Source organism: Grus americana, chromosome 1, assembly GCF_028858705.1.
Source record: "Grus americana isolate bGruAme1 chromosome 1, bGruAme1.mat, whole genome shotgun sequence".
Taxonomy (NCBI): domain Eukaryota; kingdom Metazoa; phylum Chordata; class Aves; order Gruiformes; family Gruidae; genus Grus; species Grus americana.
The window spans coordinates 215,758,325-216,281,664 of record NC_072852.1 but is presented as its reverse complement, the minus strand read 5'-3'; the positions used below and the strand labels follow the sequence as shown (position 1 = coordinate 216,281,664).

General features: G+C 45.9%; 7 protein-coding genes across 20 annotated transcripts; 5 read left to right on the top strand and 2 right to left on the bottom strand.

Moving 5' to 3' along the window:
* The first annotated feature begins 74,980 nt into the window (after nt 1-74,980).
* On the top strand, nt 74,981-93,138 carry TSKU (tsukushi, small leucine rich proteoglycan). 5 transcript variants are annotated; one of them, XM_054827353.1, is made up of 3 exons: nt 74,981-75,215; nt 77,868-77,950; nt 89,692-93,138. In XM_054827353.1, the coding sequence occupies exon 3, from the start codon at nt 89,699-89,701 to the stop codon at nt 90,755-90,757; it is 1,059 nt and encodes a 352-aa protein (XP_054683328.1). In that variant the 5' UTR covers nt 74,981-75,215; nt 77,868-77,950; nt 89,692-89,698; the 3' UTR covers nt 90,758-93,138. The 5 variants fall into 5 exon arrangements, with proteins under 5 accessions (XP_054683328.1, XP_054683694.1, XP_054683419.1 ...); XM_054827444.1 differs by lacking the exon at nt 74,981-75,215 and adding an exon at nt 75,985-76,052; XM_054827623.1 differs by lacking the exon at nt 74,981-75,215 and adding an exon at nt 76,851-77,179.
* A 46,450-nt stretch (nt 93,139-139,588) lies between these two features.
* Nucleotides 139,589-202,028, top strand: ACER3 (alkaline ceramidase 3). Of its 2 annotated transcripts, XR_008577414.1 has the most exons (12): nt 139,589-139,786; nt 162,782-162,892; nt 171,500-171,552; nt 175,662-175,714; nt 177,650-177,731; nt 178,861-178,896; nt 186,914-186,972; nt 190,825-190,926; nt 193,618-193,722; nt 195,428-195,473; nt 195,694-198,339; nt 198,785-202,028. XR_008577414.1 is itself a non-coding variant. In XM_054827847.1 (11 exons), the coding sequence occupies exons 1-11, from the start codon at nt 139,684-139,686 to the stop codon at nt 195,745-195,747; spliced, it is 804 nt and encodes a 267-aa protein (XP_054683822.1). In that variant the 5' UTR covers nt 139,589-139,683; the 3' UTR covers nt 195,748-202,028. The 2 variants fall into 2 exon arrangements, 1 of the variants encoding a protein (XP_054683822.1); XM_054827847.1 differs by having other exon boundaries at nt 195,694-202,028.
* Nucleotides 202,029-218,118: 16,090 nt separating this feature from the next.
* CAPN5 (calpain 5) lies at nt 218,119-276,267 on the top strand. Of its 2 annotated transcripts, none has more exons than XM_054808063.1 (13): nt 218,119-218,200; nt 234,450-234,626; nt 252,872-253,003; nt 263,980-264,188; nt 264,615-264,807; nt 265,370-265,563; nt 266,297-266,374; nt 266,907-267,102; nt 268,108-268,230; nt 268,752-268,948; nt 269,283-269,404; nt 272,516-272,652; nt 272,980-276,267. In XM_054808063.1, exons 2-13 carry the CDS (start codon nt 234,465-234,467, stop codon nt 273,160-273,162), a joined length of 1,926 nt encoding a protein of 641 aa, XP_054664038.1. In that variant the 5' UTR covers nt 218,119-218,200; nt 234,450-234,464; the 3' UTR covers nt 273,163-276,267. The 2 variants fall into 2 exon arrangements, with proteins under 2 accessions (XP_054664038.1, XP_054664048.1); XM_054808073.1 differs by lacking the exon at nt 218,119-218,200 and adding an exon at nt 227,735-227,811.
* OMP (olfactory marker protein) lies at nt 258,303-258,782 on the top strand. The gene has a single exon (XM_054808083.1). The coding sequence runs from the start codon at nt 258,303-258,305 to the stop codon at nt 258,780-258,782; it is 480 nt and encodes a 159-aa protein (XP_054664058.1).
* A 2,970-nt stretch (nt 276,268-279,237) lies between the features above and the next one.
* Nucleotides 279,238-383,142, top strand: MYO7A (myosin VIIA). Of its 4 annotated transcripts, XM_054809140.1 has the most exons (51): nt 279,238-279,337; nt 297,881-297,938; nt 318,471-318,584; nt 320,203-320,355; nt 323,328-323,345; nt 326,432-326,616; nt 328,252-328,373; nt 330,233-330,375; nt 330,477-330,590; nt 331,475-331,628; nt 332,293-332,369; nt 333,280-333,399; nt 334,628-334,770; nt 335,213-335,423; nt 335,898-336,033; nt 336,449-336,555; nt 339,390-339,446; nt 344,591-344,728; nt 348,291-348,449; nt 348,786-348,878; nt 350,249-350,343; nt 351,481-351,565; nt 352,458-352,676; nt 352,844-352,951; nt 353,522-353,731; nt 354,274-354,477; nt 355,313-355,489; nt 357,446-357,535; nt 358,837-358,964; nt 360,273-360,399; nt 364,013-364,132; nt 364,861-365,034; nt 366,302-366,529; nt 367,627-367,797; nt 368,819-368,936; nt 369,229-369,355; nt 369,470-369,639; nt 369,743-369,933; nt 370,464-370,588; nt 371,309-371,466; nt 372,142-372,295; nt 372,409-372,564; nt 372,977-373,082; nt 374,775-374,888; nt 375,468-375,555; nt 376,165-376,271; nt 377,158-377,343; nt 378,098-378,214; nt 379,309-379,392; nt 379,936-380,055; nt 380,777-383,142. In XM_054809140.1, exons 2-51 carry the CDS (start codon nt 297,921-297,923, stop codon nt 380,864-380,866), a joined length of 6,609 nt encoding a protein of 2,202 aa, XP_054665115.1. In that variant the 5' UTR covers nt 279,238-279,337; nt 297,881-297,920; the 3' UTR covers nt 380,867-383,142. The 4 variants fall into 4 exon arrangements, with proteins under 4 accessions (XP_054665115.1, XP_054665085.1, XP_054665095.1 ...); XM_054809110.1 differs by lacking the exon at nt 339,390-339,446; XM_054809120.1 differs by lacking the exons at nt 323,328-323,345; nt 339,390-339,446.
* Nucleotides 383,143-383,387: 245 nt separating this feature from the next.
* GDPD4 (glycerophosphodiester phosphodiesterase domain containing 4) lies at nt 383,388-423,011 on the bottom strand. Of its 2 annotated transcripts, XM_054813118.1 has the most exons (16): nt 422,919-423,011; nt 407,714-407,922; nt 406,984-407,087; nt 405,826-405,919; nt 400,052-400,111; nt 398,675-398,773; nt 396,405-396,498; nt 394,707-394,852; nt 394,283-394,365; nt 393,255-393,405; nt 392,474-392,698; nt 391,499-391,656; nt 388,525-388,672; nt 387,362-387,444; nt 386,115-386,197; nt 383,388-385,289 (listed from the first exon to the last, which is right to left on the bottom strand). In XM_054813118.1, exons 2-16 carry the CDS (start codon nt 407,894-407,896, stop codon nt 385,258-385,260), a joined length of 1,743 nt encoding a protein of 580 aa, XP_054669093.1. In that variant the 5' UTR covers nt 407,897-407,922; nt 422,919-423,011; the 3' UTR covers nt 383,388-385,257. The 2 variants fall into 2 exon arrangements, with proteins under 2 accessions (XP_054669093.1, XP_054669094.1); XM_054813119.1 differs by lacking the exon at nt 406,984-407,087 and having other exon boundaries at nt 384,211-385,289; nt 422,919-422,999.
* A 12,312-nt stretch (nt 423,012-435,323) lies between these two features.
* Nucleotides 435,324-514,236, bottom strand: PAK1 (p21 (RAC1) activated kinase 1). Of its 4 annotated transcripts, none has more exons than XM_054847975.1 (16): nt 513,769-513,940; nt 487,049-487,127; nt 465,052-465,262; nt 459,278-459,378; nt 457,734-457,881; nt 456,545-456,582; nt 454,547-454,663; nt 454,038-454,212; nt 450,751-450,814; nt 449,767-449,815; nt 447,106-447,218; nt 441,969-442,086; nt 441,418-441,517; nt 439,593-439,789; nt 437,721-437,858; nt 435,324-435,812 (listed from the first exon to the last, which is right to left on the bottom strand). In XM_054847975.1, the coding sequence occupies exons 3-16, from the start codon at nt 465,239-465,241 to the stop codon at nt 435,726-435,728; spliced, it is 1,635 nt and encodes a 544-aa protein (XP_054703950.1). In that variant the 5' UTR covers nt 465,242-465,262; nt 487,049-487,127; nt 513,769-513,940; the 3' UTR covers nt 435,324-435,725. The 4 variants fall into 4 exon arrangements, with proteins under 4 accessions (XP_054703950.1, XP_054704028.1, XP_054704187.1 ...); XM_054848053.1 differs by lacking the exon at nt 513,769-513,940 and adding an exon at nt 503,565-503,583; XM_054848212.1 differs by lacking the exons at nt 487,049-487,127; nt 513,769-513,940 and adding an exon at nt 514,074-514,236.
* Nucleotides 514,237-523,340: the final 9,104 nt, after the last annotated feature.

Below are 523,340 nucleotides of genomic sequence, written 5' to 3'. Positions count from 1 at the left end.
AACAATTTTGCAGACACCCAGGTCAGTACAGAAGGATGGGGAGGAGGTGCTCCAAGTGCCAGAGAAGAAATTTCACTGCAGCCCCTGGAGAAGACCATGGTGAGGCAGGCTGTCCCCCTGCAGTCCATGGAGGATGTTGGGGAGCAGATATCCACCTGCAGCCCATGGAGGACCCCACGCAAGAGCAGGTGGAGACACCTGAAGGAGGCTGTGACCCCGTGGAGAGAGGAGCCCACGCTGGAGCAGGTTTGCTGGCAGGACTTGTGACCCCATGGGGAACCCACACTGGAGCAGTCTGGTCCTGAAGGTCTGCACCCCGTGGAAGGGACCCACGCTGGAGCAATTCATGAAGAACTGCAGCCCATGGGAAGGACTTGTGTTGGAGAAGTTTGTGGAGGACTGTCTCTCGTGGGAGGGACCCCAAGCTGGAGCAGAGGAAGAGTGTGAGGAGTCCTCCCCCTGAGGAGGAAGGAGCGGCAGAGACAACATATGATGAACTGACCACAGCCCCCATTCCCCGTCCCCCTGTGCCACTGGGGCAGGGGAGATATAGAGAAAATCAGGAGTGAAGTTGAGCCCAGGAAGAAGGGAGGGATGGGGGGAGGGTGGTTTTAGATTTGGTTTTATTTCTCATTACTTAACTCTGATTTGATTGGTGATAAATTCAATTAATTTTCCCAAGCTGAGTCTGTTTTGCCCGTGACAGTAATTGCCAAGAGATCTCCCTGTCCTTATCTTGACCCATGAGTTTTCATTGTATTTTCTCTCCCCTGTCCAGATGAGAAGGGCAGTGACAGACCAGCTTTGGGGGGCACCTGGCCTCCAGCCAGGATCAACCTGCCACAAATATCTGAATTTCTTTAGGTAAAATCAGAGGAACATTTGACTGGAAGGACCCCTGGATAACGTCCTGAGTTCATCCAGCTCATACAACTACAGCAGGTGTGGTCTACATCTATCCCAGCAGAATAACCCATGCCAGGGAGTGGTCTCTAGCACAGTTCTGCAGTTGTCCAGTCCATTTCAGTGTTAACATGAGCAGGTGACATGTTGTTGCATTCCAGTGAACAGATGAGGCAATGCCCAAGAAGTCTGGAGGAGAGCACAGGCCAAAGGCGATTCCCATTAGGTAGCATGGAGGAGACCACTCAGTTCTGGGGTCAAACAAGCTATATGGACACAGCAGTATTATTTGGCCCTTGAGCTAAAGAATATTCCTTAGCAGAACAGATGAAGTCACATAGTCCAGAGAGATTAATGAAAAAACACCAAGATGTCACAGCTTTCCAGAAGCTTATAGAAACCACAAAACCTTTAGCAGAAAAGTCCAAAAGCCACAAGAACTAGAAAGTCATATAGCAAGAAGACAGAAAGAATCAAGGACACACACATGTGCAGGAAACAGGCATTGATTATGTTTTTTTATAATTCACCCCCTTGCCTGTATCAGTGGTTGGATTTCCATTTCATGTTGGTTAAAGTGGGTCACATCTCTAAACAGCAAAGGGTAAGTGCCGACTCCTGGCTATCACGGCCCCTTGCTGAGTGTTGTTTTATGGGCAGTGTAAACCTCTGCAGCAATTTCTTACAAAGTGAATACTTATGCTTAACTTTTAAGCAGCATAGATATCCATATGTGTCTATAATATATGCAGAGGATCATTAAATTTTTATTGTGCAATTCTGGAGGGAAAAACAAAACAAAACCAAAAAACCAAGCTAGCGAGCAAAATTTTGAACATAAATGGAGTATGTTTACCTCATGTGTGATATTTTGACTAGAGATGAAGCAGAGGTGCTTTGGAGCTGTTTACCCAAAAGAAAATTAAAAGAGGCTTGTCTGAGAGGAAAAGGGTGAAATCTCAGAGGTCTTTGTTGACACCCTTGATGGATAACTTTCCAGATGCTTCTAATAAGCCTCAAGGCACCTAATGGATACAGTTTTGCAATGACACCATCGACAATATTAGAAAGCCTCATCAGTTTTGGTCTGATGCATTTTCCTACGGATACAGGGAGAAGGAGGTACAGCATAACAGCAGTAATGAATAACAGAGATGGAAATACACGGCAGCAATTGGAGCTCACATCAAGTATTGAGCAACGTGAAGGTTCGGCATGATTGGATTTGGCTTTGTGGCTTGGCCCATTATAAAGAGAGGGATTGTTTGCAAAGCTTCAGTGTGGGATTAGATTTCCAAACTCTTCAAAGCCCAAGGGATGTTTGGATGGAGAGCAAAGGTTTGGGCTATTTGCTAAATAATAATAACAGCAGCTTCTGTTTGCTATGTTTGACCCAAATATTTCCTTGGAAACAAAGCACAGCAGAAGCTTTTGCCAAGTTGGATGAAGCTGATTTGAAAGCAAAATCAAAATGTAAATAACAATAGCCATTTTGAGGGGAAGAGAATTACCAAAATCCCGGTTAGATAATCTGCAGGTGAATTTATCCACTTGGGCTGCTTTTTAGATTGGGATCTTTTCAGAGAGGATTATTCACTATTGGTGATGAAGGAACTTCCGAAGAAGTTTCTGGTTTCAGGTCTAAAATAAGCAGGAATGGCATGTTTCTTTTCCACTTGGTGCATGGAAATTTACTTCTAAATGGCATCCAAAAAATATGTGTCCATGGTAGCTGCACAGAAAATGAAGCCCATATTCAAGCTTTAGCTCAGGAAGGTTCTAAATCACTTGCTACTAAAAGCTGAGAAGGTCTGCTAGGAAAAGGTCACTTTATCTTTGTCTGACGCCTTTTCCTACTGGTTCTCAACTGACATGTCAGAGACAGGATACTTTGTTTGACCCAGAAAAAAAATTCTTGCATTTTATTCCAATTTATTTCTTTTCTATAATTCCCATATCTTTTTGTCCAAATCACTACTATAATATTAAGAAATTAAATTTATTTAGCTGGGATAAAAACGTATGACTGACTAATACAATGTCCTAAGAGCTGTCATTCCAGCTAATATGTGTCATTCTGTGTCATGGCAGTCATGTCTGAAAACTCTGCCAAAATGAAATCGTATGGGAAGATATGACCCTGGTGGGGACTTGCCAAGACCTGAAAGGATGAATCTGTGGTTAACAGATGTAGCAATGATTTTGTTAATTATTGGCTTCCTATATGAGTCTGGCTCAACAAGGCAGTTCATACTTCAAGGCAAGGTAGGAAAGAACTAGTGAGTAGGCATGTCTTCAGCTGCAATTAAAAATGACTTCTTGGTGTAATTGGCAGATGACTAGTGAAACTAGATTCTGGTTCACTCTTCTAGACCATCACACCCCCAAATGTACCCAAAAGAACAACAGGTGCCAATTACTACCACAACGGTGCACCGGCAGCAATACTGCACCAACTGAGACTCCCTGATTCCCATCCATAAGCTGATTCATCAACTGGAGAGTCAAGGAGTGATCAGCAGAACCCGCTCACCCTTTATCAGTCCCGTATGGCCAGGGCAAAAGTCTAATGGAGAGTGGAGGCTGACAGTAGACTATCGTGGCCTGAATGAAGTCGATGAGTGCTGCCATGCTGGACATGCTAGAACTTCAATATGAACCCGAGTCAAAGGTAGCCAAGTGGTACGCCACAATTGATATCACAAAGGAGTTTTTCTTGATCCCTTTAGAGGCAGAGTGCAGGCCACAGTTTGCTTTCACTTGGAGGGGCGTCCAGTACACCTGGAATCGACTGCCCCAGGGGTGGAAACACAGCCCCACCATTTGTCATGCTGGGAGAGCACAGCCAGGACAGATGACCCAGACTGGCCGAAGGGATATTCCCCACCATGTAATGTCATACTCCACATATTACTGGGGAAGTGAGCCAGGAGGCAGGATTGCTGCTCGGAAAGAGGCTGGGCATCGAGTTGGGTTTGTTTTTTTTCCCTTCCACATATGGTGAGCAATTGCATTTGTGCATCATTTGGTTTATATTTATTATTACTATTACTATTATTATTCTCTTCCTTTGTTATTCTATTAAACTGTCTTTATCTCAATCCATGAGGTGGGTTTTTTTTTTTTTTCCATTCTCCTCCCCATCTCCTTGGGGGAAGAGGGGTGAGCGAGTGGATGCGTGGTGCTCAGTTATCAGCTGGGGTTAAACCATGACACCCACATAATCCTCACTTTTGTCTTTTTAGATTGTCTACCAATACATTCTTATCCTATTTTGTACACCAAAGTGTCTTGTGTTCAATTAGAGACTGGCATAATCAGTGATTATTATTAATGATGGCCATATGTTTACAGCAGGAAATCCAGGAAACAAATTATACTCTCTGCAGCAAAATGGCCAGAAGGTATTCTGAGCCTGGTGGGCCTCCCAGCCTGGTATGGCTAGTGCATGATGTTCCTTGTAGCCTACAGCACACACGGGACTAAAGTGGCTATTGACACCTTCCCCACTGCTGCTCCCAAATAATCAATGTGCAGTAATAGACAGTCAACCTTCAGCATAGTTCTAGACTAGAATTACATCTGTTGGCACTGTTGGGAGTTGCTTTGATTGCTTTAAGTTTTCGCTGCTGTCGCAAATGGTTCTGTTTGTACAAGATAGATGCAAGTCACTTACCCCAACCTGTTTCTAACTGAGGAGGATCTGCATCTCCTTAGCCTTAGCTAGGTGAGTCTGCAATGACTTGGCTCGCTGTGTGACAGACTGTAGGTTTCCTGAAGACACCACGTTTGGTTCTCAGTGTATCAGCAAGGATGGTGGCTATTTTAGGGACTCTCATCTCAGCTACTGGTGACTCAGCTGATGGAGGAAGGATCTTCACACATGTTATTCTTATGAAAGACCTGCCCAAGCACCTGAATGTGCAAAGCTCAAAGCTGGACAAATCAAAACCAGTGACAACCAGCCCAGGTGACTGTGCAGATTTCTTGAGTTTAAATAACACCTTAAAATTTCAGTGGCTAACCAAGAATCCTGGGCTGGACATTCGGTCTCTCATCCATCTCACCTACAGATGCTGCTTCAGCCACCAGGACATTCGAATCACACTGAAGACACGGTGGATCAGATACACTGTCCAAGCAACGTGACCGGTATACCCCATATAACCCTCTGCATGGCAGCCCCTCAACTTCCTTTGCGAGTAGCATGGAGTCTTTCAGTCTTTCAGAAATGACAGAGCCAAGTGTCTCTGTCCTCAAGTAGCCTCCTTGATACTTGTTTCAAAAGGGAGAAGACTTTTTCTGGTTTAGTTTCTTTCTAAAGGAGAAGAGAGTATTTTTAAGGAGTCAGGAAATTAATAGCCTTCCAAAAGAATTTTATTTTTATATGACTATCAGGGACATCTCTAGTTACCACCATTAATGCCAACAGATGTGAGAAGGAATATTAAATCTCGTGTTTAATCCTCTGGCTATTAAACTGTGTTTACATCACAGTGCAGAGAGACTCTCCAAATTATCAAAGACCTGAGCTGGTAAGTCTATGCCCAGCCCAGATCAGTGCAGATTGGATAGAGAAACCGTGCATGTCTGTATTTGCACCCAGCTGCCTTGAGAGCTGCTCAGCCCCACCACTGAGCAAATAACCCTGTGGATCCTACAAGCAGTCATGGTTCATGCTGCTGCTGCAAAGTTTCTCACTGTTCCAGCTCTGCAGCTTGCACAGATGTGTTTGCAGCTGCACGATCACCTCTTCCAAGGTACCTGATGGAAACTTTGTGCCCAGGTCGATTGACTTTCATCTAATGATATGACTGACTCTTCAACGTTTCATTGAGCATCTCCTGGGATAAGAAGTCTGAGCCATGACAGAAATGGTGATTCCAGCTGCAATGAACAAATGCAAGGAGAAAGAATTTTGGAATGGGAAGAAAGGACTTTTGAACACCTCTCTCAACAAGGCTGCTAACAAACACAAACATGCAAAATCAGATTTTCCCATTTCAACCCACCACAGCATCGTAAGGGGTGTGACACCTGTTCCTTCACCACTGGTACAGGCAAGATCTGAGATGATACAGCAAATATATTGTATCTTTTGTGCTTTTCAAGAACTCCCTCCTGGTTCTTCCCATTAATGTGGCACTCACAGAAAATGGTTCTGCATTTCTGTAGATAAATAGTGACTTATTTCCTGGTTTTGGCTAAAGAAGATGTAGAAGTACAGCTATGACGAAGTAGTTCATAGCAGAAACATTTCTGACAAGCAAACTCTCATGTAACAAGACTGAAATATATCCCTCTGTAACACACCTTCTTTCCGAGGAAGGTCTCCCCATCACGACATTTCTGCTACTTTGACATCCCTTTTAGCAGTTGCCCTCTATGATGCTGCTCAGCATCTTGTGATCCACCAGGTTGTGTAGTGGTTCCTGGAACTGATATGGGGCTGCCTAGGGACAGTGCTATGAAATGTCCTGTCTGTTGGTTACATCATCTGCCCAGTCTTATTTTTCAGGCCATGATCCTGTTGCTCCACCCCATGCAGGCAGAGGTCTCAATGTAAATATCTTCAGATTGATTCAGGCCATAATACAGACCTTATTTAATGCTTATTTTGTTTTGCACTGTTTCAAAGTGCAAAGTTTCAAGATTTGATGGCAATTGTTAGAGGGGATTGGAAATGAATTTTTGGAAAATGTTTTCTCAGCTTCTCATTATCTTATGCATTTTATAAAACACTTTTCTAGTGTTATTGCCTGGGAAGTTTAGGTAGAAATAGGTCCCCTGTTACTGGGGATTTTATCTGCTCCTGTTCAATATCAGATGTCATATGTGGTTACTACAGCAGTGGCTTTTTGATGTTTGCAGACTGAAGATGGCAATGCACAGCAGGACATAATCAAAAGCAACGAAAATGTTGTTTGCCCTAGTTTCCTAGGGAAACGAATGCTATGCAATCATGCTACGTTTGCAATTGCTTCCCTGTAAGTGTCTTTGCCTGCCTAACCATTCAGTCCTCTTCTTTTTTCCCCCAAGTATTTTTAAACATGCTGTCCAATTTTGATCAGTTTTGACAGAAAGGTGGAGACCTTTGAGGTATTCTACGGCTAAAGATTTTCTGCTCATAGCCAATGGAGAAAATCTTTACTGGTTGTCCACAGGGAAAGTCTGTAGCAAAACCTCAACCCTTACTAGAGGTCAGAGAATCAACCACAAGACACTGACCCATAGGAAGGCAAGTTTTGGTAACCCCAGTGCCTGGAGCACCACACGTTAGAGTGAGCGATCACTGTGATGAATATGGGTGAGGGAAAGAAGTACAGAAATACTATGAGGTCTTGTCTCCACTGGGAAAATGGTACATTCAAATTAACTGACTTCAGGCAAAAGTCAATACCGTTTTGGCTAAGGGCCTTTTTTTTTTTTTAATGTGTAAGGCATTACAGAGGAGACAAAGTTGGAGTTGTAGGTGTGTGGAGGACCTTTCGCTCATTGCTCATTATCAGCGTTGTGGTAGTTGTAACAAACCCCTGCCATCCTGAGAGAAATGAGGTACAAAGCAGAGAACTGACAACTTAGGCTTTGTGCAAAAGGCGAGAGGCGAGCGAAGGAGGATATTGTCTTGGAGCTGCCCCGGCCAGCAATAAGTGGGTAGCTTATTACTTCCATAAAGTAACACTCTTTGAAGACTTTAGTTTGACTTTTATAGAGTAAGTTGATGTCTACCTCCAAGGCAGAAGTAATTTCTTGTCTACTGGTTCCAGTACATGACATAGAGACTAACAGCAGCCTTCAGGGATGGTGGTGATTTTTACTCTCAATGAGCCATTTTGCAGGGGATGTGTGAAACTCTAAAGGTGGATCTTCCTATTGCATGTCTCTTTCTTGAGAGTATTGCTCTGCTGCTCTCCTTACCCCATGTATCAGGTCATGGACAGAAGAAATGGAGGTCACGTGGAAGAAGGATGTCCACAGGGAGCTTGCTTTCTAACAGCAATCCTTTAAGCCCTCTCTGAGTGCCTATCCTGCACAGGACAGCCCCTTGTCATGGCTTTCACCTGCTCTGTGACCCCACAACCCAGTTCAGCTCCTCAGATAGCCCTTTCTTTGTGTCCACGCAGCATCTCTCATTTCTTAGGAATGTCCAAGAGCTTTTTGTCAAACTCCTCCAAGCAGCTTGTAGGGCCACAAAGGGTTGCGAGACATCTCAAGTGGGCCATTCCAGTGCTTGCATCTGCAATGCCAGCCTGAATCCTCCTTCATTAAGCCTGGCATATCTCTGGCCCTGGCTTTGCCTGCCCACACAAGGCATCCATTATTCAGTGTGTTGATACAACCCCCTCAACACACCCTCACAAGGCTTTCTGGAGCTCTTCGACATTTTCCTGCTCCAGGTTAACTCAGCAATGACCAGTCCCACCCAGGAGACATGACCGCATGCTGGAAAAGGAGGGGTTGTTAAAAAGTGCTTGATGTAATTTTACTGACTAAGTAGGACAGGGCAAAACAACTCCGAGAAAATTAAAGAGGAAACAACATTTCCACCCAAGAAACCTCGTTCAATGTGATGATGAGAATATGACATCAGCCTTTTTAAATTTCCTTTTCTGACAGTTTTGAAAAGCATGGACAAAACTTTTCTTGTCTCGCAAGAAATCCCCTAAGAGATCCTTTCTAGGAGAATGCTTACGTGTGGTGCCTCAGTCCTCTGCCACACAGCCTGTACTAGCCCTGGGCTATGGTGGGGGAACTGCAGGAGGGAAGCCAAGGGACCAGGCACAAAAGTTGAAGCTGTGACCCTTTTTCTGTATCAGGCTGACTCATAGTGTAACTAGGCCCAGGCAATCTCCAACATGTCAAAGCAAAGGAGCAGAGGTGCACTCGACTTCTTCACACATCCTTCATGGAAAACAGATGTGGTTTATTCAGGTTCACCCTGTAGTAGAAAGAGAGTGTGGACTGAGGTCTTCTGAACCCAAATTTCTTGCCCACTCCACTGAGACATCGTTGCTTTAAGAGGCACCAGGGACTCTGATCAGTAGAGCTTCCAATTTTCTGAGGCTGTTTAAACACCCACAACACGGACCAGAAGAACACCGTGGATTAAAGGGCTCTTGACCATCTTCTGTGGCACAGGAGGAAGGACAGGTGGTGTCAACCCACTGAGAGGACTCTCCTGCTCCCTGCAGCCACACACACTCAATATCAGAGGATTTTCCAGCTCATAGTTTCCTGCAGTGGAAGAGACTAGCTTCTGGGTTGAATTTCTGTCCACCCTTATATTGCAGCACGTCTGATCCTGAGCAGTCATCTTCAGCCTATACACCCTGCAGAGTTCCTGCAGGCCCACCAGGAGCAGAGTGCATTGTGGCCAGCTCCTGGGACTTTCCGAGGCTCTCGCCATCTGCCTAACAGGTTCCTCTGACAGCCAGGCTCAGGGATTTGTCTCCAGGTAGATGGTTTTAGTAGAGTGCTTTGAGGAAACTGGTTTACCATCTGTCTGTGTCTACCTGTGACAGCTTAATGGAGAGTAATGATCCTCCATGAACCCTCTAAATGAAAGCCATTAACTGAACTGATGAGGGAAATTGAATTATTGTCTCACCCAATACTTCCAATTTACCTGCCAGTTCGTCTTGTCCAAGATGTGCTGAACACGGATGTAGTCTCTGTCAGTCACCAGGTCACAGGCAGAGAGAGATATCCCTCTCTTTGCCTCCCCAGGAAAGTAAAAATGTGCTAGCAAAGTCCTTAGGCAGTAGCTGATGGATTTTTATAACTCACTTTCTCTACCTGTAATCTGAACTAGTTTGAGGTTAGTTTTTTTTCTTGTGGTTTGCACTAACAGCAGCTGTGTCCATGAGCTGCTTTCCCCCAAAAAGGCTGGGACCATGCAGTGCGTGCAATATCAATGGTCACAGACCCACCGATTGAATCCATGCTGTTTTTTCAGAGTCAGCCTGAGGCTTCCAGGGAGACCAAATTTAGTGTCTGTACAAACACTAAATATGAAAACATAAACATGAGTATATGGCTTTGAGGATGCATACCAGCAGGGAACCCGAATCACTCCTGACACTTAGCATGTCCTCAGTCCACTGGCAGACAGCACAGCAAACTGGAGAGGAGAGCTTGCCTGTAAATTTTCCAGTTTGAGGCAATATCTAACAAGTCCCTAAAACTGGAGTACTTGCTAACCAATTTGATGCCCAGACTACAGTAGTGCTTTGTGACCACTTGATGCAAAATGCAGAGGACTTAGAGTAACTCAGCAATGTGTTAGAAGTCTTTTTTTTTTTCTTTTTTTTCCTTACGCATCATGCATCTAACTATGGGAAAAGGGGACATTTTGTCCTTGATGATGTTTGATGAAGTAGATTTAATCAGACACGACATTGGCCCTGATAGCATCATGTTAGCCCATCTATTATTCAGGATTTGTATCTGCTGGTCCCTAGATGGATTGGTGTGTCTCCTAGATGTTCTTCTCTGTTCACGTGATGTCTTTTTGTTTTCGTGGTCGATAACCTTGTGCTTGGTGTGTGCGAATCTAATTATATTTTGGTCTAACAGAAAATGTCAGTTTGCATGTTTCTCCAGGAATGATAGATATCCTCTCTCTGGAAATAGCAGAGCCACAAATGGGAACTATCCACAAGTACGAAGTTAACACAGCCTATTTGCAAAGTAAAATTACAAAAAACCCCACAAACTCACAAAACAAAAAAACAACAAAACAACACAATACACCTTTATTCTTTGCTTCTGTAGAACTATGGTAATAAATGGAAAATGGCAGTAAAGAAGGATAGAACAGCATATAGATGATGTGAGCAGGGAACACAAATATAGAATCTCTGGTTTGACTCCTGCTAGTTCTTGCTCTGTGATCTTGGTGAGAGCTCATTTTAATCATCTCTTTTCTGTGCTGGCACTTTCCTGCCTCTTCTTCCTCACCATTCATTCTGAATGCATGCTGACCCTCTCCTGCTCCTCCTAGCCTCCTAAAAATGTACGGACCCCCATCAAAAAAGGCTACCAACCTTCAAATATCATCTTTTGCACTGCTGCCTGTCTCCATCAGTTGTCTGTTACCTTCTGTTGAGGCTACTTGTGTGCTTAAAGCATGTGCAGAGGTTCTTACAAAATTGGGGGCTGAGGCCATCAGGAGACACCCCAACACTGTGTTGCGAAATGCCTTCAACAAGCTCAGCCTGCTTTCCCAAAAACTGCACAGAGCTCCCTGAAGGCAAAATTTTAAGTAAGTTTTATTTAGGGAAACTGAATTTATTTGGGGGTTTTTGATGTTCTCGCTTTCTATAGGAGATTTTCTGATATTGAGGTGGCTGGAAAGGCTCTTGGTGCCGGCTCGTGTTAGAAAATGCGCTATATATAAAATGTGATGTTGTTGACAGAACTTACAGATGACTGAAGCTCATCAACAGTAGCAAACAGCTGGTGTTAGTCGAGATGCAAATTAGTTTTCCATGGCAGGCAGGAAGGCACACATAATCATCCCAAAACATAGCAATAGAGACCTACTTCTGTCATTTAGGTTCCTATACAACTCCAGGACATAAAGCCTCTTGGCCATATGGGAATGTCTTGCTGGAAACAACAGCTCAGCTATGATCCCTTTGGATCCAGGGCTCCTTCCATTGGTTCCCACAATTAGGATGAGGCTAAATCAGTAAAACCGAATCGCACAGGTCTACAGAGCATGAATCTTTGGCTCAAGCTAGCATGTTCAATTTTCATTGGCCTTTTTGGTTCAGATGCCATCGGAAGGCAGTGCCGGACCCTAATTATAGACATCTGTGAGTAATGTATTTCACAGCTGTGGTGCTATAACAGGCAGGGAGAAGCTCGGACAGCAGCCAGCGTTTTCATGAAGTGACGGATGCCAATAGCCAGGTCTCCGCTTGGTGCAGAGCCCATGGGTTGCAGGTGCTCAGGCTGGGAGGCAGGTAGCATGCTTGGGACAGCAAGTCCCACAGGGTAGCCCAGTGCTTGTAGAAAGACCAGCTGTACCTGGGATGAGAAGATGACTCTGTTTTCTACACCTGTGGCCAAGGCAGCTTCTTTCCATGGGGCCACGACAGCCGATGATAATGTCTCCAGAAGCTGCAAAATTGTAGAAAGGAGAAATTTAGCCTGAAGTAAGAAGCCAGGAAGCAGAGAGAAGAATATTGCAAAAAAACCCTGACCCTGGTGGTTATCCCAGGATTGGTTCCTCTCCCATCACCACGGTCAGACTGTAAATCCCATGAGGCAGGAGTGACAGTAGGTATCATACAGATGGAGATACTCTCTGGTAGGTCAGTGATGATCCTGAGATACCTTGTGCCCTGCCTGCCCTCTCCATCTCTCTTTCGTGCCAGGCTTTCTCTTCTCTTGTCCTCGCAGATGCCACACTTCAAACATCCCTGGCTTGCAAGGAACTCTGTAAGTGGCGATGCCTCGCATGTGCAAGTGGGTCTGCAGGGTTAGAAATAGGTGCCAGCTATAAATAGTCCGACAACAACCTGCAAATAAACTGAAGGGATGGGCTGTAATGGCAGCGGGGCTGTCACCATGTGTGGGAGATGTGCTTTCCCTGCCGCTGGCAGTCCAGGAACGGCGGCTGTGATCCATCCGTGGAAAACATCCAAGTCACCATGTGTTCAGACATGGAAGAATTTGAGCTCAGCCCCCATTCCTCACAGCCCCTGCTATTTCTATCTCCCTTTCGTGTGTGTATTTTAAATAGATACGATCTTTAAATAGCCATGACTTCAGATGGTAGTTTTCAAATAAAACCAAGTGATGGACTGTGGTCTCCAGGTTTTTGAGTGCAGACTGCCAGTGACTGAGGGCCCTGAGGCAGGGTCTGGCCTCTCCTCGTAGCCTTGGACATAGGATCCAGCTGGGTCAAAACCAAGACCCTCAGGATACAGCACCTGAATTATTTGGTGCTGGGCTTTGTTTTGCTTTGAGTGGCTGGGTTACAAAGTTGTTCCAAATTTCTGCCTAGGCAGAGAATGAGCATCACTCGGGTGAAGCACATCCCTGTTCTTCAGGGCACCTGGGATGGACTCAGACACAAATCTCTGGACAGCACGGTGCTTGGCTGGAGGCAATGGGCAACGAACGAGGCATGAAGCAGCGCAGAACTCGTCTGCTGGTTTCAAACACATACAATGGATTATAGTGCTTTTGGTGTTTTAGAGTTTGGGTGAGGAAGGTTTGGTCCTCCAGCAGCTTTCACCTGGTTGTAGCTGCCAGATTACCCTTAACTAAAACTTCCTCTGGAGAAACATCCTCCGCCAGCAAGAATCGATCTGTTTATAAGAGATCTGGCCATGTTTGTACTCTTGAATTAAAACTGAGCTTGTTAGACAGACCAGGTCTGAATCTCTTCTCAGTCAGTCAGGTTCTGCAACTGTAAAGCAGGGACAAGACAGAACAAGGACCAACAGTTCCTGGAAAATAAAGCCACTTTTCTGCCAGACTCTGAGCCGCAGGACCTGCCTGTTTCCCCCTGTGAGCATCTTCCAGTGTCTTGGTCAGCCAGTGAAAACACATTTGAAACAAAATGACAACTCATCCTCTGCGTTAGCATTGCTAACCGGGTCACTGAGTGATACAGAAGCTGAATTAAAGGATGGATGCTGGCTTTAAAAGCTGCAAAATGTTGCAGCTGTTAAAAACATCTGCAGTTCTGCACACTGAAGGAAGGAGAATACAATTTTTCTGGACAGAGCATGATGCTGACTGGTAAATCAAAGTAAATATTATTATGTGCAATGCTGTCCAACATGACGATGTGCTCAGCTCCCCATGCACTAAGTACTCTGAGCATTGGCTGACGCATCTTCCTCTGATTCAATCGGTCTTGAACATTGCTAGAAGTAGGATTTGGACTGGAACAATATCCATAAAATCTGTGGGACTGGCTGCTTGGCTTGATTTGTCTGCGTCCCCACAGGGCTGATTCAACAGTCTGGTTCCTCCGGACTTGGTGCAGAGCTGGAAGCTCACCTTCCAGTGAAGTAATACAAGTTTTCCTGTGAGGGTGGGGCAAGCACATATTTTTTAGATGATAGCTAAGTAAATGCAGTCCTCTGGTAATTAATAAAACAGGGACAGTGCAAGAAGTCCTGAAATTCTTGCCTTCTGGCAGAGATACTGGGTAGCATCATGCTATGTAACTTTATACGGCAAACCACGCCTTGGCCCAGCTTCCCTATGGGGATAGCTTTTAAGGATGGTATGGGAAACTCCCAGCTACTAGCAGCCAAGGGAGGACACCGGGGCTCAGCATCTTTTCCGCATGTGGTCCTGAGAGCAGACATGTGCCTGTCTAGCTGCACATTACTTCCCCTCCACAGGCAGAAACCTGGTTCTCCAGCACACAACGGAAAGTATGTGCCTGAGGGTGCAAACAGCTCGTTCCTGTTACACTGGCAATGCAAAGCAGGTGAAGGCAAGTCCAGTCAGTCCCACCAGCATTTCCTGTGTCTCACAAATCCACCACTTAGTGAGACCAGAGGTTTCCTTCACTTCTGATAAAGGAATGTCTTGGTTTCAATCGTTGCTTCCTAGAAATGAGCAGATCACAGAATCACAGACTGGCAGGGTTTGGAAGGGACCTCTGGAGATCATCTAGTCCAACCCCCTGCCAAAGCAGGATCACCTAGAGCAGGTTGCACAGGATGGCGTCCAGGCGGGTTTGGAATCTCTCCAGAGAAGGAGACTCCACAACCTCTCTGGGCAGCCTGTCCCAGGGCTCGGTCACCCGCAGAGGGAAGAAGTTTTTCCTCATGCTCAGGTGGAACTTCCTGTGTTCCAGTTGGTGCCCGTTGCCCCTTGTCCTGTCGCTGGGCACCACTGAGAAGAGTCTGGCCCCTTCCTCTTGACACCCACCCTTTAGATATTGATAAGTGTTGATCAGATCCCCTCTCAGGCTTCTCTTCTCCAGGCTAAACAGCCCCAGCTCTCTCAGCCTTTCCTCACACCAGAGATGCTCCAGGCCCCTCCTCATCCTCACAGCCCTCCGCTGGACTCTCCCCAGTAGTTCCCTGTCTGTCTGGAACTGGGGAGCCCAGACCTGGACACAGAACTCCAGCTGTGGCCTCACCAGGGCAGAGCAGAGGGGGAGGAGAACCTGCCTCGACCTGCTGGCCACGCTCTTCTCCATGCACCCCAGGGCACCATTGGCCTTCTTGGCCATGAGGGCACACTGATGGTCATGGAGAGCTTGTTGTCCGCCAGAACTCCCATGATGTGGAAAACTATTCACATCACCTTTTTTCCAGGATGGACACTGCCATGTGCTCAGGTTGGAGAGGAAATGAGGATCATAAACAATCATATCCCACGATATAAGACCATCCTTTCCTCTGGCCAGTATAAACGGGATAATTAAACCCCCTGAGGCCAGTACCTGCAAGACAAAGGGATTGTTTTCCTCACCTAATATAGGTTTCACCACATGTGATGATAGCAATATACTGCATCCCACTGCCCAAGCAAACTGCATTGCTGTTATTGACCCTCTGCTAGGGGAGTTTTGCCACCTCAGTCCTGCACCTATAGTGAACACACTGGAGCCTGCAATGACCAATGCAGCTGCGGACAACACGGGTGGCATTAGACAACTCATGCCATGCTCCCTTCAAAGAGAGCAGAGTGTGTCTAGCAAAGGCTGAACTGATCATGTTACATGTTTGCAAAGCAGGACTTGAGATTGGTATGTTTCATTGAAAAAGAAGAGTTTAGATTTATCCTGGATGTAGAGGGTCTACCAGACTAGCCTGGCAAATGTACGTGAGTTTTCCATAGCCTTTGGCTCACAAGGGAATAAGGGGCCATGATTCATTCTCAGCATTTTCCACTGATCACCCCAAACTTTCTGCAACACCAAAGTGCTCCACAGAGACAGATTTCAGTGTAAATCCAAAGATGAGGCTTTGAACCTCTACCTGCTGATCCCACAGCAGGCTCTTCTAGCTTCTCAGAGCTTATTTGCTCAGGAGCAGGGCCAGTGGGCCAGTGAACGTGAGACCTTTTCTGCCCACAATCTGCTTTCAGCCACAACACTCTCCGGTGGGGCAGCAACGTCTCACTCATGAGGCTGAAGGGTTTTGCAGCTCAGGAGAAGGGCTGGGTGCCCTGAAGAGATGTGAAGGTGATTCACAGGCTGCCTTCTGTGTCATGTCCTTGGCTGACTGTGTTCTGCCCCTGTATCCTTCTTTTAGCCCCATCAGACCTGCTCAGCCCATCATCTCAACAGAGATTGCAGTTCTGGGGTCATCATGGATGCACCCTCCTCATCACCAGATTATCAATGCCTCACTGAGCATGGTGGCATGGCTAGAGACAGGCAGGACAAAGCTGCTCTGCCAGGATCCAGCAGCTTTTGGGCAGCCCTAACCCAAAGGCCACACATACAGTGCTGTGCCGTAGCACAAGAGCAAAATATCAGAGACATGATCCAGCTGTGGTGCCCCAGCCCTTCCTCTTATCTGGTTCTTCTTGTGTCCAGAGAGCTCAGCATGGGCAGAGTGACTTTGTCCCTGTCTCCACACACAACGTAGATACACCCAGAGGCACTAATTTAAGGTCTAATTCAGGAGAGCAGGGTAGAAGTTTTCTTTCTGGTATCCTTTCATCTCTTCATGCTCTGGTTTGCTTTCAGTCAAACGGGGAATGAATCATCCTTCCCTCTTCCACTGGAGGACTGCAAGGGATTAATAAGACAGCGTGTGTAGGACACGTCAAAGCTTTCAACTGAAAATCCTCTCCCACAGCTCCTGTAGAGCTGCACCCCCTGCTCTGCAGACACACGATGGAGAGAAGCATCACTCCACAGAAATGGAGACATCAGGCCCCCAGCATGAGGTGGCATTGGACATCCTTCTCCTGAGGGCTCAGCTAGCTTTTCCTGGAGGAGAATACCAGCTCCACTCAGTTAAATAACTCCTGCAAGCTAATGCTGCAGAGGTTTGAAAGCCCCCCCTCTACTTCCCCTCCTCAGGTCTCAGATCCTGTGTTGCTGGGGGCCCTTCCAGTGTCTCATTAGGTTTCCTTTATTAAGGCTTGATGTGCAATGAGGGACTTTGTAGTGAAGTGACGGAGGGCAGCCAGTTCGTGTGGGACTCTTTGTCTCAGGTTTTGTAAGAGCTGGTATTGTGAAAGCATTTGACATTCCCACCAACACAAATATAAAGGCAACTTAATGACATATTACTTTTAATTGGGGGTGTGGAGGGGTAAAATAAAGAAGAAAGTGCCTGGCTGAATTGGTGCCAGAGGACTCAGGTGGGAATTTATTGTAGCGGCTCCCAGAGACTGCCAATTGCCCATAGCAACGTATTGTGTAGGAACCCAGCATCCACCGCAGAGGTGATTAAAGGTCCAGAGATGAAGGCAGAAGAGTGGTTGAATGGGTTGAGGTGGGAATAACAGCTCCACGTGGGCTCAGATTCACACAAGAAGCTTTTAGGGGAATTCTGTAGCACATCAGAGCAGGTTATGGAGATTTTGATGCTCCCTCACGGTGAATGCTTGTTCTGCAAAAAGCATTAAACACCTGCCTTTAAAACCTAGATCTCTTCCAACTGTATAAGGCTGAGCAGCACAAAATCACCACTGATCTTGTGTTGGCCAACACATAAGGAGCTAAAACTGTGAATTCAACTCTTGACTTCAGCTATACCCTTGGCTGTAGTGGAAGTTTAAGGCTTGAGATGGGGAACTTCGGATATAATTTGGAAAATTCAGTTGGATGCTCAGAATCCCATCTCCAGCCCTAAAACCTGTGGTCCTGCAGGTGACTGAGCATTGTGGTGGCCTCCCAGAGGCAGAGCAGCAGGCAGAGGAGAATTGTCTCATAATACGCAAAAAAAAAGCACAGCCTTCTTCCAAGGCAGCTCTTGCGCTGATGGTGATTTTCGTGGGATAGGAGGTGGTGGTGTAGGGAGATTCCCAGGAAAGCAAACATGTCTATCTCCAGTGCTTCTTGAAACAGAGGTGTGAAATGATCTTTACTTGCCTAAAAGAAAGTATGAAGTGTATTGGATGAGGCAAAGAAAAAAAAAATATTTAATGCCTGCTTCCCCTGAAAAAGAGAAGTTTCCTGTGATTTCATTTCAAGCCTGGGAAGGGAAAAAAAAAACTTTAAAACAATCTTCCTGGGAGGTCCTGATGAAACAGGGCTGTCAGAGAAGGCAGCCAGTTGCCCTTCTGATTTGAAATCCAGCTAATTAGCTCCGAAGCACGGCGCTTCAGATCTGAGCAGGGCGCGAAGCTGCCGAGTTTGATATTTCCAGGCCTGTCAGCCCGTGCATTAAAAAAGAAACGAGCTCCATCGCAGTGAGGGAGCAGCAGGCTTAATGAGGCACCCTGGGGCAATTTGGCAGAGATGGGAAAGAGACCGCCTTGATGGCAAAGCCCTCCTCTCCCGGCCTCCTGATGGGAGCCTGGGATGCAGAGCAGTGCTAACGGAAGGGTAATTCCTCCTCCCAAGGCCCCTGCAGGGATTCATGAAGGCTGGAAGCAGACGGCAGTACCAAGAAGAAGGAGGGGAAGCAGTCCTCTGAAGGAGCACAACTGCAGAGCCAGGGCACCATCTTGAAGCAGCAGCCTCTTCCCAGCATCCCAGGGCTTTTGGCTGCAAGAGGTTGTGATGTCATAGTCTTTCGGGGAGGCAAAGTCAGGCACATATGATGTCTTTGTTTCTTGTGCCGGGCTCAGGATAGTATCAGCTCCATTTGGAGGCCCTTCTCAGAAGCTAGCTGGATGTGGGAACAGCCCTGGGGCAAACCCCTGGACCAAGCCACAAACTTATGTTGAACAGTGCCTGAAATCAGGACAAAACCTGCATTAAGAGGTGTCAATACACTTAGTACATTGTCCTGTCTCCTGTAAGGTTGGCAGGGCACAGCTACCATTGAGTGAATTCAAGGCAAGACAAAGGCTTATGTGGACATACCACCTCTGGGTGTAGGACATCTACTCACAGAGAAAGGACTGGCGAAGTGAGTTTTTCTAAGATACAAATGGGAACCAAACTGGAAATCAGGGAACTAAAGTCTATTTGAAGTCCAAATTTGTCCAGCATAGAGTTTACCACATCTAGAATAAAGAATTGTTTTTCATAAAGCCAATTGCAATGGCACCACTGAACCTCAGAGGCTGGTATTCAAGCTCAGATGGTGGCTTAGCAATTGGCAAACCCAACTTCTTCAATTAGGGTCCCAGGCCTGATACAGAGGTTCTCCAGATGCTTCACCAGTAAAAGTGGTGTCACTGCAGCAACACACACCAATTTCCTAACTGGGTCTGCAGTGCAGGTCAGGAAGCTATTGCTGTCTTTAATCACTCAGTTTTTGAGAGCTGCAGCATCCTGTAGTTCACTGAGGGCACCAACCCCTCCCTGGAGAGCAGGAGAGCCCAAGACAACTCCACGCTGCCGTGGTAGACATGCTACTGTGTCCAAGGCAGGCCTAGGAAAGCATCCTGAGTGTGTCCAAACTGCAGTGCAATTCAAACTAGGGCAGCGTGGCAGAGAGCATCCTCCTTGATCTCTTACGTAGGAGATCTCTTACATGGCTGTTTCCTATTTCAAACACTCCAGAAATTTGTGCAAGGGATCTTGCTGCCAGGCATGGGAGAAACATCCCCTTTGGGACCACATCTTGCACTTGCAAAACAAGTCATGACCATATACTGTCATTTTTACCCCCTAGCTCTGAAGGAAGAGATAAAAGAGAGGAAGGGGAGAGGGTGTTTATTGTGAAAGTCACTACAATAGGGACCATCAAGGAGTGATTTTCACTTCAATGGCTCGCTGGAGAAATCTCAGTTCAAAGAAAGAGCTTAACCAAAAGAAGCAGGAAGACAATATTATTCAGGTAATGTTATGCTTCAGAGAGCATAAGAAGTTTACATGGGAGGGTGAGAAAGCCATTTTTCACACGGTTGAGGGTATTGCACAGCTCACCGGCTGCATTCTGGGAAGAGTCTCATGTTCCCAATGAGCAGTTGCTATCTGAGAAGATGAGATTAACTGGAACAATGGTCTGACCGGACCATTAGACTGTAAGAATTGGCTTTGTCTGAGTACCCATTCTCTTCCCTTGCCTCCCACTTGAAAACACACATCAAGAGAGATCACAGCTCTCTGTCCCACCAAACTGGGAGGTGTGTAGCTGCTTGCATTGAAAGATAGGGCATGTACAAGCAGATGTCAGAAGTGCTGGACCTTGCTACGGTCGAGTGTTTGCACTGTTGTGAAAAAGTCATGACACTTAGCATGACTACTGACCTAGGTGAGAGAAAGAAGGGCAGCCCCCATCTCAAAAAGCAATGACAGGCACCCACATGTTGGTACTTCAGAATGAACTCTGCCTGCCATGTTGGGCCCAGGCTTTTTATTAAAATAAAAGGTACACTTCAGCTTTCACAGTGCATCTGGTGCAGTTATATTCCTTTGGTCAGCAACGGTCTTTCACTGCTCTGCCTTGGCTTTTGCAATGGAGCAACTCCTAGACATCAAGCCAGGAAAACATTTAAACACATTCTTAAGACCCCTTGATTTCAATCATGTACAACTAGTTTGCATTTTCCTTTAATCTGTTTTCCTTTCTCTGCCATCAATTCCACCTTAAAAACGATTTCCAGGGTGTCCTGTCTCCCCCATTATCTGGTGTTTAACATGTCCTCCCCAGTTCCCATCTTGCTCCTTCTGAAAGCAACAATCTGTGTTTCCAGCATTGATGTGGGATAAATATTGCCTGAAAGACTTCAAGGCTGAGCTTAAGCAAGATTTGTAGGGAGGAAACATACCATTTATCAGGCCAACTGCTTTAGCTTGGAAAAAACAGAGGAGTTCCCAGGCACATCAAACATTTGACCTCATGGTGGATGCAAACTGCGTCACCAGCATTGCATTGCAGCGACAGAGGCAAATACTGACCTGCCCCAGGGCACGTAAGCAAGAAAGACCTGGAACAACACACGAAATCATCACAGATTTTAAGAGCTGGGTAGACCAGAGACAGTCGATCTCCAGTTCGCAAGTACTTCCAGCATGATTCGGACATCACTGCACTCCCGGTACTCTCTATTCCCATATTGCCCAATGCAGCCCTGGTATAAATGAAGCCACTCACTCAGCATGGAACAAGCCCTGACCTCAGGCTCTCATCTGAGGAGGCTGGTTTTTAAAGCGTGTGCTGTGCTGAAACGGCACTGGGAAGATGTGAAGAAGAAAAGGAAGAGCGCAGTTGGTTACAGCTCCTGCTACAGAGACTGGATGCACAATGGGCACGAGGCTGTCTGGATTGTCCTCATGTTGTCCAGAAGAAGGAGGAAAATTTGGAAAGAGGAGAGGGAAGGAAGAGGGGCTGGTAGACCCAGAGCATCCTCGACATTGCTTGCAGGAACTCAGCTGTTACAAGAAGCTCTGGCTGAGGACACAAGAACAGGAAGAGTTACAACCCTGCAGGACCTTTCTAGTCCCATTTTTTTATGTTTCTCCAAAGCTGACCAGTAGGCTAAAATACTGAGTATTCAAGGTAGGGCTGTTGCATGTTCCTGATCCAACATTCCCACATCTGATCCTTTCTCCTAGTAAAGGCATGTGGAGTTTCAGTGATTTCCTCGAATCTCTTATTCTTTACCTGTAGTGCCTTGGGCTGTGGTGGGGTCAGTCCTGACCTCACATAGTCATTTGGCTTAAACAGTTGAAATCTTCTCCTTCTGTCACTCCATTTTGGATAACAGACAAATACCCAAAGGATCTTCTAAACTATGCACCCCCACAATCACCGGTCACCAAGTAACCCTATCCAAGCAGGTCACCTCCCACCACAGCCAAGTCCTAGGAGCATCTCTGCCTGCCTTTGCTCTCTGCAACCGGCTTGCCACATGCTTTTGCATGATGAGTACATCCTGGAGACCAGACTTTATCCAGTAACGGATTAGCAGCAATTAAGCAGCACTCATCAACCTGGTCCTAACTGGACCTCCCCTGAACTGAACGGGAGCTACACTGGATCTTGCCTCTTTCCATTTCTGGGGCTAATTATTACCAGCTAAACAGCACCAGGCTTTCCCTTTTTCTCTTTGCCATGCTTGTTAGCATTGTTTCTTCCAGCAGCTTTTCATCTCAATGGAGGCAATTGTGCCTGGCTGACATTTTAATTCTTTCCAGCTGCATCTGAACAAAATTACACAAATTAAGTGGAAGGGCTTGGGGAAGAGGGGGAAGGAAGCTCCCAGCCCCCACAGTCTGTTCCACAGGGAGGGTTTTGTACTTGGTGCACCAGATGCTCAGAAGATGCCACAGAGAAAGGTTTTGATGCCACACTGACAGTGTGGTCCTGTCCTGGGGATGCTGTGTTGCACCAACGGTACCTCTCTGGATCTCGATGGGGAAATTTAGAGGTGAAGGATTTGCAGGGTCTCCCAGGAGAGCAGTGGCACACATTTGCCATTACTTAGAGAAAGTTTCCCAAGGTAATCTGCTGCAGTGGGCCCATACCTTGGTTTACAGACCCCTCCACTCAAGTAAGTGAGGTTGAGTGAGCTCCTGCCCACTCTATGAAGGGTCTGCAGCTGAACTATGCTGGTTAAAGACCAGATACAGAGAACAGACAGATGAGTTTGGATCTCTTTAGCAATACATAGGAATCCCAGCCGTAAACTAAGAACTCTCTGGGTGAGATATTGCAGAAACATAAAATAGAAAGTCTGCTTATACCCCCAAAGGTATTACGAAGACCAAAGAGAAGCATCAAAAGTAGTGTACTTAAATATTGAGGTTTTAGATCTTAGGATGCTTTAGAGATACCAAGCTGCATGTTTCAGAAGTTAAGCCCTTTAGTCTAAGCTAGGAGAAAAAGAGATGTCAGAAGAAGAATTAAAGGCAAAAAGTCTTAGCAGCTAGTATTAGCCACTGGGAACAAGAACAGACTGGTTCAGTAAACCACAGAGCAATACAATTAGACTGATGCTGGATTAAGCCTGCCCTCAAACCAGAAGACGAAATCAGAGACGTTTGCTTGCCACATTTGTGTTACTGCAGCCTCATATTACTGATCAGGGATGGAAAAGGGTTTGACCTTTCAGCAGTTCCTCATCCTAGCACCACACTCATGGTCACACCACGGTTCTCAGCTTCAAGGCAATAGGAGCCTTGCCTCCTTGCATGCTGCTTGGACACATCCCCGTCATGTTGGCCCTTGTTTTCACATTTAGGAAGGATACATTTTTGACACTCAGCTACTTTCTTTGTGCTACACTTGGCCAGATTTTCAGCCTGGAGAAGAGAAGGCTGCGGGGAGACCTTAGAGCCCCTTCCAGTCCCTACAGGGGCTCCAGGAAAGCTGGAGAGGGACTGGTGACAAGGGCAGGGAGTGACAGGCCAAGGGGGAATGGCCTGAAGCTGCAGGAGGGGAGATGGAGATGAGATGTGAGGCAGAAATCCTTCCCTGTGAGGGTGCTGAGGCCCTGGCACAGGTTGCCCCGAGAAGCTGTGGCTGCCCCTGGCTCCCTGGCAGTGTTGAAGGCCAGGCTGGATGGGGCTTTGGGCAAGCTGGGCTAGTGGAGGGTGTCCCTGCCCATGGCAGGGGGTTGGAACTAGATGGGCTTTGAGGTCCCTTCCAACCCAAACCAGTCTGGGATTCTATGATTTTCCAAGGTTTTGCAATGCAAGATAAACATCAAGCATTTTAAAACTCATCTCCTGCCTGAGGACAAAGATTTTGTACTATGGTCTGAAGGTGCAGCTATGGTTCTCACCACAACTAGCATGAGGCTACCTGGCTCAGACACCAGTAGCACTGTAGCCACATCAACTGGATGGTCCATCATCCCCAGGAGCTTCTCGTTTCAGCACACAGTAGGAGACAGGAGCTGATGTAGGAAGTGGTAAGGAACTGGAGATCAGGAGGAGTTCAAGGGACCACAGGGAAATCAGATGCAAGAGATGAAGAAAGAAGATGGAAGAGAAGTGACAGACACAAACACAGTCCGCAGTGAGCTGATTGTCATCACCTGAAATGCCCGTGCTTTCTCTGCCCCAGCCTCCAGAAAGGTAGCACCATTGGGTGTGGAGAACCCATCTCAACATTTGACACCAGACCAAAGTGCCTATGTGCTCAAGGTTGTGCTACAGCCTGGGGCAACTCAGAGCCACTCCTGAAAGGTGATTTGGATCTTAGCAGGGCCAAATCAGTTTCTGGAGGCACCTATTTCTCTTCACTAACTACAGAATCATAGAATCATTTAGGTTAGAAGGGACCCTTAAGATCATCAAGTCCAGCCATTAACCTCACACTACCAAGTCCACCACTAAACCACGTCCCTAAGTGCCACGTCTACACATCTTTTAAATACCTCCAGAAAGAGTCAAGCATGTCTGAGGTCCCACCCCACATGCCTCAGGAATTCAAATTGCTTTTAGTGGCGGAAGAAATAGGCCAGGGAAGACCATGCCAGTAAAGGAGAAGTGAAGATGCTTTCCAAAAAGTCTCTGCTACATTTTTCAGCTGCCTCAGAAACTAATGTGAACAGCAGACTCCCACGTACAAAAACCACCTCTGTGCCTTTCTTCCCCACATGCCGTGGGGTGTGAGACCCATTTTTCTAGGTGATAAGGGCTTCCTTCAGGTGGTGGAGTTGGTGGCTCTGACACCAAGAACAAACAACCTGATTCTGGCAGATTTTCAAAGCACCTATCCTAACACCAGAGGAAACGTCATTGGGATGTGCTGAACTGAGAAATGAGGAGTGAGACGGGGGGGGGGGAAAGGCTTGCTGTTTTCGGCCTTTGCCATGATTTTCTTCTTCTTTAAAGAAGTATTTGAACAGCTCTCAGCAGGGGTCTGGAGCTGTGAATGCTGCCAGGCTTTCATTCTGCTGCACAGCTTACGGTGTCTCCACAAATCCATCCAGATCTAAAATATTTGCAGTCAAAATTGAGGTCCAGGGCACTTATTTATTTATTGCATTATTCTGCATCTCTATATGTCCTCATGGCTCTAACTTTGAAAGGAAGAGGCACAGAAAGGAGCAAAGGAACAGAGAAGGAGATAATAAGCATTTCCTCATTTATAAAGGGCTGTTTGTTTGTTTTTTTTTTTTTCTTGCAGAAAGGATCTCTGTCCAGTAAGTTAAATTCCTTGGGGGATTTAAAGGAACGTGACACTATCCCTCTGTTATTTCACTTAGAGACCTTGCACCTCAGGCTGTGGTTTCATGATACATTTTCTTTTTCAGCAACATCAGCTTAAACAATTTCCTCCCAGTCCTTGTCCCTTACCCCCTCCCAAGTGTTTGTTGCTGCCATATCATGATGTAGTGCCACAAAGCTGTATGGTAGGATAAAAAGAATCAGGGAAGCAACTGATTACCCCCCAAAAAATCTGTTTTGTCTATGCTGCTTTTAAGCTGGATCCGTTCCCCACACCAGCTCTCAGCAGAGCAGCTGTGCTGGCAGGAGAGAAGGGATGGTATGCAGCAGCCTGACGGCAGGAATGAGAAGCTGCAGAGGGAGGGAGAGCAGAAAAACCATCAAAGACGAGGTACCTTGAAGCTAAAGACTCAATTAGTGGCTTTTCATGCAGCTGTTCTATGAGAAAAAGATGGTAAATCAGAGGTCCTGCATCCTCCCCAGCATGCAGCCATGCCTGGAGCATCTGTGTTATCGATGCAGAGCCCTTCCCCACCTAAGGGACCCCACAGGAGAGGAGGGAGGACCAGAGTGCTCTGAGAGCTACACAAGAAGAAAGTTTGGAAAGAGTCAGCTCGAGACCTGTGCACCTTTAAGCCACATCTGTGCCCTTCCATGCCCCGGATCTAAGGAAGATTTAGCAATAATGTATGTGGAAAGGGGAACAGGGCGAACACTGTAAGGCCTCTGGAAATGTCTTCAACCTCCTAAAGTCAGTGTGGAAATAGTCTTGGCCATTCAAACAAGTTGGTAAGGTGGAGATAAATGGATGGTAGGAGCTGCAGGGGAGAAGGCTCTCACACTGCTACCATGAGCTCCTCTGAAGGGCACCAAAGGAGCAGGGGATGGGACAGAGTGAAAAATAATGGTGTGCAGCAGGCGCACGGGCAGTTCTGATTTAGGTGCTAAGATGAATGAGGCAGTGGCAGAGCTATTTGAGGAGAGGAAGGACTTTCTGTCTGTCTTTCAGTGAAGAGCAGAAAGGGCAGGAGGGGGAAGGTAGCACGGCTTTGCAGAATGCTAATGAGGCAGAGGTGATGCTGCTTGATGTAGAGCTGAATGTGCTTAGGGGACCCTCCAGGGATGATTACTCAAAATGAGTTTCAGAAAACGCCACTGGGACACTCCCGGCTCTGTACGGAGTACACAGCGCAATACATCTTCACACGACGAGATTGACACACGGTTGATGAATGTCAACAGTGCAGGAATTCTCTTTAAGGGGAGAAAGGTAATTAACTTTGGAAACAAGGATTGAGGCTGAATGCACGTGGGCGTGTTTTGTGCAGGACTGGATTCGAAAGTGGGTGAGATGGGTGTGCAACACTCATGGATATGTCTCTGTGTTTAGTGTGAGCTGGGGGCGGCTGATGTCCCAAAGGCTGCCATGTGATGCAGATTTTACAGTCATGTCTTAGGAAGTCCCCAGAGTCCCATTTCTGACCCCAGGAATGAAATGTGGAGGAGGGGGGTTAGTCCTTAACTTCAAGCTCAAGCCCTGAAGTTGCGAAGGACTCACAGGGGAGGGAGGTTTTTCATGGCAAGGGAGAAATGGCTGTGCATCTATTGGAGGAACCATGTCTGTGGCTTCTCATGATCTTATCACGAGAGTGTGTGTTCCAGTTAACACCTGCCTAATTAATATACATGAATACACAGGAAGGGAAAACACATTACGCCCTTCCACTTTATCAGAAAGCCACCCAGACAGGCTGGTTGTCTAGTGGGTGCCCCAAGCTATCTTGTATATTTAGGTATAGCTAAGGGTGCCAGCACCGGGTTTGTGCCTGTGTTAGGAGAAGAGAACCCTCCTCCAGTCTTTACCACACCTTATCAACAGCTGTAATTTGTTTTTGAGACTTTGCTTCAGCTGCAACATCACCCCTGTTTCAAAGCCAATCCATTTTGCTTCCAAGTCCAGTTCATTATGCTAAACAACAGCAATATCCACACACTTACTGGGAGGTCCTTCACAAAACACAAGCATTTATCCAAGTAAGTAAGAGTAACCTAATGTCTTTCCCCACCACCTCAGAAAAAGAAACACATTGTTCCCATTAAACCCCAAGGAGCACGCTTTGCTGTGACTCAATATCATGGGGAGAGAAAACAAAGGCATACTGGGCAAAAACATACCAAATTTCATTTCAGGGTTCATGTTTTAACATCTTGTAACTCAAAAAATGCCTTCATTGTTTTTGGTCTGCTTTGGCACCATAATTTTCCTTTGCCTTCTCTTTTCAACCCAAATTGATTTTGAAGCCGAAGCTACAAAAAAGTACTAATGCTGGGCTTTATTATTGAAAGGTGATTACACCTTTGCTCAGGGGATGCTGTTGTCTGTTCAGGATTCCTGGCTGGTTTTGGCAGCAGCCCTGACAATCGTGGCGGTGGGCGGACATGAAGGAAGATGCTGCTCCCATCCTAACAAGCTAAGATTAATGCCTGTCATGACAGCCCTATTCAGTACAACTATTGCCAAGCCAGCTCATGTTCCTTCTCTGAATTGCCCTCTGAAGAGGTCTCTCTCTTTTTCTCTCCACTGGCTATACCTTAGGTGACTGTGCTCATGACCTGAGCGTACAAACTAACGTCCTGAAGTAGACAGCAGAAAGATCTCCGGGGAAGGTTTTTTTCTTTCTGTACCTGCAGGATTCAGAGGCAGTTGCTTGGCTAATGCACCTGGAGATTTCTCCTTGTTTTCTGCAATCTCTGTTGGTTATCTGAATAGATGCCAGGTTATGATTCATATCACCTAAGTCTACACCTTTAAAAAAGATCAGCATTTAGTCTAAGTATGCTCTCTATAAGCAAGGGAAAGAGATTTCAAGAGGGTAATTCAGGCAGTCTGCTTGGGACACATACATTAGGGTAGCTTGAATCGATCTGTACAAGTGCCTTTCTCGTTCCACCCACTAGAAAAGCAGCCCTGGACACTTTGACTAGTGATTTCCAAAGACAAAGGTATTTGCTATTCCAGTATTGTACATTTCCACAGATCTTTGTTTCCTGTGAGTACTTATAAAGCTATTACATTACCCTTCAGTCTAATTCTCCTTTCCAATTATTCTGTGCACAAATGTAGATAGGCTTTGTTTTTAATGATGGGCCAAAAAAGGAAAGACTTTCAGGAAACAGCAGGGGTATTGGTTTAGAAATATGAAAAAGATAATAGATTTTCATGGTTTGGAATAATGCTGCAGTTAAACATGTTTTTTCAGCTTTCTGTTGTGTAGTTCATCATTTGAAATTATTTGCCTTTAGAGAGAGAGAGAGAGTGACCAAACTGCAGTAAAGGCTCAAGGTTATAGTCCTGAATCTTAACTCATTTCAATCCCTCTCTGAAGGCTGAAGCAGTTTAGATCAGTCAGGAAAGGGTCCTAGCTCAGATACCTTAGTCAGAAATCCATGACAGGTAGGATGGACTTGAGCCCTGCTGGCTAGATTACCTCAAAAGCATTTGACGCAAGCCCATCTGAAGAGGCTGTTAAGAAATGTACCTGTGTCTGAAAGCCCTGGGCTGGTCTGCAAAGTGGTACCTCCCCTCGCTAGAATTTAAAGAAATGAATAACAGGGCTGCAGGGGGTCAATGCAGTCAAGGCCTACAGAGCTGTCAGCAGAGCATCCCAGCAGTGACAGGAAAGCCAAATTCCATCCTGACATCTTGGTACTCCCAAGGGGAATTCATCTCAGATGGATGAAGCTGGGATTTCAGCCTTCAAAGCGTGACTCTCTGGTGCCTGAAAAAAATTTGGGCAGGAAGTGATTCATTTAGGGTCATCCATCTCTGGATGCCTACCCTCGAGGGGATGGAAGCAGAATCTTGTGTTAGCTTGGATTATTCTGGTCTGAACTTGGAGTGACTCCAGTGATATCAACATTGCTGGTGTAAAATTGATGAGACTCTGGTCATATTCTCATAGTTTCTCAAGAGGAACCACTTGCATTACCATCGTAGTGAGAAAATAAGACCCATCTCCTTAGGAGAGTCCCCACCCATCATGACCTATAAGTTCAACACCACATTCCATGCAAGTTCAACACCACGTTCAACACAAGTTCTACACAAGGATCACAGTCCCCTCACCCTCCTTTTCATGAAGAGCCCACCACATGCCCACCACATGCTCTTCACCATGCAGCAGAGGCAAATGAACCCTTTTTCTCACCCCTGGAGCTCCACCCTGGATCCTACACCATGAAGTTGTTTAGTTGTCCACTTCCTATTCATTTCAGTCACTTGTGTGGCTGATTCTGCACTGTGGATATTTCTCAATTCCTGGAAACTGTCTGAGACCTCCCACCTTCACAGTACCCAAGATCAAACCAACAGCCTCCAAAGTTTCAAAAAACAAATACTTATTTTTGAGCTAAATAGTAAGCTTTTCCAGGCAGCCCCTGTACAATACCTACCCTCTGTGGATAAGCCGGCATGTACTACACAGAGCAAGGACTCACCGTGCCCTTGGGAGAGGGAGAGAACAGGGACCACACACATCTTCCATTGAACCCTGCAGCATCCAGGTATGAAAGGGACAGGGCAGGGGGCACTGGGCTCTCCATGTGGCCAGCGTTGAATGGATGGAGCTGGCAAAGCCAGGTTTCACCAGGGCAGGCACTTGCTGGCAGCAGCTACTTTTGTTTATCAAGTTCCTTGTAACCGCGTGAATTAGAGACTGGATCATTAGCTTCACAATGAACCAGAATGGTGATTTATTTAATGAATGTAAATGGTCTTTCGCTAGCTAATTAAATTAGGGAAATGAGAACTGTTGGTAGCAAAATGGATAGCAAGGAGGGAAAAGCTTCTGTACCCCAGTGACAGCTGTAATATAGGTCTTTCCATGCCTATGCCTCTCTGTAAAAGCTTTGAACCAAGTTTCTGTCCTTGAGGGCAGGTTTTGCTGGATGATCTGTGATCAGCCATGGGGTACTGGAGGTTTGTAAAGGTCCTGAGCCACGACAGGTGATGGACCAGGCTTCACTTACTAGTTACACCTGTGTGCATCCAGACTAAGCTGAGTGATCTCCTTGAGTTCCTATCAGTGTAAATACAATCATTTGCACAATTAGTGCAAATGAGCTATTTACCATTATTTCCAGTCTCATCTACCAGGATGCTCAGCTCAGTTGCTCAGCGCTTTGGAAACTCCTTGCCCTGAAAACTCTCCTGTTCCAAAGCATCTGCTTATGAAAATACACCACAGACCTTCAGAGGTCAAGTCCAGCACCCACTAAGTCCAGGCCTGACCTTATAATACTGAATCCAGAGCCAAAAAATTTGCCTTCACACAAAGGTTTACACAAATGGTCCCCAGCCATGCATTTCAGGATTGTAAAAGTTCCAGCACTATAGCAAGAGTGGACTCTGGGTCTGTTGTAACACTGTTATGAGCTCTCATGCTTTGGGACAACACTGTGGAGGACCTCAGGGTGTCAAAGACACCAAAATCTCTCTCGCTAAACACTATTTGGCAAAATTTCAGCTTCACTATGCTGAATTCCCAGTGAATTCCTTACCCCATAGACATCGCTCACCTCAGGAACCCCTTCTCCCACCTAACACAGCCGCAGCAACAGGAGACTCCTTCAGGTATCACAATGGCCAAATGCTGGGCAATAAATTTTAACAGTTCCTTTCAGATGAGGCATGGGTATGCTTAAGATAATAGAGCTCATAGAGGAATGGCATTTATTTCCTGCCAAAGAACATAACAAAAAGCCAAAGTGCCTTTTGACAGGTTTATAATCCACCCATGCATTGCCGTCCATGTAGGTCATACATTAGTCGAGCCATATATTACTCAAGACTCCTCTTAATAAGCAGCTTAAAGACTTTTAACAGACTTCTTGTAGACTATTAGGAAGTAAAGCAATAACAGAAATATTACAAACCACTGTCTATCCAGAGCACCTACAAACAGATTGTTATTCTCGGGAAATAAATCAAATATAAGACTTCAAGCTTCAGGGAAATAACTTCCATCAATTAAACCATGTAAATGACCAAGGTCTTCAAATCAAACGACGCTAGCATAAATAACTCATCACAAAACGCCACTCCTTGCCCAGAGGTTATGGAGGAAGTCACCACGTCTATTACTGTTATTAATAGGAATAAGTCTGTAAAGATTTAGATTTATGCTTGAATTTTCAGGGCTGTATATCTACATGGGAGGCAATAATTGGAAAGCAGTGATGATTAATATGCCTGATTAATTGCACTATCAGAAGACAGGCAATGCAATTACAGAGTCTTTCAGACATGCATGATCCTACACTCCATCACCAACTGAATAAAACAAACAAACACAGAATTAATCAAATGAAATGGGAAAACTGAATTTAAGTAAACGCATGCAAAATGTCAAACACCTCCATTCTGGATCCCTCTCAATATCAGCAAGAGAAGCATAAAATTAAAAAGCTGAAGGAGATAAATGATGCATTCCTAACAAAATCAAGGGTATCTCCTAGCACAGGCTCTTACGGCTCCCTTTGGTCTGCAGCCTGGTGGTGTGGAGGGAATTCAAGGTGGATAAAGCCACTTTTGGGGTGGTGTTTCAGGACAGATGCAAAGTGCTTGAGAGTGTTACTCTCACTGGCCATGACTAATCAGGACTTCATCTGCTCCTAAAGCCAGCTTTGCAAAGACCTTCGGGCTGTGGTTGACCTTGTTCAGTAAGCCAACACTGCAATTGATTTTATTATTACCAATGAAAAGGGGTTGCTTCCCTCTCCCATATTCCTCGTCTCCCTTGCTCCTCGAGACCCTCTCCCAAAAGAGAAGGACTTTTCTCAGCAGCAACCATGTTCCCTCAGCTGGGGGTAAAACACCAGATGTTTTTTTTGTTGGCAGAGCAGATGTAACTACTCTCTCCCCACCTCTTCCCCACCCCAACATACTTTCCCCAGCTGGCTGCATGACCACTTTGAGTCATTCCCACACAGCAGGCTAGGGGTCTTATGCTAAACCTGTGAAGTGATCCAAGTTAAAAAAAACCTTGGGGGAGGGGGGGAAGAAGATTTTTTTTTAAAGCTATGGGAGGGGGATGGGGCAGCCCAGGGAAGGGAACAGCAGCCAGGGGCTGGGTGAGAGCTGCTGAGGCTCATTTTGGATCCACCATAAGTGCCTTTGGAGCTACAGTTTAGCCAAGGGAATGGGGGGGGGGCGGGGGAGTTGCATGAGGACTGGGGGCTCCTCAGCCCCTCTGTAGGTCCACCTCTGCATGATCTGTGGAGAGTGATGTTCTAACTGATGAAAAAGCCATTTCCATCCCAGGAATTGCTCCTAGTTGCTGACCAACTTGCTAACAACCCGTATCTGCGAGCCACAGAACTTTTCAGTTTTCCCAGAAGAAAAGCCTCATTGGCAAATTAGAGCTGCAGAAAAACCCAGTAAAGGGTTAAACTGAGTGATAGATCCAAGCCAGAATAACCACAGAGCCTCTCTGCCCAGATTGATTAAATAAATAAAATTGCAGGAAAGGAGACGTTCACAGGGAAGGGGAAGTTAACTCTCATCTCCCCTTCCACCTGTGAACACCAAAAGATGTAGTAAGCAAGGACAACAGTTTGGAGAAGGGAGATCAGTGTCAGAAAGGGGGGAAACACAAGGAGACACCAGAGGAGAAAAGCATTGGGTTTACTGGAGGAAGAAGAGGAGCCAGGAAAACAGTGGAAGAAGTGGGAAGGATGGCAGACAAATGGTTGGGGATCAGCAGGAGAATCACAGACTGGTTTGGGTTGGAAGGGACCTCAAAGCCCATCTAGTTCCAACCCCCTGCCATGGGCAGGGACACCCTCCACTAGCCCAGCTTGCCCAAAGCCCCATCCAACCTGGCCTTCAACACTGCCAGGGAGCCAGGGGCAGCCACAGCTTCTCGGGGCAACCTGTGCCAGGGCCTCAGCACCCTCACAGGGAAGAATTTCTGCCTCACATCTCATCTCCATCTCCCCTCCTGCAGCTGCAGGCCATTCCCCTTGGCCTGTCATTCTCTTGTCACCAGTCCCTCTCCAGCTTTCTTGTAGTCCACCTTTGGAAGAGAGAAGGTCAAACAGAGGGGAGTCCAAGGGGCTGAAGATTCCCCCCCATGTAAATTGCAGCTAGGGGGAAACACCAATCTCTAGGCAGAAAGGGCATTAACATACAGCACCATGTCTCCTTTCTTGGAATAGACCCTGTATCGTTTTCCTCACACGCTCCGGATGTTAAAGCAGGGAAACAGGCATATTGGTATGATGGTGGTTGATGCATTTTGTACACTCACATATCCACACTGAAGACGACTGCTAGAAACATCAAAAGAGCCTCTTAACTGGTGATTCTCAGCAATGTGAAACCAAGAAGCATCTAAATTGCAATAACTCCAACAGCTGTCATGTGTGATGTCACACCAGGTTTTCCCTTTGCAAGACTAAGATCTAAAGTTGTCCAAATTAGCATCTAACCTGAGCTTCTTGCCAGCACAGATAAGAAGCAAATTATATTTCTTCCTCTATGCAGCAGCTTTGAATGTACTTTTCTCCCATCTCCTCACCAGTCCTGCTTCTTTAGGGTAGACAGCCTCCATTTTTCATGTTTTACCCCCAGAATGTGCTCTTAGAGCCCCTCCAAGTCATGTTTGCTTCAGCCCAGACAGAGCCAAGTTCAATGCACATTCAGTCACATCCCAATAACTCTCCTTTGGATGGTTTGGCTTTCCTCTGAGCAGGGCTTTCTGCTCATGCCAAGAGAGAAGGAGTGTGGAAACAGCCTTTCTGCCAGGCAGCACATGAAGAAAATCCTACCTAGTCTTCAGCTAGGACCACTGGGACAACACTACCATCTCAGGCTCCCCTTTGTCTCTACGTGTATGAGAAACAGAACCAAGCAGAAGAGGTAAGAGATTGCTATGGTAAAATCACGTGCCCAAGGAGAACTGCAGACTTGGATACTTGTGCCAGCAGCACATTACAGATGAAGAAGACTAAGGCACCCTCAGATGGAGACAACAGAGGAGAGAGGAAGAAAGAGGAGAGGTCTGGTTTGACAGTATCCCAGAACTGCTGATGAAAGACAGCAGGGACTCCACCCCTCACAAAAAAAAAAAAAAAAAAAAAAAAAAAAAAGGAGGCATCCCTTTTTTTGTAAATCAAGCTCTGGTAACTCACTCAGATGATATCCCTGAAGGTCAGCAGCTAGATTTCCCAAAGGTAAGACACTAGCATGGGAAAAATTAGCACAGCTGTAAAGTGGTAGCGTGAGAAGGTGGTTTGTAAAGTGGATCCCTCTGTGCAATCCAGAGAAATGGGTCTCTGGAGCACTTACTGTGGCAAAGAAAACAATTTAATAGATTAAGAACCATACAATACTCCCTTCCAGCAACCTTGAACAGAATTAATTCTACTGCTTCCATGAAACTAATTCAGGTTTGCACCAAAATCACCAAGGTAGACTTTCGCCCTAATCCTTTAAAAGCATTTCCAAACAAACCTAATGATATACGTGCAGAACATATCTGCAAACACAACTTTGTGTAAATCAAATTACTTTCCGCTTTACACGGAGCTATTGTCGAACTTGAGTGATTTACTCCCCTGCCAACAAATTGCCAATTTCGAGAGAAAATAATTTTACAGTCAGAACAGGAGGAAGATCAAGTTCCCTGCCCGCCCCCCCCCCCCCAAATTTGGAAAAGCTCTTGTTATACTTAAGTGATTTTAAATGAGATCCACCTGATAAATAATTCTGTTCCCTGAATCTGCCTTTCCTCCCAAGACCTGGGATCAGAGAAGCTCATGTACTAACTGCCAGAACAAGGCACTTTCTGATCCTTAGGATGAGTATTGAAATCAGAAATCTGAACACAGTGAAAAAAATTTGCAGACTGAACAAAATAAAAACCCATATTCCAAATTAACCGAGACTGTTGTACGGAGCAGCCCTTCAATTTCGTGGTCTTAAGAATCAAAACTGCCAATCATGGTTTTGCTTGCTTATAACTGAAGATGAACAGATGAGTGAAACCCTCTTTGCAGTTGGGGAAGTCAAACCAAAAAAGCAGCTGGTATGTGGCTTGTTCAGGATGACACAAGGAGTCGATAATGGAGCCTGAAGAGCACGGACTCCTAAGACGATATATGTTCCTATAGCAGTGTCCTTCAACAACTACGCTGTATCACAGGCGAGGAAGCCTTTCACCAGTATTCACGAAATTCCTTAAATGCTTTGAAATGCCTTAAATACTTGCATATTGCTCCCTGGCCTTGTTTAACCACACGGGAAACAGAAAGATGGGCTCCTGTTGATACCTGGGTTTGATCTCGAAGGATATTGCAATAATAATCATCCAGGGCACTGGCCAAAAAGACTATGCCGAGCCAAGAAAATTGGGAATTTTCCCATCCTGCAGCCATTCAGGCTGAATCAGCCTGACATTTCCCTGATCATAGTGTTGTACCACATGCCATGTGGGGACAGTCGTGCCAACATCACTGATCTGGAGGAACTCTTCCCTGCGTCCTCCCTTTCCCCTTCCCCAGGCTGGATATAAAACCAATTCAAGTCAAGGAACTCTGGCCCCTCGGAATAAATGAAAAATGTTTTCTAAATGTGGGAAATAGATGTATCAAAAGACGGTCTGATGGGATAAATATTGTGTATGATGTGACAGTACAAGTGAGGAAAACGAAGGGAAATAAGAGCTATTCATGGGGAAGGAAAGTGCTCACTGCCAGCAGGCGTATGCCAAAGCAGCTCTCTGTTTAAAGGCACGAAGAGGCTGTGCAGCTATAAGACCCCTGGTTTCTAAAGAAGAGAATTTGTTTTAACCAACACTGACAAAAGGGGGAGGTTTTTGGCATGAAAAAGAGAGTTTTCTCCTGCTTTTTCAGCACCTCTCTAGAGCTGGGCCATGCTTTGTTATGCTCAGTTCTCCCTGTGAGTGCAGGCTCCTCTCTGCAGGAATATGGTACTTCCCGAGCTCCCACCATTCCCACAATGTTCTCACAGTCACGTTCTTCTTTCCGTGTTTTTAGTACAGGATTATTAAATCACTCACTCAGAGGCTAGCAATCAACGACAGGGAGGGTCACACGTTTGTAGGCTTGAGTCCAAGTTTCCAGCTAATGACTTGAACAGAGGTATAGCAGTTAGTGAAGGTCCCTTGGAGACCGATGCTGGAACAGCAACGGCATTTTGCTGGGAAACTAAAGGTGTGAGGCCCAAGTTGAAATCCACTCCGGTCAACCCCACTGAGCAGGCACTTAGCTATGAAGCAATGGAGCCAAAAGTGTTATATTGCCCATCCAGCATCTCTATATGCTCTTGGCTACTTTTTTTCCTTAAGGACATATCCTTGGAAATTGTATTTGAGAAGGACATTTGATTGCATAAGAAAGGTCTTAGGATTGCATAAGGAAAGGGTACACTGACCTGAAGGTAGAGACAGGAATAACAGAGGCGTGATTAACTGTTGGAACTTATGTTCTTTTTCTTTTGGAAATTAAAAGGTGATATTTTCTCTTGAAAATCTGCTTAGGCCAGTTACAATTTACTGGGCTCAGTTCAGAAGTAAGTGCAGGATATACCATTGCCTAACTAATTCCTCTGAGATGAACGTGTAGGCAACCAGGGTCTCATTTGCTTTCATTTCCCTGGCGTTTCACATTAAAGATCCAGGGAAGTGTCCAGTCTTGCCTACCTGAAGGACGGGAACTGCCAGAGGATGGGGACGAATCTAGATAGTCATGAATGAAGATGGTCATGAGGAGAAAAGGGGCACCACCATCAGTTCCTTCTCGTGGGTAGCACAAGATGCAGGTTGGCTTTTGTTTTGTTTTGTTTTGTTTTGTTTTGTTTTGTTTTGTTTTGAGAGAGAAAAAGGCAGGTCAGTTTAAGTTCTGGAGCCTTTAATACAAATTTCATCTGGCCATGTCCAGCAGGTCAAAACAGGTTAAAACCTAATACAGCTCCAAGTTCTTCCCACTGCTTTTGCAACAAGTGGCTGTCTCACATCCCAGGGACGTGCCTACCCTGGGCCAGTACAATTCACAGTCAGTTGGGGTTTGATTTTGCAAATCCTCCTCTAACCAGAGCTTTCTCACACAATGAATCCTTTGACCTCACTGGGCTCAATGACGTGCATCTCGGCAATTTTCGAGGCCTCAGCCCCTGACCTGCCAAAAGCATGGGAAAGCAAACGCTTCCCTCAAGGGCATTTCTACATAGGAAGACCAAGGGACCCTGAATGCTACAAGAAAGCCACAATTTTAACGCCGTGAATAAAGGCTCTGTCAGCAGTCAGCAAAGAGCACTCTGACACCTCAGGGCTTTGCTGTCGTCAATCTAAAATTAACAACTTCGTCAGGACAGATAGTGTATATATGTCCGTTTTTTTGGTTGGTTTTTTTTTTTTTTTTTTTTCCCCATCCAAGTCTCCACTGGGGAGATTTCATTAAAGCAATGTTAGACCATGGGTGTTAGCTGTGTTTGCAGCATATAATTAGCTGGCAAGGCTGAAATAAGGTATTCACTGTAACCTTAGCTGCTGGGCTGCGAGGCACTATGAGCAAATTTTAAGGGAGATGCTGCATGGGCTGTGGAAATAATGATTTTTCCCCTGAGAGCCTATGGAAGCTGTTCTTTACTTACACAAGGACTTCTGGAAATTACAGGTCTGTAATGAGCAGATCCCAGGTAATAAATCAGATCAGTATCTCCCCATTTCACAGCGCTGTGGGCAGCCTGCCTGCTGTATGACCAATGCTTAAGGAAAGGAAAAACAAGGGGCTGCCCCTGGGGACATTCCCACTGACCACACAGGGAGGGCAGGATCCCTAACTGAAAGCTGAGAAGATTTAAGACCTGAAGGTATGAATGCCTCTGGGCCATATTCAGGGCACACATTTTGGAAATCAGCTATTCTTGACAGTGATTCAGACCAGACTATCTCAGTCTGCCAGCTGGGGTGAAGCTAGTGCCAGCTGTGAACATTTACAAGGTATATCCACAGGCTTGTATCCATCACTGCTTGGAGCAGCAGGTTGGACTGGTACCTCCTGAGGTACCTTCCAGCCCAAATTATCCTACGATCCTATGAAAAGTGGGACCCTCAAGCTGAATTGCTCCCCTTCACACAAACAGTCGATGGGAGCTAGGCATGTCCTGAAGACACCGGGAAGGGAGGGGGATTGATGTCACCCTATGTCAGCCCTATATGGCAAGGTAGAAAGCCTGTGCAGGTGCAGATTGCTGCTACTGGCTACAGAAAGCACATGAGATGGCAGTTCTTCATGGCCTCGAAGGGAGTTTGGGTCCTGTACTGCACATCTGCATTGTACAGACCTGAGGTCAAATCCCTTTTGTGCTCCTCAGGCTGCTGATTCTCAAGATGTGGGCTCCGGCAGGATCAGGACTTGTGTGGACATCCTCTGATGTTTTATTTAGGTCCCATTTCACATGTGTCTTGGCTTAAGGATCTTCAAAACAGAACATGATTATTTTGCAAAATGTTCCCTCTGAAATGCCTCGTTTTCCTACACAAAACAAAAGTGGTTTACACCAAAAGACACTCTGTAGGTTCACAAGTTCATTGCTGGTGGTTAAAGAGCCCTCAGTGTGTTGGCATCAATAATTGCAAATGCGCTAGTCATGTTTAAATTGAAACTTGGTGTGAATTTTCCCTTTGGTTTCCGAAGGAGAGGAACACAGTTTGAACACCAGTGATACGATTTTGGTGAACTCTCCTGACACAGCAGCTGATGGTTAAACAAACAGGACTTCCCAGCGTGAACTTTGCAAAGGAAAAAGTCCTTGTCCCACCACTTAATCAGCAGAGCTGTCTAGCAGAAAACACCCAGCACGCTCAGACTGCTTGGAGCTCTGCAGCCTTGAGCAAAATGCTGTATTTACAACAGCTATCTTGTCACCTTAACCTTTGCAATATGATCGTTTGATACACAGACATGTGTCATTAGTCTGGCAATTTATTAGCTTGCAGTTAGGAAGTAATGGGTGCTTCACAGCAAGGGGAAACAGCTGCTGTGCGTGCCAAGCAGCTGATAAAACTGACTTTTGCTGTTAGTTTGGAGACAGGTCCTTTTATTATCAAACAAACTCTGCTTCTTTACCTCTTCTCAAGTGAGGAGGGAGGTGTTCCTCAGTGTGACAAACACGAATTAACCTTTAGTGTGCTCAGATGTCATCAAGGCAAGGTATGCTCGGATGTCAACAAGAGTCATGCAACCTCTTGATCAGGGCGGTGCTTTTCAAATAAAACTTTGATTTCATTAGTTTCATGAACAAATGAATGGGCATCTTTGGTGAGAGCATGTGTGCACCAAGCCAGGTCACCCAACCTGGATGCTGGCAGGGGATGCTTGGACATGTGTCCCTACTCCCAGTAAGCCCCAGCACCTCACAGTTCACATTTTAAAGCCTCACTATTTGCTCTTTTCCCCCAGAGTAGGACATTTTTAGGGAATTTTCACCTAAATGCCACTTGGCATCTTGGCATTTGAGGTCACAAGAGCAAGGGCTGAAGACTGACAGAGGCTAACACAGGTTGTCTGAACACAGTTCACGGCAAACAGAGGGCGTGAAACACCAGATCAGCTGAGACAAACCAGGTCTGCAATAGAAGCAGTGTCTTATTACCCACCTGATATCGCTGGAGAAAGCAAGCAAGGTGTTGGGTGCACCAGCCCTTCTCTAGGGCTAAAGTGAGAGCAGCAAACTTTGAGAACAGGCGTCTTGTGTTTAATTAGAACATCTCGTACCTGTAGGGTAGAGGTGATGCTAATGAAGTGGAAAAGGTGCTTATTTCCAAGAGACAGAGAGAGAATGATGTGTGGAGAGGAAGGCTAGGATCATGCATGCATCCTGGTTTAAAAATGCCTGTCGGACTGGTAGAGCGGCTGATGTTGCACGAAGTAGTGTGATTGGACAAGATCTACTTTTACTGGGAATCTCAAGAGTAAATCTTGCTCGCTTATTACTTTATTTCCTTCACAAAAACTTGTTCGCCCAAGAGCCGAGGGTGTGACACCAGTGCTTTCTTATCATATAGCTTTATAAACTAGTCAAAATGTTCTGTACATCTCCACACCTACTTTTTCTTCCCTCTCTCACAACTATCTAGGTACTTACATGACCTTTATTCTTCTATTACATAAGTATTTTGCAAGTGTTTACAAACTCACCGATAGTAAATTTTTATCTTGGCAAAATGAGCAGAGCAGTGACTTTGCATTCTGCTTTTATCAGCTGACTTCAGCCTAGAAACTTCACAGCCCGGGGTTAATCTTGCATCTCATGAACTTTGCAATCTACAGGTAATAGGTCAGGAAAGTTCACAACCGTTTTTATCCATGTGGGTAAATGCAAAGTTCACTACTGGAAAAAAACAGTGCTTAAGTAGAGCAGATAAAATAAAACAAGACTCCTGGAAAGGGCTCCTTGTGGGGGTGTTTGGCTGTGTAGGGGGTGCCTTGGAAAGGGTAGGCAGCATTGTCACATTGCCTGTCCTGATTTTACCTCATGCCTGATGAGCCTGGAGGATTCACTGCCACAAGAATCACACAGGGAAGACTGACAGGGTTCAAGTAGGATTAGGTATTTCTAAGGGGAATAAGAAATGGCAGACCTACAAGAAGTTAATAGGGCAAAGAGAGAGATCAGAGGTGTGCAGAAACAAAATGAGGTTGTGAAAACTTTGCAAGCACCATAGATACGCTTTGACCACCAGTAGCTGCCTCTGTGCTGCAGTTCTGGCACTGCACATGGAGCAAAGCCCTCTCCTGCTGTGCCTGAAGGCATCAGGGCTTATGTACCATCCAGCACACAAGATGAGGCTGAGCATTAGTCTGCTCTCATATGGCAACTGCTTTGTTAACGTACACGGGGCCAAACTTTACTCTGGCACTGAGATCTTCAGAAAAGTCAAAAGAGCAAGGAGGACCTTTGTCTCTGGCTATTGATTCACGCAGATCTCAGGTGGTCTTCAAGATTCAAAGGTCCCAACCTGCTACTGGTACCCTGAAGACATTCAAGACATATCCTTAACTGAAATAATGGTATTTAAGAGGAAATTCCAGAGAGGGTCTATGCTGCCTGCAATGATCTTCATGACTGTAGCAGACTACCTGTTCTCTTTGGGAGCTGGGGCTGAATTCCCACAAGCAACATCTCACCCAGGGGCATCTCATTTGCCACCAGGGCCTCCAGACATTTTCCACACTACAAATAATAACACCTTCATGCTTGCAGATCCAATGCTGTCTAGCTAGACCAAGTGATCTATGTATTCCCAGTGCATCTGCAAAGATTTGTAATTAGCCTTGAGTAAATTTTCCTGAGGGCATTTGGGGGAAGTAAAGCATGATCCCACCTAAAGCTTCCCTCCTTTGGACAAATTCCCACATATTTCAAAGGGAGGAAAAAGAAATCAAAAAGAGAGATTATTATTTGTTTAATGAATCTGCAGAAGTGCATTTCTTTCTGGTAATCTTATTAAAAGTCCCTTCCTCATGGAAATGTGGCTGGTGAGTAGGTACTCTGTCAAATCAAGAAGAAAAAAAACCCAGATCGGAAGTCTAATCACATTGAAACCATATGTGCAGCATATGTCAGCAGTTACAGAGAGCTTTAGAAAAAACAACTACAAAACCTTGGCCTCTGACTTCAAAAGGCTTTTAAAAGGGCCAAAATTTTGATCACTAAATTTCTGCCCATTAGGGAAAAGTCATGGTGATTTTGCGTGTTTGTGTGTCTGTTGTGAATAGTTTTGCTACAGAAAACTGAGAGAGGTCCCTACCATACCAAAAAAAATTAAAAATCCTATCAGATCTAACTTCCTCCCTGGGACCCTGCAGATCCCAGCACACACTGAGCCAGTCTTTTCACAAGCCACAGCTCTGTTTTAAAGCCCAGTCCCGCCTTTGAAAAATGTCTTTATTCAAGAGCAGCACCATGGGCCTCTGTGTTTCCTGCCTCCCCTGGTTTCAATATGACATGCACGTTGTTTGCTCTCGTAAGGGCAAATAGTCTTTCCATCATCAGTCAAGACCAAAAAACTCATTGTGAATTGGAGGAGTTAACACAGGCTTTTCCTTTTTCATCTACAACCATCTCTTACAATGCTTCAGCATGTAGGCTGGTCGTAACACCCCTTTTCATGGCCTTGCTCCTCTTCTTTATTGATATCAAGTACTTTTATTGCAGGAAGGTGTGAGTTCTTGGCACAAACTGGAGTTGTCCTGCACAAACATGGGTGAAATCCCTGAGCCAAATACTTGTAGAATCATAGCGTGGTTTGGGTTGGAAGGGACCTCAACAACCATCTAGTTCCAACCCCCTGCCATGGGCAGGGACACCCTCCACTAGCCCAGCTTGCCCAAAGCCCCATCCAACCTGGCCTTGAACACTTCCAGGGAGCCAGGGGCAGCCACAGCTTCTCGGGGCAACCTGTGCCAGGGCCTCAGCACCCTCACAGGGAAGAATTTCTGCCTCACATCTCATCTAAATTGACCCTCTTTTAGTTTAAACCCATTACCTCACTACACTCCCTGACAAACAGTCCCTCTCCATCTTTCCTGTAGCCCCTTCAGGTACTGGAAGGCTGCAATTAGATCTCCCAGAGCCTTCTTTTCTCCAGCCTGAACAAGCCCAACTCTCTCAGCCTGTCTCCAGAGCAGAGGTGCTCCAGCCCTCGCATCATCTCCGTGGCCTCCTCTGGACTCGCTCCAACAGCTCCATGTCCTTCTTGTGCTGGGGACCCCCGAGCTGGACGCAGTACTGCAGGTGGGGTCTCACGAGAGTGGAGTAGAGGGGCAGAATCCCCTCCCTCGACCTGCTGGTCACGGTGCTGGTGATGCAGCCCAGGACATGGTTGGAGACCTAAAGGCAATCTGTAATGCAAGGTGGGGGCAAACTCTCTTTAGCTCCTGGCTTAATGGTCAGCACACACCAGCTGTGTCTGCAAGCAGTCCTTGGTGATCAGGGTCAGGGTTAAGTCCACCATGGATGCCTTTGCAGTGCTAAATCAGACACACGATTTGCAATGGCTCAAGGAGAAGGAGGTGCACGGGGAGATCCCAGCTCTCCCATCAGCTACCAGCTTTCTCAGTGAGAAGCCAAATCCCCTTCCCAGCAAGGATTTGTGATAGCACAGACATGAGAGACGTGGGGATGTGCCAACACGGAGGTGTTAAAATCCCAGCAAGATGTGACTCATTGGAGAAACTGGTTCTACTAGGCTGGTGCAATCCTCTGAGCTCAAACACAACCCTTTTTCCTCCCACTCGCTCCCACCATGAGGCTCTGCTGGGCCAGTCACGCATGTCTCTGAGCTGGAAAATAGTAATCAGAAACCTCTTGGGAAGGAGCTGATGGAGAAACCAATGTAGTGAAGGTGAGGAACCCACGTGCAGGTTTTAGGAAGCAGGTTGGCTGCACACAAGTGAGCGTGTATACGTGTATGTGCACATATGTGGACTCTGCATCATGGAGCCACAGCAAAGGACACACTTGGGATGGCACACTGGAGCAGACAGGATGGAAACTGGCCTCTCAGCCAGCCCCTAGCCCACTGAGACACTTGCCTGACCCCATATTCTGACCCTGCCCTGTTGAGTAGGAGATGGAGACACAACTCAAAACAGGCTTCTTAAGATGACTGCAACACGCAGGACACAACAGATTGAGAAGTACAATAGTGGACTTGGGGAGCAATCTGAACATGTGGTCCCTGTACAGACACAGTGTACCTAGGACCTGGTCATGGCCAAGGATTGTGGTGCAAAGCTGGAGGGGGCTGACTAAGGGGAAGTTTCTATTAGACACGGTGAAAACTAATTGCAATTTTTGCAGTCCTCCTCAGTGGCAGAGGGAAGGTCATCTGCTCTCTCAGGGGACAGGGTCTGGGAGCAGAGCTGCTGCCCTTTCTCACACGGCAGTTCTCTCCCCATTTGATGGCTGTCAAATATGAATTCATCCTGATGTCCCAGATAGCTTCCCCTAGCACACACCTTTTAAATTCCTGCACAGCACACACCATAGGAGAACCCTATCTGATTCTTTCTTCACCTAGCCCTCACCTCTGCACCTCTCCAGTACCAAGCTCCAGCAGATGCACCTACAGGTCTTCTACCACCCAAAATCTGGACTTACTACTTCTGGATTTTCTCTGCTGCTGTTTTCAAGGCTCTTGGGAAGGCCTTCAATTTGAGAAATTGGAAATTTTCCTGGCATCTACTGACTCTTTTAAGGCAAGACACTCCACCAAAAATGTTCCCAAATTCCAGCTTGTGGGAGACCAGAAGGGGACAAGGACTACCCTTTTGATTTGTAGTATGCCCTGTTGCTACTGTTATGCCCTTAAGCTTGCTCTGTTACAGCAGTGACAACTCATCCGGTAAAATACATGACATTTTATTTAAAGATCCAGCTTCTTGATCATCTGCAAACATTTACCTTCCATTTAGAAAATGAAGGGTATATCAATCATTGAAAGCCAATGAAAAAGTTTCAAGAAAACCTTCGAGGCTCAAGATCTAGGTGAAGTTTTAAAACCCCCTCTCTTCTCTTTACATTCCTGCTTTTTTAAAAGAAAAGCTGTTTTGTGGTGGCCTGATTCATGAGTTCAATGCACTTGGGAGCTGAACACACTTCAGTGTTGGATGTGGTCTGCAAGATTGCAGAAATAAGTTCAAATAAGCCTGAGGAAAATGAGTTAAGGATGATGGCTGTGACTCACACAAGTCCTAGAAAGTAATTTTGCATATTTGACCTAGAGAAATAAGAACAGATAATGCCATATAATCGCTTCACGTATAGAACTGTAAACAGAGGGAGAAGGGCTGCGCAGGTTTGCAGCAGTGGATTGAGCAAGGAAGGGGAGATTAAATTTAGCTGGCTATTAGGAACAATTTCCTGAGAGTGAAGACAATTAGGCAGTGGAACTGTTTTGCCTAGTGAGGTAATTACTGCACAAACACTAGATGGACGCAAGCCAAGATTAGATAAGTATAGTGGAAAATGTAGTACAAGGTCTCTTCTGATGAGCCCAGAGGGGCTGACTTTTCTGGCAGCACGCCCGGCCGAGCAGTTGGAGGAAACTTTCCCTGAAAAGTTCTCCAGACAACGAGGGCTTTGCTCAGGCAGGGGCTGGAGGACCGGGGCCGGCTGTCTTACCAGGGCAGAGAGCAATGCATCAAACCCCCTGCCATAAAAGCCTGCAAAAGGAGGTTAGAGGCAGTTAGAAAATGAAAGTAGAAGCAAAAAAACCCTAAATAGTAGCTTTTTTTTTTGGGGGGGGGGGGGAGTGACTGTTATTCAGGTTCCTTAAAGCCCCTTTTTGTTCTGTATGGGGCTTGGGTGTTCCTGCAGTTGTTGATTCTTGCTTTTTTTCCCCTCTATTCACCGACACACGTGGAGTGTTTGCAGAGTTTGGAGCCAGAAGAGCTCCCAGAGGAAGGGGACAGATTTTTGGAAGAGGTCACAGCGCTGAGAGCTGAGCACTCGAATATCTGGACTGCTGCAATATCTCCCAGAAGGAGGAAACACAGCTAATCCACATTATGGCTATTTGAGTGCTTTTCCTTGCAGTGATGTAAGCACTAACACATAAGGGACAGAGACCTTAAAATAATATTCACACCCACCACGGAGCCTGCCTGCCCGTAACAACACCAGCACACCCCACCCCCAACCTACATAACAAAACAAAACCTAGAGCTCTCCTCGTTTGTCTATGCGATGCTTCACCTGTGAAATAGATGGTTTTTCTATGTCAAAATGAAAACATCCATAGGAACATGTTATTAGAGGGATTTCCTGGAATGGCAGGGCTGCCTTTAATATCTCCATGCTCACTTTTTCCTGTAACTCATGGGATGGGGACAACCCCACTATGTGAGACGTGGTGAGGAACTCTGCCTGCCAGAGGAGTACCACTGATGTTGATTCCCACCCTGAATCATCAGGTTTAAAGTCCTCTCCAAAATATATTTTTCTTGGCTATGACAATACACAGTAAGTCCTTCTCCTGTAAGTAGGGTGAGGGGATGGGTAGAAGGACCCTGTCCCACTAACAGATAAGGCTTCATGTCAGCAGAAAACCCTGTACCATGGTTGAAATCTGGAAGAAAAAGGCAGCGTGGAGAAAGGAGCAAACAAGTCACTTTGGAAGTAGAACAACATGGAGGCACAGAGTGATGCTTTTGGGGGACCCATCTGGGTACCACACAGGGTAACCTAACCCTGGGGCTGAGCTCACTCTCAGGTCTCCCTGGGAAGTCCCAGGAGGGCAGCAGTGACTCCTCCTGTTCAGCAGCGACTCCATTACTGAGGCATCCCTGGACCTCACCCTGATATAACCCAGTTACAGGTTGTCCCAGCTCAGAGAACTGGCTGTGTAAGAGGGTATGAAAGGCTGAGGAGAGCATGCAGGTGTAGGACATCCACCCATCGTTGTTTAGCAAGGATGGGAGCGGAGCAACGCCCAGTCTCAGCCCTGGGTTTTATCTGCCAGGTACTCTCCTTAATGCAATATGTTGTCAGGTGCTTTACACTGGAAATTAAGCGATTTAATCAAACTACTGTGTTGTCCAAAGGTTTTTATAGCAACCTATTTACCCACTATACCCACTTCTTAGGGAAGTCTGCTGCCTCCCTGGGGCCCGGGTTAAAGATGTGAAGAGAAAGCTTCCTACCCTGGTATGGCCCTCAGAATACTAACCATTATTGATTTTGTAGGTATGCAGTGATGAAGTTGCAAGAAGAGGTCTCAGAGCAATCAAGAGACACTTAGGACAACTGGTTAAGGGATCAGGAGCACAGGCAGTGTTCTCTACCCTTCTAGTTGTGGGGAATGATGAGGAGAGAAACAGGAAAAGCCAGCAGATCAATACCTGGCTCCAAGCCTGGTGTCACCGGCAAAATGTTGGATTTTCTGATCATGGGTCAGTCTGCACAACACCAGTCAGTAGGGTTCATTGAAAGAAATTTAAACTAGATTTGAAGGGATAAAGGAAAAAAACCAGGCTCACTAGAGATAAGCCTGGGGGCGGCACGCCAGTGTTTGAGGGACGATGATTGTGTAGAGCTTGATGATGGTGACAAGATTGAGTGTTTATGGGTAAGAATCAGAGGGAAGGCCAACAAGGCAAATATCATGGTGGGAGTCTGTTATAGATCACCCAACCTGGATGAAGAGGCAGATGAAATATTCTATAAGCAGCTGGGAGAAGTCTCACAATCACTAGGCATTGTTCTTGTCAGGGACTTCAACTTACCAGACATCTGCTGGAAATACAGTACAGCAGAAAGGAAACAGTCTAGGAGGTTCCTGGAGTGTGTGGAAGAGAACTTCCTGACACAGCTGGTGAGAGAGCCAGCTAGGAAAGGTGCCTCGCTGGACCTGTTTGCAAACAGAGAAGGACTTGTGGGTGATGTGATGGTTGGAGGCTGTCTTGGGCATAGTGATCATGAAATGACAGAGGTTTTGATTCTCAGAGAATTAAGGAGGGGGGTCAGCTGAACTGCTACCTTGGACTTCGTAGGGCAAACTTTGGGCTGTTTAGGAGCCTGGTGGACAGAGTCCCTTGGGAGGCAGTCCTGAAGGGAGGGTAGGAAGGGTCTACAGAGGGATTTGGCAGGCTGGATTGATGGGCTGAGGCCAACCGTATGAGGTTCAACAAAGCTCAGGGCCGGGTCCTGCACTTGGGTCACAACAACCCCAGGCAACGCTACAGGCCTGGGGCAGAGTGGCTGGAAAGCTGCCCGGTGGAAAAGGACCTGGGGGTGTTGGTCGACACCTGGCTGAGTATGAGCCAGCAGTGTGCCCAGGTGGCCAAGAAGGCCAACAGCATCCTGGCTTGGATCAGCAATGGTGTGGCCAGCAGGACCAGGGCAGCGATCGTCCCCCTGTACTGGGCCCTGGTGAGGCCGCACCTCCAGTGCTGGGTTCAGTTTTGGGCCCCTCACTCCAAGAAGGACATTGAGGTGCTGGAGCGTGTCCAGAGAAGGGCAACGGAGTGGGGAAGGGTCTGGAGCACAAGTCTGATGAGGAGCGGCTGAGGGAACTGGGGTTGTTGAGCCTGGAGAAGAGGAGGCTGAGGGGAGACCTGATCACTCTCTACAACTCCCTGAAAGGAGGCTGTAGCCAGGTGGGGGTTGGTCTCTTCTCCCAAGAAACAAGCGACAGGACAAGAGGAAACAGCCTCAACTTGTGCCAGGGGAGGTTTAGGTTGGATATTAGGAAAAATTTCTTCACTGCAAGAGTTGTCAGTCACTGGAACAGGCTGCCCAGGGAAGTGGTGGAGTCACCATCCATATGTGGATGGAGTCACCATGGAGGTATTTAAAAGGCACATAGATGTGGTGCTTAGGGACATGGTTTAGTGGTCAACTTGGCAATGCTCGGCTAATGGTTGGACTTGATCTTAAGGGTCTTTTCCAATATAAACAAGTCTATGATTCTATGATTCTGTATCTGCAGAAAAACTCCTGTATTTATTTATCTGCCTCTTTAAATATGTGCAACCCTTTTCAGTAGGGGAACAGAAGGCAACCATTTCCCATCACCACCACCATCACCACTGCTGCTTTTAGTGAAATTCCTCCAAAGTGGAAAAAGCCACAGCTGAGCAAACATGATAAAGGCTGCTGAGTGCAGAAGATGTGGCTGGAGTGATAATTACATGCTGGAGGTTGCAGCACAGCTGCCCCATGGGTGCAGGTGAGGGTGTAGGTGAGGACCATGCCTGCCCAAGGAGCATCCTCTCCTCTCCCTGCTGCAGCACCATGCTGTGCCTGGGCTCTTCCTCCTGCTCCCCAGTTACCCCAGCCTGCTTTGCACAGCAAAACAGTTCATAGAGGGTAAAGGAAGCAGCAGCACACAGACTCTCAATGTTGCTGTACAGGTTGGGTTTTGCAGGCAGCCAAGGAGTAACAGCACTGCCATTGCCCATGCAGGTCTCTGGTGGTTAGCAGGAACCTTGCTTGTATCAGCTGGTCCTGTTCTCCACCAGGTCCTTGCAGGAACCATACTAGGGAAGACAGGATAAAAATCCTCTGGGAAGCGCCAACATATATCCTGAAGCCACACAAGTGACACCTGTCAAGTACGGTTTGGCTCCTTGTCTCCATGGGTGCTCCCCACCTGCAGGACCTTCCTCGGCTTCCAGCTCTACCAGAAGAAAAGAGACAATACTTTCCGCAATCTGCTATGGTGTAAACCAGGGAGACCTTCTACTCAATTCAGTGAAGTTGCTCCACTAACATGTTTTGACAGATTTTTGCATTAATTTATTTGAAAGAGAGTCAACTGTGAAACCAGTCTCAGATTGAGACACTACACTGCTATATTTTTTGTGCAGTATCATCCAAAGATTTGCACGAGTGCTATCCATCCTGTGGGGTGGAACTGCATTTGGGCAACCTTCAGGTTATCTTGCGGAAGGCTAATCTCCCCCACCCCTGGCAGTGCTGGTTAAAGCAGCAACAGGCTGTTGACCGTGTCTAACTTCAGAGGATGCTCTCTCTCACAGTCCTGACACCCCTTTATCTTCCATCCTCAAGCTCAGAAGAAAAATGAAGGACTCCTGTCACCACCTATGGTGCAATCACACCAAAGTTCCTGGGATGTCGAATGGCTCCTCTGAGCAGGATCTAACCAGCACTGTCCAGAGTAGCTTGCACCAAGCATTTAATGTACACTGCGTTGCCCTAGGAATACAATTCAGCCTCCTCTCTGCTGTCTCTTCTGCTCCTATGTATGGTCTGTTCAGACATTTCACAGATATTTTTACCATGATCCTAAATTCCTTTCCTGGCTAGAAGCCCACTTTTGACCTTCTTCCTGTAAAGCAGATGTTTCCCTCTCAAGTGCGTTAGTCCCAGCTGTATCAGGGGCTGGATTCATTCAGTTTGTCTGTGCTGGCTCTCTGCTGGTGTGCTTCCCTTGAAACCAGTGATGTTGCTCCTCTTTAAACTGTTCAAACAAGTAAGGATTATGTAACTTCCATGGAGTTAAGTCAGATTGAACACCCGAGTGTAAAGTCCCAGGATAACTGGAGCTCAGCTCACAGCTCCTCAAAACCCACAACAAACCTCACACATGCACTGAGCAGCCTGGTGCCTACCTCCTGCCCAGGAGCGGGCTACATCAAAGGTTCCAAGGGTCTCCCCAGTCACCTCCTTTCTGTGGCTTCTCCATTTCTCCTGTCCCTCAACTCACCACACAACTCATCATCCTACATGGAAAAAAGGGACCTGCAAGACCTTAATTTGTTCTTATATCATTGATGCACAAATTTGTGTTTGATGGGGTCCATCTGTCAGAGAAGGGTAAGAGCATCCTCGGTCATAGGCTTGCCAAACGGGTGAAGAGGGCTTTAAACTAAAGTTGTTGGGGGAGAGGAACCTCAATCCATCCCGCTCCTACCAGTTTGATGCCAGTGCCAGCAACAGAAGCCCGGAGCCTGGAGAAAGATCACAGGTCAGCAGGAGAGCACCTGAAGGGCAGCACAAAGGAATTCCAGCCACTCCAGCCAGTCAGTCATCTTCATCGGGGGGCCCAACTGAAATGCCTCTGTGCAAACACATGCAGCATGGGGAATAAACAAGAGGAGTTAGAGATGTCTGCACACCTGCAGAGCTATGATCTCATTGACATCACAGAGATGTGGTGGGATGGGCCCTGTGACTGGAGTGTTGGAATGGAAGGATACAGGGTCTTTAGGAAGGACAGGCTGGGGAGATGAGGAGGGGGTGTCACCTTCTATGTCAATGAGCAGCTGGAGGGCATGCAGCTCCACCTGGGGATCAATGAGGAGCCAACCAAGAGCTTATGGGGAGGGAAGGGACAGGGGACACTATAGTGGGGGTCTGCTACAGGCCACCTGACCAGGAAGACCGAGCAGATGAGGTCCTCTATAGTCATATAGGAGCAGCTTCACGTTCACAAGCCCTGGGCCTCATGGGGGATGTCAACCGCCCCGATATCTGTTGGAGGGACAACACGGCAGGGTATAAGCAATCCAGGAGGTTCCTAGACTGTGTTGATGATAACTTCCTTCTCCAAGTGATAGAGGAGCCAATAAGGAGAGGTGCCATGCTGGACCTTGTTCTCACTAACAAGGAGAGGCTGGTGGGGAATGTGAAGCTCAAGGGCAGCCTTGGCTGCAGTGACCATGAAATTGTGGAGATCAGGATTCTCAGGGCAGCGAGGAGGGCGCACAGCAAGCTCACTACCCTGGGCTTCAGGAGAGCAGACTTTGGCCTCTTCAGGGACTTGCTTGGCAGACTACCATGGGACAAAGCCCTGAAGGGAAGAGGGGCCCAAGACAGCTGGTTAGTATTCAGGGATCACGTCCTCCAAGCTCAGGAGCGATGCACCCCTACAAAGAGGAAGGCAGGCAAAAAACCCCAGAGGCCTGCATGAATGAACAAGGAGCTCCTGGACAAGGTGGAGATTGTCCCCCTCTACTCTGCTCTTGTGAGACCCCACCTGGAGTACTGCATCCAGCTCTGGGGTCTCCAGGACAAGAAGGACATGGAGCTGTTGGAGTGAGTCCAGAGGAGGCCATGGAGATGATCCAAGGGCTGGAGCACCTCTGCTCTGGAGACAGGCTGAGAGAGTTGGGCTTGTTCAGCCTGGAGAAGAGAAGGCTGCGGGGAGACCTTAGAGCCCCTTCCAGTCCCTACAGGGGCTCCAGGAAAGCTGGAGAGGGACTGGTGACAAGGGCAGGGAGGGACAGGACAAGGGGGAATGGCCTGAAGCTGCAGGAGGGGAGATGGAGATGAGATGTGAGGCAGAAATTGTTCCCTGTGAGGGTGATGAGGCCCTGGCCCAGGTTGCCCCGAGAAGCTGTGGCTGCCCCTGGCTCCCTGGCAGTGTTGAAGGCCAGGTTGGATGGGGCTTTGGGCAAGCTGGTCTAGTGGAGGGTGTCCCTGCCCATGGCAGGGGGTTGGACCTAGATGGGCTTTGAGGTCCCTTCCAATCCAAACCATTCTATGATTCTATGATTTCACTCATGTGACACCCGTAAGATAAGCTGAGCCCGTACATGCCTCTCTGGGGCACAGCAATGTCTTGGAGAGGCACCGTTGAGGCAAAAATGATAAGCAAAAATCACGCGTGCTTCAAAATGCTGCAAAGTCATCCTGAATCTGCTTACAGAACAAAGCAAGAAGTGACACCGTTCATCAGCACTGCCTCATCTCTTGCTAATTTACAACTCAGGAAGGCTAGATCGGGCAGGTTAGGGGAGTTCATGATGTGAACTGCTACCTAAGCAAATATAGGCTGTGATGAATAATTAACAGGACCTGTAATATTGAACTGTCCTATAAAGGGTGTGAAGGAGCAGGGAGAGTAAAGAGAGACTATCAGGCTTATAAAAAAGCAGTATTTTCTGACCTTGACTCTAAGCCTAGTCTCTACCTGTTGTGCTCATCTGTGATCCAAGCAGAAGCCAAAGCTCTCCTCCCAGGGATATCATTAGAGGAGAGAGGCAGAAGGGGTGTTTGTGGCATGCTTTGCAGGGCATCCAGTGTGGTCTGCATATAGCCAGGTTTGCCTTGTGCAGATAGGAACAAAAAAGGGTGTGTAAGGATCTTCAAACCTGAATGAGAACCAAGTTCTCATTTCCTGCCTCCCGGTGGGGCTGAATGCTCCCGTCATTCCTCTAGAGAGCTTTTTCCCAGAGCTGAGGTTCCTGTCAAGATGCAACCAGGAGATGCCTGCTAAAATCAGCTCTGAAAGGCTATTGGCATGAGAGAAATGCTCTCTGCTCAAGCCAAAACCACCGAGTTGAATATTTTCCCATTGCGTGCATTGTTTCTTCACTCTGTTGACTCAGAGCCATGTTTCCCACACTAGCAGAAGGAGCAGTGGCCACTTCAGAGCAGCCTGTGCACCCCTGGTGAGGTGCCTGCTATGGTTTGGAGAGCCCCAAAGCTTCCAAAGGTGGTCATGCCAAGAGACTGGTGTGGTTGAAGGAGAGACCTACCCACTCAGCAGATCAGCCCGGCTCTCTTGGTGCTAAACAGGAGCTCACACACTGACCCACTCCCATCCAAACAGTTCAAGGGTGAGCATGCTTCCCACCTGTGGCTTCAAGGGCTGTGTTTTGAGGGCCTGAGAACAGGCAGGCTTTGCAGGTCAGTAACCAGAGACCCCAGCCTGCAGCTTGCTTTGCTTTTTTCATGCCAAGAGCTGCTCCTCCAGCTCATTCTAGGTACCTTCTGCAGCTGCTTGTGGCCATTTTTACCTCTTGAGATGCCTCCTTTTGCCTTGAGCAATGTGTTAAAAGTGATTCTAAAGCCTCTAGCAGCATAACTACCAGCAGCAGCTCATTTTCCTTGCCCAGAAAGTGCTGCTTAATAGAATAGAGTAGAATAGACTAGACTAGACTGGAATAGAATAGAATAGATTATTTCAGTTGGAAGGGACCGATAATGATCACCTAGTCCAACTGCCTGACCAATTCAGGGCTGACCAAACATTAAAGCATGTTATTAAGGGTTTTGTCCAAATGCCTCTTAAACACTGACAGCCTTGGGGCATCATGCCCAGTCTAAACCTCCCCTGGTGCAGCTTTGAACCATTCCCAACCACAGTCCCTGTGGGGTGAAAGGTGGTTTCCATGTTCCTTTGATGCTTTAAAACCTTAGCTCATGCCTACCCTAAAACACCAGGTAAGTGTTTTCCTACCGTCTGTGCCCAGTTCAGCCTGCATTTCTGGGCATGCTCTCCAGGGCTGGTCTGCACAAGGTGCACCCTGAGATGGGATTTGGGGAAGACATGCTGGTTAAAAGGAGGGGGTAACTCTGTAGTTTAACACTTTGGCTAATCCTTGCTGCCTCAATTAGTATTTTCTGGTGAAAAGCACAAGGCAACCAAAATACAGGCGGCAAGGTAGAACTCTATACTTTTTTTGCAATGTTTTACCAAAGAGGCATATTTAACCTATTTATCTCCTTATTTCACTCATAGGTTATTTCATTCCTTCAGGCTAAAAATCCTGCACCTGCTCCATCATTTGGTAGCGCATGTTTTCAGCTCAGGTATTTGAGCCTGTTCCACTGCCCAAACAAGACACCTTTCCTTTCGGGCTGGAAAGGACCAGCCGTGGCTCTTCTCAGATTTAAGAAATTAAGATTTTCCTATATTTTGTGTAAAGAAAAACAAGACCCTGGTGTAAGAAGTTTCCAGTCTTTCTCATAACGATTCTGCGCATGTGGAGTTGTATAGATTAGTGAAGTGTTTTGATCTTGTATTACTCAGTGTGGTTTATACAAACGAAATCAAAACTGCTTGTACCCTCCCTCCCTCTATCTCTGTAACCACCTATCATCTGTGCTGTCCTTACAGTAACTGAATACATTCTCCATAAATTCAGTGGCAATGGAGAGGTTCCTAGTGAGCTTCCTAGAGGCTGTGGCAGGGTTGACAGGATTAAAACACTTTCTGTAGTCAGGTTCAGGGCTTGGATTTCAAGATTTAATTTTCTTCACTTCTTGATAGGGTTTTATTGGGTAAAATCAACCTACAGAGAATGGGAGAGTTTTACAGAGAGTTTGTGTCAGTCCTCAGCATCACAGAGATTCCCTGGGGATTTTATCCGAGGTCCTAAACCAAACTCATTGCTGTTGGTTGGATGAAGCTGCATCTGGTGGGAAGTCCTCCAGTCTCGTGCTTGAGGACCTCCCACGCTTCTCTAAGATCCTGTTCCCCGGGGAATTTCCACTGCTCTTCCTATTTCTTTCTGGTCTGAATTTCTCAAATTTCAGTCTGGCAAACTAAACTCCTTAAGCAAGAGAACAGCTTGCTGGGATTGGTATCAATTTACATAGAGGTGCCAGAGTAAAAGACACACATTGTTTGGAGTATTGGAAACAATAAGAACTGGTGCATAAGAGGGGTCAAGGCAGGGTCTAGGGAGAAAAGATGAACACCAGCTTATTTTTCTTTCTCTTACTGAGCAATAGCATTTGAAGGGAAGGGAGTGAGGGAAGATGTGACCCATATGTATGAGCTGCACCAAACTTGGAACTAGAGCTGAGGAGGCTCTGAGGTGCCCAATCTCAGGGAGCTGGGCTCTGGCCAGGCTCTGTCTGTAATCATGGCTTGGCTCTGAAGCCTGGCTTTGGTGTGGGATCCAGTTCTCACTTAGCCACCACTGCACGGAGGGATGGGAACCACCAGTGAGACCTTCTAGCAGCTACCCTTCCATCCCAACTAATCTCCCTCTCCTCTCTTCTGCTGTACTGTTGGCATTGCAGCTACTCCCACCTCAAATCTTCCCATCTCCTCCTAAATCAGGAGCAGAGGATGGAGAAGGTGGAGGAGAACAATGGTGAGAATGGTGTCAGTACTGGGATGCAGCAGGGAGGGAGGAGAGTTGAAGAGGTAAAACTCTTTTAGCTTTCTCCAGGACACAGTGCTAGAGAAAGGTCTGGACCCAAGACAGGAGTGATCTGGATTAAATAATGTATAATTCCTGCCCATCTGGGCTTTTCTCCATGCATGTCAACAAAAAGCCGATGTACACATCTGGCTTGCCTACAGGGTGCTGGGGCTTTGGTGGGGACACGTTTTCCTCCCGCTTTTTTCTCTGGTGCATGATGAGGGAAGGTCAGTAGGATAGGGTACAGCACATGATGAGCTGGGATGGGGTAAGAAGAGAAGAGGACAGGGACTGTAAGGGGAAGCGCAAGGAATTCTTTGTAAACCGCAGAATTTTGTGGTTTCAAAAGCAAAACATCTTTGTTTGCATTTGTCTTGCAAACAAAATATGTGTGACTGTTACTCCTTTATTCCTGATTTGGTGTCTAGTGCCTCTGAAAAGCCGGGAGCAGTGTTACTGCTTCTGGTATGCGAAGATGAACTTGTGGTCAAGGGCCAGGCCAAGGAATCTGGCTCCTCTGCCAAGCCCTGCAGCGGGCTGGCTGCCTCGGACACACAGCACGGCAGCGAGCATCCCTGCGGCTCGAAACGCTTAACCATCAAGCAGTCTCCAAGGGCATCTGGCTCCAAGAAGAGTGAGAAGAGGGAAGGACAGCTTTCGCCTGCCAGTTTGGAAAGTCTGGAGGAGTGGCTGAAAAAAAAGCATTTTCCTTGTGAGTTGGACAACTTTTCGTGATGAGGATTCACAGCACCTTTGGATCAAAATCTTAACCATATGCTGAGACTTTGGGCATTATTAAATTTAAGAGAAGACTGTCTCTCTGCTCTCTTTATGAAGGTCAGAGCCCAAGTGCAGTCAGACACATCAGATACCTAATTCTCTTAGGCTCACCCATCATTCCCCAAACCCCAGTCAGGGTCTCCTGGCCGCATCCTGATGCTCCAGAGCTAAACTAGATCATATGCCATGTTGTTCATGAGCTCTCACCTCCATCAGCTTTAGAGAGGAGCTGAGATGACAGCACATCATGAGATCACAGGTCGTTAGCATATTTTAGCTGGTAGCCCCTGTATTGTACTTTATGTATGTATTGATGTGTCATTATTTGTCACATTAATGCTTGCAAAGCCCTTGAGACCCTTAGGAGTAAAAAGGATTTGGGGATTAGGTGATTGCACACATTGAGTATATTGATCTTCTGAGCATGGAACGGACTTAAGCCCACATTTAAGGGAATTTTAGGCTTAAATTCATCCTGAAGACATCCCAGATTGTTGTTTTTATGGACTTATGCTATGACAGCACCTGCTGTAATATTATTCACACTAAAACTTAGGAGATCCCCAGATCTGCAGAGTAATACAGGGTGGTATTTTCTTTCTGGTTTCTGTTTCGATTCCTCCCTCCTTACACAAGCTGTTACATGTGGGCTGTAAACTGCAGGCTGCCTATCTTCCCCTCTTCCTGAAGGTATCACTGCTATTTCAGGTAGAGTTTTCCTTCCATACTCTCCATTTTTATTCCATGTCAGGTAGAGTTTTCCTTCCATACTCTCCATTTTTATTCCATGTCAGCAGCTGGGTTAATTTTGAAGGGTTTGATCTACAGGGGGGTAAAAGCAAGCAGCCACACAGATGGGGAGATTTCTAAGCCTGGCAAGCCAAAATGATCTCTTCTTTCTGTATGCCTTCCCATGGTTTTATTGTCTGTATCAGCCAGGCTTTTGGTTCCAGCTGCAAGTTTTTATTATTCCAAGAATAATCGTTTGGCTAACAGAGACCTCTCCCTGCAGACAGAGGGACGGAACAACCCAAATTGATATTGCAGATGGAGTTTCACTTGGATCTGCTCACAATACCAAAGTAAAATAGAAAAAAGCAAGGGGGTTTTAACAGAAGCATCTACACCTCCCCTCCCAGTTGGCCTTTCTTTCTCTCTCTCTCAAAAAAAAAAAGATAACCGGAAGAAAAGAAACATAAGTGAATAACTGCATAATTGGAAGAAAAGCAGCAGAGGGACAGACCTTCAGGTGTCTTAAAAGGCAGATTCAAATCCAATGGCTTATAGCATATTTGGGTCGCATCCTTTGGGACAAATGGAAAAGGTATCCAAGAGAGGCACCTACAGCATCCAGTTACCATGGATTTTTGTGGGTCCTGGAATGGCTGAATGGCTCCTCACTCCTTGAACAGAGGCATCAGAAAAAGAGGTCTTAAAATGGTCCTTTTTCCCCAATTCCTCACCCATCAGATGGGAGTCATCACCAACACAGCAATGGGCACAGGAGGTAGGGAGGGTAACAGTTACTATGGCAGTCAGGTGATACGGGTGCCCAGGACTGACCATGGGAGCTGTCCTGGATGTGGAAACATTATGTGGTCTTGTTTCTCTTTGGTTAAATGCCTGGTGGTTTTGCTGACCATGTTCATTCCCTTTGTGCAAGGTTAGCATTAATCCAGAGAAAGAGTGCATCCCTCCACGGTGCACAGCCAGACTTCTGCCAGTGTACTGGGGAGCAGAATACGTGTCCGAAGTGCAATGCCTGTCAGTTCCAAACAGGCTACTCTGCCTGCAAAAGCACCCAAGACTTCACTTTTCCTCAAGAGGTCTATAGTGCTGAGGTCCCCAGTGCTCGATCCTGAGTTATTGTTGCTAATATGAACTCCACACTTAACCCAGAGATCCCAGTTGCTCTCCACAAGGGATCCAGATGTCTTCCTAGGCTCCACAGACTTCACTTTTCCATAGTCACAGCTGCATGACTCAGTGCTGCACAGCAGTTTTCATTTCCAAAGTGTTTTGCAAACACGAGCTGACTAAGCCTTGCCAGACCTCATCCTTTGCCAATTGGATTGAAGGGGCCTCTGAGGAGCACGGCTGCAGCTCAGCCCAGACGTGCAATTTCATTTTCAATTGTATAAGCATTTGGGGGGAGGTTGAGAGACAAAGGAAGTTGTTGTTCAGTCGCTGCTGAGATTTTATGCTTATTTCTAAAATGCATTTGCCATGTCTACTTGTTTGGAAATGCAACAGCATCCTAGGTGCTGGTAACAAGCTCCCCTCAAAGCATGGGAACTCCTGAGCCCCAGGGGAAGTCAAGAAAGGTGATATTTAATGCCTCTGCAGTTTTAAAATCTGTGACTATAAGAAAGCTGATATCCTGTTTCTAAATCTGTAATCCATCTTCCTCGTTCCAACTCTACCCCTAAGGCGGGAGGGAATTAGAGCTGGGGTTGCAGTTTGTGCAGATTAACAGTTCTGGCTGCAATAGATCAAATAGAGAAGCAAGTTCTGGTCTCCCAGAATTTTCAAGCCATAGCCTCCTCCTCTCATCTTACACCACCTGGAGACCCTCCCCATGTTGCACTGGTGGTGGCACCACATAGACAGGTGGGTGATGTACTGGGAACAGTGTAGAGTGGGGACAGCATCTCCATCATGTGCCTTCACAGTTATTGATTGATTTTAGACTTCTAACAACTAGTAGGATCCTAAGTCGGAATAGGCTGAACTTTCCACTGGGACAAGAGTTAGACCAGTGGTTTAATGCACAAAAACGTGGGCCAGTTCTAAGGTCTCAGAGACTGAGATAAGAGAGTTAAATGCTCAACTCCAGAGAAAGAAATTCCCTCTATGACTTCAGACCACTTGCTTTGCATCTCTGCAAAGAGCTGGGATTTTCCAAGTGGCCTTTGTATTTGGAGGTCTGTTTTAAGAGGAAACACGCATCCAGATGCCCACAGGCAGCTTGGAAAACCTCTCCTATGAGTGCTAAGGCTTATCACTTTTAATGTGTTTTGATGGAAAAAGGAAGCGGAAAGTGTGACTGAAGTCACTTCCAGTGGAAAACATGAACTCTCTTCTCACCATCACAGACATCACAACATAGCATGAAGTAATGCTGAGCTATGCTTTGGCTTTCAATAACACTCGATGTGATTTAATTAGGCATCTTCTGGGTGTTGAAGTCTGTGGGTCAGTGCATTGAATATGGGAGGTGCAATGGTCTTCAGCTCTCTCCTGCATCTGTTGGCATAGTTCAGTTTAGGGTCTGTGAATTGCAGCTCAGGAGAAAAGAATCATAGAATCACAGAATCACAGAATCATAGAATCATAGAAACATAGAATCACAGAATGGTTTGGGTTGGAATGGACCTCAAAGATCATCTAGGTCCAACCTCCCTGCCATGGGCAGGGACACCCTCCACTAGCCCAGCTTGCCCAAAGCCCCATCCAACCTGGCCTTCAGCAATTCCAGGGATGGGGCCTACACAGCTTCTCTGGGCAACCTGTGCCAGTGCTTCGCCCCACCCTCACAGTCAAGAATTTCTTCCTAACATCTAATCTAAATCTACCCTCTTTTAGTTTAAAGCCATTACCCCTTGTCTTATCACTACACTCCCTGATAAACAGTCCCTCTCCAGCTTTCCTGTAGGCCCCTTCAGGTACTGGAAGGCTGCAAGTCTCTGCTTAAAACACTGTAGTAAGATGTGGGAGAAAAGCTCAGCTTCATCAGGGAAGACTTGGCCTGGGGAAGAGCAAGTCTAAGCAAACCATGGTCTGGTCTGTACCATCTTGTAGCCTAAGCCAATGAACGCATCTATATCTTGGCCGTGCAAGACGTCACTCTGAAGCTCAAGCCACCCCTAAAGGCATAAGCAGAAAAGAACAGTCAAGAGAATCACCAGCAGAGGAAATCATGTGTTGGCAGCTCTCTGGTCTGACCATGGTTTTACTGATTGTTATGTCCTGTAGAGTAGCTTTGGCAATTTGATACATTTCATTGATTTTCCTAAATGCATACTCTGAGCTATGTATTTTTGAGAACTATCAGTTTCTCTCATAATTAAGTGTATGTTTCTATTTAGGTATTGACTGTTCCTGTAAGAGGCTTTGAGTCAAAAGCGGAGGTCTCCTGAGAGATGTGCTCTGGCATAGTCAGTCCCGTATTGGTGGACTTCATAAAGAGTGAAATTTTGTTGCTTTAATGATGCAGCAGGTCAACTTAGATGGTCATGCTGGTTCCTTCCAGTCCTGGGATCTCTGAATCATTGTTGAGACTTTGGCTATGGCTGGTTAAGAAAAAATATCAGTTACAGGTGGTTTTGTCCTTCATTGTCCTATTCCAGCCCTGGTTAGGCCCAGCTGTGCCATATATTTTAGCTGTAAAGGAAGGAAGGTGATATGCAATCAATATACACATCGGCATTAATGTTTCACAGAAGGGAGCAAACTCCATGATCACAGAAAGAGCACAGCTGATCTACATTTGCAGCACTTACCTTAGATGTACTTCTCTTCAGAAACACCAGTTTCATGTTGCTTTTTCCACATTGAACATGATGAAACATGGACCAAGCTGCTTTGCTCATCACGTTTCAGCTCTTCCCTCCATCCAGTGTTTTCAAGTATGCTCCAGTTGTTCAGAAATGCCATTATGGATCACTACTATTTTTAACCTTACAGTCTGGGATCTCAAGGAGACAGGATCACCTGTGTGTCTGCAGGATACCGTTTGTGGGAATTGCCCTGGACTTATTCATTTGCACCCCACAAAATGAATATCAAAGACCACCATTCTGACCATATCTCATACTACTTAGCAGTGGTTTAAGTGACAAAACTGAGAGCAACGCAATGGTGATTGGGGCTTGGCTGTTTCTGGGAGGATTCTACAATGAACTACTAAAAAATTGCATTGAGTGACCACTGTTAATCCAAACTCAGAATGTTTTGAGGTGGTAACAGAAGAGGGTTAATTTAGGCTGATGAGATCATTCCTTGAGGTAGCTGACTTCCCTGTTGCACCTTGGTCAGGGACATAAGCATAAGTGTCTCCGTGGGCATCTGAGACTGCACCACAATCAGCAGGGATTTGGTCCGCACAGTTGATGAGGCTGCAGAGGGATTCAGTTGCCTCTAAAACCCAACGCCTGTGTTTGCTTAGCTGAATCAGGAGTGCATTGACGGTGTTGACTAGGGGCTCAGCTAGTGCAAATGAAAACACCAACTGCCTTTTGAAGTGGCATCTGGTGTCTGACACGTCCACGTGGTGCCAGATGATATGACACCAGACCTGTTCACTCTCGCGCCCTGAGGGACTGACAGCTGTAGGCCAGCAGGAAAGCCCAGCCAGCATCTCGCATAGCACTGGATAGTTGTATTTAGGCAGCACCTGCATTTCTGTTCACTGCTGTGGAGCTTAGATGCATATCTCACATGCAGACACCTAATGCAGACACCTAAATGTAGGTACCTTAATTTCAAATTGAATCGCATTCTTTTATGTCCTCTCTGTTCGCTGTGTTTTCTATTTCAGAATATTTTAATAAACATCTTACCACATATCCTAAAAATTAAAGGAAGACACAGGTTGCTCCTATGCCAGGGTATAGACTCTTTGCAGCTCCATATTTAGGTGATGGATAGGAATGACCCAGAAATGTCACATCAAATATTACTGAATAAAATGCCATTAATTTGTATAAGAAAAAAAAAATTGCATATTCTACTAAAGAAGTTCACTTCAAGTTCACTTCACCTTGTCTGGGGAGTCTATGTAGGCAGAGGAAAACTCAGATTTTAAGTCACAGCAGTCCAAACAGTTGTGGAAGGCAAGATAGCAAGGTGGCACTGATACTCATGCCGATGAGTCCTGCAAAGGATGGCGAGGGTTGCACATAAACCAGACGGGCATAACCAGTTATTATATCCAGAACTTGTTGCAGGAAGAGTTTTGCAATTCAATCTGACTGATGACCCAAACACATGGAAATGGTTATGGAGGTTGGAGAATGGCTGAACACACCACACAGCTTCTGAGACGGGGTCCTGGACCTCCCTCTCACCCCAGACCAGTAAGCAGCACAGCTGAGCTATGCATCCACAGCTGCCAAACTGGAGACACCCTGGAGGCATAGGTAATTTGGATATTATACCTCTTTTTTTTTTTTTTCCCCCTCAGATGAGTAATATTGCCTCCATATGCAAAAGGAATAAGGACTTCTGCAAACAACAGGAAACTAATGCCTGAGAGGATCATCACGGCAATATTTACTGCAGCCTGCAGTAATCTCTGCCTAACTGTGATTTGCCGTTATGCACCAAAATAAGTTGCAGAGAAGGGAAAATATAAATTTTATCAACACGGCGTCTGACACGAGGCCCCATCTTATGAGGCAGTTGTGAAGGCGAAAGCTGGGAACGTAGAGGATGAAAGCAGAAATAACAATATGCTGGGCCACGTGGGACTGGGAGGAGTTGAACTGGTGAGAAGTTGAGTAGTTGCTGCGAGGTGCATAGTCTGATCACTGGTGGCATTTGGCTCCCTTATGGATTTACAAGGGGTCACCAGCTGGTCACACACTCAAAAACAGATGGACCACATGATTATCTGCAAAAGGCACGACAGAGTCACTGCTGGATGTGAAAGTCTATAGCAATGCTGAAGGGCAGCAGCAATCATGAATTACTTATTGAAAAGATGACGAACACATTAAAGCCCAAGGGAAAGATGGGTGACACCAGAGCTAAATTTGATCCTGCAAAGTTAAAAGGCAAGTCTCTGAGAGAGGCAGAGAAGGTAATGCTTGGAGAGTGTTTCAGGCCATTAATCTGGAATGATAAAGAAATCTCAGTAGAGACCAGATGGGAAATATTTAAGGAAGCAATAGAGAACACAGCAGGGAACTTATTGGGAGGCCTAAGCAAACAAGGAGGAGCTGGACAAACATCAAAACAAGAGCATTAGAGGGAAAAATGCAAACAGAGCCAAGGATTATGGGAGAGTGGAAATAAAAGCACAAAACAAAGCAGAGGAAAATTTCCAAAGGCAAGTAAACCTTTTCAGGGTATAGAGAAACACCAGGAAAACAAAGTGTGAAATTGAGGTGGAAAAAGATTGTGTTTGATGGGAACAACAGGAGCACCCAGAGGAGTCCTGGTGGCCTGAGAGCAAACGTGAATGAGAAGGTGGAGTCATGGAAAGAGTATTTGACTGAACACTCTCATCTACCTGGATGCAATCATGCCAGACCAAGATCAAGAGCATAGCTTGCAAGACAAAAAAAGCCATCATCTCTGAGACAATGTCAGGTGATGAAGTAGAAAGGGCTACATAGCAGCAACAGTCCCTTCCATCCTTTTAGCAGCATGTGGCCCAGAAGTTAGTGATCCCCCCATGCCTAAGGAAAAAAGCAGATATCAAATGATTGGTCAAAAATAATGTACGTGTTACTGCCACCGGCGAAACTATAAAGACATACATTACAGGGCAGTGGGAAAAATCATGATGGAAGTAATTGTTGACTGATTAAAATAAATTACATAGGAAGCAACAGGTGGAAAATGCTAAAGTGTGAGAGTGGGTTAGATCAAACGTCCAAGCTCTGACTATGAGTAGAAAGCTGAGGACGGTGATTAAAAGTGCTTTTGAGGATATTTTTTATTATTATTTTGAGAGAAGCACTATAGAAAGTAACAAAATCAGACTTGTTCCAGCTAAAAGCACTGTAGCTACAATTGCTCTGTGGAGCAGTAAGAGCAGGGAGAAAGTTAAGAAAGGCTGCGGTGCAGAGTAACTGTTAACATTTCATCATCTTCCCATGCAGTGTAGTAACAACCCAAGCCGAGATGAATCCCGTGACAAAAGGTGTTATACTATTAAGATCCTTATGCAAATGACACCAAGCAATTGGCAGACATGTCAGAATTGGTGATGATGGTCTTCACACATAGTAAAAATACTTTTGCTAACACAAACTTCCAGTAAACACTGAAGTGGCTGATGCAGGAGTAGGGACAGCAATTGGAGAGAGAAAAATGCAGGAAAAGAACAAAAAAACTGATTTGTATTTCTCAGGCAGCATAAGCATACCTGAGGACTTCCTCCAGAAAGAGTTTTTGAACAGATATTCCTTTGGTAATGCTGTTGCATAGAAAGTCACAGCCTCAGAGACTAAGGGTGTCTTCATGGAGCTGTGTCAGTGTGAGATACCCACAGCATTGCCCAGGGCAACAGGATCACCTGCCTTCAGTGGAGCAGGTATCAAACAGAAGAAACCATGGATGTCTTTGGGCCAAAGCAGATGCAAAGTGGAGCAATTTTAAGATTAATAAAGAAGCAAGGGGAGAGGACTCAGGTCAAGAGAAGAGGAGAATCAAGGAGCAAACTGGAACAGCTGAAAGATGTTGGGGGTAAGACAGAAAGCAAAGAGAGGCAGACGATCAAAAAACCACAAAGAAATAATTCACACTTGATCAGCGTGGCTTAGTCAAGAGGTCATCAACCACTAGGAATTATGCACTCCAGCTCCCATGAGTGACCTGGGTTATTGGGTGGGAGTGGACAGAGAGAGGGGACTAAACCCCAGTGCATGTAAAGACCCAGAGAAGTCTCTGTCTGCCTCATCCATCCTTTGGCACTTGCTTACCTGTGTTGTCTACAAGGGCAACAATAGCACTTCCAGGCATTCAAGAAAATCCACCTGATTGAGTTTAAAAAATAATTTTTCATGCATCATTCTGATTGGACCCTGTCTGTGTGAACCCTGAGGAGATAACTCGTATTCACATCCTCCTAGGAGCTGCAGCACCAAGGCTCCAGCTATCACTTAAAAAAGCTTGAAAAGTGCCAGTATAGCCATTTTTTTCACACTACTAACACCAGAAAATGATACATGGGTGGGAAGAAAACCCAGGCTGTCCCAGCTGTGGCTTACCCACACCAGGAGGAAGAATGGGACAGAACCCTTTGTCACCAGACTTGGCAGAGACCTCCTGTGATAGCACAGGCTATCTCCATTTAAAATGAGAAAAAAAATCAATTTATAATCAGGGAATGATCAGAAAATGGGCTTCCAGGAAGCTTCAGTCCATCTGAGGCCTTTCAACCTCATCACACTCACTGTTCGAAAGAGAAAAAGAACAGAGAAACAGAGAAAGTACTAGGAACACCTCTCCTACAGAGATGGTCTCATCACATGAGTCAGAGCTTCTCCTTGCTCCTATGAAATCTGTGTGTTTAGCCTGTTTTTTCTATGAAATTAGGTTTTTGCACTGCTCCTCTCTGTCTGCTCGCCTCCATGTGCTGTTGGCCAACGGAGTGGCTCGAGGGTAATTACATTTCCTTGGGCTTAGAAAAAGCAGGCTTCCCCTGGGAAGCCCAGGTCTCAGCTATGGACTCATTCACCCACAATAATGTCTAAAACCATAAACAGTTTGGACAATACAGTACAGCAGCCTCACCAAAACACTCAGTGGGAGGAGGTTATAGGCAGAGATAGCAGAAAATCTTTGTATCATTCAGGGGAAAAGATAATCTGCCGAGAAAGGCAGCTCTGTTGGAAATACAGCCTCATTGCAGCTGGCACACACAAACACGTGTTTTTATCTTAGCAGGAATAATATGCACAAGCCCCATCAGCCCAGCAAAGAGGCACTTCAGGTGTTTACATGTCGAAGCACAGTGCTGATTTCCACAAATGTGCCTCCCAGTAAAACGGAGCTGCCTTATCTTCCTCGCCTTTCTATCTCAGGGTAACTTGGGCAACTTCATTACTCCATAAGAAAATGCAGCTTTTCTCTCCTGTGGAGCCCGCTCTTTGCCATGTAGCTCCATGGCATGTTCTGAGTCATCACTGTGCTTCAGAGGAAACCATGGGGCTCAAGATTTGGGATTTGAGTGGGAAGTGAGTTCCTGGGAGCTTAGAAGGCAGAGTAAGAGTAGAAGGCAGTAGAGGAGGGAAAGGAAACTCACCAAATAGATATGGTTTTCCCCACAGATATAGAATCATAGAATCATAGAATCACAGACTGGTTTGGGTTGGAAAGGACCTCAAAGCCCACCTAATTCCAACCCCCTGCCATGGGCAGGGACACCCTCCACTAGCCCAGCTTGCCCAAAGCCCCATCCAACCTGGCCTTCAACACTGCCAGGGAGCCAGGGGCAGCCACAGCTTCTCGGGGCAACCTGGGCCAGGGCCTCAGCACTCTCACAGGGAAGAATTTCTGCCTCACATCTCACCTCCATCTTCCCTCCTGCAGCTTCAGGCCATTCCCCCTTGTCCCGTCACTCCCTGCCCTTGTCACCAGTCCCTCTCCAGCTTTCCTGGAGCCCCTGTAGGGACTGGAAGGGGCTCTAAGGTTTCCCCGCAGCCTTCTCTTCTCTGGGCTGAAATATGAAATATGATATTCCTCAAAGAATTAGCAAAAACTTCTGGGCCATTATATCTGTGCCTTGCCAGCTCTATCTCACCACTTGAGACAGAAAACATCACATTTCCAGCTTTTACACATTTCTGCCCCGTTATATCCAGTTGTTCATGTTCCAGAGGCAGCTTTCAGCTTAACTAGCTTTTTTCCATCCCCAGTGTTTACATCCCCATGCAAAGGTAGAGCAAACTGTATCTTCATTCAGCTTCTGTTTGGTAAGGCAAGGCCAAGCAAGGCTCGCTCCCTCAACTTTCATGTTCAATTCTTGAGAGGGACAGGATGAATAAAAGGACAGGAACGCACCAAGCTCAGTGCTGAGGAAGGGAAATGAGAGCACCTTTGTTTGTTGCACAGCGTTATGGAACCAGCATCTCATTGCTAGACCTCTTCAGGTCACCCTGACCAAGGTTGGCGTGAAGTCAGGTTGACGTCAGGGACTTTAGCAAGTGTCTTTCCCTCTAAAGCTGTGTGTGCCTGTCCCTGCTGAGATGTAAGCTCTTTGCAGAAGGAACCGTCTCATACTAATCCAGCTGTCGTCTCAGCGAGGGCTTCCAGTGCTCTTATCTCTTGCAGTAGAAATAAATTCTACTTGCTGCTGAGGGACTCCAAGAGTGGAGACAGGCTGTGTTAGCAGCTAAATACCACCACACACATCCTTCTGTGATGGAGAAGACTGGCTTCTGCTTCTACCATTAAATCTTGAGCTTTTTCTGAGCTAACTCTTTGTATGATGATGTAAACCTTCTAAGCATTGCTGACAACTGTCTGCTTGTTTCATTATGACCCCGTCCTTGGGTTCACAAAGCTTCTGGGTATTGATGGGTATGTATTTTGGAGCATGAACAAACAGCCAGTGGATCAATGTTCGCTGGTGCAAACTTGCTGAGATAAAATATTGGCTTCATTTGTTAAAGTTTAATGACTGACCTGCCTGACAAAGCCAAGAATGCAATAACTCCCATTTCTCTAGGCATGTTTAGCTATTGGGTAATTACACTTTAAGCTCAATGAACATTGTTCCTTTCAAAATATTTTCTTGCCACTCAGTTAAAAATACATGTAATTAAACCTCAGAGGAACGCATCACAAATTTATGGTCCGTGCGAAGCTGGTTTGAATGACAACCCACCAGGCTTCGTGGCGCCAGTGGTTCAGTGGCTGAGCATGGCAGCTGCCCGCAAGGAAATGCAAACCCATGAACTCAGCGTACATACATCCTTTGGGGAACTCGGCAATGAGGGAAGACTGCAGCCTAAACAGAGGAGCTATTAAAGCAGGAAAAGATGCATATGTCATCTTGGCTGTGATACATACCATGCTCGGTTGCCATAGCAATGGACATTATAGGTAGCTTCAGAGGAGGGAGAGAGTGATTAGCAGACAGATAAGGGAGAAGACTGTGCTGTACCCTCTGCAGTCAGAGTATTTTCATTAAGATTACAAGACACAGGATCTAGATATTAGACTGTAGGTGTTTTCATTCTTGTTCTAACCTAACTTCAAAAGTATCAGCAACAAGGGCATCCCTTGCTTTCCTCAGCAGGCAATTCCACCAGATGAAAGATTTTCACAGTATTTGGCCTCCTGTTGTCTTTATTTCCCACTATACGGTGCTTAATCTTCTCAAGTGACAAGCAAAAGCACCCCAAGTCAATGTTTTCTTTTGAAATTGGGCTGCTCAAAGGCTAACTTCATCGAATCATGATGTTGTGCTTTGGGCTAAAAACTTGCTTCCAAGGTTTTAGTGCATAGGTGAATTTTACCTTTCAAATTAAAAGAAGGAAAAAAACTTTCATAACCATTTTATCTTAGACTGAGAAAAGCAGAAGAATGGAAAAAATGCTGCCTTTTATTGGGATTGGAGTTATTTTGCTCTCCTAGCCTGGTTCCTGAACAAAATGATGCCCATGTGGTCTTTTACCTAGCCATTAAACATCGACACTTTTAAGCCTGTTGGCCAGTATCACCCCACTTTCAGAAAAGGGTCTTTGCCACTCTGTGGGGGCAAGAAGTTCCTACAAGTTTCATTAATATCAGCAACTTGGGAAAAGAGAACTAAAGGCAAATTAAAGGATAATTAAATGCAAATTAATGTATGTTAATGGGCCTACTAATGGAAAGGCAATTCCTTATTCATCCTGCAAGGCAACTGATCAGTCAGCGAGTGCCTGCTGGTCCATCAGCTGGCACCTCGGGGCCCTACCAGCAGTGAGGTAGCTTGCCCTTTCCTGACCACAATGGTAGGGGACATTGGGAGGAACTGGGAGTACTGCAGGATGCAAATGTGCAGGGGACTGTGAAACCAGGTTTCATTGCTTAGGGAGCGAGAAAAGTGTGTCAACAGCTTTCTCCAACAACAGCATTTTAAAAAAATAGCTAAGTATCATCTATTGTTTCCTTTTTTTCCACTACACATGTTGCTGCAGGGCTTGTTTCAGCAATGTACTTGTACCCACGCATTTAACACAGGCCACAGGTGCTTAGTGGAACCCATAATCCTCTGCAGAAGGGAAATCAATGGAGCTTTAGCAAGTACAAAATGTTGAATGAGTGTTTAAGAGCTTTCTGGGATGAAAGTTGGACATAACTTCGGAGTTTTGGACCAAAGACCTCCAGAGGTCCTTCCCAAAGTAAATTATTCTTTGAGTTTGCATCTTGAGAGCTGTCCCTGTAGTTTGTATGCATGATTCTTACCTCGTTAGTTCTCACCTTGTCAGTGTAAATGAGTTTTATTTTCCAGACTGTCCTCCAAGAGGTTTTTCAATTCTCTGTCTGGATAACAGGCCTCATCCCATGCTTCAATATCTTTTTTGGGACAAGATAACCAAAGCAGCTTGCAGCATCCAAGTAGGGTGCTGGGTCCCTGAATGCACCACACAGACTCTTTCGGTATGGATTGTTGGGGTAAATATGGGCCACACAGTCTGGCTTTGATTTTCAAAGAAATCCACCTTCTCAAAGGGATTCTGATTCCATCCAGTTTATACGAGAAATAGAGATGGAGAAACCTCTGAGAATTTGAGGATCCAAAGACAGGGAATTGAGTGGAAACCCCAACATGGCATTAGAAAGATGCCAACATTCCTTCAATCTACAAATTGATCTGCTGATGTCAACATGAAGCTATTCAAACAAAAATGAGAAGAAAAAAATAAAAAACCCCTGTGCTTTACTTTCTTCCCTGTGTGATCTTATGAACAATGATGACTCCAAATAGCATTCAACACAGCTGAGAATGTGACCTTTCATGAACAGAATGAACTCAATCTACAAATACCGTTGCAGAAACAGGTCTGGAAAGCATGACAGGTTTTCCCATCCATTGGCCCCAGGGCTTAAGCATGAACTATAGCAGAAAGAGCTTAGGACACATTGATTTCATCCAAGTAAATCTAAATATTTATTAACTCAAGAACTAAACATTGACTGATGTCAAAAGGAAGTCAATATCTGCAATGAGAGACTCAACATATATAGAAAGGAAACAAAAGTCGAGTGAGCAGCTTGCTGGGAAACAACCCCCCCACTTGCCAGGAGCAGCCAGATGGACAAAAGCCCACACTTCCCTTGGGCAGGCCTTTTAGGTTCCACAATACCTGAAAAGTAGATGCTTGGCCCCAGTGTGGTGATAAAACTGTCATAAGTGCCCAGGCCTCCACCAGCGTCCATGGAGAGAAGGGATCTAGGGGTTGTTCAGTGGATCTGAATGGGAGTCTTCTTTTCTCCCTCAGTGGATGGGACCTAGGCGATCCCATGGGAAACACAGTGCTCCTGCATGATAGTCTGTGAGCTAGGGTACTGCCTGCCCTCCCTTCCTGCTGCTGAATTTTGGTCACAATGCAGAAAAGAAGGCCTCCTCAGCCCAAGGCAGCCGAAATCCATAGATCCCACTAGCCAAAACAGTGTCAAATCCACCAGGCTACGGAGAAATTGTGTTGAGGGGACAGCAGGGACAGGGGATAAACAGTGAGGAAGAGGCTCTCTTCTGTCCCTCTTGCTCAAGCTGGGTCACCAGGCACTAAGGAGAGCAAAATTCATGTGGCCAGGCAGGAAGAATGAGCAAGAGGAACATTGAGCCTTGCAGACAGCCATGGGGCTTCCAACAGGAGGAGCTGGATTCTGCCTCCTTTCCTAAATATTCTTTGTGTATTTTTCCTCCTGGCCCTCAATCAAGAAAAATATAATCAGTACGGTGAGCAAAGAGGTGACACAGTTTTCCATACAAGTCCATTGGTCAACACAGACCAAGTAAGCAGACTGCAGTCAATCACTGATGAGTGGACTTCCATCTGTAAGACATGGATGGTACAGTGACAAAAGGTGAGGACGGACCTACAGAACAACCTGTATTTTTGACCCGGGCTGTATACAGTAGAGTGCAATGTGTTTCCAAGACTGCCAAGCTCCCCTGAACGCCATGGGTGCAGTTGCAAGTGGGGGGGGGGGGGGTTTAAGTCTTGTTTTTAACAGGAGTTCACAAAAATCTCTGCTTCTAGTTCTGAGTTACTACAGAACTCCCACAAGGATGGGACACATTCCCAGAGCAGACAGATAGACCTACCTCTTTCACATTTTCCCCGTGGAAACTGGTGGTGGTTGTTTGCTATTATTGCGGGCAGCTTTTTTCCTAACTTCTTGCAGTAACTAAACTCTCCCACAAGTAATCGTGCTGGCTGCTGCTGTGGGTGCTTCCTTCTGAGAAATCCCATCAAACGCAATCGAGCTTGGACAACTTCCTAAGACATCTGCTCTATGTCAACCACAAAGGAGAGAGTTCATGAGCAATCCCTTGCACAGCAGAAAGGGAAGACCCCTTCCTCTGCAGGAACACCCAGGGAGGGGGACATGTTGGGGAGATCAGAGTTGGGGACTGCAAGGCACCCATCTGGCTTTGTGGCTTTTCCCAATAGTTTGGTGCATGAGAAACATCCTTTCCTGGGATTGCACAAGAAGAGGAAGGGAAATAAGATCTCAGGGAGGGACTCAAACATCATGGGGCAAAACTCCAGAGCTAGCTCTTCTTACTAATCCAGCTTATGTCATCCTCATTCACTCTTCAACTTCTTTTGCCTGATATGTGTCTATTAGAATTTATTCAGGAGAAACTCAGAGTGACTCAGATGTCTTTCCTTTGGCATGATGTTATCGGATGTTGAGAAACAAGGAACTGAGCTGGTGTCTTCTGGGAACAGAAGGTCAGAGGAAGGCTCAGCATGGTCCTGGAAGAACTGACTGGGAGAAGATGTCTTGTGGTCCCCAGACCTGTTAGGTCTCTGCAACAGCAGTATATGGGGGCTATTTGGAGTAATGCTGTTCAGGTCCACAGGGTCAGAGAGAAAACTGAAGATCCATCTGTGCTGGTGCAGAACTGAGCTGGAGAAATGGGCCATAAACAGAGACCAAACCCTCACACCTGGAGACAGCAAGATAAAGGAAAGAAGCTGGGCTGAGGGACAGCATAGAGATCTGGCTCTCAGCTTTCTGATGTTTCAAAATGGTGCTGGCAAAATTATATTATATCTAGACCTTAAAATCAGGTTGAAATGGAGTAATTTTAGCAGAACCACCCTCATCTACTTTTCCAAAGTGAAAAAGGAGGATAAACCATGGCTACAGTAGTGCCTAAAACCCCAAGAGAGGTCCTAGCATCATTTGGTGCCGCATGACCTCAAGCAAATCTCTATTTCCGTCTTTCATTCTACAGTGGTGTATTTAGGCAGTGAACTGACACAGGTGGGGACATTTGTCCAAACAAATAGCGTGGCTGGCTTTGCATGTGAAGGTTCAGCCCATGGGACCGCACAGCTCTGGGAAAACCCTGGTTTGTCTTTAAGGAAACATGCTTCTATGTGGCAAAGAAATAGTAATGGTGAGAAGCATGACCTTAAGGCTAAATGCCCTCTAAAAATGACCTTGGTGTTATCACGATAATTAACTAGGTTTGATCTGCTGGAGAGAGCATCCATCTATGGACTGTCCAGCCAAGGCACTTCGCAAAGGAGGTTTTCACGGTACAGAGACATGGACCATGACAGCAAGAGGTATCACTTTGTCATCCATCAGCAGAGCACATGCTGAGCACCAGGAGGAGGACACCCCACTTCCAGGAGAAGTGCAGATCTCAGTGGGAGATGGTTGCAGGATCTAAGGAGCAGAGATAGACACACACCCAGGATAATTTTGTGTTAGCATCACACCAGGGCTAATCCCTACCTCCAGATCACCCAGAATTAAATTATCAGCCCTGTGCCCAGCATGATTCTGGCCAGCTCCATCAAACTGGGGAAATTTTATTAAAATCTCTCTTAGCATTAGAAGTATAAGCCATAAGACCTCTCAGTTTATTATTTTTTCATCTGAGCAACAAAATTTCTAAGTACACAATTTTCCCATGTCCATCTATCAGCAGCTACTGCAAAGCATGCTCATTTTAGGTTTCAAATAAAGAAAATAAAATGTAAAGATCTTTCTTTAGCAAAATTCAGAGGCTTTAAGCCAGGTTCATGTTTTTCAGTTCTTCCTTTCAAATCACCAGACCTGGCAGTGCTGACCGCTGGAAGAGAGTTTAATTCCCAATTCCTCCAGCTTCAAACTGGCATTTTGCTTTACTGAGGCCAACTTTGACATGGCAAAGGCCTAGCATGAGGCACAGAAAAATGAACAAAATGGAAAATTAAACAAAAGCTTCCAGCTTAGCAACTTCCCCTCCCCAAAGCTATAAAAATGAACAGTGCAAAGACCTGGGTGAATGGATCCTTACAGGAGACTGTTCATGTCTGGAGATATCACTGCCACCTTTACATGGGAAATCACAACCCAGAATAAGGGGTTTCCCCCAAAAAGCACTTGGATCTGCTGAGTGCTGAGCACAGATTTCCTCTGGCTCCCTGGGACTGCTCGTTCCCTTCTTGGCAGCTCTTGGAGTGTGATGGTGACTCCCAAAAAGCAGCTCCTGAGACGTGGGCGCAGAGTGAGCACATAAACCAGATAAGGCACGTTCAGAAATTTGGAAGGTGGAGAGGAATCGCTGCAATCTCCTCCTGATGCCCCTTGTATCTCCTGCCTTGAGCCCCAGCCCCTCTCATCAGAGCTGCGCTCGCTGGGGGTGGGGGGCACCCTGCAAATCTCCAGGCAGGTCGTGCAGTGATGTGCTCAGAGAAAACAGCTGAGCAGAGCAAAAACCTGCCTTTTCACCACCTTTTCATCACAAAGAGATGCTAAATGCAAATCTCAGCAACACACGTGCTGGAGGGTTGTGGTCTGAGCAAACTTTGATCATTGCTATGGGGCATGTGGCATATTTCAAAGCACCGGCGCTACTAAAGATAAACACAGGGAGCCTGGTTGTACCTTCTTAACCTAAACTTTTTAAGAAACAAGGGAACGCACAGCTTAGGACCTGGCACAGGCCTGTCACAGCCACTAATGATGGCTAGCACACGAGGGGCCCGGTGTGGGAAGCTGCAGACAGCCGCAGGATGAGTCCCCTGTGACTCACGGACCCTTGAGGTCCTTTTTGCCTTGTCCGGTGTCACAGCACCATGACATTAGGTAGGCTCCTGATTCTTTTTCCAGTACCAGCATCACGACTCAAACCACCGCTGGGCCATTACACCTAGTAGTCAAGAAATTCTGGTGTAGGGCTGCTCTTTCGCAGCCTCCTTGGAGAAGCCCCAGAGACTGCCCGTCCTACAGTGATGGGGTCCAGACTCTGTTCCCCAAACTGTGGAGTGCTGCTTGCCTTTTGTTTGTTTGTTTATTTTGCTTTATCCTATTTCAGGCGTTACACCATACAATTTATAAGCCCCTGTCTCCTGCCTGCTGGCATTCCTCAAACCTCGGTGCTGCCTTGTCCTACTCTGCAGCCCCCGGTGCCGGAGCTGACCTTGGCCCTGTACGCCTGGAAAACGGGGTGCAGGCAGTGTTCTGGAATAGGACCCGCTCCTGCAAATACAGCCCTGCAGAGGTCAGGGCTGGAAACAAGGCTGTGCTGTGAGGGTAACTCTGGAGTGATCCCCAAGAAAGCAAAGGGACGACAAGGGATTTTACCCAGGGGGGATGCGGAGCAGCAGGGTGGGGGACTGTGTGTGCAAAGCGGGCTTGACGTCCCCCCCCTTTTTCCCCATAAAGGGGATCTGCCAGCTCAGGAGTGGCACAGCCGAGCGTAAGTCCTGCCTCCTTCCTCCTTCCTCCTCCTCCTCCTCCTCCTCCTCCCAGATGTTCCCTTGTGTGCAGCCATCTGTTGAGCTCCCTCCTCCCTCCTCCTGCGGGGAAGGGGGCAGCCCGCTTGCCCGGCCAGCTGCACGCCTTGGACGAGAAGGAGGAGGAGGAGGGAGAAGGAGGAGGGAAGAAGGGGACACCCGGCCCCAAGCCTTGCTGCTGCCGGCTCCCGGCGGCGCCCGCTCCCCGCCGTGGGAACCGGCGCTGTGCGGCAGCCCCACCGTGGGAACCGGCCCCGCGGTGGGAACGGACCCCTGCCCCGGTGAGTCCCTCCCTGCCGCCCCCATCCCCTCCCCAGGCTCGCAGGCAGCCGCCGAAGCGTGGTGTGGGGAGCCGCGGAGTGCTGCAACCCCCCCCCCCCCCCCAATTCTCATTTTCGGGGAGGGGGGGAGGTCGCTGTCTAGGAGTGGGCTGAGCCCTCCCTGCCGCCCCCCGCCCTGGGGAGCTGGGGGTGCGCAGGACCAGCCCTGGGGGGTGTCTGCTGGGGAGCCCCCCCCACCCCCAACCTCCGAGTGGGGAAACTTTTTTTGGTGTGATGAGTTTGCCTCGCGTGGGGACTCAGCGGCCGGCAGTGCGGGGATGGGGCGGGGGGGGGGACATCGGCTGCAAAACACCTCGGGTGCGGGGGGGAAGGACAGATGTCTCGGGTGGAGGTAAACTACTTTTTCTCCACCTCTGGCTTTTCCAAAGGGGGAATTTTGGGGTGCAGCGGGTGCGTATGAGCCCCCAGCCCGGCTCCCTCTCCCCGGAGGGCTGCAGCCGGGGCGGGATGAAGCGTCTCCAGCCGGGATCTCTCCCCTCTCCTTCCCCCCCCCCCCCCGGTGCAATGGTGGTTTGCAGAGTGCTTGGGATTGCCACGGCTGCAAAGTAATCCGAGCAGCAGCTGGAGGCTCCGCACCGCCTCCCGTGCCCGGTTTCGGGGCTTTGATTTCACACAGGGCTCCCTGTCTCCCCTCCTCTCCTCCCCCTCCTGTCTCCCCCCCCCCCCGCCTCCTTTCCCTGGCCCTCCCCTCCCAACACGGCGATCCGGGAGAGGAAAAAGGCTTTTTGGTCGGGTTCTGGTGCTGGGAGGCTCGCAGGGTTTTGCAGCTCACCCAAGGTAAGGGGAGAAGGGAGAAAGGCGGGGGGTAAAGCTTAAAGGGGGTCGCCTGGATGGGGTGAAGAGGCTGGAAGGTGCAGAGAGGGGGGGGTCTTCTCCCCCTGGTTGCAGAGATAAGGGCAGAGCAAAGCTCCCTGCCTGGGAATTTCCCATGCCTGTAAGTGGATTAAGCTGGAGGAGAAGGTGTGTTTGGGGAGGGGGGCGGGGAAGGGAGAGGAAGCAGATCAGGATTTATTTGTTCTCTTATTGCAAAAAAAAAAAAAAAAAAAAAAAAAAAAAAAAAAAAAAGAAAAAAAGAAAAACGGGGAGGGGAAAGCAAGCAACCAAAAAAAAAAATCTGCCAGTTGTGACTTTTGAAGCAGGAGGTCAGAAAGCATGGGGTTCCCCTGATAACGCACACACCCTGTAAACTTTTAAGCGGCTCCATGGAAACTTGTTATTAATGCTGCAGTCATTAAAAGGCGCAGACCACGGCAGATTTATTAGCCCAGTAAACCACAACACGTGCCAGCTCTCTGGAAACAAAAGGGTCTGGCAACTTTACTCCTCTGCTTGGGATTTGGGAAGGTTGGGAGGAGAGCGGCGAGGATGGAGCTGGTGGCTTGTGTCGTGGGGAAGTGGCATCGCCTCTGTTAACCGACGCTTTCCATCGCGGTTAGCTAATGTAATTCAGTGGCAGCGAAGGCATTTGAGCACGGGCGTAACGAGAACACAGCGAGCCGTGCAGAGCTCACGGCGTTCATCGCAGCAGCCAGGCAAGGAGCCTCCAGTCTCCTAAGTCGAAAGATTTCCCCGGGTGTCTGCCATGATAAATCAGCTGCCGTTAGCCTGAATAACTGCATTCACTGAAGTTACAGTAGGAAACTTGTCTGGGTGGACACTGTGCCATTGCTCTGCAGAGAGCAGCCGGTGCCGATCGCTGGCGTTGCGCTGAAATATTGCATTGATCGCCGCTCCAAAGCTCGACTGGCAGCGCGCGGGGCTTTATTGCAGTGGTAGAGAGCAGAGCGAATACCAGGAGAAGAGGCGCCGTGGAAAGGCAGGGTTAGACCGATGCCTCGCCGATCTCACTGGGAATAAGCAGCACACCGGAGGTGTTAGATGCGGAAAGGACCCGAGGGAGCCTGGTATGTCCCTGGGAGAATTTGCAGTCTAAACTTGGCTGGCTGCTCGCTGTCGGCAGCCAGGTGCTGCAAAGGCAAAGTGGGTTCAAGTCTGCCATCGTCCTGGCGCGGGGCACAGCTCGTGTCCCTTCATGACCCATGGGAGCCAGTCCCTGTCCTGGAGAGGACACGGGAGGTGCTTGTTCACACGTGGGTTATAAATGGCCCAGCAAGGCCCTGACCTGTGCTCAGCTGTCGCCCGTCTGCGCTCCGACACAGAGTCCGTGTGCAGAGGCGGTGGTTGTGTGGGGTGAGCGATGCTCGGGACCGGGGTAGGCAGGAGGTTCGGTGGCAGCACCCGGATGGGTTTTCCCTTGCAGCATCCTGGAGCAGGCGTGCTGCGGGGAGACGCTGCTGGTTTGTGAATGAATTTGAGCAGCTGCTGACAGAGGCGGTGGGGAGCAATTACAAAATGCCCGGAGGGAATAAGGACGTGACAGATCTCCCAGGGGATGTTAATTTCTGATGGCGAGGTGGACTGGCAGGGAAAGCTGCAAGGCTGGGGTGAGGGTCTCCTGCACCCTTATTCTTTAAGATTGTGTGCAGGGAATAAAAGAATATTGAATGGGTGGGAGGAAATTAGGAGAAAAGAGCTGTTAAACAAAAAACATGCAAAAGTTGGTTTTGGTTTTGGGTTTTTTTTTTGATATAGGAAAAAGCATCTTCTGCTCCCCCAGCCCCGCAGTGAACAGCGGTGTGTGCATCCCCGGCGCGAGACGGAGCTGGGAAAAAAAGGTGAGCCACCGTCTTCCGGAGGTTTAGAGTTTTCCCTCCATCCCTAACTGCTTTTTTTCTCCTCTTTCAGTGTCTTCTTCCTTCTCCTCCTCCTCAATTGTCAGCTGGTTGGTGGGGAGAAGTGGAGGCTGGAGAGTGGGATAAGACAAGGCATCCTTGTCCAGCCGCCCTCCCGACCCCCCGGCACCCCTGGGCCGTGCGTGGTAGCCGCAGCGCTGGCCGCCTGGCAGGCTATCAAAAGAAACTTCCGAATGCTGATATGTTGAGGGCTGGGAAGAGATAAAGGCTGGCTTGAGCAAGCCATTTCTTGTCTTAACACTTGGCACCTGGACCTATCGAGGCGAATGTATGAACGGCTCAGCCATTCATTACAGGGAAGCCTTCAGATTTTCATTTGTATTGCAATTTTCTTTGTCTTTTTCTTTTTTTTTTTTTTAATTTCCTGGGAATTTCCATCATTCCCTCTTGGAGTATTCATGATGTGCAGCAGGGGGGGAAGGAAATACGTGCGCTGAGAATCGCACCGGCCTCCCCCCCGCCCCACTTGCAGACGCTGCAAGTGATTAAACCAACCTGGCTGCCTTAGCACGGGACATTCCTGAGTTGCATTAACCAGGCTGGAAATCTGCCTGTTGGAGCAGTGGCAAACTGGAAAAAGCACTTTATCTTTGTCGTAGCTGAGCAGAGGGCCATGTGCTGTGTGTAATATCTGAGTGCCGGCATCTGTGGGTTTTCTTTTCCTTCCCCTTTCCCTTCTCCTGCTTCTTTTTTGCTGTCGGTAGACCTGTGATGCTGATTGCTCTCCTTTTCCCTGGTTCATGCTCGGCAGCTCAAACCCAGGGGTGGGGAGAGAAATAACAGAACAGAAATATCTTTGAATAAGATGACCCACGTCAGGAAAATTTGAGACTGAAAGGGAAAGCCCTGCTGTGGCAGATGGGTCAAACCAGATGTGATTCCTCTCCCCCTTCATATCTGAAGTGACAGATGTGCACAGAGCTCTCCAAGTAGGGCAGCACAAGTCCCTGACCCCAAAATCACTTGTTTTCCTCACATCCTTGAGAATGAGATGTCTGTAGCATGGAGTATGGCGAGGCTGTTTCACACAGCAGGATGGAGGACACCCTTCTTCCAAAGCTCTGTAATCCCAGTGCAAAGGCTCAGTTTTCACCCCAGGTCCTACAAGAGTGTTGCAACCTCTTGCAAGAGATCTCCAACTCAAAGGATTATGGATCATAGGGTAACTCTGAATCTGGCCAGTCTCATGCATCAGGGGAGACCATTGCTCTTCTGGACTGTCCCCAAATGTCCCATGGTGATGTTCCTATCCCCTGCATTGACAGCATGGTGGATGGTGCCCTCCCCTGGCTTTGGGGGAAGGAACAGGGTGCAAGGAGCCAGCATGATGTAGCCCATACAGGGGCACGTATGAGGATGCTGTAATTTGGGAAGTCTTACTCTGCCAGTCAGCGAAATCAGGTCAAATTCGCTTAGGAGGTGGCTTAATGCAGGGTTAAATGGCAAAGGAAGATGGTTGCGTGTGTTCTGGGTGACTTGCGGCATCTCCATGGCATGGCAGAAGTGGCATAGGGCTGCGGCAAAAACAAGGGGACAGGGATGGGGACCGGATGGAGCCAGGGGAGGTGAGCAGCATGGGTGGGCAGAGGTCCCCGGAGAGGCAGGCCTGCTGTTGGCAGCCACCAAGACTGCAGCCATGGTTTAGAGTCCATGAACGCTGATTTGAGAGGTGCTTAGATACTTGTCCACCACAACCACCTCCCCAGATGCCCCCTTCCCTGTCCCCCAGCCTGGCTGCCCATTTTGCAGAGGGCAAAGCAGGGCTGGTGTCCCCAGAGTGTCCAGGCAAGGCAGGAGCTGGACATGGTGTACAAGGACAGTGGTGGCATTTGGCTGGGCCAGTTGTGGCAGTGGTAGTGTTGGCAGGGGGCTTCTGCATGGGGTGAGACCAGGGCATCTTGGCTTGTGGTCCATTCCCAGTTAAACTGGTGGGATTTGAACCTGGGGATGGTACCCCCATCACCACACAGGAATGAACACCTCTTGGTCTTGGGGTTAGTCATCCTTAAGGTCTCAGGACGGAAACTGAGGCACATGAATGGGGACTTATGGTAACATCAGTGGTAAGAAATGGATCCTGCTCCCAACCCACTTTCTCTCCAAAGTCCTGCACCAGCCAAGAGGGACTGGAGGATCCTGGGCCAGGGAGGGGAGGCAAGGAGCTGAAGAGATACCACACCACCACATCACTGGGGCAGTGAAGCATCATCTGGGGTGGGAACTGCGGTGGGGACAATGCCCTGCTGATAAACCCTTTGTTAGCTTTACCCAGACCCCTTCCCCCTCCCCAAGTCCCCTCTTCCCAAATCTTGTAGGAGACCCGCTGGGCGTAGCGAATATCTCATGCACTTCGCCGGGGTGGGGGCAGCTCCTGAAGCCCCGACTGATGCTCTACCGAGCAATTGCGTTGGCATTCGTTGTTCGCAGCGTCACATTACAAGAATTAGTTGGGGGGGGGGAAGAAAAGCTGGGAGGGGAATGTGACGGGAGCCTCCAGCTGTGTTGTTTGCAACAATAATGGCCAGGATTGTATTTATTATCTCCTCGGTGGAGGGTCTGCAGCTGCACACTGAGAGCCACAGGCAGCAAAGAGGCCCAGAGATCATTGTGCATGAAAAAAACAAAAACCACCCAACCACAAAAATAAATAAAAAGCCCACAAAGAAGCCCTGGGCCAGCTGGGGCAGCACCGAGGGGCACCCAGCCTAACGTTGCCTCCTCGCTTTGCCCTCCCTTACTGAAGCCAGCAGCCCCGCAGGGCTGTTAGAAGGGAGGTTGGGAGCTGCTGCCTTTCAGAGAGCTAAAGCAGCATGGGGTCCTCCTAAAATCCTTCTGCCAGGGCTGAACCGCGACCAAGGCATGCTGTTGGAGGCAGCATTTGGACAGCTGATTTGCAGCCACCTCTATTTCAAGCAGAAAGAGCTGGAAAGCCCTTAGAGATACAGGGTGATGGGACTGCTACGAGGTGTTTGCTCCCGCTGGGCTGTATCGCCTTCCCCTGGCACCATCCCTCTCCCTCCTTCCTTCCTTCCTTCCTTCCTTCCTTCCCTCCCTCCCTCCCAGCTCATCCTCTCCAGGGGAACCCATCCATGTCCATCATGGTCCTTCTGCAGCTCAGGCCCGCCCACCAGGGTGGTCAAAAGCAAACTAGGTCAGGGATGTGGGGTACATCCATAGATATCACGCCTTTCCCTCATGGACCAGACAGCTGCTGGTGGGTCCTTGCAACCTGTGCTCTCCTGGGGTGGGATGTTGTGTGTGCCATCCCAGGGACGTGCATGGCATGTGGCATTTCCCAGCCGGACGCAGTGACATGGAAGCAGCTCTATTAACAGTTAAAACCAAGAAGCATCCACCTTGGGTAGGAAGTTTCTTCTCCCTGTGCTGCACCTCTTAATGTTTCTCCCTGGCCTGGTGTATGGTGTTCGTCCCAGAGTGCATTCCTCTTGAATTATATCATGTCTCCGGGAGCCGGAGTGCTACGAAAAAGTATCATCGTAGCAGGAGCCAGCACAGGGACTGGCTGGGTGAGGGATCAGGTGTGGGAGAGCATCGTCAAGGGCTGAGGCTACAGGAGAAGCTCGCTAGGATCGTTTTGGCTTTCAATAATTGACTAGCTAAGAAATAAGGCCCTGCCTCAGGTGTTTTATGCTTTAAAAATTCACTTAAGCTTTTTGGCTTGCTTAGTCTGACACCAGAAATGATCAGAGAGGAGGGGGAGGCGTGTGCAACCCCAACGTTGCAGACGAAGCTGTGATCCGTCATTTTTAAATTGATCCTTTGCAAAGGGGGACACAGCCCTGAAAAAAGAGGGTGTAATCCTCCCGGGGTTACTGCTGTGATTTGGGTAAAGCCTGGGTACTCGCAGCCTCCCTCCGAGCATCACGGCGAGGCTTTGGGCATCTGAGATGATGGATGGGGCAGGGGGATCTGCTGGTAGCTCCACCAGGTCCCTCTACAACAAAATGCATTAGGGCTGGTGTAAAACTAGGTGTAAACCTCTCCCTTTGCTCTGCTGAAGGGCTGGTTTGTAAACCTATTTGGGGCCAAAATAACTCCTCTGCAACGGAGACCTCTTGTTCTGGGATATGTCACTGGGTTTATGATAAAGATCCTGTTCGGGCTGAGTTTTGAGGCGGTTAAGAAAATATTTGTGTTCCCAGCTGAGATGAGGTTTCTGTTACGCTCAGCAAGTGCTGGGATAGTGAGACCTCCTCTTCTTGGAAATGCTCACGGTTAAAAAGCCGAAGGGGAGGATGGGAAGCAGGGCCTGTCAGGGGTAAAAGGATTTGGGGTGGTCACCCCCAGGTGTGATGGTGGAGGAGGAGAAACCCCTGAGCTCCTGCATCCTTTGCAGGCATCCTCTAAACCGATGCATCCCAGGCTGCTGGGAACCAGTGTGTGGCTGCTGATGCTCCCAGTTTGAGAAGTCCTGCAGCTGGCATAGCCAGGAGGCAATGGTGGGGCTGGGATGCCCACGTCCCCTCTCCTCCCAGCAAGCCCCGTGAATCCCCCCCGGTGCTGCCGGGAGGTGCCACGCTGCACCGACGCCTGCCTTCCCCTGCCCAGAGCTGCTCCGGAGGCTTGGCAAACTTCATTTCCTTTCGGGAACGCTTCCTCCGGGCCACAAGCACAGCTCAGCGTGAGGCTCGCGAGCAAAATTGCTTTCAAAAGCCATGGGAGACTATTTCCCCCACCCCAAATAAAACCACTGTTAGCCTGACAGCTTCCTGGGCTGAGCAGGGAAGGGGGATTTTCGTGCAAAATCTTGGTGCCGCTGTGATTTAATTCCTAATTTGCCCATGCTGCAGGTAGCACCGATTTTTCCCCACTCGAGGCGAAATTCGTGGGAGCTGGGCTGCCGTTTGCTTCCAAGATGTGGGTTTTTGAGGCACGCAGCTCTCAGGGCAGCAGAAATTGTCTGTATTTCAGCCGTGGGTGTAAATGAGCTAGAACTCACCGTATGGGCTGGCAGACCTGCCCGCACAGATTTCCTTTGTCAGAGCCCAAAATACACCGCATCGCACCTCGATTTCCTCCTTGAGGGAGATGAGAGATGCTGGGGGAAAAATTGCACAAGTGGAATAAACTATTAGCTGTTTAAACACTAGGATGATAAATTATCCGTGGCCTCTTGCAAAGCAGATGGGATTTGTGACATTAACAGTTGGAGCAAAGATTATTTTAATAGGGATCTCTGATTTCGTTTATAAAGAAAGGATAGTTTCTTTTTTTACTTTAAAGAAGAAAATAGAGCAGAGGCTGGTTCAGCTGAGCAAGGGATGTCATATGTTTGAAAACAAATGCATAGTGTGAAGCTGTAGGGTTTGGAGGTGCTGGGTTCCCTCTAGATCAATCCCATATGTCTTCTCTGCAGCCTGCGTGGTGGGTTGAGGGGCTGCTTGGTTTTGTCTTTGGGGTTGTGAAATGTTTCTGATGCTTAACAATTTGGCTTTGCTAATCTTATCTATCCCATCCCCTGTAACATCCATGAAAATCTCCCTGAAGGATGGAGAGCATCGGTGGGATGCTGGTTAATCATTGCGGTGTTGGCTCAGCAGTTTCTCTATGTCCAGAGCTGAGAAAAACAAATGGAGACAACTGAGATATGGGGGAAATGAAGAACGGTGTCTTGTTTTTTCCTTCCTCAGCCCTTCTGGCTGTCCACACCCCAAATTCCATGTTTTTTTGGTGAGATTCAAGTCTTCTATCTATAAAGGTAGACTTGATGCAGACCAATGTGGTTCTTGTCCAGGTCTGGTAGCAGCATCTTCTCTCTGTTTATAGCAGTTTTGCCCCCTCTTGAAATCACTTGAGCAGGGACAACGCTCCCTGCAGAGCAAACAAACCTCAAGATCTGCTTGTCTTGGCTACCTCCTCTGATCCCTGGGGACCCACAGGTCAGAGAAGATAAATCTTGTCCTGAGCCCATCCACCCCCATCACACCACCCACCCTGGTCTGCCTGAAATACAACCATGTCTCTGCGTTGAGGCAGAAGAGACAACTTTTTCTTTCCATCTCCAGTTTGGTGCCTGTTGTATATTATTCTCCCATAGCCTGGTAATGTCAATTCCTGATACCACTGGGTTAATTACCTGCTAACGACTCCCCCTTTGGTGGTGGGGCTCTTGACTGAAAGCAAAGGAGATGTTTTTACATCTGTTATTAAAAATCATCAAAGCAGAAAGGAATTAATAGAGAAATCTCTATTATTTTTTTTCCCCTTCCCTTCCTTTCCCCCAGTGAGTGGGAAGATGGGGCAAAAAGTGTTCAGGCACCTGCAGGATGATTTTAGCTCCTGTCCAGGCCCTCGGTGTTTCTTTACATTAACCATAAGGGCTAAAGCCACCATCCCAGTGGGTGAGTTTCCCCCCATCCCAATGCTTGCATGCACTGGTAGAGGAAATAGGGTGAGGATAAGAAGATTGGGTTGCACGTCCCCTTCTTTATATCCTCATGGGTAATTGGGGATGGCTCTGCTGTCTAAGCAGCTTTGCACTTCACACTGATAAAACCATCAGTGTGAAGGGTGATAGCTTATCACCCAAAAGCTACTTGTGCAATGGCTCCTGATGGAGGGCTCCATGAAACTGAGCTGAATTTAGGAGTCAAGGGACTAATTCTTATCCTGCCGTCACTGACACCTGGAGTAACTCCACTGACCTCCCCCAAACCCATCTAAGCAGATGCAAGATCAAACCTAAATAGCAGATATTTCTTGGATTCTCATTAGCTCTCCTCTCCCTAAATCCAAGTAATCACAAACACTGAGTATAAAACCAGGACCGGTATTTCCAAAGCGTACCCCCAAACCAGCTAACAACACAAAAATAACAAATGGATCAGAAAGCCCTGTTCCCATTTACACCAAAACTCCTTTGTGAAGAAGCACTAAGTGGTTAAATAAGTGTTATAGAGGGGGTAAGCACAGCTCTTCACTGCATGCATGTGGGGACCCCTTCTTCAGGGAAGAGCTGGTCTGAAGCCAGTGGAGCAAAAGCCTGGATGACCTTTACTTTCAATGGATTCACACACACAAAAAAGAGTAACCTTGTCAGCAGCAGTTTCTTTATCATGTGAGGGATGTGTGCCTGCGAGTTAAGGGATTAATTGTCTCTGGTTGTAGGCTGGTTTGAGCCAGTTTTGCTGCCTGCTCACATTGGCGTGTGGGATCTGGAGACCAGGCTGCGATTGCATCTGTGGCGTCATTTGGACTCAGCCTGGGAAAGTCCACACTGGAAAAGTGTAGCTGTTGCTAGTGCTGTACTTCAGTTGATAATTATTCTTATTTTACAGATTGATTAGTGAGAGAGGGAAAGAAAAAAAGGAAAAAAAAATGTCTCTGAAGCACTTTTGTTGTTGGAGAAGCAACTCAGGAGCATCCTGGTGCTCCGGACCCACCATCCCAGCTGCCTCTCGGAGCCTCCCAAGTATTTAAAGAGAGAAAAAGCCAATTATCTCTTTTTTGCAGTCTAGAGGATTTATGGCCTCTATCATATACTGTGCAGCTTGCTTCACTTTCCAGTGATGTTCCCTTTCCCCTGCCCCCCATCAGTGACTGCAGCCAAGTGGGACTTGTGGGCCTGGCTATAAAGCCTTTGCTTTTTGTTCATTTGGCTGATGCAAGAGACAGAAGACAAGCCCCAAATTTTCCTCCTGATGAAATACTGTTGCTAATCCAACTCCTCCGTCCTCTGCTAGAACAGCAACTCTGTTTGGGATAGGTGGACTCCAGCCCTTCCTTTTTGCCTCTTTCCTTTAAAGGTTGATCTGTTTGCTGTTAATCCAGAATTAATCCAGCAGCACATTGGGAAAAAACATTGAAAGTACCAGGATCTGTCCATCATGCTGTAGACACGCAGAGATTCATGTCTTACTTGATTTACTTCAATCGTGGGCCGCTGTTGAAAAGACAGGTCCTGTTTTCCTGATTCCTGTGTCAGAGCTGGTACTCCTGCAGCTGGGCAGCCGAGTTTTCTGGAAAAGTGACTCACCAAAGAGGGAAAAAGGAAGATTAGGGGGGTTTTGTTGGATGAGTGAGCTGAACTGAGTCATCCTGGGTGCACCTGGTTAATGGGTGGGACTGAGGTTTGGAGGATGCAGCCAAGGATGGGGTGGGAAACAGCAACCCAAGGAGAGCTGGCAACCCGCTCCACCATGGTCAAGGGAGAGATGGGCCGGGCACCTGAAACGCGAGGGATGATGCTGCACCCCTAGCAGCTTCTGTTGAAATCAGTGGGTATAATAAGACCCCCAAGTTGTCAGATGGCCAAAATGTATCCCTGGTATCTCTCCACACCACAACAGCCAGAGAAATGAAGAGGTCATGGTTGAACCAGTCTGGGAGCGGACTGTTTTCTACCGGTGGCTTTCCCCTCGCCATCCCAGGTGATGGGGCTGGTGGTTTCTGGCCTGTGGTGTTTCCTCCAGGTGAATCTCCCCAGTGCTGCAAGAGGATAACTCATCTTCCTTTTATGAGGGGATACTTTGGCTTCCTGCCTTTATCAACAGAGCAGCTCGTAGGCAGCAATCCAAAGGCAATTTGATGCGGTTTCAAATGCATGCTGTACACAGATGAACTGTAAATGCCTGTGGCATGTTTCTTTCCCCATTTCAAAGACCGCTACCGATTTCTCCATGCGATGATGAAGCATGCCTATACCTAAGCTCGATTATCTGGCAATGCAGGAGTCTCTTTCTTGAACCAGATGATGACCAGTACCTTTATTTCTCCTTTCTTTTATCAGAGCTATTGGCCAACTGGCTTGTTAGCCTATGAATGCTTCATGCTGCTCCATAAGGGAGTTTTTAACTGGTAGTAATGGACTGCATCTCATCTGCAAAGCAATTGCAGAGCCGGTAAGGGAGAATTTGGGGCAGTGCTGTGAGGAGGGAAGAGGCAATAGATGCTGTGCAAATACCTAAGCTGAGCTTTGTGTACTGCATTTCAGCTGCATAATGTTTCGTGCTTTCTGCTGGTTGGAGCCATGGATGTTGCAGTGGGAGTCACTGTCTCTACCCACTTCTGGGATCATTTTTGAGGCTGCTTGGGAAGGGAATTCCCGTGTCAAAAGGGGTTTGAGCTGCCACATATCAAAGCCCAGTGTTGACTTTAATTCTTCTCCCGGTTAAACTAGTACTTTGGAGATTGCCCTCTTGCTTTTCTTCAGGTGGCCCATCAGGAGCCAAGTCTCACACTGATGTGTCTTTGGACCTGCTGGGGTCTGATCCAGCTCCCACTGGAGCTAAGAGGATGTCATGAGGAACTGAGCTGGGCTTTTGAAGGAGAAGTTAGGAGGTGCTTTCCCTGTTAAGACATCAAATAGGAATTGTCACTGGGTGGGATCTGGGAGAAGAAACACCAGTAGACTGAGCTGACACTAATGCAGGTAGTTCCCTGTAGATGAGACATTTAACATTTGGGATTTTGTTTTTTGAGTTTCCAAAGAGATCCCCACTGCTGTAATTTCCCCTGGTAATAAAACATTTCAGTGCATTCCAAACGCAGCTTCATGAAAAAAAGAAGTAGTGTTTAGTTTAGGAGGGACTTCAGGAGGGGGCAAGACGTCTGCACAAAACCAGAGAGGATCAGCCTTGATGTCATTAGGAAAGGGATATCTGGAAACATGTCTGCAGAAAGGAGCTCCTACCCCCTGCGTCCCCTCTGCACACATATGTGTTTTCTCAAGAAGCAAACTGAGATGGGCTGGGACTGGGGCTCATCTTACTGATTTTCTGTTGTTTCTATAGAATAATGGACCCCAGAGGATTGCGTGTTGGCCTTTAGCAATGCTTTGGTTGCAGGCTGTTTGGCCAGAGTCCCAATTTCTGCTCTCTATTTGCAAGAGGTCTGGGAGTTACCGCCAGACAAGTCATATCAGTGATCAGGATAATATTTTTGCAATGCTTTTCTCCCCTTTGCGCTTCTTTTGCACATTGGCAAGTAGTCCCTGGTCGGTCTCCTGGGAAGGAGAGCAGGGCCAAGAAGACCATGCTGAAAAGAGAGAGAAACTTCTGCCAAGGGGTGGGTGAGGGAAGATGAAGTATGAACTTCTAGGAAATGGTCCTGGGAAGCTGCAAGGGCTGTGGGGAAGGCACCTCAGCCAGATCAAAGGGTGTGTGGGAAAGATGATACTGCAAGGAAGTTTATATAATGCTTTTAAACAGCAGTGGGAAAGGTGAGAATAGAGACTGGGGGTGCTGAGGTGGGGATGGAAACATGTGTTTAAAGGGGATTTTTTTTTTTTTTTTTTTTTCCCCCTAAATGAGTGCTTGGCACATGAGTCTCTGTTGATCACCAGCAGCATAGCCAAAGAGCAGTGCTGATAGATCTGCTTGCCTGGTTTGGTGGGAGTTTTTGTTGGCAGCCTCCTGGAAACCTTGTTTGTAAGGCATGAGGAGCCGTCACCCATGACTGCAAGGGGAACCAATGAGGACAGCCCTTGCTGCCTCTGCTGACCTGCAGGATGCTGGCACGCTTCAATCTACCCTCTCCAGAGATGCAGAGCTAAAGCTTTTCTGGCTGGCTGTTGAAATCACACAGCTGCTGTTGCCCACTGTTGTGCAGAGGAGCTGTTAGGATGTGATCTGGAGAGGTCCAGCCAAGCCAGTGAGGTGTAGATCAGCTCTCTTCCTCCCTCGACTGTGACAATGGTGGGACAGAAATGTCTTAGATGGAGAAAGATCAAAACCAGAGGGGTAGAGAGAGCTCCTTGCTTGCTGGCATCGTTAATCAGAGAGAATACTTAATGTAATTAGCAAAGACTCCCCAGAGGCTCTATATGAAATGGCTCTCTCCACTTGATGCCTGTGCGGGATGCTGGGCCCACCACAGCAGAGCCTGGATTAGACTGAGCAGTCCTTGGTTCCTCTGCTTTGGCAGGCAAGGAGCCAGGTGGCCATTGTCTGTCCTACCTGCCACCAGCCCAAGGAGGGTTGGTTTTAGCCCTCTTTTTTAGCCAGTTAACGTAAAACAATGATCCTACTTCTAAATTTGCATCTGAAGTTCTAAGCAAGGGAGGCATGGTGTCCATTTGGGAGTAGGCAGCTGGCCTTTCTAGCTGTTCATCTTGGAGGATGTTCTGATGATGCTGTTATCTCTGTCATATATAGGAAATTTGAACGGAGCTCTGGTTTTTCCTTCCCTGATAAGGGTTTTGGACACCTAAGGCTCCCACTGGGTGCACAGCTTACATAATTTCTCCAACCTGTCAATGCAGAGTTTTGAACCCGGCACTCCCAAATCTCACATGGATGCCCTGACATGAAGACCTCTGTGTGCTGAAGTTTGCCAGGCTGTAAAATGAATCAGGGTTTGAGCTGCCATTTAGCTTCCTCCGTGGTCCAGCCAAAAGGATGCATGTTGGATAGATCTTGCTTTAAGGCAGCCTACTGTTCTTACAGCTAATTTTCAGTTGTGTCTTAACTTGGTTATATATGCAAAGACTGTTAACCCAATATTTTTTTCTCCATTAAGTTCCCAGGGGGGTTCACAACATGAGAGACAAAGTGTTTGGGACATCCATGCTATTTAAGAGTATACTTAGTCTATCCCTTTGGAAAGACAGAAGAGAAGACTGCACGACTCAAAACTGTTACACATCTTCAGTAAAGTAATTTCTACTGCCATTAAATCTATTTTCTTATTGTCTTGTTTTCCAGGTCAACAATGCAGTTCCTAGCTTGGTTCAATTTGCTGCTTCTCCTTCCTTGTTTTGGTACCACCAAAACCTGCTTCCCTGGCTGCCACTGCGAAGTGGAAAGCTTTGGTCTCTTTGACAGCTTTAGCTTGACCAAGGTGGACTGCAGTGGAATAGGCTCACACATTGTTCCTGTCCCAATCCCTCTGGATACCTCCTACTTGGATCTATCATCAAACAAACTGGAAACAATCAATGAATCGATGCTTACTGGCCCTGGATACACCACCTTGGTGAGCCTCGACCTGAGCTACAACAAAATTGCCAAGATTTCCTCCACAACCTTCTCCAGGCTTCGGTACCTGGAGTCCTTGGATCTGAGTCATAACTCTCTGGAAGTCCTTCCAGAAAACTGTTTCTCCAGTTCTCCTCTGAGTGACATAGATTTGAGCAATAACAAGCTTTTGGATATAGCTGTAGACATTTTTGCTTCAAAAGGTCAGGGAAAACCCCTGAATGTGGATCTATCCAATAATATGCTCAGCACGATTACGAGGCACCGTGAAAAGAGCATCCCCAACATCCAGAATTTAAATCTTTCTGGAAACAGGCTAACATCTGTGCCAATCCTTCAAGGAATTCCTCTCCGATACTTAAATCTTGATGGGAACCCTCTAGTCAAGATTGAGAAAGGAGACTTCATGGGGCTGAAAGATCTGATTCATTTATCCCTCAGCAGCCTGCGTGGCTTTGGGGAGTTATCTCCTTACAGCTTCAAGGAACTACCAGCCCTCCAAGTTCTGGATTTATCCAGCAATCCTGACCTGAAGTCACTGACTGCTGAAGTTATCTTTGGTCTGAACTCCCTACAAGAGCTCAACCTCTCTGGAACAGGCGTGTCATCCTTGCCAAAGACTGTGCTGAAATATCTGCCTTCCATCAAAAGCATCACCTTGGGGAAGAACATACAGTGTCTTAAGACCATCAAAGAAGGACAGTACCACCGACAAATTGGGCTGACCAAAAAAGAGGTCCTCAGTTGCCACGACAGCCACGGGTCCGTAGCAGCAGCGCCTTACGTTTCGTGATGAAAGCTGGGGAGAAGGGGTGGGGAAGGGAGGGCGGGGATGGGATTTGTACAGGTGTCGGACTGAGATGGCTTGCAGTGTGCCTTTTGTAAAACTGTTAATAATTTATATATTTGTATATGCCAATACTTGATTGTTTGTGGATTTTATAAACTCTCAAATCCTAGCCCACATCATCTGCAGGCTCCAGATTTTGCCCAGCGCATTGAGGTCCTGCATGCAGCCCGTTAGCTCAAGAGCGGTGATGTTGGACAACGGGGACCAAGCTGCTCTGCAGGTCCCAGGGCAGAACAGCTGGTCTGGAGCAAACCTTCATGCCCCCGACACGTTTGTAGGAGCAAAGCTACGTCTCTCCAGAGCACACACCAAAACGTACTGACTTCGTAGCTGCTTGCTTACAAACCCGTGCATCATCTTTTTTTTTTTTTTTTTTAATTATTATTCCCCACAAAGTGCCTTCTGGATGTTGCCTTCATTAGCAGCACCCTGTTCCCTGTCATGCACTTTCAGTCTTGAAGAAACATTTCCAGACAAACCTGAATACAGGGTGCTCCTAATGTGCTGGGTTTTACATGTTATTTGCATAGGTGTGCAATGAACATTGAGTAAGTTGAGAACTTTTCCCACAATTTTCTCCCTATATTCCCATCTCAATTCTTTTCATGTTAAATTACTTCAGGTTCAACCTTGGCAACCTCCTGTCTTTTTTAACCTTAGCAAGCTATTGCTCAGAGATGATGTGCGGCAGAGCAAGGGAAGCAGAGGGGTCTGCCAACAGCCACATCTCACCCAGGAACCAGGCTCCCCTGAAGCAAATTAACTGAGTTGCAAAGTGAAGAGATCATGAAGCCTAGCTTAAAAAAAAATAAATAAAAAATTAAAAATCCCTCCTTCTTTTCTGGGGAAGCTTGGAAGAAAACTTTGACAGGGATTCTTGTCTCGCTGACCTTATCAAACCAAGAAGCAGACCCAGAGGATGTGAGAGTAAGCTCTTTCCATGTTGACGTCCCCAGTCTGAACACATCTGCGACTCAGCTGGGCTCACGTGAGGCAATATCCAGCGCCAAAACACTCTCCAGAACGTGCCAGGGAAAGAATTAGCACTGACACCTGTGACCCTGGGGCGCTCTGCCTATCAGGGGAAAAATCTTGGTTTGTTTTTTGGTTTTGTTTTTTTTTTTTCCAGAATTGTAGCTTTTCTTTCTCTCACACAGCTTGGCTGCCAACCAAAATCTAATAAAAACTCTGGTCCTCAGAGATTTATTCATTTTTTTCCTCCATTGCTGAAATGCTGGCAAAGCAGAGGCGAGAGCCCCTCTTGTCCCCCTTCTTCTCCAGGCTAGGAGGTAGCAGGGGAAGGCAGCGCAGCTTGAACTGTGAAGCCTTCAACCTGCTTAGAGGAGCTCCTGCAGCAGAGGTGTCTGCTGAGATCTGGTCCAAATCCGGCACGCTCTGTCCTGGGGATGGGAAGGGATGTTGTGGATGGGAGTCCTGCTTGGGCTGGTCTGCAGCTTGGTCTCTAAACCCAGCCTTGCATCAGGGCAACCTTTAATGTTTGAACCTGGTTTAGGGAGGTCCGTGCAAAGGCGATGCAGATATAAGCCCATCACACACCCCCCCCCCTTGGGAGTGCTGGGAGGAGCTCAGGCTTCATCCTCACACTCCCAAAGGTTTTTGCAAATGGAAACGCTATTGCTCAAAGCAGCTGTCTCCAGGGATGGTTGAAACCCACGAAAGCCAGAGTCAAAACCTCACTTTGTATACTGAGATCCCTCTCTCACATTTTCATCTATATCTCCTTTTCAATCGTGGATCTTAGGGTGGGATTTTAACCTTTTCTGTCAGTGCTGGAGGTTTTCCCCCTCTACTGAGCCTTTGCAATGCTCAACCAGCCTTCACAGTCACAAGAAACATTGATTTTCTTAAAAAGGCAATGGGACTGCCTACAGGCAGGGATCTGGAGGGGAGCAGCACCCAACTGCAGTGCAAGATGGGGGCAGTTTGGGAGGGAGGAGATGGTTTTTAGTGGATCTTGCCTTTTTAAGAGAAGTCTTTTCTGCTGGCAGAAAATGTAATTTTTAAATAGTTGTTTAATTTTATAAGTCTGTACGTAGATGAAATGTTTCGGGGATCACATGCTGTCAAAGTTACTGTCTTTGCGCCACTGTGGTAAGTTTAAAACCCAATGTGACAATCCAATTGAAGACTGCAAGATTTCCTTCTGTAATCTCATGCTAGCTGCTAGCTCAACAAGTCTTAGCAAAAGCTGGCAAATACCGTCGCTGTGTTAGTTTGTTGTTTTTTTTTTTAAAGAACCTCTGTGGCATTGTAAGGCTTTGTGATTACTCACAATATAATAAAGTGATTTGGAGGAGAATAAACCCAGATCCCCTGGATTTGTTGCCTTAGTGCTGGGAAGGCGACAGCTGCTGCTGGGTCTGAAGTGCAACACGACTTCTCTCCTTGCTCTGCTCAGCCCTACCAGCCTCACAACTGTTGCATCTCCAAACTGGGGGCAGGATTTGTCCCGCTGTGTTTGGCTTGCTGGGTTCCTCACCAGCAGACAGGCTTGAGAGCTTCACTGGCTGACTCAAAGGAAATTATGGACACGTGACAGTGAAGCAGCACAAGAGTATCTGGAGCAAATTTCCTGCTCCAGGATCTGCTCCAAAGCTAGTCAGAGATGGTGGGGATCTCTTCCTGGATTCAGCCAATCTGGGACACAGTCTGCTAGGGTTGAAAGGCTGGATTTGCAGAGTGGGTGATGCAGGGAGAGCCCACGAGCTGTTTCACAAGTCCATGGGAGTGGGAGGAAGCGAATGGGTGTAGGAGCAATGCCATAGCACGGAAAGCCACACGCTGCCAGACTGCAGAGCTTTCGGTGGTGAGACACACGTGGTCCAGCCTCAGCACTGCTCTCTGAGGAGTGGGGACTGCTGCAGGGAGGGCTAAGAGCATGCTGAGCCATTGCAACTAAAGAATAAATAGATCTCAGGAGGGCTTTGCCTGCTCTTATATAGCAAATTTAATTTTAAGCACTTCTTGGTGCTGTGTATAAAAGTGATGCAAGCAGAGCCCCAGTGAGGAAACCGCCCCCGGGAAGCTGCAGCATTCCCGGTCCTCCCAAGCCTGAAGGAACAATTGCAGCTTCCATCCAGGCAGGCAGAGCTGCAAGCTGCCTGGAAGAGGCTGTTGGCTCTCCATCTGCCTTGCCAAACTATCCTGTCCTCCAGGACTGCAAGGTTTGATCAGACCATAACCTGGGGGCAGGCATCTCCAGGAGAGGCCAGATCCTGCTCCCAGCACTGTTATGGACTGTAGAGGAAAAGCCATCACCAACCCTTAGAGATGACTGCTCCTCTGGTGTCCACCATTGCATTCTGTGAACATTAAGCTACACCACCATGCTCCTTCTGGGGGTCCTTCTGGATGGGATCCCTCCTGCCCTGGGACAACAGGCTCAGTTGGAGTGATGGAGAGTGTCCAGTTTGCTGGGGGATGGACACTGTCCAGGGACCAACAGGTCTGAAGCTCCCTTCTCCCACTTCCATATGAATGCCCCACTTACTTACATGATGCTCCAGCACTGTGCTGGACCTTGTCCCTCCCAGTACTCTTTTGCCCCCTTGCCTTACCATCCTCTCATTTTGCTAGTGATTTTTGTTATTTAAATAGCCTTTCCAAAGTCCTCTGCATGGCAAGAAGCCCACAATCCTTCATCATCAGCATGAGCCCCCATATTGCCCACTCATGCATCCCTCTCCACCACAGGAACCGGACACCTGAAACAGAGCACTAATGTCCCCATGGAGGAGGAAAAAGCACACAATGGCTTCAGGCTTGGAAAAATTGAGGAGGCCCTCGTGCCAGCTTCCTAAAGCTGCTGTCAGCTTGATAACACGGTGTGATGGACTAAACCCTGGTGTCAGACATCACCCAAGCCACCCATGCCAGGAAAGCCGGCCAGGCTGGTTAGTTGCAAGCTGTGGCTGTCTCCAGGACCTGCAGCCGGATACGTTTGCCCTGGCAAGCAAGACAGGCGTTTTAATTAGAGGCTGAATATTTTTAGAAGCAGGAAAACCTCAGTGGAGGCTGGGCAATAAGGATAGGTTGGGTTAGGGAGGGGGGAGAAGTGGCTGAGCTGGCACTTGCTTGCAGTGCTCTGTCTCCTGGAGGGTTATCAGCATCTCACCCCTCTTTCCAGCATGTTGGGAAAGACATTGAGGATTGCTTCCCCCATCCACCTCGTGACCAAGGCAGCATAGGACAACCTTCTTTTTATTTGAAAAGATGCATCTCCTAGTTCCCAAAAACTCCCATTTCCTTCTCGCCGGTCTGCTGGAGCTGTTTCTCCTGGCTGTCAGCTGTCAGCCTACAGAAGTCCCTCGCTGACTGATTATGTGACTGACTTCATAGCAGCAGTAGGTGCCGTCCCTTTTAAAAATAGCTGTTCCTCTGTACATTTTCCATTTTGCAGGAGGTTTTTATTTCCAGCACGTTTGTTCCACACACCCTGGCTTGGTCAGACTGGAAAGAGCAGATGCACTCTTGCCCTGCCAGAAAATAATGCTGCATGGCTGGGCGTAATCCTTCTGGCTGCCCCGGGATCTCCCTCCTGGGAAAGATTTGGGACAGCAAAACCGTCTGCCCCATGGATGTTTCTAAAGGCAGCGCCATAGCATTATTCCTGCCCCATCACCCCTGAGATATCCCCTTCCTTCCCTTCTTGAGCAGATAAGTGGACCTGGGAACCTGATTAAAAGGTGGAAAATTGAAGCTGAAACTAGGCCATCAGATAAATCCTTTCCTGTAATAAGCAGGGCGTTGGAGCACCGGCCCTTAATCACAGTCTTTGTCTCCTAGCATTTGTATGCCTGTGTGCACGCGTCCCTCAGTGCCAGAACAAAACCACCCCCCTCCTGCCCCATCTCCACCCCTGCACTGCCTTTCATTAATGGCATTCAAATCAAAGTGGTTCATTCTGCCATGGAGAAGCACCCCAGAGAAAGCAGCAGCCCGCTGTGCCAGGCGCTGTGCATCCTTCAAAAAACCCCTGCCAGCTGCAAGGGGCTTTGGGCAGGGGGATGTGCTGCCACCCTGACCAGCTCCATCCCTTCCGGTGGTCCCTCCTCCACTCCAGGTGCACCCCAGGGGGATGAATCAGCCTGAAAAAAAACCCCACTTGTTTTTCCCTGGAAACTTTCCCACCACTGTGGTGATGTCCTTTAACCCCCACCGCTGCCCGCTTGGACCTCTGCACCACGTGCCCCCCCTTGTCTTCCTCGTTAGTCGGTGGATGTGTGTCACAGTGCTTGCTGGTAATTGACTGGGGCCGTGCTGGGAATTTGAACCTACATTTCAAAAAGATCGTTAACCTTCTTTTCCTTCTCTTTGAACTGTTTCACTTTATTGTAGGTTAAAGGAAACATGACTTCTTCCTCCTGGAGCCCCTTTTGACTGGAACCTGGCACATTAGAGATGTTTTGGGGTTTTTTTATCAGCAATGACGGTGGTGGTGGCATGCTGCTAAGTTGTGTGTGGTGACGCATTTTGGTGGGATCAAGCTGCCCCTTGATTTTGGAGGAGATTGCAGGTAAAGGAATGGTCCAGAGATGCCTAGGGGGCTTGTGGAGGCACATAACATTGCCATTCTGGCAGCATGTGGTGAGGTCTCACTCAGCCCACAGAGGATCAAGGAAGGGCCACAGGTTATGGGTTGCTCACCTAGAAACTAGGTTCAAGCCCCTCTTCCATGCTGGACTTTCTAGGTGGGCCTGGGCACATGAATGATAATTTTTCCAAAGTGTGTTTCCATGGGTGGTTTAAGTCACTCTGTGACTGCAGAGCACCAGAGGAGTTGTCCTGACCTTCCTTTCTATTACATCAAAGCCAGCATTTGTGCAGCCCTTCACCGTAGCAAAAAATTTGCCCCCATGGTAGATGCTCTGCCAAGCATCTCTGAGGGGCTGGAGTATGTTTAATACCTGTCTAGCTCAGTAAGTCTTTGAGAGGATCTGACCACCTTCTTCTCTTGACTTCAACTGCCCTTGAATTTGGAGGGTAAGTCTTTCATGTCCCCATGCCTCTTCTACTGTCCCTAATTCAACCACACCAGGCTGTTAAGTCCCCTTCTGCCAATGATTGTCCGTACCTTGTTGTAGGATTCATCCATACGATAATTTTCACAGCTCAAAAAATCCCCCGATTTCAAGTGAGCCCTGGTCACTGACCAGATCTAAGCCCTTACCTTCAGCTATTGTGAGGGAGAGCACATCAGTACAAACCTCAGCCAAGCGTTTATGCTAATGCGTCTGACCTCATGGTTGCAATGAACAAAGTGCATATAGTTACCACAGGTCAGCTAGCACTCATAAAACCTGATTGCGTTGACCAAACATTTGAGAACTCATATTAAAGCATAAATCAATCTATGCTGCTCCATAACCTTTAAGATATTTCTGAAGAACAATAATCTACATTCTTTTTTTGCTTTACCCGTACTTAATGCCATCATTTCTTTTATCGCTTCAGTGATTGCAAAACCTGAAATAATGGATACATTTATTTGCTGGGAGAACTGGGCATCTCTGGATGTAATTCTCAGACCTGATAAGCTGCTGTCTCTGTCTAAAGTAAGAAACTCCTGAAGAAGGAGTAGCTTTTCCTGTGAGATATGCCAAGAAAAACAGATTCCTGTTTGGTCCTTACCTGCCGTCTCCTTTGCAGGACACAAGGGGCAAGATTTTTTCCCTATTTTGCTACTAATCCTAATCATCAGCATAAAAATTCTCCATTTTCCCCAGAAGTATTTGTTCATAGATTTTTTTTCTCATTTAAATTTTTTTGTAAAGTGATTGCTCAGCTTCAGAAAGAAAACAGCCACCCAACAGTTGTCTGGTTGCCATAGTGCCACCTGGGACCTGCATCCTGGAGACCACAGAGGTGAAAATTCCCTTGAATAAACAGGAAAGGAGAGGGTACAGTACATATCCCTATGATATCCCATAGGAAATGCCTGGGTAATCCATGGTGGCAATTGTGCCACAATGCTATTTTTACCACTGCTTCTTAAATGTCCTGCAGCAACCTCCTCAACCTCCCAAGACCAACAATCCTCCACAGCTAAATTGGGAAGGATCCTGCCCCAGAGATCTTGCAACCAGAGAAAACCTCCAAAGAGGATATTATCACAGATATATGGGAAGATTAGGACTTTGTTTCAGTCAGTTTTCACAAAGCCTCATCACAAAGCTTATTTTTTACTTGGTCGCTTTAGGAACCCACACTGGCTCCATCTAGTCCATATCTGCTTGCTGAAAGATTGCCCTAATGGTGTGTCATGTCTTCCAACAAGTCCGGTGGGCTTCTCCCTTTGGAGGCTATTTCACAGCTGGGTTTGAATTCACCAGTGAGACACCTTTTCACACAAAAATATTGCCCATAAGAACATTCTTGTCTGCTTCTGTTCACCAGCTACTTCTACGTTCACACAGAAGCAGGCCAGTCTCTGCTCCACAGGAGGAGTGTAGACACTTGGTGATGCCAGGGAAAGAGGTGCTGTTCTGGGAAAGAGCTACCAGGCTCACAATGGGTTTGGATTTCATTGCTTTGGGGGAAAAATAGTGCTTTTCTGTGGTGGTTCTGCAAATACTATTTGCTGGGTTTCAGCAGATCCAGAAAAGCAGTAGTAGGTCCTCTATGCATGGAGAACATCCCCCAGTCACAGCCAGCATTGTCCATGGGCAACCGATTTAGACAGGAAAAGCTGTGTCTGGAACTGCTTCAGCTTCCCCCTTCCTGAAGCTTAAGTCAGAGCTATAAAGTGTGTGTTGTGCCAGCATCCCAAAGCAGAGCAGAAGCACCACAGCTGGCAGGGATTCCAGCGTAGACTCACCAAGGGGATATAAAAATTACAGTAACAGCCCCAGCAACCTGATCGGAAGTAGAAATTCCTTCATTTTCTCTCTTCAAGCCACAGCAGAACAGAAAGGCCCGAGGACAACCCTTGTGTTGGGACATGTCCCCATTTCAGTGCCACAGATCCCTGTCTTATCCTCTGCAGAAGAGAAGCTGGTCGTCCCCTCTGAAGCAGCAGTTTCACATGGCGGAGCAGAGCTATGCAGTTTCTAGCAGAGCTCTGGAGCCAGCCAAGCACCGTTAGCTTAGTTTTTCATCCAAGCAAGGAAGTCCTGGCTCCTGGCAGGCTTATTTGCTTTGGCACCGAGCTCAGCTGACACCTGGCCAAGACGTTCTGGCTGCAGCTGGACCTGCCTGGCTTGTGTCCCACCAGCTTGGGTCTCTCCCTACCCTCTTGGTTTAGCATGGTAAGAGCAAGCTTGTGTGCCTGCCCAACTGAGCAATGGGGTAGTTACAGACTTGGGAGTTACAGGGGCTGTTCAGACTCCAAACCTCTTCTTTATATATCCCCGAGTTTCAAACATTTCTTTGCAAAGTACTTAGTTGTCCAAGAACAGAGATTTCTCCTCCATCTGACAAAGGCGGAGCTGGGCAGCTGGGCACAAGCGGGGATGAGCAATTTGTATTTGCCTTTATTGCTTATCTTCCCTCCTTCAAACTCAAAGTACATTTGGAAGCCTAGAAGAAAGCTGCATGGCTCTTCCCAGGGACTGAAATAATCTCATAAGCAGCTGGAAGAGAGGACAAAATCCCAGAGGCTGACAGGCTCTGGCAATCCAGTACATGGTAGATCTTCCCTAATGGTTGCAAAAATCTACGCTCTATTTCTTAACTTCTTCGTGATGGCTAGGGAGAGAGGAAGATGACCTGCGCCCGCAGCAGTCCTGCTGCACACCCACCTCTCTTGTCTCGTGGCCTCTTCCACCAGAGTAGTCCTGGGCAGAAGTACCCTCGGGGTGGCAGAAGGGATTGTCTGTGCTCTAGGAACCCAAAACGAGGTATCACATTGCTGTCCTTGTCACAGCGCCTGCCCCATTGCTGACCCCACAGACCCAACATCTGGCTGGGCAGAGAATATTTCCAGGGTTGGTTCCACCCCATGCAGCAAAGATACTGAGCATATCCCATATCCCTCATGCCCTCAACTCTGTTCACACGCATACAATGTGTCAAGGTCAAAATGACAGAGGAACGTTTGCTTTCAGCATGGGAGCTCTGGGTAGCAGGGATGCTAGGGGCTAACAGCGTACCTGGAGCTGTTTGCTGTATCTGCATTGCTCCATTAAGATAAAGCCCAGCATCTTGGCTCAAGTCCTAGAACCAGGGGCTTCAACAGCCAACTCACCCACAGCATCAGCTTGGCATCAGCCAGATCTACCCTTTCTGGTAGGAGCATGCCTCTGGTACTCTTGCAGATCTGCAGCAACGGAGACACTGTATCCTCTCTAAAGAAGCAAATTTTAGCCTTTATTTTGCCCTTCTCATCACAGAATTATAGAATCACAGAATGGTTTGGGTTGGAAGGCACCTTTAAAGACCATCTAGTCCAAATCCCCTGCCACGGGCTGGGACATCTTTCACTAGACCAGGTTGCCCAAAGCCCCATCCACCCCAATCTTGAACACTTCCAGTGATGGGGCATCCACAATTTCTCTGGGCAACCTGTGCCAGTGCCTCATCACCCTCACAATAAAAAATTTCTTCGTTATGTCTAATCTAAGTCTACGCCCCCAGCTTCTAACCTGAACCTTCCCTAGCTGCAGCCTGAGCAGGTGACTCCTTGTCCTTACTCCCACAGATGCAGTGATGAGGTCATGAAATTAATAAGTGACAGACAACGACGCTGCTTATCAGCTATGTTTGAATTGTCGAGGCTCTGCTGAAGGCTGGTTCCCTTGTCAACCACCTTCCAGCACCAGGTACAGCCTGGGATGCAGCAGTTGATAGCATTTTTATCAGCTTTGAAAGACATGAACTGTGGGACCTGCTCTTCTCCCAGGTGCCTGCTACGCACCGCAGGTTGAGCAGGGAGCAGACAGCATGCACACAAAACAAAGGGGATGCTCTGTTGGGAGGAGATAGGGACAGAAATTGCCCCATGATGGTGACCTTGGACAAAAATTGCTAGATAAACAGCGCTGGCAAGAGGCAGAGCTTCTGCCAGCCCCAGTCAGGTCCTGTTTGGACTAGGACAGGCAGAAGTGAGGCTCAGAGGGGACCTGGGGTTTGGTTAGGGTGGCAGCCTGCAGATCGACCCCTTTCACAGTCACTGCAGCAAAGCGGTACTGCCAAAGCACCGGTCTGCCAACGGGGGATGTGAGGGTAACATGGGTTATTGCTGTCTGTTCAGAAGTTGCATGCATTCACGGGGGAAAAAAGGTGATTAGGTACCACTTATTTCTGTAAATATTGATACCTCTTCTGGCCTTGAGGTAAATCTGCCAGGAAGGAGTGCCACTGCACGTCCTCGTGGTGGTAGCATATGTGTCTGCAGATCGCTTTGTCAGGCAGTGCCTGAAGATCACCTGTGCCACCTAAATTGAGATGAGTCAGCTAGATCTCCAGAGAAGTAGCATAGCCACCAAATTCATCCATGAAAAGAAATGGGACTTCACCAAAGAAGCGAGCATCCATCATGGTTAAAGGTGATGGCAGTGGGAAATGAAGGGGACTACCCACACTCTTTCTGCCCTGATGTGAAGCAAAAACCTTTTCCTCTTGCTGTATCTTGTCCAGAAGGATTGATTTTGCCGGGAACAGAGAATGAGTTGCAATTGAGGTTCAGCCCCTGGGTCAGGTTAGCCCCTTTCTGGCAGAAAAGCCTAAGTGAGCATGGATATGAATTCCTTTAAAACCAGGTTAGATGCCCAGCTCATTCAAAAGATCCCTGATGGGACACAACAGTCTGGTTTGGGCTACAAAGGCTCCAAGCCAGAGGTTCAGAGGTATCTTTTTAAAAATTTCATATATACAAAAAGAGCACAAGGTCAGGACTGGACCTAGGCTCAGCAGGATCATAGAATCAGGATCACAGAATGAGTTAGAAGGGACCTTTAAAGGTGATCAAGTCCAACCACCCTGCAGTGAGCAGGGACATCTTTAACTAGATCAGGTTGCTCAGAGCCCCGTCCAACCCAGCCTTGAACGTTTCCAGGGATGAGACATCTACCACCTCTCTGGGCAACCTGCACCAGTGTTTCACCATCCTCAGCATAAAAGATTTCTTCCTTATATCTAGTCTGAATCTACTCTCTTTTAGTTTAAAACCATAACCCCTTGTCTTATCACAACAAACCTTACTAAAAAGTTTATCTCCATCTTTCTTATAAACCCCCTTTAAGTACTGAAAGGCCACAATAATGTCTCCTCAGAGCCGCCTTTTCTCCAGGCTGAACAAGCCCAACTCTCTCAGCCTGAGGTCTCCATAGCAGAGGTGCTCCAGCCCTCGCATCACCTCCATGGCCTCCTCTGGACTTGCTCCAACAGCTCCATGTCCTTCTTGTGTTGTGGACCCCAGAGCTGGATGCAGTGCTTCAGTTAGGGTCTCACAAGAGCAAAGTAGAGGGGCAGAACCCCCTCCCTCAACCTGCTGGTCACGCTGCTTTTGATGCTGCCCAGGACACGGTTGGCTTTCTGGGCTTCAAGTGGACATTGCCAGCTCATGTCCAGCTTCTCATCCACTAGTACCCCCAAGTCCTTCTCCACAGGGCTGCTCTCAATCCCTTCATCCCCCAGCCTGTATTGATACTGGAAATTGCCCCGACCCCTGTGCAGGACCTTGCACTTGGCCTTGTTGAACCTCATGAGGTTCACACAGTCCCACTTCTTGAGCTTGTCCAGGTCCCTCTGGATGGCATCCCATCCCTCAGGAGAGTTGACTGCATCTGCAAACTTGCTCAGGGTGCACTTGGTCCCACTGCCTATGTCATTGATGAATATATTAAACAGTACTGGTCCCAGTACAGACCCCTGAGGGACACCTCTTGTCACTGATTGACATCTGTACATTGAGCCGTTGACCACTACCTTCTGGATGTGACCATCCAACCAATCCCTCATCCACAAAACTGTCCAACCATCAAATCCATCTCTCCCCAATTTAGAGAGAAGGATGTCGTGGGAACTGTGTCAAAGGCCTTACGGAAGTCCAGATAGATGACATCCATAGTTCTTCCCTTGTCCACTGATGCAGTCCATCACAGAAGACCACTAGGTTGGTGAGGCAGGACTTGCCCTTGGAGAAGCCATGCTGGCTGTCTCGAATCACCTCCCTGTCCTCCATGTGCCTTAGCATAGCTTCCAGGAGGATCTGTTCCATGATCTTTGCAGGCACAGAGGTGAGGCTGGCAGGTCAGTAGTTCCCAGGGTTCCCCTTTCTACCCTGTTTAGAAATGGGTGCAATGTTTTCCTTTTTCTAGTCACCAGGGACTTCACCTGAGTGACATAAGTTTTCAAATGTCATGGAGATCAAATATCAATGATCATAAGCATTGATTCGGAAATCTCCGATAGACCTCTCTAGTCCCTGTTTGGAAGAACGCACCATGATGAGGTGGATGGAGCAGAAAGCTAACCATCTGCAGCAAGGGAGAATTATCTGCTGTAATGACATCTTTCAAATCAATAGGCCTGGATAACTCACTGCCAGGAGTCATCAAGAAATGACCTGAAGAGCCATTAACATTAAATCTAACAGGTCTTGGGGAACCTCAGGGAAGACAAATGGGCTGGCACAGGTCCTGGGTCATGGCAACATGGGCAGAGAAGAAGGGGACAACCAGAAAGGTGAGTGCCATCAGTTCTCAGCAAAACAATAGAGCAGTTAATTTGGGATTTCATCAATGAGTTTGTAATCTGGACAAAAGCACATATGTCTATAAACACAGTCAGATGGCAGAGCAGAAAACCTTCATCAGCATTCATCACGCTTCAGCCTCTGAGGCTCTGCTGATAAAGGCAACTGTGGCGGTTTAATACATCGCAGTTCCTCCAAGGCATTCTGCTTTTTTTCCCCTTCTAAACTGTTAGATGAGATTAACAAAACATGCATTAAACGGTGTCAGAGCTGTCCTCCTGACATATCTTGAAACACGGCTGAAAAGGGAAGGGGTTATAACCCTTTTCTTACCAGAGGTGGCTTAACACGGACAGCAGTGGAGAAGCAGATGGAAGCAGGTCCAGGCACGGTCTGTGGGATGGGAAACGCACTGGGCTGATACATAGGTGCATCCACAGAAGGAGAGAGGAGTGTCAGCCTGGAGGGCAAATACCCTGTCAGAGTCTACCTAAAAGGTAAGAGAGTGCCTTGAACTGCAGTGAGTTGGGGATGGGTGAGAGCCAGCCAAGCTGATGTGCCAGAAGACGCCCACAAAGGTGTTGGGCATCCAAAATGAGGAAATGTCCTGCATAAGGGACATTTTCTTGCCTTAGTAGACGGTAGGCTATGGCTGCTAGGAGGTGACAGGTCAGTTCTGCTGGCCACACACCAGAGGCTGGGAAATAGCAGAGGGCCAGAGATTAGCTGCACAACCTGTCAACATAAAGATTTAGGAACGTAACCTTATTCATCAGAAGGCTGAGAGGGATCATTCAATAAGGGTATTTACATAGGGGAAGGCCGTCTGACAGTGAGGCAGAGAAGGGGAGGTTCTTCAGCCATGCCGATAAGGGGAATAAGAAGACAAGATGGGAAGATAGCACTAGATTAATTCAACCTTTGAAGTGGACACCAACTCACTGCTATGAAGGTAATTAAATATTGGAACAGCTTATCAGGGAGGCTGCCGAGTCACCAGTGCTTCTTATGTTGAAATAAAGATTAGGTATCTATGAAACGAGATGCCCTAATCCAATTTCTGGGAAAAAAAAATCTATTTTCTGTATACAGAAGGTCAGATAAGATGATCCTCATGGTGCCTTTTGACTGTGCAGTCTGTGAATTTAGGAAGCGTAAACTCCCCTGTGTAAGGATCCACCTTCATCTGGTACATGACGTGTCAGGCAAATCAAGGGGAAATGCATAACACAGGCTGAGATCCCAGCTCAAGAGCATGCAGCCAATGCTGGGAAGAGAGCTCAGAAATTCCTGGCTCTTATCCCATTAGCCTACTGGAAGATAGATAAGCCTCCACATTTCTTCAAACCTTATATGAATCACAGAACTACTTAGAGGTTTTTGGTTTTGCCTGGTATTTATACTGCAACAGCAATAAAAAGATGCTGTCCTAACTGTGCTAAATCGATAGGGGATGGAAAGGTGTCCTCTGCCCCAACAGGGTTTAAAATCTTGCTGAGGACACAAGGCAAGCAAGAAAGGACTCACCTGCCAATCAGCAGTGGAAGTCTGTAAACACATTGCTCCAGCAACTCAATGAGATCATGCAACACGTTCCTCCGTGCCAGAAACAGGAGGAAGAAAAGCAGGCAAACCTTGGAATAGCAGATGAATAGAGTGGTTGTGATGGACAAAGGGGTACAAGCCCCAACAAGGCTAAAGCCAGAATCTATCCAAACAAGGCAAACTTCTGGATGGTGTCATCTCCAGGGAAGAGAATGGCCAAGAACCACCAAGAATAAGGTCTGGCAATCATTCAGCCACATAGAAAAGTGCCAAAATAGGCCAGATGGAGCAACTCTCCCCGCTGGTTTAAAGGGAACCAGGGGTGATTGGCCCAGGTGGAGATATTAACACCTGAGATGTCGTAAGTCAGGTGAGATGAACTCCAAAGAGCCAGAGGAGGCCCAGACTGAAACGGTCACAGCAGCAAGGTATTTCTCTAAGGCAAGGGGCTCACTCTGACTCAGTTTCTTAGCTGTGAAAAAGGACTTTCAGTGTAATCTGTCTAGAATAATCTACAACTCATCTGATGAGAAAAGGAATTTTCAGAGGGATTGAAACCACCTCTGAAATCAGGTTGCTGTGTGGCCTCCTGTGTTGGCTGGGGAAGATGCTCAAAAATCCCCATGTCAGAAATAAAGTGCAACCAAAAGTCCAGACTGGTGTTTTCCTGTTTTTTTAGTTCTTCTTTTATGATGTATCTCAAAGGAGGGGGAAAAAACAAACAAAAAAAAAGCTAAGACATGCTAAATAATCTAGAATAAAAAGAAAATTTTTCATTATGGACAGAAAGGGAACACTGAGCATTAAGCCACAATGAAGTCACTTTGAGTTGTTTTTATTATTTGGTGGGGGTTTTTAATCATTTTGCTGAAACCCCCTTGGAAGACCCCTTTGCTTCAAATAGAACTGGGTTTTTTTGGTTTGTTTTTTTTTTTTTTTATCTTGATTTTGGTCACTGAACCACAAAATCCAATTTCAGTTCAGGCTTCTCGGAGAGCCCTGGGTATTGGTGACATGGAGGCCACTGTTCACTACACATCCGTGTGCAGGCAGGAGCAGAGAGAAAACACACACGCACTTACACACTGCGGGAATATGTTTGCAAGGAGCGGGGTATGCGGGGTTTCCATCTCGCTCGTCCTTTGCTGTCTCAGGTCCCTGCTCCCAATGGGAAGAGGGTCCTTCTAAGCTTCTCCTGTGTGATGCTGCACGGATCCTGCCTCCCATGGGCTGAACCTGCTGCAAGGTGACCCTGCTGCCTATGGGGCTTGATCCAGCTCTGCAGTGACAGGGCAAAAGGGATCCTGCAAATGTTGAGGGGCAGCCATGCCACATCACCGGGGGTGGGCCTGGTGGGAGGGAGGCACAAATAAAAACATTTATTGGCCAGATCAAAATTCCCCCTCAGACTGTGTCCCAGGAAATGCCTGAGAAGAGGGTGAGCACAGGTGCTGTTTCCCAGAGCACTTTCCTTGACTCCAGCCATATCCCTGGACACTCGAGAAGCTCCAAAGCTGAAGGTGGTTTCTAGCAGCCCTCAAAGGATTCCTCTTCATGAACCTGACTGGTATCCCTTCAAACCCATGTGCCTGTCTCACACTGCCATGTTCTTCAGCAAGGAATTACTCACTGCATGAAGAACCACAGAACCACCTTTTTATTAGAGAGAGAAAGAGAGAGAAAGAAAGAGTGGAAGAAAGAAATAATGAAGAAGGTGAGAAGAGAAGAGAAGAGAAGAGAAGAGAAGAGAAGAGAAGAGAAGAGAAGAGAAGAGAAGAGAAGAGAAGAGAAGAGAAGAGAAGAGAAGAGAAGGAAAAAACCCTAGCCTAAAGCACTGTCCCTGTAACTGCCTGCCTGTCCAGGGCTTTCTGCCACAGCAGAGATGGAATTACAGCGCTGGAGGAAACTCAATGAAATAATGATTACCCTTTGGATTTAATTAGCACAGAGCTGAGGCAGTGTCAAACAAGCATGTCTGTGCATCAAAACATTCCTCGTGGCGCCAGGGAACTCAGACCCAAACCTCTTGGGCCTGATGGACGCAAACCTGGGCATGGAGTGCAGAGACCTGGCCATTTGGTCCCTGTCCTTGGGGCCAAGCCAGGCCGGGCCATGCAGGCTGCCTCTGCCCAGCACACATGCCCAGCAAGGACATAGACTTGGGGATGGTCCTTCAACCCTCAGATGAATCCATGGATGGAGGACTACTGCTGATCCTCCAGGAGAACGTTGTCATGCTGTGCACTGCGCAAACCTATCAAGGGAGACATCCCTCATCCCAAAAGACCAGGCGGTGATGGAGAGAAGATCACCGCACAGTGAATTGGGATGAGGGAGGGAGGTCCTTCCACGCTTGAGACGTGGAAGAACCAATCCTGAGACATCCAGCCTTCTCCAGCCACCAGGTGGAGAAAGGGCAAAGGGGCTGGGAGGGCTGGGAGAAAACCCCAGACATGGAGCAGGGCTGTGATGGAGGCTCAGGAGGCAACCACAAACTTCATCTCCTGTCTGAGGGTCCCTCTGAGTTTGCAGGAAAAATAGTACTAGGAGAGGTGATTTCCCCCTCCTTTTGGCCACAGGCATTTTGTTTCTGGTGTAGGACAAGACCTCAAGTGAAGAGTGCTCAAGGGGGGCTGTGAAGCCCAGCATGTGCAAGGAGTCCACAAAAGCAGTTATCTCCAGGTGCTTGTCTCCTAATGTTCTCCAAAGCCAGTGTCATTATCTTCCTTTTACTGATGGGGAAACTGAGGCAGAAAGCACAGAGCTAGGATCATGATCTACCCATAACGCCTCCCACAACACAAGGCAGCAGCAGGAATAAGTTCCCGCCTGTTCATTCCCAATGGACACCCTGCGAGAACAATCCTGTAATTCTAAAGGCTAGTGATGGAAAGATGTTGGAGGTCAGTAAATTAAGGCAGGCTTCATTCACAGGCAGAAAAAAGACACTCGGAGGAAATGGCAGGTCTTGGGTTTCTAAGCCAGGCTGCTCAGACCAAGGAGAGAGACACAATTCGTGTAATTTTAATTAACTTTAATTTTAAAAGATTTCATGCTAATAGCTATACTTAACACCAAGAGCTTCTGCTCAACCACAGTCAGGGGGCTTTTAGAAACTGCTCCTTTCACACCCATGGATCAGGAGCTCAAAACTGATGGGAGACCAGAACTTGAACACTTCTATCCTGATTTTCTGTCCAGTCCCTTTATGCTCCTCTTCTTTATCACAGTTACATTCATCCTGCATGTGTCTGACATTTATCCTGCATGTGTTTGTGATGACTTGGGGGATGGCAGCAGTGTGCGGGCACTGTCCCCTAAATCACGAAGTTCCCCACTCATCCTTCCACCACCTGGGCATATTTGTTAACAGCTTGGCAGGGAAATTGCTGTACAAATTACACTGCTTAGCTGCATGTACAGCTCTTGAGATCCTTACACAATGATCACAACCTTCATCCCTCTCCCTGCAAAGATTTTCCTGGGATTACCCAGAAAAAGAATGAGTTGGTTCCTACAGCTGGTTAACAGAGGGCTTGCAGTAACAAGATGCACACTGTATTAGATTTAAATGAATAAGATTGTTGGCTACTGGGTCCGCTGAGTGCTGGCAGCTGATCTCAGATGGTGTATAGCTATGGTCTTAGGAAAGAGCATTAAAACTGGTTGAAAAAATTACAGCTAATTGCACTGTCACCACATAAGCACTGTAGTTTCCAAACACTTGTAACAAAAGACTATTGTCACTTCTGGCAGCTCCCAGCATCATCATGCAGGGCTGAAATTTTCAAATTCTCTCATTTAATGGAGATCTACAGAGTGTTTTCCATAGCCTGGCCAAGCATGACTGTTCTGCTGGCTTGGCATAGCCAACGTCCAAGTGTGATTTGCTGTTTTGTGTTGCTAGGAAGACACGCAGCCTTACAAGTGGAAAGAGTCACGCAGCTCCAAGCAGCTTCAATGGGCCAAAATTATTGACTTTTTAGTGGGTGGGAAACTAAGAGATTAAGGAACTTAGTCCATCATCCACTCACCTTCATGGCCAAGAGTTGAACCAGTATCTCTTAAACCCTTCTCTATACAGCTGATTTTTGCTCTGTCCCACAGTCTGTAAGCAGAGGACTTGGAGCTGGAGCTGTTTCTCCAGTATCAGCCACGAGATGGATTTTATTCCTTTAAAACAAATAGCTGCCTGCTTTATTTTCCAGCTTGCCATGCTCCCTCTTTTGCAATAAATAGGATTCCACCCTGGAGAATGAGGGATCTCAATGTGCCGCTCCCAATTAGAAAGGTGTTCAGGAGAAAAGAGGAGGGAATAAATAACCTCCTCATAAATCATTTGCAATGAAAGGAGTGGGGAGGCTAATGATTTTAAATGGATACTTTGGCAATTCCTTTAATGAGAAGGAGCAGGTAATTATGTTGACCTTGGAGATCACATTATTCTCCTTGGGCTGGAGGAAAGAAATGATGGATTGCCTAGTGCTAGCTAAGCAAGGGGTGATGTTACAGAAGACTGACACAGTCAATAGCTAACCAGGGAACGGGGCATTTGCTATGTTGTCTCACTCCTTTCCTACCTCCTAAGTGTTTGTTCTTGTGTCTGGTTTTCCTTGTCTTTTTTTTTTTTTTTTTTTGATAGGTTAGAGCTCTCAGATTTGATTACTCATTCCTTTTTGTGGAGGCAAATGCAATGTACTTGGAGGTTGGGTTCTGAGTTGTCTTCACATCCAGAATTTTATCCAGAAGCCAAAGGGCTTCAGTGGGACCTGCACAACCCAGAGCAACAGAAATTATGCCTCCAAACCAAACTGCTCCTAGAAAGCAGCAGCCTTCCACTACCCAAAAAAAAAAGGGAGGAAAACTGCATTTTCCCAATGGAGCAGAGTAGAGAAGTCCTCAAGGTTCACTTCTGAGCCTGATCCAATGCCATCACGTACTCCTAGGGAGCCACTTACTATGAAACTCTGATTTCTTTGAGAAGACACCCTGCTATGACTACTGACGGTCTCTATACCGTGAGAGAGCTGAGCACGTTGGGTCAAAAATAGAGACAGCTCAGGAGCCAGGACAAGACAGAGGGGCAGGAGGTGGGGATTTGTTCTATCCCATGTAGACATCTCCATTCAAGCTAGCAGCCCAGACTCAACGGAGGGGAACAGGCACTGCTGTGTATGAATCAGATCATCCAGGGGTGAAGATCTGAAGCAGGGCAGATGATTCGCACCACAGAAGCACCTATTTCCCTCCATTGAGTGTTAAGGAAGCCCATGGTGACCAGCTCCACGATGATCCAGAGAGATGAAACAAGTCCCACTGTAGGGCTGTTCAGAGAAACAATTTCTTCCATCTCTGTCCCTAACACTCAAAATTTCAGAGCAAGTGCAGGAAGAAATTAGTCCCATTTTCCTTCTGTTTCCACTTAATTTCTAGACCTTTTGCAGTTCTACCTGGTTTTCCCCAGTGGAACAAAGGTGCAGGTGAAGATGGGAATGGAAATAAAGCTATCAACAAAGCAAATCTCTCTTCTCTCTCATTTCTCATTTTGCCAATAGCCACTAAAGGTGTGAGGCCGGAGAAAGAACGGTTTAGGAACCGAAGTGAAGCTGTGCAGAGTCTCACTGTATGATCGCCTCTTTCAGAGACTGACGCTTTGGGCAGATGCTGTCATCCACGTGTCTTAAAGGTCAGGACTGAAATTCTCCTCCAGAAAAGCCGTTTGACGGCTTGTCACACTGAAATTTCACTCTTTTGCATATCACCTGGCAAAGGAGACAGACTTCAGCATCATCTGTCACCTCTGTTCATTAAAATATCATCCAGACAAATGAGTTGTAATAGTTGAGCAGCAGTGAGGTGGCACAGTGAAAGGCTGAGGCTCTGATGGAAGCATTATCTGCTACAAGACGATAGGGCAGGGTCATGTACGAGCTTGAATGCCAGATACACTTGATATATAAGAAAGTCTGTTGTTAAAGGTGTGTGAGAACAGGTAGATCCTTGCTCTTCTGCCATTTGTTTTCCCCCAGGTTGCTCCATTTATGTCACAGAGACTTTCTGAAGAAAAATACAGTTCAGTTCGCTCCAGCCAGATGCTATGACCGTCCAGTCCAACATTTGAGCTTTGTCTAAATTTGCCACGCTGACCCCTCATATCTCCATTCAAACAAATTAATTCCTTGCCTGGCAACAACCCAGTGGGAACCACTGCTGGCTCTAAATAAAGCCCGAAGGAAGTTTGTTAAGAACTGGAAAGGGAAGGTTAAACAAAACTAAGCCATCTGAAGCCTGTGAAGGAGATTGAGGGTTTGACGGGATAAGGAGCTGCTGTTCTGCAATGTGGGTGGAGAAGAGGACTTGGCCCGGTGGGAATGCGAGCATGCCAGCTTTCTTCTTCCCTTTCATTCATGCCAACCAAAGCTCAGAGGTCTTGCCCAGAGAAGACTCCTGCTGCCAGATGTCAAAATACTGAACTGATCAGTGAAGACCCAGTAAGACCGTGCACAAAGCTTTGTCCAAAATACGATCTCTGCCAGGTCTGGGGAAAAAAAAGAGGGCGCAGAGAAAGTGTGATTAGCTAAACTGTAGGATCCTGGAGCAGAAAGAACTGTAAGCCTACGACCAGCTCATTCATATTGTACGGTTTCCTTCCTGCTTTGGGTTGGACGTACTCTAAAGAATGGCCTTGCTGAACCTGGGACATAGTCCAAAGTAACTCAATTGACTGTTAACACAATTGCAACTGTTAGCAGAAGGCATTTCTCAGTCTCCCCTAAAGGTCCTGTGCCTCTCTCTGCACCTATCTTCCCACCTACCTTCTGCCATACCTGGGTGGTCACACCAGCCTGCCTCCCCATCGGTCTCCTGCAGCAGAGCTTTGCTCAAAGGGAATTTTCCCCATAAACCCACTTGTCTGCAAGCATTTCTGCCATCAGACTTCATCCTGAGAGAGACAAAAAGAGCTCAAATGTGATGGAGATGAACGGGGGGGAAACTGTAAGCAACAGAATGGAGAAAGACTGAAGAGCACATGGTCGTAAGAGAAAGAGACCAGCAGAAACAGAGTGTGCAAAGGTGCGATTGTGCATATGTGGGAGGAAAAAGTGAGACTAAACACACAATTGTGGGAGGGAACAGCACAAAAGTGTGTGTTTGAAGGAAAGCAATCCCAAAACCCCTTTCCAATTTGTTTCACACAAATTTCTCTCCACTCTTGTTAGAAGGGAGCACTTGGGAGCTGCCCTCTAGCACACAGCGGCAACCAGCCACTTACGTTGCATGTGTTGAACAAGCCACCAAACAACTCTCCCTGGAAGGACATCATTGTGGATCTAATTAAAGCTTGTCATGCAGCTCTGCTCAGCTGACTAGCCTCTGTGTGAATGAGATGACCTCCATTAATTTTATCTGACAACGATTGTTGCATCAAGGCCAAATCCCTACATGGGACTCAACACCCGTTGAGAGATGGACACAAACGCTCGTGCTCTGAAGGTGCAGGAGACAGGGAGGACCTGGAAACCCCAGTTGTGCACATGCACAGGTTTGGCTGTCTCTTGTCCCAATGGGCCAAGAATGTTGCCTGTTGCCATGTGTGTCAGTTGGTGAGACAGCAGGCTGGAGAGCAGGGCAGGCATAAATGGCTGGAAAACTGGGTTTCCTCTATGCAAAAGCATCATCAATCCTCCCACTGTCATTCAACTCCACTGGTGCAGCCTTTCAGAGGAGGTGGTTATTTTAAAATGATAACTCTAATTAGATGTGGAACAAAATATAAAGGTGATCTATACCTTGCTAATAACCATTGCGCAGAAGTCTCTATCTCCCTACCAGCCTCTGGAAAAGATTTTCAGGCAGATGTCTCCTGTCCACCCACACTCCAGGGCTGCAAGCGGTGTGACTGTGCTAGCACAGTGCTGGGCTGTGCTCCTGTACCTGTCCCTGCACGGAGATGTGTCAGGGCTCAGCACTGTGCTAACCATGTCCTGGTGGCCCCAGACACCTTGGACCACCAGGGGAAACAGCAGAAGGCTGGTCTAACAGAAGCTCTCCAGCGTGGAAGAGACACTGCGATACGGCCCTTGCATCTCTGCCTGTGCTCCCTGATGGTCAGCAGATGGGGGGATGAACATTATTGACCTGAGCTGCATACTGGGAATGGTTCCTGCCCCACGTTATCCCTTGAAACCTGCTCAGAAATTCAGCAGAGGCGTGAGCCAAGCCACAGCCCAGTCTGGCAACGTAGCAAGAGATAATTGCAGGGATGCTCCAGGCCCCAGAGCATGCCCTGGCACTAATTAATTGATTAATCCTGAATAATGGGAGCAGATTTTTGATCAAATTGTCCTTCATAAGATCCCTGAAGGAATGAGGCTTACAGAAATGAGAAAGGAATCTTGTTAACCAATGTTGCTTATTAGCAGCATTTAAATAATCTCACTGAAGGCATATATACCCCTTAGGAACAACAAAGGACCAGGAAACTGCTGTGCATCTGGTGGCAAACAGGCCTGGGTGACCTCTGGGAATAGATCTGCAGTGCATCTGAGATCAAATCAGTGTGATGGACTTAAAACTGTCATAAATTCCCAGGTAAATAACAGGGAACACAAAAAATGCATTACTGTGTGTGGCAGCAAGATCTGAACTGAAAACCTCAGAGAGCACCTGACAACACAAGGTCTCAGCTCGTTATTCTCTTGTTAGAATGTAATTGCCTTTTTAATATAAAAGCTTTTTTAATATAAAAGCTTTTAAAATAATTTTCTTGAAGTTGCAATGTGGAGCCCTCATAAATCTCTCAGGATCGCTTTGTCTCGTCCTCCACACCAGCATCCACAACTCTCTCCAATCAAAAAAATAACTGCATTACCAAAATCCAACATTTTCATTAGCATGATCAGTTAATTAGCACTCATCTCCCTGCGATTAATTTAACAGGTGTCTGTTGCATGGCAAAAGCTTAACTTAATCTATTTCCTCTCTGCTTGTAGCTGAAGGTCCCATTTGTGAAGGGGCTCAGCATCTGAACATGAGCTGCTCTCCAGGCTCACATGCTATGTGCAAGCAGGAGCTGCATCTCCAATCCATCCTGCCAGGTGGGCACTCAGATGGTTTGTGTGACACCCATGGCCTGGGGTTTTACAGCACAGCCTTGAGTATGAGAAACTGCAGCTGAAACTCAATTAAATCTGGTAGTTTCCTCTCTGTGCCTATCTCTGTTCTCATTGCTGATGGAAACAGACAGTTTGATGTTACTGCACAAGGCGTCATTACAGATTACTGGTCTGTAAGCCAGAATCCATGGAGATAATTTTGAAGGCTTTCCTCCACCATGAAGATGATCAGAGGGCTGGAGCACCTCTGCTATGAAGAGAGTTGGGGTTTTTCAGCCCGGAGAAGAGAAGGCTGCGGGGAGACCTTAGAGCCCCTTCCAGTCCCTACAGGGGCTCCAGGAAAGCTGGAGAGGGGCTGGTGGCAAGGGCAGGGAGGGACAGGCCAAGGGGAATGGCCTGAAGCTGCAGGAGGGGAGATGGAGATGAGATGTGAGGCAGAAATCCTTCCCTGTGAGGGTGCTGAGGCCCTGGCACAGGTTGCCCCGAGAAGCTGTGGCTGCCCCTGGCTCCCTGGCAGTGTTGAAGGCCAGGTTGGATGGGGCTTTGGGCAAGCTGGGCTAGTGGAGGGTGTCCCTGCCCATGGCAGGGGGGTTGGACCTAGATGGGCTTTAAGGTCCCTTCCAACCCAAACTAGTCTGGGATTCTATTATCCTTTTGTTTAGAGTAGACACTCAGAGCCATCTGGTCTTGGAATCCAGGTCGCATGTGGTGAAAGAACAACTGATCTCAAGACACAACCATAAAACTGTTGGGTTTCCTCCATCTAGGATGTAAGTGGGTGAGATTCTTTGAGCTCATTTAAGCTGGTACAGAAATATGAGAACTTCAGAAATCTCTCAGGAATGACATGAAGACCTTGGAAAAACACGAAGACCGTGAGGTGTGGAGCAATGCTCAGTTTCTTAGCTCAAAGTCGCTCGACTATAGCAACATTTTTCTGACTCCTGATTGTCTACCTGAGAGTGAAATAATGAAATACTTTAAAGTCAACCAATCTGAGAGAATCCCATGCACCCACTCAGATCCAGATATTTGTGAGGCGGAGCATAGCAATTAGTGGGTACTTTGATGCTTCTGAAAGGGATTTTAAGAAGACATGTAAAACCTGTTCTTGAAGAAGGTTTCCTGAGAAGCCAGATTCCAAGAAGGTTGATTTGAAGCTCATTCCTCGGTGATGGTGACAGACAAGATGGAAGATATCCAAGTTGAGTTTTTGATATGAAAACAGGTAAACAAACAATCAGAGGAAAGAATCTGGGAGGGAGGCAGGGGGTTGCTTTGTCTCCTTCAGGCTGTTCACTAGGAATTGTTCTCAGACAGGAGGTTCAGGGTCTCTACATTTTCAGTGTAAAGACTCTCTCTGTTGCCTCCCTGAAACTCTGCACCTGCGGAATCCGCTTTTTCCTTGGGTTAGTTTTTCTTTCCAGTACCTTTGCATTGTTTATTGCACTAATTGTCTCACTGCGTCCCCAATGCCAGACAACTTCATTCTAACACCGATACTCTGTGGCCTCACCCCAAGGTAACTTTACGGAAAACAATGGTCTAGATTCTTTAATCAGAGCAATAGAATCCCAGTTAAATCAGTAGCTTTAGCTTTTACCTTACTGGTAAACCAGCCAGCTTACTCCATCTGAAGATCCAGCCATATGATGCTACTGAGGCACCACGCCACAATACTGCAATGGGAAATCAAGGCCACCTAATACTGTTATGTTTTATTACAGCAAAAATGTTCCTTAGAGTTGGAATTACAACAAAGACATTCATGTTCTGATCTGAATCTTCCAGCTCAATGTATTATCTCATGAAGATAAAAAGATATTAGTTCTATGTGTAAAGAATGTCTGGTAAACTGCCAGGTTTTCTTTTTTTATTTTAACTACTGAAAAGGAAGATGGAGAACTGGCTCTCTACCTAAGATCTGGAGCTAAAAGCATTTCATGATGAGAAATACCTTGAGCAAACATCCTTCCCCTTATCTCTCACAGTTCCTCTAGGCTCATTTGGATTTTATTTTTTTTTTCTTAGGGGCAAATCTTGTGTAGTTAATAGGGTAGGGTAGTAGTAGGGTGATAAAAAGAAATCAATGCTCCATATCCAAACTGATGTAATTCTGCTCCGAGCACAATTTTGCCAGCATGCCTCTTATGGTTTCGGTCGTCTTTCTCTCTGTTTTGTCTTTTCTTTGGTGGTTGTGCATTAAATAAAAAGGGGAAAAAGGAAAATCAGGCTGAAAGGTGGCATGCAAGATGCTGAGATGTAGAGAAGGAAAGGTACAGGGCATGGTCCCTGCAGATGGGCTGAGGGAGAGGCAGCATTGGTTTGCAATAGGCATTGGTTTGCAAGTGTGAGAATTTCACAGTCATTGTACTTACCCTCCATCCCAGCCCTGTCCCGGTGTTTAAAGTCTCAAACTGCCACGACACTGCCCTTGGGTGAACAGGCATTTCAGATCATTATTGATGCCATTGAGTGAGCCCGGCACATTTCAGCTTTGACTTCCTCTGTCTTTCCAGTGCTTGCGTGAATTCCGTTTCCCCTACGAAGAGAAAGAGACTCTGAGGCATAAAGGGATGAGCTCCTTTGTGGTGTGGAGGGGTCACCCCCAATTTGCTGCTGGCTTTGGGCTCGCATCTGTCTTCCATGAAGGTTCCCCACAAAGTGGTTTTAGGTCTCAGCACATGGGCTAGGAGCTGCTACAAGAGGCCTTAGACTCCTTCTTTGCTTTTGTTTTCAACCCCCAAATAAACAACCAAATGTCATGTTCCTAACGCTTGAAGACACGAGCACAAGGTCACTTTACTCTTTCTTGAGATACAGCTCATCAGCTGCCCGCGTGCACTTTCCAGCCTGTAGATAACACGAGGTAATCTAGTTTAGGCTCATCCTCTCTGCTCATAAGCTAAGCTCAGACGAATAACAGCGCTTTTGCCCAGCGACGAGTTTACACCCAAGAAATCGCTGCAGTTCTGCTGATTTGTTGTAATCTGCTCATGCAACAAGCACCAACCATTTCCAAAGCTGCTGTAACAGCTTGCTCCAAGGACAGCAGTTACAATTTGACAGTGCTTTAAAGCACAGCCTCCTCCAGGCTCCTCTAAGAGCACTGCTACCTTTAAGGCTGGTAGTAATGAGCTCGTGACCTCCCTTCGGTTCAACAGCTATCACTGAGTAGAAATAGGACTCTAGTGCGGTGCAATGGCTTGGAGATGCTGCATTCAGATGGTCCCTTTGCAGCGGGGATGTTTACAGAGCAGGGGGCAATACATGGAAACATCGCCCCTTGTTTAATTCAGACTGTAAACAGAGAGCAGTTTCCTGCCTGCGTTTTCATGAGCAGGCATTCCTGACTCGAGTGAATTAATGAGTTTTATCTTGTTCTCCTGCACATTTGATATCACACTGTCTTAGGGCATTTAAAGGAATTAGGTTGGGCGGCTGGCTGGTTGTTTTTTTCTCCACAAGAAAGAGACGCGTCACCTCTTTCTTTATCTTTGATTTCACCAAAGGTTTCCATTTGTTCAGCCTATTAAAATCCAGCAAAGGGAGGCATTTGAAAACTCTGTTGTGCCTTGCAGAGCTCGTTCGCAACAAATTTCACAGACCATGCTGCCCCTATAAAAGAGGAACAGGGTTTAGTCTTGCAAGACCTTGCTGAAATCCGTCAGTTTAATTAGGGACTATTTTGCAAGGGTGAAAAATAATTATTGTGCATACAAAGTGGAAATGACCAAAAATTGCCTCATTAACGTTGATTCATTGTAGCCAGCACATAATGAGTAGAGACTGGAGCCCCTTGATGAATGGTGCTCCCTCCACGCCAACACGCTCCGCATCCGTAATGGCTGAACACGGCTCATTCTATGGGAGCAACGATGCGGAGAGGAGGCAGGGCCACAGGCAGGCAACCTGCACACAGACCAACATGGTGGTGCCACCCGTCTCCTGTGTAGGAACTGAGAGGCTGGAGCTTGAGGCATCCCTGAGGGGACGGCTCTTCCTACTCGGAGCCCACTACTCCAGCCTGGGGTCTGAGCTGGGGATGGGGCAAGAGCAGCAAATTAAGGGAAGGGAAAAATCTGGGATTGAAACTGGGAATTGCTTCCATGAGGTCTTGGCTGCCCTTTATTACCACTGGTCTCAGACACAAATTTCCCCTGGGCCAGCAGTCTCTGATCACGCTGTGAGCCTTGACCTGTGGCTCAGGGATGGCACATGGTCCACGGAACCTTTCAGCATCAGGCATAGGTCACACAGAGGAGGACATAACACCACCCCACACATGCTTCTCCCAGATGGACAAATCAACGTGCCCTGGGTATACAGCTGCAATGACAGCAAGAACCAACATCCCCAAGTCTGAATCATGCTGGAGGACAGGGTTTGCCATCAGCAAATGACTTTAACACAGAGGTCAGGACAACCCAGAAGAGGACGCGTCCTCTGACAGTGGTTTTCAATCTGGACTGGACAAATTCCCCCATGGAGCTACAGACTCTTGTACAGCAGCTGAGACAGCTAAGCCTATTGTTTCTACTTTCCAGCCCTTTGGGAAGGTCTCCTGGACTCACAAGCATCTGCAGACCAGAGGATTAAACCGTTTTCCCGGTACACCACATAGGAGTGAGACCTTCAGAGAAAACCAAAGCACTGCACAATCGTCTGGGGTTAATAGTTGTGTTAAACTGATCTTTATCTACATTCTTAAATCCTTGGGGAAAAATCATTTTGCTGATTAGGCACATGAGGCTCAGTGAACTTTTAGTGGGGCTGTATCTCAATCCTTTACAATTGGCATAGGCAACCAAAGTCAGCGAGAAGTTGTCTAGTTTTATTTTAGAGGGACAATACATCATCTGACTTATCCTAAGGCAGGCACCTAAAATGGTTTGGGGAATTGCTTTAGCAGTGGCCATTTCTCTTCTGTGACTAAAACTGAGAGCTGAGTGTGACTCACTCAAATGGAGATGCTTGCATTTAGATGTGTGAAGGAAAATGAAGTTAATCCCTGTGATGGACGTGGCTTGCACATAGCAACACAAGGATGCTGGGTAGGGTCAGGAAAAGGAGATCAACCACACGAAACACAGTCAGTGCTTGAACTGCAGAGCTGCTGCTTACCTCCTCTGTCCAAGAGCTCGGAAACACTCCCAGAAGAGTACAACATAGCACCCAGACCTCCCCTCCCTGCCTGTTAGACCACAGCTGACTCCTAAGGTTGGAGCTTCAAAACGTGATCAAACATCTATGCTTGGGTCTGCTGGCACTCGCTGGCTGGGTTTTGCACTGCGGATTAACCCCTGGTGTTGTAATGACTACTGCAAACAGGAATAATAATAAAGGCTTTCGTATCGCATGTATAGATCACAAAAGAAGATGGATCAAAGCAGAAGACGAAGCAGGAAAAGAGAGGGGAGCAAGGCAGCCTGCAGATGATGCTCATGGTGACTCAATGAGCCAGTTGATTGCATTGGGAGTCCTCTGCCATTCAAATCGTTGCAGCTGCAGTTTGGTCTTAATAATAACCTGAGCATCTTTATGACTTTTAATAGGTAGTTGCCCCTTTTTTATATAAAATAATATCACTTTCTGCTGCAGCACAGCAAGGGAAATGTCTCTACCGCAAGCAGTTTGCTGGGTACCAGTTTTCCTCCCTTCTTTCTCCTGAAATTAATTCAACAAAAGAGACATCCTGGATAAAGACCAGCACAAGCTTTGAGAATAGTTGAAATAAGCAGTGAGCTGCCCTCTCCTCTCTGGACCAAAGCTCATCCGAAATCAGAAAAAGCAGAATGGGAGGCACATTTTTCCCAGGGACTGAGTGTGATCTGAAAGCCTGGATCCCTTAAAATCCCAAACGTCAGCAAACACCAGTCCAGTCTGACAATGAAATTAAATTTAGCAGTAAAATAAAATCTTCCCGTCCATCCCTGAGGAAATTGTTTCCTTACCCAAGAAGCAGACCACTGATTTTCAGGCTAGTGATACTTTTTCATCTTGGGATGTGAGCAATGGCAAGGAAGAATAAAAATAAGGAGAGCTTGCTGGCTGCACTTCTAAGTGAGCAGTTTCTGATCAGCTGTCTGATGACCTCCTCGGATGGATATGCCCTTTTGGAAAATGCTACCCTTACTCTTAGCCCAAGGAATGAATCAAAACATGGACTCTACTTTAAATCGAGTTCTTTCTAACTTTCTTCCTCTGGAAAGAAGGAAATCAATTTTCCTGCATAGAGAGGGATTTATAGACACAGAGGCATCCAGAGCAACAGACAATAACCCAGTCATCTCTAATTTTCAGGCTCAACATACCATAGTCACATGTTCAAAAATACCCATAAAACCCAACAATTTTACATTGGGGTGCTTAGAAAAGAGCTCTCTTTCTGCCCCATTGGGAACTGGGTCGTGCTGGCAGGCCAGCAAGGCCCTTTTCATCTCAAACATCTACATTTCCATCTCTTTGCACATGTAATTTTGCACCTCATTGCTCCTAATTGAGTGGTTTTGAAAACCCATCCCGTAGAGCTATCCATTACTCTGCCATGGCCACAGTGTCAAAGAAAATAAGTTCTCAGACACTTCTGTCTATAAATAATTCTGCTGTCATGAGGTTATCCACAGGGAGTGCTGACAGCTATCTTATTACTGGTGTATTTCTCCGTTTTCTATCAAATTGCTTGTTTCTTCCCCCAGCCTCTCCCCAACAGCAAAGGTGCATGGTTGCAGGGCTTCCTAAGCAGCATTTCCAGCATCTTCCTCCTCTCACGAGGAACACCACAGCCACCGTGGGAGCTGCCATCTCCAGGACTCAAGAACGAGACTTTGAACGCTCGTGTTCATCTGAAATCCTTCACAGCAATTTTCTGGAGTGAAAGGATAATGTAGCTCCAGTCACACAGCCAAACTACAGCTCTGGTAATTATATCCTGCTAACCCAAATTCCCCCTTGCAGTTTCAGGAGGATGCACAAGTCTTCTTGCTAAGCAGTTGCACAGCGTTAAACCCCTGGTGTGGGTTATCTCAGAGACAGCTGCATTTTGGTGGGGGAAAAGTGATTTCTGCAGATTTGGCCATGAAAACCAGTTATGAGTTTTGGAGCTAACACCATAGTGTTGCCTTTCTTGGGTAAGCAACAGCAGCTTGGTTTCCAGCAAGGAAGAATTGTTACCAAAGTGGGAGCTTGGGGGATTGCCCACAAAATAATAAATTTATTCATAACAGCAATTAAACAGATGGACTCACAAGTTGCAAGGGCACAAAACTTACTGTCTGACTTCCCAGTCCAAACACCCAAGCAACCATGCCCCAGGTAATGCAGGCAAACCTTCAGCTCTTGCTATTGCTTCCCCACAAATCATCGCCATACAGCAAACAGTAGGGCTGCACAAATTTAAAGTTTCTACACTGCTTTTGCACCAAGGCATCAAGTATTTGCACCCTCTGGTCTCTACCACTGTTATATTTAGTTCATAATTAAACAAGCAAGGGACAGAAATAGCTGACAGCTTAAAAGCACTTTCTTACTCTCTTCTCGCTTTGTAAACACAGACCTTACTTCTCCCATAAACTATAGAGCACAGCTATAACTCACTCTGCCCAGCACTGCCTTTTTCATCTGAGTCCAGCCTATACTGACATCAGCTGACCTGTTTCTTGGGGGGGATGGGGGGAGGGTTTGCCTTGAAATTTGTCTTTTTATCAGAAGATGGCTTTGTCCATCCCTGAGGATTGCCGGGAACATCTCTGAGCTGTACTGCTTCATCAAAGTACTGTCCTCAAGTCAATGTGGTACAAGGCCACAGCTTTTTATGAGCAAGTTAGAGGAAAGAATTAGTTGAGCTTCTCCAGAACAGATCAACTCCGATGAAAGAAGTTAATACCACTTTTGTTGTAGACTGGAAATCCCCCCCTGCCAGGGAAAAATACTACTGGTGAGGCCCTGGGGGAAAGGATGGATGGAGCTAGAAGATGCATAACTTTGAAACTTCATCTTCAGCATTTGACCCTAAAGAAGTGTCAAAGTGCAGTGCCCGGGGTGGGAAAGATCTTAGCAGGGAGGGTGCTGCGGGGTACTTACGCCAAGGTACCCCTGCCCTGGGATGTGGGGCAGAAAAGCTAAATTTGGGGTCTTAGAGCACCATCTGCTGGCACCTTCCCCCAGAAGGAGCCAGGGTGGGCTCGGAGCCAGCTTTCACCTTGGCCAGGAGTGGAGGAGGCATTGCTGAGAGCAGAGAAAGGCTGCTGGAGGACCCCAAGGTCTCCTTTGAGCCTGCATGGAGGAATGGAGCAAGGGAAAACAGGCAAACCCCACTCATTTCGCTGCAATCAGAACAAGCACTGAAGTGGGGTGGGTGCATCTACCCAGCAGAGAGGGCAAGGGATGGAGAAAGGGATGACGGCTCCTGCCACACGGCAGGGAGGGCCAGACCAGGCTTGTTTGGGAGAGTCCACTATCCCAGCAAGGATTTTGGATCATTTCAATACAGTGTCTTTGCTGTTGACTTGCTGGGTATCACTGGGAGGAGGGTAGACTGCTTCCACCCCATCCTGGGAAACAGCAGGCTGTTGGTAGGCAGATCGCCCAGGTCTGGGTAGAAATCCTTTCTGGAAGGGGAAGAAGCTGAAGCTCTGGCTTTCCAAGGTGTTTCTGACCTCTGGGGCAGTAGATAAAGGGTGGAAAGAAAGCAACCACCTCCTTGCCTGCTCCACTTTGGGAGAGGACCCAGGCTCTATGTGCCATGTGAGGGAGACCTCAGCGTGGCACATCTATCCCAGAGATCAGAGGATTTTGCCCTGTGCACCGTGTTCCCTGCTGCCTGGCTCGGTGGTTCCCATTTTGTACCGACTGCCTGCCCTCCCACTGCATGGGGACCCAGGTTTCCCCGCTCTGCCAAGGGGACCTCTCATGTAAGCCCTCTTGTGTGTCCCTTAGCATCCGTGTTGGCTTTCCTTTTCGAAGACTTTCCTGTTCCAAGATCTAGATATCTAAATTAGGTGTCTACATGCACTGTTTTGGCCATTAGGTGCTTCAAAGCAGCTAATTCTCCATAGGGCATTTTCAGTCATTTCCTCAGCCCTCTGTTCTCTCCTTTGCTCCCTTTCCATGCGTCTCTCCCCTCTATCCTGTCCCACACGCCATAGTGGCTTTCAACAACAGCTTGGCTCATCAACCCCGAAATAGTCTACTGTGGGGAAAATCAGATAGGACAGGTCTATATAAGGGATTCTTGGCTCATCTCATCTTGTCCTCACCTGTTCTACCTCACCTCCAAGACAGAGGTCTACGAACACCTCACAGTTGAGGTGTAAGGTCAAAATTTGGTTCTCAGTAAGAGCTTAGTTCTGTGGAAATAGAAAGGATATCCTTGTCCACAAGGACCAGCACTCTGTTTTCACAAGCCACCCATCCTGTAATATTCTTCATAAATCTTTTTCTTGCACCTATAATTTAGATGGGGCCGTAATGTTGGAGCATTTCTCTCATTCATGCAGAAAATAGCGTTCTGCTCGAAGGAGGTAAACTTTCTGCACGTAATAGCAGAGCAGAAGTGTCTGGGATGACAGTCAGAGAGGATATGTAAGTGGCATATTGATTTTTTACGTGCTGCAAATAGCAAAAGGCAGTTGTCTCTTGATACACTTGGATTAACAAAGCACAACATTTGGCACTGGAAGCATTGCTGCCACAGAGCAGAAGATGGGACTGCAGTCTCTCTGCCTTAGACACAAAGCAGGCTGAAGCAGTTAAACTACTGCAGTCCCATGTAAAGCTGGTTGTGAGGCATTCATCAAATATGAGTCACCAAATCATCATCTATTGAGACTTTCGCTGTTTTCATCTTCCTCTGTGCTACTGTGCATCCTACACTGTGGGAAGGTGAGGAGGCAGGGCTGGAAGGGGGGGTGAGTCCCAGCTCTTGGGATTATGTGAATACAGGTGACTCTCAGTCTGAATGTTTCAGTACATTTCTAACTGTCTTGGCTGTAAAAAAAAAAAAAAAAAAAAGTTGGAAAATGAGAACTACACCTGCTGCACCTCTTATGGGGGGGGAAAAAGGAAGAAGAGTCATACAGAATTTACTGGTGTTTTAATCTCATAACTGGCAAGGGGAAGCATGGCTTGAGTTGAGAACCAGTGAGCTGCTTCAACCACCCCTGCTGAGCTGAGCTATGTATGGTAGGAAGCAAAACCCCAGTTCACCCAGCTCTTCTGCCAAGTGGGACACTGGTGCCAAATCCTCTAAGATAAAGGTGGTGAGTGAAAAGAGCTGTCCCGAGACCTGGGACTCATAGGGTGGCCACCAACAGACCATCCTGAAATCACATGTGAAGAAGCAGAACAGGAAACATGGAGAAGTGTCCTGTCAGTTGGATGAGACTGGGCATCAGGGACAAAATCTCTGGTCTTTTTTTCACTTGATTTGCCATGTGGTGCAGAGGTGGATAACCTTATCTCCATGGATGTCCTGCCCACCTGACCTCTGTCTTTTCTGTCAAACCATACACTTTTGGCAGGAGGGACTACCTGTACATTGACCAGCTCAGTAAGACTCTGAGCTTAGTTGCAAATGCTGGTCTTCAGTGCAAACAAAAGATAGCTTTAAGAAATATTACACAATTTTAGATGAATAAGTGTCTGTTCAGGAATCCATTCCAGCCTCTGGGATTCACAGAGCGATGTCCAATAATCAGTAAACACTCCAGCAATATCACATTATTAATATGATGACCACCTTCACAAGGGGTCCTGTCCCAAAACAGGGCTTTTCTTGCTGAAACACTCCTAGTGGCAACTCTTTTGTATTTACTGCTAACCAATTGTCATGGTTTTGCCCCAGCCAGCAGCTCAGCCCCACGCAGCCGCTCGCTCACTCCCCCCTCGGTGGGATGAGGGAGAGAATCAGAAGGGTAAAAGTGAGAAAACTCATGGGTTGAGATAAAGACAGTTTAATAAGTAAAGCAAAAGCTGCGCACACAAGCAAAGCAAAGCAAAACAAGGAATTAATCCACCACTTCCCATGGCAGGCAGGAGTTCAGCCATCCCCAGGAAAGCAGGGCTCCTTCACACCTAACATTGACTTGGGAAGACAAACGCCATCACTCCAAACTTCCCCCTTCCTTCTTCTTCTTCCCCCAGCTTTAGATGCTGAGCATGACATCATATGGTATGGAATATCCCTTTGGTCATTGGGGTCAGCTGTCCCGGCTGTGTCCCCTCCAACTCCTTGTGCACCCCTAGCTACTCGCTGGTGGGGTGGTGTGAGGAGCAGAAAAGACCTTGGCTCTGTGTAAGCACTGCTCAGCAGGAACAAAAACATCCCTGTGTCATCAGCACTGTTTTCAGCACAAATCCAAAACATAGTCCCATACTAGCTATTATGAAGAAAATGAACTCTGTCCCAGTCAAAACCAGCACACAAATTTTAAACTTGACGCAGGCAAAAATACATTTCCAGTTGGCACAAAGGAAATTTTGTTTGAAGCAAAGATGTACTAAATAAACAACTCTGAATGAGTCGGTTAGAGATCAATTAGTCCTTAGTGGCTTTAAACCACAAACCAACCTGATTCAGCGTGCTTTGTCCTCACTATCCTATGGGAGAGCTTTTAGGTAAACATCTTCTACCTACCTGCACGCAGAATATTTCTAACACTTGCAGCATTACAGCATTTTTGCAATATTTCTTTGTATCACTGCAGCAACCACAAGTCACAATTTGAGTGACCCGAGGGGAAGGTACCATGTAAAGTGACAGGCAAAGCCTGTCCTGAAGACCTATACATTGTGTAGGTGAGGGATATGTAAAGACTCAAGGCTATGAATGTACCCAAGGTCAAACAGAAGGTTTTGCAGCTGAGTCGGCAACAGACTCAAGAGCTCCTGACTGCCACCGTTCACTGTGTCACCCCACGATCATCTGCAATCCAAATTTCCCTGTGGGTCTGCCCCTGCCCTAATTCACTCCAGTTGTCTGTTTAATTAAAAAACGGTATGTGGGAGAATTGATTAACACAGGCTGCACTGCAAAATGGCTGCTCTCCACTGCAAATTTCAATCTTAAATTAAAAAGCAAAGGAAAAGTTTTGGGTTTTCCTGTTTCAGTGGACAATTGCCTTTTCATGCAAAAAAACTCTCTGGGAGGAAAGGCCTTTTGGTTCCCCCTGCCCTGATTGTGTCAGTAAAAGATGGTCAGCAGAGCCATTTTCCATCGCTAGCCTTGCTATCAGTTGCAGCACGCTCGGACCCATTCTCCATCCATAGGGTAACGCACGTGGAAGATATAAGCCATGCAGAGGGCTCCTGCTTGATACTAGCCCTAAACCAGGAAGGGATGATGAATGGCAGGAGGAATGCAGGATAGAAACTGCAGCCTCATGGAGCAATGAAGGCTCCAGGGATGTGAAAGATGTCTCGGGATGTGGAAGATGCCAAGATTCAAAGCCTGATTATCTCTACTCCATCTATGCAGGCTGCGGGGGCTTCCTGCAACATGGTTCTTTCTTCTGACAAGGCACTTGGAGTCCCAGCATGAAAGATAAGCTCTTTACAGTAGGAACCCATTTTCCCAGATAACAAGTGATAGGATGAGAGAAAACGGCCTGAAGTTGTGGCAAGGGAGGTTTAGATTGGATATCAGGAAAAATTTCTTCACCGAAAGGGCTGGCAGTCACTGGAACAGGCTGCCCAGGGAAGTGGTGGAGTCCCCATCCCTGGAGGTATGTAAAAGCCGTGTAGATGTGGTGCTTGGGGACATGGTTTAGTGGTGGACTTGGCAGTGCTGGGTTAACGGTCGGACTCAATGATCTTCAGGGCCTTTTCCAACCTAAATGATTCTGTGATTCTATGATAAATCAGGGTCTACCAGGGGCCCTGGAGAAGGGCTGTAAGGTCTGCATAAGACCAGGGCCAGGGCAGGAGGTCTTACCAGCCATTAAGGGGAGACCTCTGGTAGAAAAAGTACGCCAAATAAATAAATAGTGAGGGACTGATATGTTCAGTGAGAGATGTTTCAGACTGGTAGGAAATTATGTTCAAAGCCTGAGCTCCAGCCTAGACACACTCGTGTGCATGTCCCTCCCTGGAATTGCATCCATTAGCACAGTCAAGCTGGTTTGTTGACGTGGCAGCTCTCCGTAACATCAGCATCTCAATGGTCTTGGAAAGGAATAGTGTTTTCTGAGTATCAGATCTTTTTAGGTGCCTCAGATTAGATAACTAACTGAAAAGTGATGCTAACAAATTCAGCCTGATATTAGGAAACTGAATGCAAGCGTAGCTGTCACTGTCGTTCACCGGCATAGCTATGCCTACACTGCTCCAGGTGTCAGTCGCAGCTGCGTTTGCATCCAAATTCACTTATTTAAGTACAAGACCATGCTCTGGTGTTGTCTTGAAGAAATCTGGAGGAAATCCTAGCTTCTCAAATGGAACTTGACTCCACTTGTCAGCTGCCTGGTCAGCTGCTTCTGCACACCCCTTCTATCCTTGTAGCAACTCTGCAGGATCAATGGAGCCTTCTAGGAAGGGTTTCCAGGATCACCTGTCTCAAGGACATGTCGGGTCTGCAGACAAAATCATGTGAAGTCAGAACAGCATGCACATCTGGGGTGGATTCACATCTTTTCAAGACATCTGAAGTCTTAAACCAATTCCGTCTAAGGCAGTCAGCCTGGTTTCTGTGTATAATTAACAGGGAAAAAAAAGGAGACAGTCTTACAGCATGATTAATCTGACCCCTTTTTAGACTTCTACTTTAAGATTAAATTATAGTCTCTGCTGACAATAATGGGCATCTGCGGTAACCAGCTTGAACGGAAACACCTACTCTGTAGATATTTGTATTTCATCCAAAAAATTCAACCTCTGAAATGTTGTAATCCAAATGTTGTGCAGGGGCAAAGAGGAAGCACATCATATATATAAGTAAAACCAAGAACTTAGTATAATTGAAAACTTAACTCTCTAATTCAAGAACCATTATTAGTCTCAATCTAATTATTAGAGAAAAAGAAAGAATAATAATTTGATATAGAGTAATTTTATACAGAAAAATGTTTCAATAAGTTTCAATAGTTTCAGCTAAACCAAGTAAAACAAAGCTAGGGCAGGTAAAAAAAAGTTCAGATAGAAAACCTGGCAAGGCTCTGTTCTGAGGCCTTGCAAACTCAAAGAAGTACAGAGCTGATGGTCCGTTGCTACCAACAGTAATACTGGATCTCAGCGCACCCTTACAGAAGACAAGAAACCCCAGTGGCACTATGATGCCCAGAGTCCAGAAGAGCATCCTACAGCATCCCAATATCTGAGAACAGAAAGCCAAGGTGGACCAAGGCCCCCTGAGGAGCCAGATCATCTTCCTGGACCACTAGTAAATGCTCCAGAGACTATTTCGCACATGCCTAGTTAAAGTACACTCAAGGTAACTACGAGCATTTTAGAAGAAAGCCCATATGAAAGTTAAGGTCAAGTGCAAGGTCCTGCACACAGGTCAGGACAATCCCAAGCACAACTACAGGCTGGGAGGGGAATGGATTGAGAGCAGCCCTGAGGAGACGGACTTGGGGGTGTTGGGGAATGAGAAGCTCAACATGACCCAGCAATGTGCACTTGCAGACCAGAAAGCCAACCGTGTCCTGGGCTGCATCACCAGCACCGTGACCAGCAGGTCGAGGGAGGGGATTCTGCCCCTCTACTCCACTCTCGTGAGACCCCCCTGCAGTACTGTGTCCAGCTCGGGGGTCCCCAGCACAAGAAGGACATGGAGCTGTTGGAGCAAGTCCAGAGGAGGCCACGGAGATGATGCGAGGGCTGGAGCACCTCTGCTATGGAGACAGGCTGAGAGAGTTGGGCTTGTTCAGCCTGGAGAAGGCTCCAGGGAGACCTTAGAGCCCCTTCCAGTCCCTACAGGGGCTCCAGGAAAGCTGGAGAGGGGCTGGTGGCAAGGGCAGGGAGGGACAGGCCAAGGGGGAATGGCCTGAAGCTGCAGGAGGGGAGATGGAGATGAGATGTGAGGCAGAAATTCTTCCCTGTGAGGGTGCTGAGGCCCTGGCCCAGGTTGCCCCGAGAAGCTGTGGCTGCCCCTGGCTCCCTGGCAGTGTTGAAGGCCAGGTTGGATGGGGCTTTGGGCAAGCTGGGCTAGTGGAGGGTGTCCCTGCCCATGGCAGGGGGGTTGGACCTAGATGGGCTTTGAGGTCCCTTCCGATCCAAACCATTCTGTGATTCTATAAAATAAAGTGAGATCTCCCGTGGCAGCCCCTTGTTAGCAGCAGCATAGTGCAGCAATGGGAGGAAATTGAGGGTATTTTTGCTAATTTGAGACACCCATACAGCACAGAACAGAAGCTTGTCCTAACTATGCTCCCGGGAACAATGATGAGGGCTCCAGGGAGCCACTTGTTTCAGCTCGCCCACCTGGCTGAACAGGTAGCTGCAGCAATTTCCTTGCCTCCAAAAGCAGCTGATCTCCTGGAGTTCCCCTAAATAGTTCCAAAAAGCATATTCTTGCATTTGGAAGAGCTCAGGCTACAAGACCTTGCAGATTTTTTCTCAGAAACCTCAGGAAAAGAGGTCCTGCAGTGCATGGAAGTGCTCCCAAGGCTGGCTGAGACTCAGGTGGGACATAAAGCTATTGCATCTTCCTCCCTCACCAGCACAAGTCAGTAGGAATCAGTGCCCCTACCAAACAACGGAAAGATGAAGAGAAATCACAACCAGGCCCAGAACACCTTGTTCAATGCAGGAGCCTCACGTCCTTCTCCCTTGCAGTGGCTGCACGCCCAGGTGCCTGCTAACACCTAAACGACCTATTTCTGAAATATCTTTGTGAACCGAAGGAATTTCGTGCTCCAGTTGCAGACCTCCTTTGCAACAAGATTTAGGAATACCAAAAGTCTTGTCTCCACCTGCGTTGCTCTTGTCCTATGTATAAATACTCACAAAGACTGTCGGGTTTAAGCCCATTTTCAGAACCAGGCTGATGCCCATGTTCTTCACATACGTGCGCACAGCTGTGAAAGGAAGGCTAGAGCCCATGTTGGGTGCAGTCATGCAGGTCCCAGCTCTTGTTCACATTACCCAGAGAAGGACACAGGAACTGGCAAGAGAGCACATTTCTCAGCTCAGCTATTCCTAAACACGGCGTGGAAGTTTTGAACTTCTGCTGCAGGCAGGCTCAGAGCCAGCAAAGTGCCCACAACACAAGACTTACGAGTCTCAGTCCTCTTTTCAGCACAGCTCAGAAACTGCTTCAGCCTTGGAGCCAGACCCGTTGAGCACCACTGACCAACGCTAAACGGATGCAATTGTAATATAGGTATCACGGAATACGGGGGGTGGTCGGGGTGGGGTGTTTTTACCTGTTTGGTTTGTGCGGCGGTGTCCCACCTTTGAAAAAGAAGTAGGACTGTTCATTTAGTGTCGCGCGTTGATGTTGAGGGGGTATTGCAAACTGCAAGATAATCTATTTTCCTATCTTACCAGGACCCCTAGAGAATTAGACATTCATCTTTCATCCCAGATTGCTGAAACAGGAGGTTTCCCGCATGCTGGCAGAAATCCCCTCCCTCTTACAACCAGTTTCTCTGGTATAATAAGTCAGTCCCATTAAGAAAATCCCCAGACTGCTTCCTCAACTCCTGCTCCAACACGTTGCTGAGCTATAAGCCCCAGCCACCTTCTCCTGCTCAGCCTAGGGCAAATGATATTTTTCATGAGCTAAAGCAAAACCAAAAATCAGGTGTTTTTTTCCCCTGCCTCCCCGTACTCAAGGTTACTCTCCGCGCTTTGAATTAGGAGGTATGTCAGGCTTGTGGAACCAAGCCCGAACTTTCCTGAGAAAACACAAGAGTCAAAGGCATGTTTTGAAAATAAATATCAAAGCTGGCAAGTGAGGGCAATGGAAGACGGAAGCGGCATTGTTAGAAGCTGGTAGGAGCAAAATAAGAGGGGCTCTGCACGGCAGTTTCACACAGGACTCAGCCTTCTGCCAACAATATCTGGGGAATATTGCTCAAAGACCGAAAGAAAGAGCATTGAGCCTCGAGCAGGGAAGAAATTAGAAGTGCCTGTCTCTGCCGCTCCGATAACATGAGGAATAATAATAGAGTGGGAGAAATAACTGTGGAGAGGGGTTAAAAAAAAAAAAAAAAGAATGAGGAGAAACTGGGCAACAGAAGAGCATGTCAGAATTATAAAAAGAGACAGAGAAGGGAATTTTATTCATGAGCTTTCCAAACGCATTTGCCATTATCGCAGGCATGAGAATATTATTCTGCTGCTGTCAGGGGGCATGTGACTGGGGCTCCAGCCGTCAGAAAATCACTGCCAGCTGTCAGAGGGCCAAGCCGTTAAGGGCGATGGGCCAACACCAATCACACTGTCAAGAAATACACTTGCTTGTCAAGAGATTAGCAGGCTGGCCTCCAAAGCCTTCAGAAAGCGTTGGCTTCAAAAATGGAGATGGTCATGTGAATAGTGCAGAGTCTCTGGCAATGGAAGCAGTGGGTAGAAATGCTCCTTTTAAAAGAGAAATACAAGAAAGAAGGTGTTAAACTGTTTCTGGTTGGCTCCGGTACATCAGGAGCATTGAACAGTAGATAGCATCTTTGCTCTGATGGCATTAAAAAAAAAAAAAATTCATTCAGAAACACTGCTTAGCCTTTGATCAAATGGGCTGATGCACAGGACTGACCTCTGCACGCATCGCAGCTTTCTTTGGGAAGACTGGCATGGGAGAGAAGCTGACCTGAGCTGGAGTCTGCCTGAATTTTATTCCTCTTTCCTTTAAGCATCAGCAGTCCCCTAACCTATACCAGTCATACCTCATCATGGATGGGGCACATGGTTTGGACTGCAGAAGTGATGCAGACATCTCAGTCCTAGAGTAGCCCCCAGCCTTGTTCAGCCATGGTCTAAAAAGTCCAGCCCTGGGACCAGCAGTGGTTATTCCAAGGGTCCTTTTCTTATTTTACAGATGACAAACCTAGACTTGGTTTTTGAAGTACAGCCGGCAAGAGAGAGTCACTGTATCCCTTTCCTGAGGCAGTCATGCTCCAGTTTCTACTAGAACGCTACGAAGCCATTAATATGGAACACAGAGGGTTCTCTACGGCTTGTGCTAAGAAGCACAAGTGTTAAGTTTAAACCATGTACTAGCGTTGCCTAACTTTTAGGTCACACCTACTGCAGCATTCGAACTCAGAAAACCGCGTGATTCAGACTGTCCACAGCTGCCACACTCAGCGTTTGGTACAGAGAGAAGTTGCCTGAGACCTACCACTGCAGCCATAATGCCTCAACACAGACAGAATTCAGAATGTGATTCATGCGCATGAAGTAGCTTCATATGTTGTAATTAGGTAACTCACATATTGTAATTAAATAATTATGTCCAAAAGCAATGGTGTTCTGCAATACAAGCTAAAGTGACTCACTTCTCGGGAGCTGATGCCACCAAGAAAGTAGGGTCAGCAGTATAAAAGCTCCAGAAAATGTAGTGATAGGATGAGGTGTAATGGTTTTAAATGGAAAGAGGGTAGATTTAGATTAGATCTGAGGAAGAAATTCTTCCCTGTGAGGGTGCTGAGGCCCTGGCCCAGGTTGCCCCGAGAAGCTGTGGCTGCCCCTGGCTCCCTGGCAGTGTTGAAGGCCAGGTTGGATGGGGCTTTGGGCAAGCTGGGCTAGTGGAGGGTGTCCCTGCCCATGGCAGGGGCCTGGAACTAGATGGGCTTTGAGGTCCCTTCCAACCCAAACCAGTCTTTGATTCTATGATTCTATGATTCTATGAAAACTTCTTTTTTTTCTCTGTCTAGTAATGATGTCTCCTGTTGAGGCTGATCATCTAACGTTTACTGCAGGAATGACCATGGGACATAAGTCACCCCAGAAGAAAGTTGCAAGGTGAAATGTATCATTGTATCTCCTTGTGTTTCCTTTTATCTCCCTTTTAGTTCGTAAGTCTGAAATATCCAAGCTATGCTAATAAAGTCAACTTGAACTGTCTGAGCAGTCTCCTTTATTAATGACTTGTTAAAGGAAAGAGTTTGGCTGAGGTGTAAGTTGATTAGCTCACTGGTAATTAACTGATATCTAGAAAAGTTACAAAGAATTTTTGCCACGTAAATAATGACTTGATCTCTTTCCTCTCCTCCTTCCTGCAGTAAATGAGAGAAATATAACGACGGCTTTTTTTACATGAGCAGAATGTGCTTTATTTCCAGGCAAGGTAGAAAAATTTGCATATGCTTGGGGTAAATATGCCATTTTCCCAGAGATCACAGAAGAAAATAGCAGCTGCCTTCCCTACTGTAGGTGCAGTGCAACTGAAGATATTTCAAATGTTGATTTTCAAAAATTCTTTTAACATTTGACATTTTAATATACCCGTAGCTGCTTACCACTGAGACTTTCTGCTTGCTCCTAGTGGCTTCCCCCTTTTGTTGCAGAGGTTTCCAAGAGCAGCAATACAAGGAAATTGCTTTCCCTATCCATGAAACCAAATACCAAGCGGTGCACAATTGGATGGGCAAGGAGTTTATAGAGCACGGGTGTGATATATCACCTTCCAGGTTCAGACACTAATTGATTCATTATACAAGAAACAGTGAACAAATGGTTTGTGGGTGCTTTCTTCCCTAATCTGAAAGTTATAAGAAAGGGGTGAGACACTGGCAATAGCTAGTTCCTCCAAAACTATTCCCACTGGGGTTTTGAGGTAAAAAACCTTCAGTCCTTATCCTTCACAGGCTTCAGATTAGCCTGTCTTCCAGTCTCTTGTTTCTTGACAATATTTTGCCTTCAAAATTTGCCTTGAGTCACCCTTTTATTGTTGGGACTTCCGTTCCTGCAGTAGGTGGTCACTGATCAGCCTTTGCTCAGTCTCCATCTGATAGTACACCCAAAATGGTGTGAGGGGGAAGGACGGATACACACCGGGACCTGGCACTTGAAATCAGTGGTGCCAGAAACTTCAGCAGCATGAATGTAGATAGATGGAGGCCCAAGCTTGAGGAGCTTTAGCTGGACATCTTAACAAACTGATGCTGTCACCCAAAAGCTTGGTATTTACGGCCACCTCTCTGCACAAGGTAGCTGATATTACCAGTAGAGTCCTGCCTAATTCACCCAACGGCTTTGGACATGGTCAAGTCACATAAAACGTGGAGACTTCAAAATATTTCCTGCAGGGTTGAAAATACATTTGTTGTACAACACCTGTCTTTACTCTGTGCCCCAGCAATATCATGCTACTACGTACAGATTCTTATTTTAACTGCAAGCTTCCAGTGTCCTCCCTTCTCTTCCTCAAAAGGAGCCGGTTGTAAGAGAGATCCAGTGATGCGTTCTCCTCCAAACTCTTCCTCAGCTCCATTCATGGGGAGGGAGCTAGGACAGGAACAAAAAGAGTCCTGTTCTCACCATGTGAAAAGGGCTACTGCCATTTCTTGAGAACCAAATGGACTATGTGCTGCTTGTTCAAGTGCTGGAGAGAGCCAATGTTTTGTGGCTCTCGTCCTCTGGTATATCTCTCCTCCCAGATTTCATACAGGGAGCTTATGTCCTAAGGACAAGTGACTCCAATGAGTGGTATAATATCCAGAGGTAAGGCTGCTTAAGCTCAATTCCGTTACCAAAATACAGACATGTAGTGCTTTTGGACACAAAGCAGCTGAGAGCCATATGGGGTATGACACTGGATCTACAGAAGATCCTGTGGCCCCAGGGCATCCTGCCTGGCCTTCAGCTGCTGCTCTGAAAGAATCTCAAAGGAAACAAGACACCAGCATTTAAGGAAGTGAACGGAGCCTTTAAGGCAGGATCCAAATTGAGATTAACACACTTAAATATTGTTACAAAGTTCATGCAAGTCTCTTCATCTTGAGCTCTGCATATGTAAAACAGCAGGCAGAAAAAGACAGCTTGCTACAGCTTTCCTAAGGAGAAAGCTGTTTACAAGTGTAAACAATAAATCGTTATAGCATTTGGTTTTGCTTTTTTAAAGCATGAGGCGGCTTCCAAAGCACAAAGGCAGACCGATTCCCAGATTCCTTTGAAAGTCAACGAGATTGAGGCACATGCCATTTGTGCTTTTGGAAAGTCTCCCTCCCATGATAGATTTTTATTTGATGTTTCAGCTTAAGCTGGTGTACATTTACCATAGATATTTTACAGCTGATAAGGGCTCTGATTCACATCTAAGGGTGAATTTAGCTCCGATGACTGGAAAAGTTACTAAGACGAGCTCTCCTTCCACACTTCCCAGTATCAACAGCTTCTCCCTTGGGAATGGCTGAACAGCAGGTTTATCTCCTCCCGTACCAATTTCAGCCCTGCAAATTAGTGCAAACTGACATCAATTTCATTTCATGCTAATACAATGGGTTGAAAGCTGCAGGTGCTTGGAGACACCTACGCATGCTGTCTGCTTTCAGGGTAGTAACCACTGGGAGCAGGTAAGCTTCAGCTTAATCCACTGCTACAAGAAAGCAAACACCCTGATTTTGGCAAAGTGGGAGCTGCTGTGGATGGGCTCACCTGCCTCAGCTTTTGGTTTGAAAGGTTTTGGGATACATCTTGAGAGACCTGATCAGATAGGCTTGTGCTAGGAGAAGGAAGGAGAAGAAAAATGCTTCCCTAAAATTTGCTTTGAAGATTGGATATAGGACTGAACTGTCCTCTGGGTGAGGGAATGTCCTCTCCTCGGCAGGTCACACTTCCTTTCCTTAATACCTGCTCTCGGCAGCCCCTCATTTCATCAACCCTTTATAACACTATTCAGGTTGTTGTATTCATATATGAGCCCTTCAGTGCTGGATGCTCTCAGCATCCACAGAGCTGAAATCTGTGATGCTGTCATCCACTACCAGAGCCATTTGCCAAAATGCATAAAATAGCCTTCAAAATATGACTAAGAACAGTCACGTTATGCTGGCGAGTTTATGAATATTTATAAGGCTCTAGGACTTGAGTCCTTTTGATGATGCTTTACAAACGCATGACTCCATCTAACTCCGGCGCAGGCATTTCTGCTTTACCTAGCTATGAATAGAAAATCAGTTCTGCTAAAGTCTGATGAAGTTTCTTGGATCAGATCCTTCTTCACATTAGGAAATGACTTCTTTATTTCACTCATTCAGGTGCCAAAAAATTTCTCTGATATTACTTCAGGCATAATTATCATCATCCCAACAACAGTGCTCATAAAGAGCCCTTAAATTTCAAGGCACTTTACAAAGAGTCTGATTCAGCCTCGTATAATCCTGCTTTTAGCATCTTACTCATGCTATCTGCATATAAATCAATGGGATAAATTACATGTTACACAGGATCAGGCTTGCAGGATCTGGAGGTGTTAATGACCTTTTTCTGCAACTGGTACAGACTAGACAATTACCACAAAGCTGCCAATAATGACATTTTGAGCTGCAGAATTTGGAAGCCGACTATGGAACTTTTGAGCTGAGCACCCTGACTCAGGATTCCATGCCTAAGATGTTGTATAAACTACAACCCAATAAAATAAGACCCTAGAAGAGGCAGAGGTTCATAATTAAGGTAAAATTTGAACAGGTGATTTGTAGCACAAAATTCAGCTTTATTTATGTGGCTGATGCTTCTAATAATGTTAAAATAAAGGTAAGTAGTGAAAATACCTTCAAGATTTTGTGTCAATTTTATCTCCTCCTTCGCACGTGTATACTGATGAGAGGAAATATGTACAATCTTCTCCACTATATGTAGCCATAACGAGTTCTAATCAATCTGTTTGTTAGGTGTCATTTTATGCAGAAATTAAACAACTAGCAGCACAAGCCAAGATAAAGTGTTTGCATAGAGCAGGGATAGAGAAAAATATCCTTCTTCAGGTGTCATTCCCTGGATTTCACAGATCACAAAGAGAAACAGCTGAACATGTGCAATTTTTGAACAGCAGCTCTTTCCCAATCCCAAGCAAAAAAATAGTGGATCCACACATTAAATTTACAGGATATATCCCTCTAGTGGTATAAACTGACATGACTCAATTAACCTAACTGATCAGTTAAGCCGTGAGGTTTCATGGCGACATAAAACTGTACAGAAAGAGGATCCTTTGCCACAGGCAACCTGAGGCCACAGGAGATTACTCCATTGGCATGTCAAGTATTTTTTTAGTAATACAGAAAATAAGCATTTCAGGAGCTCTATGTTTGCTTCTCTACTTGTTATTTCAGAATCAAGACATTTCCTCCATAGGTTGTACAGATCAAAGAAAATCCAACAGCTGGACATAGGTAGGTTTGACTGTCTAGTCAGAAAGGGCACATTTAGATGCATTAAATAACTTCAGGCTGTCACGTTATATCCAGTGCAGTAAAGTACACTACACAGTACAGCTCAAGGTTACAGAGGAAAAGTGTTGCTTTTAATATGTATAATTGTAACAGCTAAAACAGTCACAGTTGTTTTTGTGGAAGATGGATTTACCTTTACAAAACTGTTTTAGGAAAAAAAAAGCATGTATTATAATGGCTTGTGGTGCCTCTAGCCTTCTGAGTGTAATGACTGAAAAGTCTGCCAGAGTTCAAAAGCAGAGAAGCAAACCACAGAATAAGTCAGAAATAAAAGTATATTGTGATGGAGAATGCTACAGAAACGTGTCAAATAAAAATTCCCCAATGATTCAAATTAAGGGCTAGCTATACATTTTTTGCTTGTCTATCTAGAAAAAACCAGAATGGTTAACAACCCACATTGTTGTTGTTGTCTACCCCATACACCCTTCCATTAATTTCTCTTACCCAGTTTTAAAGACAGTTTCATGTTTGACTTCTGTTTCTATTCCGGTTACAAATCTCACATCCAGCATGCATGTGATGAGAAAAGAAACAAGCATCAATATTTTTAATTATTTATTTAAAGCTAACTGTAATTAAATACTATACAGATTGCTTGTTTTTTCATATGGTTCCCCTGTTGTGCTCCTAGTGTGCGAACAGGATATTTAATAGCTTTTTTCTTTCATTTCTGAACTACTGCAGTTTGAAATTTTGTATTATCTTTCTGTTAAGAACTTTTAATCTTAAAATGGTTAACCATGATAACAAAAGATAGATTAGAGCCCTAAAAACTTCCTTACAATATAAACTGAACCTTCAAAAGTCCAAAAAGCTAAAGTGCATCAAGCAGGCTAGAATCCTCCTCGGTGTTTACACCCAGTTTTGTGCTTCTGAATCAGTTTGACACTCTTCCAGACCTTAACCTTGAAAGTCTAAATCTGGGGAAGATAATCTATATCTGAAAAAAGACAGGTCTGTATAAAAAAATGCACAGTGATTCTGATGATGTTTTGACAATCTAAGAATTTTATCTTTGCCATCACTAAAATCAATTTTGCTTTGAAGGCTTTATATCACTATGAAAAAATGTTAAAAACATCTCTACCTAACGCTGAAAAATATATACAAGCTGAAGAAGGCCAGTTATTCTTCATGACAGATGTATACATTATGAAACATCAGCATTTGCACTAGGAAAAGGTCTATGTTTAAATTGGAGATTTTTAGGTTACAGAAGGGGAGGTGAGGAAAAAAAAGGTGGAAAAATAAGTTTGTGTGTTTATATGCAGGTATAATAAATTCTGCTGAGCAGCAGGGTATAAGCACTGTGTACAGTCCTCAAGGTCCACTCAAAGCTTCTCACCAAGTCTTTGGATCTTTTTCTGAAACACAAAAAAACCACACATTATTATCAGGCCTTTACTTACATGTTTTATTCTTTACCCATGTGTTTCAAGTTTTTCCCTTTTTAGACTCTTGGATACCAACTCCGCTTGAAAAGCACTTTGCATATTCCGGGTGTAAGTATAGTACGCATAGTAAGCACTAAGAAACCTAAAAAAGGCATCAGATGAGAGAAAACCCCCATGTACTAGGCAGTGCTATAAAAAACCCTCCTTCCTCCTCCCAGCCCACGAGTACGAGCAACACTTGCCTCTTCATTTAAAAACATGAAGCCAGCGCACTACCTCGCTCGAGTTACAAACCCTACCTGCAGCCTACGAGAAAAAACAGATAGGGGAAACCACCTCAATGCCACCAAACCCACCCAGGGGAGCTGTGTTTTGCGCGAAAAGCGGATGAGAAGAATGACCGCAGCGAGGCCGTGATGGTCTCCGTCCTGCCTCCTCTCCACAGGGGCGTCGCGCATACCGTCTGAGCCAAACGTGCTTACAGCCAGCCTCTCCCCGCCCCCCACGGATTTTCCCTAAATCTGCATTTTCCACCTTAACATTTTTCTTCCCTCCAAGTTTCCCCCTCAAACGACCGCGACGCCACCGGGCCCGGCCCGGCCTGGCCTTCCCGCGCCCGCAGGCCGCAGCCCGTCGCCATGGCAACCCGTGCTCCCTCCTCTCCTCCCCCCCTCCCGCTCTCGCCGCGGTGGCTCCTCCTCCGGCCGGGCGGGCCCAGGGCCGGCCCTTCGCTCGCCGCTGCCTCCGCGCTCTGGGCCCGGTCTCCTTCTCCCTCCTCCCCCTTCCCTTTGCTCCGCTCTGGCCTGAAGCGGGCGCCGCGATGGCTCCGGCCGCCGACCGGGAGGGCTACTGGGGCCCGCCGACCTCCACCTTGGAGTGGTGCGAGGAGAACTACGCTGTCTCCTACTACATCGCCGAGTTCTGTGAGTGGCCGCTCCGGTCCCTGCCCCGGCCCCGGGGTCCGCGTTCTGTTGCCGCCTCAGTCATCCCCCTTCCCCCCAGCCCTTCGTGCCCTCACTCCACTGACTAGGCCCCACGGCAGGGGAACCCCCCCTCCTCCATGACCCCTCTTTCCTGAGGGGGGCTAACGGGGCCCCTGCCCCTCAGCCAGCTCCGGTGGGTGGAAATGGGTGTTTTCCTGTCCCTTTTCCCCCCAAATCCGTGTCTTTAAGAGGGAGTGGTGTAGCCCCCTCCTCTCCTTGTTCCCCAGCGTGTTGTTTGGGCTACCCTGTCCCAAGTCTGTCCCTTCGGCCTGTGTCCGAAGTGATGGTAGGGCAGGAGGAGGGTGTCCGGGGGCTTGGGGAGGCATCGAGGGGGTGGCGGGGTGAGGTGGGGCTCGGGGTCTTGGCACTGGTGCAGGGGTGGTTGTGTGGTTCTGTGTGGTTGGCTGAAGAGGGGAGTTTTCACTGAAATCGCGCTTGGGATGTCATGCTGTAAAGCTGGACGGGTCTGTAGCTCTGCTCCCCTTGAGAGGAGGGGGGAGCATCTGCCCAGGCACGGCCGGTCAGTCCAAGCAAAACTGTTCAGGGAGAGCAGAGAGGGAGAAGGTATCTTTTTACAGAAAAGACATCTTCATCCAGGAGAGACACCTTCACCCAGCTGATGTTCGGTGGGTCTTGGCCGTCATCAGGTTGCTCTGTTGCAGGTGGTGGACTTTTAGGATAGCTCAGAGCAACTGCGAGAGAGCAGGCTGTTGTTTTGACCTCAAAACTCTGTTATTCAGAGGGAGTCAGGAATCTAGATGTATTAAAGTGCATTTTGGGGAAAGAAGAAGGTACTTAAACTGAAGGGTCATCCAGCAGGTGCTTGAGAGGCCCTATGTTGTGGTAGCAGGTAAAGGATCAAGCCCTCTGTTACTGATGTTTTGCTGAAAAATTAAATATTTTGTGTCCTGGGCAGTGACTTTAAAGGGTGTAGTAGTTGGAGTTAAGTGCTGCCACCTGAGAGATGCCCTGTCCTACAAAAAGCTTTCACAGGTATAAGGCGGCTGCTTTTGAAGTATTAAGACCCTAAGAAAATAGTACGGAAGTGAACAGGCTCACCTACTCTTGAGTGCTTGAAGTGGGCAATCTGAGGAGGCCTTTTGCATAGCTGGGATGCTTCAGCGACCTTTGGAAGAGCTTGGCATGCAGGAGGTGGAAGGCTCTGGGCATCCATGCCAGGCTGTGACTCCTGGTTACTAACACTGACTTGGGTGAAGGACTGAAACGAATAGTTGTGAAAGGGGTTTTAGAGTGTGGGAACGGGAAGGAGTGCAGGATCTGAATAACAGTAGCAATAGGCGATATAGAAATTCAGAGGAAAAAGGAAGTGAATGTGTAGATTTATGGCTGAGAAGAGGTAGGCCAGCTGAAGAAGGAACAAAATTAAATACTCTTAAAACAGGACAAACTTAGAAGTTTTTAAATAGAATGAGACTTTTTACCACGAGGAAAACACAAAAATGCATACTCTGCAAAAGTAATTTGTGAGATAATCCTCATAGGGAAGAGGAAGCTCTGTTGCTTCACCCATGTGAAAATAAATTTGACTAGCATGTAAATTTTTGAAATAATCCTCACATTGTTGGCCTTGTGAACTGATACTTTTCATCCGCTTTTAGATTATTCAGGAGAAGGAAGATCAGGATGAAATTAATAGTGGGAGGTGGAACGGTGTGTTCTGAAGAAAAAGGGACTAATTATAGAAGATCTGGTCCCTCCTTATGGTTTTAGTGTTTGGGACCACAGTTTGCTGGTCTGTCAGTTGTGCTGAAAAAAATGTGTATAAGGTCTGTGCTGTAAATTAGAGCACTTAAATGGTCCAAGTTTAAAAAGCAAAACAGGAAATAAGCCCACTTTATTTTAGAGTTAGCTTAACAGTAGATAATTTCAGTGGAGATGTCAAGATGGTTTAGATTTTCTTCAGCAATAATTCTGTAACTGCTCTTTCAGGGTCAGAGGAAATAATGTTTTGTTGGGGTTTTTTTGGATACGAACCCACTGCATTTAAATCTTAGCAAAAGTTGGTTGGCAATGTATCTTTCATAAAACAGCTGAGGAGTCTTTCCCAACTTGCTATAAAATACTTAATGTGAAGCTAATTACTTTGGAAGATCAGAGAGATGTTACCTTGAAATCTAGTTGCTTTAGCAGAAGAGCTGCGAGTGTATTTGAGGTCTCTCTGGCCCAGTGGTCTTCTGTCAGTTGCTGTCCCTTTATGGCCTCCTTAATCTATCAAAAATTCTGTTTCAGAGAGCAAACAAACCACAAAGTACAAAAATATTTTTCTCATCTCAGAGTTCTCATTGTGGTCTTTTTTGATGTTGCTGACTTTAAAACTCATGCACAGCCTGTATTATTTTAAGCATTATCTTACAGAAGAGTGAGAATCAGTTTCTGACTTACTGCTGTCTTGGTACCACTCAGTTAAGCTGATAGTATTTAAAAATTTTGCATTAAATGTTTGTTATAAATAATTTATAAGAAACTATTGGAAGCCCAAAGCTTGAAGGATACTGGCAGGTCCAAATGAAATACTATGTTTTCCTTAGGTTGCAGGCTTCAAGGGCCAAACTGAAAGCTTGTTGTGCAAATTATGTCTTTCTACCATTTAGCGATTTGTTTCTAATATGCTAATTTTAGTACAAATTGCTACATTGTGTTCCAGAAGCCTACTGCAGTTCTTTGTCATTCGCTCCTTAAAGAACTAGTGTAAATGATGGCAGCTAACCCTGTGTATTCAGAGATGTGAAGGTGAGGTAAGGTGTTTTTGTAGCAGTTCATACTTATGTTCTCTTGATGTACCCCAAATACAATGACCTGTGTTCAAATATTCACTTTATTTAATAACAAAAAATGCTTTTTCTCGTCTCTCTGAGTGTGCACCTAGCCAGTTTTCCTCCCTTGTGGGGGTGGATGACTAACTGCTCTACGTCCTTCTGTAGAACATTAAACCAATTGAAATGGAAAACCAATTGAAAAGAATTATTTTGCCAGCTTAACTATCTTAAGCCATAAAACAACTCTCATATCCCTCACTGATCAAGTCTATTGTATGGTGGTGTAATTCCTTCTTCAGAGTTTCACAGGACTTTTGGATTGACTCCTGTGTGCTAGAGGGCAAGCAGTAGAGATGCTGGATTTTTTTCTTTTTAAACTAATCTTTTCCAGCTCCTGGTGCTTGTATGCTGAATTACCCAACCTTTTGTACACCAACATAAGCAACATAATAACTATAAAGGAAAAAAGCAGCATCCTTCCATCTAAGCAAACAGAACTAGGTCAACTGCAAGGGCTATTGTTTAACACTGAGAGCTTAAATGTTACAGCTTACTCCTTGTCTTAGCAGGATTGATGTTTTAGGCCAGTTTAGCCCACATAGTGTTCAGTTCTGGGGGTCTGTTTTGATGCGAATGTCCATATGACAAGTGCCTTACCCTTCTTGCATTCACTGTCATCCCTGTAAGAAGTTTTTTCCTTGTAAAATACAAGGAGTGGATATAACTAATCTTCATAGATTTCCTTTGTTGAAAACATGGAGAGAAGTATCAATTTAAACAAATACTTTAAATTCAAAGGAGCCCTCTGTGGTACCCGAGGGTTTGTAATTCTCAGTCAAGAGAATCATGGAGGCGAATTTGTTGTTGTTATCGACTCAGTGCTGTGTTTCAGTTTGATCCAAACTTGAGTGATGTTTCCAGGGATGTGAAATATTGCCTTGAGCTATCGCTGTCCATGAGTAATACACATCATCTACAACATGACTGCTTTTGAGATAGTATATCCTTACGTTGGCATTTACAGCAGCAAGTATCTGGAATATAGCTTCGGGCTTCTCAAGGAGTCGGTGAAATCATTTCTTTCTTGGCTTCTGGTCCTGTCTCAGTACGTTCTGCTACCTTCATATAAGAAAAGATTTTTTTTTTTTTTTTATTAGCAGATTTAAATCCATTGCTTTTTGTTTTCATTAGAGGTCTGGTAAATAAATATTTGTAACTGTGCTTTCATTATGGGACCCTTATTTAGGGAAAAAAAAACCCCAATAAAACAACCTGAGAATCTGCCCGTGTTTCTATCTGCTTTTGCTGCTCTTCCTTAAATCCTTCCTACTTTTGCTTCAGGTAAGAGATTGAGATGACTGTTACCTTGTTGTTAGATGTGAAATATCTCACAACCATCCAAGCATTCTTTCCATTGTGAACAGTGACACAAAAATATTGGGTGTTTTTTAAGCTTTGCTCAAAAATAGACAGCTGTCAAAGATGCGCAGATCTGTTTAGTATGAGGATCGTTACTTCAGAATTTAACAACTTGCAAAATGTACTTAAAGTTAGAATAATGTCATTAATACTGAATTTCGACTGCCACATATGTACAGTTACCTGTTCCTCTTGGGTATCCTGCTGTACTGTGCCTCCTTTGCCAGAGGCTTTGGAAAGCAGGCAGAGATTGTTGGGCTAGGAACTATCCATGTGAGTTAAAAAAATAAAATAAAAAAATAACTCTGGCTTCAACAGCTCTGTCTGTTCTTTCAATAATAAAGTGGCAGGTGAAGGAAGACTCATCAGGATTAATTGGGTGTGATCAACCCAACTGCTTAGCTGCATCTGAATTATTTAAAGACATCATGACACAGATGAGTTCTAAAGTGGGATTTAAGAGAAGACGATGTCACAGCCTCACAGACTTGAAAACTGAAAGGGATTTGAGTGTGTAACTTAATTGACCTAATTGCAGGAAGCCGCATCACAGGTTTCCTCTTTAAATTCATCAGGTTCCTCAAGGGAGCTCCCTCAACTTAGGGGGCAGTACGGACAGAAAGGTGAAGGGAATATTAAACTAATTGATGGTGGCTATAAAGTCAAGTGGAGTGTACAGAATGGTGCTAGGCTGTGGAATGCTTTTTAAGATGAACACTTCTGGCTTGTTTTTTGTGCTGCAGACAAAAAGAAGTTGATAGAGAGGTTCCTTTCTTCAAAGAATAATATAGCGGAAGTAAACTCATAAGCCAGATGGATGGTCTCTGCTGTTGTGCTTTCTTATTTCTTTAATGATTTGAAGTGATTTTGAGTCATTGGCAAATACTGTTGCATTAATTTATTTCCTTTCCCAGGTTGTAAATGTATATACTTAACGTAAATGTATATACTTGACTTAAGCCTGAAGATGATCTTGTGGCACTGTTTTGGTGCATTTTGCCACAATTAATGATTTATGTGGGGTTTTTTTAGTTTTTCCTTTTTTTTTACCCCCTCTAATCCCTGATGCAACTCTACCTTTCACCTCATGAGACCTTAATTTTCTGTTTTCTCAAGAGCTTTCATTTAAAGACACGGTCAAAGGCTTTTGGAAAGTCTACATTTGTCCAATCAACAGTTCTCATTTATCCATCACATTACACATATGTTTAAAACGTGATGGATGCTGTGGTAATGGATCACATGTGTGTTTATCTACTAATACTTGTGTAGTTAAATGACAATAAAATTCTTAAATATGGTTTACAAAGCATTTGATTACTCTATAATTAGTACTTCATATTCAGTACTTGTACAGCTGGCAATTGGACATCTGCCACTCCAAATGGTAACAGAGCAGTGGCATTTGTACAATTTAATTTTGCTTATATGCAAACTAAGGCAGAGAGGCTTATGAACTGCATGATATGAATTTGAAGAATGATAGCTAGAAATAGGAAGATTAATGTAAAATTATGGTAAGGGAACACTGCTGGCTTTTAAATGGCTTTAAATGAGCCTTTAGTCACAGATAAAAACTACTCTTGTCCTAATTGAAAGACAAAACTGTTTTCAGTCTGAGGTTTGTTGTGTCTTTTTGTGTGTGTGTGAAACTGCTATTTATGTAATGCATTTTCTATATTTGCTGGAGCCTTTCACAGATCAGTGGGGAAGATGGTTTTTTAAACAAAAGGAAGATTTAATAATCACTGCAAAAATGTTCAAAGGAACTCCAGGAGTTGTCTCCAGTCCCAACAGCTCTGTAGTATATGGTCGGTTTATCTTGCAATGCTGGCAAATGCTAACACACTTAACTGTTTCTGTATCTCAAAAGCCTAAAGGATCACAGAAAGGTTCATGGATCATGAAAGGTTAAGAAAATGCAAAGAGCTCTTTTAATTCAAAATATGTATCAAAAAATGAAATTTATAATGCTAGAAGGGAACTCACAAGTGATTATCAGGGGAAAGCTTTGATTGCTTTGTGTTTTGTAGGTGTGAGGCTCTTTACACTTATCATAGAATGGTTTGGGTTGGAAGGGACCTCAAAGATCATCTAGTTCCACCCCCCCCTGCTGCGGGCAGAGACACCCTCCGCTAGACCACTTTGCCCAAAGCCTCATCACTTGCCTCGTTAATTACAGCCATTTTCAGTCGGTTAGCAGAGAAGCTGAGCTGCTGCATGAATTAAAGGTGCTTGGTTATTCTGTGGTTGTGGAGATACTACGAAGAAGGAATAAGGTGTCAGGAAGAGAGAAATTTCTAGAAAACATTACAACTAAAAAACCCCAAACCCAAAACAGAGCAGCACTGCTTTAGTGTCAGTCTTTTACCATTAATTGATTGAATATCCCCATATAGGCAAGCTCTGGGTAAAGTCCTATGATGTTGCGGGGCACCATTTAGATTTAAGGTTTCAGGCACAGATGCTTTTGTGCACTTGAAAATGCAACTGTAAAATACTTGGAGGTTTTTGTGCTAGCTCAAAACCCTGAAGTGTCTGACCAGAATATTTTTTTTTTGTATCTGTTTTTAAAAATTAATTTCCTTGAAGAAATACGTGACGTATGCACTGTGATCCATGACTGAAAACCCGACATTTTCTAAGCAATCGCTGCAGTCAGCATCTGCAGGATCATTATCTCCTTTACACTAAGGTCTGTCGAAGTCTAGCAGAGTACGTGCTTCAGTGTGTCTGGAGTTTGGGAGGCTGAAGTAGCCCTCTCTGTCAATCCCAGCAGGGAGATGTACCCTTTGAGCCTCCTCCAGCCTTATGAGGTTCCTCACCAGTTCTTTGCCTTTCCAGCAGCTGGTGACTCAACCTGCCCTTCACATTGCAGAGCTTTCCTGAGGGAAATTCCAAACTTTATTTCAAAATTGAGGTTAGTGTCCAGCAGCATATCTGTTTCCCAGCTGTGTCCCGGGGCATTATTTTACTTGTTTTTGCTGGGGAGACGTTATTCCTTGGTTCCTTTGGACTTGTTTTCAGAATCCAGTGTCCTTGGAGTGACCTAGTGATGATGCGTGCATGGTGTAGTCCCTTAAAGGGTGTCTAGCTGGCTTTGTGAGCAAGAGGGTATTTTCCCTTGCAGGCTAGTCCATGTGACATTGCCCTGATTTTCCTCTCTAACCAGAGGATCTGGAGAAGAGGACAAAAGTGTGGGCTGGTTCAGCTGGACTAGGATCAGGACATTAGTTTGAGACTTGACTTTTGAGTTTGAGGAGAAGGCAAGGCTCTGTCTTCTTTAGGCAGGAAAGCAGACAAGCAGAGTTAGAAAAAGATGTGGTGTCGGTGGTGAGCTGAGCATCTGCGTCTACCTACCAGCACGAGGTGAGTGAAGCCAGGACATAACTCACAGCTGCTGTGCCTCTCCCTCAGGTTCTTCATTCACATCTGCTTTTCTGTTAGTCATGGGTGTATGGTACAGGACACCAGAGTATGTTTTGTATGAATTCCAACTAGTAGAATTTCAAGTTATCAACTTTATGGTCATAAAACATGACTCTGGAAGCCCTCTGATTTACAGTGTTTTAATGAGCTCATTATTTGCAGTGGAACCCATAGGCTGGACTTTCTGTAATTGCCAGTTCCAGTTGGATAAGGATTTTCATTTGGACAAGATCCAGCATCTAGGAATCCGATGCAGCATTAGATCAAAGAAGAAGTCCTGTAGAGCTGTGTAGCACAGTTAAGCATTAAAAATAGTCTGCACACCGACAACCTTGGGACAGAGTATTTCTGTCTGCTGTATTAGATCTGCCATTTGTTTATCAGGTGGGGTTTTTTTCATCTTCCCTGGTCAACACCATTTATTTGTTCAGGCAGAGACCTGCTTCCCAATTGGAAAGTACGCTGCTGTGACCTCTTCTAATGGGTGTTTTGACCTTACAATTACTTGCAGGTCTTTGAGGAAATAGTATCTGCAGCTCTGGCTTTCTCTGCAATCAAATGGGTCCCCATCGCAAATTGATTTTACATGATTTTGAAGTAACAGCAATTTAAGATTTATTAACACTATTATGGTAAATCACAAGATTAGATCGTATGATATTTAATGACACTCAGTTCAGCCAATTAGAAAAAAAAAGTGATTCAACACAATTTGTTATAGTCAAATTTTGCGACTTAGTTAAAGATTCAAAAATGGCAAGGTTCACATGAGACTTAGGACAGTTTTCTAAATCTAAATTCTAAATCACATACACATAAACAGACACAGAGGGTAACCTATGATCAAGATTCTTCACTCGTCGCGAATTGTAGTGAATTACTCACTTTTTCCTTCATTGGCATTGGTATAGAGCAGTGCTAAGCTCAGATTTTGCAAAGAATGCGTGGTTCATAGGGCTCCCAGTGGGCCCGTGCTGATTATTTAATCGATGAACTACTTTGGAAAGTCGAGTATCCTACTGGGCCTCGTGTGGCTTGTAGCTCTTTTTCAGTAAGCCATTAGCTCTTTCTACCATCCCATTTGATTGAGGATAGTAGGGGGTATGAAATACCCATTGAATTTCTTCCTGCATTGCCCATTCTTGCACTTCCTTCCATGAGAAGTGTGAGCCATTGTCACTTTGGATGACATCAGGAGTAGGTAGACTTGAGAACCAAGATGATGGCTCTTGTACTGTATTTCATCCATCGGCTTTTTGGCACTTAGTCACCATGAGGAAGCTGGAGACTATTTCCACTCCTGTGAGGATATATCTATATCCCATGGAGAGTTTGAAAGGCCCAGTATAATCAATTTGCCACGTAGACCATAAAGTTTTCCATTCATTGATATGTAGAGGTGGTACTTTAGCAGGGTGATCTGTTTGCAATTTCAGTTTACATTGGGGGGCATTCTGTAAGGAGTTTCACATGGTTTTTCTGTTTAGAGGCCAACCTTGGCTTTGGGCTGCAAAGTAAAGTGCTTCTCGGCCTGTATGGCCTAATTTCTGATGCAACCATTTAATGGTCCATTTGGTACCTGGCATATCTTCTGTTTTTATTTTCCTAATTCTGGCTAATTCATCTGCTTTTTGGTTCCGGTTTGTGGCTGGTTTATTGTCCTTGATTTGAGCTTTCACCCATCCCATCTTAAATGGTCTTTCTCTAGCTTTGCCTAGTAACAGTTACCAATCTTCAGTTCTTGTTACACCCTCGATGGCTCTTGGAGGCAGTTTCCAGTGCTGCTCTCCTGCCAGAGACTGCCAGGTCTATGCTGGCCCCAAACTGCAACAGGCAAGCGGCAGAGCCTGCTGCGTGGGTTATTACACTTAGGAGGAGAGCTGCAGGGTGTATTTCTACAGATATTCCCTGCATTCCTCCCACAGGGTACACATTTTTTTTCAGGTTTTAAATCTTGTAGACTTTAAGAAAAAAAACCAAAACAACCAAAACTCAGAGTTGCTCTAGGTGGTGTTTTGCTCATGAATGAAAACGGATCCCTTTATCTCTTTTATTTTTCCTTTGTTTCCCTCCCCCCAAGTCCTTTCCACAGTTGTGGAAATGACCCATATAAGCAGAGCGCGCTAACCAGTGCATGAATAAACAGCCGGGAAAATTGGAGAAGCAAAACATTTTTCTTTTTTTTTTTTTTTTCCAATTTAGTAACAGAAATTTAGAAAGAAAGTTGGCAGTGCACTTTTCCTCATAGTGCCCTATACCCGCAGATCTGGCTTCTGCAAATGGGTATGGTTTAATGCCATCTGCATAAAGCTGCAGGTAGTAGCAGCAGTGTGGAGGTTCATGGCTTGCTTAGAAGTAGCAGAGTGAAAACCAGATGAGTGTTGCCAGTTTATATCACTTGTGCCTCTTTCGAGCTGGTGAGTGCAGTCTCTGATAAGAATCAGCTCAACCGAACTGTGTAGACGCCTTGGGAAGCAGCAGAGAAGTGCACCGTGGTAGTGAAATCATACAGCAGATGTTGTTTTCGTTCGCTTAAACAAACTGCTATGGCTTTGTGATCTGTGATATCACAGTTGCTTTTTCACTTGGAGGTTTGGGGTTTGTTAGCTGTTAAATGTTTCAAGGCCCAAGTTTTATCTTCCTGTGAGGCCCCTCAGAATGTAATATTCAGCATAATGTCTAACATCAGCACAGTACTCGAATATTAAAAATCTTTAGTCCATTTCAATTTAATTTTTCTTGTCTTTTTCTTCATTCTCTATAGGCTGCAGAGAAATATTTTAAAGCTATATTCTTTTCTTAAACGTGTTCCTTTCCAAGCTCTTCAATTCTTTTTCCTGCCTTTAAACTCTTCTATGCTGATTTCCAAATGGCTTTTTTATTACCTTTTTTTTCTGGTTTATGGTACGTTTTCTACATTTATCTCAAATCTGTCCTCTGAAAGTTTCTTCTGCCAGTCTTTGGGCCACCATTTGTTCTTCGAATCTGGTTGATTTTGTGTTCAGTTTTTGACTGTTTCATATCATTATTCAGTAAAATTGACTTCTGCCCAAATGCTTGCCACCAACCTTATGAACTGTTATTGTGTAGGTACTATATTAAGTTATATAAAACAAGACAGTGTTTAAAGTTCAAACCATCAATGTGTTGTACATCTCTTCCTGTATTGGTTTAGATTGTGAGATACTCAAGATTTGGACTTTGATCTTACTGTCTTTGCGGAGAAGAAGCTTCATTTTCCCACTAGATAAGTAGCTTTTGGCAAGGTTTGTGGGCGGATAGGCGAATGCCAATTTTTTTTTCTTTTCATTTGTCAAGCAAGATCAAGAAAGTTGTCTTGAAATGACAGTTGGACAGTGGCTAAAGAATAGAGTTGGAGTTAGAAGTTGCAGACCAGGAGTGACAACCTTCAAGTCTCAGGTTAGTGAATTAATTGGGTACTGATGAAAGTTCTTGTCAGAGGTTGTCATATTAACTGGAAAAGGTTATGAAGACTTTGGAGAAAAGAAATGCCTACATAAAAGAGATAAAGTTGGGGTTTTAGGAGTGAAAAAGAAGAGTCCGAGTTGTTTCTGAGATCAGGTGCCTTTCTTTTATCATGTGTTCCAGGTAGCCTTAGAATTTTTCATTTAAGGCAGTCCTGAAAAAAAAGGTGGTTAGTTACAGATGGGATTTTCTATTAGTACTGCCGCTACAAGAGGCAATGTCACCAGTCAGTGTTTGAATGGTTGCTGTATATCTGAATCGCTCAGTGTTTGCTGACTAGTTTCATTATCCCCACATGCTCTGTTTTACATTTTTCACATAGCATCTCACCTTTAATGTCCTACCATCCAAGTAGGGCAAAAGGCAAAAGAATGGCACGAGTCATTAGTAGGAGAGACTAATAACTTCGGTCACCCACACTGACAGCAAGAAAGGGAGGAAAGCAAGAGGATTTGGATTTTGAAGAAAGGCTACTCTAAGGCTACAAATACCTAGAAAAGAGCACTTATTCTCTGCCTGCCACCCACCATCCAGTGAGCATATTGAGCTCCCCTAATGCTCAGCTCTCCTGTGTCACTGCACAGAGCCTGGAGGAGTCCTACCAGAGCCTCTGAGATGATACCCACAGCTTACTGTGCTTCAAGTTCAGTTCTCTGTTTGTGGTGAGGACTGACAGATGCTGGGCTGGATGTACTCTGGTAGCTCAAAACTGTCAGCTGCCAAAAGCGGTTCTTTATTATGTTCTGGACAGACCCTTAGGCTTAGAGGAGTCGGTGTAGATACTGAACGTGAAGCCAGGATGCTGACACCAGCGTAGAAGAAGAAAGGTTGGAAGGAGTTAAGTATGATGAAAATTAAATGGATGATCACTGAAACATCATATTAGTCACTGCTTAGTTTTAGCAGTGGTTGAAGAGTAAGCTTCCCCATCTTGGTTGTTTCCTTCCAGTCTGATGTCATCAGCCTGTCTAAATAACATTTAAAATACGTTTTATTTTGTTTTCCAGTAAAGGCCGTAATAGCAGCAAATCTGCCCTTCAGCAACGAGCTTATTGCATGTAATACTCTAACTTTACATCATCTCAGCCTAATCTCTTTAGACTTTGATTGCATTTTCCAGCTGTAAGCACTTGCTTTCCGTGAGCTATCTAGATTGATGTTTTAAATAATCTGCGTATGTCAACTGTTTTTACTTTAAATTTACTTGCAAAATCCTTCTAGGTGTACTTCAAAGTAATTGGTCTGCTTGCTGTCATCTTAAGTGCATGTTTATCAGGGAAATGATGCTTTCTTTTCCATGAGGAGTCCCGTACTCTAGGAAAGAAACATTAAAGTATGACAGGATGGTATATCAGCTAATTGTAATGCAAGCTGATTCCTTGTAGCCTAGTTTATTGTGGATATCTTAGATTGGGAATAAAATGTACTGTAAAGGACCTGTGCACTACCGTATTTCTCCAGGCTGCTTCTTGCAATCTCAAAAAATGGCCAAGGATAGATTCTAGCCCTTTTGTTACAACCTTAAGTACTGTTATTTTTGGTGTAAAGTTCCCTTCAAATCCCCTAAAACAGTAATTAATGCTTCAGAATGCCCTGCACTTGTGACAGGCTCAGGTGTGATAGACATAGTTAGAGCCACAGTACGATAATTAGCAAAACTGGCTTCGAAAGTGAGGAACACAGCATTTTGATTTAGCTGTTCTAGCTATCTTTATTCTAGCCTGCCACCTCAGAATATTTTCCTTGCAATTGCTTTCATAATTATCTGTTAAACTTCGTAGTCGGTTCTCCATATTTTGTAATCGGACCTATCAACCCTCTTCTGAGGAGCAGCATCTTGCACTTCACTCATGAAAGGCTTCAAGATCGATCCCTCTGGGGAAAAAAATGAGTTGTCCTTCCTTAAAAAAACATCAGTCCAAGTTCTGGGTCTTTAGAAGCTTTTTGTTCATTTGTGATAGTCTTTAAGAGTTCCAGGAGGAGGAGGACAACACCATTTTGCTAAGCATTATAAGAATTGGTAACAAAAATGTTGGTTCTGGAAAGTACCAAGTTCTTACTCTGTACTTTCTACTTTGAAGCTTTATTTATGAGAGGTGTTGTGGTGAATACATTTGTTTTTATTGTGGCAGGTAAGGATGGTCTAGTGGCTAGAGGAACACTTTGATGAAGTTCTGGCTTCAGTTTTATGTGGGTTTATTTGTGACTCGGGCACTCTCTTCTTGCAAGGATGTTGAAGATAAGTACACAGAATACTGGGATTGCTCAGACACTGCAGTAATGGAGACTAACTAGGTCAGCAGCATATTTTAGATTGAGGGGGGAAAAGCAAAAACTTTTTAGCACAGCAATGAATGTTTCACCATCTAAGTTTAGATCTGCATTATGAACACAAATATTGGATTTCTGGCATTGCAAGAGTATCAGGTTTTTTATGAAGAAACATGTGGAGCTTTAAAATTTTGATTTGTGTAGTATTAGCTTTCACTCATTTATTTTTAGTATAAATATATGTAAGAAGCAAGGTCAGCATTAGTACAGCCTCCTGTTAGGTTCTAATTTTCTAGTGTCTTTACTACACAGTAGCAAAGCACTTTGCAGAGAGATGAGGGTAGAGAAAAGGATAGCTAAATTGTAACCTAGGGCAATTCAGAAGCAGTTTAATAATAAGTGCTTTTGTAAGACGTGCATACAAAAGAGAGGCTTGTGCATTAGAAAATACACCCACACTTTACAGGTTTGAACTGAGCTTTCTTGTGTGTGCTTTCTTAGTTGGGAGTGTCGAGAGCTTTTTCTTCTAATTACCTTTTGATTGTTTTGAGGAACACAAACGTAACATGAAATACTGTAATCAGAGTAAAACCATCTACAAAAATATTAGCTGAACTAGTGTGATGAATGCCAAGGGAATGAATTCTGCAGCTGGAATATAAAGTGTGTAAGGCCATAAATCGGAACGTATCACTTGACACAGCATGTTGGAACTGCTCATAAATGAGCACTGGGAATGAAAATCAAATTGTGTTGTAAATAATTAATTAATTTTTTCCTAAAATTACCTCATTACCCCTCCCTGATCTAGTAAATCACTGAAGTGGTTTACCTCTTCAGAAGGATATCAGCGTACATTTACATATCCTGGAGAAATGGAGGCCCAGCAAGGCAGAAGCAGCCTAGAAGATCTAGAGGCACTGCCCTGCATGCTGACTTTAAACACGAAAACCTCCCAGCTGGCCACCAGCTCTGCAGCAGCAATGCTGCCTTTAGTTTTTTGGCCTTGTCCCAGCACTTTGACTTACTGGAAGCAGCGCTCTGTTGCGGCCGGGGCCGAGACGCGTGTGGCAGGAACGCAGTGTGCTCACACTAGTGGTATGCATCTGTGCTGGTGCTAGCATTGAGGCGGCAGCTGTGTTCCTGCCTCGTTTGCTTCCTTTCTTTGCCCGTGGTGGATTGTTTTCTTTGTGTATCTTTGCAGTGTGTTGTCCAGTCTTGTTTGAAACTGTTCCAGGATTCATCGCTTCTTTTAGGAGGTGTTGCTGTTGCCACATAAACTTGATTTCTTTATTTCTAATGTTCTACCTAAACTTCCCTTTTCCTTATTTCAGTCTGTTAGTGCTAATCAGAATGGTCGTCTTCAGTAATACAAATAATTATATTTTTTCTTTCAGTCCTTCCCGCACGTAAATTTCTTGGCTTCCACATTGCTTTCTTGTAGTGACTGCCTGGCCAAGATTTAGGTAGCTGTTTTATGTTTTTTGTTTTTGCTTTGTTGGGGTTTTTTTTTAAAGATCTTTCTTTTCCTTTCTAGTACTCCTGGTTACTGTATCTGACACCCCCCCCCCCAGCCCCATTTGTTCCTTACAGTTTTTCTCATAATAGTATGCCCACAGAGCTAGATTAATGCAGCGTTCCTTTGTAATGTACTCAATCACATTTTTCTATGGTGTTTTGTCTGTCTCTTAATTTTATGATTCCTATCATCTATATGAACTTGCTCTTCAGATTTCTGATTTTATTTTAAATAGCTAGGGAGAAGTAATAGTCCCTCTAATAACCCATTAGTTTGATTTGTTATTTATCTGTACCCATTTTTATAGTTCTTCAGGAAGCTTTCATACTTAGTTTATACAGTTCAGTAATTGTTTCACTATTTGTTTCTTTGAGTATTTTCCCCATTTTGCTATTAGAACCACAATGGCTAATCCAAGTTGCAGCTGAATTGCTGAAGTTGCAGCTTCAGTTAATGTCCAGGTAGACAAAATCAAGGCTCGCTGAGTATTCAGAAAGGAGAATTACAGGAGGTAAGAAAAGGATCTTGTCACTTAAACATTTTAAAGACACCCCCCCTCCTTCCCCCCCCCTTTTTTTTTTCCTTTAAGTCATCGTTTGTCCTGTGCTCCAGCCTGGAGTAACTGTGTGTTGTGTTTCTCTGAGTAACAGGAAGTTTATATTGATCTTTCATGCACATTAGCAAGTAGGGAGTTTAGTAATTACATATTGGCAAAATTCCTGTCAGAATGACTTGGTTTTCTCCCCTTGAGGTCCTTCTGAAATATCAAATGGAGACAGGAGTTTTCATTTCCTGACACTCAGAAGTGCAGTTATTGTAGACTTTGAAGTGGAAGATATTAAAAAGGGCTGGTGGAAGTGAAAATCTAATTGCTATACTGCTCTTCTTGTGATAAGCTCTAAGCGAAAACAGTGCAAGATTGAAGTTAGTGGCCAAAACAGCTGATTCTGTGTAGTCGGGTCTTCTGAACAATCATGAAATGCCTGTACTTCGAAACATCAGTGGTACAGACCACCTCTGTGCTCTGGCTTAGTTATTATTGACTGATAATATATAGCATATACTGTACGGAAACTTGTTGGATTTTATTCAAATTAATTCCACTGTTGACACTTAAAATGCTGTGATAGGTGAGCTATGAATTACTTGTTTCTTAGCAAGGACTCCCATATTAGATTTGAATGAATTTCTTACTCTTGCAAGGAAATACTCTAGATTCCTCCTTCCTCTTTAAGCTGTTGACTACCTACTCTGACAGTTCAAATCTAATTTCCAAACACCTTTTTATCTTTCATTGTTCCACCTTATCTGGTGTTGCTGGGCTTGTCCATTTTATGCTTTTCTTTTGTTGTTATTCTCCGTGTGTGTTCATCTTTGGTTTCATATCCCTAGAGATCCTTCCAAGAGAAACCCTCTCTTTTAAAGAAAGGTTTATCCTCATGGTGGATGGTTATGCTCTCAAACATGCCTGAATCTGTGCGTTGCTTTGCAATTTCTTTAAATTTGATAAACCCTCTAATAATGAGCTGTATTTTGTACCAGAGCTGCTTGAGATTATTCCAGAAGCTGTGAGGTAGAATTCCTTATATCTGAAAGCAGCTAGAAGGATGATTCAAGTTCTGCATGTGTCATGATACTATATGACAAGCTTTGGTTTTTATAATTGTTTTTATTTTCTTCATGCAATGATGGATACATGATCCAGGAAGGGCACTAAAATTGACTGTGCAGAGCACCACAGTATCCAGACAACGGAATTGATGTTTTCAGCCTCAAAATTTTGTTTGCTTGTTTGTTTGCTTTACTTAAAGGGACGCTTTGACTTTATTGCAGCTTAGGTATCTATTTTAGAAAATAGCAGCCACTTTCCTATCTCGTGTTTCAGTGAGGTGCAGTTGTCCTTAAGGGCAGGCTGAAAAGCCTGTGACGAATGTCATGTTTGTTAGTCCTGATTTTAAATGAGCTTTTTATGTATAGTCAACTTTTTAAATTGCAAAAATTTTCTTTGCTCTCTGAGGGTAACATTTATTTCTATTGTTTTTGAGTCTTGTAGAAACCATAGCAGAGTGAAGAGTCTTCAATTCTTTGACAGAGAGAGAAAGAGCATTTTAACATTTGAAAAGATCCTTGTAGTTGGTAAAGCTTGCAGTCCTTATGTGTACAAACATAGGAGAAAGGATCTCCTGTGTGTAAATCACTTTGGTCACCTTGTCAAAAGCTGAAGATGATAATTTTTGCTTTTTTTATAATAGCACTTTTCCTCCCTCACTGAAAACGCCTCTTATATTCTAACTCCCAGTGTTGTGTTCCTGATGTTTTTACATCCTGTGTATTATTTCTTTATGACTATGTTCTGTTACAACTTGACTTATTTACAGCTTGACTTGTTTTATCCTTTTGACTCCTCAGCCAAATTTATTGTAGGAATTACCTTCTAATGTAGAATTAACTACATACTTGTGGAAATGGAAACTTTATGAAAGTAAGGTCCTTCAAATTTGTGTACTCTCTAACTGCACCAAATTTTATAATGGTAAGCCCGTGTTTGCCTGTAAATACTATTTCCTCTTTAAGTTTGTATTTTTTGTCTTTGAAGTGGTTAGTCTTAGTACAGGTCTTTGTGCGTTTATGATAACATGCATCTATTATAGGGCCTGAAGATGACTGAATGTACACACATTGTAAAAAAGACTTGTCAGGTTTTCCTGCTGTATTTGTAGAACAGGGTGCAGATGTAGTTTAACACTCATACAGGTGTCCTTCCTGCAGGCAGAGGCCTGCTGAAATGATTTTTTGCATAAACTCGATTTTGTTCTGGTACCATATGGCATTCTCTCAATGAAAAAAACAGTAATTTGAAACAATGGTTTGTATTAAAACAGTCTTGCAAGACTTTTATGAAAATTTGTAAGGTTGGTCACACAGTCTGCATTTATCATGATTAGACATTAATTTAGCACTTTAGTACCATGTATAATCTTTGTGGGCATAGTCTGGTTTACTACTGTGATAGGCCACCACATCATGTAATCTGGCTTTTGAACTTACTGAGCTTCACCCTGAAAGCAGGTAGGTTCGTCATGCTGCCCATTTCTCTTGGGAAGCAGTTGTAAATGTCTCCTCTTCAATGGGAAGCTTTTCTCTAACTTCTAGCCCGCCTTTATTTAGGGCTAGTTTATATCTATTGATTCTTTTGTCAGTATTATCCTTTAGTTCAAATAGCTCCCTTTCAGCCTTGATGTTTACCCATGGTGTATTTACAGAGCACAGTTTTATTCCATTCAGTCATCGTTTTGTTAGGCTAGGTGAGCTAAGCAATTTTTACACAGATTCATAGACTGGTCAGGGTTGGAAGGGACCCCTGGAGATCATCTAAGGCCAACCCCCCTGCTAGAGCAGGATCACCTAGAGCAGGTTGCACATGACCGTGTCCAGGCGGGTTTTGAATATCTCCAGAGAAGGAGACTCCACAACCTCTCTGGGCAGCCTGTCCCAGTGCGCGGTCACCCTCAGAGTAAAGAAGTTTTTCCTCATATTGAGATGGAACTTCCTGTGTTCCAGTTTGTGCCCGTCGCCCCTTGTCCTGTCACTGGGCACCACTGAGAAGAGTCTGGCCCCTTCCTCTTGACACCCACCCTTTAGATATTGATAAGCGTTGATCAGATCCCCTCTCAGGCTTCTCTTCTCCAGGCTAAACAGCCCCAGCTCTCTCAGCCTTTCCTCACACCAGAGATGCTCCAGGCCCCTCATCATCCTCGCAGCCCTCCGCTGGACTCTCCCCAGTAGTTCCCTGTCTGTCTGGAACTGGGGAGCCCAGACCTGGACACAGAACTCCAGATGTGGCCTCACCAGGGCAGAGCAGAGGGGGAGGAGAATCTCTCTTGACCTGCTGGCCACGCTTTTCTTCATGCACCTCAGGACACCATTGGCCTTCTTGGCCACGAGGGCACACTGCTGGTCATGGAGAGCTTGTTGTTCATCAGGACTCCCAGATCCTTCTCCGCAGTGCTGCTTCCCAGCAGGTCAATCCCTGACCTGTACTGGTGCTTGGGGTTGTTCTTCCCTGGGTGCAGAACCCTGCGCTTGCCCTTACTGAATTTCCTATGGTTCCTCTTTGCCCAATTCTCTAGTTTGTCAAGATCTCGCTAAATGGCAGCCACTCCTCCCAGCTTAGTATCATCAGCAAACTTGTTGAGGGTGCACTCTGTCCCCTCGTCCAGGTCATTGATGAATATACTGAACGAGACTGGACCAAGCACTGAACCTTGGGGCACACAGGCCTCCGACTAGACTCTGCACCACTTACCACAACTCTCTGGGCTCAGCCATTCAGCATTCTGCAATTGTCCCTTCTGATGCTGTAAGCTCACATTCATCACTCCCATCTGAGTGATGCTTCTCTACACCTGATATGCTTTTCTTTTCTTTTATCGATAACTAGAAAACAGTGTATTCTACTATTGGCTTGTATGAAGACATTAATATTTTACCTGCCTCTACTGGAAATAAATTTAGGGGGTTTGGTGCCTACACTGATGGTTTGTGGTCAGTCACCATGCGATCTTGATTCACTTTTCTGCCTCTTCAAATAGATTAATCCTATATTTGAATAAGGATTCATATTCACATTGAAAGGCATGGTTTTGGCCATTATAGTTAATCCTGTTCCTGTCATTTCAGTCCATGAGTTCATTCATTTTTTCCTCTCATAGTCTAGTCTTTTCTGTTGACAGACATGCTGAAGATAAAATGCTGAGAAGCAGTCTTTGGTCACTAAAGAAAAATTATATCACTTTGTGGACCAGTATTCAAGGAATCCAGTATGAAATATAGGAATGCTGAACAGATTTAAGCCCAGGTCCATCCATGTGCATTCATCTAATCTCTGATATACTGTATTTCTTACAAGCATAACCAATAATCTCTTCTTTAATTATTTTGCATACCTTTCACCTCATGCCTTAGTTGCAAATTCTCTCTTCTCTAATTTTCTCAAGGAGGTCTGCTGTGTTATTTTTTCTTTTTTTTTTTAAAAAAAAAGAAAATCTGGTGAAAAACGAAAGATTAGGTTTCTTGACAGCTTAACTTTTTCCCCATTTTCAACTTCCACATCTATTTCCTTCAAAACTTATTTCACTTCCTTGTTTGTGAATCAACTTTAGAGCTATGAATCTGTAGTTGTGTCATCTTTTTCTTCTTTCTTGGTATTGTTTGCTAATCTTTGTGCATATCCCAGTGCCATTTTTTGATGGAATTAGTAAAAATCCCTTTTAATGAATGTAAGGTATTCTATGTGAGGATAATCCTGTAAAGACTAGCTAGACTTTTATGAAATACACACTCCCAGGGACCTTGGGTTTGAAAGAGGCCTTGTAGCTTTTGTTCTTGAAAGAAGTAATTTTATTAGCAGAATGCCAGAGGACTTCATTGTTCCTCCACCCCCATTTGCCTTTTTTAAAAATTTGCACAACTTTCAATAAGTATGTTTTGCAAATAGACTTGCCTAATCCGTGCTATAAATGTTCTGTATAATATGGGCCAAAAAGTGCAGAGGAGTGGCAGGAATTTACAGCTAGATTACATCTACGGTATTTCCTCTCTCAGCAAGATGGTCCTACATTAAACGCTCGTAAATTTTCAATAATTTAACATAATTATAGCTTTACAGGAAGTGTTGAAACCTTCACTTTCCTACAGAAGAATCTCTTTTCTGCATTCTTGTATCCATCTGAGGTTTGTTATCCTACTGCAGCTCTCTTCTAAAGTCACATGCCTTCCCAGTTGAAGATAAGCATCATGGTATTTCTTTTGTTCAGCATTTTCATATTTGATTTTTTGCCAGGTTTTTGACAGTTTCATAACGAATTGACCTTGAACAGTGATATTTATATAATGTCTAGGAAGTTCTCTTGAAAATGGACACAGTTGAGAACTGCTTTAGAAGGCAGAAGATTCACTATCCAGACTATGTAGCCTTTAATCTACTTTTCGAGGCTGGATGACTTCTTTGCATGATTTGTGGGAGGATGTGGTAATGGTCCGTGTACCACACAGTACTGAGTTTTAGTGGATTTCTTCCAAATCTGGTCTCCACTGGAAGTGAATCACATCCCATTGCAACACTGTGGGAATGTGGTAAAAGGTTAATGATTCCACAAAGAATTTAAGCATGAAAAAGGCCTTTTATATTGGTATAAACTTGTATGTCTTTGCAGAGCTGTTTTGATTTCAGCTGGGCTTCTTTTACATGGAGGAACTTACTACAGAGCTGACTAAAAGAGTAAGATCTCTGGCACATCTCTGCTTTGCTTGTTATAACTTGGTGAAATTCATGGTTGTGCAGGAGATTATGTTAAATCAATAAGGAAGTGATTTAAAGAAGATCTGATAAAAATCAGATGTGATTTTTATCTGGTTGAGATGACTGTGTCAAACTGAGGTTTTAATCTGTGAGAATTTAGAAGAGCTAACTTGTTGAGGTTAACTAGGTACACTTCTGATTCATGTGTTCTGAAATAACCCTTTTTCTGTTTGGGTTTGAATTTTCTGTAAACCTCTACAGTATGTTTTTTTGTTCCCACAGGTGCTCTAACACTTTTGGGTTGTATGATCATAGTTTGGAAGTTTTCACTTTTCTTTGGGATGGATCTTGGGAAGTAGGACTCCTGAAAAATAGGTGCTTGAATGAGTGATTCAGACATGACCTGATTACTCTTGTTCTTTGTTTCAGAAACTCTTCTGAGTTTCTGCTGAATGAAAAAGCCAGAAATAGGGGGTTTTGGCCTCTCCATAGCCTCATAGATTGTACTTTTCACGGAGATATTTGGAAATTAGACTTTCAGTTTTATATATATTTAAGTGATGGCATGTGAAAGTGTGCAGTTAAATATATGTAAGCAATGTTCTGCCTTTTTTTTAATAGATTTGCACTTTTTCCTAAATTGCATGTCATTTTATTCCCATTACATAACCTTTGTTGTCAAAATTATGATTTGTGGTTAGGCTAAAAAGCTGAATCTGCATCCCTTCTGCTGAGAAATGTACCATTTCCTTATGCTTCACTTAAAACTTCTCAGTATTTCATTGTACTTTTGCATAGACCAGGACAGTTTGGGGGGGAAGGGAAATCTAAATCAGATTTGGGAGAACAGTCTTAAAGAAAACAAAAAGAAAGGTTCCTTCATCTTCCCCAGTGCTGGAGGAGTCCTCGTGCCCCCTAGTCTGAGAGCTGGGCTTTTGACTTGTTCTTGCTTTCTCTGATCTCTGCAACATGTGTCATTTCTTTGCATTGCATCCCAGCTTCAGCAGGAGGGATGGAGAGCAGCAATGTCTTGCTGAAGTTCAGGCTTTTGATAAGCTTTGACCGAAGTTGCCTATCATGCTGATCAGTAGTGGCTTCTGGCTTTTTGCTATTCCTTATCTTACCCTCTTACAGTCTTTGGACTTACGTTGTGATCTCTGATGCAGCATCCCATTTGGCTTGTTCTGTGTGTGTGCAGTGACCAGCATACTAATAGTGAAGACTGAACTGGTTTCATTTGGGAACGAGTCACTCGGTGACCTTAAAGTATCTGAAGGGAGTGTGGAGGAGACAGTTCCAAGAATAGGTTTAAGAAAAGGAAAAAACAAATAAACAGCTCTCTTAAAATACTAGGCTTGAACTATTTGGGCTTGTATCTCCTTAAGGTAGCGGGTTTTAATTCACGTGCAATCAGGGTAGCCCTATTTTTCTGCCTCCTGCCAAGAAAGTAAGCACCATCTAAGCCAAACTTATTAGTTAAATTAGTATTTTATTACTATCCATACATGTGAAAAGAGACATGACTTAAAATATTTTTAGCCTTCAAGTAGTTAAATGTGTTGTACCAAATTTTAACTTTGTATTATGTGTGAAAGCAGCAGGCAACTTCCAAAAAGGTGTAGCTTTTTGGATGAAAACTGTTGAACCTGTCTTTAATGAATGAATACAGCTTTATTTATTTAAAGTGCATAGTACCCAATTCTAAATCTCTGCTTTTGGTTTCTGTCTTACAGGGAACACAGTGAGTAACCTGATTTTCATTCTACCTCCAATCTATGGTGCGATTCAGACCTATAAAGATGGCCTTGAAAAACGGTATTTAGCTGCATATTTGTGTCTTACAGGTATGTGTAAAACTTAATTTGCTCTTTCATTATAAAGAGAGCTCAGATGTGCAATGAACAATAGCCAAATATTAATAAGCCAAGTAGTTAAATCCAAATACTACGTGTGTGAAATGTAAACCTCAATTTGTTATACTTGTTAATGTTTACAGAAAACTGGTATTTGTTGGAAGAACATGAAGGTAGAATTGACTAAATGACTTTATGAGATTTTGAAGTGATCCTTTTCTGGCTTTAAGTCCTGTTCAGTGCATCTTAGCTCACTGTGTCCTTTTATGATGATTTACACAAGATATCTTGAGTGTCCTACTTGCAAGCAGTTTCACACTATATTAATATTTTTGTGATATTTGTGTGGAACAGTAATACAAGAAATGGCCAAGGTCTTGAAGGAACTGGAAAAGCATTCTTTCAGGAATTTGAATTTGTTTTCAGTTCCTCTTTGGCATATATCGCCCAACAACCTAACAGCCATCATTTTTGGGAATCTTTGTGAGAGTGGAAGAAGAATGTGACATTTGTGCATAGGTGAACTTAAGGACAGTCTATTTTTTCTAAAATAGCAAAAACCCAGAAAGAACCAATTTCCTTTAACACGTTAATTATGCAACCAGAAGTCACGTTCCTTATGAGAAAAGAAGATGTTTGAAGATGGTTCAGATTTGGCAGTTGGGTCTTGAAGTAGATTTCACAGAATTTCTGTATTTCACAGGATTTCTATGTTTGCTATAGCTCCTATCTCTGTGGAGGCTATCTTTCCCAGTCTTCAGTGGTAAGAGATTGGTTTATTGTAAATGTTACTTTTAAGATTGGCATACTTACATATTTAGGCAAACGTTGTCAAAAACCACATATCCATATGCTAAATGTATTCTTGATGCCAATTAAAGTGTAACATATACTAGGTACAACTTCATGGTTTTTCAGTTACATCAGCTTTGCTGATATGTGTGAAAGATAAGCAGCAACAATGTACAGCTTTAGATGTTGTCTGAACACTTTCCAAATAGCCATTTGTAGGCTTTTTACAGTTTTGAGTAATTACTCATTTTTGTCTCAGTAAAAAATAGTTTGGCAGAAGGAATTCTTGAAGGTCAAGGTTTCCTTTTAAAAAAAGGCAGGGAAAGAAACAGTGCGTTAAGGGTTTGCTGAATTTGACTCTTTGCATGTTCTTGAATCAAAGTATCCTATACTGTCATTCTTACTAAACTTAAAACAAACAAACAAACTGTGTTTTTGAGACTCAGCCTTCACCATAAGTTGTGGCTACCTCTGTCATTGATGCTTCGTGATGGACAAAGTATGCTGCTGTCTGACCAGAATGTCAGGCTGACACATCAAGACTGCTCTGAGTGGCCATTTCTTATATACTGTATAATGTTTAAAATGTTAAAAAAAAAAAAGTCTGTCTTTGATCATAGTACATACTTCAGTTTTATACTGTTCCTGGTGTTCCTGAAGGGGAGCTCAGCCTACATCTTTGACAGCAGGGCTGGAGGGCAGTCCTGAGTTCCAACTGGGCTCTGCTCATCTGTGACTGGGATGCCTTTGACTCCTGTCTGAAGTTATAAATGCTTGCATGGCTTGATTTTAATCTCATATGTGGAACCTAACATTAAAGGTCACTTCCAAAAACATTTCTGTTTTGTCTCTGCTGCAGTATTTGTAACACTGGACTATTTTACAGCAGTTGAAAGATGTGAAGGAATATAAAAGGCTTTATAGTTTCTCAGTGAAAAACAGGAATGGGATGGTTTGGAATAATAAACCTCTTAATATTTGTTCTACTACAGAATAAAAGCAGCAAATGAGGAGAGAAACAGAATTGTGAATATAGTTGAAATGTGCCAGGAACATTGGCATTCTTTCTGTTCACGTGACTGAATGAGAAGCATACTGAAGTAGAGGTAGAGTAAGTGTACAGAAATTTCTTCTTGTAAGAAAGTACCAGAAAGAATTCTTTCCCTTACAGTAATTTTATTTATTAACAGATTTTACTCTACTTAGTGAATTTGTAATAAAGAAGTATAGACTTAATCTGTAAAGGGGTGGTGAATTTAACACAAACTTCTGATTTCACTTCAGGCACCGTGCTTCATTAAAGACTATATAGCAGAGCTTCTAACTAGCTAGTAATGTCTAAGGTTGTTTCGTTGAAGTAGAAATTCTTTAACAATTCTGCTATGAAGATGGGGGTGGAAGGGAGGGCACTTTAGTTAGGTTTTAACAACTTTGAATCATTAGTGAGATTTTTACAAGATGTTAAAAGACAGCTGTCAAAGCGGACATTAAAATTAAATCTGTTAGTATTTGAGAACATAAAAAGTGTTGTTTCTAGTCATTATTTTGATTCAAATCAGCTGTTTCTTTAGGATGCCTCCAGACATTTAGCTAATTGTCAGTTACTTTGTGTTTTACCACTCCATGTTCAGTGCTTCACTTTATACCCCACAATTTCTGTTGTTGACATTTATTTCCTCATTGAACCAAATGCATTTTGAATTAGGGAAGCACTGTTTATTTCACATACATGCTAAGATCCAAAATTGGGAGGACAAGAAGGGGAATTTCTAAATAACCATTCAAATAAATTTCTTGTTGATAGTGGGTGCCATACTGAGTTGCACTTTTCAGCAAGTTGTTTGAGATAGAGCCCTTATTTCTGCTTCCTTTCAGCTCAAAGGGCATGTTGTCAATGAACTCAGTAGGAAGTGGTTATGATTTTTAAGCTTTAGAGAGCTATTTGATCAACCTATAAATTACGACGAATAATCTTAAGCAATTATGTTAGCATGTTGCATCTCATGAAGTAGGTGGAACAAATCATCTGACTGTCATTACCTCAAAAGATAAGCAGTTGTTTTTGGATGCTGTGGTATTGTATCATGTTCTACCATATGTCATTTCCTTATGCTTCCTGGGGATCTATGATTCACAAATGGTTCATATTCTAGAAAGGTCTCAATTTAAAAATAAGTAAAAGATAGGTCCAAACCAGTTACCCTAAGAAGATAAGAAAAAGCAGAGTCAATGGAGTTAGATATGTTATTAGATGTTTTACTTGAAATTTGGAAGGATTGTTCTGTATTGTATTTCTTTGGCCTGTTTAATAGGGCTCAGTCATTCAAGCTGTGCCAAAGTGGAGGAAAAAAAGGATGGAAAAAGTATTCTACGTTAGATATAGCCATATGAACTTGTAAACAACTTACTAAACTTCATTTCCAGTGAAACTCTTATCTGTAAAAATAGTTCTTAGAAGGCCTTCAGTCAAAGTTATTTCCCTTCTTACCTAACAGCCATAGCAAAGGTGCTTGGGCCATGTTGATGGTAGTAAAACAAATGTGCTCAGGAACATTCCTGAGTGCTGAAGCCAAGTAGTGTGGAACACCCTGTGTCTGTTCATCTTAGCCTCCAAAACAATGTGATCGCATACAAATTCCCTGCCGGGCATGGGCCCTGGACTCTTTTGGCTGCAGGGCTGTACCTGGGAGCTGCTCTGGGAAAGCGCTAGTTGGAACAGGCCGGGTTCATGCCGCAGACTGTTCTAACAATTCACTAGTGCAGATGGTTGCATTATAGTGTCTGGGAACAGATTCAAACACCTAAACATGTGTCTCTACCTGTGCAGAGGAGTCTGTCTCCCATTGCAGCCAGTAAAGCCTAAAGAAACATTTGGCTCATCCTAAAATATCCCCTTACATTTGGCCAGCTGAATTACTCTTTATAATGCCATTGTCTTTAGTGGCAACTTTGACACCTAGTTGATTTGTAGATACCTAAATAAAGGTGTTTGCATCTGGAGCATCCTTCCTTCTGAATGTTTCCATACAGTGCCTGTACAGTTTAAATTCAAACCACATCTATGAAATGCTAATAAACTACTCTTTCTATAAATGCTTTAGGCTTATGATAAGAATTTTGAATGCTGATGGATACTCTTGTATCTAAATGAATTATCACTGATTATGTGATACTTCTGATTCGTCCCAAAACTGTTGAAAAATTCATAGGGCATATTTGTGTCCCTCTGGGCTTCAAATCCTGAGAGTTTATATGGTTCATATATGCAGCTGGATTTCATGTATAATGTCAGATTATTTCTAGCATGGATATTGCCTTGAGGTCTTTGATTGTGCTGAAGCACAGTGAAATAACTCTGTATGAAATGAAGTTTGCAGATGCATTGCTCTTACGTCATCACTAACACAACTATTTTATCAACTGGCAGTAATTACACATTGTGTCTGCTGCAGGACAAAGAAGACCATGTTAGTCTACATATAGCAGCTAACCGGACTTTGCATTTCCAGTCTTTTTAAATGCTATTCTGATCTCATAATATTGTGACTGAATGTGTATTCTGTGCTTAATACATAATTTATGCATATCCTAGTAACTTGAGAGGTTCATTGATGTAAAGATACTGAGTGACCTGTAGTAACTATGAAAAGTGGGTAACAGTAGTCAAAGATGAAATGATATTGCTTCATGGAATCCTAGACTAGTTTGGGTTGGAAGGGACCTCAAAGCTCATTTAGTTCCAAATCCCTGCCATTGCCAGGGACACCCTCCACTGGCCCAGGCTGCCCAAAGCCCCATCCAGCCTGGCCTTCAACACTGCCAGGGAGCCAGGGGCAGCCACAGCTTCTCGGGGCAACCTGTGCCAGGGCCTCAGCACCCTCACAGGGAAGAATTTCTGCCTCACATCTCACCTCCATCTCCCCTCCTGCAGCTTCAGGCCATTCCCCCTTGGCCTGTCCCTCCCTGCCCTTGTCACCAGCCCCTCTCCAGCTTTCCTGGAGCCCCTTTGGGGACTGGAAGGGGCTCTAAGGTCTCCCCGCAGCCTTCTCTTCTCCAGGCTGAACAAGCCCAACTCTCTCAGCCTGTCTCCATAGCAGAGGTGCTCCAGCCCTCGCATCATCTCCGTGGCCTCCTCTGGACTCTCTCCAACAGCTCCATGTCCTTCTTGTGCTGGGGACCCCCGAGCTGGACGCAATACTGCAGTTGGGGTCTCACGAGAGTGGAGTAGAGGGGCAGAATCCCCTCCCTCGACCTGCTGGTCAAGCTGCTGGTGATGCAGCCCAGGACACAGTTGGCTTTCTGGGCTGCAAGCGCACACTGCCGGCTCATGTTGAGCTTCTCATCCCCCAACACCCCTAAGTCCTTCTCCTCAGGGCTGCTCTCAATCCATTCTCCACCCAGCCTGGAGTTGTACTTGGGATTGCCCTCACCCACGTGCAGGACCTTGCCCTTGGCCTTGCTGAACTTCATGCTGTTTGCACGGTCCCACTTCTCCAGCCTGTCCAGGTCCCTCTGGACAGCATCCCTTTCCACCAGCGTGTTGACCACACCACACAGCTTGGTGTCGTCGGCAAACTTGCTGGGGGTGCGCTCGATCCCACTGTCCGTGTCGCTGACAAAGGTGCTAAACAGTGCCGGTCCTAGTACCAACCCTTGAGGAATGCCACTCGTCACTGGTCTCCACTTGGATGTTGAGCCTTTGACTGTAACTCTTTCACTGCAACTCAAAGAGTATTAAAACTTCCCAACCAATATAGAGCTTTTAGGGACTTAAGCTCCTTTGCAAAAGGAAACACCTAAAATGAAAACTGCGACCCCTGTTTACAAGATCAAATCTATTGCTCAGTTTGTCAGTGGCTGTATGGGAAAGTTACTTGTATTGAAAATTGGTGTAATTGCAGTGATCGTGTTTACTCATATTTTGAAAAGTACAAAGCTGGTAGAACATCTCATTGCAGTGTTGTTTTTTGTGAAATAACTATTCCTTAGAAATGTCTTGAACCTTATGTGATGAGAAGTATATCTGAAGATAGCTGCATTCCTGTAGAACTGCAGGTAGAAACTACATGTGAAGACATTTGAGCTTAAGTATTATAGCACTATTTACTGGAGACAAATACATGTCCTGACCCTTGTACAAGTTAGACTTCAAGTGTAACAAAAAGGTAGCTTGCTCTGGGCATAGCAGAGGAAATGAAGATCGGTGTTTCCTCTTTTTACTTTGCAATGTTTCAACACCCAACACGAACCCTACAATAAACCACGAGACAGCAACTCTGACTAGCACAGTCTTGGCCCAGTGAGCACAGTATTAGATACTAGTTCCTTTCTGCTGAAGTTTACCGGTTATATAGTGATGTTAGTGAAGCAGAGTATGACATATGTTTCAGCTGCTACAGTTCAGTTCATCATTTCTTAATGCAGTTTCCTTCTTCCTCCTTTTCGAACAGCTTCATGAAGCTTTTTGCACAGTTCTGTGTTAAGATATAATGTACGCCAAAGGTAGCAAATGAGAAACCTGCTTCTTAGCTCATTTGGTGTCTAGATGTAAACCATTAAGTTATCCCTCTGCAATGTGAAACATATCTTTTTAAGTTATCCTTCTGCAATAAGCAGGTATAAATGGGATATGTAAAGAATCAGTTTTGTTCTTCAGTCTTCATTTAAGCCATCTCTTCTAAAAGATGCTCTTGTGCTTAGTTACCGTAATAATGTTTGAGGAAATGTTGTCTGTGCAGTCTTGAGAGGGAGAGTGTTACCTGATGAATCATCTAGTCATATAACTTCTATAGTCATGTAACATCCTGGGTTTCTTGTTGAATGCACTTAAATACCAGACTTGACCGTGTTCATGAACTCATGTCAAGATTGCGTATATAGCTAAAGCGTTGTTCTCCAATGCATAGTAAAATTTCATAATCAGAGAAACTCCAAGTGTGATCATTACACAGAAGCAAGAAGGGTTTTTGTTATTTTTAGAAATTAATTGTAGTCGTGGGATTAATGACCTGAAACACTAATATCTGTAGCATTCTTGATCTTTGCAAAGACTGGAAAGGAGAATTAATCTAGAAATAACTGCTTCTAGTCATACAGAAGGAAGGGGAGGAGTTCAGTAGCTGATTGTTGAGATTTATTAACCCCAATAACATTAACAAAATAAACCCAAAACAACAACAAAACAGCAACAACATATTTGTTAATTTAAAATCAGTTGACATTTCTTATGCAATGATTTTGCCCATATTTGAAAATTACACTTGTTACATATTGTAAGAGTTCATATCATGAAGATACTGAAATCACTGTGACAGCCAGCATAATGGATGGTACTATTTTAATGATGATCTTAATGTTATTTTTTCTTCAGAATGAACAGTGGTTGTAATATATTCTATATACATAGAAAAATGGATATGAGAATTTCTCATTACGATCTCAATGAAGGTGAAAAACAATTGTTGCTTATTGTTTGGAAAGATTTTTCAGAAGCAAAAGAACTTACAGAAGTACATATGGTTGTTTATGTTCTAGGAGACAACCTTGCTTAATTTTCCCAGAGAATTAATGATGTTAAAGTATTTGCCAGTACATTTTAAATGTAGCTGCATTACAGTTTTATGTTACAGTAAAGTTACATGTTTAGGTATTTCGTTTCATTATTTGTAATAATCACCATTGTAGTCTAATAGCATCTAAAGAAACATGTCCAGTGTCTATCAACTCTCTTGGGAATCCCTTACAACATGCACAGTTTGTTAGAGAGGTCTCTTTATGCATCAGTGAAATCTAGCCGTTGTGTCTAGAAAAGGTTACGCTCTTGCAGCAAAGCACAGCAGCACTACCCAGTGATCAAGGCTTGAGTGCAAATTACTTGGCTTTCTCTGAAACTAGAGTCTGAGGTAAAACATAATTTCCTGAAGGAAGACGAGACATCGCATTAATGTATTTGTTCTTGCAAAATAAAAATGAGTCGGTGCTTAATAAGAGCGTATAACTGATAACATTTCAAAGTAATGAATGATAGATTAAATCTCTACCAGCATTGCTCTAAACTGTGAAATCCAGCTTCCAAGAAACATTGTCCAACTGAAAAAGTGATGTATAGGCAAAGTATAGATCTCATAAATTACTTTCAGAAGTAAATTCAGAGTTTAAAAATAAAGTATTTCAAATAAATAAAAATCATTACATAGAAGCATGATGAGCTTTCAAGAGGAAGGCTTGGAAATGGTGATCTCATTTCACAAAACGAATCCATACTGCATGCGTTTTGTTTGTCTACCCTGAATATCTAGTTCTGAGTTCTAGTAGCAATTCATTTTTGCTTCTAGAGCTGACAGAAAGCTCCTTGTAAAATCTACCTTTTAAAACTGGACAATAAGCAGAAATATCACAGGCTTTCAGAGTACTAGCAGTTGAATGATGCTTCGTGTTATAGGATTGAGACAGATAGATTTTAATGTACTTAATTTAAAAAAAGGAAAAAAAGAGAAATAGAATTAGAATGTTCCTTTCATTCTGGGTTCCCTCCACTCCTATCCTTATTGAGATTACAGCAGTTCATAGGAGACAGTATTGAGAGGAGGGAAGGAGGACATCCACCCCCCAAAAAACATAAATTCAAGGACATCACTGTTGACTGAAGTGGAAAGTAGAAGACTGTGGAAAATTGGAGGGTTTGCCCTTAAATGGGATGCTGACGTTCTGATGTTTTTCCCCAGTAAAGTTCATGCGTTTAAGTTAATGTACGTAAAAGTTTTACATGTAGAATTTTATTTAACTCTAGTTTTGTTTTGTTTTCAGCTGTGGGATTGGGATCTTGGTGCTTCCACATGACCCTGAAGTATGAAATGCAGGTGAGTGTTGATAAGTAGTCATGAATCATTAATGTGTGTATCTCACTGTATAGTCATAATGCCATTTCTTGACTAGATGAAACTCGTATAACATGAGCTAATCTACCTTAAGTATCATTGTACGTGACTCCTGCTCTCAACAAAAGGGTAGCACAGGTCTTGTTTCCTTAGATATTTTCCACCGATAGATATTCAGGAATATATACTTGCATCTAAAATAAGAGCTATAATCAATTGCTTACATTGGTAGAAGACACTTTATCCTTTGGGAAATGATACTGTCTTTTTACTCGAGTTGTTATTTTAAAATTCCTACGGATTTGGCTTACTAGCAAGCAGTATAGACTAGAGTTATTGTTATTTGTAGTGTCTTTTTTTCATCTTAATGCTTTCTATTATGTTTTCCATTTATCTAGATGTACCTGTAGCATTAACACTGAAGTCAATATCTTCTGAGTATCAATAGTTGAGTCTTCCTCTCTCTCTTATTCTCACGTAGAAGGCATTCTGTAATAAATCGCTGGGCATAAGGATTTGGTCCTAGTATTTCCCATTTTCTAAAGGGACATAAGGAGTCTTGTCCTGTTGTCCTATTTTAGGTCTGAGAAGATTAAGTAAATTAATCTTTGAATCAGAGTGAAATGGAATTCAGTTCAAAATTTAGAAACCTACATTTAAAAGTGCATGCTGAAAGTCTGTGCTCCCACCATTGTCAGTGGAAATAAGTGAAGTCAGTGGAGTTTAGAGAGCCGGTCAGCTGGGCTGAATCAATCCCCAGATTCCACTGGCAGTCTTAACTTGAATAATATTCATTTATCTTAATATAGGTGTTTAGTGTCATTTTAGACCCTGTGAATGTTCTGTCTGGCCTCCAGCTGCCATCCCACAAAGGTGCAGGTCTCCTAGACCCCCCTGTCACATCTACCACTCTTGGGTGAGTGTCTTGGAGATGATGGAGCATCTCAGATGGTATTGGGCACCTATGCTGTGGCAACTGAAGTGAGTCCTGGATTTCTACTGATCATAATGGGACCTGAGACACTCCGTATGTGAAGACCAAAAGTTGGGTGTCTTAGACTTGAACTGAATTACAATCTGTAGTGATGTTTGCCTCTGTAATGCTCTGGTTTATATCTCTGGCATGTGCAGGAGACTGCCAGCCTCCGTGGAGCATGCTGTTGCCACCACGTAAGAATATTTGGTGCTTTTCTTGGCATGAAAAAGGTGATTTCTAGATCCATTTCACCACTCCCTCCCAAACTGAGGTGTGATTTACCTATATTCTCTTCAGTGGTGAAACTACCTTGAATTTCCATCTTTTCATCTCTCCTCAGCTGCTTGTTCAAATCCTCTTTCCTATACTGATGCAGAGGTGAGCAAGGCCACCCTGTAACTCAGATCATTAAAATGATGCTGGCTTAAAGCATTCTTATGTGGGGTTTTTTTGGTGTGTAGAGGCTATTTTAATCCAAGTCCCTTTGATGCTACTTACCATGTACTTCTGGTGTTGCATCAGAACAACTAAGGGGCCTATGAAATTTGGTAAGTAAAGGGTGAGCAGAAGCCAGTGAGAGGGGAGCAGGAATGTCTTGCATCATCTTTCCCACTGGAGTAAAGGCTTCGTGTGAGGCAGAGAAAGTACACTTATTATTTTGGTGAAATCCGGAAATGGCCCATAATTATTCTGATTGCTACCTCACGAATCACCATAGAGGAAACATTTCAACCAGTAAATAATCTCTTCTCATTCATTTTATCTCTTGTTATAATTAAAAGTCAAACTTGATAGCTGTTCAAAGAGGTTTTTTTTTTTAATTTGTTTCGCAATCTTAATACTGTAAATGGTCAATTCAGATTGCTTAATTAAGAGAAATGTGAAAGCAGTTATTTAGAATACTTCTGAAGTGATCACCTCTCTTTTTCTCTTATTTTTTATGGGAATCTGCTTGATTGTACATTCTTCAAGAATCCGAAATGCTTATTTAACCAGTGAAATCAGCTCACTGAGTTTCCTTCTATCCATGTTTCTTCATTGTTCAGACATGTTCAGACATGCTGTTGACAGGATTTCTGGAAGCATTAATTCCTTTTGTAACAGAAGCCATTGTCTTCTGCAAGCAAATTCTAACTAGGACCTTTTGGGAGGCTCTTTGATGTTACCGTTATGCCTCTGAGAAGCTGCCAGCATGTGAACTTAAGAGTATAATCAGCTGTCCAAATTTAAAAAATGTTGCTACATTGTATTTCTTAGTCTTTTTCCCCCCCTTTTTCTTTCATGAGGCCTTAAGTGACTCACACTCTTAAAGATCTGCATGAATGAATCCTGCAGCTAATTCCTATCAGACTTGGTAAAGAATATCGCTGAACTTATAAATAACAACTGTTAGCAAAAAGCTGAATTCAGCTATTGCTTCTGTTTCTTCCTCCCTAAGGCATCACAGCAAAGATAGTGTGATGACAAGGTGCCACCTCACACGCCTGTCAGCTTTAGCTGATACTTTCTTTGTGCTACCTATTGCGGTTCCTGACCCTATAACACACAGATTCAGGGATTTAAACCTTTTTCTGCAAGGTTTGTTGTGTGTATGGGAACTGGCTTGCCGTGAATTGGATGGGCATGACTGCCCCACTCGAGAGAAATGGTAGGAGAGTGCAGGTGAAGAAGCAAGACCTGCCCTTTCAGCAGCAGCTAGTCAGTAGATCTGTTTAGCAGTATTGTGAAACATTTCCTGAAGTTTCTGTGGCCAAAATCACAAAAAGCTAATATTTCATACTCAGGGTAATACATCTCTCTCCTTCTGTAAAGAACTAGATCGCTTTTTTTTTTCCCCCCCCAATATGAAATTTCAAATCTAAAAGAAAGTTTTTGCCTGTGAAGTGAGAAAAATTTTCCCAAACCAAGCAGAATCAGTCTGGCTTTATAAAAGGTTTTGTGTAAGCTGTTATTGCTCTTAATGTGTCTCATTATTCAGAAAAACATGGTTGTGAACTTAAGTACCCTGTACGAGTAGCAGGAAGGTAATTCCTGTACAGGCATGGCCATCAACAGCTGTCTAGAGTGATGATGGAAAAAGATCAAAATCTTGTTTGCATCCAGGTCTTGTTTTTCTTAGAAAAGAGTGAAACCTGGTATAGCAATTCTAAGATGCCTAACTATGAACATTTGCTTAACATATTAGAAATCAGAGGCAGTGGATCTTCGTTGATCCATTTATATGCTTTTGCATTTTCATGATTTTCAGTCCTTTGTAAGAGGAGGGCAGTTTAACTATATATTTATGAGCAGAAGTTTGTTAATGTTCTTCGATGAGAAAAGTTTTAGAAGAAAATGAAGCTATGTTTTTTTTTTTTCCTTCTAGTGATAAATAAATGGCAATTTTGAGCGTACCTGTTCTTGAGAAATCACCTCTCTTGTGATTACTGTTTTAATTCCATCTCCATTAAGGTGGCAATTTCCTGGAGAAATAACTGTTTTAGCTGTAACATGCTAGTCTTCAAAAGTATAAAAATTATTTAAGACAATAAAACATTATATGGCAGTTATAATTGGAGGGGAGGGGGGAACCACCACCAAGAACCCCACAACAAATAATCCAAAAAAACCTGTCTCTGAATTAAAACAATGTAAGAAATTTCCGGAAGTAAACATGCAAGCACATCACAAGGTGCTTCCTGATGGACTAAAGTTCTATTTTATGTTATGGAAAAAAATTATTTCAGTTTCTCTGTGAAGCTTGTACAAAAGTAAGAAAATGCTACTGGCTGTATTGAGCAGGCTATAAATGGAGTGGTCTTATTCAATCTGACTTTACAAAACTAATTCTTATACATGTTTCAAGAGGCATGAACAGTGAAAATGGAGTGATTCTTTGATGGTGTAGGCTTTTTATGAAACGTAATATTCAAAAGATTCAGAGTAATAAGCTTATTAATGAATCAAGGTTTCAGTAGTTGAATAGGATTTGACACTGCTGCATACTGAAGTACAGTCAAGAAGGTGGATATCCAAATGACTTAAAAACTCCTGTTTTCTTAAGACTTAGCCTTAATTAACTTACACAAGCATGTAGTAAGTAGTTTTCATGTTTTGATGTCTCTGCTTTTTGTAGCTGTTGGATGAACTGCCAATGATATACAGTTGTTGTGTGTTTGTCTACTGCCTGTAAGTATTTGTTAAATGTTTTTTTTTCTGAATATTTATGAAATGTAGAATCTGTGAAGCCAAATCTCGTGTACAGTGAGGCTGATACTGAAGCTTCTACTGTTTTCAGCGAGATCTTAGTTTTGTTTGCAGTACAGCATTATGATTCGGCCATTAGAGCACCAGGCTGACTTTAGTCCTTGGTTTTTGCTAATTTAGAGATGTTTTACCAGTATTTGTTTAGCAGGAAAAAAATATAACTCTTGTAAAAGGCTTTGTGTAGTATACAACCAGAGCTCAACGTTACTTGGTATGTAAACAGCAGACATAAGAATATCAACTTCAGTAACACCTACAAAATTACCAGTATTGTAATTTATTTGAGCTCTATTTCTATGATGTAGTCTGACTCCAAATGCAAATTTCAAATTTCTGGTTAAATCTGCTTTCCACTCATCTGGAAAATTAAAAATATTTTATGAAGAGTTGAGTGTATATTTTGTGTAGAGTGTCTTGGAACATGCGTGACAGCTTAATGCCATGCCAGGATGTTTTTCTCCCATTTGATTTTGGGACCAATGTAGCATTTGGTGACTGTAAAGATACAGCAAGTTGGTTTTTTTTCTTGCAAGGCCTGGATTTAACATAATTTGTTCTGTTATTTGGAAAATCCAGATGATAAATCAACTTGTCGCAGACAGACAAAAAATTGTCTTTTTGCTTTTGAACATATCAAATATTCAGCCGTTGAAAATTGGAATATCTTTGGTGAAGACTACTGGCTGCTTGCAATGGAGATGGGATGCTGTAGGACTAAAATCACATCTGTGGAAATTACCATCAGTTTGTGATTCATGCATTAGTATGATTTTTGCAGACTTAGGACCAGCATCATAATGCCTGTGTTAGTGGAAATATTTCCATTGTAGCTCCCAATCTCCTTGAAATTGCCTTTGCATTGATTTTGTCTGATTTGAATGTGATTGGGGAAAAGGATGAGAAGTGCCTATAAAAATCTCTTTGAAAAAATAATCATGCTTATTTTGTGCAATGGTTACTCTATTATTTTCAAAACACTGAAGTCTGTTAATGCACTTATAGCTCTGATGTGTATGTTTGGTAGCAATTAAAATATTCAGAAGAATGAACTAATGTTTAGTTTAAGAGGCCTTTAATAATCATTTTGGTTTTCTTGAAGGTAGGTCAAATAAACTGGGCAGATGTAACTTGGAGTTATATAGACAACTTCCTTTAGCCCTAATGATTTTGTGCCGCTCAAAGTTCATTTTTCTTGGGTTTTTGGGACCTTTTTTCTGATGGAGATATGGTCTGGGATGTGTGTGTGTAATTCCATCACAACTGTGACTGTAGTGTAGAGATTGTGAAGCTAATTTTAATTAGTTGTTTTACATACTGGGAGCAATTAGCCGTTTGTCCCTTCCATTTCTACCAATACCCAATCTAGCAAATTTACTGCACCGTGACTGTAATAAAGCCATAAACATTCTGCATTTTAACAGATCTCTAGAGTTCACTGTTTTGTAAGGCAGTCCCTTTCCCACGCTGCCTTTAGCTCACAGATGTAATGTTTTTTGGCAGCTGTATTGCATTTTAAACTCATTTCTAATTTGCCATCCATTATTGCCTGTTAAGCACCTTCTGAAAACGCTTCTGCTTCCCAAATTCTTTCCACTGACTGGGTTATTTTTTGTATAAGCATGAGCTTATTGCAGTTTTTTGCACTAGATGTAACAAAAAAAACCCCATTTATTGGTAAAAGTGTGAATTTTTATTTTAAAATGATACATCTTTATTGGAGGACCTAAAGTTTCTTGAAGGACCTAAAACTCATTTGGATCAATTTTCTCACAATTTTTTTTATAATATACCTTGAAAAATGTATCCTTTATATGGTAAGTGATGAATGTTATTGCTCTCCTTTATGTTCTCTTCCAGGTATGAGTGTTTCAAGTACAAGAACACAGTCAATTATCCACTGCTTTTCTTGTTAATAACATACAGCTTCGTGGTCAGCATAGTAAGTAACTTTTTCTGATATGGCATTTTCACCTGTAGGTTGACAGTTTTCCTGCTGGTCAAGGAACGTTATACAGGCAGTGCTGAATCTCTCTCGCTTCCAGTCAAGAAGGACAAATTATTCTTTTGCTGGGAAAATTATGTGCTGGCCAGAGAAACCTGAAACCTTTCTATCTAAACCACTGTATAAAGTAAATGAAGAAGAAAAACAGTAATCCAGTTACTAGAATAGGAATGTGAGAAAAACAGTCACCATTGACTTGTTATGAGACCTTGGACAAGCTACATTCCTCATCTTCCCTCACTTTAACTCATCTACAGAAATGAGAATAATCCTGTTCAACAGACTGCAAAAAGTGAACTGTGATACACAGTCCAGGATATAGACTGGTGTTTTAAAACAGCGGCCAGAGTTAAAAAAAATAGAAGGTTTTTAACTGTGTCATGGCTGACTTGATTCTCTTTCTCAGTGCAGTGTGTTCCCTTTATGAATAAAATGAGTTTTGTGCTGGCCGTCAACCACAGATGGAATATCCTTCATTATTGTTATTGATAACTCTTTCTTTTAAAAAAGAGGTATTACAGGTCATCTTCTGCCTTCAAAATACTTGCCTGCTCTCTTCTGTGCCTCCTAAAATTTTTTATGCTTGTGGCATGTTATGCCTAAGGTCTAGTGCCCTTCTCTCTTCAAAAGCAGAAATTAAATGAACTACATTAGCAATGGGAAGAACTGCTAGCTTTTTGTAAAATGAATTGAAATGCTGAAGCATTGTCAAAAGCATTAATAATAGCAAATCAGGGTAGAGTACATTTTCTTCTTGCAATGCATATCACGAGTGTGTCTGGTAATTTCAGCATCTTAATTGTTTTTGTATGTGTTGCAACTCTATTAAATGAGGAGATTTTAGATGTTAATGTCTCTATTTATGTTTCTTAATTGAAAATAATTCCAGAGTTAAAACGTCAGGTTTTGCCAGAGGAAACTTCAAAGGTTTAATCAACTTTAATGTTGCATGCATAGGCAGTCATGTATTGATTCTAACAGAACAAGTCTTGGCAATATTTAGATGAATAATGTTATGATCGTTCTCTGTTGCAAATTATTTCTCTTTTTCTTTTCATCTTTTCAGGTTTACTTAAATTTGAAAGAGCCTGTATTCCATCAGGTAAATCTTGCTCTGTTGGAGGAACTAATCTTATTTTTTAAACTATGCTGTTTTAGTGGAATGTTTTATAGGATTTTATAGCTGGAAGGAAAATGGAAGGCAAGCACAATTTGCCTTTTGCTTTTTCTTTAAGCGGCACTGTTGCCTGTCATGTTGTCATCCTCTTACTTAGTGACCTGAAAAACCAGAATGGTTTAGCATGCGTGTTGTGTTTTACCATTTCACCTAATATTTCACATGGTTTTCATCAGTGGCAAGTGTAAAAAGGGGACCCTCACTATGGGGTAAGGTGTGTGTGAGAGGGAGGGCTTAATGAGTCCTTGTCCGCTTCTTTCCATTAGCAGCTGCTGTCAAACTATGACCTCACATCATAATGTGGCTTGGCACCATGTTCTTCTCTCCACTTTAACATACTAGTTTGGGTTTGGGTTGGGTTTTTTTTTCACTATTCAATTTGACTTTGTGTAAATTCAAGCTGAATTTAAACACAGAATATCTTCTAGGGTTTTGTAGCAGGCTGGTTGTTATGGTCCTACAGGCTTAATGACATATTTGGTACAGGTTCCTTTTTTAGCAGCCCAAGAATATTAATAGGCATCCACTGCCTGTGGGGTTAGGATTTGTATCACTTGCCTTTTCACAGGAGGTTAGAAATCATGCTCGTTTATGTATGCCATGAGTGGTTTTCCCTCATTTATGATTTTTTGATTAGGGATAACAGCTGAAAAATTGCCAAGCAAAAGCACTGAGCTCTTTGCAGGACAGAGCTTTAAAGCCTTAATTTCTGAAATTGGTAATGCCATCGCTTGTCAAAATGTACCTGCTGCATCAGCAGTTGTAAAAATGATACGTGATTCCTGTTGATGGATTAGTGAAGCACTGATGAATAAAATAAATTCCCAGCTGCTCCAAATAATCTCTCCTAGAAACATGAATTGTTGCTCTCCCTATAGATAAAAAGAGAAACTTGCAGGGGTTTTTTTTTGATAATGTTAATTAAATCCTCTCTTCCCCCCCCGCCCTTATATTTGCTGCAGGAAGATACTGACGGTGGTGAAAGTGGCAATTTCTGATGCTTTTACTGAGCTGGTTAGAACAGGTTTTGAATGAAGTGACTTAAAGTAATTATGTTAACAACAGCGACAGATTTTACTATTGATATTGGACTTTTATTCCTTTAATCCAGTATCTATTCAACCTACATAACAGCTTCACTGTATTCCAGTTTGATGTGCTGGCATAGGTATTGTCCCATGTCACAAATACTAAGATGATAGGTATTATGACTTGTCGGGAAAGAGGGAAACTTTAAACTGTTGCCCAAGCCCTTTAATTTTTTTGCATCTGGTTTCTCTTAGGTTCAGAATATGAATTCCCTGTTATAATTTATATGTGAGGAATTGATGTACAAAAGATTTAGGCCCATAAAAGTGCTGGACTTCTTACAACAACTCTTTCCAAATTGATTTTTATGGAGAACATACAGTTATGGCCAAATTCCAAACATTCAAGTACTGCCCTCATTTTTTCACAATCTTTGCCAAGTATGTTGTAAATACAGGGGAAACATTTCCCTGACTGCACAGCTAAACAAGGTTATTTTCTTAATACTTGTCCTTCCTTTTAGAGTGCACCAAAAATAAATAAATTTCCATATAATTTCAGTATTTTCCAGCTGAGTAGGTCACATAGACTCGAAGTAAAGTTAAAAATGCTCGTGTAATCACAGTTTAAATCACAGTCTTGGTCCCTAACTGTATTGGAAAGCAGCATCAGGACATGAAGCAGCATTTGATTCCTCTAGGTATTTATGATCATCATCATTTGTCAGCCTTGCAAAAAGGGGAGTAACTACATGGACAGCTTTATATTGTTAATTGTCTCAGTGTGAGGGTTTTTTTTTTCCCCTGAAAGAAGAGCAATAAGAATGGAAAAGGATCCTATTATATTTAGTAGCTGGGATCCAAGCCTCATTTTTCAGTGAATTACTTTCTACTTTCCTTCCCAACTTAGGCTCATAAATTGCTTACTGCCAGCAGGGTGTGAAGGGGATTTCAGTTTGTTATTCATGGCACAATGGCAACAGAGACCAGCTTCTTTTTCTCCATCCACATATTGCAGATCTTTAAGGGTCTTAGTGCTTTAACCATAGGAGGGATGAGATGCATGTTTTAGTTGGAGGCTACACATCATTAGAAGGAAAAAAACCAGCTCCCTGCTTGACAACTGATCTAGTATTTTTTGCTGCCTCATCAATTAAATGAAAGATAGCAGTGGCCTTTACAAGCATGTATTATCTTGTTTATGTCAAAATCTCTCAGGGTAGAGTGCTATTATTACCTAATTTCCATGGTGCTGAACAAGCCTACATCCCAGTTTCATAGTTGTTTTTAAACCAGCATCATTGTCAAAGAAAACAGCTATGCCTCTCCCCTCTTTCCCATCTGGCACACAAATTTACTTTCTGATGTGAATATGATTGGGGAACTCAACAGGTTAAAACTCCCCTTGGAATTAGTTTTAAATCAGATGATTTGCTCATCCCTGTTTACCACCCATATATTTGTGCTTATACAAGGATAAGGGGTGGGGGAGGACTGGCTGCTGCTGGGGAGTCATCCATAGACACGCAAATATGAGACGGCCCTGTAAGCAGAAGAAGCTACCTTGGCAGTTAAATTTTTAGACTCAAGCTTTACAAGTAGCCTTCTTTCTAATATGGTATGGCCTGGAAAGCTGTCACCTACAAAGCATTGTTTTCCATCCTGATTTGTTGACTTGCTACATACCATATGCTAGGTATACACTTGTAGCTATCAAAAACCTCATCCAGCTAGTGGGCCAAGTTATGTGAGTAATGAAATAGATCTAAAAACCTGTTTTATTTGCTTAGCCATCTGCTGCAAAAGTTTGAAGCAAATTTTGAGCAAACAAATAATTAAAAAGTAAATAGAAAATTAGATTAAGTGACTATTTCTTCTACATTAAGAAATGTGATTTTAAAAATGTCTTTTGTATAGACATTCCAGAAGTGTCGTTGTAGTGGCCCATGAGAAACTAAGCAAGCTGGAGAAGTAGATCAGTATGAGTAATGCAAGTAGGGTAAGGGAGTGACTAGTGGAAATGACTAAAGGAGATGATGAAAGGCAGTCTCACTTTGGACTTTCTCAGGATCAGTAGTGAGACTGTTTTTATTTAATGACCCGTAGCCGGAAAAACGGAGTTGTGTACTGATGATGTTTGTGATGATACAAAGGTCAGAGGCATCACTGAGTACAGAGAAGATGGAGATAACTGGGAAACCTTGAGGACTAGGATAACAAATCATTCAGAATGAAAGAGCATGCAGTGATGGGCAAATACCAACTATTCTTGTTCTGAACTGCACACAGATCACCGAAGGAGGGAGGGGCAGAATGCCTGGGTGTGTTTGCTGATCACAGCATAATACTATGACCAGTGAATTTTCTGCAACAGTGATAGAAATAAAATACAAGTATTGGATTTACCAATTAAGGTGACTTTGGGTAAGAGGGAGAGAGTGAGTGTGGGAGAAAAAGGTATTTCATTTGCCTCAATGAAAAAAATAAAATTTTTCTCAGGTGTTTTAAATATACAAATGCAAAGAAGGAAGTGAAATCACGATGAAATGTGTATGTAGAAGTGCATATGGGAGCCTGAAACTGCATGAAGAATATGTTATGTCAGGGCCCAGCCTGTTCAAACTTAGAGGACTCCCCATTTTGGGGAATCTGTGTGGACCCACTCGGTGCCCTACAGCTCTGTAGAGTCCCTCCTGCTGCTAAGGCAGCAGTTAGTTGTAGGCTTGTGGCTTAATATATTGTCCTTTTAGCGGAACGTGGTCTTACTTCCTATATGTTCAGGTTGCCAAGCAGTCTGTTAAAAATGACCTTTTCAGGGCATGTCTTCAACCACAGCTTTTTCTACTTGGGCATTGTCCTGCTGAAGACCACGTATAAAACTAATTTAATGACATTTTGCTCTGTTACACAGCTTGTTTGGAGATGTCTTCCAGAAAGTGAGTACAGCTTTCATTCTGGCTAGTACTTCTACCTCTGCAATAGCTTAGGGAACGTAGAATGTTGTTCAGACTCTCCAAAGGATCAGCTCTACGAGTCTTTGAAGGGGAAGCTCAGCTTACTGCTGCAGACAGTGATGCAAGGCGGAAGCTCTGGAGAGTGCAGCAGTGACTTGTGTGTCGCTTTGCCATCACATACGTGCTGCTGAACAGGACCAAACCAAGTGAATCTGAGTTAATTCTTTAAGGAGCTGTCAAGGCAGCACGTAGCACTAAACAGCCATAACTACGCTGAGTTACACGGTGTTTCAGTGTCATCGTGGGGATTGCTCTTCCTTTTTCTCTCTGCTCAGATTGCTTTTTCAGAAATCCAAGAACATGTAGAAGTCAGTTTTCTTTGTTGTAAATTGCAAATACAGTTTCCAACTTAAAGTACTTAGGCTAACTATCTTTTAATATACCAACCAGCTATCAAAAGATAAGCAGTGGTTGCCAAGAACCCAAAATCTCTCAGTGCGGTTCCCAATGTGTACGCTAATATTTGAGGCTGATAAATTGACTTTATTAACCAAGGATGGGCAAAAGGCCTGGAGCAGAGTAAACAGAGAAGGGGAAATAACAGGCTATTGCTGCTTTCTGTACTAGAAGGGTATATGAAGAACCAGTTTTGTATGCTCCCCCCCAGTGTGGAGTAGCAACCTTGCATCCAACTTGCATAAGAAGTGAATCTACATGATTTGCTTAACTGCCTCCCCATCAAAAATGCTGCCAAATACTGGGCCCTGAAATGCTTACTTCCTGTTTGTGAATTAGAAGGGTGTTCTTCATATTTGGCCTTCTTATCAGGTAATCCACTGTGTATTAATAAGACTTTGGGTTTTTCCCCATTGCAAAGATACGGGCTTCGAAGCTGAAATATATGGAGCTTTATTTGCATCTTAGCAGAGGGAACCATCTAGTGATAACAAAAGATGATGAGATTCTGCTGTCTCCTTTTGTTTCAATCGTAGTGCAAGGATGTTCTTTGGCTTACAATTCAAAGGTACCGTGAGACAAAATAGCACAAAACTTGCTTGGGTTTTCATCTGTCACTTAAGTGATACGTTAGTTAAAGAAGAATAGCAAAGGAATTGAAAAAATTGAGTCAACTTGAATAAGGGAGACTTTTTTTTTAATTTATTTTATAATTTATCCTTCTTTAGGTGGATGGATAATATCTAACAAATTTTTGGCATGATGAAATTAGTAAATCCATGGGTGGTAAAGTAGTAAAAGTAAGCACTGCTCCCTGAAGTATAAACTAAGTTGTGTAGCTTGGTTTATAGGCTTCTAGTAAGAAACAGCTGTAGCGAGACGTGCAGCTACAATCTCCACATATCACAGCAACACCTCCTCGGTGCTTGCCTTCAGTGTGAAGAGGAGGATTGGAGCATGCAGAGCAGAACAGTTTGTTGTTCCAGTCTTTCACAGGCTTTTAAACACGAATGTGTTTTACTGCTAACAACCGGTTTGTGTGGGGGAGCAGAAAAGTCAAGAAATTGAAGTGTCAGCTGTGGGAATATTTTTCTTCAGTCACTACAAAGTTCTTTTTATTTTTTTTCTTTCCTCTCTCTATTAAGATTATCCTCTTCTGCAAGCCATTAGGCAACACGCTAGGAGATACCAAGCCAGAGGCTCTACAAAGAAAGCTTTTCTTAGCTTTTGCTCTTTCCTGCTTTTAGCAGCAGCTGCAGAAAACCAGCAGTTTTAGCCTGTGTTTTACCTGGGCTTTGGGCTGCCTGTAAGTCATGTTTCTCTTGGCATAGTCTGACACTATTTAACTCCTTGTACAAAGAACCCAAGAGCAAAGCGGATAAAAGCATGAAGGTGGTCACACCGCAAACAAGTATGATAGAAATTTTTCTTCATGGGGAGGTTTTTCCTGTAGCTTTGCTGCAGAAGAGCATTTTAACAATGGAAATTGTAGGAAGGAAGAGATTAGCAAGGAAAGAGCATCAAACTGTGCTTTGGGTTCGAGGAGCCTTTCTATGAGTTGCTTCCACTTGCCATCTCCCTCTCTTAGAATAAATTACTGGATTTGATTAAGAAAACCAAACAGGCTGTTTTAAATGAAACTGATAAAGTAAAATGGCATTTAACTTTTAAATTTAGTCTGTATTTGTTATATGGTGGTGTCTTTTTAGGCAAAAAGTGTCAGTGATGAAGAATTGTACCAGCACGCAGCACACCTGAGCAGTCCCCTTTCTACCTTTAGCTTGGGACTGATAAGCATTTGATACTCAGTCTATGTTTAGTGTTATGGTTTGGGTTTTTTCCTGATTTATGTGCTGTACCCCAGTGAGGGAACTGGAATTAGCTCACAGTTTTGTATAAAGTACAAGCCAGAACCAATTAGCCTTTCAAATAGTTTTGCTTTGTTTAGCTCTACAGAGCAGAACACACAGTAGTAGTAGTTTAGTTACTGAAGTTATTTGATCTCACTCTGAATGCAAATAAAGAGGTGCTGTGCCGAATGACTTTGCATAGTCAATATTGGAGCTTACTTTTACCTGTTGTCAAACATAAGGGCTCTGTTGTCTGTCTTGTTCTGTATATATGCACTGATAATAACAGTGTGTGCTACGAACCTCATCCTTAAAGCTAAAAGGAGTTTGAAAATTTGCCTTTGTGGACTTTTGAAAGGTAGGTTTCACTTTGCGTTATTGCAGCAATCTAGTTTATGTCAGATGACTAGACGCGTGCATATGCTTGCAGGATAGCGATAGCTCAATTACAGTTCAGCTGAATTACGGTTACAACAGAGTAAGAGGTAGTCCTTGCCTTGAAGACGATAAAGTCTAAAAGAATGAAAGGTATGAGCAGGTCAATAAAGACACTGGTTTGTAAACACGCCCCTGTGAGGTTTAGTGGCTTTTAAAAATAGGCAGCAAAGGTTTATCATTTTCCTGTTTCATGTAAAACTAGGCAGCATTAGCAGTTAACTAAAAGCAAAATAAGAAATTAAAGTCAGTGAACGAGGAAGCAAAAATTAGCGAGGAGCTTGTAGGCCACTGGAGAGAGGCAAAGAGCAAGGCACAACTGCTTGGAACAAACTGCATTTTGGCAGGAGGAAAACTGTGTATAAAATAAAAACTGTGGAGAGTGATTTAATTTCACCAGTGTCTGAAAATCCTTCCTGCTGCAGTGGCTTCTGCATCACTTCTCAGACATGACTGACCACATTTCTTCTCTTCTTTAGCTTGCACATCTTGGAGATGCTGTTATGTGGATCCTAAGCTTGTGAATAAAAAAAGGAAGAGTGATTTAAAGATCACGAGGCAAAAATAAATGATTACTTTGACTTTTTATATGTCAGGTGATTACATTCAAATTAATCAAGCCTACAGTGAGCCAGATTTCACTTATGGATCTTTTCAGAGCTTGCAGCCTTCCCACTCTATATTAGATTGATTCCCAACAATCTGTAATGGTTTTAGATGCTTCCCGGAAAGTTTTTCCCGTACTGGTGCTCAGCGTGGGCATAGTGCATGGTCTATTCAGGTGTTTGCTTTCAGGAAAAATTATTAATCAAATATCAGTGAAGGAAGTATAGCTTTCAGAAACGTTTTTAGCTGATGCTTACGCAATCCTGGGCTAAAACACACAGATACAGAAAGAGATGATAGGAGTTAGTTACCATTTTGATTTCAGGATGCTTACTGAGTGCCATCTAGTGTTTGCTTTCTAATTCAAAAAAGTGAACCAGTGGTTTTACACAACTGACTTTCCTGTAATTGCATAAAGGGCATTATTTATAAACATACTTTTATTTGAAACTTCTATGGAAGACTTTCTGGAGAGGAGGTTAGAGAGGATAGTATTTTCCTGAGACTAAGAAATAAAAATCAACAGATGCTTCAAAAATTTTTTACTCCTCTAGTGTTGTATAAAATCTCTTGAATCCAACTGCTGAATTTTATCTCTGTTTTTTATTTCCAGATCATGTATGGAACACTAGTTTCCATTATAGTTCTACGATCTGTTTATATAGTATTATGGTAAGTAAGCGTTTAGTTCAGCATTATATCTTAGCATTTGCATCTTTGGTGGGCTTAACATGAGAAATTGGCAATGCAAAATTTCTTTAACTAGGAACATAATGCTAGCTCATGTGCTCTGCTTGGTTTAAAGGGAATGGCTCATCTCCTTGCATTTTTTTGAAGCCACTGGGATAACATTAAATAAAAGATATGTCTACACTTATCTCCAGTTCCCTCAGCCGCTCCTCATCACAGTTGTGCTCCAGACCCTTCCCCACTCTGTTGTCCTTCTCTGGACACGCTCCAGCACCTCAACGTCCTTCTTGGAGTGAGGGGCCCAAAACTGAACCCAGCACTCGAGGTGCAGCCTCACCAGGGCCCAGTACAGGGAGACGATCACTGCCCTGGTCCTGCTGGCCACACCATTGCTGATCCAAGCCAGGATGCTGTTGGCCTTCTTGGCCACCTGGGCACACTGCTGGCTCATACTCAGCCAGATGTCAACCAACACCCCCAGGTCCTTTTCCACCGGGCAGCTTTCCAGCCACTCTGCCCCAAGCCTGTAGCGTTGCCTGGGGTTGTTGTGACCCAAGCGCAGGACCCGGCCCTGAGCCTTGTTGAACCTCGTACAGTTGGTCTCAGCCCATCAATGCAGCCTGTCCAGATCCCTCTGTAGACCCTTCCTACCCTCCAGCAGACCAACACTCCCACCCAGCTTGGTGTCATCTGCAAACTTACTGAGGGTGCCCTCAATCCTCTTGTCCAGATCATTGATAAAGATATTAAAGAGAACTGGCCCCAGTACTGAGCCTTGGGCAACACCACTTGTGACTGGCTGCCAACTGGATTTAACTCCATTCACCACAACTCTTCAGGCCTGGCCATCCAGCCAGTTCTTTACCCAGCAGAGTAATGTGAAATCTGTTGCCAGTATCCATATTCTAATGATGATACTTTGAGAGAGGTGAGAGTAAGACTGCGGAGCTGAACCATCAGTTAATGTTTTCCTTTCCTCTTCCCTACTCAAGTATCTAAAATTCAAATGTAAAAGATAACACAGAAGTTTATAGTTTTCCTTACAGTTTTAACTGGGTAAACTTAGGTATATATTATGGAAATATATATATATAAAAATAAAAACTGTTTATAGCAAACAAAAGGGTATTAGAAATGTTAGGAGATATGAGAAGCATTAGAATCATCAGAGCAGAGACTTGGTGGTAAAAGTGAAGAAAAAGGAATCGAATCAGTATGGGAGTAAAGACATTCCTTTACCTCTCAGGGACTCAGTTCGTTGCCCCTTCCTATCTATCCACTGTGAATAATTGGTGTTCTCGTGCATTTGGGGATTGCCCTTAAAAATTGCTGATTTCTCTCTACTGTTTTCATTCGAAATGTGCTTTTTGTTAAACTTTGTTTCAAGTTACACATGTATCTGCTCAGGAACACAAGGAAGAATTTAACAAAAGGTGTGAATTTCAAGTAGATTCATTGAATCACCTTCCAACTGCAAATTCAGTTAGGTTGGTTTGACTTTCCTCAGGAAATCCCCACAGACCAATTATTAATGTTCCCAGACTTTTACTAAGCAAGAAGAACTGATAGTCTGTTGCTTTAGAAACAATCATCAGTTTAAAGTCACTTTTCAAATCCATGAACATGGAAATTTTAATCCTAACCTAGAGATTTTAAGTGATACTACCTTAATTCACTTCCAAGGGAAACTAAGTTGAATCAAGTTCAGGTTATTTTAGTTTTGTTCTTATACAAGGATTTAGTACAGTTCTAGTCACTTAGATTAAATCTATTTTTGTCTGTGTAGACAAGCCCTTGAGCCTGCTATCTTTCCAGTTCTGCAAATTCCACACACTTGTACATTTTCATAATTTCTGAAGCATTTTGTTGTCTTCTATCACTGTCAGTAACACCACTATCCTTCCTCCCAGGTTATCATTCATTGTTCTCCTCCAGCAAAGTCTGTCTCTGAAGTTCCACGTCCTTTTTCAGTTCGATTTTAGGGGTTTGGAGTGTATTTTCTTAATTAGCTAGATTGCTTCATTGCGACATGGCCCTACAAAGATTTGCCTCCCTCTTTGGTTAGAAAGTTGGGATGGGGAGGGAAATAGGTTTAAACTATAGCTAAATTTTAACTAAACTACTACTAATTTTAAACTAATTCTGCTAGAGAAGCCATGCCAACCTGACGGTGTCCTTTCTTTTCTCTAAAAGTCATCCCTAAGTACACTATTGGATTTACTACTTCTGCATTGCTAAAACATATTCCTGTCATTCCATTGATAGTGCTAGCACTTGTCCAAGCCTGTTTCAACTTATGTAGCGACCCCAATTTCTGCTTATTTTGTTTCTTCCTTAAGATGTATTAGCTTCCCATCACTCATATTTCTTAGTGCGGGGCTCAAAGTCACTCTGAGCTTAGGATAAAAATCTCAGAGAACAGCATGTCTTTCCTTCCAGGCTGCTACCTCCTCCTGTCATCATCATTTGTTGTTCTCCTCTGTTTCCCCCATACTTGCCATCTATTTCTTGGGTCTGCTTCCTTCCCAAGATTACGACTTGGTAAATGTTGTTGTCTGTTCACAAAGCACATTCCCCGTTAATAAGTGATGCCAGCCTCTCTCTCATTCCTTCACAAAATAACATCATTTATTCCCTGAACAATTCTAGCTATAATTACCTAATTACCAGCATATATAACATACCATTTAGTGCTATTTCAGATCCTGGGCTTGCTTATGTTTCTAGAGCACTGAGTCAGGAATATTAACAGTGTAGTCTCTGCCAGGTACCACATGGTGCTCCATGCATTTATTAGACTAAACAAATAAAATTTTGCTAGTTTATATTGGCATTACACTTTTTGCGAACATGTACAACTTGTATCTGGTTAGCTTACCCTGTGGAAGAAGCTCTACCTGTTGTGTTTTGCACATTTTGGTTGCCAAGTGCTCACAGCTCTGAAACATGCGCTATGTGTAACACAGTGGTGAAAAAGTAGCTCAGGAATGTGTTTTATCCCAGAATCTAAACTGTGCATTCATAATGCTTAAAAATAACTTGAACAGTATTTCGTGGCAGCCTTTTAGGGTTGGAATTGGATTTGCTTTTGGATTTGTCATCTTAGTGGGAAAGGAGTAAATGCTACCAACTTCCATGTAGGAAGTTTACAATTCCATGGTCCAACCTGAATGCAGATAGTGAGGGTAGATTTATTAATGATGCACTTTATTGCATCTGATTCTTCAGTGTGTTTCCCATGTCCTAAAGAAGAATTATTATTTTTTTCTCCTAAAATGAAATTAACATTTTTCTATCCTCAATAGCACTCAACGATAAACTACAACATGAAATGACTGTTTTTCATTTGGTTATTTGTTGATCATGGTGGTCTACATTCCCAAAAGACTCCAGTCATTTTGAAAGACCTTATTTAAACAAGTCCCCTAGTATAGGGTTCTCATGTATTGGGAAAGAGCCTGTCCTTTTGGGATAGTCCTAATTTGTAACATGGGTGGTTTTTAACTGAAAGATTATGCATGGGACTGAAGAATTAGTACCTTTTAGCCAACTTCAGTTTTCCCACTTACTTGTTGCGTTAGGAGAGGGCAATATTTAGGGGAACAATTAGCAATAGAAATAAAACATTTAAAAAACCAGGCTTGGAGAATGTGAATTCAGGAGAGGGGAATAGGTAAAATACAGTACTTAAATAGATGAGATTTGAAGCTGATATTTTTCCTTTTGAAAAAAAAAATTAAGCAGTTTATTCCTATGTAATAGTGTCTATGTATGTTACAAGCTGCCTTTAAAGCATCTCGATTTAAACTTTGCATTATTTTTCTTTCTCTCTAGGGTATACCCATGGCTTAGAGGTCTAGGCTATACATCTTTAACTGTATTTTTAATGGGATTTTTTCTCTGGAATGTGGACAACATTTTCTGTGATAAATTGAGGTGAGTTCTTTTACTTTGGATAGCTCTTAATAGTCTTTTAGCTTAAAGCTTTGTTTTTTCTGTGATACATATTCAAGTCCATCTCATGGCATGTATGGTGCGCTGCCTACAAAACATTCACAAGGGTTTTACCCAGCTTGCTCATGACTAGAATCAGTACTCAACAGTTTTATCCATGAATAGATTTATTTTTTTAAATAATTGCTATTTCTCTTTAACTTCAATTTAAACTGAAAGTAATGTCACTGAAGTAATTTTGAGGATCTGTGGCTTCCTGAGGCCTGCTATTCACACTTGATTTCATCTGAATGAGTTTTTTATCCTGCTTTTTTTGGTTTGTTTCTGCTCTTGCCATTTTTCAGGAAAATATCAAAAGCAGTAGTTCTGCAGGTTAAAGAAATATCTATTGCAATGCATCTGTCACCAATAAACAGCAGCTGTTTGAACGTCTCAGAGAGAACAGTAACTCTGTGAGCCAATACACTGTGCTTGGCTGTCATTATTACCCTGAAGTCTTCTGGCTTAGCACTGGTAGAAGATGCCAGGAAAGGCTTCCTCTGTTTAGTGTATTGCCAAGTGGGGTAAAAAAGGCCTCCAGGCAAAGCTTGTAGGAACCCAGCATCTCGTCATATGGCTAGATATCCTGCCTGTGCGAGAAAGAACACTGGTCCAACAGGTTGTTCTCTGAATCTGTGTTCTTCTGGAACAGGACAACTGCATCGCGGCACCTTTCCTTTGCTTAGTTTTGATGCTTGTGTTCCACCACAAACTGAAGGCGATGGAAAGGTTGATGCCAGCATCCAGAAAATCCATTCTTGACTCTCTGATACACAGTTATGCTGCTGAATCTGCAGTGTACAGAATTGTCCTAGTAGGTTGCTTTGTCAGGGTCAGATCATAGCGTGCTGTAAAGAAGTCTAGTGCTTTCCATCTGTCCCTGTTGGCTCTGTAATCCCTGCAGTAGGTTAGGCCAATTGGAAGTTAACTCCAACAGAATTGTCTTGAAACTTTTTTAAAAAATATGGGTGTACTGAATATAATACACGGTGCCTCATCCCTTGAAATACTTGATACACATGGCATAGAAAAGTTATTTGCCAGCGCAAGTGGGTGGGTATACAGTGACTTTGTAAATATTGGCATCAGGGTTGATTTTTGCAGCTGCATCATATCACTGGTGAGATCATAACCCCCAATTCACTAAGCCTACTGAACTGCTGCAGGTCCGTGGGGCTTTTGAACTTGATCCTAGACTCAAAGATTACAGCAGCTGCTGAAGCACTTTTTTCCATCCTCATTTTGCAAAGGGAAAAAAAAAGTTACGTATTTCCTATAATACTTGTTTGGTTATGGTGCTGGAAAAAAAATAAATACTCTTGTTTACTAGCTTTAATCAGATGTCTGCAGAGCCTTGAATTTCTCCAGGTGGTATTATAACTCTAACTTTTGGAGAAAATGTATTCCAGTTCCTTGTAATTTTTTATTCTCTAAAGATCTAAGTTGTGAATCATCCACCTACCTGGTCTTTTTTGTTTTAATGTTCAAAATTGTGTAATTATGTTTTGGTTCAGTTTTTGTTTTTCCATATTTCATTAAATCTGGACCTTATTTAAAAGAAAAACAACAACAAAAAACCATCTGTAGCACTTGGCTTTCCTGGTTCCATGCACTTTTGAATTTGAGCTTTGAGATTTCCTGCCATCCAGAGGCTCAGAGGCTGTGCCAGGGTGGCAGTCTGTGTGTCCCACTATGTCATCGCGGGGCTGACTGAATCGAAGCTCTGTGTTCATGTTCGTGACTGAGCAGCTCTGGAAACTAAGCAGTAGCTCAGGGATTAGCGTTTAGTCAGGGCTACTGAACTCTATAACATCAAGCAGTAAATAAGTATTACAGAAACTGCAGATTTTCTTCCTTAACACCTGTGATCATTGTTTTCCCTTTTTTGTTTTGACTGAATGTGAAATGAAAGTCAAAAAAGACGACAGGGAGATGCAAACATTTGTTCCACCATCAACCAGATAGGTGTTATCTGCAGAAGCCTAGTGAGCAGGAGAAATCAGGGCAATGTAGTTCCTTCCCTTTCTTTATCTCCATCCCTTTGCCTCTTCTCAAGTAGCTCACACCCCATAACTGTGCATAATACAAATCACGTTGGTGGAGTATTTCAGACCTTCTCCTTCAATTGCTTCCTCACTAAGCACCATTTTGTGCCTGTTTTAGAGCACAACAGAGAAAGGCAAGCTAAGCTTCCATGGAGCTGGAGACAGGTGGTGTGATTGCCTAATGTGAAGCGGTGATGTCTGATGGATCCAATTTCCTCTTTCAGACCTTAAACTCAGCATTTTATCCTGTGGACAGTAGTTCAGAGGGTTTTGGGGAGGAGAATGGTAGAACTCATTTGGGATGCCATAAATACATTCCCTGAGATTTGAGTCCAGAAGTAACTGATCTCTCACTGTATGAAGAAGCGTGCACTTTCTTTAAATGTGTAAAAAAGCCAGTTAGCTAATATCTTTCTATACTGGCAGTACGAGGTGTAACTGCTGTTCCTCACCTGTTTGAAAGCCTGACTACGTGAAGCCTCACTCATGAAAAACATGCCTGAGATATGGAAACAGTAATGCGTGATCTGCGATTTGAGATTGCTTAGCTTGAAAAAGAAACCCATTGCACGGTGTTTCTTCCTTACAGAGCACTACGAGAGAAGATGCCTCCTGTTGTGGGAGCTGTGACACAGTTTCATGCGTGGTGGCATATTCTCACAGGCCTGGGCTCTTACCTGCATATCCTGCTCAGGTAGGAAATGTTTTCTAAACTGGATGTTCATAGAGGAGTCTGAGGAGTTTTCCCAGGTTCAGATTTACTTCAAAATGTTGTATTGGCCAGGAGAGCAGGAAAATGACTTCTTACTAAATTGGTGGGAGTTTTTTTTTCCTCTTTGCAACTGGTCTAAAAACTCTGTAAAAGTAATTTATATTCTTCAAAATGTAATCATTGATCTTTAAGTAGTCATGGTTCTTCAGGAAAATGTAGTTCAGAAATGGGAACCCTGTAGCAGTTAAACTGCAAAACTATTTGACTGTATATGAATTTCAAAATATAAGCTATTAATACCTTTCTTGAGCAGCAATCCTGAAGTGCATAAATGTGTTTCATTTTAGAAGCATAACTAATCTTTTTGATAGGCACCGTCACTCCTGAAAACTAGCAAGCATCATGCTATAGAGCAGAAGGGCGACGGCTGAAGTGGTGTGAGCAGAGCTGTTCCCCAGGAGGGTAGGATGTTAGTTTTAAAAGGAGACTTAAATGAGAGCCTAAGTTCGCAAGTCTGCAGCCAGCAGATTTTTGTCTCTGCTTTTGCTCTATACCACCATCTAGTGGAACCAGGAACAAAAATAGAATTTAAGCTGGAATCTGAAGAATTTCTTTAGTTTTTTCATTATGTAATGAAATATTGTTTTACCACTTAACCGTAAGAGAATGTCTGTTTAACAGACACATTCTGCGTAGTTGAGAAAACTTGATTACATATCATTTTTTCTACATCTAACATAGTATTTTCCTTTTTTGTCAGATGTTAAAATAGCTAGTAAAAGGAAAATGCAAGGAAAATACATTTCTGATAGCTTTTTTATATGTACATATATGTATATATGTACATATCTACATGTATATATGGATGCGTATATATATATGTACCTGTATATATGTGTGTGTATATATAAAATACGTCATGGTATGTGGAAACAGCTGCTCCATTTTGGGCTGACAGGTTGCTGTCCTAAACAGCTTGAGATAATCTTTGGAAGAAAATTCCCTACAGAAAGCAAGCTGATGCAGACAGTTTGGATAGCACAGGCAAGGTTTTTCCAGCATGCTGCGCAAAGAAAATAATTTGGGTTTGCATCCTCTAGCCCTTGGGGAATGTGCAGATGCCTGATTTGTCTGTCCTACCCCAAGGAACTACATGCTTTCCCTGCAGTAGTTTCCCTAGTATTTTCTCAGCCACACAACGGCATCACCTATGTCCACTTAAAAAAGTGAGGTCATACTTAGGAAAAAGTCTACTGAGGGGAGAGGGTGTATAGGAACAAAAATGAGATACAGAATCGAGCTAGGCTGCTTCTCTCCCCCCCCCCCCCCCCACTTAACATCTACTGTATTTTGTGGTACACTGATTTAATTTCATCCTTCCAAAATTACAGGCTGTAGTCCCTGTTTAGTCTTTTCCATAGTGGAGAATTTATTTCTTTGAGTTTCTCTTTTTCTCCCCACATAGGTAATAGGGTAGATTAGTTTGCTAATCATAGTCTAGCACAGAGGGATTTACTGTAGGCTAATGTCTCCCATTTTGTGTAAATCTGGGCAGAATGGGTAGCTCTGCAATCACAGAAGCAATTATTTTCTAGTTGGAAAATAAAACTGGCATTAGTACATCATTATTATTTTATATGCGGTCTTATACATGAAATTTTAAGCACACTTTTCTCCTTTTCCTCAGTTTATACACAAGGACACTTTTCCTGAAACACAGACCAAAAGTGAAGGTAAGCAAGCAACATTTTATGTCCATTAAAGCACTCCAGCATTTGGGTATCTTGTGCTTTGAACTTGCATTGGGGCTCACTGATCATACCTGTTAGGGTACTATCTTTTGGTTTCTACTTACATCCCAAGAAATGCAGTTGAAATGATGGTTAACAGTGTTTGTTTTCTGTTCCAAGAGACATAATATTCCAGGAAATCTTCCTATTTTTCTTTTAACAGTTTGTTTTTGGAATATGGCCTGTTCTTCTTGTGGAGCCACCCAAGAAGCTTTGACTGAGACCTAGGCAGTCCCCTGCAATCACCTAGCCTGGCCGAATAAAGCGATTCAACAGTTACTATGGCTGAAGCATCAAAATTGCAGATCAATTCAAGTACCATTGCTATAAAAAGACTTCTCTGTGTTACTAGGCCAGCTGGCCGGAACAGAGCAAAGAGTTGGCACACTAGGGAAATAATGTTTAGTACAACTTTATTCTAAGTTGTTAAAACAAAGATTAAGACACAATATTTTTATGTATATATTGTACAGCTGATAATACTGAGCTAATATTTCGTGCTGGTCACAGAAAACTAACCATTTTTGAAGTGGATTGTGTACATTTTTCATTTGGTTGTTGTTCTTTCTGTGGTTTAAACTAATACTAGTAACTGAATGACAAAACTGGGCCATTGATGGCCAAGCCTAAGCATTTGTGTGGCCTATAGTGAACTGAATGCTTAACCTGAACTACTTTAATCTTGCACTTTTATACAATTAATGAAGTATGTAATGATTGATTTAGGGCTTTATTCTCTCTTGCTTTTCCACAGCCTCCTTTGCAATTTATATTTTAAGCAAAACGGTTGGGATACCTGTGCCATTTGGTTCATTTTGTACCAAGCTTCCACTTTTTCTTTAGTCCAACTGAGGTACATCATGGAGGATATTCCAGGGTGTGACCCACAGAAGACACTTAAGATGGTGAAGCATTATAGGGGTTCTTCTTGTGTGTGGAAACTGAATTCCTATGACCAGTGATCCATCAGGAGACTGCAGAGTGACTGTATAAACACAAGAAACCCTTTTTTTATTTTTTACAATTATTATTTACATGCCTCCCTTTTCTATCCCTACTTTTTACTCCCCATATCCCAGTCATACTAGATTGACGAACACCTTAGATGTGTGCTAGTTCAGCTTTGAATTCATCTCTTTCCCTTATTTTACAAGTCTTAAATATTGGTCTGACTTTCAGAAGCATGTTCTTATTCAGAAGTATTGAAGAAAGAATAAGGAACAAGATTGATGTTGAGGATACCCCAAAATATAATTGGCAGCACTATGATTGCTTGTTCTTAATCTGTCCATCACATGGTTACTCTGTGGGGAGTTGATGACCACCTTTTTAAAACCAGATTTTGGGGATTAATGGGGGGAAAACCCCTCTGGTTTCTGCAATTTTTATCTACCCAGCTGATGAAAGTTAGTAAGTAAGCATAAAGAAAACATTGAACTAACACAGTTTTTCAAAATATACCTCATATTGGAGGCTGTGGTTTTGACTCTTCAGATCTTGGGGCAACTAACAGAGTCTGTCTCTGGGCCTCCTAGCTGCCATGCTATGCAATTTGTGTTTGCTTTTGATGCTCTGAAGGATTCATCCTTCTTGCCCTGAAGGAAAAAAGGGAAATGCTCAGACTGATTAGAAATCCCATTCTGCATTGATTTAAAACGTGCCCACAGCAGCAAGGCACGGTAATGTAGCTATGAAGCTGTCTCCCAGATCACCAAGTCCTGGCTAGTGTAAGCTTCCTTGCTCCAACTGCTGAAAAACTTGGACTGAAATCTGTATTGTACAATCAGCGCTGACTAAAACAGTCTCCTTCCTTTAATATCTTTTTTTATTCTTTTTTTCCTGTTTGCAGCTTAGCTGCATCTTTTGTGTCCATCAGTAGCACTCCTACTGATGTGAATCTCCAAATAAAATCGTGGCTTTTGTTATGTGACTGACCCTGGATTCTTGACATTAAAATAGACCCTTTCTTGAATGAAAATTTTAAAACCAGTTCCATAGACAAAGTCAGCATCTGTGTTGGGAAATTTGAGTACCCTTCAGACTGAAAGAGGTTGGTATTACTAGAGTAGAGGTAGGAAAATGCTGTCTTGGATCAAGTGTCTTTAATTATCCAGAAGGCATATTTTTTGTAAAGAGATTTGAGAACTGTTTTAAAAATGTAGCTTAAAAATAAGTGCCTGCCTATTCTCCTCCAGGCTCTCTAAACACAATTCTGTACACTGTATCTGATTTTCTTATTTAGTATGTTTACATGTTTTCAGAAGTTAGGGAAAGAGTCCTGTAATAGAAACAGTGCAGCAACAAGACCTATCGACAGTCACTCGTGACATCTGCACAGTATGGTATTATTTTTAAGAAAATGAACAAAACTTTTATTTTAGTGGCCTTAGTTTTGTTACTGGAGGATCTGGGGGCTCTGGTTTCCCTGTAACTGCAGGAACCAGAGTGTGCTGAAAAGCCACTTTCTTGTTGGTAAGGCATCTCTACAATGGTAAATTTTAAAGAAATTTGTTTATTCTCCTACTCATTTACAACTGGGAAGTGTATGTTTCTTTTCAGATCTTGTTGAATTAAATTGTCAGGATTTAAAAAAAAAAAAAAGGTTGGAAAAGCTCTTGTTTTAATTTTACGCTGCTGTTAGCTTTTCATTCACATATCATTTGTCACTGATGGTTTTATCTTTAAAAGAAATTACGCAAATTGGCTTCTTCCTTCATTCCAAATGACCAAAACCATGCACACCCCCACCACCCTTCCAGCAGTCTTTCTTTGAGTTTACGTTAGACCCTGAAGAATGTAATTTACATGTGTATCCTTCTAAGCATAAATAATCTAAAATGATGGGTGCTTTGGTTTGACTGCCTTACTGATCTTGTGAGTGATATTGAAAATGGCAAGCCAGTTTTAACTGCATGTCACTGAAATTCAGACTGCCTTTTCTAGTGCCTGGAAAGACATACATCCTTACTCCTGTAATGTGTTAAATGTCTGTTAAATTGCTTCTTATTTATATCACTCGTTTGACATGCGAATTTTTTTCTACAAACCTTAGAGAAGCATATCCCAAACTTTTCTTGCACTGCATCACATGAGGCAGGTCATCTTTAATCCTATTTTTTGAGTAGGATTCAGACAGCAGCTACTTTAAAAGGAATTAGGGAAGTAGCGGGTGTCTTTCAATGTGAATCCTGCAGGAGGTATTGGATTGACTTAATAGCAATGAACTTTTCTATTCTTTAACATCCATGAACCAGGAAATCTGCCACCTTACGACCATTGGCTTGGCACAGATCAGCAACAAGTAGTTCTGTAGACCATGAGCTGAAAAATTATTCCTTGGAAATAAGAGAAAAAAAGTCCAAATTACTCTCCCAGTGCAGATCAACACCATACCTTATGCCGGGAACCTAGATTTTTCTGGATACAGCTCAAGACGTGCATTGCCCAGAACTGAAGATAAGACATGATAAACAGAAATCTGCCATCAGGAGGAATCTCATCCACGTTTTGAAGGCAGTGTTGTTGGCCAGCAGTATTAGTCATCTCCGGACTTCATTCTAATGCTTTTTCTTTTAGCACAGGGAAGATGTGCTTGCCCACGAGTATTTAGAAGACTGCCCCATAGTCAGAATTGGAATATGCAGTCTATCACTTGCCGATCTACCTCTGTCATGTATTGTACTATACCTGTGCCCTTAATTATATCCGCCTGGATGTGCAGACGTTAGAGCAGCCTGACTTAGACCGTGCAGCCCCTGAGGCTGGTAACAGTATTGTATTGATCCATGGCTGGCTGTTCGCTCTCCGTAAACATGACTTCTAGGTTGTGCTCGGTCTGCTGTTCAACTGCGTGCAGAAGTCTGGCTGCTTTAGAAAGAGATACGAGTAGGAGGACTTTAATGCAGACGGGTGAAGTGAAACCTTTTTGGCAGTTAAGTTACATCTAAAGCTAAGATGCAAACAGTATAACTTGTTTTACATGATTTTGGAAGAGATGTGATGGAAAATACTGTTTTATAATTAATTTTAATTCTCTGTTAATCTAATATTGTGCCAACTTGTTTGGCTGAAGAGAAATTGTATGATTTGAAATGCAGTTGATTGTTTTGGCTGTGGTGCAGTAGCTTCCAACACTTGGTTTCGAACAGCTGAATGAGTTTTTCAGCTAACTCCTCCATGTGAAAATCTTAGCAACAGAAAATCCTCCCAGTATCACAAATGTTTCTCACAGTCACTACCACCTTGCTGAGTCTGCATTCAGGAATTTCGGTAATACTGGGTTTTGTTTGTTCGTTGTGGGTTTTTTTTAAAACTGTTTCTCTCTGTGGATATATATTTTTGGCATTTGATAGCAGGTGGTGAAACAATTCAACACAACACTGCTCAGTGGAAGACAAGCTCTAACGAAGCAGGAGACCTCAGAATCCAGGAACACGCATTAATTTTGGCAGAACATGTGCCCCATAATTTAAATTAACATATTCAGGTAAAGCAGTTGGTTTACTTAAAAGAAACCCCATCTGCACTTTGTAAGTAGGCAGTGGGAGGCTTTAACTGCAAGTACTGTTTAACTGTGAGACTTTAGTATGAAGAGGGTCAACGATGGAGTCCTTATTACCCATGAGAAGCGAAAGCCAGAAGGAGATTAAGGAATCTTACATGGAAAGCGAGTAACAAAAGATTAAGCACAGAATCCCGTAATATTACGTCAACCACCCTCCTGATAACTGCACTTTAGATACTTATGTAACGAGCCTGAATGTATGCTATTTATACATTTAACTTTCCGTGCTGACTCTGCACTCTTTCCGACAGAAGTGATATAGCGTCTATTACATTTGGTTCATTGTAGATTACTTAGCTGTTCTTTTATGAGGATGGAACGTGACACGAATTGTTTCGATCATGAATGAATACATTTCTTATCCATCCGGAATGTCCTCTGCCAGCTTTGAGAGTCCTTAACATAACTACAGAGAACATACTGTATAACTATTAAGGTTGGGTTTGGATTTCTTTGTTCAGTTTCTCGTTCACGACTGCCTACGGCTGCCAAGTGCCTGATCCCTTTGTCACAGGTCTTTTCTGAGAGCCGAGGCTGTGTTTTCTCCTGGGATTCGTAAGACAAGGTCCTTGGTAGGTGGGAGGTCAGTTTGGTTTTTGTTAAAAATTCTCCTTCTGTGGGAGTCACAGCACACTTTTTAGGTCCTTTCCAGAAACATAGTTATTTGTAGTATGTGGCTGCCTCTGCTTGGCTCAAACTTGAGCCTGACTACCCCATGTCCCTGCTGCTGTTGAATCTTTTCAGATTTTGAGGGATTTAGCCCCACAGCTGTTGATTTTAGTGTGTGTAGTTCCATGACAGGCAGTGTGAGGGCGCAGCAGTCAAGCGAGCACTTTATACTGGAGCTCCCAGCCAGATGCTCCAAACAGGACTGGGGATATGGGGATTCATGTGGACAATTTTGGGGGCAGGGTTGATGCCTGAACCTCTTGCATTACTTCAGAACTCTCCCTTTTTACTTGTTGAAGCTGTCTAGATTTGATTAAGCAAGTTATTGCAGATTTAAGAAGAACCAAGTTCAGAATCCAGCTGATACAAGAGCCTAAGCTAGTGCCTGCAAAATTTTTCTGCACATATTTCACACAGATTGAATACACACATCTGCCTGATGTTTAGAGCAGATTGTTGAGATTTAACAAATGAAAAAATAAATGGTCTTTTGATTATTTGTCCTTCATCGCTGAAACACATGAATAGCTGTAAGCACAATCTCAGATTCTTCTTTCCCCAAAACCATGGAACATAGGTATGTTCCTCTAAAGCCAATGTTGAATAGAGATGGGTTTTCATACATGCTCATAGCAAATCATGTACCAAAATATTTTCTAAATTAAAGCCTTGGTCAGTTGCTGCAGAAGAATTTTGGTTGTGTATACTGTTGCTCCCTGGATTTTGGAAGAGAGTAACAGTAGTTACTCCTTAGCCTGAACAGGAACTGATTTTTCTCTTGATCTTCCAAACTGGTGTTGACTATTTGATGTTGACTGTTGAACTCAGCTGAATGCACTGATGATGTTTACTGTCTTAGCAAATAACATCTGTCCACCTGTAATGGACATGAAATACCCCGCGCATTACGTGACCAAACTTTCTAACATTAACACTATTAGTTCTAACGTGTGGGGTTGGTTTTTTTCCTGAAATTCAGTGTATTGTTGCAGATAGGTAACGACACTGTGACAGATGAACAGCAGTTGACTCGTAAAACACAACTGCAATGAGCAATGCTTATTGACAATTTTGATATACTGAACTGATTCTTCATACCAAACCAGCTGGTAACTAACATTAGGCTTATACGTATCGGCATATCTTGTTTTGCAAAGCACAGTAGCTTTGAAATATTTAATGTATTTCATTTGTTATTCATGCTGCAGTCAAGCACTAATTTGTGTCTTTATAGTTCAAATTATTAAAGAATTTTGTTTTAAATACAACTTTTCCCAGGTGTTTCTTTTTGTGGCTTTTGTGTTGCACGGAGCTGGCCGGTTCATCTGGACGCTATTCAGTATACGGGTGGTGTTGGCTGGTGGGTGCACAAGTAGAACAGCAGGATTGGTGTGAGCCGCGGTGATGGGGAAGCTGCCTGCCTGCAGCTACTGCAGTCTGACCCCCATGGTAGTAGCACGTCTTGGTCATATTGGCTTCTTCCCTGCAGCCATCCAGCAAACCAGAAAAGTTTTAAATTGAAGGGAGGTGTGATTGTGTTCATTTTGAACTCCAGCACAAGGCTCTGGGGTTCCCCAATCTTTACTGCTTTGTGCTGGGGCCCTTTGAGCACTGGACCTTGCTCAGAGGTGTAGCGCTGACTGCACATCATGCAAGATGTTCTCACCTGCAAAGGTCTTCCCCGGCACACACCAGTTGGAAAGGAATTCAGGTGCTTGACACGAGTGGGAGAGGAAAAGGCAGGAGCCAGGCGAACGTGCCATCAGCTTGGAGCATGCAGTTTGCACTTCATTTGCCTCATCTTTTTCCTGTTTCCTTCAGTGAGCAAGGAGGATAATCACTGCAAGGTAGAACCTCTCCAGGCAGAAATCGTGGACCAGTAGGCGCTTACCCAGCAAGTCTCATCACACCCAGCAGCCAGGGTCAGGTAGTGACCATCAGGTATTTCCCCCGCTTCTGGCAGCTCTCCCAGGTCCTACTCAGAGACTTCCTTTTCTCCTGCTCCTGGCTCTGTTGCAGCTGTGTCTCTGCAGGGACAACCTTGAACTAAATATTCAGGGGCCAAACCACAGGGCAGGAAACCTCAAAGCCAGTGCTGTAAATGTCTGGGGGAAGCAGTGCCACCTCTCCTTGGTGCTTGCTCGGTGGTGCTGTGCGCAGAGGCACATCCAAACTCCGCAGAGAAGCGTTGCCTGAATGCCGGGCTGGGTGAAATCCAGCTTTGCATTTTGAGCTTGCGGCTAGCCTAGAACTGAATAATACTTTGAAATTTCCCTGGGGACAAAAACGTTGTGGTTCGGTCAAAGACCTCCTCCCAACCAGAAAATTCAATTTTGAGCTTGACAATTCCCTTTCAAGACTGCCAATTTACTTGCAGCTTTATTAATTTTCCATTCCCTCTTCCCCCCCCGCCTTGTTTTTTCTTTATTCAGCCTGTTCAAAGGCTAAAACTGAAGCCATATATTTACAACACTTTAATCCCAGTGGCTCTAACTAGAGACCTGGCTGTGTTCTGTGCTGTTACCCATGATGGAGATGGTTGCTGCCAGTTTGGCAGAGGAGCTGGTGATCCAGCTTGGACCTTTGGTGCTACGTGCATGGAGGTGGTGGAGATAATGGGGTCAGTAATGGAGCTATGATGGATCTGTGTCCTCTGTGAGTCACTGGGTGAATGTACCTCAGGCAGCCCAGCTTGGCGCTTACCTGAGGGACCAAGCACTCAACATGCTTCCGTTGAACACGCTTATGTTATCTCCTGGCCTTATGGAAAACAAGACTTGAACTGACCGGAGGTGAGATCGGTGATTTGGCACTAACCAGGAGAGCTCTGTGTCCCCAATTACATCTTAAGGGCCATCTAGCCCTGTCTCTGCCTCCCCTAACAGCCCCTTCTCCAGCGGCTAAGACGGGGCTAACTTGGGTTGCCTGAAGGGATAGGTCCAACACCAGACGGGTTCAGCAGGGTTCTTCAGATGGGTCCCCATGGGGACAGGACAGACAGACAGCTCCACCACACTTGTGCTGGCGTGGGAGGGAGGATCAGCAGAGGCAGGACAAGGACAAATGTCTGGATTTGGCCTCAGTTGTCTGAGAAGGGATAAAGTTGTGAAACCTGGAGCTCAAGGAGGTCCCCTGCCCCCTGAGCAGGAACAGAGCTGGGCTGATGTCCTCATTCACCTTGTGCATGTGAGGAACCCTGTGTTTGCCAACACGGAACTGATGTTGTGTGGAGCACCGTGTGTGATGGATAAAACATCCCAACCTACAAGCAGAAACTGCATGGACTTACTTTAGACCTATTTTGCAATCAATATCGTTAATTCAGCATCCTGGCTCCTAAATTCCTTCCAAGGTGAGACATGCCCGAGCTGCTATCTCACCTCGCTCACATGCAACACCCAAGGGTCTCGGTGCATGACACTTCCCAGCTGCCACGGCAATCCAAATAGCCACTGAAAAACATCCAACCTCATTAATGTCACTGAGACCGACTTCATCATTTGCATGCAAGAGGCGCATGCCGACTTAATGAAATTAGCAGTAATTAATGGCACTGACACACACATCGAGCCAGCACGGGGACCAGCCAGAGCTTCATGTGTGCAGCTCCTGTGGACCGCGCACCCACAGCACAGCACCCAGCGACACCTTGAGACATCGAGGCCTCTGACTCAGTGATTTCTCATCGCCGAGATCAGGTAGGTGAATGCTAATGAACAGCAGCTCGCATGATCCCACAGAAATTTAATTAATTGACTTACTCTGCTGATGTAAACTGATGTCAAACCCCTAGTATTTATAGGCTGGCCGAGCATCAGAGCTGCAGTGATTTATGTGGATGCCTAACCTTAGCACTGCTTTTTCCTCATAGCCGGCGCATTGACTCACTGCCGAACAGCGGAACGAAGTAAATTTGTTAAAATATTGCAGTATTGTAGAAGCCTAGGGACAAGTCCAATTTCCTCAGGTAAGAGAGGTGATGAACAGGACGGCCAAATCCAGTCTGCACCCAGGCAAACCTGTCCAGGCACTTGTGAGTCATTAATTAACAGGATTTTGTTCGTTTGGAGTCCTCCAAGGGTTTGGAGGGGTTTTTTCCTTTGTTTTATTTTTTTTTTCCTATTTGTTTGGGTTTTTCTTTAATCTTTTTTTTTTAACATCCCACTTTGGCTGGAATGAAAATAAGATTAAGTGCTAGTTACAAGATGAAAACCAGCAACAAACCTGCGAGCAACAGCGTCAAAGCAGAGCTGTTACAGAAGGGATATTTTTATACAGGTTATCTGAAAAGCAAACAAACTCCAGCTGTGTTTTCTTGCTGCTGGCATGAATTGAAGCAGGAGGGCTGATTAACATCGTGGAGTTGTTTCTGCTGAAGTTCTCTCTGCCACATCCCCCTGAATTTGACAGTTCGCTATCAATTTGCTTTGCAGCCGATGCACTCACGTACGCCCCTCCAGAGCAGTTGTGGCTCTTCAGTAACGCCCAGGACATCTGGTACTTGGTGGGTTTCTCCACAGCACATGGTGTTTGTGTTTGGGATGGAGTAAAAGCCCCTTTTTCCCATACCAGGATCCATTTTACATCCCAGCAGACTCCTCTTTATCATGGGGCACATCAGCACCTCCACATCAGCTTTGTACAACCACCACAACCCCAGCCCAAACCCACGATGAAATCTTGTCATAGATCAGGCTTTAGGGGAAATCAATGGTTAAATGCCATTCATAGAATCACAGAATGGTTTGGAGGGGACCTCACAGCCCATCTAGTTCCAACCCCCTGCCATGGGCAGGGACACCCTCCACTAGCCCAGCTTGCCCAAAGCCCCATCCAACCTGGCCTTCAACACTGCCAGGGAGCCAGGGGCAGCCACAGCTTCTGGGGGCAACCTGTGCCAGGGCCTCAGCACCCTCACAGGGAAGGATTTCTGCCTCACATCTCATCTCCATCTCCCCTCCTGCAGCTTCAGGCCATTCCCCTTGTCCTGTCCCTCCCTGCCCTTGTCACCAGCCCCTCTCCAGCTTTCCTGGAGCCCCTTTGGGGACTGGAAGGGGCTCTAAGGTCTCCCCGCAGCCTTCTCTTCTCCAGGCTGAACCACCCCAACTCTCTCAGCCTGTCTCCAGAGCAGAGGTGCTCCAGCCCTCGCATCACCTCCGTGGCCTCCTCTAGACTCACTCCAACACCATCACTCAGGATAAACCTTTTAAAGACAGAACCCCAAATCAACATAAAAACCTGGTCGTTCTTGCCTTAAGTAGATTTACCCGTGCTAGACAGAGTGGTGGAAACAGTTACCTCCAGCAAGGGTGGTGATGAGTATCTGCAGCAGAAACATCATCAGGTGGGAAGGCTGCAGGTGGAGGAGAACATCCCTTTACAGCCTCTGATTTCAAATGAATCCCTGGTGTTTCCCTCCCTGAATCCATGCCCAGCTTGGCTATTTCTGCTTAGAGATCTTGGATCAGGGAGAAAGCAAAATGGGAGAAACACTCACTGACAACTAAGCTATGTTTTAATTATATATATATATATGTGTGTGTGTGTGTATATACAGTCTGATAATACCAGAGATGGCTCCTGCAGCTTGAATTCAGAAGTCAGCAAGTTAGGGAGAGCAGGAGGAGTTTCCAGTGTTATTCATTAAGGTGTGACAGTAGCTGTAAGTCTCATACATAGGTTCCAGAAAGAAACATATATCTATATGAGCTGTGAAGGTATGGTCCATGTCAATGTGAAGAGTAAAACCCTACTGCACTTGCATTAAAGGTCTCATTTCTTCTTTTTTTTTCTTGGCTTGGCTGATGAGAAGTAGCCCGTGCGGTTCTTTCCAAGCGGCCAACATGATTTCTGCAATCACTTGCGCTGACCCAGATACCAGGCTGTGGGATTTCCCCCGACAGAGTCCAGTTTGACAACATCAATCTGTGGGTACGGCTGGAGCAACACCTCCTCCATTCAGGTACCCAGAGGAAGAGATGATGCCCCACATCCCTGGCTGAGCTGTTTCATGGATTAACTCACACCCCCACCACCCCCAGATAAAAACTGCCACGCAACGATGAGGCAGTGGGAGCCGTACCCAAAAGCACAGGGGTGCTTGTGCCTGGGGGTCACCCCGTTTTCCCCTGCTAACAGGGAAACGGGGCGAGCCAGTTAGGGCCAGCACGACGCTCCATCCCCCCCAGCTGCCATGTCCCAGCGAAACGCAGCCTTTCCAAGATGTCGTTTGAAACCTCCAGGGATGCCACAGTTCCCCTGCCTGCCCGCTCCGAAGCCAGACTGGGAAAATTTTCCCTCGTGTCTAAATTAGATACAAACCTCATCCCTCCTTTGGGCTTTTCTCCTTGTAAGAAGCTGAATGTGGAGGGGATTTCCATCTTCCTCTTTTCTCTATTGTTGTCACTGAACTGGATTTGTTTTTTTCCTGTCTTCAGAGTTAAAATAGAACTTTTTTCAATTCTGAACCCCTTTTTTCCTTTCTCTCTTTCTGTCTTCAGTGCCCTTTTTCTGGCAAAGACAGTGTGTTGGGTTTGCGTGGCAAGGTTTTGGTAGCGGGGGGGCTACAGGGGTGGCTTCTGTGAGAAGTTGCTAGAAGCTCCCCCTGTGTCTGACAGAGCCAATGCCAGCCGGCTCCAAGACGGGCCCGCCGCTGGCCAAGGCCAAGCCAATCAGCGCCTCTGTGGTAACATATTTAAGAAGAAGAAGAAAACACTTAGAGAGAGAGAGCTTTTGCAGATGGAGAGAGGAGTGAGAAGATGTAAGAAACTCTGCAGACACCAAGGTCAGTGCAGAAGGAGGGGCAGGAGGTGCTCCAGGCGCCGGAGCAGAGATCCCCCTGCAGCCCGTGGTGAAGACCATGGTGAAGCAGGCTGTCCCCCTGCAGCCCATGGAGGAAGGATGAGGGGGTGTAGAGATTCCACCTGCAGCCCATGGAGGACCCCACGCTGGAGCAGGTGGAGGCACCTGAAGGAGGCTGTGGCCCGTGGGAAGCCCATGCTGGAGCAAGCTCCTGGCCGGACCGGTGGACCCGTGAAGAGGGGAGCCCACGCCAGAGCAGGTTTGCTGGCAGGACTTGTGACCCCGTGGGGGACCCCACGCTGGAGCAGTTTGCTCCTGAAGGTCTGCACCCCGTGAGAGGGACTCCATGCTGGAGCAGGGGAATGATGAGAGGAGTCCTCCCCCTGAGGATGAAGAGGCGGCAGAAACACCGTGAGATGAACTGACCGTAACCCCCATTCCCCGTCCCCCTGTGCCGCTGAGGGGGGGGAAGGTTGAAGCCGGGAGTGAAGTTGAGCCCAGGAAGATGGGAGGGGTGGGGGGAAGTGTTTTAAGAGTTGATTTTATTTTCTCATTCCTCTGCTCTGTTTTGCCTAGTAATAAATTAGACGAATTCCCTCTCTAAGTTCGGTCTGTTTTGCTCGTGACAACAATTAGTGAGTGATCTCTCCCTGTCCTTATCTCGACCCACGTTATGCCTTTTCTCCCCTGTTTGGTGAATGAGGGGAGTGAGAGAGCGGCTCTGGTGGGCACCTGGCCTCCAGCCAGGGTCAACCCACCACAGCAAGGAAAAGGCATTTCATTAGCTGTGTATATCATTAGACTTACTAAAACACCATATGCAAAGAGGAAACGATCTGGATGCTTTGGGATGAATTTATATCCTTGGGTAGTATGATTTCCCAGCCTCATACATGGTGATGGGTCTTTCTGTGCTGCTGGGTCTGGGTTTTTCTCTCTTTTTCTCTCTTCTTCCCCTTTAAAACACAGGGATGCCCATGTGAGACAGTGCCATCCCCCTGGGAACCCTTGGAGCAAGACCAAAGGCTCCCGGAGGATGCAGCACCCAGGTGAGGCATCCCCAGCTTGTCCCACTGGCCCCATGCAGCCATGAACATCTCCTTCCACAGCCCAGACCAGCTGAGGTCCACTGAAAGCACCATGGCAAGTCCCGGGGCTGGGTTTAGGCTGCAAACCCCTGCCTGGAGGAAACGAGAGGCTCTGCTGAGAATTTAAGGGCAAAGCTAATCATTTTGTCTTTGCTTTCCCTTACCAAATGCTTCGCACTTGTTTGCTAATTAATACAGCCCTTTCTTCCCGACTGGCGAGTAAGTGAGATTACTTGAGTTATTAAAAAAGTAAGGAGGACCTTGGATTGTAAGGAGGACCGTATAATTATCTAGCTGGCTGCTGTCCCCTATTGCTAGCCTGGGATATTAATTATTTTCCTGCTGATTCAAAGGGAAGATAGCCAAGCTGTGAATCAGCCCTGCCATGTCTTGCAACACCTGTCTTTTCCCTAGATCTCCTCTCCAAATCTCAGCCAGGTCTGGCAGCGCTTTGTTAATGAGATCAGGCGTAATTGCAGCACGAGCTGGTAGGGTTGCAGAATCGGGAGAGAATTGGAATAACTGCTCTTCCTTCCACATTACAAAGCTGGAAATGCTATCTGTGAGCTGCCGATATTTTTCTCTGAAAGACGGATTTACTTTTGCTTTTTTGCAGGATCAGAGGGTTCCTGGTTCCTTCTCCGTTGCTCTGCCCATGGACTGCGTGATGCCATCTCCTTTAAAAAACCCACCAAGAATCTGAAGCACAAAAAAAGCCCAGCAGTCAAGACATGCATTCTTGTGTGAGTAAAAGTAGACACGACACAGATTTAATGAGGCAACAGTTTCTTGGCAGCACCACAGGTCTGCTCAGAAACTGTATCGTTATTCACTTACTTGACTAATGCAGTTGTGTTGTGCAAAAGAGGGGGGAAAGCTATCTGGAGTGTTAATTAAATGAAGTTTTAAGAAAAAAACCATAGCTAACTCAGCAGGATTTCCTGAAGGTTAGGTGGGCCTTGGGTATATCATAGTTTTGGGCTTGGTGGAGAAGCCTTCCCAGGAACCCTCTGAAGATTTAGGGGGCCTCAGTGCGTGCCTGAGGCTACACTGGCTACACAGAGCATTTAAAATTAGTGTCACATTCTCCTCCAGATTTTGGATTGATACATCCCTGTTCTCTAAAACTTGGTAAAAGAGGGGAATGAAGGCACACAAGATGTCGTCAGTATTGTTGTCATCTGTATTACTGGTGTGTGAGGGGAGTATTTGCACAACACAGGTGGTAACCAGCAGTCTCATCAGCGGTGCTGGATAATTGCTGCTTTTCCTGGTATATGATAAAAAGGTGTATCCAGAGCTCTTAAAATGATGTCTGAGTCCATTTCGCAAACTGGCAGCAATGAGAAACTGCTGTGTCAAAGATCTCTTTGAAAAAAGTACATTTGGGAACATCTCCTTCTCCTACACGTTCATTTTGGCTACAGTACAGTATTTTCCCCTGAAATACAAAACTTGCAGAGGAAGAAGGGGCAGAAGCCAATTGCTGGACACTGCAAGAAAAGAGGGTGATTTCTGAGCGTGCATTGAGGGGGCTGTACCCAAGTCAAGGCTCTTATGGACTTCCAAACACAGCAGCTGAATTACGGTTCAGGGGTTAGACAAGGATGCTGAGCAGTGCCTTGCTGATGGGGTTTACACGAAGAATTACATCGCTGTTGTGTTTTCCCACACCCTCAACTCCACCTTTCCAGCTAGTCTGTACTGCAGCAAATAAATCTTGATTGAGCTAATGGGTTTATGCCTGCCTAGTGTTTGAAGCTAAGCCCGGATGAAGCTGAGATGTAGAGGTGACCTCTCTAATTAATACTCAAGCAACTTCCCTGAGCTCTGTAATCGGAGACAGTCTGGGAGCAGAGGTTGGCGTTGGCTTTGCCACCAAGTGCAGGAGTCAGCACAAGTGCTGGAGTCACTGCACGCTGATGTTGGGGTCAAGGTAAGGCTGATAAGCAATACGTAGAAAGAAATACCCTAGGAGCCTGCAGGACATGCCCTAGAGATGTTCCTTGCAGAAGGAGAGTGGGTTGTAGAGTGAAAATATCTGCATTGGAAATGGTGAGGAAATTCCTAGATGATGAGTTCTCATGGAGTGAGAGTGATGGAAATGTGGGTGCATGGTTCCTGGTGCAGGGGGGTGAAGGGACTCTTGGGACACATGGCCACCATGGCAAATTATCCTCAGCCCCTCTGAAACCTCTGTTTCCTTGAAATGCAACAGATGTGAGTGGCCAACCCACAGGTCCTGGTGGGTGTTGGAAGTAGCTCAGTCAGAAATATGTTGCACAAAATGAATAAATCCCTGGGGAAATTTGTCCTTTTCGATCCACCGGCTACTCATCTTACTGTCTTGTCTTGTAGGGAATCATCTGAGTCATCTTTGGCTCTGTCTTCTGGGAGCTTTGCTCTACATACGTGGTAGCAAGGACTTGCTCAAGGGTGTTTTCATGAGGTCCAACCTTTGCCTGCTCCTCCTCCCCGCAGCTGGCCACTCCAAAAGGCAAGAAGGGCAGTCCAAAAGTGACATCTGAGGATCACTGATGCTTTGATGTATCTACATGTTATAAATGGGCAGTATTGTTAGGCAACTGGGAAACAAAGAGAAACTCAAAACACAGCAGAGTTTTCTAAAATTTGCTTAGGAAAAGCAAATCCTGCCTTTCTGTGAGTCCTTCAGAAACAAGCCACCGTTTTGCACAGCGAGCAGAAACAGAGGGAAGCTGTTACCACGCAAAACTCGGTCTCAGTTACACCAGTGTAAATCCAAAGTCATTCCACCAGTCTCAGCGTTGATTTAGGCTTGTGAAGCCACGATCAGAAGTTGTCCTAATATCACAAGCAGCTCCTGATCTGCAAGAAGAGTTGTGTGGAAGAGCCTTGATGTGCAGCTCTGCCTTGCCCAGCTCCCTGGATGCTCTTGGGAGCTGCTGGAAAAGGGAGCTTCAGATGTCTCTCTGCCGGGAAGTGAAGGCAGAGATGGTGACAGAAGGAAAAAAAAAAAAAAAAAAAAAAGGGTTTTTTTTTTTTTTTTGGTCTCTGGGGTGAAGAAGAGAATCAGCAGGAAAATTGCCTAAAAAGCTCTTGGCAGGACTGTTTGGAGTCAGCATTTGTTAGGGTGGCTTCTGACCTGTCATAAATAAAGAGCAGCTGAAAGAACAGTGGTGCCATTTGCTCCTTTCCTTCCTCTCCACTCCAGTGAATGTGGGATTACTGGCAACCCGCTTGTTTTTCAAACCATCTTGCTTCTCACTGTGGAAAGCCCCATGGAAAAATCAAGGTCATCAACCAAACTCCTCCAACGCTGTCGGCTCCCAAGCAGAGGTGCATCTCTGCCAAAGCAGCTGAGCCCTGGTCCCCTCCAGCCGGGTGGTCACGGCTGAACGATGACCAAAGTTCCAGAGGGTTTGTGGCCAGGAGATGGCATTGACTTCCAAGCACTCCAGTGCTGCTTGTGCCATGAGAAACCCTGGCCAGGAGGGAGCTCTTGGCGACCACCTTTATCTGCTGATGTCTCAGGGCTTTGGCAGAGGGCGGCACCCATAGGTCATTACTGACCAACCCCCACCTGGTCTTGGCATCCCGTTGGGGCTTCAAGGAAGGATTTAGATCTTTTCAGTTGAGGAGGAACATAAGGGACATGGTGCTGGGACTTATTGCCTTGTTTTCTATATTAGTCCAGAAAAAGGATGGATGGCAGGTAAGATGGAGATTTACCATTGGCTGTTACTCTGTTCTCTGCTGCTCCTGGGTCCATCAGCTTATGTCTGGAAGCCTTGAAGATTTGAGGGTTTCTCTACTCTATTGGGAAGATGGCTTCAGGCTTTTTGAAAGCCCAGGAATAGAGGAGCCATGTTACGCTTGGCTCCTGGAGCCCAAAAGAAATTATGGTGGGCTAGGAGGGTGGGAAATGCTCATGTCTGTGTCCTCCAAGCTGCCCTTTAGGTGGTATCTCCCAATTCTGCACAGCAGGTTAGCTGTTCAGCCGCCCGGCTGCAAACCCAGCTGGGGTTTAGCCAGGATGCTTGCTCCAACCTCATCTCCTTAAGTGCAGATTACCCCAAAGTGCTGCAGGGCTGGGCTGGCACGTGTGAGTTTAATATTGCAGCACAACCCTAGACCAGGCTTTGCAACACAATCTTTTTTTCAGCATTTGGGCATTTTCCTCTGAAGCTGCTTATTCATAAGCAGGCAAGTACTCGTGTAGGGAGATCAGGTTGATGCAGGGTAGGAAAGCTGTTAGAGTAAGCCCAGCTCTCCTGTAATTACACACTGCTGAGCAAAAGGCTGCTTGGATGGCCAAGAGCCTGGGAACCTGAGCCCCGTTTTCCTCACCCATGTCACCCGGTGTCATCCCCAAGGAGGAGGATTCAGGATAGAGGAGAAGAGCAAATGCTCAAGCAGCCCCACTGCCAGAGCTTGAGCTGTGATACCTGAGTTACCTTCTGTGGACATAACCATGGAGAGCCTTTCCTCTGCCCATTTGCCTTTCTAGCTTTCCAGGGAAAGGCCAGTCTCTGAGCATCTCTCTGGGCCATGGTGCCCACCCTGATCTCAGCTGCAACATCAACTCTCTCCTCCGGTACAAACCCCGATGTCATGTTTTCGTTCCTCTCCGAGCAAGCTTCTTGCTGGTTTACTTTTGTTCTTGCTTAATAGCAGCCGGCCCATTAAAAAGCTGCCTGATTTGTCACTGTGCAAGTAAGCGCTGATACAGACAATTAAGTGGAGAATTTAATGGTATGGATTTCCCAGCAGAGTTATCAATTAGTGGGAGCTGTTTGCCAGCCGGCCGCTGTGTGGATCACAGCACAGGCGCATCCCGAACCATGGCTGATGCATTCGCCAGGGCAGTGAGGCAGAGGATGGATTTCATCAGGGCTTATGGTTTCCACCTTTCATTTTATGCAGAAATGGGGGGGGGGGGGAAATGGGCCCTTTCATGATGAAAGGTTGTGATATGGATCTTTGGATGGAAACGTCTCTTCTGGCCAGGCATTGCTATCATTAAAACCTGGCTGCCGTGATCACGCTGCTCTCCTGTGGAAGGTTGTGCAATAAGCTGCAAGGTGTGGGTTTGCTGGCTCCCAGCAACTCTAGGTCATACCTGCCCAGTTTACTAACTGATTTTCCTACCTTAGCTGGTCCGTTGTAGTGCACGATGGAGGAGAATGGAAAGGGAGGAGATGCCTGAACTTAGGGAGCTCTTAACTAGGAGGAAAAGGATATTGCAACGTTTAATAGCTGCAAGATGCTGGTGATGTTCAAATGGGAAACAGAACACAAGTATTAACAGAAAGGATATGCAGTTACTGGACTGTCTACTAACAGAGGTGGCAAAATCTTGGGCAAAGACCTGTCTTCATGAGCACTGAAGTATTTCAGATACCCTCTGAGACCTCCACCCCTGCGAAGCACCTCCCCAGCCACTGCCCAAGCGTCTCTGTGGAAGGAGTATTGCCGAGTTCAGCCCCGAGCTGGATTTTGCAAGGGGCAACTCCCTGGCCCATGCCTCGCGGGGTCCACAGGGGCTCTGAGCATCACAACGCTGCCTCAACTTCTCCGTCGTGGTCAAGGGCAGCAGTTTGGCTTCTCATCTAAGAGCTGCTTCTGCAAAAAAACAGAAGGAATTGCTATAGTTTCTCTTTTTGTTATCAACTGCCGGTCCTTTGGTCACAATGACCCCCATAAATAAAACAGCTAATTAACGCCCTTCTTCCCCCAGTGATTGACTATGACCTTGAATGACCTTGCTTAATTTAACTTTCTCAACCAGCTATTTTTGACAGCGAATAATTTAACATCCTTGTGACCCCAGTCTTGTCTCTCTCCTGCCAACTGGCTCTGCAGTTTAAATGAACAGCAATAAATAAATACATATCTGCAGAGGGACCTAAATGACTCCCATTACTGGAGCATCTGAAGGCCTGCTTAAATAAATCAAGTGAGTAGGAGATTATGCTGCAATCATGTGGAGAGGGAAAGGAGAGAATACATTACTGTTATTCCAGAGGCTGCAGCTGGGGCAAACAACTTCGTAAAACTCGGGAAAAATTCTGTTTAATTCCAGTGCAAATGGGCCACCGGAGGAATCGTAGGAGGCTCATTTCTTGGTATCTTCAAAGAGTAGCAGAAGATTGCAGCCTGGTGGGATCAACAGTGGTCAGACCGCTCTCACCAGACAGCTCCAGCATTGGGGATGGGGTCGTCAGAGGTTGCTCCCTGCATCTCCACGGCATGAAAATGAGGATATGGGCACCAGCTACCCACCTGCAGTCATCTTCTCACTTCCCCCCCTGCCCAAACATGCCCTCGGAGGGGGAGAGCTGACCTCGTAGGAGCAGGGGTGGTGGGAGTGGGCGGTGGTTCACCTCCCACCACCCTGGGCAGGCAGACCCTCACCTTGAACCACACCAGCACCAAACCTCATCTTGGGGGACCCCAGCACGAGCAAGAACAACAAATTATTCCTGGGCAGGAGGAAATCCTTGCTAAGTCATCTGCTTTGAAATCCCAGAAGGAAAAATGAAATCCCATTTGTCGGAGGAATCACCGGCTGCAATCTTCCTCATCCACTTTGCCTTTTACCTTACTCCTACTTATTTTTGGGGTCTGGTTTTAAAGCATCGCTATTTCTTCCTTCCCCCCTGCGCAGCCCTCATGTCACCCCCGTCGCTACGGCCTCATTCGTATCACGCTGAGGAGCAACGAAGCGTCGTTATAAATTGTATTTACATAATTTTCTTTCCCCTGCTGAGGCTGAAATCGAAAATGCAACTAAGTTAATCGGCGAGATCTGGGCCTGCGATGAAACGGGGCTCAGGCTCCACGTCCCCGCAGGGAGATGGGGGCGGCTGGGGACCCGCTCCCTGCCTTAATTCAGCAGATGAGCTTTTCCCTAATGTTTTCCAGCCGGTTAACAAAATAAAAACCAGGCTCCTGCTGCTGATTTTTCTCAAGGGTAAGCCTGTTTTCTCTTGTTTTTCATTTTTCCTTCCTCCTTTTTTTTAATCCCTTCATCCGGCACTGCACAGCATCACCCATCGCCCCCGTGGATGATAAATTCCCCCCTGTACTCCCCAACCCCCACATCCCCAGTAGCGGGGTGCTCCCCCTTAGCAGCTTTGGGGTCAAACAGGTGAAACGGTGCAATAGGAATTTACCTATTTACCTCCATTGCTGTTAAAGCAAGCCCATGGCGGCTAACTGGGCAGGAGGTGTCTGTACTGGTGGGAGGAATGATGGACGACGATATTAATTAATTAACAGTGATGGAGTGTCTCCCCATTTAAGCACATCACAAATCAAAATGGGCTCTACGCTGTCCCTGCCCTCCCAGGGAGCTGCAGCATCCATCCCTGCCCCAGCCTGCTTGGTAGCTGGTTTTAGGGCCATTACTGATAATTTTGGGCTTGGGATTGGAGACCTGTGTAGGATCTACTCTTCCCCTTTACAAGCATTCAGAAACTGAGAGTTTGTCTTTCCCCCCCCATCTTTTTTTTTTTTTTTTTGGTCCTTGCTGTTTGCTGCTGGAGTTTCCCACCATGGTTGGGGTGATGGTTCAGCACTGCGCACAGTCAGGCTCCGGACCTAATACGGGGTCCTAAAATCCTGTGGGGTTTAGGGTTTGTTTTTTTTTCCTTGGTGATTTTTGATGAGGGGAGAAAAAGGGGTGCATGAAACAGGACCCTTGCGCTGACCTGGTTTTGAGCACGATGAGATTGCAGCAGCCCTGAGATCTGTGTGGGAAAAGGGAGAACAAGCAGAGAGAAGGAAAAGATTAGAAAATGGCTTTTGCTGCCAAAGAAAGCATTTGTGGAACTACAGATTTTTGGCTTTCCTATTCCTTCAACTAATAAATTAATTAAAATAATTGTAATGCAAATATTGCATGAATCGAATAAGTAATGAAATTACCATAAAATTGACAGGAAAATACCAAGAACCTTAATATGAAAAGTCCAGGAAGGTTTCAGATAATAAGAAACTTGAGGAAATGGCTGGCCCTAGAAGAGGTGACTCACCCACGTGATTTGTGGTGACCACGTACAGCTGCAGGTGACACCTCGGTGGGAACAGGAGCTTGTGCCAGGCTAACGCTGCTCTAGGCACGGCCCCCTTTCTAATTTTATCACCGAAATTTCACTGCATTACCGCAAATGTGGCAAGCAGATGTCCTTAAGCGCTCACTCTGTCGCTGGCAGGCAGCAGCTAACCCCTAGCCCCGTTTTTTTTGTTGTCTAAAAGAGTCTAATCACCCATAATTTCAAATGTGAGAAGTTTATTCTCATCATTTCTTTAACTGTTCTTCGCTTGCTATCTCTTTCTGGCCTAATTTATGATAAACCCTGAATACCAACAATAAAGCTTGTGTGTGAAGTCTGAGCATGACATCAGAGCTGCCCATGACACAGGGTCTGTACAACCCCACCGGCTCCTTCCCACTGTGGGGGATGCACTTTTGGGTGGGTCCTGTTTATTTTTCCCCTCTTGGATGTGTTTTTGGGGGCTGGGAATGTACGTTTTCCACTGTGGGGGCACAGCCGGTCACCTCAGCCCCATCGCCAGGCCCGTGACACGCGTTGCGTGTCCACCTCCATGGGTGTGCAGGGGGGGCAAATGTCCACCCAGCTTTTGACCCACCTCCCCAGTGCCTCAGTTTACCTCTTGCAAAACAGAAAAGGGGAATAACTTTGGTCTCAGGCTGGAAAACATGTCTCCCTCGACCCCAGTGATCCTGCTCCACATCCCTCCCGACTGGGGGATGCACCCAGATCCCGCGACTCCTGATGACCCTCCCCTGCACCCTCCACGGCTGATGTCCTAATGCACCCCTGGTGCCTGGGTGGCCCTGGTGTGCAGTGTCCAGCTGGTGCTGGCACACAGTGCTCCAGTTTGCCCAGTTCCAAGTCCTGGTGCCAGGTCCCAGGCAGAGCCAGTGGGCCCTTGTCCCAGTATCCAGTGCCAGGGCAATGCTGCTCCCAGTGCTGGTCCAACTGCCAGTGCGTGGGAGGCCCCAGTGGCTACTGCCAGTGCCCAGCTGATCCAGGCATTGGTCCCCGTTCCCAGTAGCCCGCTGGTGGTGCTGGTGCCTGGGCAGCCTCAGTTCCCCATCTGGATGATGCCCCTCCCCGTTCCCGCTGATGGACCCGTTTCCCGGATGATCCCAGATCTTGGTGCCTGGGCAATACCGATCCCAAATCCCGCTTCCCAGTGGGATTCCCAGTTCACCAAACTGGTCCCCACAAGTCCTGAACCAGCACCAACCGGTGCCGCCCCCATTTCCCACTGCCGGCCGATGCCAGTCCCTGTTCCCAGCGGTGGAGACCGCCGATTCCCGGTGCCGGTTTCCATTCCCGGTGTCGGTTCCCATTCCCGGTTCCCGCTCCCGGTTCCCGGTGCGGTCCCAGCGCAGGCGCGGCGGCGGCGATCGCTGCCCGCCCCGTCGGGGCGGTGCTTGGGGCGGGGAGGGGGGCGAAGCGCTGCGGGCAGCGGCGCGCCCGGAGCGGCGGCACCGGCCACCGGCATCGGGCAGCGGCACCGGCAACGGGCAGGTAAAGCTGAACCCCCGCTCCCCGGGGAGGGTGAGGGGAGAGAGGTTTAGTCCCTGCATCCTCCCCCTCCCCGCTGCTGCTCCCTCGGTGGGGAAGCAGCTCCGCGCCCTGCCCGGGGGTCCGGCTTCCCTCTCGGGGGATGCTCGGGGCACCTGTGGCTTTGGGGATCGGGAGCAGCTGCATTGCAGGGGGGGGGGGGTGTGTGTATGTAAGATTATTTTGGAGCCAGAAAAAAAAAAAAAAGGCAAAAGCAGGCACCCGCCTCCTCCCCTGCACTGCCTTGCGTGGAGCACGTTGCTGCCCTTGCCTTTAGCGAGGTCTGCTTTTTGGGGATGCTGGAAGTCGGGGTGCCCGGGGCTGGTGCATCTGAAAGTCGCACCCCGGATGGTTAAAATCCTGCAGCTGCTCCCAGTCCGGGTGGTTTCTGCTGGCGGAGCCAAGCTGGACAGAAACTTTCAGCAGCGAGGCCTCACGGAGACCGGCGCTGGCTGGAGGGTGGGATTTTTGCGTCGGGAAAAATATCTGAGGTTTTATATTGTTCTTTGTTCTGTTTTTCTGGGGCAAACCCAAGGGCTTTTAGTAAGTTGCACAGAAAGTTAAGGCGAGAGAGAGCTCCTGCCCCCGGGGCAGGCCAGGCTGCTGCTGGGGCGCAAGAGACTCATGTCTTTTTGGGTTTCCAGGCAGAGATGTGAATCTGGATTTCCCGTATCCCGGGGGTGGGAGGCACCATCCCTTTCTCTCTTTCTTCCTGCCCTGAAAAACGTTATTTTGGACCTGAGAAACCAGCGCGGTGCTGTCTAGTGGAGGGTGTCCCATCAGAAGTGGCTCTGGTCCCTCGCCTCCCACTCCGATAGCTGTCAGGTGAGCCCAGGCTGCTCGCCTGGCCCTGCAGATCCACCTGTGTGCGATGCTTGGATTTGTTACTAATTATTTATTACCAATTACCATTACGTTTCTGCCTGGATGCTGCTTTAGCTCGGAGCTTGGTGGGGTGTGGGCAGACGTGGCAAATGGAGACGAAAGCAGGGCAGCGAGCTCGGTGGGTCGCGGAGGATGCTGTTAAATCCACAGCTGCTTTTCTTGCTGCATCCAGCAAGGACTGTGCTGCAGACTTTCCCTGGGGTGCTTTTCATCTCCATCTATTCTCACATCTCAGGGGGCTCGGATCCCCCTCTCAGGCTCAGCCTGGTGTCCAGGCATGCCGAACTGGTGTTATACTGGGGTGAGGACAACACAGGGTCCCTGCAGCTCTGCACACGGGCGGTGGGTAGCCCAAGGCAGATGCAGAGAGCTGGACTAGCCATGCTGCTCCGGGTAGCAGTGAACTGAGGAGGGGCAAGCTTACAGATGCAGGCAAGAGCAAGTATCACCTGTTGGGAGCATTCTTGGGGCTGCAAGAGCCAGGGAGGGGGGGAAAGCAGCAGAGCCAGGCGTGGATGGAGGAGCAGTGCCTGATCCGGGTGCTCACCACGTAGCTCCTGCTCGGTGCAACATCTTGCTACAGGCACATCTGTCCTGGTGCGATCCATTTCCCCCTGCCCTCCCCAGGAACATAGGCTGCCTCCTACTTATTTAAGTAATTCTTCAACGTGAATTGCCTGGGGCTCGGCTCCAGCCCATGAGCCAGGCAGCAGGGTTGTAAAACCCAAGAGGGACTGACGGATATTCTTCGAGAGACCCTCCACCCTTGGGAGCTTGTTGTGAGGTCTAATCCCCCTGCCCTGCAATGGGTGAGTGTGTACAAACTCTGCTGGGTGCGTGGGTGCTGGCTTGCTCAGTGTACGGTGCTTGCCAGGAGCGATGCGCCAGAATTGGTTGGGAAAAACTTTCTCGTTGGCAGCAGAGTTGAGGATCAAGGCATGAGCGAAAGGCAAAGCAGGTTTTGAGGAAAGCAGCGGGGCTTGCTGTAGCAGGTCCTGCTCAGAATAGAAATCAAGTCCCTTTGTCGTGTCCTAGGGACACCCTGTGTGACACACAGAAGCAATAATCCTGTCTGCAAAACGGTGACACATAAAAAAGGGGCAAAGTGACGTGACCAAGGCACTCAGAAAGTTCATGGCAGAGTCAAGTTCAACCCCACTCTCTGCCACCAGCTCTCCCGTCCTTGCCTGTTCTGGTAAGAAATGACTTAGGTGGGGCTTTGACATGGCCACGAGCCCAGCAAAATCCCTGCTCAGCTGCTGTCTCCCTCGCAGCGTTGTCTGTTCAAGGGAGCTCTTTCAGCTGGTGATGGATGTCCATGGAGAACTACTGTGGGTATCCTCAAGCCGCTGGGGTGGAGGGAGGTGGAATTGTTACCAAAGGGGGCTGTGCTGGACCGACCTATAGCTTTGCTCTCATTTTTTAGGCAAGGGAGATGCTACAGGTCTCCTTTATCTGGACCTGATGGGGCTTTACACACTTAGTGCACGTGGGAGTTTGTCAGTGGAGAAGACTTCTGCTGGGGGCTAGGGGAGGTGGCAAAGGGCATCACTGGCTAGATTAACCGCACGCAGGAGATCTTAAATCTGCTTAAAGCCTTTAAGGGAAGATATGAGCTCGTTCTCATTTTTCATGCCAAGATTCATCTGCAAAATCAAGCTGAGATACACCATCCTTACAGGGCAGATGAGATGCTTGGCCAGGGGGAGCCAGCTGACCTCAAGGATGAGTTGCAGGGTGTGGAGATGTCCCTTAGGACATGTTTCGGGCCATGCAGTGAGGTGCTGTATGGCTGGGCTTTGTGCTGTGTTTGGAGGTTGAATCACGTTCGGATGGCCGAGACTGGGGGCTGGTTTGGTCCCTGGGTGCCTCTGGGAGGGTTGCAAAAAGGTGAGGGGAACCATGCAAAGGGTGTTGGTGGGACAAGGATATGGAAGAGTTAACGTGGAGGGAACGGGGCTCTCAGATCTGGTGCTTGAGAAGGATTAACTCAGCCTGGAGCAGGTGCAGGGAAAGAGGGCTCTGAGGCTGATCAGAGGGATGGAGAGCTATTATACAGGAGGCGATAAAAGCCCAGCGAAACAAAGGCGGAGAGGGGATGTGCTTGCTGTCTATAAATACATCCAAGGGGTGAACACCAGGGAGGCAGAAGAGCTATTTAAACTGGAGGACAGTGTTGGTGGGGGGACAACTGGGTGTTAATTAATGCAGTTTAGCTTGGGAGGCTTATCTAGAGGCTCTGCAACTGCATCCCATCGGAGGAGGGTAGGAGAGTGTTAATTAGGGCACATCACCTCTCTTTTAAGGTGCTTGACTGTGATATAAAGGGGTTTGGGGCTTGTCAAGGGAGGAGGCCAGGACTCTCTGGTCCAGACACCCTGTCCTGGTATCTTCTTTGGGAAGGGCTGTGTTAGCCGAGCGGGTCTCTCCACCAGACCAGGCATGCAGCAGAGGAAGCCCAGCCGTGTCACCAAGCTAATTTTTCTCTTTTTTTTTATCTTTTTTTTTTTTTTTTCTGATGCATAATCAAATCCAGTTCTCCCTTCCCTGGTCGCTGCACAGATTAATAACAAAGCATCGATGCTTTAAGAAGGCTTTGGATCTGATCCCAAGAGGAGATTTAGACAGCGTTTGTGCTGGGGTATGATGATACTAAGAATGGGTGCATCCTCTAAATCCGTTCATGCTTGTGCATTCATTACCAGATATTTTTGGCCAGAGGTGCTAAGACCCCTCTCCTAACACTTACTCCAAGCAGGGCAGCAGCAGGTTAATACGTGGAGAATGAGAAGGAAGCAGCTGTGCCTTGAAGGCTGGGATCAGGCACTCTCCCTCCTCCTCCTCACTAGTCTCTAGAGGTGTCAGCTCCTTTCTCTGCAGATGTCCAGAGGTGAAACCTCTTCTATACCTGCAGGAAGGTTTCAGCCCATAGAGAAACATCCATCGTCCTTTGCTCGTGTCGTGGGGCACACTCGGGTACCGTTTATTTGCTGATGTCTTCATGCCTTCACCCGCTCTTCTGAGCTGCTTTTGGAGGACAAAAGCTCAATGATGGGCTTGCGTTGACCTGCTTCAGGCCAGGCGATGCTCCTCCATCTCCCGGCCCTGCGGGCAGCGTCGCAGATGGGGGTTGAGGTGTGGGGATTACTCCTGCTCTGTTCGTTTCCAGTTCATTACTCAGGGAGAAAGGGCCAGGCTCTGGGTGCTGCAGAAAATGGACACAGACCCATTGACTTCATGGGAGCTGCTTTGATTTGCACCACTCCAGCGTCTGTCTATTAACCCTTCCCTGCTCTTAGCTCTCCCCTTTGCACCGTGGAGCCTTTTCATCCCTGGGTTATTCGTGCTAAATTGGCTTACACTGTAGGAGAGACCCCCATTCTGGTGCCTCAATACAGGGGTAACTTCCTGAAGTCGTGGTGGAAATAGGAATGGTTGCCATTGAGTTTTTCACTACCTCTGGGGAAAAAAATCCTTTCTCCTACACGCTCTGGGACAAGGGGAGGCTCCAAAAGCTTTTGCCTTTCTGCATGATGTATAAGTTTTCTGCCACTATTGCGGATCTTCATGCTTTGGGGATCCTCCTGCGCTGGAGACGTGACAGATGATACCCCTGCAAAGCCGTGCTGGGAGCCCGCGGGGCTTGTAGCATGTAGGTCAGAGAACTGGCTTCTTTGGTCCTGATCCAGCCCTTCAGAGGGGACTGGGCTTAGCTCCTCACCTTGGTTGGACTCAACTCCTCACCCCCTGCCTGCTCGCACATCCCCGTGGGCAGCTTTCATGTGCTCTAGGGGGTACGTCCCAATTCAATAACGTTTTGATGCATTTTACCTTAAAATACTCTTCTGGCACAGAAAAAACACTCCCTGCCCCTTGGTTTGTCCTTGTGCAAAAATGACCAGTTTTAGTTCTCCCACCATTCATCTGGGGATCATCTCTGCTGTCTTGTGTCCTGCGATTTCAGTCAGTCGTGAACAGAGGTTAAGAGGAGAGGGGGTGTAAAGCATCCCATCCACCTTAACGCTGGGAGGCTGGAAAACCTTAACGGGGAGCTCTGAAATGGTTTGTGGGAGGGGGTTTCTTCTCCCCACCGTGCAGGTACCTCCTTAGCTTATCGGGCAAATCATCTCCCTGGCTGGCTGGAGCTCATCCTCGGATGAAGGAGGCTGCAGCTCCGGTTTATGGCTCTGAGGTTTACCCCATAATCTGGCCATAACTAATGAAACATGACTGCAGCAGCCCAGGGCAGGGCTCTGCTTTTACTATCAGGGAAAGGGACACGTAATACTGCTTTTTTATGGAGTTACAACATGACGGGCAGCAGGTCTGTCTGATCGCCGGGTGAAAGGGCAAGACTCCAGCTCTGCTCCTGCCTGGCCTTCCCGTAAACCAAGATGCTTTTCTCCTACTGTGGTTTCTTTTTTTGTTGTTGTTGCTGATTTTTTTTTTTTTGTTATATCTTCAGATAATTCATGCAGTGAATTTCCCGGGTGATAAAACGCATCCCTCCCTTGCAGCGAGCACCCTCTGTCCCAGCTTACATTGCATTTTCACTTGTTTGAGGTTCCCTGACTCATTGGTGCAGGATGCAGGTGGCTCTAACTCCATCCCTTCCCAGCCCATCCCGAGCTGTTCCACCCTTGCCGTCAGTCCCTGTGTAGAGAAGAAGGAAGCACTTCTGTTTGTTGCTCAGGCTTTGGGGTTGGTTTGTTGTATTTTTTTGCAAGCCACACCCTAGTAAGCAAGGGCTTCCTACAAAGTATTTGCACGCTTGCTGCTCCGAAAGCCTTGCAGAGCTGGTCCTACCAGTTGTCTGAGCGTGCGTAAATACTGTAAGGATCGCTCCCGGACGATTAAGGGAGGTGATTTCTTTGCCGAGCAAAGGGAAGTCTTGCAGTGGTAAAAGATGCAGCTGCAAACTCTGCTTTTGCAAGGAGCCACGCCAGCCACTGCTGCGTGGGTGCTGGATGAGGATGGTGTCCGTTGGCTGCTTGCCCGGCAAGTCTTGCCTTCGGCTGCCTGGCAGGTCTTCATGCAGGAGCAGGAGACCAGTGATTTATTGTGTCTAACGCGGGGCTGCAGCAGGTTTCTGTCCCACACAGGGAAGTGAAACTCTTCCCCGTATCATGGGGTACATCTTGTCGTGCCCTGTGACTCGCTGCTCCTCTCAGGGCTGCTGCAGCAGGATATCTAAAGAGATACGGAGCAAGGACTTCCAGCAGGATACCTACCAGGAGAGGAGGCAGGGGCTTAATCCCTGTCCCAAGCCCTGTGCTCGGCCCATGCTCTCCTGCTTGCCATTAACCGTGCGGTAATAACGTGCCCGGAGCCACCTCCTGCAGACAAGCCAGTGCCCGCTCCAGCTTTGGGCAGTTTCCAGACAGACATCGGAGCCGTGACAGGTATTTTTGCCAAGATGAGAGCAGGGGTGGTGGGTCCTGCTGCTGGGCACAGCAGCATTAGCAAGCACCAGCCATGCCGGGCTGCAGCAGAGCAAGAGTTCTTCAAAAGAGGAGAAAACCGCACCTGGAAGAAATCTTTTGACCTGAGTGGACAGCTGCTTTTTATCCTGCCTCTGTAAGGTCTCTCCTGATGATGATGATGCCTGTAATCCCAGCCTCTGCAAGATGTCCCTTAGGGGCGGTCCTGGGAGGGTGAGCGGATGCTCTTAGAGGAGCTAGGATTTTGGATTTTGCCCCCAAACATCAGGTTGGAGTTGCAGCGTGAGGAGCAGGGGTTTGGTCTCGCTGTTCATGTTTGTGGCTTAGTGATGGGAGCCTGCCCGAGGGCACAGCTTGGGGTGTTAAGGAAGGGCTAGCAAAGGGCAGGGTCTTCTTTTGGGTTACTACAGGAAGAGTCCCAGTGGACCATGCGGAGCCCCATGGGTGCAGAGGTCCTACCTCAGCCTCTGGACTGCATGGAGCAGGATGACATGGGAATGCATCACATCCTGATGCCATTATGGAAGTGCTGGGAAGCAAAAGTAAGGGTGGGCATTGCACCAGAGCATGACCCCCTACCAAAAGTTGTGTTGTGTAGGTGCATGGAGACCTCCCGTGCTTTCTGGAGGTCACTGTCCCTTGTAAAATGGATTAGTCCCTCCCTGAGTATTTCTGCTATGCACAAAGAGCTGAAAGCATCTCCACAGCAGGAGATAACCCATCCCTACCCCAGCAAACATTGCAATGCTGCTGTGCGTGTCAGCCACGGTGCATAGGAAGAGCTCTGGTGGTGCTCGTTGGCTCTGATCATCTGGCTGTAGGTTATGGACCAGCTGTGGCCCATGGGAGGTGTCCATCCAACCTCCTGCTACTTGACAGGGAAGATGCTTGATAGGGAGATGAGACCAAAATGGAGGTAACCTGTGATGCTCAGCATCATGTCCTGTATCTGTCGTCTTGGGAGAGGGGACCTGATGTCTAGTCCCTGCCTGGTAAAAGTCCCCGGGCAGTATGGAAAACTCTTGCCTATAGAGAAGAGCAGCACTGCTGAAATGAAGGAATAAGGGGGAAAAGTTGGCTTGGGAGGGTGGGGGAGTTGCAGCATCCAAGGCAGAAACACAACTTGCAGAGCTCAAACTGGCACAGTGGGAACTTAAGTTCAGACCTTTCAGCTTGCAAGAGCCGCATGGCTCCAATAATAAAGATTTCCAATAAACCTCACAAATTTGAGGTGGTCCAATCTACCTGGGAGAGGCTTCCCTCTTCAAAAGCACTAGCAACTTGAGTTGCTACGGGTCTTTAAATATGACTTTTGTACTCGTGATGCTTTAGAAGAGTCACAGAAAGAAAAGCTCATTAAAGATACGGGAAAATGGTGGTAGAATAAAAAAAAAAAAATAGTGGAGCTCAATCTAAGGCAGATCTCGATGGTCCAAACTGAAGGTTTTGCAGACAAGGGGAATGCTCTTCTGAAGTCAGACAGTACCCAGGTGTGGTCTGGACATTTGCTGCTGTGGTTATGGGGTTTATAGAACATGTGGCTCAAGAAGGGGCTGGCGGGGGGTTAAGAGCCTATCAAAGGGGAAAACTGAAGATGGAGGGGCCAAGCTGGAGGAAGACAAGGAGCAGAGTGCCTCTGTGCTTTTATTCAGGTCTAGGTCAGGCAAAGAGAAAATACTAAAAGTGTTTATTAGGCAAAGCTGGGGGATGATGCTGCGGTGGAGAGTTGAGTCCTGACTTGGGGCCAGGAGCTGTAGGGTTGGGGCAAAGCCTGGAGCCTGTTGTCAGAGACAGCGGGGAGCCCGTCTTATCTGAAATTGCAGGTGATGTTTGGACACATTTCTGGTATGGCCAGGAGTCTCTCAGGAGGAGACCCAAAGGACTCCATTGTATCTCCAGGCCTCCAAGGGGACACAGTTTTGGGCTCTGCTTGCACCAAAGAGTGAAGGTGAGGGAGGGAGGAGAAACCCGTAGCCCTGGGGCTGGAGCTGGTGTTACCACATAATCTGGGCTGAAGGTGCAGGAGGGATGCTTTGGATCAGCCAGAAGGACAAACACCACAGCTCGTATGGGAGGATGATCTTGTAGGATCCAGCTGCCTCCCTTCAGTCTCCTACAGAGTAGCTGCAGCCCCGTTATCTCTTCTGCTCCTCAGGCACGTGTCTCCACGTCTTTTGAAGTTCAATTGCTTTAATTATCCCAGAGGCTGCAGAAGCTATTGAAGGCAGAGCATATGCATGGAGACGTGCTGCATTTTATCTGCGCTAAGGATGAGTTTTCTGAATGAATTTGCCGGTTACCCACACCTCTTAACGAAACATCTCTGTGACCCATAACGCCCAAGGAAAGGGCTCTCTAGGCTACCTCGGGCAATGCCCTGTGACTCCTCTGTCCTTCCCTCTAGCCACGTCACACAGGTACAGGTCTGTCTTTAGACCATAATGGTTTTGCCCCGCTGGCAAGAAAACCAGCGCGAGTGTATTGATGTGCTGCAAGGCTTCCAGTGGAGTCAGTGTGACCGGATTTAAAAGAAGCTGGTCCAGACATTCAATTAGAAGCCCTGAATAAATAATAGGAATACATGTTCAGTCCACTCCTACAAAGACAGCATTATTTTTTATTTTTTTTAATACAAAAAGTGATCAAAATGGATGCTGAGAAGCGCTCCTGTTACCTGGTGGGGTGCGTGGTTTGTGTTCAATGTGATGCACGTGTGGGGTGCCAGCCCTCTTAGGATAACCAAGGCCCCTGTGGCTGGACAACCATGGATGGAGTTAGCTCGATCCTGCATGCACGACTCTTCCTAGGCCGTATTTCTCCAGTGCCTGAAAACCCGCTCTGTGTGAGCCGTGCCACGTTTGAACATAGACTTTGCTTGATGATACCAGTCCCACATCCCTGTGCTGCTCCATCCTGGTTCGGGCTGCTGTATTTAAACCCGGGGGAGACCTGGAGAAGGTTCCTGCTGCCAGCAAGGTTTTGTTGGGAAGCCCCAGGGCTCCTGAGTGAGCTCAGGAGTGCTTCCTTGTTGCTGGTGCTCTGTGCTGCTCCTTGCAATTATTAACCAGGGTCACGGCCAGGGTGCTGGGAGGCGGAGGGTTAGCGAAGTGATCGCTGTCTCCAGGGGCTGGGCATTGACAAAGCCCATTAATTCACCTTTCCGTGCTTGTCCTGCAATCTCCACTGATCTAGGAGGTTTTGTAACCCTGCTGTGGCCTGGGGAACAAGCCCAATGTAACGTCTGCCGCAGTAAGGCTGGCTCAGGGCTTGAACGGCAGCTGGGGATGTGTTGGGGGGTACCCAAAGCTGAACCATGAGTGGGTTGGGATGAGCTGGACCCAGAGTGGTGAATATCTTCAGCTCCTCTCTTCTTTCCTTGGCCCAGGCTGGCTGTGTGGTGGCATGTGACAGCCTCCTTCTTCCCACTACTTTTGGGTCTGTCCTTCTGCCATCTCCTTTTGCTGTCCTTCCACCCCTGTCCCTGCTAGTCTTGTGTCTCTCCAGCCTCCTGCATTTGCTGGGCCGGTGGGGGATGCTGCCACCAGCTTTGCTTTGAGCTTGTTACTCTGGCCTGTGCCAGGATGCCTTCAGACTCGTCCTGGTTCCATCTGACCTTAACGTCTGAGTTGAGCAGAAGGGCCAGTCTGGCCGGTGCCACAAATGCGTTTTGTGTGCAACGCTCTTGCCAGGCAGAGCTTGCCGCCAACGCAGAGTTATTAGGGTGTTTACAGTGCAGGGCTGCCCTTTCTTCCTGCAGCTCCAAAATTGACTGTTTGCAAACCGTGACTCATATCTGCAAGGAATGAGGAACTCCCGAGGCCAAAGGCGTCCCTGGTGTGAGTTATCCAAGCGAAAGGGAGCTCCTGGCCATCACAGCCAGCTGGCTCCTGCAGGACACTGGTATCCAGGGATGCCCAGACCCTCCCGTTAACCCCGACCTTCTCAGGAAAAAACATATTTGAACGCTGCAACTTCACGCAAACCCGCTGGCCGGCTGTGCGTCTCCCTGCGCTGTCTTGTTGCCATTAAGCAACAAAGGAGCGATGTTTTGGAGGGAAAAAAAACAGAAGAAATAAGCAAGCACGATAAAAATTGCCGTGCATTGCGGGAAACAGCCTCCAAATGTGACATCTTGTCTTCGGTTGATTTTGTGCAGATGTTGCCAGCCAGGCTTGCTTTGGTGATACGGAGTTGCTTGCACTAGCTTTCTGCTAGGATGAGTGACCCTGGCCCCTTCCCTGGCTGTGCTGCAAATGCACTTTTTAATGAAAGATTACTTTTTTCTTGAGTTTTTTTTGCAGTAATAGCCAGCTGTCACCATGTCTCAGAGTGCCTTTGAGAAGGGACCAGGATCCCCACAGATGTAGAGTGATGCTTTTTCCCACTCCATAGAGGAGGTTATCAGGGAGCATTTGCCATACCTTGGTGTTTGCAAAAAGCTGTAGCAATGCAGCAGGTTTACTCAGAACAAACAGCCCTTAGCCACATCAGGATTTTTTTGAGAGTAAACCCACTACACCAAGTTTTTGAGGGGAGTACATCTTGTACCCATGTGCATGCACACTAGATTAACCCTCTGGCTGAAAGGTGCTGTGTTCAGGTGTCCGGATTCAGACCCCAGCTGTGCTGCAGCAAATCCCGGGCAAAAATATATATATAAGCTTGATATAATTAAGTGTAAAAATGGTTGTTTCACCTTTAGCCTAGTGGAGTTTTTAGCTTGTAGATGAGAACAGAGATGCCACCAGACAAAAGGAAGAGATAAAGGCCAGAAAGGGACATTCAGTCTTCCGTTCAACAGTTTTATTTCATCAAGTAACTTCTGTAAATGCTCAGTCATTTGCATTTTGGCTAAAGCAGCTGCTCTGGAAGGACATCCAACTCTGCTCAGAAACATCTGGATAGAACTACCTATAACTTCCCATGGGAATTAGCTGCCCTGGTTAACCGCAGTCAATTTGAGAAGAAATGATGTCTTGTTTTCTAATTTTCATCAGTGTGGCTTCACCTTCCAGTCGTGGATATTGCTAATGGAGGATGCGACGTGGTTCTGCTGGCTCTGGGCCACACCACTTGGAGTCCAAAGCAAAGCTACAGCAGATACACAGCTGGGTGCAAGAAAAAGCTTTGGGAGTGCAGCTCAAACCTGCTGGAGCAGGTGTGCTGCTGGCCCCGATGGCCTTTCAGTGGGACTGTTGTTTTGTAGCCCATGACTTGAGGCTTCTTTGTTCATAGAGATGTTGGCTAAGAGGTGTGGAGTGCTTACCTTGTGTCCGGTGTAGAGAGTGAGTCAGAGTTCAACTGCATCTGCCCTGTGTCATGGGAAAGGGTGTATAATGCTGTCCTGGCATCAGTAGCGTTTCTTCTGCTGAGCTGGTTGTTGGCAGGTGGAAGGGCAACCCCAGCATTGTCCCATGTCTGTGAACAGAAACACCTAAGGAGGATGGAAAAAAATATTTAAATAACATTTTTGGAAAGAGCCTGGCTGCTCTGAACACCCTGCCATTAGGCTGCAGTGTTGTAGGTTGCCCCTGTAAGACTGCGCCTGGCTGGGGCTTGGGCAACCACATGCCTGGTTCCTGCTTCATTTCCTCCTTGGCTGACCCTCTGCCTTTGCAATGTGATATCAAAGATATCTTGTGTTCAGTGAGAAGAGAGCTGGAGAACATGGGCCAGCAGATCCTGTCCCCTAAGGACAAAGTGTTTTGTCTGACCTGGAGGCAGACAACTGTAGGATCTAGAAGCAAGGAGCCCTTTGCTCCTGGCTGGGGAGCAGCCTTGTGATAATGCAAGTGGGGTTAGCACGTGCCAGCTAGCCGTGGAGTCTCCAAGGTGGAAGGGAAGAAGAGGAAGCAGTTTGTGGGGGAGGAAGGAAAAGCCTTTCAGCAAGTATTTGGTCCTGGCTAACACAAACACTTTCAATCCTTCTCCCTGTTTCAGTGCTTGGAGCCATGATCCTTGGCAGCTGGCAGGAGCTTGAACACCTGGACGATGCTGGAGGGGAAAAGAGGGAGTCCACAACACCCCTGAGTCATAAGTCTAGCTCCCTCCTCGAATAAAATAGTTTCCTGTTTAATTCCATGGCTGGACTGAGGTTGGGCTCAGACCACTGTTTGCACAAAATCAGCTCTGCTTAAGAGGATTGTGAGTGCAGATACCCCCCGCTCACACACACACATGCACGTGCACGTGTAGGGTTGTTAAATCAGACCTGGCATGAAAACGCCCAGTTCTCATGCTCCTGGAGCATCCTAGCTTGGTGCAAGAAGGCAAAGAGTAATTAGGCAGCCCTTGAGCATTTTAATGTGGCAGATCTTAAGTTCAGCCTGCTAAGCATGAAATGTTGTAAATTGGAGTAATGAACTTTAACACTGCCTTAAGAACATTCCCCCCATCCCTTCCTTTTAATTATTTTGCAAGTTGTTTTGGATTTTTTTTTTTTTAATGATCTTGAACTGTTTCCCTTCTCGTTCTGCTTGACATTTCCTTTGCAACTCAGATCCATCTCCAGCCTCTCATGTGAGAGCAGCCCCGCAGCGAGGACAGATGGCTGTCAAGGTGACAGTGACCGTAGGGTGGGATAGGAGGGCAAGGAGCTGGCCCTTTAACCCCAGGTAAATTTGGGTGGCAGAATGGCTGGAGTCCCTTGGCCTAGAAGACTGCAGTCCTGTTCTCATGGGGATGGATGTCTCATCCAGGGTGTCTCATGGAAGTCGGCGTTGCAAGGGTCATTGGAGAACGCAGCTCCAAGCTGTCGTTGCAGAGCTGCCCGGGGTGGAGCAGTAATTTTATGAATGAGCAGCCAAGTGCCAGCCCTTGGCCACAGGACAGGCTGCGGAGCAGCATCCAGCATCTCCTGCATCAAACCTCTAACTCCTGTCTTAACTCAAGCGTGGCTGTTAGAAAGACACCGGACATCCCTCCCCTTCTCTCCAGGCTCTTTTCCTAAATCTCGCTGGTTCTTTCTGCACAACCTTCCGTGGAAATGTCCTTTCCCATCTGTCAGCCCGGCTCATGCACCCGTCCAAGCAATTCATCTTGCATCTCGGTTAACAGCAGCATCCGTCGCCCTCAGCCTGTTGTGTTCATGCAGAAGGCAGCTGCCAACCACCCTCTTGCAGTGCTGCTGCTTTGCCTGTGTCTCTAGCAGTGAGAGCTGCCACTGTGAAAGTCCTGCCTGATGGTCACTCGAAAGGAGCTCATTCACAGCTGGGATGTCCCCACGACCTCCCTGGGGACATCTACCCTGTCCTTCACTCCCTTCCACTGCTGGACATCTGAAGTCTAGCTTGGTCTCTGGCCCTCTTAGCAGGGTGGCTGCATTTTTTGGCTGCTGGATGTACTTCCTGACTGTTCAGTGAGGCTGTCTGCTTTTCTACAAAGAGTAAATCTGGTGTATTATTCAGGTCTTGCTACTGGGCCATTTATTTTTAAGGCTTTGCTGAGGGCAGGTGATGCACTTGGGTTTCTTTGTAGCATGTGGGAACTGGTCCTGATGCCAAGGAGAAAATCCCGTGAGGATCACTATAAGCCCTTTATACACAGCACCTCAATGCATTGCTGAGCTGCCTTCAAAGGCTCCTGTGTGAATTAATTTTTTTTTAACTGGCCCCATGCAGGCAAGGTCCGAGCAGGTCATACAGCACACCAAAGGCAAAGCTGCTCTCCCTGTCTTTGGTCTGCAAGCTAAGATGTTATAGAATCGCAGAACAGTTTGGGTTGGAAGGGACATTTAAAGGTCTTCCAGTTCTAACCCCCCTGCACGGAGTGGGGACGTTTTTATAACTATGGAGACAGGCTGAGAGAGTTGGGCTTGTTCAGCCCGGAGAAGAGAAGGCTGCGGGGAGACCTTAGAGCCCCTTCCAGTCCCCAAAGGGGCTCCAGGAAAGCTGGAGAGGGGCTGGTGACAAGGGCAGGGAGGGACAGGACACGGGAGAATGGCCTGAAGCTGCAGGAGGGGAGATGGAGATGAGATGTGAGGCAGAAATCCTTCCCTGTGAGGGTGCTGAGGCCCTGGCACAGGTTGCCCCGAGAAGCTGTGGCTGCCCCTGGCTCCCTGGCAGTGTTGAAGGCCAGGTTGGATGGGGCTTTGGGCAAGCTGGTCTAGTGGAGGGTGTCCCTGCCCATGGCAGGGGGTTGGACCTAGATGGGCTTTGAGGTCCCTTCCAACCCAAACCATTCTGTGATTTGGAGAAAGGCGGGCAGCTGGCACAAAGCACCCCACAAGCTGCTTTAGCAACTGATCCTCAGCAGAAGAGACCTTTGGAGCAACTAACAAGGGGGTTATTTTGGGTTCACTTAAGCTCTGGGTGATGAGCACTTGTGCTGCTAATCAGGCTGATAAATACCATCAATTAAAGCCTATGCTCTGCTTTTCTGCTTTGCAGAAGTGAAGTGTTTTTGTCTTTCCCAGAGGAGAGGAGACTGGCTGGGCGGTTGATGCTCTTAGAGGATTGCTCTCATCGGTACAGGCATTGGTTTAGCTCTCAGACACCTACTTTCCTTCAGCTAATCCTAGCAACTCATTAACAAGTGATGTGACATCACTCTTAAATTGATGCCCAACTGTACGTGATCATATAATCCCTGGGATTTTGGATGTTTACAGATTAGCTGCTTCCAATTAGCCTTTATAGCAATTTCCTTGTCCCACCACATGTGATGATTTTTAAGTATCTGAGGATTTTCACCACAATAAGCATATGGTTTATATACCTCTCACTGGGAGTGATGGTTTAGGCCAGTTTGCTGGATGCATCTGCATGCTGGATGGAGCACCCTTCATTTTACCATGGGTGGTGCTGGGAACTGCAACTGGGATTATGTGGCACACAAACCCCCATTTCTTTAGGGAACCAAACTAGATGTTTCCAGACTAGGGTCACTAATGGTCAACGGTTTGAACAGGACATCCCATTTTGGGGAGAAAGAAGCATTGTACATGGCTGTTATAAATAAATATAGAGTAATTTTAGGGACGGAGCTTTGTAAGAAGGAATGTGATTCAGTAGAGGGGAACAATGTGGAGAACCCCCTCTCCTTGTACCTGCTGTGGGGCCAAGGCGACTTGTCCTTTGTGGGGTGGAGGGATGAGGACCTGAGCAAAGGGGTCCGCAGGGGTGATGGAGAGGTGCTGCTCTCTCTCTCTCTGGAGGGCGTTCGAGCAATGGTTTCCTGCCGTCTTCTGGATTGCTAAATTCATGTCTTTGCCCTGGAAGCTAGACGCTTGTCAAAACAGAATAATTAATCCAGAAACACATGATGCTCTGCCAGGAGGCCTTTTTTTAATTAAAAACAGATCTGATAAAGTCTGCTGAGAAGCTAGCGTTTCTGGTGAAATCATGAAATGTATGTGCGTGACTCAAGGCTGCATGGTGGGGTGCTCTGGGTAGGGCTCAGCCCCCTTAAACCTGCATACACCTGTCTTGTCTTCTTTTGCCTCCAAGGGCTTTATTTTTCCCTAATGAGTTACAAATCCACTAAAAGGCAGGACACCAGCTATCGTCTCCAAATGTGCCTGTTTTGGTGGTGTTTGGCCAGCTTTGGGGGAAATGGGAGTCCCATGTCCAGGGGATCTGCAAGGTATGATTGAGCTTTGAGGAGTCATCCATTTCTCCTCGTTTGGATGCAGGATTGTCCCTGCCTGTTTAAATTGGTGATGGAGCACGCTGATACCTCTTGGAGTGCTTCAGAGGTGCTTCATGGGAATATAAATGTGGGGTCTAACGATAAAGGCCAGCCAGCTCTGGGGGAAGGCAGAGACAGAGGCTGAATGGTTGTCTCCAGCCACAACTTTTTGGTCCTGCCACCCAGATGCTGTGGAGGAGGATTGAGGGTCCCTGGCCAGACCCTGCCCCATCTCACTCCCACTCTGCCTGTCCTCCCAGGGCTGGTGGGGAAGGATGTTTTCCTCGGTGAAGCCATACGAGAACCAGCGCTACGCCTCCCTGAAGAAGGAGTGTCAGAGGCGGAAGCAGCTCTTTGAGGACCCGCTTTTCCCTGCAAACGATGACTCGCTCTTCTACAAGTCAAGGATCCAGGGCATCCAGTGGAAGCGGCCAAAAGTAAGTGTGCCTGTCCCCTTGCACCTCGACACTGCTTTACGCCATCTCTTCTCTCAGGCATCCCTGAAAACGCACAGCGCATCCTTCACCAAGGGTGCCAAGCCCTGGCTGACATTTCCTCTCCTCAGTAGGGTTTATTTGCCCAGGCTTGGCATCATGAGCCCCTGGGATGCCAGGGAGACCTGCTGCACCCAGGTCCAGGCTGTTCTGCCCGCAGCGAGGCCCAGGAGCAAAGGAGGCTTCTCTGTGACTCAGTTTCCCCATGCATAAAACAGAGAGATGGTTTGCAGCCCGGTTGGTGTTGGATGCTCTTTTTAAGCCTGGTGGGTTCAGAAGGGCAAAGTGTTATCTCTGAATACTCTTGGTGGTCCATTTGGAAAGGGAAAAGAAGATAAGCTTTGGGTAGATGAGGAGGTTTTGGGGTCTTTGGGAGGTAGGTGGTCTAACCCATCCTTCCTCTCCTGTGCAAAACCCATGTCCTCTGCAAAAAGCACTCTGCATATCCTCCATGCTGCTGTGTCTGTCATGGAGGCAGGGTGTGAGAGGCTGAGCGTAACGTTGCCTGCCCCAGTGCTGCCTGTCCCCCTTCTGCTGTCCTCAGTGCCTGCCCAAAAGATGCACATCAGGGCCTGATGGCATTATGTCTCAGGGAATTCGTATGCCCTGGTACGGCCATCTGCTTGGGGTTGACTATGAGACCGCTTCTCTGACTGCCATGAAATACAAGGCAGCCCAGGGAGCAATGATAATTGCGACTGGGGAGAGGCAATATCACAGCATCTAACACACCTGGTTCTGCTTCCTTGCCTGCGGGGAGGAGCAGCCCCCGCTGCCCAGCCCGTGCCATTCTGTACGCAGCTCGGTGGCATTTCAGCGTGGCAGGGTCGCCTCAGCAGCTGTTGTCCTCCTCCTTCTCCCCGCAGGCAGCCCAGAAAATCAGCTGGCCTTTCGCAAGACAGTGCTGCGTCTGTCTGGGTGAGGGCAATCTGGGGGCGGGGGTGGACAAAAAGGCTTTGTGTGAAGGGAGGGATGGAGCTCAACTGGCTCTTTCTGTGTGGCAGGATGGGCTGAGCCCCACAGCATCATCCCACCCGGCTCCTCGTGGGAGGAGGTCTCACTTCCCGCTGCTCTGCCTTGGGCTCTTGCACGCCAGCTCCGCCTGGGCATGGGGTTTGTGCAAAGCTCTGAGTGTGTTTTAGTTTATTCCCCATTCCGCTGGAGTGGAAAGATGCTCCATGTCTTCTGAAGACAGGCCCACCATCGTTTGGTCTCATTGTGGGGCACAACATGAACACACCTTACACGTCCCATTAAAATAGCAGGTGGGTGATGCCTGAGACTTTCTAAACAGCTTTCTCTGGGACTAAAGAGTAGGGAAGTATTTGAGACCCCCCCTTGCTGGTTTGCTTTCAGAGACACACACATTAATTCAGTGCCGTGTCTAATGACAGAGGGTTGGATCCAGTTGTAGAGGGGCAAAGTTTGCTCGTCTTCTGCTGAGCATCTGTGTCTCAGGGCTTTTCTCCATCTGCTTTTCTGGCATTCAGCTCACTTGCAGCCCTTGGTGTTCAGTCATGTAGCATCCACTCTTGCTTAGGAGGACATGAGGTCAGCCAGCAAGGTATCATCTTCTTGCTGCCTTGCTCCCAGAGAGCGTGAGGTCTTTTTAAGAAAGCTTTCTGGACCTCCTGGTCTTCACCGTGGCATGCTTATGTAGTCCAAGCCTATCCCTGCTTGTGAATTCAAGCTCTTTCCAACCAGCCAGCTTTGCAGTTTCATAGAATCATAGAAGAGTTTGGGTTGGAAGAGACCTTTAAAGGTAAAGCAATTAGCAGAGGATGGTTGAACACGGGCTCTTTCTGGCATGGACTGGCAGTGGGAATGGGTGCTGGAAGTAAGTCCTACGTGCAAGCAAGGTCCTATGCGCTTCACCAGAGGTGGAGATGGTCCCTCTTTCACTGCTTCTGCACCAAAGAATTTGCCAGCAATTTTGGCACCAGGAGGAGTCCGTGCTGAGCAATAGAAGTCTCCTCGATGCTGCTGTCTGGTAGGATCAGACCCGTCTAGCTGCCCTGACCACAAAATTGCCATAAAAAAAAGAATTTTAGCTCACATGTGCCCTGGTTACTGCTGAAGTTTCCAGAGGACTCTTTCTCTAAAGGTCTTCTCCAGGTTTTTTCCTTTCAGTTGTCCATTTTGGCAAAGTGACTGAATTTCATGGGGAGAAGAACTGCTTTGTGCCAGCCAGCCAATGCAAAGTGACATTTTTAGTTGCTGGACCCAATTCTTTCTGAATTCATACTAGCTCTTCAAGGGAGAGAGCCCGGGAAAAGGTCCCAGCATCTTCTGCAAGGAAGAAAAACGCCTCTGGGTGTTAGGGATCTTGATATGTATCTCAACACTTCTCTGTCTGCAAGAGAGCTGGGAGAGGGTGTAAGAAACTGCATGAATGCAGTTGGAAAATCTCGCGTTGCTCTGAAATGATTTTTATACCCACTGTAGCGGGTCTTGCTGTGTGTCCAGTCCGAGGTCTGCTGCAGAATTATCCATGCTCTTTCCTACAGCTGTAAACTGCTTGGTCTGGTCTCTGCACGGGACCTAGTGGCAACGCTCGGAGGTTGTGGAGGAAGAGCTGGAAGCAACTGTTGGAGATTGCATGGGAGAAACTGGGTAGAGTCTTCACAAGGAAACATCACTGGCTTCTCCTATTTAATGCAGTATTCAGGAGGGTCCAAAATGTCCATGAAGTTCAAATCAACTGCTCTGCTTCTGTGGTAATTGCACAGTATGGTTATTAAGCCACACTAAGTCCTTCCAGCATCCTCTTTCTATTGCAACCAGCAAATCTTTCCTCGGGCAATCGCATTTTATTCATGTTTAGAAAAACCAGTGATACTCCCAGCTTTTGGCAACTGTACTTTTTGGGGAATTCCTGACCCAGAAATGGAATTTGCCAGTCCCGGGGCCGCTGTCTGCAGAGGGGATGGTGTGTACACACCTCCATTATCTCTCAGGGCCATAGTTTGTTTTGGAGAGTTTCAGCTGTAACTGCATGATAAAACGCAAGTCCTCATCATGCCTTGAGCTTTGCTGTGAGAGCAGAGTGGGTGGAGAGTGGAAATAAAAGGCATCAGCTATTAAAAACAACTGTTTGCTTTCTCAGAAAGGTTGTCAGTTATGATCATGGAGCGAAGTGATACGTAGGAGCTAAGTTTTTCAGGCAAAGCACTTGGAAGTGAAAAGTAACTGTCGTGAACTCACTGGGGTAGTGGGAATGAGTTTTGGCAGAGGCAGGATCTCATTCCCGTATATTTACATGGCACTAGAGCAGACCTAAACAGCCCATCCCTCATGTGTACATCCCTTCCTTCCTTACCAGGACCTGCCCTCATCCTTTCTGCTCCTCCACGTGCTCCCTTTTTCTTTGGGGGAAAAAAAAACAAAACAACAATCTCTGCAGTGCAATCCCTCTGGCTTGAGGTTTTTCTGGGCAGGGGGGTAAAGAGGAGGCTGAAGGGCTTTGCTGGAACAGCTCGTGAATAACCCTTCCCAGGTCAGGTTGTTTTGCTTCAACTTCCTCCTGCATCTGGCTTTGCAGCCTTTCCTGGAACGGGCTCAGCTTTATTCTTTCCAGTGGGGTGTCCTCCCTCCCTCCCTGCTTTCCCCTGGCCTCCAGCCCTGCTCTGGATGCCAGATCTTTGCAGAGGGAGCAGCTGTTTGAGCCCTCTAATCGGGCTTTGGCTTCGGTGGTTGTTTGCCAGACGTCTTCACGATGCAGCACAGCGAAGCCAGAAAGCTAATTGTTCGAGTGTATCGGGGGGAGGGAAGCCGTAGCATCAGCCTGAGCTGGGAAGGGGGTCTCGAAGAGCGTTGTTTTAGCGCATCCACTTAAAAATGAGACTGGCTGCTCAGTGCTGAGCCAAAGCAGATTTTGGAGCTGGCTAAGGCAGCATCAGCGGCTCTTTCTGGCAGCGACGCTTGGCTATTGCATTAGAAATTAAAACTAGTGTTTTGGGCTAAGCCCAAATCCTAGTAACTTGCTTGAATCTCCTTCCCCCTTACTCTCTGCCTGCTGCCACATGAAGGAGAGGGAGATCTCTGCATTTGAGCAAGTAGTACCACCCGTAGAGAAAGTCTTAGCCTGATCCTCAAGCTCTGGGTTTTGCAGTCCCCATTTGAGACAGGAACGCTGGCAGAGCAGCAGGGGAGCAGAAGTCTTAGTCTGTGCGTTGGGTGAGATGGTCTGGGTTTTTGGGAGCTAGGTAAAGGGGGATGGGTGGTACTGAGAGGAGGGGAAGGGGATGGAGGAGATGCAGGCTGGGAGGCAGGAATAAGGGTGCCAGGGAGATCTGGCGCACTTGGATGTGTTTGTTGATCTCCTGGGAAAAAAACAGTGATGGCCCAGGGTGGAAGAGGCTCCTCTACCCTGTGGGAAAACAGTTCATGTCTTCTAATCACCACTGTCCCAAAATCTCTTCTTGGGTACAGACCACTCCCAGTGATGCCATGGGATTGGGACAGGATTAAATTAGGGTCATTAGTACCCCTGGGCCTTAGCAAGGGATTGTTTTCTCTCCGTAGCAAGGAAAGCCACATGATTCAGGTTCAGTCCACCCAGTGATGACCTGCTGCCGAGACTGGTCACCAGCCAGGACAAATTTGGGTATCGTTATGCTCCTGTGGGAAGCAAATGAAGCCCGGTGGGAGGCTTAGGCCATGCACAGATGTGATGTTGAACCACATGAACTACATGCTCTGATCACTCAGCTCTTTCCAGGGAGCAAGGCTGAGCCTGGAGAAGGTTTTTTCCTCCCTGTCCTGGGAGGCAGAGTGGGTTGCTGTGTGCTGAGTGTTTCCCTATCCACAGCAGTGTGTCGCAGGACCTTGCAGAAACACCCCATGGTCTTCCCTAAGGTGCAGAATGGTTGGGACAAGAGATCCCAAAGCTGCTTGGAGAAGACCAGACTGTGACGAAGCACGGGCGTTTCCAGGCAGGCTGCTGTCACAGTGACTGGGTGGCTCAAGGTGATATGCGGTGATGGTTGAACCTGAGCTGCACCTCTGCACTGTGAGTTCAAGCCTGGCTGGTTGCAACCACCAGAGAAACTCTCTTGGATGAAGTCTACACCTTCCCATCTTCAGGGGAAGAGTTTTGCCCTCCAAGCCTGTTTCTCGGTATTTTTATAGCTCTCCAGCGTTCGCTTGCAAGCGCCGAGTTATCTCTGCAGGAATTGTCAAGGGAGGTTGTCACTGATTAAACAGCACAGAGGTAGATTCTTGCTAAATGGCAATATTATTTTATCTGGGTGCAGAGGCAATGTCACTTGGAGGGGAAAGTCTGAGAGTCGGAGTAGTTTTGGGGGAGACAGAGAGGCCAGGTGTTTTGGGAAGGGTTGTGGGAAGAGGGAGGTCTTAGGGCAGTAGGGACGTGGCATTTTCAGCCCTGCTGTGGCACTGGAGAGAGGTGCTCTTATTCACAGCCCTGGTTTTGGGCTGTTTTGTTGTTGCTGTTGTTTCTCCCAGTCAGACAAGAGGAATCTTCTTTTAGAAACTGAGAAAATACCATTTTTCAATAGCCACTTCCCTGTCAGCCTGATGTATATCTAGTCTGACTTGTCTATAGGGGTTTCGTCCATTCTATCTGTTGTCTCCTGAATTTGACGCTATTGCATTTGGAGGATGAAGAGATGTTGCAGGATGGGAGAGCATCTCTCAGACCCCCTTTTCCTTCCATTATTAAGCACTTAGCTCCTTTCACTTGCTGAGTGAAGGTTATACAATCAATCCCCATGGGGTTTTCCTGGAAGGGGAAGGGAGTCAATGAACTAATTCACTAAAAGCAAGACCGGCACTTGCCTGCCCACAAGTTTCTGCATTAAAAGGTCTTTTCCCCAGTATATAGCGCAGGCTGGGAAGCTCGCAGAAACACAAGGGTGAAGATAATGGGGAAGACAGCGGTTAAGTTCTTGCAGTTCTTTGCTCTGACAGCTCACCCGAAGCAGGCGCACGGAGGCAATTAAAATGGCAATGGTCAGGGAGCAATAACCTTCTGGTGCCGCACTTGGACTCTCTTCTGCCAGAAATACTAACCTCTGGCACCTGTGCTCCGGGGATGTCTTTGCTCAGCTTTTTGCAGCTTTTTGGCCTCTCACACTCAGTTTTGGTCCCTCCCGAAGGATGCTCATGGTTAGGATTGGTGCTGTGGCTCCTCTCTGCTGCTGGATGGACTGAGGGACAATCTTCGAGCGAAGCCTGTCATCTGTCTGCAATCCATCACAAGAGTCAGAGTCCTTCCAGACCTTAGCGTTTCTCAGCTTAGGAATTTATGAGCCACTTGCCTGTTAATTTATCTGCCGTTTTCAATAAAGCCCGGAGCTGATTGCCAGTCAGGTCGCTCCTTGCCAGGAAAGGATTTGGTAACCATTTAATACAATCTCTGAATTGACCTTGGTTTTACATTTTTAAGCCATTCATAAGCTTCCCCACCACCGCCCTTCCCTTCAAGGATGGACAAAAGAATTTTTGTTATTTTTTTTAATGCTTATTTTAAAAGGTCTCTCCTCTCATTGAACGTGATGCTGACCTTGGCTGCGTACCAACAGATCTCACCAGATCCTCCCAGGGCCACGGCCCCATGGTGCCAGGCAAACACGCTCTCCTCCTTTGCCCCAGTGGGGATACGGGGCGATAAGCTACACGGCGTGAGTATGGCTCGCTGCAGCCTTTGATAAGAAATGAGCCAGCCAGTTTGCTCTGTCCCCAGCGTCAGAAGGACACGGCCTTAAATGCAAAACCAACAGTAAAATCAGTGGATTAGATTCATTGCTGCTTCTTAATGCAACTGCGCATCGGTGTCTAGAAATTATTGTATTGGTAACAGGGAAGAGTGTAACGGTAGCAGAGGGTGTTGCAGAAAGGAGCTCCGTGGGAGGGAATGGTGCAAATCCTCCTGGATTTGGCTCTGGGGTACCAGAGAGGCACACTGAGCCTGTGGAGCAGATACAGAGCTACTTATGCCCTGGATCAGCGCAGGCTTTTAATTTTGGTGCAAGCTGGGAGGTGCTGCACTGCCTGTGAGCTCTTGTTTCTGAGCACTCAGAGAGGACGGGATTTCAGGGTGATTTGCCTCTGTTAAGGGCAGGCTCTGTCCTGCTGGCCTCTCGCTGAAGACCTTGCAAAAAAACCACCAAACAACAACAATAAAAAAAAAAGTCCCCTTGCAAATACTTGATCAGGCACAGTGCTGCCTCTTGCAGAAGGAAAATGAAACACGAGGTGCAGTAAAACCTCCAGCTGCTGCAGGAAGTGGTTAAAGAAAGAAACGAATAGGAGGAAGCACTGGTGGGAGGACGACAGCCGGAGCCACGCCAGGCCTGCAACTGGAGCAGAAAAGGAGCCGTTTCCTTGGTCTGGCGGGAACTGTTGTCTAGGAGTCCGCTGATTTCTGCATAATGAGAGGTCACGGCATTTCCTTGAGTTAACTCCCTGTTGAACTAAACTTGACCTGCTTCTCTAAGCACCATCTAGTTTTGTTTTTCCAGCAGAGGAAAATCCACCACGGCTCTGAATCACTTGCTCTAAAGACCAGTCCTCACCTCAGGATTTGTTTTTTTGTGTGTGTCTGCATTGGCTTAGCTTCAGCATACACCCCTTGGATCTTGTGTGCACATTTGCTTGCTTCTGCATTTCTGTTCCACTTAAATAAATGGTAACCCTGTGATGCATATGTCATCGGGGCAGAGGGATACTTATACCTGTGAAGAAGCAGGTATAAATCCTCTCTTCATCATATTTCCTTCTTGCCTTGCTCACCAGAGCGTGGACTCCTGTCCAGTCCAGGAGCATCAATGGGTTGACTGGGGATGCATAAATGCAGCTAGCGTCTGTCTTTGTAAACACCCTAGGGCAAGGGCTTGTCCTTTTCTTGCTGCCAAATGACTGATGCCATCTGAATTATTTGTAGGGATCATTAAATTCTCCAAGTCATCCCTTTTTAAAATAAAACCCCAACGCAATTTGATAGTAAGTGAAATGACACCCTTTTTCCTCTGATATATGTATAATTTAACACAGAGAGTGTGTAAATACTGCCCCAAAGCCCTGCAAAGATTTAAAAACCTGTTTGTGAGGCAGGCTGAAATGTGCAATGCAGGGAAGCGTGGTAGGGTGTGATTTTTGTCCTAAGCGAAAGCACTTAGCCCAATGCAATCATTTAGACCTGTGTGCCCTGAAACACTGTGCAATGAGGGGGGTGAATTCCTTCGGAGGGTGCTGCCCTGCTTGACTGTCCTACCCATGCTCATGGCCATCCGTCCCCAACCTGCATGCTGTCTCAGTGCCACGTGCAGTAGTAGGGACCTGGTGCTCAGCTCCCTGCTATGTCCCAGGCACCCCTACGGACAAACCAGTCTTAAACTGGGGCACTCGGGGGAGTGAAGGAGAATGAAAAGCATCCTTGAGAAAGGACAAAGCCTTTAGGTGTTGGCAGTGTCCTGGAGCACAGGCACTCGGTAGTTGAGCTCATCAGGATCAAGCCTGCACAGCGGGGTGCCAACCTGTGTGATCTGTTGACCCTTTCACATCCTCATCTGGATGCTTATCTATGAAAACCCACCAGTAGGTGCCTTTTAGACTATCCTTTGGCATAGAAAGCATGGCCAAAAGCAGCACCCCAGGGTGATGCTCTCATGGGATTTTGCTAGATGTTTCAGCTTCACCTCCTTTTTGGCCCTGGCCTCTCAGGTGCCCTAAAGGAGCTCAGTGCTTCAGCCACCAATCCCAGTCCCTGTGGGGCAGGGGCAAGCTGGCACCACTTCTCCACCCCTTGAGACTGATGGTGTCTCGCTCAGATCTCACAAGAAGAAATCAAGTCAGCAAGGGCGAGCTGAAGCATCTGTCTCCTTCAGGTAACAGCTGGGGCCAGCAGGAGCTGTGTTGACCAACAAGGCAAGAGACTGCAGCGTGGGAGGGGTAAACTGTGTGTTCACATAAAGATGAAACAAAGCATCCCACATCTTTGATATTTCTGGATCTTTGGGAAGAAACCACTGCTCAGTGATGCGTTTCTCCCAGACCCCCTCTGAGAAGGAAAAGGGTGGACAAACCGTCTTAATGGAGCGTGGTCATGGATGGTTAAAGCTTGACTGTGGTCTGATACAAATACCGCCGGTAGAGTTATGTAAGAATTAATGATGTAAAACATAAACAGAGTGCTTAATAGCTGGAGAAACTGGCTAAAAGTCTGACCATACGCACGTTTAGGTTGTATACAGCCCATGTAAACCATGTAGTGAGTTTGTGTGGAGACCCTGTGCTGGGAGAGCTTGTGCACGTTCCTATCTTGGAGCTGCTGCTGTACCTACATCCTTGTGTCTCTCAGTAAACTGGCAGAACACTGAGCATGAGTTGAAGGCTTCAAAGTCTCATCTGGAAATGCTGCATATTGCCTGTTACAGGGAAAGTCGAGCAGGTCAGGAGGAAATCAGCACAGGGGAAACTGATGTTACCAAGGAGAGATGAAGCTTGCTTGGGTTTGATGTCTCTGTGAACTCTTGCAGTTTCATGACTCAAGCCCATGGCCTCCTGGGAAGATCCCCGCTAGTTGTTAAATACAGGCTTCATCCTTTTTGGTGACCGCCCCCCTTGGAGGTGCCAGCCAGCACCAGCTCATACTGGGTGCTTACAGCCAACCCTGCTGCCAAACTCCACTCCAGTTCCTTCTCTCAGCAGTGGCAGGAGCTCAGCCTTTTCCTGGTGGCTGAGTATGGAATCATTTTCTCTAAATAATGCCCCTGTTTGTCCCTTCTCCCAGCTAAGAGAAGCTCATGAGTCCACATTTCTAGAGGGTGGTTTTCTCATAAAGCATGTTTCTCTGTAAAGCTACACCCAGGGTATGAATAACCAGAATAGGTGCGGGCTGAAAGTAATTTCTTTAATTGACTTAAACTCAGGATAACTTCTTCATCATCATTGCATAGTCAGGGATTAATTTGGACTGTGGTGGGGTCAAGTCTTGGTCTTGGATCAAGGTGCTGCTGTGCTATAAATATGACACAATCACAAACCAAGCAGCACTTCCTCACCCTGGGACAGTATGGCCCAAGGGGGTATGGGAGGTATCCCCGTGGAAAAGTAGTTAGGAGGTTTTGATCTGCGATATGCACAGTGGAGAGTGGAGATGATTTTCTTTTGCAGCTTCATGTTCTTTCTTTTCCCATCAATAACTTGGCACTTAGGATAATTAAAAAAAAAAAAAACAAAAAAACACCCTGCATGATTTAGATTCCTAAATCCTGTTTTAGAAGATTGACTTTCAGTGAGACGCAGGAATTGGGATTCAGGCAAGGCAGTGTTCAGCCGGTACAAGTGCCAGACCTGAATTATGTTGCTTGGAGGCAGACACAATACAGCTGAGATCATGGCCACACCAGCTCCCTCCAGGATTTCACAATAGCTCTGTGATGAGTGGGTGGTTTTGGACCATTCATCCTAAAATACTGTGATTTCTCACAGCAGGGCTTACTTGGATAGGTTCCTCACTTCCCACCAACACATCCCTACCACCATGTCCTCCAGGGTGGGGACTGATGGCTCAAAGATGGTGCAAGCTGTGGACATCCTCATGGCTTATGCCTGTGGTTCATGGTCCCTCACTTGTACCAATGCAACTGTGAACCTCCCCAAGAACCATTTTGGGGTCTGATGCAGATGGTTTCAAGCCAAAGCAGTTCCTCTGATTGAGGTTAGCACAACTAGATGTGTTGTCACAATTGAGGGAGCAGTGTGTCATGGTGAGAGGATTGGCTTTGGAGGGTGGGTGTATTTTAAACCTGTGATGCTGCCAAACCAGGGTTGTTCCTCACCCTGCAAGTCTTTAGCACCATCCCAAAGGAGCTTGGTCAAGGGACATCCAGGAGAGCTCAAGGCTGGAATGTAATGGAGGATGGGGAGACTTGAGATAAAGTGGCCAGCAGCACTTGGTGGTGAATCAGAGGGCTCTATATGTCATAGAGTGTTAAAACAGCCATGGGAGCTGTTTGTCCTCCTCCATCTCTCTGGTGTAGCTCCCTAGAGCCCATGCCTACGTGTACTAAGATTTAAGGGAAGGAGATCCAGGTGGAGCCATCCCTGAGATCTGCTGCTTTTGCTCAGTGTCCTCTGCTTTATGAGACTAATTGTGTGCACTCGTAAGGGTCAGGCTGGCTCAGGTGATGCAGAGTGAAATGAAGCTTGGTGACATCATTTCCATAAAAGAACGATGGCCTGTGCGGTGCTCAGACTTCGCTGGGTCTTGAAACCAAGAGGGACCACTTCTGCTTCTGGATCGGATAACCTGGGGCACACCATCTCACTGCTCTGAGCATCCCATTCCCCAGTTTGTCAGCAAGGCGTGTGAAGACTTTCCTGCTTCGGAGCTGAGATCTGCAGATCTCAAGGCTGTCAGGATCCAGGGAGTATTTTTTCTTAGCAGCTCTGCGACCAGATGCACAGGCTGAGTCTGAATTCATGGAGATGCTAAAAGCCAGACAATGGTGGTCCGTCTTGTCTGGGTAGAGACCAAAGAAGTCCTGGTCTGAGTAACGGTGAGGATTTCCAAGAGTGCATCCCTGGAGAGCATAGGCTGGAGGAATGAGAATGGCAGGTCTGAGGTGTCTGCACTTCTTCCAGTCTCCTTCCCATCCTTCTCCCTCTCCATTTGCTTTCCGGGCAGGTGCAGTGCTCTCACAGCATGTTGCGTCTCGCCATGTCTCATTACTTTAAGAGAAACCTCTTTGGTGCCTTTGTACTTTGGATACCCGGAAGATAAAACCACAGAGGGACCTGTCAAGGCTGCTAAACCTGCAAATTGACCTTTAGATCTTGTTTGCCACTGTCGCCGCTCTTTCTGGTGCCAAAACAAACGGCACGGTGTGGTGCTGAGGTACACAAGCAGAGTCACGAGGACGGTGGGGAGTGTGTTTTTTTGATGCCTCCTTTTACAAGCAAGTCCTGTTTGCTGTGGGTGGAATGTCCAATGCCCTTTGCATGGTGTGGGAGTTGATAACAGAAACAAATGTGTATACATTGAGATACTCGGGGTGGATTAGCAATAGGGATGCCTGACTGAGGCAATACAAACCCCCACAAACTGTTTTATAGGATGCAGCTATTACCAACCAAACCTACCCTCTGATGTGTGTGAAGCCGGGCCACTGCGGTAGGGCCTGGAACGATAGGCCAAGGGGTGATGGTTTTAAACGAAAGGAGGGGAGATTCAGACTAGATACAAGGAAGAAATTTTCTACAATGAGGGTGGTGAAACACTGGAGCAGGTTGCACAGAGAGGTGGTAGATGCCCCATCCCTGGAAACATTCCAGGTCAGGCTGGATGGGGCTCTGAGCAACCTGATCTAGTTGAAGATGTCCCTGATCATTGCAGGGGGGTTGGACTAGATGGCCTTTAAAGGTCCCTTCCAACCCAAACCATTCTATAATAATCCCTCTGAAAACACGGACCTCTGGTTTTGTAAACTCACCCTATGTCCCTTCCCTACGTCACCCTGGTGCAAATTTTTTAATTGCCCTTTTTGCTAAATTGCATCCCGATGCAGGGACCTGCAGCAAGGCAGTGCAGGGACCTTTGTGTCAGCCGTGTCACCATAGCTCTCTGTGTCACCATTGCTCGCTGTGCTTGGACACCTCTTGCTCTCTTGGCTGTGTGAGTGACATTTAAGACACAGGATCCTTTTGGTTCCCCATTACCCAGGAGAGGGGAAGCGCAGTCGCGCTAATAGGTTATCTTGCTGATTTTGCAAGTCTGAGTGAAAGCATTGTTCCTGAAACAGCCAGGCTCTGCAGTACAATTAGACTAGTCTGCTCCTTGCAAAATCTTGTTAGCAAAAAATGGTCCTGGCATGCAGCAGATGATGTATCTCACATGGTTGTTTTCCCCCTTAGCTTTTTCCCTCCCCACAGCTGGCTTGACATGATCCAGATCCCCAGTGAATCTAAAGCTCAGAGATCTGCACCAGGAAACATTTATGATAAGACAGCCAATATAAATAAAGCCAATTAGAGGGTGATTTGCTCATTATTACCCTGTGCGGAATTGGACTAGCTGGAGAAGATGAGGGTGATATTTTCTGGTTTAAATGCATTTGGAAGGAAATTGTGCGTGTTGGGGGCAAGAGTACCAAAGGGGACAGCAGAGGAAAAGCCCACATGCTTTTCAGTGGGAGGCAAAATTATACCACCAAGTGCAAGATAATTGCACTGATTGTGTCTTTTTTTTTCTTAATGGACTTCAATAACCCAAAGCCAGAGGGAGTAAACTGGCACAGATCCATTCTGAGCTCCCATAACCCAGACCTGGTACCTCTGCAATCAGCCTCTCATCGACTGGGACCTTAGAGTCCTCTCCCAGTCCTGGGTCTCATTTCCACCTCTGTCCCTTGCAGGAGGAGGGATGTGGGAAGGAGTATATATGAATCACCAGGACTTGGAATCACTAGTTTGGCCTTCCCTGTGTTATCAGGCTATATCTTTCCATGGGACCACCTGCACAGGCTTTCTCCAAGTTCTATTTTGTTGCCTGGTGCTCAGCGGCCATTTCAGCAGCAACATTTAAGGAGGGCACATCAGCTCTGATGGTGCTTAGGATCCTTGGGATCCTCCAAGACAAGTTCTTCTTGGGGATAAAGAGGCATGGATGGCTGTCTTGGCCAAGGTGGAGTTAAGAGCGACACATGGAAGCCATAGCTTCCCTGCAGCCATAGCTTTTGGCTGTCCCTCCCTATTCCTTACTGTGTCCATACTAGGAGCAGCCATGACCTGGGCTGTGGTGAGATGAAGGACAGGATGGACTCACTGTTTGCTGAAGTCTTGGGTGCCATGGGGCAGTTTGAGCTGTTTCTGTGGTGGCTGATGTCTGAACCCAAAAGGTCCCTGGGCTGTGTGTGGGTGTGTGCGTTTGTGTGCTCCCCTCTTCTCTCAGGGTCATGGTGCTGGGAGGGTGACGTGTTGTTTGCTTTTTGCAGAAGTGCCCGTCTGGATAAATGTTATTACTCACCTGGTTTCCGTCCCTGCACAGGAGGGAGGGGAGGAAACCAAGGTGATGACCTTCTATCAGAGCATCTTTGCTTGTCTCCTCCCCTTGCACATACAAACCCCAGGTCCTGTAATTCAGTCTGGCTGCAGAAATAGCTCTTTATCTCTTTCAGCTCTGTCTGCAGGAAAAGGGAATCTAAATTCAGTGCTTTTCTTGGCGTTTTTTGACCTAGTTCCTACTGGTCTCTCTAGTTCATCACCCACCTCTGCGTATGGGCGTGAGTGTGCTTTGCACCCTGAAGGTGCTGCATCGCCCACCGGGGCCCCATGGTGCTCTGTGCAATCCTGGGGACATTGCAGCCTTGCTGAAGCAGTGCCTTGGTTGCTTGCTCCTACCTCAGTACAGGCAGAGCACCCCGGGAATGTCATCCCTGCAAAGGCCACGCTGTCTAGATCGGGGCCAAAATGTGTAAGTCTAAGGGATTTGGGAAACCTTCTCAGCAGGTTTTGCTGGGGAGACTGACCCATGGATGAGTCTTACCCTAATGGGTTCAGCTCCACAGCGTTGGAGCAAGGAGGCAATGCTGCCTTCCCTTGTGCTAGTGCAGCGAAAAGCTATGAAGATCATTAAGGGACTGGAGCATCTGACATGAGGAGAGGCTGAGAGAGCCAGGACTCTTCAGTCTGGAGAACAGAAGGCTCAGGGGCATCTTAACAATGTGCAAAAATACCCAATGGCAGGGAATGAAGAAGGCAGAGTCAGACTTCTCAGTCGTGTCCAGTGACAGGACAAGAGACAGTGAGCACAAATTAAAACCCAGGAAATTCCATTTAAACATGAGAAAAAACTTTTTGACTGTGACGGTGGTCCAAACACTGGCACAGGTTGCTTAGAGACGTTGTGGAGTCTCCATCCCTGGACATATTCAAAAACGGACTGGACATGGTCCTGGGCAACCTGCTGTAGCTGGCCCTGCTTTGAGTACCTGGGATGTACTCCAGAAGTTCTTTCTAACCACATCGATTTGGTGATTCTATGCTTAGGATCACAGGGAGTCCACTGGGACCAAGCTCAGTCCTGTGTCTTGCAGGTGCTACATGGTCCTTCTTCAGGAAAGTATGGCAGCCCCTCTCTGCCCTTCAGGGTGGACTCCTGGGAAGACTCACTGAGCATTTTGGGACTTGCCCGAGTTGTGTGCACTGCTCACCTGATGTCTCTTTCCAGCCAGGCCTGTATATCGTGCTGGGCTGATCCTCATGCAAAGCATCACTCCTTCTCCAAGGCCTGATGCACCTCCAGGCACCAGGCATGCAAGATCCTGGGTCAAGGGAGAGGGTGTCACCCCCTGCCACAGTAGAGAATTGTGGCATTTAGCAACCTTTGTGCTCCTAGGAAACTTCCAATTCAGCTGCAAACTGCCATAGGGTTTTGCACATTATGAGGGAAGGAGGTTAAAAAGTCCATGGGCTGCTAAGTTGTAAAGCAAGTGTGTGCTTTCAGCCACAACCACGCTGGACCAAAAGCACCTTGAAATACCACATCCAAGTCTGCACCTGAATGGGAAACGCCTATTGCAGCATCCGAAAAGCTGCCTGAATAAATCCTTCAAGAACGGTATGCCCTTAGGGACCTGTCTGCATTAGTGGGAAGAAAAGCTGAGTCAAATGAGAAGTGTGTTTTGCAGAGGGAGCCTGCCCTGGCACGAGCATTTCCAGCCGTGGCACCTTTGTTGCTGCCATGGGTCCAAGACAGCAGGGTCTAATGAGCTGCACCCCTTGTCTGTGCCAAAGCAGGCTGCTCTTTTGATGAGTACATAGGGCTTCCCTCTACTAAAATGAGCAACTTAGGGGTGTTAATTTGCAAATTCTTTCCTGGTGATGGTGAAGTCATGGCTAACTGGCAGCTCTGCTCTTAGGAAACGTCCCTGAGCATCTGACACCATATACCCTATGCTAATTTCTGCCAAGCAGGCTATGTTTTTCATGTTTTCATGTCCTCCCCTTTCTGCATAATACCAAGTGACTCCTTTTTTGTACACTGCGGATTCACCCAAGAGTAGAAAGGGCAGCTGTGGTCCTCAAATGGGGCAAACATGGTGCCTCTACCCCCCCAGAGCAGGATCACCAAGATCTTGCGAGTGCATCCCCTGCTGCTGGGTGCTTCCTTGGTGATACGAAACAGGAGTTAAACCTCACTGCTCCTCTCCCGTCCCTCTCTGCAGTCAGCGATGCCGAGAAGCTCAAGTGCCTCTTGGCTTTGGTGGCTGTCAGCTTGCCTCCCTCTAGTGCTTATCCCAACCTCCTGCAACGCCAGCAGCTGGGAGGGGATTAATCCTCTCCCTTGGGTTTGATGCCAGCCCAGTTTCTGTCAGAATGGAGCTCAGGTTATTTTTTAGGTTTACAGTGCTGGCTGGGTTAGGTGGGAATAGCAGGAGGTGTGCAATTCCTGTTCCTCCCCGTGATGGGCACAGGCAACGCAAGTCCTCATGTGCAAAGTTTGGGGGGACCATGTAATTCTGGGTGCAGCCAGGCTGAAAAACTGGGAGGTATGGGGGAAGAAGGAAAATCTGCTTTTTGCTCTCCCCCTTCAAATTAAACATAATAACAAAGGGGAAAAGATTCTTTCAGCTCTTTGTCCCATCCACTTGCAGCCTCTGGCTGGACATGACCTTCCAAACTGGATTGACCGGGAGAAAAGAAAAAGAAAAAAAAAAAGAAAGCAGTGTTTCACATGAAGCTTGCTCAACACCCTCTTGTTATTTAAGTACTTTCTTGGCCAGGTTCTAAGTGGGAGCAGGAAGAAGGGAGGGCAGCCTGGCAGCATCCAGGCAGAGGGAAGGCAATGTGGCTGGTGCCTAAGCGGTTGGAGGTTGAGCTTCTTGTCCCCCAACACCCCCAAGTCCTTCTCCTCAGTTCTGCTCTCAATCCATTCCATGCCCAGCCTGTAGTTGTGCTTGGGATTGCCCTGACCCACATGCAGGACCTTGCACTTGGCCTTGTTGAACTTCATGCGGTTTGCACGGTCCCACCTCTCCAGCGTTTGCAGGTCTCTCTGGACGGGCATCCCTTCCCTCCAGCATGTCAACCGACCACACAGCTTGGTGTCATAAGCAAACTTGCTGAGGGTGCACTCAATCCCACTGTCCATGTCACCAAGAAAGATGTTAAACAGCGGCAGTCCCTGTACCGACCCCTGAGGAACACCACTCGTCACTGGTCTCCACTTGGACATTGGGCCGTTGACTGCAGCTCTTTGAGTGCGACCATCCAGCCAATTCCTTATCCACTGAGTGGTCCATCCAGCAAATCCACATCTCTCTAATTTAGAGACAAGGATGTTGTGCGGGACAAGTGCAGGTAGATGACATCAGTTGCTATTCCCTTATACACCAACACTGTCACCCTGTTGTAGAAGGCCACCAAATTTGTCAGGCATGGTTTGCCCTTAGTGAAGCCATGTTGGCTGTCACCAATCACTTCCTTATTTTCCATGTGCCTGAGCATCGTTTCCAGGAGGATCTGCTCCATCATCTTGCCAGGCACAGAGGTGAGACTGACCAGCCTGTAGTTCCCCAGGTTTTCTTTTTTTCCCCTTCTTAAAAATGGGGGTTATGTTTCCCCTTTTCCAGTCAGTGGGAACTTCAACAGACCGCCATGACTTCTCAGATATGATGGAGAGTGACTTAGCAACTTCATCCACCAGTTCTCTCAGGACCTGCAGATGCACCTCATCAGGTCCCATGGACTTGTGCACCTTCAGGTTCCTTCAATGGTCTCGAACCTGATCTTCTCCTTCAGTGGCTGGTTCTCCATTCTCCCAGTCCCTGCCTTTGCCTTCTGCGACTTGGGCGGTGTGGCTAGAGCCCTTGCCGGTAAAGACTGAAGCAAAAAAGTCATTGAGTACCTCAGCCTTCTCAATATGATGGGTAACCAGGTCTCCCATTTCCTCCCGGAGGGTCCCCACATTTTCCCTAGTCTTCCATTTATCACTAATGCTGGAACAGAATAGAGTGATGCTGCCCATGTCTTATTGAGATCAGAAGGCAGGACAGGGTCCTCCTGCCACTGGTGTGATGAGCGAGGCCAGCAGAAAGCTGCAGGTGAGATTTAAATGAAGCCTGAGGAAGAGAGAAAGAGATTTTCCTTTGCCAGAAAACCTTACTCCTGATTTCCCTGTCTCCTCGCTTACTCAGTGTGTCTGTTTTTCTCCTGTCCCACAGGAAATCTGCGATGATCCACATCTCTTTGTGGATGGGATCAGCTCCCATGACTTACATCAGGGCCAGGTTGGAAACTGCTGGTTCGTGGCTGCCTGCTCCTCCCTGGCATCCCGGGAGTCTTTGTGGCAGAAGGTAAGTGGTTCTCCATGCCAGGGGAAAGCCTGTCTTCAGCACCTTGGCTTTGCGTTGTGTTTGTCCAGCTCAAAAACTGGTTCTTCAGGGATGTCTCAGGTGCTGAAAAACTGTTCATGTGCAAAAACCTCCCATGAAGGACTGTCTTTCAAGGGGAAGTCAGTCATCATGACTGCAGTCACGTCACACTGAAGCCAAACCCTTGGCCAGTTTCTCCTTAACCAAGCGAATCAAGTCCCGTCCTGTCCTCCAGATCCCAAATCTGACCCTCCCCACTCCAAAATAATCTAAAAAACAACAAGATGGTTGGACTTGATGATCTTAGAGGTCTTTTCCAACCTTAAAGATTCTATGATTCTATGATAAGAACAAAAAAATTCAGGATGCTCAGCTGCAGCGTTTAGTCCCATTTCCCTAGTTTCCATGGTGTTACCTCTCTTTGGCTGCTTAGTGTGTGCCCACCTTGGCAATGAGACACCTCGCACTGAGGCAGGTAGGGTGATTTGAGGGTATTAGTACATCTCCCAAGCCGCTGTTTCCCCAAAACATCCATTCCTGGCATGTTTTATGGCTTGATTGCACCGTGTAGCAGTGCTCCTTCGAGTGTGGAGTCCAAAGGGACTGTGTTGCAGGCCAGAAAGCCATAAAGGGGCTGCACCAGAGCAAGGGGTGGCAGACCAGGGGACCAACCACAGAGGTACAAGGGGGTAAGAAGGTCCTCAACGCCACATCCTTGGACAGTCTGTGCCCATCTCTGCCATGTCCTCAGCTGCAGAAGAAGTCAAGCCTGTGAAAACCAAGACAAACATGGGCTTCAGTCCCTGGTACAGGCATGTCTCATTGTAGGACAAGAGACCAGCAAGTTGCAAGCACCTTTTCCTAGATTTTACTGCAAAAGGCAGCCACCTAAATCCTACAGTGTGTGCAGACAGCATCACCTGCTTCACCCACAGCCTTCTACTGCAACAGACTCACAGGATCTGAATATTACCTCCACCCTACTCCTTTGCATCGGCTCTGTGTGCTGTGGTACTCCCAGTCTCTGCTGCACGTGGGTTTTGTGATCATGAACGCCAAGCTCAGCCTTGGGAATTTGTGTTTGTTGCAGCATCCCCATTTTTTGTTAAAATCAAGTCTTTTCTTTATGTGGGACCAGGACAGCTCTTGTAGGCTTCTGGATAAGCAGTAAGGTTTCCTCCCATCGTGGCTGTGGTGACTGTTGTGGCTTTCATTGCAGGTGTGGTGCAAGGGGTTGTTTAGTTTCCTCCTCTCCCAAGGGAGAGCAGGAGAGTTGACTTCCCTCCTCATCATTCACTTCCAGCCCTGCCCTGGGAAATGCCAAGCGAACAGAAGCCAGGTCCCTTTGGACACCTCATTATTTCAGTTTGCCAATGGCATTGCTTTTCCTCCCTTGGCAATTTGGCTGTGGGTGTTTGTGACTTCACATTTTCCATGCCTTTAACTCTCAGAGGCTCTTCTTTACCTGCCTCCTCTTTCTTTCAGAAAAGGTTTGTTTTCTGGCTAAAGCAAAAGCTGCAGCCCTCTCCCCAAGCCTTCTCTCCCAGTTGTTTGTTGTGGTGTTCACTACAGGGCTTTGGTCAGACATGCTTCAGTACACCCCTGCTTTTGGAGACCTCTGAATTAGATGGGACCTTTGTTCACCCTTTGCAAGGTGCTTTGAGGGCTTGTGATGAGTAGCAAGGAGCAAGCGTGGCTATAAACTGCAGCAGCAACTTTTAAAGCAAAATGGGAGATGTCCAGTGCACAGATTAACCCCTTGGTCCAAAGAGACACCAGCTCTGCTGGATGTGCTGGGATTAGGGCATGGTCCTTGCCGAAGATCTCGAAGCCCTTTGTCAGCCCAGAAATAATGGACCTGTTGGTCCTTGGTACAGTCGCACATGCAATGTGATAGCATTGCTGGAGGTGCCTGTTGCTTGCTCCTTGGCCCTTGGGCATCTCCACACATAGAACCTATAGGGCAAACCTCTACTCCTCTCTGATGTAAGCAACACTTGAGAGGACAGACAAGGCAGCAAAACACTAGGTTTTTAAACCTAGTTTAAAACCTAGGGGTTTTGTCATTATACACCAAAACATGTCTGATTCAAGCTCCAGCTGAAAGATGCTGATGGAGGTTTTATTATCACTGAAATGTCAGTACAGGGATCTTGGCCCAGGTCTTCCATTGCTGCTAGAAAATGTAATCCTGATTTACACCAGGATGTAACTTAGGCTCTGTGTGTCCCTTGCTCCGCTTCACACACTGAAACTGTCTCTCTCAAGTGTGGGGAGGGGGAATGCCTTCAAGGGAATAGGATGGGCCAGCACATCCCTGTGTATCCCGAGATGATTTTATTCATACGCTTTCTTCCACCTCACCCCAAGGCTCCTTCCATGTCCCTACTTCCCATTAAGCCTGTGTTGTTTGAGAGACTGAGTGGGAATAGGGTACCGGAATTTAATTTAGAGCTGTTTTCTAAATTCCTGAGTCTTGGCTGACCCGACCCTACATGGGTTTAGATGCGATCTGGCTCTGTGGCACCCTTTCTGTGACTCTTCAAAGGTGTCTAGCTCTTATGAAAAGAAATTAAGACCTTGAAATGAGGAGGATTAAAATAATTTCCAGCAACACTTTGTCCTAAAGGATTGTCTGGATCCGTACCTGTGCTTCCACAGGTTGCATTGGTGTTGCTCAACAAACAAGGGACAGGAGCCAGGCTTTGAACCAAGTGGTTCAGACAACCCTGCATCTCCACCACCTAGCCTGGTCTCCTTCCCCCTCAGCTGCTTCCAGGGCTCAGGGCAGTCTTGGATGGGATGCCATGAGCAGCTGGCTCTGAGGGCACTGACTTCCCAAAGCCCATTTTGCATAGGTCTTCTACAACCTGTGGTTAGTTATTGCTCTCTGAGAAGACTCTGAAGGCTGATCTTGTAACTCAGCAGGGCAGGGAAGGAACCTCATGTGGTGCCTGGGGGCTGGGCCCCCACTGCAGTCTGTTCATCACCAGGTGCAAGGTCATTGCTCCTTCTACTGCCACCACATATGGGGTAAAAGAAACAAGGCAGTCCAAGCAAGGACCATATGACATTTTCACATGTAGCTCAGCTCAAAAAGGTCCCCAGGGTTACCTGAAGACATTTTTAACTTTTAAAACCCAAGGGCTGGATCAACAGTTGTTGCTAAAGGTGTTTTAAAGCTAGTAAACAAGCAAGGCAAGAGGTCAGAGAATAGCCAGAAGGGTCAGGTTTCCTCAGACCTCTCTTTTGTTCCTTCAAATGGGGCCATGTAGTTCTTACATTTCTTGACTCTGCCCTCAGGGTCTTTAGGAGTAACAGCAGCCTGGTGACTGCAGGACAATTCCCATGAAAATCACCCACCTTGGGCCCCTGGTGTCTGTGGCTTGTCTGGCCAATGCCAGCTTTTGACGGTCTTTTTTGGGACTTCTTCTCAAAGCCAAAGTGATAGCCTCCAGGGATGATACTGTGTGGTTGTGAGTCAAGTGTGACACAGTCCAGGTGCCGACACAGCCTTTTGTAAAAATATTTTAGAAAAACTGTGCCCTGACATTCATATAACGCAGTTTGAGCTCCCAAAGTGCCCTGCAAACATGGCATGTGGCAGAAGCCAACCTGAGTCACAGATAGGATGGAGAGAACCCAAACAGCTTGACTCCACACAATGTCTAAAGCTTTGTGCTGAAACTCCTGCACTCTCCAAGTGTCCAAACCAGTGACTATATCCCAAAGATACCACAGCACACTTGCAGGAGCCAGGCCTTTTCCATGGTGCACCTAGAACTGTGTCTGTGGTTTAGCCATTGTTTGATGGGACCACTTGGCAAAGCGGAACATGGCTTGGCATGGCACCTCTCTTCAGGATCCACAGCCTCATGGAGCCATCCAGCACCCTGCAGAGAGAAACAAGTTGACCACTATCCCCCTTTATCCCATCCACTGTCTGGACAACCCACCAACATAGCACTAGTGCTCTGGATTTAACCATGCCCAGCTATTGCTGAGGAATGAGTGGTTCGAGGTTGGGCACAATGGTCTTACTGGTGCTCATGTGGGCTCAGACCATCCCTACATTGCCTGGAAAGAGGTTGTTTAGGTTGCTTGCATCTTGGGCCTGCTTCTCCACCTGGCCCAAAGAGACAAGCATTAAGGCACAGACTATGGCTGAGTTCCCGTTTCCCAGGCACACTTTGGTGAAGCCCACACGTGAGCACCCTCTCCAACTTTGTGCCAGTCTGTTCGAGGGCAGGCAGACCCACACTGAGCTTCTGGTGCCCACCTGCTGCTGCAGGAGCAGTGTGGAGCCCGAATCCTGCCAGCTGTGCTATCCAGAAAAGGACACAGGATCCTGAGGGACAAATTGACTATGAGTCAAACATGTACTGTTGCAGGGATGGGGGCCTAACTATCACAAGTGCAGCCAGCAGGGCAAGGGACATTATTCTTTCCCTCTGTCTGGCATTTGTTAATCCCCATCTGGGAACTGTTTTGGGGTCCCCAGAAGAAGACAGTGGCAGACTGAGGTGAGCTTGATGGAGGCTACCAAGATGGTCTGGAGGACAGGACATATGAGGAAGGGCTGAGAGAAGTAGGTCTGTGCATCCAGGAGGAGAAAAGGTGAAGGGGGAGATTATTGCCGTCTGCAACTACTTAATGGGAGAGTATGGACAACACGGAGCCAGACTCCTGCTGGGGATGCAGAGTCACAGGACAAAAGACAACAGCACAAACTGCAGCTTAGCTTCAGCATGAGCATGGTCAGAGACTGGAACAGGGGCCCAGAGAGGCTGTGGGATCTCCATCCATGGAGATACTCAGAGATGGACTGGACGAAGTGCCGAGCAACCTGATTTAACCTTGGACAAAATCCTGCTTTGAGTGGTGGGCTGGACCAGACCCCTCCAGAGTCTCCTTCTAACCTGAATTGTCCCATGAGCCTACACTTGGAGAAAGCCACTGCCACCCAGACCTGTCGGCTGTCATCCCTGCCTGCACCAGCCGCGGTTGTCAAGGAGGTTGCCAGGGAGGCTGACATCAGACATCCCTTCCCTATAGATTATTGTGCACAGTAGCACCATCAGTTCCTAATCTGCAAGCGAGGCGGGAGGGCACCCAGAGGAAGCCCCTGAGGGTGTTTTGCGTCACTGGCCCGGGTTGCCTAGCACTGCTGGGACCGTGGAGAGGGGGCACCAGCTCCGGGGGCTTGGTGGCTTTTTTCCCCTGCGTGTCCTGTTTGAGAGCCAAACGTTGCTGAGGACGTAGCAGAGAAGCAGCCGAAGTGATGGCAGCCGAGGCAGGGATGCTCGAGCTGCCCTTCGTCCGCGATGACCAGCTCACCCGGTGCATGCGGCTGCGATTCCAGAGCCTGCAGCAAAAAAACGCGAGGCCCCAGGATGGTGAGAAGCTGCTGCATCCCAACGAACACGTCTACCGAGTGGATTTCATCCGGCAGCACAACCTGCGCTTCCTCCGCTGGGACATCCAGCTGGAGAGACCTGGGAAGGTCATGGTGACCGGCACCTCCCAGCACTGGACTCCTGATCTCACCCACCTTATGAACCGGCAGCTGCTGGAGCCGGTGGGCATTTTCTGGAAGAAGCCAGGAACCAAGGAGGTGGAGTGCAACGAGGCAGATGCCCAGGAATTTGGGGAGCGGATAGCAGAGTTAGCCCAGATCCGGAAGGTGATGTATTTCCTCCTCACTTTCACCGACGGCCTTGAACCAGCTCAGCTGAAGGGCTCCGTTGTTTTTAAAGCCTGATTCCCTCTTGCTCAGCCTACTTGCTCCAGCTATGCTTTTGTCTTCATTTTTCTTTTTCTCAGTTCAGTTCTTGGTTGGTTTTATGTGGTTCTTCATTGAGGGACAGCATTATGAAAAAGTGGAGGACAGCTCGGCACTTCTGGAGCCCTTACCCCTGCAAAACGTTCTCTGTATGTGCTGTCCTCTGTTTGAATGATGGGGAGGAGGGAGGATGGGCCATGAGCTTGCTGCTGTATTTGCCTAGAGTATAAGACTGCATGCGTGTGAATTCAGCAGGGAATCACCAGGTCTGACTGGCACAGAGCTTGGAAATATGAGGCTGCCCTAAACCCTCCAACTGTGGCAAGTGGACACCAAAAGCCTAATGGAAAAATAAGAAATTGCCATACTAGAAACAGGAGAAACAACCTGGAGAGAGCCTTGGCTTCCAGCTTCCATCCTAGCCATTAAAAAAGGAGAGCTTGTTTGCAATGGAGTGCTTCTCCTTGCAAGGATGCTGAGTGTTTGCAGGCTGCAGTGACTCCTGTTGTGACTGTGGCTGCTCGGTGTCTCTGAAGACCAGTCCCACGGAGGATCACCTTGCCGTGAAGCTGAACTACATTTGGACATGCTGCATTCTACAGATTGCAAACCACCGGACAAAACAGTGCAGGGAGGTTGGACCACCCTTTTCCTGATAGCCATCACAGTTTCTTGCTGGGAGTCAATGTGGGGAGGTGGTCTCCAGCACGTTGCTCACCTTGTGCTGCCTGGAGAGTGTTGATCATGAGATTGGTTGGAGCAGGCATGTACGTGTGTGCAGAGCCCAGCAAGTGAGCCAGCAGCTCAGAGCAGACTGTAGGTCTGAGCCAGCAGTGAGGACCCCGCAGCAAAAACAATTTGTGCATCCTTGTGGCCTTAAAGCCGTGAATATATTTATTCTGAAGCACGTATAGAGAGTCGTGAGGCTGCAGAGCACTTTGCAAACTACAGAGCAAGAACCTGCTGCTGCTGTCCCCAAAAAGCAGTACCTCCTAGCCTCCCCAAACGCTGAGGCAGGGTGGCCATGGGAGCAGAGAGGAGAGACAGAACCTTTGCAAGTTTAGGAGCAGGAGGGTGTTTTGTGTCTGGCTTGCCCCATCACTGTGAATAAACTGCTAAATTTGGATGTTCCCTTTCCCTCCACCAAAAAGTGGAGGGTACTTTGGTGAAGTGTCTTGAGACCCACAGAAAGAAATGTCCTTTGAAAGAGTCAAGCATTATTACAGCTGGTCCTTTGCTAAGATTGCACACAAATGTGGGTGAGTGCTCCTCAAGGTATTGACTGAAATTTTCCTGAGATGTGTAAGGAGAGGGCAGTGATGGGAAAGCCAGGACAAGGTGGCTTTGTACCCATGGCCTGCTGACTTGTACGAACCATCCCAAAAACAGTCCAACCTCTTCTTCAAAGCCTCCAGAGATGCAGACTACATGTCCTCCCCAGACCAATAATAGTGTATAAAATAATTTGCACAAGCTATGCCAGGCAGAGAGGAGAAGGAAAGCAGGAAGATCAGCTACTGGCTGGAGAGATGGTGGGAGCTTTGAGTCTTGCCCACAACCAAAGCTCAGCAAACACTGAACCATACAGCCATGCCATGGGCAGTGCTGGAGAAGTTGATGTCTTTGTTTAGACCCCAAGAAGTTCTGCACTCCTTGAAGAGACATAAAAGTGGATCCATCCCTGTTTGGCCATAGCATGGACCCACTGTGGGCCAAACCCAGTTCTAGGATGTCGGCAGATTTTCCCATAGGAGATGCCTCCTTGTACATCCCAGAGCAGAGCTCCTGACTACAAACCACATTAGACCAAATAACAGGAACCACTGCCAACTTCCAAAGGGGATTTTGCATGCCAGGTCTTGCAATATGCCATTGCTATGTTGCTGGTTGCTGGGGTAGAGTTCCTGCTGCAGATACCTCACTGGGTATTGATGTAACACAGTAAATAAAAGCCTAGTCAACAGGGTTCCCCTTAAGGACTGAGGCTGTGTGTCTTCTTCATGCCCTTTTTGGAAGCTGCCCCAGTCCTGCATGCAATAAAGCAGCACCCACCAATTTTCAAGTCACTGTTGGTATTTTTGAGCACCTTTTTCTCCTGTAAAAAGTAAAATGAACATTTACCTTGCGTGAAAGGCTCAATGGAGCATTTAGCTTTTTGTGTGATTTGGGGAGGGGTTTGAAGCTGGGCAGTGGAGGGGAAATGATCCTGGAGTAGATATTCAGGTGGATCCTCATTTCCATCAGAGCTGGGGTGGGACATGAGTGGGGCAGTGTGATTTTTCTCTGCTGCAGGGGAGATGAGCGAGCCACTTTATGCCAGTCAGTGAAACTTTCCTTACAGTTTCAGCATCTCATAAAGGCTTTCAGATACACCACTCTGTCCCATCTCTCAAGGGAATTTCATCCTGGTTTGTACCGTGGTTCAGCAGATTGGCACAGCTGGGTCCTTCCCTCCGCTTCCCTAGTTGGCATATTCCCAGCAGAAGAGCCCTTGCTTGGGCATCTCTACCAATCCCTCCTTCTAATCGGGATGTTTCTTCAGGGCCACAGGTGCTTTTTCTCTTAATTAGCCACCCCTAAGAAAAATGAGAAAAACCTCGGAACCAGCTTAGTGAAATGAAACTACTGTTTCTGGGCTCCCAATTTACCTTTCACTGTAAATTTGTCCCACAAAAGGGTGTTACAGCTCCAGATTTTGGGACCCCCTAAGCATAAAGAAGCACAGTTGTGTGAATGAGGAGATCTGGTCTCCACTGCCTCAGCATCACACAACCAATTTGAGTCCAGGACTCAGTGAGATCCTGGGATGGGTGGTCCATGGCATGCTCTCCAGTACCTATTGAGGAGGGATGGAGATAGCTAGGGAGGTTTCCTGGGAGTGGGTGGGAGCCAAGGACCTCAGTCATATGATGATCTCCTGGAGAGATCTGGGCTTCAGCTACTGCTGGGGTTTGTAGATGTGTCCCAGGTTAATCCGTTAGGTAATATGCAGCATCAGGTCAGAGGCAGGGGTTGTGCTGTATGCCTTAAAGTGTGGTATCCCAATAGGCACCACATCCAGAGCTGCTGCCTCTCCCCTACAGACACCTTGGCCAGGGCGTGAAGTAACTTGAGGGATCCTTGGCTTGGGTGAGATGCTGTGCTCTGGGAGGAGCTGAGGGGAGGAACCCAGTGTTTGAGATCACACCTTGCTCTTTGGCAGGTTGAGGACAGTTTGGGCTCTGGAGATCAAGCTCCTCTCATTTCCCCTTAGGTCAGTGTAGAAACACAACCAGTCCTTGCTTCTGGATCCTGCTCTGCATGAAGGCTGACCACTTTTGCTACCTTCAGTGGCAGAGGCTGTTTTCAGCGCTGTCCCCAAATGAAGGGACAGAGAAGGATAATGGGGTATCGACATCTCCTGCCACCACTGGCAGCAATGACGAGTCTCGGAACCAGCCAGCTGGAAGCTGTTGCTACAAGCTCTGGCTGACAAGCTGCCTCTAATCAATGCCATAATCATTTCTAAGCCCACATTAATAGTGAGTTGATTAGCACAATGGTCCTTTATGACAATTCATTAGGATGAGCTCCAGTCAGGAGGGAATCGATGGGGATTGATGGAGGGCTGTCTGACCTTTCCTGGCACTGTCCCAGAGGGAGTCTGGGGCATTGTCGTTAGCACTCCTGGAAAACGCCAAAGCCTCCAAAAGTGGCTCTTTTTCATGGCTCTGTCTGCCCTACTTCTATTGATCCAGACAACTCAAGAGAGCCAGTGAGCTCGCAGGGCTGATGGCATCATTAATATTTCAGTGTAGGAGCAGTAAAAGCCCTGGGTCAGATTGTTGCTGGCAGCTAAGGAGTTGGGGAGGTCTCCAGAGAGAGGGCTCTCTGCAGGGTTACAGCTTTGTGACGACAGCCGAAAAAAAGCAGAAGGCTCCGGCAGCTGGACAAGGGTCAAGGCACAGTGCAGGGGGTCTCACCATGGCCTGGGACTTCCTGAAGAGCATCTTTCCATGCGGTGTAGCTGTGTCCTGTCCCGTCCCACGCCAACACTCGCAGCTGTCTCCACAGGACAGTGATTATGTAGGTGTACGGCAGCATAGTTTTCTCCCTGGGCACATTGGGGTTTTTCCTTGCTGGGGTCATGACACTTTGCGAGCAGGTAAGTAAAGAAGCAAAGGTATGGACATCACTGCAGCTGAATCAATCACTACTTGTCAGCTATTAACTGTACCCCGGCCATGAAGTAAAACCATGTGGACTTCACCCTCAACAAAAGCTAAGCTGTGGTGGGCAGTTCCTTGCTGTGTGCCTTTATGTCCTGGTTCTAAGTAAAATGCCAATCCTCCTAGCTGTAGTATCTGTGCATGGCCGTGCCCATTTCTGTCCCAACTATTGGGTGGATTTTCCATCCAAAGCACAGCTGGTGGTGCCCACAGCCACGAAGGGCTACGGACTTTGGCAGTTAGCCTCTGCTTGTGCCTTGTCCCATTGGCAGTGCAGGTGGCAGTGACACCAAACCTGTGCTTCCTCAGCCCTTCAGCTGCTCTAGGGTTTCTTTCACCCCAGATCCTCTTTTCATCCTTTCAGCAAGTCACCTCCCTGTGCTTGCTTGGATGAGTACGGTAGCTTGTGGGGATGGGCATCTCGCTTCTTCCATTTTCATAAAATCATAGAGTCATTTAGGTTGGAAAAGACCATTATGATATGCAGAATGTCTGGTCCCCGTTCATTACCACCAGATGAATACAGCACTTGCTCTTGGGCCAGTCAAATCACACCAGAATCAAGTAAGAGAATCAAAGAAGGTGCCCTCTCTTAGTAGTACCCTACTGACACTAAAATGAACAAAAATGTGGTCATAAAAATAACCAACCCTGGTGAGACCGAGGACCCTTCTGCTCCAACAGCCTGTCTACAGCAATAGATGGCAGCAGATGTCCAGGGTAGAAGGAGGACAAGGATCTTTAGCTTCATTTTCCAAGGCACAATGAAGTCTAAGCTATTCCAGTACATGTTAAACTAGTATGTCTTGGAGGAACCAGGTCCAAAATCTGGCCCCACCAGGCTGTAAGCAAGTCCATCTCCCTCATATTCTTCTTTGTCTTTGATATTGTCTGCGTTAGTTCCAGGATGAGAGTCAAACTCAGCAAAAAAGGGAATAACGTAGGTGCATGTGCCTCCTCTCTTGCAGGTCATCCCAGACTGGAAGGAGCAGGAGTGGAACCCTGAGAAACCTGAGAGCTATGTGGGGATCTTCCACTTCCAGTTCTGGCGTTTTGGTCAGTGGCTAGACGTGGTGATAGATGACCGCCTGCCCACACTCCACAACCAGCTCATCTACTGCCACTCCAACTCCAGGAACGAGTTCTGGTGCGCCTTGGTGGAGAAAGCTTATGCCAAGTAGGTACCCAGGCAGTTGCAGAAAAAACTGGGACTTGGGCACCCTATTTTTCCTCTCTGTTCATTCATCAGCTTGTTTGCACTAGTGGAAACAACAGCTTTCCTGGGGAGGAGTAGGACATATCTCAAACAGACAGAAACCGTGAGAAAAAACAAACCCTTCTCTAGTCTTAATTTACTCTCAAAGCAAAATATCCTCCAACTCCACGTTTCTTTAAGTAACACCTATCCTAGTTCCCTTTACTTTGTCCTATGACAAGAGTGCTGCAAGCAGCATGGGTCTTATTTTTGGACCCTCGTTTTCTGTCCTCACCCACTGATGGTTTTATTACAGAACTCTGTTCTCCAGGCTGTCCCAAGAACTGTCCCAGACCCCTTAAAATTTCAGGCTAGTGTTGTCATGCCATCCTTATAACCCTCTTTCAGGTTGTCAGGCTGTTATGAGGCCCTGGATGGAGGCAACACAGCTGATGCCCTGGTAGACTTTACTGGTGGGGTCTCTGAACCTATCGACCTGACTGAAGGGGACTACAACACTGATGAAGCCAAGCGAAACCTCCTCTTCGAGCGTGTGTTGAAGGTGCACAACCGAGGAGGCCTCATCAGCTGCTCCATCAAAGTAAGCAACGTTACCTGTATGGTCACGGTGTCGTGGGAATAGGCATTTTAGGATGCAGTTGTCTTACACTGCTGGAGACTTCTAAATTAGATCAGATAAATTATGGCGAAGGGTTCCTACTTCTTCGCGTGAATGGCAAAGGGACTCAAGCCTGGATGCCAACCCTCTTTATTCCTCATTGCTAGGAATAGCCCAGATTCATCCCACCACTCTGTAAATGTTAGGAGAGGATTCACTTCCAGAGAAAGGCATTTTGGTGTCTGCATGTGGGTGTCTCTACAAACACTGGGTGCCAGATGTCCCATTATAACCAGTAGAATGAGCTTTATTGGTTGACAGTATGGGAGCTCAGAGACCTCATGCAGCAGATGAAGACCAGGAAGGATCTAGCACCTAAAATGGCATCTGATACATCTGCCAAGGCAACTGGCTGTCTCCCTGAGCATTGGCACTCTTTGGCTCAGAGGAATCTGCAGGGAAATCTGAACTCTTTTTTTTCCCAGTCCCTGCAAAGATGGTCACATCCCTCTGGTATGAGCACTGTCTGTGTCCCCCTGCCCAGGCCACGTCGGCAGCTGACATGGAGGCCCGCCTGGCCTGCGGACTGGTGAAGGGCCATGCATACGCGGTGACAGATGTGCGGAAGGTCCGCCTGGGCCATGGCCTGCTGTCCTTCTTCAAGTCGGAGAAGCTGGACATGATCCGCATGCGCAACCCCTGGGGCGAGCGGGAGTGGAATGGCCCTTGGAGTGACACGTGAGTTAGGATGGGCAGCAGCAGCACCTTTTTTTGGTGGGAAAAGCTGGGTTGGAGCAAGCCTTGAGACATGAGACAATTTGACTACATCCACACCTGTAGGATAACATTGTATGGACAGTTGTGGGATGCAGTGTCAACCTATGTCCTAAACCTGCTGTTTCACTGGGGTAGATTCATTCCTTTCCCTGAGGTCCCTGGAGGTCAGCAGGAGGGTGGCTGAGCTTGGCAGACCTTCTCATTAAGGCTCTGGTGGGTGTTGTGGTGAAATTGCCAGCATGTTCACATTAATGAAGGATAATTATAACTCACTTTTCAACTCCCAGTCTTGTTTCAGCAAAAATAGCACCCAGCAGAATCAGCCTCTGCCACCACTGACTGCTGTGGGGTCTATGGATGGGATGAAGAACCAAGGACTTCTGTAACCAGAGGCTTTGGCCAGAGTCCATTTTGTTATCTTCACTGATAGGGTTGTGACTGTACTGGCCAGAAAAAATCTTGCCAAGCTGGATTCAACTCCACTGGTCAGGAAGGACACTGAAGCTCCAAGCCATGCTGCAGTCCCCCCATGTTTGGAAGATGAGCTAACCAGAGCAGTGTGGGGACTGGTTGTATGGCTGGACCTTTATATAGGCCTTGTGCCCTTGATAAGATCCTTAGGAGGCCAAGTAGCCTCTTGATTTCTTGTGTGTCCCCTTGTCCTTCCACTAATGATCCTGTACTCTTCCCACAGCTCTGAGGAGTGGCAGAAAGTAAGTAAAAGTGAGAGAGAGAAGATGGGGATGACAGTGGAAGATGATGGAGAGTTCTGGTGAGTCCCTCCTGGGGTTGTTGCCACGGGCCATGCCCACAGAGTCCTCCCACCCCATGAACCATGTGAGTCGTTTCCATGCAAACAGCTATCCAGAGCTGGCCTTCCAAACCCTAGGTTCTTTAGTGAAGCCTCCTCCTTGAGCCCACAGATGTTAGCTTTGGATGGCCATGAGCCTAGGACTGCAAGCTGTTCTGTATCACACTGGGTCCAAACCATTTCACTGGAAACCTGTTATGAATGTGCAGAACTTGACAGCCTCACCGAGTATGTTTCAGTAAAACAGGTACCCATGTGTAGAGGAAGGACCACTATTCTGCCTCTCCCACTCCAAAAAGACATAGCTCTATTGTTTAAACTGAAGAAGTATTTACCGCATGCATGGAGAAAGGTATCTCCATGTCTTTTGTTATTCATCAGCCTTCAGAAGCTACCCACACAGAGTCTCTAACAGGTAATCAAGAAAATCCCTGCAGCATAATGTTCAGGGGGGTGCAGCAGCATAACCCAGCTCTGTCCTTTCCTGACTTAGGATGACCTTCGAAGATTTCTGTAAATACTTCACAGACATCATCAAGTGCCGTCTCATCAACACGTCCTACCTGAGCATCCACAAGACCTGGGAGGAGACAGTGCTACATGGGGCATGGACGAGAAACAATGACCCCTTGAAGAACCGCTGCGGAGGGTGTATCAACCACAAGGACACCTTTTTGCAGAACCCCCAAGTGAGTCATGGTGCAGAGGTCCTTTTGGAGCCTTCACAGTGCTTGCAAGTGTTTAAATCTCCTACAGGGACCTAGAAGGCCAAAATGGCTACCAGACCTCCAGTAGATTAAATGTGCTTAATGACCGTTCTCTGGATGAGACCCCTGGCACAGCATGACCAGCATTCAGGTCACCTCTGTTAACCTTATCCTTCTTATCAGGGAGACTGCATCCAAGTGCCTGGTGTAGAGCATCTTGGCACAAGCAAACAGCAGACTGTGCCACAGGGTAGCAGTGTTAGCTGATGCCCGTCAAACAGGGCCAGGAACCATTTCCAACAATTTGGATGTCTGAATGATCAAATTCTAGTTCCTTTGCCCAAACCTTGGCACTGCTGAATTTACCAGGACAGGTGTAGTCTATAGGGCCATTTTGTTCTAGCTTGATCTTCAGAAAAGGCCCTGCTCTGAAGTTCATCTGGAACAAGCTCTTCTGTCCTGTCCTGCTCTGAACTGGGATTCTCAGTAATGTGAGACAAGTTCTTGTGAGTCCTTCATCTAACAAGCAGATGAAGGATCGTCTGCTCCATTGCAGGAGTTGTCATCAAGGATGTGGGAGAGCTGTTTCCTGCTTCCAGCTCTGTATTAGCCTTCATTTTAGGTCTCTGTGAACAGCAGTTCCTCCTTCCATGCCTTGGAGGAGGACTTGTGACAGACTGCAAGGGGTGAAAATCTCTGGTATGAGACTGCATCTACACTCCTTGGATTCTGCTGAGCAATTCTAAGACTGGATTTGCCAGTCTTTTTCTAAGATGAGCCAAAAAGGCCTCTGGCTTGGCAAGATGATGCCAGTTCCCAAGAGGACTGGGTATGGGCTGTCAGTGCTGGTACTGAAGCCAGGTTGTCCTTGCAGTAAGGTGGGTGGGGAGAAGCTAAGGTTAACTCTACTGTGTGTCTACCCCCATCCATGCCCAGTGATCCTGTCTTAGTAGAAATTGTCCCTTACCTTCCTCCCTTTGCTTCTAGTACGTGTTTGATGTGAAGAAGGCAGAAGATGAAGTGCTGATCTCCATCCAGCAGAAGCCAAAAAGGACCAGTCGCAAAGAGGGCAAAGGAGAGAACTTGGCCATAGGCTTTGATATCCATAAGGTAGACCATGGATCCTGCATGTTGGCCTGAATCCCCCTGTCAGTTTATTAGTGGTGGAGGGGTACATCAGTCCTGCATGGCCATTGGTATTGTTCATTTAAGCATTACTCTGGGTGCCTCTGGAGTGCCTTCAGCACAGCCTGGCCCCCTCTAGAGACAGTGAGAGATTTCAGAGATGAGCAATGACAGCACGGACAAGTTCTCCTTGCTGAAAACAATGGTTAGTCTGTTATCTCTAGATCCTGATATCCACTAGACTGATCGCTGTGTGTTGCTTGCTGGGCTCTCAGCGTGGAGCTAGGATGCAACAGAGACTGAGTCCCTGAGCCAACAGAGTTGGGAGAGCCATGTCCATGCTTGTTTTCCATCCAGCCCAGTTGGGACCATTTTGCTGGTTCTCTTAACTCCAGCTCTCCCAGCACCGTGGGGTCAGTCCTCGCCATCTGGCCTCCCAAAGTGGATACCAATACATTGTCACCCAGTGCTGTCCTGCTGACCATCCCCCTGTGGTGTCTGCCCAGGTGGAGCTGAACAGGAACTACCGGATGCACACCCTGCAGCAGAAGGTGGCCAGCTCCATTTACATTAACTCCCGCAGCGTCTTCCTGAGGACAGACCTGAAAGAAGGCCGCTACGTCATCATCCCCACCACTTTTGACCCTGGTCATGAAGGCGAGTTTCTTCTCAGGATTTTCACGGATGTGCCTTCAGATTGCCGGTAAGGAGCAAGAGCTGGCTGTTTGGAGAGAGCTCTGTGCTTTAGACGTGATTTTCCTGATTGGAATTGGTCATAGCCTTGCCTGGAGCTGGTGTTTGGCTAAGAGACAGGGCATCTTTACAGGTTTTACCACAGATGTGCAGAGAAGCTCCAACTCTGTTTCTAGGCATGACATGGAAGAACATCTCAAACCCAGGTTGAGGAGATTGGGGTGGGGAGCAGAGTCTGACAGTGGACAGTGCATAGTCTTTCCATCCTGCTAGAGAAAACTCTATCACCTGCCCCTGGGGTAAGGCTGGGCACCTCTCAAAGGCCACGTGTTTTTTCCCTGCAGAGAGCTGACACTGGATGAGCCACCACACACCTGCTGGAGTGGGATGTGTGGTTACCCGCAAGTGGTGTCTCAGATCCATGTCCTCGCCGCAGCTGGGCTCAAGAATCAGGACTCCCAAGGAGGTACTGGTCTTTCTCTGCCTGTTGTCTAGTCCCAGAGGAGCTGGGAGGTGGTTGTTTCAGTGGCAAAAGGGGAGGTGGTTTCATAAGGTGGCAGGTTGCTGGGATTTGTTATGTGCCTAGATTTTTTCTTTTCAGTGAACATGCCTGATTCAGACACCAGAGGAGGAGAAAGTCCATGGAGAATCAAACTCACTTCTTGCTGTGGACATGATCTGGGAGCTGTTATATTTAGGCTGTTGTCTAAGATCCTCAGGAGATCCTCCCAAAACTGCTGCAAAGCCCTTAGCAGTGGTCCTGTAACAATCCAGGCTTTCCTCCTGAGTATGAGCAGCTGTAAAAGTCAGGCATTGTATTTAAAGGCTTTTTAGTAGGAAGGACAGAGAAGCAATGGAACAGGTTGGGGTAGTGTTCATCACCAGAGGCTGGATAAATGTCTATCAGTAGAGAGTAGGTCAAATTTAGCTCATTTTGGGATGGTGTGGATCGAGAGCCTCTCCCTCTATTTCCTGTAAGTCCTACTCCATGCTTGGAGCTCTCTGAGATGGCCTGAGCCATTACCAGCACAGCGCACCGTGTTTCTGCCTCCTCGGTCCTCTGAAGATTCATTTTCATGGTCCTGCTATGCTCTCATGAAATTTTGACATCCAACGCTTCTCTTGCATGAAACACAGCAGCATCACCATGCCTCACCATGTCATGCAGCCACCCAGAAGCTCATGGCAAGAACCCCATGTTCTGTCCTCCTGGGGCATCTGGACCAAGAAACCCAGGGGTAGTGATGACTTGTAATGGGACATCATTGAAATAGGGATGAAAGGTCTAGAGTTTGTGATTAGAGAAGCAAATTACTTTCCACCATTGGAACAGACCAGATCCTAGCCTTTCTCCCCCATTTTCTGAGTCAAGGAATGTGCTGAATGTGACATGGTTTACCCAGGCACTTTAAAGCCAAATTTAAAGTATAAAAATTGAAAACTTAAAATTTAAGAAAAAATTTAATTAACAATTAATTTTTTTCTTTTTTTCACCCAAGCATTATTGTCAGGGCTGTGTATCACTAGAGCCCTGAAAGTAACTAGCAGGATTCTTCCTTAGGGCAAGGACTAGCCCAATTTGCTTATTTATCACATGCCACAGAGGGAGTCCTTCTATCCTGTATGTCGTTTGGGGAAGGAATTTCACCCTAGGTACGGTGTTTTTTCTTGGGTTACTCAGAACAGCTCAGTGTATCTGTAGCAACGCAGGGAAACCTGTAGCCAAAGGTCTCTCAACTGTTCACAGAAACAAGGAGATTTATCTTCCCTTCAGACAAGGGTACATGTGGATTCTGGAGCCATAAAACATTTTTTCAACAAGAGGCCCTTGGGAATGACCTTTTTTCCAGCTGTTTTCCGGTTGTTTGGCTCTCACCACCAACTGCCTGCATGTTTGGTGCTTTCCAGTTCAGTGTTATCTGTCACATCTCCCAGCCCAGGCCTTTTACACTGCTTTGGAAATAGTGATTTACAGATAGGAATTTGGCTCCAGCTGATGGAATATGAGGATTTAATGGGACATCCCAAAAGACAAGGCTAGTTTGGAAAAACAGCTGTGAAATCCAGCAGCTGTGTCTCACCAGGAGACCTAGGTCCTTGCGAACAGAAGGCTAGTGAGGAGGGTCTGGCAACCAAAAATGTGATTCTTAAATCCCTGGTCCTCAGAAGGGAGTGTTTTGTTCCTCCTCATTTTCACATTTCCCTTGGACAAGAAAACTCATCCACCTGGGCTGTGTTTCCATCATAGCCACTAAAGCTCATGGTGAGAAAATGCATTCTGGCAGTTAAATTTCCATAGCAATAGCTCATTCTCTACTGAAATTCCCCAAATGATCTCTTGTTTCATATGGGGAAAATGTTCGCTAATGAGGGACTCTTTCCATCTCCTGGATGCTCAGGTACTGTCCAGCTGTGGGCTGGTGGTCTCTGAACTTGGTAACTACTCTCCATCTTTGTGACCTGCTTGTTCCCCATGACTCTCTTGTTCCAGCTGGGATATTGCGATAACCTTCCCTTCCCACTGACATGTTACATATCCCTTCATGAACCTCTCCTCTGACTTCCCACTTACCGTTTTGTCTGCTTTCATCTCCTCCGGTTCCCTCTCTTTTCCCCTGGTTGCCCCCCAATGCCCAATCTTTCTCTTCCCCATCTCTCTCACTACCACCAATGATCCTTTTTAACATTTTGATCTTCTCCCTGAATTCTTGTCCAAAGCAAATAGTCTAAGAACCATCTTCACCTTTTTAAAAGCTTTTTAAATATATTTCCATCCTAAGGCTCCCCATTCATTGGTTGCTCTCCAAACCTTCCCAGTGCCCAAGTGGTCTCATTTTTGGATCTCATAAATTAGCACATCCCCAGACTTAATTTGGGCTCAGCATTGTGCTCATCACCTTGACCATCCAGCACTTTTCTTACCCCAGCATTAGTTGTTATACTGACCTGCAGCATTTGAGTCTCACTCAGTCTGGGAGGAATTTAAGATGTGCCAATGATTTCTGCATGGGGGTGAAAACCACAGTCCCTGCCGAGGTAGCTAGTTATCACCTTAAAGTAAAACCAGGATGAGCCTGGCTGGGAAGCATATGAGCTGCAGTGAAAGCAAGTGGGCTTTTGCAACTTGAAGGCTCTTGCCATTCCTCTCGGTTTCCCTGTGTGAAACAAGTGCTGTGATCCCAGTTCTCTTCTCCATGTCTTTATTTCTGCCTGCCTTCAGCAGAGAAAATCCTGAAAGGGAGAGGTGAGCTGGTCAGTGTCTTCCATGAAAGATTTATCCCAAAGGTCAGGAGGATTTGAAGTGATGAAGGAGTGTTTATGGGGTCAAGAAAGAAGGGGCTATTTTGTAGCAGTCCATCACCACCTGCCACCTGGGGACAATGTCACCTAACAGGAGTAAGCCTGAGCCCATCGGCTGAGCTTCATGGACATCCTCTGGGGTGTGATGAACACTCTGACAGATATCCATCTCCTCTGGTGGGGTATGGAGAAAAACTGCTACATGACACCCCTGGAAAAGGGCTCTGAGGAATTACAGGAGCTACAACAAAGCAAAAATTCCCTTTTCTGTCCCCAGGAGCTGACCCTTATGTGATCATAAAGTGTGAAGGGGAAAAGGTTCGCTCTCCAGTGAAGAAGAACACAGTGTCTCCTGAATTTGATGTGAAAGGTCTCTTCTACCGCAAGAAGCCAGGACAACCCATCATTGTTCAGGTACCTAGCAGGCAAGCAGTGAGCCGAGGGATGGAGACCCTGTCTCACTTGGACCCCCCCCACCTGCCCTCTCCTCACACTGTCCACAGCGGGTTTGTTCTCCGAGGCTGAGCATCATCAGTTCATGCAGCTCAACCTCTGAGCCTTGACATCTGGTGAATGCATGTCCTTCACCCCTCTCACTTACAGAGTGAACCCCCACACAGCTCGACCACTTCCACGACTCTGGCTCAGAGAAGGTCCCAAATAACCCCTTCTCCTCCCTGGTGCGTGAAGGTTGTCTGCATCCCTCAAAGACCTGCCTTCATGTCTGTTTTGTTTCCCCAGATCTGGAACCACAACTTAATAAGCGACGAGTTCTTGGGCCAGGTGGCGCTCACGGGGGATCCCAGCGACCGGCAGTCAGTACACACGCTGCACCTTCAGGACAAAGGGAACAGGAGATCAAACGATCTCTCTGGAACCATCGCTGTGAGGCTGCTCAGCAGTAACATCCTCACCAACGTCTAAGTACTCAAGGACTCTTCTTCTGGTGCCACATATGTGTATATATACATGCACACATACCTACATATATATATATATACACACACACATACGGAGCCTACCTGCCATCTGCAAAGTGTATATGAACTATGCATGCGTTCCACTCAAAGGAGCCAATCTTGTGTTTTCGATGTTAAAAAATGGTGCCTTTTTGGGGAACCGCAACGATCCTTCTGCTGGCATCCTCTGCAGCCCCCATCGCTGCCGTGTGCCCTGTGGGATTGCCGCAGGCACGCTGTGTGTCCTGACAGCCAGAGCACGATGCCCTGATGCTGTTTGTTTACACGGGCTGGCACACATGTGCCACCATGCACACGTGTGGCCACCGCGGTCCCACCAGCTGCTTCAATGCATCTTCAGTGTGTCTGCTTGGTTTAAGAGTAGCATGCGTGGAGTCGTCTCCCGTGAAACTGCCATTTAATCGCTTCTCTGCAGAGGCACCTCAGCAAAGGAGAAGTGGAAAAATCGATTGGGACCTTTTGGATGTTTTCTGGCTATGGGTTTGGATACTGCAACTGGAAGGAAAATGCACCAAGGCAGTCCCAAATCCACAGGGGCAACAAGACTAAAGGCTCCATCATTTTAGGGACAAGGTGTGCCCTCCTGAGTCTTGTTCAACCCCATGCAACTCTGGAGGATACAAAGATGCCAACAACCATGGTGGGACAACTGTTCTCTGGGGTCAAGTTTTTGAATCAGTCTGGACTCAGCTCCTGTGCGTGCCTCTCGAACTGCCGTGGTGCCTGCTGTCTCCATGTCTTCACGCAGTCCTCATCCCAAGACCTCACCCCAGTAGCTGGGGTGGGTTGTCTGCTGGGGTTGATCAGTGTTAAGAGGAAATCAGTTCCTCTGAAGGCCAAAGCGTCAGGTCCTAGGGATGGGGAGCTTTGCTCAATGGGCTCCATCTTTACTGCTGCATCATTTTGCAGCGCCTCGCTTTCCCAAATTATTTTTAAAAATAATGGGATTTTAGCTTGTGCTAGAGGAGAGGAGAACAGCTCCCAGTGCAGCCTGAAAACGCTGGGAATATTTAATTCATACCAGTGTCCATCTCTCACCTTTAATTTCCAGTCTACTGGCCTGCAGAATGAGTTGCTCAGTGCTAGAGCCAGTCTCACAAGCACAACCCAAACGCGTCATTAGGGCCAAGTCTAGGGCCGTGCTCTGCTCCTGTTTGCCAGGAAGACTGAGTTTATCTCCCTCATTCCACTGGGTGGCAGAATCCAGCTTCTAATAAACCATCCCAGATAAGCCAAACAACAAACCCTTGTCTGGCCTTTCAGCAGCTGATCAGGGCAGGTTTCAAAACATTATTTTTTTTTTTTCCTCCTGTTGTAAGGTTGGGTATTTTTATTCATGTGCCTTTTAAAATATTGCAAGTTAAGGGAATTTTCTGTCAGATTTTCTAACAAGCATATATTTTGCAGTCACCTACATGCAAGTGGAAATTAATATATATGATGTAATCTTGCAATCTTGTAAATTTTGGCCTGAGCAGAGTCTTCTGCCTGCAAGGACAAGCGAACAGGAAAGCCTTCTTTTGCCATAGCAAGTAGGGTTTCTGTTTGTCCTACTAAATGCCCATGTTTGTGCAAGTCTGTAATTTTTTTTTAAAGCCCCTAAAGATTTTCTAAGTCTGTAACATGATAAAATGTTCCCCAAAGTCACATTAGCTGCCAGGTCAATTCTTGGCCCAGAAGCATAAAGTACAACTTCATCGATTTGTGCAGGCTGTTGTCCCCCTTTCCTCATTTTCAAAGTTTACCTCCTGTGGTTATGAATTTGGTTCTTGACCAAACTGCTTATTTTCCTAGGTCTTGTTTTCCAGGCCTTAGAGGCAAGCAGTGGCCTGCAGGATGCTCTTTCCAGGTCCCAATCATTCCTGGCTTGCACTGAGCACCCTCCAACTCCTGGTGCCATCACTGGGACCTAGCTTAGTTAGCAGAATTGGCTCAAATGCTCCTAGTTTGTTAAAGTGATATTTTAACCCCAAGGTCAAAGTAAATCCTTGAATTTGGGAAGACCGATTCAGAGATATTTTGATTTTATTCTGGTTTTGTTCATGGGACTCATCACTGAAAATAAATGGAAGCAGCATCATGGGGCCAGAATAGATGATTTAGGACTTAGGAGAAGATCTCACAGTTCAGAGCGGTATGTGAGAGGGACTGTGATGCCTAAAGATACCTCACCTGGCAGGAAGAAGCTGTTTAGTTAAGGGAGAACATCGCAGGAACATCACAGGAGCTTTGCATCATCACTGGCAGATGGGCTTAGCCAGCCTGCCTGCATTAGCCTTGTTTTCTCAGGAAATCGGGCTACCGATAGCTTCAGGAAACGAGAGCCACTTGGCCAGGAGTGCCCTGACACGTGCCAAACTGCACCGTGATCCCTAAGGAATGACGCTGAAGCTTGCCGAGGAATAGCAATGCCCTGGTACCCATGGGCAGCCTCCTTCCTGCAGAGAATCAAGCCATAAAGAGAGGAAAGGCAGCTTTTTAACAACTTCCTCAAAAAAATTAAATAATCATAATATATCAGGACCAAAATGTCTTAATATTAGTAATATTTGTCCTTTAAAAAAAAAAAAACCCTTTTCAAAAGTTAAAGCAGAAGCCTTCTTCCCCCTACATTTCTAATGTAATGACAAAAATTATCTTCTTTGCTTTTTTTTTGGTCTTTTTTATAGAGATGGGGAGGGCAGTTATTGAATGCCATTCCTAATGTCGATGCCTTTTCTCTTTGAATGAAGTAAACAGAAATATTCAGGGTTTTTGAGGGGAGAGCAAGTCTGATATGCACTTTCCAGTCCCTCCCAGGTGGTGTAGGACATGTCTTTGATTTATTTTCCATTTCTTTTGTTAATCATTTCAACAGTTGCAGCTAGCCTGCCATTACACTCTGTGAAATCCATTTCTTTTTGACATCTGCATGTTAAAACAGGCTGTGACTTGTCTTCATCTCCAAAGGCACTGCCATGTCACGCTGCACAAGATCAGAGAGTGGTCGAAACAGAAAGCCAACGTTGTACAGCTGTAAACCTCCTATAAATAAATTGTGTATATTTTATTCAGACTCCCTGCCTTTAAAATGCTGTGTTCTTCCAGAATGCTTTTGATGGGCACAAGGTGGCTCTGCAGAGCCTTTTTAATTTGCTTGATTCACTACACTCCATTCAAATTTTTTTCTCTGCGGACTTTGAGACTGAGGCAAGGCAATCTGCATGAAGGTTTCACGCAAGGTTACACTCACGTTCACTGGGAAAAGCCACGGAGGGGAAAGGTAACCTCCTCTGACTATAAAACCTTTTCATCCTATGCCTCAGAGTCACCTCAATGCAGGGAACTTGTTTCTTTGAGCCTCACCTAACTTGGAAAAAGCTCTGCAGATTGCTAAAAAAAAAAAATGTAAATAATTATGGACAAAGCAGCAGGAGGATGTGATTTTTGGATGGCTTTCCCTCAAAGAACAAACCTGCAGATTGCATTTGAAAAGCGAAAAGCCTGTCCCTGCCCATGGGAGTCTCCAGTCTTGCTGCTGTAACACACGGTCCCAAAGTGCTGGCACTGGGATCTTGTTCCCATCTCAGCTTCCAGCTCCATCACCTGCCTGTGCTTGAGGTCTTTGTAGCATGGAGGAGCTGTGCCCTTCTGCAGCCCACCCTGAAAAGCCTGGAGCAGGCATCTGGAAAAATCCTTTTTTATTGTGGGGTGGGGGCACGCCATCCAGGTCCTCCTGCTCCTGGGATCATGCCCTGGGACAAACTGTGTCACCAAACCCTAGATAGAGAAAGGAGCATCCTACTCCTCTGCCTCCATCACTGAAACAGCTTGCAATGTTCTTCAGGGGAGAGAGCCTCACAAATATCTCAACTTCACAAACATTATAATGCTCTCCTGGAGGATGTCCTGAGCAGTAGACATGGCCGAGCACCTATGAGGCTGTGATACTTGTTGTTGGATATAGCACAAGAGCTCTGGTGTAGACCAGGTGGTTTTACCGAGTCCTGCTTTGTGCACATTCAAAAAAAGGTCTGTGCAAGTCTGGATGAGCCACAGATCAATCATCCCGTTGGCATGGGGTGTCATGCCTCCCCACCAGCATCCACATCTCGGTTTCTCTGGTACCTGGGCAGTGAGCTTAAAGTGGAGGTTGCTTTGAAACCCTGTCTGTCCTTGTACTGGTGGTGCACACCACCACATGGGCTGGCAATGTGGGCAGGGATGCTGGAATTGGTGTGGGACCCCAGCACATCAGTGGGATGTGGGGAGCTTGTGCACATTCAGACACCAGCAGCAGGTAGTAGAGGTGTGCACAGCTCCAGGCAGGATCCAGCTCGGGCTCCCCAAGGGTCCTGCAGCATCTCCTCATCCCTCCAGTGCTGCCATCTGCCAGGGATTTCTGCTCACTAACGTTAAACTAACTAAACTGACACTTCAGAGTCTCCTTTTGACCTGCAAGAGCATCTTCATGGAGGAACACACATCCTGCCATGGTTGCAAGATGAGGCTAGAGTATTTCTCCTTGGGGTTGGGTCTCCTATAGCCTGCAGCTTCCCACCCTGACACCTGTATACAATCCCCCCCCCCCCCATATGTATATGAGTCTCCTGCTACTCAAAAGGACCAGGGATTACTAGCAAGAAGGGCTACACAGGTAGCAGGGCTTTCAGCAAGGGGATGGGTTCATTACCTGTCCCTCAGAGCTGCTCAGGTGCTACCACATCGTTGGCCAATGTCCCAGGTATTAAATACCAAGGGGTTAGCCCGTGACCCGCAGCTGTAACAGTCTGCTGAGCAGGAATCATCCAAAATCTCCTCGTGCTCTTCAAATCCCACCTCCAAACCCAGCAATGCAGGCAGAGGAACACGTCCAGCCCCATGTCCCTGGCAGAGCCTCTCTCGCTGCCTTCCCACACACCCATGGGACATCCTGGGCACAAGAAAAGGCTGCCAGAGGCTGGACCCTTTCCAGGTGCATCAGATGTGGTCCAGAGCAAAGCAATTCCCGGGCACAGCCAATATTTGCCCTCACATCCACACAAACCACATTGGCACAGTGAGTGAAACCGGGCATGGCCCCGGGTGGTCATAAATCATCTCTCTTGAGCTTAAAGTCAACTAAGTCTATTCATAGCTGGTTCCCATGAGAGGGCTGGGCAGCAGCGGGGAGTTTCGAAGGGCTGGGGAAGGGACAGGGTGGCTGTGATGTGACTTCTCCCACATTTTGAGCAGAGTTTGGAGGAAGGATGCTCCCTCTCATCACTCCTTACTTCTGCAGTATCACTAAAAAAACCTCAGCCATCCTGGTCCCCAGGAGAGCTCCAGGCCCCCTCATTCTAAAGTAGAGCTTAAAAACACCTTGTGTATGTGAACGCTAAAAAAAAAAAAAAAAAAAAAAAAAAAGGGCGTGTTTTGCACCATTCACTAACTAAAATGCCGTGCTTCATACCAAAGCAAGAAACCTCAGTGATGTTTCATACAACAGCTAAAAGCCAACCCCACCTTTCTCAGCAGGAAGAAAAGACACTAGCCCAGATTTGGGCAGGGAGTCACCAGGTCAGAGTTAAGCTTCTAGGCAAAACCTCAGCTCTCATTTTCCTGGTCCTCAAGTGTTTCTCTCTCCCAGTTTCCGCATTTACAAGCACAGGCTGGTGCACGCAAACCAGAACGCCTATCAGCTCCTGGCCCCATCCCACAGGATTTCAGCATGGTCCCTTGCACACCCCTGAGACCTCCTTGCATGGGCCAGAGGGGTCCTCCCAGCCATCCCTTTGCCCAAGAAGCCATCAGGGCACTCACAACAAGGACTTGAAAAGGCAGCTTAAATCGCAGCAGGGCTCTTGATGGGTACCATGGTCTGGGGCAGACCCCAGGGATGCAGGAGGATGCGTCTTTGGGGTGTGGGGATGCTTGGGGAGCGTGGTGCTTGCGGTGTCCCCGGGCTGGAGGTATCACACACACACACACCCCCCCCACACACACACCAGGGGCTGGCTGTATCCCGGCTCCTCCCCCGCTAAGAGGCTCAGCAGCGGGCAGGGCAGGCGCTGCCCTCACTCGGTGCCGGAGGCAGCGCGGCTCCGCGCCGGGCACCAGCGCCCCTTCCCCGGCTCCGGCCCCGGCCATGCCCCGCTAAGGTAAGGCGGAGGGGGGGTGTGGGGGGACAGGCTGCACCCAGGAGGGACCAAGCTGAGGGCTGGGGATGCTCCGGATGGGGTGCGATGGGTGCAATGAGGGGGCAGTGAGGTGCGACAGGGGTACAATGGGGTGCGGCGGTTGCAGTAGGGCGGGGTGAGGATGCAATGGGGTGGGATGGACCGGGGGTACCCCCGGCGGGTCTGCATGGCAGCGAGCCTGCTCCAGAGCCCGGATCTAACCTGGGGAAGGGGCTGGGCTCGGTGAGAGCGAGGGAGACGACGCGACCACAGGGCTGCCAGAAATGCCCATCAGCCCCGAGCCAGCTCTGCTCCTGCAGCGGGGATTAGTGCCTCGGTAATTTCTAGCTGCTGCTTAATTTAGCTTGGGTCACCTAGCAGTGAGCTGGGGTGCGGGGGTCATTTCCCTCCTGTGCTGTGGTATGCAGCCCCCCACCCCTTTGCTCCACAGCCCTTTCAATATTCCGGGATACATCTGGAAGTGCTTAGGGATGGGAAGAGGCTGTTGGGGATGTGCCTGCTGCACGGACCTGCTGGTGGTGGCACAAGATCTCAGGTGTCCCCCCAACCCCATCAGTCCCAGGACCACCTCACCCTTTCCCTGCTCCGATCCAGCTCCAAATGCACCAGCCAGGCAGTTAAAACACAACCTGCTCTCAAGCACCCAGTGCTGCTCTTCAGAGAGCATCAGGAGTTTCCCCTGGTTGCAGCGTAGCACAGCTTGTGTCCAGACTGTGTTTTGGTGACGTGTCCCCTGGGTCACACTGGTGCTGATAAGCAATGCCCAGGACCTTCCTGGGCTGTTTAAATTATTAGGACCAACCCTGGGCAGGGAACGAGAGCCAGTGTGGGATAAGCAATTCCCACAAAGCAGTTTGCATTTTGCTGCCTGGTTTGGCAGTACAATGTTACGAGCATGGGCTGTGCTGGATCAGCTGAGCACCGTACCAAAGAACACTCCCAGGACTTCCTAGGATAGTTACAGTCATGATATCCTAACAAAGGTGGAACCGGCATCTGTTGGCATCTCTGGGAAGACTGGGTGTATGGTGGAGGACCTGTCTTGTAGGCAACTTGGAGGGAGAGTTTGAAAGGCAACAGGCCAGTGGGTCTAAGATTGCCTGGTTGTCCCTGGCTGCTAAAACCCCCTGTGGAAGGCACTGGCAGGAACTGGAGTTGGTCTTCCCACAGTCCCAGACTGTTGTGTTGGCATGAGAGTGCTTGTCTCCATAGTCTGGGCAAAATGATGTCCAAACACCAGCCCCATGGGGTTAACCTGTGCTTTGCATCAAGATGTTGAGGACATGGCTTGTGTTGCAAGCTGACTCTGCTCCCCTCCTTGTTCACTGTGTGATGCTAGAGGTCTTATCTCTCTTCCCATGAGGTGAGGGACTGCAAGGTCCCAACAGTGCTGGTGTGAAGGTATGGGATGGTTTTGCAGCTTTGGACTGAGCTTTGCCAAAGCTTCAGACAAAACCTGCATCCCTGTGACACCCTGTGCAAGTCTTCCCCCTACTCTGTGTCTAAACTATCCCAGGGACAGCAGAACAGGGACAAACAAGGCCAAAAACCAGGGCAGCACTTCCCTCCTGTTGGTTGACAGTCAAAATTGTTTTCACTCATGGCTTTGCAGTCTCTGAGCCCTGCTGATTTCCAAACACATTTGTCTAAATCGAGTTTAATGTTTACGTTGTGGTGATGGGCTTTTTGGGGTGAGACTGGAGTAACTTCCTGAAGTTACAGGACTTCCCCACTGACACCAACATTTATGAAATCTGAATCCAGCCCAGGATGAACCCCTTTTCCAAGGCAGTATTATTTCTAACTCATTTCCCTTCCTCAGAGCAGTCAATTCATCTCGCTCACTATTAGATTTCCATGGACCGGGGTCTGCTGTACAGTGTTTCTGTCTTATGCTTGCTAACTTGTGACTTCGCAATCCTTGGGTTGCCATGGAAAGGATTATGCTGTGATTAATGAAGGCATTGTCAGCTCGTAGGTTTTTTTCAAAGCCTTTCCTGGAGCTGCAGAGAACAGCTTCCAAGTCCGGCAGAAAGGGGCTGACGGGAGAGGTGGCTTCAGGCACTCAGTCCCAGGCATGTTTTTGGTTGTCCACACTGACACCATGCTGTTGCTGCCTCCACTCACTGTTAGATCAGCTCTGCCGGTCGCTTTTGAGGGTGAGAGGAGAAACGGGGACTTTTATTGTTTGTTTGGGGCAGAGCGAGAGGTTTCTTGCTCCTGAAGCAGAGTGGGACGAGTGTCAGTGTACCAAGGGCCTGGCAGGATGTGTAGACAGCATGTCAGAGAGCTCTGCACCGTGAAACACTCCTCTCTGCTAGGCAACGTGCAAGGAGAACCTGATATGGGATGAGCCGATGTGTTTGTGATGGTCTGGTCCCCCAGCCGAGCTGCTATGTAGGGCCAGAAAGCTTCTCAGGACAGGATTGCCCCAGCAGTGTCCAAGCTTAGGTTGTCCATCCACCCATCTCCTGGTAACACCCCCAAGCCCCACTGTGCCTGGAGCTGTGCACAGAGCCCCTGCTCTGAAAAGCTCTTGCAGTCAGGATACGAGGAGAGAGCAGAGTGCGGTTGTTCCTACTTTGCAAGGGGAGTGCAACGTATGGAAATCAAAGGAAAATCAGTCAGTTGAAGTAGATTCAGTGCCAAATAAATATACAAAAGTTCAAAATCCAAAACCAGAAATCTCTGGGGACCCCTTCATTTGTTGGCACCGTTGGCTGAGTCCTCTCCAGACCTGCCCGACCTGAGCAGCTAGGTACCAACTCCCACCTCACCCCAGCTGGGATCCAAAAACTGAGTGCTTTATCCCATTGGCAGTCTCAGAGCAATTGCAGAAAAGCATTGAGCTCTTCTTGGACCTCAGTCCTAGCAAGTTCCTTTCACAGCATGTTGGTTCAACTGCTGCCGTCCCCTTTCCTGCGTTTAACCTGGTGTAATAACCAAGCGTTTGCCCGGGGTGCAGATGACCTGAATACAGTTTCCACATGCATGAAAGGAGTTAAAACTTAGGTTTTAATCAACTTTAGGTTGATTATAGACTTACAAGCTGCCTGGGGTGGAGGTTTCCACTGCTGTTATTGCTGCACAAGAAGCCTGGCCTCCAACTTTAAGATGTGTAAAGAAAGGAAGACTTGCAAGAGGACATGCTCGAGGTTATGCTGACTGTTGGGAGAACTGAGCCTCTGTGATTCCTCTCTTCCCGTCTGACACTGGGCTGTACGGTGGGAGCTGTGCTGGGAGGGGGCTTCACCTCAGGAGACAAAGCCAGTCAGTGCAGCAGTTCCTGACCTCGGCAATGGTAAGATAAACCTGGCATCATCACAGAGCTGGAGGGAGGATAGGCACAACGTGAAGGTTGGCATAGGAGGATAAATAGAAAATGGCAGGTATCTACAGTGCCTGGATAAAGGTGGCTGTCAATGGCACCATATAAATATAAAGACTTTTAGGAATATTATGGTTTAGTCTCATGGTGCTTGCACGTTGCAGCCTTCCACCTGAGAGGGCTTTGCAAATGCTGAGCAGAACTCAACTGCCCAACACCCTGAGGCATAGAGAAAAGGTTCTCTGAGCCCTACCTGGGCTGTGCTAGTCTTGGGACCAGGACCCAGCTCTTGTGTGTTCCCCAGGGTATCTGGCATTGTCCAGAGAGCATGTTTCACTCCTCTGTTGACTTATTTCAAGTGATACAAATCAAAAAATGCAAAACAGATGTCAGGAGTGGAATGAAAACTGAAAGAGCATTGCACCTTTGTGAGTCCCTGGCGTGCCTGCAACTGGAATAATGTGTGCCGTTCTGGTCCCTCCATCCCCAAAATGATATATGTCAGCAGGAAAGGATTCAGAAAAAGGAAGAATGGACAGAGGTATGGAACAGCTTCCACATAAGGAAGAATTGTTTAGACAAAGACTTCAGGCTGCAAAAGAGATGGGAAGAAGATACATTATAGAAGCTGGAAGATCATGCTTGGGTGGTGGAGGCAAAAGGATGATTTTTCCTTAATTTTCCTTTGCAATATAAGAATTAGGGAGCATCAAGTAAAGCTAACAGAGACCACATTCAAAGCAAATAACAGTTCACACAACCTGGCATCTATGGTACTCCTTACTGCAGGACGTTATGGATCCTAAAAGTATTGGTGGGTTAAAAAAGCACTTGGACAAATTTCTTGATGAAAAGCCTCTCAAAAGCTATAATATATATATATAAAAAAGACAAAAGGTACCCTTCTTTGGCTCTAGAAGTTATTGAGCTGCAATTTAATTATTAGAGTCTGGGGGAGTATTACGGAGTAGTGCCACTAAATCTTCACCCTGCTTTTATACTTTTCCCTAGGCATCCTCTGTTGTCCACTGTCAGAGAAACGCAATAGATGGGGAGCCCACAAGCTGGATCCAGTAAGGGCTTTTTTATGTAGAGCTCATGAGTTCATGTTTCCCACTCACCAAGAGTTGTTCATGCCCTGAGATCCTCCTTGAAACAACTCTTCTGAGATATTTGCCTCGCTGCACTTCTGAATTGTCTCTGAGAAGATAAGGTGTCAGCCTCATCACTTTAGTAGCAGTGCCACGTATCACGTGGGTCAAGGAAAATAAAACTTGTTCTTTTCCTTTTTCATTGAAAATACTTTCATGCCAGCAGATGCAGAAGGAGCTTAATGGGATTTTTTTGCAGGTTTTATATCAGATCTCTTGCAGGCCATTAAGTAATTCCCACAAAGATGGTGATCAGCTAGATCACTGCGAGAAAGGCCAGGGTTGGCAGGTGGTTTCTTGAGAATCCCAGAGCTGACCCAGGTTGTTGTTAGCCTGAGGTTTGCTTTGCAAGTTAACAAGCTGGTTTTCCATGCCCAGTGCGTGTTGGTGTGTGGGGAGTTTGAATTCATGCTGATGAGAGAGGCTGGGAGAAGAAAATGCTTTGCCTCCCGGTGGCACTGAATGCCCAGTCTGGGCAAAGGTCCCACTGAGCTGATGCGGGACCAAAGAGCTTCACCATAACAGCGGGGCTGAAAGGGCAGGGGGGGAACACCCACAAACCATAACACCTTCCATCATCAGAGATAGGGTCCCCTCGCCTGGTTGAGGCTGTCAGGAGGACATGCAGACCTCTTTCACGAGGACAGAGGCGTACAGTAAGTGCATGTTGTAGCGAGTTGGAAGGAGCCCTGCAAGCCTAGCTAGAGTGCATCAAACCTTCGCCTCCCACGTCCGAGCCTTTGGGTGTTTTCCAGCATCAGTGGTGGTTGCCATTACATTGTGTTGCCCCGGCTATTTCTGTCCTGCTTCCTCTCATCCCTCGGCTTTGCTGGATCAGCGCCATCGAGGCCAGCAGATTTACCCTGGGCTGAGATGAACTCCAGAAACCACACACACACACACAGGGTTTGTCTCTCCTACAGCCTGCAGAAGGTTTCTATGTAGAGTAATAAAGGGAGTGGTTGTTTCATCTGTAACCTCCATGCAAGAGCCTTCTTCAAGCCCATTGAGAAGTTGCTTGCAGAGGACTGTCAGAGTGAGCAAGACGATCCCCATTTCCTCTTCAGTTCCTCTGCTCAGCTTCTTGCCTGCTTTTATTCCTGACAGAACAACATAACCAGGACAACACAGACTTCTGTGGTCTGTCTTTGGAAGTAAAGTGCAGGAAAAGGTCAGGCATAGCTGGCTTTATGCATGTTTTTTGTATGCTGGAGAGCTGCAAGAGCCCAGGGTGGTCTTTGGCACAGACGTGAGAAAACATTGTGCTGCTGGAATTACTGAAAGTCCCCATGAGCTGTCAATGTTGTTACTGATACTGATACACCTCCCAAACATGCTCCCACGCCAGGCTGGTGGTGCTACAGCATCCTGGAGCTAAAAAAAGGATGGACAAAGCTCTCCATTAATCCTAAGTCCTTTAGGATTTCTTTGCATTTCTGCAGGCTTTCAGGGCTACCAGCTATCTCAGAGCACTTCGACTGCTGAGACACAGCCCACCCAGGGATCAGGATCCATAGCAGGAACTATTAGACCTTTTATGTAATTCAGTAAAGCGGTACACGGAGACTTATAAACAATTAATGAGCAGGTCAGCCCAATCTGCTGTCACGCTGGGGAGGTCTCTCAGAGCAGGTATACTGCAGGGACATCGTCCCTCCCATGTAAGAAATTGCTGCTCTCCAGCACAACAGGGAGGAAGCTCTGCCTGGTGATGTCACCAGTGCTAATGAGTGCATGGAGATGTTGCTTTCTCCACTGCTAAATGTCATGCCTGCACCCAAAGCATCAGGGGGAGACAAGAGAGCACCCAGTGATCTTGGCCAAATCGCCGTGAGAGCCATATCAGCTTGGGATATCATGATGGGGCAAATTTGGACTGCTGTTCATTCAGGTTAATTGTACCAGTACGGATTAGGCTGGTGGGTAACAGAGGATGAAAGCTGTTTGGGCAACCTTATTGCTCTTAGAAATAACCCTCTGGATGTCCCCCAGTGCCCTGTTATATCTGGGTTTTGCACACAGCAGATTATGGTATGGAGTAGCAAACCAGGTCCTGTCCTCTCAGCACTGAGCTCAGCAGTCAGGGAAGATACTAAATAAAAAGGGCTGGAACAAAAGTCAAGATTTTCAGGGGCAGCTGTGATGTTGAACTCAACCCAGGGAGTGAGACTTGTCTCCAGCAAACACCCGTTTCTTAGGTGTAGCTGAGAGCAAATCATAAATAGCAACAGCCACCCCTTTCCTTGGAGGAATATCTCAAAATACTGCAAACAAGGGTGGGAACAGAGCAGCTTGTTAAAACCAGAATAAATTAAGTACCTGATTAAAGCTGACTCGCTCATCTAGTCTGATTTCCATAGGAAAGAAGGCTTGTGTGGTCACACTGCCTGTCTGTTTAGATGTGTCACCTAATTATGGTAGTTTGTTGACCAAGTTCACTCCAAATTTGACAGAGCTGTAGCAAGGAAATGAAGTTCCTAGGCACTTCCTGCAAATATACAGGCAGGCGTGGGAGGAAACTAGCACCCTGCAGCATGATGACAGCTCCCGTGGGACACCAGAGAGCCCAGGTAGGGTGAGAAAGCTGTTCTGGATGCTCCACCTGCAGGAAAGGCTTCTTGGGGGGACTATGTCCTATTGACTGTCAAGAAATCTTATTATTTGGAGTTTCATGGTTTTAAATGAGGCTTTGGTTAGCTCTGCTGCTCACAGAGGGATTTCTATCATTATGTCTGGCTCTGCTCTTCACCAGGTGGAAACTTGGCAAAGTCACTTCACCTCCTGGAGCCTCCAGTTCTTTTGCCCATCCAGGCTGCTTTAGGGATGCACTGACTTTTACTTTATGCCTGTGCAACACCTAATATATCATAGAACCGTAGAATGGTTTGGGTTGGAAGGGATCTCACAGCCCACCTAGTTCCAACCCCCTGCCATGGGCAGGGACACCCTCCACTAGCCCAGCTTGCCCAAAGCCCCATCCAACCTGGCCTTCAACACTGCCAGGGAGCCAGGGGCAGCCACAGCTTCTCGGGGCAACCTGTGCCAGGGCCTCAGCACCCTCACAGGGAAGAATTTCTCCCTGAGATCTAATCTAAATCTACCCCCTCACATACGCTTTAGTCTAACTCTGCTTTGACAAAGACCTGCAAGCATGACTTCAGCTCATCCATATGATGCCCCTGAGAGCATGGAGCATCCCATGTGCTGAAGCACATCTAGCAACTCGATACACCACCAATATGTGAAAAGCAGTAGATGAAGCAGCAAACAGCCCCCCATGACTCAGTTTCCCCAGCTGCAAAATTGGTATAGCTTTTGTCTGTGCAGCCAATGAGTCAGTGAGCGTCTGTCCCCCTTTCTTCCGGGCTATTAAAGGGCTGATGTCTCCCAGTCCTGCCTCATGCTGCCCTGAGGGATGAGATGATGATTGCACCAAAGGCACCTTGGAAGGGCAGAGCAGAGTCTCTACTTAATTTGTACAGTCCCTGTTCAAGCAAAACACCCTTTGGAGTCATCAGGAGTCTCAGCAAGATAAAACAGGGCTGATATCTTCTGATTTGAACCCACTTAATCCTACTAGTCCCTGCATTTGGAGGCTGACCCCAGCCTCTCTGAAGGGCCGTCCTGAATTTCTCCAGGACCATGAGAGATAAGAGGATAGTGTTGGGGCAGGCAGAGGGAGGATTTCACCGAAAATCCCAGCAAAGGGGTTCCTGCTGAGAAAAAAACCTCGCAGGATTATAACAGCTTGCAGAAGCCCTGCTCCAGCCAGCACTAATAGCACTGAAGGAGAGAGCACAGCCGAGGCCAGACCGTTAGGGACCAGCAAGAGTAGAGGGTGAGACAGCTGCTTATTAGGACAAATTAAGGACAGAAAAGAGCAGGGGAGCTGCCTTTATTAAAGGCATTTTGATCTGGAGTCATAGGCACAGACTTGGGTGTCTGTAAGAGGCATATCGCACCTTCCTGGTTCTCCTGCATGACCTTGGGGGAAGTCACGTCCTCCTTCCATGTCTCGGTTTCCCTCTGTGTGAAATGAGGATACCATCATCCCCTCCTCCATAAATAGGCTGGGATTCGTGAGGGAATAACACAGCGTAATAGCTCACTGGAGTGATTACTGAAACAGTGGGTACGATAAAGACTCTCTTTAACGAACCTTTCTATAGCAAAAAAAAAAAAAAAAAGCAGCAGTGGATTAGTAATTAAGTTATTGGACTGAGATTAGTCTGATGTTCAGATCTTACCTCTGCCACACGTTGTCTGGGTGGTGACAAGATCATCCAGAGACTGTTTTAAAAGGGAGCACTTCATGAGACTTAGAAAGAGCCCAAGTACCTAAATCCCTCTGAAACCAGTTCAGGAACAAGCTCCAGTGTGCCATGGGACAAATCATCTGATACCCCATAAATTTCATTTTGGGGCCCTGGTCCCAGCCTGCAATGGATGCAGTGCTCATTCTCCTGCCTTCTGTCTTGGAGCAAGGCCTGTGGTCTTGTAGATTCATGAGATAGATAGAAAGGTTGGAGGGCCAAGGAGATGATCCGGTTCAATCTGCTTCATAACATGGCCCAGTTATTCCTAAATGGAGCCAGTAATATAGGATTGGCCAGAGTATATATCTAGGGGATATATATATATATCATTCTATATGGGGTGTATATACATGTCTACACTCTTCCCTTGGATCTTCATAGCGTTGTTCTCAGATTATAGACACAGTCTTCATAGCTGCCTGAGCAGTACAACCAAAGGATTAAACCTGCATCTGAGCTAAGGGCTAATGGCTGTGGTTCAACTGCAGGGCTGGCAGAGCCCAGATGGCTGAGAAGGCTGCTGCCTCCTGAACCTGCCACAAAACAGGACATGCCACACGTGAATCTCCTCCAAAATTCATGCATTCATTGTAAAACACATCAACGTGATGTCAACCACATCTGTGTGTATACCTTGCTCTGTTAATGGCAGGGGTTGAGCAGCCCACAAAGGAGCAGGTCCATGGTGACCTCACTGACAGTTGTTGGTCTGCTCAGGCCAGGCTTGTTGGGGTTTCCTGAGCATGGGTGGGCAGGATTTGAGCTCTGATCTTGGCACAGTGCTGTGTGGACATTCCAGTGTGCTCAGGACCAGCAAGGGAACTTCTAGTACAGCCCAGCACCGTGCAGGACAGACCTGCTCCAAGGAGGAGAGTCTCGAGACCATGTTTATGTGATAAATCACCCTCAATTTCAAAGATGGACTTTACTCCTAATTTGTTTTTGCCATGTGCCAGGCCCCATGTGGACACCCTAGCAAGACTGGGAGTTCATCTATGGATAAAGAGGACATGAAAACAGATTGCAAACACCATTTGGCCAACCTGCAAGTGCAGCATTTTGCCTAGATCAACTCAGCCTACTAGGTCTGGATTATGCTGAAATTATACCTGACCACTTTGCAAAAGGATACTTTATTTGATTAATTACTGTGGCTGTTGAAAAATACTCAGTCACTGGTAGAAGCTGGTGCACAAAGGGAAATTGCCTTCCTCAGGAGGCTGTGCCGAGCGCTCTGCGGCGAGCTGGGATCGGATGCCGCCGTGGTCCATTGTTCTGCTCTGGCTACGTGAAAGCAGAGGGAGGGAAAAAAGGTCAGGTCTTTTGTTCAGCTTCTCTACCTGCCGGGCTTTTTGGAGGGATTGAATGCAGGGCAAATCTATTGAACTTCCTGCTGGAGGCTTAAAAAATTGATGCCCGTTTCCTGACTACTCTCAGATGAACAGAGGCTACGTATTGATTCTCTGTGCTTTTCCAGAGGAGGGAGTTTTCTGTGGTCTCTCGCTCTAATGTAGCTGTTTTGACTGGGACTCATTGAGTGGTACTGCTACCAAGACCCTTCAAAAGGTGGTTTGAGGGCCAAACCAGTCCCACAGAGGCAGCTAAGTGGTCTTTTGACATATTCCCAGCTGCTCAGGGAGCGCAGGGATGGGAGAGATGAGGGGACATTCACATGAAAACCAGTCACCTCAGGCTTCCTTGGTAGTCAATGGGGAGAAATAATGCTGACTTCTCCAACAAATCGAGTGAATCGGTTCTTGGAAGCACCTGTTTGTCCCCATAGTCATGGAGATGATCTTGCTTGACTGGATCAAATGCTGTGTCTGCCCCTGAACAGCTCAGTCCCCATTTGGGTGTCAGGAACAAAGAAAAGATTGACAACCATAAAGTCACCTAAATGACAATGCTGTCAATGGTGAGAGGACAATGTCTGCTGATGTGGTGCAGAAAGCCACAGCAGAGATGTGTAATAAAGAACTCCCATTTCTAGGATTTGCATGCTTCTGTCTTACTCCGTGGTCCCCAGGCTTATGTGTATAAACACAGGTGACACTGATATTAGCTCCCAGCTCTCTGGTGATCTGTGGATGTGGCCAGGAGGAGGCAAGGAAATGCTCAGGCATTGCTTCATGCCATTCCTAGGTAGTAAGTGCATCACAGAACAGGCTCTTGGCTTTGTGGGAGCTTTAGCTTTTGTCTTAAGCTCTGATTAAAATCACATTCTGATGCCTGCAATGTTTTTTGGTTAGTTTTGTTTCTTTTAATGCTGTGGGACATGTCCTACAAAGACATGGTGTCAACTTGCACCCTCAATATAGCTAAACACACATGCAGTGTCAGCCTCATTGGAGAATTGTCTATCTTGTCCTAAACCAAAATATGAGAGAGTTTCAGTAACTCTGTTAGGAGATTGGTGCTGGCATGCAGAGGACTAAACAATCTCTGAGATCCTGCAGCTGGAATTGAGTCTCCATGGTCCTTTCACTGACTGGTGCGATGCTTTGCAAAAAGGCAAACAGGATGGCGCAGCCTGGAGCTGTCATCGCGGGCTGTGATTAATGCCTGCAGCTCCTGGCGGAGGAAGGCACAGAGGATCACATTCCTTTCACTTGCTGTCTTTTAAAACCCTTCACACTCAGCCTCCAGAGAGATCACCACCTTGGCATTTCATGGTATCCTGATTCTCAGCTTATGGAAATCAGCACAGTTAGACTGAAGTCAGCTGTGTCTCAGACATTTCATACTGCTGGAGGTCTGGCTAATGAGGTTTTTTTTAGCTGGGTCAAAAGAAATAACAGTTTTTACATTTTTAGCTGATCCATAGTCAATCTGACCAATTAGGAGAGCTTAGGACATGGTTGAAGTGCTCAATTTTCAGAGAGAAGCCAGATTTTTTTAGAAAGTTTCAGTTCTACCTGAGATCTGTTGAAAATCAGGCCCTTTGGGTACTGAAGTCTTTGGCTAGAAACTCCACCTATTGCACAATGCCTGACACCTCTCCGTCACTCATGTTGAGAAGATTACACCCTATTTATAGGTGGTTTCAGTTACGAGCATCATTTCCCTGGGTTTCAGTTGCACTTGCAGAATGACAGACTGCAGTGTGCATTAGTGCTGTACTTTCTTCCTTGAGCTACTTGCATGAAAAAAACCCAAAACCCTAATGTTCAAAAATGCGAAGTATCTGTATCTAATGCATCAAGACTACTCCCACCCTGGACTGTTTTATGGCAGTAAGCCACCTTAGCGCCTGCAGTCTTTTCTCCCTTTAGTTATTTGGCTTATTGATTAGCAGGTTGGCTGTGTTCTTCTGTGTAGGAAAGGTTGGTTTTACTTTGACTAGCCGGAATTTTCTGGGTTTGGAGATCCCAGAACTGTGGGATGACTGGAACATCCCTTTTTGTAAAAAAAAGCAATGAACACATTACCAGGTCTTCTCTGGGAACAGCATCCACCCACCAGAAAGAGAAGCCAAACGGGAGTACCCTCAAATCTAATTAGTACCTAATCCTGTGGTTCTCATCATGTAAGGCTGAATACTGCAGGAATAGCTAGAGAAAAATCTGCATGTTCCCTAAAACAGCCCTTGCAGGCTGTTGTTTAGTTGCATGGTGTTGCATCCATGACTAAGACACCAAGGAGCCTTTCTGAGGATCCAGGGCTTCACGATGGATCTTTGCCCCCCACTGTCACCTATACCTTTACGTGTCAGCTTGCAGCTCCCCTTGACTCTCTCTTTCTCCATCACTTGTCCAGGCAGCTGGACCCGCCGCTGACAGGGAGGTAATTATTTACACCAAAATGCATCTCTTGTTCAAAGCAGCTATTCCTCATTTCCTGATACCAGCATTCACTGGAAATCTGGTGGTCACTAAAAGTCTGATCCAAAGGCTGTAGGAAAGTCTTTTCTTGACTTTCAGTGATCAGAGTTTTTCCCAAAAAAACACTCTCTGTGCTGATCACCTCCCAGGGCATGCAGACCCTGCAGGCAGGCTGTGTCATGGACACACCGGTCACATGAGAAATGGTAATTCTAATATTTTCTGCAGCTTATTGCTGTGGTGACCTGCCTTGCTGAGGTGACAGCTTCCTCGCATTCCTCACGTCACCTGTCAGCATGACCTCAAGCTGATCCGTCCGTGCGGAGGTGGCAATTAAGACATAAACAAGGGAACTTTCTCAGCATGGTGGCTGGCAGCGTGCTGGCCAGGTGGTGCTTGCTGTGTCCCCACATCTCCATCACAAGAGTCTCATACTGTTTGCTCGCTTATAAAAACTTAGGAAGTGCCATCCTGTGTGTAAAAAAATCAGCAGATTCTCTCAGTGAATTTCTGTTGCCATTGCATTCAGGGCAGTACTGTTGCTTTTAATGAAAATGCCTCTGTTCCCCACATTAAATGACATGATAGGTAACAAAACCAGAAGACTGGATTTTACTCTCCATGTAATCTGCACTGAAGGAGTTAAAAATGATTATTTCTTTTTGCTAGGATGAAAATATTTGTGTTACAGGAAGGGAAGGTGTAAGTGAATGACCATTGCCATGAATGTTTCAATCCAAAGCTCAGGCAGGGGAGATGCTCATGTTTTAGACAACACCTCAGTAGCTAAAGCACTCATCTAGTAAGACTCAAAGTCCGGGCTCTCCTCCACCAAGGAGGGGGTTTAACTCGAGTTACCCACCTCTCAGCAAGTCCTGGACAGCCAACCTTCACATAGGCTTTGAGGGCAAACCTGAGCAGATGGGAGAACTCACCTTTTGTGCAGAAAAGAAAGCAAAAGGAAAGACTACAGCCCAAGGAGACAGGGATGTCCCAGGCAGCACTGGATGGCAGGAGATCAGAAGTATCTATGATTTATCCAAGATGGGCTCAGAAACCATGGCAGGGGGTCTGAAGTTCTTACTGTGAGAGCCTGAGTGTTCAGTTCATTGAAAAGCAGAGTGAGAACTGATGGGAGCAGTCTGTAAGTGCCTTCACAGGGAGCAGACATCAAGCACTGAAGCGCTGAAAAAATAGTAGATGCAGGTCATACCATGAAGAGGACCCAGCCTGATATCAAAGCAAAGGCACATGTCTCTTGCAAAGAGTTTCCCAGACATGGCATACCATCCTGGCCTCCCTCCGCTCCATGCCCTGGTCATCTCTCCAAGCCAAGTGGTGCGTGACACCCTGGCCCAGCAGCAGGGCAAAACCCTGACACGTGGGCCCATCTGTGGGGTCAGTTGTGGTTGGTAAGATATGACTGGCCTCAGTAGGGAAGCTGAAGGCAAATGCAGATGAGAAGATACTTACTTCATTTTAAACTAATGATGATTTAACCTTTGGAGCTAATTACCTAGAGAAGTAGTGGGTTGTGTCTGTTGAGAGCTTACTCATTGATCAAGCTAGGAGGGAAGACATTTCTTAGCCAAGAAGAAAATGGATGGCTGCCATATTCAGACTAATGTCTTCTGATCTCAAAGCCCTGGTTCTGATTTGGAGCTCCAGGATGAATGTAAAAATACAATGTCATAGCTTCCCAAGCATGCCAACTTGCAGCAGGACAAAGAGTAGAAGGAGTGGTACGTAGTGACATTGCTGGCTGTCGTGCACATTCAATGTTTAGAGATCCCAAAGACGGGTTTGTTAGTTTAAGCTCAACCAAGAGACATTGTTTTTCTTCCTGATCTGAATCCTGGGTTTGGTAAGGACAAAGATGCTTGTCTCCAAGGGTGTAGGTCTGACCTTTTTATTCACCATTTCTCAGATGAACAGTAAAATACATTGCAAAATCTTTAGTTCTTCTCAGATCCCTTGCTGGAGGGCAGGAGGTGAGAGCAGCAGTGTAAAGAGAGCACCGGTGTGTTAAATCTCTTTGCTCAGCCAAGGTGATATGTTACATGTCTGCCAGTCAAGTAGACATAAGGCAGTGAATGAACAGCCACCTCTCTTGTTTTTTCATGCTATTAAGTGTCCAGGGTGTTCTCCAAAAGACAGGCTCTACACCAAGCTGGGTGCAGAGGGCGACAGGCTGTCATTGAATGTGAATGCACACATCCTGTAAATTAATTATTCATTTTCTTCGCTGCATTTGCAGTCAGGAAAATCACGTGGGATGTGGAACTTCAGGGGAAAGGAACAGAATTTGCATTTAGAATGAAATACCTGAATTTTTCCTAACCAATGCTTAATGAGCATGTGCTCTGGGGGATTAGTACTGTGGAGCGATCCTCCAGGCAGTATGGCCGGTCATGTGTTTGGACTCCGGTCCTGAAGTACCAAAAAGGAGCACAGAAATGCCAGTTAAACAGATTAGAATAGCAACCTCCTTCTTTGCAATTGCTGGATAATGGCTTCATCCAGACTCCTCAGGCTTTCTTCCTCCAGAGTGGAGCTCTGTTGGGTTCCTCTTGCATTTGGGGTCTCTTCAGAACCAGCAAGAAAGCCATGGGAGAGGTCGCCGTGGTGGAGACTTTGTACTGAAGCACTCCTTGACTTCTGTTGACCACTGCTTGCAAGCAAGTGGCAAGTATAGTTCAATGTCACACATCTCTCTGCATCCACAAGCACTTTAAAGGATCTTTTAGCCCCTTCAGTCTGATGCCACTCCCTCCCTCAAATGCTCTGTTCAGGTGATGCTCAGCTAGTGATGCCCACAAAGCTGCAAAACTAACCAAATTTACAAAAAATATGCTTTCCAGAGGGGTGCCTTTGTGCTCTTGTGTTGCATGCGAGTGATTTGGGAGAGGTGCTGGGAACATTTTGCTTAGCCCAGCACATTTCCCATAGCACAAGCAGCTGTAGAGCTTCACATAGGAGATGAAGGTGGGAATGAAGTCCCCTACACTCACCTGGCAGCAAGGACTGGAGGGTCCAGATGGCCGGTTCGTTCCATGAGGGCTCCAGTGAATTAGCAGGCAGCTGATCTCCCTGGTGCTCAGATGAGCCCAATCCTTCTTACTGATCCCTGTGGGAAGAACGGAGGGCAGTCTACTGCTCCCCCTGCCCTTCCGTCTTGGGGTTTTCCCTGCTGGGCAAGCAGTGGGGAAAGCTGGCTGCCCATTGTGTACAACCTCCCTTGCAACAGCATCCCAAGGGGAATTACAAAGCATTGAACAAGAGCAAGCCTGGTGGCTTGGGCTGAAGGGTAGACTTTCATAAAATTAAAAAAAAAAAAAAAAAAACAAACACAACAGGCTCTGGGTACCAAAGTCCTGTTTAAAAGCAGACTGATGGGTATGTAAATACTCTTCCAAGCCTGGCACAACATGTGTAGATGTGGTGCTTAGGGACATGGTTTAGTGGTGGACTTGGCAGTACTAGGTTAATGGTTGGACTTGATGATCTTAAAGGTCTTTTCCAACATAAAAGATTCTATGATTCTAAAACCTATTCAATACGGGGTATTTTTTATGCTGAGATCCAGGGTAACCATGGGGCAGTGCTTTGTTTCAGCAGCAGAAGGATAAATGACTGAAGGAGCAGTTCTGAGACCTGAACCTGTGGCCTTAGCCCAGTCTGGGGGAAGAGATTCCCCATGCATGGCTTTTGCAACATAGACACCCAATGGGGCGAGCTCACCTAGGCCATTTGGCTGATTAGTATGCAAATCAGTAGTGACTGGAATACTTAGGAGCTCTCCTGTTGGGTGAGATCTCTGGTTTTCAGAGGGAAACTGAGGCAAGGAACTATAAGATGACTTGTCCATCGCAGATATCCTTCAGCCAAGGAGCTCAAACTGCTGCTCAACCTAGTGTTCAACACTGCCCCTATGATCATCATGTTACAGACCTGGGAAGGACCTCTGGAGAACCTCACCCAGTGCCTGCTCTGAGACAAGCCAAGATTTCACTGACTATTGCCAGTGGAGGACACTCCTCAGCATCCCTAGGCAGTCTGTCTGAGGGATCACTACTTAGCAGGGTTAGAAAGTTAGTTTTGAGCCATCTGAATTAGGGTGAACGTGCTACAGAGAAGATTCAAACTAAGAATTAGGAAAATTGCCACACAGCCTTTCAGATATTAAAGTAGGTACATGATTTTTCTACCAGTCATCTATCTTCTAGAAAAAGGAAAATTAATTCATTAAATATGGTCCGTGGCCAAAATTTTTGCAGTATTTCCTAATGAATAGTGACGCCTTGGCTGCTCACAGGGCACCAGTTCCTTTTCCAGGCAGTGCAGAGGGATCATGTAGATGGTTTCGACAGCTGGACGTTGTCACTAAGGTGGTGGAGGCACTTAGATGGCAAGCTCCTACAACGTTCAGTGGGATAGTTATCTGCCTTCAAATATGTGGTTGTTAAAAATGTAGAGGTGGTGCCATCAGCGTGGTGAGGAAAAAGGGAATAAATGGAAATGCCGTTGAGCCTTTGCAGTCCCTGCAGGAGCTAATAGAGAAACATCCTGCCATTCTATCTAGAATGGGAACATCCACGTTTCTCACTGCAGCTGAGAAGCTACAGAAAATTCAGCCAGCAGGATCAGCACCAAAGACGAGGTCCTACATTACCAAATGGGATGAGTGCAGGCACTCCTGGTGGGGAAGAGAGATCGCTCTCCTTGCGATGAGGAAAGTGTGTTGGGACACTGCACAGGGCATTATCATTCTTTTTTTTTTTTTTTTTTTTGCGAGACTGAATCTGTCTCATATTGTGTCTCTTTGGGACATCTCACCTGGAGATGGTTGAGGGGGGGTGGAAAGACTTTACTGTTCCCTCACGTTCCCCCAGGAAATGTAGTCCTTTTAGTGGTGAAAGCACAAAAATAAAAATTATGGCTAAAAACTGAAACAAAATATTTATGTTTGTATGACGAGTCTGGACCACTTTTTGTCACTGTGAAGGGAAATGTCTTATGTCCTGCAAGATCATGCTTCATCAGCCTTCACATCCCCAGTGTCTCGCGGGAGTTGTATCTCTCAGACAGAGTGCCTTTTTGCCTGCTTTTTAAGGCATGAGCATTTTTACCATACTGGAAAATGTTCCACGTCATAAATATAACAATTACTCATTGCCATGTAGCAAGGATGACTTGGAGATTAAAAGCTGCAGAAATTCAATTCTTTGAAAGCGTTTTTCACTCGTACACACCAAACCCATTTAATGCTGGGAGCACCACACATCAGTAAGCACAAATCCAAAAGCAGCATGAGACTTTCCCATGCAAAATACATCTGTAAATCACACAAGGGTACGATTTGCACAACAGGCAGGAGCAGAGTGTGGAGATACTCAGTCCAATCCAGGTATTATTAGTTGCAGGCTATGGTGGAGGGCTTGGGGTTTTCTTTCCTCTCCTGAAAGCAGTTTTGATAGAGAGATGATAATCCATCCAGTCTTGTGGGCTGTAAGGACAGGGCTCCCCCTTCTCCATGTGCTTTAATTCCCACCACGGGATCTGATGACACATGTAATAAATCAGCATCAGTCTGTTTGCTAGGTTAATCCTTGGGTAACTTTCTAGGACTCAGTTTACAAAATATTACTTGCATAAGTAACCTCAGTCCTGGTCTCATTCACCACAGTGCAGGCATTAATCTGGATGTATTAGAGGATTGTCTCTCACTGTCTGGAATTAACATTATGAAAGCGTTGGGAGTTTAAGAGCTCCAAGCCCTCTTCCACACTTAAGGGCTGCATCTGTCCCCTCAGGGTTGGGACAGTCCCTGTGCTGGGGTCTATGAGTCAGGGTGTCAGTTCATTAATTGCTGATTTCTTTTGGTTTAGGTCCATTCTTGGTGATTGCTGATGTGTTTATATAGGAACCATGGTCATTCTACGACAGGTAAGTAAAGCATTCCTCTCTTCAGCATTTCTAATTTTACTCCATCACCCTAAGGATTAATAAAAGTCTTTTTTTGGGGGGAAGGATCAAGTCAGGCTATTTTTATCCTATTCTATTTCCCTAAAAGGACTGTTACAAGATGCAGAGATACTCATTAGCCTTAATCCTTGATTGGCTTAGAGGAAATCATTGCTCTGTGTGTGTAGTCCAGATTAACCTCGTGCAATGTTCCACTTCTATTTTCTCATCTGGGATGGCCCAGAAGCTGCACGTGAGTCCTGGATATGCAGAAGAATCAAACAGCTTATTGCCTGCCTTGAAGAATGATTTAGTTAAGAATTGGTTTTGAACTTCCAGGAACAGTATTGCTTTGGTTGTGTAAAAATGGAGTCCTTTTTCACATTTAAAAATAAATTGAATTGAAGAATTAAGTTGTGTGGCAGGTCTCATGTTGACTCTGAAATAATTTAGGGCTTTGAATTGTAGTGTTCTCCCTGTGTCTAAGCATAACATCTCTCATTCTGAGCTTCTGGGTTGTCTCATTGCCATATCTCATGTGGGGAGGACTGACAGCACTACCATGTGTCCTGGGTTGGGGCTGCAGAATGAGGCTCAAATTTGTCAACACACTCAAAGCATTGAGGTGATGGAGCAAACCTACCCAACAGTTTTGATTCAACTCTGTGTCTGTCTTGGCAAATATGCTTTTGGCTGCAAATGGGCAGAAAGCTCTGGGCCTTTGAAGCCACATGCAGGAACTCACGTGGTACCAGTTTATACTAGTGACAAGAAGAGCTGAGGATAGCTTTGGGGGTGGAAGGAATGCCAAAGATCTCATGGAGCAACCAAAATGCTCTTTACAGTGTTGCCCTGACCTATCAGGAGCTCTGGCCCAAGAAAAACAGGCTGCACTTCAGTAGGGGAGATAAGGAGGTCGGTCTTCCTTCCAAAAGGCTCAGAGGCATTGGCCCCATGTCGCAAGCTCTGACTGATGGATTTTGCGATGCCAAGGAAAACAAATATGGAAATTAAAACAAAATAAGTTCATATGCTAATGTGAAAGCTCAGAATATCAGTTGTGGCTCTAAGAAATACCTTATAACAACTCTGTCTAGGATGGTATCACTCCAGGCTACCTGCAATGTCTCTCGGCTAGAGGTTACCCCTCTGTGATTCAACTACTAGTTCACAGTCCTCTGTATTGGCCTGAATTCACACTTTGCAGAGCTTTAATCAAATAGGCCATCTTCCTAGTTATCTAAAACCAAGGTGTCTTGTCTAGGCAGGGAGGCAGGGTGCTTCTGAAGCCAGTTCCTTCCCACCTGTCTTAGGGTAGGATGGATCTCCTTTCTGGAGATGTCTCTCTCCCTTGTCTACCTAAGCCCTAAGCAAGACTAGCTTAGGTGCTTGACATTTAGGTGAACCCAACTGTGATCAGAGAGCTGTGGTGCAGGGACATCATTCTTTTCTTCTGTCACCTCTGTTATCATGAAAGTAACTTAAGGCAAAGGGGACAAGTAGATGACTCCAATAACATCATCAAGGCACTTTATGCCATCCATCTAGACACTAATCAGCCAGTCCTAGGATCTAGTCTGGGATTTGGGTCCTTATTAAAACCTCAGGATGTGGTTGGTCTGGTGTGAAAATGGGGCTGAATTCTTGGGCGTTTACCTCTTGTGTCTGTAGTGTTACATCAGTAATGCTGGAGTAGAGCAGGACTGATGCTGCCCTTGTGTTAGCAGATGAGGGGTTATTTCTAGGATGTTACAATGGAAGGAAAAACTTAGTGGAATTTCTGTACTGACAGCTGGATGCTGGAGAATAAACCTGGAGCCATTTGTGATTGATATCTTTGTATCACTTGAGTGCTCAAAGCCCATCACCTCCAGGCAGGTATTACAAGAACCGTTAGCAGCAAAGCTTTAACATTTGGTTCAATCTCCTATAGGCTTTTTTAGAGCAGATACTCAGTTGTTTTCCCTACAAACATCTTTTACTTCATACGAACTTGGTGCTGAAAGTGTATAAGGAATCTCCAAGTAGACTCCCAGAAGTTATCAACAATATTTGATACATTACTTTGGGATTAACGCTTCTTATTATTAAACAAGAAAAACCCTAGCCCCCTAAAACAATCTGCGATTTTCAAAAAGCTCTTCCATTTCTTGCTATTCTTGATAGTTTTGAGACTAATTCTCCGTGTGGGTTCAGATGCCGAGCAGGTGCTGACAAATATCAGGGAAAGAGGTTTGTGTAGAACTTGTTGCTTACTGCAGAGATCTCTCTGCAGCATGGATAAGGTGAGCGAGGACCCCTCCATAATGAAACAAGTGAGGTTGTCCAGTTGTTAGCAGATACAGGCATTTTCTGAGGTCACTTTATATCAGTTTACCCCATCTAAAGGTCCAATCTGGGTCACACTTGAACCACATTGCTCTCTGTGGTCCAAAGAGCTGCCATTTATGGTGGTGCTTAGTTGCAAGTAGCAGCAATATATGTATTTTGCCTCCTTTGGTTTTGCTGAAAGATTTTAGAAATACATCTGTGCTGTTCCTGATCGGTATGACTTTCAAGAGAGCTTTCCCTCTGTCTTGTCTTTTTTTTTTTTTTTTTTTTCATTCTTGAATGTGCACAGCACACTTACGGTCCTCCCTTCCCATCCCTTTTCCCCTGAAAACTTTCTCCAACAAGATCAACCAAAAGAGCAAATCACCATTCAGGCTAGATCAGTGCAGAGCTTTTGGCCCCTACAGCTTGGTTTTCCTGTCTTTACCCAGCTATAAATCCGGGAATTTTGAAGACGAGCCCATGGCATTGCACCCCTTCCACCCTCCCACCGAAATGATTCCCACTCGGATCTCCCTTAGAGGATGGCTGTGGGCAGCTGAGCGTGGAGGGCAGTGCATGGCTCTGAGCAAGGAAGAGAAAACGCACAGAGCTCCTGCCCTGCGTCTTCCACCCAGTAATTCAGAAGAAAAGCCAATATTGTTCCTCAGCAGGGGCCTGCAGGGAGCCAAACTTATCAGCTTTAGTTGCTAGCAAATTACTCATGGCAAGTCCATTTCCATGCACAAAGAAAACGAAGAAGAAAAAGGAGGGCTTCCTAAATTCATGCCTTGGCAGCCTGACAAGTTCATTCGGCTCCACAGCACAGCGGCAGCTCATTCCTGCACGTTCTGTCTTTTATTTAAAGCAGAGATGCTTTTAGAGCCAGAGTGGAGACCAGGAGGGTGTGGTGGCCCTGGCCGCAGATGACCACAGAGCCTGGTGAGGGGCACATTACTGCTCCAGGGAGAGGGCTTTGCCAAGGCCACCACTGTCCTGGTGGCAAATAAAAAATGTTTGCTGCTTGCCACATGGCTAGTTTTGCCAACTGCATCTTCTTGCTCATGTAGACAACCCTCATATAACATGATCTTAAAGCCAGGGTTTCCCAATGCCGCAAACTTCCTGCTGCTGGGCCAGACCAACAGAAATCAAAACCAATTATCTGCTAGGGAATAAAGCATGATCACAAAATATAAGTATTTCATGTAGGACTGAGTTCAGCATCCCATGAAGCTCATCCACTAAACTAGACTTGGCAGAAGGTTGCATCTGTATTGTTGTGGTCTCCTGACCATGTCCAGACCACGTGAGGAGCATTGCTGCTGTTGTGGGTTTCTCCCCATCTTAGTGGCCCCCTGACGTGCTCCTGGGGTTATAGGGAAAGAAGTAGAAATAGGAGTGAAAAAAAACAACGGAGCACTAAGCTAAGCAGATAAAGGAAACCAAAGCTCAGCCAGAAATTCAGGTCCTGAGGGATCAAGTGCTGTGGACATCTCATGCTCTAAAGCTCGTTTTAGTTCAACACCAGAGCAAGGAAGGTGTCTCCAACTAGTCTGAAGCTTTGCAGGAGCCAAGGCTTGGACAGAGACTTCAGCTTTGCTCTCCTGGCTCAGCAGTGCTCCTGGTGGGGTGACTCTTGGGGGCAATGCCAAAACCTTGCAGTTTCTCTGCAGCCATCCATCCTGCAATGGCTGTGCCAGCTCTGGCATTTTTTTGAGCATAAAACCCCCAATACAGCTTCAGCTTTAAACCCCATACAACAAGTCTTACACAAATGAGACTGCCATTTACGTGTTCATGTCTGTGTTTTCTGAGGATGTTTGTGGCTTCCTGTCCTTGTGCCAGGACTGGCTTTTAGCTAAAATTGTCCTTTCCCCTTCTTGTAATTTCTGAGGTGTTTGTACAGAGAGCACTTTCCTTCCTAGCCTTGGAATTGATCAAAATCCTACAAACCCCTTTTCTTCCCCTTGTAAAACAAGCTCTGCAGCCCTCTCTGGATGGTTGCAGCCATTTCTGCACCTGCTCCAGCTTATTTTCTTCTTGCTAAGAGCAGAATTGCACATTGCACTGCAGGTAAAAGGGATTTGTGCAGTTCATTAATGAGCAGGAATAGATTTTGTGACCACCAGCGTTTACAGAGACTTGGTTTGATGCTCCAGGAAATGTTTTCCCTTGGCGGGAGTAAGAATAGCAGAGACCAGATTTTGAAATCTTTCAGTCCCTTCACAGACATGTCCCAGCTGGGCTCAGCGCGCATGGGTTTTACTTGGAGCTGACATACACTATTTGGGGTGTTATCAGATAATATGCATTCAGCTTTGCTAAGTGATTCATTGTGCTATATATTTTGTTAGCAAGGAGGAAGGGGTGGGGGAGAAAACCAGCGTTATTGTAGGACTTCTCAGGGCTGATCCGTAATCATGTTATTACAAAAAGCAAAGTGTAAGTCCACTGTTTGGATTCTCTTTCTCATAAACACTGAATAATTTAAGTCTTCTCCCATTTATGCCTTGTATCTGTCTGATCTATGAGTCTGAGGCTTCCCTGGATAGCTGTAATGCAGCAATGAAAAGTCCAGCACAAGCCAACCAAAGGGCACATTTGCATATAGATTGAAACATGAATCATTGCGAGCCATTCATTAGCTGCAGTGCTCAAGACATTTGGCATTTTAACAGCTCTCTGCATCAAATCCTTTCCATCAAATTTATAGGACAATTAAAGTGCTGGGGTAGCTGTGTGCAGAAAATGAAGCTGCAGGCTAGGGAGATGTTCTTGCAGGGCTATGGCTGCAGAATATAAATTGCATGATGTCAAATAAAGGTAGAGCGAGCAATCTCAGCCCTAGTGTGGAGATACCCTGCCTCTTAGGGAGCCTGTCTGAAACGCGCTCATTCCTGCTTTTTGATACCTTAGACAAGCACTCAGGATCTATCTTCCCCAAAGTATACGCACTGAAAGCTTAATCTATTTGATCTCAAGATAAAGAAGGCTTGGCATGAGAGTTGTTGTATGTGTGGGTGAGTTTAGTTTTGCTTTTTAAGAGGCAGTAGCAAAATACCCAGCCAATGGGACATTCATTTGAGGACATAGGAAACTTCAAAGGACTCAATAACAGAATTTACCTTGAATTAATCTTGGAATCTTAGGCTTCCCCAGGGAAAATCTACATCCTCGAGGACAGCTCTTGCACAGCAGCTCACATATCATCTTGTCGTCTTGATTGTAGCTCCTCCGTGTCTGTCAGAGCCCTTAAAGACAGAATTTAACTTGCTGAGACCTGAAGTCTGGAGCAAGAGAGAAATTCAGCCCCTTGAACTACGTCTTACTCTTACACCCTCCGGCTCATCATCGCCTCAAGTTGTGCCAGGGGAGGTTTAGACTGTATATTGTAAAAAATTTCTTCACCAAAAGGGTTGTCAAGCACTGGAACAGGCTGCCCAGGGAAGTGGTTGAGTCGCCATCCCTGGAGGTATTTAAAAGATGTGTAGATGTGGTGCTTGGGGACATGTTTTTGGTGTGGTGTTAGGTTAAAGGTTGGACTCAATGATCCTAAGGGTCTTTTCCAACCTAGATGATTCTATGATTCTATGATTCTATAACCTGACTCTGAAGAAAGTCACACTGTTTGTATGTGCTTTCTGTAAAGAAAAAACTTGTAATTAATCTTGAACCTCACGTGGCCATTGAGCACCAGCTGGTGGAGCTGGGGGCTGCTGGCCCTTCTAGCAACCCCTTTGCAAGAGTGAGGTTCGGGGATGGAGGTCAGAGATCCTTCATTCCCACCCACACCCATCCCACCCATCATCTTATCCTGCTGCTAGGGATCAACACCAGGGTTGATTTCCCTTGGTGCTCACACCAGCCATTGAGCCTCTGAATACTGTTTGTAACGGAAGGAAGTATCTCCATTTCCTCCGCAAACAGAGCAGAGCAAAGGATCTCCCATCCCATCCCGTCCCATCACCGCACACCCGCCTCCCTCTATCTGCCCTCCACTCCCTCCCAGATGTGTGATACAGCTGTTGGCTGGACTGCATTGTCCACAATTTCACTAAAATCATATAACTTACAAGTGCTTTAAAAAACCTTGAACATAATTTATTATTTCTTATGTATTGCTGTTATTTTTACTCAGATCAGTTCTCAGATGGGATACAAAGAGTGACAACTGGAGGGATTTGGGTAAAAGGTAGACATTTAAGCCAACATGACTGCAGTAAGAAATGTTTGTGATGTCATATGACATCCTTCATGGAGTGTGGGACCATGCTTTAATCTGCTCCTTGTACGAAGGGCTGAGCAGCAGGCAAGTGGCTCTCCCTGTTCGAGGCGACCTTCCTCTTCATCAAATTCCTCTTGCAAAATTGGCAAACGTTCAACAGCAAGGCATTAAAAAGGAAGCCCTCAACATTTCATGGATTTGGGGTCACAGGCACATCTGTGGAATGACGTTGATGTGCACTAGTGAAAAATTTGGCCCTTATGGCATAAAATTCCTTCCTTTTCCAAGCCACAGCATCATTTGCTAACACAGTGTAGATTTGACAGCTGTTTTCTGAAAGAAAAAAAAACTAGCTCTGGTTTCTGCAATCAGGTTCAAGAAGCTGTGCGTGGCTCCTGGGGCCCAGGGGAAGGAAAGCAATAACAGACCTTTTCAATAGCACAAATTGAAAAATGGCATTTCTTTCTCAGGAGAAAGTTGAGCTGGGCGCATAGATAATATCTGCTGAGAAGTCATTGCCTGGTCAATAAATAAAATAATTTTATTGGAATTAAAAGCTGACTTTGAAGACAGAATTCCAATGAGAACATCAAAACAATAAGCTTCATGTCAGTCTTTAGCCAAACTCAAGTGTTTTCATTAAAAGCTTTGTTTATATATTTTTCCTGTTGCATTTTAGGTTTTGGTGAAATGGAATTCTGTAAGGAAGATTTCCAATAAGAGTTTTGGAGGAGTAAATCTATTTTTAGTTGTTTTATAAATGTAAGCAAAACAGAAGGAGGACTTGGATGTTTGCTAGAATACACATAAGGAGACTATTCTAAAAAAAAAATCTGTTTAAGAGCGGAGAAATTCAGTACTGTGAGTGACATAGCCTGAGATACGCTGGTAAGCCAGCTGGCACTTTAGATACCTCTGCTGGGGCTTTCAACAGTGGGGAAATGAGATAAACAAGTGTGCACTGGGATCTGGGAATTTGTATGCTACTGCTTTTGCATTTCCATTTTGCCACTCCTGGGTGTATTTACAGATACTGCTCTAGTGGTCTGGCTCATGCAGGGGTTGTGCATTAGACTGTTGCAATATAAAGGAATTGCCTTTCTGTTGACCACGAGAAGGTGATACGGCAGATCAGTCCTCTCCTCCTTCCCAAATCACCCTTGCTGCTATCTGCACAAGGGAGGTGGCACTGGTGGAGGGATGCAGCTTCTTTCTTGCACTGGGGAAAGGTCAATCTTAAAAGTTTACAAGGATTTCATTCTCCATTGGTCAATTTTGTGAAAGGAGAAAACTTTACCAACGACAAATTATGAGGACTTCTGTTCCTGAACAGAAATTATTATAAAATTCTGAACAGAGTTACAGTGTGCTGAAGTTGGGAACATATATAAAACAGCCGTATTTGTTCAGATCCAGGTCTGTCCCATCTCGTATTCTGTGTCCCAACTGACTGTTGGTGACCACCAAGTGATGAGTAAGCATACTGTGTAATTTCCTCACAATATTTTCCTATCCTTCAGCTAATTTCCTGGCCTCCACCTATGAACTTTCAGCTTAGGGATTTCCCGAGCCTGATGTGATTTATTTGGTTAGCAGTCCCTAATGCATCTCCCTTCCAAGCACTTATCAAGCCTCCTTACTTATCCAGTTGTCCAATCCACCTCCATTGCTTTTTGCTGAACCTAGTCCCTACTGACTTTGGTTGATGTCCCCTTATTGTTGGACTGGAAGAGTATTTTAGACAAGTATCTCTACAGACTTGTCCACTCTGCCCTAGGCATCCACATGGGCCACCGATGAAGATAGGATGCTACCCTAGATGGTCCTTTGGTGTGCCCTAATCTTGCACACCCATTGTCATGTCCTGCCTGAGGCAATTCCACTTACATCCTGATAGTATTGCTCCCTCCCAACTCTTTTACCAAGAAGCAGACGCCCTCCATCCTTTCCCCAGAGTAACTTTAACAAAACCCGGGAGAAACGCATGCTGAAGAAGAAAGAGCCAAATGCTGCTTGTTTTTAAGATTGGGAAAAACGTCTATCTGGGACCGAGCCTTGCCAATGATTTGCACACCACAACTCGGAAGCCTTTTGTGCAGCCAGGGTGAATGCAATGTGAGCAATTTATGTGCATCTCCTACCACCCAGCCAGACGTTTTATTGCCAGCACCATTGCTGGCAAATGACTCTTAAGGTCACACACTGCATTTTCATGATCTGCAAATCGCTTTGTAAAGGTATTTTACTGCCCCTTAACCCCATAAAATTTCTAGATTTGGTGCGAGACAGACAGGCAGCCCTTTCCCATTAAGTAGATGCTTGAAGTTAAACAGCATTTGCATCCAGCAAAATGCAATGGAGGCATTAGCCATATTTCCATGCTGAAACTCTGTCAGCCCATTCCTTACAGAAACATAGCCATAATTAATATATCTATGTGATAATACTCTTGCAGTCTCAAAATTAAGGCTATATGGCAATTACTGAGTTTCTCAAAACAAGTATAAAATTGATGAGCATTCTTCACATGAATTAATTTCCGTTCATATGATTTAGATTTTCACATGAGCACCAACCAGCTGCCTGTTGCTGGACCAGGATCTCTGCCATGCTAGGCACCTTGCAAACCCACAACAAAACCAAAAGTTTGGTTCCAGGAGTAACATTTAACAAAACCCATTTTTAATGGAACCCTTTTCAGCATAAGGTGGATAAAATGTGAGAAAAAAACGCTTTTGGAGGCCACATTGCCCTGTGCAGCATATGCAAAATGGACTGTCCATGTAATAAAACACCCATGAGGAAAATAAGAAGTACCAAGAACACAGGAATTAGTTGCTGTGCCAAAATCATGCAGAGCTTATTTCTTGTATGGTTTTATTATTCTAGCTGCTAGAGTTCAGGACGTCCATATGAAAGTCTAATCCCACTGGCAATTTTACCAGCCATCATTCTTTGGTAATTTCATGTAAGAAATAGGTCCAACTCGCTGTTTTCAAGCTGCGGCTATTGCTTTGTTTGCAATGGTTGGTGATTTTTTGGTGGGACGTGGGTTTTGAAGCAGGTTTCTGAGTTTGTGTGTGTAAAAAGGACTGATGTTCAGGGTCTGCCTTCTGATCGCTTTCTGAAAGCCAAGTCTCTTCAATATGTGCCCAACAAGCTATAAACCATTAGCTGTAAAGCCATCCAAAGCTCATAGTTTGAAGGCATACACAGTGCACATCTGTATGTGTCCTGATCCAACAAGGCAACTGTCTTGCCTGGGTCTGCCAACTACAACTGTGATTTGAACAGTGATGATTATCCCTATCTCTATCATCTTGTGCCAACATAAAAACTCCACTCTTTCTCTGTTTGCAACATTTAGGTTAGGGTTTATCTAGCTGGACTTGCTGACTGGTTCCTTGAGACCCTTAATTAACCTGGTTGTCCTCTGGGGTCCCTACCCCAGAGCCTTCTGGAATTTCACACCTCCCACAGCCCAGCTGTGATGGTATGAAATTTGGGATTGAAATGCACACTCTGTCATTCCTCATTCTTCTTAGGGTACCATTAGCATGAAAGTTGAATCAATCGCATGGAGAAATCATCAGAAACAAACACCTGATGCACTTGGTAATTCCAGAGAGTTACAGCAGATGGGGCTGGTATTGTGTTGCCAGGAGCCCACGGCACAGCTCTGCGGCTGGTCCACCTCCTTCCTTGGATAGACCCACCACCAAGTAATTCAGGAAGTTTTCCAAACACGATAGGCAGAGAGGCTTGAAGAATCCAGGCAAGTGTCTGCAAGTACCGATCTGCTATGGGTTTCCATTTCAAGGATGGTCTTGCATGGAGCCAACCCTGGAGTCTCCACACCCATGAAGCAAACAATGAAATATGGATTATTTTACTGATTTTATTAAATACTAGTAGGATTCTTTTTGTTATCTGTTTCCTGATGACAAAGAAGTCTGTGTGCTTCATGTTCTCAAGATTTTTTTGACATCTGGGAGTATCTTTTCACCTTTTAGAGGGACGCTACTTGTATCGCAGCATCTCTGCATCCTTGTGGCTGGCACCTAAGGAACAAAACCCAGTATCAAGATGTTTTGGATTGCATCACAAACAGTGCCAGCACGATTATTTTTTTTGTTTGTTTTCCATTATGCTTTCTCCTGCCATTCATTCCTATCAGGATTTGGCTTTTCAAACGCACCCCTGGAGCTGTCCCTTAAGCCGTCATACCACAAAGTCCCTCAAGATGCTATTAACTGAGCTGCAAACTAACCTTCCTCCAGACCCCCTCACTCTCCTCAGTAACCAAGACAACCCTCAGTGAATAAGCAAAGGCAGCGTGTAAAAAGAGCAGTGCTGCTCAGATCTGGCGTGGCGGTGAAGGAAAAGCAGCATTACTCCCGTTTCATTCAATATTTCCAAAGATGAGACATGATATCTTAAATGATAGGGCTTGTCTAGACATGTCAGTGCCACTTTGGCTGATGCAGACCCTTAGCACAGACACGTTTCTGCTAGGAAAACTGCATTTATATGAATATAGGTTACTCCTATATGGGAAAAGAATACATTTTTACTAGGATTAAACACTTCTTTGCACTATGTCTACATTTCTTTTTATGAAGGAATAGATGCACAGATTACAATAGTCCTACATCTATTTGGTACGCAGGAACTAATTGCAGACTAGATCTCAGTGAGGTTACAAAAAGGCAAGGAGGAGGGACAGAGGAGCCTGAAGTAAAGAAATCAAGGAGAAAGGATCTTCCCAGAGCACAAAAGGTGAAGCTCCTTCCACCAGCTGAAACTGTGAAAGATAATTTGACAGTTTGCATATGAAAAGTAAAAGAGATTTTTATCACAGACGGTGGGAAGATCCTGTTTTATTTCCCTAGGAATAAAATCAGGTAAAACAATTGAATTCATGTGGTTTCTTTTAGGTGTCTTTGAACAGTCTTTCTGAGCCAGGATGAAAAACATCCCTTCCAATTTACATTTCTGTGTATGATTTTTTTATTATTATTATTTTTCTCCTTCATCAGTACTGTACATTAGAATTCAAACCATGCCCTTTTTGTAAATCATTGCAATCTTGAAAAGGCTGTATGCCTCAGAGGCAGAAAAACGTTGGGTGGAAATACCTGATTACTTCTGTCTGTTGCATAGCTCTGTAGCTTTTGTGCTCATCAGCTGGGACTTTTCTTTCATGAATCAAATCAAACAGCTCTCTGCCTTCACCCAGGGAATAAAGCTCATCCATGAATGAGGCAGAGCCTCCATCAGCGCTGCTCGGTGATGCCACAGCAGATACCTGCACAGGCAGCAGCTCCGTTCCCCTGGCCGTGCTACCAGCTGCACGTTCCTGCTGCTCTCCCTGCTCCTTCATTGGAGCTTTGCAGATTGCCTGATGAGCCAGTTCAGGGGCTAAACTAGCAAAACACTTTGCAAAAACAGGTGAAAATGTTGCTGCTGGGTTAAGTCCCTGAGCCGGTTCACTGTGGGATCAAATCAAAGGATGGGAGCACACACCTTAGCTGTATTGTCCAGCCATAGGGACCTGCTAGAACCAGCATCCCTCCAAAATTGTGCTCAGAGAAGGAGAGGGCATTCCCTTAACCCCATCTTCCTAAAGCTTGACATACAGAACAGTATGCATTTAAAGGGAAATGTCCAAAATCTTTGCTTCTGGATGGCTAAGGGCAAGTGGTTTCCATCGTACCTCCTATTGCAAACTAGGGAGCTCTTAGCTGCACCCTCGATTGTCTGGAGGACAGGGGTGACTGTTGTTGGCAGATTTAGAGTGGACCTGAGAGCTCCCAGTGCGGTACCAGTGCAACCTTTCTACTCCTAGGACCTGAAGGAATAAATCTTGGTCTAACTGTACTAAATTGCATGCTCCCATCCTAAAGCATTCCCCCTCTGATTCCTCCTAGTCTTATTTTTCCCATCTCCGGTTTTCCGGATTTGTACCTCTTATGATTGCTCTGTCGTCTTCCTTTGGATTTCTTCTATTTGCATTTAGGACAGGACCCAGCCATGGGGCTAAAAGTCTGAGTCTTCATTTCCTGTTCTACTTCTGCGTCTTAGCAGATTTTTCAATCACATCCCAAGCAGTGGCCATCAGCTTTTTGTGTGAGACCTGATACGCCGTGCTCTGGCACGGCTTTTGGGTGGGTGACGCCCGGGGCCAGCCTAATCTGCTTGTAACGTCAACGGATTGCTGGATTCTCCACTTCGTCCACAACGGTAATGCTGTACGAGTCACAGATTAAGTCTTCTATCTCTGTGTTTGTCTGCATGCTTAAAACCCGCTCCTGAGCCGAGAGGTCTCAAACAGTCAACAACAAGCTCCTTGCCAAAAGCCAGGGACGAGGTCAGACATCACTGGGAGCTGAGCCTGGATTGGCACCACACTGGATTGTGCCCCTGCAAACCTGATTAAATCCATCATTTTTGCTCCCAGAGTCTTTGACTATCCCACAGCATCAAACGGGAAAATGTTGGTCTGGGTGCCACGTTTGTGAGTTGTTTTTTCCCTCCTGTCAGTATCAAAGTTACATGATGAGCGACCGGTGCATTGATTACTGAATTATTTAACGATTCTTCTTGCATCTCTGCCTTTGCTTCAAAAAACCTTTGTGTGTAGCACATTACCTTGGCTGAAAGCTGGTGCCTGATGTACTACAAGCAATTGGGAAGAGAATCTTATTTCTTGATGAAACAGGAGAATTATTCGGGTTACCAACTACCAGCACTACAGTTTGTTGTTACGCAGAAATTCAAGCTTTTTCTTCCTTTCTCACCTTTCCTTGATGCCAGTGGCAACTGCGCAGCTAAAGATGAGTGCAAAGAATAGAAATGAGCAGTCCTAATTCTCCTCTGGGTTGCACAGCTGTGGATCGAGGAGAAGCTCCATTAAACTGAGCAGGGCACACCTATGTAATCGAGAGCTGAATTGAATCAGATAGGTGATATCTAGAGGTGATATGTGTTTTTAGTAGCGCACAGACATGATGCTGCCCAAGGGATTCAGGTAGCCGTTGGAGTCTGCACTGGCATAATATGGTGCGATGCAACAATACATTTAGATTTCAGTCTGCTCCCCAAATGATATTGAAATTTGGAGCTGGGGGCGGAATGCCTACATTTGCAATTGCGTCTGTGTGCACTAAGGATTTTCTGCTTCAAAGATGAGCAGTAAGAAAGTAAAGGACTCAGCTTGTATTGTGCCTGTTAAAAAAAAAAAAAGGTGCATAAAGAGTTTGTTTTCCATCAGTTGTCAGAGGTATGGCCCACAAATCACATTTGGCCCACATGGCGCATTGACACCTATTCTGCAGGGTATCATCTTTCCTATTTTAAAAAAATAAGTTTAGTGCTGCAGGGAGTAATCGGTGGAGTATTGCTGACCTGAGTCCACAGATTTACCTGAATATCAGCCCTTAGGGCCCACCACACTAGGGGTAGGAGCCACCTTAGCTAGTTTTGGACACCTCTATTGTAGATTTCTGCCTCCAAAGTGTCCTCTTCACACACCCCTTTAGGTCAGTATCATCTGACCTAGTTTAAATACCTGCTTTATGCAGAGGTGACTGTAGAAGTCTCTTCTCTTTCTTTCCCTTGAATGTAGAGTAGAATAGAATAGAATAGAATAGAATAGAATAGAATTGAATTGAATTGAATTGAATTGAATTGAATTGAATTGAATTGAATTGAATAGACTATTTAAGTTGGAAGGGACCTACAATGATCATCTAGCAAAGGTATGGATGTCTTGCTCAGAGGTGTACACATGCACTGGGTTACTTGAGTCCCACCTGACCTGTTTCATTGAATAACTGAGTTTTTCAGTGATAGCTGCAAAGTAACTGGTTCAAGAACACTTCCTCAGCCCTGGCAGTGTCTGACACATTTTCTTTGGGTCTGAAAAACAGGCTGGGGCAAAGAAACCCAAGATTTCATTAAATTAGGTGGTTCACCTGCTGTGAGGGTGCTTCCTGCAGGTGGCATTTCCCTTTTTTTTTTCCCCAGCAGTGAGGTCGACACCACCACGGTAGCACTTAATGGGAGCTCAGGTCTCAGCAGCAGAATAAACCTATTGCCTGGGTCACATCAGTTCCTTAGGATGAGCATTTACCTCTTACTATGCTCGTGCACAACATATGTCACAGCAGGACCTGGATCTCAGCTGTGCCTGCTGTTGCAGAGGTATAGTAAATCATCAGATCAGGGTCCAGCATGGCTCTTCGGGCTCATACTTCTATCTCTGCAGTGAAGAGTCTAATGTTACCCTGGGGAGCTGTAATCTAAACCGGATGGTATTGCTGATGGGCTGCCAGCCAGGTTTGTTTTCCTCCATCGTGTCCCTCCCCTTATTGTCCTAAGTGTGTTTATTTGTTTCCCACATAAGGTATAGCACATTCCTTTAGAAAAAGCATGCTGATAGGAGGTTTCGTGCTGTTGCTTTGCCCCTTGATGCATACAGACGGGAGGCTGGTTTCCAAGCTGGGTCATCCCTTCAGAGGGATGGGATTTCCCATTTCCAGGAGGCTGCATGCTCGGGCCATTCAGACAGCACTGCAAACGCCAAGTGCCTCTGGCTGACACACGTGACTCTGTCTAACGAGTCCCACTCCTGCTAGCAGAGGAGAAATGCAAAAAATATGTAATTGAAATGTGTGGAATTACAGACCTTCAGCAGCCCCAGTGTCAGGGTAAAAATAAGCACACTCATGTAATAGGACTGCAGAGACGGGATTCAGCCCTCTGGGCTTCCACCTCTGCTCCAAGGAGAACCTAGCACGAATCATTCCACTCCTCTGTTCCTTAGTTTACTCTTTGGCAGCACACGGAGATACACAGCCTCAAAAATATGGTACAGGGTGTAGCTGAGTGATGATTGTAACGTCTGCTCCAGTGCAAAGTGAGATAAACACATTGGCAGGTCTTTCTCAGGTCTGCTGCTCCCACACTGCTCCGGGTACCATGGTATGGCAGTGAGGAAAGGTGTGCTAATGAGCAAAGAGCATCTGTAGGACTCAGATCAAATCCACAGAGCCCATCCTATGCATCCCTTTATATACATTTATTCAGTCCTTCCTTCCGCGTGCATCTTCTTATTGATTATTAGCTTTGATTGGACATCTGTCTAGGGGAGCAAAAATACAGTCATTTACAGCACTGTGTGTTCAGATCATGCTGTAGGTAGATATGAGCTTGCTACATTTGACGTGCATCTCCTTCTCCTTACATTACTATTGCATCTCATGTACATTTTTGCTTGCTCCTTTGGTGGACAATAAACATCCATCTTATTAATCTATAACTTGCCTTCTTATCCATGAGACTCGACCTCTTCCTTAAATCACCTGCACAGCCACAAGAATTAGACACCTTATTGTTTCAGGAGTTTATAATATGGCTTAAGCCTACAAAGTTATTAATCCATTATCTGTCCCTTGGGCAAGGATTGCCTCGCTCTTGTCATTGCTGTTCACTGATGAGCAGAAGTAGCTCGGTATGAATTTGATGTAGCCATCATCTATGGTTGTCCTTGGTGACTGTGTCCTATCAAGGGGAACTATAAAGCCTTTGTTCTTCTAGATAACTTTCCACCAAGAATATGTCCTCTGCATCATGGACAAATGGATTCAAAACCCCATGGAATCAAGGCATCGGTAGAGTTTGGCATGAAAATAGCGATAAATGAGAATGGCACGGAAAGCTTAGCAGCTGCACCACTATCTAGTCATGCATTGCTCTGGTCTGTACCAATGAGGCCGAGTTAAATTCAAAATTTCCATGGAAGACACTGGGGCCCAGCTAGACTAGCTTTAAATTCTCTAAAAGAGCAGAAAAGCCTTTCCTAGATGAAAATGAGAAATCTCAAGTGTATCTAAGATAGGACAGGAAAAATCAAATCTAGGGTGACTGTAAAATGTCTCGTGCTCTTCTGATTGGGCCAGCAGTCCTGATTAGTCCTTACAAGAACAGTCCTCCCTACCTAGGAGGCGAGATTGCAGAAGCGGGTCTGTAAAGCAGTCAGTGCAACCTCGTTATCTCCATGGTCCTCATGTTCATCACATTTTCATCCACGGCCCAGGCGCTCCTCTCACCTATAGGCACAGAGGCTGTGCTGCTCTGAACACCTTCCACTCAATTATTTAAAATTCAGTTGCTATGGATCTACTCAAGGCGATCAGTTTAAAGAAAATGCAGATGGCCTCTGGTTTTGAGTTCCCGCTGCGCTTTGGTTAATTTGGTATGTAAAGGTATTAGGTTAATTAAATGCCATGTGTTGCATGAGGACTGACTGCATTTGTGGATTAATAAGCACCTGAGTGTGTTCTGTGCTGAAAGTCCTCAAGCTGGCAGATGGTTATTTCACTAAGAAAGGAAGGTAACGGAGAGAAGTCACGGGGAAATGAAGAGGTTTCCTGCTAATCCTGCAGCTATTTTTCCAGAATGGGGGGTCGCAGTGTCCTTCAGGTCTCCAACCAAGTATCACCTCTTACTGGAGAGACTGGAAGAATTTAAGTGAAGAGAAGTTCTTCAGTTTGCTTTGAGACTCTTGCAGTGTTGGTCGTATGGAGTGAGTATGCTGGCCGGCCAGGGGAGGACCATGGCTGGTGCGTGGAAATTTTTCTGCTAGGAAAAGATCTTTACCAAGAGCCATACTGTGAATCAGGTCAGAGTGTGTCCTGCAAAGAGCAGGCATGGTCACGCTGGAGGTCTAAAGCAAACCGGCCACAGCTATTTGGGATTCATGGTGGAATACATGTAGAAAGAAGAGAGAGGGACAAATACCACTGCAAGATTTTGGACATGTTGAAGAGGAAGAAAGTTGTTTTCATGCAGCCATGCGCTGAGGTGGTGGAAGATCAGGAGAGAGACCAGGGCAAATGGACACTACTCCGCAATGTCAACCAGGCCCTGAAGCCCACGACCATTTTAGCGGTAAGATAGGGGTTCCTAAGCCCTGAGCATGACTAGAAGCTTTCAGGTTACTTTGAAATTGGTCTTGCTGTTTGATGGGATCCTCATACTGCTTGTGCCAGCTTCTCTCACCTTCCTCCTGAGTCTTTGTTCCCCTCCAAGCACTGCAGCTCCCCTGTGGTGCAACCTTCTTGCTCTTTGCATTTGGAAGTTCCTCCTAAAGATCCTCTTCATGAATTGTGTTAATCTGTGTGTGCACCCATCGTGGTGTTTCCTCCTCTTGCATCGCTGTTTGGTTGTCACTGCCCATAGCTTGTGGGGTCCTGAGGGTCTTCCCCAGAGCATTTGGAAGGACACTAGCACCCAGTGGCTGCATTGAGGAGGAAGAGTTGAACCATGTTGATACTGTAAAGTGACTGGTGGTATTCTCACTTCTCCAGTACTCGGTCATGTGCGTTGGAAAACAAACTGCATCAGTCTAGGCATGAGGCAGGTTATGCAACTTATAAGCCAGTCTGCCCAAGCTGGTAAATGCATGAATCGCCCCAATTTGCCCTGAAATCCCCAAAATATCTGCTGCTTTTGGGGCTGATGAGACAGTGATTGCATCAGCGGAAGGAGTGTAACTGACTTCCATGGGTTTTATATCAAATCGATTAAAGTCAGGGAAAGAAATAGGTCGGCACTCTTAGTAAGTGATTTTTTTTAACCCTCCAGACCTTTCTGAGCTTACCAGCTTAGCCCATCCCATAAGACTTGCTTTTTTCACCAGTATTAAGAACTGCACTTTAATGTGTTTAGAAAGAGCATTTTGATGGGATGAGCACTCTACGCATTAGGCAGGCAAAGCACAGGAGTTGTCTTAGCGGTAGTACAGTATCAATTCACCTCGGGGAGAGCAGACCACTTTTTTATCTCAGCTGTGTGGTAACAGAGCACATGAAGCAGACTGCTTTTACAGCTATTCAAAATCAGAGGTTTAAAAACCCCAGCATTACAATTCTTGTTTCCTTGATCGAGAGCAATTTTTACTCGGCTGCTGAGGTGTCAGAAGGGCTTTCTGCTGAGCAGGGACTGAGCAACCTGGCTCTTCTCTTGCCGATACCTTGATCAAGTTACTCACACTGTGCATGAATTTGCCCAGCTATGCAGCGAGGATAACAGTGCTGAACACTCTGAAATGCTTTGAGAGTCTTGGATCAAAGGAGATAAGAAATGAATATTAATATATGTGGATTTATAATGTATCTGTGCATGACTTACTGCATTCATTAGTTGGTGGGTTTTTTTTCCTTTTTAACTGAGTTATGAGATGTGAGGGTAAGGCAGTTAATGAGAAAAAGATCTGAATATTATATTTTTATGAGCTGGGTAAAGATACTCATAACAGTGCTGTTGCACGCCCTCTGAGGAAAAGAAAACGCAAACTAAGGGCTGGATCCTCAGCTCCATGTAAGCAGGATGATTTTGTTGATATCCTAGGTGAAACCTAGCAAGCAAGTGCCAAGGGTTGAGTCTACCATAAAATGGCTGGGGACCCCTTGTGTGTAGTATTTCTCCATGGATGGATCCCCAGGTATAGCCTTACATCCCTGTGGCACCCACAGGTTAGTATCTCGTGAACAGTGAGTTGGATGGTGAGCGTTTCACCGTGTTTTATACTGCTAGGTGTCTCCAGTTCCCACTGCCCAGTGTGGAGCTGAAGGTTGTTCAGCAGCTCATTGGGTCAAACAAAATCTATAAATACTCTGTCCACAGAAATGGTCGATAATGGATGCTCAGGAAAGGGGTTATATCAGAGCACATGCAAAGTGATCCCTCCTATTTTTCACTTTCCCTTCTCCCAGCAGTTTTTCAGGACTTCAAAAGGTAGATATTGCATTTGCATTGTGCTTAATAGGTACAAGTGGAGCTGGCCCCCAGGAATGTGGCATTAGGTGGGGCCACCAGTTCACAACATTAAACTCAGCTGCATGAACATGTACGTTTGCTCGCTTGATGCAAACATGCCTGACAATAATTTAACTACGTAGGTCCCAATTTTAGCACCTCCTCACATTGAGAATAGGGGTGGGGAACAATTCTGCTTTGTTTCAAACAGTGTGGGTCCTGCTTGGGAGTGTAGTTTGGGGTTTGCTTTTGTATTGAGGAAAACAGCTCCTTTAAAAGCCTTTTTGCATTCGAGTAATTTAATATCCACAGAGCTGATGAGCAGATAGTCCCTGCCCAGCAGGACTGACAGAGGTCTGTAGGATCACCAGTGACACGGACTGAGTGGATAAGGGTCAACTGCTTGCTGTGTCTTCCAAAACAAAACCACAGAGGTCTCAAATAAAAGAGGTGAAACACTTGAAACATGCAAAAGGACAGAGCTTTTCAAGCTATTTGTAGACAAAGTCTTCCTTTGAGATTATGGATGCTAAAACTTTGCACAGCTTCAGTAGATAAAATCCACCGAGAAGTATTAAATGCAAAGAGCCCACTTACAAATCACTGTAGCTGGGATACCTCCTGAAGAAGTGTGTGTGTGTATATATATATATATATATGGTATGTTCTTAACCCTTCCTTATCATCCCCTTTTCACCAGTCCCTAAAGTAGTGGAATGTATCTTTGATAGTACTTAGCTACAAGGAAAAAATGTGCCACAAGCCTCCAGACAAGGCTTTCCAGAGCTTAAAACCATCTCCTAAGCATGACTTTCTAGCATAGAGGGTAACATCTAGCTGGGTGGGTTTTTCTGCCTGTATCACTGGTCTGTAACCTGTTTGCTGCTGGATGCAGTCTGTGACCAACAACCACTCACAAGCTCATGAAACGGAGAGAGAGTGCAGTGGGTGTATGCAGTGTGGAGCATGCCCTGCTGCTGTTACCTTGCAGGGGGTTTCCTGAGCACCTGTAAAAAAAGGGATGGTTTGTGGTTTGTAAAGGAAGTCATTTGACTTGTACCAATGATTTTGGTCCAAAACATCAGCAGCTTGTATCCCAAGGGATGCTGAACCTTCTGCAGCCCTGAGTGTAACTGTCCTCTCTTTGGTTCCAGGGGGATTATGTGTGGATGGACCTCAAAACTGGACGGGAATTCGATGTCCCCATTGGAGCGGTGGTTAAACTGTGTGACTCTGGACAGATCCAGGTTGTGGATGATGAAGGCAATGTACGTACAAAGGATTGTGATGACCCTTCTTCAGCTCTATGGCCTGGCTAGGCCGGGGTTATACGGTCATGATGATTTACTTTGTCACGGGCTTCTCATGCATCCTTGGGAATCATGCCATAGTTTTCTATTTGTAAAGACAAGATAATGTTCTGTCCCTACTTTGGTGGCTGTACTGGGAGTGAAAGGTTGAGAAGCTTCTTGAGTACAATGATAACAGAAGCCTCCAAAGTACATTTAAATAGTGCTTTGAGCAAACCCACCTCGACCTGCTGTTCCTCTGCTGTTATCCAGTCCTTCTTGACCTCCTACCAATACAGGATTGCCCAAACACTGGTTCTCCTTCAATTTCGCTACTCTACCAGGCAATGCTCACTTGCAGCCCAGAAAGCCAACTGCATCCTGGCTTCATCAAAAGCAGTGTGACCAGCAGGTCGAGGGAGGGGATTCTGCCCCTCTACTCCGCTGTGGTGAGACCCCCCTGCCGTACTGCGTCCAGCTCTGGGGTCCCCAGCACAAGAAGGACATGGAGCTGTTGGAGTGAGTCTAGAGGAGGCCACGGAGATGATGCGAGGGCTGGAGCACCTCTGCTATGGAGACAAGCTGAGAGAGTTGCGGTTGTTCAGCCTGGAGAAGAGAAGGTTGCGGGGAGACCTTAGAGCCCCTTCCAGTCCCTACAGGGGCTCCAGGAAAGCTGGAGAGGGGCTGGTGACAAGGGCAGGGAGTGACAGGACAAGGGGGAATGGCCTGAAGCTGCAGGAGGGGAGATGGAGATGAGATGTGAGGCAGAAATTCTTCCCTGTGAGGGTGGTGAGGCCCTGGCACAGGTTGCCCTGAGAAGCTGTGGCTGCCCCTAGCTCCCTGGCAGTGTTGAAGGCCAGGTTGGATAGGGCTTTGGGCAGCCTGGGTTAGTGGAGGGTGTCCCTGCCCATGGCAGGGGGTTGGAACTAGATGGGCTTTGAAGTCCCTTCCAACCCAAACCAGTCTGTGCAGTGGTGGCTATTTTAGAATAACATCTGTATCACAAGCAAAGAATGATCTGAGGAGGTTCTCTGTCTTTCATCATTCTTTTTTCCAGCCTGGGATAAGTGTAAATGCTCTCATTCCCTCCAAGGATGGTAGAAAGAGATTTGGTTCAGCAGAGTCCTTGTGTCCAATTTGAGGTGGCTTTTGAAGTGATCAGTCTAAACAACACTCTGCCAATAAAAGCGTGATCTTGTCACCCCTGTGCATCCCTCTCTCCTTCTCTAAATCATCTTTTCTCTACTCAACAGTATTTTGTGGCAGAGAGTTAACCAGTGATGTGAAAATGTAGTTGTATGAAGGGAAGAACAAATCTGCTATTTGTTAAAAACTCCCCCCGATACACTGGATGTCTGTGCAACCCTGGATGTCTCTTTCTGCTCCAGTATACCAAAAGATGTTTTCCTTCCTCTTCTGTGAATCTTTCAAATTAGTCACTGCCATGTCCTAGAAATAGAAGCTCTGTCCTGTGCGCTAATGCACCACCATATATGTTCTTTCATCTGGTCCTTCTGCCTGGGGTGGGCTGTTTCTGTCTGTCATCCCAATGGTGTCTCATTTGAGTTATCTTTCTCTGCCCTTGCTCTCTTCCCAGGAGCACTGGATTTCCCCGCAGAATGCCAGCCACATCAAACCCATGCACCCCACCTCCATCCATGGAGTGGAGGACATGATCCGCCTGGGGGACCTGAACGAGGCAGGAATCCTCAGGAATCTGCTGATCCGCTATCGAGAGCACCTCATCTATGTGAGTGTCCTCCCCACCTCCACCTCTTGCTCTGCACTGCACTCCCTATTCCCCTTAGTTATGGCGAACCCACATGGTGGAAACCCTGATTGAACTGAGCATCTGGGTTTCTACTTTCACCTGGACCCAAGTGGTGGAGGGCTTCTGCACTGTAGAGGACACATTGCAGAGTTTATGGATGCCCTAGTGAAAGATCCCATGAGTTAGGTAATGAGCAAAGTCCATGCCACCTCACTGTGTAGCCCCTTTAGAAGTTTTGGGGACATGCATTAACTTTCTTCACACACAATAACCAGTTCGACCCAGACCATGTGCAAGCTGTAGCAAACCTAAAGCAAAAGCCTTTGGCAACTGCATGCTGGATGTGGCCCTTCTTCCCTTTGAACCATTAACTCATTCAGCCCAAGTGGATGAAGACAATTGCTGGAGGTGCAAGGGGTGGAGGAAGGATGAGGAGTTGCATGCATGAAATAACTGGGTACAATGAAGTTAGCAACTCCCAGAACAGATGTAAAGTATCTCCTCCATCTGTGTTTATGACTTACTAGCTCTGGGTTGCCTGGGATCCTCACAGCTGATCTCTGGGGATAGCAGAGTTCTTCCTTAGGTCAGCTCAGTCATGTCATGCCCAGTGGACCCAGTGCAGTCTTGCCAACCCAACCAGACACTCAGAAAATGAGCATTTTACATGGAGCTGGCCAGAACTACATCTCTCTTCTGCAATAACATTGCAAAGGCCACCTTCCCAGCAGGACAAGAGTCTCTCTGCTGGTTTGATCAGTGTGCTATATATTGTGTAGTCTGGTGCACATTCTTGGGGCAGAAGTACAGAGTGTGTGTGTGTGTGTGTTTGCCACTAGCTAATGTACTCAAACAGCCTGTGCAAATATGGAAAATTTGATATTGCTCTCAAATCCTGCAGTTTTCAGATACTCAGGTAAGTGCCTGTTGTGCCTTTGAATGCCTTTTCAAAGCCAACTGGGAATCTAATTTTTAAAAGGTTCTAGAGACTGCTACATTTTCAGGCCAGAGGGAATTGCAGTAGTCTGACCTCCTAGATAGCATAAGCTAACAGACCATATCCAGGATCTTATCTATCAAGTGTGCTTGTTCTGCTTGATGTCCAGTGCCTTTTGAAAGGATGGTTTTGGATTAGAGCTGGGCAGTGATGGAGAACATACCACTCTATTACATAGGCTTTTCATACGGTTGACAGCCCCCTGCCCCCAAGTCTGGAAGATATCCATCTCATCTTTCAGAGATGGATTTCAATCCTAGAGGAAGGGTATATTGCTGCTGAAAAGGCACCCCTAATTTCCCAAAGCTTGGAGGAGAAAAAAGACCCCAAAATTCATCTCTCACCAAGGCACCTTATCTGTTGTGCATGATGCCTAGGTCCCTTGTATTGTCAGTTTAGAAGAAAAGTCATGACTAAAAAATTATTCACGTTAGATGAACTGAGTCACTCCCTGGAGCTCTTTTCAGGGAGCCACAGCCATTTATAATGATAAACTAGCAAAAGTTAGCAGGCCAAATTCATACTTGAGGTGGTGTCTTCATGTGCACTAAGCACCCAGAGCAGTCACCAGAGATATTGGTAGAGCCAACAGAGCCAAGACTGCCTTTCAGCCGTGCAGAGGTGCCTGTCAGATGAGGTGATTGCTTTACAGCTGGCTGGAGCTTGGGTATCATAGAAGAGTTTATGTTGGAAGGAAAGTTCAGGTTGAAAGTCTATAGTCCAACTTCCTCCAGCTCAGAGAATGTCCATCTTCAAGGTTAAATGTAGTACTTATGTGGATAACTAAATTCAAGCAACCTGAATGCCACCCTAGAAGTACAGATAGCCAAGAATTTGTAGCTGATTGGCTCATTCAGGGAACATGTATTTATCCATTGAGCATTGCCCCTTTTTCTCCTATTTGTGGGCACCCTGCGGTGGTACCAAGTGGATTCCTGCAGCTCTCTCTTGGTCTCTGAGAAAGCTGGGATCAAGTTGGATATTTTTCCATGGTGTCCATGTGTCCCTCCCAGGGTCCCTATGTCATCAGGCAAGAGGCTTTTGCCTCACCAAGTGAACAGAGGTCCTCAGAGAAGATTTAATGTGTGCAATATCAGATTGCCATGAATAAAACCAGCTCCTTCAGTAAAGCTCTGCCTCTGAGTTCCCTCACCAAGCTATTCACAGACATCCAGGGAGATTACGAACACAAATGAGCACTGGGCAGAGAGTTGTTTGGCAGCATCATACTAATAAGGGCTAATGCAAAGGGCAGCTGCTAACCTGGAGGTGAGCGTGGGCGGTGATTTGGGCTGAAATGACTCAGTACCTGTGTGGTTTCTCTACGAGCTCTTCGGGTCTGATGGTGACAGCGCAATGTGTCTTACAGAGCTACTGCATAAGGGATGGCCACATCCCACAAAGGGATTTGCATCAAAGAGGTTCCAGGTTACTGTGCCTTGATTGCTCCACACCACCAATGGCTTTGGAGTGCCAGCCCACGATCTTGGGCACAACACAGCAACTAGTGCAATCTCAGAATTAGAATGACACTCTCAAAATTACAGAGAGGCACATAAACCACCCCCGTCTACATGTGTTGTTGGAAGCTCAGGAACCCAACTTTAGATCTCATCTTTTAAGAGTGGTGGCACTAGGAGGAGTAGATTTGTGTCGAATGTGGTAAATAATAATGGCAGTTTTGCAAAGCCAAGATACTGTATGGATGCCATGTGGGTAGGGAAGGTGTTTTTTTCTGGGATATAATTTGTGCTATTTTAAAGACGGTGAAACTCAGTGTGACTTTCCCTTCACTGCTTGAAAGGATTTCTGAGCCTGCTGAGTAAAGGGTGACTTTCCCAATGGGACTTCAGTCTCTCCTGTTCCCTCATCTCCTTAGCTTGGTGGAGGGTGTAATTCTGCTCTAATAAAATATAATTTTCCTTTTTCTCCTCCCTCACATTTTACTCCTAAGACAAACTGCGGTGGGAGGGTAAGTATAACTCTTGGTGCTGTCATTTGCAATTGCTGTCATGCCTTCCACTGGATCACTTGTTTCTGTTCACCATTGTGGCTTTTCATTTACATTGCACCACTATTGCTGCTGCTTCACAAATGCACTGAGAGCATCATCCCCTTTGCTGCAGAGCTTGACCCTCACGGTGAAGTTGCAACACCTTCCCAGAGCTGGAAAGTCCACAGCTTGTGAATGTAGTTAAAGCTGTAAGTGCTTCTCAGTAATAACCTCAACCTGAAGGAAAGAAACTTCTGTAGCGAAATGAGAAAAAATTCAACATGGGATTGTTTCCTGTGGTTTGGCTTGCATGCACTAAGAGAAACTATGCTGAATAGCAAGAGCGTCTGGTGGGGAGTTTGGACTCATGAGCAAGGTTAAATCTCTTTATCTGGAGACAAAAACTGACGCCTGCTGTTGCTTTTTAAGGGGTGCCAAAATGCAGTAATGTTTGGTAGAGCTTTAACCCCCTAAAAATCCAGATGAAGTTCAGCCATGGTGTTCTGGGTAGCAAGGGAAGCAGGCTCAGAAAGGATTTGTTTGCGGCTAATTAAAATGTAGGTCATGCAGGCAGTAATGAATTTGCTCTGAGATGTGGTTCCTGTGGTCAGCTACGGCGCAGCCCCTGCCTATCGGTAAAGCTTTATTTTCCCAAGACAGGAGGGCTTTGCCCTCACCTGGCAATAGAAACCAGAGAGATAATATTTCCTTGGAGGTGCCCTTCGGCCCCTCATCAGCAAAGTGCACATAGTTTTGCATTCCATCAGTTGTGAGAATTGGGCAAATTGTGAGTATTTATCAACTAGGAATGACTTACGAAAACAAGCAATAGTACAAGAGTTCGTGCTGACAAAGTATTTTGTGGATCACAAGGGAAGGGTCAGTGGGAGCATCCAGAAAGCATTCCTGCAAGTAATGGTTAACTCCTTTAGGTGTCTTGCTGGCTGCATTTGAGGCAGGGCAGATCAGTGTGGCTGAATCACAGGGATTTCAGACACCTCTGCAAAGAGTCAGTCTTTTTTGAGAAGTGGCTCAAGGAAGATTAGAAATATTCCTAAAATTAACGTGGTAAGAAATTATGAAGAGGAAAACAGTCTTTCAAGCTTCTCACCCAGAACTGGAAGGAGACTTGGGGTTCATTGGGGATCCTGGTGACATAATCCCATTCAGAAATTGAGCTGACTCCTTCACTAAGCAGTAAGCTTACCTGCTCTGTCCCTGTTGAAGGCTGCGCTGGGACTTCTCTGCTCCCTTATTTCAATGCCTTCTTCTTCTAACATCCAGTCTACATGATTTCACAGCCAATTTCTGCCCTTTGGCTTTGTGACAACTTTGTTCTTGAGCTTAAAGAGCTTTTTTCCTTTATTGGCACATAACCCCCTATTACAGGGAAGACTATCATATCGCTTCTCAGTTACTACTCTAAATTCAAACCTCACCTGGGACTGAGCAGAAAGTTGCTCTCTGATGTTGACCATGAGGCTAGAAAGTGATGAGTCCCTCAGGGCTTTCGGCATCCCTACTGTAGGACACAATTGCCACCTACTGGCTGCTTTCAGGAAGCCTGAGCTGGTGGGAAGTGTTGTGTAGATGGTGACAAATTTATCTCACTCCACTCAAGTGCTTTCCGTTGTGATTGAGGGATACTGGACTTGATGGGACAAACTCAACCTGGGGCTGCCAACTCATGTGTCTCCATCTCCTTTTCCACTACTCTCCCCAGCAGTGGTAGTTATTTTGCTGCCTTCAGAAATGAGGAGCAGCTCAGACTTGTTTTATTCATCAATGATTTTTCAATAGGCACAAAAAGAGGAGCAGCCAGCAGAGCACGGAGAGATTTTCTTCTTGGTTCACAAGCTTCCTTACCTGTGCCGCTTTGCTGCTTTGCACCGAAGGCTTACTATTGGTTTTAGGCCATGCAGATAAAAACCCATAAGGATTATTTTTACATTGATTTCCGTGCCCCCCCCCCCCCCCCCGGAAAAATACAGCAGTGGAGGCATTTTCACAGCTGGTCCTGCTAGGAAAGAAAGGTGAGATTAATCTTGTAACTAATTTCAAGTTAATTTCCAGTTCTCTAGTCGCCTAGAAAAGGCAGCTTGGCTCCTTTGAAGTCATGGAGTGAAAGCAGCCTTCATCTCATGCCCCTTGGTTAGCCCGAGATGGAGCCCCATAGACTCACTGACTCTAGACACTAACTTTTAGACAATAAAAGTAGGGGAAGAAGATCCTCATTCTCTGCCTTCAGCTTGGGCTAAGCCTCCTAACCTCAGAGCTACATCTCAGCAAGATGACAAAGGTCGTTGAGTCCTTTGGTGAGAGGCTTGAAAGAAACAGCTGCTGGAAAGGCAGAAATGAAAGAGCGAGACACCACAAAGGGGTTTGCTGCCCAAGGCCCAGGACAGCTTTGCTCATTGGAGTGCCACAGAGCGCGTGGGATTGACAAAAGGTCATTTTCCAAAATAACTCAGAAAAGGTTGAGAAAGGGAATGTCAGGACTTTGTGGGCCATATCCATGTGCACAGGACAAGGTTTAAATTGCAGCATGGAGAGGTCTGGTTAGGCAGAGATGGTAGAGAAGAACATATTGTAGAGGGAAGCTTAGCAGCTCTGTTGTGGATTTTTAAAAACAGGTTAGACAGACATCTGTCAGGAATAGTTTGGATCCAGCTGGTTCTGCTTTGAGATAGGGCAATGGTCTCCAGGTTCCTTTCATCTCTACTTTCTCATAATTTGTGTATGGATATGGCTTTGGTGATATTTTTGCAAATATGAGCTTCACTTGAAACTCTGAATCTTAACTGAGGAGCATCTGAAATATGAATTAAGGCTTGAATCCATGTTGTGCATGAGCAGGGCTGAGTATGGACTGATTTAGATAATTTGGAACATTTGTTCCAGTTTTGCTCCAGGCTCCACCCTGCAAGCATCTTTGACTTGATCATTCTTCATCCAGCTTTTGAAAAAAATCTTGATTTTTCTGGCCTCCATACTCCATCCAAGCTGCCAAAGCCTCTCAGCCACATCTCACTGTTCCCATAAACCTTCATGTGCTTCTCCTCCAGACATACACTGGTTCAATACTGGTGGCAGTAAACCCCTACCAGCTCCTACCCATCTACTCACCTGAGCAGATACGCCTGTACACCAACAAAAAGATTGGTGAGATGCCACCACACATCTTCGCAATTGCTGACAACTGCTACTTCAACATGCAACGCAACAACAAGGACCAATGTTGTATCATAAGGTGAGTCCATGAATTTCCAAATGGACCATATTCTGAAAATGGATGCAAAGCACATGCAGCATGGCTGATAGGGAACAAGTTATAAAATAGAATCAAATTTGAATCACCTATTAGATCTTCCATTCACATATTCCCACTATAGAGGTGGTCTTTATTTGCAGTCACTGTTCCTAGCAAAGATGCTTTATCGATCCTTTGGTACTTACCATAGAACCCAATAGATCCCCTATTCATCTTTAACCTCCCCTCTTAAATTTAAACTCAGTACTCCTACAGACATCAAAGGTGCAGAGATCTATACATGCTGCACAAGGAAGGGCCAAGGACAAACTTGAGCACCAGAACTGTGGTTGTCCACACTGCTGAACTGGTGTCTCCTTGCATGGCTTTGCTCTGTCCTGGTCAACCTTTGGGCACCGAGAAATGCCTGGTCACAGTTATGGGTAATAGTTCACTCCAGTCTGTCCCAAGTGGTGATACGAACCAGATTTGGTTCCCTCAGCCCTCCAAAGCTATCCTATCAAGTTTTGAACCCACAGACAGTCTTTGTGCTTTCAGGGCACCACGTCTCTCCAAGGCATGCCTACCCTAAGTTTTGTTGCATAAAACCATAACTCTGGAGCATCCCATGCACAGTATTTCAGATACATGGGACTGAAAAGGCCATGCAGTAATGATTACCTTGCAGGGCTAAAAAAGCATCATATGGGGCCTAGAGCAAAGTCAAGGTCAAGTGTGATGCAGTGTGCCAGTGGCCAGAAAACTCTGAGAAATGAAGCAATTTGGCCATGGGGCCAGGGCTCAGCCCCTGGTGCTCTTATTTAACACCAGGAAGGTCAATTTCAATCATTTATACTGGCTACCCCATACATCAGACAGGCTGTAGACTCACAGCAAGGGATTTCTGCCCAGACCTTCCTCTTGTACCATCAGAGGGCCTGCGCTGAGTCTGGTATCCTACCCCAGAACTGCCACCATCGGTGTGACAGCCTGAATCCAGACCCTGCACGGAAGGGTGACAAGGTCAGGGCTTAAATAGGGGCACGCGAGGCAACAGGAGTCAGAGTTCAGTGGAGAGAAGGCTTTGAGGGGTAACTCTTGCTTCCTGCCCCGTGATCTTCTCCTCTCCTATCTACCCCTCAGTTATACATGTCTAGGGGACCTGTGAAAGTGCCTGCCTCTAAAAGGCAGTATTTCACAGTCTGCCTTCTAGTGTATTTTAGTAACTCAAGACTGATGATGAAGCTGCTCCATGGGACCAGCCAGCCCCTGGACCACAGGTTCACAGTGTGGTGATCATACCTGGAAAAGCACTGTCTGACAGTGCTTCCTGACCTTCTTAGTGCTGATTGAAAGTTGGTATTTGCTGGAGAGACCCAAACCCAAGCAACAGCTTGGGCCAAATGGACTGTAAAGCAAATCTGGATCTTGGCTGGAAGCTGCCCGGTACTGTGTCCTACCATTTCTCCTACAACCAGTCCATGGGATGATGGAAACCCATCCTTAGTGGCCTCATCCTACTTGTGGTAACAGAAGAGGCACAGAGACAGCAGTCCCTTTGGAGACAGAGAGAGGGACATCATTGGCAGGGATGCGGCAGGGCTTTCACGACCTCGATTCCTGTTGTCTTTGCAGCGGTGAATCCGGAGCAGGGAAGACAGAAAGCACAAAACTGATCCTGCAGTTCCTGGCAGCCATCAGTGGTCAGCACTCCTGGATTGAGCAGCAGGTCCTGGAGGCAAATCCTATCTTGGAAGGTGAGGCCTCAGATGACGGTGGCATTTTTTTTGTTGCTGTCAAAAAAAAAAATTCAGATTCAGGAACCACAAAATATTGCCAAGTGTAAGTCACTTTGTTTTATTCTGAGTTTCAAAAAGTGACAAAATTTTTAAAAATATCAAAAACAATGATGTAAACATTTGTTAAACAGCATAATTGGTTTCTTTCCATCCAAATTTATTTCTCACAAGACAAATATTCTCTGATTTGGGATCTCAAATTTTCCATTAATGTTTTTGACAACTGTTGTTGAAAGCAACATATTTCAGCTGACTTGAAAATTTTTATTCATTTAAAATTGAAAAATGTGGGTTTTCCACTTAAATCACTACTTTTCCCCAAAAAATTTCAAGACAGAAACCTGAATTTTACCTAATTCTCTGCATAGTCTGGGATTTTAAAAATGCTGATCACCAAATACACAAAGCTCTTTTGAAAAATCTCACCACGTCTTCCAAGGCTGGAATTATAACTGTATGCAGAGCACCAATATCCTGTAAATGCTGCATTCAACTAAGTAATTTTTTGTTTTATTTCATCATAGTTGCAAAAATCCTATTCCTATTCTTTGCTGGTTCAGCAGAACATGAGATTAATTTGATCAGAGCTTCACAGACTAAATGTCTTGTGCTGGCAGTGCATAATAGCAAACTCCATCTTTTCCTTCCAAGATCAGCGAACGGCAGCAAAATGCAGAAAAAGAAATAAAGGCAAGAAAGAACCAGATAACGAGAATCGGCTCATGGCCCTAATAGGTTCATTGGCAAGCTGTTACTGTGATCCGCCCCACTGTTTTAATTGGATGTCTGTAAATTAAACAGGTGATCTGACCCTCTGGCCCCAATGTGATACCAGATAGACCTTTTACGCTTATGCAGAAAAATAGCATTTTCCTTAAAAAATAATATTATTTTTACCTCCCCTGCTCCTCACAGAGAGCAGTGTTTTGCTTGGTAAATAGCCCCCCAGGAATCAACGGAAATGTGAATACCCTAACTGCTTTCCATGAATAATGTTAGCAGAGCAGACAAGAAAGTCTCTGGCTGAACTTTCCTTCTCCGTGCTCCATTAGAGCTTCCCTCAATTGTGGCATGAAGATGCAACAAGGTTCTCAGAACATCGCAGGGCTGCCTGACCGCTGGCATCGTAAAGCGTCATGGTGTGCGGCATGCACACAAGGTGTTTTTGAGCATGCACTTCATCACTGCTAGGATTGAGGGGAGGAAAGACTGTATTTCAAATGCATCTCCATCACCTGCCAGCAATCCTGGAGCCAGGGCGCACCGGCCAAGGTGCTCATGCTAGCGGTCTACACCCACATGGACCCCCATGGATGGACACGGGTACCTTTCTCTGCGCAGTCTGTTTGCAGGGCAAAGCTTGCCTCTGGAGGTTGGCTTAGTCCCTCTGTATTTCCCTAAAGGATGAGCTCTTTCCTTTCCCTCTCCATCACCAAATCACTCACCACAACTCTGTCATTTCCCCTGCAGCGTCACCTCGCACACTGCAGCATCCTCCTGCCAGCCTTGCTCAACTCTCATGTATTTCATCGGCTACTGCCAAAATCCTGCTGTCCTAGCCTTTCTTCCTGGATAAGGTCACTCTGTTCCCATGCCTCCTTCTCTGTGCTCCTCTATTTCCAAGGACAGTCATCTGCGGTATATCCTGTTTCCCTGCACTGGGATGAAATTGAGCTGGCCAAACTTAAGGGAAAGATTTAGGGCTGATTTTACCCTCTCAGCCACCCTCTTTTGATTATTTTTTTTGCCCATGAGACCAGAGCCATGATCGTCCCTGCATCAGGTCCTCTCTAACCCACTGCAATTCTTCCCCACAGCTTTTGGGAATGCAAAGACCATCCGTAATGACAACTCCAGCCGATTCGGGAAATACATCGACATCCACTTCAACAAAAGGGGAGCCATCGAGGGGGCGAAGATTGAGCAGTACCTGCTGGAGAAGTCCCGGGTCTGCAGGCAGGTAAGACAATGTATCTGCAAGGTGCAGGAGTAGGCACTCGGTCAGTCGACCTTTGCAATGCCATTCTCCTCGCAGAGCTGACACTTGCTCTTCTACTGCAGGCCCAGGACGAGAGGAATTACCATGTGTTTTACTGCATGCTGAGAGGAATGACAATGGAGCAGAAGAAGAAGCTGGGTCTTGGGAAAGCCACAGACTACAACTACCTTGCAATGGTGAGAGCACAGCGAAGCAGAGGCTTGGTGAGGGGATGTGGTGAAAGCTTCTTAGCAAGGGAGAGAGAAGTGAGAGGTGCTTTCTCCACACCCCAAGAGTTGCTTTCCTGGTTATGACCTTCCCGAGCCTTAGCCACAGGGTTTGTGGGACTTCTTTGTCCCACCACCGCAAGCCTCGCAGTCTTCGTGCAAACCCTTAACCCCTGTGTATAAGACACGTTATTTCCACTCTTCCTGTGGAGTAGGACACATACTTGGATGGTTTTGGTGTTTGGTGCCCAGACCACTTGTTTGGAAATAACCGGGGTGTTAGATAGGACCCGATGCTCTTGCAGCAGTGACGGATGGGGAGGAGTGCATGGCTGGATGGCACATTCTCAGCACCATACGGTGCTGAGCTGTTTCTGCTCCACATGTCTGACAGAGCCAGCAATCTCCAGCCCCGCTCCCTATATATCAGTGTTGCAATCCAGAGGAGCTGGTAGAAGCAGGTGTAATTAAGACTTAATTAATAAAGGCCCATCACTAGCAAGGCTGGCACCCAGTTTTCTAGATGGACTTTCTAGATAGGAGTCTGGCACGTTTCCTTCTCACTCTTTGTCCCCATCTCAGGGAGCTTTTTCTCCTCTGCTGATTGCAGCCAGACACAGGGTAACTGAGGACAGCAGGGTAAGTGCAGGTCACAAGGCTGAGCACCAAATTGTAGCATACACCAAAGGGCAGAGCCAGATCCACAGGTTCAACATCATCCTTTGCTTATTCATCCCTTAAGTAAAATGGCTGCTGATTTAGGGGGAAGCCCTGGATAGTTTAGGGTTACACCTGTCCATGCCAGATGTTCTCTGCTTTTCCCCATGCACTGTGCAACCTCTTTGCCTCCCCAGGGTAACTGCACCACCTGCGATGGCAGAGATGATAGCAAGGAGTACGCCAATATCCGCTCTGCAATGAAGGTCCTTATGTTCACCGACACGGAGAACTGGGAGATCTCCAAGCTGCTGGCTGCCATACTGCACATGGGGAACCTGCAGTATGAAGGTAAAAGGACAAAATACAGGGTTGTGGTCCGGCATGTTTTTACTCCTTATTCTGCATGGTGAGAGGGAGCCAAGCTCAGGGATGGAGGGCTGTATCCAGACCACCTGCCACCATGCCAGGAACTCAGGTGCTTATAGTGGCGTGTCAGGATAATAAAGGAGGAATAAGTCGACCTGTCCACTCTGCAGGGCTGCCAGACTCCAGTATGCTCAGTGACATCCACCTTTCCTGAATTTAGGGAGGCTGAAAATGGCCACAGGCCATTCAGTAGACTCAGGTTTTGCAAGGATAGACTAATAGAGCGTTTGACAAGTGCCTGTGTGCTTGGATATGCTTTTGTAAAGGTACCAAACCACTCTGCTGTCAGAAATGACACGGTAATTTAAAAAGCCTCTTTGGAAGACAGAAGCTTAAAGCACTTACCTGCTGGAAACGTATTTACCCCATCAGTCATTTAAGGTGGCTGGCAGAGCATAGTACAGGTCCTTTGCAGCCAGCAGCAGGACTCCAGCAGCCGCATGAACTTTTGTCTCCCTTCTGATGGCCAGATGTTGCCTGGCCATCACGTGGAGCCAGTGGAGAAAGACCTTTCCCCTCACCCCACCTACCTTCTGCAGAGCCGCATCCCTTGCTGACGACTTTCCCTCTGCCTTGCTTCCCCCAGCTCGGACCTATGACAACCTGGATGCCTGCGAGGTTGTTCAGTCGGCGTCACTAATCACTGCAGCATCGTTGCTGGAGGTCAGTGGCTCTGCGGTGTTGCTGTACTCTTTCTGGCTTGTTCCCTTATTTCTAGTATTGTGGCAAAGCTTCATCTGAGCCAGGGTGTCCTTGCACCACCAGCTCTAGGAGGCTGGAGAGACCTGGGTAAGCCGTACTTTGCCCTGCACCGGCAGCGTGAAGGTGGATGTCTCTATCTGAGCTGGGTATCTGAGCTCTCCTTCACACCAGTGGAGAGAAACAGACACTTTGGTGGCACATCATCCTAAAAAGGACATCCAAAATAGCTCAGTCCCTAAAACAGAGTGTTTCCCTCAATGATGTGAACAGAGTTCATTACAGTAGCTGAGACAGAGATATCCCTTATACTGTGCGTATCTGAAGTGAGGTGAGACCCTCACCCAACCCATCCATGCAGTGGCTAGAGCTAGTGGCCTCCCTAGCAGGTAACAGGGCTCCCTCAGGGACACCATCTCATCTCTACAGGCACCGCTGGTCCCAGAGCGTGGTCCACAGCTGTTGCAGGCTGTTTTCATGTACTTTAGGGGGTGAACATTTCCCTGGCTTGATCTCAGAAGTGTGAAAAGGGGTCAAGGGGATGCAAAGCTACATTCATGCTGGTAGGATACAGCTTTGCAGACTTTCCTTTTTCATCTTCTCTCCTCACACCTCATTAACATCTCGCACTAAGTCACAAGAACACTTTCCATAGTAACACAGTGTATAAAAGTGATAATTACTCTCTCTGAAAACGCCAGTGACATCATTTGAGATATCTGCCCTATACAGCTAAGAAAAGTCACTTACCTCCAGCCATGGTGGACTGCACGTTTCCTCTCTGGCCGCGCACATTCAAGACAGTAGCCCAGGCCATTGTAAGGACACCTTGTGTTATAAAGACAGCAGCTGTGTTTGGTGGTGTCTTTGCCAGGTTGATCCTCAGGACGTGATGAACTGCCTTACCAGCCGCACTATAATCACCAGGGGTGAGACTGTTTCCACCCCTCTCAGCATGGAACAAGCGCTGGATGTGAGGGATGCTTTTGTAAAGGTAAGTCTTACGTCATTCCTCTCTGCTTCCGTTTATAAGCGGAAGAAATCTGCCACTTTTGAGACCAGAGCATCCACTGCACACTGCACATCTCGCTTGATGCCTGTCTGAGCTCAGATCAGCAGATAGCCTTGAAACTATGTTCTTACTGGGATGCACAAAGAGTTGAGGTGGAAGGAGTCTAGATAGCCTGGTCTTCAGGGATTTGCAATCTGGACTTGAGACTGTCTGTACTCAAAAGGTGACCTATGGAAGGAGCCAGCATTCTGAAATGACTTCACTTCAACTCCAGGAAAACATCCCAGCTTGGGCCCCAGGGTTAGATACTCAGCTGCTATAAATCAGAGCAGCTTTATCAACACCTGTAACACCCACACCTGAATGTCAGGATTTTGGCATGTCTGCAGCAGTAAATAAAGCCAAATGTCATGGGAATAGGGATAGAGCTGTTCAGTAGCCATCAGAGCACTTAGGGTATCACCCGAAGCTCTGGGGTGATGAAGGTTGATGGGATGGATGTTCATCACTGCTATGCTGTTTGCAGCCCCATGTGAGGTTGCAAAACCAGCATCGGTGGCATACTTTGGCCAACTTGGCCTCCACACTCTATCTGTGGGGACCTGGTAGATCAAGCTAGCGGGTTTGACAACTAACTAGCCTGCAAATCCAGACAGTGACTTCACTAGTGGTGATGGGCCTTTGAATCAGGCTCCCCTCCTGATAGTACTGCTGTATCTTATACAAAAGAAATTAATAACACTGTAAAACATGAAGTTCTGGAATTACTGAAGCAGCAATAGCTGCTTCATTAAATCAGCAAACTGTTCAGCCGGTGCTGCAAAATTTAAGTTAACACCTTGTCCAGGGGAGATGTCCTTGGCTTGCCTAGCAGTGTAACATGGCTCTGCTGATCTGTAGAGAGAGACATTTAGAAACCAAAGAAAGGACTATCTGGTTTTAGAGCAAGCCCATAGATCCAAAAATTAGGGATTTTGCTTTCAGTTGTCTTTTATCTAGGCTTTCAGGTCCATTTTTCTTGATCTACATCATGGCTCTTGAAGCTTTAAACCATGCCAAGAGTCTGGCATAAATGTTGGTGACCGTGTCCTCAGGAACTGTCCAGTTTCTGGCCATGCTTTAGGGAGCCTGTGCCATCTGAATGGTGCTTCAGACTAGCAGAGTGAACTGCTAACCTGTCTCACTGAGCTCCAACTTTGGGATGTTGCAGGGAATTTATGGGCGGCTTTTTGTGTGGATCGTGGAGAAGATCAATGCTGCAATTTACAGACCTCCTTCCCAGGAACTCAAAAGTGTCAGGAGATCCATCGGCCTCCTTGACATCTTTGGCTTTGAGAACTTCACTGTGAACAGGTATGGAGCCTGCAAAAGGAGAACCAGGTCTTAACCCTCCTTCACCACCCCAAGCTCAAGGTCTTGTAGTCCTTTCACCTCTCCTGAGATGTACAGGACCGGACTGGATGAAGCTTTTTTCTATATGAGACATTATCAGAACCAATCACTTCTGTGTTGCAGTAGACAACATATCTCCTTTAGTTGTTCAAGTATTGGCCACGTAGTAGCCATAGGAGATAACCTCCAGCTGATTGGCTTAGGCTACACGCGTCTAATGGCTATAACATTGTTTTGGGGTAGAAAAACTGATTATCTGAACCGACAAGGAAATTCTCAGCCACCAGCAACCTTAGTGAGTGGTTCATGAGGTCTGAGAGTATAGCTTCAAGCATGGAGAGAGATGGGGAAAGATAGAGCATGGTGGATCTAAAGTGGCCTTTCCTTGATCTTCCCTCCACAGTTTTGAGCAGCTTTGCATTAACTTTGCAAATGAGAACCTGCAGCAGTTCTTCGTGCGTCACGTCTTCAAACTAGAGCAGGAAGAGTACAACCTGGAGAACATCAACTGGCAGCACATCGAGTTCACTGATAACCAGGATGCCTTGGACATGATTGCCATCAAACCCATGAACATCATCTCCCTCATTGACGAGGAGAGCAAGTTCCCCAAGGTATGTTTTGGGCTCAGCCCTGCTTTTTACCCCCTTTGCACTTCGCATGCTGGCACCCTGTGAGAGAGCTGATCAGCACCAAACACGCATTCACCAGTGGGCTGCTTATTCATAGCTTTTATCGCTCTGTCACATTTTCTTCCATGAGTACCACAAGCATGCTTAAAGCAAGTTGCCATTTCTGGTGGAAGAATATGCCTGCAAGAGGCTCAAAAAGAGCCTTTGACAAAGTTTAAGAGAAAAATAATATTAAATATACTGCATTTGGAGCATTATCTTGAATATAGCACAACTTACAGCAATATTTAATCAATTTCTTTCATTTCTGCGCTTGAGATATGCCCTCCAACACATCTCTTCTCAACATAAATACACATTGTCACCTAAGACAAAAAAGAACTGCACTATTGATTGGAAAATTATCTTAATGGAACAAACCCTGGTTAAACATCAGATCTTTCCCTGCATGCACAGGGTACAGATGCCACCATGTTACACAAGCTGAACTCCCAGCACAAGCTTAACACCAACTATATTCCTCCGAAGAACAACTATGAAACCCAGTTCGGTATTAACCACTTTGCTGGAATTGTTTACTACGAAACAAAAGGTATGGGGCAGTTCCTGGGGCACTGCAGGTGTGAGGGGATGCTTGGGGGAGGACGAGCTGCTGCTGCGTTGGAGCAGAGCAGGATGGTAGCCCATAGTAGTGTCAGTGTACTCCTTTTCTGGCTGCAATGACTTGGCCCTTCAGTGGTATCCATGAGCTGCAGATGTTGGTGCTCTTTCACTCATGTGTGCCCATGACAGAATTGTAGTGCTTTGCACCATGTGCATCCCTGATCCAGTCTCAAGATGTGCCTCTGTCTTCCTTCTCTTGGTCCCCCTTTCTCTGCCCACTCATTACCCCCATTATGTCCCCAAGAACAGCCAGTAGTCCAGCAACCCAGAAGCTGCTTGCAGGGCACATCCTGGCCATGTTGCACTGTGTCATCTATCTATGTATTGTCCCATTATTCTTCTAGGTTTCTTGGAGAAAAACAGGGACACGCTGCACGGAGACATCATTCAGCTGGTGCATTCCTCAAAAAACAAATTCATTAAGCAGATCTTCCAAGCAGACGTGGCAATGGTAATGCAGGAGAGAGAAAATCTTCATTCACGGGGGAGGTTTCCTGGAAGGGGAAGAAGATTTGCAAAGAGTTATATTGCTCTGATGCTGTTTGGGGTGTTTCAAACCTGTTAGTGTGACCCAGCCATCAGAAAGCATTCATGTGGTGTCACGGGTACATCCACACTCACACCCCCAGTTCACTGCATTCAGTTCATCAAATCTTATTTTGTGCTGTGATTGCTCCTCTCCTAATTGTGTAGGGATGGGAACAATAAGGTTTGTGATTGCAGAAATCTGAGAGAGAAAGGGCTAGCTCCTCCAGTTGAGTAGTCCAGATCTCTGTATAATAGCATGAGAAGCGAAAACCAAATACTTATAGACCAGAGCAGAGCAAAGGGACAATCTGGGTGTTCCTTAAGCACTGCAGCAGGACTGGGAGGGACCAGCCAACAGTAGTGTTTTACTGTTAGGACAGCCTAGAGAGGGGACACCAGTTATGAAAGCTGCACTCTGTACCTCCCCTTTCCAGATCCCAGTCCTCCGGGAGGGTATGTGCTTGCTCCATGCTCAGTGTGGGGTAAGACCATGTGCACTGAAGCTTTGGAGAAAGTCACAGTTGCAGCCTTAACTCTTCCCACCACGTGTGAGCATTTATCACTGGGATACCAGCTTAAATGCTGAGATTAGTGACTATTTCGCCATTAATAACACAACTATATGATGTTTTCTTGAGTAAGTTGAACATCTACATCTCCCTACTAAGACATCATCAGCCCTGCTCACAAAATTAAAGGAGAAACAGTTTTAAAATATCAGCCTTGCAGAACCTGAAAGTCTACACAGATATGTGACTATGGCCAAATCCTCCAGTCTTTCCCTAGGCAGAGCCACAGGACTGCAGAGGCTTTGGGGATAAAGTTTTCCAAAGCAACCAAGTTTTTTTAGAAGTCGGAGTCCTGTTTCCAAATGCCAGCCAATGCCGCTGATGGTCCAAGGGACTTAGGGAATTTCAGGAGCGCCAAAGAGATTTAAGTGCTGAATTTCTTTGCCAGCTAAGGGAAAGAAATGTTTAAATTCCCAAGAAATTTCTTTAAATAGGATACACTCACTTTTGCAAGCCTTTTTCATAACCTTTAGCCACTCAGTTTTGCTCCTGCTGAAATGAATGAGCAATATCTTTTTGACTTCATTAGGAACAAGATAGCATTTATCAGCCCCAATTAAGCTATCAATTGGCATGATGTTCCCAGTGGGTTCAGAGTTATCCCCAGATGTGGATACTCCTGCTGAACTAGATGCTAACTCCCTTAGCATCAGTGCTGCCATTTATTTTGCTTTTCATTGCTTGTTCCTCACTGCTTTTTGTTTTCGGTGCAAGCTTTGCAGTGCACTTTGGAAATGATTTCTTGCTTCTTTGGGCAGAGCAGAGATATACTCTGGGGAATGGAAGAGAGGGAACTCTCAGGTTTACGCAGTCATGCAGACTTCTTCATGGGAACACTTACCAAGTATCCTTAAAAGATGCTGGAAGTACCTGACAGCAAAATCGAGATTTTCACCTGGGCATTGTCAAGGACCTGAGAACTGAGACCTTTTAAAGCATCAGAGCACTTTTTTTTAAATAAACCTTTTGTTTTATAGTTCTATTAAACATCTTCAGAATCTGTCCCGAGTGGTCCCTGTGCTTTGGTACTTTAATGATCTCTGCTTTTCTTTTTTGATTGAGAGATTTGTAACCTGACTGGTGCGGAACTGGAAGTGTACCAGCTCCCCTAACCATCCACAGTGTTAGTGCAGGTCAATTAGTTTAATATCTTCCCTTAAAAAGATACAAGTGGCTGCTCTGCTAAGGGCTAAATCAAATAATGAGGCATTTTGCTCAACAGCTTCCAACCTTTGGTCCTCAGGAGCTTATCGATGAGTGAAAAGCATGTCCATATCTGCTTTACATTCAGTCTTTCAAATGGGATCTTTATATACCAAAAACTTAAGCAAGCCACAAATCAGAAAAGTTTGAAAACTAGGCAAGAGTATATATTTGAATATTGTAGTAACTCTTTGGTCCCCAAAAGACCTAATATTTGTGCACAACGAAACGTGAGTGGTGAACTGGGTATTGCTGGAGCACACGGGGCTGTGAAGCCTGATTTATGCACGCCCACCACGGAGGAGGTCTGTCTGCGTGTGTTTGCTGAATCAGAACATTGCTTTGAGCAGTGCCAGGTGAAATGGAGGATTCAGTGGGAATTGTACACTGTTCCTCTGAGGAATCAGACAGTAAAGTCTGACAGCGCTGCTTAGTTGAGGAACAAGTAGGAGGACTAATGGGGGATGGAAAACCATGAAGGGAAAAACAAATAGGGGGCTCTCCCCTTGGCAAAAATTTCAATTCTGTAGAAACTATCGGATTAGTTGGATTAAAATTAGGGAGGGAGAGATTTCTTTAGAATGTTTGCAAAAATTTGTTTTTCACTGGCATCTTGCCAACCACTGTCTGTTGAGAGCAATGGTCCCACGAGATCAGGGATGTGTGAGGAAGAGGAGTGGGGGTGCCTGAAACTGGATAGATAACTGAGTTTAAAAGTTGTAGAAAAGTTGTTTCCAAGAGGCAAGAGCTGGACAGTGATGGTTCCCTCAGCTTCAGGGATGTGAACGTGGAGACGAAGGGGAAAAGCCAGGAGGGGGATAGACAAAAATCTAAGAATTAACGCATTTTGTGAGATCTTTTAACAGATGGACCTCCAAGACTAATAATGCCAGGGTCCCATTTCAGTTATTCCTTCTTTTCACTATTTGCTCTTCTCTGTCTCTGTTTTTTGTTGTTTTTTTTTTTTCACCTGTGCTTCACGTAGTTTCTCTGTGGCTATGCATCCAGCACATTTGGCCAGTCGCCCACACCCACACCAAAGGTAAACTGAATACATGAGTTCCTCTGTTGTATATTCACCTCTCCTTCGTAAGGATTGTGCTTTGCTCTTGTCGGTTTATTCCTCTTCCTGCACTATCTATAGAGGATCCATTTCAAGTGACCAATGTGATGGAAAGTATTTTCATGGCTTGTTGAATAGATGCAGATGTATGACTGTGTCATTTACTTCTAGGATTCAAATCAGAAGAGCTTTGTAATGATGGGAATTTGGTTTGGATAAAATCAGAACCAGCCTGAGCCAAAGTTTGGGTTGTTTTTTTTTTTTTTCTGATATTTGAATCATTTTAATTAACTTCAGATGGATCATCTGTGGGATTTGGCTGTTGTTTATCATGGTGCCTCCATTGGCTTCAGTAGGACATTATTCTTCCATGCAACTGCAAATCTAGCCCTGTTTTGCCCTTTTTGGAGCCGGAAGCTGATGATTCATGTGCAAAGAGAGACTCCTGGATTGCATTTCTGGGTCACTTGGAAATGCCATCATTCTCAGGGGAGGTTAGGTCTTGTTCAGAGGAGAACTCAAATCCAAGCCTTCAAAGATACAGTTAATATTGAACTTTGCAATGATCATAAAAACAGGCTCTTGGCACCTTTTTTAGGTCTTTTCTGTTGCATCTCATCTCCTGACTGGTTCTGATGGCTTCTCAAACCTTTTGGCGAGATATTTGGCCACAGGGTAGCATACTGTGTGCTAAAGGTTTTGTGACATTAGCTTTGTGACTCTGCTCACATTTCCACGACAATCTTTTCATAGCCAGAGGATTATGTTAGAGATGGACCTGACTTTCAAATGTGAGATCCTTGCATGGGGCTGAATTTCAACCTTCTTACCTCTCAGGGTGTTTGGACTTGGAATTCCAATGAGGGGAGTCTGACCCAAAATGGCCCAACGCCATTCATTCCAGAGCTGGACTCCTTCCCCTTCATGACTGAAAAATGTTTGGATAGCAACATCTCATTGAGCCCTGCTCTAGAGTTATAGCAAAGGCACATGCCAAAAAAAAAAAAAAAAAAATCCTTCCTGAGTTAGGATATGGTGGAATTAAGCTCAGGAGATACAGAGAAATGGGAGAAATAACACTGATGATTTCTCTGAGTTTGGTTCTTGTCATAGTTGTTCTCATATTATAGCCTCAAGTTTTGTATGTTTTCTAATGAATAATAATTTATATTTGTTAAGCACTGAGTCAAGGGTGGAACTGGAACAGCCAAACCAAAATAGATGTTCAAAATATATAAACATCAGAAAGTTTTATAAAACGAGGGTTTAGTTCAGAATAGTTATACATGGCACTGTTATGTAGCCTATGCCAAACTGGCCTCTGAAAGCACTTTCCAGACTGCACAGCCTTTAGGAGAGAGACTGTCTCTTCACTATATGCCACCGCAGAACCTGCTGTGAGCGGGCCTCAGTGATCACCTGAAGCCACACCAGTGACGTTTCATATAACAAAATAGTAAGCAACAAACATAATCGCTCTCAGACTTCAGAAAAAATGCGGAGAAACAGCATGTCATGTTGGTGTGGCCCAGTTTAGTGACCTTATAATCCTAAAGAGATGGGAGGACAGTCCTTTGTCCAGAACCTTTCCCCAAAGTACTGCTGATGGTGCATGCTTCCCTCTCTTTCCCTAACTCACCTGAAGTAATTAATCTTTCTGCATTTCCCTGGCAGACCTAGGGCTGAGCACGGTCATCCTGGTGCACCATGCAGCCTTCTCCTTAAAGTGGTAGGAGGAGGTGCAGAGGGATAGCAGGAGTAACTCCAACCATTCCTGGCGCAGTGACATTTCTCCTTGTACTTGCTTTTCTCCTTGCTTCTATTTACTTGGTTTGGCTGTTACAAAGAAAAAAACCTGGTGATTGCCCTAGCTGGAACTCTGGGTCTGTATTAAGACCATCCTACTTAACGTAACTTTTTGTGCACCTAAACCCACTGAATCCACAGGGTGCAGATAGGCTGTTATTACTTTCTCAGCCCTGGACACATGATAAGTACCTAAATGTGCCCAAGACACCAAAGGAAAGAGTCTGAATTGGTTCCTAGAGAATTTACAGCTTCACAGAGATGCTGGAAAGTGTCCTGATGCTCCAGCTGTGCCACTGGGGATCTCAAGCTGGGGGAACATCCTCTTGTGTCCTGCTGATGATGCTCTGCCTTGACTTCTGTCTTTATGTTACTGCAAACAGCCATACACATCCCTGTGCCTCTAAAGCCAGACTGGCTTGAGGTGGCAGAAAGAGGTGGTGTTGAAGCATGTTTGAATGTCATGCTGGTCTGCACATCTTTCTGAACTTCTCTTTTGAGATGGTGCTTCTCTGTAAATCATGTCATTCTCTTCTTTTTCGTATTTTTTCTTCTGTTTTATTTTTTTTCCTTTGATGCTAAGCACAGGCTGAGAGATTACTCAGTGCCTCAGTATGGGCTATAGCACCTGTGAATCCTGCTCATCCTTCCCCATGACACACAGGTGATGTCCTCCTGTGTGCTAGACTCTGTATGGACACCAGTGAAGAGACAGTCTGTGTCCCAAAGATGCTACAGTCTCAGAGTTTGAAAGCTAAAACATGTCTGGCTAGGGGAAAAGAATGTGTTCAGCTCTTTCTCCTTCAGGCTATGGGGACTAGGTCTGTTTTGAGCTAAAAAATGTTCCTCCTCTGCAGTAAAACCTGTATTTTCAGTGCCTCGCTAGCCTGTGTTGGCAGGCTGCTCCACTCATTTTTATATTTTTTTGTGCCATTTTGTTAGAATAAGGGAAGAGGTGTGATTCTCCCCATGCTGGTGTTGAGGTGAGGTGGGAAGAACCACAATGACTTTGGTGGCATCACCTTGTCCCTGCAGGAGGCTAATACAAAGCACTCGCCTGAGGTTTCGTTGTGTAGCTGAGAGCCTGGTTAGTGCCCACCATTGAGAAGGGTCTGTGCACAAAAGTCAGGCCCAGGAAGCATGTGAACGGCTGGGATGGTGCAGTCTTGACAGGAGAAGCCCAGACCGCTCTGACAATTTAGATAGGAAGACAAGCTGTTTTCTGGCTGCTGTCCCTTCCCTCCAGCCTCTTGCAGCAAAAAGCTCTCAAGTGTAAGACCGGAGATGGCACCACTGCTTTTTAGCAGAGCTGGATGCATGCAAGGAAGAAATGCAAGGCGTCAGAAACCTAGAGAGGCAGGTCTTGCTGTCTGGGAGCAAACCACTCATGCATTCCCTTGTGGACCCTTGTATAACGTGTTGCACCCTTCCTACCACCACAGCTGAAAAATAACATCTCCCAGCTGAGCCCAAATTGACAAACCTGGTTAACATACAGTTGCTTCCAACTTTCAGCCCTGCTCCTGCATCTGTTGCTGCTTCTAACCCCTTTGGCCATCCTTTCACATTACACAGAGTCTACCCCTTGCACGTAATTAGCAAAGTGATAAGAAAACATTAATCAAAGCTATCCAAACCAGGATTCTTGCTGAAACAGCCTGTTTCTCATGAAATCTGTGACAGAATGTGAGCACCAGACTACAGTGCTCTGCAGGTAGCAGCTGCATCCATTAATTACTCTAGATTTGTTAATAGTTTGTCCTTTGAGGGAGGACTTTGCTGGGAAAGATCACTGAAAGCCCCCTGCCAAGCTCTCCTGGACAAGCAGACCAGGTTTTTCTGGTGTGTGCATGAGCTGGGTTTTCTCTTGTTGGAATTCCATGATGACTTTCTGTTTGTGTTGATTGGGTTTGTCTCATCATCACATCCAACCTGAGCTGTACAAATTCCCTGCCCATGGCAGGGGAGTTGGACTAGATGATCTTTGAAGTCCCTTCCAACCCAAACCATTCTGTGATTCTGTGAAATTCCTCAGTTTTGGGGGTGTAGGGATGTTATCTGACAGGTTATTAGTGCTATACTATGAAGCACACATTTTAGCAAAAGCAGAAATAATACTCACTACCTTGCAAAACATAGCAGCAAGGTCAGTGCAAATGGAGACTTTGTGATTCCACCCATGGCTTGAAGACCTGCAAAGAAGAGGATGTTTGGAGGAAACGTGCGTTAAAATCCTGCTGAAACCCTCCCTTTGGGAAATCCCTGGCCATCAGGTCATGTCACAGTTTGCCCTATTTTTGATTCGGAAGGAGTTGCATCCTGGTGCCCAACTCTTCCTCCAACCCACCAGCAGTACTCACTGCCCTGCAGAGGCTCACTGAACACCAGACCCTTCGAGACACACAGCACCACTGTGGCTGATGTGTAATGAGCTCAGGTCGTAGTGACTGACACATAAAATGAGATGGGGGCTTCATTTCGTTTGGAGCTGGTTGAACAAGGTTCTCCCAGGGCAGGGAGAAGGGGCTGTAAAGGGAAACCACTCCATTCTCCTTTAGAAACACTTGCCCCAAACTGGAGATTGGATTATTAATTTAACCAAGGGAGCTAAAACAAGCAAAATACTCAAAAACATCCTGATTCACCCTAAATACCCACCTCATTTTGTCTAGTTAATATTCTTTTCCAAACACAATTCAAATCTTCCCTGTGGTACAGCCTGAGGAATATAGACCTTACCAGCAGTTTCTGGAGCTGTTGCAGAGTCACCCCACAGTCAATGTGCCCCTGGCTTTTTTTTCACCCTACGTGGGTCTCTGGTCCTACATCTCAGGGAGCAGGAGAGGCTCAGCCTGACATGAGGAACCACAATAGAGGGTTAGCATGTCCATGCTGCAATGCATGGGGACAGGGAAGCCCAAGCCATTCCCAAGGAGCATCCCTGGGCAAATGCATCACCCCAAGCTGCAATACAGAGATTTTTGATGGCCCAGAAGGGGCTGTTTGCTCTCACAGGCAGATCTTCCTCATGACTCTGCATAGGGCAGTTGGGATTGCCAGTCACACAGGGAGGTTTTAGCAGGAGAAGTTAAATTATGGCACTTTTCCTCTCTGGGTGAAGGCTTATTGAACAGGTTGCCAGAGTCTGGCCATTGCAAGCTCTGCCCTGCCCCTCTCCTGCTGCAACGCTCAACCACCTCTGGCCCTGATCCCTCCTCCAGCCCCGGCTGTCACAGGAGGTTCCCAGGGACGTAGCTGGAGGGGAAAGGCACTGTTATCCTTTCATTTCCTGAGCTCGCTTTGCTGCGGTTTTGCAGGGAGCAGAGACGAGGAAGCGCTCGCCGACACTCAGCAGCCAATTCAAGCGGTCCCTGGAGCTGTTGATGAGGACTCTCAGCGTGTGCCAGCCCTTTTTTGTCCGCTGCATCAAGCCCAATGAGTACAAGAAGCCCATGGTAAGTCCTGCTTTTCTCTCCCTGTTGCTTTTTGTACAGGAATGCCTTGCAGGTTCACTCTGCCCTGGAGCCAATGGCAAAATCTGGGAGTTGATGGAGCTAGGATTGGCCCTGGGTGCTTAGAAATCCAACCTGTAGCCCTTTCTGCAAGCAAGGGAGTCACCAAAGGGTTGGCAAAATTGGCACTTTTTTGCTATCCAACAGCACCCCAAAACTTCTTGCAGAGGAGAGTTCCTGCTCCTGCCTTTCTTCCCAAGGACGACCTCAAGGAATTCACCCTGCAGCCCTTTCTGCTATAGGAAATGCCTCTGAATTTCCATAGGGGTTAGGTGCCCCCCTCATAGAGCCTTAGGCTGAGCTGTAGGACCCTGAGTTCAATCCTATTGCAGGGTTCAATGTTTCCTAAAAGTGATCCCCTTCCCATGGGTGTTTTCTACAAAATCTTTGCTTCCAAGGAATCTCACTGTTTCACCCCCATTAGATCCTTTCAAATGTTTTTTTCTTTTAGCACCAATTGTGAAAGCACAATTCTAAAGGCAGAGAAAAAAAGAGGCAAAATAGCACAGAGGAAAGGTGAGAAGAATTATTTTGCTCTGATTCCCAGAGAGTTGCTTGAAAAGCAATGAACGCTCTGGGGACAAACTTTAAGGAGCAAATGAAAGGGAAGGAGACGGCTGTAAATCCTGCTGACCACAAACAGCTCATGGAGAGGACTCCGAGTTTTGCAGCAAAAGGTAGACAATAAGGGAGATGTTGAACACCCCGATCCCACTGTCAGCACCTTGCAGGATTGGACCCTGGTGCTGTTAGCAGTCACTCTAGCTGGAGCTGGAGCTTTATCTGAAGTCAGTGTCTGTTAGCAAAGCTCAACTGAGTGCAAAAAAGCATAAAATACCGAATTTCGGAGCTGTTATGTACAAGCAGTGGTTTTTTGCAAATTATTTTTGTTGTTCAGTGAACCTAATATGATGCGGGGCAAAAGGTTTGGTGGCTTCCTCAGAGCAGTTTACTGTGCCCTTATCCTGGCTTTGGTGAGCATGAAAAGGCACCTAATAGCAGGTTAATGGAAAACTTTGGGTTAATATTTAACACTACGTCAGATTTGAGATTATCATCTGAGTTGAGATCAAATGAAGAACATGGGCAATGTTGAAAAATAGATGTACATCCTGAACTGATGTTAACAAATTATTCCCAGTGCCCTCAATGACTTCGAGCTGCTTTTACACCTGGATGTCTGGGATTCGGTCTGGCATTTTGTGCCCTGCATAGCAAGTCTGTATTTCATCAGCTCTTGCAAGTGCTGGGCCAGAAGTCTCTGTCAAACCCATTTATCTACAAAACTTTCAGTGGGACATAAAAACAGCTGTAAGTTTGAAAGAATTAGGCAAAGAGAAATTAATCTCCCCATTAAGGTGGATGAGCTAACAGTGATTCAGGGACCGTAATGCTATAAGGTATGAAATGTGATTTCTTGCTAAATTTATTTTTGGCCTTGGTTTAATTATACAAAGGGGGGAAAAAATCCCAGATAATGGTACACAGAGCTGTGCAGGGTGAGTACAAAAGAGAACATTTTCTGGGAGTTCATTTTCTGTCCCTGACTTTGAAGGAAAGTGTACTGATAGTGATAGGAAATGGGATAGTGGGAAGTGAAAGGTCAGTGGAAAGTCCTGACTGTTACTTTATGTTATTTTAAAACTTTGCTTCCTTCTAAAATGTGCTTTGCGGAGGGGAAAAAAAAAAAAATTGTTTGTATGAGGATGCTGGCTGGAGTTCTCTGGGTCTGTACCTCATGCCATGCTGCTGTTTCTGAGCATTGCTCTGTTGTTCTGGTTAGTCCAAGAGAAATGCATGGGATGAATTAGGTAACAAACCATGCAAAGAAAGTCAAAACTGCCTCCAGCAGTCTGTGTAACACGGGTGCCTCATCAGACCTTGATGCCAGGAAGCTCACAGTTTCCCATATGCAATGACCTAGCCCTGCAGACTCCGGAGGGCTGTTTGCAGGCCCACAACTGCTCACATACCCTTCTGCTTCATGGCGGGGGAAGACAGAGTAACACACACCGCTTTCCTCTGCACCGTTCTTGTCCCCACTCCCCAACACCCACTGTAGATAAGGACAGCTTGAGATCAAATCTGGATGATGCTACTTTCTGCCTTTTCCTCGCTTATCTTTTGTCTTCTCCTGGGATCAGGATCTCTTATGTTACTCCAGCCCTTTCATGGTTAAGTGGTTGCTATGAGCTCGTCAAAAAGCTCTCTCCAAGGATGGGGAGATGGATATGTCCATAATGCAGATCTACCTGTTCCAGGAGATGCATCTGAGATACAGGGATAGCTGAGATCCAGGTACATTCCCATGTCTCCTCCTTCAGCTCAGAAGATGCTCACATCTGTACGTGCACAGATGCTCACATTTTAGACAGCTGAAGGGAGGGCAGGTGCACAACACCCTGGCAGTAACTCTTTTGGCCCAGGCTAGGGTTTACTGTTCTGACTCTCTATGGTGCGCCAGCACCACACCACGTCTGCCTTTATTTTACACTTGAGTTAAACAGGTTTTGGATGCTCCCAGCAGACAACGTCAGGCTGCAAGAGGATGCACTCAGGGACTCCAGGATCCTCCTCAATGCACTAAAGCACTGAGACAACAGCAGAGATTTTCCTGAACCTCCCTTTCCTTCAGCAGATCTTCCCATCTAGCAGCACCACTCACTATCCACCCAGAGGTGCCCAAACCAAGGGCAAGCAGCCAGGTTTATTAGCAAACATCTGCAAGGACTGGGTTACCTAAGTCTGCTGTCTGGCCTTGAAACTGTCCATTGCTTGTCAGGAGCAGCCATTGACACTGATCTGAGATTTATCCTTTCCCTAAAACCCTCAGCTGGTATCAATTCTGACCTGTTCATTTTAAGCTCCTTGGATGCTCCTGGGTACAGGGTGGTTTGATGATAACAGACTTATCTCAGGGCCTCAGTATTTCCAAGGCTGCACTCTTTTTTATGTGACTTTGAGGTGTCACCTACCCAAAGATCAACTGATATGGGCACACTAAGACCTTTGAGTGACTGAGCCTTCACTGATACGGTCCTCTGCTTCCTCTGCCTACAAGAGTGCTGCCCTGCCTGTACAGGAGTGCTGTGATTGTGCCAGTAAAGCTCAGAGTGGTGGTCAGAAGTTAATGACCATGAGTGGTCATTGCAAGGGTGACTGTACGGTTTGACCCTTGTAGATGCAGCACTGCTGCCCATTTTCCCAAGGTAATGTTCACTGTTGCATTATGCTCTCCAGTTCTCTCAGTCCTTTGTGTAATGTGTAGGACACATCCAGTCTTGCGAGCAGGAATTAAAGAAAGAGAGTGAGTCAAACACACTCAGCAGTTCATAGGATCAGGCCCATGGCAGCCAACAGTCCTGCAGCACTTGGGTCCGCCAAGTGAAGGATTTGGGTGGATGCTTGACTTGGTTGCCCCACACATCATCAGAGTTACCACTCTCTTCTGGCCAATCCACACCAAGATGTGCAATCAAACGACTGCGTCCTGTAACCTCCCCAGCTGTTTGACCGGGAGCTGTGTGTCCGTCAGCTGAGGTACTCAGGGATGATGGAGACCATCCGGATCCGCCGAGCTGGCTACCCCATCCGCTACACGTTTGTGGAGTTTGTGGACCGGTACCGGGTGCTCATGCCTGGGGTGAAACCCGCATACAAGCAGGTGAGCATCTTCTTCCATGGGTAGTGATTGCTCTCCAGAAATATTTATGGGGTGTGCATCCTCTCCAAAAGCAATTATGCAACATTTGATCCCCAGATATTACAGTGGTGCTCTGGGCTTTCCAAGCGAAGGCAAAATGGTTACGGGGCTGGCAGGGATAGGTAGCAATGTTCAGCCTGTCCCTCTCACTCACCTTAAATGTGGTGACAGTAAAGCCCTGGGAACCTCATTAGCAGAAAGCTGCTGGAATTGGGACCAGAAAAGGTCCCCAGTGGGCTTGGGAGGAGTGATGGGTTAAGGCTGGTCCTGGTGAATCCCACGACCTCTTCCTACCAGGGCGACCTGCGTGGTACATGCCAGCGCATTGCTGAAGCGGTGCTTGGGAAGGATGATGACTGGCAGATTGGCAAGACAAAGATATTCCTGAAGGTAGGTGGCTCTCCATGTCCCCCCTGCCATCTGGGACCCTTGCCTGTGAAAGGGGTCTCCTACCATCGCCTTTTCATCACCAGACATGACCCTTTCCCATGGTCTCTGGGCTGGTGTGGCAGTGGGTAGAACCTGGGCCAAGGCAGGATATTTGGGGCCAGTTTAGGAAGCATTGGGCAGGAAGAAGTCCTGACACTCTGCCAGCCCTGATGCATACACGTACCCGTACGGATGCAGGAATACTCACAGCACACAGCCTTTTCCCTCCAGGGCTGAGCCACTCAACCTCATCTCCTGCCTTCACCCAAAAGGCACAGCACCTAGAGGGATGTCCATGCAAAGACCTGCAGAGAGAGGGACCAAGAGCACAGCAGGCTCACTTTGCTTTCAGCGTGTCCTTGCATGGCCCAAGACGTGCCTACAACCTCCCTCTCTGCATCGGTCCAGCTCACACGAAGCAGCCCAACATTGCAGGTTCCCTGCAGCGCCGTTCACACTCATCTCTCCTTACAAACTCATTCCTGTGTTGCTCTGGGAAGATAAGGCTGAGCTGGCCAGGAACCAAGCTGGAAGAAAAGGCTTCTCTTGAGCAAAAATCTTAGCAGTAAACTCTGACTGCTTACATCTAAATTCACCCCAGCGCCATCATGAACACCCCCATCTCTTCCCTAGAAGCTATTCCCACTAGTCACTCTTTCCAGAGCCTGTTATCAAGATCTCGCAGCTGTCAGTGCAGGAAACAGAGAAATCAAGAGGCCCGGAGGGGCTGCATGAGGTCGAGCAAAGCAGGAAACGTGTGGAGCTGCCTCTGCTGCACCCAGCGTGCAGGGCTCAGCGTGCTGTCACCAGGAAAGAAAGACGAGTTACAAACAGCATGGGAGGAATCAATAGGAAGCTTAGACTGATGCAACTGAAAGCCTCAGGGCAAGGAAATTTAGTGGTTTTGGGAGCTATTTTGTCCTTAAAGTGTGGAGGCATTGCAGCCTTGGCTGGAGGGAGCGATGGGACTTGGGCAGCCTGGGGTTGTTCCCAAACCTCTCCAGTGCTCCCAGGAACTGCTCCCATGGCTGATGGCACTTGCAGGAAGCTCTGTGTGGAAGAGAAACATAATTTGCTTGTTTTCAGACTATAAAGTATTGCATATGCAGTTTCTGGATGCTCTGGTTCATTTGGGAGTGAAGGCAGTAGATCACTAGGGTTTATATTAGGATTTCCCCAGTGAGTAGGTGGGGTGATACTTGGGATGTAAACTGTCCCAAGAGTTTACTTTGGACGTCTTCTCTGGGGAAGGACCTTGTACCACCCCTCCTGCCACATGTCAGGCAGATGGAGAGCTTCAGACATGGGTGCTGTGTTGTTTCCTCCCACAGGACCATCACGACATGCTGCTGGAGATTGAGAGAGACAAGGCCATCACAGACAAAGTCATCCTCATCCAGAAGGTGGTCCGTGGGTTTAAAGACAGGTAAGTGTGAGCCCCACTGCCAAATAGGAGGTGGGCTATGTGGGATGCTTCACCCAGCAAGCAGCTCCTGGGGATGCATCACCTAGTGCTCATCTGACCTGTCCTGCCTGCAGCTGGGGAGAGGGGTGCGTTGGCACTCAGATGCAGCAAGTATTGGAGGAAAAGAGTAGGAAAGGAAAACTGCCTCAAACATGGACAGAATAGGACCTTTTGTCCCTGTTTAGTGCTGTCTTCAGGGAAACTGATGTTTGTTATGGCAATACAGCAGTGGGACTCTGAGCCTGCTGAAGGCAACACAAAGTTTCCAGTCTATGGGGATCCCCACCAGACTGCAATGGGACCGTTGGGTTGTCCATTGTGTCTAACCTTGCTCTCCCCAAAACACAAGGGGTTCAGAACTCCTCCCTTTGCAACCCCGTTGCCAGACTTGGGAGGAGAACAGATAGACCATGAGGAGCTTATGGCACAGTTGTGGAAGAAGAGGGGGAGCCACAGCCAAGGACAAGCTTCACTGACGGAGGAGAGACAGTTCTTGGGGCTTTGTGCTCTTTGAGTGTCCGAGCCACGGCTGTGACTCAGGTTGTGCCTTGGGTTTTGCAGAACGGGCACATGCCAAATAACTCAGTAATCCTTCCCACAGTAATCCTAGCAAGATCCCAAAGTCCTTCCAATGCAGTTGTCCCCAGGGTGTCTACAGGTTGCATCAGACCAGGCTATGAGGGATGGGAGGAACAGATAGGGGTGACAAGGTGGTGTTGCTGAAGTTTGCTCTTGATAGAAGATTCTATCTGGGTGAGATAGAGTCTGTTCTCAGATGAAGCAGGGAGAGCAGGCAGGGAAGAGATTTCAGATGAGAAAGGACGGTGCAGCGGGGTGGGAGGAGGGGACCATTCTCAGCATCTCCTGCTCTGCCCATTCCCATAACCTGGCAGATTCTGCCTGCAAAGACCTATCAGAGAGAGCCCTTACAGATCTTTTTTATGAAAGCAAGGAGAGCTGGGGGAGGAGATATTTTCAGGCCAAAATGCAATGTTTACTCCATGTGGCTGCTCAGTTTCAAATCTCCAAAGAATGAGGCCCAGGAGATGATAACTTGCTGCCAAACCGCAGAGGCAAGTGACTGAAATGCCTTTGCAGGTCCAATTTCCTGAAAGTGAGAAATTCAGTCCTGATGATTCAGAGATACTGGCGTGGACATAACTGCAGGAAGAACTACGGTGCTGTAAGTACGGGTGTGCTTCCCCACACCTCTGCCTTACTACCTCTTTCAGCTGTGACATACATAAGAGTTTCCTGGCTCAAAATACCCTACTGAGTGTAGGAGGGGGTGGGATTGGCTTTTATCAGCTGTAGTGATGAATGGAGGTTTGCTCTTGCTGCATTGCCTTCTCATTGAAAAGAACATCTAACCACCTTCTAGCTGTCCTTTTCCCTGTGAGTTAGATATCCATTGCACAAACTGGTCACTTGGGATTTTAAAAGTCTTCCTAGTTTCCAGGTGACTGAAAACTCAAGAGCAGCTTCCTCTGAAAAACAGACTCCATCTCCAGGTAGGACTGCATCTGGGTTTCCCCTCAACCCAGTCATGGCCCTCTTCTCTCCCTATCCCAGCTGACTCTGACCCCACTGCAGGTCATTTGGGAAGTGCGTTGGGGTCTAAAGTATCTCAATATCATCCTCCAAGCCTGTGACTTGATAGGAATAGTGACTTCCAGGCTGGTCAGGATGCTGCCTCCTGCCATGAAACAGCACCTTGGCTGTCAGGCAGGAGGTCTGCAGGTGCTGGACTTCCATGGGAGCAACCCTCATGCCTTGTGGCTACCTTGAGATGACCAACCAGACCTCCTGAGACCTCTCAAAGGCAGAAACTCTGTAGGACTCAGTGGAGAAGAAACTGCCTTTGTCCTTCCTGGGCTTTGAATCAGTGCAGCAGCAGGAGGGCTTAATTTCTCCACCCTGTTGGAGAACCTCCCTCCCAAAGTCTTGTCCCACTGGGGGCTGATTTCAGTGGCTCTTGTTTACAGCGGTGCAAGAAGGAGATTAGTGATGTAAATCTGCTTAGGATGGGTGAGTCCCTGGGCAGCGGGGTGGTTTCATCCTGCTCCCTCTTGCAGATGCGGATCGGCTTCCTGAGACTGCAGGCCCTTTACCGATCCCGCAAGCTCCACAAGCAGTACCACATGGCTCGGCGGCGGATCATCGAGTTTCAGGCACGATGCCGGGGCTACCTGGTCCGTAGGGCTTTCCGCCACCGCCTCTGGGCTGTCCTCACCGTCCAGGCGTACGCTCGGGGCATGATCGCCCGAAGGTTGTATAAACGCCTCCGGGGGGAAGTAAGTACCGTGGAGGAGACATCGGTCGTGGGAAATGGAGGTGGGGACAGGGGAAATAAACATGCTTCTGCATCCCATGCTTGCAGGATCAGTTTTTAAAGAGTAAAAAAGAATTTCAAAAATAAATACATGCCTATTCAGAGGGGCTCTTGTGTTTATTCCCTCAGTATCATCGACGCCTGGAAGCAGAGAAACTTCGGCTGGCGGAAGAGGAACGACTCCGAAAGGAGATGAGTGCCAAGAAAGCCAAAGAGGAAGCAGAAAAGAAGCACCAAGTATGTGGGAACTGATCTCTTTCTGGGGCTCTGTCTGTGTCCCCCAAAAACAGGGACTGTTTTTGCTCCTTTGAGAGGGAATGCCAACAATATCTAAGGGATTTCTGCCCTGCTTGAGCAGTTTGTATTTAATTCACTAAAGCACTCTGTGCTCTAACTAGTTTGAAGCTGCTCCAGAATTTCTGATCTGCTGCACAGGAATGCCAGAGATTATAGTTGTTATTTGCTTGCTTTTGCTATTGTGTAAAGGCTGAAGAGTGAACTGGGACACTGTGTGTGTGTGTGCGCACACATGGTTGCTGTATAAAAGAAAAAAATGAGGTCAGTGAGAGTCTCTGTGCATGGACCAGACCCTCTAAACAGGCACTAAGGAAGGAGAAAATGTTATTGCTTTGTCTTTCTGCAGTTATGAAACTGAGACATGGACATGTCACTCATTTGCTCCAAGTCACATTGCTAGGATAATGCCCAAAGCACCGGGCAGTCTGCCTTCCTAAAGCCAGGCCCTGCAGAATTTGGTGACAGTTCCTTGGAGGGAGCAGTTCAGTCATTGTACTTGTCCTCTTCCAGGTACGCCTGGCCCAGCTGGCACGGGAAGACGCAGAGAGAGAAGTAAAGGAGAAGGAGGAAGCACGTCGGAAGAAAGAGCTCTTAGAAAAAATGGAGAAAGCACGCAACGAGCCAGTGAACGACTCTGAAATGGTGGACAAAATGTTTGGATTCCTGGGGACGACCTCCTCCCTGCCTGGCCAGGAGGGACAGGCACCCAATGGCTTCGAGGTACTGGAGACATAGACAAGCCTGGATATCACATGAAAGGCTTTAGCAACACATTAATGAATTAAGAGAAAGTAGGATAATCCAAAAGGGGGTCTGAAGGCCTCCTTCAAGCCTAGGCTCTTTGCATGGCCCCAGAGGGTTTCCATGCTGTGGCTGGGGACAGGCAGGCAGTCTGCAGGCTTGCTCTGGGGCTGCTGCATGGAGGGAAGCAGTATTGCTATAAGACCACTGAGGACTTGTGACCTTTGAGATCTTCTCTCTTGTGGTTCATCAAGGCATTTAGCTCTTGAACACCCTTTCCCCATGCTAGGAGTGGGGCCACGCTTGATGCGTCTGTTGCTCTGGGGACATTCCTGGGTACAGGCATGTCTTTTGAGACTTGGGCTTTGCATGGGCTGCAGAGTTATATTTCATGGTTTTCCCTCTGCCTGGCTTTTTCTTTTGGGATGGAAATCAGATGGGCAGAAAAATCAGGCCCAAGGGGAAAGGGCAGTTCAGTATCCAAAGCCAAGCTGAATACCTGATATGTTCTTCCCCACCAGGATCTTGAGCGAGCTCAGAAGGAGCTGGAGGAAGAGGACCTTGATGCAGCGTTGCCTCTCCCAGAGGAAGAGGAGGAAGACCTCTCAGAGTACAAATTTGCCAAGTTTGCCGCTACGTATTTCCAGGGCACGACAACACATACCTACATCCGCCGGCCTCTCAAGCAGCCTCTCTTGTACCATGAAGATGAAGGAGACCAGTTGGTGAGGCAGGGGATGAAAATCCTCGAGCAGGGCAGGGTGGGGTTGGAGCAAGCCTGGGGAACCCTTCAGCCAAAGGGTATCAGAAGTTTCCCTTTGGGATATACTGGTGTGCTCATGGTTCGGTGGAGAGCACAGCCCTCATCCTCTGCACATGTGTCCATAGACACTGTCTCACCAGCACGCTTTGAGCACTAACAAGACAATGAGTGTTAGAGGGACATAGTGATAAGTCCATCTATGAACCTTGATATTTGTGTTAGGACAATTAATGAAGTGCGCTGGGCTCAGGGCATAGATGATGCAAATTGTTGAGCAAGTGCCACTTGTAAAGCTGCTACTCAGCAGCTGGAAAAGTTGCTTCTTATCTTACCAGTGCAGAGCTAGCAGAGGAGAAACACTTGTCCTATAACCAGCAGTACAAGAGCAGAACCGATAGCACCTGCATGACTACACTGAACATTACATTGGCCATAAACTTGTCTTCACCATGGTTCTCCTTCCCCTCTCCAGTGGGTTAGGAGCTGTCAGTGGCTGCCCCTCTATAAGGCTGGCATCTCCTAGCCAAGAAGCAAATCTCTTGCAGTGTGCACAAACACACCCATGATGGCGTGAACACAGAGCCTGAATTTTTGGTCCCAGCCACCAGCCTGCCTGGGTTGCTTAGGTGGGATGTAGGCTGCAGGCAAAACTGTTATGTGTGGCACAGGAAAGTGTTTTGTCTCCTGCAGATGTACAGGGAGACCACAGTGGTGATCCTGATGGACTCAGCATGGCTTGACCACCCCATCCACTGCTCTGGTGCAAGCTAACGGAGTGTAACTTTCCTTTCAAATAGGCAGCACTTGCTGTATGGATCACTGTCCTCCGTTTCATGGGAGACCTCCCTGAGCCGAAATATCATACAGCCATGAGTGATGGTGGTGAGAAAATACCAGTGATGACAAAAATCTATGAGACTCTTGGGAAGAAGACCTATAAGAAAGAACTACAGGCTCTGCAGGGAGAAGGAGAGGTAACCGCTGCGGCTGTAAAAGAGATGCCATTATTAGGAGCTGGATATTGAAATGTGTTGGAAAGAAATGATTTGTGGGGTTTGCTGCAGGCAATCAGTTTGTCAATTTTATTTGCAATTATGCTACGAAGGGAGAATTGCCTGTGTCAGGTGTTGATCCTCACCTTCTTCTTCATGGGGGTAACTGAATATCCCCAAGTAATACAGTGAGGAAAGTGCCTTGATGGGGCACTTTGATCTCTCTCCTCCTTGTAGGGCAGAAATACATGGGTGGAGTGCAATGTCCTGTGTCATCATCTCTCATTTGGGGATTTCTTTTTGATCTGCCCTGGGTCAGAAGAGACTAAATTAAAAACATGCCCTTAATCTTGGGGCAGGAAGTAAAGAGTTACCAGGAGATTAAGCTGTCAAAATTAAAGAAGAAAAAAAAAAATCCCTGTTGCATCCTCAGTGCATTCTGGGATGTCACTGGAGGACTTCGTCTTAGGACCCCTCCCAGACAAGACATTGGTCTGGATAAACTGCTGTCCATAGCGCTGATGTGCTTTCATCTTTGGCAATTGCTTTATTCAGTAAGACGAGATATTATCCGGTATTGGGATTTTCTAGATGGCAATGTTGCATTTTCAAGAAGTTTTCTGTGGTATCATCCAGACAAGCCCCTGCAGCATTTGCAGGTGTAAATTAACAAATCTCCTAGTTTTTAGAGACAGTGATATCATTCAGCACCTTCAGTGAATTAAATGAGAAGGAGAGTAGGCTCATCTGGATTGTAATTCTGTGAAAATATACATGAAGAATCACCTTTAATTCCTTCTTCCTATCATTTCTTGCTTGTTTATTACAAAAAGGCATATTTTGGCCAATTGAGACATCAGGTAGTACAGAAGAGAAGGAAAATTTAAGCTGTCATTTTTGTCTGTGGTTACATCTGCTCTGCAGGGTGCACAACAGCGCAGAGAGATGTCTGAACTGACCCTGACCATGATAATATGCAAATCCAGGTTTACAGTACCAACTTGGCTTTATAATGGTTATAAAGCATCACAGCTGCAGGACTCAAAGTGTTGATTTGGTGTAAAATCACAGTCTTTTCAAAGCTATTTAAATGGGGAGAGGTTAACTGGGTCAAAAAGTCGAGTGATTATCCATCCCATTTTAATCCCACAGCTGGCATAAAGCTGGTATAGAAGTAGAAAGCCAACAGTAACTTGATGATATGTAGTCAGTGCCTGGGTCTGTCCCACATCAAATTTATTCTTCTGGGAAATCTGATAGAGCACAGAGCTGGTTGACAGTGATGAAAACACAATGGGTAACTACCTGTCCATGAATCCCTGTCTAGATGACTTTCAGCTCACAGACCTGCTGTGCAAATTCCTCATCTCAGAGAGTGGTCTTGCTTATCTCATTTGTGATGTAGGAACAAGCCTGAATGGGTTACAGCAGAACTGGGTGGACAGAAGTTGAATCAGCCACTTATTCTCTAGGAATAAAGTAGGGTAGGGTAGGGTAGGGTAGGGTAGAGTGGAATGGAACAGAACAGAACAGAACAGAACAGAACAGAATAGAATAGAATAGAATATTTCAGCTGGAAGGGACCTACAATGGTCATCTAGTTCAACTGCATGATCACTTCAGGGCTGACCAAAAGTTAAAGCAAATTATTATGGGCGTTATTCAACACAACTTTTTTCAGACATCCCCAATATGTAGTTTTGATCTGGGAGAGGCTCACGGATTAGAGAGTGTCTACAAAATTCAGTCAGACCTGGATTATTTCAGGGGTCACAGCAATATGGGTCCACACTTCTGCTTCCAACCAGCCTCTGAAATATCTCACTCTGTGGCCAGGTTTAGTGGAGTTTCGCAGAAGCCCAGGGGAGGCAGGGTGAGCACATACTCGGCAGGGCTCTGTATCTCACCGCATTGCACTCCATGCCTCTTGCTTTGCAGAGTACTCACATTGACGGGCACAAGAAGAACAGCGTGCGGCACAAATTGGTCTCCTTAACACTCAAGAAGAAATCCAAACTGACGGAGGAGGTGAGAGGAGACGCTTGGCCGCCTGGCAGCACAAGTGCCGTTGGATTGTCTGCAGCCCTCTCTGACTCTCTTCTGCTTTTCCCTAGACAACATAGAACCAGCCCTCCTCTGGGTTTGGCGCTACCTGTCTCTCTGCCTGAAAGATTTAAGGAGTGTTTAAGGGGAAAGGTTGGCTTCCCGTGTCTCCTTGAGTCATTCTGCACTTCGCGCCGGCCTCCCCTCGGCTCCTGTTCTCCATCCATCCAGCACCTTCCCTCCCCTCTTTCACAGCCCTCCATCCAGCTGCCGATACCTCCCACCACTCTGTGATGGTCTGAATGTTATCCCTGCTTTTAGTTTCCTGCCCTCCACCATGGCGTAGGCAGTAGAGGTGGGGTCTCCAAAAGTGCTCACCCATCCTCTGCTCCACTCCAGTGCTGAGGGCAAAACGCCCTGTGGGAGCAGTTCGCCTAAGCTGAGCACTTTTGAAAATCCCATCCCAAAAGAGTGAGGAGCAATAAATCTTTTTTTTTTTTTTTGGGGGGGGTGGGGGTATATGAGAGCAGTGCAAAGACGTGGATTCAGTCCTCTTTTACACACTGCCTTGTCCACTTCCAGAGCAGGCATCATCTCACCTGGCTGTAGCTGCTTGAGAGCATGAAGATTGCTCTCTGGGATAGTCACCCTCCTTCCCTTTAGGGTCAGCGGAGAGAAATAGGACCCAAGCCAGCTTACCCTAATGTGGCTCTGAGCGCACTCTAGAAATGCCCATCTTTCTTCAGTGGCTCTAAGGGGAGATTGGGTTGACTAGCTGAGACAGAGAACTAGTAGGTGGATGAATGCCATCCCTGCTTGCACAAACAGCACCATGCTTATGTGCTTTCAGCTGCACAATTAGCATGGGGAGCAGGTCCATTTTGTCAGTATTTTAAGGATTTTTTTTTTTAATATGACTAAGTTAAAGGGACAGATCCTCCTTGGCAGTAAGTTGGGGTTATTCCAAAGATCCTTGGTGGCCCTCTCCCAGCTGCAGGACCAGCTCAGAGCTGGGATGCAAGGGTGCCATTGTAGAAAACCTGGGAAAAGACCAAGCAGATGGGAGAGTGACTAGACAGGAGTATTTTCAGCTTCACCCATATATGATTAAAGCCGACAAAGTCAAACCCTCCTATTGCTGTTAAACTGCTAGATTGAAGAACTTCTGAGACCCCCTCCTGGCTGGTGGACAAGCCTTCTTGGGAGAATACCACACATTTGGGGTGGGGGTGGGGGGGACATAGTAACTAGCAGTACTGAAAGAGAGCAATGTGTCTGGTTGGCAGGTGACAAAGAGACTTCACGATGGTGAGTCCACGCTCCAGGGTAATAGCATGCTCGAAGACCGACCCACCTCCAACCTGGAGAAGCTCCATTTCATTATTGGTAATGGCATCCTCAGGCCAGCCTTAAGGTTAGAAATCAAGACAAAAGCACGAACATGCCATTCTTTTCATTCCTTCTTCCTTGAGCTATTCTTAATCTATTCAAATGCTTTTTCGACTGTGTGCAGCTTTACAAAGCTCTCATTGTATCATTTTTGTGGTTGTGTTGTATAATATGGCCTGGGTCATGTTCCTTACTGTCCATATCCGGCCTGATGGTAAGACCATGCAGAGGGACTCAAACGGTTCTGAAAGTGCTAGTGGCCACTGGATTGGTTTTTTTAACACTCACTCTTGCTGTTCACTACTCTTTGTTTTCTATTTGACCATTTAGATCTCTCTTGTTTGTGTGAATATTTTTTAATAGTATACTAATGAAAAACTCAAACTCATTCCAGTTGCTAAATTAAGCATTCAAAAATTGGAAAGTGCCAAATTAAGGCCAACTGCACATCTCTGGTTTAGCCTATTTATGTGTGTGTGTTTTAACACAGTCCTTGTTTATGTACTCTCACACTCTTTTGACTCACACCTATCTGCTTACTCCAGGAACAGCACGGGCATCCTCATCTGATGACCAACTTCTCTAATTTTCATTTTATCCTCCCAGCTCACCGTGAAACCCTTAGCTTTACTTTCCTGCACAAAATCTGCTCTGAAGGCAGACGTGGTAGTGTTCCATGGGCTTTCCCATGGGGTTTGTCAGTGTAACAGGTTGGCTAATGTTTTTGCTGTCTCCATGTAGATGAGGAAATACTGTTATCCTTCATTTTGCATGTAGAGAACTAAGGTTAAAGTCAAAAGTGGACATTAAATCCCAAATTAAGATACCTGGCTGTGTACATGCCTGTTTGTATGTAAGAGCCAGACAAACCTTGACCTCCGCTGGAGCTGGTCATTCCCAATGCTTTTGGAAAGCAAGTTGAGGTGTCTCAAGAGGAACAGCCAGCAAATGAAGACTCCCAGCTGATGGCCCTCTATCAAAGTTAATTTAGGAGACTGTCTTGGTATCACTGGGAAGTCTTTCTAAGAAACCAGAGTAGTCTCCATCATCTAGAGGTGCCTAAACCTTGAGACTCCCCTTTATTTCCCTCTTTCTCTAACTAGAGGGAAATCTCAGCTGAAGCATAGGGAAGACTCAGCAGACATTACAGGACTGGTGATGGACGACATTTCAGAGACAGTGCAACCCTCATTAGGGCAGTTAAATTAATATCTTTTTGATTCTAAAATCAATAACTATCAATCACATGCAGACAGGGTCTGGCTCTATCTCTATTCATGTTGAAAAACACCACCTCATTAACTCTAATGGGTTTTTTTAATTCCTGTTGCAGGGATGAAATCTATTGTCAAATCTGCAAGCAGCTGACCCAGAACCCATCCAAAAGCAGCCATGCCCGCGGTTGGATCCTGATGTCCCTCTGCGTGGGATGTTTTGCTCCTTCCGAGAAGTTTGTGAAGGTAAATTGTAGATGATATTTGTTTCATGAATTAGCTGCCAATATGTTTTCTTTTCCATCCATGGGACCAGTTTTTCTCCTGGGTTTCACAGTAGAGGGAATCCTGGTCTTTATCTTTGCCAGGAACTAAAATGACATGAAGTTCCTAAGAAAAGTATGTGTGATCCCAAGCTCAATGTCTAAAGTAGATCAGATGAGTGACTTTCTCTTTCCTGTGACTATATGCAGAGTGTAGACAACCAGCTCAGATGATGCCTCCTGCACTGCAGGTGTGTGAAGATGTGATTAAGTGACTTCTGGCAGGAAAGTTGATTGTGGGAGGCTGCAAGCGGAAATTGCGCACCCAGGATAGCCCACATTTCTCCCCTATTTCTCACATGCAAAGGTCTATGCGTTTATTCAAGCATCTATTAGCTTTGACAGTATGACCTCAGGCATGTACTCTAACAAAATTGGTAAGGAATAGTACTACACAGCTAATTATAAGTATAACTTAATATAAAAAATTCCACATAGAAAGGGAAGGGTTTAATTTACCTGAAAGTATGTTTGCATAGTTGCTCTCTGCATGCTACAACTTGCCCCACCATGTGTCATACTGAAAATGCCCAGCTAATTAGCCACATGAGAGATGACATGTAACGCATCTTTAGAAGCACTGTGGATCAGCAGGACTGAAGTCAGTGGGACATGCTAAGTGGCTGACACTTTTGAAAATCGGGTTGTTCTGAAGAATTTTCTTTTTTTCCTGGGTAAAGTTTTGTTGCCTAGATTTGAACAGTCTGCCTTCTAAATGAGTTATACACCTAGAGACTGACTAACACCCACTGGACTGCTCAAGTTAATCTCATGCCTAAGAGTTTGGCTGACACAGGGCAAAAGACTCAGCACTGTGTCTTTGCTTTGCCATGACATGACAAGTCCTCCTTTGTCCCTCTCAGATCTTTGAATGCTGGAGCCTGGACCAGCTCCCAAGCCTGCTGGAAATAAAGATGTTCCATTAATTTCCATAGATATCAGATCAGGTACTTGGTCCTCAGCACTTAAAGAGCTGAAGCCAAGAATAGAAATCTCTCCTTCATCCCCAGGCCTTGCCAGTAGGAAATCTAATAAAGAACATAAATTGCTGGCAAAGTGGCAGAAAAATAAATTATGTCTGGAAATGAGATCTGAGAAAGTATGCCACAGGAGGTTGTGAGGGTTTAAATCTTTAATAGTGCAAGATTATTTTAGGTGAGCGAAGCACTTCTCAGAAATAATTTATGGGTAGCTCTGAAGACTGAGACATGTCCAAAGTTATGGTCCATGGTGAAATATATGGCAATATTCCCAAAAGCTTTGGAGAGGGTTTATGCTATTTCTGTGCTTATTCATCCTGGAAAGTAGATCAAGTCTTTTGCACCTTGGGCTGTTGGACATGAAAGGGGGTATTCACACAGTCTGATTTCAGATACTTTTCTCCTCTTTAGAGGACATGGAAAGAGACAGGCTTCTCTAGAGGGCAATTCTGAGACCATAACCCAGCATCCTACTCTGAATCTTCTTCCAAAGAGGTTCCTGTCCCCATGGGCAGCCTGTGGTGACTGAAACTCCTTGAGTATGAGAACACCCCTTGCAGCAGCCCACACTGTGCTTATGCTTCAAGGCCCCAGTCTTGCAAACAGCAACACACAGGCAGTGACTCAGACAATGTCTCGGAGCTCCTCTGAAGCCATGGTAGTTATCCATGGGGACATCATTGACACCTTCCAGCTTAAAATGTTATATTTTGAGAAAAAGCATTCTCACGATGCAATGTTAACTCTGCCCCTGAACCACATACGTTCCCATCCAGACTCACTTTTTTGTTTTGTGCAAAGCAGAGGAATATTCAAAGTTTGTTGACATTCAGTGAACCATTCTGTTTTGAAGCTACATTAACCCAGGCCACCTAGTCCAGTCTGTTCTGGGTTGGGAAACAGACTGCACGTCAGTGCCAACCCTTATTCTCAGACTCTTAATCTATTAGTACCATGTTTTCAGGAGTCAGTAGTCAGCTCAGCTCTGATTTACTATGAGTTCACTGACTACTGCTTTAACCATTGAATATATGATAGCCACACATTGGCTACCAGCCAGTTAGCTAGATGACATTTTGGTAACCTCACATCTTTTTCAATTCATGCCCTCACTTCTCATTTAGCAGTCATATACACCATTTTAATAGAAGGAAAAACATGTAAAGGTATCTCTTAGCATTTCCTTCCTATACTCTTCCATGCAGTGAACGTTGTATCTGACTCCTGCTTACTTTTCCCCTGAAACTTCTAGGATCTAACTTTAATAGCAGCAATATTATGGAAAAAAGATGAGAAATTTCAGGAGACTCTTGTGTCTGGAAGTTGTTCCACAACCTTCAAAAGTGTCAATTATGACTGAACATTTTGACAAGGATTTAGCTGATAATGAGGCAGTTTTTGATATGTTTTCCTGCTCCCAAAGATGAAGGTCACGCTTCGGATCCCATTAGACACCTTTATCTTATCATATGCTAAGCATGGGTCAAGACACATTAGCACTCCTGTTGTTTGTACCTTTCTTTCAACTAATAATGGACTTTGGTGGGAAGGTTCAATCACAAGGAAGGAGAAATAAAAAAAAAAAGTAATTTACATAGTTCAATATTAACAGCATAATTAAAACTACACTTTTACACAGAATCAGCTGCTTGCAATCATTTGCAACATCTCCCATCCATATAACCTGGCTGTATTACCTAGTTATTTCAGAGTATCTCTATAAGTTATGATTGACAGAGATGTCTGTCTCTCTAGCCATGTTATTTATGGATTGATAGTGTTATAGAGCAGTCTGTGTTACTGAAGGAACGGCTGGCTATGTGTTATCATTCAGAGATCTCTTTAGCTATCTACAAAGTCTCTCTGAAAAATATGATTTACAGAACTATTAGTGTTAGCTACCCTTTTGGACAAGATATTTATGTAATATTTTTAAGTGTATTACCTTTCATATCATGGAAGTCACTGGATTTAATTTTCTCTGCAATAATGTGGTTGTATTTTTAACATACGGTGAAGTGCTTCAAATTCTGGTTTTGGATCTTCTAAAATGCAATTTAAAATCTGACTGAAGAAACATCTGTTTAATGTAATTGTGAAAGATCTTTTGTATTGGCAGCTAAGTGTTATGAGTGGCATTTGCTTACAATTCCAATGCTGGATCATTACTTATAGGTCTTTTTCATTCCCGTCGTTTTGGCCAACACTCAATAACTTTTTATAATACATCTTTAAATTTAGAGATAGAAAACAGTGGCAGCAATAGCAGGAACAGAGAAGCTGCAGCACTAGCTTAGGTCAAAGGTCTTTCTAGGCTGGTATCTTATCTCCACCAAGGCAAGAAATGCACAGTGTAAGAACAAGGCAAGGATGCAGACTGTTCTACTCTCTCTCAGCCTCCAGCAATGTGGTGTAGCAACATCCTGAGCCTGAGTGGCATCACTGCTGTTGGCAGTCCCAGAGGGCTTTTCTCCAATAAACCATGGGGTTTAACCTTTGCAAATGCTTGGCCTCTAGAGCCGATGGTCTAACCAATATGTTCCCTGCTGCCAAAAGTATTTAAGGAACTTTATCAACGGAGGTCCCCCGGGTTATGCTCCCTACTGCGAAGAGAGACTGAGGCGGACGTTTGCCAATGGGACAAGGACTCAGCCACCCAGCTGGCTGGAGCTGCAGGTATGAGCCCCTCCATCCCCTCCCCAGGCAGCTGAGACTCAGAGTTTGATCCTTGCATTGTCACAGGAACCACATCTATGGCAGGACAGAAAGTAGCATGAAAAAAATGCTTATTTCTCTTAAGAATTTTCAGGTATTTCCAAGACATTGCATTCCCCCTTCATCCTGGCTTTGCTCCAGAGTATGCTGAAGATCCGTCCCTTTGGCTACATCAATACTTGTAAATTAAATGTGCTTGAGAGTACTCTCGGGCATTGAGGCCAGCTGGTGCGGAGCAAGCCCCCATGTATACTAGGAAACTCTTCCAGATGAAGGTGGTTGCAGGCAAGCTGCCTGCTGAGAATGGTCCCTGGGAGTTTTTCAAGGATAGCTGTAGCTGGAACAGGCACAGTTTGTGCAATAATTGCTCATTTTCTATGCTGTTTGCTAGCAAAGACAGCTGTGCCTCAGTGCCCAGGAGCATTCCCAGGCATGCTTGGATTTATTGGATTTGGCATTTTGATGACTGGATGTATTAAATAAAAAAATCTGGACTTCCAAGTGGTTCCAGTGGCCAACCATATGCTATCCTCTTGAGAAGTATATTATGGTAATGTTGAAAAGCAGCCAGTCAGAGAGATCAAGAATTAGAAAATGGTTACCACAGTTGGTGGAAGAATGTGTAAGTAAATAGTCTTGATGGGATTGAAATACACACGCATTTATAAAGTTTGACTTTAATCCATTAGGCAACCAAGTCCAAGAAACCGATCATGCTGCCTGTCACATTTATGGATGGGACAACAAAAACACTGTTGACCGACTCTGCAACAACTGCTAAAGAGCTCTGTAATTCTTTGGCCGACAAAATCAGCCTGAAGGATCGATTTGGCTTTTCACTTTACATTGCACTTTTTGACAAGGTATGTCTTAAGTTATGTTTCTGACTAGCTCTATGAAAGAAGAGGGAGGTTCTCATTGCTGTCACATAACTTCCAGAGGGCAGAAGGACCCTGTGCTCTGAGCAAATGGCCAGCCTTGAGGTCAGGAATGAGCATTTCTACAATGCAAATGTCAGTATGACTTTCACGATAAGAGTAGTCAAATGCTGGTACAGGGTTGCAGAGACACAGAAATCGCCCTCCTTGGAGATATTCAGAATTTAATAGGAGAAGGCACAGAGCTATCTGATCAAAGATTGTGGTGGGTTGACCCCGGCTGGAAGCAGGTGCCCACCGAAGCTGCTCTGTCACTGCCCTCCTCAGCTGGACAGGGGAGAGAAAACGTAATGAAAGGCTCGTGGGTCAGGATAAGGACAGGGAGAGATCATTCACCAATTGAGTTGAATTGCTAGTAAAACAAATAGCCTAAATTTTTATGCAAGGGAACAACTACATTTAATTGGAAAGCTGATGGTCAAAATTAAGCTTCCAAGATCAGCTAAAATCTGAACTGTCATACCTGCATTAGCATTTAACCCAATTTATTTAACCTAAAAACATATCTTTCGTCAGAAATGCCATAAAGAAAAAGTGAGCATAAATAAGAAGGAAGAACAGACCTAGGGTAAAACTTCATCAGGTGAGACCACAGCTGCAAGCCAATAAAACAGAATTATTCCTACAGCTGCTGTGTAAGAGAATGAAGTATATTCTCACCTCCAGATGTGGCCACCTCTGCCTGTGGGTGAAGAAGAAAATGGTTTAAACTCTATATTCTTGGTCTTTTTTGGGGAGACATTCATCCAGGGATGTTCAGTCTGAGGAGACATAGTACTTTAGGGCCTCATACTAAACCACAGTGAGAAGACAGAAGTGATAAATCTTGTGTAACCGGCTTTTTATTCTGGTTTTGTCTGATGCTTAGCAAGGTTGGATCCAAGTCCATGATTTTGAAACAGGGTGTTCCAAAGCACAGTATGAATTAACAGTCTTTATAATGGGACCGTTGGTTTTGCTAATTCATGTTGATGCTCTCGTTCATTCTGGATGGGAAATTGTGGCTCAAAAAAAATGGCTCACCCAGATATGCTGTACACCTATTCAGTCTTGGCTGGCTAGTAGAGGTACATGCTTTGGTTTATTTTGATTAGACAAGAAGTCTGGATAAGTGACTCAGAGACAGATATCTCTACCTAGAGAGGTCAGCATTTAGTCTGGTGAATGCCACATTTCCCTCTGCCCTGACTAGGTCTCCTCGCTGGGAAGCGGCAATGACCATGTGATGGATGCTGTGTCTCAGTGTGAGCAGTACGCCAAAGAGCAGGGAGCACAGGAACGCAATGCACCGTGGCGGCTCTTCTTCAGGAAGGAGATCTTCACTCCTTGGCACAATCCAAGTGAGGACAATGTGGCCACCAATCTCATTTACCAACAGATCGTGCGAGGTGTGAAATTTGGGGAGTACCGGTGTGACAAGGTATGTGACCTCAGCAGCTACTGGTCTAGTCCAACATGTGTCCTTGGCATGGTGAAATAGATTTCACCAAAGGGGATGAGAAATCTTCCTCCCTGAACACCTGCTAGCTTGGGGATTATGGTATTCACTTGGGAAAGAGTAGCTACAGGAATCATAGAATCATAGAATGATTTGGGTTGGAAGGGACCTTGAAGATCATCTAGTTCCAACCCTCCTACCATGGGCAGGGACACCCTCCACTAGCCCAGCTTGCCCAAAGCCCCATCCAACCTGGCCTTCAACATTGCCAGGAATCCAGGGGCAGCCACAGCTTCTAGGGGCAACCTGGGCCAGGGCCTCAGCACCCTCACAGGGAAGAATTTCTGCCTCACATCTCATCTCCATCTCCCCTCCTGCAGCTTCAGGCCATTCCCCTTTGTCCTGTCACTCCCCGCCCTTGTCACCAGCCCCTCTCCAGCTTTCCTGGAGCCCCTTTGGGGACTGGAAGGGGCTCTAAGGTCTCCCCGCAGCCTTCTCTTCTCCAGGCTGAACAATCCTAACTCTCTCAGCCTGTCTCCATAGCAGAGATGCTCCAGCCCTCGGATCATCTCTGTGGCCTCCTTCAGACTCACTCCAACAGCTCCATGTCCTTCTTGTCCTGGGGTCCCCAGAGCTGGATGCAGTACTGCAGGGGAGGGTCTCATGAGAGTGGAGAAGAGCGGGAGAATCACCTCCCTTGACCTGCTGGTCATGTTTCTTTTAATGCAGCCCAGGACACAGTTGGCTTTCTGCCTGCAAGCACACATTGCCAGCTCATGTCAAGCTTCTCATCAACCAAACCCCCCCAGTCCTTCTCCTCAGGCTGCTCTCAATCCATTCTCCACCCAGCCTGTAGATGTGCTTGGGATTTCCCCAACTCATGTGAAGGACCTTTTACTTGGCCTTGTTGAACTTCATGAGGTTCACATGGACCCATCTGTCAAGCCTGTCCAGGTCCCTCTGGACGGCATCCCTTCCCTCCAGCATTTTGACTGCACCACACAACTTGGAGTGATGGAGGGTGGATGTTGAGGTGATAGCCTGGTTAAGCATTAAGTTGGCTTCTTTGGCTCCCACAGGAAGAAGATCTGGCAGAACTGGCTTCCCAGCAGTACTATGTGGACTATGGGTCAGAGATGGTACTGGAAAGGCTGCTAAATCTAATTCCATCCTATATCCCAGACAGAGAGATCACAGCTTCAAAAACAGTGGAAAAATGGGCTCAGCTCATTATAGCTGCACATAAAAAGGTGGGGATAATAGATCACCTGGCAAGGACCAAGGTGTGCTTCAGTAGCTTTGTGTGCCTTTTAAACATACATCAGACATCATAGCCTAGCTCTTAGCCTGATCTGAGGCTAGATCAAAGAGAAAGGGCAGGTTTTGTACAAGCCATATTCAGCTTTACCACTAGTTTTGAGGCACGATCTGACAGAAGACAACAGCCTGCAGAGATTCACTGTGAGAAGCAAAATGCCATCTCTGGGGTTTTGTTCCTGTTACACAGGATTGTGGTGTCATTGGTTGTATTACAGTGGCAGTTCATGTCTCCAGGCAGTCAAGACCTTATTGTGGCAGGCATTGTATAAAACTTCCAACTTCCACAACATTTGTGACACCTTCCCACAGCAGCACCTTCCATAACTCATTACCTATAACTCATGATCAGCCGTGAGGGTTGGTCATCTAGGCATGAGAATTGGCTTTCATTTAACAGCAGGATCCAGCTTCAGACTATGACCCCTAAAATGTAAGCATCTACATGTATTAGGAGTCTCACCTCCCATAACTGTCAATGAAGACCCAAGTATGCAATTCAGTTGGATCGTGCAGGCACTCCATCAGCCTGTCAGCTACATACAGAAGTCTCAGGTCTCTGAGGATGTCTTAAATGAAGCTAGATGCCTGTGCTTAAGGGGGTCTATTGAGTGTCGGTTTCCAACTAAAGGACCATCAGGCTAAAAGGTAGACACCTACCTACTTTAGGGAATCCCAAAGTTAGCCGAGATGAATCCCATCCAGTCTGGTCACTCTAGATGCTCACACAGTCTGCTCAGAGTGGAATTATTCCCTGAAGCAGGAACCAAAATTTTGCCAGGGCTTTGTCCAACCTGTCACATGTTCCTGTAGGACTTTGGCCCTTAGCCTCATTAGGACCTAAATTAATATTAGTTCCAAGATCTTCAGGTGACGTGAATTGGTTTTGTTTGCTGTCTTCCTGGCTATAACTTGGTTTGTGCTTCATGTTGGTTGTAATTTGCTTGTCTGTAGGGAATTTATACTCAGAAGAGAACAGACCCCAAAAAAGTCAAGGAAGAGGTAGTGGATTTTGCACGTTTCAAGTGGCCTTTGCTGTTTTCTCGGTTTTACGAAGCCTTCAAATTCTCAGGTGAGTCAGTAGAGCACATCCATGGAGCACAGGATGCTCCAAAGCAAAAGGAAGGAGAGATAGGGACTCCTTGGGCAAGAAGAGTTAATGGACCATCTAGCTGGTCTGGTTTAAATACATTATTTTTGGTGCATCCTGATTAACATTGGCTCAAGCTATGACTCTGCCACTATTTCTCTAACTAAAAATAACACTGAGCTTTTTGATTATTGCATTGTCCTTTGAAATGCACAGATTTTTCTATATCCTTAGACCCTTCATGAACTGATTATATGCCTTGTCTTCAATCCAGGGCCAAGCCTGCCTAAAAATGATGTTATCGTAGCTGTCAACTGGACAGGGGTGTACTTTGTGGATGAACAGGAGCAGGTTCTCTTAGAGCTCTCTTTCCCAGAGATCACAGCTGTGTCAAGCAGCAGGTAAGAAGGAATAGACTTAGCTGGTGATCTCACCCTAAAACAGTCTTTTTCCAGGCTTTGCCTCTTGATGCCATTATCTTTCCTGTTTATGTCTCCTATAAAAATATATCCCAGGGGGGGAAAGCTGCAAGGACAGAGTTTCACCTTGGCCACCATTAAAGGCGATGAATACACTTTCACTTCCAACAATGCAGAGGATATCCGGGACTTGGTGGTGACCTTCCTTGAAGGACTAAGGAAAAGATCCAAGTATGTGGTCACTCTCCAAGACAACCCAAACCCTGGTAAGTAAATGATCCTGGCCAGTTGTAAACATATAGATGGATTAATTACTCCCAAGGGATTTGGAAAAAAAAAAAATCAAACTAATGGTTATTTTTCTTACAGTGGGAGAAGAATCTGGGTTTCTCAGCTTCCTCAAAGGAGACCTCATAGTTCTGGACCAGGACACGGGAGAACATGTGATGAACTCAGGGTGGGCTAATGGGTTTAATGAACGGACCAAGCAGAGAGGGGATTTCCCAACAGATTCTGTCTACGTCTTGCCTACAGTCACCATGCCTCCACTGGAGATCGTGGTAAGCTGTCTTACAGAATGGCACGACTTGATACGAAGCCAGAGAAGGTCAAAGCCTTTCTGAAGAGCTTAGATCTGGCCAGAATCTCCTTGACAATAAGGTGGATACCAGAGTGGCTGAGAGAAGTGACAAGTCTGAGGCAAAAGTGATCTCAGCCTTTTCTCTGGTCTTTGAGAGCTTATGACTTCGAATATCCATGAATCCTGTTACGTCCATCCATCTGGCCTGATTACTTGTAGGTGTATTTGCGGTTGGTGGGTACATTCATGTATGGAGCTGTAGGACTGAAAGCACATTCTCTTCATTAGGAAATGATCCACACTATGGAAAACTTTGTCATTCCTTGCATTAGTGACCGAGAATGGAACAGAGAAATGACAATTGCACAGTTCTTACTGACTATTAACTGGAATTAACGGATTATTCTTACTCATTGTTCTTTTCATTTTGTATCTGCTTCCTCTTTCTGGATACATCGAATATATATTATATCAAATATACCAGGTGACAGAGACTTTTTCATCCCACAGGCACTGGTCACGATGACCCCTGATCAACGACAAGATGTTATCAGAACCTCTCAGCTGGCAATTTCTGACAGTGAAGAGAGGGTAAAGCCGTACACCTTGGAGGAATTTTCCTATGATTATTTTAGGTGATTTTTTAAAAATATCTTCAAAAATTATAAGAGTAGGAATCCATCTCCAGGTAGCTTGGGAATCAGGGAAATTTTTTTGCCACTGGAAAAGACTCTGAATATCTCCTTGTGTGACTTTGTACAACTGCAACCTCCAGTTTAGGTCATGGCATTTGAGCTGTAGGTTTTCCATATATAAGATTTTATGAAGAATTTCTTCAGATTGGCTCAGCACAGATGTAACAGTGTGAAATTTGGTATTATGTGAAAGGCTGTGCTTAATGGTCTGATATTCATTTCCTATGACCCCATATACACCCTCAGACCATATAGGCAGCAGCTGAATTAAATATGGACATTTTAATCTCAGCTCCAAAGATTTAAATGTGCACCAGACTGATCCCAAAACTCCCACTCCTGTTCAGATGGGCTGGCAATCCAAACAGGCAGACCGGATCCTCTGGGATGTCTTCACCTTGGTAGGTTTGTCCTGCTAGGCAATATTCTTTCAGTACTCCTGCCCTGACCACCCATTGCCGTAATCATTCCTCTTGTGGTTAGAAGCTTTTTCAGGTAGAGGAGGGTTTTTTGGTGTCAGTACTTGGGTAGGATGCTTAAGAGATTTTTCTGAGCCCTAGGAAAGTAGAAATGGTTATCTTTGGGTAGAACTGGCCACAAGCAGTCCCTTTCAGCCCTGTAACCTCTCCACCTTTCCTCTTGCTTTGCCTTTGCCCCCAGACCACCTCCCAAACACACCTTGAGCCGGGTCATGATCACCAAGAGCCGTGGGAAGGACAAGCTGTGGTGTTACACCCGTGAGCCCATCAAACAGCCATTGCTTAAGAAGATCCTGGGCAGTGAGGAGCTGTCCCAAGAAGCCTGCATGGCCTTCATTGATATCCTTCCACTGCCTGGGGTGAGCCCTTGGGCAACAGATCTGACAGGCAACGAGCTAAGCAGGGAGCAGGCTCTTTAGAGCCCCAAGCAAAGCCAATGGAAAGATCTGTGGTCCCTCTTAAGTGCTTTGGGACCATGTCACAGGCTTGGATCTGATTCTGAAATCTGTACTCAAGCATCCTTGAGGTCTGAGGGGTTTCAGTACTTCCTAATAAATGCAGGCCAGGGACCAAGTTATTGAGTCCTGCGGTCCACACTGTATAGCAGTTAACTCACCAGCTCGTGCAGAATAGCTGCAATATGGCACGATGGTGAAAGTTGTCATTTGGCTTATGTTACCGCAGCTCCACTGGTGTCTGACACTAAATGAAAATGTGGTCTTTTACAGTGGTACCTGTATGTGTGATCAGGTAAGACATGATAACATGCAGCTTTCTTAGGTCTACATATCCTGACCCCAAAACAATTCTTTCAACCCAAAATGATGCACGATAAAGGGAGAGAGCTTGCTGGACATCTCTTAAAGCAATTTAAAGCCTTTACCATACACTGTGCCCCCTCCACCAAGTTGAAGCCACTTCTGTAGTCATGTGTAGGATGTCTTTAATCACATCGTCCACAGAAGGGCTTCCCCAAACATCCCGGTTAGCTGATCCTTGACTCCTACCTCCCACCAGTGCTGAAGTATATGGGTGACTACCCATCCAAAAGGACCCGCTCAGTCAATGAGCTGACAGACCAAATATTTGAAGGTGCCTTGAAAGCTGAACCCCTGAAGGATGAAATCTACTGCCAGACCCTCAAGCAGCTCACGGACAACCACGTCAAGTAAGAATCGTTCGTTCTCCTTGGCCTGAATGCACTAGCCTGTGTTGGGCAAAGCAGATCTAGAGTGTCCATACCATGAGTGATTTTTTTTTCCTCCTGGGTCTCTCGTGTAGGTACAGTGAAGAGAAAGGCTGGGAGCTGCTGTGGTTGTGTACAGGCCTTTTCCCTCCAAGTAATATCCTCCTGCCCCATGTCCAGAGGTTTCTGCAGTCCCGGAAACATCACCCCTTGGCGGCAGACTGCATCCAGAGACTCCAGAAGGCCCTGAGGTACCGCATCGAATGACCTCCTAGTCCTGACTATGCCACAGCATCCAAATATGCATGAGAAAATATGAGTAGGAGATATTGGGGTGGTTGGGCGGACAGTGAAAACTCACAGCTTTTCTCTGCATTCAACCAAGCTGAACGAAAGGGGCATTAAGTGGAGGATGTTGCTGGTAAACTGTGTGTGGGAAAACTGAGATTAATTAAGTCAGTTTTGTCCAGGTCCACTTAAGTCACCTACAACCTAAACAAATATACATTCCCCATTACCATTTTTTCTTCTTTTTAGGAGGGAAAAAGCTAATATTAAGAAAGTAGCTGAAGTTACTCAAAAAAGAATGTGTATTAAAATGGGAGATTTAAACAAAGGATTCTTGTTTTGATTCTGTAGCACTTGCCACCTCCTGTTTTGCAGGAATGGATCCAGGAAGTACCCACCCCATCTGGTAGAAGTGGAAGCCATTCAGCACAAAACCACCCAAATTTTCCACAAGGTTTACTTCCCTGATGACACCGATGAGGTAAATGGGGGAGAAGGAAATTCTTCTTTTCTGTCAGGATGGCTGTCAATTTTCATATTGAAATATCAAAAGAGGCTAATATTGGTTCTGATTCAGAAAATTCAGCCTTCCCAGAAGACCCTAGACCAGAGCAGTGTAAGGAAAATACATCTTTATCTACCTTGACCAGCTCAGGGGTTTGATTTACTGCAATTCACATTTTTTAAGGTGTGGGTGCTGTGCTAGTGATCACTGGAGGCTTTATAGTATAACCCCAGCAAGAAGAAAACTGGCTGGGTTCATCTCCATTCACTCAGTGGTTCACCAGCCTTGGATATGTTATTTGCAGCTTAGACCGACAGATATTGTCCACCCAACTATACCCAGCAGGGTACCATGATGGGGCTCCCTGGGGACTGGGCAGACTCTGGCAGCACTGGCAAGTAGGTAACTGAAATTATACCTTCTGACCTGAGATGGCACAGAAATCATACCTGCACTCGGGATCCTCTCATTAGGCATCTTACATGCTAATAAGGCAGCTAGTTATACTGATGCCAGAGTAGATATGCATGTTCTTGCAGATACTGCTGTCTCATGCTACTGATTAGTCTTCCTGTGAGGCTTGCATCTCTCTCCCCACTCCATGCCCTTGGGCACAACTAAATTCTTGTATTTCCAAGTGGGTTTATGGGTAAAGCAGTGCGCACACAGGGAAGAAAAAGGATGATTCCTCTCCAGCGGCTGTGCATGCTTTTGTTTATCTGTAATGGAGAGCTGAGAGAACTGCTGGGATTTCTCGTCACTTCAAGTATTTTTTCCTACATGACCAGCAATAAGCATGAGACTGCTTTATACACGTGCATCTGTGTGAGTGCCAGTAGAAGGAGGTGGTGGGGACTTCTGCACCTGTATGGGTTTGCTGTGATCCCTTCGGCCATGGCAGTCACCCAGGTGGGCTGGCGGAGGAGCATCACCCCGGTACAACACGTATCTGCACCAAAGGGCTGCTGAACACCAGCAGCACTGAGCTCCAGGCAGTCTGTCATGGGATATGGAATATGGGTCCTGGTGGTTTGGTGGTTTAGGCTAACAGAGTCATGCATATGGTGGTCAGAAGCTTAAATTCCTTAAACTGCTGTGAACTGAATCTCTTTAAGTGGGCAGAGCAAAACTGAGGCCATGTAAATGCTGAGCACAGCTCAAAAGGCAAAACAGGGGCTGAGATCTGAAAGCAGGTGGGACAGTCCTTTAGATATTCCATCCACACATAAAGCAGGAGTCATCTCCACTCTCCTCAGCTATCCAGAAGTCAGGCATTTGGTCAAAGCCAGGCATCTGACCTCCTCATCATCAGTGGAGAGACAGTTGGGACAAATCTGCCTGGACATCTCTCTCTCTCTCTCTGCTGCCTAGACAAATAGCTCTGAGACCTAACTGTCAGGTCAGAAAAATCTCTTGCATCATCTGGGGAGTCCTGAATAAGCCAGCACAGGATATAGATCATAAAGCACAATGGTACAGCAGTAGCATGGCTGAGCTTCTGCAAAAGCCCCCTCCCATGCCCAGAGCCACAATCCACGATGTCACTGATTTCATTGGTGGTGGGCACCTAAATCCCTTCATGTGTCTGAGTCTAGAATTCCTCAAAGAGACCAAAAAGTGAAAATTAACCTTGAGGAGGCAGTGGTGAGGATCTTCCTTTCTTTGTAGGCATTTGAGGTGGAGTCCAGCACGAAAGCCAAGGACTTTTGCCAGAACATCTCCAACAGGCTGCTCCTAAAGTCCTCTGAGGGCTTCAGCCTCTTCGTCAAAATCTCCGATAAGGTGAGTGACCCACCCAGAGGCTGGTGTAGCCCCGAGGCACTCAGGGTGACCCACCTGCCAATGGGTGCACATTTGTGGAGCCAGAGCTATCTTGTACCCTCACAGGTCAGATGCATTTCTCTGCAAGCAGTGTGGTGTTTCTAAGTTAGATCCAACCTGTTACAGGTGGGATTTGCAATCCTGCAGCCCTGCTTAGAGCAATCGTCCCAAAGGGCTTAAAACACAGATAGGGAAAGTTCGCCTGAGTTTTTGCTAAATTGGGTTTATAAGAAAGGACTAAGTAAGAAAAACGTGCAAGCTTAGAGCTATCTCAGGCAATTGGAAGAAATCTATGGAGATAGCCATCATGAAGGGAAATTAATTGCTCGGGTTAAACAGGAAGCTACAGTAAGGAGTAATGGGTGAAATTAGAGACAGCCTGCAGCAGGGTGCTGGCAGTGGCTTTCTCGGTTTGTAACACATGAGTGTAACTGGGATAAAGTGGTGAGCAACAACTACAGGAGATGGGGCAATGGCCAACCCTGCCTGTGGCCTCCTGCCACTTGCTCAGCCTTTGTAACCATGTGCTGTGTCTCCCAGGTCATCAGTGTTCCTGAGGGAGATTTCTTCTTTGACTTTGTGAGACACCTGACAGACTGGATAAAGAAAGCAAGACCTGCAAAAGATGGTAACAGTGACTTTCCTCCATTGTGGGTTGCACAGAGCCCTCCTAGAGCCGTCCAGCCCTTTCAAACAAGATTGACCACACAGTCTGCCACGTCTGTTGGGCCACACTTTTGTGGGTGTGCTGTCTGCACCAGCCCTGGGGACATCACCTGGGAGATGATCTGTCCAGGAGCAGCAAGACCTCTGCTCCAGGGCTAGACCTGGCCCCTACAAGGAGCACCTGCTGGTGGGCAACTCTCCAGGGCCTGCCTGTGGGAAGGTTTCAGTGGTGGGATTCATCTCACCTCGCTGCCCACATTCATAGTGGAGCTGGCTGAAGCTCTGCTGAATGTATCAGTGGCTGCAAGGTACAGGTGCCTCCAGGGGGTAATTCCTCTGTCCTGCTTTAGGCATGAGCACTATCATTGAAGTGCAATCATGCTTTTTTTAAAGCTTTTATTAAAGCTTTGCAAGGGAAAGATGTGGTTTTCTCTGCAAGGTCACAGGCCATTTGGCCTTGTGAGTGCCCCTGTCCTTGAAGGTTGTGACAGCACATGGACGCCACTGGCTTGCAGGGACACCGATTGCAAGCATTGCTCTTACATATCTGCTCCCTGCTTCCCTTGCACAGGTATAGTGCCTTCCCTCACCTACCAAGTGTTCTTCATGAAGAAGTTGTGGACCAATACAACGCCTGGAAAGGACTCGATGGCAGACTCAATCTTCCACTATTACCAGGTACTCTGGGAGCCTTAGGAGTGGAGACTTGGGAGGAATTAGGAATGGGAATGGATTACAAAGAAGGAAGAAAATAGGAGGAATCGTTGCCTTAAATAGAGCACTACAAAGAGCACTGATGAATTGCATGGCCAGGAGCAGCCTTCATGCACTTTAGGGTAACCAGCTCAGCTGGAATTTGGGCCAGCTGCTCTTGGGTGGGCAGCAAGAAACAGGAGAGAGCATATCCTGCTGGCAGCCTCAGCAGGGAGGCTCAATTAGAAGCACCCTGAGGGTTTTCAAGCATCTCCATTCATGGAGATGAGCTGTGATGGTCCCAGCAGTCAGGTAAGTTACAGTTCTTCTGCTCTTGTTTCTTCTGGGATGCAAGAGACACCTTCATGTCCTAAAGCTCTCTCACACACACACACATACACTCCTTGTGTTCTTGCCTGGAGAAAGTGGTTATCCCAATATGACTGTATCCCTTAATGCTTGAGTTGGTCACCTGACACATTTTCAGACACTTTTGGTAATAAGGGAATAGATTTCTTTTTTAAGTTGCAAAAAACCCCAGAAAACCCATTCATTTCCAAGTGGCCATTACTAGGGGTGCGTTTCCTGGGATGAGGGAGGTGAACAAGACTGTAGATTCACACACGTGACAGCTGACATAGGGACCTCCCTGTTCCACATAACAGGAGACTGTTTTAGACCACAGAGGATCTTTAAACATCTGTGTGGTCTCAGCTGCCTCTCCACCACACTCAGCACAACAACTATGAGAGTTCCCAGGGCACAGCCTCTTAACCAGGGGCTGGATACCACCACAAACTCCATTTAACATCTGAGGGTGAAGGTCTGTGGTCATACCCTCTATCTCTGAATCGTTCTTTCCTCCATGCAGGAGTTACCAAAGTACCTGCGTGGCTACCACAAGTGCACACGGGAAGAGGTCCTGCAGCTGGCGTCTCTCATCTACCGGGTGAAGTTTGAGGATGACAAATCCTATTTCCCCAGCATTCCCAAGCTCCTGAAGGAGCTGGTGCCTCAGGACCTTGTCCGGCAGCTCTCTCCAGATGACTGGAAAAGGGTAAAAACAGCAGCTTGAGTCATATTGGCCTGGCTGAGGGAAGTCCAGCATTTCGGGTGACTTACCTGACATTTGACATCAAAGTGGGGCTGCCAGAATGAGTGACCCATGGTCCCTCTTGAGCCTTAGCAGAGCTGCAGCCTCCCCAGCGTCACCAAGAGGAGGAGTTGTACATGTGCGTTCATACGTGCATGCCTTGCAGTGGGTTTTGTTTGTGCAGCATGTGGCTGTGGCTGCAGTCGTGGATGCAGCTCCATATGGACACATGCTGGGAGACAGTCTCATGTAAAGGTCTGTTGTTTAAGTCAGACTACTGAGCAGAGGGGTAATTGTCCCTGCTTTACACAGGGAGAGCTGTGGCGCAGGTGCAGACAGGTCTAGAGCCATAAAATAACATAGGTGTCTCACTGCCAAGAAATAGCCTGAGACCTTTCTGTTTCCTGGGACTTGAACTCAGCCATGTGCCCAAACAGTGAGCTGTCAGCTTCTCTGGGTTGAAGGTCGCTCAGTCTCCTCTGCTGAATAAATTGGAGGATCAAATCTTATAATCTCTTTAATGGAGTCACCAGCACAGCTCATCTAAAGAAAGAAGGACCTGCCTTGGTTCCAGACCTTGCTCCAGTGACCGGCCAGCACTTTTGTGAAGCATTCATTGGAGCAGAGACTAGAGCAAACCATCTTCATGGGACTGGTGCTAACATCCCTGGTGCTAGGTAGTGCAAACCCTCCAGCTCTGTTGTGTTCTCTGTTGCAGTCCATCGTGGCATACTATAACAAGCACGCAGGCAAAACAAGAGAAGAAGCCAAGCTTGCCTTCCTAAAGATTATCTTCAAGTGGCCTACGTTTGGATCAGCATTCTTTGAAGTGAAGGTACCTGCCCTGTTTGGGGATTCTCTGGCAGCTTTCAGCCAAGGTCGGGAGCCCTGTATCACAGAGGGTTTCCAGGTATGCAGGGTTGTCCCAGTGTCTGGACCAGACTGGAACAACCCTGATGAAGCAGGGAAAGAGTGTAAGACTCTCCATCAGTAAAGAACCGATACACTCATTTATTGCTGCCCTGCCTCTTTACACAGAGGCATTGTAGAGCTTCTGCATATCTCAGTCATTGGGTCTCTACTCATAGCTGTGCTGCTGAAGAGCCAAGAGCCATTCTCTGTTTTGCCAAGGCAAAGGGGAATGTGCAGTTTTCCAAGGGATGTGTCTGCATACACCCGAACCAAATCCAGACCACTCACCACAGCACCAGGCTCCCATCAAAGACAGTAGAGTACTCCAGACACCTTATTGCAACTCCCTCTTCTTAATGACCACACAGTGAGCCTGGGCTGGAAACAAGTTCTGAAATTACTCATCAGTTCCTTGAACCTGGACACCCCATTTTCTGTCATGTCCATCTTAGATGGCATAAGGTATTTGATTATATCCTGTGATTTTTTCCACCAAAAGTGACTTGGTAGCCAAGAAATCCGTGGCAGGCCCAGGAGCTGAACCCCCATACCTTGTGCCCTATCTCACCAATGGAACAAATTGAAGGTCCTTCATGGCACAGGCTGGGAGAAGGGTTTACCAGCAGGAACGAAATTGAATGTAAAGATCAGAAGGTGACAGAGAAGTGTAGTCTTGGCCTGGAGGTTCACAGCAGCAGGCATGAGGAGGATCAGAGGGACTGGAAGGGAGAAGAGATGTCTGGGCTTTGCCAGGCTGTCACAGCTCTTCCTTGCCAATGGCAAGGAACTTAATGCTGTCAGCAACTTACCCACTGGTTATCATGCATTTAGGAGATCTGTACTTAACTAGACAGTCCTGACTATTGCTGATACCTTAATGAGCTCGGTGTTTAAACGATAAACTGGATAGCAGTTAATGGGCCAACAAATGCTGGCAAAAGACAGGGAGAGAGGGAATAGGAAGGGGTCTGATTTTGCATGACACATCCCCTAACCTGTTCATCTCATTTCCGACAGCAAACTACAGAGCCAAATTATCCAGAAATCCTTCTAATTGCCATCAATAAACATGGAGTCAGCCTCATTGATCCCAAAACCAAGGTAAGCAAAACTGAAGTCTTCACCAGATGCTCCTGAGCCCACTCCCCACCCCCTCATAGAGGTCATCCCAATGAGCATATTGTTCAAAACTTCAGGAGTTCTCATTAAACCTAGTTAGAAAGGCTGGATAGTCAGAAAAGTTTCTGGAGGCAGAAATTCACTGTTGCACAGAGCCAGCCCAGTCTTTTTCAACAGAGGATGGATTGGGAGTATCAACTGTTAGGGTCCTGTAACTGGAGGATACACACACTCCTTCCTTAATCCTTTCACAGACATTAGGACAGGAACTGAAGTAAATGAGGTCCTACTCGTTACTTGCACCAGCCACATGGTCATTCTAGTATGAGAGTCCTCCTCAAGCACTGGAGGATCCAGAGTCTTGCATCTCACTGCCATTTCCATGAGGCCATGGTACAGTCTCATCTCAGTAGACATCCTTGGTCTGCTTTGATGGAGAGTGAACGAGGATATGAGAGGTCCCCACAGCGCTTTGTGAAAGTTGAGGTTCTCGTTTGTTCAGTGTCAGTCTTGTGTTCCCACCAGGATATTCTCATCACTCACCCCTTCACCAAGATCTCCAACTGGAGCAGTGGCAACACGTACTTCCATATAACCATTGGCAATCTGGTGAGAGGAAGCAAGCTGCTCTGTGAGACCTCCCTGGTAAGGAGTGTTAAAGATTATTTGGCACAATTACACCAAATCCTGACTTTGGCAGGCAAAATTAAATGCTTCCAGCAAATTTTGTCTCAGGGATTCTCTGGGCTGAAAGTGGTCTCTTAGAAGAGCCCACAATGTTGGGGTTTTTTTTTATCCTGGATTTCCCATGGCTCTGCTCAATGGATCAGAGCTCTCACTTGGTCCATCATCCAACTTATGAGCAAGCCTGAGGTGCTTGGGATGTTGCCATCTCAGGAGCATGGGACACTGCTCCCTGTCACCGGACTGAAAAGCATATTAAAGCAGATATGGGCTCAGGGGGTACTCTTGAGCCCTTTTACCAAGATACTTTGCCCAACTTGTCCCTAGTAACAGTCACAGCAACAAACCTCCTCCTTGACTATCTTAAACCCAAAGCATGAAGGATAAAAATTCCTGCTGGATTAATTGTTATTAATTTGAGGCATTCGGTTCCATCCAAAGCTCCTTATGTCCTTCAACAGCATCCTGAGATGGTGAGTTCCTCCATCTCATCACTGCAAATTATGCTTGGACTGTGTTCCTTGTTGTGGTATCATTTTACCCAAGGAGAATGGTGGAACAGGCCAAAATGTACTTGAAAACCTGAAAGTCAACAACTGAAAGCCAATGAGTTCAGGAGGGACGAGCCAGAGACTGTAGACTGTGCTCTAAAGGCAGGTAACATATTCTCTCTCCTCCTCAGGGGTACAAGATGGATGATCTTTTGACCTCGTACATCAGCCAGATGCTAACAGCCATGAGCAAACAGAGGAGTGCAAAGGGTAGCAAGTGAACTGCAAGAAGTCACTGGCAGGTGGCCATGGGGCTAATTCACCAGCTGAGGCCTGTGGGATACCCGTGCAGCTGGGGGAGAACCTTTGCCTCCCAGATGTGGAAGATGAGCCGAACACCATCAGGGAGTTCGCTGGACTCTGATCCTGAGGGTTCAAATCCCACCTCCCCTTCCAGCGAAGACGACTATCTCTGACCTTCCGTTCTCCTTCCCCACTCTGCACCCCGACTCCATCTTAGACCTCAAAGATTCCCAGGGGACACCACCACTCTCAGATAGCAACTGAGCAAAGACGCTCCAGCAGGAAGTTTGCCCAAACCCAATGGCTGGCATCGCAAAGGTTCTTGGAAGAGGTTTCGTGTGTGTGTGTGTGTGTGCGTGGCTTGTTTTGTTTTGGTTTGTTTTTTTCTTAAGAGAGAGCTATCGGGATGCTAACGGCTTTTGGTGAGTTTATGGGCATTTCAGGTTTGAAGAGGAATAACAGAGCTCCAACCTATGCTGGAAAGCTATCCAATGAACACTGAAGGGCTTGTTTTTTGACATTACAAAAGAATACATTGTGTTCTTAAGAAGGACAGAAAGAAAAAGCAGGCTGGGAAGAGCACATTTTAACTAGGAATCAGAATAAACAAACTACTGATTGAAGAGGCTAGAACTAAAGTGCTGTCTGTGCAATGCTGGAAATATTTAAAGAACAAATTTTAAAGTTTTGTTTCTTCTTCTATTTATTTTTTAAAATATTAAAAAAAAAAAAAAAAAAGCCCTGCATTTCATGCTGGTATCTGGATGCTGACTTGGGGCTGAGGGCAACCTGCAGGACAATCCCTCGCCCAGGGATTCCCCCAGAGCCATGATTACCAGAGGCTGAGTAAGGCGCATCTTTCCCAACTTACAGGCTCAGCTGGAAGTGAAGCTTGGAAGACGAATTATCTCCTTTTGCCCTCTTTGTCCAGGCAAATTAAGCCTGGGAGGATCTTCACTGCAAGCTTCAATATGGATGTGGGGGTTTTGAAGTCTCCATGCTTGGAAGACTGAGACCAAGCCTGTGTTGAGCTGTAATTCAAACACGGACTTGGCCATGAGAGTTGGAAACAGCTAATGAATTTATTGTGCTTTTGTGTGTGTTGCTGTATAAAATGTCTCTTTTAGAGGTCCCAGCTGGACCTGAACCACTCACAGCAAGGGCAGGCCCTTGATTTTGGTGGGCTTTTCTTCATCTTTGGTTAGCTGTACTAATCTGCTGGCTGGTTGTCCTATCTTCCACCCAATGCCATGCAGTGTGGACCAGCCTTCTTTGGAGCAGAGGTGGGACCTGCCAGCAGAGAGGAGGCTGAAACCATGTTGTGTCTGGGGGGATGCAGGGGAAGGAGCCTGGAGTGCCTTTCCAAAATCCAGGCTTCAAAGGAGCATGTGCCTGGGTGTGTGGCATCAGGAGGGGTGACAATTGTCCACCAAGATCTGGTGCTGGCATCACTAACACTGAGTGGATCTCAGTAGATGTGGGAGACCTCTCTTGGTCCTGTGCATTGGGCTGAGTTTGGCTGCTGTTATAAGAGTCCATACTGTAGGATGTTGTGCATTGTTCTGTTGAGCTCAGCTGGGCTCAGTCCTCCAACACTATGGCGTGCCAGTCAGAGTTGGCAGCACTGCCTACCAGACCTCAAGGAACATGACAACCAACTGGGATGCAGCAGTGACTTTGTATCTTGGTTGCTCCACCAAAGTGAATGAGATGCTGCACAGAGACATCCACCAGCCAACCAGGGCTGCTAGGAGATCCCCTTCCTCCACTGTCCCCCCTACCCAAGGCATTCTGGTGACAGGAGCACGGTTACACCAGCCAAGGCTACACTGGGAGCCGAGCTGCCTTCTCACCATCCATCTCTGCTGCTTCTCTCCCCTCCCCAGCTGCCATGACCCAGCTATCCTAGGGATCCCACCTGCCCTTTGACACGTGCCCATCATCCCCACTGCCACCACTGCTTTTTGTGTCTCCAGCCATCCCTGCCTCCCACAGCACGCTCAGTAGACGATGCAGCACAGCAGTGTTTTCCAGCACTGTCCAGGGCCAGTTTTCCCCCCCTGCCACCACCCTCATACCTCCACTCGCTGCTCTGTCAGCCTCCCATGCACCCCACCGTTTTGGGAGGTGCCGGGACTCTGTGTGCATGTGCCTGTGTGTCATATGTATTAGCGTCTGCTGGCCTCTTTGTATTCACATCAAGTGATGTAACATGAAAAACGTATGTCCAAGCGAAATACTCTAATTAAAAAGCATCAAATGGTTTGTGGGAAGCTGTTCTGCACTGCGCGGTTGTGGTGGTGTCTCCGTGGGGAAAGGTGGGCACAGCGGTTCCAGGTCCTTTTTGGGGACAGGACTTCTCCTTGCAGAGTGGGACTCCTGGTGACAGTATCCAGCAATCAGGAGCAAATCATCAGTGTGCATGGACAGGAAATTAAGTGAAATCTTTTGGGTAAAAAACACTGGAGCTTGGAGTCTCCATCGTCCTCTAAGACAAGGGCTGGTTCTCTAAGACAAAGTCCAGTTTTGAGCTGAATCACTGGATATAAGAAGTACTGGGTGAAAAGTTTGTGTGTGGGAGTCAGACTATCAGCCGCGTGCTTAATGGCCTTGCAGACACTGCTAGCTGTGAAGCAACAAAAATAGCTGAGATGTGACAGGGTATAAAGCATTGCAGGAAACCACAGGTCTAATTTGCCAGGCTTTGCCTGGACAAGGTTGCTGAGGATGAGGAAGGTGAGTACAGGGAGATATCACTGCTTAATGGCCAAGCAGCAGCTAAATACATGGATGAAGGTGTATTGAGGTGTTTTTTCCTAATACATGTTAAAAGCAGCAGTTGGGGGATCACAGCCAAGTCCCTCACCTGGACAGCAGGGGAGAGGCTGAGTACCCCATGGCGCTCACCATCTCTCAACCACCTCCTAATTTTGCTGCTTACGTACCTCCACAGGAGTGGTACCCACAAAAAAAATAATGAACACCACCAGTAGCATCTTCTCCCCATGCTTCATAGATCTGGAGCTACTCCACACCAATCCACCACCCCTTTAGCACCCTTCTAAAAGAAGATGCTGTTTCTTGCATGTCTAGCCTCCAAAATACCCCCAAATTGCAACTTGGAAATGTTTGAGTGCGTCTCAGCACAGTTAACTCTGAAACCTAATGCTTCCCTGTCACAATTCACTTAGGATAGCTTTATTTACCAAAAAAACAAAGCTACATGAGACTTATGTATGAGAAAATGTCTATAGCCTAATTCAGGTAAAGACTACTATTTTCTTCCCCTTTCCCAGTCTGATGGAATAAGAACAAAACAGGATAGGAGAGCTAAAATGTATTTAGAAGAGCACTTGCAATTTACAAAAAAAATGTGTTATTACCTGTTCAAGTAGAAATTTATGGCTTAAACCTGGGAGATTCTCACATCTCCCTTGTAGAACAAGGCATAGACCCCCTTCCCCCAATGTGCCAGCAGCCACTGGGAGAAATGAAAATCAGAATAAATCCCAGGGTGCCGAGCATATATAGAGACCTTCCCAAGGGAAGAGCAAACAGGACACTTGGTGGGACCAATCCACATGCAGCTCCATCCTTCTGAAGAAAAGTGTTGTGCTCTTGGTCATAGTCCCAGTAGTTGCATGGCCAAGGCACCAGAGTCGTTCAGCACCTGTGGGAAGATATACCCTCACCCACAGCCAAGGGGAAGAGACTGTCCTCTTAGGGTCTATGGCAGGGCAAGAGTGGGAAAAGGGAAAACCTAAGCTGCCCCTGCCTGTGTTATGGAGAGGGGTGGACCATGGTGAACTTGACCATCATGATGGGGCTGGTGTGCTCTTGGAGATGGAGGAGACCTGAGAGGAGGGAGGGAGTGTGTGGAGAAGAGGCTGGTTTGACAGGAGAAATGTGGGCAGCCATGAACAAGGCGGACCAGAAGAAGCTCAGATGTTTGCAGTGTGTGTAAAACACAGCTGTGGAAACAGAGGGGTTACATATGGCAGGAGAGATCACAGGATGATTGCTCTGTGGGATGCCAGTGGTCTCAGAGGGAAATGGGGGATCCCATGTGGCTGCTGCATCTCATCATGGTGCACAGCTTCTTCATGGCTGCAACTCTATCTGTGCTCCGCTATACCCCAGAGATCCCTGCCAGGCACAGGATCGCAAGAATGACTGTAGGAGAGGAAGGTCGGTGCTCATCTCTGGCAGGGTCACAGAGGCAAATGGCTTCTCCACACCAGGAGGATCTGAGCCCCCCAGCAGGCCTCTGTAGCAGGTTGATATTTGCATTGCAGAAAGGGGCAGCAGGGGAGGGTCTGCTCTCCAGTCCTCATCGAGACGGCAGGTCTGTGTCCCCTCCCTGTCCCTGTCAAGCCATGACAGCCGGCATGTCGCTGAGCTCTGGAAAAGGGAACACGCAGTGAGCTACCGAAACATCTGCAGTTGTTTTACCAACCATCATGAGCAAACAGAACCTGGCTGAAAATGCATGCAGCCCAGGTCAGGTCATTCTGTCTGGACGATAGCTCCATGGGTGCAGAAACGTGGTGCATGGCAGGGTCCCCAGCCGATCCCACCCTGCCTTGCTCAGAGTGCTCAGCACCTCTGGGCTCTTTTTTAACAGCATCACAGAGTAATGCATGTTGGAAGGACCTCTGGAGGTCTCTGCCACAACCTCTGCTTGAAGCTGGGCCAATTACATTGAACTGCCCAGGGCTTTGAACATTTCTGAAGGTGCATATTCCCCACCTGTGTGGGCTCCTGTTCCAGTATCTGACCACCCTCATGGGGAAGATTTCTTTTTTTTCCTCTTTATATCCAGTCAAAATTTCCAAGGTTGCAGCTTGTGCTGTTGTCACTGCACAACCAAGAAACATTTGGCTCCATCTTGTCTACACCCTCCCATTAGATGGTTGCAGGCAGTGATAAGGTGCCCCTTGACCTTCTCTCCCACCGTGCAAACCCAGATCTCAAATGGCCCGTCCTCCAGCTTAGTGGCCCCAATCTGCTTGGTACTGGGGAGCCTCTGAACTGGACCCAGTGCCTAGACATGGCCTCACCAGTGCTGAACAGAGGGGAGAAGTCACTGCCACCTGCACCTGAGACAACCCAGGATGCAGCCGTCCTTCATCACAGCACGGGCATCCATCACCAACCTCTCCACCAGGACACTGGTACCCCTGCAGAGACAGCCCTAAGCAGGATGAGGCTCCTGGCCCTGCTCACCTGTCCTGAACTTGTTGTAGGTGCCACTCTCCAGCATCGGGCCACCATCATGGGCACAGCAGGAAAAACTCCGCTCTCGCCACCTGTATGGGGTAAAGCACCTGGGTCAGGCCACTGCTCGCTGTGGTTCCCCTCGTGGCGCCCTGGTGCCCTGGACATCTTTTTTCTACATGGTCATGGCAGGAACTGCCCTGGTATTTTGGGATTTGCTCAGGTCCTTACCGAGAAGGGACTCCATGTATGCAACAGCATTTTGAAGGCAACTTTGTGACTAAGCCCTGTTTTCTAAGAAATATTTAAGGCCTCAAAAAAACCCAGAAATGTTTGCAGCTGCTGGTTCCTAAGCAGCCAGGGAAATCTAAAAATTGTGATTTTGGTGCATTCATAAACCTGACAAACAAGACCATGCAGGGCTCTCAGGCACTGCTGATGGCCCTTCGCTTCCAGCAGAGCCCTTGCTGCAATGCTAGCCCAGAAGAGGTTGTTGTTTGGCAGGATCAGAAGCATCTTCAGGGCCCTGGGGAATGCACACACAACATGAACAGAAGCCTGGAGGAGAGAGGCATGGGAAGGTCTGACGGTGGTGGTGATGCATTGCAGGGGTTATTGTGAACCACTCTGCAACTTGCAGCCTTGAAAGCAAGGTGAAAACTTCTAAAGCAGGACTTGGGGAAGGACTGCTGAGAGCAGGGCCGGGTGAGGAAGGGAAGGAGCCACTTTGTGCCTGTCCCATGAACTCCAGTTTCCCCAGTTATTAGAGGCAATGTCTTTGGCAGCATGGGAGGAAACAAAATGCGGTGTCTGTGACACTCGGACATTTTCATCTGGGATGATGGATTTCCTCAGGGGCTCTGCCATATGCAGACACTACACAGGGTGGTCAAATATTAACACTGAGACCTTTCCTCCTAAGTCAGTCCCATAAAATAGTGTATATCTAAATAGTAAGAATAGAAAATTCAGTTCCTCTCATCAGCTTTGATAACTGGTTTATGTTGCTACTGTAAATACATCAGGTCTCCACTGACTCCTGAGGGTAGTGCCAAAATGGAAAGGGAAAATGAGAGCAAGCAGGAGAAGCAGAGAGGTATTTATTTGGAGACTTTCAGGGCTTTCTTCTAATTCCTGAAGGGAAATAAATTCTTCTCAAGAGTTTTAACTCTTCAGATCACCTGGAAGCATCCCTCCTTCCCTCCAACTGGCACAAAAGACCCGATTAGCATGGCCATTAGCAACTTAATAGTTACCAGTGCAGAGCAAAGATGAGTGAGATGAGGAGCACAGAGGTCAGATCTGTCAGGATCCACATGATGTTGTACTGCTGTGGAGTCTAGAAGAGAACAACAGAGGATGTGTCCGCCACCAAGGACCCCAAAATATGCAAAAAAGTTGCTCAAGCTCTTTCTTGCTGCTCAAATGTGGCCATTCAGCTGCCTGGTTTGCATGTGCAGTAACATCCCTTAGGTGTTTAAAACATTTGGTGGCATTTCAAAGTGGCCACTCACCAGTGGATATTGGTGCCAAATCATCATCCTTCATAAAAACAGATCTGTTGTGTGGCCAAGAAGATTGTACCACATCACAGTGACTATAACAGGGAACTCTTGTTTGTACAAGAAGGCCCTTTAGTTCACCCTGCTTCCCTCCAATATGAATGTCAACTGGTGGCTTCTCATTTTCACATGAAAAATTGTCCTTCAGTGAGTGCCCGAGGGTCTGGGGTGGCTCCTGCTTTAAGTCTAAGAGCATCTGAAGATTCATCCTTAGACTGGACACCCACCCACCCTCAGAATGGACTGAAACATTGCAGTTTTCTGGATGGGAGCATCGTAAAACCTACTTCAAGAGTGTGAAACCAGTTATTCATAGTAGTAACCTTTAGGCTGGGACCAGTGCCCCAGGTGCTCCTTAGCCCTACAGGTTGTCCAAGGCAGAGTAGGGAATAGATAAATTATGTGAAAAATTCCTCCCAGCAAGGAAGTGTTATATCTGTGGTTGTTTCCCTCGGACTTGAAGGGCAGTGGGAAGCCATGGGAAATAAAACTTCTGTCATCAGTAAGGTGCTTCAAAAGCTTAGAAATGGAAATTTTCATCCATCAGCATGTGCCCTGAAAGGCCCTTCCTTTCTCCCCACACAAATCTCTATATGACTTCTTCTCATCTCAAGGCCTAAATTGCAAATCCTAACAAGTAAGGTGATTCTACCTGAGCCAAGAAAAAAGAGCGGAAGGGTGTGGTGTTACCTAGAGTGGCTCATGGGTGTCAGGTAAGCCAGGTTTCAACTTGGGTCCTTTTCATGCAAAGGGTCATATACTTTATTCATGCATGAACTGTCCTGTGGTCTCCGAAGGTAACCATGAACATCCCAACCCTACTTCCTACCTGTGGGAGGGGGAGGATTTTCGCTTACCATGAGGAAGAGTGGCTGGCTGAGATTCTTCAGTGTATGGACGGCATTGGTGGTCACAGAGTGTGCCCCAGAGCACCACGCCAGGGAGAAAAGCCATGGTTCATTGACCACATAGAGGTTGGTGGTGATGTTTGCCTCAGCATATTTCCTTTAAAAGACCAAAAGTCAATAGCTTTCATTAAGCAAGCAGGTTAGTACTTACTTTAGGCTGAATCAAGGAGAAAGAAATTTTCTGTAGGAAAGACTTGCTTTAGGACCTAGATAAGGAATGGAAAGGAAAACCAACCAGCCAATAATTGATCATTCACAATTGGTCAAAACAGAATAGCTGATCTACTGGAAGAAAATGCAGCTAAAATGTCCAAAAGTTCAAAACTTTGCTTACTCTTCTGCCATATGAATCAATGCAATGATGTGTTTGTAATCTCCCCATAGTGTGTTCACAATCACTTTGAAGCTGGCTAACTCATGTTTGTTATGTTTGCCACATCAACTCATATTTTTTCAAGTTATTATGAGCTATTGAAACTTAATATGTAGTAAGATCATACTCTGTATAATGGTAAAGGAATGTATCATCGATATCAGCATTTGTAAATCTACCTAGGATCTACCCAAATGGATCTACCTAGGATTTTACATCCTGTGAAAATTATCATTGAGTAAACATGAACATTGCTCTCATCCAAAGGATTAAACTTTTTCTTTTCTTCTTTTTTTTTTTTTAAATTAGATTTCAATGTTTTTGTGAATGGGAAAAAGCAAAAAATCCTATTTTTTTTGGCACTCCAGTCAGTAAGTCAGCTTCATCGGGGACCCAATTTAAATGCCTCTATGCAGATGCAAGTAGCATGGGTAATAAACAAGAAACATCTGGCTCCATCTTCTCTACATCTTCCCATTAGATGGATGACTGGAAAAAGGGAAACATAACCTCCATTTTTAAACAGGGAAAAAAAGAAAACCTGGGGAACTACAAGCCGGTCAGTCTCACCTCCGTGCCTGGCAAGATCGTGGAGCAGATCCTCCTGGAAACTGTGCTCAGGCACATGGAAAATAAGGAGGTGATTGGTGACAGCCAACACGGCTTCACTAAGGGCAAACCATGCCTGACAAATTTGGTGGCCTTCTATGATGGGGTGAGAGCATTGGTGGCTAAAGGAAGTGCAACAGATGTCATCTACCTGGACTTGTGCAAAGCATTTGACACTGTCCCGCACAACATCCTTGTCTCTAAATTGGAGAGACATGGATTTGATGGATGGACCACTCAGTGGATAAGGAGTTGGCTGGATGGTCACACTCAAAGAGTTGTAGTCAATGGCTCAATGTCCAAGTGGAGACCAGTGACGAGTGGTGTTCCTCAGGGATTGGTATTGCGACCGGCACTGTTCAACATCTTTGTCAGTGACATGGACAGTGGGATCGAGTGCACCCTCAGCAAGTTTGCTGATGACACCAAGCTCTGTGGTGTGGTCAACACGCTGGAGAGAAGGGATGCCATCCAGAGGGACCTGGACAGGCTGGAGAGCTGGGACCAGGCAAACTGCATGAAGTTCAACACAGCCAAGTGCAAGGTCCTGCACGTGGGTCAGGACAATTCCAAGCACAACTCCAGGCTGGGCAGAGAATGGATTGAGAGCAGCCCTGAGGAGAAGGACTTGGGGGTGTTGAAGAGAAGCTCAACATGAGGCAGCAATGTGTGCTTGCAGCCCAGAAAGCCAACTGTGTCCTGGGCTGCATCACCAGCAGTGTGACCAGCAGGTCGAGGGAGGGGATCCTGCCCCTCTACTCTGCTCTGGTGAGACCCCACCTGGAGTACTGCATCCAGCTCAGGGGTCCCCAGCACAAGAAGGACATGGAGCTGTTGGAGCTAGGCCAGAGGAGGCCACGGAGATGATCCGAGGGGTGGAGCACCTCTGCTATGGAGACAGGCTGAGAGAGTTGGGCTTGTTCAGCCTGGAGAAGAGAAGGCTGCGGGGAGACCTTAGAGCCCCTTCCAGTCCCTACAGGGGCTCCAGGAAAGCTGGAGAGGGACTGGTGACAAGGGCAGGGAGGGACAGGCCAAGGGGAATGGCCTGAAGCTGCAGGAGGGGAGATGGAGATGAGATGTGAGGCAGAAATTCTTCCCTGTGAGGGTGCTGAGGCCCTGGCCCAGGTTGCCCCGAGAAGCTGTGGCTGCCCCTGGCTCCCTGGCAGTGTTGAAGGCCAGGTTGGATAGGGCTTTGGGCACCCTGGGCTAGTGGAGGGTGTCCCTGCCCATGGCAGGGGGGTTGAAACTAGATGGGCTTTGAGGTCCCTTCCAACCCAAACCATTCTATGATTCTTTGGTTCTGTTTACAAAAGAAAAGCTGGACAGGTAAGACTGGTTTTGTTTTGGTTTTTTTCATAGAAGAGAAACATTTTGGAAACTCCTGCAATGAACGTGGAGTCTTCCATTGGAGAGATGACATTTTCAGTGTGTCACAAGCAACAGAGTAATGGTAGCAACAGAGTCAAGAAATGAAGTTTCCAGAACACCAGCTACAAGAGGGTGATGATCTCTCACCACAGCATTATGCACTCACACTGATATTTGTGGAAGAGCCACAGGAGGTTAAATAGTTGTTCATTCTCCATGATTTAGTGTTGGTGGGAATGGGGATGGCATGAATAGGAAGACAAGAAATCAAGATATAGCTGTGTTATCCTACTCAAGATCCTCAGATCCTGGTCAAGTAAATATGGACTTGGGCACAGGGGGTTGTAATTACATATGCCACCTCTTGGCTACACACACGGTCAACAGTCGGAATGAACTACAGTCCTTCACTCCCAAAATGCAACTGGGATGGCCACTTGATGCAAAGGAGCTCTTCCCAAAATGCTATAGATCCTGGAGCTGGTCACTGGAGGGAGACATTGCCACACACATGAGGCAAACATAGCCAGATGGAGTCCACCGACTGTACTTGGGGCTGAAACTGCAACCTACCGGATATCTTCACTAGACATTTCAGTGTAGGCCAGATTGAGTTTGACAATATTGTCCATCAATAGGTCTTCAACTGGGGCCTTACTGCCCATTGTCTGCTGAAACCCAGGAGCAACAGAGTGAACAAAGGACCTCATGTCATTCTCCAGCCATAGGACCTGCAGGCAACAAGAGAACCCAGTGAATTCCCAGCAGACGTACTACTATGCCCTGCCCTTCACACAAACCCAGTAAAGATAAGGTCTTGAGAACCTTAACCCTGCCAGTCAAATGACATATTTCTTATAATGATCAAAGAAAATTTGGATGCAGGGTTAAAACTTGCGACCAAGAAATAATTATTCACTGTTCCTTGCTTATCAACTTGAAATCAGTGAGTACATTTCACACAGCCCAACAAAAGACGTGGTGTATGAAATGGATGAAAAGACAGCTTTGGTTTATGGGAAAGGCCACAGAAAATATTCTGTTCTCCCGTTCTCCCAGCATGGGAGAAGAGAACTTCAGCAGATCCAAATCAGCATAACTCCCCAGACATCGATGGATACATAACCTGATCCACATGCATTTAGCATCCATCCTAAGCAGGGAGTTGCGTGGAGAAAGACAAAGGCAAAAGAAGGCTCCCAGCTTCATGTGCTTTAACCTAAGCCAGGAGTTTCTATGCAATATATAAAATAAGCATGGGTGGTAAGGAGTAGGCTGCCAATTATTACCGTGATGAAAGGATGTTGTTTGGGGGCTAAGGCATCAGCTGGTATATACACTGGCTTATTTCCCTGTCCTGCTGTAGAGTTACACCATTTTGTACCTGCTGAGGAACCAATAGTAGGAATATACTCCAAATGATACCTCTTAAAACAAGTGAAATTAAAGGGGCCGAACTGTATGCAGAAGAAATCATGCAGGGTGTGATCCCAAAGTCCCAATTCAGAGAGCAAGAAAAAAGGATACAGAGGAGTGAGGCCACCCTACCAGATGGGGTCTAATCCCCGACTCATTGAGGATGACTTCCAGGGTTCTGTTGATCCACGAGTTCCTGTAAGGATGTTTCTCTGGAGGGCGGTAGAGATCAAATATCACAAGTTTATTCTGACTGTCTGCGAGGCGCAAGAAATTACTTAGCTTGTAAATTGACTGATTCATTGCCTGGTTTTGATCTGCCCTTGACAGTGAGCCCATGCATGAAAATGGTTTGTCCTAGAAATAAACAGATATAAAAAAGGAAATCAATCAGGCAGTCAACTCTGGGAGTCAGCTGCATGCAAAAAACTCATAACTCTAAGGGGGAAAACATTTGACATCAGCCATCAGTAGGTGAGGCTATTTTATTTTGCTTAGCTCTTCTACCTGAGAAACAAGGGAAATTAACCCAGGCTGTGACAACACTGCTTCTGGGACCTAAATTGTGGAGTTCACAGCCAGCTCTGCCGTGCTTCTCTGTCCCACCGTGTTAGCTGTGATTGTTATACACAGCACCTTGCACAAGTAGCTGTTGTCTTCTTCCTCTAGACCACGTCTTCTGCTGCTGTCATGATAAGGAGCCAGAAGAACACCCACCAGCCAATTGTTACAGGTCTCCGAAGTCTAAAGGCCAACTGGACAAAGAAAGGAGACCCCAACTGAAGGATTTCTACTGACTTCCTTGAGTTTTGGCTCAACCAGTAGTTTCTCTCCCTAACATTCATACTACTGTGTAGTAGCCAGCTGGTGCCACTTCTACATCCATTTGGTGACTGTCCTTTATGGCGCTTACCTTAAGGAACCATGTTCCAGCATTCAACTCCTTCAGAGTATCCCAGGAGAATAATGCAGCATTTTGAGCAGTGTCATTGGGGTAGACCTCCTTGATGTTAGTTGTTCTCCTCAAGCTGCTGTCATGCATGAGGAAAGGAACCCCATCATAGCTGTTGGAGAGCAAGAGTTCAGATCACCTGGGGTGCAGGTTCATTCATGGCATGAGCAGACTCATGCCAGGTCAGAAGAGTATGTGGGACACTGTGAATGTGGCACTACAGCCTCCTTCAGTGCAGAAGGTGCGATAGGGAGGAAGACGGAGGCTCAAGACACGAGGTTATTTCCAGCTTAAATACTGCTGGGTGACCTTGGAGAAGTCATGCCTCTCTGTGTCTCAGTTTCCTCAGGGGTAAAGTGAAGATAGTGGCATTTATGCCTTCCAGACCCTGACAAAATGAGTAGTAACTTATGGTTGAAATCTCTTTTTGCGGACACCAAAATGTTTCTATGGGTTTCAGAGGAATGAAGTCTAAATGGACAGTGATGGAAAGGCAAAATTTTCTCTTGTAGAAAGGTCTACATTAGTAGAACATCTAAGCATTAGTATTTTTCTCATTCAGTGCCTGGAGACTGTTCATCCTGCACAGCATGTTAGCAATTCATGGCAATGGGTCTCCCGAACAAAGGCAATTAAAGATCTAATAATTAGGACAATGCTGTCACAAGTCTGAACACAATTATCTGTTGGTTTCTAGGCCTGATAGAACCCTCACTGTGGCCTGGGAGTCAGACTAGGGTAGGAACTTGTCTTTATACTCTGCAAAGCATTTAAAATATACTGTAGAAATAATGATTGTTAAATCAACATCTACAGCTTATTGACTTGCCTGAGAACAGCCATGCCCTACAGCCCCTATCATCACGCACCAACTGAGGGACCTTGTCCCATCCATCAGTAAAACCTAATTGCCTGGAGTTGCACATCTCCAAAGGCAACTCTTAGAAGAAGAAGTGTGTGTGCTGTGAGATGTGATGTTTTCCCCTTACCTAATCGTGACATCTGTTTCAAGACCATCCCCACCATGTTCAATTGTCTTCTGAAATGACATCTCAGTGTTTTCTGGTGCCAGCTGGGGGGAAAAAAAAAAAAGTGCATGAGCAGATCTTTTTCAAACACACTCTGGAGGACTCTAAAAGTACTTTCTGTCTCTTTGTAACACCTCTGTTTTTTATTAAGGGGGCATCATTATCTTGTTAAAGTCTACTGTTTGATTTCTTCCACTTTAGTCACCAAACCCATGTTGTCCATCAGGAACAGTGTTATCATTATTAGCAAACTCATGCAGTGATGCCTTCAGCATGTCTCCCCTTCCACCCTCCACAGATTTCATGGGAAAAAAACAGAAAATGATGATGAAGGTAGCAAGACACAGGATAAAGAAACGATGCAAAATAACTTCTCCAGACCTACCATTGGTGCTCCACGGTGTCCAATGAGGGCTGGCTTTGGTCCAAGTGTCCCCATCTCTCTGATGCAAGGAGAGTACATCCCCAGAGGTATCAAGAAAAGAAAGAGAAGGATAGCCAGGTATGGACCAACAATTATCACCTGAACAACTGAAAAAATTTGAAGGAGGAAGGCTAGAGTTAATCCATGTAGTAACATAGGGTTTTGCCTTGCGGCTTAACTTTTAATGCAGCCCTCCTGCTAAATAGCTGCTGGGCTTTGTCCCATCCCTTTTTCCATCCCTTCCCCTAATTTTCACTTTCTCTCCAAACAATGAAAACAAAACTCATCAAAGCAAGGACATGGGCTAAGTCAGGACTGCAGGTTGTGTGCCTTAATTACATCTCACTATGCCTTAAAGCAAGACATGGCGTTAATTTCTTTTTTCTTTAGAGGTGGTGCAATGAAATATCCCCCATCTGTAAAAAAAGTATGCTATTTTTTTTTTGACTCAGGTAAGAACAAGCAACATTTTGAAGTTTCATTCACAGCGAAGAAGGGGAGCAACCTTTCCCCTTCAACTCTGTTACATGCCCTTAAGGTGAATACTTCCCTGGTTCATTCAGATGGCTGTCAGTGACCTTCTGTGCGTGGCCTACAGAATCCTACAGACTTTGACTGCACAGGTATTGGATCTCAAAAATTTGCCAACACATTACCTATGATCTTCTCTGGGCTCTGTTGACACATTTCCCAAGAGCCCCAGTGAGCCTTCACCTCAGGGAACAAAACAGTTCCTCTGAGAAATGAGCACTTATGCACCAACATCCCTTTCTGAAATGGGTACCACCACCCCTCTGCACATTGTGCTAGTGGCTCTGAAGGAACTTGGGCTTACACCAAGCTGGCGTATTGAGCTGAGAGTCCATTGGGCATGGTGGACTCTAATGTCTAGGGTCCTAGCATATTCCCCCTCAACCTCCCCAGCTGTAGTTCAATAAGAAAAACCCTAGGCAGGAAAAAAAATACTTTCACAAGCCCATTCTGCGATTTTTCTTACAAATCAACATCTGCAAATGGGTGTCATGTAGATAATTTTGGCTGTATGGAGAGACTAGGTCAGAGAAAATCAGCCAGTCCCAGAGCCAGGCTCTTCTGCAGTTGTTCCTGGCATCTGGCCTTGTCCTTACACTACTTGGTCGCACTTCTCAGAGGCGGACAGGAACTTCCCATGAGATAACGCTAGGAACTGATCAAAAAGCTCTTTCCCCTATCTCAGCTGGCTTCTCCTGAGATGCACTAGTCTCAAGTGGATTGAATGGACTGGAGACCCCTTCTGAGACATTGAAGCTGAGTATAGCAAGTAAAGGTCAGCCAAGAGAGCTGCTACTGGTGCTTTCTCTTGCAGAGGGCTGACCAAATTTCCATGCATGACTCAGAACGTGGGTACTTCTGCTAATCTCCTCCATCTCAAGGCAGGTCATTACCTTGGTATAGGGCAAAACTGTGCAAGGGAGCATGCAAACCAGTAATGCATCTGGACAGCCACAGGACAGCGCACAGCCCAAGCCCCAGCCCCCCTAATTTCTCTGGGATACACAAAGGCTAAAAGTCACCTCAGCTGGAGTGCAGGTGTGTGAGGAAAGGGCTCCTGCACGCCTGTTTTCCCACACTGATATATGTCTTTTATCACATAGGGGGCAGGAAGCAGAGCTACTGTACCTTTCTTATCTGCTCTGATGGCATGAAGAGCCACAGGCCAGGACAGGAGGACCATGATGGCTATTGCTCCTATGTGGAGATAGGGAGCTGTGATCTGGCAAGGAGAGAAAAGGATTTTAGTCAAAGGATGAAGTGTGGAGACAGATGGAAACAAACCCCAACACGGCTACAGCCTTCCACCTGGATGGGCTCCTGCTGCAGATATCAGCAGTCCAACCTCTCTCCTGCAACTGTGTTGGATCCACCAAAAACCTCTGGATTTGGAGGAGAGGTATGTGCCCCTAGACAGGCCAGCTACCCAGGCTAAGAAGTGCTCCTCACTGCACTACACAGCTCTCCTTTCTCTTATGTCAGCTGAAGGGGACATGGCTGTCCTCATCCATGAGGACATGGTTGCTGTTACCGCTATGCCATAATCTGTGAGCATCTTCCAGGGAGCAGCCAGCTTAATCAATCTAACCCAATCCAATCCCATCCAGGTAATAGTCACCTCCATACCACACTGCAGCTAAATCATTAAACTGATGTCAACAAACCTGAGTGATAAAAATGTGGTATTTACACCTGTATGGAACTGTTGTTGCATAAAAGAAGTAGTTAATCTGGTACATGTCTGATCATGGACTTTATTAGACTCATATACACCCTGCAGTACCTAGTTTCACATATTATCAATATATACCAGTAAAAATAATTCATTTTCATTTATTTGAAAGCATTTAATTCCCTTGCATTAGTACTAATTGCATTTTTTTTTCTCTTTTTCTTTACTGTTAATGTATAGTTATTTCTCTTGATTTACTAACACAAAACAATACATTTAATGCTTATGATATATTAGATAATACCTATTGCTGGACAGATATAGCAATTGGACTTGATTTATTTAATTCTGAAGCTTAAACAAGATCAGAAGCTAAGAATCACTTCCGTGCTTATCATGAATGCATGCACAGAGCTGGAAACCAAGCAGAAATAGTTTGTCACTTGTACAGACACTGAATGGATGTTGGTATGATACACTTTTCACAAAACTAGGCAAATCTGTCAAAGAAACCAGTCCATCATTTTCTCATGCTCATCAGAGCCCCATGGTTTCTGTTCCAGCTAGAACTGTGATGTTATTGCATGTGGCACTGTCTGCCCCGGACACTTGATACCAACATCTTTTGATCAGAAGCAGGATTCAGTTGCGTAAACAGAGATGCCATCTGAGATGTCCAGGATATTTGAGAGAGCTTTGCAGGGCAAGTGGACATGACACAGGATCTGCAGGAGATACATGTCCTTTGGGAACAGCAGCTGGAGGCCATGTGAAGCATCTCAAAGGGCATGAACATACGAAATAAACAGCACCTGTGGGGAACCCAAAGGCTCTTGTGCCTCCTCCTCATCCACCTCCCCTGGAGTCTGTCAAGGAGAAGCTGATGTTTTCTCATTACCTTTGCCAGTGCATAGCCCAACAGTTACCAAACTCTGTAGGGCAGGAATGTGCAATGAACCACACCCTACAAAGACCACATCTGTGATTCCTCTTCCAGTCCATATGCATTGCTCTCCCAACATTCACAAGCAGTAAGCCACATGGGAGAGAGGCAAGACAGTTGCGTAGTCAAAGGCTGCATACTTCTTCCTTCCCAATACATGTGGGGACCCAGATGCTCAGACAATAAACCGCACTGGGCAGCTCTTGCCTCCATCTTCAGATCTGGTGAGAGCTGACGAGGCCAGCAGACCACGCATCCTGACTTCTTGCAACCAGCATGTTGTCCCACCTGACACCAGCGTTCCTCACCTGCTCCCCAAAAACTCAGCGCTGTCCTGCAGTCAGGAGATGAAGCTCTTCTGAGTCACAGAAAACTGAAATGATGCTAACGCAAAAGCTGCTGAACTGGCAGGAGCTGATTAGGTAGAAAATTCTTGCTCCAGCAACCCTACCAGCCAAAAGGGTCTGATTTACCTGCCCTGAGCACCTGCAAATTAACAGCACACCTACAAGATTTTTGCCAAGAGAAAAAAAAAAAAAAGTATGGGACTTCCCAAACTGAGACATGTTACATCAGATAGCTTGAAACTCAACCTCAGGTCTCGTCTTCCTTTCTCCCAGCAGGAAAGTTCAAGTCATAATAAAAGTTTTCTCAAAACCACATACCCTGCCGGAAAACCACATGTGTAAAACACACACCATACACAATATTTTTCTACCAATTAGCAAAAAATACTTCTATAAACAAGTTGTTCTTTCAAATAGACCTCCCATCCCCTCTTACCTGGAACGACAGGCGGACAGTTTTCCATTGATCTCCCCACAGCACCGATAATATGAAGAGGGCTGTGATAGAAAAGCCCAGGACAAGAAAAGTCCCAATCTGGGGAGACAAAAAAGACATAAATCAGCTTCAACATTTCTGCACAGGGTGTGCCATCCTTTTGACTCACAGGTTTACTTAAGCAGCATGGACTGCTTAAATTCAGAAGTGATGAATTCCACCCAAAAGAGACAGCAACACAGTTTCTTTATGCTATGAGCTGCCTTGCAGCATGCTTCAGCAACAGCAAACACTCCCATAACTAAGAGATGAAGGTCCACTTTCTAGCTAAAAAAGCGAGGCAGTAGCAAAACCTATTTTTGGCTTCTTGCACAGTATTGTAGCAGCACAGCTGTGATGACAGCCTCTTCTTGGTACATCATCTACCTTCTGGAACTAAGTGCAAGTAGAAATTGGACCAAGGTCCTAACCATTCTTCAAGGAGATCCTGCAGATCAACACCTTAATAATCTCTTAAACCCAAGGATGCAGTCTCAATTTTTTATTTTTTTTTTTTACAAATTGTTCTACATCTTTCTGGTTCTTCTGGAAGCCGATTTTCAATAGTAAAGATGACTGTGTTTCCGTTACTTAAATGAAGAAACACAGGATCAAGTATCTGCATGTTCAGCTATTCCCTTCCACTGCAAGATTTGCAGTCACGTTATATTCTCCCCTAAACTGCATGGCTAGAGGCTTATTTTTTAAATACTTCATGTAGCCTCAAGAAATGCTTAAGGAAAGTGATTCTAATGCATCATTTTGCAGCAACAGCTCTCTGAGGATTTGTTTCTGCCCCTTCAAAGCTCCAGGTGACATTTTCAAACCACCCAAAGACCAAAAGGCATAAGGCACCGAGATGCCTTGGAAAAGCATGATTTCTCCTCTGCAAAGATAGCAGCCACTTTTTTTTTACTGCTGCTGGAACCTGCTACAGAAAATTACACTGCGCTTCTCACGGAAAATTTGCTTTTTTCCTCATGTTACCACATGTAGATGTGTCAAATATAGACATCTTCACCTGAATGAGTCACCACAAGCTCCTTTTGGAGTCAGTGGGGGAAAAAGGTACTTTAGGTGTGATTCATCTCATCTTAGCTTAGATGTGTATGACCACCTGGATGAATTTCATCCTCAGAGGATTCATTTCCCTCCACTGACTGAAAGGGAGTTTAGGTGATATCATTCTCATGGGTATCAAAAGTCTCCTGAGATTAACCTTTTCCCTCTCTTCCTTCTCTCCCATAATCTAAGATGTTTTTCATGCAGTGAAGCACCACAGACTCAATTGGTTTAAAGCATGGATTAGAGATACCAGAAAGCCCTGACTGTCCTCACCTTGTGACTCCAGTGCAGGTACAGCTGCTGACCTTCTGCAAGCAAACACATCGCTAGGACCTGGGAAATCAAGAAGAGATTGTTTGCATCCTGGTGGAAGATGGTGAAGTGTGTTCAGTGAGGTACTTCTGGAATTATTTTTGCATTGGGAAGTCACTTTACACTAGGTTTTCCTGCACAATGTCAAGGCTGTTAGCAGGACAGGTGTATGGAGAGAAGTGTTTATTGCTACAGTAAAAATGCTTCTGAAATGGCCAAGCACATACCGAGGTTGCCGTGCAGGATCAAAGCCCTTTCATGGGCACTTTGGGGTACACACTTTTAATGACTTTTCTTTGTGAGTACAAATTCTGAAAGAGAAATGATGGCCAGGATCAACTGCTATGGTATGAACCGATACAGCACTAACCATGCCTATTTCCTGTGCATTTGTTGTGATTAGAGGCATATCAACCATAGGAGAGAGGTCAGGGACTAAAAAGTGCCTCTAAAGCACCATGAAAATACAGAGCAGACAGCAAAAGGAGACAATGCTTCCACAGTAATCACAGGAAATGCAAGAGACAGACACATCTCAGAACAGGGAAAACTGCCTTGGAGATTAAAAGACTCTAGTTTTTGGTGGCTGGCATGTTCCTTCCCTCCGATGGAAGTTGGAGCCCTTGAGGAGGGTTCCTGTGAGGCACAGTGCACACCCCAGCCAGGGCAGGGGACAACCCAAGAAGCCTTGAACACCAAGAAGCAAAGCATGAGGAAAGCCAGTCCATGGCTCTGATGAAGAGTTTCTTCAAGTTGTCCCAGACCTAAGCAACCAATGAACCTGGTGACAAATTTCACTAGGAAAAGTACCTTGCTGCTGTGAAAACGCACAGGTCTATGCTCAGGAATCTGAGCACCTGGGACAAGCTTCCCAACCACTGTAAGGGATAGTCTGGGGAGCAGTATCACCAGATATCAGGGTTGAAAGAAAAGTATCTGTTAATAGACATCAGTGCTCCACTGAGAAGGATCATTTATGATCCAGGTCCCTCCAGACTGTAACACAGCGGGATTGTGTGAAAGCAGGGCATACAGATTATGGGGAAGGGGCTCTGCTGTCCCAAAACATGACTACAAAGGAGTATGTAAACTGTTTCCCATCCAGCTACAAACACACTCTCTCTTTCCAGGATCATGCTGATTTGAAGCGAGATATAAGCTCAGCAGAGAATACAGATCAGCTTTTAAGTGCTTCTTGACATATTAGCCCCCGTTAGTTGAATTCTACACCCAGTACATGATAAGTAACCATGGGAGCAGTTCAGAAAGAATTTAATTACCACTGAAGATCTTAAGCCAGCCCCATTTAAGTAAGCCATTTCAGAAAAAAAGGAAGAAAAAAGACACTCAAAATTGCCCCTTATCTGCAAGCAATGTTGCAAAGACCTGGTCTTTGCCTAAGGTGCAGCCAAACTCTTATTTCACAGACTGTGCTCAACAGGACTCCCCTGCTACTGCAGTATAACTTTTGTGTGAATGATGTACCACATCTGGGAATGCCATCAGAGGGTGACCTCATTTTTACAGATGGAAACAACATTTCATCGCCAGCTTACAAGAAGAATAATCACCAGGTTTCATCCTCAGAGAGTGAAGAAGGAACTCTTGCAGTTGTACCACTGGTCAGTGTAGGAGAACACATCTTGATGGACCAGTGAGATGGTGTAATGAGGACGAGGTTTATCCTCTGGCACAGCCAACTTACATTTTCTTTCCTTTCTGTATACCCCTGAAGCTTAGCATCTCAAGCCATAATAACCTAGCTTCCTCCTGCTCCTCAAAAGCTGCTTCAGGACCTGTCCAATGTGCTCTTCCATGGAGAGCAGCTGCCTTTAGCAATATCCCACAGGCTTGTACCTAGAGCAGGACCTCCTCAGGCAAAGAGACAACCAGCACCAGCTGGTCTGGCTCTTCCAAACCGCTTCCGTACCTATCCTGGGATTGTTTAATACAAGTGCACAGACTTGTGGGTTTAGGTGACTGATATGTGTCTGACTATTACTGCTGAGGCTAGAGCCAAGATCCCCCTTTCCAGCCCTATCATCTCCCTGAATCTTACGGCCTCCAACACTTGCACGCTTCTCTTCTTTAGTATGAGGTGTGGAAGTGTCCCCCCTCCACTATCTACCTGCAAAGTGGTAATTAAGGGATGCTTTCCAGTGGCAAGAGAGATGGACTCGCTACACAGGGGATTGCACCTCTGCCTCCCTCTTTTTGAGCGGGTGCACTGAACACAAGGTTATGTTGCGAGAGGATGGACAGTAAACCCTTAATCCCACTTTGTTTCAGCATGGGAATGACCTTGTGCTGATTTCAATACTGCTGGTGAGGTTTAGGCAGGCTCTGAACCTACCACCACAAGACGCAGAGGCAAGCACTTAGACACTCAGCTCACCTAAAACATCTGCTCACTTAGATGTTCACAACAGCGGTATTCAGGTCCTTCCATTCGCTTTCTGGCAAAAATGCAGCAACTCAGAAATTCTCTGGTACTCTAGTCTCTTAGGGGTGGAGATTTGAGATCACTTTTTGGACTTCAGTGTCAATGCACTATTTTGAGTTTTTTCTTAGCTTACAAATGCAGAGACCACAACACACCTGAACCTCTTTATATTGTACAGTCACGAGTCACTTCCCCAAAACCCTTGGAACAAACACGGTTGAACTGCAGAGAGGAAAATATTATGTTGGCATTTGAAAGACTGAACAAGAAAAGTTTTTTTCTTCTCCACTGAGCATGAACCGCTCTACAATTAAACCCCTCAGCTTAACCTTTTATCTCTAATGGGGATGAGAAAATTGTCTTGCAGAGTGATAACAATTGAATTAATTGAAACATTGTCTGAAAAAATTACAATGATGCATGCAGACAGAGAGCGTCTTTGCAAAGGCAGCAAGTGCTTTGTTGTGCAGCATTGTGTTCAGCTGCTGGTGGCCAGTGGGCAGAAGAGCGTTTGCTTCAGTGGTTCACAATAAGGTCATGGAAGCAGGCTTGCAGACTCCACTTGGGTGCCATCATTAAGGACGAGGGTATGGTGCTCACAAACAAAACCAGACCTACCACTGGTTGCCATAAAATCTCTCTGCTCTGACAAAAGCATCCGTGTGCTCAGTTTTCTGATGTGATGGGCTGCTGATGCAAAACATCACAAGGAGACATTATCTGGGTGAAGGTCTCCAATCCTTCCTGCAACGTGCGTGCTGATAGTCTCTATCCAACACTGTTCAATCAGAACATGGGATGTAATTCATCATGGGGGCAAACTATTTGGCCATTGTTTGTCTGAAATGTAGTAGAGCGATCCAGCTATTATATAGTACCCACACTGATAAATTGCACTTAGCCTGTGAGGCTTCTAGGGGTTTGCTGGGTGATTTATCAAAGGCTACAGTGAAAGACCAGACATGGTGATGGGCAAGCTCTGCAAACAGTGATGGAGGGGTGATTCCTAGCAGAGTCCTTCTCTGAAAGGAGCCTTTCTGGGATGAGCATGGCCAAGCCACAATTGTCATCACGAGACCCTGCATACAAGTGTGTGACCCTGCATACTTTGAGACAGTGGGAGCGTGAATGGTGGTGGTAATTACTTTCCTTGCTCCCCTTTCCTTCAAGACCTAATCCTATTTAGGTAACAGCTCTGATGGCATGGGGAGGTCTCATGCCTCCCAACTCCCACTGCTCAACAGAGATGCATGCAGCAATCTTGCCAAATGAGACATGATGACATGATGATGCAATCAAACAGGACAAGTGCCCTTAGAAATACCCAGTAGTTTTGGGTGGGTCACTTAAGAGCTTCATGAAAGCAAGGAGCAAATGGACCCTCAGAACAAGGGCTGTGCCCAGAGCAGAGGCACCTCTGAAGTGTTTCTCTTGTAGGACTTGTCTGATAGTATACAAAGTCCTCATATCCTTTCACTTTCATCTGTGTTTCACCTTCCTGAAGAAGGCAAATACTGTTAGCCTCATTAGATAGAGCTGAGAGGTGGAGGAGGAGAAGGATGTGTCTGCACAATGAGGAGCTGGACCAAGACTGAACTGAACCATGTAGGAAACCTATTTTGTCTTGTATTTTCCATCTACCTTTCTGGCTTTACTTTGCCCATCACCTGCCCTGATAGCTTGTGGCCATCACATCTGTGCTGTCAAAGACATGAAGGTCCTCTGAGAAAGGCCACTGCTTGGACACTGGCTGATATGTGGATCCAGACAGAGCATGACCGAGCTGGCATACCAGCCCCAGGGATCTCCAGGCTCCCCAAGCCCAGGAAATCCCATAAAACCCATTTCTAGCACATGCTATGATGGGTTAGTCTGATCCTGAGGTTGACTCCAGATCCACAGCCTGCTGAGATACAATCTCAGAGGTATCCGTGTCATATGGGCATCTCTGGCAAAGCTCCGAGTTGCCCAAAACAGCATTGTAACCACCAAACCACCCACACTGTCCCATGGCCACTGGGAAAGCCAGGTAGGCTTTGCTGAATAACAGACTTGAGCCCCAGAACCACCAGGTTGTCACAAAATCCTTGTAATTAAATACTGTTATTTGTCTTACTCAGACCTCAGTTAGTTCACAGCATTTATGATGCTATTGATCGCTGGGCATGGCCAAGCAGCTGTCCTCTTTATCACTTTGGTATTTTATTGCTAGCACTAGAATAAAAATCATTATTTATTTGTACTTCAGCAGGGACAAATGATGCCAGAAACCTATTGTGTTAGGCACTGCATGAACAAAGCAAAAAGAGATTCCTTGCCATGAGCAATTTACGGACCGACTATATGATGACACATCAGGGAATGGGGAAGAACAGCAGGAATTGATGTTAAAAAATGATTGCCATGGTCGCAGAGGTGAGTCAAAGCCATAACCTCATTCTCAGCACCTGGCATTTCAAAATGAAAGTTGGAGCAGGCATGAAACTGAACGTGGACTCCAGTCCCTGGAGTTAAAGTGATTTCTCAGCCTATAGCTCTGGATGCAGAGGGTGGAAACACACGTGAAGATCTGTCTTTATTTGGGGGTGTCTATGAGAGAAAGGACACAGGAAAAGGGTGACTAGGTAGAAATTTTAGGAAACATTTGGGTTTGGTATATTTCCAATAACCAAAGCAGACAGCTAGAGAAAATTTCACAGGATTTGGAAAAGTGAAGATTTCGGGAATATCGCCTCTTTGGGCATAAACTTCAGGAGCATTTTGTGACCGTTTGCAGTCTCTACCTGGAGAGAAATCCTCCAGCAAAGCAGAAAGAGTCAAGGCAGCTTCAGCAATAATGTTCCCCTTCTTCTAATGAGCATTTTTCTTTAGGATTAAAGGAATAACTCAGCTTTGATGACGTATCACCACTGCTACATGACTCAGAGCCCTCTACTTCCCTGCTGTCAGAACAACAATCTTTAGCTTCCCTTAAATTTAGATCCAGACACTGCTGGCACATCTTCTCTTGGGTTCAAGGAGACATTGGACAAATTAATCAATGGGAAATCATTGAGAGAAATCACAGAAATTACATCTGGCTCAGAGACCCACAAGCTGAAATCGGTCATCCGCAGGTGGACATGGGCACAAAGTACCATAAACACTCGTGTTCCACATCTTCCCCAGGTATCCACTGTGTAGGGATCATCTGCAGGGCTAGGCTGAGCTTTGGTCTGACACATTAAAGCCATCCCTATGTTTACTTTTTAGGACTATAAATCATGGTCAGTTTACAAGGAGCATTACTTACCAATAGCAGCGTGATGTACATGAACACGATTGCAGCCACAATCAGGAGAACAAGAGACCAGAGAAACCAGAAGCCCAGGTTCCCATAGTTATACCTAAAAAGCAATAAAATATTATGATAGTGTTTGTGTTTAGCACATGGACCAAGGGTTAAGAACAGCCCTGTTCCTTGAAACTTTGAAATTTTCAAAGCAATAGAACAAAGAGGGAAGGAGGAATAACCTACCCTGTAACACACAAAGTGGTTAAAAGCCTCCTTCCCCGAATCCACGATTGCATTAGCCACCAGAATAATACCCCAATGTGCTGGGGTGCTAAAATACAGGACCAAATTGATGGTCTTGCTCCAAAGAGCTCCTAGTCTGACTGTAAGACACAGCACCTTGCTGCTGACAAGGCAGCCTGGGGAAACAGTAAGGTGACATGACTCAGTCCAACAGCCCACCTTGTCTGCCTGCGGTTGTGTAGGGCACTGCCGCGAAAAGGGGATCTGAGTCAGCCTTTGAAGGAGAAAACACCAGAAAGCTGGAGGAGCTGCAGAGGGATTGCCCAAGGAGAAAGAGAGGGAAAGCTTTATTTTTTACCCAAAGGCTCAATAAGGATGAATAACATTATTTCACCTTTGCTCCCCATAATATTTGAGCTGTTTTAATTTAATTTTAGGGGCCATATTTGCATAACTGTTACCTACATACTGCAGAAGGAAAGGATTTGCATAAATCCCTGCCGGTTATTTCTTACTTTGGAGCCTGGGAACATGCAATTCTCTTTGCAGTGAGATAGCTGGTGCAATGCCTCTGATGATAGCCACTACATTTCTTCAGAGGGAACGGGAGGGTGGGGGGGAAGACTCAGAGAAGGAAAGGAAAGCTATTTAGTGCCTTGCACTCACAATTTTCATGATGATGATTCTCCCTTTCTTCCCAAATTTGCACTTACACCTAAAAACTGTAGCCAAGCAAAGGACAGAGCCTCAGCACCTCTGAAGTCACTGGACATTCAATTTGGATTCTGTAACCAAGAGTTTAAGGAGCCAAACCTTTGGCTCATGGCTGAAGAGCCCTGCTGCAGCACAGCTGCTGGGGAGGGTGGTCAACCCTTCCCAGCCACCCTGGAGACCTGCCCGAGGAGCAGGAGAGGAGGAAAAGATGGTACTTACCAGTCAAAGTTATTGTAGTCATTTTTCGCTTCACCCCACATGTACAGAAAGATCAGAGAAAAGCAGAAAGCTCCAACAAGCAATGGGAAAAACACGCATTCCCGCTGGAGAGGGAGAGGAAGGACAAGTGGTCAGAGACTTGTCTACCCCAAAGTAGTCAGAGCAAATGGCAGATACTTTTAGGCTGTGCCTAAAACACATGGCTTGGTGCAGGACCTCCAGAAGCAGACATGGAGATGACTTCCCTTCTTGTCCCCTGGGAGCAGGGAAATGTCCTCAAAAACATACTCTGCAGTATTTATTTTTGGGGAAAACAGATCTCATGACTTCACAAATGAACAGGATTTTAATCATCTCACATGGGAGGGAGCTGCACTAGGCAGTAGCCCTCTTTGCAATTCTTACTGCACACCCATCCCAAATTTTCCTTCTTTAATTTGATCTTCTGGATTTGAGATGTTTCACAGGCCTGGAGAGTTTGGTCCAAGGTCCTTTCCTGCCACCAGACATTTGTTAGATGCACAGTGGCACAGACAAACTGACCTTGCCACAGAAACACAGCAATACATCAAGAACTTAGAGCAAAATCCAACAACCCAACAGATCTCTGTGGGCTCCAAACAATGTTGGGCAGGGATGCCTTTGGTCCACAACATCAACCGCTTGTCAGCTTGAACTGATCTGTCCCTACACAGAAATAAATGTCTGTACTGATTTTGAGCTCATTTACCATCTTGCAGCAGCATTTCCCAGGCTCGGTCCTTCTGCGTTGGTACCGCTTCCACCGGCAGCTGTAGAAACCAGCCAGGCAGGAGATGAAGGGCTGATGCTCATACCTCTGCAGCAAGTGCCGACGCACCACCTTCAGCTTCCCAAACTTGAGCCTCTTGAGGCTGGTGGAACTGGCCTCCATCTGACTGGCTTTATCTCATCTTCCTCCTGAAACAAGACCACAGGTTTTATGGGGAGACCGCAACCCTCCTTTCCTTTTGGGCAAGCTTTTCATATCAGAAAAAAAGAGAGGAAGTTTTCTCAAGAGGATGCTGCAACCATCAGGAAAGGGTGCTGAGGACACCCCACTGAATTTTATATACCTAAAGTGAGATGTCAACAGAAAAGCATGGTCATTGCAAGTCGCCTCAGCAGTCAGTGGTGCTCCTGGTTGTAACTTAGGTGCTCTGAATCACCTCTGAGGGAACCTCTGCCTCCTTGTGACCATACAGGGAGCTCTGGGAAACGAAATCACTAACTTAAGCACTCCATGCAGATTTCCAAATTATGTCAGATGAACCTGAGCCTAGGCTTAGCCATGGGAATGAATTCAACACCACTGTGACCTGTCTGCACTGCAGAGATTGATTCCTTAAAAAAAAATATTTCCTGACTGAAATAGCTTTACTTGGCGCACTTTTTCGAGGGTAGAAAGAATGGCTGTGAAGATGCACACATGGGAGATCTGTTCATGATCAAGATTTTAAACACAGGACTTGGTGATAAATTGCAACTGACGTAGCTGACAGCGAAGCAAATAGCACAGGGGTTTGTGCCAGCAAAGAGCAGTTCACCCAGCAGGGCATTATCAAGACCACAAGGAAATATTTAGAAAAAAAAGTCTTGCGTTGGCATACAAAGAAGCACCATCATCCGGCACTTTTGTAGAGTGCAGAGATAGCCAGAGATGCTCTTCTGTTGCATTAAAAAGTGCCGTGTCCAAATCCAGGCATGTCTGCTGCAGATTCCCAGCTTAGAACGCCAATTTCCCTGATTTATCTGATGTAATAACAGTCATTTAAGAAAAAGAATGAACAATTTTCTGCACTATACACATGGATGAAACGCACACATAAATTGTTTGCAAATAACTCAGAGCCTGATGTGTCTTTGCAGAAATCAATGGATAAATCCTTGCAAACTGACACTTCCAAAAAACTGATCAGTTTGCAGAAAGCACAAATAAAACAGACATAAGACACAAGTCAAAACTGAAATGACGCATCTCTGGTACCTTTTCCAAATGTCCCGGTCTATTGGCAGCTGGGGTGCAATGAGAGAGGATGGAAATGAACCAAAAGGGGGTTTGGTTTGGACTACTACTAACTGAGCAGCGCCAAAGTGTGCCATGCCCTGAATGTCTCCCCATCCAGGACAGTCACAGGGAATCACGCACTCTTGGATATGGTGGGGTCAAGCCATCGCTAGAAGCTCAGCGGTATTGGATCTGGGCACCAGTAGGTCACCCCATAGTAAAAAATTGATGCCAATCTCATGTGGCAACCTGGTGATCCTGTTCTTGAATTACCCAGAGCACAGAGCGGGGTGTGAACGTTATGCCACCGGCGAGTGGTGCGGACGACAGCTGATCCCGCTGTCTTCATCAGCCGTCCTCAAGTACACCTGGCATAAACCCAGCAATTACCCAGCTACCCCAGCCACATCTTTTGAATATATTTGAACCTACAGAGCTCTTACCAGAAGGGTATCATGTGCCATGGGGTTGCAGTCTTTTTTACGTCCTACGAGGATCCCTAAATCATGAGTTTCCCTATCAGTGAACCACAGCATCAGTTCTTCCCCAGCCCTTCTCCTTTTAGCAATAGGAATTCAGGACACTGAATCAAAACCAGCAGTTTTGCTGGCAGAGGGCCATGAGGTTTGTAACGCAAATTCCTGGTGTGGGTATGAGGCTTGCACATCAATATTTACCTATGAGCACACAGGATTTCACAGAACAACAGATTACAGAGACCTCAAAACACTGTCCGCTCCATCTGGCTGGCGACAGTAACACGTCAGGTGTTAAATCTAGGGGTTAGTCTTCCTCCTTCATAAAAGATGCCAGTGATGGAGATCCCACCAGCTCCCAAGACAGGCTAATTCAGTCCTACGTAGCTCTATTATTAAAAGTTGGGGCTTTTTTCCCCAACGTCTAGTCTCCTGTAGTATAGTTTAAGCACATTACTTCATGCTCTGTTCATGGTGGATATAGAGAACAGCTTAAAATTTTCCTCTGTTATGTATTCCATGTATTTATATTTGGATGTCTCCCCTTAAGCCTTCTCTAGCCTGAACAACCCCAGCTTTTCTAGTCTTTCCTTGTAGTTCATGTTTTCTCCTACTCAGAGCATCCTTGCATGGAGCCCACAGTCACCTGCTATTTGGGATTTTCCTTGCTGCATTTCCCACGGGTTTTGGCACATGGTAGCCATAACAGGACATGGTGAAACCCCACAGCCGCTCCAGGGCAGACCTGTTCACCCACAGCGCAGGCTACTCGATACTTGCAGCATCCACTTTCTTGCATGTATCAAACACATCATCTGGCCTCAGTCTTCTGAATGCTTAAATAATTCACCCTGGACTCACTCCCAGCAGCAAGGGAAAGGTGTTTCCAGCTTTATGCATCAGAGCACTTATCACTATAATTAAGAATTTCATGAACTCCTGTCTTAGTCTTCCCACACAAGTCATCTCTCTAAGCCCAGGTGTTGTTGGGGAAGGGACCCTTCATCGCAGAGGCGGCTGGGGAAGGAAGGAGAGGGGAACACAGCCTCCTTTCCACAACCACCTCCACCAACCCCTGTCCCTCCCAAAAACATCAGGCTGGCCAAAGAAGAGCAAAACCCTTCATGCCTGACATTCTCTGAATCCCCATTGACCCTGTTGTCCAAGGTGTTTGGCAATAAGACCTTTCGGTATCAAGAGATTCAAAGAGCATAACCCATCCCCTACTTTGGGCTCTGGCTTCTGCCGGTGCAGCTTCCATCCCCCCCTCCCTGTTCCCCTGCCATGCCCCTTCTCCTTCTCTGCCCAGAGACCTCCTCCTGGGCCCCAACAGACAGAGCTACCTTGCCCAGCTGCTCCTCTGCAGCCTGCAAAGGGCCAAAGCATCCCACAAAGACAATAAACCTGGACTGAACATTCATCTTGTTGAGCACACTTTCTAACATATCTTCACTCAAGTAAATGGAGATATATTGGACTATACGAGACAATCTGGCCTGCTAAGGAGATATATGATCCCCACAGGCCATTGCTCTTAGCTATCTCAGTGATGCTAGGCTGAAGTTACAAAGTGTTGTTACTTCAGGAGCATTTCATGAGTTTGGGGGTTTGAGGGCTGTTTTCAGCAGGAGGAGCAGGTATGTCTGGCATGCAGGACCTCTTTGATGCAATGCAGTATCTGAACATACAGGGGACAGTACAGCAGAAATAACACAAACAGCAGAAGGAAGCCACTATGAACATGGTGCAAACCCTTTCCTTTCCTTTGGGATGTCAGTCCAGGGCTAGGCATCCATCATGGGCTCAGGCTTCGGAGAAATGGCAATGCACAAAAGACCTTGGAGTCACCTGCCATACCCATCCAGAAATACAGCCAGAGACCAACAGAGGCTAGAGAGCAGGGAAGCCAATAAGCCCATTATACCACATCTACTGGGATCATCAAGCACTCATCCAAAGAAGAAACCACCCTGCCAAGCCCCACATGATGGCTTGACCCAAGGCTGCTCCTGCTCCCTCTGTGCGTACAGGGCTCACCTAGCAAATGGGAGACTTTGAGCCAGTCTGCCCCACAGTTGTAGGAGACTGCTGGGTCTCTGCTGAGGAACAAAGAACAGGAGATGCTTGAGACACCAGACAAAAGGCAATGCTTGCGTGTAGATGAAAAGGAAAGACTTGACAGGGTTAAGGAAAACCAGAGATGACTCACCAAATATTTGGGCTACTTCACTCTCAAGGTAGTGACTCCTAAGAAGAGCTCATCTCCCTCTGCAGCTCTGTGCGATGCAAGTAGCTGCAATGCATTTACACTGTGCTCTTGCTGGTATTAGCAAACATTCCAGTGGCGACTCCAGGAGAAGTCCAGGAGAAACCCCTCTTAGCAGTGACAAGTCCGATGTGACAGTGAGGAAGACAAAGACAGACACAAGGGCAGACCAGAAAGGTCCTTCTCAGATCAAAATGTACTCAGATCTCCAGGCACTCCTTTCTTTTCTTTAGGGAAGGCATCACTCCTTCCCTTTTACCTCCACACCTTCTCCCAAGTTCCTGCCCTCACGTGCACCTCCACGTGTTCAGATAATTGTGTTTAACGCAAATTCCTTCCTTACACCTCAGCCACCCTCTAGGTTCTCCATGACCCTCTATCCCACAGTTTGCTCCTTGCTCACAAATTACCAGCCTGCTGTTACAGCTGTGGTGGGGCATTCAGAAACCTTAACAACATCTCTCCCAAGGTCCGGATGAATCTGCCATGCCTCAGATCACATAAAACGTTGAAGCATTGAAATTCGCAAGCATCTGACCCTAACAAATATCCCAGCAACTGGACCCAGCAACCTACTAAGGTTCAGACAACACCACAACATAGGGTAGATGCGGAGGCCAAAAGGCAGGAAGTCTGCATTAGGATTTGGAGCAGTTCAGTCATTGCCAGGATGTAACAAGAGGCTTTACAGGGCTTGCACTTAGATTTGAAGCACAGTGCTCCTAAAATTTAGAGGTTGTCTGCAAGCCCTGCCCATCTCCACCAGGTGACGGTAAATGGATGAAGGAGAGAAACAGCAAAACTGAATCCATTCGCTGGGAAAGCCACGGGAGCAGAGAGCAAGCAGGAAAACATGCATCAGTAAGAGAGCAAAGTTTAGGACTCCTTAGCAAGTGAGCCATGAAAGCGGTAACATATGTTTTTCAGCTCCATAAACCCAAGAGATCTCAGGTATTTCCCTTGCAAACAGAGACTTTGTTTGATTGCAGATAAGAGCCTCCGTAATCGTGGGCAGTTGAACAGGGCTGCTCGTTTCCCACTGCTTGACAGGGAGTGAGGAAAAGCATGAGCCATAGCCCTGGGGGCACGATGGAGGAAGGAGCAGGGGAGAAAAAGCAGGAAACTATTCAGCTGCATGGGCTGAATGCAGAAGGTACTGCAAGAGGAGCTTGCTTGAGAGGCCAGTGCACAAGCAAAGAGAGAGTATCCTTGCCGGTTTTGGTGCTGTAGAGCTAGGGCATCCATCTTTGAAGGGGTAAACAGGTACGGTAGCCAAATTTGGCATTGCCCTATAGCTTTTTCCTTGGGCCTTTTAAGTCTTTCTCTTTTTCCTTTCTCCTGCAGCTACCCAGCTTCTCTAACACGATATCCTACAATATGTGGGCAGGTGGTTGCAGGGCTTTTTTCAGATATTACAAACATACTTCCCAGTCAGCTGCAAGAAGAGAATTGGGGAAAAAAAAAAAAAATTATGTGGGTACCCGCAGCATTGTGAGGGACATGGAGACGGTCATTTCTCAGCACCTGATCATGGCCAGCTTGTGCTGAGCCTCTCGATGGCATAGGAAGACAGCAGATAGGAGTGATGCCCACTTTGCCCATACCATTTCTAAGGGATTTGGATAGAAAGTGAACCCCATGCCAGTGGAAGAAGGTGCCCTGAGACGGAGCTGAACCTCCCTGGTACCTGCAACTCCCTTGCATGGGGACTGCTGGTGCCATCCCACCACTCTCTGGGGCATCATCTCCTGCCCTTCCACCTGGGAGTCTTCTGCAGCATTGTACCAACACAGGCAAAGGAGTAAAATCAACCTCCTGGCAAGCTGCTGGTTGATCACCATCACCACAAGCTGCACACAGACCTTGCCACCAGTCAGAAAACCTCAGCAAAGAGCATCCCTAAAACCTGCATTTCTGCCCAAGGCTCTGGATCACAGCCTAGGATCGCTTTTATTTCACCATCATCTGCCTTTGGTTTCTTTTCAAGGAATTAATGAGGTTTAGCACCAGAAAGGAAAAAGGATCAAATAAAATAAAGCTTGTCATAATCGCCCTATGATAGGGCATATACTCTATATCCTTTCCTTTCCCTGGCAGTTGATAATTATAATTTATGACGAAGACTTTCAACAGTTTCTATATAAGCCCTAATTATGCCTTACTTCTGTGTGGGATCCCAGGGAGTTTGCGCAGCCTGGGACAAACACATGCAAAGTACATCTCATAAATTGATTAGCCTTTGAGGTGAAGATCACAGACATTAGCACAAAGAAACAATACGCCTAAACACAGGAAACCACTAACGAATGTGGGAGTAGAAGGGGTTAACAAGGAATAACTGGTCCTGCGACTGCAGGGACAATATTTCTCCATTTCATTTGTTGTAGTACATCTCCAGCATGCAAGGGCTGTGGCTTTCAAAGCGATGGGGAGTTTTCCTCCAAGGTTAATGCCCTATGGTTTGGAATATGCCACCAAACTTTGAACAGACACAAATAATCAAACCCATTTCAACCAAATTAACCTACAAATACAGCTGAAATCCTGCATCTGTTAGGATTGCACAGGGACTTATCCCTGTCACTTTGCGCTGCAGTCCAAAGCTCAGACACCCAGCAGGAGCTGTGCTGGAAATGGTTGTCCTGATCTGCTCAGTTCTCAGTCCTAGTGTCTGCTGAGACCAGGATTTACCTGTGGTCGCATGCAAATGCTTTAAGGCAAGATCTTCTGAGGCAACAAATTGATTTTGTGGGGTCAATTTGACAAGCCCTTGAGGAACCCCCATGGCTGTGGATGAGTGATACAGGTTTGTAACGCTGATGGTGAAGCAAGCCTCCCTCCAAGGTACGATCTGTTCACCTTAAAACAAAGCCACATATTGGCCATGAGAATCTAGGGTAGAAAAGGCACCTTAATCCCTGATTTTATTCTAGAGTGACCATCATAGGAAATAAAGTTCCAAAGCTGAACCACATTTTGCACAGATCGCTTTTTCCTCTTCCCCAACCCTCCCCCAAAACTGTTTGATGTGTCTCTACTCCTTCAAGGTACCTCTCTCAAAAGTGTCTCACGCCTGGGAGCATGTTTGGTCCCCGGAGATGACTCATTATCCACAACCACTTGCAGAAATCTCATTTAATCATAATCATCGTCATTAGAAATTACAGCTGTTTTTCTTCATCTTCAAAGCACTTTGCGGGCTATGTTAACAAATGTGTGCCCAGGAAATTATTGGCCAAGTCTCAGAGCATTTACAAAGGATTTTATACAAATGCTTTCAGCTTCGTATGGAAACAGGCAAGGGGAAATCATCATGTTTGTGAAAGGGTCTCACGGCACTACAATAGATTCTTCCCTCTCGCCTACTAGGAGCAAAATGAGTGTTTTGAATAAAGCTGATGAATAGTAGCTTAAATATATATATATATATATATAAAGAAGGGGTGGAGAAAGACTTTTCACAAATGCCACATCTTTGGCTGGACTCAAGCATGTTCCCGTCCATTACAATTTCTCAGAAACCTCCCGAAAGGGCCTGGTGGTTTTGGTTCTGCAGAGATTTGCACGCCACCAGTATCCCTCCATTGCAAGGAGCAAAAACATGGGTCTGGCACAGACAGGGAAGATTTCAGCTGGGGAAACTTTCCTTTGAGGGGGAAGGGGAGGTTATTCCCAGCACAGCTGTTCAGTGGGGTAGTGGGGTCTGAGTTTAAAATATTTTTGACTGAGAGCTTCTTTCTACAGGGGTCCACCCTACCTACCGTCTAGAGAGGTCTGCCCAGCTCACTCTGCTTTTCTTCTGGAAGGTCTTGCCCACCCCAACTGTCCCTGTAGAATGTTGGGCCTCCCCCTCTTCCTTCTAGAAAGTCCCAACAGCCCCAACTGTCCTTCTAGAAACTTCCACTGCACCACTCCAGCAAAGATGGCCACCCACAACCACTAGCCCAGCATACCTGGTGGCCATTAGACCACACTAGCCCTGGGTCTCCATGGTCCCGAGGACTAAAGCTGCAGCTGGTCCATCCTGGTGGGTCCAGGTGATGAGTGAGCAGGAGGTTCACCAGCCCTCACTGCTCTGGGGAGGAGACACTGCAGTCCCAAGGGGAGGAAAGGGTGACCCACGTCCAACCCAAGGTGCTCTCCTAGACCCAGGTGGCAGCAATTGCTGTCAGCTTTATTGATGGTAATGGGGAAGAGGAGATTTTGACTGAGGATAGTCCCAAAATCCAGCATCCAGCTGACCCAAACACAGCAGAATGTTGTGCTTTTATGTCTGTTTTCCATATTTTCCTCTGTACTAAAATGTGTATAGGGCCCAGTCTGGCCATGGAAGGGCCTGAAAAACTCTGGTAGATCAGAAATCTCATTTTAAAAAGTAGATATCCACCTATATGAAGTGGCTCAGATGATGTGTTTTTCAGGAATTGCTTTCCTAGGGTGTATTCGCATGGCTCCTGGTGTAAGAAAGCTCCAATCCAAGAACAGGGTCTACGGGCACTTTCCCAGCATCACAGAAATGGGCACAATGCATGAGTAGCTTTGGCTCTGTCGATGCCAGACCCATCAGCACTGCCTTCCCTCTTTGATCCTGAGCTCCTTCATATAGCTGATATATAACCCATAAACTTGTTATAGCCCCCCCCTCCTTAGCTCAGTCTTGGGGGTCCCCGGTATAAGGATGGCCAGCCCTTTGGGGAAGCTGGTGTCCCTCCTCTTGGCAGTACAAGTGGGTAGAGGCAGAAGTTAGCCCCAAAAGACGTCAGGAATGGTGGCCTTCCAGCTGTGACCGCACAGAGACCTTCCACCACCCAGCCAGGTGCTGGGCCCAGCTGGCAGCAGCGAGATGCCCATGTCTAGGTGTCATTTTGCTGACCCAAAGAGGGAATCAGTGAGCTCATACCTTCAGGTCAAGCCTGAAAATGAAGATTCAATGTGACCAAATTGGGGTGAAATGCTGCTCCCCACACTACACCGTGGTCAACAGGAGAAGGCAAGAGTTTTTGTCCTCACTGTGCTTGTGGCCATGCAACATCACCAGAAGTGATGTGCGCAGCCGTGCTCAGCTCAGCGCCATGCAGCACGTGGGGCACAGCACCAGGCTTTGTCCCTGGGTGGCCCACGGCTTTCTAAGAAGTCGCTCTCCCACCATTGAAAAGCCACTGTGGAGAGGCAAACAGTGCTTCCACATCTCAAAGCCTGCCTGGGGGGGAGGAGGAATAAATCCCTTGGAAAGAAAAAAAAAAAAAAAAGAGCTCAGAAAGGGCGGGGGGGGAATATTTCTTTGAAGATAAATCCTACTTTGCGCAATTCAGCATGCCCTGGCTTGAGTCCTTCTCTGCTCCTGTGAATGCCTAAGCGGCTCTTTGTGTCCTGTTGTTAAGGGGAGACGAGGAGATTGGGATGCAGCGTGGGGGACCCTCTCCGGCCCCACAGCCCTGTGCACCACTACAAGCATCGTCTCCGAGGAAAGACTTTGTCCTTCAGCCAAGAGGAGGGAAGAAAAGAGGTCTGCAGATCGCATACCTCCGCCCAGCAGCTCTGCAGAGCGCTATTCAGCCCGGACAAAGGACGGGGGCCCTGGCTGGCCACTGTGCCGAAGCCCCCAGCGCTGGCCCTCCCCCAGGCTGCGGGTGTTAAAGTTCAGACTTTGGAGCAAAACACCCCTGCAAGGAGGGGAGGAAAAGGGAGGAAAGGATGCTTTCCATGCTGCCAGCTAGAGGTTTCTCTGTTTAGATATCTACGGTATTCAAACGCATCAGGGTTGGCCCGTTTTTGAACCATAAGAATGTGGTTCTGCTGTTCCCAGAGGAAAATCCTTTCTAGCTAATTAAACACTACCACATTTCTGTATAAGTCATGTCAGAAAACTTTTGAACTCACTTCAGAGCAAAAGGATAGTCTGAGACACAAGATCCATGCTCAGATCCCCTGACCTAACACCAACCTATGGACACAGAAGAGCCGTCACCCAGAGCCTTAGTTTCCCCAAATTAGGGTTGTGCCAACAGCACAACAAGAGCAGCAGATGAGGACTGCACAGCTCATTTGATTTTCACCCATCTAGTGGTGAGAGCCACAGAGCCTTAGCAAGGCAGGAAGATCAGTGTAGAAAAATCCATGGGCAGAACCTTGATGGACCTCCCCAGGACACCCAGCACAGTCAGCTCTGCTGGATCAGCAGCCACCAGCAGTGCCATCCCAGCAGCCTGGAGGAAGGGAGCAATTTGTTTAGTTGCAGAGCTTGGGGTGGGTGTTTTCTTTCCTCCCTTGGTCTTCCTGCAAGAGTGGTGGGACTCATCTCCTCTGTGTTTGAATAGTCACCCTGAGCTCCCGGTACAGCCAGCAAAGAGAAATGGGCATAAGTCAGCTCATCCAAGGGCAGATGACCTGTCCCACACATGTCCAGAGTGCCAGGGCTTGAACCCGGCCGAAGATGAAGGGGCATTCATCACTCAAACCCAGTGAGCCCAGTTCAGCCCTGTGACCATTCCAGCTCAGCTTCAAAGAATTCCTGCATCCTGGGTTTCACAAGCTGCTTTGGTATGGGCACCAAAGCCCGTGACTACCTAGAAGACCCCCCCATAGAAAAGTTCAGACTAGCAGACATCAGCTAACAGGATGAAAAAAGCGTTTCCCAGGATCAGGGAGAGCCAGGCACTGCCAAGCACATGATGGACCTTGCCCTGCTCAGTTTTTTCCTGCTTGGTTTAGCTCCTCCAGTGCTGGGAGCCAGGCCGGAACGTCTATGCCTGGGTTGAGGCACGAGGGCTCCGTGCCTACAGCTGGCAGCAACAAATATGCACCGGCTCTGTGCCAGGAGCCAGCAAGCATCTGATGTCCCATACAGGCTCTCCTGACACCAGCCCTGGTGGCACTTCCAGATGACAATGTTTTCTGGCTCTTTGTTAAAGCCCTTCTCATCTACAGGTCATGCTTCACTTCCGAGCATCTCTTTCCAAACCACGGTTTCTGCCACTTGCATCTCTCCTTCCTCTCTGCAGGGACAGAGGTGGTCAGGGCCGCTTGTTGTCACCCAGTCAGCAGCATGGAGAGGCCAAGGCCACCACTGCCAGTGAGTTGTGTCCCCCTTGGCTGTGGGTCTATCCCTGCTGCTGTATAAAGGGCAGCCACAGAAATTCTCCATGCAGGGTTACATGAAGCAGTCATGGAGACCACGGATGGTCCCATGGGTAGGACTACATGGAAGACACCGACAGGCTTACTGAGGGCAGTAGTTCCCAACCCTATAGTGCCTCATTCTCACAGAAGGGCCAGAAAATCATCCCCCAAACCAGCATTTACCATGAGTTGCAGAGGAATATGGGACAGGCTCAGCTTGGTAGCAGGTTGATAACTGGCAGGAGGGAGGGAAGGAAGAGGTCACAGCAGTAAAAGACTAAAATGGGGCTGGATAATCTAGGGGATGGAGAAGGTAAGAGGGTTGGTGTCATTCACCTGCATTTCTTGCAAGAACTGAGTTTTGCTCAATCCAAAATTCTTAAAAGTTTTGCAGGGAAAGAGAGCACTTAGGAGTAAGCCACCATGACCCCACAGAACCTTTCTGACTGCTTTAAGGCATGAACCAATTAAAGCAATCATGGAGCAAAGGTTAATCAGTAGCAAGTACATCTTAAGAAATAAGTAGTCTTTTAAAAAGCAATTGCTCTTGCCAATTTCCATCCTCCCCCCTTTTCTAAAGTGTCTTTTACTTCTCCAACTCTGGAGACTTTCCAAAATAAGTTCAGTGATTAAGAGCAGCTGCCGAAAGGACCGGACTGAATCATGTGGCGGCAGCCGGGGCGGTGGGAGCAGAGGACTAGACCTGTTATTGTCACAGAGGCTCGCTGCTGTACAAACATCTTGGGGACTGAAAACCTTCCAGGGGCTTCCAGCCTAATTAGAGCAGATGGAGGCTGGAGAAACAAGAAATTGCTCACAGTTGCATTGGAGAACAGAGGAAATGAAGCGGGAGAGTAAGGAAGGGACTGACTGCAAAGTATTTGTGTCCAAGCAATGAGACTCCAGGCTGAGTGTGCACGTGTCCAGTCATGCTTTGAGCTGCTCCAGTGCTGTGCCCTGCTTGCAGATATGTTCTTCCTTCTTCTTGCACCCAACAGTAGAGCTGACATCAAAACTGCCCCCATGGGCAGCAGCCACAACCTCATTCATACATGCACACATCATCCCCCCCCACCCAACTCTGCCCTATCTTCCTGCTGCTCTTATAGTGCACCACCATCATGGTTAACTCCTTGCCCTTGTTACCTTTCCATGCAAGCGCTGACTAAAGAGAAGAGCTGGCGCGCTGTGATGGCCTCAAGAGCCTTCCCTTGGCACCAGATCTGCAGAGGACAAATCCCAGGACAGGGTTCCTCATGTCTCTCTTTCTACTGCATCACATGCACTCACACAGATTACAACTGCATCACCACCAGAAAGAACCTGGGCCAGGAGGATGCAGAGTCTGTCCTGACCCTGAGAGCAGGTCCTCATCATGCTTAGCACAGCATCTTCTCCGGGGACACCACAAAGACTTGCAAAGCAAACAATGACAGGAGAATAGGACTTGTATGAGACCAAGACATGGGTATGTTCAATTTTTTTCAGCCTTCTAATGCATCACTCTTCCTTCTTCCCTCCTTTTTGCTGGAGAGGAGGAAAAAGAGTTGAAGCACAACAGATGCCAATGTCCTGGTGGTGGGGAGAGTCACAGGGAACACGAGCCAATGCCACCCTCCGTTTACTGGGATCTTATCAAATGCCAACCCCTCAGCCACCAAAAAGCAGCCAGCTGTCGCTTCTCCTTGAACGTTGCTGGGAGAGCAGGGTCCAGCACATGAAGAACAGGATGAGGACGAGATGCTGAAGAGATGAGCACCTGCACTCTCACACAAAGTGTCCGGAGCTGGAGCAGAGGTTGCAACGTGGAACCAAGCCCGTGCTGCCCTCAGGGCTCAGTCTGCCATGGAGGCATGGCCCAGGCTGCATCACAGGTCGTGTCTCCAACCTGCTGTACCCACACCAGCTCTTTCTTTCCTTCCAGTAAGATCTGGAGCCCAAAGGATCTTCCCAACTTCTTATCCTATCTGCTCTTTTTAAAAATAGTCCAAGACCCTCATTTATCGCACACCACAGAGGTCTCTGGGGCAATCCTACAAGGTAAACCATAGGTGGTCACTCCGAGATGAGGTACAGACCTCCTCCTTCAAAACATTCCAAGACGTGGAGTTAGGTTTGGACAGAAGCCAGGCAATTGCTGCACACGTGCAAATACACAGGGTTGCAGTCTGCAGGCAGCAACCATCGCAGAGCTTCCTCCAGCCAGTCACCTCACATAAAAATCACCGAGCTGGGACTTTGCCACTGGGCAGGATCTGCTCCACGCTGCGAGGAGGCAGGAGCACACGTGTCTCAGCTGATGGGTGGTAACTTCTGAAGGCAGTTACACACGACGAGAAATGTTTGCCTGAAGGAGGGCTTCTGGGCTCTCACACGGCAAGGAAATGAAGAGCATATTGTCAAAGGGCCACAAACTTTTCAAAAAATGCTTTCTCTTATGTTTTGGCTGATGTTTCATCACGCTAAGCACAACTGTACGGTAACAACTTGCACAGAGGCATTTTGTAAGCTGCAGGTAGTCTCACAACAAGTTACCACCACCAAATTTGAAGAACTGCATTTTCATCACCAGAAATGATACATGAAGGTCAAAAGACACCATTCGGTCACCTCCTCGGTCCAATGTCATGACAAAAGAAAGTCATAGGACTGGTCATGAAACCCAACTTTCTATTTCTCTGCAAAGATTGGAAATTTCCCTTGAAATCTTGTGCGCTTTTTAAACATTTCAATAGCAAAGTTGGAAAGGAAGTGACAACTCTGGCTCCCTTCACATTCAGAACATTTTTTTAATTAAAATCCAGCTGGTCCCATGGTACATTATGCTTTTTGTTTGTTTGTTTCTCTTTTTTTTTTTTTTTTGGGGGGGGGGGGTGTTTTTTGTTTGGTTGGTTGGTTGGATTTTTTATTAAATGCAGCTTAAAAGCTTTGAGCAGCTGTAGGAAATTATTTCAGTTCTCTCTTGCCCTTCCACCTGGTATCACGTGCCGGAGGATAAGTCCTGAAAGATGCTATACTGTGAGATCGGGATTCCCAAAGAAAGTGTAGAAGTGAGGAGGAGGTGATGTACACCATGGGCTGGATCTCCAGCTAATCAAATTTTGCCCTATCCAGCCTAAAGCTGGCCTGGTACCAATCCCTAGGTTCATATCAGCTGAGCGGCCTGACCCTGAATTAAAATTCACTCTTTCCTAGAAGTGAAAATTCCCCCATTTCACTGCTAATTATGTTTATGCCTACACATGATGTGGAAGTATTTGGACAACGACTAAAGCCAGGGCCAAATCCTGCTTTCAGCTGCAAACTGAGCTGCTCTCCAAAGAGTTGCCCATCAAAACTCCCAGGGTGATGCTCAGTGGTGGGGAAAACGTTGGACCGGAGAGTTGCTTCCAGCCTTTCCAACCAGGTCCTGATTATTTACAGCTGTTCCCAGATGTTGCCCTTTCACGGGCTATTTGCTCCCGAGTCGACCTCCCCATTCACACGCTAGGCGAGCTCAGGGGAAGAAAGAGAGGCTCCTTTCTCCCTTTTACTATGGAAACAGCCCTTTATCCCAAGCGTTGCAAACACTTGGCCGCTGTTTCCCTCCCACCGTTGCCCCGGCTCCAGCCACCCCACCGGCCACCCACTGCTCACGTCTCGTCCCACCTCCCGTTTGTCCCCTCAACAGGTCACAGCCAACTCATCCGGCACAGACCCCCAGAAAGAAGCCGGACTGCTGAGCACCTTCTGTCCAACCAGCCATCAGAAACTCCCCCGCTCACAAATCACCCCCTTCGCTCCCCTTTTGTTACCGCTTCTCCCCATTCTCTGACTCTTCAGGCTTTTTTTCTCACTGCAATCCAGGCAGGAGCCGGATCAATCACCCGCTGTCGCATCCCAACCAACACACTCCAAAGTCCAAAATAAAAAAAGGAAAAGTCAAAGAAATCTCCCCCCCCTGCCCCCCCACAGTGCTAACTTTTAGGGCAGGCAGGAAAGAGCAGGCAGAGATGCATTTCACCGGGCAGGAGCATCTTTAAGAGTTAGGAGAGAGGAGGTAACTTACCTCACCGGGACGCACATGGAGGGGTTATTTTTGCTTTCTGCTGCACTTGGGTTGCTGTGTCCTTTGCTTGTGACACTCCAGGACCTGAATGGTGGCACCGCTGTGTGACACCCGGTATTAGAGAGGCTGCTGGAGCCGTCCCTCCCACGGTAGGAGGGGCCACGTAGGGCTTAATAAATTCAGTCCCCAAGGCTGGAAAAATTAAAATCTCATCATGGGACACGAGCAGCTGCTCACCACATGGCTCTGGGAGACACCGGGGACTTGCAGGTGAACCTGGGTTTGATTCATTCCTCGTCCACACAGAACCGGAGAGACTGGTATTCAAATCCTGCCTTGGCAGGATTAGGTATCCAAAGGATGGGATCCAAGGAAACATCCCAAAGGAGATTTCGGCAAGACGTGTCATCGCTGACCCTCAGAATTAAAACTCCCGAACCTCCTCCGTGAAAATGTTTCCTGTGGCTGTAAGATCCAGGTGGGAATCCACTGCACCAGATTTCTGAGAAACCCTGGATGCAAAACCTGCTTATTTTACTTATTTTTTGCACAGTTTTGGGCTTTAATATCTAAATCCTATTAGAGACATAACTTCCTTTGGAGGGGGAGAGGGGGGAAGTCAGCACAACAAAAGCAGTTTGTGCGGTTGTATTTTGTAACCTCCAACATGCCCTGGACTTTCAGAGAGGCATCCATAAAGTTTCTCAGGCTAGGAAGCTGCACAACCTCATAGAGCTCCTCCTGCTCCTAAAAAACTCTCGGCTGCATGAGAAGCTAAAGAAACATCCTCTGCAGCCCCGGAGGCACCACTGGTGCAGCTTTTTCATCCCTGTCATCTCTCACACTGGGATTTTTCTTGTTGAATGTAAAGACGGATCAGAGGGTCGCTTAAAAGCAAAATCAGCAAACTGCCCTTGCAAACAGAGAGGGGAAGAACAGGGCAGAAATGACGGCCCAGAAGTTTTTGGGCAGCTCACATTACAAAGAGAAACTTTTAATTAGAAGGTGAACTACAGAGATGACAGCCTGGTTCACTCTGAAACCTAATGATGACCAGAAGGCATATAAGAGTTCCACTTTAAAAGCAGTATCGCTAATCCTTACTTAGCACTAGGTCCTAAAATAGCATCATCTCTCTTTGGAATTAGAATATTAAATAAATGAGGGAACCTCCAGGTATGAAGGTAGAAGCAGGTTTTTTTATTGCTGATCGTCTTCCAGCTAACGCTCTGCTGGCTGGAGTAAAGAGGCATGGAATCGTGTGTGAGCCTCTAGAAATATTACTTGCTTTATAGTCTGATTCCTCGAAATCTGATAAATATGGCAGGAAAGGGTGAGATTAAGAAGGCTGGTGGCACTGATGAGATGTATGGAGCAGCAGCAGCAGCTTTTCCAGGTACCTTACAGTTTTAATTTCCCAAGTTGATACACTGGATTTTTCTCCTTATATATTTGTGGCCGTGTTGAGCCCAGCTTCATCATGGGACCACGCTAAGGTCCTGATGGTCCATGCCCAGGGGAGGCATGGCATGGGGGTGGCCCGGCAGGTTTGAGGAGCAGTGGAGAGCCCACAAAGCCTGAGAGCTTTGCTCTGCCTTTGAAGTCAGCAGCAAGGTCAGAGCTCCCTGAAATACCTTCTGAAGGGGTTTTGCCGTCATCCTTGCCCGGGCTGCCTTTCTTCCAGCTGCTGCGTCCTCATGGTGTGGATGGACTCCGAAGGGTACGTGGGGGATCAGGGGACACGGTTGAGCAACATCATCAGTGCAAAAAAAGCTCCCTGCAGTGGAGGGAAGAGCCCTGAAAAATGAACAAGATAATTTAACACGCAACCATAGCCCCACCTCCTAACAAGCAAAGAAACCCCCAAGTATCTCTGTTCTCTGCCCTAAAATAACACTGTGGTTTTGCTTTCTTCTGGATACAGAGATGCAAAGTCTTCAGTGCTGCAGTTTACTCTGCAAACACCTGGCAAAGTTGAAGCAGAGGCTGCTCTGGCTTCAGTATCTTCATCTCAGAGTTCATCAGCTTATGTCAACAGCAAATTCCCCACCCAGTGTCCCAGTCGGTGTCCTAGCCCTGCCGGCAGCTGGCAACGAAGTCAAGTGAGGATCTGCTGGAGCCCTGCCACTGGCGAGCCCAGCCTTGGAGTTTATGAGCCCATAAAGAAAATGCCTGCCAGGGACTGGTGCCATACAAACCCACCCTGAGGACATCAGCAGGGCAGGTCAGCCTTGAACCCTGCTGAGTTTTGACTCTGTTTGTGTCATAAGATAAAAACAGGGTGAAAATGGCACAAACAGAGAGCAGGGATGGTCTCCCTGCCCAGCCGCTGGCCACAATGTGGAGTATTTTGTTGGGAAATACATATCTTCATGTCCTCCACCCTACGTCCTACCCTGTTGGGGACTTTTGTCCTCTTGCAATGTTCTGCCTTGGCAGCAGGAAAGGTCCGGTGTGTGTGTCCATCCCGGGGCTGTGCTTGGGTATCCACCACCGAACAGTTGCACAACAAGCTGCTGCAGAGCCTTCGCAGCAGGTGACTCATGCAGGTAACGATGGCCCCGTGAGATTAATTACAGAAATAGCACCATTTATGGCATCAGTGTTTCCAAGAATAATAAGGGAGGCGGGGGGAGAAGGAGGAGGTGATCCGATCTGATCCAAACTTCAGCCTTCGCTCTCCCAGGGGACGGCAGCGTGCTGGCACAGACCCCACGGCCACGGGTGAGCAGCGTCTGCCTTTTGCAGATGAAAAGCAGAGCATCGGTTGGTGGAGGCACAGAGGATGGGCTGGGGGGGGGGGGGAAAGGACCTTGGGTGGCTCCAAGCTCCATCATTAGAGAGCAGAGATGACACCAGACCTGCAATGTGAGGCATGTCCAAGTATAAAGATGCTGACAGCCAGCTTCACGCTGAGCCCTGGGAGACGAGGCTGCAGTGGGGTCTCTCTCCCCATCTCCCAGTCTGAAGCCTTTGACACACGGCTCTGAAACATCAAAAATCAGGGAGGGCGTCAGCCTCCCGAAGCGTCAGTGCAGGAAAACTCAGGGCAAAGTGGAAGCACCATGCAAATGGGGAGCAGCAGCTTTTGCACGGTGCTGGCAAGCCTCCAGGGAAGCCAGGGCCTGACCCTGCTCCTGCACCCTCGGATATCTCCACCATCATTTCTCAGGCTGCTTGGATTGATTACTTATTTTTAAGCCCGCTTGCTCCCAAGAAATGCTGCTGTCCCTTCCCAAGTGACAGCAGTGGCTGTGAATAATGGTACAAAGCCCGTCGAGATGTGCCAAAGCCCTGGCAGTTTCTTCTGGAGTGTGCAACCCAGCAGGTGCAAAACCTACCCCAAGTGCCAGAATTTAAACTCAAAAAAATCAACTCAGGCAAGCAAAGCTACTGCTGAGTCCTGGGGCTCAGAGAGGGACTCTGAGCATCGTTTCGGAGTGAGCTGCATCCCTCGGGCAGGCAACGGGGAGGGACCAGATGGATTCACCGTGCAGCCCAACCACGGAGAACCAGCCCCCCGGCACAAAGAGAAGCTGTGCTGTGTGGATGGAGGGCGGCCGCGGGAGCTTTCACGTCGCCCTTCAAAGTGGCCGGCAGTGACAAACTCTCTGCCTCTCGCAGCTGTTGCTGCAGCAACTCCGCTGCCTGCTGCCTGCTGGCGCCATGGACCGGCTGATACAGCATTGTGGAAAGATGGGAAGACACAGTCCTCTCCCTTCCTCTTCTATATTTTGTGACTGTCCTTTACGAAATGGCATCGTCTTGTTCTTTCCCGGAAGAAATCAGGGGATTGCAACGTGCCCAGGAGGATGCAACTTTATTTACCCCAAATGGGCCAAGAGAGTGTCAGAGGGAAAAAGCAGATGCAAGGACCAGTGAGGAAGAAGGCGGCCAAATAAACCATCCCTTGGCCAAATGTTTCTGCGTCCAAGCAATGTAATGTGGTAAATGGTGTGGGGGGACCATGACGGATGTCAGGAGTGAAGCACGTCAGGGTTGTTTCCTGAGTGCATGGGCAGCTGCTCTGTGCTGCCTCCTCCTGCCTTACAGAATCCCAGACTGGTTTGGGTTGGAAGGGACCTCAAAGCCCATCTAGTTCCAACCCCTGCCATGGGCAGGGACACCCTCCACTAGCCCAGCTTGCCCAAAGCCCCATCCAACCTGGCCTTCAACACTGCCAGGGAGCCAGGGGCAGCCACAGCTTCTCGGGGCAACCTGTGCCAGGGCCTCAGCACCCTCACAGGGAAGAATTTCTGCCTCACATCTCATCTCCATCTGCCCTCCTGCAGCTTCAGGCCATTCCCCTTGGCCTGTCACTCCCTGCCCTTGTCACCAGCCCCTCTCCAGCTTTCCTGGAGCCCCTTTGGGGACTGGAAGGGGCTCTAAGGTCTCCCCGCAGCCTTCTCTTCTCCAGGCTGAACAAGCCCAACTCTCTCAGCCTGTCTCCATAGCAGAGGTGCTCCAGCTTCCCGATCATCTCTGTGGCCTCCTCTGGACTCACTCCAACAGCTCCATGTCCTTCTTGTGCTGGGGACCCCCGAGCTGGACGCAGTGAATCTGGACGACAATGTTAGCCTCTTCCCTGATGGTTCCCTAGGTGGTGGGGACACCCTGCTCCTCCTCAGTGGGGATGTCACAGGAAGGTCCCCCGCTATCTCAGCGTTATAAACCACATGGGTTGCCCGTCAGGGACCTGCACAGTGTGTGATGCTCCTGAGCCCCCATGAGTTCCGTGGGGTCTCAGAGTTGACACTCCATTTTGGATCAGCAAAGGTGTTTCCCACCACTTGGGCTCTAAAACCCGTGCTGTGCCCCATGTCTCCCAGCCTGGGACATGATGGTCGTGCTGCAACTTTGTCACCATGGAGCTTCTTGGGTGACACTTGTCGTCACCAGGATGAGCCCAGAGACCTCACCAGGTGCTTCTTGCCCTTCGCATGGGTGGGTGGCCCAGGCAAGCAGAGCCAGGCTGACCAGAGGGAGCCACCATTGACAAGACATCGATGCCTCAGCACACCAATGCACGCAGTGGCATTGCCTAAAGCTCTCACACCTGCGTGGGTGTATCCAGCCCACCCTCCCCAGTGAAAGCTGACCTGGACAGTGCCAGGGGACACCACCACCTCTCTCTGCCCTAGCACCACTACTGACCATGTGCTGGTCCTTCCTGGGCTGGGACCTGCCTGTCGGCTTCTTCATGGTGGCAAAGGAGATAGGACAACTTATAGTGTCCCCGGGTTGGGCCATTCCCAAAACCTGGGGTGTCCTGAGGTGCCTACAAAACACAAAGACCTTGGGTGAGAGGTGGGGTTAGAGCCTGGCATGTTTGAGAAAATGAGGAATAGAAGAAAGTGGCAGATGCTTCCCACCTGGGGAACCATCATCCATGCAGCCATGAGGTTGAGGAAAGAAAAAGAAGAGTGGGGCCAGGGTGGGCGGAGTGTTTTTCCCCCAAGATCAGTGCCCTCCTGTGCCAGCCCAGCCCCAGGACCAGCCTTTGAGCATTTCAGCTCTCCACCAGTGAGAAACCAGAGGGCTGTTACCTGCCCACTGCCCTTCATGGCACGATCCAGGCACACTGGAGTCCTGGACACCACTACAGCTGCACTCGTGGCCAGCAGGACCCTGGCTTTGACTGGCAGCAGAGCTGCTAGCCCCAAATTTATACAGGTTGGTGTGGGGACACAAGGTGTGGGGTGAGGGATGGGCCATGGCTGCATTTGGAGAAGATGAGTTTCTGCTCAGCAGTGCCTCCCAGCCTCTCTCAACCCTGCCAGCCATCACAACATAGTGGTGACATGTCCCTTCTCTGTTATCAGGCTTAACCAGTATGCCAGCACAGACCTGGCCCACCAGAAAGCCCCACTAGACCCAGGGGAAGGATGGCGATGTCTGCAAACACCCACCCTGTTGGTGTACACAGAGGTCCCAGCATCGGGGACCTGTGCTGCGCTGGGAGCAGAGAGCCTGTCCTCAATGGCTCACACGTAACCGTTGGCCTGGGAGGGACACGGTCACCTTAGGAGGCGGCCACAACCCCTAAGTGTAAATAATAACTTAAAAATGAGGCAGGAGCAAAGCTGGAGATGGGGTGATTGCAGGGGAATGAACATACCGAGGCACCAAAGCCCGTGTCACGACCATCTCCTTATCCCTGCTGGTGCGTGCCACCTGCCTTCAGCATGCAGCCGCCAAAAGAAACATGAAAAGCTTCTTTTTAGATTGCTCATGGAAACTGAGTAACATAAAAGGAAGCGAACCCCCAGTGCAGCTGCCAGGAGAGGGCATTACAGCCCCAGGAATGAGGAAGGACCTGCCAGGAAAGCCCAGCAAGCTCCCTGCTCATCGTGTTCAAGCTACAGACCCTCCCAAAAGATGAGCTTGGGAACCGAAACTCAGAAGTCTTCCAGGTGCTGCTAAAAATGAGGGACTCGGTAAAAGCATCATCTGCATGGGGTGCTGCAGTTTTCCCCGCAGCGTGAGGTAAGGAACATCTTTTTGCTGTTGTAGCCACCGGCATATTGCTGCTCCTACCACTAATTCCCCTGTTTTGCTCCCAAATAAACTAATATCCTGCAATTACACACAGAGTAACTGTTCCCACTAGGATTTAGCCGCCACTTCGCTCTGTTTGGCTCAGACCTGAAGGTACGTGTTCCCCAAAGCTTCTCCCCACCTTTCCTCCCCTCTTCTCCCTCCATAGATCAGTTGGTCTAACACAAGGCATCACCTCTCCCTGTAAACCTCACCCCAGAGTCACACGGGAGCTGAGAGGACAAGGCAATAAATTTAGGGATGAAAAAGTAAAACTAATGTAAAGATCTGGGGGACCTGCCACAGAAATTGCAATAATTGCACGTGTAGCTTCAGGACACCCCTTCAAGACCATCACATGTGCAGAAGGAAGAAAATGAGGCATTGCAGATAGAGAACCGGGGCTGGGATGTATTTTGCAGCCAGGACATCTTGGCCAGGACCGCTGCAGAAGCTCATCTCCTTTGTCATGGTTCTGCCTTCCCACACGCAGCTGAGTGGGTCCTTCCTTTTCTCTGTTTCAAAGGTGCCACCACAAACCTGCTGCACGTACACGAGCAGCTGAGAGCACTGCTGAACATCATATTCTGCTGTTTTGGACCTCAGAAATGCACCCACAACAGACAGGCACCAAGGTTTGTAAGGGTGAACCCATGCCTGGACCAACTTCATCAGGGATTTCCGAAATGGAGATGTGTTGAGACCTCAGTTTTGTAGAGATGTTTGGCTAAAGGCTGAAAGCTTCAGAATTATTTATCTGACTTCAAAACTGATTCAGCTATCAAAAAAAACTTCCACTAATAATTTATTTTTAAATTTGGCTATGAATTCACCTTTGAGGAAAGCTCCCTAGGGCTCTGAAGAGCCTTCAGATGAGTTACACTTCACTGAAATCAACATCAACCATTTCTTAAAGCCTTGAAATCATTCATTGTCCAACATCTCCCACGCCCAGCAACTGCTGGGCAATTCATCCAAGTTCATCTCAAGGGAAGAGGCCTCCAAGACAGAAAGTCCCCCCAGAAATCATGCAATATGGTAGCTAGTTAGACTGTGCATCCTCCACAGGGCAGGAGGCAGAGCCACCAAACACCAACCCAGTAGCATTTTCAGGGGTACTTTCAGGGGTACGTTACCAGGAACGTAAGTGTGCCTGGTACCTTGCTTGGTGGAGCTTCAGAGGAGGAGGTGGTGGCGGCCCAGTTAGATTTCCTTTCTCTAATGGGACAAGATCGCACATGGGATGCTACCACATCACGGCAAAGAGAATCGCCCACAATCCCAGCCAGCTGGGCTGCAACGTTCCTCGTGCTCAAGTGATGGGGCCCCTCGTCTTTGCACAAACCGGAGAAACAGGTCTCTCCTCTGGCTTTCCCAAAAAAGAGCTGGGGGAGGGGTGGTGGTGGCACAGGCTTCCTCCCCAAACCATGACGTTCCTGCTCCCTGCTGCAATGAGGCACTTGTGCAAACAAGTCCATAGGACGATAAACTCCTGCTTGTGTCATCAGCCTCATCCTACCAACCCCACAAGAAAAAGCGTTGCTGGGGAAGGTGGGTGTAGGTACCTAACCCAAACCCTCCCCTGATTTCCTCCTTCACACGAGGAAGCTCTACCTGGGGAGAAAACAAGCATCCAGGAGGCAACAATTCCCCTCGCCAGCTGCTCCCTCCTCAAGCCATGGTCTAGATTGTGCTTCCAGACCGATGTTTGTCAGAGCATTAACTACACCTGAGTGGTAAAAATCACACTTGATGCAACAGCTTTCAGCATAGTCACTTTGCTCGATCGAATAGGTGATTAATCTAGACAGATCAGAGAAACAAAACTCCTCCTTTAAGCACCCCCGCTCAGTTCTACTGTCACTGCAAAGGTCATTGAAACAGCAAGTGAAGGAGAACCAAGTCATTCATTCAGGTTTTATTTAATGTTTCGGGTTTATTTTTAAAATGGCTGTGCTGACCTCACACATTATACAAACTTGGCACAACAGGAGAGTTACGCCAAGGCAGTATGAAGATATACACATTATCCAGCTGATTTTAAAACTGCAAGAGCCCCTGTATTTCCAGGTGGGACATGATACAAAGACGTTTGCTGGCAGGTTAAAGCTGCAGTCAGAAATCTGCAGGTGCAGAGCGACAAAGTCTTTTTTTACAATCACGACACCAAAGCCCAGTGGCCGCTGACATGATCCCAAAGCAGTGCTGATTGTGAAAAGACGCTGTACCTATGCTGCAAGGCAAGAGGGAATGAGCTGCTTGTCATCCACAGAAGCCTGTGTTAAATTTGCTTCTGCCATTTCACACACCCATGAAATCCGGCCTCTCTCTTCAGTTCCTTGGCACATCAAGGTCATCTCCTCTGCTCTAGCTCCCACCTTGCCTTTTCAGCTGAATTTTGTCATTTCTGCAAACCTCCTGGATTAGCTCCAGCTCTCTTAGCACGGGCTGTGACTCAAAGTCACATTGCTGCTCCAGTCTCCACTTCCAGCACCTCTTCCTTTCCCAGGCTCCTTTCTGCTCTCCTCCTTCCGACATGTTGCTGCCTTGCGATGCAGCAGGCTACTGTGACGCTCCCTGAATTTCCTCAGCAATTGCGCAGGTGAGGTTTTAACCTTTGCTTCATCCTACCCTTGCACTCCTTGGACCAACTCCACCTTCTTCTGCAGCTCTTCCCACCACTTCTCTGCAGGGATCCATTTTGGCAGCAAGTTTCAGTCCAGCTCCCATCTCTGTATTGCAGTTTCGTTACTGTTGGCTGTTCCCTGTCAAAGTTGGCAGCTGCTTCTCTAAGATCCCATCTTTGATGTTGTGAGTTGTCATGAGCAACAAAAGAATGGGTCGTAGAGCATTAATTATCCATACACTTAAACCAGTTGAGCTTACGACCCCAAAATACACCTACAGGCTCTCTATTACTGTTGAAGTAAGAAACCATTAAAAAGTCTCATTTTATGGTGGGAAGATGGAGAATCAGACTTTACCTTTAACAATTTTAACATTGAAGATGTCATCATCTACTGTACAAAGGGATTATGCAAGCTCTTAATTAGGAATGAGGTTCAAACAAATATTATTCTTGGACTTTCTTTGGACAATTTAACTTTCAGCCAAGGATGTTGGGCTTTAAAGAAGCAAGTACCTACTTACAGGCCATCGCAGTCCACTCTTGCACAGTACTTTGCTGCAAACGTGCCCTACTTATACCAACCTGCGGCATTTTGAGAGACAGATGGATTAGGATACTAACAGAGATCTCAGCTAAGAAGCGACAGCCTTTTACATGCCTCACATTTCTGACCAGGCAACATTTTTGGCACTTTCTCAAAACTAGGCCCCCTGAAAAGGGGCGTCAAGCTGGAAACAAAACACTGTGGCAACCCCAGTTGTTTTGCAAAATAGTGGTTTTGTGTGGATGTGTCTTCTCAAGCCTGAACCAGATCGTTTAAGTCAAGTAAGTGTCTCCATGGAAACCTCCTTTCTCAAGGAGCCTCCTTGCTGGAGAAAACCATGCACCCCTTTTGTTTAAAAGGGGAACAGTTTGGTGGGTCTGCCTACTCCTCTCCCACACAAACTCTTGGCCCTGGTGAACTCCAAATCAATCGTTTGTTTAAAGAAAACCTAAAGTTATACAAATCAATGCCCATTCTTGAAATATAGGAGGCATCTTGTCAAAGCTACTGGTTGCTTCTTAACTATGACAATCTTCTTTGTTTTGGAAAAGATGAGTTTTAGCCTCTGCCTCCACCAAGCCCTTTGTAAGCTGTAGCACGTTTTATCATTTCTGGCATAGGATTGCTCGAGATCTCTCAAAAAGGAAGCCAATTTTCTGAAAGGATACTCAAACAATTGAATATTTTATGTTCTAATACAGAAGATAGACTTTAATATTAATAGGCAAATAAATAATTAAGGGCTGTGATTAAAAATGGTTAACTCAGGCGACTCAGTTCATAGAGTATTTTTTAAAAAAAGCAAAGCCAAAGTTCTCTAGTTGGAGTCACTTTCAAATCACAGCGGAGTCAAAGATGTTCTCAGAAAAATAAGCCCCAGAGGTTAATTTTTAAGTCAGAGAGTTGCTATTTAAGAGCACTCTTCAGACAGGAAGGTGCTGTAAAGGGCTATGTGAAAACTCATGCCAGGTGATGCACAGATGAAGAGAGAGTGGAGGAAAGGATGTATCTCAGAACAACAAGAAAAATAATCCTATTCTCTTAAGCTTAAGGTAGTTACAAAATTTTTTAAGATTTTCTGAGAACATAAAAACATGATGTGCTTGTTAACTTGAAACGAGGTCCAGGCACACTGTAGCTCTTGCCTCCTTTTCCCACCCATCACAGGTCGGAAAAAAACCCCAAAAGCCTGGGACAAGATGACACACGTTCATGGTCACAGCCTTGCAGCTTCCCAGTGGAGAAGGAAAGGCTTTTGGCAAACCCCCTCTCAAGCAGCTAAAACAAACCAGTCAGGACCAATTCAAAGTACAACTCAAGGAGATAGAAGCACATCACTAGCACAAGAGGAGGGATAAACATTCGTGTCGATTCCTTTCCATTATGCAGCAGAGAATTCAGAAGAGCAACTTATGCACATACAAATAACCTTTTCTACCTTCTTTGGGGAAATTTAGCAGCAATTGTGCTGCAGAAAAATAAGTTCACGCACATGCTTGCGGATAGGGCATATCTGCATTAAGGTTCTCATCTCAATGGGATGCAGAGGATGGAGTGGGGAAGGGAGCTAAAGAGAAGTCAGAGACATTAAACACATCTGTGGATCGGATTTAATCCTGTGCTGTCAAAAAAAGTCAATTGCCAAATGTGCAAGACCAGAGCCATAAGAGATTTTAGATCAAGTGAGATCTAGCCCCTAATTCCTTTCTTCCCATGTATGCCATCTTGAGTCTTCCAGAGGAAATATAAACAAACTCCTTATCAAAGAGAACTATTCAAGGGTAGTGGCCTTTCATTTCACAATCTCCACCTAAGCTCCAAGGAGAGGAGCTCATCCATAGATCATATTCCTCTCCAAGCTGGCAGGTTTACTGGTTTGCCCAAGGAATTCATCCTTGGATATAAGCTTTGCAAGGGGAAACAGACTTGTCTTGTTGACAGTGAATTCTCCAATCCTCCCTCAGTCCAAGTTAAGAAACGCAGCAGTCATTTTATTAAAAATCAGTATACAGCTGAACATAAGCCCAGTGTTTACAACCAATCCCTCTAGTAGTTCCAGGTTTCCTGTTGTTTTACAGACCATTAGCAACCAAAGGAATCAGTAGCATAAAGAAACCACTATCATTTAAAAAAAAAAATTAACGTCCCCACGTCTCCAAGAAGAAAGCAGCATCCATAATCAGTTTGTTTTCCATTGGACTTGCTCTAAGAAACAGGAGTTTTCAACATCATTTTGCAGGCAAATCTTATCTCTGTAATAGTAATTGCACTGTTTGCTTTATCATACAGGGCAAGGGTCTCCAAGAAGCCTCACAGCGCTGATAAAATAACCCAACAAGAGCTCTCTTGTCAATTTTTCCTGCGTTTTACCTTCTAGAACATCAGAAACATTTGAGATTTAACTAGCTGAGTTGAAACTAAAGGGGGAGGAGGGGCCTCAATTCACACAATTTGGCAAGAAGATCATCCATGAATTAAGTACTCCAATGGCTGCAGGAAGCACACAGAGGCTTTCTCCATGCTCCCTCGAAGTATCCAGCAGTGCTGTACGAGGGATGCATATTCACGCCCTCGTTCCCCTTTCAGCTGTTACAGCCGTTCACATTGCTGCTGCTTGCTTCCTTCCCTCCTCAAAACATCCAAAGCACAGAGCAGCCTCAGTGGTGTAATAGCAGCTTGGCAGAAGCAAGAAAAGTCCAGCCAGCAAAAGATTTAATTTATTAAGATAAACATGGTCTAAGGCTCCATATTATTTTTAAAAATAAACACAGTAAGAAATATGAAAACAAACTGGCTTCGCTATGTGTAGGTCAGGTTCAGATGTTCTCAAAAAGACCTTCGCAACCATACAAAATACTCTTCCCCTCTCACTCCCATCACGAGGATGGAAAGACAGTTTGCTATGTAAGATCAGCGATGTCCCTGTTGCGTGACCTTCCGCATTCAGTGAAAAATACCTCTGCCACTCTTCAGGGCAGATCAAAGTTTGAAGAACACCTCTGTGAAGAAGGAGCAGAAGGAGAGAGGGGCAGGTAATTCAGTCTCTGAAATGAACATCTAAAAGTCTTGACACGATGACTGTGTTGACTCCACTACTTCAGTGGTTGTTCTTGGCTGCCTCTTTAGCTGCAATAATCAGAGGAGTGAGACTAGATAGAGGCTTTGCAATTTTCAGGAACTGGTGCTAGGAAGAAGAAAAAGAAAAAGGGTTAAATTTTTCAGAACATAGAATCATAGAATGGTTTGGGTTGGAAGGGACCTTAAAGATCAAAATATTGGCACCTAGATCTATATGAAGTCTAACAACCTACTCAAAGCTCTGAAAGGTGAAACTAAAAGGTCTGTTACCACCACAAACTTTTGGGGCTTGCCTGAAGTGATGGACAGATTTTCACCCAACACACGCTAAATTCTCCAATGTTTGTACCTGTTCAAGACTAAGCAAAACTCAGTGAATTCCCCTGGGGAATGAGAAATTCTTGCAAAATCTATAGTGAAATTCTGTGTGGAACAAGGTGAACTAAAAACAACCTGAAAAATGTTGAAATACAAAGCATGGTGCTTCCTTCAGGAATCACCTCTCATTTCTCTCTTCCCTGTTATCACAGGTGTGGTGAAAACATTTCCTTGACCTTCTACAGATATTAGAAATTTGCAAAAAAGCTGGAGTTTAGGAGAACAGCACAGAGCTTGCAACACAGAACCCTTCAGTCAGTCTCCTATACAAGGTGTTCTGTTAAGTAAAACAATTTTGATTATCAAAACAGCTCTCAGATGAGACTGAAGGCATGTGGGGCAAGTTCACAAGCTGTTCTGAAAACAAAAAAACAACTATAGCCCACCGGACTTTTGAGCATCAGAAGGGATCAATCACCCAAGGCAACACGCTTCAGAGATGGGAAAAAAAATCATCAGAGTCCAAAAGGCAGTTAAAAACAGGAAGAAATGTTACAGTCAAAATGTCCTCCTGCTCTGAGGAACAGAATATTACTGCTCTCTGACATTTTAGGGCTGGAAAATCCAGGAGAAAAAGTGGTCTTTCAACTACTGCCATTCTGTCAGTGACTAATGCTTTATTACAGTCTCAGAAGGCAACAACGCATCCAAAACTGTATACACACTAGACAAACTAGTGGAAAGAAAGGAAAACTAAAAAGGGAACTCTCTCACAGTTGAGGTCGGAGTGGCCCTGATCACAGATTTATCTTACCAAGAGCTGAAGCACATTTTCCACCTCCATGGCAAATTTGACAGAAGGAACAGACAAACCACTCCTCTCATCCATGTTGGTAAAAAGCCTGGCAGCTTGGCCCTCTCCTTTCACCAGTTCAGACTAAGGCACCAGGTTTTCAGTGAAATAACTGATGATAGGGTGGTGAGGCCCTGGGACAGGTTGCCCTGAGAAGCTTTGGCTGCCCCTGGCTCCCTGGAAGCGTTGAAGGCCAGGCTGGATGGGGCTTTGGGCAACCTGGGCTAGTGGAGGGTGTCCCTGCCCACGGCAGGGGGTTGGACTAGAGGATCTTTAAGTCCCTTCCAACCCAAACCATTCTATGATTAAGATATCTCACAACCTTCTGTCACTTCTGTAAGAAATAGTATCTGGCAAAATGTGGTATGCTCCAACTAGTGCAAGGCATGCATATTCCAAAGAGCTTTGTGATCCCTCCACCAGAAGGGAGACAACCAGAACATCCGATAACTAGAAGCCCTCCTGCTATCCAAATCAGAACAAGCCTGGCTAGACCATGACAACACATACAGATGTCAGGGCCAGCTATGTGAAGAAGTCACAGGAATTAAGGGGCTCAGCATTTGTCAGGCCTGGGGAACAGCTATTATTTGAGGTTGGTTACAGAACATGCTGCCCAGCTGCTGCTAATAGCAAGTGCAGCATAAAAAGGGAGTAGTCTGTTAACCCTTTTATTACAGACTTAGGTTCTGGGGTTGGTTTGTGGGGTTTTTTTTTCTGACAGGTTACCTCAGCTGTGCTTGTGCCTTCAGTTGCTGCAGTATTTAAGACCGCAAGATCATCCCTCCATAAGCGTGGCCTCACTCAGGATTGCATGATTCAGCCCTGTTCCCCATCACCTACCTGTAGCAGCTCTTTCGCAGAACCTCTCTTTTCCACGTCCATTTCAAGACAGCGATTTAAGAAGTCTCGGAATATGGGTGAAAGCTTTTCTGGATTCTGCAGTTCTGGAGTCCCGTTAGTAGCAATGAGATACAGGGCCTAAAGCAAAAACAAGCACCAAAGAAATAGGAGGTTATAAAGGTTAGATTTCATCTCTGGATTACAGACACCCCCATTTCTCCTCTCACTCCCCCCAATTCAATGGAGAGAAAAAAAAAAACCCTTATCAGGGTGACTAATCAATGCTTAAGTTTCAGCAAACAGAATAGCTGCCAGCCTTATTTTTATGTGGAAGGGATCCAATCCTTTATTGTTTTACCCTTGTAATCTGGGTTTGGATCCTGCAGCCCTCTCAAGGGATTAGGAGGACAAAAACAACATTCCAGACCATGTTTACATAGGGAAGTTAACTGGCATGACTCTACCAGTGCTAGACTCCTACAATAACTATATCTTCATGGGAAGGTACCCCTGAATAAATAGGAGATTTTGTTCTGTCGGTATTTTGCCTGAGTGCACAAGCCCTAAACACTCAACACTATAAAGATGCAGCTGGCTCCTTACAGAAGATGTCCAGCAGACCCTCAAGCAGCTTTTAATATCCTGCAGAAACAAGCAGTTTTGCTGCTGTTTTGGGATGAAGCATTCACACACACACAGCCCTCTGAGAATCAAGGAACTCAGAATTCATCCATTTCAGGATTTCACAGAATCACAGACTGGTTTGGGTTGGAAGGGACCTCAAAGCCCATCTAGTTCCAACCCCCTGCCATGGGCAGGGACACCCTCCACTAGCCCAGCTTGCCCAAAGCCCCATCCAACCTGGCCTTCAACACTGCCAGGGAGCCAGGGGCAGCCACAGCTTCTCGGGGCAACCTGTGCCAGGGCCTCACCCACCCTCACAGGGAAGAATTTCTGCCTCACATCTCATCTCCATCTCCCCTCCTTCAGCTTAAGGCCATTACACCTTGTCCTATCACTCCATGTCCTTGTGACCGGTCCCTCTCCAGCTTTCCTGGAGCCCCTGTAGGGACTGGAAGGGGCTCTAAGGTCTTCCCGAAGCCTTCTCTTCTCCAGGCTAAACAAGCCCAACTCTCTCATGTCATGCGAGGAACTTCCTGGATGGATTTTACTAGGAAACAGAAATTTGTCAAGAGACTTGTTAATATGCAGACCCTTTGAACACATCACTTAGCACATCCCATGGGAGTGGAAGCAGTCTGATAGCCTGGGAATTGGCACAACTTGAATTAAATGAGGCCAAATTCCTGTTATTTAACCACCCTCATCTAACTCAACACTCAGTTTCTTTCCTTTCACTCTTCTCTGCTGCTGCTCTTCTCTTCCAAAAATCACTTCCAGTGGAAGGGACAGCGACAAAAGTTAAACAGAATTTTATCACATGCTTTCATCCTGTGTAGCTGAGGAAGAAGTCATATACCTGGCTTATATTAAGAACAGTTATATCCGTTCAAACTGACAGCATCTCGCCTTTCATTAAAAACTAAACAAGGGGAAGACATCAGGAGGCTTAAGCCCTGTCTAAAGACTTACTAAGCTCGCAGCTTTATTTGGAGCATGCAAGGAGGAACAATCTGCCAGTAGGAAAAAGCTCTGTTTAATAGAATAGTAACATCATATTTTTGAACTTAAGGAGAACTCTTCCCCACCCACAGGGCACAAGGATTTAAGAAGTCAGCTGTGGCTTTTAACTAAAACGATGACATCTAAGGAGATATGGTGCTGCAGGTGGTGAAACCACACTGTCTCCTTTAAAGCCTCGTTTCACCAGGAGGGGCAGCAAAAACCTGAGGGCAGAAGATACTCGCTTACTCTCAACGGGTTCTCATTGAGGTAGGGGGGCTCTCCTTCGATCATCTCAATGGCCATTATCCCCAGCGACCAGATATCCACTTTGGGCCCGTACGCTTTCCGCGTCACCACTTCAGGTGCCATCCAGTACGGGGTCCCCACCATGGTGCTGCGTTTGCTCTGCTCAGGAGTGATCTGGGCACAGAAGCCGAAGTCAGCTGGAAAATTAAAGAGGAGGGGGGAAAGGAACAGACATAGAAATGAGCAAATTTCTCCAAAAACAATGCTTACTGATGCCAAAACTGTAGTACACGTTACCCTGCTGCACCGTCTGATGTCTTGCTGCTGCAGCTGTGAAAGGAGGGGTGGTTTTGTGGCTAATACAGAAGATGGTGTTGTGAAGTAAGTTTCTAAATCTGACTCACTGAAGCCAGACGATTACAGAGCTGCTGACTTGTCTATGTGAACAATGGGGATCAGTAAATAACCGTATATTTTCAGTCCCAGAGACATTACTTCCTCAGTAGATATATCATCCCTCAAACAGGATTTGCTTTACAGAGCAAACAGTGTTCAGAATAAATTTAAAGTACCTAAATTCATATCGATTATTTTCTTCGAATAGACAGACAGATGGAGAACCTTCACACAAAGATTGCTGAGCCCTATGTCTTATTTGTATTTGCCTTACCAAAAGAAAACTAATTCTGTTCCTGTGAGCCCAGCAGAATCAACACAGCAAGATGCACTGCCCATCCTGACCCCCTGTGGCATCGCAGGTCTAATTTTAGGCGGAATGATGAAAATTAAACTGATCCCTAGCTGAGTTTTCATCAAGGGTAACAACTAGGAAAGGTACATATGGTTCATAAACAGAGCAAATTTCCAGCAGAGCCAATAAGCAGGTCAGGTCCGGAAGGTTACTGCGTCGTATCCACAGGGACTTCTCTAACTTTAAACTACAGCGCGGTACCTGCATACTGTGCTCAGGGAAGTTATTCCGTAAGAACAGAGCACTTTGGCCCTGATCAGCTATTCATGGCTAACACTCCAGGGATCTGACTGTACCAAAGTACAGCTTTAGTCTAAAAAGCAATTATGTGCAAAAAACCCCCACCTTCTTACTCAGCATATCTGCACTGTGTGAATTTTGAGTCATATCTGCTGTCACTGCCGACAAAAATAGATTTATTTATGTCTGTTGGGTGCTAGCCAACAGAACTGAGAGGGAGAGAAAGGAAGCATAATTCTGTTAAAGCTATAGATGGAAGATAAATCATTCACTGGTTTCCAGACATATCTCTGCATGGCAACGAGAAGCACAACAGCTACCTTAGCACCCGAGGGGCAGAACAGTCTCAAGGTCTTCATTACTGGTGATAACGTAAGGAGGAAACAACATTCAACATTTAGAGTCCAGTCTGGGTTGGCATTGTAAGATTAAATGTTTTCTAGTTACAGTTTTCAATTCTCCTTCCACTCCCCCTGCCCCCCAGGTACCTGCAGTATTTTCCAGACTGAAGAGATCACTCACAAATAAAGACTTCTGGCCCTACACATTCAAACCCAGCTTTCTAGACTGGAGTAGCACCAAAATACTATTATTTTAGTCCACAAAAACAGATGGCCCAAAGCTAAACGAACCCCAAACCCCACTTTGAGTCTGGTATCAGTTCAGAAGGATTCATACTTGCCGATCTCCATTAAAACCTAAAGGAGCATTTCTACAGCCTCTTCATCATCACGGCATCAAACATCTCAAACACCCATCTCCCTAACAGGCCTGGCCCAGAGCAGATAACAGGCCTGGGTTGATAACTCATCACCAGCAATGTTCCCCACGTACTTAGTTTGACAGAGCCATCCATTCCCAGCAGGATGTTGTCACTCTTGATGTCTCTGTGAATAACTTGGTTTGAATGGAGGAATTCCAGAGCTTGGAGACACTGAAAAAAAAAAAAAAAAATTGACATATTCTTACAGTGCATGAAACTATTCACCAGTCACAACTGGCCAACAAATGGACTCTAACAATGTGCATTTTGAGTAGCAAGGGCTTCATGTCTTAGAGTCTTTCACATATTCAGTATGTGCAGGGCCACAGAGATCCCACTGGAACCAGCAGATCCTAGGAGGACAAGTTAGTCCCAAAAGACCTGGAGAACAGGCATAACCGAGGGGATTCCAACCCCATTTTGCACCCCAGTCCTCCCTCTAGGGTGAAATATATTAGGCTTGCACTAGATTGTATGCTGCAACCTCCCAGATGAAATCCATCCTCTCCAAGAATGACTGTTGCATTACAGAAGCTGGAGACAGCTATTCCTGTGGAGCCAGTGACAGGTCATGGAAAGCCCGTGTCCCCTTCCCAGCTCCCTCCGAGCAGAAGTGCTTTACCTCTCTGCACACAGCTGCAATTTGTCCTTCATCCATGCAGGTCTCTGTCACGACATCTGTTAGGGAGCCTCCTGCCAAGTATTCCATGACCACCCAGAGCTCGTCTCCTACAAGGTAACTGAAGAGCCAAAACCAGATTTTAAAATCAGCCAGTATGAGCGTGCCACCATTTACCTAGCCAGAAGGCACTGGGTTTTAAAGCTGTCTTAGAAGCGCAGAGAAACCATGAGGCTTGAGCAGCGTATTTAACAGTACTGGGACACCAGGTACTCGTGGTACTTCCTGTACATGGGAGGATCTGATCACAACCAGAACGAGCAGAGGGAAGGGTGAGTGCAGAAAGTCAAGGGAAGAGATAATGTGAGAGCGGGCCATGAGTTTCCTGGCCATAAAAGCAAGGATGAATTTTTCCACCATGGAAAGGGCCCAGACTAAGATGGACACCCAACCTTACAATTCCTGCTGCTGCTGGGAGAGAAAGGGAAGAACTACTAGTCGAGGATGGGGTCCAAGTGTGCAGCCAGCATTCGGCATACAGCATGGCTTTTGAGGGCTCTTGCATCAGAAGAGGTAGCTGGGGGCTGCATCGTCACCGCTGGCATTCCGCTGTCCTAAGCAACTGCCTACTTTGCCAAAGCCCAGGGACAGTCCTGAGTGACACAATGGATGGCTGCCCGTGAGCAATAGAGAAAGAACACCTTTTTTTAAGCATCATGCACTTGAAAATCACCTCAATCTTTTTTATGCTACCAAACCAGTTTGGGATTTTGTCTGAAAAATTCAGAACCATTCATAAGGGCAAGTGAGAACATCTTGCTGGATGCGATAGCAATTCTAAAGATTTAAAATAAAAAAGGAAAGCCCAAAAGGGCAGGTCTTGTCCCAGAAGTTTTGAAGGAAGACGGGAGGAGACAGCTGAGGTGAGGGCAAGTTTTCTCAGCCATTTGGGATATTCTTCTCTGCTGGGAGTGTGTGTGCTCATGTTTAAAAGTAGAAGACCTGGGATGAAGACTTCAGCATTAAATAATTTTAAAAAAACCAAATAAGAAGCCCAAACCACCGACCACTTCCGCCCTTTTGGGCCCATCTGGAAAAACATCAACACAATCTTTCCTGACAGATACATCAGAATGACACATTCCTGAAGGAAGGAAGAAATCATCAGCTTGAAAACTTGAAAACCCACCTTCTCCGTCTGTCCTCCATTTTTAAAGCAAGTGCACAGATGAGTCAATAGAGAGGGCAAAGAATCTAATTAAAAGCTTCTGCTGGCATTACAGTTCATCAAGCGGACGTTTGCTTTGCTCTGAAACAGTGATAGTACTGAAGAGTGAAGAGTGAATTTACTAGGAGCCAAAGGCAAAAAGCAGGACAGGTTCTAGGGAACAATTAGCTAGAAAGCAGCAGTGAAAGAGAAAGAAGTTATTAAGCCTGATTTGGCATGGAACATAGATAGAGATGAAAGAGACATCACAGGAGTGGGTGGGGGGTGGGCTTTGACTCCAAAAGAACACACTACCAACACCTGAGCTGATGAAAAATCTCCCCCAAAATAAGAACTGTAGTCCGAGCTGTGTGACAGAATTGTTACAGCTATGGAGAGCTTTTAATATTGGAGACAAAGATGATATCTTGGTTGGTGATGCTGAAGACTATGCAGGGAGGCAGAGTCTGGAGTTTCTTTCAGGATACAGAGCCCAAGGACACAGGACACAGACAGGTCTCCAACTCCACTACAGAAGAGAAGCTGATGCACCGGCAGTTTTTTCCCCAGCATCATGGGTACCAGCAAAAGCAGTATCACCTGCGCAGCAGCCCCTCAGAGCAACAGAGGAGCAGCAGAATAACTTTCAGACGTAGTCCTGCCAACTCTGTGGGTCATCTACCTTCTAAAGGACTCTGAAAACCATTCCCTCCACACCTTTCCTTCCTGCCCCTATGCTGTTCCAGCTTCTTCATGACTTCTGCAAAACCAGGCTCTTTCCAGATTTTATCAGCACTATCTCAACAAATCAGTGTCACCCTGGACATCATGATGCTTCCCTTCATTGCCAATAGCACCCTCTGAAGCCCAAATGCACTTGACTGTGAGGATGGGGGCAGAGTGGGCTCCACCACTCCTGCGTGACAATCTCAGGTTTCACATGCTGGGAGCAAGCTGGTATCTCTCCACAGCCAAAAGGGATGGAACAAGCCAAGAACCACACTGTGAACCAAAGCTGTGCCGTGAGCAGCCTAAGGCATGTGCCAAGACACAGGCACCTCAATAACTGATAGATCTGACATAACATGCAGGGAGATGGAATTAATGGTGGCTCCCCGCCAGCTGCTGCCGAGCGAATGTCATTTCAGAAGACTGGGTGGTACCGTCTCGGGGATCTTTTCACTCTCGTGCCGCAGCAGAGGCCAGGTTTAGTCATTGAGCTGTCTGCTGTAGGTGTGTCTCAAAACCACTCTCTCAGCACTTCCGGAGACACCACCAGGAAGTCTGTACACCTACATGCTGCTCTCCACGTGATGTCAGGCACAGCATGGTGTCACACCTTGACACCCACAGTCACCTTCCAAAACAAGGCTGGCAGTAAAAAAAAGCTGATTAAAGTCTCTGAGGAAGAAGGAGGTGATCTACAGCTTTCTCTTCATCCATCTGCAAGAGCATGAAATGTCTGCTCCTGCAAGGTGTTCCTCAGCTTCCACTTAGATACCTTAGGAAGGTGTCCACCAAGCCCTTCCCTATCACAAATGCGCACCAGTCATAGTCCTTTTTTATTGATAAAATTTCTAAAATTTGCTCTTGCTCAGAAGAACAAGATCATTCATTTCAGATTTCTGCACCAGTAACATGCCTCTAACATGCAATCATGAAGTTAGCCTGAAAAGAAATCGCTGTTTTCTTCTAGCATAACTACCATACATCTTCAGCTTTATTCACTGACATTCCAGCCCTAGTTGAGTTTGGGGTTGGGGTGAGGGTAACAGTGGCTACCACTTAAAGTGAGGATTTGTGGGTTTTATTAGGTTAAGGAGAGTTCTTCAGAAAGAAAGAACCCAAAGGGCAGGAGTTTGCTTAACACTGGGCCTCTGTTTAGATGCCCGAGTTTACAAGCAGGGCTCTGAGGGACTCTTTCACACAGTAGAAAGAAACTGGCACCTCCAGAAGGTAACTCAGCACAAGTGGCTGCTTGTCTGCACGGAAAAACTAGTGTCATTGTCTCCAGAGCCAGATGCTTCTAAATTCAGCTCCTAAGTACAGCTGAATTAGGCCATGTCACTACCTTAAATATCATAGCACACCTTCGCGCAACACTGGCCACTTACGCTCTAGCAGAAAAACTATCTGAAGCATAAATGCACTGTTTGCACAGTGATGTTGGAGGGGACAGTAAGCCAGCCAGACCTCTTAACCACGAGCAAGTAGGCCATGCAGGTAAGAGAGAATAAAGCACAGGGAACCCTTGCATAGAGGCAGGAGCTGAGGCAAAGAGAAGTGAGAGCTGGTTTATACCAATGGCTATTTTGCAGCTCCCATAGGGACTCAGAAGGGGAGACATTGTCAAAAACAGAACTGCAAAGAAGAAACCAGGTCCCGTAGGGGCAAGCACATCCTTCCTCTTACTTCCTTCTGAGACAGCAATACACAGAAGCCAGCAAGCGGTGTTCAAATATCAGCTTCATCCAGTGCTCAGGAAGCAAACAGGCACATTAGGCCAGGCAGGAGGGAGGCAGCTCCCCAGCAACAGGATTCTGCAGTTGCAAAGCTGAAGTGGCATAATAGGCACAAGAACCCCCATGTTCATCCTAGTTGCTGCTCTGTCCATTTGCAGCACTCAAACAAAAGCTAATCCCTCTGAAAAACATGAGTGAAAGTGGAGGACAAAAGCAGAAGCTTTTGTTGCTGGAAGTTTGAACAAGACAGCAGGATGTGCAGCTACCCTACAGCTGGGATGTACTGGCTAGACAAGGCGAGTGCATGTACTCAGCGATGCTCTCTAACAGGAAGAATGTGTGTCTCAAACAGTTTTGCTGAAACAAAGCCTTTAATCAGCCAGGAGAAATAAACAGTTGCAGCCCAGATGCATTTCTTAACTCCTCTTTACCACTTGTTTAATTTTACACAGGCAATATCCTTCTGCTCTTTGTAAGAAGAGGGCGTCTGCCCAGCATTGCTTCCCTGTGCCCACAGCCCTTCCACAAAATTTCAAGAGTAGACTTTCTGTCCCTTCAACAAACTAGCTCTTTACAGCTATGCTTAGGACACAGCACTACATAAATTCAGCATCACAACTGATGCTGCCGCAGACGAGAAGTACTTTTTTTGGCTAAGACATTAAAAGGCTGTTAAAGAAACCTGTTAAAGAAACAGCTGATAAGATTTTGATATGCATGCAAAGCAAACAAGTGTACAAATACTCTCTCTCAAATTTCCAAAAGATTCTAGGTCACATCCCTCCACTGCATCTTCAAAAAAGGAAAGAGTTGCCACGATTAAAGCCTACAGCTCACCCTGTCTAGGCACTCTTTACCCTACAATAAGCCAAACCGCTAGATTCTGATGTTGAGAGCAGCAGACTGAAAATCCTGCTGCAGCTCAACTGGAACTAGCTGTACCTTTAACATAAGGTGAATGCCAGAGGCTTGATGCAATGCACCGATGTTATGTTGACAGTCAATTCAAGTCACCGTGCAACACTTTTGCCTGTTGGGCTTTCAGTACACCCCAGATTTCAACGCTGACAGTTTGTGACTGTTTTCTGGAATTCAGACAGGGGAGGTGCAAATACAAATAACACTGTTCAAACTATTTCTATTTCTTCTCTACTTGCAGGATGGAAATGGCTTATGTCAAATTTGGCAAAGGAGAGAGGTGAAAAACAGTGTCCGGACCACATACTGCTACTGCCTTTGCTGCCAGCATCTCTAAAGAGAGCCTAGACACCCCACTAATACCAATTCAGACACCTTTACTCCTAGGATATGGAGAGAGACCACCAAGCCACCCACAGTCCAACACTGCCACACGCATTAAACGATGCAAGGCTGACCTATACCTGCAGTAAGCTGTGACAAGATCACTTAAGACAATGACAAGGAAGTGTTTTCCAGAGTCCCTTTGTGAACTCTTCAAATCACGACATACCTGTCCAAGTAGTTGACAATGTTGGGATTTTTGTTTTCCCTCATCACAAGGATTTCATTAATAATCAGTTCTTTTTTGGGCTGCTGCTGCAAATTCATCTGTTTGATTGCAACCTGCAGTAAAGAAAGACCAAGTAAAGCATTATTACAGGAGTCCCCTCGAAACCTGCCAGTACCAGTGTTGACTATTTTAGTCCCACATTCACGTGAAGCGGGAAAGCACTTTTTCAGCACAGGATGCTCAGACATTTAGTAACTCTGCGAGTTCCTGCAGCCAGTCCATTTCCACACATGCTGGAGGATCCTTGATGCCAAAAAGGACAAAGGGAATTAATATTTTCATACTGGACCTTTATGTCACAGTCGGACATAATCCATCTCCATCTACAACTTCTTGGTAACACAAGATCCCCTAGTATGGACTGATATATCAAAACCTTTTTATTTCCTAAAAGATTCTTATTAATTTTATTCTGGATTGGATGTTTCTGGAAGTTTTTTGGTGGCTTTTTTTTTCACTCTCATGTAAATCTGTGCTTCTAGATATCTACAGTGGGGCGGCCATGCATGGTAGTAAATAATGTAGCCTAAGCTTAGCACTTCAAGGTGGTAATTCTGTTTCTTTCTGTCACAGCAAGACCTAGGGGAAAGAAGCACCAGCATTTAGAGAAAAGGCTGAAAATAAGTGAATTGGATTCAGCTTTTTCCCCAGTCATAACTGAAGGGAAATAGGGACAGATTCATCAGCTGTGGCCCTTTGGCATAGCAGTTTTCTGCTTGTACTCTGCACGTATACGTGCAAAAAACAGGAGGATATAACATGTTTTTAACTCTTATGTTCAACTCTTCACACTACCGGTACTTCATGAGAGCACCTGGCCCTCAGACAAGCCTTCAAATCAACAAGACTACTCAGCACAGCAGGAGGCAGAAACACTTCCACAGCCTTTGCAACCAAAGTGTATTTGGTACAATATTTAGGCAAAGGGAATGAAATTAATTATGCCTTTACAAAACTGCTACTTGCAGAGAAAGAGGCCTAGGCGAATGGAGGACAGCCAGTAACTCCAGCTCACAAAAGCAAGGATTAAAAGAAACAAGCCACAGAGTGCCAAAATAGATGGATACAATTAGCATTTTGATAGTATAGCAGGGGAGACTATAGAAAAATGCCAGTACATGAGAAGGCAAGAACAGACACCATGCTGTTTTTCCACAGCATTCATGAAGGCTGCCAAACAGTACTTAAAGAAGACAAAAACAAAACCCCCATGCTGCTCTTTGCACAAGACCAGAGAGGAGAATGAAAGATGAAGAAGAGAGGGAAGGCATTTGATGCAGATAAAGAAATCCCAGACCAATACTGAGGGAGCTTCAGAGAGGTCCCTGTACTTCCTCACTCTTGTTCCAAGGTAGACCCATGGCCCAAGTGCATACGGGGGCATTTTCGTTATCTATGACTGTCCCATGCATTAGGGTACAAAATAAACAGCTGTAGTTATGCTAGATAGCCATCATCAGTGAAAATCTTCAGTATTTTTAACCCTGGGAGCTGCCCAAGGCTCCTGTATAGTGCAAAATAAAGGAGTTTCCTTCCAGTGCTTCCAAAATGTGTTGCTGTTCACCTAGCTCCTGAGCTCGAAGGATTGTTCACAGAAAGGAATAGGTCAACAGCATGCCAAGGTTACAGCAACCCCAAAGGCAAATTCAAAAATCCAAGGCCCAATGACACTAATGTAACGGGAATGATTTAAAAGTCTGCTGTAACATAAAGGTTCAAATATTCACATGGGAGTCACTGAAGGGGTCCAGAAAGAAAGCAGAAAACCATCAAAGGAGTTCCTCCTCCTATAAAATTTCTCATTGCTTCAAAAGAAATGCAATGCCCTTTCCTTAGAGGCTGCAATTAAACTGTATTAATTCCTCAGAAACTGGAAAAGGGGGTGAAGGAGTTTCAGCAAAAAGCACAGTTACAAAATGTATTGGTGGATAACCCTGGCATTGTACAAATGCAAAGTAAACACACACTGCTGCAGAATTTCATAAATATATTTGGAATAATGCATACACTTGCCTCTTTAAAAAATCCTCCATCTAGCAATAATGGTTTCCACAGATGCTGTGTATCCATTACTACTAGTGTATTATGCATGTGTGCAGTACGCAGGGCACTTTTCCATATTCAGGAGTGGGGAAAAACAGACACACAGACATTCCTTGTCTCTCAAGGCAAGGGCAGAAAGCAAGTGGGCAAAGGGTGGGAGGGGAACTATTTCTATACAAGTCAACTAGCATAAGTGTAGGAAGCAAAGGAGCAGAGGGCATATAAGAGAGTTGAAATGAGGACAGGCAGGAATCTTGGGGATGAAGAGATAAAATTCTACTGAGGAACCATCCAGTCCAAACATTTGCTTCTAGCCTTTGTGCTCACAGAAACATTCTTCACAAATATGAAATGATTCAGGAATCAAAACTTGGGAAATCATTTTTTCCAGTTCTCTGCTCAGACCACTTGACCATGCCTCATTAGTAAGTAAATAAATACCTCATTAAAAATAAGATGTCATGAACCCCTGAAAGACTGTCTTTATTTTGTATCATTAACTTGAATTTTTAGGACACAATCCAAAATCCACTGCTGTGGTATTCTGGTAGCACTTACCTCCTGTCCTGTAGCTACATCCATTGCTGTGTAAACTGTACCTGAGGCTCTACACAAAAGAGAGAAAAGAAAAAAGAAACACTTATTAGTGCTTCCTAGCAAGACTGAGAGCTTAACACATACCCCTTCTCACTTGTCTCTTTAAGTGCTCTCAGTCCCACTCCTTTTCATGCAATAACTCCAGTAGTAGATATCATCTGAAATATTTCTGAGCCAAGGCTGCTGTTGGAGTAGAAGCCAGAGAATTTATGGGGAACAAAGCTCGTACTAAGGGACGCTATGGTCACCCAAACCCTTGCTGCTAAACCAGCAACTTAGCACAACTTGTAGGACCGTGAGTTGATTCCGTTTAAACTGGCGTGACTGCACTGCCCCGGCTTGCAGACTGCCCAACATGATTACAGAGCACATAGGATCAGCAAAAGTAAACAAATGCAGCGTTTGTAGTGAGGGAAACGGGAGTTTGAGCCTCAGCACACAGAGCTGACAGCAGGCCTCAGTGATTTGCACTGATTTGCCTTACTACAGCCTCTCCCCAACCCCTTCTTTCCCCTTACCCTGCTAAGAGGGGCACAACACCCACGTTGAGGAGAGTTGATTCAGAAAGCAAATCTGTGATTTGAAGATTGGCTTGCATGCTGAAAATAAGCAGTTCCTTCCCTGCTTGCAGCTATATTTAGCAACCTGATCATCTAATGACATATTTTCTTACATTAAAACACAATCACACAAAAAACCCCAGTCCCTGTGACTCAAGACTTTGCCCGGAAAGGGAGAAGAGCTGGGGGAGGGGGTGTGGAACCCACCAAAGCAACCAAAACCCCCCAAAAAAAATACAAAATAAAAAGAAAACAAAAAACCAACCAAACAAAATAAACTCTCCAAAGTGTCACCAACAGTTTTTCCAGCAAACTAACTTAGCCTGGTTTCAGTGCTTCCTTCTTAGCATAAGGAAAGGTATAGGACAGAGGAGTGTATACTAACCCTTGTCCAATCTTCTCAAAACACGTGTACTTCTTTTTTGGATCGCCCACACTCACAATACTTCCTATTAAAAAACCAAGAGGATTTTATAAGAACTTTTTCATACAGCTATAAGAACCAACTGTACCTTAAGAGCAGCCCCATGGCCACAGTGGGCTCTGCTGAGCCTCAGGAACCACTTGCCAGAAATCCAGGGGCAGAAGAACATCAAGGAAGTCTTCAGTTACTTACATGTGAACCAGCTGCAGCATTCCCCTCTCTGGGTATTTCCCCTCAGAAATGGTGGAACACAGACATTAAGCACATTTAATCGTCACTAGCAGCTGGTGACTGCACACTGCTAGGCACAGGATGCACATACGTAGACCTCACACATGTAAATACAATTATTTGCTGGAAACCTGCAACTTAAAGTCACACCCAGCATCAACACACCAGATGACCTAAGATGCCCCTGCACTGCAACGTCCTCCAAATTTGGAGGCCAAGGCCTCATTTATCTTAGAGCCAAAAGTCTGTTGCAAATCTAGCCAAAGATTTCCCTACACCACGACAATATTTCTGGCAGAACAAAAGTATTTACGACGTTTCTGTATCAGCATGACCGTAGCCATTACTGACCCAATGACTGGGTTGCAAGATTCAGGAGGGAAGCCGGAAAGACCCTTCAGAGCCAAATTTCCCCTGGCCTGGGCATTGCTCAGCTGCTCTTCTAGGAACCCAAGAGTCAGCGCAGGTTTTAGCAGCAGTTTCCACATGACTGCAGCATTGCTCTGGTTTTGGAGAGCAACCAGAGGCAATCTCAGCTCATTCTCCCCTAATGTGGCTGTTCAGCCAGAAGAAAGTGTATTACTGCATCCCTCAGAGGGAAAAGCACTTTGCCTGGTGTTCTGCAACACAGGGCAATGAGGGGCCGCACAGGCTCAAGGTGGATTTGCTATCCACGAGGAACACAATGTTTTCTGTATCAGGGCAGGCTGCGTAGATGTGTTGGAGTCCTGCAAGGGGTAAATTGGAGCCGCTGACAAAAGGAGCATCACTGAAACTCAACGCTCCCTGCAAACATTAACTGACATTCATAACACCTCTACGGCAGGCAGGAACACATCCTTTTTAGGCTGAAGAAATCAGAGTCAACAATTCCTAGAGCTCAGCTGGGGGCAAGTCTCCTCTCTAACAGCACCAGGGTGGCTAATAGGATCAAAGGATGCAGAGCCGCGTCTGAGTTGGTGTTCGCAAGTCACTCAAGCTGCCAACATATGGTGCTGCTTTCACAGGGGTCTAGGGCTGAGCCTAAACAGATGTATATTGGCAAAGAAACTGCTCATGGTCATTAGGCCAAGAAATCCAGTAGCAAGTAGAGTAAGAGCAGGCTACTTTCAGACACCACTGGAGAGCAGCCAAACCTGCAGGGTTTAGGGCAGACAGATGTAAAGGAAAGGAATATGGTCCATGTTTGGAGAGGAGGGTGGGAAAAGAAATCTGACTATGTAAAACCCACTGAACAATTACGGAAGCAATGTTGTCTGCCCTGAGGACAAGTATTTCTGGACAAATGTTCATAAACTTTCCCTTGAAGCCTAACACAGGCTACAAGTTCAGACTGCGAGACAGGCAAATGTTTCCCCAAGGCAGTGACAGGACAGAACGCTGCAGCGACAAGAGGCAGTTTCCAGTCTTGTCCTGTTTAATGCTCTCATCTGTAAAATGGGGTAATGTTTCCTACCTCCCAAAGAGTCAGGCGAGGATTCATTAATGTTTGCACCAATGCTGTGTTAATTGCTAAGAGGTGGAGATTTATCAGCTTCCTTTTAACATTTGCACATCTTCAGTATGTGTAAATATATATAAGCTTTAAGATTTTAGTCGGTTTATTCACGTGTCAAAGCAAAACATGAAAAGGTTGCATGTCTTTGCACAGGTACAACCCCCACTGCCCTCAGTGGAAAAACATCAGTTTACAATGCAAACTTCACCACATATTTCTGAGTAGCCCACATCTAGAAGCTGACACCTAACAGTGGCCACTGAACTTCACACACCTCTGTATATTTATAACCAAACCCATCAATGCTAAAGAATCAGTTCAGCACTGAACACCACTTCCTGGAGCAAGCAAGGTGTCAGAAGGTACATCTGCCTCCCACCACTCCTAAGAGTAGCACTTGCACTTCTCTTAATTACAGAAATAAGTGTATTGATATTAGAATAGCACGTTTTTCCTGATGCAGTCACTGCTTGACCTACATGGTCACAAAAATGGCTTGAATCCTTAATTAGCAGTACAAAGGTCCTGCTAATTGAGTGAGTGAAGTTGCTGTTTTGAAACAATGGGTATGAGTTTTCCAATAGCGAGCAGTTCCAGTTAACATGCCATCAATTCAATTTAGGTTTCATTTAGAGGAATGAGGTTCTCAGATGCCATTTTAATTTACTTTTTTAAGTTATACTCTCAGATTAAATGTTCCTTCATCTAACTTCTAGTCTTTGCTTTATAAAATACTGACCTTTAGGGGTATAGCCTCAACCGAGGAGACCAGGCAGACCACAGAGGTGCTAACACAATTTACACCAACTGACAAGCAAGGCACGTATGTAATTAATACAGGATTAGTATTGCAAAGAATCAGAAATGCTCTACCCTGATAAAAACTGGCCTAGGCTGAGATTACCAATCAATTGCACAGACGAACTGGTTCAGCTGTTGGATATGCCACAGCATAACCCCAAAATACCAGGCATTAAAAGAGCACTTGAGCTGAAGGTAGGGACTGTTAAAGACACTAGGACACAACAGAGAGACATGATGAATTTTTCTCAGAAACAACCACTAATTTGGGTTCCCACACTATGTTAAGGCACTTAAAAATAACCAAGTCATTTTACACCATGGTATTATGGAAGGCAAACTTGGGCATGTATTAATTTTCTCTCCATCTTTTAGACACCTTACATCTAATGTTGCAAAATAATCATCCACACTCCAGAGCTACAGGATGCGGAACAATCTCAGGCTTCATAGTTAAGTAGATGTAACTTATTCAGGGCTTGTTTTGCAGAGCCTGAGGATCTGTAACTCCCCAGGGACTTCAGTTGGCATCACAGGTGCTCAGTTTACATTTATGCTTCCTCCTTACATCTGCCCCCAATTTTGGCACACAGTCACAATGCAATGTCTTCAGTAAGGGATCTCAAAATGGGAATGTCAAAACACTGCAGCTTATTAAGATTTTGAGAAATCAACACAGCAGGACCTGGAATTTAACATTTTTTTAAAAAGGACATACTTAATTTTTCCAAGATCTCTTCATCTGACATTTTTGGCTTTTTCTTTTGTTTCTCCATGTTCCTGACCAGCATGTCGGGAGCTGTTGTGCTGTTTTCCGAGGGAGAAGAAATAGGAGAGGTGGCCGCGTCTCTGGTAGGAGGAGGAAGAGGGTCTATCACAGATCGGGTGTATATCTAATTTTGTTGAGAAAAAAAAAACATATTAATACAAGTCAGATGAAGACTTAAACACTTCCATTCACCTTTATTGTTCTTGTTGCTGTCAGGGATGCATTTCTATAGCTACTTTGTTAAAAACTAACGTCGCTAAGCAAGGAATCTCTTGTGTGCCCCCTCAACTAGGCAGGTGATAATACAGAGGTGCTCTGCCAGAAGGAGTGGCTCCCAACTCCTCCCTCATGCTCCCAAGAAGGGCTCAGCACCACGCCATGCAGCATGGATGAGGAGTCACAGTCAAGACCTGACTGTAACTGCAGCGGTGGGGGCTGAAGAAAGTATTTCTGCTCACAGATTTTGTGTGTTCAGGTCGTGGAGCTATCACAGGGGGTGGAGCTGCATCATCTTCATCATCTTCATCTTCAGACACTGAGGGCACTGCAGGGGTCTCAGAAATGGCCTTCACATTCTGCATGTCGTTACACAAATAGCAAAAAATAAAAAAGCAATCACTTGTTATAAACAAAATCACAAACATTGGATTAAGCTCCCAACAGAGACTGCACTGGAGCAAGTGCAGCAAAATAATAATAATCGGAACAGGCTAGCAAGTTACAACATCTGAAAAAGTCGAACCCCAAAGATCCTGGGAAACGGAGGGCCAGTCCAGCACTGCCCGATGCAACTGTTCAGACAGCGCTTGTCTGCGTGATGGCAATCTTCTTCCCAAGGATTCGAGAACCACCTGGGCTCTCTCACTGCCTTCCCAACACCCACACGGCAGACCCAGCAATTCTGGGGACAACATCTGGGTTTGGAAATATCTGTCCCTATTTACGTCGCTTCTTTTGTTTTGCTGCTTGCTTCAAACCCCAATCATGCAGATTGGAGATTTCAGTCTTTAAATGGTTTAATTTGCATCAAAATCTTAATGTTTTCTCTACAAGTTGGGAGGTCAAATTAACATCAGCTTTGGTATTGTGACAGAGAATTAACTAATGAGAGATTTTGGAAGCAGAATCTGGTAAAATCTTTTTAAATCTCTCTTAAAATTGCTTTCTAAAACAAAATTTTATGAAAAATGGGAACAATGATTTTTTTTAAAAAAAGTTTTATAAGTGGCTAAAAGAAGTTATCTGGATTTTTTTGCAATACCGATTAGAAATCCAAGTCACTTTTAACCTTTTAAATTTGAAACTGGATTTGAAGTTCACGGCATCCTTTACACTATAAATATTTCAAAATAAACTTGGCAAGATCCTCAACCCACTAGACCAGTTCTGCTTGTGCATCACCAGTTCCCTAAGAGTGATAGGTGAGAAAGTATAAAGTTCTCTCTGACCGAGGGGGAAAACAACATAGTATTTCACTGAACCTAAAATACATGAAGTCACCAGCACCCTGACCTATAATTGCTAATGTGCACTTGACATAACACAAAAGCTTAGCCTGTTAAAAACAACGAAAAAACCCACCTATGTACTAGGAGTTTCCTGAATATCCCCAAAATTAAAGATTACCCAGTGTCTTCCAAAAACATCAGGCTATCTCAGTAGACTGGTAACTACTGCTTTTATCAGAATTTATTCTAAAATCCAACAGCTTCAGATATTCTAAACTCCTCAGGATTGATGTACAATGACATGTCATAATGAACAATGGTCAAAACCTTCTTTTTGCAGAGAGTCCTAAACAGTCAGATCTGAATACACTGCCTCTGGAAGGGAGCAGAACAAGCCAACTCTAGGTGATGGCATGGAAGTGAGAAAACAAGAGATGATGAAAATTTTTTTTCTTCCACCTCACATGCACATACAAAAATGTATCGTGTCTCCTAACAAAGGAAACAGGAGTGGTGCCTGCCCTGGTAAGGACAGAGTAAAGGTCAAGTAGAGAGGAGGAGAACCTTTTATTTCCCTTTCTGCTGCAGATTAGTTTGGTTAATCAACACTAATCAACACTAGTTTTGGTCAATCAGACCTTGCAGGTTAGTAATTAAACTTTGTTACATCACAGATATTTATAGAGACATATAAAACCTGAAAGCAGAGCGGTTATCAAAGTCTAGGTACAGGAACAGCTAAACTTCTATGAAAACAGAACTATTTCTATTCTTTAATTCACTAATGTCTATTCACTAATAAAAGCTACTTCAGCCTACTTGATTCTCACTCAGCTGAAAAAAAAAAGTTAAAGGAGCACGCTTGTTTCTATAAACATGTATTCACTATACAAACAGATACAGTTCAGATTTTAAAACTAAGCAAACTAAAAGTTTACATGTAGCTAACTACTTTATGCAAATTTTTAAATCCCCAAACTCAAGACAAAATATGAATATAAGGCTTACCAATGTATTTGATGAATTGTAATTCTCTGTCGATTTATCTGAAAGAGGCAGGTAGTAACGGCGTTATAAATGAGTTGGAAATGCAGCAGCAGTGGGGAGAGAAGAAAGGGACAAACTTCCTTTGGAAGGGGCAGGGGAAAATGCGACTCCCAAACCTAGGCATTACCTTCAGCTCCCCAGAACAAGCTGACACTGGGCAGATATGGGAATAGAGGGTAAAAAATTCTGCAGATAAATGCAGGGGCCCCAAATCTCTGCTGCAGGAGGGTGGAATTTCTCAGAGTAACACCTGAATGAATACTGTCGTCCATTCATATACACAAAATATTTTCAATGGGCTAAATCACCAGCAGAGGCACTGCAGCTAGCCCAAGACCTGCAAAACATTCAGTCTCAGCCACCCAAACTTCTTGGAAGAGCAACAGAGGACCCCACGAGTCAACTGGTGGGCTTCTTGTTTGACTATCCAGGCACATATGGGGAAGATTTGTGCTTTATCCCTGCCTGGAGCCTTCCTAATTAATACCAGTTCTGGTGACATGGCTCTATCCTCTTAAAAAGAGTCAAAGCAGGGATTAATATTTAGAAGGGGAAGGAGTTAAGAGTTGAAAGGGAAAAGGAGTGGTGGTTGCAGGACTCCTCCAGTGGGCAGGTAATCCATACAAAGAAGGCACAAAACCTCGGTTATCCAGGTTAGCCAGCAGTTATCAAGCACCCAGCAGATGAGCCTCAATCACGGCACATGGGAGCAGAGAGACCCTCACCCCAAGCATGCACGAAGCAACATCCACACCCACACTGGAAACTGAAACTGGTGCAAAATTTAGCTGCCTGTTTTCTCCAGGGATTTTCATCACCGGGAACCCAACACCAACATTCTGGGATCTGCTTTCCAGATGATGGCTGTAAGCTTCAGAAAACCTTTTCAGGTTTTGGGATTTAGCCAGTTGACTGACCTCCTCCTTTGCAGCTATGCTGTAGGATTATTATTATTATGGATTATATTGTTATACATCAGGATTAACAGAACAGCATTTTAAAGGAAGAGGGGTGCTTGAGCAGCCAGAGAATCTCATTCACATTTTGCTTGAAAAGATAGATGTACTTGTTGATTAAATGAAAGAAACCCCACATGTAATGACTAATGGAAAATTGGACAAAGCAGCTGTATGAGATGATCACTGTGTACCTGTGAAACTCATGTACTTCTGGCTGTTGGAGATCTTCTTGGAATTGTAAAACTCCAACACATCCAGCACTGCCTGGGGGTTCTTCTTCTGCTCCGACTTGGTGATGTTGGAAGTCTGCAGTAAACGCGCCCATTGCTCCGGCATTCCCTGTGGGGAGATGTACCTCATTAGCTCACAGCCTAATGAGGTTCACAGCACACACACCTGCCGCCACAGTTCTGCCCCACACTTTCTGGGGTTACTCAGTGCTGTGAGGGAAATAGGGAGAAAAGAGGAGAGGAAAGGAAAAGAGGCGGTGGATAGATACCTTCGTAGCTATTCTCTGTGTTAGGAGTCACACATTCCTTACATGGACGTGCAAATGCTACTCTGCTCATGGGGTTCTGGGTGAGCCCCATGCCCTCAAAGACCAAAACTCAAAAGAGAGAAAGGTGCAGACCCAAATGCTGCAGTTCAGAAACAGCCTCAAGAGAAAAAAACACCTTTATGCACAGGTATACACATATTTACATATATCCAAGAGGGACTATAGAAGTAACATACACTGTATAGCATCTAGCGCAACGAACATTTGGATCTTCTTGTAGCACTAGAGTTCTTTGATAATAGCGGTTTGGTGGCTATTGTAACCAGAGATGGGAAAGCAGAGAGGTCAACCTCATATATAAAGCTCAGACTTTCATTACAGGCACATCATTTCAGCCAGAAAATAAATACATCTGGAGTACAACCTGACTTGTACCTTTCACCACCAGCAAGAATAACAGGTTGTGTAGACGAAGTGGCAAATGACTGGGGTCCTTTATGAATAAAGTTACCCTCCCTGTTCAAAAGGATGGCTGAACACACCACTCGGGTAATGCCCCGCTGGTACATCTGGGTTAACTTGGGCAAGTCTAGAGGCTGACATGCAAAAGACAACTGTACACACAATTCAGGTTAGGAGAGCAACGTCCCTGAAAAAGAAGCATATTAAAGACAGGTAAAAACAGCTTGCTCACATACAAATGCTGCTGCTATTAAATACCATCTCGTAATCAAATTAAGAAGAAGAAGAATATGATGAAATACAACTCTGTCTTCACAGTATTTTGCACGTCAACAAAACCCATAAAAGCATCTGACATTTAGCCTTAGGACAGCACATACACATTCTGTCATAAATAGTTATGCGCAGTTTTCTGCCTCCTAAAGGGGAACTCTCGTTTGGCAGACACAGACTATGCTGTAGACCCAACCCAGCTCTAGAAGAGGAGAGGAGGGGAAGGGAAGAGATATATACCATGTTTTGCTGTCCACATCAGCCAAAAAAACAGGAAAGGAAAAGTTTGCTGGCAGCCTGGGCTCCTGGGATGTGCCAAGTTTGACAAATAGTCTCTTAGCAGAAATTAGTGGGTAACCTCTGCAGATGTGTTTCAAAGGAGATCAAACTGGATGATGGTAATAGCCTTTCCAGCATTACTATATAAAAGATTAATGGGTCCTGGCTCCTCCCAGCAATAAGCCAAACCACATAGTTGTCTTTTCCTCCAGATTCACTTACTGTGAATTCTCCCGTGACTGCATCAAACCCCACATGAATCGTGTGTTCAAAGTCTGAAGGGAGGGAGATTTCTGGCCGCTCTTTCTCCTTTTTTTTATTGGCTGGAAGAGACAACAACAATGACAAAAAAAAAATCCATAAATCCATCAAGAATTAAAATCTCCGCAATAACTTCCAATTTACCTACCCATCCACACATCCCTTTTGCTAGTCATAGGACTTTGATCTGGGGCAGACAAACAGCAAGTTTAAAAACTTTGTTAAATCACTTAACAGCAGCCACAGTGAGTGGACAACAAAAATCAAAGTCCTGTAACACAGGACAAGCGTTAAGACAAGGAAACTGATATTTTGGGTATGTAAGTATCAACCAGTAGGGCTAGACTCAATAGCAAAAGAGCTATTTAGCTAAATATTCACTCAAACTTATGCAGGTCAGAGTCAAAAGCACTACAGTGGCAGTACGTGGGAGCCATGTAGTTTTGAATACATTTTTTTATTCATTGTTTTAAGCAATTTTTAAAAAAATATTATGTGCAGTTAAATACACGCTTGCCTCTTACTAAGACAGGGACAAAATTAACTACAAATACTTTTTATAAATTACTTCCTTCATCCTACATCCTCAAAACAGAGTTTATGAAAAAAACCAAATATAACGTGTGCTTCTGCTACAAAATCTTATGTGAGCAAAACCACTTCCATTTTTCTGTTCACAAAATGAACTAAACGTGGTTTTAGAACTATGTTTGAAGACACAGAGCAAGAGGGCAGAATCTGGCAGATGAGGAGAAGTCATGAAGAAACAGGAAAGAAAATAAATCAAAGCAGATGCACCCTGCAAATATTCAAGTCAAGTCTTCAAACAAGATTATCATTATGCCTTGGATTAAGTTCATCCATATTCATGACATATTAAGGACTCCACCTTCCTTTTAATATTTACTGTATTCAAGAAATTGAGATCAGTTTAAGGAAGAACAATGTTCTACTCAGATTTGCTGCTGCTTGCAGTTATAAAATAAACAGAGCCAGGAGAAGGTGGCTAAACCACTTGTGTTTCCCAGCTGCTACCTTTTGTATCTAAAGCCAAACAGAATTTGTTTTGTGGCTGACATTCCCCAGTGCATTTTTGGCAATGTGAATGCCAAACCGCAGGTATTTCGGAAACCTGTGAGGCTAATGTTCAATATTGCAATTATTTCAGACACTGCTGGTGGTTAGTTGTACAGAGATGCTCAGGGCTTGCCCCAAAGGACCAAATCCTGTTTCCTTCAGTGCCAGCTCTGGCACTGTTCTCCTCGTCATTACAGAGTTACTGTCGCACAGAGTAATTTTGGAGAAAGAAAAGGATCAGATGCTCCATTTGGGACACGAAGATGGAACAGATTGTTTTCGATTCCTCTTTCAAACAAAGGGGATGGGGGAAGCTGAATCGCAGAAGAATGACACAGTTGCCAAAGGGAAGGAGGAGAGAAAGCTGCAATGCTGGAGGAGCCATCACAGAGGGGGGAGCTAGAAGGAGACAGGAGCAGCTGCTGGTTAGCAGATGGTGAGCATCTGCAGCACGAAGGACTGCCAAAGAAGGAACAAGCAGCTGCATCCAGCAGGTATACAGAAAAAGCTGCACGCATTAGTGGTGGATGGAAAGCAAGAGGAAAAGAGAGGCAGAGAGCCATCAGAGGTACCACATTCTATAGGCCTGTCTACAGGATCAGATCATTCCTCCAAGCCAAAGAGTAAGGTGTCAGCTCAGCCTAGAAGCCCATCACTTAGGTGAGGAAGAAGAGGGCACCTGTACTAGCACCACTATGCAGGAGCGCTGCACGGGTGATGCACACCCACACATGGTCCAGGACGACTGCCGCAATAGATTTGAAAGCATCCCTAAAAAACCTTAAGGGCATTAAGTTGCTATCCAGAAGTTAATACACTTAAGTGTTTTTTTATTTTTACATTCAGACAGCCCGAGCTCTTTGCCGCACCCCCAAATCCCAATGAACTTATCTGAAACCAACCGTTCCAGTATCCATTCAACCAGCAAACTGCAATGACTGCTAACTTATCCAAAGCAGGAGACGATGGCCTGAACGAGCCTCAGCTACACAGAACAGTAAAAACAGTGCTGGAAGGATTGACTAAATAACATAATGGCCCCTATCACATCAACATACCAGCTCTCTGTTCATGTTCAACACGTAGGTAGAGAGTTTCAGTATGGCTACACTGCAATATAGAAACAGGAAGAGATTTTTCTGCATTTATGACTTACATTGTTTTCATACCCCCGAAGCAGTTAATGCTCTCCTAATTATCTTAGTTTCCTGCAACTATTTCCTACAGCATCTCAACCCTTTGCACGTTCCCTAACTCTCAACAACTCTTTGGGACAGCTACCACAAACTCACACTAAAATCACTTTGCCTTAGTGATAATGTTACAGCAGGTGAAACCATAATTGCTCTGTACAGTTTTTAAATCTGTCAGCCTGGGTTTTATAGCTCCCAGACTGAATTCATCATCATGTGAACGCACACGAAGCAGGCACATGAATTCAGAGATTTTCCTCCAGCAGTCTCAGACAACAATGAACTTCAGAAGCTTTTGATCCAAAATCTGACAGATCTAAAAGCCTAAACATATTAAACCATTAATAACATAATTGCTTTTTGTAGCAGATATTTATGTCATAGTAGGAGGTATAAGACAAAAAGAATGAGAGACGGGCACTCCCAATCTTGCTAAACACTTAATCCCCCTCTACAGAGATTATTTTATCCTTGCAATGAGTCAAAAAGCCTTGAAGAATCTTAAATAAAAAATAAATAGAAGAGAAATCATGTATCTGATTAAGAAGGCCTACCTACCACCAAGCATTTTATTTCCACAAACACCTTACCACCTTCTCATTCAAAACCTCACACGTTTGACACTGTTATAAGAGCCAGCCATAAAGTTTTCTTAGGAAGCTCTGGCAACTTGAGCTGCACTTAGGAAGCACAATGTCTCACCATAAAGTAAGCCCATGAGCCCATCCTGAAGCACAGTGAGATGAGAAATGTCTTCTCCCCTGGTAACGTTGAACAAAGTGCTCCCCGGAAAGGAGATGTTGCAAACTGTCACCTTGTGGTTAAAACCTTGCCTCCGTGCGAAGCTGCAGCTGAGCTCAGCAGAGCTCAGAGGAGCTAAATGTCCCACATTCAAGCCAAATTCATACCCTCAGCTAGGACACCGATGAGCCTTGACTCCAAAAAACTTCAGATGTTCACAACTCCTTGTTGAAAGCAACAAGACACCAAGCTCTGCATCTGTTTGGATAGGACCCATCCAGTATTAAGCTGACAGGTTTTTTTAAGGATCTGTTTAGGTATTAATAGTCTGGGACAGAGGAAATCAGGACTATAAACTACATCCTAAATTTTGCAGGCAGAGCATGACATCTCAAGAGCAGCGTGGCAAGGGGACACAGCTCAATGGAAGTGTGCAAACACGTATGAGTCTCAGGATTTAAGCCCCATGTGTCCTTTACACCATGGCTCTGTTCATGCACAGGGACAGCGCAATGGAAAAGACACTTTCCAAAGCGCCTTCAGCTAGAACTTCCCTTCTTGACCCAGCAACCTGTATAAGATGACCTCAAGATGTCCCCCCCCTTGTTGGCCTCCCCTCTGATCTGGACCCACAGGCTCTCAACAGGTCTGTTGCCTGTTCTACAGCAAGACTCCACATGTTTGAGCTGCACCTTTGCATAAAGTGCAACCCCTTCAACCATCTTCCTAACTGTCCTTTGTACTGTGCCTGCTCCAGTTCTGTTCCCTGCACAGAGTAAAGAGCTACGACTTCTGAAGGGATTGAAAGCATCAACTTCAGCAGCTCTCAGGCTACAGCATAAAAGCACACGTCCGTATTTGCTAGCAAAATTAACCACTGAGCATTTCAGATCTTTGCAGGCTCTTTGCAACCCCAGCAGAAGTTAAACACAAATCACTGGCTTCCCTGGGTAAAGATCCAAAAGTCATGGATTTGCCCAAAATGACATTCTTCTGACTGAACGGAAGTCAACTCCCCTTGTAGTTCAGCCAAACTAACAAATAACACCCAAACTATTTCAGGCACAAACCAAAGAGACTCTCTGAATACCTGGGAATTTCATGAATGTTTAAGCAGCAGGAGGTACTGGGAATTTAGTTGTCATCATGAGATCAGAATAAGTTTTCATGAGATGACAATCAACCAATCTGAAGTGAAGGTGACAGTGTTAAAGGTATTTTTTGCTTGACAAGAATTAGAGGACAGAAGCTACCATTCTTATTTGGGCAGGTATATTGCAACAGAAGGCTCTGCTGGGCTTGGCTAAACAAAAATCTCTCATGTCTTGAAGCATCTGCCACATTGGCCAATCTTCAGTAAATGCAGGCATCTTCAAATCAGTGGCAGTCTGTCTGCTGATTTTACCTGAACCGTTCATTTTCACAGCTCTCCTTTAAAATCCAGTTCCAACTAACATTTCAGCTTGTATTTCTTTTACTCTCTTATAAATTTCAGGTGATATTTTTGTTCTCTGCAACTGCTGAGCCTACAAATTTGAAAACCCCACTCCCTTAAGTAAGCTAACACAAAAATCCTGCAGCCCTTTAGGATTAAAACTCATAATGGCAAGGTCTAACCGAGATCCGGCAAACTTTTAACATGGAGTTCATGGGTTTCTGGATTGCAGAATCAAAAATCCATGTTTGTAAAACAATCCAAACTTGCCAAAGGTATCAGATAATAATAATAATGAATTCTGCAATATTTTGTAGAAAATGAACCTACATCTTATTTAAATTAGAGGAAGTATCACTCCAGTTAGCCATTTTGCTAACAAAAATTAGGAGGCAGTTCCTCCTGAAGTCCAGGAAGTTGAAGATACCTAGGCTTGACTTTAGTCCAGATAGCATTGCAATGCAGACTCTACAAAAACCTGATATATTAGAAACTCCAAAAAATAGGTCAGATATAAAAAGAAACCAGCACATATTAGGGGATGGAGATTTTTTTTTTCTTACATCACTTCAAAAGATTCATGATAGAGGGTTTTAAAATATCCTGATCTTAAAAATTAGAATTTAATGTACAGTTCACAGTTCCTATCTCCATTTCCATCTGTTACAGTCCCTGTAACAGGAGAAAATTCCTTCAGTTCATAAGAAATGTGCAAGAATTTGCAGTAACAGATTATTCTTAACAGCAAGTAGACAATGTCGGACCCAAACTCTAGAACAGAGTAAATGACCATGCAGTAACATATGACAGGCCTGGCGGGAGATGGCCTGTTAGTCATGCTTAACTCAAATGATTTGCTGTTTAAAACAACAAACAAATAAAAGACCTCCCCCTGCTCCCCACCAATTGCCAATGCTACCTTTAACTGGCCAGTTTGTAATTGGTACAAAAAATTATGTTTTTTAAGACCATTAAGGGCAAGTCAGGCTTTGAAGTGGCAGAGTTGGTCTCAGTTTTCAGGGACATTGCTTTCATCATTTAAAGGCAGGGGGGAAGGAGCACAAACAGAGTAAACAGGATGGATTAATTGTGGCAGGATTAATCATTAGAAAAAACATATCTACAGCCAGCACCTTACGTACCCCAAAATGACCAAGACAGTTGTGCAGGAAACAAACATACAACATTTTCTAAAACCTAAATCATTACTAAGCATCAGGTGCTTAACTAAGGTCATTAACAGAGGAGCAGTCAGGCAGGAGGTTGATAAGAAGAGACAAATACTGTACTTTTATCTCCTGGTAAAATAGCTCGATAAAATCGGTCCTTCCTTTTCTTTTCTTCCGGGTTGGGAGGCAAAGGTTTTGAGCCATGGTTTAAAGTCCCAGCATCTTTGCTTCCTGATCCAATCATAGTGCTGGTATTTCTCATTGGAGGTGCAGGCGGTTTGTCTTCTGTTTCAACTCCATTGTTAGACATCTTCAGTTGGGGAGGGCGTTACTAGGAATATGAAAAAGAAAAGAAATGATTTATTTTTTGTAAACTAGAATTACATACTGCGAAAAAAAACCACAAGAAGGTATTTGCAGACTAGCCTGTAACCTCATAGCAACACAGACCAAGTGTCAACACAAAAAATTCTACTGAAGCTCCAAATTTTTCCTGTTAACAAAATTATGTTGACGTGTTTGAGTTATTGATCATTAAGAAAAGCCTGTTTCAGGATACAGCCAATCCTCAAGCAAACCATGGAGCAGAAGTGTAGGATGGGGAGGCAGAGCAGTAAATACAAGGTAGCCAAGAGCAGTGATACCAGAGAGGAGTTAAGAAGTTGCCGAGCTCATAAGGCCTCTCAGATCCATGCTAGTTCTACTAAAAAGCACCTCAAAAGGTTTGTATCACCCTCCAGCACAGTGTGATGCAGAAAGACTGAAGTTTGCACTCAAAGAGTTTCGATGCAGCTGCTCAGGCTCCTTTGCTAAAAAGCTGCTGAACTGGCTCAGAGGCAGAGATGGCCGGGAAGTGGCAGAGCTGTACCCACGTCATCTCAGACACAGTGCCATGCCCTCACTGATCCCAAGCTGGCCCTAGTTTTCCTGCGGTAACGACATGTTTTAGGTGCAATTCAAACTGCCGGAAAGTTGACTGCATTTTGTTCTGTTGGGAGGGTCAAACAAAACTAGATCCCCAACACACACATAAATCCTTAAGTAAATAATCCCTGCTGTGAGGATTTAAAGACGGAAGCTTTGGAACAGGGTAATAGATTATTCTGCAACAACGAGCTTATTCCACCCAAATGAGATCAGCATTACTCCAGACATAGCCTGGCTGCAACAAGATCCTTCTGGAAACTGGAATTTGTCTGCATTACGTTCTCGAAAGCTGGGAGTTAACTGTAGAACAAAGACCAAAGCAGGAACAGTTTCTGTTTGGGTGCAAAAAGCAGTTCAACAGCTTTACGAATTTCACAGGCAGTAAGGGAAGATGTTTCACTCAGAGAATTATTGGGTGGCAGAAAGTCAAAAGTGGTTTGCTCTCTGCAAGTGAGAAGCCAAGATTGCTGCTGGCTTCCAGTGAGCTGCTTTTTCATAGGCTGGACTCAGAGGAACCACACTGGGTCACACTCCAAACAGATCCCACAACCACACGATGGTCCTAGGACCACACAACACTGCCCTGCCAGTCTTCAACGTCTTCTTTGGCCAAGCCACTGATGCTCGGCAAGCTTCGGACCCAGGGCACACCGCTCTCACAGCTGCAGGGAGTTAAGAAAGGCAAATGCTGCCCGCAGAAGGCACTCAGCAGCAACATTAGACTTTGCTGAAAGCAGCGGTTCCCTAGCTGTCGCCTGCAAAGCCATGGCTGGTCTGCAGCTCCACCTTCTCCTCCAGTTATTTGGTTCCCAGCCCCTTCACACTTGCTCTTAAGCGGGAGGGCTGGCAGTGTTGCGCAGCCCGTCAGGCTTTGGACAAGCCTTCACACACAGGGAGCTTTGTAAGAGGTTTGACTCCAACCCTGCTTCCTTCCAACACAACTCCGCAATGGAATTTTAAATAAGCATTTAGAGTATTGATTTTAATGGTGGGATAGTTTTGGTGTTTGGGAGGGGTGGGGGGAAATAAGCTGTGCATTTGTCTGGGCGTGTTCTGGCATGTGCCCTGTGCATTTCCCATCACTCATGCTTCAGCCTCATGCCATTCTCCAGTATAAAACAGAGCAGAACTAAGTGACAGCTGGAGTGCAGCCACAAAGCGGTGTAAACGACTACTCTTCCTGTCTAAGCAGTGGAAAAAAGTCTAAACTAAAACCCAACTGGTAAATTTGGCAGCCACTACTGCTCACATATCTTGTGCAACATGAAGATATTGAGGTCTCACTGATGGGCTTTGCACACTGCAGTGTCAGTGGTTGGTACTGAACTGGCACAACTAAAGCATTCGAAACGACATAAGCAGAAGTGCCACGTAAGAGCTGCATTCTTTGTGTTGCTGCTTATTTAACCACGACAAAGCAAATTGCTGGGAGGGTGCTAGGAATATGCTGCAAATAGGGAAGCAGAAGGAAAATGAATGTTAGCAGCTCTGTGCCTGCCAAATGGCCCTCCCCAGGAATGGGCATCACATTTTCTGCTGGAACACCCTGGTTGACCCCACAGGGGTTTGAATAAAGGTGTAGCCAAAGATTCCCCCACTGGCCAGACTTGAGAATCGGCATTTTCTGTTGTCAGGGGCACAGGACTAAGCAGGGGATAAAGTTTACTGTAGTGGGGAACGGATGCAACATCAGACCGAAGGAATAGGACAGAGCAGCATGTGGCTCCAGGCTGGAGAAAAAGAGTGAGAAGAGCAAGAAACACCCTCCCAGATTATAGGCAGAGGCCAACCTAGTGCTGGGGGAAGGAAAAAGAACGTAAGCAAAAAAAAAAAAAACAAACCCAAAAAACACCATGAAGATTTAAGAAAAACCTCTGGATGTCAAGCATCCTCACTCTCAGTTACACCACTGCAAAACCCCAGGGAAATCTGCTCACAGTTTCTTCGATATAAGAGGGTTTTTCAAAATTCCTCAGTCAGAAAGGATAGAGCACAAGTGAATTACTGTTTTACCACAGGGCTAGAAACACTGGCAGTACAAGCTCTTGTTTATCTTACATTATTCCCTGAATGGGCAAGTAACTGCTGAGAAGTTATGTAGTTTAACAAACAATGTTGTTTTACACCTATTTGAGAACTGCAACTTTCAGGTGGACAAAGCCTACAGTACACCCTCTCCTTTCTTCTCCTTGCTCAAGGCCCCAGACCTTCCTCCTCATCAAAGTCTTATATTTAGAGTTAAAAGAGCTATTGAATCTGTTTGGAGATGGAGGGTGAGAGAAATCCTTTAGCCCACAAAATTGAGATACTGGTTCTACAGAAGTTATACCCTGTAATTAAAGGGAAAACCAAAAACCTGCTTACATGAGTCCTCCCACTGTGATACAGAGACACAGCCTACCTCCAAACTCAACATTGTTATACTTAAATTTCTGTTGGCTTCAGAGTATGTGGATGAAACCCTGTCCCGACAGAATTACACCCACCTCTCCAGGGCTTTACAGCTGAGCTGAGAGCCTGGAGCATGGAGACATCCCGAGTGGTTACAGAGGTGGCTGTCTCCCTCACCGTAGGCTAGCTGACTGTGCAAATTCTCTTCTTCCTAAAATAATCTCCTGCCAATTCACATGTAAGCAGGCTTTAAACAACCCGCCTTGTGTAGGCCCTGCTCAAATTCAGAGCACCAGGCAATTGCTTCACCAGCCAGCATAACATCAGTGCTATGACACTGAAGTGAGTCACTCTGCTTGGCGCGATCCATCTTAACAGGAATGCAAAGCATCACTGGAGTGAGCTTCCTTCCTTCTGCACACCAGCGTGACCATGCTTTAAGAAATTCATCTTATGTTTCCACAGCGTGATTAAGTGAACAGTGGAAGCAATGAAACAGCACATGAACTTTTCAACTGTAGTCAGATGAGGGAATATGTTTTAGCTGCAGACACAATTGTTCTCAACTACTATATATATTAAAATACCAGCACTCAACCCAAACCCCACAGACACCACTAGGAAGGCATAGTCATGATGGAGGACTATTGTTTCTGCAGCCATTTGGGAGTACTGAAAGTTGTTTAAGCACACAGAAAATAAAAGTTTTATTACACATTGCAACCTATGACTGCCATAAGTCAAGTTACAGTGGCTTTCAAACGCTCCCTGCCCCTCCCCATCAACTTTTGAAGCCCATTAGCTAAATTAGATTATCTCAGCCTCAGCAGAGTTGAACAGCAGACCTGACAAACTCTCCTTTCACACCTACAGAACACTTCTGCAGACAGAAAGGAGTGACAGACAACCACACACAAGGGGACAAGAGACTCAGGAAACCACTTGGCAGTTCAAGACAGAGCAAGTGGAGGTACTGAACAGAGGACGGCACCCCCCAGTGCCAACAGCGGCGTCCAAGAGTTCAGAGTACACAGACGTGCAAAGATATGTGCAGGTCTGCTGATCTGCGCTAAGTAGATATGGCTCAAAATCATGAAGTTTATGCCTGCAGCTTTCCTGTAATACAGGCACAGGTTCCTGAGCCGTTCATCTAACAGAGTGGGACCCCAACATATGTGGAGCCTTCTGGCACTACTGTGTGTAACACACACACATACACACACAAAAGAGAAAAAAGAGAACAAAGATCTTCTATTTATGTCATTTTTCCTTCTGGTAAACCACATAATTTCAAACCTGATGCTCCACACTGAACTGTAAGTTTCTATCAAGCTGGTTGTGTTTTCTTTGCATTCGTCAGCAAGACAGGCAGATGACTGATCGCTAAAACAGAAAGCAATTAAAAAGTCAGAAGAGCTGAAACCTACGCTACAGTAGATGCCATAAAGATAACTATGTCCAACGCATACTAATTGCTAGAGTCAACATGAAAACTCATAAAAGAGCCATCTATAATTCATGCAGTCTGGCAAGACAGTAGCTCTAAGTTACTCACTACAACTTACAGATGAATAAACTATATTAAACAAGAGGGGGGGAGGGAGATGCTCAGCAACTGTTTTTCCCTCTCTGCCTACTACCAGAAGGAAATCTCCATTTTTCCAAGATGCTATTTTTCTGTCTTTCCCACAAAAAAAAGGCAGAAGGAGTCTTGACCTTTAATTGAGTTGACCAGAACAAGTGTTTTACCTCTGCACTTGTATCCCTGCATCCTTCCACCCCATGGCTAGAGATTGCTCGTGCACACACACAGTTAAAATCTCCTTTTTCATCCTTGCACTGCCCTGGTGGGAATTCATTCAAATCCCAGCAGAAAAGTAACAGCACAGTTTACCAGCAGGGTTTTGACAACAGGAAGAAAAAGACAATCATTCATTTTTTTCTTGATTATTTTATGTGGGACTAAGTTTCAAACACAGTGTCACATTGAAGGAAAGGCACCCCACACATGTTCCATCTGAAAAAGAGGCAAGAGGTGTCCTTCTCCACACGACAGCGATGGGATCTGGGACACATGCTGTCACAGCAAAGGGCAGCAGCAATACACACACCCTGAGGGAGGACAGACTGAGCATCACATTTAGAGGTGATGAAAAACCCCAGAAACTGTAGCATCTAGCTGTCTCCCCAGCCAGTTACTGCACATCTGAATGCTGTGCAAGTGTGCCAGTTAAAAAAAAAGTCAAGGGCCATCAATGCATCAGCCCAGACCCAACATTCACACGTGAATTAAAAAAAGACAGGTTTTCAAAGAGTTCTAATAAATAAATAGTTACCAAACAGTAGTGTTTGTCATGTATGTTTAGAATTGACCTGTTAGACCCCTACAGGTACTGCCAACACCTAGAGATGCAGATGAAATCACTAAATTAAATGAAAGAATAACCACTAAAAGTACACATTTAAAAGAGAATGTATCCACTGCTACACCAGAGTGGGTGGGTGTGAGCAGGGGGAAGGGAGACACACACTCATGGCAGGTGGCCAACTACTGGTTGCAGTCTTGCTCCACTGCCAGCGTTATTTCCACAGTGCTAGACGTAAAGGATGACTGACCAGTTACAACTCAACAGGAATGCTGGAGGACTCCACGGCTTGGAATTTTAAAAGCCAAAAGACTGAAGGGTCCTTTTGAAAAAAGGTCTTTAATTCAACCCCAGGAACTGCCGTGTGGGATTCCACAGTCTGTATTTTGCAGGAGGACACAGACACCACCACAGCAGGCACTGCTCCTGGGCAGGAAAGCTGCAAGATCTCTTCCTGGGCAGATAGCCGTGCTAACCCATCGTACCGCACAGTTATGCTTCTAAAGAAGAACAGACTAATTATAACCACTCGGATCCTAGCAACAGAGCAGAGTTCTTTCGCTCTAGGAAGCTGCTTTCTGTTTTGTTTTAAACAGTCAAAGCCTAGCTTTCGGCAGCCTCCACGGCGCGGGCCCATACATGACCACTGTGACAGTAACCCAGACGCATGGCGGGTTTCAGTAGCACTGAGGCAGGTCAAGCCCTTTCCACCAAATTAGGCTTGAATCCAAAACCGCAGAGGCAATGCCAGCTTAAATTGCAATACTTCAACTTAGCTTTGGTTGTTTCACGGATAACTGGTGGTGTCAAACAATAACCATTTCGCAGTCAATGCCAGCTATGCCCAGGAGTACATGATGAACTCACCTTACTTGTGCTCCAGTTGGGTAGTTCAAGCTTTGAGAGCTGCAGAGACCAGCTCCAGCTGTTCCTATCCCTGGGCAGCAGCCTGCTCATTTTGCCTGAGCACTTACCCATTATAAGAGCATTTTTAAACAGCCCAAGAGAAATAAATTGCATCCATATTAAAAAAAAAAAAAAAAAGAAAATCCAAGCTGAGACAGAAGGAACCGAGAGTATCATTTTTAAAACTTCTCAGCCCACAAATCATCCTCCTTATTTCCTCATCTCCAGAAGTGCTGTGTCCCCTCCCCCAGCCACATGCCTGAACAAGCAAGTTCGCTGTTGCAGATGTCAGTACAGGCTCCGTTTTCCAGTGCAGTACGGAGCAGCCTTGGCTCTGGTTCCACTTTTGCTCACAGGAAGGCAGGGCTTCAACCACACAAGTCAAAGTAGTGACTGGAGTCCAAGCTTGCTAAGCAGGGTGAGAAAAAATAAAGGCCTCTTATGTTAAAGCATACCCAAAGCCCATATAAGCAGGTTTCCTAGAGGAAATCTGTGTTCCAGAGGAAGTGACTAGACAAGCATAAAGAAAATGTATTAGTGCACACAGTTAAACACCCCCTGCTACTCTCCACATAAGTTACTTGGCACTAAGTCCAAACTGCACATTAGCAGCAACAGCAACTGAAAGCAGCCAAATCATTAATTATGTTTCCTTTCAAAAGTTTCCAATCCAGAAGATGAACGTAGAGCACCAGGCTCAGAATTAAGCCCTGCTAGTCCCTAATGTGAAATAATTCCTAGTACAATGTCTTCACGTCTTAAATACACACAGGTATTTTGTAAAAAGACAGCATGTACTCATGCACCTTGTTAAATGCAGAGATTTGACATTTGCCATTTAGCAGTGGGGGTAAGAAACATGTCAGAAAACTGGAACACTGTCGCATCAAGTCAACGACATCCCACGCACACAGAGGACACCATAATGCAGTGGTGAGCAAAAAGCCACAGTATGCAAATAGCAGAAAGTTTGCATTAACCTGTAAAAGGTGAGTTTTTCTGAGGAGAAGAGACATCAAGACAGACCTGCAAAGAGGAAACCAATGTTCTTAAGAGCAAAACTCATCCAACTCCTTTCTCCCTGGGAAACTAAAGCGCGAGAAGACAACATGAGCATCGTTAGCTGATGAAGCCATCCAGAAGCCTCAATTAGACTGAGGGGGAAATGCCACAACAGTTCAGTGCTAATTGGAAATGCAAACATTTATCATCAGAGTAGCGCTTACTCCTGTGTATAGCTCCATTGTGTTCACTGCAGCTAATGACAGTAGGAAGCCCTGTGCTCTGTAATATTTATGTAACGACTGGCAAAGCTGTCACATTCCCTTAATTGCTAGCCAGGATTTTCAAACTGGCAGTAGTTTTCAATTAAAGGAAATCACAAAGATTGCTTCAGTTTCACATTGTTTCATTACAGTTCTGGTTCTTCTTCAAAGCTGGGGAAAGAGGAAGAATTAATAATTCTCCCAAGACAGAATGAGCTCTGCATCAAACATGAGCTTTTTGTAGACAAACTGAATTAAGAGACAAGGAAAGCACAGTCAAATACCCAGAACTGAAAGAGCTAATTTAGCATCAGGAAAGACAAACAATTTGAGAACTGCACATAAATCTGCTTCAAGTTTGCAATGATTAGTCCTTCAATTATGATACACGTAATGCTCTAAAAGCAGTTCATTTAAAAGGCAAAAAGAAAAAGCCTAAGGTAGCTTAGGGTTTCCACCTAATTGAGCTTTCATAGTAGAACCTCCTTTGCTGGTAGAGCATCAGCTCTGTGTTTATAATGATTTGCCATCTAGCAGAACTCCCTGTTGTACCTAGTTTGTAATCACAATATGTACAGAAGTAAGTCTAGTGAGTATACTGTGGCAAGGCATCGTGTTCCTGGACTTCCTGATTTGTACCAAATGGACTGCAGAGCATTAACTAGTCCATTAAGAACCATCATCGTTATATTAATGAGCAGCAGTTTGTTTTTAGGAGGTAGCATCAGGCCTTTTATCACATCATTTACTCAGATCCCAGTCACACCTACTGTATGTCAGTAGAGAAAAAAAAGCTCTATAGGACTGGTATAAAGGATCTGCTGTTTCTGCAATATATTATGACACAACTCTGCCTTAGTGCTCAGTTAAATAAAGCCCATGAGCCAAGTGAACTATTTTTACTCCATTGAATAAAAGGAAATAATAAAAGGCGTGGCAGTTTGCGCAGGCAGGGTGAGCGGGCAGGGCCTAGTCAGTGTACCTGCTCAAGAGGAGAGTCCACTGGTGGACATCACTCTCTCATAGAGAGAGTTCAGCCATGGCGCCCACCAGGCAGAAAGCTCTAAGCTCTGTGCTCACCCGGAGGCATGCGGCAACGCAGACAGAGTTGCCGCAGAAGCATGCAGCCACCCAGATCTCAGGCTGCCGGCAGTGCCTGAGCTTGGCACTGGCAGGGGAAAGCAGTAGTGAGATTGGCTGCCTGACGTGTGACCAGGTGGACAACCTGCTCAGCCTGGTGGCAGAACTCCGTGAGGAAGTAGAGAGGTTAAGGAGCATAAGAGAGGCTGAGAGAGAGATAGACTGGTGGAGCCAAGCTCTGCCCTCCCTGAAGCAGAAACAGGGACAGCCAATGGACCAAAGCCAAAGTGAAGGGGACCCTGTATCCTCCCCTCGCCAGGCAGAAACCAGCAGCCTCAAAGAGGGGAGCGAGTGGAAACAAGTTCATGCGTGGGGTGGCAGGCGGCGAACCTTCTCCTCCTCGCCCGCCTTGCCATCCCACGTACCCCTGTGCAATAGGTACGAGGCTCTGGCTGTGGAAGGCCACTCGAGCAAGGATATGGATGACAGTCAAGCTACTCCAGAGGTAGCACCTAGGCCCAAAAGGCCCATGCCTCGGGTCATGACCACCCCAACAAAGAAGAAAAGGAGAGTTATAGTCGTAGGGGACTCCCATCTGAAGGGTACAGAGGGCCCGATATGCAGGGCAGACCCTCCTCTCAGAGAAGTCTGCTGCCTCCCCAGGGCCCTTGTCAAGGACATCGCTAGGCAACTCCCCAGCCTGGTACAGCCCTCTGACTATTACCCACTGCTGCTCCTCCATGTGGGTGGGGATGAAGCAGAGGCACGCACCACAGAAGCGATCAAAAGGGACTTCAGGCTCTTAGGGCAGTCACTGAAGGATTCGGGAGCGCAGGTAATATTCTCCTCCCTCCTTCCAGTTGAGGGCAGCAATGGTGAGTGGAACAGGCGGACGCAGTCCATAAATGCATGGCTCCGTGGCTGGTGTCAGCGCCACAACTTTGGGTTCTTTGACAATGGGGCGGCCTACATGGCACCAGGCCTGATGAACCCTGATGGGATTCATCTCTCTCAAAGGGGGAAGAGGATCTTTGCCCAGGAACTAGCGGGGCTCATCGATAGAGCTTTAAACTAGGCTCAAAGGGGGAGTGGGATAACATCAGGCTTGCCTGCAACATGTTGTGGGATGATGTGCCCGGGTTGGAGGGACGGGGAGCTGGCGAGGGCCCTTGGCCTACTGCTCAGAGACGTGCTGGATGCACTACAGCACGCTCAAAGCCTAGAGGAGACGAGCCGGGGGCTCCAGATGCAACAGGAACCAACGGGGTAACACTGGGAAGATACATCAAAAGAACCCCAGCCACCGCAGTCAGTAAGTCAGCCTCATCGGGGGCACAACTGAAATGCCTCTACGCGAACGCACGGAGCATGGGGAACAAACGAGGAGCTGGAGACGTGTGTGCGCCTGCAAGGCTATGACCTTATTGGCATTACAGAGACGTGGTGGGACAGCTCCTATGACTGGAGTGTTGGGATGGAAGGGTACAGGCTCTTTAGGAAGGACAGGCAGGGCAGAAGAGGAGGGGGCAGCGCCCTCTACATCAGTGACCAGCTGGAGTGCATGGAGCTCCACCTGGGGATGGAGAAGGAGCTGACCGAGAGCCTATGGGTCAGGATTAAAGGGAGTACTGGGACAGGGGACATCATAGTGGGGGCCTGCTACAGGCCACCTGGCCAGGGGGACCGAGCAGATGAAGCCCTCTATAGGCAGATAGGAGCAGCCTCACGCTCACAAGCCCTGGTCCTTATGGGGGACTTCAACCACCCTGACATCTGCTGGAGGGACAACGCAGCTGAGCGTAAGCAATCCAGGAAGTTCCTGGAATGCATTGATGATAACTTTCTCCTCCAAGTGATAGAGAAGCCCACAAGAAGAGGTGCCATGCTGGACCTTATTCTCACCAATAAGGAGGGCCTGGTAGGGGACGTGAAGCTCAAGGGCAGCCTTGGCTGCAGTGACCACAAAGTGGTGGAATTCAGGATCCTCAGGGCAGCGAGGAGGGCGCACAGCAAGCTCACTATCCTGGGCTTCAGGAGAGCAGACTTTGGCCTCTTCAGGGATCTGCTTGGTAGACTACCATGGGACAAAGCCCTGGAAGGAGGAGGGGCCCAAAACAGCTGGCTAATATTCAAGGGTCACCTCCTCCAAGCTCAGGAGCGATGCATCCCAGCAAAGAGGAAGTCAAGCAAATCCACCAAGAGGCCTCCGTGGATGAACAAGGAGCTCCTGGGCAAAGTCAAACAAAAAAAAGGAAGCCTCCAGAGGGTGGAATTAAGGGCAGGTAGCCTGGGAAGAATACAGAGAAACTGTCCGAGCAGCCAGGGAGCAGGTGAGGAAAGCCAAAGCCCTGATAGAAATTAGTCTGGCCAGGGATGTCAAGGACAACAAGAAAAGCTTCTATAGGTATGTTAGCGATAAGAGGAAGATGAGGGAAAATGTGGGTCCCCTCCGGAATGAAACGGGTGAACTGGTTACCCAGGATATGGAGAAGGCTGAGGTACTCAGTGACTTCTTTGCCTCAGTCTTCACCAGCAAGGGCTTGAGCCACACTGCCCAGGTCACAGAAGGCAGGGACTGGGAGAATGCAGAACCGCCCACTGTAGGAGAAGATCAGGTTCGAGAATATCTAAGGAACCTGAAGGTGCACAAGTCCATGGGACCTGATGAGTTGCATCCGCGGGTCTTGAGGGAACTGGCAGATGAAGTGGCCAGGCCACTCGCCATCATATTTGAGAAGTCCTGGCAGTCCAGCGAAGTTCCCGCCAACTGGAAAAGGGGGAACATAACCCCCATTTTTAAGAAGGGTAAAAAGGAAGACCCAGGGAACTACAGGCCGGTCAGTCTCACTTCAGTGCCTGGCAAGATCATGGAGCAGACCCTCCTGGAAACTGTGCTCGGGCACATGGAAAATAAGGAGGCGATTGGTGACAGCCAACATGGCTTCACTAAGGGCAAATCGTGCCTGACAAATTTGGTGGCCTTCTATGATGGGGTTACAGCGTCGGTGGATAAGGGATGAGTGACTGACATCTACCTGGACTTGTGCAAAGCATTTGACACTGTCCCGCACGACATCCTTGTCTCTAAACTGGAGAGACATGGATTTGATGGATGGACCACGCGGTGGATAAGGAATTGGCTGGATGGTCACACTCAAAGAGTTGTGGTCAATGGCTCAATGTCCAAGTGGAGACCGGTGACGAGTGGTGTTCCTCAGGGGTCAGTACTGGGACTGGCACTGTTCAACATCTTTGTCGGTGTCATGGACAGTGGGATCGAGTGCATCCTCAGCAAGTTTGCCGATGACACCAAGCTGTGTGGTGTGGTCGACACGCTGGAGGGAAGGGATGCCATCCAGAGGGACCTGGACAGGCTGGAGAGGTGGGCCCGTGCGAATCGCGTGAAGTTCAACAAGGCCAAGTGCAAGGTCCTTCACGTGTGTCGGCACAATCCCAAGCATGACTATAGGCTGGGCAGAGAATGGATTGAAAGCAGCCCTGAGGAGAAGGACTTGAGGGTATTGACTGATGAGAAGCTCAACATGAGCCGGCAGTGTGCGCTTGCAGCCCAGAAAGGCAACCGTGTCCTGGGCTGCATCAAAAGAGGCATGACCAGCAGGTTGAGGGAGGTGATCCTGCCCCTCTACTCCACTCTTTTGAGACCCCACCTGCAGTACTGCGTCCAGCTCTGGGGGTGCCTGGGACAGGAGAGACATGGAGCTGTTGGAGCGAGTCCAGAGGAGGGCCACGGAGATGACTGGAGGGCTGGAGCACCTCTCCTATGAGGACAAGCTGAGAGGTTGGGATTGTTCAGCCTGGAGAAAAGGCGGCTCCGGGGAGATCTAATTGTGGCTTACCAGTTTCTGAAGGGGCTACAGGAAAGATGGTGAGGGACTGTTTATGAGGGAGTGTAGTGACAGGACATGGGGTAATGGGTTTAAGCTGAAGAAGGGTCGATTTAGATTAGATGTTAGAAAGAAATTCTTTACTGTTAGAGTGGTGAGGCGCTGGAACAGGTTGCCCAGAGAGGTGGTGGATGCCCCATCCCTGGAAGTGTTCAAGACCAGGCTGGATGAGGCTTTGGGCAACGTGGTCTAGTGGAGGGTGTCCCTGCCCATGGCAGGGGGGTTGGAACGGGATGATCTTTGAGGTCCCTTCCAACCCTAACCATTCTATGATTCTATGAAATATAAGAACATCACTGATTACAGTAGCAGGCCCATTTTAAGGCACTGTGTAATTAGGAGTGAGAGTTAATAATGGGACCAGAAAAAGTAGGCAAGGATTTTCTCAACATCTTTATGCAAATCTTTCTGGGGCATGGATCTTCTTACCTGTGTTCTTGCTATGATTACCTAAGCAGCTTTAAGTAGGGCACATGGATCTTCATTGCTACCTATTTAAATCTCTCTCTCGAAGCAGCAACATCGGCTGCAGCCACAAAACCCAAACCAGCAGAGACTGATTGTGCTCCTGTACACAGCCCTGTCAGCATCTGCAGCGAGTGACTTGCTTCTTTCAATCCAATTCCCAGTGGACGAGCATCTACATCATACAATTAGCAACAATATGAACTAAAAATTCAGCAAAATTTGGATTTCACTGATGGATGGACTGCCAGTATGCATGTTTTATTCATCTCAAGATTGCTTTGTCAGGTTGGTTACATCTCCTCTCTGTATATAAATTTCTAAAAATCATTTTATGGTCACTACTGAGCAGCCAAGAAGCTCTATAGACAGCGTTGTACCTTTTCTAACTGCTAGCCAAAATTCATGAGATTTCCAAAATGAAAACAACAACCAAAGACTGACGTTATAATCACAGAATGGTTTGGGTTGGAAGGGACCTCAAAGATCATCTAATTCCAACCTCCCTGCCATGGGCGGGGACACCCTCCACTAGACCAGGTTGCCCAAAGCCCCATCCAACCTGGCCTTCAACACTTCCAGGGAGCCAGGGGCAGCCACAGCTTCTCTGGGCAACCTGTGTCAGTGCCTCACGACCCTCACAGGGAAGAATTTCTTCCTCAGATCTCATCTCAATCTACCCTCTTTTAGTTTAAAACCGTTCCCCTTGTCCTATCACAACAGGCCCTACTAAAAAGTTTGTCTCTATCTTTCTTACAAGCCCCCTTTAGGTATTGGAAGGCCACAATAAGGTCTCCCCAGAGCCTCCAGGCTGAACAAGCCCAACTCTCTCAGCCTGTCTTCATAGCAGAGGTGCTCCAGCCCTCGGATCATCTTTCTGGCCTCCTCTGCACTCGCTCCAACAGCTCCATGTCGTTCTTGTCCTGGGGACCCCAGAGCTGGACACAGTACTGCGGGGCGGGGGGGGGGGCGTGTCACAAGAGCAGAGCACAAGGGGAGAATCCCCTCCCTCGACCTGCTGGTCACGCTGCTTTTGGTGAAGCCCAGGATACAGTTGGCTTTCTGGGCTGCAAGTGCAAATTGCCAGCTCATGTTGAGCTTTTATGGGGTCGTGTTGAGATTCTAGGAAGCTGTATGAGTCAAGGCATTTTGTTCAGTGTTCTATTCCCTCCCACCAATGTAAGTCACCTTGTGGAAGTCTCATGGGTACTTCCTGCTAAGGTCATCAGCATATGAATTAGCCTCCCTATGAGAACACAGCATGCAGCAGATCAAGATGAAGTTTTCTGATCATCCTTCCTTAATTCTAATAATTAAGATTCAAGGACGTTCAGTACCAGCACACTCTTATACAGGTTCCTGCTACCTACTCATAACCCTAAACCTTCCTCAACATTCAGGCATGCAAACCAGTTCTCATTTCAGCATCCACTCCCAGTTACCTGCCCACACGCCCTCTCTCTCCTATTGTAAATCCAAGGCAAGAGAGTGTAAAATCAGATATTTTAAATTCCGTAGCTAGCACATTACAATTTCACCTCTCACCGTTACAGTAATAGCTCTGTTCGCAACAAAACTCAGCTACAAACAGGGTAGTCAGTTTTGGAAACAGCTATTTCATAGCCCACAAGAAATCTCGGCGTTGGTCCCTGAGCATACCCAGGAGGAATGCATGAGGCTGCAATTTCCAAACCAATTTTGCCCCATCCACTTTATGGCATTTACATCCTGCCTCATGTAAGCGCTGCCTCCCTCTTTACTGAAGTTAATATTCATACACCCGCTGCAGCACAACCCGCACTAACTTCCCCCTTTGCAGAAGGATGTGGTAAAAGTGAAATATGCTGCCTGCAGGAAAGGGAGATCCTGCAAATCAATCCAGAACAGAGTATGACCTGATGGCTTAAGTGAACTGTCTCCTTTGCAAGTAAGAAATTGCTCCTTCCACTTTTTCTTTCCAGTTGTTCCCTTTCAGCTGAGATTTTCTCCATTCCTGGTTATTCTCGTACTCCTGGTATTTGCAGGTGCTGATTCACAGCCTCCCAAGATACGCACATTTGACTGCTTTTATTTTTAAGAAAAGTCACTTGAGGCTGGAAATAACTCTTGGCTTTCTGTGAACACTCTTAAACCTGTATCTAGGTTTATCTGAGGAGCTTAAATATTCTACTTTAACAAAAGCCTCAAAGTTTTATCAGTCTCTGTTGCTCTATTAAAATATTATAGAACAGACATCCAAATTTGTGGCCTGCCATTCTGCTAGGTCCTTTTTAGCTTTAAAAACAGAAGTTGGAGTTGAGCCTAAATATATACTTTAAGCTTCTAACATGGTTTGACTTTACATCTCCATAGGTGAAACTTCCCATGAGGATTTCAATCCTTAACACAATTAAAAATCTACAAAAACCTAATGCTTTGTTTCTGACAAAGCTGAACTGAAATATCTCAAATAGAAGTGGTCAAATCCCAAATCACTACTTTTTTAAATGGGCTCTCAAAAAGAAGCCCTGAGCAAATCAGCCCACAAGTCTGTCATTTTTAATACGTTATCAGCAGATGGCATCTATCTTAGATCCAAGGTGATGTACTGTCTCCAGCCCCTGCTCCACTGGCTCCTAACCTTCCCTCCCCCACAGAGCATCTGTATTCGGGATATTTCCTTGGAGATTCATTAACTGCTCCTTCCTCAAAGGCTGAGATTATTGGCATTTTTCTCAGACTACGTTTCTAAGTGTTTGAAAGACCTGTCAGGACAGAGAAATACATAAATACAGAAAAATATCAATTCATCATTTTCTCTGTCAAGACGCTGCAGGTAAAGAGAAGACCTAAGTTTTGGCTAATGTCTTTAAAGACTGTTTTCTATCTTGCATGCTTGTGTATCATTTACATATGATTTCACTCTCTTAACATCAGTGTTCTCAGAGGGAGAGGGTGAATTAGAATATTGGTATCTCTAATTTAGGAGACAGTTAGACCAATAACAACAAACCAGAGCTGAATGTATGCTCAAAACAATCTACTTAGAACTCTATTTTAATTAAAAATCAGTCAAATAATCCTATTATCCCAAGGACTGCTTTAGGCATGGTTCCAGTCCAGCACATCTTTTTTTAATCTTTTAGTTCCACATCCATCCAGAAAGTGATTGTAAAAACACTGTAAATAGTCCTTTCTGTACAAGTTCCTCTCCCAAATGGAAAGCCCAGGAAGACAGAGAAATAAATGATCCAGTATCAGTCAGTCACTTACTAAATAAGACACTTAAAAAAAGAAATAAATACACTAAGGGGACTTCATCAGGGGCCCAAATGAAATGCCTCTATGCAAATGTACATAGTATGGGGAATAAACAAGAGGAGTTAGAGACGCCTCCAGGGTTGATGATAACTTCCTTCTCCAAGTGACAGGGGAGCCAATGAGGAGAGGTGCCATGCTGGACCTTGTTCTCACCAACAAGGAGGGGCTGGTGGGGAATGTGAAGCTCAAGGGCGGCCTTGGCTGCAGTGACCATGAAATGGTGGAGTTCAAGATCCTCAGAACAGTGAGGAGGGAGCACAGCAAGCTCACTACCCTAGACTTAAGGAGAGCAGACTTTGGTGTCTTCAGGAATCTGCTTGGTAGAGTACCTCCCTCTCCAGAAGGAAACAGGAGACCTGGTTACCTGAGATATGGAGAAGGCTGAGGTACTCAGTGACTTCTTTGCCTCAGTCTTCACCAGCAAGGGCTTGAGCCACACTGCCCAAGTTGCAGAAGGCAAAGGCAGGGACTAGGAGAATGGAGAACCAGCCACTGAAGGAGAAGATCAGGTTTGAGACCATCGAAGGAAACTGAAGGTGCACAAGTCCGTGGGACCTGATGAGGTGCATCCACAAGTCCGGAGCGAACTGGTGGATGAAGTTACTAAGCCACTCTCCATCATATCTGAGAAGTCATGGCAGTCTGTTCAAGTTCCCACTGACTGGAAAAAGGGAAACATAACCCCCATTTTTAAGAAGGGTAAAAAGGAAGACCCAGGGAACTACAGGCCGGTCAGTCTCACCTCCGTGCCTGGCAAGATCGTGGAGCAGATCCTCCTGGAGACTATGCTCAGGCACATGGAAAATAAGGAGGTGATTGGTGACAGCCAACATGGCTTCACGAGGGGCAAACCATGCCTGACAAACTTGGTGGCCTTCTATGATGGGGTTACAGCATTGATGGATAAGGGATGAGTGACTGACATTTACCTGGACTTGTGCAAAGCATTTGACACTGTCCCGCACGACATCCTTGTCTCTAAACTGGAGAGACATGGATTTGATGGATGGACCACTCAGTGGATAAGGAGCTGGCTGGATGGTCACACTCAAAGAGTTGTGGTCAATGGCTCAATGTCCAAGTGGAGACCAGTGACGAGTGGCGTTCCTCAGGGGTCGGTACTGGGACTGGCACTGTTCAACATCTTTGTTGGCGACATGGACAGTGGGATCGAGTGCACCCTCAGCAAGTTTGCCGATGACACCAAGGTGTGTGGTGTGGTCGACACACTAGAGGGAAGGGATGCCATCCAGAGGGACCTGGACAGGCTGGAGAGGTGGGTCCGTGCGAATCGCATGAAGTTCAACAAGGCCAAGTGCAAGGTCCTGCACATGGGTCAGGGCAATTCCAAGCACAACTCCAGGCTGGGCAGAGAATGGATGGAGAGCAGCCCTGAGGAGAAGGACTTGGGGGTGTTGGTGGAAAAGAAACTCAACATGAGCCAGAAATGTGCGCTTGCAGCCCAGAAAGCCAATCATATCCTGGGCTGCATCCCCAGCAGCGTGACCAGCAAGTCAAGGGAGGGGATCCTGCCCCTCTACTCCGCTCTGGTGAGACCCCACCTGCAGTACTGCATCCAGCTCTGGGGTCCCCAGGACAGGAGAGACATGGAGCTGTTGGAGTGAATCCAGAGGAGGACAGGAAGATGATCCAAGGGCTGGAGCACCTCTGCTATGAAGACAGGCTGAGAGAGTTGGGCTTGTTCAGCCCAGAGGAGAAAAGGCTCTGGGGAGACCTTAGAGCACCTTCCAGTACCTAAAGTGGCCCACAAGAAAGCTGGAGAGGGACTGTTTACAAGGGGGAATGGCCTGAAGCTGCAGGAGGGGAAATGGAGATGAGATGTGAGGCAGAAATTCTTCCCTGTAACGGTGGTGAGGCACTGACACAGGTTGCCTAGAGAAGCTGTGGCTGCCTCTGGATCCCTGGAAGTGTTGAAGGCCAGGTTGGATGGGGCTTTGGGCAACCTGGTCCAGTGGAGGGTATCCCCGCCCATGGCAGGGAGGTTGGAATTAGATGATCTTCGAGGTCCCTTCCAACCCAAACCATTCTATGATTCTATGAATAAAATAAAAGCATACAACTGAGGCCAAGAAATACAATTTTCCTGGTTTTCACCCCACTACCTGCAAACATCACCTCAAAGAGTGCCTCTTATTTCCTCATATTTCCACCCTTTGCCTTCTTTCTCAAAAAGAAATACGCACCTCTTCTACAGCTGCGGTTTACATGCTTTTATTTTTTTAAAAAAGGAGAAAATAAGTCTTCCAAACATCATCTTTCATTCCTATATTTGCTCTCACATGCTCTGTGGGGCCCTGCTGCATAACAAGCATTTTATCCATAGCAGACAGCAGCAGCACAAGCCAGCACGGCTGCCAGAGCCAGTTACCTGCATGTGCCACTGAACTGGGGTCCAAGGGAAGATGGCAGGAGCAGGGCAGAGGTAGACTATGTAGTACAGTATAGAGTGTGCATGTATAAACATGTGTATATACATATACACACACATGTGTATATAACTTGCACCACCCAAGTAACTCACCTATTTTGTTTACTCCTGGACAGTGAGTATGCCTCCTACAACCATTTATAAAACATAATTATCATCACGTGATATAAAGTACTAAAAAAAGAAGAAAAAAGCTGTAAAAAGGTATAAAGCACAATAAAGCTCTGATTTCATATAATTTGGTAACTGCCTAGTTACTTCTGTAAGGATGCATACACCAGATCTTGCTTCTACCAACTGTAATCTATATTAATTTAAAAAAAATAAACTAACCAACCCCCAGAGGCACATCAACAAGACTCTTGCCCAAATCCACGTTGACCTCATGCATACAGGTCTTTCAGTCACTACCACTCACTGTATGGAATTACGCTTAGGAATTAAAGGAGAAAAGAAACCCACGACATTTCTTGAACACATCTCCTCTTCCAAGATACTTGTAGGAGGGAGGGCTGGGCAACTCAGAAAAGGTTAATCTCACAATTTCCATTCAGGCTTGTAGTGAAGAAAGAAGAGATTCAAGGTCTTCCAATTCCAGAAAAAGAAATCCTCCTCTGCAGAAGTTTTATTCTACTAGGTCACCACACAGAAGACAGTGGTGGGTCCCCAGCCATCTCCTTCATCACTCCTTATTCTGCTGACCCCTCAGGTCTGCCAAACTTAAATTCCAAATGCCTCTGGCTTATCGGGAGGTGGCGAAGATGCCAATAGACAAAACTAATAAAGTTCCTGAACCACTTGGACTATCTTCATGTTATTCATTTTTAGCATTTGAGCATAGAAGTCCAAGAACTGGTGCTTAGAAACAAGGTTTTGCTCATCCTGGTATTTAGTAGTAAGACTAAATTTCAGCTGTGAAGCCTTCTTGCCTCCTCCACTGCGTGCATCCCTCAAATACCATTGGGAAATCAGGTAGGATGGTTTCAGTGTGTCAATAGTGCGTGTGATTACAATGAAGTTGGAATATTTTCCTTATTGCAGGCTTTCCACAGCCTTAAACTTTGAGAAAGTCTGCCTGAAGAGACAAAAGCTCACTCCCTGCTAGGATAGGGGGTAGACCCAGAGCAGTCTCCATGAATATGCAGAAGTGGTGTGTGAGTGTATCTTTTCCCCTCCCCAGGCCCAAAAGAACAACTTTTATACCTTTACACTCAAGGAGAAAATCACTGCAAGGCAGCAAAGTCTTAGTTTAACCTGGCAATTTTTTTTTTTTTTTTTTTTTTTTTTTTTACAGTACACAGTCAGAAAGCCAGAGCAACTTGGCTTTGCACATGTGCAGGATTAAGCACAGCCATCCAACACAAACTGTGCCGCAGTCCTACGGGATCAGGATCACCGCTGTGCTGCAGCTTGGTGGGCGCTAGGGCCAAACCCCATCTCACCTACACACATGTACTGAAGCACAAGGCCACAGGACTGTATAGCAAAAGTGCCTCTGAAGATTGACTCACGCAGCCACGCAAGTATGAAGCTGATGGAAGAGATAATATTTGGTTTGAACCTTTTCTATACCATTAGTGCTTGCACAAATTAAAATAGCCAACAGCAGTCACTCTGATGGGAGGGCTGAACAAGAGTGCCACAGCTGTCAACCGCATTCAAAGAAACAAATGCTTAAAATTTTGTTCATAATTTTGGGGCCAGAACACAATCCATCCAGCAAGATACACAGGCTTGCAGCTTTCCTAGGACAGAATGCTTCAGAGAGTAAGTACAGCTGATGCAGACATTAAAAAACTAAATCTGTTTGCCTGTTTCTCAGGGGGATTTAAACAGCAGGTGAGCCAGGCTGGTCTGTGGGACATGACCCTTTTTTATTTCAGCTATTTAGATGCAAATTGTTCCCCCTCCCTCCCCCTCACAAAACCATCTGTTAGCCCAGAGGTTTAGACTGTGCCTAGGGTGTAGGTTTTGGGGGAAGGGGATATAAAGCATTGAGAAAATTTCAGTTGATGCCCCAGTTTCCTCTGGGGCACAGTTTAGGGTGAAAAAAACCCATCACTTTGCAATATTATTAAATTACAGTAGGATTGTTCTCTCATTCTGCTGAACTTTTCCTACTGATCCCATGGATTTCCTACCCTAGAAAACATTCCTTGTCCAGCTTTTGGCCAATAAGCAGCATTATATATTGACACTTAGAGCAGGTTGGTATGGTGTTAGCACAGGGCATGAGCTGGTATTGCAGGAAGTATCAGAGATTCAAGGAATTAAAAGTATTAAATAATAATGATGAAGTCCTTCACTACAAGGCGCAATATTTAATGTTCTTTTAGTGCTAGGGACACTACCTCATCTCTGTCTGATTTTGCCCAGTGAACAGCAATGTACTTTCAAGAACTGTTGACAGATGTGATTCATTAAACACTTCACCCAGGGCTCTGGATTCTTCACACAGGAAAGATTATGGGTGACGACACAGAGTACACTTTCAGGAAGCTTGAAGATGATACAGTGCGGGGAGGGGTGGCCAACAGACCTGATGGGTGTGCTGCCACTCAGAGGGATATGAACAGCATGGAGAAATGGGCCAACACCAACCTCGTGAAGTTCAGCAAAGGAAAATGCAAAGCTCTGCTGCTTGAGAGGAATAACCCCAGGCACCAGCACAGACTGGGAGCCACCCGGCAGAAAAGCAGCTGTGCAGAGAAAGACCTGGGAGTCCTGGTGGGCATCAAGTTGACCACGAGCCTCCAAAGCACCTTTGAAGCAAAGGAGGTCAACAGCATCTGGGCTGCATTAGGAAAGACACTGCCAGCAGGTCAAGGGAGGTGATCCTTCCCCTCTGCTCAGGGCTGGTGAGACACATCTGGAGTGCTGGGTCAAGTGCTCGCCTCCTCAGTACAAGAGAGGCATGGGCATACAGGAGAGAGTCCAGTAAAGGTCCACAAAGATGATTAAGGAACTGGAGCACATGACATACAAGGAGAGGCTGAGAGAGCTGGAACTGTTCAGGCTGCAGAAGGAAAAGCTCAGGGGGATTGTATCAATGTGCATAAATACCTGATGGAGGTGCAAAGAAGATGAAACCGGGCTCCTCTTGGTGGTATCCAGCAACAGGATAAGAGGCAATGGGCACAAACTGAAATACAGGAAATTCCATTTAAATGTAAGAAGGAGGGGGAAAACAAAACAAAACCAAAAACTTTCTGCTGGGTGGGGGGGAACCAAGCCACAGAACAGGTTCCCCAGAAAAATCATGGAGTTTCCTTCCTTGGGGGTGCTCAAAACCCCACTGGATATGCCCCTGAGCAACCTGTTCCAGCTGCCACCACTTTAAGTGGGGAGTTAGGCTGGACTACCCACAGAGGTTCCTGCCAATCTCACCAATTCTGCAATTACAAGCCACAAAAAGGGGCAGAGAGGCGCTAAAAGACAGAGATACGCAACATCATTCAAACTACTTATCTGAAGCAAATGTTTTTAGTAAACAGCATCCAAGGCCCCAGTTTAGTGATGAATACAAATTAAAAGAGGTGATAAGTGACAACCTTGAGCAGAAAATCAGTGAAAGAGTTGGGATCAGTACTACAACACCCTCATTTTGAGTTTTAACCTGTGGAGTACAGTCCTGGTACTTGAGAGTGGCAAGCTCTTGTCCCAATTCTCACACAGACCTCATTTGTGATCTTGGAGGCACAAGAGAGGGAAAAAAAGGTGCAAGTACTTCTTGTTTGCTCTGCCCTCCTCCAATCAGTCAATCACCTCTTTAAAGGAAAAGCAATTCAGGTAGTTACAGAGCACACAGAATGAAAAAAATCCCTCTATGTTCTTCTGCAACTTCACTTACCACAAGAAATGCATTCTCATTTATTTCAAAAAAAAAAAAAAGAAAAGAAAAGAAAAGAAAAAGGAGAACTGTGTATGCAATCCTGATGGGAAACTCAATGGCAGAGGGTAAAGGGGGGCATAGAAGGATGGGAAAACCCTTCCTCCCCCTTGGAGCCCAGAAGATGGGACAGAGGAGCCCTCCCTAGCTTGAAGTATGAATACGGAGACCACCTAAGGGGCAGCGGGGAAAAAAACCACAGCGTGGGCTTCAGAGCCTCAACTGCAGCTGAGCAAGTTCTCAGGCTGCCCTTGCGCAACAGTCAAGGCTGACGCGAAGACGGCTTCAGGCAGACTTTAATGATGATGCTCCACTGAGGTGATGGAAAGGAGCTCTTACTTCAGCTGGGAAGACTTCCTGCCAGACAAGGTTTGCACAGGAGCATTTTTTAAAGGGTTTGGGGCTTTCTTCTTTTTCTTACTGTTGGGATATTGTTTTGGTTTTTTGAGTGTTGCCAACACAAACACAATATTTTCCACTTTTTGGCACAGACAGAAGAGGCCAGAACAACATATGATCTCAACTATTTCATGACAGTCGGGAACTTCAGGTACCTACTTCCAAACTATTAACTTCTAAAATATATCCAATTCAGTATCTCTTACTGGAAAGCAATATTCTGACAAAGGTTGCAGGCATTTCATAGAAACATTTTCCCAAAAAAAAAAAAAAAAAAAAAAAAAATTTGATTCTCTGAACAGTGTTTCAATACATTTATGCAGATATTTTGAAAGAATTTCAAGTTTTCATTTTACAATAAAAGTGGTTGTATTTTCTCCATTTATGAAAAGGAGAGTTTGCAGAACATCAGCATTTCCCCTACAGGATGAGAGTCGTCTTTATGCCCTGCTCTAAATCACCAGCTAATTTCTGTTTTCAGATCTCTGGCATTTCACAAGCATTACTGAGAATCTAAAAAATAGTTACTGGAAATGTTTTTATTTAACCAACTTCTTGTTCACAAATCCAAGCACATGTATAAATTTTAAGGCTGCAATGCTACAGTTTGATCTGTAATACAAGATACAGGCACCAATTCTCAGTCTCCTTGACTTTAAAGACAGAAAGGTCATCTGTGATAGCTAAGGGGTACTTGGCCTTGGTGCCAGCAAGCCACCCACTGAAAACAGTGGGAGTTTGGCCCAAATTAGGATTTCAAGATTTATCCCATAATGCCCTGTAACACTTCCCACACAGAACTACCTGACAGCTTCTGAAAATTGGCAAAATGTGAAGGACATGGCGACAACATCCGAGATGAGGTTTCCAAGGGCGTATTTTGTAACAATTGAATTCAACCAATACTTGTCTGCATATGCACATATGCTCGCAATTCCACATTACAGGGTTTTTAGCATGCTGATTTTAAAAGCCCAGTGGCTAAAAACACATCTCCAAAAGCTACTCAATGCCCAACAAACCAGACTTTTAAAAGCAAAAAACCCAAAGCAGTTGCATCCAGAACATCACTTAACTTGTGCAATAATCCCCCACCTTTGGGTCCCTGCTCTTATTATTGATTAGTTAAGTAACACCAACAACAGACAGATGCTTTTCTACAACCTCTTTCCAGCACCACCTCCCAAACTGTCGTCGTCTCCCACAGATACCCCCAGAACAGCCCTAGAATAACTACTGCCGCCCCCAGTGTGACCTGGGACAAGGTGGATGGGTTTCCAGCCAGGAAGCATCAAGGTCTGAGCACCAATTGCTGCCCACACAAGGCCTGTGCACCCAGATCTAATGGCATGGATGCTCCAGAAACCAGTCTGCTACTGATTGATAGTCTTTCCCATCATCCTTCCACACTCTATCTGGTCAATATTAGCTTAGTTAACTATATCACAGAGTTGAACATTTCCTTTATTTGGATCCCTGGAGGCAACAGGGGCTTGGACATGACGACAGGATCAACACCTGTGGTGCAAGTCACATCCCTGTAAATAATGCGGCAACTGGGACACAATATGTAAGGATTTGGTACAGCCACTTTATCTGTCACAGCAGTTCCTGGATAACAACCACTAGAAAAAAAAAACAACAAACCAAGCGAAAAAGGTTTAAAAGATAGCCACGGGAGAATGCGTCTTTCAGGGATTGAAACATAACTCGTTTTGGAGCAAGAGTCAAACTAAGCACACACACTGCTGAAGAGACAAGACAGGTTCCAATTTAAAAACAGTTAAAATTAGTTATCAAATGACAAGAAGACTTCCACAGATTAGTTGGTATGCTTTCATTTTACCCTGAAACTAGTCATTTTTTAAGATGATCCAAATTCAGGAGAAGGAAAGAATCTTGACTCCAAGAAAAAAATTTAATAAAAAAAAAAAAGCAGCACCCCCCCCCCCCCCCCCCTAGTTGTCATGTTTATGACTTATATTCTTCAGACAGGAAATCTTTGGAGCAAGCAAAAGCCTGTCTGCCCTCCACTTCACAAACCCTTGATATCATAATCATATTTTTAAAATATTGCTTTCTTGAATGATGCGAATTAAAAGGCATAAGTAATTCTCCGACATACTATTGTAAACCACACACACAAAATAGCAATTTATTGCATGCAAGTCCATTAAACTATTACTTACAGCGTAATAAACAGATACCACTGTTACCGCTGAGTGGAAAACCTAGGAAATTCCTTGCCCCTGGCCCCTGGAGTCTGAATGAGAGAAGTTGAACTGCTCATGCTTAGAGCAGGGTTTTGTCTCCCAGAAAGACTGCAGTATTTCAGCTAACACAGCAATTGTCCTGCAATTATCATGCACGCTTTATAGTCAATAAAACAAAAGGGACAGTTAACTTCAAAAATAATTTTTAAGGAAAAGCAGCAGAAAGCTTTTCAACCGATGACTGTGAAAGGACAAAGAGAGGAGACTGTGCATTTATATTGGTCAGTAAGGCACTCATCGCAACAACTGGGACTGAGGATAGTCATGGGAGAGCAGGGTTCACAGGCCACACCAAAAGTGGTTTTATTTTCCCAGAGGGAATGCAGTTGTCGACCACTCAGAAAGAGCTCCAAATGAGACGGCAGGCTGGCAAGCCAGAACAAGACACCCAGCTGGCTCCACAGCCTTAGACAAAAGCTTGGCTCTCTCAAGTTTTTTATTTTCCTTTCATCTTCCAGCGTTAAACATTGGGATGGTATCAGTTCCTCTTTTCCAAGTAGAAAGTCCTCTGAGAGCAAACCAGATTTCAAAGCTTTCTAACAACTATGCAGACCACGCCATCAGAGCTTGCTTCTTAACATGTACGTGTGAGCGTTCGGGGCATCCGCAGGGTAGTCTTGGGATCAGAGCAGAGCTACAGTTGGATGTTCTCCAGGGATATTTTAGGAGAACGGAATCAAATTGCCACACAAACATAATTGCCAAGTTTCAGTCTAATGCTACAGCAATTTGCTTGACATGCTTTATTTCAGAGGACAGACTAGTGCAGTAATATTTTGTCATTATTAATGTGTCCAAGTCCTCTAACACAGCATTCATATCCTTAGTAACAGGATTCCTTTTCCTTCAAGTTCTGCTTTTGATAACAGAATGCATTACAAATTCTTCGTGCAGCCTTGAAAAAAAATATTTAGATAGACTGAATTTAAGATAGCGAGAAAGATGCAAAGTAGTATTCTTAAGTGACCTATTCCCTCCCAAAATCCACAAATTTGGAGCAGAGGATGTTTGATCCTCTGCTTTCTCTTCCAGAAGTCCATCCAGAAAGCCTGAAGAACATTAGCCGAGTATCTGGTTGTTGCATTACCTGATGCTTTCAATTCCTGCAGCCCACGCAGAGCCAAATCATCTGGGAAACAAGATTTCCCTACCTCCAACCCCACAGTATTTAAGAGGGGTCAAATTCTGACCGCTTTTGAATAGGCTGCCCAGAAAACATGTGCAAGATGAGTACATTTCTATGCTCCCATCACCAAATCACTGGCTGTCCAGCTCTTGCCCAGTGCAACTCTCTATTTTCGAGCCTTGCAGGCATCCCACAGCATCACAGAGAATACACTCAGACCGTCTGAGTGCATCAATATGCATTCGGACCATCTGTTAAACCCACAAAGCATCCACTGTCAGAAGATCCGTAGAGTGGGGAGTCAGTGTTAAGCAGCAAGTACGATTTCCTCTTTACCATTTCCTTTAAAAGATATTTTGGTCCCAATTCCCACAGAATTGAATGTCACTTAAAGAGGACTTTTTGCTCACAGTGCCACATGAGATTTCAGGTTTCAGAGTAAAGCTGAGCTATTGAAAAAAACAAGTCGCTTATCCATCTCATTTACATTATAGTGCAGGGAACTCAATCAGGCTCTTCAAGCTGGAGGACAGCACCTTCTCCACCAGACAAGGCTTCCTGAACATGGAACCTGCCACTACTTCACAGACATGACCGGGGAATCAACCCCTACTCTTGTTTTGTTCAAGGTGTTGGTTTAAATCAAAGCAGCCGCCTCTAGAAACAAAGACTGAAAGAGTATTTTTCTTATAGTCTAAGAATCTGTTTTAGTAGAATTAATATTTGGTTTGTTAGACTCTGCAGTAGTCTCTGAACCGTGCCTCTTCAAGGCTTCAGAGCAAACAAATCAGTAAAAAGTTTTAATCCAGAAAGCAAGAAGATAAAAGAGATTTATTTAAAGAAATTACAGACCCCTAAATCAATTACAAGAGCCGTGTCATTCTGTAACACTGTTCATAATAATTGAGCTCAATCTTCAGAAGTTTGTCATTTGGATGATTATTTTTTTAAACATGAAAGGGCTGTATCCCAACACTCAGCTTCAAGTGCTAAGAGCATTTCTCTCTGAAGATGACTGACCATAGCAAAGAACAAGGTAAGGAATGCAAGAAGCAGCTTCAGATCTATTTAGCAGGTGTATGATTCCAAGCACCAGTTTGAAAACTAGGTTGAGTATCCACAGACACAGGAGACTCCAACCATAAGCCAGAGGAGGGACAAGTCCCAGTCTACAGTCACATGGAGGCACCAAAAATTCATTTTTTTCTCCAACACTCTGAAGTTCTCTTCTTTCTTGAATCCCTAGAAGAAGGGCATTATTTCTGCTCTATTCCACTTTGCATGGGATTCACTTTGAGTACCAATTCCCCCTTTCCCCTTACTTTTCGGCACCATCTTCATGCAGGAAAATATATTTTAAAGAGAGCTTGAGTTTGTAAGAACCACACCTTCCTAGTCCACGAGTGAGACAAAGTGCTCCAAAGTCACACTCTGTGTAATGACAGAAATAAAGATTTTACCAATTTCCTCAGAGCCCTGCAGAGTCTATGAAAATCATTTAGTTATGAAGTCACAAACACCACTGACCCCATCAGCCTCAGGGGCTCAGAGTGGTTTCTGAAGAGAAAGCTTGTGCGGGTGATCTCCTCGCCTTGAGCAAGAACACTGTTGGCTGGAGCCGTGACAACACAAAAGCAACAGGCTAATGATAGCATCACTTGAGTAGAAGCTCTTCCACAGGACAACAGTTACAGCTTACGGATCACGAGAGAACTCCACTAGCGATAGCAGAGGAAATATTTTTGCAGAAATCTACTCATGCACACAAAGGCAGAGAAGGAAATGGCACAAAGCTCTCGAACAGTTCTTTGCTTGCTCTTGTACTAGTTACAGAAATCCACAGCAGCACAGACTTTGGCATCAATGTTAGCCACTCATGTACATACCCTAGGCTCCAGGCAGGCTGACATGCCCGTGCTCCAAATACACCTCCGATGGCAGTGCAGACTGCGCTAGGAAGACAAGCACGGAGCCAGCTGACAGACTTCATTGTGATAGCACTATTTCAACAGAAGCTCGAGCACAGCCCCAGTTTCCACTAAAACCAAAAGGCTTCAGTGACACAATTCATGTGATTAAAGCTACCCACAGCCTTAAGTCACTCGCTGGATCACAATCGAGCTGATTCTAAGAATCTGCATGCAGGCTGCTTACCCAGAAATTAACCTACTAACTTGGAAAGTGTTGCTTAATTTAGAAGAGTGATTACTTACAGCACCTGCTGCTAGCCTCGCAGCCTTTGATATACCAGCTTTTCCAAAATTAATGCTAAGTGTTCTAAAATTATTTACATAAGCAATTAAGGAAAGAACTAAAAAAAGAGACTGCTAAATGTATAACAGAACAATCAGCTGGGTTATCAGCCGCAATTGAAACTATAATTTCCAAAGCAAATAGTATGAGTTAAGGCAGTCTGAGCTAGTCGCACAGTCGGTCCTTGTGGCAAACCTGCATAGGGGACAATTCTCTTCCCTGACAATACAGGGGATCTCATCTGCGTATATAAATACCTTCAGGGAAGGCACCAAGAGGACGGAGCCAGGCTCTTGTCAGTGGTGCCCAGTGACAGGACCAGAGGCAACAGGCACAAAGTGAAATACAGAAGGGTCCCTCTGAACATCAGGCATAACTTGAACACTTTTTTTACTGTGAGGGTGACTGAGCACTGGCCTAGGCTGTCCAGAGAGGTTGTGGAGTCTCCATATCCTTGGAGATACTCAAAAGCTGTTCTGAACACAGTCCTGGACAACTGGCTCTGGATGGCCTTGCTTGAGCTCAGGGGCTTGGACCAGATGACCTCCAGAGGTCCCTTCCAACCTCAATCAGTTTAATTCTGTGAAATACGTACCTTAACACGTACAAGCATTGAGAAGAGCACTTCCCAATGGTTTCAAAAGGCAGTGCAAATCTTTATTTGTAACTATCAAATGGACATTTCTATTCTGTTTGAAAAACAATGACATTTCAGTTATGGTAACTGAGACATTGGATGCTTCCTTCCAGGGGAAGGAAGAGCTCAGAAGTGAGCTGATCGGTGATGTCAAGATTGGAGGCAGCCTGGGCTGCAGTGATCACGCACTGGTGGAGTTCGCAGTCCCGAGGGATATGATATTGGTCAGGCAAAGAGTATAGTCAGGACCCTGACTTTTAGGAAAGCAAAATTCCAGCTGTTCAAGGAATTAATCAACAGGACCCCCTGGAAAACTGCCCTCAGGGACAAGGGAGCAGAACAGAGCTGGCAGAGCTTTAAGGACATGAGGCAAGAGCTCTCGATCTCCAGGTGTAAGAAATCAGGCAAAGAAGGGAAGAGACCGGCATGGCTGAGTCAAGACCTGCTGGTCAACCTAAAGGGCAAGAAGGAAATGCACAGGCAGTGGAAGCAGGGACAGGTATCCTGGGGAGAGTATAGGGACGCTGCTCGGTTGTGTAGGGATGGGGTCAGGAAGGCCCAAGCGTGGATGGAGCTGAACTTGGCAAGGGATGCAAAGAATAATAAGAAGGGCTTCTACAGGTATGTCAGCCAGAACAGGAAGGCCAAAGAAAGTATACCCCACTGATGAGCGAGACTGGCAAACTGGTAACAAGGGACGAGAAGGCTGAGGTACTCAACAACTTTTTTGCCTCAGTCTTCACTGGCAACCTCTCTTCCCACACCTCTCAAGTGGATGGACTGCAAGGCATGGACTGGGGGAGCAAAGTCCCTCTGACTATAAGAGAAGTTCAGGTTCATCATTACCTGAGGAACTTGAACATACATAAGTCTATAGGACCTGATGAGATGCATCCCAGAGTCCTGAGGGAATTGGCTGATGTAGTTGCCAGGCCACTCTCCGTGATATATGAAAAGTCATGGCAGTCAGGTGACAGCCCCAGTGACTGGGAAGAGGAAAACATTGCACCCATTTCTAAAAAGGGTAGAAAGGGGAACCCTGGGAACTACTGACCTGCCAGCCTCACCTCTGTGCCTGCAAAGATCATGGAACAGATCCTCCTGGAAGCTATGCTAAGGCACATGGAGGACAGGGAGGTGATTCGAGACAGCCAGCATGGCTTCTCCAAAGGCAAGTCCTGCCTCACCAACCTAGTGGTCTTCTGTGATGGACTACATCAGTGGACAAGGGAAGAACTATGGATGTCGTCTATCTGGACTTCCGTAAGGCCTTTGACACAGTTCCCACAACATCCTTCTCTCTAAATTGGGGAGAGATGGATTTTATGGTTGGACTGTTTTGTGGATGAGGAATTGGTTGGATGGTCGCATCCAGAGGGTAGTGGTCAATGGCTCAATGTACAGATGTCAATCAGTGACAAGAGGTGTCCCTCAGGGGTCTGTACTGGGACCAGTACTGTTTAATATATTCATCAATGACATAGACAGTGGGATCGAGTGCACTCTCAGCACGTTTGCAGATGACACCAAGCTGAGCAATGCTGTTGACACACATGAGGGAGGGGATGCCATCCAGAGGAACCTGGACAAGCTTGAGAAGTGGGACCATGTGAACCTCATGAGGTTCAACAAGGCCAAGGACAAGGTCTTGCACATGGGTTGGGGAAATCCCTGGTATCGATACAGGCTGGGGGTGAAGGGATTGAGAGCAGCTCTGAGGAGAAGGACTTGGGGGTGTTGGTGGATGAAAAGCTCAACATGAGCCAGCAATGTGCACTCACAGTCCAGAAAGCCAACTGTGTCCTGGGCTGCATCAAAAGCAGTGTGACCAGCAGGTCGAGGGAGGGGATTCTCCCCCTCTTACTCCACTCTTGTGAGACCCCACCTGCAGTACTGCATCCAGCTCTGGGGTCCCCAGGACAAGGAGGACATGGAGCTGTTGGAACGAGTGCAGAAGAAGGCTACGAAGATGATGCGAGGGCTGGAGCACCTGTCCTATGGAGACAGGCTGAGAGACTTCGGGTTGTTCAGCCTGGAGAAGAGAAGGTTCTGGGGAGACCTTATTGCCGCCATCCAGTACCTACAGGAAAGCTGGAGAGGAACTATTTACAAGGGCATGTAGTGATAGGACATGGGGGAATGGCTTTAAACTGAAAGGGGGTAGATTCGAACTAGATATAAGGAAGAAATTTTTTACAATGAAGGTGGTGAGTCACTGGCACAGGTTGCCCAAAGAGGTGGTAGATACCCCATCCCTGGAAGGGTTCAAGGTCAGGCTGGACAGGGCTCTGAGCAACCTGATCTAGTTTAAGATATCCCTGCTCACTATGGGGGGGGCTGGACTAGATGACCATTAAAGGTCCCTTCCAACCCAAGCTATTCTATGATTCTATGAATTAAACATGGAACTCTTTAGCATACAGGTCTGTCTGAAGAGTCGTCCTACTCACTTGCATCCACAGAAGTTGGAAGCACTTCAAATTTGGGGGGCTTATTTCTGTTCCTAATCAAGACAGGTTATTTGCAAAAATGCAGCTGGGATCTTAAAGCTTCCTTCAGGCATTCAGAAGGACTTTTTCAGCAGCTTGAGAACATCTACCAGACTATGCCTGCTTCCTCCCCTGACCCGTATACATCAAACTGTAAAAGCTGCAAGCGGCCTATACAAAAAGGTTTGCCTTTTAGGAGGTGGAACAAAGAATGTAACATTCCTGTCTGAGTGCAACAAAAACAGTTTGAATAAGGTTTCAAAAGGTCACAGTCATTACAGCCTCCCAGAACTAGAGGCACCCAGTTGCAATTCAAGCTACACTGCTCATCTCTTTCAAGCCTAAAAGCTTGGCTAAGATTGCGGGTCTTTTGGGGACGCTAAGCAACGTACCAGAGTGCCTCAGCTCCAGACACTGGCTGTCTCTGAAGCCAAAGAAAACAAAGTAAAGCTCGAAGTACTGAGGTTTAGGCGATCTGTGCGGGCAAAATCTCACTTCACCCATCACCTTACAGCCTTGCAGCAGTCCAGAAAGCATCACGCTTCATATTATTCCTTAGGATGTCCTTATTTCTTTGCTATGGCTTACATATTCAAGCATCTTCTAATCTGTGCAGCTTTTGAAAAGAACCAAGTGACAAAGTGTTACTGATGTGGGTGAAGGAACAACTTCTGCCAGGTAACACAGAATACCTGAATGCGTATGATAGCTCCACCACCCACATATAAAATGGGAACATAGTTTAAGCAAGTTGGGAAAGGTCGCACAAGTTTACAGCAGAGGAGAAACACCGTGTGGGTTTCCAGACTCCTGTCCTGCTCTGGTTCTGGGTTTTGTGTTTCCACCCTTCAACCCCCTGCTAATTTTGCAAGCAACTCCAGAGCAAGGCACAGAGCAGGGATCGGCCGGCTGGCGCAAGCTGCCAGGCAGAAGCTGCTGGGTCTGGTACCACACTCAGAATGGAAACAGTGCAGAGAGTAGAGCAGGAGCTGGCAGTGCTCTGCCATCCTTCCCTGCCTCCTGTGCAACATGCCTAATTGGGGACATCAGCAGCGCTCACTGTCTTTTTCCATTCCTCCTGAATGAGCCTCACAGGTGCACTATCAAGTGATTACAAAACTTTACCCTGTTCACTGTAGGGCACAAGTGGCACAAAGCAGAGATTTGGATGGCTGCTCTTGGCATAGCTTATGGTGTTCTTGTTCTGATCCCCTATACCAGGGATGGGATTTTCATTTCAGGCCTCTCTCTGGAAAACCATTTCACTATCAGGAATTTATCTAGTTTCTGCTCACTGAGGTGCTTAAAACCCTCAGCACATCCTCTCAGATTGACACCAGCCTTGTTCTGCACTTCCCCCATCTCTGTTGACCTCCACTAGAAGCACAGGCTCCAACCTATGAACTCACCCCACAGCAAAGCACATCCAAGCTGTGACCTGACCATCAGATTCCTTTCTGTCTAGAGTGCACTCATTTACATTGCTCTACTGAATAACCAAAGAACATCTATTCCAACTGGCTTTTCTTTGCCCCACCTCCTTGCTGATCTGCTCCACCAAAGTGTTTCCTCCTTTCATAGGAGACTGGTGGCAGATGCCCATCAGCTGTGTACAACTGCAAAGCTACAGCATGACCAGTTACTTCCCATCAATTTTAAGTCCTGAACGCTTTTCAGATCGATGGCATGAACTGCCGCTTCAACAAAATGTTAAGAGTTGAGCATCAAAACCCTCCTTTGATTCATGTAAGGTGACTAGAGAACCCAAATTTCTAGACATTATCTACAGGCAGCTCTCAGGGTAGAGAACAGAGGTTTAACAAAAGCAACATGGACCTCACTCAGCAGCATCAGGGTTTGAGCCGGGTTTAAGTCAGTAAAAAGGAAAGGTATCTGCCCTTTGTATCACTGGATGCAATAAACAGACATGCCAAACCTTTTCAGGGTTTTGGATTCAGAAAAATAATTGCCAGCCACCACCAGGTTCAGCAGAACACCATGAGGTCACAACTGTGCGGTCTATCAACAGTTTAGCTTCTTCAACAGTACACTAAGATTCTGATAGCAGGGTAGTAAAACTACCTCTAGTACGTGAGACTTTCTGAAAGGAATGCTCATTTCAGCCGGTGTAAACAAGCGGCAGATGCTAACGACATGCCAGGTTTGACTCACACAATTCATTAGCATTTTTACAGAGTTTGTGGTTTGTTTTTCATATTTCTCTTTGTGCACAGTGAAAGAAATCCTCTTTTATATGTCCTGTTTCCAGTACTGCAACAATTGAGTTAACACCTTTATCACTTCTTTCTTCCTAAGAGAAAAAAAGCAAACAAACAAAAGACCACGCACACACTCTGGATTTTCCCTCCTTAATGGTACAGAAACATTTTACTCACCTGCTCCCTGTCCCTTTCAGGCTTTACAACTGAAATAAAATTTTAGTTGACAGCATTTAAAAAACAAAAATCAAGAAATACACAACCACGTCTCAAAGACTCCTTTGTGACTTCCAGTGCAATTTGTTTTCAAAGACTGAGAGAATCACCTTGACCCAATCCTGCTAGCATTGCTATTAAATTCGAAGCAACTCAACTAGCTGGTGGGGACCACACTTTGATCACAACAGGCACTCGCGTTCCAAGGAGATGGGTGAATTGAGTGTTGCAATATAATGCCCTGGCACCGAGCACAGTGGCAGAAGTTGTCTGAGCCAGCATCAAGCCGTGGCTAAAAGGGCTTGGAGGCAGATTCACATCCCATGTGACTATTCCCACTACAGGGACAGCAACCTCAGGCAGAGCTACAATCATCTCCCCTGTATCTGCCCAGAACCACACGTTAACGGCCCAAAGTAAAGCTATGGAGGCAGTCCCTTTGCATCAGTTCAATCCCTCTGGCTGTCAGCCAGCCCAGAGCTAGTCCCACAGGTAGACAGAATCTAAGAGAGATCGGAATCGGGCCTCCCATTGGTGAGGCAACCAATTTCGCTGGCCTCTTCATCACTCCCTCAGGGCTGTTTTCACTCTCTCATGAGAATCTGGGATATAGTTATGTAAAACAGATTCCTCGCCCTTAATTAAAATAAAGTTCACATGCACACCCTGCTGAAGGCAGCATTTAAAAAAAAAAAATCACTTCTATGAGGCATAAGTCACTTATAATTAAAAAAAAAAAAAAAATCTCAGCATGCACACAAGGGAGTGTCGAACACTTGCCAGCCACCTGGATAATCATTTCCTATGAAAAGCTGCAGGAGAACGCCCTGGGGAAAGGAAGGGTCATGCAGACTCTCTTGCAAAGGCAATGCAGCTGGGATTTGCCCTGTATGGGTGAGCACTGCAAAGCCTGTCACCAAATTCCACGTATTCTGAGGCACAAGAACCAATTCTTCTCCACTGCACTTTCTGCAATGCCACTGTGTCCTTCTGGGGATGTGGAGACCAGAACTGCATTTCACGAACAAGATACGGGTGCATCATTTATACTGAAGCAAAATGATACCTTTCACCTCTTTCCTGATGAGGATGGTGGCTTTTTTGGTTGCTGCTGCAGTGATGTTTCCCTCTCCATCCTGAAAAGTGAATCATCCTCACTTTTTTACTTCCTATTATTCATGCAGCTTTCAAACTATAAAATAACCTTTCCTCCAAACTTGTAGGAGCTTAAAATCTTGACAGAAGTTTTCTGAAAATCCAAATAAGTTGCATCCACTTTAACTCTTTCTTACCGACACCCCACAGAACTTCATGGGGTAGGGCAGCAGGATTTTCATTTTCAGAAGCCACACTGACTCTTTCTCAACAGTTAACATTTACCTATATATTGAGAGATCCTTATTACAGACCTTTCCATTCCTAGTAGCATGACTCTCTGGTGTGCTGTTCCCAGGATCCCCTCTAGAGCCCTTTTTATAGATGAGAATGAGATTGGCAACATCCCAGTCCTCTGGCACAGCAGCCATTTCTAGTGATAAATTATACAGCTTCTCCAGCAGTTCTGTAGTTTCACATGCAAGTTCCTTGGACTCTTGGTTGAATATCATCCAGCCCTGGTGACTTATTAACATCTAACTTATCTATTTGGTCTAATTTTTCCTTTTGTATTTATCTCAAATTAGTTTCTCCGATCTATTGGCTGCTAAAAGTGCATTTGCTGTGGGAATGTCCCCAATATCTTCAGCGGTTAAGACCTGATATTCTCTGCTATGGCTTTATCAACTCCAAGTAACCTTTTTAACATCTTTATCATCAAGCACTCCACAAGATACTCTAATCCTAACGGGCTATATCCTAATGTATGTAATATTTATGTCCTAATGGATATAAAAAGCAAAGTCCTAACATCTTAGAAGAGCAGTCCCAAGACAGACTGTTTCGCCTGCCTGCTGTCCCTGCTCTCCCCCTCATACCAACCTGTGCCCTTGGCATGGCTGTCACCCTGCCTTTCCTTCTTGGTGGAGGTTTCAGAAACCACAAAGAGATCGGTGAGATTAAACTGTGTCACCATGGTAGCCAGCTCCACTTTAACAGAGGGTGGAGATCCAAGCACTAACAATACAAGTTTGGGACAGGAGCTATCAGGGCGTAAAGCGGGGTTTCTGTCTGGGCTCCTCCTGATTGGGAAGGCTGGCACAAACGGTAACTTTTGTGCAATGCGATGACACTGATAGATGCCAGGCAATCCGAGGTGCAAACAAGTGTAGATTTACCCTGACTGAAGGCACTTTCCTTGCTGCCACACAAAGTGTTTCTGTTCCTCACCAGCACGTCCCTGTAACACAGACAAGTTAAATGAAAATGCTCCCTTCAGATGAGGCTGTGTGAAGCTACCTGCCTGCACAGGCACTTGTAGAATGGAGACCAAAACAGTTTCCTTCTTCCACACCCTCCATTCCTTGGCATTTATACCCTTCAGAAGCCCATAAACACTCTTGCCCTCCTCCTCATTTTATAAAACTACACAAGTATATAGCTTTTATCTTCCTTCTGCGTCAATCCCTCCAGCCCCAAAGTCATTTCTGTTGCTTTCCTTCAATTTCCTCCTGTTTATCTGCTAGACAGTAACAAGGATCAAAGGCAGCAATTACTTCAGAAAAAAAATTCCCCCACCCCTCACACTGATTAGCAACATCAGACCCAATTTTCAGAAACATATTTAAGAGTTTTTAAAAATACTTTACCAGCTTAGGTGCCAAATCCCAACGGTTTCCGAGGGAATCAAGCGCCCACGCACTTTCTGGATTCCCACTAGATGCTACCCACATCTTTTAGTATGTAACCACATGAAACACTCTACGTTTGTTCTCAAGGTTATGCTCTAAGTGCTGCTAAGACAGTCCCTGAATGTTCCCACTATAACCCATTGGCTACTGAGAGTTATGTCCTCAGGTTACAAAAAACCCAAACAAACAACAACAAAACCCACAACTTTTTTTTGTTCCTTCATGCCCAGATCTTACTGAATACCTGCTGCACAGTTCCTAACAACATTAAAGTTTCTCATCTTGTTTTCGTCTTGGCTATGAATTCTGAGGCACAAATGTTGCCAAAGTCTTTCTGTACATATTTCAGGGTATTCAGAAATAAAGCGACATTATGCCATACCAGAAGTGTGTTTTCCTGTACCTCTCTGTGCCTGATGCTTCTGATTGCCCTTTACATCTGCATGACAGAAGAAAGCATATTACTTCTCCAGCATAGTTGTGTTTTATGCTCACTATGAGACTTTACGGGGAGTTTTTAGGTGGAGGGTGACAGACACTCTCCACACCTCCCTGAATAAATGACAAGCATTTGTACAAGACATGACTCCTGCACTGTAAGACTTTAACCATGAACTGAAGGACTGCAAGGTGGAAGGGGCACAGCAAAACAGTAGGAGTATTTAATAACGTTTGTGTGCCTGGCAGCAGCATTAGCAACTTAATTCTGACTTGGGTTAAAACTATAGTTCCAGCTGGACACCAGCAAGAATTTTGTGCCCAGAGGAGAGCTTATACCTGCTGGGGAAAACATCCTTTCAATTCTGAATCATCTTTTCAAGATTACAGGAAGATATATAACGCTTACCAGATGTAAGACATTACGCAGGTCCCAAAAATCCCAAAAGCACTCTGCTACAAATGAACCCACCAGGCAAAGCATGGAAATCCCTACAGCATGGCAAGGATTACAAACACTGTGCTTTCACACTGAATCAAAGGAGGATCCAAAACAGCACAACAACGCGAGTGGGAGAAACACACGGTCCAGTTGTGATTTTCTGTCAGGCTCTTTCTCCCAAATACATTCATTAAAGACAGAGAACCAGTCAGAGAGGAGTCAAAATCCATTTTGTACCAAGGACTGTCAGATACGGAACATAAGCAGGTCCAGCAGGAGTTGACTGGGCAGGTGCTAGAGGTTCAGAGAGCGCAGGGACAGAGGAAGGTAAGCAAAAATAACCAAAATAAAGAGCTCTACACAGCAACTGCCACAATGACAGACAGATCTTTCAAAATAAAAATGCACTTACTTTGTGAGCTAATCCTGAGAAGCCACCAGATCTAGCCATATGTCTTACAGTCCTCACATCCAGGTTTCAAACCTACAGAGAGCTCCAGGATCTTTAATACTACACCACAGCTACACTCACTCATATTGCTCTGTTAAGTTTTCTGCCAGGTCAGCTCACAGCCAAGCGCTGAAAGGGAAAAGCACCCTTGCCTTTGGATGGCTGTGTGCCACGATGAGCTGAGCTGTGTCAAGCTGCACCCCCTGGTTGTAGCCTCCCAGAAAAACTCAAGCGAAAAGCACACTCCTAGCAGGTGAAGAGAGAACTCTCCTCTCCTTTCATCATGCATTTGGTCTCCAAGAAAATGCAAGAGTTATACTTTTAATATTAATTTTGACTTGACCACATCAAAAGGAAAACAGCTGCCAACAGCCACACAGTTTTGTGATGGGGGGTGGGAGTGCTGGTTTGTTGGGTATTTTTTTTTTAAAAAAAAAAAAAGCAAACACAGGATTCTCATCTGTTAGTCATGAAGAATGCAAAGACAACCACAAACTCTTTTCTTCCAAATTTGTAGCTAGTTCATTAGGAATTTAGGATCAGAACCCTCACAGAGAGGTCAAACAGTCTTTATGCTGAAACTAGCACAGGTTATGCTTCATACAGAGGCCTTTCACTGCTCCCCCCATCCACATCCCAGTGAAAAGAAAAACAATGCTAACAAGAGCCCCACCACAGAAAGGTTTCATGAGAAACGAGAAAGACAGACTACAGAGATCTCACATGCTCATCCTATTGTATTTCAGATGATTTACCTATAGCTACAGGAAGTGCTGATGGAACAGGATCTCAAGTCTTCAAAACCAAACACAACTACACCACATGTCGGATGAGATCACCTTGCTGAAGTCACTGCTCCTCAATACTGAGCCAAAATAACATAGTGGGATTCAAAGAGCAACTGAACATCATCAGATACGACAGACATCCACTGTAATACTAAACTTAAAGCTTGATGACAGAAACAGGTTAAGAGCAGAAAGCCACTTGCTGCTCAGGTGAGATTCTTTTAATCTCCATGATCATTACCTCCTGAATTGCGCACTGATGCATTTAATGCTGCTGCATGTCAGCATGTGATCAAATGTTTTTGAAACAAACAAAAAAAAGCCCACGTAAGCACTGTTGGTGGCATTTGGACTAGGTCCCAGGATGAATAAGTACTGGATCAGAAGGCAGGAAGGGCTCTTGCAGGAGGTATTTAGTATTAGAAAGGATTGGCTCTTAAAAAAAAAAAGCAAAGGGCATCTAAAATAAAATTGATGATATGAATTAAACAGAGAAAAAAACCTCCATTATCCTGATGATCCCCTAATCAGCTGCAGGAGATGAAGGAAATCAAGCTGAGATCATTTCAACATTGGTTGGTTGTTTTTTTTTTTAAAGTAGCCAATAACTTTAAAAGAAGACACAGCACACAAGAAAAGACATTTTTGGCTGGACCAAGTAAATGACTAAATTCTTACAAATATGGCCAACTCATCACTTCTGAATGCTTTTCTTTTGCAACTCAGGGACTCATTTCAGAGAGACACTGAACAAGTGAAAAAGCTGGCACTTGAAAGTCTACAAGGAAGAAGTAGAAATTTCTGATCCCTTAACCTCCTCTTGCTGCCTTCTCCTGCCCCCAAACCCCCACTTCACCATGACTAAATTGGAGATGAGTTTGGGAGGGGGGGACTGTTAATATGAGCTGGCAGGACGCTGTTTCAGCAAGTATAACTTTCATGTGAAAGCCAGAAGTCCTACTATGACAGTGCAGTGAGTCACTCGATGACAAGTCATTGAAGCATTTAGATACTGTGTTTGAATTCTAACAAATGACACTGTTTTGCCTTTTCTAACTGAAGGACATGCCTTTATTGAACCTAGAATTCAAATACCGCCTATGACCGGCTGCCTCCATTTAAAGACAGCCTACACAGAAAGATATACTGGTTGAGTTCTACTTTCTGACTTTCAGGAGAGCCCTGAAGGAATCTGAGTTTTTTTGCTTTTTCTTCTTGAATTAAGTCCTGCTTTTGCTATTCCCAGCCCTACCATCACCTCCTCAGCCTTTCTGAATGAAATCTACACATTTAAATATTTCCAGATATCCTGCCCGCAAAACCATCTGCTTGGTAGAGGAAGGCAAAGACTCTAAGGTTTCCTCCCCTTTCCCCTATCTTCATCCTCTTCCCATGCCCTGAAGAGGCTGCTTCTTACCAGGGTGGAGGACAAAGTATTTTACTTCCCTGGTGCTCATCTGTGTTTGCCTGGTATCCTCAGGATCACAGATGTACGAGGACTCCATTTCTCATCAATCTTAGGCGTGGCCAGGGAGAATAAAGATAGGCAGGAGATGAACAATGTTTCTGTAGAAAGGCAAAAGAAAAACAAACAAAAAAACCCAAACAAACAAGGCTTTAAGAGATATAGGTAAGGAATGGAGATGAGAAAAGAAACCAACCAAACAGGAAGAATACAGAAGTTAGTTCTCACATACACACTGCAAGTTAAGTTTAGCATGAGTGTCAGGGCTCCCAGATATGGAAAGAGAGACACTAGTCTGACATTGGAGGCTACAGCTTCATCAAGCTAAAGTGTCATTTTAATTTTGTTCATAGTCTTCAAAATCTAGTTTAAGAACATAAGCAAGGGATTAAAGCAGGCCTGAAAAAGTAGTTGTAGTCCCACTCTTTCAGACTCTTTTGGCACTGGTCTGGTAGTGGACGAGACTCCTGCTGCTTTTTGTGAATTTGGTACAGCCTTTTCAATCATTCTCTTTGCTACCAAAGGAGTCAAGATTGTGTAGGAGAAAAATTTACAAGACACATAAATGTAAGAGACTGCAATTTTTACCAGACACCTTATTACCAAGACATATAGCCTGATGCAACAACCAGAAATTTGATGAGCCAGAAATTAAAAGACAGATTTTTTTTATTAGATCAACAAAACTGTGATACAATACTTGTCGCTGGTGCTGCAATTCCCTCTCCTTCCTCCCCTCACAACTCCTCTGGCTTTCTGTAAGGCTTCTCAGTGAAGATTTCAGTGATTTTGGAGAATTAAGTTATAATATTAATAACTTACTGTTAAGATGCAGTAGATACCCTCACTTCCCCCCACCCATAAAAAAAAATTAGGAACTAGAGGCTCAAACCAAAGCCTCTATGTGCTTAAATCTCATTATTTAAGTCTTCAAGGCACACTTGGATCAAATTCTGTCATTTCTGTCTACAGATAGGAGTGGGAGAAGTCTCTTTTATATAACACAGATTTTTGCATAGCTTTCACATCTCCAGAATCTTGGAGCTTAACAGAAAGCATCAAACACCTTAACACACACCCACAACACGCATACATTTTACCAAAGAACCTTACCAATTACTTTGATTATCAGATGGGTTAGATGAAAGGCTATGCGGCATCATCAGCATTCATTTCTAGGCCATCTCTTTGAGTTCAGCTCCCAAAGCTTTTCCGTTATCATTTGCAATCTGCTGCGATCGCAATGCTGGAGAAGCAACACTGAAGTGGAACTCGCATATTATTCTAAAGCAGGACTGAAGATAAGCATGATGGCAGGGCAAAGCAAGGATGTGAACTGTAAGCTTGTGGTTAACATGTTGTGGTTAAACAGGAGAGTTAACTCTCCTGGGCAGTGTGGCAAGAAAATTCAATCAAATTTCTGTAGAAAAAAGAAATAGCACTGACCACATTCATGAGAAGTGCCATCTACTTAACAATCATTCCAGGATCTTCATTTTATGTATGTTCCTCCAGCCTCCCTCTTGCATGGAAACTGAGTATTCCTAGAGCAATTTCTCATTTCAGTAAGAAGTGCCATGAGTCAAGTGGCTCAAACGCTCTCAAGAAAATCCTTTATTAAAGATATCATTTAACAAAGTACAATACTTAGTAAAGCATAGAGATTCACACTGCAAATCCACAGCTTTAAGTCATTTAAGGTTCCACAAAGCAATTAGATCTGCAGCCTGAAAAATCACATTTCTGTATTATAGAGGCCAAATGCGTATTTCTGAAGAATTAGGAAAAATGTGACATTTTTCTTTTTTATGAACAAATGTTCCCTTTAAACTTGTTCCTTGAGTTCCGGAGCTTGAATCAAAGGGTTTCCCCTTTATGTGCTTTATTTTGAAACAGACTTGTTTGATTTGCTAAAAATTAGCCAGTATGTTAATATCTGCCTTTTAATTTTTGACCCTAACTACAGCAACATTAGTCCAATTATACACTAATTTGGATCACTCTCAATTAAAGCAACTTCTCAGTACATAATAATATGACTAAATCTTCCAGTCTATTAAAAACAATGGCCCATTAAAAACAATGTTTTACTAAATAAAAGACAGAGAAACTTGGGCTGCACTAAGAGTTAACACATTCTGTGGTTTGCAAAGGAAAATGACATTAAAATTTGTCTTGAGTGAGGTATTCCTGAAAGGATAAGGACATATAAATTGTTCTATTTCCAGAAGAACTGCTAAATGTAACGGGAGTTTTATAATTGAGTATCTTATTAATTTTAATGAACTAATCAATATTGCATTTCAAATTCTGATGTATCCGTTTGCTGCTAACTCCTTTTTGTGCTATGCACTCCCTGGTCTTTGCAGCTGTTACCTGACCATTAAATCTACCTTCTATTATGAAGGGACACCAGAGTTCATACTCAGGTGAGCAGTTTAATGAACTAGAAAAAGCAAAGGATACATTATGAGTCTGGCCTCATTTTTTTTCCCTCTCTACCTCAACACCTGCTGGGGTTACAGAGCGCAGTAATGGTCTTAAACACACCCTGCACCATACACAGAGGTTAGAGCAGGGTCTTGAGCTGAAATGAACCTAACGGATTCAGCAGTACAGACAGAATTGGGAAAAGGGGGTAGGAATATTCCTTCCTGCTGCCGCTGAAGGAAATCAGCTTTTCCTTCATCCCAAACAAGTCTGAACTATGGACGCACATGAATTCTACGCTCAGCTGTGATTTCTAGCCTCTTCAAAGCACGACTGAAGTAAGACATTCTTGAAATACCTAGTAACGGCAAATGATAGATTCATCTTGGCACAAAACCTTTAAGTTGAACTTGGTGAAACTGCATAATGTTCACTTACAGATAGCTGGGGAAATTAAATCCAAGTTTTACAAAAGGAATCAGTTCTCTTTCTACATAGGAGTTTAGGTTAAGTGTTATGCCACTAATATTTTAAGATCAGCAGAGAACGTGCATTTCAGAATACGTAGGTGCAGAAAATCTATATTGGAAATTCTTTATGCTAAAGACCTGATAAGGTATTTCACATTACACTAAGCTTTCTATATGTAAATGAGGAGAAAAAACACATGAAGCAAGCCACCAGTTCAAATAAAAATGCTTCTCGCTCCAGCTCCTATTTCATGAGGAGAACACAGGCCCTGAGAAATGGGCTTTGTCTTGTAAGAGGCATCATCTAAAATACTTTTGTGCCATTTACAGTCATTAAGAGAACTGATAGTTCAAAGCCCTGCTGATGCTTAGAGAAAGTAACTCCCAAAGTGGTGCTGTGACACCTTAGCAAGCCACTCTGTCAAACTGTGTCCTAATCTTGTATTTGATTTTCCTTCTCTCTGCTGCCATCTGTAAAGTCATCAAATGCCATCAGCCATAAACCATGGACAGACACACTGTAACTACATGCATCAAACTCGTAAGAGCAGAAGACAACGCCTTAGGGTAAACTTGGACAACTCCCCTCACCCCAAAAACACACATGATATGAACAGTATGAATAGTAATTACTTTCCTCACCTATTCTCCATTTAGATCACAGGTATGGACTGACTTTATGGAAGAAGAAGAGAACAAAAGACATGAGACAAGGCTTTATGCCCCACTTGCATGCAGCACGTACTTGCCACTTGACTTGTTCATAGTCCCACAGCTGCAGGCCCACCTAGATCAAGGAGATGTTTGCAGCTAGATGTCAGATGCTTCAAGGTAGTAACAATATATTATGCATGTTGCCTCGTCACGTGGTAACTGGAATCACAAAGGGCTACTATAGGACAAATTACTTTTTTCAGAAAGTACATTTAATTACTACTTCTGCAGTGTTCTGATTTGGCCTGGTTTTCCCAAATTAGGACCTTTCTTCTATCCCATTAGATTTAAAAATGGAGGAGAAAAAGAAGTTAAGATGACAAAAGGATGTCTGATTTGTCACCACTTCACTGGTTCTAGACAGGAAGTAGAATGACTTTAAGGCAGTTATATCAACTTAGGAGTGAAATAAACTAGCTATATAGCAGGTCCAAAGAGCACATAATGCAAGAAGGAAAGAAACCATGGACAAAAAGTTATTGTTTAACCTGCATCTCAGACCAGATGCAAGAGATAGAGAAAGGCCATCGTTAGCTATACGACTGGAAGCCAGAACACTTGGATTGCCAGTTTGAACAGCTATTCCAGAGCCTAGACAATTTACCAGAAGTACATTAGTACCTAAACCAGAACTGAATACTTCCACTTTTTTTTAAAATTCTCCTGGAAATGCACTTAATCAGATGACTTTGTTTCCCCTTCCCCCACCCCAACAAACAAGTGCTAAAATGAAGGGAATTCATGAAAGCTATGCCACTACAGTGCTTTTGCCAGTGGATTTGTTAGCAATGCTGCCTGCCTGCATCCCCACAGTGAGAGGGAATAAGTGAAACTCCTTCCAGCTACCTGCTGCCATGTACAACACAATGCATGGGAGAGAAGGAGACTAGGGTAACTACAAAGAGGAATCAGCATTTTTAGAGTACAACTCTCTGGCCTATTTTAAAACGCCTACTGAAGGACAATATGTACCACATCCTAAAAAAGCCTTTTTATCTCTACTGATGATACAGGGAGCCTGGGGAGACTTATTCAGCTCTGAGCATCCACATTTTCATCAAGTGAATCCCATGAAGAGCCCTGAAACTGTGACACACACCCCACTGCCACATGCTGAAAAGGAGACAGACAATGGGAGCACCCAAAAACTCATCTACAGCTCTGAGGACATGCCTGAGAAGGCACAGCACAAAAGCGAGCTTGCACCCTGCACAAAGCCAGGAGCAGTCATCACCAGTGGCAGCATTGAGGGTTACCCCTCACAGCCATCACCATCCACATCTACACATGCCATGCACAGCCACACCTAAGTTTAGGAATTTCAAGCTTGGACTTAAGTTTGAGTGAAATCCTGGTTAGCATAAGCAGTGTCAGACATTTTTAAGCTATTCATTCCTAAAGAGCATCACATGCCTTATGCTCAGAAGGGAAGAACTGATCACAGTGACTTATGTGCCACATGAGTGAGCATCTGCCGACAGTCCCAGTTCCGCTGCCATGAAAGGGAATGGACCCGGCCATTCCCATCTCTGGGAACAGGGGTGCAAAGCAGTTCCTCCCAGGCAAGAGCTGTACAAGTACATGAGAAAAGTCACACACCACACATTATTTTCTCTGTAAGAGCAAGCCCTCAGTATGAAGCAGAACATGTCTACACTCTCCCCAATTCCTATACAGGCCAAGATATCAGGCTGAGAAAATGAGTTCAGTTCCTTGCCAGACATAGAAAAAGGTTCTTTCACACAATATGATTCTAGCACACAATATTATTTTGCCTTCTCATAGACGCAAAAAGCCAACAAGAGATATTCTTGTACCTGTCAAAGGGCTACGACCAGGGTTGTACGAAATATGACTTTTGGTTTTAGTTGCCTGGTTTCAGTCTGTTTCTTGTACCACCTCACAAAGAGTGACTGTTTTTCACATCCCTTACAAAGTCTATTTGCTTCTGTTATCTGCTGTTGACAGGATGAACTGTAAACCCAGATCACTTTAAGGGTGGAGCTCTGGATCATTTCTGTATTTTGCCACTGAGAAAAGTCTATTTCAGCTCTAGGTGTTCTGTACACTCTTGAGAATATAAGGGAACTGGATCATAACAAGTGCCTTTTTAAATTACAGAACTTCCCACATCAAGGAAGTAAGACAGGTGCTCAAAAGGGAGAAAAAAGGAAAAAAGCCACACTGCAGCTCACTTAAAAAAAAAAAAATTAAATAAAATCATGCACTTGTAGTCAAAGTTGAAAGAAAAGATCTGCGCAGACCTGGAAAAGGATACACAAGAATCAGCAGTAATCAAACAGTTCTTTGACCTCTCATGCAAAAAAAGCTAGCATCAGTTTTTAATCCAGTGCAAGCAAGGCAGTCAGAAACACACTAAAGCAGCAATATATTTTCACTTGTGGAAATTACGCTGGACTTGTCACACATTTCTTCTAAAGCCCCTGTGATGCATGGAGAAAGCATGAACCAGAAGCCTTACATTTCCCTACTCTTTCTTTCTGAGCAACATCCAGAGCACATATCCCCTAAAAGCAATCAACGCACTCCCGCTGCAAGAGCATTTTCCTCTTCAATTTTATTTTCGGCTTTCATTTCCAAGTCAAAGAATGGTAGTTATATCATCCCATTTAAAAAAGCTGGTCCCTCCCCACAGGACTCAGAAAGGCTAACTACCCACCCAGCTTATCAGCCTCCAGTTTTAAACTCCAGCTTTGTTATACAGTAAAGCAAAGAACAAATTCTGTCCCGTGGCACAGGACAGGGGCAATCCATAGTTTAATAGATTTATTTAAATTTCTACCACACTTTATGTTCTCCATGCAGAGATGAGCTTTAATCGTCTGACTTGAAAATGAACAGGGGAAAGCAATTTCTAAGCATCCAATGGACACACATGCAAACTGTTCCACAAGTTTTCCCAGCCTTATCCTAAAAAGCTGTGAGCAAGGTTAACACGCCCACACTAAGAGATGTTAGAACAGCAGATGGGAAGATGCTCCCAGCTTTGCCAGGTAATGTGTGCAACACCAGGAAACTCCAGGTATGGAGAAGGGGGAGGTAGTTCAGTGAAAGGCATCCATGAGTCACTGTACAAAGAGTAATTGCAAGCAAAGAGAACAAACACTCTTCCGTCTGTGCCCGACACAGCCATTTCACCCAACTACAATACCTGCTTTCACTTTGAAAATCTTGGCTAACTAAACAGCTTTTACAGTTGTTCTTACACATATATATCTCATACTTAATCATCGCATAAAGTACATGCCTCACAGCCAGTAACAGGTTTCCAGCAAAGAGCCAGGTTTTGACATCTATTTATAAATCTTGTTCCTGAAGAAAAACTCCTGGAGGTAATGTCAGAATAAAGATCAAGTAATGCTCAGCAGGAGCAGATGCACCATGACACACACACGGATAGAGCCAGCTATTCCCAACAATCATGAATTTTAAGCCCATTGGATAACAAAAGCAGCAAGAACAGGGATTGCAGGCATGGGAGAGCTGTGGATCAGGGCATTTCCAAGCACAGTGGAAGAGAGAAGCGCTGCTGCTCCTGTGGGCTTGTCCTGCTGGTGCTGCCTCTCCTTCGGGCTCCCAAGAGCATTCAAGAGCACCCAGAGGTGCCACCCCTCTCACGACGTCGTTTCACTGCTACCCACTCCCCAGGCAGAAGCCCCTGCTTTGAGAAGGAAGCTGGACTAAAGACCAGCGGAGGTCCCTTCCAATTCGAATTATCCCCCGATCCTAAGTTCAGCTTTGCTTTTAAGTACTTAATAGCAAAAATCCAGTTTCATACACACACAGGCGGGCGAGGGATGAGGGGCGGAGGGGGTTAAAAGACACACTCCCACCTCTCCATCCCTGCGCACCAGCCACACAAAGCCCGGGGCTGCATCACCCCATCGCCCAGCAAGGGTCCAGCTCCTCAATTCTTTGTGTTTGCTCAAAGCACCCGCCCTTCCAGCCGAAGCCAGGACAGGGTGCTCAGCAGAAACTCTGGGCTGAGCCCCGATTCCCACCCCAATCTCTGCCTCGGGACCCCAAGCATGCGGCCCCAAACAGCTCCCCGCTTGCAAAGCCTGAGGGCTGAAGACAACTCCCTTTGTTAAATGAATGAGCCTGGGAGGCAGGAGGAGGGAGCCAGGCTCGGTACCCTGCTCCTAAAGGAAAATTAAAAAGAAAAAAGAAAAGAAAAAAAAAAGAAAGGAAAGCCCGGCCGCTCAACCGCTTTGCAAACTTCCCGGCTACAAAACAACGAGCGAGGAAATCCCCTTTCCCAGCCCGGCGGGACCCACCTTCCGCCCGCCGCAAGGTGCTGCCCAGCTCTCCGCCCGGCTGGCCGCCCTGCCCGCTCCCCACGCTGCCCTCCAGCCACCCCTATTGTCGGCCCGGCACCGCCTCTCTTCACCCTCCCCGCCTTGCCGCTGCCATTGGCTCCGGGGGGGCCCGCCCCGCCGCCCCCCTGCCGCCAAGGTGGGCAGCCGGGCACAGCGGAGCAGGACCTTTCCGTTTCGTTCGGGGATGGGGCGGGGCGGGAGCCTCCGCTGGGGCGCAGCACCGCTGCTGAGTGGCCCAGGGTGGAAAGTTTGGGGGGGTGTACCTTCCCGGTGCAGCAGATCTGGAGCCCGGAGCTTGCTTCCCCTCTGTGCTGCCTCGGGAAATCCGTGGGCTGTTTACAGCCTTGCTGCAGCTGCAGGCTGCTTCCCGGAGCCCGGCACCTTCGCAGGGCAGAGAAGGGAGCGGCGTTTGCCTGGGATGTAAAAGTCTTCCGTGATCGCACCATCAACGGAGCTACAACGCACGGAGTCGATCACTCGCAGTTATACCTTTGGCATGCAACGCTGTAATGACTTTATTTCTGTTACTCGTATCACACTGTGCTATCGCAGAGCCGGCTCCATTGGGCTAGGGACTGTGTGCATGCAGATCCAAAAAAGGCAACAATAAAATGGGCTCTGCCCTGCTTTTGTGTTGCACAAGCCGAGACGTCTGTACCTTATATTGCGGGGGTACGGGTGTTTGCTCTCCCGGTGATCCAAAGCTTGCTGCAAACTTGTCACCCTGGTTAACAGGAGTTTTCGGCTCAGCACTTGTGCTCTGCTGAAAGGGAAAAAGAGGAGGGATTTGATTGCACAGACGTATAGCTGCACTGCTCTCAAGAACCCAGCATGGGCATGATGAGGTTGTGTGCTTGGAACATGCTCTCTAGACATACAAAAGTAAAATGCTGAGTGAAGCAGGTAGATACAGACAAAAGGGAGAGAAATACAGGTCACCACCCCAGACCTGCTTTTTATACTGAGACAGCATGCCCATATGTGACAGATGAAGAAAGCACTACCAGAGTCTTGCCCTTCCCCTTTATACCAGCATTTATCAGTTCCCCTGATAAGTTTGTTCGGGAGCTAAACCAGCAGAAAATTAACTCTGCAAAAATAAACAAATAATGGAAGTGAGAACGCAAGTCTGGGACTGGTAGGGAGAGTAGGACTGCAACAGAGCTGATTTCAATCAGCTTAACCTGTTGTGGAATTGCGCACTTGGAATTACTTCCCTCTGTTGGATACATTTAAAATGGGATTCAAAACCACACGCATAGACTGACTGCATGAACTCCCCCAGAGCACAGACTGTCCATAGTCTGCTGTCTGGTTGCAACATAAAGGTGCATATGTGAGGACAGGGCAGTATATTGGTCACTTCACTTCAACGGCAGCCACGATCAGCCTGTATCAAGAATCCCACAGTTACATGGGAGCTGTGCTTATAGGATTGCTGGTAGGGGGAAACAGAGGAGAGAATGGTGCAGCCCAGCTTGAAAGCCAGATCCACAAAGGAGGCACCATCAAAGCTAGAGTTAAAACTGAACAGTTACCCTGACCTGAGACCTGAGGAGTGGCTTCCTTTTGTACCACACTCAAAATCACAAAGCCTTTTCAGAAACATGGAGGCACCCTGATAATTTAAAAAATAAATCTTGAAGCGAGGCAAGAGATCTGTCCAAAATACTCATAAACATGCCTTGTTTGACAAGATATTTCACCAAATACATTCATTCAACCACTTGGAGAATGGCTGTGTAAGGTAATTGCAGTGGTTGACTTAAGGCCTGGTCCATATACAGCTGGTGTATTGCTCTAACAGCCCCTGCTATAGCAGTATTTGTATCTGCATAAAGGTACTTAAAGCAGCATGAAATAACACAGACTTTAATTATAAGTGCTTTTAAAGCCACTTCAAGATGAAAAAACACTATCTATACACAGGTTAACTCAGTTCAGAAACTGTTTTGATTAAATCTTTGTATCTTCACTGCCAAGGGATCTCACAAAAAATTCAGAACAGGGATTACGATACTTACAGTTTTCTCTATTTACCCAAATTTTAAGACTCCTTTGTCTGAAACTATTGCTGGATATTTCAGAGGGAGTTCCCAAACAAAAGGGACAGGCATTTGGGATGTCCATGAACAACATCAGAATGGAATATAGAGCTACCACTGCAAAACAGAATTTGGTACTTGAGAAAGGAATGAGTGAAATGTAGATCATTTTATTTGCATTCTAAGCACTCAGAGAAAAGTGCTCAGGGAGTTTTCAGGGAAAGGATCCATCTTGCCTTGTACTCAGGATAAAGTCAGATGGCGCCTTTCCAGTATGAGGAGGAAAAGGGGATTTCTTACACCTCAAAAGGGTCTCTTGTGTTCTGTGGGAAGAAGCCTGGCACCAGGCCCCAGCCTTAAAGACCAACTCTGCTGAATAATCGATTTTACAGTGATCATGTAAGAACCGCATTTTCCTACCCTTCAGATGCACAGCAGAACAAGCAGTCCAGCTGCTGTAGGGCATAGCCTGATGATTTCTTTTTGTCAGCAGTACCAGTATTGATACTCTGCTGTGCATCTCTGCTCCTGAGCTACTCCCTGCACTGTGCCAGCACAGCTATTTGTGCAGGTATGTAATGGAAGGGATCAAGGAACTGGTCCACCTAAGATTCTTCCTGGGTGTTTTTCAGCCAGAACAAATCCCCAAATATCTTGGGTGACACAATGCAGGGGAAACACAAGAGCATGTGAAATCACAGAAGCTAAATCTCAGCTGAGGGACAGTAACTTGTTATGACGTACCAACTTAGTCACCTGCAATAATCCATCCACTCCTTTAATCTGCTCTAGCAATTAGAGACAAATTGGCCTCAGTCTACAAGGAAGAAACCAGAGTTCATGAATGACTTGAAAACTAATTACAAGTCTCTAAGTCTTAGTAGTCAGGCAAGGATTGGAAAAAGACAAAAAGGAGTCCTAAAGTCATACAATACACAAAGTTTCTCAGCCAAAGATTTCACCGTGAAGATGTAGATACAGCAAGCAGCGGCAAGCAAAACAGAACGTGATGGTGGGTCAGCTATGACTGCCTTGAGGTTTCTCACCCATTAAATCAGAAGTCAATCCAGCAAAATAATGTTGTTACAGTGGTGTGAAGCGATGAAGAAGACAGACTGTGATTCATCACTGCCCTACATATCATATAAGCTTGTACAGCTCTGCAAAATGTATGTACAACACTTCCAAATCAGAACTATCTCCTTTTCATTCTACTTTGTCCAGATAACACAATAGACTAAAGCAGCGGGGAACGTGTTTCTGGACACAAAACCTATGATGCACAAGAGTATGTGTTTTCTTTAAGCAAACACACAAAAGCACATCAGCAATACTTTTTCATTTCCTCAGTAAGTTTTAGGGTGTTCTAGTGCCAGAAAAACAAAGTAGCAAAATAACAAAAGGGCCAGAACGTCTGACTGGTGGAGAGCAGCTCCTGGTTCCTATCTTACAAATCCCGGTGTTAGACAGTAATACCATCATAAAGGAAGAGAGAATCAGCTCTAAAATGTATGCAAGTAGCACATTACACCTGGTGTGTATTTAACATGGATGAGCATTTCCTACCATCCTGGAGAAAGGTTTACTAAGATTTCTCTGCTTAGAATGAATTCAAATACAGCGATAAGAATGAGGGCCACCATTTTAGCAAAGCTGGATCTGGATTACACTTGTTCAATCTTTGCACTGTCTGCAGTTTTATGAACTGAAATTGAAAATCCAGCTTATGCACTACCATTTCTTAGTATTTGGCTATATCCAGTTGTTTCATTCTGGATAAATGGTTAGCGCGTCTTACTGGACATGTTCCCATTTGTCACTTGCTTCTTCATTTCTGTATCGAGAGGCTCACAGTAAAGAGTCAGGATCTCTCTGGTACTGGTATAATAGTAATTACAACCTGGTACTTTTTTTTTGATGCTTAAATCACAAATCATTCAGGTTCTCCTTAAGGGTTACTTTCTTGTTGGTTAAGTTACCCTATAGTAGATTGGGAACTCAGAGGAATCTTCATGCCATTCCAATTTTAAATTATCTCTTACTGCTTCATTGAAGTCCTGGAATCCAGCAAAACCTCTGGTGATGAATACACTTTCACATTCCAGATCTCCTTTGGCCAGGAAATTGCACAGAGGCAGCTAAGACCTAAGGGCTTTGGTGAGCCGTCAGTGACTTAGGGTGAATACTCGGGAAGCCACAAGTAACTGTTTGATTCTAGAAGCCTTGTGTATCTCTGGAAGTCATAAAATAAAGATCGGTAATGGCTTAACAATGAGATCAGTCTTTGGTTCATTAACTAACAGCTGAATCTAAGTACATATATCCCAGTTTTGAGGCATGCTGGTAATTCAAGCTTCAAAAGATGAGGGGAGTTTTACCCTGCACTGTAAGTTTCTGTGGAGCTGTACTGGCTCCTGGTTTTGACTTAGATTTTGTATGCTTCCTCAGTGATCTGAAGAGTTTTGTTTCTTGAAAAAACATGACTAGCCACTGGTAATCTTAGGTAAAAAACATATTCAAATGCCATAAGCTTTTTTTTCAGAGGTGGGGCATAAGCTTCAAACACATTGGGTCAGCCACTGGAGTTAAGCGAATTCAAACCAGGATCTGACCGTTTGCATTTTAATCCTACATTGTGCAAGAATCTGTGGAGATGAATGCCATAACAGAAAAGCCTGCTTTCAGATATTAAAACCAGCATTAACATGCTCCATAGCAGGCATGAAACTAGAGTCAGAATCTCCTCTTTTAATCTCCCAACTATAGTCGTAGCTATACTTCCCTACATCAGAACTTCCCTCTGCCTGCAGTCCAAAAAGCCCCTATCCATCCCTGCCCCTATTCTTCCCCAGCTGGTTCTTGAAACATCTACTTTCTCCCACTTCCCCCTCCCTCTGTCCCCCCAGCCTTACATAATCATTCACCTCATTTTCAAAGTCCTTTCCCTTCCTGATCCCACCAGCCAACCTAAGGCGAGGATACGCATACAGGCTAGACGCTCATTTAGTGATCAGTGTTCCATCTTGACTGGAAATCATGACAGCAACTCTGCTTTGTAAAACAGAGGCAGTATTTTATGGCAGCACTGCAGACAAAGAATGAGGCACCCAGGGAGAGTTAGAGGGGCACCACGGAGAGGTGGGGGGGGAAGGGGGAGGTTGTAAATACTGCTTATTCACTTGGGCCTTTGGAGCATGAAGGAACTTGCTGACAGTGCAGGAAGTGTGGAAAGTAGCATGGTAAATGCAGACAAACATCTTGAGCACATGAGAGCATGTCTCCAGACTGGCAAATACCTGCAGAAATCACAGAATAAGCTACAGTTGCTGGCTCTTGCCCAGCTGCCAGTACAAGCAAGTGGTCCCAGCCTGCGACATTGTGTGGCAGAGCCTTCTCAGAACTGTTCGGGTGACTGTCCTGGCCTGAGGCGTGAACAGGTTCTCTGGCTTGTCCCAGAACCATGACTCTAACCTTCTCTTCTCGATACAAAGAATTCAGGGAAAAAAAAACCCTCAATGTTGCCCAAAATGTAAATCTGCTGCCCAGAACAGTGTTCATAGAATCATGTCATAGAATCATCACAGAATCATAGAATGGTTTGGATTGGAAGGGACTTTAAACTAGTTCCAACCCTCCTGCCATGGGCAGGGACACCCTCCGCTAGCCCAGGTTGCCCAAAGCCTCATCCAACCTGGCCTTGAACACCTTCAGGTGTTTCCAACAGACAAGTCTGTGACGAGTTTTCCTTCCAGTACTCAGCTTACTGAGTTGCAATGGGTTCATAACACACACTCAGAATCACTTTTCTATTAATTTTATTCTGTCTATTTTACTATAAACCTATGATGAGATAAATCCTTGCCTGTGAGCATGTGGAAGAACACAGTAGAAATGGATTTACACGTAACTCCTGCTGAACCAGTATGAAATCCAGAAAAACACTTCTAAAAGTAAAATTAGTCCAAATTATCCTGAACTATGTTATTTTTTAAAATGTCCTTTTACCTAGAAGTGGGGAGAAATAAAAAAGAAAGCTATAATATCAAGACAACAAGGGAGACGACTCTGAAAGTGTAGTAAACCAGACTGCAGTAAACTTACCTTTCATTAGGGACTGTCCAAGTTTAATGGGCTATCTTATAAAGAAAATAATAATAAAAATAATTTAAAATTCAATTAGCTTTTCCTCTCTTTATTGATTTTTTAAAGTATGCCTCTGGAGAGCTTCCACTTCCAGTATCAGGCTTTAAAAAAAAAAAAAAACCCTAGGTAATGCAAGAGACAGTCTGAATGAGACATCAGACAGGGACTACTAATCCAGGGCTACTTTATTACTCAAAACCTAACACAAGCAGCTCATTTTTCTACACAGAAAGTCCTGGCTGTGCCAGAGGACACTGTAAACAGAGGAGGGTGAGCCCAAAAGAGATTGTAACAGTGAAATGGTACAACAAAATTAGATTCTTTTGCTGAGCTTATTCAAACCAAATGACTCTGAGGACCCAATCCCATTTTGACTGAAGCCAGAGAGAGATTTGCCACACATTTCATAGAGAACAAAACCAGCCTTTCAGTCATAGCACCTCTGCCAGATTTTGTTTCACACCCTGCCAAAATGTCATAGCTTGAATCACTTCAGTAGCTTGAGCCATTTAAAACTGGACTGAACAAAACCCTGGAGAATAAACTGCAGAGAAATCTTCCCCTGTTCTTTCCCTTATCTCTGCTATTCTGCCTCACTGGGTTACATGAATAGCAACCAAAAACTGCAGAGCACTGACAGACATGGAGTCTCTGGGTGTTTCAGAAGCTTCACAAGCTGTGAAAATATGAAAGCAGCATCCTTCATTTCTACCTATTTGCATTGTGTCCAAGATGGACTAGGTGGATCATAACACAAAGATTATACAGTACCTGACTTCAGATGTTTAAAAAAAAACCCCTACACTGAATTTGAGATATTTCATGGCAGCTTCAAACATCAGTGCAGTTAAATTCTATTAAAGTGCAAAGTAAAGGTCTTCAGCAACATAATCCATACTGACCCAGAGCATGCGAAGTATCATAAAAACAGCAAGATAATTCAGATTTGTGGAGCAACATTAACTCATCAAACAGCTGGAGAGATGGAGCACCCATTTTGCTTGGCAAAGGCCAGCTTTGATAGTTGATCCAATAGAGGGAGCTCTAAAAGCTCAGGGGCAACTTGACTTGAGGACAGAGACACTGGTGATTTAATTATACTGGTTGATCACACTAAAACCAAAGTTACACTGGAGATACAGATCACTTCAGGCCTGCCAAGAGAGCTGGCCCTGCAGAATTCTTTTGATGTGATGTACATCTCAGTGCTCTCCAAATCACTGATGAGTCACAGATTGTTCTGCAGGACACAGGAAATCTTAATAAATTCATTTTACTGCATAATCCTTTCCGATTGCTTCCTAGTATGTACCTGCAGGAACTGCAAAATAACAACGTACACCCCCTTGAGCTTTTTCACCAGTTGCCTTAGCATACTACGTAGATCTTCCAAAACTGCCAGGATAAAACTGAGGTTTCAGGAACATGCCATTTACATTCCTGTCAAGCTGCCTCTGGAATCAGAGGAACGTCAAGTTGCACTGGTCATGGGAGAATAACTTCATCTAGGATCTTCAGTTTAGACAAAATGCACCACTGTAACTGGCAATAATTTCTTTGATGAGGTTTCTGTCCTGAATCTCACCATCTTGTCTGGGTTTGTTAATTAACAGTTTTAGGGCTGGATATTATGTATTTCTTTTTGCCACACTTTCTGGGATATGTAGAGATTCTTACCAAATTATTCAATTCTTACTAAATATTTAACTTCATCAGCATAAATTAATCACCAAACCATCCTATGAGCAGTATTGCAGATGGGGAAAATGAGGTAAGAGCTCAACCAGTAGCCCCAGGCTGTGCAGCAAAACTACTGCAATTATGCTTCCTGAATTCAGGCATTCCTGTCTCCCAGTTCTGTTCTCAGACTAGATCAATCTTTTAAACTGCCTCTGAATGCTTCCAATTACAGCAAATGCAGTCCTAGTGGAACTGACCTGACTCGATGCAGTCATACAGAGGACTAATCTTCAGCAGGCAGGTGAACTATAGGGAAGAAACATTTAATATTGCCATTTGCATCAGATTGGCAGCGTCTGTCCAAAGGCTTATTGTTAGCAGACAGCAGCCTTGCAGAACAACATTATACGGAAACTTATTATCTGTTGATGGTGGCCTTTATCCCACCCAGACAGGAAGATGTAAATGGCTGTATAGAGAAAAAGGGCCTAGAGATGCAAGGTAAATAATTTTCAAAGAACAGTGCAGAAAGCAAGCCAACTGCTGATATATGTGGACTGCATTTGAAACAGTGTGGGAAAGCTACTTGCTCATGGGGAAATGGGGTTGGGAACATTTAAGTTACATGACGGACAATGCTCTGTTGTGAAATCTGTGTATGGAGGATTTCTTATTATCTGCACGTATGCCTAGATTTCTGGGAAGAGCACATTTAATAAAACCATATTCAAGAGGACTGTGCTGAAGTAATTGTTTTTCCCCTTTAATTTTTAAGTGGTTACAAAACAATGAAGCTCTCAGTTCTTTACATTTCACAGGGGAGAATGTACAAAGAGCTGCTTAATCTCTTTCAGTTCAGCTCTTTTATTCTCATGGGTATCCAGTTGCAAGGTATCCGTATCAGTCTCTGAATTCTCAGCCGATCCCCAAAGCAAAGTGCATCCAACTGTAAGCTCTTGTTTGAACATGCTGTTTCAGGACCGACCAGGTTTCAGCATGAGCATGTGAGGGTTGCTATGCCTAAATCCGTTTGACATTGGCAGAGGAGCAGTATCGCAAAATCCAGCAGTGCTCATTCTGATGACGAAATGCCAAGTAAGCGCTTTCACAATGCTAGGCTAATCTTAACGCTGATGTTTGTGATCTCGAAGGAAGCAAGCTATACAACTAAAGTAGGCACGTCACCAGGGAAGACTTGAATGCTTCCTGATTGGTTTTCCAAATAATTATTTCATTTACTTTTAACAGAGACTAGCTTGCAATTCAAGTATTATATGGTTTTCTTCATTGCAAACTGCAATTAAGGAATCAGATGGCAAGATAAAAGTCATACCATAGGGTCAGCTAGGAAAGAATGGTGAAACCAGACAGTATTAGGGATTCAGATTAATTTTCTCCCATTATTGCCAGGCAGTCTCAAATGCAAAGAGGAAAAAAGGAACATAAATATAGTTAAGGTAATAAATTAACACCTGTATGCTAAATTAATTTGTTAAATTTGCTAAATTAAAATGCTAAATTTGGCTCAGTCACTTAGCAACAGCCGCATCAGTTTAAGATGTTTCCATTCTGCAGCTGTTAGCTGTCACCTCAGGCTGGAGCTCCTATCCCTCTAGCAAAGTCAGCAGAAGGAAATGTGTGCTTACATTTTGCCTGCTCCTC

Excerpts from the sequence above, each read along its gene's own strand:
- ACER3 (XM_054827847.1), top strand. The coding sequence starts at position 139,684 with ATGGCTCCGGCCGCCGACCGGGAGGGCTACTGGGGCCCGCCGACCTCC. Across the intron at positions 171,553-175,661 it reads CCCTGAAGTATGAAATGCAG|CTGTTGGATGAACTGCCAAT; the intron begins GTGAGTGTTGAT and ends TGCTTTTTGTAG. Across the intron at positions 178,897-186,913 it reads AAGAGCCTGTATTCCATCAG|ATCATGTATGGAACACTAGT; the intron begins GTAAATCTTGCT and ends TTTTATTTCCAG.
- GDPD4 (XM_054813118.1), bottom strand. The coding sequence starts at position 407,896 with ATGGAGGCCAGTTCCACCAGCCTCAAGAGGCTCAAGTTTGGGAAGCTG. Across the intron at positions 405,920-406,983 it reads GACTACAATAACTTTGACTG|GTATAACTATGGGAACCTGG; the intron begins GTAAGTACCATC and ends ATTGCTTTTTAG. Across the intron at positions 388,673-391,498 it reads ATGTCTAGTGAAGATATCCG|GAAATATGCTGAGGCAAACA; the intron begins GTAGGTTGCAGT and ends GGTCTTTTAAAG.
- CAPN5 (XM_054808063.1), top strand. The coding sequence starts at position 234,465 with ATGTTTTCCTCGGTGAAGCCATACGAGAACCAGCGCTACGCCTCCCTG. Across the intron at positions 264,808-265,369 it reads TCATCAGCTGCTCCATCAAA|GCCACGTCGGCAGCTGACAT; the intron begins GTAAGCAACGTT and ends CCCCCTGCCCAG. Across the intron at positions 268,949-269,282 it reads GATGTGCCTTCAGATTGCCG|AGAGCTGACACTGGATGAGC; the intron begins GTAAGGAGCAAG and ends TTTTCCCTGCAG.
- TSKU (XM_054827719.1), top strand. The coding sequence starts at position 89,699 with ATGCAGTTCCTAGCTTGGTTCAATTTGCTGCTTCTCCTTCCTTGTTTT.
- PAK1 (XM_054848212.1), bottom strand. The coding sequence starts at position 465,241 with ATGTCTAACAATGGAGTTGAAACAGAAGACAAACCGCCTGCACCTCCA. Across the intron at positions 456,583-457,733 it reads GAAGTACATGAGTTTCACAG|ATAAATCGACAGAGAATTAC; the intron begins GTACACAGTGAT and ends TGCCTCTTTCAG. Across the intron at positions 449,816-450,750 it reads TTTGAGAAGATTGGACAAGG|AGCCTCAGGTACAGTTTACA; the intron begins GTTAGTATACAC and ends TCTTTTGTGTAG.
- OMP (XM_054808083.1), top strand. The coding sequence starts at position 258,303 with ATGGCAGCCGAGGCAGGGATGCTCGAGCTGCCCTTCGTCCGCGATGAC.
- MYO7A (XM_054809140.1), top strand. Across the intron at positions 348,879-350,248 it reads AGACAAAGATATTCCTGAAG|GACCATCACGACATGCTGCT; the intron begins GTAGGTGGCTCT and ends TTCCTCCCACAG. Across the intron at positions 355,490-357,445 it reads CTCTGCAGGGAGAAGGAGAG|AGTACTCACATTGACGGGCA; the intron begins GTAACCGCTGCG and ends CTTGCTTTGCAG.